General features: G+C 35.1%; 2 long non-coding RNA genes across 4 annotated transcripts; one reads left to right on the top strand and one right to left on the bottom strand.

Annotated features, from left to right (window-relative positions):
- Positions 1–12,943: 12,943 nt before the first annotated feature.
- LOC309662480 lies at positions 12,944–360,798 on the top strand. Its single transcript, XR_014264725.1, has 2 exons — positions 12,944–24,392; positions 338,584–360,798. It is a non-coding gene; the product is annotated as an uncharacterized lncRNA (long non-coding RNA).
- LOC309662426 lies at positions 30,350–438,751 on the bottom strand. 3 transcript variants are annotated; one of them, XR_014264662.1, is made up of 8 exons: positions 426,728–428,382; positions 424,284–424,426; positions 321,870–322,003; positions 191,647–198,351; positions 99,011–99,104; positions 98,450–98,635; positions 30,628–37,785; positions 30,350–30,425 (listed from the first exon to the last, which is right to left on the bottom strand). It is a non-coding gene; the product is annotated as an uncharacterized lncRNA (long non-coding RNA). The 3 variants fall into 3 exon arrangements; XR_014264663.1 differs by lacking the exon at positions 426,728–428,382 and adding an exon at positions 434,848–438,751 and having other exon boundaries at positions 30,356–37,785; XR_014264664.1 differs by having other exon boundaries at positions 30,356–35,691.
- Between the last annotated feature and the right edge of the window lie 105,877 nt (positions 438,752–544,628).

A 544,628-nucleotide genomic window follows, 5' to 3' on the forward strand; every position in this document is an offset into this window, starting at 1 on the left:
CTGTAGCATTATAATAACTTCAGCTCTCTTCTTTGTTTTAATTTACCTGATATCTACACAGAGATTCAGATTCAGTATTGTTCTCTGTCTTGTTGACATACTAGATATGCCTTGGGATTATATTTTTAGTTTACTACTTTTTCAGTTTGCCTGCTACCTTGAGAAATGTAGTTTGTCATGTTGTTGGTACAGTTTTTAGACTGATGATATCTAACTCTACTTCTTTATCATGAACATTTCTTATATACTTACAGTAGGGGAATCCTTTGCCAGTATATTTAATTTCACCAAGATTTCCTTATTAATATCTATGCATGGAAAACAACATGATTACATAAAATGAGAGGGAGGAAAGAGGGTGTGGGCTAGGTTTAAAAACTAGCCTTCTCCGAATGTACTTTGTTTTAAATTTGGAACCATAATATATTCAACGTAATTTTTAAAAATCCAAAAAGAAAATAGAACACCATCCCTAAAATTGGAAAACAAACTGAAAAATGGAAATCTAACTATACATAAATTGGTTGCATAAACATCAGAGGGAAAGCAAATTTTCAGACTACTTTTAAATAAAGTATTTTGACTATAAACACCTAGTGAGATAACATTTAAAGTCAAAATCAAAGCAAAAATGACTTCAAAAAAATTTTAACTGCAATCAGTAATCTTAATATTAGCAGCTATATTAGCACTGTTAAAATGAAAATATTATATATATGGATTAAATAATTAAATTTTATTTAATTATTTAATAATAAATATTTATTTAAATGATTAAATATTTAATTATTTAATTAATAAATAATAAATAAAATTTAAATAATTAGTAAATACCAAGGTGTTCAATATAAAGAACAAGAAATATAAGTATAATATCAAAACAGATAACTAAAAACTCTACCATCTTGAATTGATTAGAAAATACAAGAACTCATAATTTATATTTTTATTTAAACTCTGCATAAAAGCTAGCTTTATCTACTGAAAAGGTCTAGAAGGTATGAACCTAACAGCAATGAGCAATGAGAAAATCCCCAGAGCTCAGACAATGGCCTCTAAATATTTTGCTTACATAGAGAACGATGGTTCCTTATAGAAATGACTTTTTCAGGCCTGGGGCAGGAAAAATTCAAGATGAACCAGAGACAACTTGGAATGACAAGTAAGGGAGACTATGGGGTCATATTGAAAGAATCCAAAGTCAAATCAAAGGGGCTTGCTCTGAATTAAGATGATAATTTGCTCATCAAAAAAATAGTGATTAGCATTTGGTTTAAAACATAAAGTACATAAAAATCAAAGAATTTACAATGATATTTACCCTAGTTATTTGTTACAAATGGAGATTGCTAGGTCATCAAACTGCTACTCTAAAAAGTACTAAATAAAGGTAAAAAAAAATTAAGCATTTTTCCTGCCTTTTCTTTTTTTTTTTTTTTTTTTTTTTTTTAATGGCTGTGTTGGGCCTTCGTTTCTGTGCGAGGGCTTTCTCTAGTTGTGGCAAGCGGGGGCCACTCTTCATCGCAGTGCGCGGGCCTCCCACTGTCGCGGCCTCTGTTATTGCGGAGCACAGGCTCCAGACGCGCAGGCTCAGTAATTGTGGCTCACGGGCCCAGTTGCTCCGCGGCATGGGGGATCTTCCCAGACCAGGGCTCGAACCCTAGTCCCCTGCATTGGCAGGCAGATTCTCAACCACTGCACCACCAGGGAAGCCCTATTTCCTGCCTTTTCTGTACAAACTCTATTTCAGGGTAACTAAATATTTATTGAGGTAAATTTCAGTTTATCAATAAATTGTAGTCAGTAAATGGAAATGGAATGACAGAATTAGAAAAAAAATCACCATTTTTCAACCTAATAGTAATGGATCTTGTCAATGATTATCAATTGATACTAAATGCATTAACATAGTTACTAATGTTCATTAACATAATTAACATAAATCCTAGAGGTGTAATGGGGGGGGTTGAGCTGATAACACCTGAACACAGATCAACATTCTTTTCAATCTTTATAAGGAAATTTTCAAATAGATAAAAAGATATTGAGTATGGTATAACAAACTCAACATACTTACTACTCAGCTTCAACAATTATTACTATATGGACAATCTTATTTCACCTGTACTCTGACCTACTTCCCTCCCCATTCCAGTTCAATTTTAAAGAAATACCAGACATGCTATCATTTTATCTATAAATTTTCAGTATCTTCTCTAAAAAATGAGTTCTTTTTTTTTTTAATGGCAAAAGTAAGTCTTTATCAGTAATTCCCTTAAATGTTAATGTATTAAATTTTCCAATCAAAAGGCAGAGATTTGGTAAAATACTTTTAAAATATGACCCAACTATATGGTGTCTACAAAAGACCCACTGTAGATCCAAAGAAACAAATATGTTTAAAGGGAAAAGAATGATATTGCAAAGATATTCCATGCAAATAGCAACCAAAATAGAGAAGGGTCACTACCTACACTGATATCTTTTAAAATAGATTCTAAGTTAAAAAATACTATAACAGACAAAGGAGGGCACTGTACATTGATAAAAGGGTCAATTCATCAAGATATACTAGTTATAAACATACATACAACAAATAGCAGAGCCTCTAAATATATGAAACAGTGATGGACAGAATTGAAAACTTCAACACCTCACTTTCAGTAATGGACAGAACATCTAGACAGAAGAGCAATAAAGATATAGAGGGCTTGAACAACACTATAAACCAACTAGAGATAACAGGCATTTATAGAGCAGTCCACCAAATAACAGCAAAATACACATTCCTCTCCAGTGCACACAGAATGCTCCCCAAGATAGACTGTATATTGGCCAAAAAACAAGGTTAATAAGTTTTAAAAGGTTAGAATAATACAAAGTATCTTCTCTGACCATCAAGGAATAAATCTTAAAATCTATAACAGAAGGAAAATTGAATAATTCACAAATATGTGGGAATTAAATAACACACACTTAAACAACAAATGAATCAGAGAAAAATCAAAGAGAAATTAGAAAATAATTACAGACAAATGAAAATGAAAACACAACATAGCAAAACACATGGGATGGAGTAAAAGCAGTGCTCAGTAAAAAAAAAATTATACCTGTAAATGCATACACTAAAAAAGATGAAAAAGACTTCTTGTTTCTGGTATGGCATGTAAGGAACTTTGAAATCATCACTCTCATTCTTACAACAAGAAAAAACTGAACAAATTGAAAAAATCAACATCTCTTTTTAGATCTATCAGAGATGAGGTAATACAGAAAACTGCTGCCCTCCAAATTTTAGTGACACACAGGAAGATACAGAGAGCTGGCAGAAATCCAGGAGCACAAACAACCACTGCAACAACTTTCAGTTCCTTTTACCTGGTACATAATGGTTGGCTTTCAACAGAATAATTAAAAGCCATACTAAAAGACAAAAAACACGACTTGAGGAGACAGAGAAAGTATGAGAATCAGATTTAGAATGGCAAAGATTGTGGTAGTATCACACCAAGAATTTTAAACAAATATGATTACAGATGGGTAGTGTAAGCAAAGAGATGGAAATTCCAATAAAAAATCAAAAGAAAATGCTAGAAATCAAAAACAGTATATAGTAAATGAAGAATGCCTTTGATGGCCTCAGCTATAAACTAGACATGTAGGAGGAATGATTGAGTAAGCTTTAAGATACGTCAAAAGAAACTTCCAGGACTTCCCTGGTGGCACAGTGGCCAAGAATCTGCCTGCCAATGCAGGAGACGTGGGCCCAAGCCCTGGCCCGGGAAGATCCCACATGCCACGGAGCAGCCAAGCCCATGCACCACAACCACCACCGAGCCTGCGCTCCAGAGCCAGTGACCCACAACCACTGAAGCCTGCACACCCAGAGCCCATGCTCCACAACAAGAGAAGCCACCGCAATGAGAAGCCCGCACACCACAACAAAGAGCAGCCCCCGCCCACCCCAACTGGAGAAAAGCCCGCGTGCAGAAATGAAGACCAAACGCAGCAAAAAATAAACAAATAAATAAATTCAAAAAAAGAAGAAGAAACTTCCAAAACTGAAATGCAAAGAGAAAAAAGAATGTAAAGACAAAATGAGATATTCAAGAACTGTAAGACAATTACAAAAGGTGTAACATACACATAATGAGAATAACAGAAGAAGAAAAAAGAAAGGAAGAGAAGAGATATTTGAAGTAATAATGACTAAGAATTTTCAAATATTAACAACAGACACCAAACCACAGATGGAGGAAGCTGAGAAAATACCAATCAAGATAAATACCAAAAAGTCTACTACTAAGCATGGCATATTCAAACTGCAGAAAATCAAAAACAAAGAGTAAATATTGAAAGAACCTAGAGTGGGGGAAAACACTTTACCGAAGAGGAGCAAGGATAAGAATTACACTGATCTTCTCTTTAGAAACCATGGCAACAAGAAGAAATTGGAGTGAAGTATTTACAGTGCTGAAAGAAAAAAAACTTATCAACTAGAATTCTGTACCCAGAGAAATTATCCTTCAAAAGTGAAGGAGAAATAAAGACTTTCTCAGACAAACAAAAATTGAGGTAATGTGTAGTCAGTACATCTACCTTGCAAGAAATGTTACAAGAAGTCCTTCAGAGAGAAGGAAAATTATATAGGTAAGAAACCCAGATCTATATAAAGAAAGGAAGGTTGTTAGAGAAGGAATAATCACTTTAGACATCATGTTCTAAATACACCAATAAAAAGAAAGGGACTGAAAGAGTGGATAAAGAAGACCCAACTATATATCCTCTACAAAATCCCATTTTAAATATGAAAATACAGATTGATTAAAAATAAAGAGATAGATATAGATATTCCACGCAAAACTAATAAAAAGAAAGCTGGAATAGCTATATTAATTTCTGACGAAGCAGGCATAAGAGCAAGGAAAGTTATCAGGGATAAAGAGAGGCATTAAATAATGAAAAAGGGGTCAATTCTCCAAGAAGATATTACAACCCTTAATGTGTAACATTAACTACCAACAGAGCATCAAACTACATAAACCATAAACTGATAGAACTTCAAGGAGAAATAGTCGAATCCACTCTTATAGTTGGAGACTTCAACACCCCTCTATCAGTAATTAATAAATTCAACAGGTAGAAAATCTGTAAAAACAGAATTCAACTGAACAGTACCAATCAACTGGATCTAACTGACCTTTATATAATATCTCATCCAACAACAGCAGAATACACATTTTCATCATGTTGACACTGAACATTAACAAAGATAGACCACATTCTGGACTACAAAGCACAACTTAACACATTTAAAAGAATTAAAATAATATGTATTGTGCTCTCAGATCACAATAGACTTAAGGTGGAAACCAATAACAGAAAGTTAGCTGGAAAAATCCCCAAATATTTGGAGTTTAAACAACATGCTTCTAGATAACACACAGGTCAAATAACAAGTCTCAAGAGGAATTAAAAAGTATCTTGAACTTAGAAATATTTGAAATGGAAATGAAAACATAACATCAAAATTGTGAGATACAGCAAAAGCAGTACGTAGAGGGAAAACCATAGCATTGAATGTATCTATTAGGAAAGAAAATCTAAAATGAATAATATAAGCTTCTACCTTAGAAAACTAGAAAAATAAGAATAAATTAAATCTAACATAAGCAGAAGAAAATAAGTAGTAAAAATTAGCAGAAATCAATGAAATTGAAAGCAGGATATCAACAGAAAATGAAACAAAAAGATGGTTCTTTGAAAAGGTTAATAAAACTTACAAACCTCTGGATTGACTAAGTAAGAAAAAGAAAGAAGACAGAAATCACGAATATCAGAAATTTTTATTTCTGACATTAGTGATTCATTTATTTCTGATATTTCAGGAGCCAATTACTACTGATTCCATAGACATTAAGAGGATACTAAAGGATTATGAGGAACAGCTCTATGCCAACAAATTTGATAACCTAAATGAAAAGGACCAATTCCTTCAAAGACACAATCTGCCAAAACTTACACAAGAAGAAATAGATCACCTAAATTAATAACAACAAGAGACTTGGAACTAATAATAAGCAATTATAGCAGATTTGCAGAATACAGTGTTAATACACAAAAGTCAATTGCTTTCTTACATAACACCAATGGACAATTGGAATCTGAAATAAAAACATAATACTATTAACATTATCGCCAAAAATATTAAATACTTAGGTATAAATCTAACAAAATATGCCCAAGATCTATATGAGGAAAATGATAAAACTCTGATGCAAGAAATAAAAAGAAATTAATGGAGACATATTCCATGTACATGAATAGGAAGATTCAATTTTATTAAGATGTCAGTTCTGGGACTTCCCTGGTGATGCAGTGGCCAAGAATCCGCCTGCCAATGCAGGAGACACGGGCCTGACCCCTGGTCCCAGAAGATCCCACATGCCACAGAGCTACCAAGTCCATGCACCACAACCACTGAGCCTGCGCTCCAGAGCCCGTGAGCCACAACTACTGAGCCCACATGCCATAACTACTGAAGACTGTGCACCTAGAGCCCATGCTCCTCAACAAGAGAAGCCACTGCAATGAGAAACCTGCACACCGCAATGAAGAGTAGCTCCTGCTGGCCACAGCTAGAGAAAGCCCGCACGCAGCAACAAAGACCCAAGGCAGCCAATAAATAAATAAATAAATAAATAAATAAATAAGTAAACAAACAAATAAATAAATATGTCAGTTCTTCCCAACTTGATCTAGAAACTCAATGCAAACTCAACCAATATCCAAACAAGTTATTTTGTGGACATTGTCAAAACTGATTCTTAAGTTTATATAGAGAGGCAAAAGACCCATCATAGCCAACATAATATTGAAGAAGAACACAGAAGAGTGACACTACTCAACTTTAAGACTTACTGTAAAGCTACAGTTATCAAGACAGTGTGGTGCTGGGGAAAGAATAGAAGAGATAAAGGGAACAGAAAAGGGAGTTCATAATAGACCCACTCAAAGTCAAATTATCTTTGATAAAGGAGCAAAGGCTATTCAATAGAGAAATAATAGTCTTTTAACAAATGGTGCAGGAACAGTTGGACATCCATGCAAAGAAATGAATCTAGACATAGATATTATGTCCTTCACAATATTGAACTCAAAATGGATCAAAAAGCTAAATGCAAAATACAAAAATATAAACCCCTAGAAGATGACATAGGGGAGCATCTAGAAAATTTTGGTATTGGTGATGACTTTCTAGATACAACACTAAAAGTATGAGCTATGAAAGAAAAAATTGGTAAGTTGGACTTCATTTAAATTAAAAACTTCTGCTCTGCAAAAGACACTATTAAGAGAATGAAAAGAAGCCACCAGCTGGGAGAAAATCTTTGCAAAACACATATCTGATAAAGGATTGTTATCCAAAACACACAAAGAACTCTTAAAACTCAAGATTAAGAAAACAAACAACTCAATTAAAAATGAGTAAAAGATATAAACAGGCACCTTACCAAAAAAGATATGCTGATGGCTAATAAGCATATTAAACATGCTCAACATCATATGTCATTATGGAATTGCAAATTCAAACAACAAGAACCACTACACTCCTATTAGAATGGCTAAAATCCAAACCACTGAAATCTCCAAATGCTGGGAAGGATGTAGAACAAGAGGAACCTTCGCTCATGTTGGTGGGAGTGCAAAATGGTACAGCCACTTTGGAAGACAGTTTGGCAGTTTCTTACAAAACTAAACATGCTCTTACCATACAAATCAGCAATTGCACTCCTCGGTATTTACTCAAAAATTTGAAAACTTATGTCCACACAAATATGTAGAGTTTTAGCTTTATTCACAACTGCTAAAACTTGAAAGCAACCAAAATGTCCTTTAAATGAGTTCTTTTTTGAAAAATATATCTGCAATATAATCAGCATACCTAAAATAATAATAATGCACCTTTAATGTCATCAAAATCAAGTGTGTCCATCTTTCCCTGATTGTTTGGGAATATTTTTTGAAGTGTTTGTCTAAATTTGGATCAACTAAGATTCATACAGTCAATTTGTGGATCCTTTTTTCCTTTTGGATTATTCTAAAATATTCCTTTTTAGATCCTTCCTCTATATATCTGCCTCTTTATTCTGTCTTTTCCCTTGTAGTTTTCCATAGTCTGAATGTTGTATATTTTATCCAATTTGTGAGTTTAACATGGCCTTCCATCCTCACAATTTATTAAAATTTATAGTCAGATCTAGAGGGTTGTTCAGTTTTAAGTTTGGATTTTTGTTCAAGATTGCTTTGTAGGTAGTTTTGTGTACATTCATTATGAAGTATATAATGTCTGATTGTTTCCCTTTTTGTGAGGGAAAATCATTGATAATCATAACCTAGATCCATTAATTCCTTAGGCATAAAAATATTGATATTTTACTTCCAACATTCCTCTTCATTGATTATCTGGAATACTTTCATAAAGACAAACTTTTGGTCATTGACTATTTGTTTATGCTGACGTTCATATTATATAGGATTGTAGGGTAAATGCTGGCTTAATTTCCTTTATTTGTCAATTTTTCCTAAATATTTGCCCAACATTCTCCAAAGGTGACTAAGTATATTAATGTAATTATGAACTGATGTACTTAAACATATTTGATGAGTTACAATCCATTGTACTCTAATCCTTATTGATGCTTAAATCATTTTGTCTTTGCTTTTCGGGAGCTTATTTAGGTTGACTCTAGTTTTATGAATATGATCCTAGGTTTCTTGAATAAGTTATTTGCTTTCTGACGTAACATATATTCCAGGCTCATATTGAACATTACATGGTCCAGATTTAGAACATAGAATCAGCTTTTTCTGCAAGGGCTACTGTCCTTTCAGTGAAAATAGATTTTAGAAACTGCACTCTGGGGGCTATGAATGTTCACTGAAACTAGGTTGGTCATATTTCCTGGCCTTTTGAGTGGAGAGCCATAGAAAGTCTGTGTGTGTCCACTTTTTTTTTAAGGCATGATATATGGTCTATTTTTATTGATGATTTTCAATTCAAATACAGGATTTTCACATAATCTCATTTTAAATTTGTTTCTCCTTTAATCATAATGAAAATTCTCATTCTCAATCTTTCGATTTATCCCACAATATACACACAGCCAATTCAGAATAACTTCAACCCTACAGCCAACAGCATGGTTATGGAAGACAAGTTAGAGTTATTTGAAGCCTTGTTTTTTGTCTTAGGTCTATGTTACCCTACAGATATAAAGGATTATTTTGTTTTATAATTCATAGAATATTTACATTGCTCCAAAGTTAAATCTACAAATCTATTATTTATCTACAGAGAGGTCCAGCTTCTATCACTATCCCATCCACTTTATTCCTTCGTGTCCATTCTAGGTGATACCTACACTTATTTAAATGTCATGATTTATATGCCTATTTTAATACAACTAAATATTATATACATATATTTACACATATTTCCTAATTTTTAAATGGTGGCGTACTATACACATAAAATAATATTAGCATACACATATATGTTATGCATATACCATGCCACATTTCTCTGAAATGCTTTTTCATTGAACAGCACATCCTGGAGTTTATGTTCTACTTTTTTATTCAGCTGTATAGTATTCCCTTGTTTATTTAACCAATCCCTTATTGATGGACATATGCATTCTTTCTTATTGTTTGCTGTTAAAAATAGTAAGGCATATTTTCATATTTCTGTCAGTTTATTACTGATATGTTTTATCATCACTAAATGTGTAGCAGCTAGATATATGTGTCTTCTGATGGGAGAAAATACAAAGTAAAGAGGCAATTAAACTTTAATCTAATCAAACCCTAAATGCGACTATAAGTTTATAGTAAACACAGGGGAATCAACCAAATCCAGAATGTGGGAAATTCTTCAGGGAAAATACCCAGAATTTTAAATAAATAAATGTCAAAAAAAGAAGGATGAACTGTAATATACTTTAAGCTATTTAAAAGGATTAATTGACCAGATGCAATGTATAAACTGTATTTATATCCTTATTTAAAAACTATTGCAAAAATTGAGTTCATCTGAAAAATGGAAATATTTTAACATGGACCGGGTAATTAGATGATGTTAAGGAATTATATTTTTAATTTTATTGGTTTAAATAAGCTTTAATTGTTAGAAATACATACTAAAGAATTTAGGGCAGAATGAAACTTTTTGGTGTTCACTTTAAAATACTTCAGCAAAGAAGACATACAGATGACCAACAGGCACATGAAAAGATGATCATCATCACTAATTATTAGAGAAATGAAAGTCAAAACTACAATGAGGTATTACCTCACACCAGTCAGAATGGCCATCATTAAAAAGTCTACAAATAATAAATGCTGGAGAGGGTGTGGAGAAAAAGGAACCCTCCTACACTGTTGGTGAGAATGTAAATTGGTGCAGCCACTATGGAAAACAGCATGGAGGTTCCTTAGAAAACTAAAAATAGAGTTACCATATGATCTTGCAATCTCATTCCTGGGCATATATCCAGGGAAAACTATAATTTGAAAGGTACATTCACCCCAGTGTTCACAGAAGCACTATTTACAATAGCCAAGACATGGAAGCAACTTAAATGTCCATTGACAGATGAATGGATAAAAAAGACGTGGTATACATACACAGTGAAATATTAGTCAGCCATAAAAAAGAAGGAAATATTGCCATTTGCAACAACATGAATGGACCTAGAGATTATCATACGAAGTGAATTAAGTCAGACAGAGAAAGACAAATGCTATGTGATATCACTTATAAGTGGAATCTAAAAAAATGATACAAATGAACTTATTTACAAAACAGAAATAGACTCACAGACATAGAAAACAAACTTATGTTACCAAAGGAGATAGCAGGGGCAAGGGGAGAGAGATAAATTAGGAATTTGGGATTAACATATACATACTACTCTATATAAAACAGATAAACAACAAGAACCTACTGTATAGCACAGGGAACGATATTCACTATCTTGTAATAACCTGTAATAGAAAAAAATCTGAAAAATAATATAACTGAATCACTTTGCTTTACACCTGAAACTAACAAAACATTGTAAATTAACTATGCTTCAATTTAAAAAAATGGCTAAAATGTTAAAAAAAAACTACAACAAAAATATTGGGGTATTCTTTGTTAATAACAGATATTTGAGTATTTGTGGGTGAAATGATATGCTTTTTGGGATGTGCTTTAAAGTATTCAAACAAAAAATGGAGGATACACAAAACAAAATTGGAAAAATAGTTATAATGGTTAGAGTTGGATTTTACAGAACTATTATAACAGTTCCTCTTCAAAAAAATACTAAATCATGATAGTTTGGAGCAAGAGAAGAGGTCATAAGCTCATAGATCTCATCAGTCTTCTGTTTACTAAATATTTTACATTTATTGGATTTGTTCTAATCTTCATTTCTAATGTTATCAAAGAGGGTCACTGGAAATTTTTCCTTCAGTTATTGTTTCTTTATTGGTCACAGTTTGATCTCTAATGGAAATAGCTGACAAAATTGCATTTGATTTTTTTAAAACCAGCAGATTACTTCATAATCCACATATTTCTATGAATAAGCTGTAATTCATTTGTCCATCACCCAAGCAGCTATGAAGATTTCCACAGAGAAGGGAAGAAGTCTAGTTCAGAACATCAATGAAGTTCTGTTTCACAACGAAGCACAACTGGTGCCATACTTGCAAAGTTAGATTCTCCAAGTACTCACCAGTCACTGGTCACACTTCTTTCCGAAATATTGATACGTGCTTCCTTTTGGTTATTGTGTTGTTGTTTTTTCCCCCAGGTTATTAATAGCTACCAAAATTGCCTATAACAGTGTACAGCACTAATTTTTAGATATCTAACAGGTCAAATGAATTCATATTTCCTCTGTTAAGTCTTTTAATAGGAACTAGTTAACATACCAGTGGGTAAGCTGTTACTACTTCACCCCAAAATACATAAATTTTTTGTTTTTGTCTTAACAATACTATGAATGGATAAAATTTCCGCTTGTTTTTATCACATTGAACAGCAGTTATTATTGTGTTGTGTTATATAATATACAAATACTGCCAAGATAAAGTCCATGTACTGTCAGTTTAGCCAAAATATTGTTAAGCAAACCCTTAAAAACCTGAGCCTGTTGCTTCAAACAAATGTGTTAATAAATCAAATATCAATTTTAAGAGACGTGTTTTCTCTTTCCAAAAATAATTGTGGGGGGTTCAGAATTAACAAAGTTCTTATTTAAATATTAGTAGTTTATCATAAATTCAATTGAGAAATGGGAAAAAAAGTGTTGTGATATAGGAAGAGCACTGGCACTTTATTACTATCATTGATTATTTTAAAAATAATACACTCTCTCAAACTGATATACTTTTCCATTTCATCCTTTTGCCTTGAGAGTGAGGTGGTAGAGATATGTTAAATGCTAAAGAAATATTTCAAGGTCATAACATTCCTTTTGATCTCGTGTGTGGAGTTCAAATTGTCCTCCAGTATAAATAAACAGTACACTCAAGACACAGTTCTTAGATAGATGCACAAATGTTACCTTAATCACACACTTCTATTTTTGAAACTGGGTCCATATGTAAGTACTCAGGCATACATTCATTAGTAACATTGACCATTTTCTGAAATCAGACTATAGTATATTTTGAACATGCTTGATAGGTTGTCCTTATTTTTTCTTGCATTTGCATACTCATATATAAGAGGTCTTCCACATTTGGCAGGGTCACTTAAGATAACCCCTTCAGAATATAAATGATATGAAGACAGTAATGATTCAGATCTTTTTATAAGTATAGATTTTGAGATACACAGTTGTTCTTACTTCACACTTTATTTGACATTGTAAACACTATTTCTGTTATAAATCAGTGTCTCAGCTGCACTTTGCAACTTGGAGTAGACCATTGAGCCGTCCTCTTAAATATTATGACATGGAGAAAATCACATTGTGCTTTAACCTATCAACAAAGGAGCAAAGCAATTACAGAGCTAAACAGAGTCCAGGAAGACCCAATAAAGAAAAATCCAAGAAAATTTGGTGAAAATTCTTAAGGGGCCTTCCAATGTTTAATTTAGGCCTGAGGCATGATTAATATTCTGATTCTAATTCAAAAGACTGAACCACAAAGGTACATCTTTTGGGTATTTTTAATAAGCATAGTACAACACTCTGTGAATTAACAGCTGGTCTGACTGGTATTTTACTTCTTCTTTGCTTACTCAAGTGAAGCAGTTAATATTAGTATAATCATCAAACTAACAGTAGTCCGGCGGAGGGACAGATATTTTTTTTTCCTAGTGTTGTGATGGAGAATATAAATTTTGAAATACACACAAAAAAATCCATGACTGTATTAATATTAATCAAACCATTGTTTTAGATCCAATACACAATAGAAGTGCTTTTTTTAAAAAAAGGAAAATACAAATTTAAAGCTCTATTCCATTGGAAAAAAATAAAATGGCATATTTGTATATTTCACACTTTGAAAGGATAAGCAAACTATCAAATACTAAAATAATTAAATAAAATTAAATAGATGTTGACAAATATTGAGAATAATATTATGAAAAGTGATAAACCACTTATTGTCAATATGATTACTAAAATTATCTAATAACTTTAAAATGGAAAAGTCTTTCTTCATAAAACTGTATGAACAATTATAATATATTTTATATAAACCCAAAACAAAGGTCACATTTTCCTAGTCAGTGAAGAATAATATTTAGAACATGCAGCATTGATTTTCATAATTTTGACTGTTTGCAAATAAGATTCCAATTTGTCATGCTCATTCAGATTCAGATTAATCATTAGTTGTTAATGTTGGTTGAAAAGAAAAATTTTAATTTATTTGATTTTGATTTCTAATACATTTGAGAGGAAGCATATTTGAAGCAAAATTTGCAAAATAATTTTTTTACTCTTTTATTCAGGCCATATTTAATTGTCATGCCAAATTTCTCATAAGAAAGCTCATATTAAGCATTATTTGTAAGTCTAAGTCTAAGTCTTTTAACCATTGTGGTCAAATATAATCATTCTCCAAAACTAAATGAAACTACTATTTATATATATTTTATAGCCCTCATTAATGACATTTAATTAGCTTGTAAAATCTTTACCATTTGCTGTTTGTCATTGCATTTATGGGAAAAGACAATGCAATATTTTTATTGATATCATGAAATACTAACCAAAATATTACTACTGTGGTTCTTATTAAAATCATTGTTACAGAAAGTTAATTCTAATGCTCAAAGATGTATACTAAAATACTAATTAACTGTCTTAATGTTTTCGGGTATTTTTAAATTCTATATTCAACCATTTTTAAAAGACATGTAAAAGCAGCTTTAAGTAAGACTGTATTTAGAAACTGACCCATTTAATCACACTAATAGATATTATGCCACTTTCTATTTAGCAAATTAGGGATATGAAATGTGTCACAATATTATGTACAGTTAACAATGTTTTATGGTCTTTAAGGTTTCCTGAATCAAGTGTGAAGATTTTGTCTTTGAAGCATCAGTGGCACTATTAGTCTGATTACTGTCTTCATCCTTCCCAAACATTGTCGTTATGAGAAGAAAACATCTATGCAACCTCCTCTCCAATAACAAAATGAAATAAACACAAAGCAATATTCATGTTGGTTTCAGTTCCATAACCATAACATAAATTGAACATCAAATGTCACACACAGAAGTAATAGGGTATGTAGAAACTGTGACACACTGGTAAGTCTGCCCTTAATTAAAGCATTCAAATTCAATTTTTAAAAATTCTATGCAACCAAAGAAATATACACCGGCAGCAAGATTCAGTTTCAAAGTCATTGATTTGGGATTCTGGCTAGTAAATTGTGTATGTCAAAAGCTACCCAGGTTTGTAACCTTTGCTTGTCAAATATTAGCTGCTGAACTTGACTGATAAAAGGGTGAATTAAATTACCAACTAATACAAAGGGCATTTGTGACTGGCTGTTGAGGAAGTCCTGATATCAAATGCAGCTTTACTGAAAATAGATAATTTGTTTATTGGAGACATGTAGAAGAAAGATTGATTATGAAGTTTAGAAAAAGATAAAGAAGAGAGAAAAGAATAATTTCATTTTTCTTCAAAAATGCTCCAACCAGAACTGTAACACAAGCGTTTCAACTTCTTGCAATTATTAGAAGACTCCAGTATTGTAAGGAAACCCAGATTCTAGTTCTACTTTGGTGAGTGCCCTAGAAATTCATCTTAATTTTAGAACTCATTTAGAATTAATAAAACACCAAGGTTGTATTAAAGTATATGGTTTCTACTATTTTTTCCAGCTCTAAATCCTATAAATACTATTTTTCTGGCATAATATTAATGGTTGAAACTGAAGCTTAAATCTCCACACAAAAATATTTAAGAAAAAATTTCAGTATTTAAAGGAAGAGAAGGGTGCATGGGACCTAAAGGATGTATCTTCTTATAAGATTCTGGCCTCCAAGGACAAAAAGTTTCTGGAAAAAATTTTCAGACTTGGAAAATTATTTATAGTTCGCGATTTCTTAGAGCATTTATATATTATGGGTTATTTCAGTATTAAGTATTCAGACAGAGAAGTTTATTGTCACATTTAATACAAATTTTATTTAATCTTTAGAGTGAAATTTTATTACAAAAGTATAATCTCTTATTTTACTAGTAAGAACAGAGAATTCTGTTAAAGGAAATTTACAGGGAAGTTCACAAGGAAACAGCTCTTCTAAACCATAGATCGTATTTCTATTGGCAGAAACATAGCTGGTAAAGACTCATAGAATTTTAGCTATAGAAATATTTTCAAAGATCATATTCAAGATTTAGTATGCTGTTCTTATAAAACTGTCTTCTCATTTTAATACAGGACCCTCTATAGTCCATACCTTTGTTTATTTACTGAAACCAAACTAGTAGTACTTTTGGGTTACACTAAGATAATCAGTAAACAAGTAAACCATCACTTATTGTATAACATTGGCTCGCTCTTTATATAGTAATCAGTTTTGCTTCTATTCTGACTGAATTTTTTAGCTACCGTTTGAATTTTGTAAGCACATTTATTTATTACATAAATTTAAATTCAGTAAACTTCTATGTTTTATAATAATTGTAAACCCTTATGTAATATCTTTTTAAAATAAAGATGCTAAATTAAAACAATTTCTATTGTCTTCCACAACTTATTTGTTAATGAAAAGCGTATTTGTGAAAAACCTCCATTTTATTTACCCCCATTAATTAAAGTGCGTGGCTTTGCATACATGAGATGTTTCTCAAGTTCAAAGGCTGTTTGCCAACTTTGGTATTATGGGAAGAAGTGGCCCAACAGTTGATTTGGTAAGTAACTAACTTGGGTGTTAAGAATGCCTGGATGGCGGACTGGTTAAACAATCACAGGAATCAAAATCGCTGGAGAAAACACGCTGACAAAGAGACAGTATTTTTCCGAATGTTTTGACTGTTTTTTCATTCTGTTTCAGGATGAAAAGAGGAAGAATTGATGAGAAATTGGCATTACTTTGGGACAATGGCTGGAGCCACGAGAGAATATGTGCAAAAATATGACAGTGGTGGCAGGTGCTGGAGGAAGACTGGCAGGTAAGGCCACCAGGGCTCAAATGGAGGTTAGGGCTGTGTGTCCATAAACACTTAATTCTTGGTGTGTGTGTGAGGGGGCTGAAAATGCAAAAATTCAAATCAACGTCATGCATTAAGCTGTTTATATTTGTTATTTAGCTCACTGAGAAAGAAAATTATATTGACTAGTGAATAATCAAAAAACATTCTTTTAGGCAACCAAGTGCTGATAGAAATGAATACAACACAATCCTTGCCCTCGAGGAATGAAAAAGAAACATCACCCCTGCCCTTTAGAAGTTTACAGTTTAACTGGGAAGATAGAAATAGGAATGTTGTTTTGGAGATAAGGGCAGAATTATACAGTAGTTCAGGAATGAGTGACATAAACTCTGGCTAAGGGTGTTCCGATTGAGCAGAGTATTATAAAACGGAGTATAAATTTTTCAGAAAAAGGAGATGGAGGAAAGGAATAAGGATAGGCACCACAATCCATGGCGCATTTGGAAATCATGATCAGCCAGTATGGTGTGGTGAAAGCAGAACATATAGAGTAGAGAAGTTGCAAAGGCTGATGTAGGAATGGCAAACTGATGGGAGGCAATGAAGCCCACACATTACATGGTTATCAGCCCATAGAGTGGTGATCACAACTCTGTCTGCCCCAAAGACCCATTTTTATAAAAAATATATATTTATTATATATGAGTAGTATATGCACACACATATGCATATATATGAAATAGTATAAAGATATAATCTTCACTTCACTATTTAAAAATAAAATTTATAGATAATATAACTTATCCATATACTTAACTACAAAAAAACAACTTTAATATAAAGAAGAAAATTTCAAGACATAAATGCCCAGACGTGAGTGCATTAGAAGACATAATAAAGAATTCAGATGCTTGGACCTGAATCACTAAAGATAGAATCACATATAAATGCAGGCTGATTCAGGTGTGTTGAATTGGCAACATAAATACCACTAACATGGTTGTTACAAGTGATGTAATTTTCCTAAATGGTGAAGTTTTAAAACTTTTCCCTCAGTTTGCATAGGGCTACATTTCTGAAAAACTTCAGCAACAACAAAACTGTAAAAGAAAAAGACCTTTTACTTACTTGGGAAATGAAATTCAGTGTCGTCTTTTCACCCAGCTACTATCCGGTGATTCTTTTGAAAGTGATACAGAACTCAGGAAAAATATTCATTGATTGGGACTGTGCCATACAGGACATCTAACATCCCTCCCTGCTCCCCTTCCTCATCCACTAATTTCTAGTATCCCCCAATATAATAGGTACATTATAAAACACATGTAAACAGATATTTAAAAGAATGAGATTGCAAGCAGTATTGGGAAAGTTGGACAGCCAAATGCAAATCAATGAAGTTAGAACACACCCTCACACCATACACAAAAATAAACTCAAAATGGCTTAAAAGATTAAATATAAGACATGACAACATAAAACTCCTGGAAGAAAACATAGGCAAAATATTCTCTGACATAAATCGTACCAATGTTTTCGTAGGTCAGTGTCCCAAGGCAAGAGAAATAAAAGCAAAAATAAACAAATGGGACCCAAACTTATAAGATTTTGCACAACAAAGGAAACCATAAACAAAATGAAAAGACAACCTATGGACCAGGAGAAAATATTAGTAAATGATGCAACTAACAAGGGCTTAATTTCCAAAATATGTAAACAGTTCATACAATTCAATAACAAACAAACAAAAAAAACCTGTCCAATCAAAAAATGGGCAGAAGACCTAAAGAGACATTTCTCCAAAGAAGACATACAGATGGCCAATAGGCACATGAAAAAATGCTCATCATTGCTAATTATTAGAGAAATGCAAGTCAAAACCACCTCACACCAGTCAGAATGGCCATCACTAAAAAGTCTACAAATAATAAATGATGGAGAGAGTATGGAGAAAAGGGAACATACTCCGTTGGTGGGAATGTAAATTGGTGCAGCCACTATGGAAAACAGTATTCAGGTTCAAAAAACTAAAAATAGAGTTGCCCTATGATCCAGCAATCCCACTCCTGGGCATATACCCAGACAAAACTATAATTTGAAAAGATACATGCCCCGCTATGTTCATAGCAGCACTATTTACAATAGCCAAGACATAGAAACAAACCTAAATGTCCATCGACAGATAAATGGATAAAGATGATGTGGTATATGTTCCCAATGGAAAAAGATTGAAAATAAATAAAGTAAATAAGAATGAAATAATACCATTTGCAGCAACATGCATGGACCTAGAGATGATCATACTAAGTGAGAAAGTCAGAAAGAGAAAGACAAATACCATATGATACCACATATCTGGAATCTAAAATACAACACAAATGAACTTTTCTATGAAACAGAAACAGACTCACAGACATAGAGAACAGACTAGTGGTTGCCAAGGTGGGACGGGGTGGGGGGAGGGAAGGACTGGGAGTATGGGATTAGCAGATGCAAACTATTATATATAGGATGGATAAACAACAAGTTCCTACTGTATAGCACAGGAAACTATATTTAATATCCTATGATACACCATAATGGAAAAGAATATGATAAAGAATATATATATATGTATAACTGAATCACTCTGCTGTAGGACAGAAATTAACACATTGTAAATCAACTATATTTCAATAAAATTTCAAAAATAATAAAGGTATAAAAAAAGAATGAGATTACAAAGCAAAATAAATGTAAGTCTAATATTTTTTAAATACTCAAATGGGTCACTTGTGCAACTCAATGTTATATGAATTTCAGTTTGTAAACTATTGCTCTATGACAACAGAGAGCCAATGAGGGTGGGTGAGACAAGGCATAGCATCAGGAGGTTAATGTCTTCATAAAAGATACGTCTATATTTTGACACTGTACTAGATAGAACACAGGGAGGGCAGGTCAACTGTTACAAGTCTGTTATATATTTTTTTGAATAAAATTTTAAAAGAATGATGATTCAAACTGAAAATATTATAAGAATGACAAATGAGAGGAAAATTTTGATAGTATTTGAGTAGGCTTCCTATTAAAAAAATAGTATTATTAAAATTTTTATTAAATTTTAATTAAAATTTTTAGATTAAGTGTCTTTTCAGAAAAATAAGGTTTATTCAATATTCTTTAGTCCTGGCTGATGGAAAAATATATACAAGCCTTCTAAATCCTAATTTGGCCATTGAATCTACTCCTACCTTCACCATTAACAACATGCAAACTATCGTTCTGAGATTTTAAGGACAAATATGATTTTTAAAAATAGATAAGACTTTGACCGTGTACTCTGTTAACTGGGGCTAAATGTGTAAGCTTCTTTTCTTTTTTAGGTTAAGGGCCAATCTACAGACTGAATCTAAAGGACCTATCCAAATCCTCTCTTAAATGGGTCACCTTTTTTTTTTGGCTTTATTAGAGTTAACTTCTCAGTAGCATCATTTAGGAAAGAATTTTCTTTAAAAGCTCAGCTGCTATAGCAAAATACCATAAACTATATTCCTTATCAAAAACAGAAATTTATTTCTCACAGTTCTGCCAGCATTGTTGGGTTCTGGTGAGAACCCTCTTCTGGGATGCAGACAGCCGACTTCCTGTATCCTCACTGAGTGAGCTTTTACCCTCATAGTTGGGCTAGTTCTCTGGCATTTTCTAAGAGCACTAATCCCTTTCATGAGACCTCCACCCTCATTATCTAATTACTTCTCAAAGGCCCCATCTCTAAATATTATCATATTGGGCATTATATTTTAGCACATATATTGAGCGGGGGCAAACATTCGTTCCACAACACACAAATATAAGCAAAAATTTTAAACCACTTTGTCCTTCCTTCTAAAATCTCCAATTCTATTATTATATTATAATTTGTATTTTAAGCATTTTTTTTGAGATATAATTCATATACAATTCACCCACTTAACATTGCACAATTCAATATTCAGAGTTGTACAACAATCATCACAGCAATTTTATATCATATTAATCATGCAAGAAAGAAATCCCACACCCATTAGTAGTCACTTCACATCACCCCACCTCCAACCTTCCCAGACCAAAGCAACCATTAATCTACTTTCTGTCTCTATAGATTTGCATATTTTAGACATTTCATATAAATGGAATTATACAATATGTGGTCTTATATAACTGACTTCTTTTACTTAGCACAAAGTTTTCAAGGTTTATTAATGTTGCAGCGTGTACTTTATTCTCTTTATCATTAAATAAAATTCTATTGTATGGATATACCACATTTACTTATCAGTTATTGGACACAAGTTGTTTCCCTTTTTTGTCTATTATAAGTAGTGCTGCTATGAACATTCCCATGAGGACGCTTCTTACCTCTTTCTCTGTGAAACTTCTAACTGATCTACTGTTTTCCTTGTTGCTTTCATAAATCTACCAGCCTCCTCTTAATTGCTTTCCACCAAAACCTTCCTTGTTTTTGACACAGTGTTCTTAGGCTTGAACTTCTTCACACTCTATTCCAAGTAGAGTCAGTTCCCTTAGGGAGAGCCATGGAACTCTCTGTTCTTGCATCCTGCCTCTTCCCCTGGACAGTTCCTCTGCATCATTGCTCCAGAATTGGCATGGGGACAGCAGCCTGTTTTTCTCAGAGTGAAAATCCTACTCTATCAGTGGGACATTGGGTGGAGGTAGTAGCCTCTGGTCTTCTGAGCTTACCTTTCCCAGCGTGAGATCCATTGCCCTATGAGTGAGCTGTAGTGATAACAATGAGGGTTCTGTATTCTCAGCCTGTCACACCTGGAGTAGAGCTTCTGCCCTACAAGTGGGGTTGGATGAACAGAGACTGAGACCTCTCTGCTGCTCTTGTCTAGAATAGAGTTTCTGCCTCATCAAGGTTGGTAGGGTGGTTAGAAATGCTGTTGGTCTGGCACTCCTGGGAGAAATCGTAGCCCTGGACTGAATGCTGGGGTGAGAGGGAGCTTTATCTTGGCTGCATCCACCTGGAGTAGAGCTTCCGTCTTGCTCACCTGGTGGGGAGGAGTGTGATGTGGAAAATGACCTTTTAGTTTTATAATCTTGAAGAGACCAATTCCTCCCTGCCCTGACATAGACTTTTTTCTTTTTTGCAGTTGTCGTAGAGTGCTTTGAGATCCTTCAAGTTTAAAGTTGGGGATAAACAAATATTGAAAAGGAAAGAACTAGAAAGAGCTCTCTATAATTGAATGAAGGATCTAAAAAAATAACTTTAAAGAAAATACATATATATATAAAGTTTTCAGGTTGAAAGAGGTTAAAGACCTAAACAGTTGCAAAAATTATTAGCTCAAGGACACGGTGACTTGATACTGTTAAGATATCAATCTTTCTGATAGTGATCTCTAGATTCAATGCAATCACAGTTAAAATTCCAAAAGATTTTTTTTTGTAAAATTGATTAAGCTGATTTTAAAGTTTATGTAGAAATGCAAATAACCTAGAATAACCAAAAACAGTTTTAAAAAAGAATTTTGGGGACTTCCCCGGTGGCACAGTGGTTAAGAATCTGCCTGCCAATGCAGGGGACATGGGTTCAAGCCCTAGTCTGGGAAGATCCCACATGTCGCGGAGAAACTAAGCCAGTGCGCCACAACTACTGACCCTGTGCTCTAGAGCCTGTAAGCCACAACTACTGAGCCCGAGTGCCACAACTACTGAAGCCCACATGCCTAGAACCAGCTTTCTGCAAGAGGAGAAGCCACCACAATGAGAAGCCCGCACACTGCAACAAAGAGTAGCCCCCGCTCGCCGCAAGTAGAGAAAACCCACGTGCAGCAACAAAGACCCAACACAGCCAAAAATAAATAAATAAATTTATAAAAGAAAAAAAGAATTTTGGAAGACATACAACAATGCTATAGTAATCAAGATAGTGTGTTATTGTTAGAATAGATATATTAGTCAATGGAACAGAATAGATTATACAAAAAGACTCACAGTTACAACACTTTTGACAAAAGGACAAGGTAATTCAATGAAGAAAGTACAGTCTTTTCAACAGTCTTGGAGCAACTGGATATGCATATGAATCTCAATATTTAATTCATACAACACACATTTAATCTTAAGAACAAAGACCTAAACATTACTAAGTCACAAGTAAAAAAGTTATAGAAGAAAACAGTAGAAAATCTTTGCAAACTTGGATTAGGCAATGATTTCTTAGATAGATTACAAAAAGTAGGAACTATAAAAGAAAAATAATCATAAACTGTGAACTATCAAAATTAAAATATTATGTTTTTAGAAAGACATGATTAAATAAATGAAAAGGGAAGCCACAGAGCAAAATAAAATATTCACAACATATAAATTGTCAAAGAGCATGTATCTAAAATATAAAATGTATCAGTCATAAAAAGGTAAATAATCTAATTAAAAGTGTTGAAATGATTTGAACAGTAGCTTCACAAAGGATTATATACAAATGGATGATGAATACAAGAAACAATGCTCAACATCATCAGTAATCAGGGAAATTTATATTAAAACCACAGTGAGATTCCACTACAAACATACAAGAAAAACTAAAATTATAAAGACTGAAAATACCAAGTGCTGATGAGGACGTGGAGTAAATGGAACTCTCATGCAGTTCTGTGGGAAATGTAAAATAATACAAACACCATGTAATAGAGTCTAGCAGCTTCTTGTAAAATGAAATTAAAACACTCCCTAACACCGTATACAAAAATAAACTCAAAATGGATTAAAGACCTAAATGTAAGGCCAGACACTACAAAACTTTTAGAGGAAAATATAGGCAGAACACTCCATGACATAAATCACAGCAAAGTCCTTTTTGACCCACCTCCTAGAGAAATGGAAATAAAAACAAAAATAAACAAATGGGACCTAATGAAACTTAAAAGCTTTTGCACAGCAAAGGAAAGCATAAACAAGATGAAAAGACAACCCTCAGAACGCGAGGAAATATTTGCAAATGAAGCAACTGACAAAGGATTAATCTCCAAAATATACAAGCAACTCATGCAGCTCAATATCAAAAAAACAAACAACCCAATCCAAAAATGGGCAGAAGACCTAAATAGACATTCCTCCAAAGAAGATATACAGATTGCCAACAAACACATGAAAGGATGCTCAATATCACTAATCATTAGAGAAATGCAAATCAAAGCTACAATGAGGTATCACCTCACACCGGTCAGAATGGCCATCATCAAAAAATCTACAAATAATAAATGCTGGAGATGGTGTGGAGAAAAGGGAACCCTCTTACACTGTTGGTGGGAATGTAAATTGATACAGCCACTATGGAGAACAGTATGGAGGTTGCTTAAAAAACTAAAAATAGAAGTACCATACAACACAGCAATCCCACTACTTGGGCATATACCCTGAGAAAACCATAATTCAAAAAGAGTCATGTACCACAATGTTCATTGTAGCACTATTTACAATAGACAGGACATGAAAGCAACTTAAGTGTCCATCGACAGATGAATGGATAAAGAAGATGTGGCACATATATACAATGGAATATTACTCAGCCATAAAAAGAAATGAAATTGAGTCATTTGTAGTGAGGTGGATGGACCTAGAGTCTGTCATACAGAGTGAAGTAAGTCAGAAAGAGAAAAACAAATACCATATGCTAACACATATATATATGGAATCTAAAAAAAAAAAAAGGTTCTGAAGAACCTACAGGCAGGACAGAAATAAAGACGCAGTCGTAGAGAATGGACTTGACGACATGGGGAGGGGGACAGGTAAGCTGGGACGAAGTGAGAGAGTGGCATGGACATATATACACTACCAAATGTAAAACAGATAGCTAGTGGGAAGCAGCCACAAAGCACAGGGAGATCAGCTCGGTGCTTCGTGACCACCTAGAGGGGTGGGATATGGAGGGTGGGAGGGAGATGCAAGACAGAGGGGATATGGGGATGTATGTATATGTATAGCTGGTTCACTTTGTTATACAGCAGAAACTAACACAACATTGTAAATCAATTATAGTCCAATAAAGATGCTAAAAAAAAATTCTTGGAAGTCTATCAATTAGAAAGAAACACAATTTCCTGAATTGGTTTTCTCTCCTAATTACCTCTATAGTTGCCCTTTCCTATTATTTTGTACCCTTGTAATACAACACCCTCTTAACTGGTGTCTCTAACTTTTGTGTCTCCCTTCCCCAGTGTTTATTCCACAGAGCAAATAAAAAATTATGTTTGTGAAGCACAAAAAAAACACACAAAAAAAATACACTTACCATACAAATACATTTATTTTTAAATGAAAATGATGGCTAAATAGAATAAAAACAGTTAATCCAGATGACTATATGCCAAATTTTAGAACAGAATTGATAGATTCATATTAAGAGAATTTGAAATAGTCATTCATATTTGACATAAATAAATTTGAAAAATAGCATTTTAACTGGGCTTGATACTGTGTAACAAGTCAAAATCACATAGATGTAACACTCTAACTCTTACAAATAATTTTAAAAATCACCGTTTCCTAGTGACATTTAATCTAAACCTTTATACACTTCTGACTGTCATTGCTCCTATTAAAAGTCAGAGATCACTTCATTTCTACCTTTTGCTTGTTAAAATGTTACTTTTAGATTTCTTTTACTTTCAGAGTGCAAAATATCTGACTAATGGTTCCTAAATGTTTGGAGGGTCATATACAGCTTAAAATTCTAAAGAAGCAATGTTCTCACCAGAAAAATATAGCAAACTGCATGCACAGGAAATTTAAGATATAATTTTATAGGGTCATTGGTTCCCTAAGGCACGTCCATATACTTCCTACGGATCTATGGACTCTAAAAAAAAAAAGTCCATGATTCAAATACAATTTAGAAATGTTGACAATATGAGACAGGCAGATAATGTATCAAAATTTCTTTCAGCTTGCCTTAGATCTAACTTAACGTAATGGTAAACAAAACTCTTTACCACATAACATTAAGCATTACTTGAGGAACCAAAATTTACATCATTATTGGAAGGAAATATTGGATGGTGGTTGTAAGTATCATATCTTAAATCATTTGAGTTGAGTTGAAATTCTGGATGAGGAAGTATGACTGTGGTTAAAATTTTAACATATCAAAGCCTCAGTTCTTTCATCTAGGAACTGTGAATAAGAACGAAACCAATCTTTTCGGTAGCTATAAGGAGTAGGTGAAATTATCCATAAAAATTACTTAGTACAATGACTGGTACATATAATGCACTTAACACATATTAGCTATTATTGATGTTCTTATTGGCGCTGTAAGACATCATTTGAAGATAACCTTCCAAAGATGTTGAGTTTCTGTAATTCTAGTATTTGTTTTAAGTGGTTGCTTCTCACTATTACTTTTACATATATGTAACAAGGGAATACGATTTTTACTTTGGACCCTAGTGGTTAGTATTGCACACATTCTTTTCCTTACATTATTATAGAACAAGAGAACTCTGATGATACACTGCCCCACACAAAGCTTCCTTGTGTAATATTAAGATAGATCATTTGCCAAAAGAATAACCTCACTAAGAAGCCAAACGCATGGGGCAACAAAAACGTCTTTATGCAATGATTGGTTCACAGGCATCCTTTGCCTTGAAGCATGATTCAGATTTCCTCATTGGATTAATTCTGTACAGCTCTCACGCATACCCACGGCCCTCACAAATCCACTTTCCTAGCTTCTAGATTTCATTAGGGATCTCAGCTTCTCTTTAAAATAATTGCAATCTAACTTTCCCCCAGTTTTGTTTTTAGCATAGAACAAAGAAGAGCTGAATATTTAACTCCCTAGTTAACAGTAAACATATTAGTAATAAAAGATAAAAGAAAAATTGGACAGAAAACTTGGATACCCAATACACCATGCTTTTTTGTTGAAATAAAGTTGCTCAAGTTGTAAATTTACACAATTAAAATTCTAAACAGAAGAATAATTAAGGTTAAAATAATCATGCAGGCCTAGAAAAGAGAAATCTGGAAATTATTCCATTAAAACTTAATCATAGTATAAGCTTAATTTTAAGCTTAATTACATTCAGAATTTGAGGTTAGAATAATGAAGAATGCCTCCTTTTAAAATTAGTTTGAAGGTTTAAATCTAGCTCAGCAAATTTGACTGAGTAGATTCTCAGGTCACTTATAGCTTTTTTTTCCCTTTATGTTCTATCTTTTTAACATTGTTTCTCCTTCACTGACTATTTTCTGTCCATAAATAATAGACAGGGGTAGGAGTAGTGGTGAATATTGAAAACCTAAGGGTGTTTAGAACCAATATCCATAACTTAGGATACAGCTTTCCAACTTCAAAGGACTATTATAGTCATACAGAAAAAATAAACAACTTATATATTGTATAGCTCCTTGTGCCTCAAATCAGAAAAAGTGTGTTGTTTACACTGAAATTTCTGAAAACTGAAAGTTGTATCTCCATTTTAGTTTTTGTTGTTGTTGTTGTTTGTACACGCGTGACTGAGATAACTACTTTATTACATCCTAACCACATTAAATGGATTTAATCCACCCAAATAAACATTTAATGACAGCATATAAATGTATAGTTGGTCTTGGTCCTTCATTTGTGCAATTTACCTAGAACGGTTCTGTTTACACCATTGCAAAGAAATCAATTTTCTCTCATTTTTCTAGTTCTGCTGTACTAGAACAGAATGTATTTTCCATTCATTTAACTTCCTTGATCAAATATCAAATATTATCAATTCTACCACTTTTAGATATTTCCAAATACATGCTCTTTTCTCCATTCCATCAGGCTCTTTATATGTCTTGTTTGGATTATAGCAGTAGCTTCCAAATCAGTGTGCTTTCTGCATGATTTAGTTCCCTTTTATCTTGTCCCTAGATTGGAAGGCTCTTTCTAAATGCAGAGCTAATCAAGTCACCCCTGTTTATCATACATTTAAAGTGGTGTTAATATGGCGTTGTTAATTTGTACTTTACATATACTTTTTAAATTTTTTGTAGTTATGCACCCCAACCTCAGAAAAGTAAACATATACTAAAAGCATCCCACTACCTGAATAACAAAGTTCAATCGTTGCACAATGAGAATCAAGGATCTTTATGTTTCAGCCTCTGCATATCTTGTCTGTATTGCTGTATAACACTCCTAACTGTGTAGCCTAAATATTTTATAGTTTTTAGAATCTAGTATGATCTTGTTAGTCTCTGTACCTTTGACGCAATGTTTCTTCTGATTAAAAACCCTTTCATCTTTACTTATTTAAATTAACACCTCATTCATTGTCTTTCAAGATTCTGCCCAGGTGCCACCTCCTAACCTGTTCAAAAATAGATTTGTAGTTAAATGTCTCTCATAGGAGACCAGCAACAACTCAAGGACAAAGACGCTGTCTTACCAGTCTTTATGTTCTCAGCACCTATTACCTACTTAATGCTTATAAATATGTGCCAATAAATGTGGCATGTTTGAGTCTCTTCCTAGATTTTCACTTCACTCCTCAGATCAACGCACCCTACACATTATTTTGAATAGACCCCCCTGGTCCTACTGACACTCTCTATCAAACACATTTCTGAGAGTTTGTTAACATTGGGAGATAAACATGTGTAGTACAGCAGCAAAAAATGAGCTTAGATTTATAATCTAGGCATTAGGAAACAACTGAGAAAATTTAAGTGTTATACAGCCAGATTTGCATTTTAGCATTATCACTTTGATGATAATCTGAAAAACTAATTTGATATGGAAGAGAATGGTGTCCGGTGATCAATTCAGAGGCTATTTTAATAGCCGGGAGAGAGATACTGAGTACATAGATGAGAGTGGGGCAGGAAAGAGATACTTAGGAGGTAAAATCAACAACTTTTCATTAAGAGTTGTAAGACTGAGTCAGAGTCAAGGAAAATTTCTAAGTTTCAGGCTTTCCCGCGCTGCCAAATCAGAAAAAGAGGAAGAAATTTGGGGGTTGGTATATGGGTCAGTGAGGGTGCAGAGGAGATAATCAATTCAGTTCAAAATATGTTAAGCTTAAGGAATATATGGGACATTGAGCAGGAAGTTTAGAGCAGGTTTAAATGTATAAATCTAGAAATCTTGGGATGGTCAGACCTATGGATAAATATTTGATAATCTGAAGCTTAAAAATACTATTTGAAATCATGAGTATGAGAAATTTTCAAAGGAGACAATAGATTTTTTCTCCAAGAAGTCTAGACCATAATTTTTTATATACTATATAGCTAATAAAACTGAAAACTGACTTACACAGAAGCTCAAAGAAAACTTAGCATGTTTACCATTTACAAAATAATAACAAAGTTAAGCTGATTCATTCCACTGGGGGATCCACAGAATTTCATTTTCTTACTTAACTCTGTCACTCTGTTCCATGCACCCTAATATGGTGCATGGTTTGGTTTGCATGTTATAAAGTAGATTTATATAGCACTCAAAATAATTCCTTCATTTTTGTCTTTAATCCAGAATAATTTTTCATGGCTGGTACTTCTTTATTTTATCCAAGTTCTGTCTTTTGGGATTGTGTGTAAAAGCTGAGAAGGGTCAAATGATGTGTGGGTTGAAAGTAGTTTCATGATTCATGGGAACTATCAACTATGCAAAATTATCACTCTGGCACAATGAGTTTCTTATGCAAGGCTTCTTAATGCAAAAAGGAAAATGGAGCATTCCATGGATTTTCCATCTCAAAAATATGCTAAGAAGTACATGGAAAATAGTCACATAACAGTTTCCAAATAATGGCCATATAGCTCTGTTATCATGCAAACATTTTTTCTACTGTTGCCTAGATGCAAGTGCTATATATTAACTAGTTCTCTTGTAATTCTGATAATCTACTGCCTGACTCCAAGCTTATTCAAATATGATTTTTTTAAAGTTTGTGGTCAATTTTGAATAATTAGAATAATAATATCTTGGCCATTTGTTCAAGGCTTTGCTATTTATTAAATTATTTCATATAGATTATCTCATTAAACATACAAATTATAGGTCACCTGAGAGCAAATTTTTTAAAAATTGTATTTCCATTAGACGTTCATTGTTCACTCTTCTGACCACACAAAGATGTAGTCATTTTAAAATTGTTTCTCATTCTAGCCAATATTTAGGAATAAGTTTTATAAATTAAATAAATTAACTTTTATAAGTGCTCAAAACAGTGTCTAACAGAAAATAAGGACTTATTGAGTCTGTTAAATAAGTTTTTTAAAAATAGCAATCTTCAAGAACATTTTATGCCTCTTCATTTCACTTGATCCCCACCCACTTTTACTTCTCTATACCACAGTCTCTTCTTATCTACTAGGCTTATTTTAGCCTCTCCTTCAGATGTTCCTTGCTATAAACCACTTAAAATATTGCCCCTAAATTTAATACAATTAAATTCCAATCATGTAAACTCCTGCAAAATTAGTATTATTTCCTAACTTTCAAAATCCTTATTATATATTTCAAACGTAGTCAGCCAAACCTACCTAATTACCTATTACCTCTCCCTGAGCATTCTGCTCTCTTGACATGGAGTATTCAAGACATGGAGAAAAATCATGCTAGTCTGTCTGTCTTTGTGAAAAGTCTGTCAGGTCTAACTCAAAGGCTACATTTTCCATACAGTCAGATAACAGGTTTCCTTCCTTTCCACTCTGATGGAACTCAGTGCTTAAGATTCAAAAGACATTCATCACCTAGAGCAGCAGAGTGGAAGCTGATTAAGGACGGACAGACTTGGCGAGTTATATATTCACACTAAGTTTTCCTGAATGCTTTGAATTAGTTCAGAAGTAGCCTATGATAGATTAATACTTTTACTCTGACTTTGCTATAGAATTCAAACCATCCCTGGCTTCTCCCACCTTTCTGGGGCATCTTCAACTTCTGTTCACTTACCTAACTGGAGCTAGATTTTTTCCTAAGCCCAAGATCTAGCCAGTGAGTGTCCCTTTCCTTTTCTCTTCTTCTCTTCTTTTCTCTCCTCTTCACTTCTCTTCTCTCTCTGTCCTCCTTTGAAATATGAATTATAAAAGTTTTGCTGAAAGAATGAATAATGTAAAAAAAATACAGGAAAAACCTATGTTTTCATTTCCCAAGGACTCAGAAGTAAGCATGTTATTGAAATTCATTAAATGAATCATTAAAAAATAAAATTAGGCAAGAAAAGGAAAGGAAAAAAACATTTAAGTATTGAAACTACCTAAAATTTTTCATTAATAATGCACTAAATGCATTTGTGTCTGATTTCCAACAAATGAGAGAAATTTGGGAAAACAGAATTAAGAATTGACTTTAAATGTTTTCTTCATACATCTTGGTGTCAATATGTTACTGTTTAATAGGTAAGTGGAAGGATCAGGTAGGAGAGAGCCAAAATGAAAATACCTAAGAGAAATGAGTCTATTTTATACTAACATTCTGATGTTATGATTATTAAATTGGACAATGCAGGCAACATTCTGGTATCAAATTAGTATGATTACTTTCCATGAGTATATTATCATATTGAGATTATTGTCATATATCATAACAATTAAATACTTTTGAAATATGATTATAAATATAAAAGTGATATGCAGCTAACCAGTTTTAATATCCTTTTAACACATTTTCTCATTAAGTGCAAATACCTCTCATAAGCATTCCAATTTGAAAACTATGTATTGCTATAACTTTAACACTATGTAATTATGTAATTGTGGTTGTCTTGTAACTTTTCCAGAGGTTTAAAAAAAAAAAAAAAGCAAATGAATGAAAACTCCAGGAGTTTCTTTTGATGATGTTGATTCTGAAACTTTCATTAATTTAATTCCAGGCAACAGACAAGGAAAATATTTAGAAATCAATAAGTATTACAAATTTAAACAGAGGTAGCAAACACACAGCTACCAAACATTCCAATTCCATGCATTGTATGCAGCACCAGATGCATTTGCAGCTCTGTCTGCACAATTCCCAATATTACACAGTTTAGCTTATTGTTTTCCTGCTTAATTATCTACCTAAATATATATTACATACGCATGTGTATATTTAGTCTTATGTTGACAACGTTTTCAATCCCTAAAAATGATTGTTAACATTCCTAAAATTTTCAGAAACATAAAAGACTTTAATCACACCAGTTATCTCTAAATTTAGGAAAAGAACAAGGACATCTCTGACAGTAAAAATAAAACTAGAAATTAGCCAAAGTTAGTGAAAATAATACCAATCATATGGACTATTTTAATAGTTCAAGCTGTTAAGCTAAAACTATTGGAATGATAGTCAATGTTGTTTTTAAATTTGCTAAATAGCATACATTTAGTAAAAATGATTGAGCATTCATGATATGTTAGACACAAAGATGACCTCCTATAAAGATCACAGACTTTCAGGATAAACAGTTATATTCATAAAATTAATACACAATTTGATAAAAAATTATATAAAGTTTTGAGGGTAGTTATATTGCAAATTCAAGAAAGAGTGATGAACACTTCTTACAGAGTTAGAAAAGCCTTCAGAGAGGAAGTAATATTTGGGTTAAAACTAATAAGATGGGAGAAAAACATTCCAGGACAAAGAATAATGCAAGGCTTATTGCATGCAAGAGTATAATTATTAAACAGCATAGGGTATGCTCAGGTATCTGCAAATTTGGGAAACAGTAAATAAGTTTACAGAGTAAAAAAGGAACCACATCATTAAAAGCCTTCATCACATATTTTTATTAATAAGCAATAGAAAAAATAGAAATTTTATAAATAGAGATATAGAATTACTAGTATTTTCATTAATTCAACAATCCTTCTAAATGGCAAACACTTTCCTAGGTCTGAAGATACAAGAATGAATTAGACGTGGTCAAATTCATTGACCACGTGGGAAAGTCATTGGGAGAAACAGTCAGATTGTTTGAAATGATCTATTATTTATGTTGCTCTGATCTACAATTTTTTCAGATAATATTTAAGATAACTTGTGAAATTATATGACAACAGTGTATTTTAAAATATGGGAAAATATACAAAAGACTATTAAGGAAAAAGACTGGCAACGAGGCCAGAATTTTATGTTATAAAGACATACACACACACCTAGTACTTGGCAATAATTGATGGCCCCAAGGTTTTTTGCAGCCAAAATAAAAAATAAGACTTGGCAATTACACAGGTCACAATGTTAATAAGATTTTTTTTTTAGGCTCAAAACCACCATTCTTCTTTGGAATGAAGTTCAAACAGGAATTTCTCAGCACAGACCTCATAAAGAGCCCATTGTATGATGTAATGTATATCTTAAGCAATATGAAATATGAAATAAGGAGTTTCAAAATAAGAATATTTTGTATAAGAACACTCAACAAATAAGCATATAGATCCCAATAAAATGTGATGAAACAAAAATCACAGAAACTAACAGTTCCAAAAATTGCTTCTCTGCATACCTCAGATGAAAGTTTCTTTTGTGACACTATGATAATCAGTTGAAGAGCAGTCTAAGATTCAAGGCCACCTATTGAAAAATAAATAAAACATGTTATACTTTGGGTGGATTTTCTTGAAATGGAGCAATGTCATCTGTAACATCCAATTTTATATTTCTTTTTTCAGTGAAATACCCTTATTGTTCTCACTGACGTCTAAAATATCAGTTTCATCTGTTTTACAAATGAGATTCTATGCAAGATCTAATTTGAAGAAAGTTTATTATCGTTGATTTAAATTTTTCAAAAGTATGGAAATCACTGCTGTATTCCTTGGAGTCCTCTCAGTAAAACATTGTGACAGTGTTGAGATTTCCTTTCTCTGACAGTCCCCACTTTATTTTTATTTTTTTTAAATTTTATTTATTTTTGGCTGCACTGGGTCTTCATTGCTGCGCATGGGCTTTCTCGAGTTGCGGCGAGCAGGGGCTACTTTTCGTTGTGGTGCACGTGTTCTCCTTGTGGTGGCTTCTCTTGTTGTGGAGCACAGGCTCTAGGCACGCAGGCTTCAGTAGTTGTGGCATGCGGGCTCAGTAGTTGTGGCTCGTGGGCTCTAGAGCGCAGGCTCAGTAGTTGTGGCGCATGGGCTTAGTTGCTCTGCAGCATGTGGGATCCTCCCGGACTAGGGCTCGAACCCGTGTCCCCTGCATTGGCAGGCAGATTCTCAACCACTGCACCACCAGGGAAGTCCGGACCCCACTTTCGCCAGCCTTCCTACTCAGGAGCCAACCTTTATCTGTGTCCTTAACCAGTGTTTATTCAGTAGAGCCAAATTTGAATTAGTATCAAATCAACACTGCTTTACATCTAATTAGGGAGCCTGAATACTGGGAAGATGTCTGCTCAAAATGTTGGTGATGGTAGCTTTGAAAAACACATTAAATGGTGAGTGTGGTGTCTGGGAAGAATGCTGTTTTGATTTTGAACATTGTGGAAGGGTGTCATTAGAACAAATATTAGAAACTTTCCCTGTATGACTTTAGAGACAGATGCTCAATAGCATTCTTTACTTACTTTTAACCATTGTAGCATCTTAGAATGTCAAGGTTCAAGACTGATTCATATATAACGGGTTAATCTAATAACATCAGAATTTTATTGGATGAAATCATGTTTCTGGTCGTTCTCTTGAGCTACATTCTGAGAAAAGGTTCTGCAGTTGTATTATATAAGCTTTCCTCAGTAGTAGACAGTAAAGATATTTTTAAACCTGGACTGGGAACATTGTAGTAAAATCTAGAGAGCAAGTAGTATGATTTCTGATGTGTAATTTATCATCTTATTCTTCATCACTAAATTCCAGGTAGGAGAGATGACCAATTATCTGATTCCATGCATGTTCCCATTCAATACAGAAACATCCATTTCAAAATTTTGCTTCAAAGGCAAACTGTATTCCTTGTATATTCCTGTAGAACTTCTCAGAGTTTAACCCCATGTTAGACATTAAATGACAATAGCAGGTTCATTCAGAGGTAGAAAGAAAGAGTTAAAACAGAAGGCTTTGGTCTAGCATCAAAGTTAAATAACCAAAAATTTAAATTAAGCTCAGTAGAAGACAAAAACTCAACAATAAAAAGGGAAAACACAAAAACAAACTGAACAATTCTAAACAATTCATGGCATGATACCCAGAACTCACTGAATGAAAGAATATTCAAAAACTCTTAATGGAATAGGTACTGTTATTTGTAAAGATGATTATATTCATGAAAAAAAATGTTCTTTAAAATTAAATTCCCATTTTGTTTAGGACACAGCACTTAATGGGTTAAAACAATCTTATCTTTTCAAAAAGGACAGCTAGACATATTTTGACAGCACCAAGCAATCCCTTCACCCTCCTGAGTAAAAAAACATTGCTTGCATTGCTTTTCTTCCCAATAAATTACTTTTAAAATGATCAAACTGTGTCATATTATTTGTAATGCTATTAAGAATAATATCTAAAGTACTTAAACTAATTATGCCTATTTTGTAAGATTAATTACCATTAATAATTTAACATATTTTATCATTTAAGTCAGTATCCGTTCTGATATTTAACTTTAGAGAGTGCACTGTATATGTACCACATAATTAGGGCTTATGTATCACATAATTAAGGCTAAATACTAGGAAATCAGACTAATGAGACCAAATCAAACTGAATTATTTAAGCTTTTTTTCTTTAATTTTAGAGGTAGAATATTTAGTAATTAAACACTGATTTCATTTTCTTGAACTTGCACATGTCTCCTTTGTTTTTGAGGTCGTTGCTACAGAAGCCTTCAAAAATGTTGCTCTGAGAAGTGAGAAGTACTGTAATGAATAGAAGCAGTTGGTTTTAGTCTTTTTCTGTCTCGCCCTCCTTCCTCCTCCACTCTTTTGTTTCCTGGGGTCTTCATTGGGTTTTTTTTTTTGTTGTTGCTGTTGTTGTTTTTCCAGGGTCCCAAGGATCTGTTGTCAAATGGGAACTTGCTCAACTTCCTGTCATTTTATAGTCCATGCTGTGTGGGGAATTAATAGCTATTCAACAAAAAAATATGATTCAGGATTTCAAATTTTATGAAGAAATACGTTAGACAGAAAGACTTTTGTGTTCTTCTCAACACTTTACTCATTTATTCATTCACTTGTTTAATCATTCTTTGAACAGATGTTTGTGAATGGCTACTGTGTGTCAGACTGTTGATATAGAGCACAACTGGTGAGATTTTGGATATGTGACTCTGAAAAGTAATGAATCACATTGGAGGATGTCAACCCACAAATTTTCACTGAGGGTCTCCTGTGTTCCCAGGAGCTGGGATAGGTGCTAAGGATAGTGTGTTGAGTGAGAGCAACAAGATCTTTGCTCTCAGAGATGATGGTCTTGTTGGGAAGACATAAACACATCATTCAATAGATGTCTTATGATGGAATATGTGTAGGGTCATACATGGGATCTAATTTCAAGTAGGAGTCAAAGAAGGACTCCTGGAGGAGGTGTCATTTAAGGTAAGTCCTGAAGGATGGTGAGAAATCAGGTACACGAGTGTGTATGTGTGTGGGGATGGGAAATAGCTGATTAAAGTTAAATTACTGAAGACTGTTCCAGATAGAGGTAACAACACGTGTGAACACTGGAGGGAAGAGAGGACCATAACTTGATTCAGAAACAGTAACACATTCAGTATACCTGAAATGTAGCATTAAATGAGTCTGGAAAGGTCAATAAAACACAGAGCAGAAACTGAGGTCCTGTAGTTAGTTAAGTGCTTTAAGTGGACAAACTTAAAACCTAATTGCTGATTCTAAAATCTCCATTATATCTGCTGATCCTCTGCACCAAGAAAACATAAAGAAGTTACTTAATTTGAAAAAAATCTTTATTTTATTAAAAAAATGATTTCTTAGAAAATGTCTCCTTTCAATAAGTTTAAAAACGTCCATTTTCAGAAAAGCTACTGATGTATCTGTACACTTGTTTAGCTATGATCACAAGACATGATGTGTTTCAAGGAGATGGAAGGGAAGACTGACCCTCTTACTTCACCTCCAACTTGACTCCTCCCTGATAACCTATTTTTTTCTGTGTTAAAGTATCAATTGGATCCACACAATTAAATAGAACAACTGGGTCACTTCTCATGTAGACAAACTACCTGCAGACAAGTTGTTTTTATCAGTCAATCTGGAAACCTCAACAGGTAGACCTATTGAACAATGCTTGACATATGCCCCGTGGTTATCTGGCATTATTCCCTGCTGGGAGAAGAGTGATTGGCAGTGCAGCCCTTATCCCTGGTCCACTCAGGTAGTTCCTTGTCAGCAGTTCAGCCCCTCTGAGATCTCTCTGCCTCACTCTGCTGTTCTCATTATCACTCAGTGATAGCAAGGCTTTGAGGAAATTAGAAGTAATCTTTCTTTTCAGAAGAGTCAGTAACCCTTATTTGGGACAAGACAATACACCACTCCAATGGCAAGTTCTGAATCAGAACATGCTACTGGTTGATAGTGAAAATGTTGGAAAGGGTAAAGAATGACGTGAATACAAATTGGCATACTTTTTCTTACCCTATCCATTTATCACTGAAGACATTTTAAGTAATTTTTACCAACATATTTTTGACATGTAGTGGCTATTACTCATGGCCTCAGAACTTACCATTACCTGGAATTGTTTTTCTTTTTTTTACTGGGGAAAGAAAATAAGACCATCATCACCACAATATTCATCTTCAGTAGCACAAAGTGGCATACACAATTTGGACCAGGAGACAAAATATAATAATACCTTACAGATGAATCTCTTTTTTTTCCAAAGTAGATTTGGGAGAAATTATGAATAGAAAAGATCTTAAACCCGAGTCAAGGAAATAGAGTTCTTCATTCATCACAGAAACAAACAGTACAGAAATGACATAATTTCCCATAATCTCCCTTGATCGAGTCAACCTCTTTCACTCATTTGATTATACAGGCTCTTCAAATGTTTTAAATCTAGCCCAGCACCTGTCAATTCATGCTTCATTATCGTGGCCCTCAGTGTCATTCAAGGTTGACTTCCTTTCAGATAGTCATTCATGTCCAGACAGGAGCCATGCATGCCATTTTCATCCCTACTGTCAAATCAAAACACGGTTTCCTATAATTGTATATTTTAGAAGTCATAGTGAGCTCAATTCTCTCTGCCAAAGAGAGGAAAGAACTAAAACTCTCTAGGAAAAGTGAACCTTCAGCCATTTTACATTTGCTGGGAGATTATGAATTAAGATACAGTGTTTGCGCCACCTTATAATCCCACGGAGTGCCACCAAAAGGGCCTTTAACCAATAGCGATCGGCGAACCCTGTCATGCAGTCCTTTTTAAGAGCATGGTTGTGGACAGAACAACAAAAATATCTATGAATTTCCCAGAGTAGAGCCATTGCTTTAGCCTGCTGCAGTTTCTCTGTGAACTTAAGTCTCTTTGACACAGAGGACAGGCTTCAAATTAAGCATTTCAGGTTCAGGATGGCATGGTCCATTCACTTTGCTACACGTGGGACAAAGGCTACTGTGACAGTCCTGTAAGGAGTAGCTACTCCAAACCCATGCATTTTTCTAATCACATTATCACTGGCTACTGATATGGTTTCTGTCCCTTCTGCCACATTCGTAGTCAAGGAAAGTAGTAGTCATAATGAAACAAAATGAACAAACATTTAAGTACCTACTATGAGCTATTACCCTTTACTCTTGATTTTAGCTCTGTCTGATCAGTTTAATTATCTCAAATGTACTCAAAAGAAAAGTGAGGATGGGAGAGGTTGTTCTTGAAAAATGTCACATCCATAATACATGGTAGAGTCTAAATAGAAACCAGGTCTTGGGGACTCCAAAGCTCATATTTTGTCCCTTTCGCATTGTATTAACCTCCACATTTACAGAGGCAGAAACTGTGGCACATATTGGGTAAATGATTTAATTAAGGTCACATAACCTTCTGTGAGTTAGAGCTAGCACCAACACCTAAACTCGTGATTCCCAGCTCAGCTCTCTTCTGCACCAAATTCAACGAAAAAATGACAACAGATATTACAATAACAATCATCAATATTATTATCACCATTACTAATTGAAACCATACTTCTAATTCACATCAGAACTTCTGTGGGAGTACATTATTCCCTGTGGCCGCACTGTCTCATGCTTCCTTGAGTAACAGCATATTCAGCATGGACCACGTACTGGTTCAGTGAGAGAGAGGTATCACTAGAGTCAGAGGTCTGGAAGTCTTTACTTTCAGTATGTTAAGACTTAATGTTTTCAAATATAATTGTGTGTCTAAGGATGGACAAGTAGCCTATTTGATCTTTCCGTTTCTCTGAGCTTTGCTAGGACTAGGTTCATTTCTAACCAGAAAGAAATAGAATACTTTCATTTGACTGACTGTCTTGATGAAATGTTGATGCCTTCTTTGTGCATTTTTTTCTTTTTTCTCTCTTTTGTTTTTTTTTTTTTTTTTTAGAGAGGAACTATATCATTGATCAGATTTTCAAAAGGTTAGATTTTGTACTGCTTTGGACAATGAATTAGTTTAAGTTACATGATTTTACCAACCCACAATATGTGGAACATATAGAAACTATATGGAAATAGGGGCAGTCTGCATATGTTTGCTCACTCGGCACAGTAGGTATAATGCATATTCACCTAACCTTCTTCACATGGTGCTGTGCAAAATTTCACTGAATTGATTTTTTTTTTAAAAAAACAGGCACTATTCCAACATTGAAGCACCATAGGAACATGGAAATGCCAGTGCAAATTTCTATTTTTAACTATCCACTGATCCAAATTCGAACTGGAAAGAAAAAAACAGGATATTACCATGTAATGGCAATTCTCATGATGCTTGTTGCTTCATAACATCATTTGCAGATCAGGCACAAAGATTAATTTAGGACCCGTTAATAGAAGAATTTTCAGAGGGACTTGAGCTCAAATTATACCAATCTGTTACTGTTCCAAAATAAACGCATCAGGTGGCATTTAAATGCAGGTGGTTAACTGTTTTATCAGTGCAGATATTTAAGCTATTAGAAATATAATTAGAAAAATTAAATTAAACACACTTAATGTAGATTCTAATTCTACATTAAGAATTAGAATGTAGAATTATGTCCTTAGCATTATGCTATTTCTATTGTAAATTATAAAATGTGCCTAAATTGCACAGGTTTGTTTCTAAGTGATAGCTGAACTCAGATAATTAAGTTGTTAACCATGAACTTCAGTGGTCAACATGGTTATATATCTTTGTCTTATGTCTGTTCCTCCTTCTTGTTTCCACAAATCTCAGGGGAGGCAGATGAATGGCACTTGGCTCTACCCAGCTACACAGTCGACTGATTAGACATAGCCCTGTACCACAGGTACACTCAATTATATGCCTTTCAGAGAGTCAAGCATTTCCTGAAGCTAAAAGTGTTGAATCTGTTGATTTCACACATTTTATACTAGGAGAAAACTGTGATCAAACATATTTAAACCTTCAATTTTATTTCATAACATACATTCTCCTTCTACTTAACACAGGAGGTAAGGAGTTTATTGAGATTAAAAAGGGTAAATCAATTTGCTTCCAAATAATTAAGTCATTAAGAGCTGGACAATGACTTCAATTTTAGTAATTAAGTCATCTGTGTGTGGGAAAATGTGACATTAGATTTAAGGCCCAACTAAGTGTCCATCATAATACAACCTTATATGTAAATTTTAAGGTGTCACATAGAACAAATTCAGTAAAAGGGTAATGCCAAACAGTCATATTGGCTGTCATTATCCTCATAATAGAAAAGCACTTAGTAAGCACTGTTCTTAATGCTGTTTGTATGGTAAGAAAAATGCTCAGTGCTGAAGACAAGCCTGAAAGCGTTAACTGTAACTAGTAAATACACACTATATATAAAATAGCCCTTTCTATGGATTGAGCCCCAACATATGTTTATTGCTAACATTTTCTTTTATAATATGTATAATGAGCTGCATATCCTTTATATTCCTTTATCCACTCTGTTTCTAAATGATCATGGACAAAGGGATATTCAGTTACCTAAATTTATGCCTAGTGTAAGGCAGGCATGCATAGTCACTTAAATGCACAGTTATTTGACGGAACAAGACAAAAATTACTCCCTTTTTAAAACTTAAAAATAATGATATATTCTACAGTTGGAAATCCAGTAGATCTCCCATACACACTAATCTTAATATCCTTGGTTTTAGCCAATGCTTCAAGAAGCTCTTAAACATGCTAAAATCTCTAACTTGGCATAGTATTTGAAATGGCGAAATAATATCTTTTAACAAGATAAATGAAGAAGCCTGGCAAGAATCGAGAAATCTTAGAAATCAAGGGATCTTTTCTACGATCTATTTCCTGACCAACACAATTGGCAAGTCCTTTTATTCCTAAACTTTATCATTAGCTAACCACTAAACATTTTCTGTCTATTTTGGCTTTAATTAAGGTAGATATAATTTCTGAACAAGTTCAGGAAAGTACTTCTTTCAAGCAGGGAAACTGCTTAAATTAATTAAGCTAATTAGGTTGATGAATAATTAAGGTAATTCTTTCACTTTTCCCACAATTCAATCTCTTCACCTCTTAGTCATAAGTCTCAAATGGTGGTATTAGAACTCCTAAATACAATCACACATTACACTTCTGTTTAATATTCTACATCACAATTAAGACTACAATTTTTTTTGTTTTTCTCTTAGTTTATAGCTTAAATAAGAATGGGCCATCTCTCAAATACTGAGTATCTCTCTCATTAGGAAATGTAAATATCATAAATTAGAAATTAGTCTAGACAACAGAAGATTTTTAGATATTACAAATACTTTTAATAAGAACTCATTTCAAATAGAATGATAGGTCCATAAGCATGTATCTGTCATACTACAGGCTCTGCAAAATAGTATTTCATGCAATCCTTGAGCTACCCAAGGAGGTGTTTATATTATCATATTTTCATAGTTGAGTAATTGAAGACTCAAAGTTGTGAAAAGGCTTGCTCAAAATCATACAGCCTGAACATAGTAGAACCTGGATTTACCTGTTTCAAAGGAATTATTAAATCCTTTTAGCATTTGGCTTATTTTTGGAATGTGAACATGATATTACTTCTCTAAATGTATAGAGTATATTTCTATAATCTGCATATTTCCAATGAGTTAGCCAACTGGTAAGAAATGAAAAATTGGTGAAAATACGATAGCAAAGAAAAATTAAACCGAATCAGTCTAGTGGTAACTTGTGTCTTTTGTATCCTAGACCCCTATCCTCCTGAACACATTGTCAGTAGCTACCCATGTTGAATTTTAATTTAGGTGTAAAGTCATTAAAATTGGATTTTAGAGAATAGAGATATTTTGCTATTTACATCTATGATCACAGACATAATTCTGTCAGTCATCTAACTTCAACTAACCTTTGTCATCCCCCTCACCACTAAGGGGCAATACAGCAGCACACATGTCACTATAATTAGCGTGCAGCAGCAATTTTCATTAGACCGATGATCTCCAATAAGATTTTCCCAAGGGCTGCATTCAGTTATATGTAATAGTTAGGTGGGCCACACATGTATTAGCATATAATTTGCACACGATTTGCATATGCATTTAAAGATTGCATCATATTTCTCTGACTGTTTCAAGTAAAAATGTAATTACTACAACACTGAAGGTTAGGATTTCTATTTTTCTGTACTATCCCACCACATCTGACCCAGATGGCTTATGACAGAATAGCTCAGCAGAAAACTAGGAAAAGCTGGTGGGGGAGGGTGGGGGGTGAGGGGGCGGGCGGGGGCCGGGAATAGTCAGTAGAGATGGTTAGGGTCAATAGAAATCTTTTTGGGGAGCACCAGTGATAACTACTGAGAGTACATTGCATTAGACAATTTGTCTCTTTTATAAGGATAAAGGAATAACTGCACACTGGGTGGACCTTCTAAGAAATGCCTTTCTAGTTACTGCTGCTATCTTGTTGAGCATCTTTTTTTCAAACCTCATTACAGGCTAAATGGCAAATTATCTGCTATCACTTGGGAAATCTCAGTTACCTCTTAATTCTAATAGTGTCGTCACATAACAACTTTAACTGAGTTTTCTTCTAAACCTAATTACTCTCTGTTTTGAACACTAATTTTAAGTGAAGAGCTATTTCCCTTTAGTTTTTTATACATATGGACCAATCCTACACAACTGGAGAGGATACCCTCTTCCACTTAAAGAGCTTTCTGGTGCATTCGTATTTGGTTAGGTAGAGGAAAAGTTAAGAAAGGGAACAAGGTTTGTACAGGGAAACAATTGGAAAAGACTGGAACTAGGTACACACATAAACATATGGACACATATTTACTCACACATATTTTAATACATACTTGCTCTTGCATTTATGAAAAGAATAATTTCCTCCTCTCCATCTCTATCTGTAATGAATTTAAAATCTACACCCATTTATGTAGAAAAAGGATCTTACGGCTGATTAGGCTGGTACTAGACGATAGAGAGATAGATGATAGATAGATAGATAGATAGAGGATAGATAGATGATAGGTAGATAGTTGGATGGACAGGTGGATAAATGGATGACAGACAAATGATTATAAAACTATTGTGTTGAAAACATATACTTTAGTAAGAAATAGTTCTCTGTATGTTCAACCAGCATTTAATTTATGCTTTCCTGTTTCAGATGATCAGAATCATGTGGAGACAGAAAAGCAGAATTTTCTTTACCTACCTTTTGAACTTCTAGGGCCAGGCCAGTAATCAGTGGAAAGTCTTCAACCAATTTCTCAGTAACTGACTTGCCCAAGGTCACACAGGTTTTGGGTGATGGAGCCAGGACTCGTACTTATGTTTTTATAATTCCCCATTCTACTTTTAAAGTTATTATTGTTGTTATTGTATAATCTCATCTATATCTATAGTAAATAGACATCATCTCTGTTTTGTAAGCAGAACAGACTTAAGTAATTCTCAGTACCTTGGTCTTGTAGTTCATTGAACATGTATGTTATCCAAATACTTAGCTAACATATTCAACCATGACTAAGTAGAGAGGAGATAAAAAATCTGTTTTTCCCTTGTCTTCTTGTATTCAACTTGTTCTTTTGCATCAAATTCTACTATGATTTGGTACCATCGGTAACACGTCTTTGATATATATCATTGTATCCCTGTACAATGACTATGCCAAGAATATAGTGAATTCTCAGTGAGTATTTTTTTATTAGATGAATAAACAAATGATAAATATTCAAGTACTATACAAGGTAATTTATTACCATAGGAAGCAGTCCATGATATATTAAGTTAAAATGTAGATTAGAAAACAGTTCTTTTAGAATGATCCCATTTTGATGGAAAAAATATATATGTCTTCATGGAAGAACAAATATTAATGTATTTACGTTTATCTATAGTGTGAAATTTTTTTCTTAATTTTGTTTTATTTTGGGGAAAAGAATGTATTTTTATAATAAAATAAGTGTTTTATGCTTGTTTTGTTTATTTTAAAAGTCTTCCCTTATACTACATTTCCATAGTACTTTCTAGAAAACATCTGGAATGCCTACATTACATTTAGTTTTCCAGTGTTGCAATTTGAAATGTGGCCTTAACCTTCTTACTCAAGAGCTTCGGCTTCTTATTTCATTTACTGTCCACTGTTATTTGTATAAAAGCTGTCTCTTCCTTTAAACTGAAAGTGTTTTAAAGACCAGAAACTGTATTTTATTTATTTCTGAGCTATCGCACCCCTACACCAATCCTAGAAATAAGCTTGCACACAGCCAATGCCAAAAAATATGTAATAAATATTTGGTAAGTCATTCATCAAGTCCAAAGAACTTACATAGTTTTCATTTTAGGTAAAGTAATATCTCCACTGATTTTTTTTTTTCATAAAGAATGAATACTTGGGCTCAATGGCAAACAAATTAGATTCATAATAACATTTTATATCAGAGCTAAACCCTGCATTGTTTATGCCACCCAAAGTTACCCTTTCCGGGATAATCCATGAACTGGGGGTTTTTCTATTCCAATATACTAATTTTTTTTTAAATTTCGGAATACCGTGGAAGCTACACACCTGACAAGATCATATGTGTTCGTAGGCCAATGTGCAGTAACAGTTTAACCTTCCAGGTAACAATTGTGATAATGCCTGAACCCAGAGGAATATCTCTAATTCTAGATACTTCAGGCACCATAGCAGAGGTGGAAAAAATATTCTAAGCCAGTTGGATCTATAAGTACTTTGTGCTATATTTACCGAATAGATGCTTTGGGGTAGCAAAAGCTCAATTAATAGTCAATCTCAATTAATAGTCTTCATGATTCAGTGTTTGCTTCAGCTCTTGTGGCTTAGCAACTTTGGTGCTAAATAAATGTGTAATCACAGCAGTCAGTTAGTCTCAATTTTCCTTTAGCAGCAGAGCTAGTTTAATATTCTAAATTCTTGAAATTATAGAGTAGTATAAAAAGGAGTAGAAGGCTATGTAAACTGGAACTACAGAATAACTCTTTAAGCAAGGTCAAAGCATATCACCATTATTCTATTTCAATCATTCATGTGGTATTTATTATTGTAATTAACTTACCAAGAATATATAATATAGTACAAATTTCAGTAAACAACAAGCATTAGCTGCTTGTGAGACTGTTTTGAGAAATAGCTTTTCAGTAAATTCACATGGAAAAAAATAAATTTTAAAATACAAACTTTGAAGTACCATTTCTACTTTTGGCAGACTCTGTTTCAATTACCTATAAGTCTAGGTAATTCATATAAATTTCTCTCCTTCATTAATATTGAGCACCTGAGAAAAATCATATAAGGCTTTCAGAAACCAGATATTCGCTAGATAAATAGCAAAATGAAATGATTATTATTCATGATACCAGCTGGCCTCTTTAGATACATACCTAAGACTGTGGGTGTGTAAATCCACCATGTTTAACTGAGTACATCAGCACTGAAGATTGAATTACCCACAACCCAGGGATAGAAATAATTATATTATAGCTCATTTCAGACCATGTAGTTCTCTATTAGTAATTGTATTGGGCTATTGAGGCACAATCATTAGAGACATAAAATGGTCATTTTGCATATTAGTAGTAAAAGAAAAAACCGTAAACCTTTAAGGAGAATTCATAAAATACGTACTTTTGACTCACAGTTAAAACACTGATTAAATTGCACACTACAAAAGAAGGCATTAAAAAATAAGAGGCATCACCAAGGAGGCCTACTACCAACAACCACCTTAACTTTTTACAAGTATCCAGTCACCAATAACGTAACATGCACAGGACTTAGAAACACATATTTTATGAAATGCACCTAGAAAATGGAGACGTTCTCCATCAAACTGCTAAATGTTCTGACTGAAGAACAACCTGACAGCCAAGGCGCAACCCTGAGCTGGTAGAGATGGAGGGCGCTGCTAGTAGTCTATGGCTCAATTTTTTCTTAAAAAAACTTCAGAGACTTCTAAATAACATTACCGTGTTATGGACTTTGTATAATAAATATCCTTATTATAATTATTCAAAGAAAAACTTATCTAATTGGACAATTTTAAAGCCTACGTATTGTTTTGTGTTACTGTAACTGTCTTTAAACCTTGGATTTACATTGTATTATTTTGTTTCCCTGTAAACCTACAAATATAGGTAGATGCTTCACATGTATTAACTTGCTTACTCCTCACAACACAGTGTTGTGAGATCTGTAATTCATCCCATTTAAAGTAGAGAAAACTAAAGCACAAAAAAGCATAGACATTTGCCTAATGTCACACAGCTAGGAAGTAGCAAATCTGGGATTCATAACCAGATATTCTGGCTCCAGGGCCCATATGTTTACTTTTATCAGTTCCAAAGTTCACTTTCAACATTGTTAAAGAAATCACTTCTTACTTTTACTTATGAAAGTTTAAATATTAAAATGTTTAATGTGTTCTTTTGTCCTCAAAAGAAAATTGAGACAATGTAAGAAGGCCGGTGAATCGTGGCTTTATCAATCACCCCCCAAAACCCTCACCCTTTCCTCATCCAACATTTTAAGTGGTGACTATGTTGAAGTGAGTTAATAAAATTGGTCACTTCTTTTTTAAGCTAAAAGAAATAAAAACGATGTGTGGTCCATTGAATAACCATCTTTTTTTTTTTGCAAATGCTCTCCCAACACGCATTGAAAGTTAAATATGAACTCTATAAAAATTCGCAGTGGCAATGCCACTAAACAGAAAAAAGAGGCAAGATTAATTATACCACCTATCCTTTAGGCGAATTGGTTCTTAACATTGAAATATTAATCATGTGAGCTACCTCCACAAACTGTAAACACATCTTGGAATCACAGTAAGACTTAGGCAGTACTTGCACTGTAGGAATGGTATCTTTGAAAAATAGAAGTATGAGCCAATACGAGCATCAATATGGCAACTGACTCCTAGAAAGCATGGTACAAGAGCTGAGCCCTGGCCACGTGTCAATTTCCTACAGTGAGTTCCAGAGTTGTCTACGGTGGAAATATATAGAACAGACAATCACATATGTCATATAATTCCAGAAATACAGAAAAGAGTTTCATGGCCCCTTTTGGTTCCTCTTAAATAAAGTCATTGATGTTACTTTCAGGTTGACCTATCCAATGCTTGCTCTTATCCTGACCAGATTTAGAGTCAGTTAATTTTTAATAAGTACTATTTTTTTAGTCTGAACGCAGTCCCCCACTACCACAAACTATGCAGTCGAGTCTCCCACATTTGGGGAAATTGTAGGGGTCAGCACATCTGGAGTGCAATGGATAAGCCTTGCCCTGGGAAAACCATCTTCATGATCACGGTATCTCCCCTGCCAGGTAATTATAAATACCTACTATTTTTAATAATAGACATTAGAACAGGAGTTTTAGCAATATGATTTCACGGTTATCCCCAGTTTTACAAGGGAGGAAACTGAGGCTCAGAGAAATTGAAGAACCTGGCTCTGCAATGGCCAGGCAGCCAGGAAATGGCAAAGCTAGCACACAAACTCACATCTGCAGACTTTGTAATATAAAAGAATTTTAAAAGAGACATCATCTGAAATTAGCTCTGCTTTCAAAGGGCCACCATATTCTGGACTGACCCTAACTCTAGCAAAGAGGGCCTTATTGTTACAGTAGTGCTTGGGTCTGAGTTTTTCTGCCAAGAATCCCTTGCCCTGAGCCTCAGGCCACTTAGCTAGGGCCCTAATCCCTGTTTAGCTTCATCCAGCCTTCTTTTCAAGAGGGCACATTTCTGTTGTCTCTTCCTAGACACTACCCAGGTCCTGCTAAGTTCCTCCTGATTTCAGCAACTGCCTGATGCTTGGACTAATCCTCTCTAACCTGATTCCCAGAAGAAGGGGCAGTGGGAGCAATGTTTAGGAGTAGAATGAGAAGGGAGGAACAGATTTTAACTATTTCATAGTTAAATCAGACTAAATCTAGATAAGGAAATAAACATGCTTGTTATTTGGGCAGAGCTTGGTAGAGTACAAACTACATTCTTTGTAAGAGTTTAGCTTTAAAATTATCTCCATTTGATAGATAAGGAAACAGCCTCATGGAGAATTCAATGGCTTAATGTAAGATTGTTTGGCTTATAAAGGCAGAAATTCTGGACTATTCTTAGCCATTGCCAACCAATCTGAAATCTTAAATCATAAACCTACTTTTTAAAATATATTAGGTTAACTTTAGTTTATACATAAATATTCATGGTGGTGCTTTCAATCAGACTAAATAACATTGCAATATTTAAAAATGATACCTAAAAAAGCAGTCAGGTTATGTTCTCAGTGTCTAGTACTTGCGGGAGAACTCTTCAAATGCAAAAATACTCCTATTGGCTTTTTATTTTCAGAGAATATGTGGATCTCAAATAGGCTGCATTTGCATTCTGGAGAAAATTTTGAGAGTCAATTTCTACCGCGTTTAACAAAGCTGATCTTGTGCGCTCTTCGTCATCACTACAGAGGGCAGCAACAGACAGCAGAGCGCCTTAGCACCACAGAGGAAACGTTAAAAGTTCCTAGTAAACAAGAGGGTTAAAGACAAAGTCATGCTTAAATCACTCCAAATTTTCTTTTGCCTTTATGCTATTTAAAATTAATCACATCTATAAACTCTCATATAAGTTAGCAGGCAAATGGATATGGAAAGTACCAGGAAAGACTACATTTTTTCAAAAGTTGAATCTAAGACATTTTGTAATTCTGCCCAAACCAGCGTTAAAAAATAAACATAGACTATGTGTCATGTAATACTGCAACAAGTGAAATTTAGTCTGCTTTTCTACTGGTTATTTTTTTACTCATTGTTTTCTTTAAATCTGTCTTAGCAAGTGAAAGTATTTTGCATAAAATATTTACTATCTTTATAAAAGATATTTTTTTAAATGTATCCAAATGTGTTTTCAGTATGTAAGAACTTTAGAAACCATGGTTTTACAATAGAAAGATTTACCTACAAAGTGCCTTCCGGACAGAAATGATTGGAAATAGCAGTCTGCAAGGATGAGGACATAGTACTTGCTTCTTAGCTTGGTTGCATAGACCTACAACTGACTGTACGTGCAAAGGAGGGCAGCAAAGGTCTTATGATCAAAAGGGAAGAAATGACTGACAACACAGAGCTAGTTCAAAGGAACTAATGGAATAATTAGTCCCAAAAAGACCAAAAAGACTGAAGAATTCATGATGTCATAAAAAGCAGAGCTACTTAAATTGGATTAGAAAATAAAAATGACATGAACATTGTAAATATTCACAGATCACATCATTGACGTGTAATGTGCCGTTAAATGATGTCAAATTAAAGGGGAAATTACATGTGTTAGAACTAGGATGAATAAAGAGAAGACATTTAAAGATACATGGTCCTTCAAGTGAAAATTCCTAACATATATTACACAGATGATCATCACCAGACAGTGAAACTGGGTGAATGAAATGTAAAATAAAATATGAGGGAAAAGATACTGGCTAAAAACAACTCATTTTCCGATATTATAAATGATAGTGAACTTTAGATTTCAGAGGAGCTATTTTGGGAATTTGTTTTATACAAAGCAAACCCAAATACGGTTATAGTAAATAACTGATAATGCCATTAAACTCTTAAAATCTTAGCATCGGCCCTAAGTATTGAATTAGTAGTATGTAAATTTGTCAGAAAAGGAAAGAGTCTCTAGGTCTATTTTAATTTTCATATGCTCAGTTTTCTCTATGTTGTTTGAATCATTTCAGTGATTTTGCACTTGTTTTGAAACTTATATAAGTGATAAAAAGAGAAATCACAGGAACACTGTGGCAAGGTAAGTGTAACATTTGCCTACTTCCTGGGTCTTGCTAATATCTCTTGTTGACACTTACATTATTAACACATAACTAACCTGAATTTGACATACAATTCAAATACTTCCAAAATGTATACAGACACTTGAATAACTTCGTGGCAATATACAAATGTTTAGCAAAGCAACATTTCCATTCCAGACACATTTCATTTTTGACAAACACTTTAGAAATGATTAAAAATCATTCACCTTTTAACTGACTTATTCTTTCCATTTGTCTATTTTTACTGTCAGTAAGTTCAGCTTTGCCGGAATCTTCTGTCATATTAATGAGATACCAAGTACCATTTTTTACTGAGGCTTATTGTTAGTAATAGTCAGCATATCGTACTGTAGCCTTAGTACCTCAAATTAACACAAGAAGCAAAGCCCAGATTAACAGCAGATATTATACTCCTTCAAACTGACCACATATATTAATACTCAAAATGTACTGTCAGTGATCAACAGGACTTTTCTCCATTTTCAAAAGTTCCATAGGTTTCCTTATGGTATGTCTGAAAAGGCAAATGAGTTAAGAAAAAAAAGGTAATCCAGGTTTCAATGAAATATTCACGAGAGTGCTTTATCAACAGACATAATCTCCAGTTTTAAAAGAGTTTATTTAAGCATTTCACCAAACACATGGAACTTGAACCGGCTACTTATATTCCCCACAAAGGAAGAACAAACTTTCCAAAAATATGGCAAGCCATGGTTATTTGTGAAATGGTGGAGTGTTTTTCTCCCTCTCTCATCTGTGGTTCTACTGATAACTGTAAAATAAATTTTCATTCCTCAGAAGGCAAAATAAAACTCTGGAGCAGAGGGGGAGAGTGCTTCTATGGTGACACAGCTAATTAATTCATAGATGGAAAAATAGGAAGCGTAAATCCTTAAATATTCATATCAGCATATAAAATGCCCAGCTTTTTTTTCAGCCTTAGACCAAGGATATCAATCCTTTACACCTATATGAAATAACAGAGAAAAAGGAAAATAGATTATTTCCTCCTTGTTGTAGGAAAAAGGGAGAAAATCTACTGTGAACCAGGTTTTGTGCTGGTCACTTTTTATATGTCACTATTTTAGTCCTCATAATAGTGCAGAAATAGGGTCAGAGAAATTAAGAATATTCAAGATCAGTCATACAATAAGCTAATTATAAAAATGAGACTTCAAGCCCATTTTACCTGACTTCAAAGTTGATAATCTTTCTCTAATAGACTTATCAAAATCTCATATTCTATAACCATTATGCATACAAGTGAATTTTACAAAAAAATAGAATAACTGACCTGATTTGGGAATAAAATTTTGGCCCTGACCTGCAAAACTACTACTTTATGGAAATCTAGCAGTGTCTATGGTTAAGAGTACAGAAATTGGGAGCTACACTACTTAAAATATCTCTCTTTACTGTCAATCAGCTCTTTGACCTTGAGTAAGTTACTTATACTCTCTGCCACAATTTTCATCTGTAAAATTGGAATAATAATAACAATACTGCATAGGGTTGTTCTGAGAATTAAAGCAACTACTTATACAAAGAATTTAGAGCAATCCTTAGCACAAAGTAAGTGAATTGTAGGTCATTTTAAGCAGTATCAATCTACAATTGAAAGAATTAATGGCATTTCATTAACACTTCTCACAAATAGAAGAGAAACTAAAGTTGCAACTGCTGTGTGGAATTTAAGAGTCTTAATTTTGGGTGGGATATATTCAAAAAGACCATTGATAAGAAAAGTGGGGAAGAAATACAGAAGCAAAGCTGAAAATGCCAGAGAATGTAAATCAAATGAATGATTGGATTTGAAATAACACATTATTTAGAATTAATCATAGACAATTAAATATGCATTAACTTCTCAGTACACTAAAGAAGAGAAAAATTCAGACTAGGTTTGAATTTCTGAAACAGTAAATTACAACCCTAATTTTGCCTTCCTAGAACCAACTTAAATTATCTGAATATACTAGTTTGATTTTATTTTGAAGGGGGAAGCTTAAAAGATTGGATTCTCCATTCAATCCCACTCCTAGGTTGGAAAGGGGAAAGAAAGGAAGGGAAATTCACTCTGGTAATGGTTAATTTTTTCAAAGTGTTCTGAACATTTTAGATAATCAGTGTAGACTATGCCAGTGTGGAAGCTTTTGAAGGATTAATAAATCTGTTTTGAAGATTCCTACTGCAAATGTGGCAGGTGGGAAGGGTATATATGGCCTAAGGTAAAACCCTTGACAAGACAGAGGGTATCTGGATTCTGAATTGGCCTAGGCTATGACAAGTGATTGTAAATTTCCTTTTGCAGTCTATAATCTTGTCAGAAACTAATGCAATTCTCTCTGTTGCAATTTTCATTAATATTTAGACTAGCTTTAATGTAGAAAATGGACTGAATACTGGGTATAAACTATTTTATTGACTCAACAAGTAGATAGCTTTGTAGTTCTACCAACATTTCTAAGCCAGCTGCAATGATTACAAAGCTAATAGTATACAAATAATTTTTATATGCATACTCTTATTTGCATTCTCTGAAGGTTATTTTCTGAGTTACATTAAATTTCAAAGAAAAACAGTCCTATAACATACGAGAATGTTCCCACATTTTAACATGTATATCAATAACTAATGAATCTAAATGGTGGTCAATAAAGAAATCAATCTATGAAGAATAATATTATCATATTGTATAAGTGAATTAATCTTATCTAGACATAATGTGAGGAGTATAACTTAATGAATATTTTCTTTTTAATGAATATAGGCACTCACAGTAGAGGAAATGCTCATAAACATGTGGACTTACTCTACAACATTGGGAAAAAGCTAATAAAGCTAGGATATCAACCATAAAAAGTAATTTTCCAATCATTTTCTTATCATCTGGAAAAATGCAATGAGAATAAGAAATACGCACATTTGTTTTAAAGTATGCCAACCCCACTCCAGGAATAAATTTACTCATAGGGGATTAATATATAGTCCATTTCCTCCTAATATCAAGAATAAAAATTCCAAATAATAAAAATATTTGAATATTTTTCTCAAGGTCTTTTATAAATCTTATTACTGATTCCTTGCCTCCATATTATCCTCATGACACTCTATCTTTGGAAATGTTAGCATGGATTTATGTAAATTGATTGAATAGAGTTCCAGCCAAATAGAACAATTTTTATATAAACATACACAAAACAGAAAGTAAATCAAGCAATAGGTCTTTATTTGTAACAATTTATATTATTTGAGCTAAGAGCTATTTCTAAATGTATATTCAGTTCTCAGGCAAAATAATGTATGATTTTTTCTCATTGAAGATGAAAGAAATTCAATGATATCAGAAATTATTTAACAAAAGAAAGTGTTTAGTCTAGAGTTTTGAAAGCAAAGAAGGATGCAATAGCATTTGACAAGGACTCCTAATGAGGGAGTAGGGGCTTTTTCTGACAGATTAACACCAGAGCTACAGAGAGGAAAGTTTCAGTTCACCATAAGGAAAAATTTTACAAAGTTGGCACAGAATGGCCTCAAACACATTAAATCTGACACAGTGTTTAAAATTTTATTATAAGAATCAAAAGCCTGAAATGGAGAAAACAATTAGAAATTGAAACCCCACTCTAATAGGGTATTTTGGAAGAATAAATGTAGAATAACTCTATTAAACCATAGCCAGGCTCTCACTACTTCTCAGGATTCTTTTTACATTGTGCGTGTGTGCATGTATGTGTGTGTGTGTGTGTGTGTGTGTGTGTGAGAGAGAGAGAGAGAGAGAGATTTCATTATATTTCCCAGTTGGAACTCTGAAACAATTTCCACGTTGCTCAAAAGAATAGCCCACTTTTGCAAATTGCCTTGGCTACCATTTCATGAGAAGATGGAGTTTATCTGCCCCTTCTACGTCAGAACCTCAACTTTTCCCCCTTGCCTTTAGTCTCTGTCTTTGTTCAAGAAAGTGATGCTTCTTTCATTTGAACTTGCTTGCCCTTCACTTTTCTAGAGCGTTTCAACCCAGGAGTGATTTCTCTGCCCTAGAAAAATTTTTCCCTTTTCATTTTCAAGACATCATCTTATCTTCGGTTTTACCTTGGCTGCCAAGTATTTAAAATTGTCCTCTATCATCTCTACCGCACATCTCATCATCCACCAACTTCTACTCTCCTGAAATGTGGATTGCTTCTCACAATTGGGCCAAAACCACTCTCATGAAGGTTAGCAAACCATCAAGCCATAAATTTCAAAGTAAAATAGAATCTTGCTTTCTTATTTACCACTTTCTTCAAGCATGCTTTCTTCCTAATTTTCTAATTTTATTAATAGCACCTCATCCTCCCCATCACTCAGAATGGTCTTGAATTCCTCATTCTTCCTTACTCCTTATTCCTTGCCCAGTTCCCATGACTGACCTATGACCAAAATCAGTAGATTCCACCTCCTTTCATTGTGGGATGAGGTTATTGTCCTAAGGAAAGCACAGAAAATCTAGGAGCGAAACTTCAGGAATGTTGAGGTAACCAAGGAATGAAATTGAAAACTGCCGAGAGACACTGAGACTTTACTGAAATGAGAAGGAACTTCAGACTACGAATGCAGTCCTTTGTGCTCCAGTGAAAGTTTTGCTGTACTAGACTTAAAGGATATACTGACACATTTTGCTCTGCACAATGAAGGCTTTTTTTTTTTTTTAATTTTATTTATTTATTGATTGATTTATGGCTGTGTTGGGTCTTCGTTTCTGTGCGAGGGCTTTCTCTAGTTGCGGCAAGTGGGGGCCACTCTTCATCGCGGTGCGCGGGCCTCTCACTATCGCGGCCTCTCTTGTTGCGGAGCACAGGCTCCAGACGCGCAGGCTCAGCAATTGTGGCTCACGGGCCTAGTTGCTCCGCGGCATGTGGGATCTTCCCAGACCAGGGCTCGAACCCGTGTCCCCTGCATTGGCAGGCAGATTCTCAACCACTGCGCCACCAGGGAAGCCCCACAATGAAGGCTTTTTAAGAAAAACGAGGAGTGGGCTCTAAAGTAATGAACTTATATGCTTGTTTATGTGACATCTTTCTCAGGGCAAACTCAGTTTTGAAATACAGCCCTTACCTCTGGTATCGATTCCAGTCCCCAGACCTCTTTCTACAGGAGGGCACATGCTATGTTCTTTGTGATAACTTTATATCACAAAGCGAAATACTGATACATGGAACTGAATTTGAACTTTCAACTTTGCCTGGAGGGAGTTGGGTTGGATGATGTGAAGACTTTGCTGATCAAGTAGGTTCTGTGATATTAGAAAGGCTCATTGATTAAGGCAATGGAGAATTTTTTTAAATTCCATTTTTGATTTTTATAAAAAAAAAAATCCAATTAAACTTCTAGAACATTGTCAGAGTCAAGTTGTTAGGTAAAGCAACGTACTAATAAAATGTCTTGCCAACCTCATCCTGGTTGTACATAACACAGATAAAACATTCTTCTAAACATTCTAAAATTTCTAAATATTTTGAGCATTAAAAAACTTGGTTTAGGGCTTCCCTGGTGGCGCAGTGGTTGAGAATCCGCCTGCCAATGCAAGGGACATGGGTTCGAGGCCTGGTCTGGGAAGATCCCACATGCCGCGGAGCAACTGGGCCCGTGAGCCACAATTACTGAGCCTGCGCGTCTGGAGCCTGTGCTCCGCAACAAGAGAGACCGCGATAGTGAGAGGCCCGCGCACCGCGATGAAGAGTGGCCCCCGCTTGCCACAATTAGAGAAAGCCCTTGCACAGCAACGAAGACCCAACACAGCCAAAAATAAATAAATTACAAAAAAAAAAAAAAAAAAAAACTTGGTTTAGCCCATCATGAGTCAGATCACCCATTTTGCTGCTGATGTTAGTATTTCTACAATTTTAGCCTTCATTAGAATTTAGTCAAATTCAAAGTTAATTTGCCAATAAGTATTTAGAAATAGGAGATAAATCGACATTGTTGGTAAAGTATATATTTTTGTTGTATTTCTCTCATTTTTTCATTTACACTAGTTCCTGGAAATACATCTTCCCAGTATTGTTCTCTTGCAGATTTCCCAAAGAAGGGATGAAACATTTTTTTTTTTACACAGAATTGAGTAATACGGAATAAAAAATAGCTAAAACGTAATATTTCCCAATATGATTGTTCTAGAGTAACTGCTTTATGTAGTTAATGATTAAGATATTTCTCATAGGTTTTCTAAGTAATATGAAGACATTGCTTTAAATTAGAAATATTTGCATCTGGTATCAACATGAAGTATATTTAGAGAGGATATGATTCTTTTAAATATTTTCTAAATTTTGGCACATTTTTATTGATTTTAGTTTCTAAGTAAAAGCTTATTTGCAAGAGAAGGAAAAAGTCAAACGAAAGAAAAATATTTTTTTTAAAGAATATAAAATTGAATAAAATTAATTTTATTTGCTGTGGTTTCTCCTTACTGACATACAGAATTTGATAGAGCCAGGAAATAGATAGAGCCAAAGAGTGACAGACCTACTAGAGAAGGGACTTGAGGACACGTGGAGGGGGAAGGGTAAGCTGGGACAAAGTGAGAGAGTGGCATGTACATATATACACTACCAAATGTAAAACCGATAACTAGTGGGAAGCAGCCGCATAGCACAGGGAGATCAGCTTGGTGCTTTGTGACCACCTAGAAGGGTGGGATAAGGAGGGTGGAAGGGAGGGAGATGCAAGAGGGAAGAGATATGGGGATATATGTATATGTATAACTGATTCACTTTGTTATAAAGCAGAAACTAACACACTATTGTAAAGCAATTATACTCCAGTAAAGAAATAAAGATGTTAAAAAAAAAAAAGCTCTTAAAAAAGAAGTTACTTACTTCCTACTTAATAAAGATTTGTTTATGAAATAAAGCAGAAAGGAGGCAGAACAATAACCTGGGCATTTAATTTACCCTAAAATTAATCTGTATAATTTGGGAATAGAAAGGTGTTGATTTTTTTAGCTACAAGGACTATTGTCTACATTTCTCACTTAAGATCTCTACTTTGTATTATTGTCTTATTAATTGGAAACAAAGTAAAGAATGCAATGGAAATTGTTAAGCACAAACGTTGTCAGGGGCATAATATCATTCAGAAGTTAAGATTGCACTCAGCCTATTTCCAGCAGTTGACTTTGCCTCAATCTGAAGTGAAATTTCTCCATTTCTCTTTCTTCCCATTCTAACTGAGCTGTTGCAAAACTGTCAAGGGTATCTTCCTGGAAGAGAGAGAAAAAATAAAGAAGGGGAAAAAGGTGAAAAGAAAAAGGAGAAAAGAAATCAGGACAGATGTCACTTGGCTGGTCAGACATACAATATGCTTCAAGCTCAGCTTCCATTCTTATTTCACCAGCTATCACAATGCTGCAGTTTCCCATGATTCAGCCACACTGGCAAGTCTTCTCTTTTCAGAAGATACATGCTCTTTCACACCCTAATATTTTCTCTTTTCTTATGCTCCTTATGTTTTTCATTCATCCCAGAATGCTTCCTCCTCCCCCTCTTTATCTCATTTAATTAAGATCTTGGTCAAATGTGACTTCTTTCACAAGGCTTTTCCTAACAGCTCACATAGAATTTGTTGTCCCTTCCAATGTGTCCTTATTGCAACTAGATTATAAGCTCCCTCTGAGCAGAGATCATATCATAGTTGATGATAATAAATGCTTCCTGGGTTTAATTGAATTGAACTTCAGCCTCATCTAAAATAAAACTTTCTCCATGAAGCATTTTCTGATCCTCTATTAAATATGACTTCTTTCCTTACCAGCTGCGGTTTTCATTCTTTTATGCTGCTGACTTTATTCTTATAATTAATATGTAAAAATGTTATTTCCGATATACATCATAAAATACTTGGTGGCAAGATTGTGTTTTCTATCATGTACTCTAGAGTGAATTGCACATCATAGGTTCGCACATATTTATTAAATAGATTTTATATTTTTCAGAAATCTTCATATATGTATGTATAAATATTAGAAAAAAAACCCACCCTCAAATCCATGTGGTCAAATTAAGCATCAAATTTGCAACATGTGATATTTATAGGATCTGAAACATCAAAAAATATAACAAAAGTTTGAGAGTGAGTGTATTTGGATGTCAGTATGAAAATTATTTTATTTTCTATTTTTTCTGTTATTCTTGAATGTGAATTTTTGAATTATGTATCACTTCACTTCATAATTAAAAATATAGACATTTTGAAAATCAGATATATGGTCTTTACAACAGGATTGCTATCAGGTCATTTGTGTGTCATAAAACCTCTCCCCTAAACTTAGTATATTAATGATATGAGTAGATCCCCCCAAAATGACTAATTTTTGATCAAGAAAGACAAATTTTACCTACCTATGAACAATTTAAATGGTCTTTCCCTCTCAATGTAAAGCTATTCTCATTATTAAAGAATTAAATCTTTCCTGAATAATTTTGAGGGAAAAAATAGTGAAGCAATTCTGTTTTACTCAACAGAGAAATAGTACAATGTGTTATTGTAATCTGACTTGTATCCTACTTGTAAGGCCCTGGAAATTATTATTTTAAATTATGATGTTAGATTAGATTTTCTACAGCTTAGTATATTGTAAATGTAACATAATTGCTAAATGCAAATGAGATACTGTACAACTTTTCCATAGAGTTGTTCATGAAAGCCAAGCATTTTACATATTACAGTCAAGTGCATGTTATTATCAAGAAACACATTATAATGAAGTTCAATTTAGTATAAAGACAAGATACTGTAGCTTTATAATGGGTGACAGTACAGTAGTGTATGTATGTACACAGAAAATCTTCCACCTTCAACTATCAAGAGCATTAAATATGCCAGGAGTGACAGCACCGCACTTTAAAAATTTCCACTTGCTCCTATTACTTCATGTCAAAGTTACACTTGAAAGTTATTTTATCTCCCAAAGACTGACCAATGTTTTATTGCCAAATAAAGCCTGAGATTCATCCAGTAACATTCTAGGGAGATGTGAAGGAGGTAAATTCCTCTTCTTAACATTAAGGGTAAGGAGTTCCTATTTCATTCATCTGTAACTAGTATTAATTGCTAATTGCCTTTTTATATGTGAATACCTTATCTTTCAACTATATTTCAAATGGAAGAGGTAAACAGCTATACCTTGCCCTCCTTTTTCCTAACCCAAAGTGGATTTGGTATCAACTCATATCTAGCTGTACAAGACAGGGTATTAATTTAATCTCCTTGCAGATAATTTTCTTTCTCTCAAAAAAAAAAAAATAGCTCACACTAGGCTATCTCTAAAGTTTCTTAAAAATCAGAGTCTATGAAATATGACCGAATAATTGTTCCAAAAAATAACTGTGATCTGATTAAATTGAGCAACGAAACTGTTAGAAAGCAAAGCTCTATGGAGGAAGTACATAAGTACACAAACCATGGTATCACAAACAATGGCACTATTTAACATCATAGTATTCTCAAAACCACTCTCAAAACCACTCTTACAGTTGGTGAGGATAAACCACACAGCTGCCATCCAATCATACTGAAGTATATGGCCCTGCCTAACACATCCCATCTTCATACAGATCGTGGGGAGACAGTCTTTGGAAGAAGAGGGAGGTGAAAGCACAGCAATTAGTACTACTAGTAAAATGGCCTACAAATTATAAAAGGAAATTTCTCAAAGATATATTTCTTACTGTTTCTAATCACAGTGTTCATTAAATAAAGCACAATTTTAAAAAGAAAAAAGAAAAGATCAGGGACACCAATGGGCTTGTTACATGCAGAAGAAACCAGCTCAAAAGCAATTCATTATTAATGCCTGAATATTCTTGCTAAACAGTTCTGATTATTTCACAAGAAAGAGGTCAAGGTAGTGGAGAAAGGGATTTAATCAAATAAACTCTCAATCTCTCTCCAAATAGCATTTTCATCCAGCTGCATGTAAATTCATCAGATGACTAGCCTCCAAAAGCACAGGCAAGGTTAATCTGCTATGACTGTTAAAACTTCTATGATATGCCTATTGAATAAAGATTTAAAATGGGATGAACCGTGCAAGTTACCCCAAATTAGATTTTTTTTTGCTCATAACATACATGAAATTTCCACTGTTAAAAACAAATAAACTAAATTTCTTCCATCTAAATTAGAGATTTAAATCTTCCATCTACTTTATTAATTTCTTAAAAAAGGTTCTTTATGATGTTGTGTAGGTTTCATTTACTGGGATTTTTAGGACTTCCCACCCTCAGGTTCCAGGAACCCAAAGTATTTCTACTCTGGATGAAATTAGCTTAAAAACCTTAAGACCTATGAAATCATATAAAAGAAGAAGTTTATAATAAGTTTTACAATATTTTTAAAATCATGTTGATTTACTTTTACTTATATGCAATATTATAAAATTCATCATATTTTTATCCAAAGGCAATATCACTGGCAAACATTACCAAGTGTGTTGATGATTTATTACTTAAAAGATAAATGTAATTTCAATTTCCAATTTTCAAAATGTAAAAACGTATGAAGATACTATCAGTAAAAGGGTATATTAGTATGCATTTTCACAGACAAGGAAAATGCATATGAAGATAAAATAACTGCAGACACAATTTTACTGATATATTTTTATCTACTTCATTCTCCATGAAACTTTACAACTGTGTATAAATATATTATAAAAATTAAAATAATGTTTTAAGATATAGCAAGGTATTCAATACATTCTACTTTGAGAATGAAGAACTCTGAATTTATTTTCTAAAAAAATATAGAATTATGCTATATACAGATGTTTCTAGAATTTTTTTAAATGTTAAACATAAATAATATTTGACCAAAATATGTAATTTACCTTCAGTAATAGATAATTGAAATGGAATTTTTAAAATAAAGCCAGTATCACAATTGTGAACCTATAAAGATTTTTAAGGCATCCATGATCTCTTCACTAATTGAATGTTCATTTTGTAGATTTTTTAATTTATAGTTCCAAAATCCATATGAAAACATATTATACCATGGTAATGTTTAATTCAGCCTATTGCTATTTCAATAATCCTTAACATTGCCTTTCTTTCCTGCTACATTTATACAATTTCTTTCATGTTGCATATTTCATTTCTATATTTAAGAAATCATGCAGCAGTTAATAAATCTTCTACCAAAAAAATCAAAGTGTTTTTCTGCTGGCATTTTTGGCATTCTTAGCTCTCAGCACCTTTCTTGAGTCTTAGACACCATTTTACATGAGGATAATTTCTAAAAAGCAAAATAGAACTGTCTAATTAAGGGCTGTGCGATTGGCTAGTCCGTGGTCTCTGTGACAGTTGTGACAAATACACATATTGGCACAGCCCTAACCTCACTTCACAGTTGGCAACACAAAGATGGTATTTTCAGAAATGTGGAGAACACTCTGATACAAAGCTTCACCTTGTCTAGTGCTATTCCATTTAATTTTTTATTAACTGCCTGAACATATGCCATTCTAGAAGAGGGTAATAGTTACAAAATGTCAGCAGAAACATTTAAACTGCTAAAATGTAAATGATTTTATAAATTTGTAATGAAAGGTAATTGGCATGTGGGAAAAGTAACAGAAAAACAGATATGTGTAAATGCAAAACTGGTACAAAATACATCTTATGAGTTGAAGGTAGGAAAACCTAAGTATATTTTAATGAGTACTGTAAGTAGTATTTAAATAAAATTAGATTCATAAGCAGAAAATGTGAATTCTATAATATTTTATTTTCTAACATTAGGAAAGTTCATAATAATGACAAGAACTCATAGAACTTTAATGTGCTAAATTCAATAAACAGTAAGACTTTAAGATGCTTCACCTCATTTTAAAAAAACAAATAAATCAAAGTAGGATAATATAAATAAAAAGTGTCCTTGGTATCAGCACTATAACTCTAAAAGCACAATATTCAAACGTGATTAGCTTGTTTCTTTACTTTCCACTACAATGAAAAACTATTTAGTGATTAAGCCCTTCAGCAACATAATGCTGGGTCAGTACTTTCAGATATGTCAAGAAGACGACTCCAGCAAGGAACTGAGTATTTCCTCAGCCACCACACAGAGAAACCACCTTCCAGTTAGGTTTGCGGGCAACCATCTTTAAATGCTTGAGCTGTTCTGCGTGGCCATGACAAGATTTGCAATTCTCTACGTTTATTTACACACCATCACCCCAACTAGACATCACATAGAAGTGGCATGGTCACAGCTGACCCCAGGGTAGTCCCTGTCTCTGCCGATCCAATTTCATCGTGCTCTGCAATTGAACTGCAGTCATACAGTAGAGGATGTATGCACAGGACTCCGTGCCACAATAAAATTAGCAGAAGCTTGTCAGGGGGCATTTTCCTGTTTTACCGTGACAGACCCTGGACAAATAAGTCTGCTTTCCAGAAATCCATAGAGGTCTGGCTCTCTTGAAATGTATATGAGCCCAGCATATTTGTGTCACAGTGTTCTATATGGTAAGCGTGTTACGTGATAGAGAACAATGTTAAGCCTTTGCTGTGGTTTTTTCGTTTTGTCTTCACAGTTTTCAGGGCACTTAAATTGCCTATGAAGAGACAACTCATTTTTGATTTGCAGAAAAACAGCTTTTGTTTATTACTAGTAACTAAGAAAAAATTTATCCCTTCAGAGAAAAGATACAGCACAGATCTATTCTATTTTGAAAGAAAAAGTTCAAAGAGAATTTTTTTTTTTTGCAGTTTGATAAGTCAAGCTTCAAAAGTCTCTTTCTTGACCCCTCATTTTACCTGTAAGAATTAGTTATACCACAAGGAAAATCTAAGAATACACACATTTAAAATATGCTTGTAAATAAATTTAAACGATTTTTTTTTTTTTTTTTTTTTTGGTTTCAGATGAAATGTTAAAAGAATAATGTGGTAAATAGATACATTTTACCATTTTGGGGTAAAACATTTTAAAACATAATATGTTTTGTAATCCAGCCTAAAGTAATTTTATTAGATAGTCTGTGCAGTTCTTATATCAAACATTCTCAGAAGCCCTGGGATCATTTTATATTCACTGGAAGACAGAAAGAAATCCAAAACCTAGTTAAATAAATTGTTCATTTATTCCTTCCCTTTTATGCACCAGGATCTACATGTGGTCATTAATTATAAAGAGACTATTATAGCACCATATTTTCATTCAATACGATGTCCTGGTATATATCAAAGAAGTCCCATAATTAAAACAGAAGGGCCACAATGACAATTAAAATTACAATCTATATGGGGAAAGAAAGTACAGTTCTGCAATTTTTCACCCTGTCACTGTCAGCTGCATGGAATATTCTGGTCACGTCTCTTGTAAAGCAGCCTAAATTCTTCTTCACCAATGCAACCTCAAAAGCATTATCAGCACCTAAGCAAAAGCCTATGCAAGTATAATTTAATACGAAGCCACAGTTTGCAAGTAATAGCGTATAAAGTGATATTTAAGTGGTGTTTTAAGCACACTTCTGATGGCTACAGCCGCTTTTCCCTGGTAAATGCGTTTTCCTTTGAGTAGTGATTATGAGTCCTAGGTGAAGAGGTCCTGTGTGCAGGTCTGTCTGTAAGCCTTACTTCCAGCTGCCAATCTTTACTTCACGGTGAAGAAAACGCCACATAGCACCTTGTTCTTACTCTTGTATGCTGTCATCCCCTGAGCCTGATAACACAAAATCATTTCCACATAACACTTTCCTGCTTCTGCCTCTTAAACCTTGAGACCTACACATTGTGCATGCACTTGCACCCTTGGCAATCGGCTCCCTGGAAACCCCTTCCTTTGAACCATCAGAGTCTTCTAGCGGACTATTTTTAACACTCATCTTGGTAAATATCTGCATTAATGGAGTACAAAGCTTTTTGGTAGCAATATGTATTTGCTACAATTTATTGTCTATAAAAGTCACGAACAGTGAATTATTACTCTTAAAATTGTGTTTTTCTTTACAATAACTTTAAACTGAGCACTCATTTGAAGCATGCAATGGAGATGGAGAAGGTTTTGTATAATAAGACTGTGACGTGGTCATTTTTTCCAGTTTTGCATTACAGAGACACACTCATGCATGGTGCTTTTTAAATTCTTATTATGTGGGAGGTCAGGGGGTCGAATGTCAGAAAGTACTGTTAATTTCACGGGGTTAGGGGAAAGTAAATTCCGAGGGAATACAGATCACTTAGCACAGAAAACCAGCTCCTCTGAAGTTTGGTTTTACATTTGTTAGCCATATCCTTCAGCTGACGAACCATTGAGACCACGGTGACATTCTGGTCCCAGATATAATGGCTTGACATGCTGCAGTGAGACTGTGATTCCGTCGCCCTGCTCCCTGTGCCAGCCTCAGCCTTCCTCTGAATCAATGAAGCACTACAACTCCACACAACTGGAACTGAACAAAGCATGTTGCCATTTTGGCTGTGATGTTTAAATTATAGAGAAAGCAGTCAGGATGTCTTAAAGTTCAATCTGACAAGAAATGTAAAACATATTTCTGTCTTCATTCTCCGGGAAGGTAGCATCTTACACTGCGCTGCATCACTACCCAGAGTCCTTTTAAAGTGGTTCATAATAGAACATCAAAGACCAAATTCTTGCATTCCAGGGATTTTTAAGTAATCAAAAAGACATCTTAGCACTGGCCAAAGTTTCGTGGGGAAGAGAATGACCTAGATAATATGGTTTTATTCAGTTGGCGGTGAAAGGATATAGTTCCTTTATTTTACTATTTGTTCTGAGAGACAAAGTTAACGTGCTGGCAGGGATATACAAGGCACAGGTTATACAACTCACCACCAACGACGAGGTAAAACAATGGCCCGTTTTACCGTTAGGACAGATGAGTAATAACCCAAATATGTTTTAATGTGAACTTTGGTAAAACCTGCAATTTTATTTAAATATAGTTCACTGGGCCAGTACAGACAGATGCTGATAGGTTTGGTTGGGTAGTCTTGTTTTTATTAGTTTTTTTTTTTTAAATAAGATTTTTCAGACTCAAAACTCAAACTGGGCTCAGCTGCCCCCTTATAATTAAATTTTAATGACTTAGGCTGAGTGTTTGTGTTTTGGCAGCATGCTTAATAGTGTTAGCATTTAAATGGTTACAACTAGACTTTGAAGGGAGGCAAACCCATAGCAAGTCATAGGTGAAGCTTCTCCAAAGAAGCTCTGATTTACTGGGATGCTGTGGGATTTAGTGGGACAGCTAGCCACAGGTCATTCGGTTATAGTAAGTCATTAAAAATGAATTAGAATAAAATGCTACATACTCTAAATTCCACAGTAGCCTGAGGGCCAATGCTTTTCAGTTTTAACACTTTTTCATTAGAAGTAACAGTTTTATATGTTTTCGTATGCCAAAGGGTCTACTGGTAGGTAAATAAAAGCAATATGTGGTCTGCTCATAAAATCACCCTTTCTCCCAAAACGCCAGGGACAATCCAGGGTATCCATTTTAATCAGTTCTTTTTTTAAGAATTATTATTAACTTTGCAGTGGTATATTTCACAGGTTTCCTTTTTATAATTAAAATCTTTTTTTCCTCTCAAATCCTCTTTCCAGCAAGCAGCCTGTTGCCTGAAGTTTTAATCCTTCATTACTAGTTAAAACAAAATCACCAATTAGGCACATGAACACGTCTGTATTAATCTCATTAAGGTGATGGCACCAAATAAATTGGAACTATTTTTGTGCTTTTACTGTGTTCCTATGGCTTTATCAGGCCCTGTGGTCATATACAAAGACCTCGAAGCTTAGTCATTTAGAGTCATTCGGTTGTGGACTGAATGTGGCATTACCATCTATGGCTGAAAATTGCTTTCAGCTTTTAAACTGCACTGACTAGTCTGTAGTTAATCTTAGATCATTCACTCGCAAAATTAAATGAGCCAGAACGATGGTCTTTTTTTTTTTTTTTATAAAATAATACATCACAAAACACTTATTTGCCCTGCCCAAAAGAGAGATCAAATTCATTTAAAATCCCATAAACCAGAGTTGTGAATTTTTAATTTTATTTAGTAGCAGAGAAATAGAGGGTAAGCTATCTTTCTATAGCACATCATTGCTATAAATTTACATATGGAACATGGTTTGATGCTTAACCAACCTTTAATCTACCTTTGATGTATATACTTCTACTTCAATGTGGTCATGTGACATCCTTATTAATGCAAATGTAAAAAAGATTGTTTTGGATCTCTGATATAATTAGCCATAAGCCATATTAAAAAAAGAGAGAGAGAGTGTGCCTACTTGAGTCACTGGAGTTGCATATAAAGTTATCATCACAGAAGAATAACCTTAAGAAACTAAGTTTAAAATTTTTACTTCATTCATTCTTATATTTTCTGCCCAAGTAACTATGGAAGACCATTTTTCTATACGAGTGATAGTCAACTAAGATTTGACTGCTAAATAATTCGTTTTATAGGAGTAAAACACTTTAATATTCGAAGGATTTTTATCCTGCTTCTTGTAAAAGTAAAATCACATTGAGAGAAAAGTGCTAACTGAGGCAAAAGGGGAAATGTAATACTTCTTATCCTGATTAGCATATATTTCAATCATTTCAAATACATTGTCTTTTAAATGAATGTGCATTTTCTTGTGGTTGGTTCCCTCCTTTCTTACTGCCCTACCCCACATTGTGTGTCAAATGTCTATGTTTTGATTTTGGCAGCCACTAATGTTAGGGTCCAAACAACTTGAGCCACTGCAAATGAGGTGAAGGTCACCTCATAATGCCAGATGGGGGGAAAAAGTTTGGATATTTGAGGGGCTGACCCAGTGAGTACCCTGGTGTATGACAGAATGCTAAGGTTAGATATTGGAAAATAAGGTTCATGCTACTCTGTCACTGGGGCCGGTGCACGCTGCTTGCTTGACAGAGAAGGTGGTATGTGGTCTGGACCTCAAGAAAAAGGAAGTCAGCCACCCAGATCAAAAATTACCCTGTCGACCATCCAAAAAAATGATTCTGACATCAGCTTAGCGAGACAGGAAGAAAATGATTTTTTTTAAAAAGTTAAGATTGTACTTTATTCTAGGAGAGTCTAGGGAAATTCACAGATCGATCACAATATGATGAATGGAAGTTCCTGAATTAAGAATACAATTGCCAAAAACACACTGGCGACATCTCTTCATTTTTACTACGTGTTGCAAGTGCACATGACTCAAGTTGTGCAATTCTGGAAGCTAATCACTCATTGTTTTTAAAAATATAGTGTTAGAAGAATAAGTACAATAAAATAAAATGCATTTCTATTGATTGTTCTCTTTAAACAAAAGCAAATTGACTGAAATTGATAGAAGCCATTCATTGGTTATCAATTATTTTCCCAGCTATGAACATGTCTTTCTATTTAACTTGTAATAACTTAGAAAAAAGGTTTCAGTGACCAAAACAGCATACTCATTTTTATTGAGACTGCCCTTCCTGTCTTAAAAACTTTCTTGAGACTCCTTGACCTGATTCTAACTATAACTGCATTCCTTAAATCTTATTATAGTGCTACTTTAAAACAGATATTGGGTTTATATTTTTCAATAAATTCTAATGATTTAAAAGGATCCCAATCTATTCAAGATTTGTCCCTTTTCTGAGACTATAGATGAAGCAAAACATACATATATATATATATATATATATATATATATATATATAATCAAATATCAGGTGACCATTCTAAATACTGCACAGTATTAGTTTTTCCATCTCAAGAAAAATATCTGCATATTGTTGTTTATTCTGTAAAATATTCCTTTTTTTTAATAGCCTGAACCAAATAATTTCTCATTTTTACAGGCTTCACTTCACTTTTCTCACAGTGAATAAATTGCAACTTATTTCCATGAAATTCACAGATGACACAGATCTTTATTTTGCATAAAGGCATAAAGAAGTGTCTAATATCTTCAATATTCATCTGCTAAGTGGACATTTGCATTGGGTTAGAACGGAAAAAGAGCCCCAACCCTCCCGCAGTGACAGCTGTACAAAGGGATGACATCTGACAGCTGTGACAGTGCTGAAGGGAAACTCAGATGACTTGCAGCATCCGTGATCCAATTACAGCACACATCCCTCTGACAGACCCAGCAGCTTGACTCCAGCGTTTGGAAGGACAGTATTGATCTCTTGTCAGAAACCAGTTGCCTGCCTGCAATTGTGCGCTGCTGAACTTTGAAAAGCTATAGTACCCTCTTAAATGATAGGGGCAGTCAGGTTATAGTATTCAGGTACAAAGAGAGGTGCAAAGGGTATCTGCTAAATGCTCTAAACTTGAACAAATCATAACAATATGACAGTCCAATCATACTCAAGGAGCCCAGCTGATCTAGCTGGCTACTGTCTGTGCTAATGGAAAGACAGCTCTTTGTGTTTAGTGGGATGATCTTACTTGATGAAAAGGCCACTGCAATTAGTGCATGCTGGTTGGCTGTGCTGGGTGACAGCAGCATGGATGGTATAATGGCAGCTGCCAATAACCCTAACTTCAAGAAAACAGACAATTAGGACTTTGATCCTAACGCTTTAGTCCTCTACTCCAGACCTCTGCTCCGCTTTTACTGTAAACCTCACAAGGGCAATGTGGTACAACCTCACCAAACAGAACAACTTGGTCAAGGGGTCAGTTACCTTTCTCCTCTTGACTTGTGTACCTGCCTTCCTTTAGGAGAGAGAAAGAGAGAGGGGGGAGAGAGACGTACGCAAAACGTAACAAACATAAATATCTCCTTTCAACTATAGTTTAAAAGAAGCTAATATATGAGCATAAATGCTTTAAGATGCAAAAATTTTAAATACACTTTAAAAATAGGGTGGTAAAAACAGGATGCTAAACTTTAAAAAAAGACCTTTCTAATGGCAAGTGAGGTAATGTTTTAAGACATATGTAGGACTGACTATTAAGAAATTAGTATAAAATAAATAGGATACAAGGATGTAATGTATAGCACAGGGAATATCACCAATATTTTATAATAACTTTATATGGAGTATAATCTATAAAAATATTAAATCACTATGTTGTACACCTGAAACTAATACTTAAATATTGTAAGTCAACTATACTTCAATAAAAAAAGAAATTACTAAAATACTAAAATAATTAAAAGTTATCTCCAGCTTATCTTTATTATTTTAGGATTGGATGAAGATAGATGAAATATTCTGAAGACTCAGCATACACAAAACTTATAATGCAGATTATTTTAGTGTTTTTCATCAAGTGCAGCTCCAGAACACTTAGTAAAGCACTTAGGTAGCAGTGAAACAAGTTAAATTAAATACTGGAGCACACATACACACACAAATTATACCAGTATAGGCAAATCTATAATTAGAAAAATTAAGTTTAGTGCTCACTTCAGCAGCACATATGCTAAAATTGGACATATACAAAGAAGATTAGCATGGCCCCTGTGCAAGGATGACACCCAAATTTGGGAAGCATCCCATATTTTTAAATGAATATTCTTTCTTTTTTTTTAAATTTATGCATTTATTTATTTATTTTTGGCTCTGTTGGGTCTTTGTTGCTGTGCGAGGCTTTCTCTAGTTGCGGCGAGCGGGGGCTACTCTTTGTTGCAGTGTGCAGGCTTCTAGTTGCGGTGGCTTCTCTTGTTGCGGAGCACAGGCTCTAGGTGCACGGGCTTCAGTAGTTGTGGCTCGCAGGCTCTAGAGCGCAGGCTCAGTAGCTGTGGCACACGGGCTTAGTTGCTCTGCGGCATGTGGCATCTTCCTGGACCAGGGATCGAACCCCTGTCCCCTGCATTGGCAGGCGGATTCTTAACCACTGAGCCAGCAGGGAAGCCCTGAATATTCTTTTTATACCTCGAACTTAGACTGTTTCTTAACTTTGAAAGTTTTTTCTGTAATTGTGGATCAGGTAGTAAGTATTATTAATTCTAGGTAAGTAGTTACTGGAAATCAAAACCCAGAGGAAATATTACTGTTCAAATTTCATTAAATTGCAAGGATTTAAAAAAAATGAAAAAAAATTAAGTCTGTATCAGTCTCAGATCCTTTCTAATGGAACGAATATAATGGCAAAACTGGAAAACTAACCTTATATAAAACATTTTATATTTCAAATAAGGTACGGAAACTAGAGTTTTGAAAATGAACAGAGAACTAGAGAACAAAAGATGAAAAAACAAACTTTGGGAGAGCTTTAAAGCAGAGAAAAACTGAGATATAATAGCATCTAAGATAAATGAAGACAAAGAACCAATGTGCTTCAGCAATACAAATCCTTAATTACATGCAAAATACTCCTGTTCACTCGTATGTAAATTAATGCTAATTAAAACACATGAGATCACCCTAATATAAACTGAATAACACAAAATTAGTGAGAGTATGGAGAAACATTCTCTTCTTGATAGAAGTATAAATTGTAGCAGTCTTTCTTAAGATTAATTCAGAAATATGTATCCAAAATCCATATTACTTTAATTAGAAACATTCTTCACTTCACAAAGAATTGTATGAAAGAACATTCATTGAAGTGTTATTTATAATGGGAAAAAAATTAAAACAACCTAACTACCCAGTAGGAGGGGATTAACTATATCATGATAAAGTAGAATAATATACAGCCAATTAAAAGAATGAAGTGGACTTTAAGTTAATATGAATTTTTCCAAGATGTAAACATATTATCTTACTTGTATAAAAGTATACACAAAACAAACATATATGTATGTGTCTGTGTCTTTGTACTTATATGAATATGTATAAGATATTTATATCTACCTATATATGCTTTGTGTATATTAACATTTCTAGAAGTACAAACAAGAAACTGTTAATAATGGTTATCTATCATGAACTAGAGATGGTAAGAAGGCTCACTTTTAATTTACATTTCCTTACACTATCTGCATATATATTACTTTATAATTTTTTAAAACTAGTTAATTAAATTTTTCGTGTTAATAACCTCTTGCTACTAATATAAAACTAGCCATGACAGTTCTTCATGTAGATGGGAGACACACCAAGAAGAAAAAAAGGCACATTTCCTAAAAGATATGCATGTTTAGAGATTTAAAATTATAAAGATAGAACCTAAACAATTTGTACTCTTCATTCCTTTAGTAAACATTATTAGACATCCATTGTTAGATTTAGGCTAGTTGGGGAACATGAAGAGTAATAAATAGTGTTCCTGCCCATAAGAATCTATGGTCTAGTTGAGAAGATTTAAAAAATAATAGTACAGTGAAAAATGCTGAGCATTAATGGTAGGCACAACTGGTTTAGAGTACAACAGGTGGAGACATCTCGGTCATAGGATGTCAAGGAGCCATTCCTAGAGGACACTAGATTTAAGTCTCAGATGATGAATGTGGTCAGCCAAGTGAAGGAAACTCATGGACAGCAGGATTCGAAGTGCAAGAACCGCATGGGCAAAAGAAAAAGGGAGCATGTAGACAGTCCATCATGACGATTTCTTAAAAACAAAAAGATTAATGGTGAGAGATAAATCTGGAAAGGAAAGTAGATATCTCAAAGGAAAAAAAGGGTACTTTCTGATCAAAAAGACCTGAAAATTTTCCAAATTTTTTCATTCATTAAAATAGTATAGAGATGCAGTTGTCCAAGTATGTTGAAAAATAAGAATTACCTGGACTTCAGGTTAAAAAAACCAGATTCTTGGGGTCCAACACAAATTCAGCAAATTTAACTGATAACCTACAGGTATAATAAGTATCCTGGTGATTGTTATTATCTGACAAGTTTAGAAAATTTCGGTAGGTTAGAATATCCATGATGCTGTTATCTTTAGCCAAAATTTGACCCACCTGAGAAAAAGCAAACAGATCAAATCAAAAATTTCATCTGTGGGGCTTCCCTGGTGGCACAGTGGTTGAGAATCTGCCTGCCAATGTAGGGGACATGGGTTCGAGCCCTGGTCTGGGAAGATCCCACATGCCACGGAGCAGCTAGGCCCGTGAGCCACAATTACTGAGCCTGTGCGTCTGGAGCCTGTGCTCCACAACAAGAGAGGCCGCGATAGTGAGAGGCCCGCGCACTGTGATGAAGAGTGGCCCCTGCTTGCCGCAACTGGAGAAAGCCCTCACACAGAAACGAAGATCCAACACAGCCAAAAATGAATAAATAAATAAATATAAATGTACTATTCAATTAAAAAAAATTTCATCTGTGAATTTATTTCTACAGTGACAAATGTTAAATGAAATATGTGACAATCTTAATTCCACCAAGAGCCTATTATGAGATAATTGTTTACTTCCTTGGCAAGTCAAACAATTATATTTCCTTGGAAGCATCTACTAGACAGAGAAGGTCCATATCCTCTATTTATCTGACTTTTCAGTACAATTTATTACTAATTCAAAGTGTAAGATGATATGAACTAATATTAGTTTTACCTCCTTCACTAAATAGATGAATTACCTCACCAATAATAATTGACTATATTTTAATGGTATCTGTTTCCTGTAAGTCTGGAAATACAGACCTCTTAAGGCTAAACCACAGCAAGGAAAGAGAAAATATATTTCTAGTATCTTTACAGTCCTCAAGATGGTGAGCTTATTGGTTTGTGTATTATACTTCTATGGTCTAATTCTAGGCATTGGTCTTGTGGATCATTTAACATTGTTCTGCTCCATTTCAAAAGAATGTGTCCTTAAACCTGTCTATCTCTCAAATACCTGTCATTGGTTAGAAGGAGAGTGAGGGAAGAGTGTGGACAGTTTCATAGAAAAATATACAACTATTCAATTTAATTAAATTCAACTCAATTCAATTTAACAAAAACTTAAAGAACTCTATGCCAGGAATGCAAACCCATGAACCATGAACTGGAGTTTAAAGGTGTTAGAGCTTGTTAGCAGAGATAAATATGTAAAGAGAAATAATAATTTAATGTTATGAACACAACAGAAATATATCCAAGGCACAGGACAGTGAGGATGATCTGATGGGAAAGTAGAAAGGAAGAGCATATTTATGAACTTAAGATAATTCTAAATAATAAATAAAAGTTCATCAGATTTAGAGGGTATTGGCAGAGGTGAATTCTGAGCAGAAAGAGTAGCATGTCCAAAAGTGCATGGAAGTGTGCATGTCAGAAAACTATAGCATTTAGTATTGATGGAATGTATGTTTTGAGGAGGAGAAGGAGAGACTCAGTCCTACTGAGTCTTTTTTCAAATTTGGAGGTACAAGCACAGCAACATTATGGTGACAGTGCCGTACCTGTAACAATGGATACTGAACTTGGGAAGCTCTTAAGGAGCTTGAAATAGGTCAATAATATCCCCCAGCTTTTGGTTCTCTTCTTAATCTAAATGGTTTTGTAGGGATACAAATCTGCTATGGTAACCTGAAGACAGTGCATGTAACCACATAGATCAATAGGCAATGCTTGACCAAGTTTTGATGAAATGCTTGACCAAGTTTTGGTGATATGCCCTGCAAATAATGATACGTGGCTATTGCATGCAGTTTCTTATCTATATTTTTATGGGAGAGTCTCATCCATATTCCTCATTGTAGTAGCATGCAGGTCTACCTTGCCCCATTTTAAGGTATAGCTCCAGGTTTCTCTGTGAGTCTATAAAATTGCTATGTAATATACTTTGTGGATTCATTTGGGCTCCTTGTTTTCTCATTGGCTGAATCTATGTAAGTGTGGCAAGGAAACATAGCAGCTGCCACCATGGTATAGTTTATGGGCTGCTTGATCACTTTACAGATTTAATAGTCCTAAACTCCATGGGAAATACTGCTCCCCCTTGAGGGAGAAATTATGCTTGGAGACACAACTAATAGTAATCTTCAACTAATGTGTATAAAATAGTTTCTATACAATGAGCATATAAACATTCTATTTTATAGTATGTTAAATCTTACCATAGAAACCATACTATAGAATAGTGTGAGATTTAAATAACATTTAACATATTAACATCTATTGGACACTTATATGTGCCAGCCACTATTCTGAGAGTTTTATACACACCATCTATTTTACTCCTCACACCAATTGATTAGTTCTAATTTATAATACATATAAGGAACTTGGGGTTTGGAGAATTTAAATAACTTCCCCACACTTAGGGCAGAGCTAGATTGAGCCAGAGACAAAGTTGACATTGAGACAGTCCAATTCCAGTGCTCTCATTTTTAACTACAGTTTTATTCAGCCTCCCCACTAACAGTGGTCACACTGAGTCTGATTTGTGCACACATCAGCCTTTCTTATTGTGGATTCTTATGCCAAATAAAATTGGTCACTCTGTGTGATCAATCATTTTCTCAGAAACACCACTTTCCCTAGTAACAGTCACTTAACCATTAGAGTAATCTTTCCTACCAAGTTTAGTTTATGTGCTAATATAAAAGGCATCAACACCCTACCCCTAATCCCATGCTCATCTTCTACATGACATTTAAACATTTTAATAGGAATGTATTTTAAATTGAATTATTTAGGAAAAGATTCTGGTCATTTAAACATATCACACTATTTAAAACTGATATAGACCTATCCTTAAAGGGAACATGGTAATGAGTGATCCCTAGTAATGGATATCCTACCTGTCCAAAATTCAACATCAAATATTCACTTATGTTGCCACATATGTACTTCTTGAAGATTGTTTATTTTTTGCTGTGCTCTGTTACCTGCTTTCAGCTTTTCAAGAACAAAATTCCAAGGAAAGCTTTTCTTACAATGTCCTCTGCATAGTAAAGCATTGGTAGAAATAGCTATACTTCTCACCTCTAGCCTTTTTTTAAGTTCTCAATTTGATTAGACTTGCGTTATACAATCATCCTTGTTTGAAATGACCTTGTATTTCCCATCCACACAGAATTCCATGAAAATCAGGCAAAAGAAAATACAAATGAAAGGAAAGCATTTTCAGAATTAATTTAATGTCTTATAATATCTACTGGCATTTTGATTTAATTAATGCTTATTATTCTTTTTGTTTGCTTTTTAAAGCTTATTCTTACTGTTGTTTTTAGTAAAATATTCTTTTAACCTATGGCTATATACTATGTTTTCCAAGCTATTAAGAATTTTCCTAACTAAATATAAGACAAAATTTGCTAAGAAAACTTCAGTATAGAATTGTGTTTTTCAATAAAGCAGAATAGAACATTTGGCTCCAAAAAAGTACTGGCAGAATTTACCCAGAAAGAGATTTGAAAAATAGTGAGAGATGAATACTTACCAGTGACAAGTCTAAAAAGTAATATATATATATTTTAGATGGAATATTTTACTATGTATATGAAAGACATGAAATAATTGTTTAAATTCTTGACTATCAAGAAATAAAAGAAATAACAATGAAGAATTGTGAGTCAGAGTCACATGAAAAGCATCACTCTTTATATTTTCTGTCGACTTTTGCAATTCTTTATCTATGTCATTTTTATAAATACTCATATGTGAAAATTCATAAAGGAGCACACACAGGATGATATTTTGCTACTGTCCACCTCAGCTTTAGAGTTAATGCATAAAGTCATACTAATTTAAATGAATATAACAAATATCTTAGTGCTTTGAAAACTGACAGAATTAGTTTTACATATTTTTACTCATTTGTTTCAATTTATGAACTGCAACCCATGGCCTCTGAGTACATGTGCATGATAAAATTATCAGAAAACAAATTATAAATAGCAATCAGTGACCTCTTTTTTAGCCACTGAACTTTATCAATGGCCTGACCCAAGATCCCAGGCCTGAAGGCCAATCAACTTGTACTCTATCAGTTCACAAGGCAAAGAAATTTCTAAATACAATCCCCTACATGAAGAACTGCCAACCTCTAGTTTGATGAAGATGAGATTCACTGATTGTTGTCTGTAGTAGTCATATAGCAAATTTTAATTGTGAAAATATAACAGCAAAATTTACTACAGTGATCTTATGGAAACTAGTTTATGCACTTAATTCATTTTTTTCTAAATCAATTTATACCAATAAATATAATTTGATAATTTAGAATTTCCAGTCTGAAAATGTTTGTTTCAAGAAATATAGTTTCATTTTAATAAGGGTCTATGTTGGCAGAATTAATGTGATAGCAATTGACCTGAAAACTATAACAAATTATGAATTTTTCAGAAAAATTACATTTTCCACATTTCAATATAGAGACTAGAATTCTGAGAAAACACTAAACAGTTACTTAAAATTTTGTAATAGAAGGAAATACTTGCTTTTTATCTGTAATGTTTAAAGACTGCATCTGTTTTTTTCTTCTTATTTTCTTCTATGTGTTTATGATCTTTACAACACTTTGATGTTATTTTAAATGTGTGAAGCACTTGTTAATCCAAGGCCTCACTCTCAAAGAACATTGAGAAAAAAAGAGAATAAGAAACCAGGGGCTGTGAGGGGAAGAAAGAACAGGAAGAGAGAATGAGAGAGTCAGAAAAAATTTCAAGTCCTTTAAAAACTTATTCAGGTGAAAGTGGAACACCTGAATTAGACCAAAGCAAATGAGGAAATTATGAAGAACTGAGAAAAAAACTGAAGGTTTAAAAATAGTACTACAAGTATTCAGAATGTGTACTATATGTAAAGAAAAATTTTGACACATTAAAGTCATTTCTTTTGGAATGGGCAATGAAAGAGAATCTATCCTACTGTATATAAAATAGATAAGTAATAAGGACCTAATGTATAGCAGAGGGAACTCTACTCAATACTCTGTAATGCCCTATAGGGGAAAGGAATCTAAAAAAGAGTGGATATATGTATATGTATAACTGATTCACTTTGCTGTACACCTGAAACTAACACAACATTGTAAATCAACTATACTCCAATTTAAAGAAAAAAAGATAAACAATGTTTGTACATGGGGAGACAAAACACCCAAAAAGCCAATACAATACTGAAGGAGAAGAGCAAGGCTGGAAGACTGATGCTACCCAACTTCAAGACTTACTATAACTCCACAGTAAGCAAAACAGTGTGGTATTGGCTAAAGAAGAGACAAACAGACCAATGAAACAGAATAGAGAGCCCAGAAATAGACTCAAATAAATACACTCAAATGATCTTTGAAAAAGGAGCAAAGGCAATACTGTTGTTGAACCCAAGTTCATGTACCTGATGCACAGTGAGGTCAAATAAACTGAAAAGTTGGAGTTTGGAGCAGAGAAAGGTTTATTGCAAGGGCCATGCAAGGAGAACAGGTGGCTCATGCTGAAAAGACCCAAACTCCCTGATGGTTTATGGAGTAGAGTTTTTATAGGCAAAGCACAAGGGGAGGTCTGCAGGGTGTGTGACCTTCCTCTGAATGGTTGGTGGTGAGGTAACAGGATGGTGTTCCAGGAATTTCAATCGTCAGCCTTTTGTTCTAACCAGTCTGAGTTCCACATGTTTGTGCTCAGCCTGAAGCTACTATCCTCCACCTGGGTAGGGGCCTTAGTTCCTGTAGAAGAACTCAGAGATATGTATCAGATTGTTATGTATATCCCTTGAGAAGGAACCAGGACCCTGACCCATCACCACTGTCCTATTGTTTCTTGATGGCCTTTCCTTTGTTTCTGTATTCCCTCACTCCTCTAGCAACTGTTTCAATCTGCCCTTTAGAACTCAAGAAAGGTCTAGGAGGCTGAAACCTTTTCCTACAAACAATCAATGGGGGACATGGAAGGGTTTTTGTGCCCGGGAAGGCCCCACAGGGTCCTGCTTGGTTTCAATGCAATGGAGCAAAGACAGAAAGATTTGTCTTTCAACAAATGGTGTTGGAACAACAAAACATTCACATGCAAAAAAAATGAATCTAGACAGACCTTATACCTGTTGTAGACATTAAATTCAAACTAGACCATAGACTTCAATGTCCAAAACCAAAACTGTAAAACTCCTAGAAGATAACAGAGGAGAAAAGCTAGATGACTGGGTATGGTGATGATATTTTAGATATGACACCAAAAAACAATCCATCATAGAAATAATTGATAAGCTAAATTTCATTATAACTAAAAACTTCTGCTCTGTGTAAGACCCTAGGAAGAGAATAGGAAACTAAACCACAGGTTGGAAATAATATTTGCAAAAAATATATCTGATAAAAGACAGATATATATTTATATTTATATATATGTATTTCAAAATATACAAAAAAATTCTTAAAACTCAACAATAAGAAAACAACCCAATTAAAAAAACAGGTCAAAGATCTTAACAGACACCTCACCAAGATGATATGCAGAAGGCAAATAAGCATATGAAAAGATGTTCCACATCACACGTCATCAGGGAATTGCAAATCAACAATGAAATACCACTAAAGCCTATTAGAGTGGCCAAAATCCAAAACACTGAAAACACCAAGTACTGGTGAGGATGTGGAACAACAGGAACTCTCACTCATTGCTAGTGGGAATGCAAATGGTACAGCCACTTTGGTAGACTGCTTGGCAGTTTGCTACAAAACTAAACATACTCTTACCATACAATCCAGCAATTGCACTCTGTGATATTTACCCAAAGGATTTTAAAACTTACGTCCACACAAAAACCTGCACATGAATGTTTATAGCAGCTTTGTTTATAATTACCAATGCTTGGAAGCAACTAATATGCCCTTCTGTAAATGCTGTAAGTGAATGGATCAATAAACTGTGGTACATCCAAACAATGGAATATTATTCAGCACTAAAAATAAAAGAGCTGTCAAGTCATGAAAAGACATAGAGAAACTTTAAAAACAAATTACTAAGTGAAAGAAGCCAAGCTGAAAATACTAAATACCATAAGATTCCAACTACATGATATTCTGGAAAAGGCAAAGCTAAAGAGACAGTAAAAAGATCAGTGTAGGGAAACCTATCTGCAGTGTATTTAGTAATACAATATGGTACTATGGTACAGAAATGTTCAGAAATACTCAGCTTTGAAGTGACATCAAGGCCAGGGGACAATGTTAGTATCCATTCCAACTTTTGTTAAAAATTAAGATACTTTATGAAGATTTTAGTGCAACTAACAAATCTGGAAGTGTCACATAACATTCTCTTTCCTCCTGATTTCATTATCCACTCTAGACAGTTAGATTGCTACTAATCCTTATAGTCAAGTGGTCTCTTTCATCTGGAATATATCCTATCTGCATGGAAATTTAATAGTATTTTTATCTAAGTCTGTATTTGTATAATACAGCTTTTATTTTCCAAAATTGAATACTTTATTCCTTCAGCTTATTGTTAAAAAATTGGAGAATGGATGGTACAGAACTCAGACTGAGGCACTTACAACTTCCTTAAGTTTGGTCGCATTTCATCAAAGATTAATAAATTATGAACTAAGTCAATCTATCTTAATATGACTATTTAAAAGAAGCAATAGAGAGATATACTTTTACGTAAAAACAGTAAATCACAACATGGAAAAAAAAAGCCTTCCCGAAGAATACATTAAGTCCCAAGATGAGGAAACTAAGATTTTTCTCATACCACATCTCACAAACGTGACTTAAACTATTGACATTATCTGATTACAATGCCCTTACGGGTAAATTCTAATTGTTGACATTAAAATTAAAGGGAAAAAAGTTCTGAGGCAAGCAAAGTATAGCATTCTTGCTCCAGTATGTACTTTTCTTCTCCAAATTTGGGCATAATTGTCAAAGTAGCATAATAACTTCTCTCAAGAATCATCGTTCAGGCCCAAGAGTCATTAGAAAGATCATGGATTTAAGTTTTGGCAAATAGACAAATTTGGAACCTTAAGATAGGATCCACAGGTAATCAATTTAATCCTTAAGAAATGAATATTTAGCAAAAAAGAAATGGACCCATTTATTCAGAAGATAATATTCCAAATATGTTTACTTCTTACTGAGGATTAGTTTCAAAACTGACCAGAGGGTTATTCCTTAAGAATTATACCTACTAACACCATTCTAAGATATTTCTGTTCAAAAAAACCACACAAATATTTTCCTGTAATCTTTTCTCTTTATTATAAAATAATAGTAATTATTATAATATCAATATTGAATCTAAATATGACAATAACACCAATAAATCTGTAAACTTAGATTTTTAAAAATTCCCCTGATTTAAAGTATTGCTTCTTATTCAATTTAGGCTTCTCTCACCCCAAACATCCGTGATGATATAAAACCAACATAACAATTAGATATGTCTAAGAAATGCTCTTAGTGCACTGAGAAGTCTAGTGAAGCTAGGATACAACCGAGACTGAGAACAGACCACCACATATGAGTGAACACAAAGCAAAAATCTTTCACTTGGAGCAAAAATCTATACACTTACAATGACCTTTACTCCTCTTGAAAGAGGAAATAAAAATAGTTATTTTATCAGCAGGACTAAAGCTGAAATTATATATGTAGAATTGGACAACTACTGCTGATTATTGTTCAATCATTACTAATTTACATCATTTAACTGAGAGCCAACAATAAACTGAGCACTGTCAAAGTTTAATCTTAGTATACAAAAAGTTTTTGCATTAGTCATAATGTGGTCAAAACTACACACAGATGGGAAAAATAATAAGCTATTGCCAAGGTGTTACCTTACTCCTTTAAATTTTTATCAGTTATCTATCGTGTAATAAAACACCTCATATTCAGTGGCTTAAAACATTAATAAATTGCTATCCTGCTATTCCTCACAAATCTGAAGGTTGGTTGTATAGTTCCTCTGCTGAATTTTCTGTCACTGTAGGGACTGCTGGGCTAGAATGTTCAAGGTAACCTCACTAACTAATCTGGAGTTTGTTTCTGGTTCAGTTTTCCTGTATGTGGCCTCCCATTCTCTTCTAGGTTAGAATGGCTTTTTTTTTTTTAAACAAGGCAGCTGTAAGGCAACATTTCAAAGGGTGAAAGCAGAAGCTGCAAGACCTCTGGAGAGCTAGGCTGGGTAATTCACACAGTGTGATTTCCACATTATATTAGTCAAAGACTAGACCAGATTGAAGAGACTGAAAATAGATCACATCTTTCCATGAGAATTGGCAAAATAGCATGAATCTGTCTTTTAATCTACCACAGAAGTGAATAAGGTTTTTTCATGAGTACATAATAGATAAGAGTATCTTGGTTTATTGATGAAGATGAGAACTGTATAGTCTAGAAGGACAGCCATTTTTGCTTGCTCTCTCTTTGATTATTGCATTTTTAGACTATACCTGTTTTATAATAATGAAACTCTTCAATATGGCAAGCTGTTGAATATTCCTTCATATTCTTATGAAAGTGAGACTATGGAAAATTGAGTAGAAAATATTAAATCACTTAAAAAGATAATAACACAATATAAAGAAATATGTGAGAAATGGCTATATCTACAAATAAAATCATTTTTACATATTGCTTGGCAGTTTTAGAAAGTGTTTTTAAGTTTAAAACTATTTGATTTGATTTTCACAATAACTCCGTGAGGGAGAGAGAAAGGGTATCATTATCCCTATTTTACAGATCAAGTTCAAATATTTAAGTGACTGTTCTGAATCCATATTCCTGGTAGGTGGCAGACACAGATCTAGAATTCAGGTTTCCTAAATTTAATAATCAATCCATTATGTTTCAATACTAAGCAAAGTATATCTCTTTAGTCTAGTGAAAAATTACTTAGAATATGCATCTTTAGGATATTTCCTAGACCTTTCTTGCTTTTCTTACTGTTTTTGGCCACGCTTTATGCTTTTATTTTAATTCTCTGTTATGAGAACAGAGCCTGAATTTTGTTTGATTAACCATTAGACTCAAGCATAGTGGTGCATTCCCTGTGGGTGGTCATAACTGTCTAATAATTATGATAATGTTGAATATCAGAGGTCTATGGACAAAAACCAATAAAATTTTTAATTAATTCAAAATTAACTATATCGGGCTTCCCTGGTGGCGCAGTGGTTGAGAGTCTGCCTGCTAATGCAGGGGGCACGGGTTCGAGCCCTGGTCCGGGAAGATTCCACATGCCGTGGAGCAACTGGGCCCATGAGCCACAACTACTGAGCCTGCGCGTCTGGAGTCTGTGCTCCGCAACAAGAGAGGCCGCGATAGTGAGAGGCCCGCTCACCGCGATGAAGAGTGGCCCCCGCTTGCCACAACTAAAGAAAGTCCTCGCACAGAAACGAAGACCCAACACAGCCATAAATAAAATAAAAATAATTAAAAAAAAATTAACTATATCATCTGTGTTATGCTTGAGTACTATATTTTAAAGATAAAGAAAAAATAATATATCCTTACCTCATTGCCAATTTCAAAATGAACACGAATATCTTAAAATAGACTTCATTTGCTTCAGAAATTTTGCACTTGATTTATATAAATAAATACAAATACTCTGAAAGAAATGATATCCTAACTGAAATATTGATCATAGAATATTTCACCACCTATTAAACAAAAAAAAATTTGTATCAAGACTGTAAATTTGGTATTGCCTATTTTAACATTTAATCAAGTTAGTATCAACTATGATTTTAAAACTCTGATTTGTAACTTGATATTAAAAATTAATTCAAGGAAAATGTGTTAAAGACTATTAAATTATAATATACTTTAAAAAACGAACAAATAAATCACATCAGGAACTTCTTTATAATTTCAGAATTCAAACTTGTATGTAATTTAGTTTTTAGATAACATTTAGGACTAAAATATGCTGAATATTCAAGAGTGAAGAAAATCCCTATTTGCCACTTTTGACCATGAAAATTACTGCTAATAACTGAATTATAAACTGCTAAAAGTATCTGTATCCCTGTTCATTCTTTACAAAATTTATTAAACAAAATGATTAATGGAAAGTTAGACAAACTCAACATATGAAACAAATAAAGGGTTTTATTATAATGTGAAGTATGGTAATGAAATCCCTATATTGTGTAGGAGTGTAAAGAAAATACTATGCATTAACTTGACTTCAGCACATTTGAAAATTAAAAACTAAAATTTTGACATAGTGAAAATTTTCAAAAAAATTTACATTACCTGCTCTTATGCAAAATCCACTTCTCTGTTAGTATAAGTGTTTGGCCATTTGGCCAGTAGTTAGCAACAGATTACCACCATAATGGAATTCTCATAAGTTTAGAAAATGGGAAACTGTCTTATCAACATGTTACAAAGTATTTGTCTTCAAGAAATAATACATTCTCAGAAAAGTTAAGTGAAAGGAATGAGCAATGGTAAATCATGTAATAAATGAGTTGATGCAAAGGTAGAATTCAAGAAGAGTAATTGAGCAGGAAAAAAAGTGTTATATTACATAAGAGGAAGTATAACAATGTGTACCTTTATGAAGTAATGACATAGCAATGAATTGTATAACCAAAAGAAAAGTGAGAGAAAAGGAGAAAGAAAATTAAAAATACAGTACAGATAAAAATACAAAAAAAACACAACCAGAATAGAAAATTTAAGAATCTCTCCATCCAGAAGAACAAGTAACAAAAATAAAAATGATGATAAGGACTTAATTTAAAAAAATTAGTGGTATGAATATACTTGTATATGTATATCAAATCATTTGCCTCAAAAACAGAATATAAGATGCCTTTCATATATTTGTGGAGTAGGTATTGATTCAGTTATGGCAGAGTTACTGTCAAACTGGCTTTTTACAGATAACAATTATAAGCTCTGCATGAAATGCAAAGAATAACTATTTAAAGACACTGAAGAGTGACCAAATGTAGGCAGAAATAGGAGAAGAGGCTGACCCTTGAAAGAAGGGCGCTATACTATGTAGGACCTACATTTATACAACTTTTCACCTTGAGGATATTTTATAGTCCCTGCAGTACAGGGCAGCTAAAACTCAAGTAGAAAGTCACAGTTCTTGGTCTTATGGAAGCAGAGGATAACATTTAGGGTTCTCTAAATGGATGGAAAATGAAGGAAGAAATCCCAAGGAGGAGACAGCTACAGAAGGAGAAGCCATAAAAGCTGCATTTAAACGCCACCTAAATCCTTGTTTTACCCCTAACCTGTACATGCGTGAGGAAGACTTCAAGGTGAAATGCCATAGCTGTAAAGCTGAAAACTGAGCAGAGGTTTCACCTTCTTTCAAGTAGGTGAGAATTGAGTTTGAGTTCAGCCAAGTTAACTACATAAGAGTTAAGAAATAATATACTTCAAAAGAGAAAGTAGAGAGATTCTACAACATATTATCTAAAATGCCCAGTAATCAATAAAAAATTACCAGGAAAAAAACCTAAAAATAACAATTACTAGATGTGCAAATATACACAATATTGACATATCTCTAGTCTGACTGACGATGAAAAAAAGAGAAAAAGCAATATTACCATTATCATAAATGAAAAAGGAGGACTTCACTACAAACTCAAACAGGTACTCATTTCAAGGATAAGTATTACAAACAATGTTTTGCCCGTAATTTTGACAACTTAGAGTAAAAAGACCCAATTCCTTGAAAGACATAAACAAAACTCACTCAAAAAGAAAGACACCTAAATAGTTCTCTATGTATTTATTAAATAAATTTCTGTTTAAAAACCATCCAACAAAAAACTTCAAGCCCAGATGGTCTACTGGCAAATTTTACCAGGCAATTAAGGAAAAAAATACCAATTCTAAACAATCTTTTCTAGAAAACTGAGAAAAAAGCTCTTCAAAAATTATTTTATGAATCCAATATACTCCCATCTCTGATATCAACACTAGACAAAGACTTTGCAAGAAAAGAAAACAATAGCCCACTATTACTAAAAAACATGGATGGAAATATCAACAAAACATTAGCAAATCAAATTCACCGATATATAAAAACTATAATATATTATAACCAAGTAGTTTATTCCAAGAATGCAAGGCTGATTCACCATTCAAATATCACTCAATGTAATTCAGCATATTAATAGACTAAACACACACACAAACAGACGCAGACACAAATGTGGTCAATTGATTTTTGAAAAAGTGTAAAGGCAATTCAATGGATAAAAATACCTTTGAAAGAAATAGGGCTGGACAAATTGGGTATCTCTATGGGGAAAAAATGATCTCAATCCGTAACTCTTACCATATACAAAATGAATTAAAAAATGTGTCATAGAGGCAAATATAAAACATTTAACTAGAAATATTTTAGAAGAAATCTTTGGAGAAAACCTTCATATTCTTGGTTATGAAAAAAGTTCTTATATATGACACTAGAAGCAATATCCATTAAAAATGTTAAATTGGACTTTATCAAAAATAAAAAGGATGCTCAGCAAATGATCCACTAATATACTATTAATAAAAAGACAATTTACAGACTAAGAGAATATATTTCCAATCACATATCTGATAAAGGACTTGAGTCCAAACCATAAAATTATTCAGAATTCAGTAATGAAAAAGAACAACCTTATTAGAAATGGAAAAAATATTTGAAAAGACACTACACTAAAGAAAATATATAGACAGCAAATAAACACAAGAAAGATGTTTAACATTAATAGTCAGTCATTAGGATAATGCACTTTTCATATAGAAATTGATAAGCTGATTCTAACATTCATATGGGAAATGAAGAAAATGAAAGCGACCAAAATAATAATAGAGAAACAAGAGCAAAGTAAGAGACACACTATCTGACTGTAAGTCTTAATATAAACCTGCAATAATCAAGAAATCTCTATGTAGAATTCAGAGATAGCCCAATATTGATATAGTCAATTGATTTTTGACAAAGGTGCTAAAGGAATACAAAGGGGGTATAAATTATTTTCAAAACTGTGTGTGAACAACTGGATATCCATATGGAAACAAAAAATAAACTTCAACTCCTACCTCAGACAATGCTTAAAAATAAATTTGGGGTAGTACAAACTTAGCTTAAGTAAACAACCAAAAAAAAAATTTCTAGAATAGAGCATAGGAAAATATTTTCAGGGATGGGCAAAAATTTATTAGAAAAGACACAGAAATAATATCTCTAAAAGGAAAAAGATAAATTAGAATTTATCAAAATGTTAACTTTTTTAATCAAAAGACACTAAAAAAAATTTACTAAGCATATGTCTGATTAAATATTTGTATCCAAATTATACATAGTAAAAAACAAAAACAAAAACCTGCATCTCAATGATAGAGTTAAAAATAAAAGACAAAATATTTTAATAGAACCTTACATAGAAGACATATGACTCGGGGCTTCCCTGGTGGCGCAGTGGTTGAGAATCTGCCTGCCAATGCAGGGCACACGGGTTCGAGCCCTGGTCTGGGAAGATCCCACATGCCACGGAGCAACTGGGCCTGTGAGCCACAATTACTGAGCCTGCGCGTCTGGAGCCTGTGCTCCGCAACAAGAGAGGCCGCGATAGTGAGAGGCCCGTGCACCGCGATGAAGAGTGGTCCCCGCTTGCCACAACTAGAGAAAGCCCTCGCACAGAAACGAAGACCCAACACAGCCAAAAATAAATAAATAAATTAATTAATTAAAAAAAAAAAAAGAAGACATATGACTAGATAACAAGCACATGAAGGAGTAACTGGCATTATTAGTAAATCAGAGAAGCAAAAATTATAAACATGAGGTTCCAAATCTCACCAATTACAATTAATAATATTTAAAAAGATAACACCAAATGCAAGCAAGGATGTGGGGCAACTGGAATGCTCATAAAATGATAATGAGAATGTAAACTAGAACAATAAGTTACAGAAAAGTTTGGCACTTTCTTATAAAATTGAACATACACCTATGATATAATCTATATAATTCCATTCCTACGTATTTATCCAAGAGAAATAAAAATGTGTTCACAAAAGGTTTTATACTAGAATAGCTGTAGAAACTTTGTTCATAAGAGCCAAAAATTGGAAATTATTTAAATGTTCACCAACAGGAGAATGGATAAACCGATTGTGGAATATGCATGAAAAAAAAATCATGAAATTAGCTTGGAATGAGAGGGTAACAACTGGAAAGGAGCCTGAGAAAACTCTCTGAAGTAATAAAAATATTCTATCTCTTGATAGGGATGGAATTACATGAGCATTTAATTTTGAAAAAACTAATTGAACTGAATGTTCTAGATTTACATATTCTACAAAGAGAACAGTAAATAAAGATCAAATTCCTTTTCGTAAACATATGAATTAGTAATTTTGAAACTACCTGTATGGTCTAGGCTTGAGCAAATGAGTAAACATATTGACAGTAATGAAAGCCCAGTTTCTCACTTTTAGAAATTTAAAATATCACTATGAACTCATGGTTTTTAGGAAAGAGAGAAAAAATAAATGGATAGATGTGAAAATGCTACTATATATGTCATATTCCTACAAAGAGGGCCTAGAAGCAATGACATGGGTATCAATGAGCACACCTATCACCCTGATCTTCGTGTCTAAACACCATTTTCCACTAAAGATTATCAGGTGTTTTTGGAGAAAAGTTGATTCCAGAGCTGGGATATGAAAATGAATAATAAGTCTGAAATGTCTTGTACTGTCTTTAATAAGATGGTACTAAAATGGGAACAATCAAAAGGACACAAGAGCCAGATTTGCCCATTGAACAAATCTGATATAAATTGAGCATCAAAGCTGAATAATGATATTAATGGAATACAATCTATTGCATAGAATAAAATTCCATGAGCCATACTAATGTAAATAAATAAATACATAAGTAGATGACTATAGTTTATCAAGCATTCATAGTTGTTTTTAGTGGGAAGTATCTATTTAATCATATTGGTGAAAATGGAATTTCTTACAAACCATTTTGAATATCTAAAACATATACCACTGTGCTTACACATAGTATGAACTTAAATATTTGTGGAGTCTAGGAATAAAATACAGTAAGAAAAGCAAATGATATTGCATTCATTGAATGGTCTTATTTTCAACACAATATGCTATTAGACATTTTATAATAAATGTTGAAACAATTTATCCAAACTACATGTTTTTACTCATCTTTTGAGTAACAAATTACCTAGTCAACCCTATTAAAAACCACCTCCAAGCAGCATTCTTCCCTTTCTGATGATTTCCATGATAGAGTTCCCAAATATTTCACAAGGGAATCTCATACAGAGAAAATGAGACACACACACTGCCAGAAATGGGACACCAGGGAGCTTACTGGGATATTAATACATGTGAGTTACAGTAAATTAAACTAAGTGGAGAGCTGTCGCATAAGGCATTGTGTCTACTGATTGCATATGAACTATACTGAATGAACAGCCAACTATCACCTATTCACTCAGCATCAAACCAGGAAATAGGTAATATTTGCTTCTAGTTGCAGTGGCAATAAAGAACAAAATCTTAAGTGTTTTTTTTTTATAATTTAGCTCTTGTTATACTCTCAAACACTGAATATGCATTATATGCATTATTTTCATTTTAAAGATTAGGTCCCCAAAATTGTATCACAGTCTCATAATTTTGTTAACCTAGATGCTTAAGAAATGGTGTTTTTAAAATTTCAATTTGTGATGATTATTTTTTCTTTATAATCCGTTTATTCTTCCTGATTCATGTAGTTTTCTAATGATCATATGTTTCTGTTAATTAAAATATATTGGACTTTAAAATGCACTTTCAGAAAAATAAATGACAAAAAGACAGCCACTAAGGCAAGTTTGTTAACCTGGTTATCCAATGTCAGCTACACTGAGACACTAAATCTAAGCCTTAGCTGAGCTTTTTCTCACTGGTAACGGACATTTTACAATTCACTGTAAAGAAGTAATTGGTTTCATCTGCTAACTTTCATGTTAATATCACTGCTTTACCTTTTATACTGAACACCTTATTCTGTTCAAGATCTGTTATGTTAGATACCATATTTGGGAAACAAAAGTAAATAGCTCTATTTATGTGCCATTTGAAACCTTACAGCTTCTCATGCCTTATTGCTATATCCTCATAAAGTACAACCATGAAATAATGGGAAGTTCCTTGGATCTCACAATGAGTTAAATTCCCAGACAAAACAAATTTGGTAACGCAAACTCCTTAGTATTAACAAATTAAGCAAATATTATTATCTCTGTGGGCCTCAGTTTTTCTCACTTTTAAACAAGATAATCCCAAGAGTTCATTGTATATTTAAGTGTGAAATGTTTATTTAAGTAAAATGAAAATAAAGATAAGAGAAATGAGAATAAAAATATATATGAGTTTTCCAATTAAGAAGTCAAAAATGATATACTTCCCCTGTTATATAGGATAAGGATATCCTCAGATTATAGGAAGGGACTCATTTCCTAAAACACATAAACCGTATGCCAGTCACCCATATTTGGCCACCTGCATATCTCAGCCAACCAGCTACACATCTGGAGTTTCCAGCTCTAATGACATTTCCAGACTTGGATGAAACTCTGTACCAAGGAACATGGTACAGAGCTGCTCTCCAAGGGATGATGCAGTCTTTAAGTATGAGGAAGTTAATACCTAGCGGGATAAATTTTAACCCATAGATTAAAGAGACAAGTGGGGAGGTGGGAGATAAATCCCCCTTCCTTACTATATTACCCTGCTAGGGCTGCTATAACAGAGTACCACAGATTGGGTGGCTTAAACAGCAGAAGTTTATTTTCTCACAGTCCTGGAGGCTGGAAGCCCAAGATCAAGGTGTCAGCAAGTTTGGTATCTCCTGAGGCTTCTCTCCTTTGTTTTTAGACAGCATTTTTTCCCCTGTGTCCTCACATGGCCTTTCTTCTGTACATACACACCACTGGAGTCTCTTCCTCTTCTTATAAGGACACCATTCCTATCAGATTAGGGTCACACCGTTATGACCTCATTTAAACTTAATTACTTCCTTAAAGGCCCTATCACCAAATATAGTCATATTGGTGTTAGGGCTTCAACATAAGAATTTTGCTCCAGAGGAATCCTGTGTGCTGAGTGAGCATATCTATTGAGCTCTTTCTCTTTGAGGCTTGTCATGAAGCAATACTCATCTTTGTAACATATGAATTAGCATCAGTTTATTTTTCCTACCTCAGTTTCCTTTTCCTTCACTCTTTCCCCTTTAGTCCTTCTCTCAGACTATATTTTCTAGAGCATCTATGGCATTGATAGATAAACTGTATATTTGTGTATATCTTTCTCATGATCTTTTAGCTCAGACAAAATTAATTCATAACCTTCAGAAGAGTCAAATAACAGAGTTAACTTATACTCAGCCTTGTACTAAAGAAGTAGAAAACACATTCTTTTCACCCAAAGTTAATAGAAGAGAAGAAAATTATAAAGATCAGAGTAGAAATAAAAGAAATAGAGACTAAAAATAATAGAAAAGATCAATGAAACTAAGAGCTGGTACTTTGAAAAGATAAACAAAATTGATAAACCATGAGCCAGACTCATTAAAAAAGAGAGAAGGTCCAAATAGATAGTTAGAAATGAAAAAGGAGAAGTTACAACTGACACCACAGAAATACAAAGTATCATAAGAGATTACTATGAACAACTACACGCCAATAAAATGGACAACTCAGGAGAAATGGACAAATTCCTAGAAATGTACAATCTCCCAAGGCTGAACCAGGAAGAAATAGAAAATATGAACAGACCAATTACCAGTAATGAAATTAAATCAGTAATAATAATAGTAATAATAAACCCTCAAAAAACTAAAGTCCAGGATCAGATGGCTTCACAGGTGAATTCTACCAGGCATTCAGAGAATAGTTAACAACTATTCTTAAACTATTCCCAAAAATTACAGAGGAAGGAAAGCTTCTGAACTTATTCCACAAAGCCAGCATCACCCTAATACCAAAATCAGACAAAGATATCACACAAAAAAAGAAAATTACAGGCCAATATAGATGAACATAAATGCAAAAATCCTCAACAAAATATCAGCAAACTGAATTCAACAATACGTTAAAAGGATTATATGCCATGATCAAGTGGTATTTATCCTAGGGATGCAAGGATGGTTCAATATCCTCAAATCAATGAATGTGATAGACCACATTAACAAATTGAGGAATAAAAATCACATGATCATCTCAATAGATGCAGAAAAAGCTTTTGACAAAATTAAACATCCATTTATGATTAAAAATTAACTCTCCACAAAGTGGGTATAGAGGTAACATACATCAATATAATAAAGGCCGTATATGATGAGCTCACAGCTATCATCATATTCAATGGTGAAAAGGTGACAGCTTTTTGATTTTTAAAAAATTTTTTTCAAGGCTACATACAAATTTTTAACTTAATTCAAAACACCCAATATCCTATAGATCCCATTATCTGACAATTAATTTGGAAGTCAACAATAAGAAACTACACTAAAAATACTAAAATATAAGGTTCCCAAAATCAGAGAAATGTGCCTGTTTTTTTCACTGATGTACTCCAAGGACCTAGAATATGTGGCATACAGTTAATATCTAATCTTTCAAGTGAATAAATGAATCAACAGTTATTTGTTTTAAAATCTGTATCTAGAAAATTAAACACACACTCAAAACATTCATGAGCTAAATGAAACACAGCTATATAAAACTGAAGAAAATGAAAGCACTTTGTAGCAAATCTTGTGGGATGTCCTAATGTTCTTTAAAGGAAAATGTGTATCTTAATTGTTTTTAAAAGTATCAGGAAGGGCTAAAAATTAATAAACTAAATCATCAATTCAAGAAGATAAAAAACAAACTGAAAACTAAATGCAAATAAATAATAAAAGATTTAAAGATGATCAAATAGAGCACACATTGAAAAACTAAGAATAAACAATTTTGTAGTGTTTATATTGAAAAAATAACAGATATGGGAAAATTTTGAGTATATCAAAAGTTTTGTTTATATTGTTTTTATTAAGTATATAAATTTTTGCAATTAATGTGTTTCTTGTACACAGAACATTTATTTTTATTAAATACCTCCTTTTATCCTTTTTTTAACCTACTTAAATAATTGTGTATTGAGGAATATTTAGTCTAATATTAGAATTGCTACATTTTCAAAATTTTATTTAGCATCAACCTAACATAACTTTTGACATTCCATTATTTTCAAACTTTTCACATTCCATTGTTTTCAAGCTTTTCACTTTCATATAGTATTTTTATGTTTTTAATTCAAGTGAGAATTGTTTCTTCTTAAAAAAATATAATTCATTCAATTTACTTTGATTATTGATGCATTTAATTTTATTTCTGTCATTACATTAAAAAGTTTTCTTTGCCTTTCTTCTTTTTTATTAATGATAGACTTTAAGTTTAGAAGAGTTTTATATTAACATAAATATTGAGAAAATATTCAAAGAATTCCCATATACTTCCTCCACCCTCACACAGAGTTCTATTATTAACATCTTCCATTATTTAGTATAGTACATTTTCCTTCTTCAGAAGTCTCTTTTTTTCTGAAATTACTACAGTTATTCTAACTTTCTTTTGATTAGCGTCATCATGGCATATCTTGTACCATCCCTTTACTTTTAATCTGTCTTTTTATTTATAGTGTGTTTCTTGTAGACAACATATAGTTGGGTCTTGTTTTTAAGACAGACCATCTCTGTCTTTACATTGGTGTATTTAGACCATTTACATTTAAAGTTAATGATATAGTTATATTAATATCTATCATGTTTATAACTTTTAAAATTTCTTTCACCTGTTCTTTTTTCTCTTTCCTGTCTCCCCTGGTTTTCACTGATTCTGTTTTATATGATTCTGTTTTCTCTCCTTTCTTAGCATATCAATTATACTTCTTTTTAAACAATTTTGGCAGTTGCCCTAGAGTGTGCAATATACATGTAAAGGTATAGTAAACTAAGTTTACTTTTAAATAATACTACCACTTCACAAGTAGTACAGGTACCTTATAACAGAGTATTCTTAACTTCTCCCTCCCACCATTTATAACATTTCAATCATTTATTTTACTTATCGACCTTCTATCTTCACAAAATACATTGCTATTATTTTACTTTGAAAAAACAATTATATACAGTTGACCCTTGCACAACAAAGTTTTGAACCATGCAGGTCCACTTATAACATGAATTTTTAAAAATAAATAAAAAATATAGTACCTGTATTTTTGTTTTACAGAGCTTTAAGTGTTGGGAAACTTTTGTGTTCAAGTAGAGATCACAATATGTGGAATAAAAAGAACTAGGATTTGAGTTTGGGCTCTAACCAAATTGTGTCAGATTTCTGCCTTTGGGTGAATCACTTATCAATTCCTTTGCTTTTGAGGCAGAGGTAGCAGTAGTTGAATTTTCAACAGCTTGAAGGGTTGGCAACCCTACACCCCACCCCCAAGATTTTCAAAGGCCAACTGTATTAGATCAACTAAAAATAAGAAAATTACAGGTATATTTTACCTTTATGTATTCCTTCTCCAACACTTTCCTTTTCTTTACGTAAATCCAAGTTTCTGAACTATATTATTTTCCTTATTTCTGAAAAACTGCTTTTAATATTTCTTGCAGGACAGCTTTGCAGGCAGTGAGTTCCCACAGTTTTTTGTTTGTCTGATAAGGTCCTTATTGCTCCTTCACTTATGAAGAATAACTGCTCTGGATATAGAATTCCAAGTTGCTAAGTTTTTTTTAATACTTTAAATATTTCACTTCATTCTATTCTGACTTGCATGGTTTCTAAAGATAAATATATTTCTTATTTTTTTCTCCAAGAAAAGTTATTAATTTTCAATTTGCTAAACTTACTTTTTGTTGTAATTACAGAATGGTGATTTCCAAGCTCTTTACATTTAGGACCTAAAACCAGAAGTCCCTGAAACTAGTTTTGGATTTTTCTGTTTTGTTTGTTTTGTTTTTAATAAGAAAGTACTATGGATTAGGAACTCTGGTCTGAAGGGCTGTTGCGAGGCCTGTGAACACGGCACCCTGTGAGAAAGTGAAGCTAGACTACACACAAAAGAAAAAAAAGAACTCCACAGGAAGAAAAGAGAATATGAAGAATTAGAATTCTTGCCACCTCTGAATATTATTGGCCCTTGAGGTGGAGTAGACTACAGAAAACTCCAATTTGGTTAAGGAATAAACCTCCGTGTGGCTGATAGGGTCTTGGTGCTTAGGCCGGGTGTCAGGCCTGCGCCTCTGATGTGGGAGAGCTGAGTTCAGAACATTGGACTGCCAGAGACCTCCCAGCCCCACGTAATATCAATCTGATAGAGCTCTCCAGGAGATCTCCATCTCAATGCTAAGACCCAGCTCCACTCAACGACCAGCAAGCTTCAGTGCTGGACACCCCATGCCAAACAACTAGCAAGACAGAAACACAACCCCACCCATTAGCAGAGAGGCTGCCTAAAATCATAAGAAGTTCACAGACACCCCAAAACACACCACCAGACACGGTCTTGCTCACCAGAAAGACAAGATCCAGCCTCACCCACCAGAACACAGGCACCAGTATCCTCCTTCAGGAAGCCTTCACAACTAACTGAACCAACCTTACCTCCTGGGGGCAGACACCAAAAACAAAGGGAAATATGAACCTGCAGCCTGCAAAAAGGAGACCTCAAACACAGTAAGTTAAGCAAAATGAGAAGACAGAGAAATATGCAGCAGATGAAGGAGCAAGGTAAAAACCAACCAGACCAAACAAATGAAGAGGAAATAGGCAGTGTACCTGAAAAAGAATTCAGAGTAATGATAGTAAAGATGATCCAAAATCTTGGAAATAGAATGGAGAAAATATAAGAAACATCTAAGAAGGACCTAGAACAACTAAAGAGCAAATAAACAAGGATAAACAACACAGCAAATGAAATTAAAAATTCTCTAGAAGGAATCAACAGCAGAATAACTGAGGCAGAAGAACGAATAAGTGACCTGGAAGATGAAATAGTGGAAATAACTACCACAGAGCAGAATAAAGAAAAAAGAATGAAAATAATTGAGGACAGTCTCAGAGACCTCTGGGGCAACATTAAATGCACCAACATTTGAATTATAGGGTACAAAATTATTGCACAGAAATCTCTTGCATTCCTATACACTAATGATGATAAATCTGAAAGAGAAATTAAGGAAACTCTCCCATTTACCATTGCAACAAAAAGAATATAATACCTGGAAATAAACCTTCCTAAGGAGACAAAAGACATATATGCAAAAAACCATAAGACACTGATGAAAGAAATTAAAGATGATACCAACAGATGGAGAGATATACCATGTTCTTGGATTGGAAGAATCAACATTGTGAAAATGACTATACAACCCAAAGCAATCTACAGATTCAATGCAATCGCTATCAAACTACCAATGGCATTTTTCACAGAACTAGAACAAAAAATTTCACAATTTGGTATTCACAAAATACCCTGTAAAGCCAAAGAAATCTTGAGAAAGAAATATGGAGCTGGAGGAATCAGGCTCCCTGACTTCAGACTGTACTACAAAGCTACAGTAATCAAGACAGTATGGTACTGGCACAAAAACAGAAATATAGATCAATGGAAGAGGATAAAGCCCAGAGATAAACCCACTCACATATGGTCACCTTACCTTTGATAAAGGAGGCAAGAATATACAATGGAGAAAAGACAGCCTCTTCAATAAGTGATGCTGGGAAAACTGGACAGCTATATGTAAAAGAATGAAATTAGAACACTCCCTAACACCATACACAAAAATAAACTCAAAATGGATTAAAGACCTAAATGTAAGGCTAGACACTATAAATTTCTTAGAGGAAAACATAAGCAGACACTCTATGACATAAATCACAGCAAGATCCTTTTTGACCCACCTCCTAGAGAAATGGAAATGAAAACAAAAATAAACAAATGGGACCTAATGAAACTTAAAAGCTTTTGCACAGCAAAGAAAACCATAAACAAAATGAAAAGACAACCCTCAGAATGGGAGAAAATATTTGCACACAAAGCAACTGACAAAGGATTAATCTCTGAAATATACAAATAGCTCATGCAGCTCAGTATCAAAAAAACAAACAACCCAATCCAAAAATGGGCAGAAGATCAAAATAGACATTTCTGCAAAGAAGATATACATGTTGCCAACAAACACATGAAAGGATGCTCAACATCACTAATCATTAGAGAAATGCAAATCGAAACTACAGTGAGGTATCATCTCACACCGCCATCATCAAAAATGGCCATCATCAAAAAATCTTCAAACAATAAATGCTGGAGAGGGTGTGGAGAAAAGGGAACCCTCTTGCACTGTTGGTGGGAATGTAAATTGGTACAGCCACTATGGAGAACAGTATGGAGGTTCCTTAAAAAACTAAAAATAGAAGCACCATATGACCTAGAAATCCCACTACTGGGCATATACTCTGAGAAAAGCATAATTCAAAAAGAGTCATGTAGCACAATGTTCACTGGTGCACTATTTACAATATCCAGGACATGGAAGTAACCTAAGTGTCCATCAACAGATGAATGGATAAAGAAGATGTGGCACATATATACAATGGAATATTACTCAGCCATAAAAATAAATGAAATGGAGGTATTTGTAATGAGGTGGATGGAGTTAGAGTCTGTCATACAGAGTGAAGTAAGTCAGAAAGAGAAAAACAAATACCGTATGCTAACACACATATATGGACTCTAAAAAAAAAAAAAGGGTTCTGAAGAACCTAGGGGCAGGACAGGAATAAAGACTCAGTCATAGAGAATGGACTTGAGGACACGAGGAGGGGGAAGGGTAAACTGGGACGAAGTGAGAGAGTGGCACTGACATATATACACTACCAAATATAAAATAGATAACTAGTGGGAAGCAGCCACATAGCACAGGGAGATCAGCTCGGTGCTTTTTGACCACCTAGAGGGGTGGGATAGGGAGTGTGGGAGCAAGACGCAAGAGGGAGGGGATATGGGCATGTATACGTATAGCTGATTCACTTTGTTATACAGCAAAAACTAACACAACAATGTAAAGCAATTATACGCCAATAAAGTTGTTTAAAAAAAAAAAGGAAAGCACTATGAACAATTCCACAAAGATAAATTTGAAAACTTACAAGTAATAGATATTTATCTAAAATTATATAAATTGCAAAAAATTGAATTACAAAGAAATAGGAAATATAATTTAAATTATCCTAATAAATTTAGTTAGTGATTTAAACTTCCCCTCAAAAAGACACTAGGAACTAAGGCTTTTACAGGTAAATTTTATAAGCTTTTTAAAAAATAAAGAATTCTTAGGTATGAAAACATTTGTGTAGAAAAACAAAGAAAAAGAAAAAAAAAATCCTACTAGAAATGTAGGAAATGAAATGAAACATTCTTAACCTAGTAGCATTTATTTTACAGAAACCTACAGCAAGCATACTAGAGAATGGTGAAACTTAGAAACATTTTTGTTAAAGTCAGACGCCAGATAATGATGCCACATATTACCAGTTAGATTCAGTGTTTTACTGATGCTCCTATTTAGGTAATAAGACAAGAAAAATAAATATAACATAGATACCTCCTTTCTTTCATTCCTTATTGTTATTGGCAGAATTCAGTTCCTTTATTTTGCAGGATAAAGTCTCCATTTTCTGGCTGGTGGGCAGCCAGGAATAGCTCTCAGATCCAAAAGGTCTCTGCAAGGCCCCCTCTATCTCAGCAACACAGAATCTCCCTTACATCAACACTTTTCAAACTTCCAATCTCTTATTCTCTTCTGTTGACAGCCTCAGAAAACTTTCTGCTTTGAAAGAGCTCATGTGATTCAGTCAGGTCTATGGGGATAATCTCATTAACTTAATGTCAACAGATTAATAACCTCAATTATGTCTGCAAAATCCCTTTTTCTATGTAACAGAATAATGACAGTAACACCACCATGGGGTGGAGATCATGCATGTCATCTTAGAATTCTGCCAACCATACTACTCATGCCACTGTCAACCGTGTTAGACTGATACTTAGTGAAAGCAAAATGCTCATTATTGTTTCACTAAAATATTTTAGTTGTAGAAATAATGAATTCATGAATGAGCTGACAACATAGTCACTCACAAAAGCCTTGTAACTTAATTCTGGTTTTGCTTACATATCATCACATCACATGTGATTGGATTTTAGAAGCATTATCAGTAATCATCTTAATTAACTTTGTTACACTTCCCTAGGTTGTAACTGTTGGTGAAAATGATCTTTTTAACTCAACTTCTAAAAAAAATGATTTCTGTGAAATGAAGCCACTTACCTAAGGATTTACTTCAATTGCATAAAAGAAGTGTATCTAGGTATAAAATATAATTATCAACGTTTGTTTAATCCTTATCCAATTATCAATGTTCAGAAAGGAAGGATTAAAAGGAGTAAACAACTTACCAGTAGTTTATTACATCCTGAAGTAGAATTGATATGTTGTATAATTGTGTCTTCAGACTGAACAAGGACATCAAATTCTCCTTTAAGATAGATTTCTTTCCATTCTGGGATGATTTGAGAAAATGCATTGGGTATACACCCACAAATTAGACATAAAGTGGTAATATTCTTGATCCTTGTGAGCTCCTAGAAAATAAGAAACGTTTCTTTGAATTCTTTTTTCCTTCAGCCTTCAGCGCCTAGAACACAGTCAACTGATCAGAGTACTCCAATGGTAATTTCACCATTGTCACAAACCATTGCCTCTGGCCCAGTTTATAGACATATTATCTTAGAACCATGCAGCGACTTTTAAATATTAGAATCAGGTGTCAATACTTTTTACATTAGGAGATTTTATATTTTTTAAACAAATATAGATGTTTGACTTGTTCTGAAACACAGAACCCACATTCCCATATACCAGCTATCCTCTGAAAGTGCTCCAGTTCAGCTGGGGCAAGCGCTCTCCAGTTTAGCATGGTATACAACCAGGTTGTTTTGCTTATTTACATTACCTACATGGATCCTATGGGATTTTAAGTTTTCTATCATTTCTGCTCTCTAAATGTTGTTTTCATGATGTGTTTCAGATATGCTAGTCTCAATGAATGCTCTAAGGAAGAAATAAAAAGCAATACACTTAAGGTTATTAAGTAAAGAAACTCGACTAAACACATTTTTGAAACACCATTGGCTGCAGAGCACTTTAATGAATAACTCTTATTAATATATAACAGAACTCACAATTTATGGTACATATTATTTATATTTTTCTTTGCTGTTCTTACCCACTGAAAAGAATATGACACCTCTTGTCATAGCCAGGCTCCTCTAGCTTATGGCAAAATTTACATGCTAAAATTTTGAGCAGAGGGAAAGGATGAGAAAGATTTGCAATCCCAGGGCAACAAGAATAAGGGGAAAAGGAAAGTAAAACAGAGAAAGAGGAAAAACTAATCCAAGGTGGTACTTGAACTAGTAAATCAAAGCTTTACAAGAAAACTTAGGTCAGTGCTCAGTAACATGAGATATTACTGTAATGGCCATATGGAATCATCATGCTTCGTAACAGCCATTACTTGTTCCTTCCTGTCTCCTGTCTCTCACTGGTCAAAATTCCATTTTTTTTTTTTTTTTTATGTTGGTTACCTATCTTCTCCAAGTAGCCATTAGGAAAGACATATATACCACAGTAGGATGCTTCACCAGAGTCCGACAGCAGTGAGAAGTTCCAGAACCTTCAGGGTCTGGTTGGGTTGGATCTACAAGCCAGAACTGCTGCTGTTTTCTCTATAACAGGCACAATTTAGGCCTTGTTGGAGATATACACTTACCCAGGGTCAGGCTGATACAGCCAAAAATGTTAGGAAATGAGTCATTGGCAATGGCACCCGGAAATCTTCACTAGGCAAATAGCTCAGAAAGCAAATAGAACCAAGCAAATTGGGAGGACAGATACTTCAAGGTTGATATACTCTCTATCAGGTAATGCTTAACTCTGAAAAGCTAACACAGCAGGAAAAAAGCAACAACTTTAGAGGAACTGTGATTCAGTTTTCCCTGTTGCAAGGATCTTCTACAATTAGGTATTTGAAACCATTTTCCTCTAAGGTTTTTTTTTTCTTTTCACAGTTTACTAATTTCCTTTACATATTAGAAATTTCTCTAGTTGCATGTAAAGTGACATGACTTTTCCGGTTTTTATCTTTGTTCCCACTAAGGCTCTGGCATTGCTGCTTTTCAGCTTGGTGCTCTGTGGTGACCTAGATGGGTGGGATGGAGGTGGGGGAGGGATGCCCAAGAGGAAGGGGATATATGTATACATATAGCTGATTCACTTCGTTGTACAGCAGAAACTAATACCACATGGTAAAGCAACTATACCCCAATTAAAGAATAAATAAATAAAAAGATTGGCTTGTGTTTATCTTGCTCCACACAAAGTGTCTTCTTCAAATTGAAGACTGATATTTTTCTTTGATTCCTGATGTCCAGCTTTATACAAGTTACTCAATGTACTTCCACAAATACACCAAACCAAGGCTACTGATTTTTCTCCCAGTATAGACATTGTAGCCTAGACTCAAAAACATCCAGAAGAAAAACCTCCCAAGAGGTTTCCAACTTTAACATATTCAAATCTCTTCCTTTTAGGCCCCTCTTCTCTTTGGGCATTCTGGAATTTCCTTTTCTGCAATTCAAGATCAGCTAAGTATTTATATTATTCTACTTGTCTACATACATAGATGGTCAACGTATTCTGATCCTTCCTCATCAGGCTGACTAGTCTACTGATTCAAAATTGTATGCTTCCTTTCTTATTTTCTCTCCAAAGGAATTTCAGTTTGGGAATAAAATTTTTGTTGAGATGAAGAGAAACTCTGGAAATTTGTTTTCCTTTCTTTACTACTTTTTCAGCATGGATGAAGCAGCAAAAAGATGTATATTTATACCATCTCTCCATTCTCCCACACCCATTTTTTAACAGTAAACCAAATAAATCTACATACCATCCTGTGAGTCAATCCAGGTGTTATTCTCCATCTATAGTCCCATCCAGTAACATGTCCTTCTCTCTTTTTATACCCCCAAAGCCCTTAATGTCTATGAAATGTCTTTACCACAAAGACTTTTAGTACTTATCATTAGCAATAATAACAATATGTGAGATTAGTAGTACTGGGGGTAGGGATGGGAAAGAAGTAAATTTATGCTTATTTCTAGGGACATCTGGAAGGCTGGTAAGGACTCTTAGTCAAAAAATAAGAATGAGATAACACTAGCTAGTGATTTATAATATTCCTTTTAAAGCTTGAAACTCCATGGGAGGCACCAGCTTCTCTCCATTCTTTCAGGATGTATAAATGGATGTTTTGTACTTGGTGTAAATGGTTACCAAGCATGGTTTTAGCTGTATGATCAGTGGACAAAAAGCCCTCTCTGGAATTGGGTGCTTGGGTTCCCTTGAAATTGAGCCACCTCACACAAATCTGGGTGTTTCATAATCTGAATCTGAAGCATGTCCTTTGAGGCTGAAAAGGATCCCAGAGGGCTGTACCTGGAAGTTTTTGGACCTTTCTGTGATTGCGTGTTCTTTCATTCTCCTGTTGTGCTGTATACTTCACTTTTCTTACAGGCTTAAAGAGTTCACTCTGTGGAGTCTTTTGAGTCCTTTCAATTAACCAACCAGTGTAAATTGATGGAGGTCTCAATAATACATCTAAAACATCACTCTATTCAGTGTAGGTATTTTAAAAGGGGTGTAACTCTACCTCATTTCACAGATAAGAGAAATGAAACCAGAGAAGTCATATGGCATGTTCAGTATACCACAACAAATTTCAAACTATCATATTAGTTAAAAAAAAAAATGTATAAGGGAATGCTCGCTGAGTTAAGAATAATAAGAATAAGGGTTTTACTTCAGCTCTGCTATCAGCAAGTTATGCCACCAGAAAAAAAATTGCTTAATCATCATAGTCCTTATACGGTAAATTGAAGTAATAACACAGCCTGTATCTGTCTCAATGTGACTGAGCAAAAATAGAAGCATTTTTACAATAGACGGGCAACCATCTCTCTTTCAAGATGACAGATGGTAAAAACTGTTCAGAATCAGATGATGATAACTTATCAAGACGTTACAGAATAAAGTACATAACTCCTAATGAGAAGCATGGATGAGGGGGATATATTGATGCAGAATTTTTGAGTATTAAAGAGAAGATGAGAAAATTTTATGAGCAAAAATGAGCTTTTCAACACAAAATCAAGATAATATTTATTGATACTTTCAATTATTAAAAAAAAAAAGAGTGAAAGGAAGTAGTAGGCTAAGGAATTAGAATATACAAATTAAGAAGACAAAATTGAGAAGCTACAAATAAAGTGAAGAGTTTTATTTTTGAGAAACTGAAATTTAAAAAAAATTAACTAAAAGAGTGAGGAAGATTGTGTCAGAATAAGAAATCTAATCTGAGGAGGAAAAAAAGATTCAGAAGCTATCACAGAAATGAATATGATTAAGCTGTTTGAAAATAATTGAGTGATTTAGTGATATTGAATGAATTGATACTGTTTTCAATACATTAAAGATAGAGGTGAATTGAATAACATAAATGAAAAACAGAAATGAACAACACAAATGACATTTTAAATAAACATATGTATGAGTACATACACACACACACTCACACACACACGCACACATATATATATATAGAGAGAGAAGATAGAAGACAATGAAGGCCATTCTCATGAATGAACCCCAAAGAAAATATATTTCTTTTGCAGATTTCTTACTATAAACATCAATCTGTAAGCAAAGGAGCACTGTGCTGATAATTAGTGAAAAAAGTCAACTGTTTGCTACAAATAGAAACTTGAGAAGGAAATTTTCTAAGTGTAAATCATAAAAAACTTCTTGATAAAAGCAACCATGATTCTTCTTTTAAAATTATTTAAATAGCACCTACTATTAAGTAAGAACAAGGAGCTGATACTGATATTACTATATTTGTAGCAAAACAGAGTAGCAGGAGGTTACTAAGTGTCAAAATTGGATACAATGTCACAACTAAAAAATTAGCAAACACCTAGAACTGGAATCACCACTGTGCTGTAATTAATTGCCTACTATTTGGGGGAACAAATAAATATGTGTACAGAATTATTTTATATGTATTAAATTAAATTAACTCCAAGTGTGGTTTACAGATTAGTGGAAAAGGTGAACTATCATATATTTATGATATTTTTGTTATTGTTAAATTTATTGTTGCAAAGAACATTTGTAAAATTACATTTACCCACTCTATTTCCTTAGGTTGAAATACAAGTATAATTTACTTCATTAAAGATATAGGAACATTTTTAATGTTTTAATATAAACTGGCATACACATTGACCATAAACAGTTCAATGCATGGTTTTTCCTTGCTCAATATAGAAGCATGACTTAGAAATCTAAATTGAACCTTTATATTTCTTCCAGCAAAGGATTAAGTTCATCTAATAGGTTGTCGACAGGTCCTAAGGTACTCAGGTTTTTTAGTTCGCCATGCTTTTATGTGGGAAGTCCAAATTTGAAAATTTCCACTAGATTTTACAACATCCCTTTACATCTTTCTAATTTAGTCATTTTGTCTTACAATGCCATACAATGGGCTATTACATTCCTTGGGGAAATGTAAAATTTAAAGAAATATTAAACCCCAAAAACTTCACTGCCTATAAGAGAAATGACAGGGAGATACTGTCATACATCATGTTGTTTTATGGCATGCTCATATATATGTTGCATGCTAAAGATCTGGTAATGTGTACATATTCTCAAATTTTTAGAGAGAAAGGAGAATTAAAATAAATTGTATGGTAAAAATATAGTTGTAGGTGGTATCAACTCAAACTTGGCTGTGCTTCAAATGTTGATAAGAGAACTCTTTGAACTTTAGAATGTATTTTATGTAGATAATTTTATAATTGTAGTTAAGACCAGGATGTCCTGAAGTAAATTATTTCAACCAAAATTGGACTAGTTTATAAATCCTGTAGTACTGGTTTGAAATCTGGACATTACGTACAGGAAAGGGTAAGAGGGGAATAAAAGGATGCGTAGATACCATTCTAAGAACGAAATTAAAATGTGTAAAATATTTTTGGTACATATATACCTATTCTGCACCACTTTTCACTTCAAAGTATCATTTTCTTTATGTTCTCAAGTACCTAATGGGCTCATGTTGCAATTTCTCAGTTCTATCATATGTGACCTAAAATTACCTACTTTACCTTTCCTTCATATTTGGAAACTACTTTTCCCAGAGCAGCTAGTCTCAATTATCTATTAGATGTAAGTTAATCTTATTAAACTAATTTAATATTTTTCAAACTTGACAGATGATAACAATTATCTGGGTTGTATATTAAATATTAGAAATTCTCAGGTCCCATCCCAGACCATTTGATTGATCTGTTTGAATTAACCCATGCCGGTGTTTTGTTGTTTTATTTTTGTTTTTTGTTTGTTTTAGAGGCATTTTATTTAGTCAACTGCAAACACTTAGATGTTCAATAGCAGTGGACAATGAAACAGAAATCAAATCAGTTACTTTAATATGTATTCCTTCTTCTTTACAACGAAAGCAAAAAAAAAAAAGTCTTTCTGTTTTAAGGGAAAAATCAGAAAAATAGGCCAATATATTTTTGTTATGCATAGTAACATAAACAGCTACAAGAAATCTAATTGTAATAATAAGAGAACTTGGATGTTGGCTTGCACATTTTTTCATTAAAAGGAGGATGGGCCATCATGCTACAAGAGCATGCCTCCACCTGACTTCATCTGATACTCTTAAGATCTCACATACAAGTAACACCAAGTTAGTTTCAACACAAAAGCTAATTCATATTCCTCATTATTTACTGCTCATGTTTGCCTTAACCAGACAGTAACTCTGGAAGGCTGATGCTTTTCTCTGCTTGTCTGTTTTAGTCCATAATTTGTACACTATCTGTGGCAGATACATTATGCTCAGGCCTTAACTTCAGAAGTTGAACTGTAGATGAAATCTGAAATCTCTGAAGCAACTTCTTCTAGCTTCTCTGGTATAGCATTTAGAGACAGTCCCCACGTTATGATGGCGTGAAAGTAATACATGTTCAGTAGAAACCATACTTTGAATTACGAATTTTGATCTTTTCCTGGACTAGTGATACTCGGGATGATACTAGCTCATGATGCTTGGCAGATCCACACGATCATCAGGGTAAACAACCCACACACTTACAACCATTCTGTACCCAACAAACATTCTGTTTTTTACTTTCAGTAGAGTATTCAATAAAGTACATGAAATAATCAACACTTTGTTATAAAATTGGCTTTTTGTTACATGGTTCTGCCCAATTGTAGCCTAATGTACATGTTCTGAGCATGTTTAAGGTAGGCTGGACTCAGCTATGTTATTCGGTAAGTTAGGTGTATTAAATGCATTCTTGATTTACTATATTTTCAAGTAACAATGGGTATATTGGGATGTAACCGTATAGTAAGTCGAGGAAGATATATATATATATATATATATATATATATATATATATATATATATATATATATACCATGTTACAAATATTGCTAATATGCATTTATTTAGCCCACACTGATATATTATAAACAAGTGTATATAACATAATATATAATATAATACTATATAATGTGAATATGGCAAAGTGTAAAACGCACCTACTAATTAAGTAAAGGACATTTAGATTACTTCATATTTTTAAAATGTATTATAAACAACACTATGATGAACATCTTTATAGACAATTATCTCTTTGCATTTGTGACTTTTGCTTTTGCATAGTTTTCTATGTAGAAGCAATAAGAAAAATATGCTATTAAATGTTTTACACAAAACCTGATACTGCATCTGCTTTTTATATTTAGAAAGGTGTATAACTTATATAAAATAATTTGGCTCTTTATCAGAGAAGATTCCCTGGAAGATCCTATATGGATAAAAGGCAGCAGTCTTGAAGGAGAAGGCAGGAAATAAAGGAGGGTTGAAACATTCTGCATTAAAAAATTAGAGGAATTCAAAATTTGTTCAAAATTTGTACCCAATAGTTTGAAAGAGAGAGACAGACAGAGAAAGGAAGGAAGGAAGGAAGGAAGGAAAGAAGAGAGATGCTGAGAAGAAAGTAAGGGAATGAATAAAGAAAAAATGGGAAGGGGAATTTCATCTTGGAAGAGAAGAAGAAAAGGAGGGGAAGAGTTGAACAACATAGTAAGAAAAAGAGGATCAGGTATAATCTCTTATAGTGGGAATGGAAAAGGGACTTTTCTGTGCAGGAGATTGTTTATGTATACAATACATGCATATCTTCCTGATTCTTATTGACTGTCGGATAAATTCTATGAGGTTTTTTGATAAAAATAGTTTCCCAAGGTTTTAAAGCTTCTTATAATTTAATAATTTTATAGTTGCATAGTAACCCTTTGTAGACTTTCCACAGTGTATTTAACTAATATGGCATTGTTTGACCATAGTAATATAATTTTAGCTATTATAAATTATGTTTTGCTGAGCATATCCATAAATGGATGTTGTCACATATCTTTATCATTCCTATAATTGGAGATACTGTAACATATGTCACAATATTTTTCCTTAATTGAAATTGGTCAGTGAAATAGGGATATTTTAAAGACTCTACACTTCCAAATTTTCCACTGGCCTGGTAATGCTGCATTATTTTACACTCCATCTGGGGTGTGTGAGTTTGCTTTCTAACTTACTCAAAGTTCACTACGTACAAGAAACTTTTCTTTTTTTTCTTAAACTTAATTTGGGGTGATAAAACATATTTCATTCTAAAATTGGGATACTTTGAATTGGGATACTTTAAAAAGTATACTTTGAATACTTTTTGTATATTTATACACCATCTGTATCTCTGTATTCCTTCTTTTATGAATTACTGGCACACGTAAAACTTTTTTTGTGGATGATGTAAAAGCTTTTTAAATGTTAAAATCATTAAATAATTTTGTGTAACACACACTTATATTCTTGTACATACTATGAATTATATACTAATAGGTATTTTAGTATTCAGCATCCTTATATTACTAAGTGTAGTTGGACTAATATTTTCTTTGTGTGCTATGTTACGTTTTGGCATATTTATGTTACGTTCTTGTGTCTTTATTTTATATATTCTGGTCTAAATTTGTAAAACAAAATTGATGTTAGTTTTCTATTGCTGCCATAACAAAATTACGACAAACTTGCTGCCTCAAACGACAATAATTATTATCTTACAGTTTTGCAATATAGAATTCCAACATGGTTCGCACTAAAATCAAAGTTCAGCATGGCTGCCTTCCTTTCTGCAGGCTCAATGGGAGTATCAGTTTCCTTCACTTTTCCAGCTTCCAGAGACCATCCCCATTCCCTGGCATGTGGCCCCCTTCCTTCACCTTCAAAGAACTTCTGTCATCACATCTTTTTCTCTGAGTACCACTGAGAATGATTCTCCATTTTAAGGACTCATTTGATTAGACTGGGTCCAGCTGGATAATCCAGGGTAACCTCCCTATATCAAGGTTTATAACCTTAAACACATCTTCAAAATCTCTTTTGCCATGTAAGGTAACAGATTCTTGGGATTAGTATGAGGACATCTTTTTAATTGCTTATTGGCTTTTAAGTCTCCCCTTATCTAACAGGCTTGATTCTACACCTAAAATATCATTATACCTTGAAATCCATTACTAATGCTTAGCTGATTCTCTCATTCACACTCTCTGAAATCATTTCAAGATTTTGAAATTTTGGAGTGAATCTTTGATTATTTCCTAGATGCAGATATTAAACAGGAAGAATCATTTTGGTGTGTTTTCCCTCTCCTTTGCACTGAAATTATTTTATTTGGACATCATACTCCTTCACTCAATAACAACTAAAATACCTCCCTCTTTCCTCTTTATACTAGTCTGCTTGAGCTGCCATAACAAAATATCACAGGCTGGGTGGCTTAAACAATGGAAATGTATTTCTCACAGTTCTTGAGGCTGGGAAATCTAACATCAATGTGCTGACAAGATGCCATGACCTCTTCTCTTGGCTTGTAGGCAGCTGACACCTTGCTGTGTGCACATATGAACTCTTCTTTGTACACAAGTGGAGAAAGAAAGAAATCTCTGGTGTCTATTTCTCTTCGTATAAAGAAATCAGCTCTATCAGATTAGGGCCCTGACCTTATAACCTCATTTAACCTTAATTACCCCTTTAAAGACTATCTTTAAATATGGCCACATTGGAGGGTTAGGACTTCAACATATGAATTGGGGGGGGGGGCACAATTCAGTCTATAATACTCTCCCATCTTTGAAAGCAATCTAGAGACATTAAGTTCTCATAATATGCAGCTTAGACAGTGTTGAGATCATTCCCATACAATCACCTTGACATTCTGGAATAAATTAGCATTTATTTTAAAAATTCAAAACTGCATTTATGCAATTCTCTGAAAAAAGAAAATATTCTAAAAAAATATATATCCAAACTTACACCTAACTTAAACAAGTGGGTTGGGAATATGAAATATAAATTATTATTCAGAAAAATCAAGCCAATAAATTAACCTTAAAATATTGTATCAAGACTGAAATGTCTCTACAATTTGAGAGAAATCATCCAACAATTGAGACAGTGTCAGTTATCCTGGAACATGAAGTGAGATGAAAAGGCAGAGTTAATGTTTAAGATGACATACAATTAATTTTTAAAATTACTATTCAAAATATAGAAAATAGAAATTTGTGACATTAATGAGTCAACATATACAAAAAGAAACAGACTTATATCACCACTACCCCTAATTGTAGAGAACAGAATAACAATAGGTCATGGAAATAAAAATAAATTTTACACTAAAATGATAGGTCCATAAGGACAGAACTCTCTTTAGCTCACTCCTGTATCCTTAAAATCTACATAGATCATGGAACTAATAAAGTCTTTTTTTAAATGATTAAAGAGATAAAAAAATATATGTAATGCACATGGAAATAAGAACACACCCTTAAAATAAAAACACGGAGCCCTTTTGTGAGGAACCAAATAGAATTTTTAAATACAAAAGTATGGGGATAGAAATTTAAAAATTATTGCAATAATTGGACACAGATGAAGAGAGAATTCATTAACTGGAAGATATATCTGAAGAAATTAATCAGCATAATGAAAAAAAAAAAGAATATGCCAAAGACCAGACAGTTTCACAAGTTAATTCTTCTAAACATTTTTATAAGAATTAACACCTATCCTTCTCAAACTATTCCAAAAAATTGCAGAGGAGGGAATACTTCTGAACTCACTCTAGTAGATCAGCATCACCCTGGTACCAAAACTAGTCAAAGACACCACAAAAAAAGAAAATTACAGGCCAATATCACCGATGAAATTTGATGCAGAAATCCACAACAAAATTTTAGCTAACTCAATTCAACAATACACTAAAAGGACCAACCACCATGATCAAGTGGGATTTATTCCCAGGGTGCAAGGATGGTTCAATATCCAGAAATCAATCAATGTGATACACTACATTAACAAACTGAAGAATAAAAATCATATGATTATCTCAATTAATGCAAAAAACAACCTCTTGACAAAATTCTACATTTATTCATGACAAAATTCTCAACAAAGTGGGTATAGAAGAAACATACCTCTACATAATAAAGGCCATTTATGACCAACCTACAATAACATCAAACCAACATTTCATCATCAATGCTGAAAAGTTAAAAGCATTTTCTCTAATATCAGGAAAAGTCAAGAATGCCCATTCTCACCACTTTTATTCAATATAGTATTGGAAGTCCTAGCCACAGCAATCAGACAAAGAAAGAAAGAAATTAAAGGACTCCAAACTGGAAAGAAAAGTAGGACAGCTACATGCAAATGAGTCACACGAGACTACTTTCTCATATGATACACAAAATAAACTCAAAATGATTTAAAGACTTAAATGTAAAACCTGAAATGATAAAACCCCTAGAAGAAAACATAGGCAGTATGTTCTTTGACATCGGTCTTAGCAATTGTCTCCTCAGACAGGGGAAACAAAAGCAAAAATAAACAAAAAGGGACTACTCCAAACTAAAAACTTTTGCACAGTGAAGAAAACTTTCAACTAATCAAAAAAACTGCCTACTGAATGGGTGAAGTTATTTGCAAATGATATATCTGATAAGGGTTTAATATACAAAATATACAAAGAACTCATACAACTCAACATCAAAAAAACAAACAACCCAATTTAAAAAGTGCAGAGGACTTAAAGAGACATTTTTTCAAAGAAGATATACAGGTGGCCATCAGACATGTGAAAAGATGCTCAGCATTATTATCAGGGAAATGCAAATCAAAACCAAAATGAGATACCACTTCACACCTGTCAGAATGGCTATCATCAAAAAGACAGCACACAAGTATGGGTGAGTATGTGGAGAAAAGGAACCCTCTTGCACTATTGGTGGAAATGTGAATTGGGACACCCGCTATGAAAAATAGTATGGAGTTTCCTCAAAAAATTAAAAACAGAACTGCCATGTGATAATTCAGCAATTTCACTTCTGGCTATTTACCCAAGGGAAACAAAAACACTAACTTGCAAAAGCATGTGCAACCCAATATTTGTGCAGTATTATTTACAACAGCCAAGATATGGAAGCAACCTAAGTGTCCACAGATATATGAATGGATAAAGAAGGTGTGAAATATATATACACATACACACAATGGGATGTTACTCAGCCATTAAAATAATGAAATCTTGACTTTTGTGACAACATGGATGGATGTATTGTGCTAAGTGAAATAAGTCAGGCAGAGAAAAAGAAATACCACATGATCTCACTTATATGTGAAGTCTAAAAAATGAAACAAATAAGTAAACAAACAAAACAAAATGAAAACTGATTCATAGGTACAGAAAACAAACATGTGGTTGCCAGAAGGGTGAGGGGTGATGGGTAAAGGGGATTAAGATGTACAAACTAATGGTTATATAATAAACAAATCATAGGGATGTAATATACAGCATACAGAATATGGTCAATAATATTGTAATAATTTTGTATGGGACAAATTGCTACTAGACTTGTGGTGACCATTTCATGATATATACAAATATCAAGTCATTTTGTAGTACACCTGAAACTAACAATATTGTATGTCAATTATATTTCAATAAAAATATTTAACTCCTAGACTCATTCAGACTGGAAAGTGTACTATTCTCATGGCAAATTAATTTCTAAACCAAATACATACCAACAATTTATTATACTTAGAGAATATTGTGACCTTTATTGTAATATCATTTAATTTCCTTCGATACTTGCCCTAGGTAAAGCTATGTTTTCCTTCCTCATGTGGTGGCCATTACTTCTTATTGGCTGGTTGATAAAGCCTTATCACCACAAATTTGCTTTCCAAATTGGAAATCACACTTTATTTTTAATAATCAAACCAGAGTGAATTTGAAAGCACAGAATATGGTCTGAGAGAGACTGAAGATTAACCAGAGAGAATTCCTTAAAGAAATCTTCCTATCTAGGTGGAGTCCAAAACAAGATAAAGTGAAATAAAATCTGGGTTACCAATCCAGCACCAACTATCAGAGCCTGATTCTAGCAATCGTCAGGCCAAGACTGCAAACTTAAACTGGTAATTTCATTATAGTAATTTAAGGTGTGTCCCACCCGCCCCCAAAATAGTCAAGACTATATTTTTAAGACTTTACCTAGTTTATAATCTTTTCACAGTTTTTACATATAATTATAACTTAATTAGATATAGAAATCCTATATTGTCTAAATAAATTTAGGTGCACAGGAAAAGGCTCATGGCATCATGATTTTGGTGTTTTTTGTTACTTTTGCTTTTATTTTCATTAAGTTTGTATAATTTTTCTGTCTTTAATAGGAGTTAAAATAATATATCTAGTTAGAATATGTTTGCATTCATTTTTACATAGAATAATATCAGATTTTTTCTATCTTCAGACTAAATACGTTCAGTGTTTTTATTTGTTTTCAAAAAAATTTTATTATGCATAATTCATGCATACCAAAGTATATGATGTTCATATAAATATAAAGAATAATATTGAACTAAATATTCATGTAATAAAACACCTGTGTGTGAATTACAACACTGAGTACATTGAAAGCACATTGTTTATAATAAAATTGCATTTTCCTCCTACATCTCCCTGAGATAATCACTATTCTGAATTTAGTGTTTACCATTCATTTTAATAAATATATATTTTAGCCTCCTATGCATGCATCCATAAATAGATATGGTTTACTTTTACAGAGTATTAAACTTTATAAATAGAGTAATTATGAATGAAGTACACTGATTTACTAAATCTTATCTTTGTAGGAGTCTTCATGAAGAGGCATATTGTTCTACCAGCATGGTATCCTTTTATCATATGCATATATTTCAATTTACTTTTGCATTCAAACGTGTCATTGTGACTTTTGTGACAAAAAAATGACCTTCTGTTTTTCTGTTATAAGCAGTATTGTTATGAACATTTTCTATCTATCTCCCAGTGTAATATGCAAGGTTTCACTAGGATATTTTTCTAGAATGTGGAACATCTTTTCATATTTATTAACTATTCATATTTTCTCTTGTATGACATGCCTATTTATGTCTTTCCTCTTTTTTGATTGTGTTGCTTTCTTTTTCTAATTGATTCTTAAGTATTGCATAATGCTTTTTTGCTGGTCTATTCTGACTGATATAGCTATATCAGCTTTCTTTCTTGTATTGATGTGATATATATAAAATTTATGTATGCTATATATATAAATATATATTTACAAAACTCTCATTTTAATAGTTTGCATTGTTTTCAGTAGTCTATGATAGACAATCATGTCTACAAATAATGATATGATATTTGTACTTTTTGGTCTTATTGTGCTGATTTCAAATGAAACAAAATTTACAATAGAAATAGATGAAGACAAGCATTCTTATTTTTTCCCAATTTTAATGGAAATGAGTTTAACATTTCAATATTAGGATGCCATTTGATAAAGGATTTTGATAGATACACTTTTCAGATTAAAGAATTTCCATTCTATCCCTTGTTTTCTAATATTTTATTTGTTCTGTTTGTTTATGATAAATTGATATTTACTTTGACCACATGTTTTTCCCTGCATCTTTTATAATTGTAGGTCCTTTTTTTTCTTTTAAGTGGTTAAAATGGAGAATTAAATTGATAACTATTCTAATGTTAAATCCAACTTGAATTCCTGGGATAAATCCTACATGGTTCATATATTTTATACATTGATGGATTTCGTTTGTTATAGTTTGTTTATAATTTTTGCATCTATTGTTATGATACTGGCCTATAATTTTTCTTTCTTATATGTTTTTTGTTTGATTTTTCTTCAATGCTATTCAAGCCACACACATTTTTATGTATGTTTTATTTTTTATTTTTTGCAAAATACTGTTTTATTGTCTTTGGAATAGTTTGTGTATGTTTGGTATTAACTATGTTTGGCATTGTTTAATTAATATTTGCTTGAATCACCCTTAAAGCTGCCTGGATTTGGTAATTTTTTATGTGATCATCCTAATTACTGTTTCAACACCTTTAATAGTTATAGAATCACTAACATTTTCCATTTCTTCTTGTTTTAGTATGCTGAATTTTGCTGGAAATATGACAAATTAGCTACATTTTCAAATTTTTAATTTACTGGTATCCATGTTATTATTTTTTCTTATTATTATCTTAATGTCTACTGTAGTTATGCCTGCTTTCTTAGAGTTCTTGTTTGAAATTTTGTTTATTTGGACCTTCTATTTTTATTTCAATGAGCCTTCCTGGAGACCTGACAATTTTATTAGTCTATTCAAATATTACATTTTTTGACATTTTTGATCATGCTACTTGTTTTATTTCTTATATTGATTCTATTTTATTCTTTTCTGATCCATATTTTTTCCATCCTTCATTTATCTGTGATTTTTCTTTTGTTCCTTTCCTATTGTCTGAATTTAATTGTTTAACTCATTCATGTTTATCTTTCTTCTTTTGTGATATAAGCATCTTAAGGCTGCACATTTTCCACTACATGACTACACCACTTCAGTGGATGTAATTAGCTACATCCACTAGGTATTGATACATGGATTTTAAATTCATTCTATGTATTGTCTAATTTCTTTTTAGACATTAGGCATTTTAGGTGTTCCTTTTAGATTATTATTCCTGAAATATAGCTTTTACATTGTTTAACTGGGTTTGAAAATTATTAGATTTTTTTTTCTCAGACAGGAAGAAGAAGGAATGCACAATCCTAGCAGAGATTGGAGGAACAGCATAAGTTCAAAATCATATACAATGACTTTGCGATATCAGAATCTTAGATATGTGGAAATGTAAAGCAGGCAGATGAAACTCAGGGAAGTCCAGGCCAGAGATATAAATTTGAGAATTACTTGCATATAGATCGACTTGAAATGCATGAGAATCAACATGATTCTCCTGGGAGAAAGTAAATAGTTAGAACTAAGAGGACTCAGCACCAAGGGTTAAGGAACCCCAGCATCTGGAAGTCAGGAAGTTTCAAGTGATAAAGTAAAGGCAGTTTAGTTGATAAAAGGAAGCAGCTTAGTTGTTAAAGAGAGTAGAGTAATAATTTGGCAGCTTGGGGAGACATTTGGTCAAAAGGCCGATTTAAAAAAAAATCCTGGAGAGAGTGATTGAAGACATAGAAGAGAGGAGGGGAAAACTAGAAAAGTAAAAACTCAAAGCAGCCTAAAATAAAAAGACTGACAACATCAGATGTTGTCAAGAAAGTGAGACAACTAGAATTTTATTTATTGTTGGTGGGAATATAAAACATACAATGATTTTGTAAAAATAAACTCTGTCAGTTTCTTAAAATAACCATATATTTTGTGAGCCAGCAAATCCACCCATATATACTGATCCAAAAGAAATAAAAATGTACATTCATAAAAGTATGTCCATAGCTACTTTATTCCTAATAGCCCCAAATCAGAAATAACCCAACTGTTCATTAATAGCAGAAGAGATAAGAACACTGGAGTACATTCAGAAAATGTAATATTACTCATCCATGAAAATAAACTACTGATACATGTAACAACATGGATGAATCTCAAAAAATGTGCAGAGTTAAAGAAGCCAGACACAAAGTAGTATATCCTATATGATTCCATTTTATATGAAGTTCTAAAACAGGCAAAACTAATTTTTGTTGGAAAAAAAAGAATAGCAGTTTCCTCCTTTGGGGGTGGAGGTAAGGTATTGATTGGGAGGGAGATGTGGGAGTTTTCTGGGGTGAGAGTAATGTCCTATATCTTGATAAGGGGTTGGGTTATACAAATGCATGCATTTATTGAAACTCAACACGTATATATTCCATTGGATGTAAAATTTACTTCAAGGGAAAAAAACCAAAAATAAATATTAAAGTATAGGCATGATAGTCATGTTGAATTATTTAGGGGAAATGTAATGTCTGAAATTTACTTGAAAATACATTTAAAAGTTACAAATTTACAACATGGTTGGATGGTAGATGGTTAGCTATGTGATAAAATGAATATAGAGAAATAGCAAATATCTACCGAATCTAGGTAGTGAATACATGGATGTTTACTTTCTATGTGTTTGAAAATTTTTATAACAGAATGTTGGGGAAACAGGCAGTAGGGAGAAGGTTTCTGGAACTTATGTGGCTGGATTTCCTTTTGATACGAGGAATGCCATATCAATGCAAGGATTTGGAGGGAAAAAGCAGGAGAGGCGCTGGTCCTGGAATAAACCAACTCCAACAGAAAAAGAAGAAATGAGCATAATTAAGTCATTTTGGTATGATAAAATTCCTCACAAATCTCAATTTGTAGAATCGGGAAAAATGTCTGGATTTTTTTTGTGGCCCAAAACTGCTCACCAGTTTGTGAGACTATTAAGGGCATAGCCAACACGCGGCACAGTGACCACTCATTGCCATTTCCGTTAATGAAGTGTTCCTTTTCTTCCTGCAGCATATTCTTGAATCATGCTAAGAGCCAAAAATCATAGTCTTTTTAACTGCATAAGGCATCTCCTTTTCCATGTCTGTATGTTCATTTAAAATCTATTCTTCACTATTCTACTTAGGAATCCTTTCTTTTGCTCTCTCAATGCTTTAGAGTTCAAGGCATCTTCATTTCCTTTTTGTGACTCCCTCTGACAGCTGATGTAAGCTGGCAGAAGACGAAAGGTATTTAAAGTGTGGCAGAAGCGCTCAGTTCACATAAAGCAGTGATTCTCTCCTCTGATACACTCTTGATTGCTCTGAACTGTGCTGGCTTAAACAAGTCCAATCTCTCTATATTATTTCATACAGGATTTGAATTTTCCTCTGAGGAGCATGCCCTCACCCATTTGTTCGCATGTTTATATTTTCTGTGGCAAGTAAGAATAAAGGAAAAGGGAAAGGTGAGGGTCGTCTCTAAAGGAGAAATGCTGGAGTGGACTGACCTGAAAGGTGCCATCACATATAGCAGGGGAAACAGGAGCATGCTTTGTGGAAAAGGAATGCACCACGCAGAAGAAGCACTGCCAAGACGGTTCTTAAAATCAGCTCCATGTAGAGACTGGACCCTGAAATTAACAGCAAACATTCTTTTTGGATTCTTTTTTTAATGACAAAGTTTCAGTAAAATTCTACCACCAAGGTTGAGGGGAAAAGTAAAAACAAAATTTGTTAAAAAGTAGCATGTACATTCAAAATTTAAATTTCTTGCCAGTTCAGCAATGTTAGATGTCATGGGTAACACAGGGAATACTTATTTAAAATTTTCATGTACTCTCAGAATGAATCAAGATTAAAATGAGGAGGTGCACATATTAATGTAAAAGGAGCAAAATCTCAAGCCTTCTTCCAGGTGAAAGATTAGTCATTTAGGTCCTTCCCATCTCAAAGGCAAAACGGCAACTGTTCTTTGCTTGCTTTAGAAACAAGCTTGTTAAAAATAGTTCTCTAGACATTTCTACTCTGTTAGATAACTAGCATACAATGTTTAAGAAACAACCCCTGTCCTTAATCCTAATCAAAATATAAGGAACTTTGTAATAGCAAGTACACTTGATCTAAGAGGCTGATCATACATGAGCAGATGTATAAACTCTCGTTTAGGTAGCCTGACACAAACAGACATTTTAAAATGTGTTTAGATTTTTCAGTGCACCTCTTTTTTTTTTTTTTTATGGACAACTAACTAAAGCGAGAGTAGGAACTCTCTTTTTTTTTTAATTTTATTTATTTATTTTATTTATTTATGGCTGTGTTGGGTCTTCGTTTCTGTGTGAGGGCTTTCTCCAGTTGCGGCAAGCGGGGGCCACTCTTCATCGCGGTGCGCGGGCCTCTCACTATCGCGGCCTCTCTTGTTGCGGAGCACAGGCTCCAGACGCGCAGGCTCAGTAGTTGTGGCATGTGGGCTTAGTTGCTCTGCGGCATGTGGGATCCTCCCAGACCAGGGCTCGAGCCCGTGTCCCCTGCATTGGCAGGCAGACTCTCAACCACTGCGCCATCAGGGAAGCCCTCAGTGCACCTCTTACTGTCAAGTGTTGTTTTTATTTTTGGTGTTGTTAGTGCCACGTACAAAGTAGGTTAGTGTGTGTTTAATTATCCAAACATAAAAAGAAACTTGAGAAAACGTCTTTATTTCAAATTCTGACTTTGTCTTCTGGACTCCAGTTGTTACTGGTATTACACACAGTGACATATATACAGAGAAGGGACATGACATAGATAAAGCAAACAAAAATTGACCAAAATACAGGAAGACGATATTTATAATGCTGCTGACAAAGGCAGTCACTTCACTTTAAATAATGTGGCACGCTGCAAAACTATAGTAATTACTAGAATTTCATTTTCATTAACTAATAAACCAAGGAAAACAATTTAAGTATCTGAATGTCATTTTTCAAATGAAAATAAACTGTAAACATTTGAATAACATCACAGCAGGGATAATATACCTAAGGAAATCTATTGAAAAATGCTAGTGGATTCATCCTCTTCTATCACATTAAAACTGCAATTGACTGTAAACCTCCTACCACTCTCCACTGAGACTTTAATTGTAAAGATTCCTGTTACATATCATATTAGAATTTAGTTAAAATTGTAGAACACATTATTTCCAATCAGATAGCCAACCATCACTCACAAAGATTTTTAAAAAGGTGATTAATAATTCATCTCAGATAAGGAAAAGATCTATATTTATACCATCTCCTCAGCCACCATAAACTACCTGACAATTGTTCAGTAATGATGCCCAGTAAATTCTTTAAAATGGTAATTTGTCATTCTGTCACTTCATTTGTGACCTAAAATTCCTCACTTGAGGCATCATCAAATAAATTAATCACTTTCCAGGATCCATTTCTCTGTTCTGCACGTTATTATGCCCGGGCTCTCTTGTGTTTCTCTTCATTTACATATATTTAATGGCTGAGCCGTGGTTCACGATGGCACATAAGGCACACATCTCATTACAGGTGAAATATTCTAACTGCCACTATCACTGGGAAAGAAAATAACTCTCCCAATTTAATTTTCCTGATGTAACAAAACCATGATTCTTCACTATGAAATGTTGATGCCATCCATCAGTCACAATCAATAAAATCATCACAGAAGTACGCCTTCTTCAGCATCTTTCCTTCATACCAGTATTATATGAGGAAGGTAATTAAACTCATAATATGTAATGAATGTAAATGAAGTAAAAATCCTCATGTTAGCTCTCTAACTATGCTTATTTTACAGCTTTGATTTAAAATATTTTCCCCACAACTTACAAGTACATAAGACTTGAATAGAGAGATATCCATGGCAAAGACAATATTCATCAACCAATACAACTAATTTTAAAAAGACAGCACTTTTAATATAAAAGTACCAAGTGTTACTATTTGTAGATTTTTCACTTAACAGATATAATCTCTTTGCTCGTACATATTTTCGGGCTTTCTTCAAGTGTACCTAGTTGTTTCAAGGCACGTGCTATCATGTGACAAATCAAGTGATTTTTTTTTTTTTAGTGACCTGGACTACTTGATTCCTCCCACTTAAGCGCTGCAGGTACTGTCTGTTCTCAAGTAAGCTATCGTCTTGGCAATCTTGCCCATCTCTGCCTGAGGAAGCCTACAAAAATATAGATCAAAGAATCAGGACGTTTCACAAACAAGGGTTTGGGAATTAGCACTTGGGAACTATTTCCACCTACTGTAAATATTCATCTTAAATTGCTATCGTATTATTTTTGTAAAGGTCAATAGGGAGTGTTTTAAAGTAAACTAGTGCCACGTAAACATCGCCCATGTCTCTAAGTATGTTACAACTTAATTTAACATTCCTTAACTAGTTCTCCCCACATACTTAGGAATATTAGTTTCAGGGGAATGATGGCTTACAGAAGTCCATTTGGAATGAGGATTCCCTTCATTATGAATTCATCATCAAAGAATGGCAACTTTCTTTATCTTGGAAGTAGTCCCTGTTTACCTGTTTAAAATAATGCTTGAGAGAGTATCTAAAATCAGAAGTGAAATATTAACTCTACGTCTCTGAAGCAAAGGAGAAAGTAGGTGAATATCACTGCTCCACAGATGAATGACCTCACTACAATATTGACAAACCATCTACACTGTACTACCTACCTTCCTCATTAAGTATCATATAGTTATTTTTAATGGGCACTTATTTAAGAAAAAAAAGACTGTGTGTGCAGTTTTGCGTATATTTTTATTAACACTGCAGAAGTCTGTTAACCTAAAGCAAATCCTCCAGCACATAAACCTCCATAGAATTAGCTGGAAAAGAGTGGCTAACCACTTTCTGGAGCTCTTTGGGGAAAGCCTGAGGTGGATCTGAATTTTGAGAGTGTCATCAGCTCAGACTGAAGCAAAACCTGGGAGTTTTGATGGATGTAGCATGAGACTCGACCAGGACCTCAGATGATGCTCTGGTACGGGGTATAGCTGATTGAATCTTCGAATAGACACCAAAGTGACTTGGAATGGCTCACTGTGGTGATGGTGGCAGGGGATAGTAAATGAACTTCTACCCTAATTAAACAAAACAAACACACCTCAAATATCATAGAAGATAAGACTGGGGTGCAGTGGTTTGGATTAGAAGAGTTACACTGGGGCTTCCCTGGTGGCGCAGTGGTTGAGAATCTGCCTGCCAATGCAGGGGACACGGGTTCGATCCCTGGTCTGGGAAGATCCCACATGCCGCGGAGCAACTAGGCCCGTGCGCCACAATTACTGAGCCTGTGCTCCGCAACAAGAGAGGCCACGATAGTGAGAGGCCGGCGCACCGCGATGAAGAGTGGCCCCCGCTTGCCGCAACTAGAGAAAGCCCTCGCACAGAAACGAAGACCCAACACAGCCAAAAATAAATAAATAAATAAATTAGTTTTTTTTTAAAAAAAAGAAGAGTTACACTGTAAGGCTATTAGAAAATCTCATGAAATCAATAGCCAAGTGACACTAAATATATGTATTAAAACAAAGACTTTAGGCAAAATATATTAAACTATTTTGGACAATAGGAAAAGAGATAGAGAAAAAACATTGTTTATGATCATGAATGAGCTCTGTGCATTTTAGCAAATTTTATGCACTGACTAGTCAATGAACTAAAGTATACTTTAAGGACAGATGCTAATAGCCAGTAAAGAAAACAGGTAGGAAGGTGAGTAAGATTTGCATGATAAACAAACAGGAATGAGGACAGATTCTTACAAATACAAACACATATATTAATTATGTTAAATGTACCACGGAAACTCGTGATTGCCCACATTGTGGAAGAGTGCACTTAAACAAGATCAAAACTTTATAGGGGGTGGGGGTATTTCCTTATTATTTAAACAATCACATATTTTGCAGAAGAAGAATTCACACCCCCAGCCATATTTACAGTTTTACTAACAAAAACTGCCCAAACTGAGATTTCTGGTTATTCCACTCATAGAAATCTGGCCATTAACAGGTGTACCCTAATAATAGCACTAGGAAATATTGTTGCTACAAGTAGGTGCCTCAAATATTGTTTTCCACACCACAGAAAATTTGAAAACTTAGTTAAACCCCAAGCTGCTGTTGTTAAAATAAATGCTGCATGGGAATTTTCAATTAAATTGAAGTTTCCATGGGGCAAATCTTAATAAACCTAAGGTAGCAAGCTTAGTTCTTCTATGGCCAAAGGCCAATGTTTATAGGCTTCTTAAATAAATAGTTTTGCCTGAGACAACTCATTACTGAAAATTTGAATTACCCCAGGACACAAAGTTAACATTGTACTGAGTTTGATCCACTGGTTAACTGGGTAACTTTGCATAAATTACATTTCCTCTTGAGAGTCTCCTCCTCCTGATCTGTAGAATTGGAATTTAAAAACAAACAAACAAACAAATGTAATTTACAGGATGGCTACCAAATCAATAAGCAAATGGGTGAAAGTAAGTTAATAATGCTTTAAATATTAGGCTAATTACATTTCTTTTTCTTTCGTGTTACATTAATTTGCTAGAACTGCCATAACAAAATACCACAGACTAGGTGGCTTAAACAATAGAAATTTATCTCTCACAGTTCTGGAGGCTGGAAGTCCAAGATCAAGGTGTCAGCAGGTTTTGTTTCTCCTGAGGTCTCTCTCCTCGGCATGCAGACAGCCACCTTCTGGCTATGTCCTCACATAGTCTTTCCTCTATGCATGTGTGTCCCTGGTTTATCTTTATCTTCATCTTCTTATAAGGACACTGGTCATTGGATTAAGCTCCACCCTTATGACCTCATTTAATATCAATTACCTTTTTAAAAGCCTAGCTCCTATAATCACGTTGGGGGTTAGAGCTTCAACATATGAATTTTGAAGGCACACATTTCAGTCTGTAACAAGTCAAATAAGTTCACATATACAGTATCAAAAATTTTAAGGAACATTTCTTAGGATAACTGTGATAGAAACCGTGATTGCTCACTCATACCTGGTTTTCTCTCCTCTCAGGCATTTGGGAAAATAAAACATCCCATCCTTTTACACTTAAGTGGAGACTTGTGACTAGTCTTGGCCCATTGATTATAAGTGTATGTGATCATTTTAACTCTTGTTCTGAGGCTCTCTGGCACTCTGTTCCCTTGTTGCAGTGATCACGATCTGATTTGAGATGTGAGTGTCACAAGACTGAGTCAGCCTGGATGGCTAAGTCTCCACATGGAGGAAAGCTGCCCTGCATAGTTACTCAATACTGCAGCACAGTTTGCATGCATAAGAAACAAACCCTTGGTTTTGTTAAACCATGTGGCAGGCACATCCTAAAGTGAGTCCTAATGAGTCACACCCTTGTATAATCCCTTCTCCTTGAGTGCAGGTAGAACTTATGACTTGCTTCTTACCAAAAGAATATGGCAAAGGTGAAGGGACAATTAACCCCTTGAATAGGTTATGCTATGTGGCAAGGGACTCTGTTACAATATGAAAGACTCTGCTTTAACAGACCACAGAGGAGAGACTCTCCTTCAGGCCTAGAAGATGGAAGCTGTTAGGATATGAACTGCCCAAGAAAAGGACACTGTGGCAAGCAACTCTGGGAGGCCTCTAGGTCCTAAGGGTGTTCCCTAGCTAATACCTAGCAAAAAAGCTGGACCCTCAGTGTTACCATCTCAGACGCTGAATTCTGCTAACAACCACATGAACTTGGGAGAGTACCCCAATCTCTAGAAAGGATTGCAGCCTGGTCAACATCTTGCTTGCAGCCTTGTGAGATTCTGAGCAAAAAAACTCCGGTAAACTACGCTTATACTTCTGATTCATTAAAACTGTGAGATAATAAATGCATGTCGTTTTAAGCTATTGATTTGGAAGTAAATTTTAAGCAGCAGAAAAAAACTGACCTAGCCACTGAGACTTTAGTGTTGTTTGTCTTCACATCATAAATCTAGACTATCCTGATTGATGTTAGAGCAATTGGTAAGGATATAATAGGGGCTGATTGCCAAAGCAATTCAGTGGATAATCAGTTGAACAATCATAACACAACATGAATGTAGAAGAATGGACTGGCAACATTCAGAAAGCAAATGTGCTACTGCATTCATCTCTCGCTCACATTTTTGTCCTTTGAATGATCTGAAGACATACTTCTTGAATTTCAAGATGTCACAAATTTTAGAGAGTTATCAAAAACACAGATTTCAGAAACAGGATATCGGGACAAATATAAAGGATAAATCTAAAAAATATTAAATAAAGTAAAAAGTAGGGCCTTTGTTACCAAGTCAAGCCCTGACTTTTTTTTAGCAACTACAGCTACATGACTTGCATGCCATGATTTCAACTGATGCTTCTCCCATCTAACCTAAGAGGAGCATAAACTGAAGCAAGCATCTTTCATTCTGAGAATATTTGGCCACATTTAATCTGGTGTCATCTTCCTCTCCCTCTTCAGCAGCATCATCAGAAAACATGTATATAAGAACCGTGCTGGCTTCTATACAGAATAAATAATAGACACCATCCCTACATACGGGAAGTTTCACATATAAGATATTCAGGTGCACTCATTAAAAAGAAGAGATAGAGTTGAAATAAATACACAATCCTAAGACATACAAAGAACTAAATCTCCTAATGTTTAGAAAAGGTTTGGCTAATGAATCACAGAATGAAAGCTTAAAGCATGGCAAATTATAAAGAGAATTCTCTAAGAGCCTTTGTTGGTTTGGGGGTATAAGCACAAAATAGAACATCAGAGACAGCTCTAGTTCCTTCAAAATGGCAGCATCCCAAGAGAAATGATGAAGTAAAATATTCTCTCTCCAGTTTGTAGAACTGTGGAACATCAATAAATACATTAAGTAAATAACAGGTCTCCTGTACATCTTACCACTGGAATTCTTAGGAGAGTTTGTGAAATCTTTTTGTGTATAAGTTTAATAATTGGGCATATTTTCTACTGTCCAGGAGAATATAAACACAGACCTGATTGAAAGCATGATACCATCTCTTCTAGTCTTTGATTCAATCAGATAATAATTTTTCGAAGAATTTTTCTAACACCTTATTCCAAAATGCTAAAGTGACCTCTTTTTTCTCTCCTTTGACATTTGACTGCAGTAGGTGTGTTGAATTCCATACCAAGGATACTGTTATCATTACAGAAACAAGTCAAAGGGAGAAGTTGTCTATTTGAGTAATGCTGACATAGCACACATGGGTGGGTGAGTATGTGGACTTCAGCATTTTCAGTGGAACAGTGTCCAGTAAATATATGAGCCTTGTACCAACTCTGTACATTTCACAAAGTAAGATGGAATGGAACTGACAAGTACAACTAACTCATTCCCTTTTAGTAGTCTCAGTTCTGGGGAAGCAAACCAAAACCCTGAAACATATTTTCTCTGTTTTACTTATTGTGCAATATGGTGAGTGTTTTAAAAATTATTAATATTACCACTTGCTGTTTTGGTTTTCTGGGGTACCCAGTTTCAATGAAAACAATTAATAGTAAATGTGAATTTGCTCCTTAATGCTGGGAATTGGATTTTTTTACATAGGCACATCTTGTTTTCAGTAACTGGTTGTACCACCGAGGAGTTAAACAAAAGATGAAACATCCTTCAAAGGAAGACAAATGGAATTAATATTCCAATTAGGTAATTACAATCTACCAGCCTAAAAATCTTCAGTCTTTTCCTTTTCAATAGCAGATTATTATACAACATAGCTCTGTTGTAGTTAAAGCCTATTTTCTTACACTACACACAAGAGTGCTTTTCAAGTTTGGGTTAAAATCATCTCTTCTGATGTTTAGAGCGGCTAGTTCTGACTTCTTTGGAATTTTCTGGCACGATACAGCAAAAGAACTGATTTTTACATTAAGTCCTTCATACTCTAAAATTGTCTTAAAATACAAAATGTGTTGGCACAGAATAAATTTCAGCTAGATAAATACAGAACAACAATATGGAGAAAATATGGATTATAATACCAGTTTCTTAAATTAATAGGGCCTTATTGGAATACTGAACACATGTTGTCAACTTTCATTTTCTCAATTAAAAATACTGCATTGGGCTTCCCTGGTGGCGCAGTGGTTGAGAATCTGCCTGCCAATGCAGGGCACACGGGTTCGAGCCCTGGTATGGGAAGATCCCACATGCCGCGGAGCAACTGGGCCCGTGAGCCACGATTGCTGAGCCTGCGCGACTGTAGCCTGTGCTCCACAACAAAAGAGGCCACGATGGCGAGAGGCCTGCGCACCGCAATGAAGAGTGGCCCCCGCTTGCCACAACTAGAGAAAGCCCTCGCACAGAAACGAAGACCCAACACAGCCAAAAATAAGTAAATAAATAAATTTAAAAAAAAAATACTGCATTTGTGATGGGAGGGTGAGGCTGGCTGTAGGAATAAAAAATGGAAAAGTTAGGGTGTTCCTTTCCCCTATGTGCACCAAAACTCCTTCATGTTTGAACCCAAAGTGTCCCATACCTTTCAAATGGGAACAGAGAGAGAACCAACACCTCACATGCATACACATGTATGCAAGCTCACACGTACTCTCACTGCACTTGTGTGCACATGCCCTCCCTCAGTCATACACTCTCTAGAAAGAAAATGTCATGAAATAAAATTCTAATCCCAAATACCGAACCCAATTTGAAATTGTTGAAGGATATCAGTAATTACAATTTTACCAACTATTTTAAAGATAAGGTCAACACTTTGTTGTTATTGGATAATTTAAAGTGTCAAATAAACTCATGCTCCTTGTTAAAAAAATAAAGCAAATAGTTGAGTGTGATATAAAGCAAAAGGGCTTAGTCCCCTATTCTACTCTTCTGAAGGAATCATTGTTCACTGATTGGTTTATATTCTTGCAGGTATCTATGACTTGTTTTTTGCTCTTGACAACATACTATGACTATCTTTTCATAACAGTTTTGATAGATTCCTTTTAATAAATATTTAAGTGTTTCTTACACGTTAGGAGACAAAAAAAAATGTGGAGCATACGTTACAGAGGGTGATCAAGAAGGCAGGAGGGAATATGTGAACAGAGGCTTGAATGAACATGCCAGTGTGCTGTTTCAGGAAATGGATGTATCATTAGGACCTTTAAGTTGGTTCCATCTTTCCACTATGTCAAGGAATAAAATGGTCTTAAGTAAATGCTGTGTTCTTGTGTGAGTTTTTCAGCCTAAAGAGTTCTAAAAGTGCAACAGATGAACATTTAAAATGTTAATAAATATTTCCAAATTGTCTTCTAACCTAGTTTACCAACATGCCCTACCACCAAGATTGTGTAAATGTTCCTATTCTCCCCAACCCTTGCCAATCCTGCAGACCATCACACTTTTTTAATGTTCTGAATCTTACTGATGAAGAAGATACACAGAAACCATATCATTTATCATATCACCTTACATTTTAAGGTGATTCCTATGTTGTGCAAAGGATAAGGGGAGAAATAGTCAAAAAGTGTTGAGGGGTGTGGGGCTGCCCATTTACGTAAGGCAATTGAGAAATGCCTCTTTGAGAGGGTGACATTTAATCAGACCCCAGAAGGAAGTAAAAGAGTGAACCACACAGGGACAGGCCTTCCAAGCAGGGAAACAGCAAGTGACACAGGATCCTGCTAAGTGTGACAAAGAGGCCAGAGGCCAAGTCAATGAGCGAAATGTAAGTAGTAGCAGATGAGGTCAGAGAGGTAGCAGGTATCAAACCAGGTAGCGCTTTGTAGGCTGTGATGTGAGAAGCCATTGGGAGATTTTTAGCAGGGTATTTGATTTACTTTTAAGGGATCATTCTTCCTGTACTACAGAGGATAGACTATAGAGGATGAGAACGAAGGCTGAAGCACGGAGAATATTTATGAGGATATCACAATAGACCAAGAGATAATAGCTTCTTGGCCTTTTTGACATGCTTATAAGTTACTTTCTTTAAAATTATAAAGACAAAATTTACGTATATCTTCTTCCTAAAGTTAGGTTGAAAATTTTGTTTGTAATTAGATCTCTTATGTGTAATTTATTTCATTTTATTTTTATATTAATTTATTTTTATTGAGATATTATTGAAATAAAACTTTTTAAAAATTTAAGGTGTACAACATGTTGATTTGATACATTTATACATTGCAATATAATTATTACCCTAGCATTACTAACACCTCTATCAGTTCCCATAATTATCATTCCTTTTTTGTGGTGAGAACATTTACAATCTAGCATCTTAACAACTTGAAGTATTGTTGACTATAATCACTATGCTGTGCATTAGATCTCCAGAACTTATTCATCTTTTAGTTGAAAATTTGTGACCTGTAATAACATCTTCCCAATCCCCCACCTCCCAGCTTGTAACCACGATTTTACTCTGTTTCTATGAGTCTGGCTTTTTCAGATTCCAGATATATCAAAGTGATATCAGATATTATTTGGCTTTCTCTGTCTGGCATGTCTCACTTAGTATAATGTCATCCAGGTCTATCCATGTTGCCACAAAGGGCAGGATTTCTTTCTTTCTCATGGTGGAATAGTATTCCTTGCATATATAATACCACATTTCCTTTATCTGTTCATCCATTGACAGACACTTAAGCTGTTTCCCTATCTTGGCTATTGTGAATAATGCTGTGATAAACATGGGAATGCACAAATCTCTTTGATATCCTGTTTTTATTTCCTTTGGATATATACCCAGAAGTGAAATTGCTGGATCATATAGTTCTATTTTTAATTTTCTGAGGAATTTCCATACTGTTTTCCATAGTGGCTGAACAAATTTACATTCGCCCCAACAGTGAACAAGGATTCCCTTTTCTCCACATCCTCACCAACACTTGTTGTTGTCTTCTTGATTATGGCCATTCTAAGAGGTGCAAGGTGGTATCTCATTGTGGTTTTGATTTGTATTTCCCTGATGATTAATAATGTTGAACATCTTTTCATGTACTTGAATTGGCTATTTGGATGGCTTATCTGGAAAAATGTCTACTCAGTTTCTTTGTCCATTTTTTTATTTGGATTATTTGGTGTTTTTCTTAACAAGTTGTATGAGTTCCTTATGTATTTTAGATATTAACTCCTTACCCAATATATGATTTGCAAATACTCTCTCCCATTCTGTAAGAAGAATTAGTATTGTTAAAAGTGTCCATACCACCCAAAGCCATTTATACATTCAATGTAATTCCTATCAAAATTCCAATGGTCTTTTTCACAGAAATAGAAAATACAATCCTAAAATTTGTATGGAATCACAAAAGACCCTGAATAGCCAAAGTAATCCTAAGAAAGAAAAACAAAGAGGCATCAAACTTTCTGATTTCAAATTATACTACAGAGATATAGTAATTAAGACAGCATGGTACTGGAATGAAAATGAACACATAAAACAATGGAACAGAGTAGAGAGCCAGAAATAACCCCCACATAAATGGTCAAATAATATTTGACAAGGGAGCCACAAACACTCAATTGGGAAAGGATAGTCTCTTCAACAAATGGTGTTGGGAAAACTGGATAACCACATGCAGAAAAATAAAATCGGACCCCTATTCTACACCACTCATAAAAATTAATTTGAAATGGACTAAAAACTTAAATATAAGATATGATGCCATAAAACTCCTAGAAGAAAACATGGGGACAAATCTCTTTGGCATTGGTCTTCACAGTTATTTTTTGGATATGACACCAAAAGCACAAGCAATGCAAGCAAAAACCAACAAGTGGGACTACATCAAACTAAAAATCTTCTGCACAGCAAAAGAAACAATCAATAAAAAGTCCAATACATTTTACAATAAAAGATAAAACAGTATTTCTATTTTTTTCCCACACTTATCTATGTTTTTCCAAGTACTGTTTGGATTGAGTGTTTTATATTTAGACCTTTTATCCACCAAGAATTTATTTCGTAAATGATAATTAGAGATCCAGCTTAAACTTCTTTTTGCTCAAATGCTTTTATGCTATCATACTTTTATTTACAAATCTGTCTTTTCCCCACTGATAAGAGATGCTCTATTCCCATCTGTATTTGAACATATTTCTGGGTGATGAATTCATTGATCTGTCTCTTGATCTTTGTGCCAGTACAATGCTATTCTAATTATTACTATTACTTTTTAATATATTTATTATATTTTAAGATTAAATACAGCAAAATTATTCTGACATTAGCTACAACTAACTACCTTCTATTAAGCTCCTTATGATAATTAATTTTCTGTATCACTCTAAACTGGAAAGACAGAAAATAATTGCCAGATAAAATTATATTTTTGAAATGTTACTTATGCTTCAGAGTTGTTTCATGGCCATCACGACAACCCCCCAAGCAGAATCCTTCCTCCAAGCAGTATTTTGTGTTTCCTCATCCTCTGTTTATGAGCTTCTATGATTCTCTGTGAGAGCATTTACTTCATTACACTTTGTGTTATGTCCAATTGTCTGTGCATCCAAATATTCAGACTGACAGAATCTTGAGGACAGACACTACAAACAAGAATGAAACAGTTGAGGCATTTGGTGTCATTTGAAGCATAAAAGATTTTAATTTTGATGAAATCCAATTTATCTATTTTTTCCTTTTGCTATTCATATTTTGTTGTCATAAATAAGAATTTATTGCCAAATATAAAGTCATCCAGAGTTACCTATATAGTTCTTCCAAGACGTTTATACATTTGGCTCTAGTATTTAGGCCATGTCTTTCAAAAATTTTGGGTTACTTTTTGTATATGGTATAAGAAAAGTCCAATTTCATTTTTTGTACATCATTATCCAGTTTCCCATACCATTTGTTGAAAACACAATTCTTTCCCCATTAAATGGTCTTAGCCTCCTTGTCAAAATCAGTAGGCCATAAATATATGGATTTATTTCTCTATTCTCAAGTCTATTTCATTAACCTATATGTCTATCCTTATGCGAGTATCACAGTGTCTCAATTACTGTTGCTTTGTAGTAATTTTTGAGTATTCAAATTTTGTGCTTCTTTTTCAAGTTGTTTTGCCTATTCTGAGTCCCTTGCAATTTCATATGAATTTTAAGTACAGTTTGCCAGTTTCTAAGAAGAACCCAGCTGGGATTCTATAGGGATTGCCATGAATCTGTAGATGAATTTGGGGAGTACCTGCCATCTCAACAATGTTAAGTCTTCCAATCCATGAACATGGGACGTTTTTCCATTCATGTAGATCTCCGTTTGTTTCTTGCAGTTTTCAGAGTATAAAATTTGCACTACTTTTGTTATATGTATCCTTATGCATTTGATTCCTTTTGATGCAATGGTAAATGAAAATGTTTTCTTTATTTTATTTCCAAATTATTCATTGGAAGTACTCAGAAATACAATTGATTTTACATATATTCATCTTGAATCCTAACAATTTGCTGAACTCATTAAAAATTAATAGATTTCAGTGATTCTTTAGGATTATCTATAAACAGATCATGTCATCTGTGAATAGCAATAGTTTTATTTCTTATTTTCAACATGTATGCTTTTTATTTTCTTTCCTTTGCCTAATTACCCTGGCTAGAATCTCTAATACAATGTTGAATAGAAGTAAGGGAAATAGACATTGTCTTCGTTTTATTGATCTTAGGAGGAAAGTGTTCAGTCTTTCACTATTATGTATGATGCAAGCTGTGGGTTTTGTACCTACCCTTCACCAGGTTAAGGAGTTCCCTTTTCTTCCAAGTTTGTTGAATGTTTTTATTGTGAAAGAGTGTCTGATTTTGTCAAATGCTTTCTCTGCATTTTTTGCATGCTATGTCTATTAAGATAAACAAGTGTTTTTTATTTTTTTATTCTACTGATATGGTATACTATTACATTGATTTTCAGATATTAAGCCAAGCTTACATTCCTGAGATAAATCTCACTTCATCATGGTGTACAATACTTTTATATGTTGCTGATTTGTCTTGCTAGTACTTTGTTGTGGATTTTTGCATTCATATTCATAAGAGATATTAGTCTGTAGTTTTCTGTTCTTCTGGAGTATTTGTCTGGTTTTGATATCAGGGTAATACTCGCCTCAGAGAAAGAGATGGGAAGTGTTCTCTCCTATTCTGTTTTGTGAAGAGCTTATGAAGCACTGAAATTAATTATTCTTTAAATGGTTGGTATAATCCACCTGTGAAGCCATCTGGGCCTGGGGTTTTCTTTGTGGTAAAATTTTTGATTATCACATCTATCTTCTTACTTGATATAAATATGTTGAAATTTTCTATTTCTTTTTGAGTCAGTTTCAGTATTTGTCTGTTTTCAGGAATTTGGCCAGTTCATTTAAGTTATCAAATTTATTAGCACACAATTTATAGTATCTCATAATTATTTTTATCTGTAAAGGCATTAGTATTGTTCCCTCTTTCACTTCTGATTCTAGTAATTTGAGTCTTATCTCTTCTCGGCCAACCTAGCTAAAGATTTGCCAATGTTTAAATCTTTTTTTAAAAAAACTGATTTGGTTTCATTGATTTTTTTCTATTTTTAAAAATTTTCAATTTTATTAACTTCCATACCAACCTTTATTATTTCCTTCCTCCTGCTTACTTTAGGTTTAGTTTCCTCTTCTTTTTTCAGTTTTTTTTAAAAATTTTATTTATTTATTTATTTATTTTTGGCTGTGTTGGGTCTTCGTTTCTGTGCGAGGGCTTTCTCTAGTTGCAGTGAGAGGGGGCCACTCTTCATCGCGGTGCGCAGGCCTCTCACTGTCGCGGCCTCTCTTGTTGTGGAGCACAGGCTCCAGACGCGCAGGCTCAGTAGTCGTGGCTCATGGGCCTAGTTGCTCCGCAGCATGTGGGATCTTCCCAGACCAGGGCTCGAATCCGTGCCCCCTGCATTGGCAGGCAGATTCTCAACCACTGCGCCACCAGGGAAGCCCTTTTCAGTGTTTTAATGTGGAAAATAAGTCTATTGATTTGAGATCATTCTTCTTTTTTTGTTTTAGTCATTTACAGCTATAAATTTACCTCTAGTCATTGCTTTAGCTATATCCCATATATTTTGGTATATTGTGTCTTCATTTTCATTCATCTCAAGTATTTTCTAACTTCCCTTTTGATTTCTTCTTTGACCCTTTGGGCATTTAGGACTGTGTTGTTTAATTTCCACATGTATGTGAGTTTCTCAAATTTCTTTGTGTTTCTAGTTTTGTTCCATTGTAGTCAGAAAACTTACCTTATATTATTTATATTCCTTTCCATTTATTGAGATTTTTGTGGCCTCACATATTATCTATCAGGGAGAATGTTCCTTGTGCACTTGAGAAGAGTGTATATTCTGCTGTTTTTGGGTGGAGTGTCCTACAGATATCTGTTAGGTCTACTTTGTTTAAAATGCTGTGCAAGTCTTCTGTTTTCTTACTGATCTTCTGCATATTTGGTCTATCCATTATGAAGATTGGGGTATTAAATCTCTGACTATTAGTGTTACATTGTCTATTTTTCCCTTCATTTCTGTCATTTTTTCTTTCATTGTATTTTTGTACTCTGTTGTGAGGCAGATATAAGTGTATAACTGTCATATCTTCATGATGGATTGATCCTTTTATCATTATAAATGTCCCCATTTATGTCTAGTAATATTTTTAATTTAAAGTTTATCTTGTCTATAATTAGTATAGCCACTCCAACTTTCTTATGGTTGCTGTTTGCATACTATATCTTTTTTCATACTTTGTTTTTTTATACTATTTTTACTTTTGACTCTAAATTATGTGTCCTATAGACAGAATATAGATGGGTCTTTTTTCATCCTATCTGACAATATCTGACTTGTGATTGGAATCTATTCATATTTAATGTTATTATTGATATAGTTGAATTTACATTTGCCATTTTACTTTTTGTTTTCTATATCTCTAATGTATGTCCCCTTTATTCTTCCTTTATTGCTTTCTTTAGCATTAAGTAAATATTTTCTAATGGAGTGTTTTAATTTCTTTAATCTTTTATTCTATTTTATGAGTTATTTCCTCTGTGGTTGATGTCAGGCTTACCATATACATACTAACTCATAAGAAACATCTACATATTATACCAACAATTCCAGTGAGAGATGGAAGCATTATTCCTATATAGTCCAATTCTCTTTTCACTTCTTTTTTTGGTGGTATTATTATTCTACACATTATATCTATAATTGCTATAAATCCAACAATGCATCATGGAAATTATTTTATATAATTTATGCATTTTAAAGAAGCTAAAAATGTGAGCAAATGTGTATTTATAACATTTGTATATTAACCTTCTCACTTATCATTTCTAAGTCTCTTCATTTGTTCTTATTGATTTAAGTTTCCATCTGTAGTCATTTCATCGACCTAATACAGCTTTGCATTTACCCACCTGTTCTGTGCTGTTACTGGCAAATATATTATAGTTGACCCTTGAACAACATGGGTTAAACTGTGTGGGTCCACCTATGCATGGATTTTTTTCAATAAATATACAGTCCGTCCTCCATATCCATGGATGTAGAACTCACAGACATGGAGGGCCAACTATAAGGGATTTGAGCATTTGTGAATTTCAGAATCCACAGGGGGTCCTTAAAACAATCCCTAAGGATACCAAGGGATGACTGCATATGTCTATATCATATAGATATAACTATATATATATATGTTTATAGATATATAAACAATTTCTTTAAAATCTGTAAGGAAAGAAAGTAGAAGAAATATGCATCTATACTGTCTTTTATAATTAAAAAATTGTATTTACTGGATTTGTTTTATACTGATTTGAATTACTGTATGAAGTCACCTTTAGCTTGAAAACTTCCTTTAATGTTTTTTATAAAGTATGTCTTCTAGCAACAAATTCTCTTAAGTATTTTTTTATGTATTTTTTTTTATATCTAGGGATGCCTGTATTTCACCTTCATTTTTTTATTGAAGTATAGTTGCTGTACAATATTATATAAGTTACAGGTGTACAATATAGTGATCCACAATATTTAAAGGTTATACTCCATTTATAATTATTATAAAATATTGGCTATATTCCCTGTGTTATATATCCTTGTAGCTTATCTTATACCTAATAGTTTGTACCTCTAAGTCCCCTCCTCCTATATTGCCCCATCCCCCTTCCCTCTCTCCACTGGCAACTGCTAGTTTGTTCTCTGTATCTGTGAGTCTACTTTTTTGTTATATCCACTAGTTTTTGTATTTTTTAGATTCCATACATAATTGAAAACAAACAGTATTTGTCTTTCTCTGTCTGACTTCTTTCACTTAGCATAATTCCCTCCAAGTTCATCCATGTTGCTGCAAAAGGCAAAATTTCCCCCTTTTTTATGGGTGAGTAGCATTATATTGTGTACGTTTACCACATTTTCTTTATCCATTCATCAGTTGATGGACAATTAAGTTGCTTCCATATCTCAGCAATTGTAAATAATGCAGCGATGAACATTGGGGTGCATGTATCTTTTCAAATTAGTGTTTTTGTTTTTCTCAGATACATACCCAGGAGTAGAATTGCTGGGTCATATGGTACTTCTATTTTTTTTTTATATCTTTATCAGAGTATAACGGCTTTACAATGTTGTGTTAGTTTCTGTTGTACAACAAAGTGAATCAGCTATAAGTATACATATATCCCCATCTCCCTTCCCTCTTGAGTCTCCCTCTTATCCTCCCTATCCCACCCCTCTAGGTCGTCACAAAGCATTGAACTGATCTCCCTGGGCTATGCAGCTGCTTCCCACTAGCCATCCATTTTACATTTGGTAGTGTATATATGTCAGTGCTACTCTCTCACTTCGTCCCACCTTCCCCTTCCTCCCTGTGTCCTCAAGTCTGTTCTCTACATCTGCGTCTTTATTCCTGCCTTACCACTATGTTCATCAGTACCGTTTTTTTAGATTCCATGTATATGTGTTAGCATACAGTATTTGTTTTTCTCTTTCTGACTTACTTCACTCTGTATGACAGAGTCTAGGTACATCCACCTCATTACAAATAACTCAATTTTGTTCCTTTTTATGACTGGGTAGGTACGTCTATTTTTAGTTTTTATTGTTTTTTTTTTAAATTAATTAATTAATTTATTTATTTATTTTTGGCTGTGTTGGGTCTTCGTTTCTGTGCGAGGGCTTTCTCTAGTTGCGGCGAGCGGGGGCCACTCTTCATCGCGGTGTGCGGGCCTCTCGCTTTCGCGGCCTCTCTTGTTGCGGAGCACAGGCTCCAGACGCGCAGGCTCAGTAGTTGTGGCTCACGGGCCCAGTTGCTCCATGGCATGTGGGATCTTCCCAGACCAGGGCTCGAACCCGTGTCCCCTGCATTGGCAGGCAGACTCTCAACCACTGTGCCACCAGGGAAGCCCCTATTTTTAGTTTTTTGAGAAACCTCCATCCTATTTTCTACAGTGGCTGCACCAATTTACATTCTCACCAACAGTGTATGAGGGTTCCCTTTTCTCCATATCCTCGCCAACATTTATTATTTGTGTTCTTTTTGATGATAGCCATTCTGACAGATGTGAAGTGATATCTCATTGTGGTTTTGATTTGCATTTCCCTGATGGTTAGCAATGTTGAGCATCTTTTCGTGTGCCTATTGGCCATCTTCATCTCCTCTTTGGAAAAATATCTATTCATTTCTTCTGCCCATTTTTGAATTGGACTGTTTGTTTCTTTGATGTCGAGTTATATGATCTGTTTTATATATGTTGAATATTAATCCCTTATCGGTCTTATCATTGGCAATATTTTCTCCCATCCAGTAGGTTTTCTTTTTGTTTTGTTGAAGGTTTCCTTTGCTGTGCAAAAGCTTTTAAGTTTAATTAGGTCTCATTTGTTTATTTTTGCTTTTATATCCTTTGCTTTTGGAGACAGATTGAAAAAAATATTGCTGCAATTTATGTTAAAGAGTGTTCTGCCTTTGTTTTCCTCTAGGAGTTTTATAGTATTTGGTCTTACATTTAGGTCTTTAATCCATTTTGAGTTTATTTTTGTATATGGGTTACAGAATGTTCTAATTTCATTCTTTTACATGTAGTTTTCCCAGCATCACTTATTGAAGAGACTGTCTTTTCTCCATTGTATATTCTTTTTTTTTTTTTTAATTAATTTATTTATTTATTTATTTTTGGCTGTTTTGGGTCTTCGTTTCTGTGCGAGGGCTTTCTCCAGTTGTGGAGAGCGGGGGCCACTCTTCATCGCCATGCACGGGGTCTCTCACTGTCGCGGCCTCTTCCGTTGCGAGGCACAGGCTCCAGATGTGCAGGCTCCAGATGCGCAGGCTCAGTACTTGTGGCTCACGGGCTTAGTTGCTCCGTGGCATGTGGGATCTTCCCAGACCAGGGCTCGAACCCGTGTTTCCTGCATTGGCAGGCAGATTCTTAACCACTGCGCCACCAGGGAAGCCCTCCATTGTATATTCTTGTCTCCTTTGTCGTAGATTAACTGACCATAAGTGCATGCAATTATATCTGGGCTTTCTATTCTGGTCCATTGATCTATATGTCTGGTTTGGTGCCAGTACCAAACTGTTTTGATTACTGTAGTAATAGTATAGTTTAGTTTGTAGTATAGTTTGTAGTACAGTTTCCAGTCAGGGAGTGTGATTTCTCAAGCTCTTTTCTTCTTTCTCAAGATTGTTTTGGCTATTTGGCATCTTTTGTGTTTCCATACAAATTGTAAAATTTTTTGGCCTAGTTTTTTGAAAAATGCCGTTGGTATTTTGATAGGGATTACATTGGATCTATAGATTGCCTTTGATAGTATGGTCATTTTAATAATAGATTCTTCCAATCTAAGAACATGGTATATCTTTCCATTTGTTTGTATACTCTTCAGCTTCTTTCATCAGTGTCTTACAGTTTTCCAAGTATAGGTCTTTTGCCTTCTTAGGTTGGTTTATTCCTACCTAATCATTCTTTACCCATAAGTAAAAAGAGACCCAAGGAATTCCTTTGGAAATATTTTAGAGAGTAGTAGCTGGGAATATGCTAAAGGAAAAGAAAACATTTTTATTTGATGTTCTTATCTGTAAAATAGTGTAGAAGATTTGGACAAATCTAGTTAAGAAACAATTGCTTAATACCTGTATAGTCAAACCATATTTTGGAGGTAAACAACTCCAGTTCTACTCTATTTCAACTCTATCATAAAGCATTTTCTCCATGCTTTTTATTGAAAAGAATGTACACATTATCAACTACGTTATTACCAACCACAGTGTATAACTGTTCTTTACTTGTTTTCTGTCTGCGAGTATTATTTCTCCAGTAACAGTCTGAGTCCCCTAGGGGCAAAGGACTTTGAGATTTCTTTCTATCCCTCAGGGCTAGGCAACCTATAGTGCTTAGTGAAATGCTCAGCACATTGAAATATTCAATAACTGCTTCTTAATTGATTGACAATTGACTGAAGGCCTGTCTGCTGTCTGCTACCTTACTACTTGGCATTTTCTATATATTTTCCAACTAGCTCTGGTGATAGTACTCAATAGAGACAGATTTCTTTACAAGTAACTATATTATCTTTTCAATTTCTCCTTGTAATGACAGTGGTCATCCATGTCAGACACCTAATATTAACACAACAACCATGAATTAAAAAAAAAATTCCTAATGGCAAAATAAAACCTTGAAAGACACTGCCTCAAAATAAGAATGGAGAAAGCAGTCCACAAGCAAAGACCTTTAGATCACCTCATACCTATTCAATCTTCTGATCGTACACTGTAGAGCTAACCACAAAACAGACATATTGTGATTATCTGTAAACATTAGAGGATGTAACATCGAGCTGTATTGCCTCCACCAGGACTCTAAGCCATAAACTTGTAAGTACATTAGAAGCCGACACTCTTAGCAGACTTTGCTGAATTGCTGGCAGCATCAACATCTGATCGATATGCATGTTCACCAGCCAAGCTGACTAGTACATCTGTTCTGTGAAGAAACATACATTCTGCCTCTAGTACAATCAGTGTAATTAAAAATTAACATGCATTAATTGTTAGAGCTGATGTAAACAGCTGATGTTCCACTTAGCACTGTCTTCTGTACATATCATTAGGCAAAGCCAAATATTGTTAAGTAAACAGGCAGCGCTTACAAAAAGGAGAGAAATAGAAAACTAATTTCAACTAAATAAACTGACACTGTATTATAAGTCAAATTAAAACCATTAACCACAGCCAGATTAGGCTCTGGATCTTCAGAGGAAAACAATTATAAAAGTCGCATTTAATTATTTGAACCTTATTTTGGTAAATGAATTTAAGCTCAGTCTGAAATAGAGTCAGTGTGTGCATGATACACTAGGATCTCAGAAGAGCAGCAAAGGACTCTAGTATGATTCAGGATTGATTTATGACTAAAACATTCCGTGAAAATGCATCATTCACAGCCACTCCAGTGACCAGCTTTCTCTGGGGAGACCCAAATCTGATGTTTAATGTTAAAAAGAGTCTATTTTCTTCTGCATGCATCTGCATAACTGCCATCACCGTCAGTGGGAGTTACAGGCACACACTGAGAAGAGAATATACATCTCATGAGTTAAGTCTTGTCTGACTTCTTTTTTTTATAATGTCAGAGCAAAATGATTTCTCCATCTTGATTCAAAAGCAGAAAGAAAAAAAAAAAAAAAAAACTCCAACAAGCAAATCTGTCCAGCGAGGTGCCTTCCTGGTTCAGAGAGCAGTTCCTTCTTTACACATTGCCTGGGGCATTCAGCTGCTAGGGCCCCAGGCACTTCCTCCTCCACTGAGACTGTCCCTGAAAGTAGCTTGCCTGTCACTCTCAAGTCCGATTTAAAAATAGTGTGAATCTGAGTTTGAGAATGATTTCTTAGGCTATTTCCTCGTGAAGCTTGACTGAGTTTCAAAAACAAACAAACAAACAAACAAAACACAGTCCCAATAAATATGGTCTTCGAAAGAAAGTAAAAATCACAGGGTGCTAGAGTCCAAAGGAGAAACTGACTTATCAAGAGATCACTAGAGAAAACATTGCCATACTACTCAGAATCAACCTTTTTTGTTTTTATCATAATGGCAAAGCTGTTATAAAGAGAATAAAAACATAAAGATTCCCTTAGCATATAGGCCTACAATGGCGAGACCTCCACTTTAACTACTTAGTGATGTGCTTGAGACAGTGTCTATGTTATTTCTTCATAATTTTATTAAATTTGACTGCAAACTGAATTAGTTCATGTATTAGGGAAGATACAGAAATGTTGAATCTACTCATAACAAACAACATTAGATGTGTCAAGGATCACAGGAATCAAAATGAAGCCTATAAAAGTTAAATAAGTTACATAAATTTAGACATGAGTATAAAAGCTGGCTTATGAGCTTCTAAGTTTTCTGTTTGCTATTCAAAACTGCCATCAATCTGCACGCTTTAAAGGTAAAGTTTAAAAGTTGGTAGTTATAACTATTTTTGAGAATTTGAAGTAAAAACCTAAAAGACATCATCCTTGTTATTATAAAAATGTCTGATATTTACAAAATACTAAGCCTTTAAAATTAAATATCAATTTACTATCTGAAAACACAATTTGCAGAAATAGTGGCATGACATTAAATACATTTTTCTCTTTTTTTTAAATAAAAAATGATTACAAATTATTGGATAAATTATTTAAATGGAATAATCTGAAAATGATGCCTTAGTTAATTAAAAGTTCACATGTATCCAATGCATGGATTATTGATTAAGAAGAAGTAAAATATGCTTTCAACAGAACTTATATTAAACCTTAAGTATTTCTTTGACTTATTTTTTTTTTCAAATTACTCAGGAAGTCTTAATGCTCTTATGGTACCTCAAACACATGAATATCTCCAAGCAGTACCTTGTGAAGTACTGTAGATATTGATAGGTTGTGCAATTAGGATAAACTTGTTTTTTACCTTGAAAATTTCTTTCTAAAACATTTCTCATATACTTTACTCTCTTGACAGTATACGTGCACAAACGCGTGCGCACACACACACACAAATTCAATCAATCCTGAAAAATTATGTCTAATTCCAGTTTCCCCTATTGGTACAGTGAGTAGACCAGAATTTGCTAAAATTAAAAAAAATGTGCACCTCTTTTGTTAAAAATTGAAAAGTAAAGGCATCTTCGTCATTTTCAAGGAAAGGTAGACTGAAGAAAATATGTTGTTCATGAAGAGAATTATAATGCATTTTTCCTATAACATTTTTATGAGGATCTCATATGGTATGTAATAGTAGTCTTAAATCCTCTGTTTACTCACAAATATACATTTTCTCCAAAAAAGAAAGTATGAATTTATGTTATCTTAAATTCCTTACAGTCTATAGGAGGCTTTCATAAATGTGGTAGCAACCAATAAATGTTTGTCATACAAAACAAGGAAGATAAAATACAGAAAGATTACTTACTCGTGGTTATTAAAACTTCATTATGCAGGATAGTTTTTACCTCGTGTCTCTGGAATCTAGTAAACAAGTTTAAAGATCGATTTATCTCCTAATGGCTATCATTTTCTATGTTATTTAATTTTGGAACACCTTATCCATTCTCTTTTTTATGGTAGGGTCAGGTCAAAGTCTTTGTTGTTCATATTTGATTGTGCCTTCAGGTGATGGAATTTTCAACAAATGATATGTATAATTAACAGTAAGAAATACATTTGTACTCAAATTCTCTATTTACATGCCAATCTACCAAAAATTTGCCAATGGGATTTGACAAATACAATGAAGAAACTGATATTCACTTTTTCTGTGTGCATATAGCAATATCCAGTGTCAATTTCACAGCTAACTAGATCTTTTAATTTCTATCTTAAGAAATAAAACTCAGTTATCTCTGATTCTTATCATCAGTTTGTTGTTAATGATTGCTTTTCCTTGTTACAGGACATTTCATACATTCACTTCTCTTCTCCATTCCTTTGTCGTGTTATGAAACTATAATTGCAAGCATGATGATGTATTTTCAGGCTACCAATAAGGTGAAATAACATCCCTCGTGGGTTCCCTTTGGGTTTTCCATTATTTATAAGTGATGGGACCAGATGGTAGGTGCTACATGAGTAGTCCATCAGGAAGACTTGAAATGCCTCAGAAAAGGTATGTAAAGGAGAGGTGAGAAGACATTAAGGATAATCTTTTTATTGTTTCAGCATTTTGATTTTTATTAGTTAAGGACTAGTAGTCAGGTATCACTATTCATACTAAAGTCAAGTAGTCTCTCTAGTACTGCTACACTCTGTCAGGGGCCTTAAAGAACCAGGGATCTTGAAACAATTGCCATTGTAATTCAAACTCTCAGAAACACTTTCATTCAAGTTGCCCAAACAGTAGAAAACAGTGACAGGGATGTATGTAGTTGGAAGCATTGTCTGAAAACAGGGAAATTGAAATTCAACTCTCAGGCTTTTCTCACTCAATAAACAAATTACTGAGTTCATCTAAAGAGATAAAAGCACTCAACCAAAATCACCTTGGCCCTTGAACCTGCCCCGAAGTCCAGCTGTGTTTCCTTAGTTTGCTCTCTCTCCAATTCTCTACATTGCAGGGACAACAGTGTCTATTTCAGACAACCTTCCTTAAACCCCTAAACATGCCCTTTGCTCTCAAGGGAGACTTTATCTCCTAATTCACAGAATACAAAGGAGCCAGAAAATAAAAATTGTCTTAAGATCCTGCCACTAAGCCTACAAGATCGTTGCATCTTTATCCCCTTCACCTCCTCCACTGTGTGGAAAATAGAAGTGGTATCCTTTATTTAAGGCTACTTTCTTGTTGGCTTCTAGATTCTACCCTTTCGGACTTCTCAGTGAACCTTCTCTACCCATTTAATGCTTATTCCTTCCTAGTAGCCACATTTCTGGAAAATGTCATTTGCACGATCATTGGTCCAGTTTTTACCTCTTATTGATTCCTAACTGTCAGTTTGCATTTTCAGAGGAGCAGATACCAGGACAAAATTAAATGTGCAAGAAGAGATTTCTTGGGGGAAATACCTGTAAAGGAGAAAGGGGAGGGAGCATAGAAAGTGGGGAGAGTCTTCAGACAGGCTGATATGAGCCCTTCCTGAGCCATGCAGGAAGGAGGATTGTTTAAGAAGAGACTCAGACTGTAGCACAGATCTAGGATAGTTTCAACCTGGCCGGTGGATACACCTTGAACCAGAGTTGCTCAGTTAAGGAATGCCAGGTCTCTCAGAAAGGGATCTGCATTATACTCCCACTGTACTCAGTCATTAGCCTTAAGCAGCTAATGGGAAATATGGACTCTGTTCCAATGCTGGTAAATCCAGAAGGACAATGGCTGAAGCCATCATTCAATTATGCTCCTGCAACAGGATGTTAGAGTGGAGCATTCTCTTGACAAGACACTCAGCCTCCTGAGCTTTTAAATCATTCTCATGCAAGCTTCCTATGGATAAAACCAATGAACACTTTTTTAGTCCTTAATTTTCTTGTCCTTTCCACTGCATTTGACACTTGACCACTCCCTTCTTGAAGTCATCTTCATTGACTTCTGTGACTCTACACTTTCAGGATTTTTCTCTTAAATCTCTAACTCCTTGGGAGGTTCCTCCTCTAAGAATCACAGCTAAAACTCCCCTTCCAATATTTCCAAAATTAGTAAATGTCACTATTATGTAATACTAGGGATGAGAGGAGTGACAAACTGTAGAGCTTAGTATATTAGTCAGTTTGGGCTGCCATAACAAAATACCATAAACTAGATGGCTTCAACAAAAGAAATTAATTTTCTTAAAGATCTGGAAGCTAGAAGTCCCAGATCAAGGTGCTGGCCAATTCGGTTCCTGATGAGAGCTCTTTACATGGCTTGCAGACAGCCACTTTCTCTCTGTGTCTCACATGGCCTTTCTTCTGGGCGTGCATGGGGAGAGCAAGAGAGAGAGAGTTCTTATGTCCTTTCTTCTTCTTATAAAGACACCAGTTCTAATGGACTTGTAACCCATCCTTATAACCTCATTTAACTGTAGTTATATCCATAAAGTCCCTATCTCCACATACAGTCACGCTGAGGCCTCGGGTTTCAATATATAGATTTTAGGGGGGGACACAATTCAGTCCAAAACACTTTGATTTTCACATATTTCTTTCTCACCTTCCACACTTAATTGTTACGATACTTACCACTCAGCCTCTTAAACATCTCAAATCTATTCATTCCTCTCCATCTACATGGACTTTCCAGAACTAAGAGGTACTTCCCTGTTCACATGGATTACGGCTATATCCTCTTTCATTGGTTTCCTTGTCAAGAGTCCCTTCTCACTGCAGACTAGGTGAGCTTGCTGTAATTTAAATCTGATAAATATCAATATATTGTTAAAAACTTCCAAGATCCTCCAGATACAGTTCAAACTCTTTAATATTGCATGGAAAGCTCTTCAGAACCTGGCCCCTGTCTACTCTTCCGCTTTACCCTCTCACTTCCAATTACGTGTACTCTGCGTTCAAGTCAAACAATACTTCCTTTAGTTGTTCCCCTATACAGCACTCTTTCTTCTTCAGGTCTGGCTGGACTCATATTCCTCCAACGTCTCATTTGACCAATTCTTACCTATTTTTCAAAGACCATCTGGGAAACCTTCCCAAAGTCCAGATTTGGCACCTGTTCTTCATGGCCTGAGAATGCCCTCTACAAGTGTATTGCAACTGCCCTGTTTCTCTCCTTTGCTAGATAAAGGAAGTATGAAGATTGGAATTATATCTGTGCTGTGCATTATTACAACACTGGAGACATAATAGTCAATAAATATGGCCAGTATCCATTTTAGCAGTATGATCTTGGAGACATTGTCTTCTCCTGCTATCCTTCACCAAACATATATTCAATCATTTGAGCTAGGAATTAGAACAGCTGAGTCAGATCCCTCACTCTACTACTAATTAACTGTAAAAACTTGAGTTAATCTCTTTAGCCCTCAGCATCTTCATCTTGGGATGTGCCCTGCATGTGAGTGCTGTCTTTCAGGTGAGTTTCTTTCAAAGAAAGGTTGAATTCCACTGGACCAGATGACCTTTAAGAGCCTCTCCAGCTCTAAAATATGTTATTGCCAGCCTAGAAAATATTGAGCTGAGGTAGATAACAAGTGTACAGAGTAACAGCACTCAATTATATTAAATAGTTTTTAATATAATTTCCTTTTCACATAGTCTTCTTATATTAATCCAATATGTAGTAATTTTTTTCCTTAGCTCTAGTTTCATGCTGACGTCATACTGACAGGTTATGTCTCTGCAGCTTCAGCCTCAGTTCCCAACTATTCTCAGAGCTATCCAGCTTACAAACCAGTCGGGATTCTAGAGGTCTGCTTATGATATCTTAACTTCTCTTCCTCAGTTTCCTCATATGTAAAATGGATACAGTAATAAAGTTTTCTGTAGATAATTAAATGAATTAATTTTCTTAAAGTGCCTGGCACACAGCTTTATATAAAGCTGTCAATTATTATTATAGGAAATAATTAGACCTTTTTCCATTTACCCTGGTTTGATTTTTGGATTAATTACCTATCAGGATGACTATCATAAGCTTTCAACTGTTTTGTTGTTTTGTCTCCAGGCTTTTAAATATTTTCCTAGTTGTTAGGTACCATAAACCTTCAACTTGTGTTTAATAATTTGGGGGCTTCATTTTTCTCTTTGAGTAAGCAACTTTTTGTTACCAAACCAAAATGAAACAAAACAAAAACACACCCTAATTAATTTTTTTTTGGCTTCCAAATTTTGCCCCAATTAATTCTTCCTTGTACCTCACTATCCTTCTCCCCTGCAGCCTGAGTATGTATCACCTTATAGCTTAACTAATATACGAAAAGTACTTAGTGAAACTGTCATTATGTTCTTATATCTACATTGCAATGACCATGCCTTCAGACCAACTGAGCCCTCTCAAATCCATTACAACTTTAAGGGAGGGTTTTCCTGCCATAAATATGTACTAAAGATTACGTGGGAACTCTAGGACTTTTAGGGACAGAACATAAACCCTCCTTCCGAAAGGTTGTCCCCTACCATCAGGCAGAAGCCCCGGAAAGCTCAGTTCTTCTGAGATGAAAGCTATATTACCTAACATTCCAGAGGAGAAAGAAAAGAAGAGAGGCTTTTTAAAATACCTACCAAGTTTGTAGAATTATAGGAATTTAGCAGAAAAGACCAGATATACTCAGTACTCCCTCCTACTCTCACCTCAGCTTGTACTTTCTCCCATTGCACCCCTAGGCAATATGGCATGAAAAGGCTCAGCAAGAAATATTCATTTCTAAAAGAAAAACAAATCATTATAGCAACACTCACTGGTCATTCTGTAGCAAATGTGCAATGCTCAGATTTTGTATTTTCCTGAAATAACATGCACATTTTAGGCATGAAATTATGATTGTTTGACTGTGAAATGCTGCACCCAAACACCATGTGGCTTTTAGCAGCATATCATCATATCAAGAACTATTTTTACCCTTTGGCGATTTTTCCTGCTTTGGCTCTGAGAGCTAGTCCATACGGTATTTGTATGTGGCATCAGTGGCAAAGATTTTTTAGAAGAGTAGATTTCTTATGTAGTACCATGTACCAATGTTAGCACAGAATCTAAACGAGAAATTAAAATAACCTGCCTTCAGGTTCAACTGGCAAAAAATAAAGTCATAGTGAATATGAAAGAAGAAGAAAAAAAAAGATAAGAACTTAAAACGTACTTTTCTGCTCTTTCTTACTTTCCTTAAAAAATTATTTAAGTACCTACTAAGTTTTAGAATACCAGAAAAACAAGAGCCTCTTTGCAATGCGTATTCTGCATTTCTTCCCCTATGACTTTGGGTCCTAGTGGCAATGATCTTTATCCAGCACCTCATTTGAGGAAAGCGGACAAAAATCTTTAGAACTTCCACGTATTTGTTGCCTTTCAGAAGCCTGGGAAGAAGAAAAGAGCAACTTCTTACAAGATTTGAGCACATATTGGTCCCCTTCCAGGACGCAGACATGAAGCCATATAAGAAATATTTTGAAAAGACAACCAAAATTAGCCAAACTCTTTAAACTTCCAAAATGCTTGGAGCAAAAGTCTGTTTTAGTTTAATCCAAATTAGTTTGCAGACTTAACTAGAAAGAGAAGCTATAGGAAAATATGAGCTGGCTTAACGTTTGTGTCTTGTCTATAACTACAAAGTTGGCTTTTGTCTCCTGAAGCGACCGATCTGGTTACGGGGTGTTCCAAATATGTGATGACATAAAGGTGTTGTGATACTGAGCATGGATTCTTGGATTCAAAAACTCAGTTTGCATTGAAAGTAAAACAAAACTATGCTAATTCATATAAAATTTCAATCCTCTTGTCCACTTTAAGAAAATAACAGTGTTAGAAAGATTGATTAAATCAGCATTATTTTGTACTCACCCAATATGTATTGCTGTTTGACTTGGTGAGCTTTTTCAAAAGCTGCAGAAATCACTTTAAGATCTACTGTTGTTAATCATATCATCTTCTTCTCATGGTTACTCTTGTAGTTACCTCTTTAAGGAGCTTCCAAGCACTATTCCTTTATAATAAAATGTTCCAGAGATTCTATAATTAAACCGAAGCTCGGCTTGTCCATGCAACCTAACTTGGTGCGTATGTATTGCAAAGAAATTCCATTTTGTCAGTTGATTTATTGTTGTATCAAAAGGAATAAACTCTTGAACCCCAGGGGAGAAAAATTATGCTGTTCCATTCTACTCATGACATTTCAACATAGGCCAACAAATAACTGGAATTATTTTCTCAAGTGAGGAAACTGAAATAATTTTTTTAAAAAAGCAAAATTTTTGTCCAAATCAACGTGTTTATAAACTTTTAGTTGTAAGAATTGCTTTCAGACAGCACTCAAGCTTCTTTTCATAAATGTATCTTTTCCAGAAAAGTATTGCTAAATCATTCGTTCTTTAAAATTTTTCATCAAAATTAAGAAGAAAGATACTAGAGAAAGAAACAAATGTGTGAACTAATGCATTTCCTTCTAGCTAATTCTTTTAGTGAAATATCTGCCTAATGATTGGACTTGACTGAAGGAGTTTAACTGTCCCTGTCATTTTTGAACTTATTTTACAAGGTCCATACAACAATAGCAGCAGCCCCAGTAACAAAGAACAACATTATTAAGTGTCCATAGGCTTATGCTGAAATAAACAGAAATTAAAGTTCTCAGTCTTGAGAAGGAAGACCTATTATGATCCCATTTTAAAGAAGATGAATCTGAGGCCCACAGAAATTGTTTAGTTTGTTCAAGATCACAAATCTAGTAGATGGCAGTCAGGACACTGAAACTCTTTGTTTGACTTTAAAACTCATGTGTGAATGACCACACATTCCTGTGCTTTTTTCCTCCTGCACCAGAGACTAGCCCACTGCGTACCTAATAAGCTAGGTTACCAAGACTGCCTTTAGTATGATTTTCTTTCAAGTTGTCATTTTTCTTCACTCCTCTCCCTCACCTCTCTCTCTCAAAAGGGGGAAATTGCCATTAAAAATGGACGATGGCTTTCAGAAAGGGTATTTGCATGATAGCAAGGCGAACAGACTTCTGAGTTACTACAGCCAATTCACTCAATTATCATCATCAGACAAAAGAAAGGGGCAAGGAAAATCAAATGGAAAAAATGCCTAAATTAATATTCTCAGTTTCCCCAAATGTGAATATCAAGAAAGACTCTTCTAATGAAGAAAAGCATGTTAGTTCTCTAAAAGAGAATTGCGGTACTTGAAGTTGTTTCAATGTGTTATTCAGCTTTACGCTCTGAAGCAACTCACAGTACCCCAATTGTTTCCTCACTCAGCTACATATAAAATGTGTACTTAGGAATGCTTTATAAGACATTCAACAAAGTCTTTCTTATTTAACTGCACTGATTAGAAGGGGCAAGCATTTCATTTTGGCACAGTGTGGCTCACTACTTCATTTCATCCTGTTTGAAATATTACTCAGAGTTCAGAATGCCAAGCTTTGAGCAGAGAAGAACAATGTATGGTTTTAAAAAAATAAAATAAAATAACAATAGCTATGATGAGAAGAGAGTGAAAATAATGTAACTCTTAGTTCCGTCAGATGGCAACTAGTTTGGGGGGGGGAAAAAGGTGGATCCCATGATGTTACCAAAACAGCATCTAAAAAACCCCTGAGATTACAAAAGAAGCAAAGTTTAAAACTACCCTGTAGGAGTGAGGGTCAACCAAAGCACTGTGTGACTAGATGAGAAAGACTTGAGGAAAATGTATGTGAGAAGAGGTACTAGTGAGGGGGAGGAAAAAATTGCCAGACAGCCTAAAAACAAATCTGACCTTAATGGTGACCAATGATAAACATATAACAGAAAACCTCATGGAGCAAAACCAGGGCAGTGAAGAAAACAGGCAAAAGCTACATGGAGTCTAACATTTTTCATTAGATACTTAAAATATGTGAGTGGTGGTCCCTGACATTTCTTGGTGTTCCATCTATATGAGTTCTAGATCTTGCTCTAAAAAGGAAAACAAATCTACTTCTCCATCAATATAGAATGAGACCACGTACTGAAGCTACAGATCATGTTAGAAAGTTGTGGTCTATGACCTCACCCCCCATCATCTTTAGGTGAAGAAACTATAAGTTCAAACAAATTAAATGACTGCTCAATGCCATTAGTGTAGTTACTGTCAGAGCTTGTACTTGTAGGGCGTGTGTGTGTGTGCATAGCCAGGGAAATTATTTTTAATCCTTTCTTGCTAAATCATATGTTTATTTTTTCACATTTTTATAATTCTGAAATATAAGTACACTTACAATTAATGTGTACATTTGAAAAGGCCATGTTTTACTTCTTTTATTTTCTTCCCTCTCTTCTTCATTTCTGCCTTCCTTCCTTCCTTGCTTCCTTCCTTCCTTCTTTCCTCATTTTCCCTCTTTTATTTTTTTCTCCTGAAGAGCTGCTGTTAAATCTATGATCCATCTTACATTCTTGAATCTTTTGGACAAGTAACTTCCAGATTGAGATCTAAGCCAATGCAATAGAATTCTCAGTGAGCAGATCATGGATATGATGGAACGTTTGGGAGAATACCACTTCAAGTACAGCTAAAAACTTTTCTTGTTTAATTATTTCAAATCCAATGAAGCATTAGCTATACAAGGACTAAAATACATCCCTTCTAATGATAAAGCTAATGTTTTCTTTACTCTATCACATTAATTATTTTAATTATAGTTTTCACCTGACAATTGTTTAAGGTACAGAAAAAATACTGTGGTGCTTCACTCACCTTTAAGCTTCTGATCAGTACAAAGAAAACTGAAACTGAGTCAATATTTTGTGAATGTCATTAGTGAAGACAGTTAATATATCACAGACTAAGTCGTAAAGGGTTTTCACATACGTCAGCAACAGATCCAGAAAGTAGGGGTAGAGATTATTTCTGTGGATGACCCAGCAACCCCACTACTGGGCATATACCCTGAGAAAACCATAATTCAAAAAGAGTCATGTTCATTGCAGCTCTATTTACAATAGCCAGGACATGGAAGCACATCCATCAACAGATGAATGGATAAGAAGATGTGGGACGTATATACAATGGAATATTACTCAGCCATAAAAAGAAACGAAATTGAGTTATTTGTAGTGAGGTGGATGGACCTCGAGTCTGTCATACAGAGTGAAGTAAGTCAGAAAGAGAAAAACAAATACTGTATGCTAACACATATATATGGAATCTAAAAAAAAATGGTTCTGAAGAATCTAGGGGCAGGACAGGAATAAAGACGGAGACGTAGAGAATGGACTTGAGGACACGGGGAGGGGAAGGGTAAGCTGGGACGAAGTGAGAGAGTGGCATGGACTTATATACACTACCAAATGTAAAATAGATAGCTAGTGGGAAACAGCCGAATAGCACAGGGAGATCAGCTCAGTGCTTTGTGACCACCTAGAGAGGTGAGATAGGGAGGGTGGGAGGGAGATGCAAGAGGGAGGAGATATGGGGATATATGTATATGTATAGCTGATTCACTTTGTTATAAAGCAGAAACTAACACACCATTGTAAAGCAATTATACTCCAATAAAGATGTTAAAAAAATATAAATAACTAACTAACTAAATAAATAAGTCCCGGGGTGGGGGGATGGGGGGAAGACAGTAATATAGATCAAATTAATAAATTCTATGTATACACTTGGTTATAAGTTTTTAGATTGTCTTATTAGTGTGTTTATATTATACAAATCCTTTCTGGGAATCATCTCAATGCAACTTCCTAAGGTGCCTCATTATATGGAAGGAAGGGAGGGGAGGGAAGAAACTAGCACTGACCAATTTTTTGTCTCTCTTTTTTTTCTGTATTGGCATCGATCTTTTATGAATGTACATTTCTCTTGAAAATTGCTACTGATTTGGCTTGCAACCATTTTCAAGACAAGGATCATAGCTTATTTGTGGATTTTTACAACTATTAGAAAAACAAGACTGGTTTCAAGCAGTTTTAAGGGAAAATAATCATCCTCTTTTCTTGATTTTAACAGTCCAGGACACTATTGATTTATTAAAATATCAGTTCTAGTTGATAAATCCAAATACTATTTGTCCAAGAAAAAGTACAACCTTGAGACATTAGCAGAAAGTTTATATTCATTCTAAAAGAAATTTCTACCTGAGGATTTCACTAGATTGAGTATATGATAAACTTTTATGACAAAAGTTATCTTTTTTCTTGCTTTATGTTGCAGATTTAAAGAAAGAACATAATTGCAACTACTCTTTGTGTCTTTCAGGCACCTCATTTCTCCAAACAGTCTTCTCCAAATGAAACAATACAGATCTATTAGTGTAATTATCGCATAAGGTCATTTACCACTTTGTAATTGCTGCAGGTTGTGAATGATGTATGAAATGAAAGCATCTGCAGTGCAAATAGAACATAGGCAAGAATGTGCTGTGTGCTAATTAGGTAACCATCTAATGATAAGACCCTAGGGAAACACAGTATAGCAAAATCCCACAGTGCTCTGCAGTCACAAGGCAACAAAACATTCCTAAGGAGTTCAAAAATATATCCATTATTAAGTATAATCCTTTCCTCTCTTCAGACTCTCTGAACTCTGTTCCCTGTGAGCGTACAACCCCTCTATCTATTTCATCCTGTGCAATGTTAATCAGGCTCCAACAGTCAAGAACCATCTGATTGACATAAGAATTGTTCTACTCATTCACATTAAAGATTGAGAACTTATTTGAAGAGTGTTGATGAATTTTGGGTTTATGTTGTTTTCCTGACCATTCTATTAAAATTTTTGTTTAAAGAGTAGGCCACATTGCTATGTAAGGGTGACAAGCCTCAGTTATCAAAACTGATGGGTATGAAAGGAATGGAGTCCATGTTGCTTAAAGCAAACTTCTACTTTGTTTATGCAACAGTCCAACAGGTTTAGAGCAAAGAGAATACATAGAAAAAAAAATGTTTAACAAGTTGAGTTCTTCACCAACTGTTAAATATTCAGCTAATATTTTATTTGGTTGAATTGTAAATTTCAGGAGTCTGGCTGAAACTGAGCACCTGACATCAAATACACTGAACATTTGGCCAAATTAACTAATGAGATGTCCTTTCTTTTCTGCTTCTATAATGCATTACTGAAAAATATTTGTTTAATTGCCTGCTGCACCAATTTGGATAGAAAGGATTTATTTCTTTAAAGTTGCCTAACAAAATGCATAATCTAGTCATTCTGAATACCAGCAATGGCAATTATTTCCTTCTATTGTGATTTGCTTGCTATTTATATAGTATTTTCTACTCAACTTGCTTTCTTCTTGAGCTCAACATAATGTACTTCTTAAGATGTCACACTGTCACTTCCTATTGTCACTCCAGCACAACAGGATTCCTTTGAACTTGTCTTCAGAGACAACAGTTGACTTGGGGTTAGTTTCTTGCCTTTCCATTCACTGCTATTTGTGACTCATAAGTGGTACTAATAAAATGTGTCTATTTCCATTCACTGGAAATGTGCTAATAAAATGTGTCTATTTCCATTCACTGCTATTTGTGACTCATAAGTGGTGCTAATAAAATGTGTCTATGTGCTTCACACAACAGGTTCAGATTTTTGGTAAACTTCTACTTAATTTGGAACTTTTGGCCACACTGGTTTTTTTCTGCCAGTCTTCTACTTGATGGGCTCCTTCTCTTGATGCATTTTTTTGTAGCATCTTTCCACTTCACTGCTACTTAAGTAAACAGAACTTAGTGACTATTTTTCATTCTACACTATCAGTTTTTCCACTGTGAATGTGGTTCCCCAGATGTTGGTTGTTAATGCAGATAGGGTAAATTTATTCCTAAATTATTTTATAATTTTTGTATATGTCCACTTATGAGACCCAATCATTTTTTTCTTCATCAAAAAATATGTGCCTACATGTGACAGCAATAGACATAGATTCTGAGACATAGGGGGAAAGACGCAGAGAATATCATTGTTATCATGGAGCTTGCACTGCAACTCATAAAAAATCAACAAATAACCAAGAAGATTCTCAGGTAGTTGTGAGTATTTGGCAGAAAATTAAGAGTGCAATGTTATAGTGAATGCAAATTTAGACTGAGGATTTAAGAAGATATCTCTGAGGATGTGATATTTATGCAAAGATCTGAATGACACAAAGCAGCTAACTGTGGTAAAAATCTATGGGAAGAACATCCAAGTAAAATGAAGAGTTCGTGAAAAGGTCGAAGGGCAAAAATAAACTTTTTTCTATTAGAAGTTCCTAGAAGTTCTTAAGCCTAGAAATATGGGTACAGTGTAGGATTTCAAAAGCTCTTTCAGGCTTCAGTGGGGAGAATCAAAGAGTCAGAGTTTAAACACGAGGCTTGTTAGCTGATTGATACAGTAGTCCAAACAAGAGAAAATGGCTTGAACCGGAAGAGGTAGGGGCAGTTGAAAGAACTGGGTGAATTTGGAATATATTTTGGAAGTAGAATTCACAGGATATGTTTGTAGAAAAGATGGTAACAGAACTAATAGAAAGGATAATGCCAAGATTTTTGGTGACCAGCAAGTAGATATGGGTCCATCTACTCAGATAGGCAAGGATAGGAGAGGAACCTGTCCTTTGGGGAGAGGAGAATAAAAGTTTTTCTTTGGCCATGTTTTGATTTGTAGAGTCTCTTAGAGTCATGCCTATAAGAATGCCAAGTTGACACCGGAGATAAATTTGAGATTCATTACAGCTCTGAGACTAAAAGACCTCACCTAAAAAGTTTATATCCATAGAAAAAATAAAAGGGAGAAGAGCCTTGCCCCGAGGGCCCTCCGATCTTAGAGGTGGAGCAGAGAAAGCAAACAGAGGAAACTGGGAAGGAAAGGCCAGTGAAGTAGGAAATGTAGTATTACAGTATCCCTAAAGCCAAATAAAGAAACACATTTCAAGACAGAAGGAAAGGGACCAAAATGGCAGAGTAGGAGACCCCAGCCAGCCTCCATGGTCAGAAAGACCAACAATTAGACAGCTATCCATGAAGAATAGTTCAGGGAGAGTGCAGAAGTCCACTTAAGAAACATCAGTAACACAGTGAAACAAAAACCTGAGAATAACTGAATGAAAAGGGAAGGAAGAACAACTTCATTTTCCCTGCATCATCCGATCCCCTAGGCAGGCACTGTACAGCACCAAGAGGGGGCGCTCCAGCTAGAAAGAGTTCCTTTCACCAGGAAAGGGAGAGCAGGGTGAGCGACCAGGTTCTGCAGTCTTTTGGGGAGCCACATGAAGGACTCACTTTGATTTCACCCTACCCAGAGACCAGCGAAGCTGAGACATATAGAGATGGCTAAGAACAAGGAAGAAGAGTAGGGCCTATAAGGGTCAGCCTCGTAGCAGGGGTGACCATGGGTCACAGTGACCTGCTCTGCAGAGGACCGCAGCTGCTTTCACCACTGGAGACACCAATGCCAGCCAGCACAGCTGCTGTGGATCCCCTGCAGATTTCACAGGTATTTGCCTTTGCAGACACCAGTCACCTGAGTCCCTGGTGGCTGCCTACCTGTGCCCCATCTGAGCCCGGGATCTGCTCCAGCAGCCCTTCAAGGCCTCTGTGCATCATTAGATGCCAGCTTCGATCCCTGAGACAGACCCCTTCACCACTGTCACTAGCCTCCAGTGCACACCTACAGCCAAGACCCCTACAGCTGCGTGTGGGCCCAGATGCGGCCCTATCTTCCTCTGTCACTGGCCTGCACCGCTGGGCTCACCTGCAACTAGACCCCATCCAGCTGTACATGTGCATGCCCATGGCCTGACCCCTGTCACTGGCCTCCACTGCATACCTATGATGAGACCCTGCAGGCATAAGAGTGCACACTGATAACAGGGCCCCCGAGTTGCTTGTGGTCCCTGATTTGACCCTACCTCTTGTCACTGGCCTGCACCACTGGGCACACCTAGAGCTGGGCACACCTAGAGCTAGCCCCACCGGCTATGTACCTGCGTGCCCCTAGCCTGACTTCTGACACCAGCCTCACTGTCATGCCCCCAGGGTGAGACACTGCAGCCTCACTAATGCACTCCAATATCCAGAGCCCCACAGTTGCTGTGGGCCCAGCTTCAGGCTGTCCCTTGTCATTGACCTCCACTGCTGGGTTAGTGTGCAAGTAGCCCTTCCAACTGTGTACTTGCACACTGCCAGCCCAACTCCCTTCACAAGCTTCTGCTGCTGTGCATGTGCTGGTGGTGAGACTCTACAATCACAGGAGTACACCCCAAAGAGCCAGAACCCACACAGCTGTCAGTGCATCTGCAGTTGGTCCTGGCCCTTGCTGCTGACCTTGGCCCTGACCACTACGTGTGTGTTCGCAATTGGCTCCTAGCACTATACAGGCACCCGCAGCTGGAGCCCACAGCTTAGTATGTGTACACCACCAGCTCCAGCCACCATCACTGCCTGCCCTGGTCCCTCGCTGCTGAAACTTGAGGTGCCGCTGAGGACCTCAACAGCCTTTGCAGCTGCTGAGGACCATGAAATAGTGTACTTTAAGTATTATTTCTGATTAGGGGTGGAATTAAAGTGGAAATGAGTAAACTTTGCCCTGTTAAACTGAAACAAATTCTTCAAAATATTTGAAAGGTTCTAATATAGAGAAACAACAACAACAATATGTGTATCAGGCATATCTGGATAGAAGCTACAGCTCTGCCATTTATTTACTGGATTACTTTCAGCACTTTACTTATTTTATCTGAATTTCAGTGTGTCCAAGTGCAAAGTAAGGCTCCAAATGCTTATTTCATAGGATTCATATCAGGCTCAGTGAAAAAAATTATGTAAAACACCTAGTATAATGCCTGGCAATATGACACATGTATAATAAGTAGTGAATATTTTTCTTAAGACTCTATTTAATAGAGCCTTGATAATCATGACTTCTATATTCAATTTTAAATTGTAAGTTACATGAGGGCAGAAACCATGTCTTATTTACTTTTGAATCTCTATAATCTTCCACAATGCCTGGCATATAGTGGGTAATCTATGTATACCTGTTGAAGCAAACTGAACTGAATTCCTTGATGGTTCTTATCAATTGCTCTGTAACAAACCATCACAAAACTTAGTGGGTAAAACAACACAATATTTACTTTTTTGTTGGGACTACTTACTCTACTCTACTCTGTGTCAGCTAGGATGGCTCAAAGCCTAGAAATTAGAATCATCTTAAGGCTCACAAATTTGCAAGTTGATGCCTGGCTAGAAAGACTTCAATGAGAGATGGAACAGCTGGGATAACTTGGGCATCTCTATCTCCACTTGGTCTCTCCAACTTGATGGCTTCAGGGAAGAGAGACATACGCCAGCTTAGAGCTCCCAAGGCATGAATCTTGAGAGAGAGAGAGAGAGAGAGAGAAAGTCAGGCAGAAAGTGTATCTCTTTTCATGATCTAGATCAGAAGTCATTTCTACCATATTCTTCTCATTGAATTGCAGAACAGAACATATCATGGCCTTTTCTGAAAATATAATCTACCCCAATGTATTAACAATGTTGTTTAGTAACTGATCCAAGGTAATGTGACCAGGATTTTGTGAAGGAAAGCAATGAAACAAAATTGGCCATACTTTAATAACTGCTGAAGATATAAGATATGTGTATAAGGGGTTCATTGTTATTCTATTTGTGACTCTATTTGAAATTTTATATAATACAAAGTTTAAAAAATGTAAGTTCTGATTTTAAGCTAGAAATACATCTCAGATTTTCTCGTCTTAATCCTGTTAATATTTACCTGGTGCCTTTTTTTTTTCAGTTCTACTCTTATGGGCTTCCTATTTTCTGATTTCAGTGTGGGATAGAGATTAGACTCTTAAACAGACTCCTTGATTATATTCATTGTTGCTTCTCAACTATCCAATTTACTACAAGCATTGCTGACACTGACCATGTGCTCATGCAAATGCCCAAAAGTATACCCTTCTGACCCTACCTCTACCCTCACAAACTCCTGTTTAAGCTTGGGCTAGACTGTATTGCTGTTCAAAATACTTGTTGCCCATTCTTGTGGGAGAATTATCTACTTCTACCCCATTGACATCATACTTGATCATTTAACTTGCTTTGTCCAGTGGGATGTAAGGAAAGATATGTGTGACTTCTAAGAGAAGTGACTGTGTGAGTCTAATCATCTCTTTTCTCCTGCCAAAAGATCAGAAATATCCGAGGTAGTGGTTGTTCCTTCAGCCTGGATCCCAGAATGAAGATGATGACTCACAGCAGAGCCATATACCAAAAACAGATACGTAGTACAAGTGGGTATTAAACTTGCAAGCCACTTCTGAGGTAATTTCTTCCTGCAGCATAACTTAGTCTAGCTGCCTGACACAAACTATGTCCAATCAGCATTTGTTGTGGCTTGTTCAGTGCTAGATAAAAAGTTTTCCACCCACAAGCAACCGCCATTCACAAAATAACCTGGTTGAGTTTAATGTTAGATCCTATTCTTAGTAATTAGCAAGATCATCATCATCTAGATTACTTCATTTGTGATGGCAAAAGGATTAGAGATGAATATATCTGTCTATGTATATTCATAGCCAACACTAATCCCCACAATAAATTATCATGTGATGTTCAGTATTATATGTTAAACTGGTGAAATGTTATGGTCAGTTTATTATATGTGCTTAAATATCTGAAAACAACCATTAGAATACTGAATAAAAGCAAGTGAACTCCAACAGCAATAAATATTTATCTCCTAAGTTTTCATCCTTTCAGTACAGTGAGAGGCCATTAAGACGAGTAATGTGCTCTTTTTCTTTAAGACAAGAATGCCAGTATTAGTTGTACATAAAAAATAAAGTAGTACTTTGTACTAATCAAGACAGACTAGATAACAAACCACAGCAAGATCTCAGTGGCTTAACACCTACAATTTATTTCTAGTTGATGCAAAGTGTGCTATAGGTCAGGTCACCCTCCTGGGCAGCTGTCTTCTGTGTGGCAACATAACAACCTAAGGTGTTTTAATCTTGCTGCTCCACCTTCCCAACAAACAATTTCTGTGATTACTACTGAACGAATAGAGACAGGGGAATCATGCAGAGGCTTCGCATTGCTTCCATCCAGAAGTGACACATTTAATTGGACAGCATCAGTCATGTGATCCTACCTAGAGCCATGTCAGGGCTGGCTCAGTCGGCTCAGGAAGAAAAGAAATATTGATGAGCTGCTGCTTTCATGTTTTAAATAATATGAAAAGGATGTTTGAATAAGGGATGATTACACTGATGGAAATGGGAAGAGAGAAAGGTTGCACAAAAATTTAATTATAGGGTCACTGAATTCCCATGTATGTGCAAAAATCTAAAAATACTGAAAGTAGTGTTTTACCATTAATGTAGCAAGAATTTCCCAAATTGTATAGTAACATCTCCCACCACTGTATTTCTTTCAATAGAATAGTAGGATATCACTGGAGGAACAGAGGTGACAATAATACTAACAATAGCAGCAATAACAGTAGCAGCAACAACACTGAGCTAATGTTTGCTACGTACTTAGTCTGTGCTGGAAACTATTTAAAGGGCTTTGTAGAAACTGTATTATATAAAATGTCATAGAAGACCTAGAAAATAGTTATTATTGACCTCGAGAAGTGTTTTTAGAATCTTAGAGTAGTAATTAATATAGTCAATATTGTTTCAAGGAAAATATGAATGACTGATACTGAAGAATATACGCTATTGGCCATATCTCATTCTATGTAGTAGAGTAGTTTTTATATTTCTTTACATTCTTTTATGATTTGGCAGGAGTTCAAAGATAACATATGTGCATTCCAGTGCTCCAAGTATTTTTGAATCTGTGCTAACATAAAATGTGCTTTCACCTCACCAACTCTGTGTTATAATACCAACTGGGGAATATTCTCATGTACATCAATCAGACACAGGGTAGACACTACAAATCTTAATCCTCTCTTAGGCTGGCATGGGGGCAGGGGAAAGAGATTAAACAAAGAAACCACAAGACTACCAAGTTCTTATGGAAAGTAAAAGAAGAGGTATGCAAAATTCTAGATAATGGAGCAGGGGGAGAATGTGATGGGGAAGGCATATATAAGTGGCTTTGAAAGGTATTGGTAAATTTTACTTCTTACACTAGGTCTTGGTTATATGTGGTATTTGTTTTATTATTTAAATATGCATATAGACTATACACATTTGTATAGTATAATTCCACAGATAGCAAAAGAACTTTGTTGGGAGAAAAACTTAAATAGACAGAAGATCATAGCTATATTTGACTTTTCACATCACCTTACTAATTTATTTTTGCTATGTAGAACAAAAGACTTCGGGGAAAGGTGACATAAGAAATATTTTTGAAGCAATAGTGACCACTTTCATTAATGGGCAGTTACATACAGTGGTAATGTGTAAAAGTTAATTGGAATGGATTAACAATCATTTCAATACTAAATTATTAGAAATAGATTCTAGGAGGGGAAACACTCTCATGACTTCCAGTTGGTTCCCTGTATCTACTTCCTGTCCATCAGATACATCCTCAAAACTGATGCCAAAAGGATCTTTGTAAAATGCAAATCTGGTATCTGATTTCTGCTAAACATCTTCAGGGCCACCCTTGTTTCCATGGAATGGTGTCAGGATCTCTATGTACTTTTAAAGCTTCATTTTCTATTACTCCCACCATGTGATAACAATTACATTCAGTCACAAGCGGTCCATCATCCATGTTTTGCTCTTCCTCAATTTCCTGCTTTTGCATATTGCTGGACTCTTTTTTCAGGAGTATTCTCGGTCTTATCTTCCTGGCAAACTGCTGCTCATCTTTAAAATTCCTCTCAAATTTCACCTCTGCTTAGGAACTCCCCTGACTTTTCCAAGAGGATTTCAATGCTTGCTCCTTAGGTTCTTACAGTATGTTATCTGTACCTCCACAAATGCACTTAATGCAATTTTGTTTTTTTCTGAATCTGTCTCTCCCACTGGAATGGGAACAGATGGAGAATCGGACTATATTCTAGTCATCTTGGTAGACAGTCAGCCCTCTGTATCTGTGGGTTCTGCATCCGCATATGCATGTTCAACCAGCCCTGAGTGAAAAATATTAGGAAAAAAATAATTCCAGAAAGTTCCAAAAAGCAAAACTTGAATTTGCCATGCATTGGCTACTATTTACATAAATTTACATTGTATTAGGTATTACAAGTAATCTAGAAATGATTTAAATTTTATGAGAGGATGTGCCTAGGCTATGTGCAAATACTACACCATTTTATATAAGGTAGTTGAGCATCTGTAGAGCTTGGTTTTGGGTGGATGGGTGGGTGAGGGGTCCTGGATCCAATCCCCTCTCGATACTGAGGGCTGACTATACTTAGGATTTCGAGTAGTGCTTGAAACATAGTGGGCACTTAACAGATGCTTGTTGAATGAATAACTAAAAATGAATGAAGATGAGAATATTTAGAGCCAAGATTGCAAATTTCCCAATATAGCTGAATCTGGTACCTTTCGGGTTTGACCAAATAACCAACAAATGAATCACATTCCTTCCTTCCAAACATGATGATGATCTTCTAATTATATCTCCCTTAACAATAAATATAATGGTTTACCTTTGTTTCATGTGTTATAAACTTGACACTACATTAGATGCAATTACATGCATTCTCTAGTCTTCACATCAACCCTTCTAAAGTGGGTATTATTAAAACCCATTTCATGATGAAAATCTGAAGCTCAGAATAGATAAATAACTTATCCAAAATAACATAACTTAAAAGTGGTAGAGTGAACCTCCAAGTATGCCCCAAATGGGCATATTATAACCCTACTGCACAGAAAAAAGCATCAAGGATTGCACAGATGTGAAGATTTCTCAACCTACAATAATAACACAAAACCACTAGCAAGCCTGGATAACCAAATCCAGATAATCTATCCCCAGATAACACAGATAATCAAAGGTCTGTTCCTACATCCAGTATGGAGGTATATGAAGATCTTGAATCTAGAGAAAGGAAGATCCTGCCCTTTATGCCTGTATTTCTGAACTACACAAAAGAAGAAATGTTCCAGTAAACTCATTTTGAGAACATTCATTTATGCCAACTGCCTGGGCAAACACTTCTATTTCATTCAGGAATATTTGTTGTCAGTTCCCTCAAAAAGAACAAAAGTCTAAAACTTTTGGCTTTCTACTCACATTGTTTTTATCTCAGTAAGAAAAACAAAATAGCCTATATTTTGTCTAGGTTGGTCACTAGCTTGGCGATTCAGAACCATAACTTTGCAGTTACATTTCCATCATTTTTCTGTGTAAGATTCTTTCACTTTTTCTGATTCTTTTTCAGAACCATATTTACATCCTTCTGTTTCTAATAAAATATTTTGTCACTCCTGTCAATTCTGAACGATCTGTTAAACTTTGCTTTTTACCTATGTTTAATACTAAAAAAGTAATTTATTTAACATTTATCGTTATTTTTCTTTGCAAAAGTAATGAAGAATAACTTATCTTTGTTTTTTTAATGTGTAGTCTTTTGTGAGTTGATGGGGAACATGATTACCAAATTAATTGACTGTTTAGTTTATTGAATGTTGGTGATTTATAAAATGTTGTATTTTTAATGCATAATTAAAAGATATACACAAGAAAGATATCCAGAGGCAAATTTCCTTAACTAAAACAGAAGAACTCTCTATAAGTTGGAGGGTATAAATCCAGCAAAAGGCAATGTGCACCAATGTGGCTATATTCATGCATGACATGCCTAATGAAATATGCTATTTCTAGTACAAATAATTGCCTTTGTTTTCATCATCTTTCCTGGTGTATCCTAGCAGGCTACAGAATAGTGTATGTTTTACCCTGATTTACAATCAGACAGTTCATAAAACTCTAATGGAAATGAAGATTTTTCTGTTTGAAGTGGTCAAATTTCCATTTTCAAACACATCACAGCTTATAACCACTGATGGCATTTGGGTTTGCTTTTGAGTTTTAGGATAATAGCAAATTATAGAGAAAATCTACCGATTCTTTGTGAGTTGAACTATGAGGGAAAAAAGGCCCATTATCTGCCTGAAAGAAAAGCAAATCTACATGGTGTTTTTAAATGAAAAATATATATTTGTTTGTAGCTGTATGTCATTTCCAAACTTAAGATCATTAGTCCTGCTTAAGAGACCAGAGAGTTTGTTCAAATACATAAAAACCTTTCTTCTGTTATGTGTAAATCCATTTTAGGAATAAAGAGAGGATAAGGAAAGTAATGTAAGAGAGTACTATTTTTCTTCCTATTTCAGTGGCCTGTGCTCCATAAAATCCAAGTGGTTATTTAGAACAATCCACTTTGATTGGAAATATGTTGTTGTATACCTTTGCCTTTCTAATATCAATACTTTTTCTTCTGTTACTTCCACTTACTTTCCTTTGTACCTAATTGAAACCCCCAAGGCCTCCCTCCTTCAACTCAAATCCCCTTCTCCAGTGAGTATTTCACCATCTGAGCCTGCTAACTACCTCAGTGATCTCATTCATTCAACAAATATTTCGCAAGAGCAGGTTTAGAGATCATCCTAACCTCCATCCAATTTAGAAAATTTTGCTATAAAATTCCTAACATATTAAACTTTTGATTAAATACTTGCAACTACTGGGATCTCATTACTTTGTAAGACACCAATTCCTAAAACATCTTCCCCATAGTTAAGCTAATATTTGCCTGCCTGTAGTCTTCACATATTGTTTTTTAGTTCTGTTCCTTAAGAATGCCAAAAAATTATCTAATTATTTTTTTTCAAATGATGGCCCTTCAAATATGCGAAGAACTTTGTGATGTTTCACTGTTGAATTTTCTCCAAGTAAAAATATGCCCAATTCCTTCCATCAGTCTCCAGTATGCATCAGTTCTAATTACTCCATAATCTTGATCTTCTTCTTCCACATACACTTCAGGTAATTGAATTTCCCTTTTGAAATATCACCCTAATAACAGTCCTATATCTTGATAGTGGTGTTTACATGATTTTATACAATTAATAAAGCATATCAAACCACACATAAAATGGGTGAATTCTATTGAATACAAACGACAGCTTAGTGAAAAGCAAAAAAACACTGAAGCAAAGCCATATATATATCACCTACACATTACCTCCGGCATTGCCTAATGAAAGCATAATACACTAAAGTTATCATCTCCTTGGTTCTAAACATTACTTTTCTACTTTAATTTTTCAACCATGGCAGTGCTGGCTTATGGTAAATATGCAAGGATTTTTTGCTGTTTGTTGGAAATTATACACAATTGAGTTTTGAAGTAAAATATAAGCATAAACATATATTCCAGTTTTGTTTCTTCTTAACTTCTACTTATCTTCCATGTTGATTTATTCACTCTGAACGTATTCATTGAACCCATATTATATGCTATGCAAAGGTGAATAGGCGAGATAAGGACCATGCCCTCTTGTGGCTTACAGTCACTTGGGGGAAATAGATGTAAAACATAAACAAAAATAATTACCATTTGTGTCAGTGTAATGGAGGGTGCTGAGACAGAGAATAAGAATAACAGGGAATAGGAGGTGAAAGGTAGAGAAACTCTCTTTAAACTGAGAGTTTAAGGAAGACAACATAAAGGAATTCACGTTTAATTTGAAACCTTAATGTTAAGTTGCAAGAGGCAACGAAGGGAAGATCTGAGAAAATCACACTGCAGACCAAGAAAACAGAGCTCAGAGTGTTTGAGATAAAGTCTGAAGGCCAGAGCTGTAAGGCTTAATATAAGAGGTACTAGCAAGAAATAAGGGAGGATAGTTAGGCAGGACCAGATCATGCAGGCTGTCATAAAGGATTTGGATTTTTTTTTTCTGCATAATATAGGAAGTCATTGTAAGACTTTAAATAGAAAAATGATATGGTCCAAATTATAAATTTTATAAAGATCACTTTGCCTGATGTGTGCACGATAGATTGGACAGAGACAGATTGAATAGATAGAAAGAAAACCACATCAATAAAAATACTGAACAGAGTTAAGCTTGGACCACAATACTTGAGACCTCCTTTTGGATCATCATGTCTCCCTTAGTAACCACCCTTTGAATATGGTTGTTAAACTTGCGTTCTCCAAAGTGTGATGGACACACTTCTTGAGTGTACAAATGATCCTTTGAGAGAAGAGAAGAATGATGAGGAATTTCTATTTATGTTTATCTCATTTGTTACAAAATTCTGAGATATTTCATGCCTGTTTCATAATATATATTACAGTACTATTATCCATATGTATATTTTATATGTAAGCTCATGTAGTAATGGAAGTGCTTAAATAAAAAGTTATATTGATATAAATGCACCATCGCAAAATATGGAGGCCAAAGTTTCAACAACTGATATTACAATTTAATTATCTTCCAGCATGTAAGTCTCTATTTTGTCCATGTCATTCATATTTCCTTGAGCATCACTCATTCAAATAATGTAGGTACATGTGGATTTAGATAATGTCATACATTTCTGCTAATAATAGTAATACTAGGTTATGCTTTCTGTTTTTTATTAGCTCTTTAAGATAAGAAAGAAATGATAATAGAAGTCTAAGCATTCCCCAAAAGTGAATGGTCATATAATCCTCCTTAAAATTAGAGAGAGAGAGGGAGAGAGAAAAACCATTGGACCACTGAAGAATTTTAAACATTAGACAAAATTAAAAACACAATACCATATACAAGTACTCCAAAAAAGTAAACTACTTTACTTTTACTTTTTGTGAGGTTTAGGTATTAACCTAACAAAATATGTACAAGGGCTACGTTACAAATAACATAATGTTGATGAAAGAAGGATCTAAGTAAATGGAGAGACATGCCATGTTCATAGATGGGAACATTCAACATAGTAAAGATGTCGGCTCTCCCTAAATTGATCTGTGGCTTAATGGAGATCTTATTAAAATCTCAGAAAGGATTTCTGCAGACATAGACAAGCTTATTCTAAGATTTCTATGAAAAAGCACAGGCCCTAGAATAATGAAAACACTCTTGAGCAAGAAGAGAAAGTGGGAGGAAATACCCTCCTAGATATTAAGGCCTACTAGATAGTGCCAATAATCAAAATCCTATGTGATATTGACAGAAGGATAGACATATAAATCAATGGAACAAATTAGAAAGCCCAGACAGACTCACACAAACATGCCAATCTAAATTTTACAAAGGTGCAAAAACAATCCAATGGAGTAGAGTTAGCCTTTTCAACAAATGGAGCTGGAACAATTGGGTATCCACAGTCAAAAAATGAAGTTCAACTTAAATCTCACACCTTATACAAAATTTAACTCATAATAGGTCATTAATTTAAAACATTTAGAAAAAGTTAAGAAAAAAAACTTTAAAAAAAAAATAATTGAAAGGCTTCAGGATTTAGACTAGGCAAAGAGTTCTTATAATTGACACTAAAGCACTATTCTTAAGAAGAAAATTGACAAATTGAATATCTTTGAAATTTAAAATTTTGCTCTGTAAAAGCCCACATGAAGAGGATGAAAAGACAGACTATAAAATGAGAGAAAATATTTGCAAACCACATACCTGACAAAAGACTGGCATCTAGCATATACCAAAAAAAAAAAAAAAAAAAAATCTCAAAAGTCAAGAATTTTAAAAAATCAATTAGAAAATGGGCAAAATACATGATCATATATTTCACTAAAAGGATAGACAGATGGCAAATAAGCACATGAAAAGATGTTCAACACCATTAAACATCAGGGAAATTCAAATTAAAACCACAATGAGATACTACTAGACACTTAGAACGTCTAGGGGAAAAAACTAATGACAACACCAAATGCTGGTGAGAATTTGGAGAAGCTGGACCACTCATACATTGGTGACAAGAATGCAAAATGGTACAGCCGTTCTCAAAACATTTTGGAAGTTTCTTATAAAACTAAACATGCAACTAACTATCATACAACTCAGCAATTGAACTCTTGGGTATTTAGCTCAAAGAAATGAAAACTTAGGCTCACACAAAAATCTGTACACAAATATTTATAACAGTTTATTTGTAAAAGTCAAAAAAATGGAAAAACTCGTACATCCTTTAACGGGTAAATGGTTAAACAAACTATGATACATCTGTACCATGGAATACTACTTAGCAACAAAAAGGAACAAACTACTGATACACACAACTTGAATGAATTTCCAGGAATTAATGCTAAGTGAAAAAAAGCTGATCCCCAAAAGGTTTCATACTGCATAATCTCATTTATATAAAATGTTTGAAATGACAAAATTATACAAAGGGGCAGGGTGTGGCAGAGGGGCTATGTGAGGCTATAAAAAGCAATGGTAGGGATACTTTTGATGGTGGAACTATTCTGTATTTTGACTGCATTAATTTTGATATCCTGGTTATGACATGATGCTACTATGGTTTTGTAAGAGGTTACCATTGGGGAAAACTAGTAAAGCGTACATGGGATCTCTCTATTATTTCTTACAACCACATGCAAATCTACAATTTTCTCAAAATAAAATGTCTAATAAAATATATGATGTAAATGTAGTATAAAATTAACATATAATTAATGTTGTCTTTAAAAATGTAACCGTCACCCTAATCTTTAGGACACATTATGTGGTAATTTCTGAACAGAAACTTGCCAATCAAAATGAAATGTCCACACAAACTACTGGGTGTAAGATAGGCTTAAGGATGTAATGTATTGTACAACACAGGCAATAGAGCCAGTATTTTGTAATAACTGTAAATGGAAAGAAATCTTTAAAAATTGTATTAAAAACTTTTAAATATTAAAAAAAACCAAAATGGAGTGTTCAAATTTATGTATGTGTGTATATATATATGTCTATCTATCTATCTATCTATCTATCTACCAGGCATCCGTAAAGCCCATCCTCTTGCCTTCCATAAGATGTATTTAAGATTATTTGCCCATGTAGGAAATATGACAGAAATGAAAATATTCTCTTCATAAGTTTATCAAAATTTTTTCCAATAGTTTTACCATCAAGAAAGGGTATGATGCTAATTCTATTCATTTTAAATTAAAGCTAATTAAAATCCAAAATTACAAACTAATATTTAAAATTAGCAAACTACTTATAGTTAACATAATTTTGATATTCCATTATAGAGGTGATATAAGTAGCACTTTTGCCTATGTGTATTTCTCCTACATGGAATTTTAGAATTGATAGAATATCCCTGCCCATCTTGTATACTACGAGTAATTCATAAAGGGTTGGTAATCTCAATAAATTCAGAAGTAGAAGTAGAAATGAGGCGGGCAAGTAGAGGACTTAGAAATTGGTAATGTTTATACTTCAAGCCATGTATAGAAATGACTTCAGAATTGTTGTTTAACACTGTAACTACAGTGGCATAAATAATTTACATGAGTGAAAATGACTGGAAAGAAATTCTTACCATGCGATTAGTGGTTATGTTAGGATGAGGATGGCATATACATACATGGCACTCCTTTCTGCATCACGGCAGACATTATAAATCAATTACAGGTACTGTGGCCAGATGTGGCCAAAGAGTCTTTCTCAATTTGCTGCCTTGGAGTCATGACAAATCTGCCAAATTTAGCAGTCATGTTAAAATATTTTTCCATCCCCGTGTGAGAAATTTCATTATGAATTATTTTGTCTATTTTTCAAATTTTCTATACTCTATTATATTTTTATAAATAAAATGATTACATATGAAATAATTTAAAGTTTTAAGCCAGCATCTGAACTATCCAAAGGAAATAAATTCCTTAGGCCAAGAAAACTTGCTTACTGGGAAATTTGTATTATCAAAATTAAGAGAATTAAACGCTTAAGTTTTCCAAGAAAGAATCATTCCAAATATGAGGAAGGAGCCTGAACTGTTCTATAAACTAAAAACATTGCACTCATACATTTACAGACTGAGAGGACAAGGGAGCTCAAGTGGTTTCTAAGTGTAAATTTTTACTCTACTAAAAGTAAATATCATTCCAGTCTGTCCAAATGAGATTAAAAATTCAATTTAGCTATGACCTGCTATGTTCCAGAAGCTGTGCTATGGTCTAGAGACCCAAAGGATGAACAAGCTGTACACACAGTCCTTCCTTCATGTGGTTCACAGTTGATCAAGGGGAAAAGGTTTATGAATAATTCCTTGTGGTGTCAAGTGGCAATGTCCTAATAAAGAAATCTACAGAGGGCCATGGGAACACAAAAGATGGACAGTTAATTCTGACTGGAGACATCAAGGAAAGCCATATGAAAAAAAGGTAACGTTGGGGCTTCCCTGGTGGCGCAGTGGTTGAGAGTCTGCCTGCCAATGCAGGGGACACGGGTTCGAGCCCTGGTCTGGGAAGATCCCACATGCTGCGGAGCAACTAGGCCCATGAGCCACAACTACTGAGCCTGCGCGTCTGGAGCCTGTGCTCCGCAACAAGAGAGGTCACGATAGTGAGAGGCCCGCGCACCGCGATGAAGAGTGGCCCCCACTTGCCGCAATTAGAGAAAGCCCTCGCACAGAAACGAAGACCCAACACAGCCATAAATAAAATAAAAAAAAATAAAAAAAAAAATTAAAAAAAAAAAAGAATATCCTTAAAAAAAAAAAAAAAAAGGTAACGTTGAATTAGCTAGTTCTTAAAAAAATAAAATGAAGTTCTCCAAGTATACAAATAAGGGTATGCTAAGGAGAAATACCATAAATGTAAAAGCATCATGGGTTGAATTTTCTACTCCTCTGCTTCTCCTCCCAGCCCCTACTTTTTGAACCTCACAGAATGAAACTCAGCAACCTTGGAGGCTGGATGGAGAAATAGCCGACTGTGATGTGCTTTCACCACACGTGCCAGCCTTTGTCAGTGTGATGAAGTAGATGTTGGGAAAAGATTTCAGGTTAAATTAGGTTAGAGTTTATATTATTTTTTGGAACTGGATCTTTTCAATTAGTGAAACTGAATGTTGAGCTTGAAACAAAAGATCACTTTTTTAACACTTAAATATGAGCAGAAAGCCATGGGCCTACTGGAACTTTCACCAAGGAGCAAGGTAAGAATTATCCTCCAAAGGACTTCAAGGGGCAGTGGGACAACTAAATAGAGTTTATGCTATGATTATTTTCATTGCATTTTATTTGTTCAATATTCTAATGGCCCAATTATTTCCTGGCAAGGCCATATAGAATAATGTACAAAGCGAGTTTCTCCAAAAACTAACCATCAAATGAGTTCATAGCTGTTGAACAGTTGCTAGGAGTCAATCACGTATCTAAATGCTTTAATTATTTGATCTCATTTTTTCCTCATCAAGCCCAAGAACATACAGGTGGTAAGTAAACAGCAGGTCCTGAATCTTAACCCAAATAGTCTGAATCAAGCACCCATACTTGAAATATGTAAACTACATTTACTTCTAAAACTCTAAAATTTCAAATTCAAAGTAAAGGATACATTTTAAATTCAAAGTAAAGGATACATTTCAAATCTGAGACACCTTATTTTAATGGTGTAATATTACTGGGCTGCCTATCTGACCATTGTATTTATTATCCTAACTAAAAATTAAAAATAAATATTGTCCATATACATGCATGTAGAAAAGCAATTCATTTCAATGAGACCACATAACAGACCCAAATAATCAAATAAACAACTAAAGAACAATAACAAAAGTCTTTTTGGTTGGGTTTTGTGGAAAATAGTGTTAAGATCCTATATTCATCAACTTTTAGACTTGTGGACATAAACAGTGCCTGTTTTGATGGATACCAGAAAAGGCTTCAGGAATAAATAACAGATTTCTGGCCTTCAATTGCAATTCACTAACACCCGCTCTTCTAAGCCTTTAATGGTATGAAGGCTAGAATCATTTAATGATACCTGAAACAGTATCATTAGAGACCTGGAGACATGCGTGTCTCGACTCAAAGTTGGATGCATAGAAATCTGTTACTTATCTCCTTACTTATTTAGTCTGTCTGAAAACGGATAGTTAAATAAAATATTTAACAGCTAAATTCTTTTTTTCCTATTAAAGATATTTAATGTGAAATCACAAACAGAAAAAAAAAGCAAAAAAAAAATTTGCTCAAAAGGTTATAGAAATTGATGCATATAAAAATGGCCATCTAAAAATGACACAACCTCAAAAAGTTTCTATTTTTTTTAACAAGTATGTTCCAAAAGAATATGGCCACATTTCAGAGAGACATTTCTTCTCCCAACACCATGACAAGTGTTGATATCACTACAAGGATTCTGAAAATGAATTCAAAGCAACATCAATTTTTTTTAAATGTTGGAGAAAGTAAAATGACTCTGGTATATATGTCTTGTAAAGACCTTAGTTTTTACAGACTTAACTGTGTTCTCTTAATACTCTTTCTCTTAAAAGAACTATTTGGACTGTTATATGGATCTTTCTCAAAAAACTTTTTTAAGCACTAACATTCACACACAGATGCACGCAGACACACATACACACACGTACACACACACAAACTTTCATAATTTTTAAAGTGAGCAAGTCATTTTATTCACAATCTCACGTCTTCTTTGCTTCACAGTATATTTCGATCCCTGCTAAACAATACAAAAACAACTGCTTGTAGCTAAAGCTCTTATGAGGAGAGTTAGAATTTTCCACAGGTACTCTCCAAGCACAGAGTGATTTTTCCAAATGGTCTGTAAATTCTCTGTAAATTAAGCACTGGCATTTTACTTCCCTTCTGCTAATCATGTCAAGCCACCTAATTCCTAACTGTAAAATCAAATGTCTTACTGACTTTCTCCTAGCTGAGTCTTCTCCAATAGCCTCACATATTAAGGATTCAATGGCTGTGCTTTAAATGAACCCGTTTCACTGGCAGGTGCCTGCTGGTTTTTAGGTTTTAAATGGTACCATTACTATCATTTATAAGGATAACATCACAATTAAGAATGTATGAATAATTTAAAATTGAGTAGCATTCAGTTTCACAGTCTGTCTGGCACGAAGGTTTAAAAGCGCAAGGTCTTTATTTTATTACAAAACACTGGCTGTCTGGGAAAGAGGAGATGAAAAGTTACTAATTTCAGGCTTTACTTCAAACCCTTTAATCTTGCAAATAAGTGCCTTCAGTGAGGACTTTGTTATTTTCTAAAGCCTAGCCAGAGTCGTGAATGTCCTTTGTCTTTTCCCAAAGTTCTTACCTTATCCTAGGTGAGCCGAATGAGACAAAAGGGAATCCACTGGAGGAAGTGATTATTTAATAGAGCTTTTCTATTTAAATCCTAACTTGTGCTGTTGGCAAATATTATGAAACACGATCATTTCATTGCCATAAATAATGTTTTATAATTAAAATTCCATTCTGTGGTTGGGAACTGTGTGATAAACTGTTTGCGAATTGGTAATTCTATTTATTAAAAACAGCGGCATTAATTTTGACACATTGAATTATAACACAGACAAACAGATCTTGCGTTTTAATTAAATGCTCTATTTGATGAGGTTTTCTTTCTTTTTTTTTTTTTTTTTGGTCTAAGATTTAATACCAGATCCTACAATTCGTACGGTATACAACAGGGGACGATCTTAGCACAGTACAGACTCTGGCAGAAAAGCTCTGTTAGGATTCAAAAGACACAGAGCAGAACTCCTGGACCTCTCCCTAAAACAGCCCCTCTTTGTGTCAGGCCTGGTACCCTTAGCTGGTTTGTTAAGGCCTCTCCAAGCCACCATCTTCTTCCAAAGTCTCCAGCAAGGCTTCCGGTCCCATAATGTATTACTTATTTTCTAATGATGAAGCAGGGCTGAATATTTTTTAATAAATAAATAAATAACCAAACTGCTTTGAGCTTTCTTTCACATTAAACTACATTTAATATTCATTTCACATTTTTTTCTATTAATTAAAAGTAAACCGTGTATTGTATGGTACATTATCCCTCTAACAGCCCCATGTGGAGATCATGAAGTGGAAGACTAATGGTGTAGACTTTAGCATTTAGTTTTAACCAGAATAATTTACATATCTGTGAGAAGAGTCCAAGGCATGTGTAAATAAGCAGAACTCTGAGATATCAAGACCCTTGCTCAGTTTACTATGGACTGCCGAGCTATGGGCTGTGTATTTATTCCATCAGTCAGGTAATTTAATGAGACTTACACAGCATCTATTTCTGCAGAAGAGACAAAAGTTATTATTAAGGAGAGGCATGTGGCACTAAGAAAAATGTGTTTGCTTGTTTTATTTTATTCTATTACCCCAAGTAGCAAAGGTGATCCTATTCAATGTTCATTAAAGTTTACCTTTATAATTTATCAAAAGGGAACCACATCAACAGTTTTATGCTGAGATTTCAAAATTGGAAACATTAAAATTTGATCCAAAATGCCAGATATTTAGGGAGCTTTTTCATTCGAAAAATAACTACACAGCTTTAATCTATAGATTTTTATTAATGCACAACACTATTATGTGAACAGGAGAAAGTACATTAAAGAAAAGTCATCGACTCTGAAAGGGCATTTTTAACTTCACATTACCAGACATTGGGAACAGTTCTAAGAAAGGAAAAATATTTCTTAAAGAATTGGTAAGTTTGAATAAATGATCACAAAAGCATAATTTTTAATGAATTTCTCTGGAAAGAGTTAGACTGTATTATGAATAGTGTTAGGCAGTTACTAGAAGACTAAGATTATTTTAAGAAAAAATTCTGTTTCTTTGATAAAAATGTAAAGGGAATGACATCAGGATTTAGTATTCAGACTTATTTAAGTAATATGCTCTTAACATATGCCTTGTATGAAAGTTTTCTCTGTTAGGAAATCATTGTACAGGGTACAAAATTCAGTGAGGACTATGGCTATACGATGCCAAACATCCTGAAGAAAAGTGAAAAACTCAATTACCAAGGATGTTTCCAAATATTCATAATTTTTGGCATTGATGTGGCCAAACAGAAAATGAAGAACAGAAGTAAGTTTCACCCTAATGATAATTCTTTTTTTAGTAAGATATTCAGATCATTGATGCCAAGGCAGCTTATATAATTTGAATTATCTAGATATTTATCCTAAAACTTCATCCCAAACTTCATACCAAAATTGAAATTAATATTAAAATATTTAGAATTAATTGAATTGATGCTGTTTCTTTAAAAAACATCGTAATCTTTTGTAACCTAAACCAACAGTACAGAGCACAAATGTTCAGACATAGACACTGCATTTTTACATGGCCTCTTGAGTGTTCACACTCCTACAAAGGCTGTCAGACCTGCTAAATGGCATAGCCAAATTTCTCTTGAATCTTTTTATAATACAATGATGCATAAGTGTAAGTCAACGTAGCATTTGACTCTTCAAATACCACACCAAAAAGTCCTTTAAATACACAACTCAACCCATAGGATGAATTTGAGCCAATTCCACAAAAATATCTAAAACTTTACATACCCTTTGCATATTATAACCTAATGTTAAACTTACATACAATTCTTCCTGCAGCAAAAACTCATTTTAAGATTATCTACCTTGATTTAGAATGGATCTACTTCATTCAAATCATGAACGCTACCCTGATTAAATGAAAATAAGTCTACAGAATGCATATTTTTATAAATGCTAATATTGTATTTTCTCTACTTTCATTCCAAAATAATTATTTTAAGGAATGTCGGAAATCATTTCTTTGCAAAACACATAAAATAAAAAATGAGTCTGACAACAGAAGACTGAAAGTTTCAGAAAATAAAGTTCTTCATTTTTATAAAGTTCTTGTCATACTACATTTTAATCTTTTATTTTTTCTTGTCATTGTCTCCAATACATTCTGAGTTACTAAGGCACAGACCACAGTTTAGCTGTCTTTCTCTCATCAGCACCATTTATATTATCTTGTACACAAAACGTGCTTTTTAAAAATATCTGTATTGAAAGTTGAATGAGTAGAACTTTCCCAGGAATTCCTGGAAGAATTTCAAATAGTTTAGCTACAACTTGGATTTTGAGACTAATAAATAAAAGGCAAATTGCTTTGGATAGAAAAATGTATACATAAATCACTGAAAACATATTTTTTAAAGCAGAGAGGATCATTCTTTTTGAAAGATGATTCTTTTTTCCTTCAAATATTTGTGGTCATGATAGATAGGCCACACATTTTATAAATTAAAAAAAAAGGTATCAATTCTTATTTTATTTTCAGTTTGTCTAACTGAGTCTGTCTGCTTTATGTTTTTAAGACATAATTTAGTATTTTAAAATATTGTACTTTCCTCATTCTTCCAGAAAAGTGTGATAATATAGTAATACGTGTCAATTAAAAGATTGCTTGCTGCATCATTAGTTGACAGAGATTCAAAGAATTTCTCAGCAAAGTGAATCTTGATGCATTTGCCACCCTTTTATTGCAGAGTCTTTTCTATATTTGTCATTACACTTGTTTGGACAGAGATTAAAGTAGAGCTATTTTCTATTAAGTTGCTTAGCTAACCATCAGTGGTTCTGAATTTTCAGTGCCATTTTTAGGAAGACACATGCACACGTCCTTTTATTGGTTTTGATTTTTAAATTCTGGAATGGGTCCTGGGGATCTGTGTGTGGCATTCACTAAAATCACTGTGATTCTTTCTCATGTTTAAAAACCAGTGCTGGGCTTCCCTGGTGGCACAGTGGTTGAGAATCTGACTGCCAATGCAGGGGACACGGGTTCGAGCCCTGGTCTGGGAAGATCCCACATGCCACGGAGCAACTGGGCCCGTGAGCCACAATTACTGAGCCTGCGCGTCTGGAGCCTGTGCTCCGCAACAAGAGAGGCCGCAACAAGAGAGGCCGCGATAGTGAGAGGCCTGCGCATCGCGATGAAGAGTGGCCCCCGCTTGCCACAACTAGAGAAAGCCCTCACGCAGAAACGAAGACCCAACACAGCCATAAATAAATAAAATTTAAAAAAAAAAAAAAACCAGTGCTGACTTCCATGACGTCAAGCCTCCAGTGTCATATCAGATGTGAGCTTCCATATTTGTTTTCAACTTAGTAATATACAGTATACCAATGTTATATGATTAAACTCCACCTTTTAATGTGGAACAAAGATTATATTAATTTTCTGATCTTTAGGACAAAACTGTTACAGTAAAGCAATATATTTGAAAGTCCTGAATATTTATAAATTATTCAGTTGAAATGCTGTGATTTTTAAATGATCTTTCACTTTTATATTCTGCTTAATGATAAATATATTGAAAAAATACATTTAATTCCTCTTAAATCATAACAATGTTTAAAATGACCTCAAACATGGAAATATACTGATGATGATAAAATTATTGAAATTTAATGACAGAAAAAGCTCATTCCTATAACATGAAGAATTTTATAAAGGAGTCATATGATTGTTTGGATAATGCTAGCTTAAGGCAATAAGAACTGGAACACTGTAACATGGAGTCTCCTTTCTTATGTACTAATAACAGCCTTCTGAGCACACATATTCACTTTCAGATTTTTAAGCAATTAGTTTGCAGATGTCACTAAATAAATGGCATTCATTCCTTAAGCAGGAACCATACCTGTTAACCATCTCAGCCTATTCTAGCTTTAAAGCTGGGCTTGATGTGCACAGCATGCTCAAAAACTGTACTCACAGTTCAAATGAGCTGGATTACAGACCATGACCACTGAGACCCTCACATGACAAAGCCTTTGTGTAATTAATATGCAGGGTAAAATGCTCCCTGGACTGCTGCTAAAGCGATTTAAATCATGCACATAAAAAATGTAATCACAAATTTAGCATGGTGGACAGAGTAGTCACACTGGGCTTGATTGCATAGAAGGTTCCAAGTGTGTTTTAAATGTCCTTTAAGATTGAGATTAGGACTTGTACTTACAAGATGCATATTAATCTAAAACTCAACATTTTTCAGTGTGGGATCACAGTAGGAGAACATTATGGGCAATAGAGGTTCATTCTAATCCCAGTAGGTAATTACACTTTGAAATAATATTCTTTAATTAAATCTTGTTTGCAGTTGATTGATTTAAACACTAAATCTAAAAACCTAAATTTGAGTTTTTATCAATTTTTGATGCTTATTGCACACAACTTGGGCTTTAATTGATGTTTCTGAAGTTTTAAAGCCCTTGTCCACCGTATCCTGGCTGAATTTAGTGTAATTATCAACATCGTTCTTTAATACTTTTGATGACTTTCTCTGGAAGCTCAGTAAGTTTGAGCACTTTTACAATTTTAATGTATACCTGAAAGGTATTTTATATGTCACAGTGCCAATATTTACATGGAAGATTCCTCTCTCACACCTCTAGTAGACACATACTCTAATCCCTTCTCTGAAATACAGACATAGGGTGTTCTTCCCCAAATATTTACCATTTGCAATATTACAGCATAAAAACTAAGTTACAGCTCTAATAACGGATGAGGTACAAAGAAAAAAATGTACTAAATTCCGGAGTTATTTGCAGTTTTTCAAATTTTAAGTAATATGGCATTGGACAACAGCAACAACAGAAAGAAACTCCTTTCACCTGTGAACAAAGGGAAACTAACAATACATACATCATCTTTTACTTTTATAGCTTCTTTCTGGCCATTTGGCAAAGCTACCAAAACATGATCAAAAAAATTACTGTGGGCATTTTAAGATGAATTCCTTTTATATTCAGTAATCCATATGCCACCAAATCTGTGTAATAACCCTTAAAAGCAATATGTTTTACCGTATCATTGCGAAGGAAAGACGGTTCTGGCAGATAACGTTAATATCTAATTGAATTTTAGCCTTGTAGATTCTGGAACTCTTACAGTTCCTCACTCTTCTGACATAAGTGCTTTTTCTGAAGGAAAGTTGTGAAAAATGTCATATCTTATGACTCACAGAAAGGAACTTTGAAATATGTCCTAATTTGTCACATGATATTATCTGTCAGCGATGATCAAGAATCTTCATAATTTGTTGCAAATTTGCAAATTACAAGAGACCATTTTAATAGGCATCTGTATAACCAACTAGTTGTACACTTTACAGATTTATTTCCAGAAACACAAAATTAGGTCTGGTAGCCTATGCATTGTGATTTAAAGATGCTGTTCACCACTGTTTATATTTAAATTCATACAAACAAGGATTGGCTTGGTATCAGCTTCAGTGGTGCCATATAGCAGCATCTTGTAGATGTAGGCCAGTAAATTACATTCACGATGCCATATTTAATAACTGAAAATTCACATTTTACAACAATTGCATTTGTCACTGCTGAAAAACAAACTAGTGTGTGGAATGTTTTATTACAATGACTACATTCTTGTGAGAAATGATTAAGTCACTATAAGAGAAAAGTAAGGCCAAAAGACCTCATTCACCATAACGCAAATATTAATCACACATAAATAATACAGGTGTCTTGCAGTAAGCCACATTCCCCTAAAATATAGATTACACATCCTAGGGGCAAATAGTAGCACAACAGTCTTGAAATAAATCCCTCAAGCCATGGTGGCCAAAAGGAAATCATTTATGTTTTGACAGTTTAATATACTTTTTGGTTATGCATAACAGATGAAAATATTTACACCAATATAAGAGAGTGAAAGAAAAATTAAATCTGACTAATCGACCTGTTCAAGGTATGATTTTTAATTTCAAGGAATTTTTTTTATAACTACTCCAAATAATAAATATGCTTCCTACAATTCAACCGTATCCATTCATTTTTAATTATTTCACAGCAGCTAAAAAATAAACCAGTCTCTCAACTCAAAGAGAACTTTTCCTGGTGTGCACACATACCGCATCTGGAGAAAAGAAGGGCTGACTGCCAACCCAGAACACTGCGAAGTGAGATGAACGTCACCAGGAGGGATGCACAGGAAGTGGAACTGGCAATGCCTCTGGGGAGAGAATCAGGCCTAGAGGAGGTTACGGGGCAGAAAGACCTATATCTGCTATGACTTTCACTTTTGTACTCACTGAATTTTTTGACATATGTAGGCTGCCTCTTCAAAAACAATCTTAAAAAGGTGTAAGTCAACAAAATAGAAATCCTTGTCTTAGAAATATAGTTCAGTCCTGCTTTTCAACAAGCATTTATTAAACACTTGCTGAACTTGCAACATTAGATTAGGAACTAAGGAAGGAGTTAAAAATTGGCAATCAGCCAGCTCCTTAGCCTTAAAGTGTTTAAAATTCACTGAGAAATTTATCTGATAAATCGAGTATCAGGACAGACCATATGCAATCAAACAGACATCATATGGTTCATACTAAAGCATTTCAGGAAAAAACTCAATAGGTTTAGGATAATCAGGGAGGCGGGGATACAGGGAGAAGGTGGGGATGAGTAGGTAGCCTTTGTTAGGAATATAGACATTCCAATAATATGAGTCCTAAAATTGAACTATAGAATTCTGAGATTGGCAAATGAATGAAGACATTATTTGTAACATCTATTTTAAGGAATTAAGAAAATCTATGTCAAGGTTTCAGAGGTTTTAGGTAGAACACATTTACAAATATGGCACATCTCTACCAAAAAAAAAGCTGATTTACCCATGATCACTAAATAAGATACGGCGATGTGCTACACAATTATCACTATTCACATGAATGGTATCTTTGGAAACTAACATGTCAAAAGACTCCAACATCCTTGTAAGAGATGGTCGAGTAAAAGTAGGTTCTAATCTTTCCTAGTTGATTTTCTTTTAACTCTTTATTCTTTTGTTTTGTGTTGACTGGTTAAGAGTTCTCTTTTTCAAATAAAGTCATTCACTTTTGCTAATATCTACAACACACGTTCCTTATCGCTCCCCCAGCAAAATGTCCAATCAGTCAACATCACAGGCTCTACTGTCCTAACTGTTACTGGGAATAAAGTGCCCTGCTGCCTGTCAATGGTGAATCACTACACTTATGTCCTGGATCCTTCCTTCTCGCCATCCATTACACTGATGAGAACTTTTATCCTCTATGGCTCTTATAGTATCAGTTTCTCCCTACAATGTCATTTCTATCAGCATGCAAAGATGACCTAGAAGGTCCTGTTTTTAAAAAAGAAGAGAAAGGAAGGAAGGGAGGGAGGAAGGAAAAAAGGAACAAAAACAACTGTGCTTCTAGCCTACTTCCTTTTACACTGTCTCCTTCATACCAACATTTCTTGAAATGATGCTTTATATTCACCTTCTTCACACAGTTTCCTCAACCTAATCCAATCACACTACCATTCTCACAGCATCACAAACACTGCTCTTAAGGTCACCATGTTTTTAAATCCAATGATCCAGTCTCTATCTATGCATATCTAATTTAAACCTTCACCAGCATTTGACACAGTTGGCCACTCCACTTTTCTGAAAATATTTTATTTTGGTCTCAGTCTTCCCACATTCTTAATTTTCTTTCTGCTCCACTGATGGTCATTTCACCATATCATTTTCTAGATTTTTCTATTCGGCTCAAACTCTAAATTTTGAAGCCCTGCAGAACACTGTCTTATATACCCTTCTCTTTCCTATCTACACCTTCCACCTTGGTGACCTCATCCAGTCCTATAGTTCTAAATTCTAATTTTAAGGCTCAATTTATATCTTTATAAAACTCAAAACTCACATCCAACTGCTTAATTCATTCTGCTCCTTGAACAGTAAAACAAAACTAAACTGTAAAACACAATTTTTAAGTTTTCTTGCCAAAATTGTTTCTTTATGAGTTTTTCTCACTCATTCAAGAAGACCACCATCCACCCAGCTTTTCAAACCAAAAATGTAGGGTCACGTCCTTCTCTTGTTGAAGAGCTTCCAATAAATTCCCATCATGCTAAGAATGGAACCTTTATTTGTTTCCAGTGTTCCACACAATCTGGCCCTATGCACTTACTTCTCTGACATCTTCTGTGCTCTCCTCCTTCTTCACCATGCTCCAGCCACATCAACCATTTTCATTTTTCTGAACATTATATTTTAAATTAAATGCTGGACTAGCTAATCTAATGTATCTAGTAACACCAATGTTCTCTATCCCGTCATTCTTTTATAATTCTCTACATTGAAATTATCACCATCCGATATTTATCTTATTGGTTTGTTTCTTCTATATCACACTAGAATATTACCTCGAAGAGAGTAGAAACCTCACCTATCTATTCTCCACTATTTTCACAGAGTCTAGAATATAGTAGGTAGTAGATACGCCCTTCCTTCTTGATACATATAGATATTCCAACAACTTTCATAGGATTGTGGTGAAAATTCAAGGATAACACATTTGAATAATGTGTTTCCCAATATATGTTAACTATTGTTGTTTTAAATTATTTTTTCACTGGTATCATCATTTGTATTAATAGTCATACAAGTAGTTATAGGTAAAAATGGTATATACAATGTGTATATCTGTTAGGAAAATTGTAGCTTCCTACTAAAGTGTTCATGTAACAAGAGCATATGTTTAGCCTTATTCCTCATGTGTGATACTGGCCTTCACCAACTACCAGCAAAGATTTGGATGCTGGAAAGAAGGGCATTTGTTTACTTTACACAGAAATAAGCAAAGTAGCACTAACAGCCACCTGGGATTTGGTCCTAAATGAAATGAAGGCCGGCCATGTGAAGCTGGGGTCCCACCTAGTTCTTTTGTGAACCTGAACTATAATCAAATGTCCCTCTCTATCCCTGTTTTCATCTGAGGCTTGCTGATGCTTCCAACTCAGGTATCTCCTCAACCTTTCCCTGAGAAAACATCCTCAATAGTTCGCAGGAGGACTTTTACCATAATCGATGAAAAAGACATTAGAAAATGAAAGTAGTTCTCTCCACAAAACACATAATAAAGATATTGGAGGAAAGAGGGTAATTATCTTTAGAGATTTTTCAACTCCCAAAGAAAATATGTTACCTTGTTCCAGATACACAAATTAAAATGAAATCTTAGGTAAGACTAAAAAAAAAAAGTATTCTAACACTATACTGAAGGGTTTTTAAAGAGTATTTTTTCAGTTTCCTTGGACTCCATGACTTTTGTAGGCCTCATTCACTTTTGCTTTTGTGAGACTCCTTCCTCCGTAAGAATTTTCAAAAATTGTATTTACTAACTACATTCATTGACATAAGAATATATTATTATTATATGTTAAAAAACATTTTTCATGATCTAAAAGTTTAGCATTTGAATTCAGATTTTTAAAGAAATTAAAATGTCTTCATGGGCCTCGAAAATTATGGTAGGTCTAGGCTGCTATGCCCACTGGGCTTAATGGATAAGTTGGCCCTGCTCAATGAAAGAGAAATAATTTGAACATAAGCTGTCTATCAAAGGACTAAATAATTCTTCAAACAAAACAGTGCATTCACATATCACAGTTTTTGTTATCTCACATTACTAAATGATTATTCAACATACATTTCGAGCACTTAGACACATATGACAATAAACTCAAGGCCTATTTTTTGCTCTGGTTATAAAGGGAATTAAATTAAATATATTTCTGTAACCAAATGAAAGTAAATTTTTTAAATCATCAAAAATATTGCTATTTAATATCCTTGAATATATGGATTCACAAGAGCACACTCTCACTTTTTTTGAATAAGAGCTTTGAAGACTAAAATGATGTATATCAGAAAAAAAGTTATACTTGAGCCCATTAAAGACTTTGAATATGAAATTAAAAGCCAAAGATTTTATTATAATGACTCACTATTTTTCACTTTTCCCTTCTCTTCCTGATAATATTCAGACAAGTTTTTATATGCTCTATCTTACCCCCTTTCTCCATCTTCATCCTAGGTAGGATGACTATACGTTCCAATGTGCTTGGGAGATTTCCTGTTTATGCCTTTTGCCCTAACGCCTTCCTTCCACTCATAAGTGATCTAGGTTGGACAATAAATTGTAGCCATCTTATCTACAGTGACTCTGGAGTTTATTGTTCATTCAATTCCATTTATTCTAGCCAACAAATTAAACTATTTAAATACAGATAAAGATAAGGAAGATATTTCTATCACATTCAATCTCTCCAAGTATAGGTCTAGCTCTGTAAATTTCAAGTGCAGAAATTATCATTAGCATTCCATTGCCATATAATAGAGTTCAATGTAAGATTCCCCATAATCTTATCTCAACCTAGAAATATGATATTGTCTCTCTTATCTAATCTATTCACTGTTCTCCACTTGGCTTTTCATCATACTCTCATTCTTCCCATTCCTAGCTGCTTTAGATAAAATACTGTACACATCCCAGACACACCCCTGAGAGCCAAATCTCAAGAGCTGGCCTATCATGTCAGCATCCTAAGTAGATCTATTTCTCTGCCTCCCTCTCTCCCTGCTATGAAGAGATGCCACCAGTTAATGCCATATGGCTTCATTTTGTTCTCAACATTAATAACTTGCCTGGTAGGTAGACAGCACAGATGTCCATCTACATAGTTATTTCAGAAATTTATTTGAGTCTAAAATGTGTCTTCTTCTACCCCCTGAAATATTATTAGAGCTTCATCGAAAATCTTCCTTTATTATCATTCAAATGTCCCTAGGAAAGGCAATTTCTAAAGTTTTTGTCAATACTCCATACTCTAATATAAGTTAAAATTTCCAAAATAGAGTTTAATAGGGAGGATGGGGAGAAAATGGAGGATCTGGGGTAAAATGGAGGCAAAATGGTGCCTTGCCAAAAGAAAATCATTATGACTCCTAGTCCAGCTAACTCTGCAGCCCATCAAATTCTCTTCCTGCTAGAATCAGCTTTGAAACCAATTTTAAAATATCAATTTTTATGGAGGCTTTATAGTGTTAAAAATAAAATATGCTTTAGAATCTGTGAGACTTGGGTACAAATACTGATTCTGCCATTTACTTACCCTGAAATTTCATGTAACTTAAGAAATTTCTCTAAGCCTTAATTATTTAATCTATAAAAGAGGTGATGATTCTTTACTAAAAATGCTGTAAAGATTTGGGGAAAATTACATCACTAACTGCTTAGGCTACCCTGAATTTTCATAAAAAAAATAAAAGGGCCCTTCTCTTTTCCACTTTTCAGATAAAATGAGATGTCACAAATGTATCAATATTGCAAGAAAAGACGGACATTCTAAATGAGAACACTTGCACAGGGAAAAATATCTAACTGGAAACAGGCAGTTTGTATGAAAGCTAGCCCAGATCCTACCTGTACAGCCAAGCACTGCATTTCTTCCATCCCTACAATTCTGAAAATTTTAATCTCTGGAAGAAAAGCAAAACAAAACAAAACAAAGAAGTACTGTATTCAGGGACACCAAGCTCAGATGATGGGGGAAAGGCACCACGCTGCAAACAGGGAAGAAGTCTACAATGTTCCTCTTACCCCACTCTCAGTAACTATGGCTAGGTTTGTATCACCCCACATGCCTGCAAATTACCAAGCCAGCTAGCAGGCTGGGCACCCTAGAGCAAAGTCAGCCAACTGACATTCTTCCTGGGCACAGTAAGCTTCTAATCAGTACAGCCAAAAACCACCAGATATTTGCAACAAGATGTGAATGAAAACTCTTGAAATAAAGGGGACATCAAAAATAAATAGGGACTAAAAGTAGAAATAGAGATAGTGTTGATGCAAAAGAAAATTATGGGAAAAATGTAATTAATACACTTAGAAAATAATAAATGACACTACGTTCATAAAACACACAAAATAATATTTTTTAAATCAAAGAATAAGAAATAAGCCATGGAAATTATAAAATCTAAAAACAAAATTTTAAAAAATCAATAGAAGAGTTGAAAGATAAGCTTAAGGAGCTAACATGTAAAACAAAAACAGAGTAAATTAGGTAAGAAAAAATAAGACAATTAGGGGACCAGCTCAGGAGTTTTAACATCCGGCTAGTAGAAAACATAGATAATGAAATGGAAAAAAATTGTTAAGGAAAAAAAAGGGAAATCTTCCAGAACTAAAAGATATATATATATATATATATATATATATATATATATATTTCCAGGCATGTGCCCAGTAGGAAGAATGAAAAAGACTCATACCAAAGCACAAAATCATGAAATTTTAATATGTCAAGTATTACTATTAGATTAGAATTGCTTCCAGAGAGAAAAACAAAACTCACCCCTTTAAAAAAGTTAATATACAAGGAATCAAGAATCAGAGGTGTTCCAGACTTTTCGGAGAAACACTGGGAGCTACCAAACAATGGAACAAAGAAGGGCAGTGTACAAACATTTCAGTCAAAGGCTCTAACAACTTATCTTCCAAGTACCCTTTCACATAAAGTTCATTAGAGGATTTATTCCACCAAATTCAGGAAGTAAAGTGAGAGAAACATAAAAGGAATTCTGGAAGACAAGAATAAGACAAAACCTAGTAGCAGGCCTAGCTTGAAAACAATCAAACCAGAGCTGAGACATGGATGGAGACTTCTAGGAGGGTGGTCACAGGAAATAAAATCAACACATTCAAAAATTTGAATGCATAGAAAATTATACTAAGAATCTGAAGGTCATGGGGAGATTTAGCTAGAGGTACAAAGATAAGTAAATCAAGCATAACAATTTATTTTCCCAAGGAAAACTATAAAAAGCTATGCGAGAAACGGACTGCCTCTGTTGTGCTGGTCTGTCTCTAACACATCTTGGAAGCAGAGCTCTCCACTCCAAGCTGGAGGATAATGAAAACTTCAGGCTATCTGCCCAGCAGGAAGTTCTAAGGTACAGGTCAGCCCTCTTGCAGTTGAACCACTTTCTGTTCATTCAGCCTTCTCTAGACTTTGACATCTGGGGATGAGTAGGGTCCTGCTTAAGAGTGTATATCAATCTACTAAAGCCATTCTTGCCTTTGTTTTCAGCCAACTGGCTTTTCCCATCACTGGCATGCTGCTCCATCTTTATTAAGCTGAATAAATTGGAGTGACTGTGTATCTTTTAGTGGTGGCAGAGCAAGCCATTATCTTTTTTTTTTAAATTTTTTTCTATATCTCTATATATTCCCCAATATGTGTGGAAAGTAAAGAGTTTAAAGAAAAAAAAAATTCTGGGACCAGTCGGGTCCTTAACCTTGGAAGAGTAAATCAGCCTTCCAGAATGGATGTTTGGGTTTGTGAGAGCTGGGGAAGTGGAGCTCATTTCCGGGTTGTTTTCTTTATTTAACTGTCCTTCCTTTCTCATTTTATGTTTGGTCCTATGGAAAGAGTGTCAGATACTTAGTGAAGTACTGATTTCCTCTAGCGTTAAGTCATCATGTAAATACAGCAGGAGATAAACAGCCCGGTATTTCTAGAATCAACGAGGATAAGATGAGACTAAAACGGGAGGCAGACATGTCCAACATGAAGAAAATTAGTGGAAATTGAGAGCCTCATTCTTTACTTTCTTCTGGCAACATGAGGAAGAAATCCAAGAGCATCTACAGCAATTGTGGTAGATCATGGAAAAAATATCAGTGACTCCCATATCCAAAAGGACATTTGCCATGGATCAACCTGATGGTGTCATGAGCTGGAGAAATGAGTCCTGGTCCTTTTCAGTTTGCTAGTCCCATCCTTTGCCTTTATCTAGAGACCTTCCCCCTCACTGAACTCCTCTCCATCTGACTAGCCAACTTGCCATTTCCTTGAGACTAGTCTCAAAACATGGAGTGTTTAGCTTAGGGAACTCACTAAGTTGCACTATTTCATTGGATGTTTCTGGAAGGATATTTTGATAGATTGCAGCTAGAATTTACAGCCACTGAATCTGAGGTGTATATAACAGGAATGCATAATAGAAGTGGACATAGGCTTCCACGCATCACAGTCACAAGGCTCTGCTGTAGGTGAGTGTGCCCTACAAATCCACTGATAGCCTGACAGTGTGTGACTTGCTAAATGGGCACCACCATCTGCACATCCAGGTAGATACTTGACACATATTGGCCTCAAATTTCTGTGAAGTTTACTGCGGCACAGCAGGTGTCATGGAATAGCTTGTGCTCCTTAAATTCATAGCGTGTTCAATGTTCAAGGAGTTAATTAAAAAATACTCTCCAGATTTACACATTTTCTCAGAGTAGATCAAAAGAGGGTTTGGAAATACAAGCCTAAAGTAAATAAGACCAACTGCTGATTTTTCAATTAGGTTATGTTTCAGGGATACAAAATTACATATTCCTTTCCTATGCACATCCCCTGCACTTTTTTAAACACAGAGCAACCCATTATTAAGCTATTAATCACCTCTTCCAATTAATTGCTAGAAAATGACCCAGGTTTTAGTAGTAGAGTTGCAATTGAAAAGCTCTTTGATGTTTGGCAAAGTAAAGTTACAGGCAGTAGTAATTTGAGACAGTGAGGCTATTAGCTGCTGTTTAGAATCTCAATTACTCTAAAGATAGATAATTACAAATAAAACAAACTTGTTATCCTATGTTAATAAGTGCTTCTTTTTGCTTTACAAAATTTATGAGTGATTTTTTTCAGCCACTAAATATAATTTCCACGTGAAAAATTGACCTTAACAGTATGAAGTGTGGCTACAAGTAAAAGCTGTGTTTTCATCGAAAAGAATTAATGCATTTCTTGAACTCTGGCTGCTAAAGCTAATTGATTTATTGGCTATCTATATAGTGTGCTATTGTCTTTATGCTCTGGGGACGTGGAAGCTCATCACAAAAGAGCTAAATTCTGCCACATCAATATGACAGTTGAAGCACATATTCCCTTTCTTCAAGTGTAGGGTTTCTTGAAGCTTGAAAATAAGAAAGAAAAAGAAAATCCTTTTCCAGGATTGGTTGGAGTTAACTGAGCGCTGCTGCATCCCTTGGCTTACGGAGTGTGTACTTTTACTGCTTTAATGTTCCTGAGAAGTTAATAGTGTGGGGTTCCTTGTCTTTTTAATCATATTCCTTTCATAGTAAAATATTTATTCAAGCAAATGTAAAGTACTTGTCAAAATATGAGAATATGAAATTGCCTTTTTTAGGTTTCTTAAACACAGCAGTGATACAAAATAAAAAGTGATGCATTTTCCCTGAGGGCTAGTTTTTAAATTCATGAAATTACCAAATATGTTTTTAGTTTTTTTTTCCCTTTTACCATTTGGTTGGTATACAAATTAGTAAATATAATGAGAGAAGTTTCTCAGCTGCAATTAATCTTAACATTGTACAATCATCTCCATAAAAACACATTTAAAAAGGTGAAAAACCCAAATACTGAAATGATTCTGTCTAGATTTTTCTCGTAACATGAAGTATAGTCAACAGATTTGGTGATGCCTTTAAGATGAATTTCAGTTCAGAAACCAAAAGAAGACAACATTTTATAGCTGGTGTGCACATATCAGACTGACACCAAAGGGAAGAGAATATGGATGAAGTGATTCCAGGTTCAAGGTATCCTATGCAACCTACAGGCCTCTGGGCCTTTGATGAGAAGTTCTCATCTTTCTTTGCTCCAATCTTGCTCTTTATATAGGTGTTGATTTAGGTTAGTTAGAAAGATAGTATGGTGAATTTTAATTTTTTCTTGAAAGTTTCTTTACCTCCAAGGATATATGCACAGTAGTATTCTGTATAGAGATGTAATGCATAAGGAACATTTTTTCCCTCAAGGTAAGAGCATTAGGCTGATTTGCCAATGTCACCTCCTTGTTTGGTCCAAGTATGTATTAACTCCATGTGCTGACTGCAGTCAAAAACAGAAAAAGAAAGAGGAGCTCAGATATTTTCAAAGGGAATTAGTAAAACAAATTTATCTTACATGCCCAAAAGATCTAGATAATATCTGGAAAATAAGTTAATTGGTGTAAGAAAATAGGATTTTTCCTTTTTCAGACATTCGTGTCGTTCAAGTTATTCTGCTATTCTCCACCAGTTTTCCCAGATAAACTCTTTTGTATATGTAATTGTTCCCTCTTTCATAGCAGCACACCTTTAAAGCAAATCAGCAGAATGCTGCTTCCAAGTTTTAAAAAGAAAAATATTACTATGTGATTCACAAATTAAAATTGTCTTTCCCAATACAGAAAACTATGCAGTCTGCATCTGAAACCAACAGTTTTAAAACAGAGGAAGTTTGAAATTCCAAGTAAATTTAACTTTGTGAATTGAAACAAGGACAAGACAAAGGTTCATTCTGAAATAGCTTTTGTTAACAGGCTCAAAAGGTTTTCTGAATGATCACTGGGAAGAGTGAGTACCATGGGTATATGGGGTACCATTTAGGAATAAGTATGCTCCCTATATTCAAAGTTTTTAGAATTTCATAGGGAATAATAGAGCAATAGGCAATCTGTACCAGCATATATCCATACAACCATTTCCAAGGAGCATGGTATGGTGAGTGGTCAGAATTTTACAGAGTGGCTGAAAAGGGAAAGTTTACAGTAGATATTTTATATTCACAGATATTCTGTATTCTCTATATATGTTGGATCACATTACAGGTAATCCCATCTCTTAATAGCTGTCATAATGCTGGCTTAAAAAGTCAGAGATCAAGTGAGAGACCTGTCAGCAATAAGTAATATTCAACTCTGACTTTTCAGTATTTCCACATTTATTGACCCTACTATTCTACTGTACCCTATGTATCTTTGCATTTGTTTTAATTTGCACTCTGTCCTACACATTGTAGTAAGGAAGAAAACAGTCAGTGGCTGAGTGAATGGAAGAATGAATAAGTAAATCTGCATTTCCTTCTGATGAAATGAAGCACTGAGCATAAAGGATTACAAATATTTCTGAGAATATGCCTTATTATCCTTAAGGGAATTTTCTGCTTTGCCCACCTTTACAGAAGATATATCTGCAGAGACTGCAGAGTCTCTGCAACCCTCTGACTCTGCATATGTGTGTATGTGTTTGTATATAAATACACTACAAAAAGTATCAAAGTTTGTAGAAGATAAGCAGTCTCTATCCTGGGATTAGAATTCTCTGGATTTTCCTGGTCCCATAATCTTCTTGCTAATTGATATTGGGTATCTATATACATTGTATCTATCACTTTCTGCCTTCCTAGTACTGGACTTGGCTCTGGAATAAAACTCCAGATTTCACTATCTGTTAGATCAGCTTTCCAACTTGGACCTTTGTTTCTGATCTCTCCTAGTCATCTATACACTGTTCCTTCATATCTTGCAGGTTAATATTAACTTTGCCAGTGGAACAAAGTAAGTTGATCATAGTTCATTACTATGTTGAGGTCTGTATCAGTTAGACTGATTATTCTGAACAAAATTATTCTACTGTCTTTTTAAATATGCATTAAACTAATCTGATCACCAAAAGTCGAAGCTTGGCTGCATTCATACCTCCACAGATAATATGAGAAATAAAAGCAACATTTTTACTTATGAATTACAGTAAAGTGTAGAAAGTGTTATCCTCCACTGACAAATGCATGATGAGGTATAGAACAAAGGTACCATGGTATGTCTATGGCAACCCAAACTTAATTCCACTTCCAGTGTTACTTTGCTTTTTCAGTAACTGTCTATTTTTGGTGGGACAAACACCTCAGAGCATATGCAAGTCCAAAATAATAATAGGTACTAAGCAGCACACAGAAGGCTGAAGATCAAGAGGAAGAAAAATTAATGGCCAAGCAGAACACTACAAATTTCCTAAAACAAAATTTAAAGTTCATACCTAATCATACATGGCCAAGACATATGCTAACCTAACAGCATATAAAAATATACAAGTTTTTACCTAAACATACGTAGTCAAGGCCTCCTCTGATTTAAAAAAGAAATTATTACTCAGGATATGCATAGACAACAAGTACAATTTTCAGGAAAATATTGACTAAGGAAAAAGAACCCTAATTATACTAGTTTGAGTAGTGGTGACTATTTACTATCCATTTTTGTCAGAATTTTAAAACATATCTTAAAATTGTCATGTAGATATAGGGAACCTGTTACTTGCTTCCTTCTCCCATCCATCCTCCATTAGCTAGATAATGAGAGCTCTGTCCATTGGTTCATAGAGAATGAAAGCGAATCTGAGTAAGATGTTCAGTGAGCCTGAGAAGCTTTAGAATGGTGTCCCAAAGAAATGCTTATTTTCTAGTCATTTAACTGAACTTCATCATTTTACTTTGTTAGGGAGACTGAACAGGTGTTAATATCCACATATTGTAGAAGAGAAAGGGGAAGAACCAGGTACAAAGTAACAACATCTTTCCTAGGACAGATCACCTGGACTGAATATCAAGTCTGTACATATCACCTATTGTCCCATCCGTTCTTCTGTTCAGGCCATGTGGTTTTAAAATCCAACCTCATGAGAGGTTAAAAAATGCAAAATTGGAAAACATAGAAATGTCATAAAAAACCAATTGTTTTATTTCACCAAATTTTACATATTTTTTTAGAATGTAGAGGATGGATAAAAGGGGGTTTTGAAAATTCTATTTTGTTTACCTGCTCCTTCAGTGCAAAGGGAAATAGCAATCTTGTGCATAAATGGCTACTCCTGCCTTCCTAGCATTCTTATGTGCTATAAAGCCCTTTATAATATCTGATACCCAACTGAGTACTTCCTTTAACCATTAACTCCTTAAGCCATGAATATTTAACGAAAACAAAGTTTAAACCCCTGACTCTTTTCACAGTTAGTATCTATAATCCTTTCTTTCCAGACTAGGTATTTCTAAATCGTGTTAAATCTTTCATCTTCCTTCTGGTCAATTTCAAGGTTTTTATTGAATCAAATGCAGTTTTTTTATACCAGCTTTCCTTTTGCTTTTAGACATTTCTAGTGGCTTAGCAAGAGCTGTTAAAATTAGGTGATTATTCTATATGTGGTACAGTGAATTAAGCATTCCTCATTTTTAGGCAATGACCTCTGAGTGAATCACTTACCTTTTATTTTTAATGTACGGGATAATTAAAATTGGTCCTGAAAAATTGAGGCATTTTTCTTTCTTTCAAATTTTGTTAAAAGTTTAATTTTTTTAACAAACATCACAATAATTCACTTTCAATAATACTAAAATAAATGTTAATAAGCAAATCTTTGATTAGATAGTACATTTTCTTCCAATAAATCACTAGAGGAATAGGCTAAAAACAATATAGTTGAACTATAAGAACAGTGATTCTGTAATAGGGTTTTTCCCCACCTTAAATGATTTTATTTCCTATGAAGTTATAAAAGATTGACTCTGTTATTTATTCCTCTTAAATCATAAAACCAAAGAAAAGGTAAGGAGGAAGAACAGTTAACCTCTGGTGACCAATGGTGCACTTGATCTGTTATTTTGTATTCTATACTCTTCAAAAGAGCAATATAAACAGAATTATTTATGCCCAGCAAAATGTTGCTTAATTACTTATGCACCACTGTTTGCTTGTATTTTAAGCTCTCTCTACCACCCACAGGCAGACGTTAAACAGCTGCTAAAAGCTAGCTTTAGTCTTGCCTGTTTGAAATTAGCATACTTGAGCTTTGAAAAAACTTTGTTACCAATTTACATATGCATAGAGACTGATATTTAGACTCACCATATGATATGTCCCTCAAGAGCTTTTCTTATTGCCTCCATCCTCAGGTCTCAACCTAGAGACTGTAAATCTAGCAGGTGATTAATTCTATACCCTTGAGAAACTAGCAATTAGCACTTTCAACCAGTAAAAAATTGTCATTTCAAAACCCTGTTTACTATCCCCATGTATTTTCTATGAACTCACAGTTAACTCTAAATAGATGTGTATGGCAATAGATCTGCAGACATTTCTGTCTCTTTATGTAAAATATAATATTGCTACCAGCTAATCAACCTATTAAATATATATAATTGACATTCCTTTTTTAATATAAAATAGCAAGATGTAGCAAGCATGGAAACACTATACATGATGTTTTATGTTACTAAACCTTAATCAGTTCATTTCAACATGATGACTTTGTAGGGTTTACCTGTTCTGTGTCAATTCTTATCTCTGATAGCTGAAATTACCGTACTTCCAGATGTTCTTATGCATTATTGAGGTCTTCTGCAGTAGATGCTGGAAAAGGTAAGATAAGGTTTTATTTCTTTGTAGTAGTCACAACACTGAGATCAAAGATGGTAAAGTGCAGTGCTTAATATTGAAAACTATGATGAACCTAACATTTATTTTCAAGTCGCAAACCTATCATAAAAACTGCTCATCAATCTTTAGTTAACCATTTTATGTGTAATCTGTGAGTCAAGCAAGGAAATGTTTTGAAAGGTTTAAAAATACATATTTGACCACACAATAAACTAGTGCTAATTATGTATGTGCATAGCACAAGTTTTAAATTGAAAATATATGTTTGGAAGCTCTATCCTGTGAGACAAGTGAAAATAAAAAGAAAAGACCTATTAAAATTGTTTTACAGAATAACTTATATGGAACAATGTACTTTGGTCAGATTTTAAAATCTGTTAAAGAAGAATTTATACACGCGCGCGCGCGCACACACACACACACACACACACACACACACACACACATATTTTTAAAAAATGGTTTCTGATAAAATCTGCCAGTGCTCTAGAGAGTGCTAACTGAAGTGAAAACAGAGTAATTCCATTTACTGAAATGTTTTCCGTTCAGTTCAAGGGAAAGAAGATAGGTGAACATAGCTATCATGTACGCCACCCACAGTGTTAACTTACTATAACCAAAACATTGTATTTTGAATTATGTTACGCATTTTTATGATTACAAGAGTAAAAAAAAAAAAATGCTATTAGAGTATCTTAATTCCTAACTTCAGAGATCTTCAGTTAACAGACAGCCTTACTTTACAAACAGACATTGAAAATCTAGAAAACATATGCAGGAACAATTTAGTTCCCAGTATTAGAAAGCCAAGGGCAGCAGATCTCCTTTATTCAGAAGCGCAAAGTAAGGAGCAAATGCAGAACGATCTTATAGAAAAGTGGACTTTATTTTCTCCAGATGTACAGTCATTAGATGGTCTGCTATAAAAAAGCCTGCTAGACTTTTGACTAATTACATCATCGAATCATCATACTGTTAAAATCAGTTGCAGGGCACTTGTATACAACTAAATCCCTGCTTCTAATTACTATTTTAGTCTCTTTCTCCTTGTGACATGTTGGTGATAGATCATTATTTTTTCAGCAATTTGTTCACATTTATATGCAATATAATTGGATCTGATTAATTATTATGATTAATGACTGCAGAATTTCCTTGCAAAGCTATTAATACTGGTAGTATCAAATGAAAGACATGGACAAATGAAAGCCAATGGATTCCTGTTGCTGGTACTTACAGCGTCTGGGCTGAAGTAACCCTTTGCTGTTCCCCAGCAAACAGAAAGTGACTGCAAAGGAGAGCTCTTGGAATGCCTATCAGAAGCTCATAATGTATGAAGTGTTTTGAATGTTTTTTAGCTTATTTAGGTGCATAGTAAATGAGAAATCTAGCAGGTCTCTGTTCAAAAAGAGCACGTCATGTTATTGATCTAAAGTAGTAAGGAAACGTGTAGCATTCAAAATATGTAGAAAGCTATTAAGAAATAATTGTCTTGAAGGATATTTGTAATTTCTCCATTTTCCTCAACAAACATGATATAAGGCACTTAGTTAACTTCTACTAAATGTCAGATTACAAAACTTCCAAAGGACATATTTATGTACAGTGTGTTTTGTATTTTAAATTATATTCTGGCTTAGAAGTAGGATATTACATGTAAAAAAAGCAAACAACGACTGAGTAGCTTAGGGGATCGACTTTCCTGTTACCTCTGGGACCTGACTTTAAATCTGGCTTTGAGCAAACTGAAGAAAAATCATTTCAATCTAATGGCAGCAGCAAATAAAAAAATCAGATAATTTGAGTTCCTTGAAGGTGGCAGCAAGCTTTTTGCTTTATGAAGTGTCCAGAATTCTGGGCTTTAAAGGAAAGAATTGGATTTGGAGGATGCATGCCTGACTATAAATTGTAAAATACAAAAGATGTAGAGTATAATTTGCATCTGTCATAAACAGTACCAGCCCTGCTCATAGCATGAGCCTTAACAGGGGGGCATGAAGTCTTGAATCTTGCTGAGAAAATAGATTCATTTGTCTCACCCAGAATTGGTAGTGGTGCCTGCATTAACATCAAGATTCTAAAAAAAATATTTTAAAGCTTTTTGGTTAGAAGTGGATAAAGTTATCTGAAAAATGTTCAAGATGAAAATATGAACAATTTTTTTTTTAAATGAAACAAGGCTGCATAGCCAACCCAATATACAAATAAAAGAGATGAATTTGCTTTATAAACAGCTACAATTTTGCTTCGATGATTCATATTAAATTAAGCTCACCGAAAGGAAAAAGAAGGTAGACTGAAGAAATCATTGTGTTCAGATGAAGAGCAAAGCAGTTAAAAAACACTCTTAGCCCTTTTAGTTTTAAAAGAGAGTAAATTCCTGTGAAGCTTTCACATGATTATTGATATTGACCTGTAAAATTTTTTATTCCAATTCATACATTTTACAAGATATTTGCATCGGGTCTGTAATCTTATGGAAATGATGAAAACAAATGCAGGAACATCATTAAAAATCTTCTAGCCCCCTAGTAGAAGAAGCAATCTGGCCTATCAGGCTTCTTAGATAAGCTACCAGTACCACCCCACTCCCCTGCCAATGGTTTCATATAAATTATTTATATAAGGATAATGTTAGTTTTTCTTCTGAGAGTAGAAAAATGGGATTAATGTGAGGATCAACACTGAAGCCGTTTTCATGGGCTCCTTGTATATATAAACTGTATTCATGGCAATTATTTTAAAAATTAGAGCTGGCCTTCACCCCAGGTGACAGTAGGAGCTGTGGGGAAAGGCAGGAATCCTGCTAAAGGATTTCATTTCTGTTCCTAAGTAAGCATCACTGCCCAGGAGAGAGAGGGCACTCATACACCTGATAAATAATGTTGGGTGTTCACAGTTGCTAATATGAGAAAGGTAATGAAACAATTAGTAACAGAGCAATTAATGACATTATTAAATACACCGTGTATGAATTGCCATTAAGAAAATTGGTTATGAAGTACATTTTGTTGGGAAATGCAACCTAAAGCAAATAAAATCTCACACCATCAGAGGCATAAATAAAATTAGTCTGGGCAATGGGTGTTTACAATTATAGTAGATGACCTATCTGCTACTACAAGAGAACTTCCTTTAGTTCACATCTTAGCTTGATTTCAGGTACTCAGTTTGGACTTAGTGGAAAAAAATCATAATATGTTAATAACCGTACTGCCTTGTGGCAACATGCATCCAAACGTTTTACACACTTTTTCAAGAGAATCTTTATACTTGACATTGTTATTGTCATTACCCAGACACAGAGACCATAGAGTTGTGCCTGATATGTGTGACCAAAGAAAGGACTCCGCAAAAGAAGCCTATTTTTATTTTAATTGAACTAAATAATGGAATGATCAAAATCAATTATTCCCATGTTACCATTTTAGAGAACCAACTTATGTATCCATTCTTTATCTAACGATTCAGACAGATCCAAAAGCAAATCATCTAGTAAACTAGTAGAAGAAGCAAGAGTAAATACTAAATACTAGTGTCCTTGAATCAGTTCTACGCCACTGACAGAATCTCTAAAAGCTGCTCCTTGGCACACTACATTCTAAACAGCCTGTCCTAATTCAATTCTAACGTCAAGAATCTACCCAGACAAGGAAGACTCTGAGAAAATATGATCAATCCAAGACTGACCAAGCATCAGAAACTCTTCCATCCAAAACTATATTAATCTGCTGTGTCTGAGTATAGGACATCCCACCTAAGAATATAAAGTCTGGATTCCCCAAATATATCTGTAGAATAGAATATAGGACAAGGAATGGCTAAAATATAGGCATGGAAAGGAGTATAAATTTTGGCTATTCTTCAATTTATGTGCCATGACACCCATCAGCCTTTCCTACCACAAAATAAATAATCTAAAGTGATGGAGGACTGCTTATTTTTCTCTGAAATCCTCACCTCACCTAGTGAGTGATGGGTACATAATTTTTTATAATAGCAACATCGAATCTTCCATTTAGAGTTCTTAGACTCTTTAAAGACCATGGAGTTTACATTCATCATTTTGTCAATGAAAAAACAAGGTTCAGAGGAGTGAGATGGTTTGCCCAATGCCATATAATTAATAAGTGACAGGGTTTGAAAGAGACCCAGATTCCTTGGCTCCAAATCTACAGTCCTTTCCAATACACTACATAGTTGCTGACTGATATAAAAATGTAGTATAAAATCTAGGTCTCTATTTTTTCTATTTTGACTTTAGTCAGTGAGAAGTCTCTAGGAGATTAGTGTTTTTCATCTGAATAACTAATACTCTGGCTCATAATTAAAGCATACGTTTTACAACTATTCCCTTAGAAATTGAATTAAAATTGGAAACAACCTAAACATCCACCTATAGGTATTTAATTCAATAAATAATGACATATTCATACAGTAAAATGCTGTTAAGCCATTTGAAAGAATGAGGTAACTCTTCATGTACTGGCATGAAAAGATATTCTTAAATGTTTAAAAAGCAAGCAGCAAAAAAATATGTATGGAATGATCATTTTAAAATTCTATATTTGGTTATATGAGGAAAGGAAGTCTGACATAATACACACCAAATGTTTACTAGTAGGTATCTCTGGGAATAGAAATAGAGGGGTTGGGAGGGAGAATTTCATAACCAACTACATATAATTCTGAGCTACTTGATTTTATTTCAACAAGGGTATTCTTGCTTTTGTAGTTAAAAATTAAAAGGTAAAACTAAAGTAATTCCATAAAATAAAATCCTAATTTTTACAGGCATATTGATATTTATGAAGATCAATTGATATTTATGAAGATCAGTTCTATGAGGGCTTATTTTTTCAAATTGTTATCACATTTTGAAGTGTAGACAATTTTTGGTAAGCAAAATGTCTCATGATTTTTTTAGTATCTTGCTAAATATTTGCTACTTTTTCTCCAATATGGGTAAAAGTAATTATCTGTGGTCATAAAACAAGTTATGGAATATTACATTTTTATCAAATAAGAGGAAATTATTCTATTCTATTATAATTAATATAGTGCTATTTTATGCAGGGAAATGAGAAGAACCAATTGAGGGTTTTTGTGTGTGTGTGGGTTTTTTGAAATTTTAAAATATCATTTCCAAGGACGTTGGTGCGCATTTCTTAGTGGCAATATTCAAAAGACAAAGCAATTCTGTTGTTTGGCAACTGTCAATGACTCTGCTATGCAATTTCAACATATAATATTTGAGCCCCTCAATTTTCTAAACATACAGCATATTCTTGGAATAAAAATATGCAACCTCATGTGGATTTAGTAAAACCATATTTGTTAGGAATTTGGAACTCCTCAAAAGAAGACATTCTATAGGTATTACATTTGAAGAACCCCAGAATTGCCTATTTAGTGTGCAAAACAAGAGTTTATCAGAACATCAATTTGTGAACTCCCTTTTCATCCAAACCTCTGATTTAGCTAAGATTTTTTGAAAATGTTAATGTGTCATATTACTTTTGAAATCTCTATTTAACAACAAAACATTATAACTCAGAATACACATTACATTTTTAAAACATAAAAATTTCTGAAGTAAAATTTATACCTGTGAAATAAAAAAAGAACAAAAAACTGTTGAGAGATGTTGTTTTCTATGTGATGAATACATCAGTTTTCTTCTCAATGCTGAGAAGTAAATGAAGGTGTTGTTATACATTTATTCTGGGAAAAATTGCAATAATTTTAAATTTAACAATTGCATATTGGCAATACATTTCTGCTTGAGTATTCAGGTCTTGTATAAGACCTATTTAATGGAAAGGAGAGCTTCATTTTATTTCTGATGAAACTATGTACAGAGAGGTTTGGTTGCTCCCCCAAAATATAAAGCAAGAAATAGAAAATCAACTCAAGAACCAAAGAACAGCCAATGCTTTGCTATTCTCGAATACTTTTTATATTTATATGCATACCAACTACATATTTCGATGTTTTTAATTCCAGCATCTTCGATAAATACCTAGTTGGAAGGACACATGTCTTCTGATCAAATTTTTCACAATGAAATATTTCATAGAACTTGTTGTGCTAAATATAGTTGTTCTTTTCAAATACCGATGATGGTACATTACAAAAATATGAATCAGATCAGCAGCAATATTAACATCCAGAAATGTGTTGCTACATATTCTTGTTTCTCAAATTTTTTAATCCCAGAAGTAAACATATGCAGAATGACAAACAGGCATTAGAAATTGAAGTTTCAATTTCAAGATGCTGAGCTTCAAAAAAAGTAGGTCAAAAGGCACACTGTTGTAAAAGAGACCTACAACACTAACTATGTGGAAAATCACACATTAAGATATGATAAATGCAATTCACTAATGATCACCTCTGGTGATATTATGGCTTTGCAAGCATACTGCTTGTATTCATAGTCAGGAAAATAACAGTGATTTACCATTCCACTGCCAATAGTTGCTCTGGATTCCAGTTCTATTGCTGTAGAAATACTTCTTAAAGCTGTTTTACAATAACAGGAAGGCTGTTTGTCTTCTGTTGTTGAGCTGAGACACTCATGTATGTTCTGTTAAATTAAAAATAGAGGAGGTCAGTTTATTTATTAGTACCAGGAAAACCAAAGAAATAGGAAAACCAGAAAGAAGGTTAAGTGAAGGAAGCTGTAAAAGACAGTGGTTGGGGAAGTAAAGAGTTAAGAACAGGTTAATAATACCTAGCTGAATAAGAAGGAAAATATTTTAATAATGGAAGGCCCAGGAATGAGAATTGTGTGATAACTGTGTAAGGAACAATACAATTTACTCCTGCAATTGGCAATACTTGTCAAATGAAATCATACAGTTTGTGATCAGGAAGTACATTAACAAACTTCACCTTTTTTTTCCAAAGATGTGCATGAAATCCGTACAATCAGAGGATGAGAATTTCCCAGACGTGTCCCTGCTTTTCTGGTGAATGATTTGCCTATTTACTAGACCAAGAATCTGTTCACTCTGATCTGAATTCACAGCAGAAATATACCCAAAGTTAAGGCAAGATTAGCTAGGTGCAAAGAGATGCTGGTTACTTTTTAAAGAAGAATAAAAGAATTAAGAATAAATCCTGATTTCTAGAGAGGCAGAAACTAAGCCTAGTATACCCATCTGCTTGTATGTATGTTTGAAAAACAAGGCTCCTACCACTGAGTCATTGGTGAAACAATGACCAGAAACACACTTGATAAGGTCATGCTATGATCTTCCATGATTGCTCTGACTGTCATTTTTGTGCCATACTGTTCTTGGGCAAAGACCTTAAACATCTGTATCCGTTTGTTAGAGCTGCCATAACAAAGTACCACAGACTGGGAGGCTAAAACAGAAATTTATTTCTCACAGCTCTGGAGTCTGGAAGTCCAAGATCAAGGTGTTGGTGTCTCCTGGGGTATCTGTCCTTGGCTTCCAGATGGCCACTTCCTCCCCGTGTCCTCACATGGTCTTTCCTCTGTGAGCGCGCATCCCTGGTGTCTCTTTGTGTTTCTAAATTTCCTCTTCTTTTAAGGACATAAGTCATTGAATTAGGGCCCACCCTAATGGCCTCATTATTATTTAATCACCTCTTGAAAGGTCCTATCTTCAAGGCACTGGGTGTTAGGTCTTCAATATATGAATTTTAAAGGGACACAATTCAGCCCATTAACAGCATCACTTGTAAAGATCCACTGCAATCTATCACAATCTGTTAATCTGCAAAGAATACTATTTCATCTCTCTGAGCCCCTCCGTGTAACATGTAGATATTACACTAGATTGATGGTTTTTTCAGTTGTGTTCCTCAGAGTACTCCCATTACATACTCAGTACTCAGTGGCAGACTGGTAGATGTTTAACAATGGCTTTCTGGAAAAGAAAAAGAAGTTCTGATTTGTAGCCTTTGCCAGTTTCCAGGATATAAATACCCTCCCCATGGCCATTTACAAGCTGCCAGTGTAACATCACTGAATGCAAAGTTGGGAAGGGATGCCAACTGGGTGTCATGAGCCAGATGAGCTAGGTCTAGCACACCACTGCCAGGTACACTGGTGGCTTCAAGGGGTAAAAACTTACTTTATCAGAACAGTGCTCCTTTTTAATTCTTTTATATTCTTGATAGTCATTTTTCAAGTGGTTGGATTGACTCCACAGAAAAAGTTTAGAAGTATCTAATTACCTAGTCTCTAAGATTTTCTAACACTATAAAACTTTTACTCTTGATTTTAGTATATTGTTTCGATTTTATTTTTGATAGACTCTAAATATCTTTTTTAAAAAGATAGAATATTGTTTCTTATTGCCTTCTTGACTTGAGTAGAGATGTGTGGTTCTTGAAACTCTCCTTGGAAATTTTTTGCAAGATATCTGATACAGACTTTATCTATAGGATGACAGAACAATTGACCAATGTCCCAAAATTAGTCCATATAGTTATTAGCCTTTAATTCCTGTAAAGCTTCGATAGTCACTTGTCAGAGGCTGTTCAGGTCTTTTGAAAACATAGCATTTAATGTAAAACATCTTTGAGAAGAATGATGCAACTATTGAATGAATTTCTCTCTTCTAATGTAATAGTCCTTCTCCTATGCTCCTACTAATCTCTGAAATACCTTCATCAAATCAACAATTGTTTTGATCATTAAGTGTGTTTTCATTTCTATCTTCTCACTAACACTCAGAAAAAATATCGTGTCTTTGTCTTTATACCTGTAATACCTAGAATTTATTGTATACATTATAAATATTAGGGGATTGAAAAATTATTAACCAGTAGAAAAATTAATAATTAGTACTCAGAAGAATGAATCATTATTAATAATAAATAGTACATGGTGTGTTACATTTAGGAAAAATAAAAGGATAAAATGAGTGATTTTTAACTAAGAGAATTTTAAGACTGGAAGACTTTCTATATTTATATTAATGTGTTATTTTTAACTTTTGAAGAATTTTTAGCAAATCTTCCCTAAGGAAATTCTTAGAAATAAGTACATAGTTTATGATTTTATTTAGCTTCAGGAAAATATGTTAATGAACAAAGACTGCTGGGTAATTTCAAGAAAAGCATGGAATAGCTAATGAACAAATTCTAATTTTATTAGAGAATAATTTGAATTATTAGGTGTAATAAATTTTGAATAATCACTAAAAAAGTGACTTCAATATTTGCAATAATTTCCTAACTCTATCACCATTAATGTTTGAAAATATTATAGTTATTGGCCATTATGATATTTCCTTGGTTCAACAATATTCTGAGGTCCCAACATGTATAAACAGTATAACTCAGAAACCCTGCACCACAATTTAGTCTCATAAGTCAGCCCCCCTCTTATAGCTCTCAAATTTATGCAATAAACCACATGTATTAACATCACCCTACTGATCTCTGAGACTCACTAAATTCTGTACAAATACAGAAAAATGATCATAAACACACACACGCATTTACATGAAAACAAGGTTATATAAAAGACACCATTTGGGTAGCCACTGTGCCCTATAACTGAAATGGCCAGATCTAACTGTTTCACTCTAAAATTAATCACTAATCATCCCTAATTGATTATCTAAGGATTTTTTTTTTAATTTTCTTTTTCTCTATTTTTTGGGTCAAAAGAGCATCTACTCAAATAAAGCTACCTTAAAAAATGTAGCTGGGTGAGCCTATTGTATTTCTAGAAATGTAAAGAGCAAACGTTTGAAATCCCCACAGTCACACAATATATCCCCAACCACAGGATTCCAAGTAAAGCAAACAAACCAAGCAACATTAAAAAACTATGCAGAAGAATTTTTTCTAATAAGATACAGCAAGTTTCTATATTTTTAACCTGTTACCTTCCTTTGGATATATCACCTGTCAATCAACTTTTATGTGTTTATGTAATTTTCTCATTTTCTCATCAAATGTACAAAGTATGTCTGTGGAAAACTTGATCTGAAATGGCCAAATAGGGTTAAAAAAACTGAAGATCAAACTGACATTTTACATGGTATCAAAAGGTAATCACCCTAAAAAAATATGTGAAGCAGTATTTATTTCTTCCCTTTTTGAACAGGCACACTGTGATGCTATCAATGAGACACCATATTTCTTTAAGGAAAAAAGCAGAGAAGTGTGTATTTAAAACTTTGAAATTTAGTGGAATTCCACTGATATCTTAGAGAAAAATAGAACCTATGGAACCTAAAGTTGAACTGACGCAAAGGAGGTGGCCATTAAACATCATGGCAGTAACATAATAAAGGAATTAGCATGTGTGATTTAACAGAAATTGCTTACCAGGTCTAATTGTATTCCGTATAAATGTTCAGTCGTCTTAAAGGTCACCTAACACTTAGGACAAGAAAATGCCTAGCAACCTGTGGGAAACCTAAGAAAATCCACAATATCACTCTTTGAAACAACAGTATGCAAGAATTGTAACTTACAAGTAGTAAAATGTGTGGTACTCCCCTAAAATATTCTACCTTCCATTGGTGTGACTTTTTAGAGGACACCAGTGCATTATATCGGTTCCCTTAAACTAGTTTTTCTTCCTCAAATGACTATAAATATAGGGAAAAAAGTTTGATATTTAAGCATATGTATGTCAAATCTAATAAATGAGTGTGTGTGAGGAGGTGGGAGAGATCTTTTATCCTTAAACCAAAGAAATTTGAAGTATTGTTTTGCTTATCTTTTTTTCAACTTTTTTCAAGAGGGTTTCTTTATAATGAAGGCAAATTCTGTAAATGAGAGATCAGTGAAGACATCAGTTTGAAACTGTAATTTAGAAGGTACTAGTAGGAAAGGCAAGAATGAGGTTCATAATCTGTTAGTGCCTTGCATTGTAGTAGCAAAATACCATATCATCAATCTCCTTTCTTTTTCTGTGTCTGACTCTGCCACCTTCTTGGCTTGCACACCCGGAGGAGCATAATTATAGGCATGTAAAATATGCATTGTGACTTTGAAGGTATGGAATTTAAATTACTTCAGTACATAAATCACTCTTAGCCTGTGAGTCCATATTACTGTGCAAATGAGGAAACCTGGTGCTTGTTTACCATACTTCGGAAAACTTAAAAAAAAAAAATCTAGTACATTGCATAATTATTGGATTTGTAAAAATATGCTTTGATAAAATTAAATGGGCATTTAGTTTGTTCAAAGCTACTTTCCATAATCCATTACACAGCATAAATTTCATATAACTGCTCACATAGCAACTTATAAATATACCCATATATTTTCCTTCACTTTAGCATTAAAGAAAAAAGGCATTAAAGGTGTAGCATCCAACTCTCTTTCACTTACAGCATTTCATTTGAGTTAAAAATATCAAACTATAATAATTAACCCAATAAGCCTGCAGCAAATATATGCATCTGACACTATTTCCCTCCCTTTTTCCAGATGTTTCATGATAACAGACAAAAAGTTTGCATGGCTGGTAAATACTACAAATTCAACAACACATAAATGTATTATAGCATCCTTCCAAAACCTGAAGTAGACGTCCATTATCCTCCAAAAACCAAACACAAATAGAAGCCCAAACTTTAATATACCCTATATTAAGATACGGAAAGCTTGCAGAACATTTTGGCTTTAATTATTATCTTCCAAAAAGCAGTGCATTGTTCTCTGGAGCATGAACAACTAAGGAAGATTAGAGTTCAGTGAGAGCTTCCATTTATTCTAAAAATTTAAGAGAGAAAAATGTATAAGAGTTCTAAGAAAGGGAAAATAACCAAAATCAATTAATATATGCCCTTGTTTTTCAAACAGTTCTGATGGAGTTGGTCTCAGTCATTCTTTAAATACCAGGCCCTAAAGCATTTTTTTTTTCAATCTCAAGATGACTATGTAAATACTAAGTAGCTCATGCCAAAATGAATTCCTCTATGAAATTCATTTTACACTTGAGAATAACACCCCTTTCCCCCACCCGAAAAACACCAGGTCTCCTGGTTGAAACGTGAATTCTGCTTCTATAAAATTCTCCCAAAGATCTATAATTTTTATCTATTTAAAAATTTTAAAATATGTCCCAAGAAGAGCTAAGGTAAAAATGAAATGAAAGTAAAATAGAAATAAAAGATCAAGACTATATAGAGTAACACTGGCCAATGGAAATATAATAAAAGTCACGTGTAATTTTAAATTTTCTAGGAGCCATAATCAAAAAGTAAATAGCCATATTCAATTTAAAGTATTTTATTTAGCCCAGTGTATCCAAAATATTATCATTTGATCATATAACACATATAAAACACTCTTAATGAGATATTTTACATTTTTTATACTAAATCTTGTAAATCTAGTGTGTATTTTACATTTATCCACATCATGATTTGGATACTAAATTTTCACTGGAAATTCTTTTTCTGTATTTAAATTTCACACAATTTACAGTTGAAAAAGTAGATTTACATACCCAAATTTTCCAAGCATACTTAAAACTTTTCCAATAACAAAATTAAATATCTTTTCAAGTTTAAATTAAAGTAAAAAGAAAAACGTATTTCTATAGTCAGATTAGCATATTTAGTTTCATATCCACCTATGGCTAGTGGCTGCTATAATGGACATTGCATAATAGAGAAATAATAAGGATAATTAAAACCTTAACAAGAAACACTAATGGCTTTATTATCTAATTAAATATCTAATACCCCTATCCTACAATTTTCTGCCATATTTGAAAGAATGTAAGCTATTGTTTTTTAGTTAGCTAAATTGCTATATATGTAAGCTTATTCACATTTTAAGTTTCCAATTGGTAGACACAGTATTTTCTACCCTATATTTAGCTGAATACATTTTAAAGTTTGTTAAAGTATTTCATATGATTGCACTCAAAACATCTGAGTAAGGTGTCTTGGATGGGAATAGGAGGGACTTTTAGGATGACCTATACCGTCTTCCAACTACTTAAGTTCATGGCTTACATTTATTTTTAAGAATCTTTTGTTGAAAGTCTATTTTTAATTCAATAAAATTGGCCAAGTTCATGTTTACTACCAAATTATGATGCCAAATAATGGAGTAGCTTTAATCTATTGTGAATATTACATTCTTCATATTTCTTGCTATAAACTGGGGATTCTCTCAGCTCCTAAAAACTTCCCCACATCTTAGCCATATGGCCCTCTTACAGGTGAGCAGCTTATTTCTTCACAGCCAGAAGGAGAACTTTCTTCTAATCCACTAAAATAGATTCTTTTATAAAATAATACATATATGACTCTTGCTCATATAATGTAACCTCATAAAGGGAGTAACTGCCCCATCATATTCCTAAGTTCCTCCAACACTCAAGTTGGGGGTCTTTATACAGGATTGTACACCAAGGGCAGGAAACTTGGAAGCTATCTTAGAATTTTGCCTACCAAAAGTAGGTATGCTAAACAAAAGGAAAAAAATTAAAAGGGCTATTAATACTAATTTTGGGCAAGTAAAAATTCAAGAAAAATACAATAGGCTCCATCCATGTGGAAAATTTCTATTAGTAAAAATTGCAATTTGTGTAAAATATAAAATAGTCTTGATGGTTTATGCACTAAAAATCAGAGCACCAAAAAATTTAAAGGAAAAACATTTTTAGAAATAGGAAAAATTAATAAAAATCTAAACATAGCTTAAATGTTTCCCATAATTTGACAGAAAAGGTAGAACATAAAGAAGAAGATGGAAGATTTAATTAGGATAAATAGTGAGCTTGTTTGGTGAATACACCCTACTTTGTATTATAATCCAAATGTAAGTAGACTTGCATTTCACAGTAAAAATAAATTAAGTCCATTTTTCAAATATTCAAGGAATATGAACAAAATCAACCATAAAATGTCAAATTATTTCAAAAAATTAAAATATTGCAAGCTACATGTTCTAAAAACAAACTGCTAATTAGCAAACATAAGTTGATGTAAAAATATAAAAAGGAAAATAAAAGTAATAAAGATTAAAGCAGAAATTTAAAGATATGTATCCAATACCTTCCCCCTACAGACAAATAATGTAATTGATCAATCAAACCAGAAGCTGTACTTATCAGGAATATTTGCCTAAAGTTTTCTTTTCTTGTGGTGTTCTTATGTGGCTTTGATATCAGAGTAATGCTGGCCTTGTAAAATGAGTTTGGTAGTGTTCTCTCCTCTTCAAATTTTTGGAAGGGTTTGAGAAGGACTGGTGTTAATTCTTTAAATGTTTGGTAGAATTCACCAGTGCAATCATCTGGTACTGGGCATTTCTTTGTTAGGAATTTTTTGATTACTTATTCAATTTCCTTACTCATTACTGGTCTGTTCAAATTTTCTTTTTCTTCATGATTCAGTTTTGGAAGGTTTTATGTTTCTAGGAATTTATCCATTTCTTCTAGGTTGTCCAACTTGCTAAGAGATTAGATCTTAAAAGTTCTCACCACACACACACATACACACACACACACACACACACACACAGCACACATACACGCTAACTATGTAAGGTGCTGGATGTATCAACTAACCTTACTGTGGTAATCATTCTGCAATATATACATACATCAAATCATTACATTGTACTTCTTAAATTGATACATTTATATGTCATTTATATCAATAAAGCTATAAAAATATTTTTAAAAAACCAAAAGCTGGTGTTACTAAAGCAAATAAACAACAGAATTTGATGTTCAGAATACTAAATATTGAAGGTTATGAATGAAAAAAAGACACACAATGCCAGATATGGAGAATTTCAAAAATTTAAAAGATAATTTTATGTTAACTAATAAAATCTAAGTGAAAGAGGCCATATTTTCTAGGAAAATTTAAACAACAAAATTGACTTGAGTAGTGATAGATATCTGAATAAAAAAATAAACATAAAAGAAATGGAAATGATTGTCAATTACCTAAATTAAAAATTCATTAGGCATAGAAAGACATTATAGGAGAGTTTTATAAAATTTTCAAAGAACAAATAATTTTTGGTTTTGAAATTAGTTCTAACACTTTTTCCCCCATTTCTAATACCAGGTGATGAACTCTGGGTCTCAATCTTGGACTCTCATCAAATTCTGCAGTTTCTTTATCTTTCTATTCATCAACACATAGTCCTCTACCCAGTTTATTTACTTGTATTTAGGCATCTCTCTCTCATTTCGTTAGTTTTCTGACACAATTTTTGACTTTTTTTGTTTATATATTTATTTTTTAAATTAAGGTATAATTTACATATAATTACTCAGTAATTTTAAGTGTGTAGTTCAAAGAGTGTTGACAAAAGTATAGATTTGTATAACCACTACCATAATCATAGTGTAAAACAGCTTCCCAAATACTTCTCTCATCCCCTTTGGTGTCAATCCCTTTCCCCATCCCTGGTCACTATTAATCACTTCTCCACATTTTTTTACTATAATTATTTCTTGTCTGGAATTTCATGTGAATAGAATCAGGCAATATGTAGTCTTGTGTGTCTACCTTTTTTAATTTAGCCTAATCCTTTTAAGATTCATTTCTGTTGTATGAATGCATATTTTGCTCCTTTATACTGCCGAATGGAATCCCATAGTATGTAGATTTTTATTTTCCTTAACATCTTTTGAAGAGCAGGAGTTTTTAATTTTAAAGTTTCTACTTATTTTTTTCCTTCATAGTTCATGGTTTTGGTGTCTTTTTAAATAAATCTTTGCCTGATCCAATATCACAAAGATTTCTATGATTTCTTTTAGTATTTTTCAACCTATGATCTATTTTGAATTAATTGTGGGTGGCATGAGAGATGAGTACATACCTTGCACACAGTTATACAATTGTTGCTGCACAGTTCGTTGAAAACATACTCTTTGCACATTGAATCACCTCTGCACTATTGTCAAAATCAGTATATGGGTTCGTCTAATTTTGGACCCTATTCTGTTCCATTGATCTATTTGTGTATTCTTATCCCAATCCCACATTGTCTGTTTAAGTCTTGAAATCAGGAATCTAAGTCCTCTAATTTTTTCCATTTTTTCAGAATTCTTTTTCCTCTTCTAGGATCTTGGCATTTCTATATAAACTGACAATTTCCACCAAAAATCCCACAAGAATTTTGATTCTGATTACATAGAATCTATGGATTACATAGAATCTACGGATTACATAGAATCCACAGATCAACTTGTAGTGAATTGATATCTTAAAAATATTGAGTTTTCTAATCAATGAATAGGGTATATCTTTCTAATTATTTAGCTATTCTTTAACTTTTTAGCTTTGTTTTGTCATTTTCAAACTATAAGTTGTTCACATACTTTCTGATATTCATCCATAACTATTTCCTATTTTTCATGATAGGTTGATTTTTTTTAAGTTCATTTTCCACTTTTTCACTGCTAGTATATAGAAAAAGTTAATTTTTGCATACTGAATGTATTTATTTCATCTGGGTCATCTGATTATTGAAAAAATTGTTCATAATATTTCCTTATTTTCCTTTTAACTTCTAAAAGATCTACAGTGGTGTTCTTCTTTCAATGCTAATTTAGGAATTTGTGTTGTGTCTTTTTTTCCTTATCAGTTTGGGTAGAGTTATATGAATTTTATTATCTTTCATTTTCATTTTATTGATTTTTTTCTATCCTTGTTTAGTGTCCTTTTTTGCTGATTTCTGCTGTCATCTTTATTATTTTCTTTCTTCTGCTTACTTTTGGCTTAGTTTGCTTTTCCTTTTCCAGTTTCTTAAGTGTAAGCTTAGCTCATTGATTTAAGATATTTCTTGTTTCCTTTTCTGGAAATCTATTCTGTCTGATATTAATGTAGTCACTCTCACTTACTTATGCTTACTGTTTGCTTTGAACATCTATTTCTAGCCTTTTGGTCTATTTGTGTTTTGGTACTTAAAGAGCATCTCATGTAGATTACATATAATTAGCTCTTGCTTTTTAAATACAGATTGACAATTTCTGCCTTTTTATTGAACTGTTTAGCCCTTTACATTTACTATAATTATTGACATGATTATATTTATGTCCAACATTGTACTGTCTATTTTTGTTCTTCTGTTCCTCCATTTCTGCCTTTCTTGATTAACATAATCAAATATTTTGTAATATTCCATCTTAAGAACACTACTGATTTTTAGCTATGTCTCCTTCCATTGTGATTTTAATAATATTTCTAAGAATAGGAGTATATTTCTTAAATGTATATCAATCTACCTATAATTAATAGTAAATTAGCAAAATAGTAAATTACTTCAGGAAAAAATATGACAGTTTGCAAAAGTTTTTTTCTATTTGTTCTCTCAATTTTAGTATCATAGTTGTCTGCAATAGATGATAGATAATATTATATATAATAAACTCAATAAGTGTTATAAATTTTAGTCATTTTTTTAAAATAAGAAAAAGAAAAAGAGTTTTTATATTTACCTTTTCTGATGGTCTTTATTTCTTCTTATAGAAATTTACTAATTTACTAACTAGTACCATTTCCCTTCAGACTGAAGACTTCATTTAGCATTTCTTATAGTTCAGGTCTGCTGGCAGCAAGTTCTCTAAGTCTTAGTTTATCTGAAAATGTCATCATTTTGCCTTCATTTTTTACAGATTTTTGAGGTTAAATAGATGTAGCACAAACTTCACATATCTAAAAGATATAACGTGATAAGGTTTTACACACATGCGTGTGTGAGTGTGTATTTCATGAAGGTTATACATATATAAATCATCAAAAATCAATAAATCAAGACAACAAACATTTTCATCACTTCCAAAATTTTCCTGGTGCCTCAATGTTTTATAGCCCCCCCTCCATCCCAGTTCTCAGGCAACCATTGACCTGTTTTCTGTCACTATACATCAGTTTGCATTTTGTAGAATTTTATAACAATTAGAAATACACAATCATCTTTACTTGTGGAGGATAACCTCACTGGATTTAGAAATTTTTTGCCTCTTTTATTCTTTCAGAATATTGAAAATGTCAAGCTAATGTCTTTTGGCTTCCATAATTTTTAATGAGAAGCAAGCCATTAAAGTTACTGTTGTTTTCCTTCATTATTGTTTTCAAAATTTCCTTTTTTATTGACAATCTATATTTAAACTACTGTGTGTCGCAAACTGGATTTCTTCATTTTCAGTCAGCTTAGGGTTCTGTGAGTATTTGAATCTTTAAATTAATATTTTCTAGCAAATTTGAAAGGCTTTTGACATTTTTTTCAAATTATTTTTCTGTCATTTTCTCTTGCTTGTCTCCTCCTAGGATTTCAATTACATGTATGTTGGACTGCTTCATATATGACCACAGATCTCTGAGGTTCTGATCATTTTTCTTCAATCTTTTTCCATCTGGGCTTTGGATTGGGCAATTTATAGTGATATATATGCAAATCACTGCATCTTTCTTCTGCCATTTCCAACATACTATTGTGTTCACCTTGCTATTTCAGTAATTGTAATTTTAAATTCTAGAACTTCTATTTTTTTAATAGTTTGCATTTCTCTGTTGAGATTGTTTATCTGTTCAATTATTAATGCCATATTTGTCTTCAAATATTTGAATACATTCTAATTTAATTCTTTGAACATACTTAGAATGGCTGCTTTGAAATCTTCCTCTGCTTATTTTAATATCTGACTTACTATGAATAAGATTCTATTGATTCATTCTTTAAATTAAAAGAAAATTGTGCCGATGGGTTACACTTTTCTGTTTCTTTGCACGTCTGGTGATTTGGTTGTTACTTGCCCATTTTAGATAATTTATTGAAGTGACAATGGACAATGTTCTCCTGATGGTTACTGGATTTTTTTCTAGTTGATAGTTCAGTTGCCAAGAATCAAATCACAAACTATTTCTACTCCAAGTCATGCAGCTACTTACATCTGCCCTGTTCTTATGCTTTCCCATTGCTGCCTTTTTACTTAACCTAATTCCTGTGGGACTCTCTTTTACATACAAAATTTAGCAGGTTTCCTTGCTTTTCAGGATATCCTTAATTCCAGCAATTCTGCTGGCTTTCAGCTTTGTAATCTTACCCTTGAGGCTTTCTGCACCCAAAGATATTTACAACTGGAGAATGCACTTGTTTTTGAAAAGCATTAAATTCACATTTCTGGCTCCCTATTGCTCTAAGTTTCAACAGTATTTTTCTCTCTAGTCTCTGCCTTTCTCTTGGTGTGCCGTTTGCGGTGTCTTTTGCACATGCATAACTTAACTGTCAACCAGGGACTCAGACAATTTATGTCCTGAAGGGGTCTAATCTTTTGCTTTTTCACAGTTAGGGATTTCCCCTTTGAGTTTCTCAATGTTTTCCAGACCTGAATGCTTATCTCTGTTAACTTCAGTTGATAAATCTGTTGTTTTTCCACTATAATTTCTGTTTCTCCAATGTCATTTCCTTCAACCAGAGCCTTGGGGGGTTGGGCAGCACACGTGGGCCAGGAAGCTGCAAACTTTCTTCTAGTTCTGTCATTGGATACATTCTAGTGTCTTTAAATATATATGTATTTTTATTTTATCTGCATTTTATAATTGTTTATATATTGGAGGCTTATGGGAGCATTTCAAATCTCTGCCTCATCAGTAGCTGAGTCTCTGATGCAATTATTTTTTATAATTCATGGAGCTGACTAATAGTGTTGTAATAGTTCTAATAGTGTTCTCATTGATCATAAAATCAACATATATACACTACCGGATGTAAAATAGTTAGCTAGTGGGAAGCAGCAGCATAGCACAGGGAGATCAGCTCGCTGCTTTGTGATGACCTAGAGGGGTGGGATAGGAAGGGTGGGAGGGAGATGCAAGAGGGAGGGGATATGGGGATATATGTATGCATATGGCTCATTCACTTTGTTGTACAACAGAAACTAACACAGTATTGTGAAGCAATTATACTCCAATAAAGATCTATAAAAAAAAATGGTGTTCCACAGGTAATGTAAACATGTTCATAGTATGAACTATACAATAACATCTTTATGAGTTTTTTAAAACTCATGACAGCTTTGTTGTTTAAAAAAATAATAGCCCCTTAATGTGTTTGTTTGTTTGTTATTGTACTAATGAGAGTTTTAAAGTGAAGGAAACCCACAGAGTCAAAAAATTTAAATTGACTTTAGATTTAGTCACTAATCTATATACTCATATATCAACATTTGAAAAGCATTTATTTCGTCTCAGAATACCTGTAGAACCAAAACATTATGCAAAAGGAATCCCTGGAGAACTCAACATTCCTGAGAAAAAAGTTTCACCACATTTTTGTGGAATTTTTTATTGCAAATCAACATAAAACTGCATGAAAAACTTTGTCAAAGTAGAAAAATATAACAAAATAGGAAACAATGTGGTTTTTCTTAACAGAGATATGGGACTTCCACACTGATGAGCATGAGAAAGTGGATTGGTTCCTATTCTCCCACATATGAAACGTTAGTTCCACTGGTAACGTGGAAAAGTCACGTTTAAGGAGCATTTATGGAATTATGGCATTCAGGTAAAGACTTAAAATATATGAATCAGTTCTGTGTTTTAAGTCCAGAGGAAAACAATATAGAACGATTTTTCAGTGCATAAAGAAAATAGGTAAAAATGACTTAATTTTCATTCCATAAGAATAAAAAGATGTTTTAAAATCCTTAAAGTATTTTTTCACTGTATGTCATACTCAGCCAAATCTCTTTTTTTTTTTTTTTTAAATTTTATTTATTTATTTATTTATGGCTGTGTTGGGTCTTCGTTTCTGTGCAAGGGCTTTCTCTAGTTGCGGCAAGTGGGGGCCACTCTTCATCGCGGTGCACGGGCCTCTCACTATCGCGGCCTCTCTTGTTGCGGAGCACAGGCTCCAGACGGACAGGCTCAGCAATTGTGGCTCACGGGCTTAGTTGCTCCGTGGCATGTGGGATCTTCCCAGACCAGGGCTTGAACCCGTGTCCCCTGCATTGGCAGGCAGATTCTCAACCACTGCGCCACCAGGGAAGCCCTCAGCCAAATCTCTTGAATCTCGGTTATTTACTTCTGTATCCTGAGCTGTAAGTGACCTATTTTTCTGACTGTAGATATGTTCTCCAGAAGTTTGTTTTACATTCAACACTTTTGATATTTTCACACCATTTTAACTTCAAGTTGGCATAAGTAGTGATGCTCTCACACAATTCTATCTTAGAATTTCACAAAAGGAAAAAAAATGTACAAACTTCCTGTTTCTCTAAAGAAGTGAAAAAAAAAAAAGAATTGGTGGTGTGGTAAGCAGATGTTAAGACTATGGATAAAAAGGAAACTGTATTCATATATCAGTAATCTACACATTTAAACAAGCTTATTAACTTCTCCCTGGGCATGATTATCTCAGTGTATTTCTATAATAAATTGCAGTGTATCGAGTGGGCAGAGGACTTTCGGCAGAGCTCATTCACACAATAACAAAATGTCATAACTGGTGGCAAACTCAATAGCACATGAGGGCATCAAGCCTAGGAAGAGCCCCAGAGTCAGGCAGCAAAGTCACTGATTATAGGTAGAGAAAACCACACAATTTATCATCCAAACCAGGACACCTTTAAGAGAGAAACACTGTTAATAATAACACTAGACAACAAATGAATCCAAGACTCTACTGTGCAAGGCAAACCATATGTATGGTCTTCTTAGCAATAGGCAATCAGAGAGAAAAAAGGCAAATGCTAATATAAAGGAGTCAGAATTGCAATTCACCAACTTAGAGTACTCAAGAAGAGTTACTTATAGCAACAAATAGTGTTTCCTGAAAGATATTCCTCTACTTTGATATCTGACAAAAATCTCAAATGTTCTGTAACTCATCCTTTCAAGTTAGCCAGAAAGGTACTTGCTAGAGCTTAAAGAGCCTGGACCAAAAGTGGCATTGTCCTGGGAGAGCTAGATATAATTTTTCAATCCAAATTTTGTGTCTTTTAGGCCTAAATGAAGAATCACATCTTCTAAGCCAGCTTTTCCCCAAGCAAATCCTGAGAAACACTAGAACTGAGAGATATAACATGTTACTATAGAAAAAAATGATTCCATTGTTAAAAAAATGGGAATATTATGTTAAAAGAAAATTAATAATATTTGTGACTGTAGGACATCATAATCTTTAATATGCAAAGTTTACTGACTCTCTAAGAGTAGACAGTAATAATCAATAATAATAATAAATAGTAATAAGTAATAGGCAGTTTTTCCCCCAAATATATTTGTCTTAAGTCAGATTTCTCAGCAGCAGAACATGAGAAAGGCATTCTAACACAAGTGATTTACTGAGAGAGTGTTTTCAGAAACAAAATACAGTTTCAGCTGGAGACTAGCTTCAGTTTGATTCCCCCGGACAGCACAAATTGGACCACAAAATTAGTCTCACTCTGTGGCAAGGTGGCTAGCTTTTTTGTACCCCTTTGCCAGTCAATCATTGGCTATGTGTTGCCTGCATTGTGGGTGTCGAGGAGATGCTACTGTTAAACAACAAAATTCAACTGAGTAAATTTGAAGATCTAATTGGCTTTATTCAACAATTCATGAATAGAACAGAATCCCATTAAGCAACTGGAAAGCATCTCCAAAGAGCTACAGAAAATGAAATGTTTATAAAATTAGAGAATGGATGGGACAAGAAAGTTGCAAATGAAAAAAGAATTATTTTGAGCAAGGTCACCTTCCTTTGGAAAACAAAGTAGTCTAATAGGCAGATTACTTCACTGGTGCTGACCAGGAAATTCCAGACTGACCAGGTAAGATTACATTCCTGAAGAAGGTCAAAACTGCAATCAGGTTAGGTTAGTCTTGGTTTGGTAATGTGAACTTAGCACAAATGACTCCATTTGGGGCCTGTTTCTTTTTTTTAATACTACCTTCTACATCAGACAGCTAGTGTTTAATAAGATGGTAATTCTTCAGAAAAAAAAAGAAAGAGTAGTGGTGAGTTATTAACAGCTAACCTTCACAGAAGCTGGGAGATGACTGCACCTGACAGTAAAAGTGATGTGGGCAGGGCAGCCTTCCTCAGACCAGGTAATTGTGTTTCCACAAAGTATCTAATGAGAAAAGTGTTCTACTAACACACCTGAAAAAACACCTCTCTGAGCAAATTATGCATCACACAGTTTCTGTATCTATTTTACACTCTGTTATGCTAAGCTCTGGGAAATCCATTCACATTCTGGCAGGGAGATCTCAAACTCTTCATCATCAGATAGTCTTCCAATAAATAAAACTACAAGCACCTGGGGCAGAAATCTTAACATCTGGAACCTGACAGCAAATTCATATACGAAACTAACCTTTAATTTGTAAAAGCCAAATTTTCAGGTAATACAGAATCATCAGTATTTGGATTTTTTTTTTTAATTGAAAGGGGGTATGGAAATCTCAAAAATTCCAGGGCAACTTTTAGATTGAAAGACTTAGGGAGACACAATGTCTCATAGTTTGAATATGTGAGTAATTAGAAGTACTGCTTGCAAAAAAAATATTCATTCTCAAAAAGAATGATAATACATTTATGACATATTAAGAAATATTTTCAATTTTAACCTAGTTCACAACCTAATAGTATTTTTTATCAACTGAAATATTCAAAATAGTATTCCAATGTTTAACTACATTTACAATACCTAGAATTCAAAGACCAGTATTAAACTGCACAATTTCTAGAATTCAGAAGTAATTAACTGAATCAGAGGATCTTAAATTTTCAAATGAAATTCAAATTTTCATTATTATTAAGTCAGTTGTATAAATAATAATAAAATAATATTCAGTATATAGAAACACAATTTTGTAATTTTTTAAAGTACTACATTCTTTCACACTAACTACCCAAATAAGTTCACTTGAGAACATCAAAACTTAGGGTTATCAAAGATAGTAAATATTTTATTTTCTAGTTGAAAGTAGTGTGTTCCAATTCATAAAAAAAAATTTCATAAATTGGACTTCAGATCAAGTACTTCTAGCTTCAGAAGAGTGTTAAGGTAATAAAATAATAAGACACAAACTGGGAGAAAATATTTTCATATCATACATCTGATAAAACTGTGAGAAAATATGTGCATATCATATATCTGATAAAATATATCTGGATAAAATAGATCCAGAATATATAAAGAACCCTTAAAACTCAATAATAATAAAAAAATTTTTTTTAAATGGGGAAAAGATTTGAACAGAGCCTTTACCAAGGAAAAAACACAGAGAGCAAATAAGCATATGAAAAGATGCTCAACATCATCAGTCATTAGCGAACTGCCATTTAAAACCACAATGAAATGCCATTCCACACCTATTACAATGGCTAAAATTTAAATAATAATAATAGTGATAACAGTAATAACTAACAAGACCAAGAGCTGGTGAGAATGGTGGACCTGGTGAGAATATGGAGCAACTGGAACTTTCATACATTGTGGTGGGAATGCCAAATGCTACAGCACCTTTGCAAAACAGTGGTAGTTTCTTACAAAGTTAAACATACCACAAAACGTAGCCATCCCACTTCTAAGAATTAACCCAGTAAAATAAAAACTTATGTTCACACAAAAGCTTAAATGCAAATATTTGTAATGGCTTTCTTTATAATCATCAAAATACAGAAAGAAAAAAAACTCAAAAAGGGAGTAGATGAATAATATATCATGGAATATTATTCAGCAATGACAAATTAAAAATTGCCAATAAACACAATGACATGGATGAATCTCAAATGCACTATGCTAAGTGAAAAAAAGCCAGAATCAAAAGGCTACATACTGTATGATTCCATCTATATGAAATTCTGGGAAAAGCAAAACTCTAGGGATAGAAAACAGATCAACGGTTGAGTGAACAATGGACTGTTTAGTCAATGGGGAAGTTTGTGGGATGATGAAACTCTTCTATATCTCAATGTGTTTGTGATTATAAAATTGTATATGTTTGTCAAAACTCACAGAATAGTCACTAAAAGGGATGAATTTTACTGTATGTAAATTGTGCCTTAATCAAAAAAATAGGAAAAAAAGTAATGTGAATCTATTTAATAAAGTGATTTTTCTTATCAGAATATTGTGGTTCTCTAATTAATATCATTTTGATGCTCTGGTTTGAACTGAAACTATATGCCACTTGCTATACTAGCCCACTCATGAGAAAACACATCACCTTCTGCAAAAAGTCAAGGAGGACTCTTTCAAACTTTATTGATTTGGTTAGCCAGTTACTGAAACTTTTAGAAGTTCAGTCAGTTTTTAAGAATGCACCTCCATCTAAATTTTTCTATTTATTTGTGAATTTTTTTACAAAACCATAATAAAATTGATTCTAATATCTGAATACAATCTACAATATTTTGTAACATTTAAATGACTTTCCATACTGAAAAATTTTCTTTTATTTAAAAAAATCTTATTGAGCTTTGTTCATTAAGAAATGAATCTGTCTCCATCAGAAGACTCTAAAATATAATAAATATTTATTCCAAGTAATCCTGTATGAATAACATTAAATCTGAATAAATAGAAGTTAGTTAATAATATTTTCAGTTTTCATGAAGTACATCAAGATCTATTTTCAAAGAAAAGAAAAAGAAAAAAAGAGATGAGAACTCAAGATAGCTACTTCTGTAAAATTCAGCTTGAGCAATCTCAGATTCCTTTATCAATTGAACTCCATATAAAGGAGAAAATCTGGAAATGTCCCCAGAGTATGGTTCATGGCCCTCTAGTATTCTGTTCTAGTTTTATAAATGAGAAATCTTGTCATCTTATCATAGAGTCCCAGAAAATTGTAGCAAACTTTATCTGCTAAGTGAACCTTAATAACCCTAACTTTAACTTCAAGGAAATTACCCTTGGAAACATTTCACAGCCCTGCAGGTTGCTGAGGATATAAAATTTTTTTCCCTCTCCAAGAGTTATTAACCCTCACAACAGATTCCCTGAGACCTTAGCAGTAGCAGTTCAAAAACATTCAATTATAATAATCGCATTTTTTATTTCTCTTATAAAACTAGTTCCTCCAGATTTTATATAGCAAAACAAACTCAGGTCAAAAAGCGTTAACAATTTATTCACTCTGCAGCCGCCTAGTTCTTAACGTGCAATTGCTACTTTATTGACACTGTGGAGTATACATCAACCCTCAGGAAATGTTTTACAGGGTACACTTCAGATTTTTTAAGAACGTGATTCTGAAAATGTTCTCAGAATATCATGAATTCAAACAGAAATAATGGAAGAAATGCTTACCCGGAAGGCTAGAGCGCTTATTTAAAACCAGTTCCCCTCAAATTGCTTTTACTGGAAGGTTTTTTGTTTGTTTTTTTTTTAATTTTAAGTTTAAACTTTGGGAATCTATTCTGGAAACCTATCTACTAAGGAGGAGCAACAACCAGTCTCGACAGACACTCCATCTAACTTCCAAGAAGCTGAAGCAAATTATTTGATTTTAGAAAATGCAGGGTATCCTCATCCAATACTCACAAGCATAATGAAATTCAGACTGGTAACTAATACTATTGCACCATTCCAAGCTTTCTTTCAATAAATTCCCTGTACCCTATAACACAGGCTACTGAAAAACTTCCCATTCACAGCCTTGCTTTGCCATCTATGTGCCTTTGCTCAAGCAATTCATCTACATTAAATGTCCTCCCTCCCTATCTCAGCCTTCCCAAATCCTACTCATTCTGCAGGGGTCATGTCAACCATACATTCCTCTGAAGCCTTCCCTGACCTCCCAACATTCAAGTAATTAATCGGACCCCTCCTTCATTGGAATTCCTAGAGCTCTTTATTTATACTTAATGACACTTAATTATTTACATTATAATAGGACTATTAGTATCCATGTGATAAAGCATTACTCAATTGCAATATCTTTGTGTCCCAAATTTTTTCTGATTTAGTTTTAATCCTCTCCCCCAGTTATGTCTTGCTTAGCACATATCAAACTCTCAGTAAGATTCTGACAAAATGAAAAAAGGAAGGATATTTTTTCTCAGTACATTTCTAGTTCAAATAAAAATGAGCTTGAGAAGTATGTATCTTCTGAATTATCATTTTAAAAAGTGTATTTTCTACCATTTCAAAAAAAATGTATTGCTCTTCAAGAGAACAAGGAGAGACTTAACTGAAGAGACAGAAAAAAGAATTATCATTTCTGATAGCACTGATCCTTCTATCTACTGATACTCATAAATACTCTTATTTACTTATTTATTTATTTTACTTTGGCCTAGTGATTCTCTGTATTATGCTCTGTGCCCCTCTCAGTCTGTTCTCCTATACACCTTGGCTGGCCTGCTCAGCCACATGAGGCCACTAATACTGCTCTGGGAGCAAGGCGACCTGTGTCCCCAAATGCCTCTAGTTGATGTGGGTTTCTGCCCTTGTGGATCCCGGAGAGGGGTGGGGACACAGCAGGGCTTCCACCTGCTCCCACCAACCACTCTTATTTATTCTTAAAGATTTTATGAACTCAAAAAATATTTATTTTACAAGGCATTTTAGATATGTTAAGAATATAGTTTGTCTCCTCAAGAAGGCAGAGGAGAAAGATCCGGAGCTCATCTCCTCCCACAGACACACCAAAAGAACAACTCTCTCTGAGAATTACCTGAAGACTAGCAGAACAACACTTCTGTAATTAAGGATATAAAGAAAAAACCGAGAGGCATCTTCAAGATGGTGGAGGAGTAAGACGTGGAGATCACCTTCCTCCCCACAAATACATCACAAGTACATCTACATGTGGAACAACTCCTACAGAACACCTACTCAATGCTGGCAGAAGATGTCAGACCTCCCAAAAGGCAAGAAACTCCCCACGTACCTGGGTAGGGCAAAAGAAAAAAGAAAAGACAGAGACAAAAGAATAGGGACGGGACCTGCACCTCTGGGAGGGAGCTGTGAAGGAGGAAAGGTTTCCACACACTAGGAAGCCCCTTCATGGGCAGAGACCAGGGGTGGGTAGGGCGGGGGGAGCTTCAGAGCTACAGAGGAGAGTGCAGCAACAGGGGCGCAGAGGGAAAAGCGGGGAGATTCCCGCACAGAGTATTGGTGCTGACCAGCACTCACCAGCCCAAGAGGCTTGTCTGCTCACCCGCCGGGGTGGGCGGGGGCTGGGAGCTGAGGCTCGGGCTTCGGAGGTCGGATCCCAGGGAGAGGACTGGGGTTGGCGGCGTGAACACAGCCTGAAGGGGCTAGTGCACCACAGCTAGCCGGGAGGGAGTCCGGGAAAAGGTCTGGAGCTGCCGAAGAGGCAAGAGACCATTGTTTCAGGGTGCTCGAGGAGAGATGATTCAGAGCACCACCTAAACGAGCTCCAGAGACGGGCGCAAGCTGCGGCTATCAGCACAGACCCCAGAGACGGGCATGAAATGCTAAGGCTGCTGCTGCCACCACCAAGAAGCCTGTGAGCAAGCGCAGGTCACTCTCCACACCACCCTTCCTGGAGCCTGTGCAGCCCGCCACTGCCAGGGTCCCGTGATCCAGGGACAATTTCCCCGGGAGAACACACGGCATGCCTCAGGCTGCTGCAACGTCACACCGGTCTCTGCCACCGCAGGCTCGCCCCGCATCCGTACCCCTCCCTACCCCCGGCCTGAGTGAGCCAGAGCCCCCGAAATAGCTGCTACTTTAACCCCATCCTTTCTGGGCAAAGAACAGACACCCTCAGGCGACCTACAAGCAGAGGCAGGTCCAAAACCAAAGCTGAACCCCAGGAGCTGTGCGAACTAAGAAGAGAAAGGGAAATCTCTCCCAGCAGCCCCAGGAGCAGTGGATTAAATCTCCACAATCAACTTGATTTTCCCTGCATCTCTGGAATACCTGAATAGACAATGAATCATACCAAAATTGAGGCAGTGGACTTTGAGAGCAACGATATATATATTTTTTTCCTTTATCTCTTTCTGTGAGTGTGTATGTGTATGCGTCTTCGTGTAATTTTGTCTGTATAGTTTTGCTTTCACCATTTGTCCTAGGGTTCTGTCTGTCCTTTTTTTTTTTTTTTTTTGATAGTTTTTAGTGCTTACTATCATTGGTGGATTTGTTTTATGGTTTGCATGCTCTCTTCTTTCTTTCTTTCTTTTTTTGTTAATTACTTTTTAATTTTTTTTACTTTTAATAATTATTCTTTTATTTTTATTTTAATAACTATATTTTATTTATTTTTTCTTTCTTTCTTTCTTTTTTTCTCCATTTTCTTCTGAGCCGTGTGGCTGACAGGGTCTCGGTGCTCTGGCCGGGTATCAGGTCTGTGCCTCTGAGGTGACAGAGCCGAGTTCAGGACACTGGTCCACCAGAGACCTCCCGGCTCCTTGTAATATCAAACGGCGAAAGCTCTCCCAGAGATCTCCATCTCAACATTAAGACCCAGCTCCACTCAACGACCAGCAAGCTACAGTGCTGGACACCATATGCCAAACAACTGGCAAGACAGGAACACAAACAACACCACCCATTAGCAGAGACGATGCCTATAATCATAGTAAGTTCACAGACACCTCAAACACACCACCAGACGTGGTCCTGTCCACCAGAAAGACAAGGTCCAGCCTGATCCTCCAGAACACAGGCACTAGTCCCCTCCACCAAGAAGCCTACACAACCCACTGAACCAACCTTAGCCACAGGGGGCAGACACCAAAAACAATGGGAACTACGAAACTGCAGCCTGTGACAGAGGACCACAAACACACTAAGTTAAGCAAAATGAGAAGACAGAGAAACACACAGCAGATGAAGGAGCAAGGTAAAAACCCAACAGACCAAACGAATGAAGAGGAAATAGGCAGTCTACCTGAAAAACAATTCAGAATAATGATAGTACAGATGATCCAAAATCTTAGAAATAGAATGGAGAAAATACAAGAAACGTTTAACAAGGACCTAGAAGAACTAAACAGCAAACAAACAATGATGAACAACAAAATAAATGAAATTTAAAATTCTCTAGAAGGAATCAATAGCAGAATAACTGAGGCAGAAGAACGGATAAGTGACCTGGAAGACAAAATAGTGGAAATAACTACTGCAAAGCAGAATGAAGAAAAAAGAATGAAAAGAATTGAGGACAGTCTCAGAGATCTCTGGGGCAACATTAAATACACCAACATTCGAATTATAGGGGTCCCAGAAGAAGAAGAGAAAAAGAAAGGGACTGAGAAAATATATGAAGAGATTAAAGTTGAAAACTTCCCTAATATGGGAAAGGAAATTGTTAATCAAGTTCAGGAAGTGCAGAGACTCCCATACAGGATAAATCCAAGGAGAAACACGTGAAGACATATATTAATCAAACTATCAAAAATTAAATACAAAGGAAAAATATTAACAGCAGCAACGGAAAAACAACAAATAACATCCAAAGGTATCCCCATAAGGTTAACAGCTGATCTTTCAGCAGAAACTCTGCAAGCCAGAAGGGAGTGGCAGGACATATTTAAAGTGATGAAAGGGAAAAACCTACAACCAAGATTACTCTACCCAGCAAGGATCTCATTCAGATTCTACAGAGAAATTAAAACCTTTACATATGAGCAGAAGCTAAGAGAATTCAGAACCACCAAACTAGCTTTACAACAATTACTAAAGGAACTTCTCTAAGTAGGAAACACAAGAGAAGGAAAAGACCTACAGCAACAAACCCAAAACAATTAAGAAAATGGTAATAGGAACATACATATCGATAATTACCTTAAATGTAAATGGATTAAATGCTCCAACCAAAAGACATAGACTGGCTAAATGGATACAAAAACAAGACCCATTCATATGTTGTCTACAAGAGACCCACTTCAGACCTAGGGACACATACAGACTGAAAGTGAGGGGATGGAAAAAGATATTCCATGCAAATGGAAATCAAAAGAAAGCTGGAGTAGCAATTCTCATATCAGACAAAATAGACTTTAAAATAAAGACTATTACAAGAGACAAAGAAGGACACTACATAATGATCAAGGGATAATCCAAGAAGAAGATATAACAATTGTAAATATTTATGCACCCAACATAGGGGCACCTCAATGCATAAGGCAAATGCTAACAGCCATAAAAGGGGAAATAGACAGTAACACAACCATTATAGAGGACTTTAACACTTTCACCAATGGACAGATCATCCAAAATGAAAATAAATAAGGAAACACAAGCTTTAAGTGATACTTTAAACAAGATGGACTTAATTGATATTTATAGGACATTCCATCCAAAAACAACCGAATACACTTTCTTCTCAAGTGCTCAAGGAAAATTCTCCAGGATAGATATCTTGGGTCACAAATCAAGCCTCAGTAAATTTAAGAAAATTGAAATTGTATCAAGTATCTTTTCCGACCACAATGCTATGAGACTAGATATCAATTACAGGAAAATATCTGTAAAAAATACAAATACATGGAGGCTAAACAATACACTACTTAATAACCAAGATCACTGAAGAAATCAAGGAAGAAATCAAAAAATACCTAGAAACAAATGACAATGAAAACACGACAACCCAAAACGTATGGGATGCAGCAAAACCAGTTGTAAGAGTGAAGTTTATAGTAATACAATCTTACCTCAAGAAACAAGAAACATCTCAAATAAACAACCTAACCTTACACATAAAGCAATTAGAGAAAGAAGAACAAAATAACCCCAAAGTTAGCAGAAGGAAAGAAATCATAAAGATCAGATCACAATTAAAGGAAAAAGAAATGAAGGAAACAATAGCAAAGATCAATAAAACTAAAAGCTGGTTCTTTGAGACGATAAACAAAATTGATAAACCATGAGCCAGACTCATCAAGAAAAAAAGGGAGAAGACTCAAATCAACAGAGTTAGAAATGAAAAAGGAGAAGTAACAACTGACACTGCAGAAATACAAAGGATCGTGAGAGATTACTACAAGCAACTATATGCCAATAAAATGGACAACCTGGAAGAAATGGACAAATTCTTAGAAAAGCATAACCTTCAGAGACTAAACCAGGAAGAAATAGAAAATATAAACAGACCAATCACAAGCACTGAAATTGAGACTGTGATTAAAAATCTTCCAACAAACAAAATCCCAGTACTGGATGGGTTCACGGGCGAATTCTATCAAACATTTAGAGAAGAGCTAACACCTATCCTTCTCAAACTCTTCCAAAATATAGCAGAGGGAGGAACACTCCAAAACTCATCCTACAAGGCCACCATCACCCTGATACCAAAACCAGACAAAAATGTCACAAAGAAAGAAAACTACAGGCCAATATCACTGATGAACACAGATGCAAAAATCCTCAACAAAATACTAGCAAACAGAATCCAACAGCACATTAAAAGGATCATACACCATGAAGAAGTGGGATTTATCCCAGGAATGCAAGGATTCTTCAATATACACAAATCAATCAATGTGATTAACCATATTAACAAACTGAAGGAGAAAAACCATATGATCATCTCCATAGATTCAGAACAAGCTTTTGACAAAATTGAACACCCATTTATAATAAAAACCCAGCACTGCCATCAAAACCACAAGGCACATGCAGTCTACACAGGGATGCTCCTACACAAGGTCACAAGGTCATTTTACCTTCAAGACCAGGAGAGGTAACTGTTCAACCTAGTTAATAGAAACAAACACAGAAAGTCCAACAAAATGAGAATAGAAAAGAAAGAAAAAAATTAAGTCCCAAGAAAAAATCCTAATGAAACAGAGATAAGTAATTTACCTGATATAGAGTTCAAACCAACAGTCATAAAAATGCTCACCAAACTTGGGAGAAGAGTTGAGGAACACAGTGAGAACTTCAACAAGGAGTTAGAAAATATAAAAAAAAGAACCAAGAACAAGGAAACAGACATCAAGGTGCAGGAAGCACAGAGAATCTCAAACAAAATGAACCCAAAGAGATGCACATCAAGACATAGCATAATTAAAATGGCATATTTAAGGATAAGGAGAGAATTTTAAAGGTAGCAAGAGAAAAACAAGTCCCAGAAAAGAAAACCCCCTTAAGGCTATTAGCTGATACTAAGACTATTCTGTTGATATCAGAAGAAACTTTGCAGGTCAAAGGAGAGTGGCATAATATATTTATAGTGCTTAAAGGAGAAAATCTACAACCAAGAATACTCTACCCAGCAATGTTATCATTCAGAATAGAAGGAGAGATAAAGAGTATCCCAGACAAGCAAAAACTAGAAGAATGCATCACCACTAAAATGGCCTTACAAGAAATGTTAGATGGTCTTCTTTAAGGTAAAAGACAAGATCATAACGAAAAATAAGAAAACATGTAAGAGAAAAAATCTCCCTGATAAACATATAATAAAGGCAGTAAATCAGCCACTTAGAAAGCTAGTATGAAGGTTAAAAGACAAAAGTGGTAAAATCAACCATAATAAGTAATTAAAGGTAACTTAACTACTTATGTAGAAGATGTAAAATATGATGTCAAAAACATAAAATGTGGTGGGGGAAGTAAAAATGTAGGTATTTTAGAATGTGTTTAAACTTAAGCAACTATCAGATTAAAAAAATAGCTAAGTGTATAGGTTGATATACATGAACCACAACAAAAAACTTACAATAGATACACAAAGAGAAAGGAACACAAACATAACACTAAAGAAAACAATCAAACCTCAAGAAAGGAGACCCAAAGGAAGAGAAAAAAAGAGAAAAGAACTATAAAAACAACACAAAAACAATTAACAAAATGGCAATAATTACATACTTATTAATAATTTAAATGTAAATGGACTAAATGTTTCAATCAAAAGATTTAGGGTGGCTGAATGGAATCAAAAAACAAGACCCATATATATGCTGCCTATAAAAGATTTTCTTCAGCACTAAAGACACACATAGACTGAAAGTGAAGGAATGGAAAAAGATACTCCATGCAAATAAAAATGAAAAAAAATGAAATAGCATACTCATATGAGACAAAATACTTCAAAACAAAGACTGTAATAAAAGCCAAAGAAGGGTATTACATAATGATAAATGTGTCTATCAAACAAGGAGATTTAACCCATGTAAGTAATTATCCGCCCAACATACGAACACCTAAATATATAAAGCAAATATTAACAAGCATAAAGGAAGAAATTGACAGTAATACAATAATAATAGAGTACTTTAATACATCACATCAATGGATAGATCATTTAGACAGAAAATCAATAAGGAAATATTGGCCTTACATGACATATTAGATCCAAGGTACTTAATAGGTATACATAGAACATTCCATCCCAAACTGCAGACTAAACATTATTTTCAAGTGCACATGGAACATTCTCCAAAATAGATCACTGCCTAGGTCACAAAATAAGTCTCAATAAGCATAAGAAGATTGGAATCTTATCAGGCATCTTTTTCAAAGACAAAGGTATGAAACTATCAAATATAGGCAAAGATATGAAACTATCAAATACAAGAAGAAAACTGGACTACCATATGACCCAGCAATTTCAATCCTGGGTATATATGCACCTGAAAAAAAAAGAAAAATACTAATTCAAAAAGATCCATGCACCTCAATGTTTACAGCAGCATTATTTACAATTGCCAAGATATGGAAGCAACCTAAGTGTCTATCAACAGATAAATGGATAAATTAGAAAATTAGATGTGAATGTGAGATACACACACACACACACACACACACACACAAAATAGGATACTACTCAGCCATAAAAAAGAATGGAATTTTGCCATTTGCAGCAACATGGATGGACTTGTAGGGCATTATGCTAAGTGAAATAAGTCAGAGAAAGACAAATACAGTACAATATCACTTATGTGTGGAAACTATATATAACAAACTAGTGAATATAACAAAAAAGAAGCAAACTCACAGATATAGAGAACAAACTAGTGGTTACCAGTGGGAGAGGGAGGGGCAGTTTAGGGGTGGAGAAGTGGGAGATACAAACTATTGGGTGTAAGATAGGCTCAAGGATGTATTGTACAACATGGGGAACATAGTCAATATTTTGTAATAACTCTAAATGGAAAGTAACCTTTAAAAATTGTATTAAAAATAAAAAATTTAAAAAAAAAGAAAACTGGAAAAAACACAAACACATGTTACTGAACAACCATTGTGTCAGTGAAAAAAAATCAAAAAGGAAATAAAAAGTTACTTTGAGATGAATTAAAATATAAAGACAGATTTCCAAAATCTATGGGATGCAGTAAAAGTAGTGTTAAGAGGAAAATTTGCAGTGATACAGGCCTACCTCAAGAAACAAGAAATTTCTTGAATAAACAACCTAAAATTACACCTAGAGAAACTATATAAAGAAGAACAAACAGAGCCCAAAGTTAATAGAAAGAAGGAAATAATACAGATCAGAGTGGAAATAAAATAGACACTAAAAAAAGAAAAACAGTAGAAGAGATCAATGAAACTAAAATCTGGTTCTTTGAAAAGATAAACAAAATTGGTAAATATTTAGCTAGACTCATTAAGAAAAAAAGAGCCCATAATTAGAATTAAAATTAGAAATGAAAGAGGAGAAGTTTCAACCAAAGTCACAGAAATATAAACAATCATAAAAGCAATTATATGCCAACAAATTGGACAACCTAGAAGAAATGGATAAATTATTCCTAGAAACATAAAATCTTCCAAGAATGAATAAGAAATAAATAGAAAGTCTGAGCAGACCAGTTGGTAGGGAAATTGAAACAGCAATCCAAAAACCTCCCAACAAACAAAAGTCCAGGACAAAATTCCTTAGGGGCGAATTCTACCAAACATTTCAAGAAGAGTAAATACCTATTTTTCTCAAATCATTCCAACAAACTGAAAAGGAGGGAATACTTTCTAGCTCATTCTAAAAGACCAGCATTACCCTGATACCAAAACCAGATGAAGAAAAAAGAAAATTACAGGCCAATATCTCTGCTGAATATAGATGCAAAAATCCTCAACAAAATAGTAACAAACTGAACTCAACAATACATTAAAAGGATCATACACCATGATGAAGTGAAAGTTATCCCAGGGATGCAGGGATGGTTCAATATTTGTAAATCAATCAACATGAAACACCACATTAACAAAACAAAGGATAAAAATCACATGATCACCTCAATAGATGCTGAAAAAGAATTTGATAAAATTCAACATACATTCATGATAAAAACTCTCAATAAAGTGGGTACAGAGGGAATGTACCTCAACATAATAAAGATCATATGTAGCAAACCCACAGCTAACATATACTCAATGGTGAAAAGCTGAAAGCTTTTCCTCTAAGACTGAAAACAAGACAAGGATGCCAACTCTTGCCACATAGTATTGGAAATTCTAGCCACAGCAATTGGACAAAAGGAAAAGAAATGAAAGATCCAAATTAAAGACGAAGAAGTAAACATGTCACTATTTGCAGATGGCATAATGCCATATATAGAAAACCCTAAAGACTCCACCAAAAAAAAAAAAAAAAAAAAAGAAAACTATTAGAATAAATGAATCAATAAAGTTTCAGGATACAAAATTAATATACAGAAATCTGTTGCATTTCTATACACTAAAAACAATCAGAAAGAGAAATTAAGAAAAATTCCATTTCCAATTGCATCAAAAAGAATACCTAGAATAAATGTAACCAAGGAGATTAAATACTTGTACTCTGAAAACTATAAGACATTGATGAAGGAAACTGAAGACAACAAAAGTAAATGGAAAGATAAACCATGCTCATGGATTGGAGAATTAAAAGTGTTAAAATGTCAACACTACCCAAAGCAATCTACAGTTTTAATGCAATCCTTATCAAAATATCCATGACATTTTTCAGAGAACTAGAACAAATAATCCTAAAACTTGTATGGGTCCACAAGATACCCCAAATAGCCAAAGCAATCTTGAGAAAGAACAAATCTGCAGATATCACATTCCCTTATTTCAGATTATACTACAAAGCCATAGTAACCAAAATGGTATGTTACTGGTATAAAAACAAACATATAGATCAATAGGATCCCACAAATAAACTCACACACATATGGTCAATTAATCTAAGACATAGAAGGCAAGAATATACAATGGGGAAAAGACAGTCTCTTCACTAAATGTTGTTGGGAAAACTAGTCAGCTACATGCGAAGGAATGAAACTACAGTTGACTCTTGAACAACATGAGTTTGAACTATATGGGTCCACTTATACACAGATGGTTTTCAATAAACACGTACAACAGTACTACACAATCTGAGATTGGTTCACTCTGTGAATGTGGAACCTCAGATACATAGGGCTGACTATAAAGTTATAAGCAATTTTTCGACTATTTGGGCGGTCAATGCTCCTAACTCCTGTGTTATCTGAGGGTAAACTGTAGACCATTTTCTTACACCATATACAAATATAAACTCAAAATGGATTAAAAACTTAAATGTAGAACATAAAACCATAAAACTACTACAAGAAAACATCGGCAGTATGCTCTTTGACATCAATCTTAGCAATATTTTTTGGATATGTCTTCTCAGGCAAGGGCAACAAAAGCAAAAATAAACAAATGAGACCACATCAAACTAAAAAGCTTTTGCACAATGAAGAAACCATTAACGAAACAAAAAGGCAACCTACTGAATGGGAGAATATTTTGCAAACAACATGTTTGATAAGGGTTAATATCCAAAATATATAAAGAACTCAAACATTTCAATATAAAAAGGAAAAACAAAAAATCCAATTTAAAAATGGGTAGAGGACCCGAATATATATTTTTCTGAAGAAGACATATAGATGGCCAACAGGCACATGAAGATACTCGACATCACTAATAACCAGAAAAATGCAAATCAAAACCACAATGAGATATCACCTGACTCCTGTTATTAAAATGGTATCAAATAACAAGTCTTGGTGAGGATGTAGAGAAAAGGGAAGCTTCATGCACTGCTAATAGGAATGTAAATTGGTACAGCCACTGTGGAAAACACTATGGAGATTCCTCAAAAAAATTAAAAATAGAACTACCATATGTTTCAGCAACCCCACTTCTGGGTATTTATTAAAAGAAAATGATAACACTAATTTGAAAAGATATGTGTACCCCATTATTTATTGCAACATTATTTATAACAGCCAAGATGTGAGAGTGACCGAAGTGTCCATCAATAGATGAATGGATGAAGAATACGTGATATATATGTATATATATGTACGTATGTATGTATAATGTAATATTAGCCATAAAAAAGAATGAAATCTTGCCATTTGTGACAACATGGATGAACCTAGAGGGTATTATGCTAAGTGAAATAAGTCAAACAGTGAAAGACAGATACTGTAAGATTTCTTATATGTGGAGTCTGAAAAACAAATCAAATGAACAAACATAACAAAACAGAAACAGACGCATAGAAACAGAGAAGAAAACAGTGGCTAACCAGAGGGGTGAAGGGATGGACAAAATAGGTGAAGGAGATTAAGAGGTCCAAATGCCAGTTATAAAATAAACATTCCAGGGATGTAATGTACAGTACGTGGACTATGGTCAACAATATTGCAATAACTTTGCATGGTGACAGATAGTAACTAGACTCATAGTGCTGATTATTTCATAATGCACAAAAATATCAAATCACTATGTTGTACTCCTGAAACTAACATAGTACTATAAGTCAACTATACGTCAATTTAAAAATAATAAAATGAATAAACAAACAAATAAATAAATAGTATCAGTCCTCAAGATACTTCTGTCCTCAAGAGAAGACAAAATTTATAGGTTTGTTTAAACTTGGATGTCAGAAAGTTAATAATAAAATATAGTGTAATAAGAACTATGCATAAGCACAGGTATTTTGAAAAGACAGAAGGATATCACAATCTTGAGTAACAAGTATAACTTCCCAATGAAGGGTAAATATAATCTGTGCCCTCAAAAATAAGAATACATTTCCCAAACAAATTTGAGAGTAAGGACAAGGCTAAGTTATAAACATGCAGAAATGAGATGGAGTATGACTCCTTCAGAGTCTGCACTATTTCTGGCTAGAGTGAGGCACTAAAGATATGACAGTGACGAATCTGAAACAGCCTAGTTCCATTTGAAAATTATCTGACACATACTTTATGGTATCCAGCATGTGGCCTATTTTGATGAAAATTCTATGTGTTTGTGTATTCTACATGGTTAGGTATATTGTTCTATAAATGTTAATTAGCTCAATTTGGTTAATTTGGTTCACATTTTCTACAACTTCTATAACCGATCGTTTGTATGCTTGTTCTCAAAATTACTGAAAGAGGTTTTATATCTTCAGGTATGATTGTGGATTTTTCTATTTCTCCTCTTTTGTTTATATTTTCCTGTTTTGCTCTCATATATTTTGTAGGTATGTGATTAGTTGCATATATATTTAGTACTGCTATGTCTTCCTACTGAATTTTCCATGTGCCACTTTGAAATGTCCCCCATCATCTCCAATACATCTCTTTGACTTAAAGTCTACTCTATCCAATATTAATATAGTGAAATACAGGTTTTTTCCATCCATTTACCTTGATGTAGGTAAATATATATTGTATTGGGGTCTTATTTTATACTAACTGACAGTCTTTTAACTGGAGTTTTTATCAAAACTTGATGTTATAATTTGTATAGTTGAGTTTAAATACATTCTGCTATTTTTTTTTTTTCTGTCTTCCCATGTAGTTTTAGCTTCTTTCTTCTTTCCTTGCTTTCTTTTCAATTAGCCAAGAATATTTTGGAATTCCATTTTGCATCTCCTACCAGCTTTTGAGTTACAACTTTTTACATTTTTAATTAGCTACTCTACAGATTACAATATGCATCTTTAACTAATTAGAATCTACATCAATTTAGTACTTTATCACTTCATGAATAATGTAAGAACTTAGCAATAGCATGTTTCTATTTACTGCAAGTCCCCTACATACGAACCTTCAAGTTTCGAACTTTCAAAGATGCGAACGTGTATTCACATGTCCAATCATGTAAGTTAGTTCACGTGTACATTGGTGTACATTGTCACATGTGTGCATCCTCTACAAGTGGTTGTGCTTTTGTGTACTTTACTGTAAGTACTGTATAGAGTACAGTAGTACAGTATCTTTGTTTCAAGCCCAGGATGTCCAGAAGCAAGTGTAAAAGCAGCAGCGATGTAATGGGTACTGCTAAGAAGCGCCATGAATTGGAGGCACAGAGAAAGGATGAAGAGAGACAAGAGGAAGAAGTAACTGAAGAACCGAAGAGATTCACAACGCAGGAAACGGCAAAGGGATTTTCTTTATTTGAGGAGGCACTGTTAGTTCTTGAGGCACAGGACGTGAACGTAGAACGGTACAGGAAGGTTGCAGCAGCTGTTCAGAATGCAATGCAGTGCTACTGTGTCACCTATGATGAGAAAAAAAGACCTACTACACAGACATCACTGGATCGTTTTTTCAAGAGGGTGATAGAATTGAATCTAACAAGGAACCAGATCCTGTGCCATCAACGTCAGGCGTGAGTGAAATTGCAGCTTGCCCTCCATCTCCTATTGCTGACGATCCTTCAGCTCTACCATCCCCCACCTCCTCTCCCTCCTCCAGTCAGTAACTCTTCTTGCCTGTTCACTAGATGCCAGCCCCTCTATGCCAACTGTTGTACTGTTCTACTGTACTTTTCAAGGTACTGTACTGTAAGATTAAAAATGTTTATTTTTGTGTTTGTTTTTTAGGTATTATTTGTGTGAAAAGTATTATAAACCTATTACAGTACAGTACTATATAGCCAATTGTGTTAGTTGGGTACCTAGGCTAACTTTGTTGGACTTGGGAACATGTTGGACTTAATGAACTCACTCTCAGAATGGAACGAGTTCATATGTAGGGGACTTACTGTATTCTCTCCTCTTTCATTTTGCGCTGTTGGGTGCTGTATTTTATCTCTATAAATGTTATGCACCATATAATACATCATTAATTTGTGTTGCTTTATATAGTTAATTTATTTTAAAGGTTTTAAAAATATTTGTATATTTACCCAAACACTTACTCTGTTTCTTCCTGCAGTCTTATGGATTCATCCAAAAGTTTTCCTTTCAACCTGAAAACTTTCATTTACTATTCTCTATAATTTTGGTCTTTTGGCAGTGAATTCTCTCATTTTAATCTTTTTTAAAATGTCTTTATTTGGCTTCATTTTTCAGTAATGTCTTCAATAAATATAGAATTCTAAGTTTGCAGTTATTTGTCCTGGAACTTTAGAGCTAGTATTCCATTGTAATTTTGTCTTCTGTAGTTTGCATTTAGAAATCAGCTTTAAATCTTATGATTGCTTCTTGAACATATTGTGTCTTTTTTTCCCTGACTGCTTTTAAGATTTTCTCATCATCTCTGATCTTCAGCAATTTGACTGATGTGCCTAAGTGTGGCTTTCTTTGTATTTACCCTACTTGGGGTTTACTGAACTTCTTGAATATGTATATTGAATTCTTATTATCAAGTTTCAAAGAAATTATTGGTAATAATCTCATCAAAATGGCTCCTGACCTGTTCTATAATCTCCTCTCTTTTGGGGTCTCTAATTACACATATGTTAGGTGACTCGATAGTGTTCCACATGTCTCTCACACTCTGTTTTCTTGGGTTTTAGTTTTCACTCTGTACTTCAGATTGTACTTCACTGAGCATTTCTTCTGTCTCATTCAGTTGTTATAAGCTTATCCAACTGATTCTTCATTTCAGATGTTGTAGTCTTCTCTTCTATAATGTCTACAAGTTTTGGGTTTTCTGGGGTTTTTTGAAATTTCAATACTCTGTTGAATTTTTCCATCTTTCTCCATTTTCCATCTTTTTCTTTATTTTCTATAACATTTATGACAGTTATTTCAGATTACTTTTTTGCTTATTACATTTGTTTGATGTGTGTTTCTGCTTCCATTGAATTGTTTTTCTCTCCATTATATGGGTTATATTTTTTGGCAATTTTCCATATCTCATAATTTCGAGTATATGCCACAAATTCTGTATTTTAAAATGATAGATAATTTGATATGTATTTTCCCTAGAGAAGGCATGTCCTTTTCTCACATGGCAGATAGTTTGAAGGACTGATCACTTAGATTTAATTGGGAACTGAGCTGTATTGAGGCTGTTCAGTGGCTTTATTTGGCATCTTTTTACTTCATGTTAAAATGTCTTGAGGATAAGAACATTCTTGTGTTTATCATTGGTTCCTTTTACCGGAAAAACTTTCTCCCAAGCATCATGACTCTGTGGGAGAGTTTTTTTTTTTTTTCACACACACACACTGTATTTTATTTTTACAAGAGATAAATAGACTGACACCAAGCATTGTACATGGATGACCACAACAAAAGCAACAATGATTGCAATTACCAAACATGAAACACACTCATACTATGTCATAATATTGACATTCAGTCCAGTAATCCTCCACTGTAACAGCTCCTTTACTTTGCAGTGAAAATTGATTTGTATATTCTTTGCCTCTGAGTCCTTGTTGGATTTTTTTTTTTTTAATTCAGACAGAAAGTCACAAAAATTATACTCATCCTCATCAGTTCACTCAGTCCCATGTAATTAAATTTTTTTTTTCATCTTGATCTTTTGTTAGCACTTTTATGAGTTCATCAGTTTTTCATTAGAGTTCTGAAAATGCTTATTCATTCAGTTCAGCAGTACAGTCAGTTACCAGAAAGCTGTACTTGTCAGAGTCTTTTCCATGAATTTCTTAAAGATGAAACCCTTTTATAGGAACATATTTGCAAAAGCATCAGAGTACACACAGAACTGTCTGTAAATGACAAAAGACTTAAAAATGACCACAGTTAAAAATTTGATGAAAGTTCATAATAATGCAGTTGACAAGAAAATTAGTTATTTCTGAGATATACATTTTAAGGTAATAACTAGGATTATGACTTATAACATTATACCAGACCATATAAGATTTTTAGAAATTTCATGTAATGTCTGAAACATTTATATTAACATATTTCCATACAAATAACCCAATGAAAGTTTAGTATTAGTTGTTTTGTTTGTTTGTTTTTTTATACTGCAGGTTCTTATTAGGCATCAATTTTATACACATCAGTGTATACATGTCAATCCCAATCTGTGGGAGAGTTTTTATCTGTCTTCCTACCTTAGGCCTTCAGGTCTCAGCCCAGCAAAGTCCTTAAGGGGAAACTGATGGTGAGGAGTGGGATAATTAGTGAGCTTAGGATTCCTGGTGTTCCAGTAGGTCACACTGGCCTGAATGCTCATTAAAACATTGCCAGTTTTTTTCTTTTTTTACGTATCCTCAGCTGAGGGGAGTCTCATCTTCTTCCCACTTATGGCACTTTTGCCCAGTATGAAAAATGCAACCAGCAAATTACCATAGTGACTGATAATCATTTAACCAGGAAAAACTCTTTTCTTTATGGAATTCAATGTTTTTTTAGGTTTCTTAGAACCAAAGCTTTTCTATGTCTTCTGACATAAGTGGTATTGTAGTTTATCTGGTTTTCTCTAGTTGGTAAAGTACAGGTTTGCTGTAACTTTCTACATTCTAACCAGAAGTGGACCTGGTTTTCTTGTAATCAAAATATAATTTTAATAATTCAAAGTGAATAAGCATATTTGAAGAGTAAGTGTATATATATATGTATATCTATGTGTGTGCACGTATATATTCCCCTCCCAATCTGCCCATCTATCTTAGAGACTCATAAAAAATTAATGTTCCTTAATTAGAAAATATGACAAAGAATACGCAATTAATAGAATGGCTTTTGTGAATACAAATTTGTTCACCAAGTCCCAGACAAATACTTAAAACTTGTAAATTTAAGTAAAGAAAGCATTTCTTTACATTAAGAAGCTCATTACTGCTGTCCTTTCTACCTCCATAAATAATAAAGAAAAAATAATAAGTAAACTCTTAATGGGTTATAGGAAATGTTGGAGTTTCAGTTGCCTTTCTAACTTTTTTTTCCCATTCTTATTGTTTTTATTTATTTTACATCTTTATTGGAGTATAATTGCATTACAATGCTGTGTTAGTTTCTGCTGTACAACAAAGTGAATCAGCTATATGTATACATATATCCCCATATCCCCTCCCTCTTGCGTCTGCTTCCCACCCTCCCTGTCCCACCCCTCTAGGTGGACACAAAGCACTGAGCTGATCTCCCTGTGCTATGCAGCTGCTTCCCACTAGCTATCTATTTTACATTTGGTAATGTATAGATGTCAGTGCTACTCTCTCACTTCGTCCCAGTTTACCCTTCCTCCTCCCTGTGTCCTCAAGTCCATACTCTACGTTTGCATCTTTATTTCTGCCCTGTCACTAGGTTCATCAGTACCGTTTTTTTAGATTCCATATATATGCGTTAGCATACAGTATTTGTTTCTCTCTTTCTGACTTACTTCACTCTGTATGACAGACTCTAGGTCCGTCCAACTCACTAGAAATAGTTCAATTTTGTTTCTTTTTATGGCTGAGTAATACTTCATTGTATATATGTGCCACTGTTCTTTATCCATTCATCTGTCGATGGACATTTAGGTTGGTTCCATGTCCTGGCTATTGTAAAGAGTACGGCAATGAACACTGTGGTACATGTATCTTTTTGTGCATTCCTAACTTTTGAAGTTGTGATCATGGACAACCATGTTCTCCTACACGTGGCAGCTTGATGCAATGGTCAGAGACAAGACACTGCACTGGACCTCAGCTTTAGAGTCAGGTATCAGCATGGCAATACTCTTTCTCCATCTTATGGCATCAAGTAGCATTTTTATGTCTCTAGGTCTTTTTCAGGGAAATGGAATTGATCATATTCACCACTAGTCGATGCTTGCAAAGAATATGGCCCAGCTTAGAGGCAGCATTTTCACTATTATTAAAAAAGAAAAAAAGAAAGAACTCTTTTATAAATTTTAGAATAATCAAACAACTCTATAACTTCAAATTCAAAGTATGGATACCAATATTTTTATACAAGGCTATTCCAAGTAAGTCGAGAATATTTACTCAGAGGCACAAAGGGATAAAGGGTATAGCTAAATTTACTATAGTAAAGAGGACTTCTTGAACAGCTACTGACTTAGGGATACTGACAGACAAAATTTCAGAATTATTGTAAGTAAAATCTTGATTTTCTTATAAAACTGGAAAAATAGTATTATATTTACTTTCTTTTCTAAGATTTGTGTGTATGTGTCTGTGTCTATGTGTGTGTGTATATGTCTGTGTCTATGTGTTTACATACACATATATTTTCAAGAAAACTTCATTCCCTCAAATAATTAAGTTACTGATGAATTGATCACATTCATTCAGATCAAACTAAGGCATTTCTTTTCTAAGCACAAGACTTTCAATCTTCATTCTTTATTCCAAAGAACAAAATCTTTTCCCGTATGTCTATGACAGAAGTTATATTTTTAATCTTATTTAAAAAGTAAAATTTTCCTTTAAATCTTCATTAAACTAGATTCAATTTCCAGGAAAGGCAGGGCTAAGACAGAAGTTTAACATTCCTTCCCTGTTTCAGGGGAGAATTATACAAATTGCCTTTTTCATTCAGAAATTTTAAATACCCATTTTTACCAAAGTTTTTAAAACTCCTCAGTTTGTTTGGATAGGAACTCTGTATAAAATATAATGCAAAATAACTCATTTCTAATGGGCACTGGAAGATCTGGCCGGAAAAAGAGATTCCTTTATTAAGCTTAACATCTGGCAATTTAAAAATCAAACATATGACTCAAAACAGAAAAGAAATTCTTCTAAAATACATTTTGGTTTAAATTCCTATTATTTCCCATGAAGCATTTTGGAGAATATAAATATTAACTTAGCATCTGAAAGATAATAAAATAATAATGACTGGTTGTCAAATATGATATGACAAAATGAGAAGAGAAAGTTTACAATTTGATCTGTCAAATAAGTTCACTTTTTGTCACAAATAAGTTCACTATTTGATCTGACTATATTGATTGTCAATATGGTCTCTATGGACTGTATAAAAAATAATATTAAATAACAGCATGAGAAATATTCACTTTTTACACTGTATTTTTCTATTTTCTATTTGTATTTATTTATATATTTATATTTAAATTTACTCTATAAAAATTAACAAGAATATTGACTTGTTGACTTAAAAAAAACCCAGCATATTCCACTCTTCCTCCTTAATCCAAAGGGTTAAATTTGCACTGCAAAAGAAACATCAAGATATTTCACATTTTAAATTCTAAGACGTGATTCTCAAAATGTAACTATACTCATTTAATGATGATAATACTCCACTAAGTAGATACTTTAACTTAGAATTTTAAAGGTAATCTCAGAGAGAAATTATGTTTCTTTTTCTCCTAACTCATGGCGAACCTTGCCTTTATTATTTAATCTTCCTAGAATTTTAAATAATTGGGGCAGTAAGTGAATACTTTCTCATATAAAGTAATCAAAGTGGCATAAGAATCTAAAAATATCACACCACTGGTCAACACGTGCAAAATACTTTGATGATAATCCAAGGAAATTTTTGTCTTAGTGTCTAACTACTTCCTGTGATGTTAGCCTATTTCAATATTTCTGAAACTGTTTTGCCCGAAACTGCATTGCCAGTTGTAATATATAATTTAATACATAATTTCACCTCAGACCTTCTGCACCATATAGTTTAATTCTGTACCACTTCTTAACATTACAAGCCTATAACCATCATATGCAAACATAGTGAGTGGAAATTACATTAATTACACTAATATATAACTACTTTTGCCACTTAACTTTCTAATATATTTTTCATTATCTGTAAATAAGAGGGCTTGTTGGGCTAAAAAATATCTATGGGAATGGGTCCTTCTAACTCTACCTGTAGAAGTTTGTGTGCTATCCTGCTATTGGCTGAGGGTTTTCATCCACAAAATAGTTTTGTTACTTTTTGATCTAACTCCCAGTACCATGGTTTCTCTCTATCGCAGCATTTCCATATCTGCATAAACTATTATACCTTTGTCTGAAGGCAAGCTTTTCATTGATCTCTACTCCAAAAATCTTCTCTCACCAAACATTTGGTGATTTTAGTACGTTCTACTGACTTTGGGAGGAAGGGCACACAGCACAATCATCCTGCAGCCCCTCTTTCTAATAATCACATTTTCCCACTGGCTCCCGCCCCAAAGAAACAAACACATCTTCTCCTTCCCCACTAGTCGCCACCCCTCAACTCTGATTTCTCATCAAACATTTCTCCCTTCATCTGAGGCCCTCTTTGTTTTACTCTCCACTCTGAGCGTTTATATTAAAGCATTTATTTCCAAAAAGAATGCAGCTCACTTCCTAAGAGAAATTAGAATAATAAGTTTTTTTTTCTATTTTATCAGTTGTTTTGACATAAAACATCCTTCTAAAAGAACCCTAGTTTTAATTTTCAGGGATTTTGTAAAATTGTCATCATCATCATCATCATCATCATAATCATCATCTCTTCCTTCTTGCACTCTCACAATTTTCTTAAAATGTGGTCATTGCTCTTCTCAATCTTCATTTTTCCAACTTCTATTTTTTCTTTAATATATTTAAGAAAAATGTCTCATTGCTCTTTTTTCAGGATCGAAGTTTTATTAAATCATTTTTATGGAGTTATGAGAACCTAACAACATTTGATCATCATGGTTCCTGTTGCTTTGGAGAAAATAAACTCCTTAGTCCTTCCTGAATATGACTAATACCAATAAATAAAAATATGAATATGTCATCTACCTTAATCAGGACTTGGAAGAAAATATGGCCTAAAAATCAGTATCTTTCTAAGTCACTACTGTGAAGCAAACATGCTACAATATTAAAATCTGGTCAGTAATAGTTCAAGATTTGAAAATTTAGACAAAAAATATATTTGCAGCCTATCTAGCATACTGTTTTTTTTGCAAATGATTTTTGAGCACTTAACACTGGCCAGGAAAAATTATGTCATGAAATTGTATTTCAAAATAAAACATGCAATAAATTTCACTTTGAACAGAATATAATCTAGAAAGGATGTATATTGCAATATAAACTACTGGATGGGATTAAAACAACCACAATTGTTTGTCTTAGGCAAAGATAGGTTAAGGTTTGCAATATGAACCCTCGATGTAATCATACAGATACAATGCCTTTTTTGCTCAGAAACAAACAGGTATAAATTCAAGGTATAAAGATTGCACAGGCATCTATAAAAGCTTTTAAACTATTCTTCCAAAGCTGCCCTACTAGACATAGATTGAAAAAAATCCATTATTAAAAGAGGGATCAAAACAGGCTGCAATTATGCCCAGTTAATCCCCTCAAAACAGTGTGGTATTTCTTCACCAAAGTAATTATTTGCACAGGAGAGAAAATAACAACCATATAGAGCAAATTAAAACTTTACGTTCAGATGCTACCTCAATTGTTATGCAGATTTCACTCTGTGCATTCATTGACCAGAAAGAGAAGCAAATAATAAGATTTTTCTTCTCTAAGAAAAAATATTTTAATATTATTTATTCCCCAAATAGTTGAAAATGATTATAAATGTCACATATTTTCTCTTTTATATGACCATATACATTTGAGCATACTTGAAGTATGTCTTTAAATACCCATGTATTGAAAAGGTGAGCAAACACATCAAGCATTCTTAGAATTTCTGTAGGCTGCACCTGAATGCATGTGCAAACACACATCAAATGACCACTGCCGTGTACAAACTGCTTGTTTAGGCTTTTTTAAATACGACGATCACATATTTAAATGTCATGCTGGGATTTAGTTAACTAAGGTGGCAGGTTCTTAAGATGGAGAATTTATTATGTTGAAATTTTCCTAATGCAAGACTGAAAAGGAAAAAAATATGTCAGCTTTTATTTATCTCCTATATAAATACAGGCAATTTAGTTCTTCCCCAAAATACAGGCGGATTAGATGAGTTAGACAGTAGTCAATTCATTTTGCATAGGAATGGCTCATTAAAAAAAAGGGCCCTGCATTTGTATTAAGCTCTGATTGGACAGAGCACAAAATGAATTTACAGTGTCACTCAGAGATGTAGCAGGACTAATGAGGGAGGAATGGTGCAGCGCAGGGTGGGTAAATCTGTAGTGTGTTCATTCATTCCTTCAGCTGGTACCGCTCATGAAACTGAGGTGTCCCTCATTATGCATGTGTCCCAGGGGCATTCTTTAATATTTTAATAAATAACAACATCAGCCCAACAAGAAATTAATGAATAGTATCATTAATAATGAGCTGGAGTCTTGTAGTGATGGGACAGATATTAAATTGAACCACTGTGGTGCTATCTCTAGAGACTTGGGTTATTTCCAGTGGCAAACAAGGCGTCTGAATGAAGCAACCACTGCTTTGTGCCAACAGCTTTTACAACAGGTTGGGAGTAATAAAAGAGGATTTTCTGCACGATAAAGTTAAGCCCTAGAAAATCTGCTGGTGTAGATCGGTGTGAAAAGTACTGCCAAACGTGATCCTTAATTAAACTTTAATTAAGATAAAGCTTTTATTTTTTTTCTCTTCCAAGAAAAGTAGCAGCCAAATGGGCCCTGGCTATTTTCTACCAAAATCTAACCTAAAATCATTCTGTAATATACCACAAAAATTATGCTCAAATAATATTAAGGTGTTGACTTAAATCCACCAAATGAGAATTTTATTAGGAATAGCTGAAATGGCATAATTGCCCACCAAAATAGTAAGGACATGTGTGCATAACTGGAGTTGTATGAACAACGAAGTTGTTCCCTGTCTCAATGTCTACTTTCTATTATTTTCATATTTAAACCGACTTTAAAATTTTTCAATTTTGTTTCACAATATTGAGAATATTTTTACATTGAAAACAATGATATAGGTTATATAACTTTCCAATTAATCTTGAGTCTCAGATTAAATTCAGATTATATAAAATTGGTCATAAAATTAATAATTCTCATCAATTTAAAAAAACTGCTTCAGACACTGAAAAAATTCTTCAGTTTTCATTCCTCTAACTACATGATGTATTGCTGCTAGTTTTATTCATGTTAATAATTTTATTCTTGTATTTTTGTAAACTGAGGTGGTATAATTTGGTTCTTGCTTCTCAGCAAAACTGTAATTGTGCAAAGAGATGTGTTATGCTGACAACCAAATACAGTATTTGGAATAATAACTGTAACAATTTTATTCAAATATTTTACATGGAGTATTGAATGTTATTATTGTGGAGTTTCTATTTTCTATCTACCTAATTTTTTCTACATTGTAAAATCTTAAAATATATGATTTTAAAATTATTTTTATGGAAACTTAAACTTCCTTTTTAACACAAAAATCTACATTTGATATTTTAATAGAAGAAAAAGTGGTTGCAAAGTGTACACATTGCTGCAACGCTCTATGCTTTCTATTCACATGTGACTATATGCTTTATTACATGGTGACAGATTTTAAACAGTTTGCCTCTTTAGTAGACAATTTTCAGATTTATAAGAATTCTGATATTAAGTGGCTTGAATATAATTTATGTTAGTTTTATTATATCTTTGTAGTTTATCTCTGAATTTTTTATACAGTATAAAATTAATAGCTGCCACTTATTTAAGGAATGGTTTCCAGATATCATAAAGCTTAATTCTATAAATAGGAACAAGACTAATTCTATAACTAGGATATCAGTAAAGGATATACAAGTTTTTAATCACCATATGGTCTTTGCCCAGCATAGTTATGGAGCAATCTAAAACTAACGCCAAGCTGCCCCTAAGTAAACTTTGTAAAGCAGATTCATATTTTTGTTCTATCTTCTTCATTTTTCTTCTTTTTGGTATTGGGTCCACACAATCTCTAGTAAATTTTAGGAAATAAACATCCTTCCAGTTCTGAATAGTGGCAATTAGAAAGGATAAACTAATTATCTCTAAGGGGAGCTATAATTTTATGGTTAGTATTATGTCATTAAAAATAGTCTCAGACTGATGGAGCAGTTCGTCTTAGACAAGAACAATGGCTATAAGGCTCAAGGTGTTAAGTAAGTAGAATACCTTGTTAGTTCTCTCTGATATGCTTGTAAATAGTGAAAGGTGGTGTTGAGATCAAGGTGAGTCAATGACATGAGATGAAGAGCTAGGGCTCTTAAACTCAGCAAAAAGCCTTTTATTCATGGCCCTATGTATCCCACTTTATTTGATTCTAAATCAAGTTAATTATATCTCCTTTTCACAGCATGCATACACAGACCTTAAGTCAAATAAACATTTAAATTAGTTCTACTCTAGACAACTTTGAAACATTTCCAACTCACAAATTATATGATTTTGCTTGAGGAAGCTTAGTGTTTCAAACTGAGTTCCATCAAATGTTGTGTCAATAAAACTTTTTTTGCCTCAGAGCTGAATTAATCTACAGTTTATTAAAGGCAAAAAATTGCAACTGCATATCTGACAAAAGCATATTCTAACTGTGCAGTTGAGACCCTATAATTTATATCATATCATATACTCATAGAATATAACCTTAGCATGTATATATATATATATATAATATATATATATATATATTATTTGTAGTCTCCATCTTGACTCCAGTAATTTATATAGATCATAATTGGATCTTCCTACACATGAAAACTCTAAGTACAAAGATGTTCACCAGACAATTATTTATAATAGAAGAAAATTGGAACTATCCACAAATTACAACAACAGGGAGCTATTAAGTGAAATATGCAATAGCCTGTCGGGTAGCAGGTTGTAAAAGAATTAAAAACTGACAATTAGATGATAAATGCGTGTGTTACAAGATAAAAGGTTAAAAATTAAATTCAAAATTATTGTAAATAAAGACAAGAAGAAAATACATGTATAAGATCATGGAAGCTTTGTTCACAACAGCAAAATCTTAGCAGACTAAATGTTCATCAGAGGAGAATGGATATATAAATTTGTATATTCTCATACTAGAATATAGTATAGAAGTCAAAATGACTTAACTACAGTGCCATGTTACAATATAGTTGAATCTGAACGCCCATAAAATAAGAAAAGAAGGCTTAAATAATTAGCTTCTGTACGATACCCTTTGTATGATTCTAAAAATAGCACAAACATACCACATCACACAAATGCAACAAGCATATACAAAAAGGACAGAAAAGTAATTATAAATATGGGATTCAGGGTGATAGGATGAGGGAGAGCTTATAGGTAAGGATTTTTGTTAAATTCCAAGCAGGGTGATAGATTCATGGGTTTTTATATAATGCAGATAGATTGATGATGATAATGATGAAGATGATGATGATGATGAAGAGGAAGAAGAAGGAGAGGAAGAGGAAGAAGAAGAAGGAGAAGGAGAAGAGGAAGAAGAAAGATAAAAATAGATGATAGTAGATATATACATACATACATACACAGAAAATAGGAGAGCTAAATTAACAAGGTATCATCACTGACGATTATGATTCATCCATTTCTATACACCTAAATCCCGTGATATAAAGTGAAGGTGAAAATGGCAGTATGTTTTAGTGGTCAGGAGCATAAAAATTTCAACCAGACAGACTTAGGTTTGAGTCCCAACTTAACCACTTAATAGTGTTTGAACAGAAGAAGAATTATATAAACTCTTTAACCCTCAGACTCCTCATACATAAACTAATAAACTAATAATATCCTTCACACTGCTGTACAGCATATCATATATAAAACATTTGCCAAAATACCTAACACATAGCATATCCTCACAATAACTGTTAGCATCATTAAATATACTTACCATCAAATAATTAAATATATATTATATATAACTTTATATATTACATATTACATAAAATTATATATATAATTTAAATAAAACAAGCATATAGTAAGACAAGAATAAAATATTTCAAATCTTGACTTTGGCTATTTCTAAACAGCATGACAAGAAATTAGTTTTGGTTCCCTGTTCAATATATGCTAATTTTTCTATAATAAATATGCATTTATAGAAGCCTAAAAACAGAGCCTGTCTCCCAGTAGGACTAAACATAGTACGTGAGGATGGAGTAGGACATTATAAGGTAGTTATGCCAAGAGCCAAATGAGTGGGGAAAACATCACCAACAGACATATTGAAAAGGAGGAAAATTGGGAGAAGAGAAAACATTTAAGATAATGTTAAACATTTGGAAAGCTGTATAAAAGTCCCTTTAAAAATGAGCATATTCTGTGTTTTAAAACTCTAATTTTAACATCTATTTTAAGAAGAGAAAATGTAGGACTTCCCTGGTGGCAGAGTGGCTAAGAATCCTCCTGCCAATGCAGGGGACACAGGTTCGAGCCCTGGTCCGGGAAGATCCCATGTGCTGAGGAGCAACTAAGCCCGAGCGTCACAACTACTGAACCTGAGCTCTAGAGCCTGCGAGCCACAAATACTGAGCCCGAGTGCCACAACTACTGAAGCCCGCATGCCTAGAGCCAGTGCTCTGCAACAAGAGAAGCCACTGCAATGAGAAGTCCATGCACTGCAACAAAGAGTAGCCCCCGCTTGCTGCAACTAGAGAAGCCTGTGCACAGCAATGAAGACCCAACACAGCCAAAAAAAAAAAAAAATATATATATATATATATATATATAAATAAATAAATTTATTGAAAAAGAATTTTTTAAAAAAGAAAATGTAAATAAAATTGTGTAAAGGCATGAATTAGAGCACTATTTATATTACTGAATTTGGATTGGAGGCAATTTCTGCCCAAAGCAATTGATGGTGATGTTGTTGATGATGATGATAATGTTGGGGTTGGTATATGAAGATGATGGTGGTGATGGTCAAAGGTGATATAATAATAATAAAAATAGTTAACATTCATTGAGCAATGAAAGGACACCTGCATGACTCTAAGTGTTCCACAATTATGAACTAATTGATTTTTTATAACAATCCTACAGTATTATTTTCTGCATTTTATGAATAAAGAATCTGGCACAGTTTCTTGTAAAACCTTCTAAAGTTTATCTAAAATTTTAAAGTTATGAAAGAAGCAAAGAAGAATCAAACTCAGACATTCTGACTCTAAAAGACAGAATACTATAAAACAATGAAAAATAAGATTTACAAAGAAATTGTGGTCATGTGAGAAAGTACTTACAATGTTAAGAGTAACTACATTGTATAAAATTGTGTAAACACAGATATGAATTTAGGTTTTAGCAACATTTTGAACTGGGCCTATGTATTTTTCTCTCCAACTACAAGTACAGAGAAAAGCTGGCTATTATGTATGTAATATTATAAAAATTAGTAGAAAGAGAAATTCCTGAGTGTCAAAGAGAAAATAAAGCTTAAAGCAGAGTGGTGCTATTTATTACTGGTCAGTGTTGCAGGAGCCTAGGTAAAAGTGCTCTAAAATTTAGGAGCTATAAATTAGGGAAGGCAGGTTTAATCCATAAAACTTTGAGAAAAAACAGAAATAAAAACAAAACCCTACCAGGTCAGGAAGACACAGGCTTTACCTATGCCCAAAATTTCTAGGTAGAAAAGTAAAAAGTCATCTATGAGGAGAAATCAAAAGCACAAGCTTATAATAAACTTGAGTGTAGAGTCAAAATTCTACCTGCATTTATTCATTCAACAAACATTTATACTATAAAATAAAACAATAATAATAATGATAACTCACATTTGGTGGAATTAAAAATAAGGTGAAACTAAAATACAAGAGAGTAGTATAATGGAAATGAAAATGTGAGGAAGAGGTTTTAGTTAAAGTATGCTGATTATTATATGGTATCTAGAGGACAGACATGTCCATGGACTCATTTGGTAGAGTATGCTGGCTAAAATGCAAGGGTCATCACTTAAAGAAAAAAATAAAAGAATGAACGAATCATTTCCAAAACAGTGAAAGGAAAAGGCTTGAAGTAGGGAGAGCAAAAACAGTCAATAATACAATAAAAGGTAATAGAGGAGAAATAAGTAAAGAAAAAATATTATAAATAAAACCACAATTCATATATATGAGTTATCCTAATAAATGTAAAAAGATAAAAATTTCCTTTTAAGACAACATTTCTAAGTTTGGATTTAAAAAAATCTGTCCACATGCTCTTTATAAGAGACATGCCTAAAACCAGGCAAATGCTAACCCAAAGCAGCAGGTATGGCAATACTGGTATCTGACAAATTAGGTTTTAAGGCAAAAATGATTTAGGGGAAGAGGGAGGTCATTCAATTGTCATAAAAATGGCAATTCATCAGGAAGATATAATAATGCTAAAACTGCTTGAGCCTAAAAAGATAGCCTCTAACATAAATACATGGAAGAAAAAAACTATTAAAAGAATTTGAAACACATATAATCAATCATACTGGGAGATTTTAACTTACCACTTTCAGGAACCCCTTGGAAGAGCAGAAAAAATATTTGTAAAATTTTGCATATTAGAATAAATAAACCATCATTAAAGAGGATACTGGTGAGAGTTGCAAAAATTCTGGAAATATCACATATTTTTTGACAAGGATTTGATCTGTCAAAAAATAATAAAGTCTCAACTATAGTACCTTCTACCTAATCACTATGTTCTTATGTTTTCTGAACGCATTTAGTAGTCCTTAGCTTAGCTAATAGTTCATTGGATGGTTCCCAGATAACCTTATAGACTGGAAGTATTTCATGAAGAAGTTTCATTAATTCTGTTTGTAAAATATTAAAAACAAGGATGAGAATGAAACGTTTATGATTCAATTTAACTTTACTAAATTTACTGTAAAATCTCCTTGTTAAAACAAGGAAAAAGATTAATATATATACTACTGTTTTTTAAGTAATTATGTGTATTATGTATACATTTTTAAAATATAAACATTTTTTAAAGTATGTTGACATATATGGTGGTAAATATAGTGGAATTTATATGCACTTATATGTGCATGGATTATCTCAAGAAGAATATACAAGAAACTGGTGGGAATGATTACTCTGGGGAAGGACATGAGCTGGCTGGGAGATAGACATAAGATGGAGGTTGATGTTCACATCACACCTTGTGCTCACTTTGAACCACATGCATGTTTTACTTATTCAAATAAATAAAATTTGCTTTCAAAATGTACCTATTAAATGAGGTGTTAGTGACAGTTAATAATTCATATAGTTTAATATTCTTTTCTTTAAAAAATGCCAATGCATTTACAACAGGATGTCAATGATGAAAAATTATGCATAAAAAAGAAATTTATGCAATTATATTAACAGTAGTATACTCTGGATGATAAAATACTGGATTTTATTACTCATTTTTTCTGAATATTTAAGTTTCACATTGAACATGTAATTTATTAAAAATCAAGGATAGAAAATTTTTAAATACTATTATAATCATGAGCTTGTGTATTAATAGAATTGGGAAAGAAATGACACATAGGAAAGAGGTTTTGAAATAAGCCTAAATAGGAATTTTTAACTGATTGGATATTGGCCAATGAGGAAAAAAAGAAAAGGATTTAAGATTCTGAAGTCTGGCCTGACAAAACAGTAGTTATTAACAGATACAGGGAAATTGAAAAGAGGACATTTGAGTTTTAAGTTATGACAAAACATGAAGTAGAAATGTTTAGCAAATTTTTAAAAAGTTTTAAGAATGGATTTTTAAATAGAACCTCCAAGAATGTCAATGAGCTGTTGTTTGGATTTCAAAGCCTTTTATTAACTGGCACTGTCCAACTTCTACAGGCTTAAATCCAAGAAAACAATAATATATCAACAGTAAAAATACTGAAATAAATGGCAAGTTACAAACTGATTTATTGCATATTACCTCATTCACACTGTGAGGAAGAAAAAATGGTTATTATAAGATCTATTTTACCAATGAGGAAACTGAGATTCTTGAAGTCATTAGTAGTTTGCCCTGGAGAGAGAATTTAGGTCTTTTGACTCTGATCAGATTTGTGGGTGATGTCCATAGGAAGTCAGACCAATCTATCTAAACAAAATAACATACTTCCTATATGATTGACAGATGCAGGGATACTTTAACCTGTGTAAATCATTATTTTGATCCATTAAATTAGCTTTTTACTTCAGCAATACTGCCATTGATTTTTCTCAGCCCTGTTTCAAAGTATAAATTTAATTCTTACATATTTTTGATTGTGTTATCTAATTTGGCTATTTTGAAAATACTCTACAAACTTTAGAACAAAATTACGGGGTATATGGCAATGAAAAAATGAGCAGAAACCTGAGTAGACATTTTTCCAAGGAGGACATACAGATGGCTAATAAGCACATGAAAAGATGCTAAACATTGCTAATCATCAGATAAATTCAAATAAAACCACAATGAGATATCACCTCACACCTGTCAGAATGGCTGTCATCAAAAAGACCACAAATTACAAATGCTGGTGAGGATGCAGAGAAAAGGGAACTTTTGTACAATGTTGGTAGGAATGTAAATTGGGGCAGTGGCCGTGGAAAGCAGTGTGGAGGTTCCTCAACAAACTAAAAATAGAACTACCACATGATCCAGCAATTCCACTCCTGGGTATATACCCAAAGAAAATGGAAACACTGATTTGAAAAGATACATGCACCCCAATTCTCATAGCAACAGTATTTACAATCGCCAAAATATGAAAGTAACCTAAGTGTCCATAAACAGACGAATGGGTAAAGAAGATGTGGTATAGATAGATAGATAGATAGATAGATAGATAGATAGATAGATAGGGATATTTATAGATATAGATATAATATATTATATATATAGATATATATATAATGGGTAAAGAAGATGTAGTATATATATATATATATATATACACACATATATATAACATATTATATTATATATAAATAGATATATCTATCTATATCTATATCTACATATAATATAGATATAATAGATATAGATATAGATATAGACAGATAGATATATCTATATATAATATATTATATATAGATATAATATAATATATTATATATAGATATAGATAGATCTATATGCAATATATTATATATTATATTATATATAGTATATATGCTATATATAGATATATAATATATTATATTATATATAGATATATAAAATGGAATATTACTCACTCATAAAAAGGAATGAAATTTTGCCATTTGCAACAACATGGATAGACCTGGAGGATATTATGCTTAGTGAAATAAGTCAGACAGAAAAAGACAAGTACTCCATGTTATAACTTACATATGGAATCTAAAAAGATAAACCAGACTAGTAAATATAACAAAAAAAGAAATAGACTCACAGATATACAGAACAAATTGGTGGTTACCAGTGGTGGGAGGCAACATAGGGGTAGAGGATTAAGAGGTACAAACTACTATGTATAAAATAAATATGCTACAAGGATACATTGTACAGCACAGGGAATACAGCCAATATTTTATAATAACTATAAAGGGAGTATAATCTATAAAAATTTTGTATCAGTATGTTGTACACCTGAAACTAATATAATGTAGTAAATCAACTACACCTCAATAAAAAAATTAATTAATTAAAATTACTATGTGGGGCATTTGGAAGGCAACTATTTTTATGTTTTATCTTATGAATTATTGCCATGAGCATAGTATCAACATTCTTGAAATAGAATCATTAACTTTCATGTGAGTCTTTCACAGTAGCAAAATTGAGTCAATGTGGAGCAGTAGGTACACAGTTTTGTGCATATTGTGTTTTCTCTTTCCTCTATTTCCGACATTAGTATTTAAGAGTTCTGATCTCTGTTTATAATACTGCAGAATGTAAGCATGAAATGGATGCCAAACACCATTATTTCTAAAAGAAATATTTATTCTAACAAAAGTACATTTTATAAACAGCAACCAAGGCCTCTCAGCATCATCAACGGACAGGGGCTCTTGTTGCCAGTTCTCCTTATATTAACAGATCAGTTAAAGTGGCAACATTCAAAAAGCATCTAGTGGTTTTGATTATAGAGCATTGTTGTAGGGGGTCTCTGAAGGCTCTGAGTGATGAAAAGGCATCATATATACAAAATAAATGGCCAATTTAGAGAGTCCGGTGTCTACGATTTGAGTGATGACTTCTTTGAACTTTGAGTAATAATCTCCCACCTTCTGCTATGGTCTGAATGTTTGCATCCCCCCCGCCCCTAAAATTCATAGGTTGAAACCCTAACCCTCATTGGGAGATGGAGCCTTTGGGAAGTGATTAGGTCATGAAAGACTGGAATTAATGCCCTTATAAAAGAGATTCCAGAGACCTAGCTAATCCCTTCCACCATATGAAGACACAGTGAGAAAGTGCCATCAATGAACCAAAAAGTGAACGCTCACTAGACACAGAATCTGCCAGTACCTTGATCTTAGCCTTCTCAGTCATTAGAACTGTAAGAAACAAATTACTGTTGTCTATAAATCACCCAGTCTCTGGTATTTTGTTATTTCAGCCCAAACATACTAAGACACCCCTTACAGGCAGGAGTAGCATTAGTTTGGCTTTCTAGAAACAATTTTTGTTTCTGGGCATGATTATTTGTGCTTCCTGAATTCACAGACTGGCTAAAGAAGAGTTTGTTAGTACTGACAGCTAGATTTTGAAAGAAGTTTACACTAGACCTTTGACTTGAGCTATTTGTGCCAAGTTCTGCACCCAGAATTGTGTGTGGGCACTAACTGCACCAAGGATGTAGAAATTGTGAGCACTTCTAATTTCAAAATGAGGTCAGATGGCTAATTGTGCTGGCTACTGGTGATCTGTTGGCATAACTACCTAACTCCAGCCCATTTATTTGTATTTGTGATTTGAAGTTCAAACTAATTGAAGCAACAAAAACTATAGAGATTGAAGAAAGGGGATCATTGTTTTTAGATCTGACTCTGCATATCTTCTTCTGTCAATTAAACCACCTCCCTGTCCTCTTGAAAATAGGATGCTTATTTAATTCTGGCAATAAGTAGTGGGCAAGATATTCAACGTACTGATAAATTATGGAGTAAGGAAATTGTTTTTATTGAAGTGTGTTATTAATTAGAGCATAATGAAATAGTTAGGTGGCCTTTTCAATTGACAGCTAGGAGTTAAAATTCGAAAGAGCTGTTTATTATAGAGTACAAATGGCATCAAGATTCCAGAGTAGAATATGAGGAAGGTATGCCTCTGTACGCTCTCATTTCTGGTGACTCTATCATGCAGTTATGATGCACTAACAACAAAGCTTTTTTGATAGCTTTCTCTTAGCTTTTCATTTCCTGTGTAGGGTTAAGAAAGTGGGCATTCCTCCATTTTTCTGATACAAGTCAATCTACACTAGAGTAATACAATAAAACCATAGCAGTGATCTATCTAAAAAGTCACACTTTGTTTAAATGACAATAGCTTATTTTATGCTTCCAATCCAAAACATTCAGCCTAAAAATGGGAACTGATTCACATATTCTTAAATTGTTTAATGAGTATATTAAGAGAGAGTTAATACTATGATGGTATGTAACATTATATACCACGTTACACCAATGCTATACGTATATTTATGGGCATGTAACTTCTATACCCATATCCACTTGAAAATGTGTGTATCTGAGATTCTGTGTGTATATACACAATGGAGAATACTATTTAGGTCCCTAAATGATTTCTCCCTACCCTTAATCTGTATTTAATCAGGAAACCATTCTGTAATGAGAAAACTGTTCATTTTAGTCTTTTATGTTTGCGATCCCAAGGTTCCTCCTTAGTGATTACATTTAGTAACTCCCTTTCACTGTCTGAAAGCACAGGCAGTTTTTCCATAATAAAGGCTGGATTAGCATGTATCGGGAAGAGAAACCACCAGCTGTCACTTCGAAATCAGACCACTCAGCCCTATTCGAGATGACAATAGATAAACTGATAAGTGACAAGCAGTTTTCCTGTATTTATCCAGTAAGTAGTTAATATAGGCTAACATTTTCTGTAATAAAGCTATAAAAAGGGTCAAAACATAAGAAAGTTCCATTTAAATATGATAAACATTACTGGCAGAGAAAAATTCACTTCGGGACGTCGTGTTATTTCATTCATTCAGTTGAGCTGTTATAATCGTCATTAATATTTCTACTTCTCTTTGCGGATGTGTTATCTTTTCATTTGACAATATTCAAAGTTATATTTGCTGTGCAAAATCAAGGATAAATATGTATAAAGACAGAATCCAAAATGATTAAAACATTAAAAAATACCTTCTCTTCTAAGGATTTCTGCATATCATGGTATTTCAGAGAATTCTCTGAAACCAAAATTAGTAGAGGAATTTTAATTCTCACTATGTTTAGCAAGTAGAATGCTTCAGGCAGCCCTCAAATATTGCTTAACACTGTTAAGCTGTTCCTGACTATAGGAAAACTAAGATAAAAGACATATGGGCAATATGTACCAATGAGAGATTTAGGAAGCACTTATTATTGATAATGGCTTTCAGTAATCAGGAAATTAGGAGAACATGATACTCTGATCATCACCATTCAAAATAGTGGTTTTGGAGATTTACATGATGACTGTTGGATTTAAAGCCTTTTAGTCAAATGATTTTGTTTTCAATTTTTCTTCATTAATTGCTTAAATTACAAAACAATACGTTCTCTTTTCAAATATTGAAAAAGTATCCATCAAGTATATATATATCAAGTACATATCACCCTCTCTGCATTTCCACCCTCTCAGCTAATTTTTATTATCAGATTGGTATCCGTCTTTACATGACTTTTTCCATGTATTATCATCCCCATGTTAGAGAAAATGAGAGCAGTACAGACAGATGAAGTACCTTGCAAAAGATACAGACCTAGTAAGTAATAGAGCCAGGATTTCAACAAAGGCAGTCCACATCCAACACTCACAACAAAACCATTATGCTAAAAGCCTGCTTCTATCAGATTTGATGGTTGAATAAATGAATGGGGTGAGGTAAAATTTAAATTTGATTCTCATATTCAGTTTTGGGCAAATGAGTTCTGTCATTAGCAGATATTGGTCTCAAAAGGAAGGAGGAGGTTTGGAATAGGAGTGATATAATAAGTTCATTTTGGTAAATTTAGTTATATTCTAAAGGGCATTTGAGCTTCAGATGCTAGTAAGATTTCCAGTTGTGGATGTTCAGCAGGCACAACAGCAAACAAAAGATGTCTGGGCTGGATATACAGAATCAAGAGCATAAGCAAACAGGTAAAGAACAGAAAAATAAAGTCTGAAAGAAGTAATCAGAAATCCAAGGCCAAAAAAGAAAAAATGGAGACACAGAAGCCAAGGGAGTTGAGAGTTCCAAAAAGAAGAGAGTAAGATAGTCAAAAATGTCCATCACTTCAGATAGGCAAATTAAAGGAAAACTGAAAGGAGAACATTGAATGTGGCATTGGAAAAATCATTCTACATTTTTGCCAGACCAATTGGTGGAGATGTTAATAAATTGAGATGGTGAAAGGAGAAAACATTTTTATAACGCTAGCTAGGACAGAAATTGGTAGTCCAAGGGAACTGCTGTTCAATGGTATTTGTATTGTTTTGACTAATATTGTTTCATTTGTATTGTTTTGACTAATTTTGCCTTACTTTAAGTGGAAGAGAACATTGTGTATACAATCAGCCCTCCGTATACATGCGCTTCACATCTGCAGATTCAACCAACTGTAGATGACAACCAAGGGCAGTTGGTTGACAACCGCAGATAAGGGGGTAGACTGTATTCACTGCAATACGTCATTTTATATAAGGTACTTGAGCATCACAGATTTTGATATCCACAGGGGCTCCTGGAATCAATCCCCAAGGAATAACAAGAGACAAATGTATTTACAAGCTGCAGGAAAAGAGTCAGGGTGAAGGTAGGGAGAGTAGAGAGGAGAAAATCTGTCCTGCTCATCATCTGATCCCTAGTGTTTTCCATAGCATCTCTTACTGACTAAGTGCTTGACCTCCCAAACTGATCTGAAGAATAATAATGCACAACTTGTTCCCAGAAGGAGAATTTCACCCTCTGGAATTTTTATTTAATAGTGAATATCTTTTACTCTGAAAATCAAAAAAATAGATATGACTGGGAATCTGAGAAAGGATTCCCACATATTATGGTCAATACCTTTAACTCCTTTAGCCTCTGATTCCTACAATTTCCACCCAGGACTAAAAGCCCCTTTAAGGGCCCTGTGGCCCTGTCATGTCTTTGGATCCAGAGAACCTAGCTTCAACCCTCCTCTTTTCTTCACTCTGGGGTATGATTCATGTAGTGTTTACTGGGTTAAAAGACTAAGATGGTTCAAGAGTCTACCAGTGTATACGTTTTGATGTACTCAGGCTGTCCTCATGCTCACCCAGCCTCCCCCCTTGGCAGACATAGGGCAGAGCTGGCTAGACTACCATCCACTGCTTTGCCCCTGCTACTTGTGGCTGAATGTTTCCAGAGACTCCTAACCTCCCCAAAGCTAAGAAGCTATATAGTATTTTAACATTCAGGATTATTTCAGTATTATTTTTCTAGGTGTCAGAGTTTATGTCCTGTATGGTGCTTGTTGAGGCTGCAGTGTGATACACACACACACAAAATGAGTTTATATATGTATTAAAATGTCATATTATATATATAATATCAGAAAATATGATTTTCTATAGTTATTATCATACAGAAATGTAAGGATTTGCCAGTTGAACACAAAATGGTCTAATTTGTTAATAATGTTATTATACTCTTAACTTTCAAATTTAAAGTTTTAACATTTAATTCTGGAGTGCTATATTATATTTGGGGCATTAGATATTTTAGGAGGGAGGGTATTCAATGAATAGGATCACATATATCAAAAATACCATGCTTTTTTAATAAGAAAATAAGTGAAAGAACTGTCAAAACTCTCACTTCACTACTTGTTTTGAAACTATGTTTAACTAAGTAGGCCTTTGTGGCATCTCAAGCACTTTCACTTATGAATATCTATTTTAAGAGATCAATGAAAAATTTTCCAATTTTTGTGCTTTGTTATTTTACATTCTCCTCATGTGTGTAAGTTGGCCAGTTTCTTTTTGGTTATCTTAATGTCTTTCTTTCTTTTACATTACAGATATACTCACTTATTTTTGCCATTATATATAACATCCAAAAATAACATGAATAAGGGTTTTTCCTTTGCCATTGTTTCACTCAAATAAGATTAAACTTAAGTTTATAAATATGGAAAACCTTACATAGAATAGCTTATCAAAGAGGAGTAAAGGTCTTTCTAAAATCTTCTGTGTGTAATTACTATAGTCCTGTACTTGACTTGCTGTTCCATTAACTAGTCTATTAAGATTTGATTTAGAACTATCATAACTGAATATGGATAATATCTCATGTCCCTATTTCATAACACGGATGTGAGTCAAGTTCAAAATAATTATTTTTATTGTTCTGTTGCCAAGTAATTAAAAGCATTAAAAATCATCCTTAAAATTATCAGAGACCTGAAAAAACTCTTTTTGATTACCCATTAGTCATTCTCTCCCATTCTTCCTTGTGACGAGAACCTGATTTTGCTTGGGTATGAGGCAGTCATATGCTTTAGAGGAGCTAGGATTTTCACCAGACCCAGTGGATGAGTCTTGATTAGTGAAGGACAGTTATATGGTGAATCTGGTCTCCTTGACCATGGTTGTTCAAGTATGGGTTTGCAATGGATGCAAGATTGCATGGATAAGCTTAGGGAAAGAAGAGTATTTGCTAAATCTTTTATAAAGAGGCATCAGAACAAGCATTTTCTCATCTAGGCTTTGCATTGTGTGTGTCTATGTGTGAGAATATGATACCTGGAGATATTGCAGCCATTTTATGACTATGACAAAATAAATCTGCAGTCAAAAGCCACCATGATGAGGGTGGTAGAGCTGAGCTATAAATCTAGATCTTTGATCACATTACATAATAATGAATTAACCAATCTTGAAATCTTCCTACCTCTTCATTCCTTGTTCAGTAAAGAAATGAGTTTAGCAAAGTCATAAGATACAAACAAGATCAATATATTAATGGTATTCCTAGATACTAGTAACACACAATTGGATTTTTTTAATGTCATTAGATAAAATATTTAGGGATAAACTTAATAAGAAATGTGCAATATTATGCAATGAAAACTAAAAAAAATTGCTACAAGAAAAGAAAGAAGACCTAAACAAACTGGTTTATAGATTTCAATGCAGTCTCAATCAAAATCCAATCAGGCTTTCAGTATAAATTACAATCTGATTCTAAAATCTACATGCAAAGAACAAAATGCAAAGAACAAAATAATTTTGAGAAAGAAGAACATAGTAGTAAGACTTACTCTACCCTATTTCAAGACTTACAATAAAGCTACAGTAATCAAGACATTGTGGCATTGGCCAAAGGATAGACATTTAACTCCATGGAATAGAATAGAGGGTTGAAAAATAGAGTTACACATATATAGTAAGCCAATTTTGACAAACATGCCAAGGTAATTCAAGGGGGAAAATAGTCTTTTGAAAAATAGTTCTGGAATAGTGGGATATTTATATGTAAAAATAAATAAGTAAAACTTTACCCTTACCACACACCGTTTGCAAAAATTAACCTGAAATGGGTCATAGTTCTAAATGTAAAAGCTAAACCTGTAAAACTAACAGAAGAAAACAGAGGAGAAAATCTTTGTGACCTTAGGACAGTCAAGGTTTCTTAGATATTATTCCAAAACCTGGATCCATAAAAGAAAAGAAAATTGATATCTTGGACTTTATCCAAAATGAAAATTTTTTATTCTCTCTAAAAAAAAGGAAAACTTAAATCTAGAATATGTGAAGCCTTAAAATTCAGTGATAGAAAGACAAACAACCTCACTTTAAAAATGAACAAAAATGAGCAAAAGTTTTGAACAGACACTCTCTCAATGAATTGCAAATAAGCACATAAAACAACACCATTATTTATCAGAAACTGTACATTAAAATCACAATGAGATACTCCTACATACCCACTAGAATAGTCAAAATCAAAAACACTTACCATACCAAGTGTTGTTGAGAATGTGGAGCAACTGGAACTGTAATACATTGCTTGCAGGAAGGCAAAATGGTTATAGCCATTTTAGGAAACAACTTGGCAATTTCTTATGAAGTTAAATATACATTTACTATATGACCCAGAAATCCCATTCCTAAATATTTCCCCAAGAGAAATGAAAACATATATTCCTACAAAGGCATGAATGCAAATATTCATAAAGTCTTTATTAATAATAGATAAAAATTCAAGTGTTTATCAATTGGTGAAAAAATCCATATAATAGGATACAACTCAACAATGAAAAGAAAAAAAAAGCTACTTATACATATGACAATATAGATGAATTTCAAATTCATATGCTAAATGAAAAAAAAGAAACAAAAGACTGCATACTTTATGATTCTATTTATATGAAATTCTAAAAAAGGCAAAGATAAAAAATAGATCAATTATTGCCAGAGGTTGATGGTGGGCTGGTAACAAGGAAGCACATGGGAACGTATTGAGGTGACAAAAAAGTCCAACGTCATGATTGTGGTGTGGACTATCCAACCGTATTCATTTTCAAAACTCACTGACTTGTACAATTAAATTTTGTGAATTTTATTTCATGTAAATTATACATCAATAAATTTGGTTTTTTTAAAGTATCTGCATTTTGCTTGTTTTTGCATCCCTTTTCGCCTTTCTTTGTCACCTCCAGCCAAGAAAAAGAATACCTAATCTGTGATCCTTTGAAACTATGACCATTTTGGAGAATATAAACACTTTGGAAAATGTTTCATATTTTTTTATTGATTCTAACTCCAGGAGTATTGCAAGGAGCATTTTGTTTCTTGTTACAACATATAAGACATAACTGGAATTCAGACCAAAGAATTAAATAACAGAGACTATGTGGTCAGTCTCTTTTCACCGTATGCCCCCTGAGATTATGTAAACTAGAGAGCATAAAATTGAACTAGCACCAGTCCTCATTCTTAATATCACCCTCATCTCTGAATAGACTTGAAAGTGATTACCAATCATTTTTGAGTGTGTGCTTTCTCTCTGTCTCTGTCTCTGTCTTTCTCTGTCTTTCTCTAGCAAACCATACAGTTTTTCATATAAATTCCATTTTTACTTCTTACAATTAAGAAAGTTAAGTTTGCAGCCTTTAAAAGTGAATTAACTACAATCTTATTCTAAAATTAAAATTAAAATGCTTTTGAGATGTGGATATATTTAGTTAACTCTTTATTGCCACTTTTTTTGGCAGGCTATGAAGAAAAACAGTATTTGTACGGCATTTATAATGTTACTACAGCCAAGAAAAGTGAACAATTTTCTGACAAGAACTCCATCCTTATGCCTCAACAAAAGAGACTTAAATAAATCTCAGTTCTTAATCTGAAATCTGAGATGATTAAGCCAAGAAAATCACATTTGGCATTTTAACACTTTCTAGCTTTACTTCTTTTCCCACTTGTATTGTGTATTTTAGCCATTTTTTCCTCATGAAATTTTATTTACATGTATTTTTTGTTAATATTACTGTGAAAAGCTAAGTATTCAGCAGCAACAGGCAGGTTTGAGAGACACAAAGGTGTATTTTGATTCTCATTCAACTTCAGGCTCTAACTTCAACAATTCTCTATTTTATTCTTTAGTTTTCTTTTTTCTTGTTGTTTTTAAATTTTTATTAGAGTACAGGTGATTTACAATGCTGCATTAGCTTCTGCTGTACAGCAAAGTGTATCAGTTATACATATACATATATCCATTCTTTTTTAGATTCTTTCCCCATACCGGTAATTACAGAGTATTGAGAAGAGTTCCCTGTGCTATACAGTAGGTTCTTATTAGTTATCTATTTTATATATAGTTAGTCGTGTGTTATGTCAGTCCCAATCTCCCAGTTTATCCCTCCCACCTCTTTAGTTTTCTTGAATATAAAAGGATAAAAGTAGCTATAACAACTAATGTTCACATTGTAAGGATAAATCTTTTAAATATGATAATCACAAATTATCCAACAATTATCCATATTTGTATGCATAAAAGAAAATTCAGGAGGTTTTTTATCTATGTTCTGAGTTTTCTTTATTTTCTTAGGCATATCTTATTTTTGTAACATACCAATTTATGTTCTCTATTCCTTTAGAAGACAAAGCTCTGTCTCCTGATTACTGGATATCTTTTATTTGAGCATACTGACCTTGTTTTTGGAAACTCTGCAAATACCTACAACCTATTTTCCTTCATTTCTTTAACTTAAAAGTAAAGATAAGTAAACTTTAGGAAAGTGATGAATAATTGGCAATGTGAATATTGAAAATCACTGTGTCTTCTTAGGTTCATGTAATTCTGGTCACAATTTCTAATATGCTTTTGACAACAAACAAAATGTCAAGAAAAAACAAAAATCTAGGAGAATATTAGTAGTTTAACTTTTTGTAACTGGTAACCTTAGACCTCTTTTTTTTTTTTTTTCCCCTTGTGCTCATGAAAAATGAAGTTCCATATTTTCTGGAGCTGTTTTAAGATCATTTAGTAATAAGCTACAAACACTTTTAGCTGGTGCAAAAGCTGCTCTCACAGTGCAAACAATACTTCTTGGTTTTAGAAGAGGGGGAGCTAAAGGCCAAAGGGTAAATTCCACTTATAACTTGATGCATATTTTTGTGGGCAGAATCAATGCCAGAATGGTCAACAGCCTTTCCACCACCAGGCTAGCTTGTTGCTTATGTGATCAACTTCCCTTAGATGTGACAGAAAAGTCACGCTGAAAAACTAAATGTATTGATAAGTTGTGAAAAATTAACCTTGCCTTATTTTTGTTAGATTTATGATTTCTGCATTTTCTTCATGAAAATCTGCTTTGTGAGGTTTTGTCTTTGTTTTATTCAGAGTGTAGGAAGAGAAGGAGGATGTGAGGAAGAAAAAGCCTGTGAAAGAGTTTGTTTATAACATTTGTTCTTATTGTTTAGAAGAATTTTTAAGCCATTATGGAAAAGGCCAAAAATAAGGAGAAGGAATAATTATGAAGACAATATTTTTAAGATTCCTTTTGAGAATAGGGATGAAGAAAAAATAAGCCAGTTATAAAGAATGTCTCCCCAACTCCAGGTTTTCTGTCTAATTAGATTCTGGCAGAAATTACATTCTAAAGTATTCTTCAAAACATTTGGGAATTTTAAAAAATCTCTCTACAGGGGGCTGTATTGGCAAGCACAGGCTCAACAGTGAAGAAAATGAAGGAATCAATAAGACGTCCCAAGTCGAAAGAGGAACATTCTTGTACTATACCTCCCTAGAGACATGTCTTTTACATAGTAACTGGAAGAAGTAAAACCTCAAGAGCAAGAAAGGACTACTAAATGTGATAAAATATACTATGTTTTTATTCAAATTAATTTTTAATTATTATGCTCAATATTGATAGCATTTACCTGGGGAGGTAAAATATTTGGGGCAGAGATTAAACACAAGCTTCTACCGTCAAAGTGTGACACTCAAAGAACACTGAGTGAGAATTATTTACATTATTTTTTCTTTATCTGTATGATTCAGACCAATAAATGTTTCAAATGAAAAAGTAAAAGTTTTCAAAAAATTATCCAAGGAAAACGGTTTCCAGTCCACATGTCAGGAGCTTGGAAGTTGCCACCCCCTCCTAACAACAAATAAAAAGCTGAAAAGACTGAAAAGTCAACAACTCTTCTTGGATCTGTAAGAGAGTGGGGGACACAGGAAAAACTGCTGTCTTTCAGACTGGAGAGACAGACAGGTGAAAACAAGGAGTCTCTACTAACTGTGGAGGGAACCAGTGCTAGGAAAACCTGAACTGTAATTGATGAATTGCTGGAGACTCAGTGTGGACAAATCAGAGATTTAAAAACACCAAGGGGATTTAGTAACGTGGGGATTCCCACAATATTGTAAGATTTACCTCCAGAAGCTCAACCATGTGCTCAGAGTCATTATCAGAGAAAAATCTCCTCTTTCTTCCAGCAGGAGGAGGAGAAAGGAACCATTTTGAAAGACACCAGAGTACTCTGTTCTTAACAAAGCCTGCCCTCAGGGGAAACTAGTTAACCAGAACCTATCCTGCTGGGCTATTATCAGAGCCTAACTAACCTGCTGCGGTATTATCAGAGCCAAACTACCCAACTCAAGCCCACTCTACCCATCCTGTGCTGCCTAAGTTATATGTAATGCAGTAGGACAAGAAAAGAAAAGAAAATGCATACAGATTGTGAAGGAAAAAATAAAACCATCTTAGTGCATAAGTGATATGATTGTCTATGTAGAAAATTTAACAGTGTTGACAAAAACACTCCTGTAACGAATAAGTGAATATAGCAAGATTGCAGAGTACAAGATTAATACCCAAAAGTTAATTGTTTACCTATGTACCAGCAATGAACAAGTGGAATTTGAAATTAAAAACACTATACCATTCACATTAGTTCTCCCCAAATTAAATACTTAGATATAAATCTAGCAAAATATGTACAAGATCTATATCAGGAAAACTACAAAAATCAAGAAATCAAACAAGAACTAAATAAATGGAGAGAAATTTCACATTCATGAATAGAAAGAAAATACTGTCATGATGTCAGTTCCTCTCAATTTGGTCTGTAGATCAATGCAATCTCAATCAAAATCTCAGCAACTTATTTTTTGGATACTGACAAACTGATTCTAAAGTTTATTATAGAAAGGCAAAAGACCCAGGATAGCAAACACAGTATTGAAGAAGAACAAAGCTGAAGGACTGACACTACCCAACTTTAAGACTTACTGTAAATCTACAGTAATCACGACATTGTCGTATTGCTGAAAGAAAAGCAAAACTGATCAATGAAACAGAATAGAGAGTTCAAAATAGAACCACATAGATACAATCAGCTGACCTTTGATAAAAGAACAAAGACAATGCAATGTAGGAAAGACAGTCTTTTCAACAAATGGTGCTGGAGCAACTGGACAAACGCATTTTAAAAAAACGAATCTAGGTACAGACCTTATATCCTTCACAAAAAATTAACTCAAAATGGATCACAGATTTAAAGGTAAAATACATAACTATAAAACTCCTAGAAGACAATATAAGAGAAAACCTATGACCATGGTTATGGTGATGACTTTTTAGATATAACACCAAAGGCACAATCTATGAAAATAATAAGTTGGACTTCATAAAAATTAAAAACTCATGCTCTGCAAAAGACAATGTCAAGAAAATAAGAAGACAAGCCACCGACTGGGAGAAAATATTTGCAAAAGACATATCTGATAAAGGGCTGTTATCCAAAGTATACAAAAAACTCTTAATACTCAACAGTAAGAAAACAAACAACCTGATTTTAAAAATGGACTAAAGACCTGAACAGATACCTCACCAAAGAAGATATATAGATGACAAATAAACATATGAAAAGATGCTCTACATTAGAAGTCATTAGGAAATTGCAAATTAAAACAATGAGATACCAATAAACACATATGAGAGTGGCCAAAATGCAGAACATTGACAACACCAAGTGCTGGTGAGGAGGTGGAGCAACCCTCATTAACTGCTAGTTGGAATGCAAAATGGTGCAGCCACTCTGGAATAGAGTTTGGTGGTTTCTCACAAGACTAAACATATTCTTACCATATGATTGCATGCCTTGATATATGTCCTCAAAGGAGTTGAAAACTTATGTCCATGCAGAAACCTGCATATACATGTTTATAGCAACTTTATTTATAACTGGAAAAACTTGGAAGTAACCAAGATGTCCGTCAGTAGGTGAATGGATCAATCAACTGTGGTACATCTAGACAATGGAATATTATTCAGTACTAAAAAGAAATGAGCTATCAAGCCATGGAAAGACATGGAGAAAGCTTAAATGCATATTACTCAGTAAAAGAAGCCAATCTGAAAAGGCTACATACTGTATGATTCCGACTATATGACACTCTGGAAAAGGCAAAACTATGGAAAATTTAAAATTTAGTAGTTGCTAGAGGTTGAAGGGCAGAGGGTGGACATAGAGATGATTTAGGTGGAAAACAGATTTCTAAGGAAGTGAAAATACTGATACTATAATGTTGGCTACGTGTCATTATACATTTGACCAAACTCATAGAACGTACACCAAGAATGAACCTTAATGTAAACTATGGACTACGGGAGATTATGATGCATCAATGCAGGTTCATCAGTTGAACCAAATGTCCCACTCTGGTTGGAGATATTGATAATGGAGGACACCATGCATGTGTGGGGACAGGAGGTATATGGGAAATTGCTGTACATTTCCCCCAATCTTGATGTGAACATTACACTGCTCTTAAAAATAAATTCCTAATTAAGAAAACCAAAATGCCAAAAAAATCTAGCCAATATTTTAATAATATTTTGTGAATATGTATTTTCAAAAATTTTCAACTAAAGTATGACTCGGAAGTCATTAGTTGCCATAAAACATGTGGAGGACTCCTAGTGGAAAGTTTTATGAGTGAAAATATTTGCGTTCCAGTGCCATCCATTTTACTATTTGTGGGTTCATAGACAAATAACTTTGCAGCTCTGGGGTTTATCTTTCCCATCAGTAAAATGAGGGTTTCCTGATTTGCCAGGTCTCCTCAGATTCTATGAGTGACCCTGTTATTGCCCCATAGATGGCATTAGGCACTATACCTAATGCCTGTGCCATCACTAATCTTTCTGACTATTGACTACATCAACTGTTTTCAGTCCCATTCAAGTACAGTGAATCTGAGACGCTAATGCAATACCAAAGGGTTAAAGAGCAATGATGAATTTTTACTGTATTCCATCTTTCAGACAACATTTCAAAAAACCAGAAGTCTTAAACCAAAATAATTATCAAATATATTGAGAAATTTCAGGCAACTTCATTGGTTCAGGGAGAAAGTAATATGTTGCAATTCATTATTTGTTTCTTAAATCTGTCTGCACTAGTTCCCCTCTCCACCCTAGTTTTTGTATCTTACATGATAATATCTTAGCTTGGGCTATATTAATAAAATATCACAAACTGTGTGATTTAAACAGCAGAAATTTATTTTCTCACAGTTCTGGAGGGTAGAAATCCAATATCATCTTTCCTCACGACTTGGTTTCAGGTGAGAGCTCTTTTCCGTACTTGCAAATACCTCCTCCTCACTGTGTCTTCACATGACAGAGAGAGAGGGAGGGAGAAAGAGCAAGCTCTCTTATATCTCTTCTCATAAGGATACTAACTGTTGGATCAGGGCCCACCTTTATGACCTTATTTAACCTTATTAACTCCATAAGGCCTTATCTCCAAATATAGTCATTTTTGGGGCTGGGGATTGAGGCTTACACATATGAAATCTGGGGAGATACAAACATTCAGTCCATGGCAGATAATATTAACATCTACTCTGGCAACCAGTTTAGCAATTGACATCTCCCTTATTTTGCTGGTAAAGTTTGACTGAATTCTTCCTCAAAATGTGTTTAAAATTCTGCTTCTTCCCTCCTTCTAAACACGTCTCACTTTGCTGCATTTTTCCATACAAATACAATGATCTTTAAAAAATGATAATGGATTTCTAATGACCCAAGTAGCAATACTCAATGTTTGTATGCACACACATGTGCATATGTGTGTGTGTGTGTATTGGTGGTGGGTGAGAAGGCATTGAGGGTGGGTGGAGATGAGTCAAATCAAAACACAAGAAGAGTTTTTTCAAAGTATATATATTTTTTTTCCTGGAAGCTCTCTTCTCCACATCTAAGCTTTAATTTTTTTAAATGTTCCCTGGAGAGTGCTCATAGTCAGCTTGCTCTCTCCTCTTTAGCCCAATGTCAATGCCACACCATATTCTAAATCACTGAGGTACAGAATAAGTTCTCCATTCTTTATTCTGAGATTTATTTCAGAGAGTGACCAGAATTTAATCTCTTGGGCTACATATGCCTTATAGCATACATGAACATACAATACATTCCAGATTTCAACGACCCTAGGCTAGTCATAAGTACTAAATATCATCCTACAACAGTGGTTCTCCAACATTTTGGTATCAAAACTGCTTTATATTTTTAATTGTTATTAAAGAACTCAAAGAATTTTTGTTTATTTAGGTTCTACCTGTTGATAGTTACCATATTAGAGATTCAAACTGTAAACTTCTTAAAACACAAGACTACACAGCATACATTCTATTAGCCTTCAGAGCAATGATATAATCACATGTCATGTGGCCTCTGGAAAACTCTATGGCACTCGAGAGAATGAGAGTAAGAAAGCCAAAAACATCCTAGCATATTATAAAAAAATTTGACTTTGCAGACTTCTTAGAAGGTGCTTCAGGGGGCCTATGGATATTCCAGCTATACTTTGTGAATCATTACTGTAGGCTATTCATAATTACTAACTATGTCTTAAAATTATTTTGTCCTGAAATCACCTCATCCTCAATTTTACTTTTCCTACAGGGTCTTGCTCAAATGCCAATTTCCCTACAAAGCATTTTTTGACCTAGTTATTTCTTAACAGTGGAGGTGGTAACAAAAATATTGGTAGAATCTATATTAGAGTAATTAGACTAAATAAAAATACATATATAAAATAAGTAGCAATATATTTATATTAAATTTTATTTTTAGAAAAATAAAATTTAAGGGTAGAGTAGCCAGACCTTCTAATGGGTATAAAGGAAACAGAGGAGTCAATGATGACTGGAAGCTTTGTCCTGAGCAACTAGAAGCATGGAGTTTCCATTGATGGAGAAGGGGTAGGCTATGACGGAAGGAGATTTAGAGCAAGAGGGATATAAAGAGCTTGTTAGTGGCAGGTCAAGTGTGAGAGGCCTAATCAAGATGTTGAGTACTAATTTGGATATATGAGTCTAGAATCTAAGGGAGACATTTGTCTAGGAGATATAAATTTGGGAATCGTCAGCATATGAGATTGGATGAAATTACCAAGAGAGTGAGTATAAAGAGAAAAAGGAAGAGCTCTAAAATCAAGCCCCAGGACCTTCCAGAAATTCATGTCAAGGAGATAAGATAGATTAAGCAAAGGAGACAGAGAGGGAGTGGTCTCAGAGGGAGGAGAAAACCACACAAGTGGTTATGTACTAAAGACCAAATAAACAAATGTGTTTCAAGGAGAGAAAAGGGATCAAAATTATGCAAATGCTACTATTAGGTCCAAGGACGCACTGTATGATTTTACAAGCCCAGAGGCATCATTCCCATACCCTACCCTTGATGTTGCCTGAACAACTACAACCAGATATGGGGATCTTACTGGATGCTATTACAATGAGAGTTCAGAATTGACAATTGGATTTAGTGATATGGAGGTTACTGGTGACCCTGATAAAAGCAGTTTCACTGTAGCTGGGGGTAGAATCTTGATTGAAGTATGTTCAAGAGAACAGGAGATGCTAAATTGGAGAGAGTAGGTACAATCCTTTCAAGAAATTTTGGTGTAAATGAGAGCAAAAATAGGATGGCACGAGAAGGGGATATGAGGTCAAGAGAAGATTTTTTGATGGTAAAATTTTGTTTTGTTTTTCTTCATTTTCTGTTGATTTGAATTTTCTAGTAGAAAGGGAAAAAATGTTAATGTTGTAGAGAAAGAGAGGGTGGAGAATAGCAGGAGAAATGTCCTTGAGTAGGAAAGAGGGAATGGTTGGAATACACTGTTGGAAGGCAGGGCTTTGGCTAGGAGCATGGACAGTTATCTTTAATAACAGGATAACAGGTAAAGTATATGGGCACAGAAGAAGGTAAACAGCTAGATACAGTAGTAAAATCTTAAGAATATTCTCCTCTAATTGTTTCACTTTTCTTAAAAACAAAATTGGGGCGGGGGAGGAATTTTCCACTGCAGAGATTGAGGATGAGAAGGAGGCACTGGAGATTTGAGGTGAGTAGAGAAGATGATAACAGTCATCTAGAGGGGAGGGGGAGTGAATGGATTATGGAAATGTGGGATTCTTGGGCAACACTAAAGATCCACTGAATTTTAAAGTTCATAAAAATTAAAATGAAAACAGTGTGATGACAAGACCTTCATAGGATTCTTATTTTGAGATTCACCTCCAAGGACCCTGTAGCTAGAAAATTACATTTAAATATAATTAGTTTTCTTTGTAAACCTATGTATTATGATCATATGTATCTGTGTGCATGATTTTATGCATTTTAAAACATTTTTCTAAGAAAGGTACTAAGAACTCACTAGACTGACAATGCAGTTCATGCCACAAAAAAGGTAAGACTCTGAACTCTAGGGAGTAGTCATAAAAATAAGGTCTGGAGGTCAGTTGGATGGCAAAAACATTAAGGAAGAATCTCCAGCTTATCTCTGCTGATAGAGGCATGGCCTTCTGCAGAAGGACTGTCTTACTCTGAACACAATATTTATAGAATAAATGAATATACTCATCCCAAAATGTGGGCTATTCACTTTCAAAGGTAATCCTTAAATACCTTCAATTTCTTCTATAAATATTAGTCTATGTAGACCTTAAAAAAATCTCTTTTTGAGTCTTTTTTTATTTCATTTTATCTATCCATTTATATTTTATATCATCCATGTCATACAGATTATAAAATATATTGCTATAAAGTTGGGTGTAGTATTCTCATAAAACTTTTAAACTCTACCCCATATCTGTAATTTTACCCTTTTCTATTCCTAATGTGTATTTTTGTATTTTTAAATTTTTTCTACTTAATCAGACTTACTATGCGTTTGGTTGATTGAGTTGATCTTTTCAGAAGACAATCTAGAATGTAATGATGCAGCCTGGTTTATTTTTCCTACTTTATCAATCCTGGGTTAGAATCAATGCCAATTTCTCCAACTTGCTATCAGGGTGACTTTAGGCAACTTATTTAAGCTTCTTGTGCTTCAACTTCTTATTTATAAAATAGGAATAATAATTGCCAACCTCATGGAATTGGTTTGTCCTATCAATTAATTTATATGTAAATGGCTTAGAAGTGTGGTTGGCACACAGTAAACCCTCAAGAAATATTATGTTTATGACATTATCTTCCGGTTTTTCTTCTATAAAACACATATTTTCCACTTTTCTTATTTTCTAATAAATAAATTGTGGTGATAAATTGTATTTTCTGAGTTTTGCTTTGGCTTTAACTTACAAGTATTGAGTGTACAGCATTCACTTTGTCTTAATTTCAAAATTGTTTGCCACCTCAATAGCATTTTCATCTTTATACCCAAGAGTACGTAGAATGTTTTAAAATGTTCCATTAAGTAGGCTACGAGACGCTTTTTTTGTGGTTTATGTTAATTTTACCATCTGATGATCAAATATATAGTTTCTCTTATTTTTGTGTATTAAAATTTTCTAGTGATTTTCTTTTAAATTGCCCGTTTTTTAAATTGAAGTATAAGTTGATTTACAATATTATATTAGTTCCAGATGTACAGCATAGTGATTCAGTATTTTTATGGATTATACTCCACTAAAAGTTGTTACAAGATAATGGCTATAATTCTCTGTGCTGTATAATATATCCTTGTTGCTTATCTATATGTCCATGGTTTTTATTCAACAATCTCTGTGAATGGGCCTTTGAAAGTTGAATATAATGTACTTAACCTGTTCATTTCATGCAAAAAATATTATTTAAATCCACTATATTGTTATTTACTTTACCCTTTTTTCAACATCTTTACTGGAGTATAATTGCTTTACAATGGTGTGTTAGTTTCTGCTTTATAACAAAGGGAATCAGCTATACATATACATATATCCCCATATCTCCTCCCTCTCTTCTCCCTCCCACCCTCCCTATCCCACCCCTCTAGGTGGCCACAAAGCACCAAGCTGATCTCCCTGTGCTATGTGGCTGCTTCCCACTAGCTATCTATTTTACATTTGGTAGTGTATATATGTCTATGCCACTCTCTCACTTCATCCCAGCTTACCCTTCCCCCTCCCCGTGTCCTCAAGTCCATTCTCTAGATCTGAGTGTTTATTCCTGTCCTTCCCTTAGGTTCTTCATAACCTTTTTTTTTTTTAGATTCCATATATATGTGTTAGCATACGGTATTTGTTTTTCTCTTTCTGACTTACTTCACTCTGTATGACAGACTCTAGGTCCATCCACCTCACTACAAATAACTCGATTTCATGGTTTTCTCAGTGTATATGCCCAGTGGTGGGATTGCTGGGTCGTATGGTAGTTCTATTTTTAGTTTTTTAAGGAACCTCCATACTGTTCTCCATAGTGGCTTTATCAATTTACATTCCCACCAACAGTGCAAGAGGGTTCCCTTTTCTCCACACCCTCTCCAGCATTTATTGTTGGCAGATTTTTTGATGATGGCCATTCTGACTGGTGTGAGGTGATACCTCATTGTAGTTTTCATTTGCATTTCTCTAATGATTAGTGATGTTGAGCATCCTTTCATGTGTTTGTTGGCAATCTGTATATCTTCTTTGGAGAAATGTCTATTTAGGTCTTCTGCCCATTTTTGGATTGGGTTGTTTGTTTTTTTGATATTGAGCTGCATGAGCTGCTTGTAAATTTTGGAGATTAATCCTTTGTCAGTTGCTTCATTTGCAAATATTTTCTCCCATTCTGAGGGTTGTCTTTTCATCTTGTTTATGGTTTCCCTTGAAGTGCAAAAACTTTTAAGTTTCATTAGGTCCCATTTGTTTATTCCTGTTTTAATTTCCATTTCTCTAGGAGGTGGGTCAAAAAGGATCTTGCTGTGATTTATGTCACAGAGTGTTCTGCCTATGTTTTCCTGTAAGAGTTTTATAGTGTCTGGCCTTACATTTAGGTCTTTAATCCATTTTGAGTTTATTTTTGTGTATGGTGTTAGGGAGTGTTCTAATTTCATTCTTTTACATGGTAGTTTGATAGGGATTGCATTGAATCTGTAGATTGCTTTGGGTAGTAGAGTCATTTTCACAATGTTGATTCTTCCAATCCAAGAACATGGTATATCTCTCCATCTATTTGTATCATCTTTAATTTCTTTCATCAGTGTCTTATAATTTTCTGAATACAGGTCTTTTGTCTCCTTAGGTAGGTTTATTCCTAGATATTTTATTCTCTATCAGCTGTGCTGATAGCTGTGGCTCATGCCCATCTCTGGAGCTCGTTTAGGCAGTGCTCTGAATCCCCTCTCCTCGCGCACCCCGAAACAGTGATCTCTTGCCTCTTCGGCAGCTCCAGACTTTTTCCCGGACTCCCTCTGGCTAGCTGTGGCGCACTAGCCCCCTTCAGGCTGTGTTCACGCAGCCAACCCCAGTCCTCTCCCTGGGATCTGACCTCTGAAGCCCGAGCCTCAGCTCCCAGCCCCCACCCGCCCCGGCGGGTGAGCAGACAAGCCTCTCAGGCTGGTGAGTGCTGGTCAGCACCGATCCTCTGTGTGGGAATCTCTCTGCTTTGCCCCCCGTACCCCTGTTGCTGCGCTCTCCTCCGTGGCTCCAAAGCTTCTCCCCCGCCCACCCCTTGTCTCCACCAGTGAAGGGGCTTCCTAGTGTGTGGAAACTTTTCCTCCTTCACAGCTCCCTCCCAGAGGTGCAGGTCCCATCCCTATTCTTTCGTCTCTGTTTTTTCTTTTTTCTTTTGCCCTACCCAGGTACGTGGGGAGTTTCTTGCCTTTTGGGAAGTCTGAGGTCTTCTGCCAGCGTTCAGTAGGTGTTCTGTAGGAGTTGTTCCACACGTAGATGTATTTCTGATGTATTTGTGGGGAGGAAGGTGATCTCCACGTCTTACTCCTCTGCCATCTTGAAGGTCTCCCCCTTATTTACTTTTTACCATTGACTCTTTTTGTCTGTTTCTGAGAAAGATAGAAATAATCTACTGATAGACTGAGACTGGCACACAAGAGTGCCTCTGTCTCATTTAATGCTTTTTGGTTTGACTTTTTAATCAAAAATTATATTGTGTAAGTAATGGTCTATAAATACATTTTCAATCTTTTATTTTTATTTTTCTGTGTAATTTTATTTTCTGTGGGATTCTTACACCACATAGCATGTTTAAAAAGTAAAAAAAAGACAAATAAGGGTTTGCATTTTTAAAAGGATTGCTTAATCCATTAATATTTATCATGACTTATTGGTCTATCTGAGATTATTCCTGCTGTATTTTTTTAGGTTCTCTACTTAACCTGCTTTCTTATTGTTCTTGTATTTTCTTCCCTTTCCTGCCATTGGTTGTCTTGTTCAAGTTTTCTTTATCCATTTTTCCTCTACTTATCTAGGGTTTTGGAAGTTATACATCCATTTCTATTCTCCTATTAAAATTTTAAACTTTAAAAAATGATTTCCAAGAATTAATCCATATCATATTGTTCTCTTCCATGAGATAACTATAAATAACTAAATAAATAATTGTGCTTTTACATATTCTTTCTCCCCAGCTTTCATATGTTTGGACTCATAAGGGTAAGACTTGTTGTTTTGAATTTCAGACCCAGTTCTTTTGACTTTTGTCATCTTTGAACATTTACTTGGATTGGGCATTTGGTATTTGTAGTTCAACTCTCCAGGAGATAGAATTTATAATCAAATATGAGCCTACTCTATACTGTCAGCAGTTTATTATCATGACATAAAATAAAGCTATAGTAATACTTGGTGTGCATTTGCTGCAGAAATATACATGTAGATCAATGAAAGAGAGTAGAGTCCCAAAAAAGGCAAATGCTTATGATAGCATTTAAGAATTTGAATCATTTAGGGAAAATAGACTATTCTGGGAATGACCACATAGTAACTGGCTACCTATTTAGAAAATATAAATATCAAACCCATAAACAAAACTGTATTTCAGATAAGTAGAGGGACAGATGTAAAAATTTAAAGATATGACACATTGGAAAAAAAATTGAAAATATTTTAATAGCCTCAAAATAGAAAAGGCTTTTCTAAATTACAAACTCCAAAATCCATAAAAGAAACATTTGATATATTTGGCCAAATTTTTATATTTCGGTATTTAAAAAGACATTATGGTCAAAGATAAAAAGCAAGGTACAAAGTAGGAAAACAACTTTCAACACATACAAGATTCAAAGTATTTATAATCAGACTACTTCAAAAAGAAAACTACAATGCAATGGAAAAAATGAGAAAAGAATAAGAAAAAGTAACTCTGGGAAGAAATATAATTAGCCAATAAATACAATGTATTTCAACCTCACTAAGAATCAGGCTAAGACAATTTTAAAATAAGATTTTATGTTTTAGCAAAATATGAGGAAAAAAATTTTAATATTAATAACCAGTTTTGGTAAAGGTGAGAAAATGGGCAAGTTCCTATATTTTTAGTAAAGCCATTTTGGAGATAATTTTTTTTTAATTTCTACTTCTAGGAAAATTCCACCTCTGCCCTACTTTAGAGAAGAACAAGCATGCATGAATTAAGAACACTATGTAAGGATATTCATTATAGTATTGGCTGCTTATTTTTTAAGAAATTGACAAGCCATGTCAATGTCCCTCACTTTAGAATGATTAAGTTATGACTCATTTATACAATACCTTGAAGCTATTTTAAAAGTATAACCTAGAACTAAATACACTGTTTTGTAAATATTTCTAAAATATACTGAGTACATCAGGACCTCCCTGGTGGTCCAGTGGTTAAGACTCCACACTTCCACTGCAGGGGGCGTGAGTTTGATCCCTGGTCAGAGAAACTAAGATTCCACATGCCGCACAGCACGGCCAAAAAAAATAAAATAAAATAAAATATATTAAGAGCACAAAGCAACTTGCATATGCATATTACAGGTTTATAATACCTTTTGTATAAAGGAGAGTGCACAACAGAAAGAGAGATAAATAGAGACAGAGATGGGAAGGAAGGGAGGAAGGAAGAAAAGACAGAAAGGGAGAGAGGTGGGGAAGGAAGAAATGTACCCATGCAGGAAACACTTGTTGAACATCTACTATACACCAGTCTTTGTTCCATGATAAAGATAGACAGTGTCCCTGCTCTCAAGGAAATGTAAACAAGTACATGAACAAATAACTGTGTAAGGAATTTATTCAAATAGTAATAATTCACACATTAAAAAGTGTTATAGAGAAAATAATACAGACAACACACAGAAAATGTAAGAGGTCTGTGGCAAATAAAAGATGAAGTGGTCAGGGACGGCTGCATTGATAAAGGCCCATTTGAGCAAAAATCTGGATGGTGAGGAGAAAACCAGAGAAGGGAAAAGGAATTTCAGCACAGAGAAGGCAAAGGCCTTGAAGGAAGAGGAAGACAACCAGTATGACTGGCACATGTTCAGTACAGGCAGATATGTGAGAACTGAGTTCGGAGATATAGACCAGGGCCAGTTCACATAGGGTTACATGGGCCATAGCATAAAGTTTGGATTTATTAAAAGTACAACGAAATGATTATTGGAGGGTTTACATCAGGTAACATAACTTGATTTGTGTTTAGAAATGCCACTTTCACTCCCACGTAAAGAATGAATTGTAGGGGACAAGAGTAAATCAGAGAGACCAGTTAAGAAATGTTACAGTAATCCAAATGACAGATTACAGTGGTGTGCATTAGCTGCAGAGATAAAGTTCAGTGAGCTTAGCATATACTTAGGAGGCAAAACAACAGAAACCTACTCTTATGTGGAATGTGAGAAAGAAATCAAACAAGATTCCAAGATTTTGGACTTGAGCAATCAGGACAGATGGTAGAACAACTTATTAAGATTGAATGACAAGAGCAGGGGCAGGTGTTAAACCTACAGGAGTCGAGAATTCAGTTTTTATCATATTAATATTAATAACATAACTAACACTCATGTAATACTTAATGTGTTTTAAGCTCTTGTATATTAACTCATTTAATCTTCATAACATCCTATTACATAGATAGCTGTTGCATAGCCAAGTGAAACCTTAAAGAAGCAAGCTGAGGAGAGAGATCAGGGAGTTAGTTATTTTCATATCAACAATATATTTTATATAGGTTAAGTTTTTAAAGCTATGGAACTAAATAAGACTCCTTAGTGTTCTGGTTATCTATTGACACAAAACAGCAACCAATATATACAGTCAGGAACTCTGTGGTTGGATCATTCAGACAAGGCACAATGGAAATGGCTTGTTCTCCTCCAGAATGTCTGGGAATGACTGTGAGGAGGAAACCATCAAAAAAGCCCTTCACTTAATATTTGGCACCTGGTCTGGTCAACTAGAAGAATTTACTTAGGATCTGGACTGAAATGCATATGTATGACCTCTGCATATGGCTTGTACTTCTTATGGCAAGGTGACACAGCAAAGAGAATAACACCTGAGAGAGAGCCTTCAAAGAAAATGAGACAGTAGCTGCCTATTCTCTATAAGCTAGTCTGAGAAGTCACACAGTGTGACCGCCACCATACTCTGTTGGTCAAAGCAGTCATGAACCCATCCAAATTCAAGAGGCTGGTACTTGGACCCTACCTATCAATGAGGAAAGGGAATGTTAAAGAATTTGTGGACTTTTAAAAAAAATTCCACACCTAGAATGTACACAAAAAGGAGACAGGACTGAGCATTGGAGGATTCCAATATTTAGAATATTCAAAGAAGCAGCCATCAACGATAACTACATGCATACATATGTACCCAAACACATAGAAAAAATATTCAAAACACACAGTAGTAAAGTCTGAGGATAGATACAATTGAGGAAAAAGGTAAAGGGGAATATTTCACTTATGGTTTTGATAACTTCTGTAGAGCTTGAAGCATTTTGAAAGAAAATGTACTAATATTTTACTTGAATATTGTTTTTCAAATAAGTGCTCAATAAATTATAAGATCATCATAACATGTTTGTTAACTTAAATATATTTGTTCCTTATTCTGTCACTTGAAGTATGCAATTTTTAAAAACACGGATGTCAACAGTTACAGATAAAATTCAGAATATTTTGCAAGAAAGTTGAATGTTTAGGTTTTTTAATGTAAAAAAATAAATTTCAAATATTCTCCACAATTCTGATTCCCAGCATTGGGTGTTCAGACTCAGTGGAGAAGAAAAAGGAGAACAGACAGAGATTACATCACAGTTTTCCCTTTCCATTATCAGCTAAGGTTTGATAATTATATGTACACTCCATTCCTAAAATGAAGAATAGGAAAAATTAAACAATATTTTAACAGAGTATGAAGAGGGTTATAATTGTAATCTTAGCGAATAAAAATCTTGATATTTTATGGCTTTCCAGCTTTATTTGACTCTTAAAAGAGAATTCTTATTCCCAGATAGATAGAGAGAGAGATTTATAGCACTTTGTTCTAAAGAATTGCATTCATCCCAAAGCAAATTGGAATAGGAAACATATGTTTGCTCATAAAACCTATAGCAGCCATTAAAATGTAATCAATGTTTCTCTAAAAAGACTGACTATTCATTCACAGTTCACTAAGCCTCTCCCAGGGTAAAGCAGTCAAATTGATCTGTTCCTAAGACCTTTACCACAGGTAGTTTTATCTGAGAAAAAAAAGGAGGAAAAACATTTCTTCACTCCAATTGTCCATTCTTGGGCAATGCTTAGCACCAGACTGCTCTGTCTTCTTCCTCAACCATTGACAAATGGTTTGAAAAAGTATTACTGTAATCTGTGAAATCAGAAGACAACAGACCAATGATGCCCTTCCATACAACACCTCTTGAAATTTCTAATCAAAATTTCATATCTGGAGCAGCTTGGATCTGACAAAGAGCCCCAAAATGAAATGCCAATGTTTATTCATTCACACCCTCCTAACTTTCAAGGAAGACACTGGCTTTGTCCTCATGCAGTGAAGAGTGTGCTCTTACATTTTCAGTCTTTAACAAAGTTCCACATCAGAGATTAAGGTCCTGGTAGAGAGATTGAGGTCTACAAAAGGAGGAAAACAGAACAGACATAAATGTACATAAAATGGATTGAATGTTGGCTAAAGGGCAGATGAGGGTATGGTCATAAATAAAAACTTTTCATGGTGGCAAAAGGTAACTGGAGAGATATTATTGGATCAGTGTGATAATTCCACTTATTTATTAATTAAGGTGAATTTGGCAATCGAATAGAAATCGAATAGAAAGTAAAATATCTGGTTCTCTAAATATAATTATATTGAAAGAATGGAGAATAAAATTGAAATTCTATTCCCTAAAGAAGAAAACAACATTGAATTGTGTGATAGATATCTTATAAATAAATACAAATTAACAGGCCTTCATGTTGAAGTGTTAATCTATATGGGTTTTTAAAAATATATTGTACCTCCTCACTATTATAAAGAGGAGCAAGTAGGTAAACTGAAAAGGGAAGGGAAAGTAAAAGTGGAGAGTCCATGAAGTGAAAATGGAAAGAAGAATCTTTTTCCACGAAAACCAGGAAATTATGGATTCAGCACTTAGCAGCTGTCATTGCTTGTGGCCCCCTTGCTCCTCTGACATATCACCCATAGTTGGGTTGTCAGATAAAATACAGGTTACCAGTTACACTTGAATTTCAGGTAAATGAATAATAAAAGTTAGTATAAGTATGTCCCATGCAATATTTATAGAATATAGTTATACTAACATTTATTTGCTATTTACCTGAAATTCAACTTTAATTGGGTTTCCTTGTTGTTGTTGTTTTCTGGATCCTGCAACACTAACCTATAGACAAGCCTATAGAGATAGGCTTTGGTGAGGATCTTTTCAGTTGTGCATTAGGTTACTGAGGATTTGCCCTTTCTGATACAATTTTTCCATAGAGGCTATCCTGTTGCTAGAAGTTGACAATAAACCATTCAGGGAATGTTTTATTAAAATCTATCACTTTAAGTATAGTCTCTAGGAACTGCATTAGCAGGCCCTTAATATCTTGATAAAAACACAACTGCAATGGGAAGTGTCTAAAATACCTCTTTGGAAAGCAAAAGCTTGAGTGGTATATTGTTAGGCCAAATTTAAATTTTCTGTATCTGAGATATCTTCCAAACAGCATTAGTGTTTATCTTCCTTTTGTGTGATCCAAAATTATCTGGGAGCAATCTAAAAAGAATTCTAAAATGGTAAATAAATGTGTTCTTTGAAGATAAACACTTTTTTAGACATGACCAGTTGCTTAAACACACTATTTATCATTATAATGAAAATACTAGTCTTTTCCTAACACACAAAGCATAATTGTTTTGGCTTATGAATTTGGCTGTTACAGAGCCCTCCCCCTATCATTTTATACGGTCTTTGAACATTATCCCCCTAAACTTTCATGTATATAGACTAATTAGAATAATAATATTACATTTCATTTTCCTATTTTTATCAAAAGTGATTATCTTTAACGAACTCTTTAAATTGTTCTGCTTTTGTATCAGTGATTAATGTATTGTGCCCGATTCTTCTTGCCTGTTAATTGTTTTATACAAGTGGATGCTAATATAAGCAATACGGTTTTATTAATGTCCCAATCAAATATATTGAAGCATATATGTGTTAAATACACGAGTGCTAAATAGGTGATCTTTCTTAAAAGAACATTAGGTTTTGAACATTGATCCATATTTATTAATTAATGTCTCTTTCAAAGCTTTTCTGCAGGATGATTAAAAATTGTTTATATTTTATCATATAAAATGGTATATCTACTAAGATCTAGATTTATTCAAAAAGTATAAGTGAGACTCCACCCCTTGAAAATATAAGCTTGAATATAGAGAAATTTATAATTCAATCCATATTTATTTAAATATATCCACTTTTAATAAGTACTTTACAATAGAGTCTTTCTCTGCCAAGCTATAAAAATAAATTACCTAGAATTAAATAACACAAATTTTTTTTTTTTTTTGAAATGTACAAAAAAGAGAAAAAATGCTTGTTAATTGTGATACTTTGGTGCTATCAAGGTGTAGTTTCCATTACCAAGAAATATCTCAAAATTAGATTTGGTTCAAGCATTTGAAACTCAGAGATACCACAACAACTTTTTTAAATTTTTGAAAAAAAGGATTAGCAGAGACAGAGTAAAATGTTGACATCAACGTAAATGTGATCATATCAAATAATGTTCAACTCTTTCTTTCCTCAATTTTCTAATATCTGTTACACTGTAATCTTACCATAATGTTTTGCCTGCTTAATCTTCAAGTTGAGTTGTCATCCATGAGTAAATTAGAACTGACTTTAGACAATCTCTGAAAATGCAGTTATTTGGTTCATTTTTACTCATTTTTATTTAAATATGATATTTTTAACTTGAAAAAATAGGATATGAGGATAGATGGCAGCCTGGTCAAACAATTTTCAATAATCATACGGTACAAATGGTTCATAGCCATAATAAACAAAGAGTAAAAATCAACAGGAAAAAGACAAATCATCTGTGGTAGTTTTAAAACACTGGGTTTAAATACTTTGTTTAAAAGTCTCTCCCATTACTCCCAGTGAGAGATCAGGTATATATACCTTCCCCTAGAATTTGGGCAGCTTTTTGACAGCTTAATCGATAGAGTATGGCAGAGTAATGCTGTGCAAATTCCAAGGCTGCATCATAAAATATAATGCAGCTTCACCAGAACACTGGCTCTTAGGGCTCTGACCCTCTGTGTAACTGTCCACCTGTTCTGAGGACACTCTGCTATGAGGAAGCCAGGTTACAGGGAGAGAACATAAGTAGGTGTTCTGGTCAGCAGTTCTAGTCTTTGAGTCATCCCAACCCAGGTGCCAGACATGAGTGAATGAGTTTGTGCGTGTATTAGTATTAATTGTGTGCATTAACACAAGTGTGTTTTAGCTTCTATAACAAATTACCACAAACTTAGTAGCCCCTTCCAAGGGAGCTACTTAATCAGGACCACCAGGATGTAGACAAGATAAAACTATAATTTTGAAAACATATGCAATTGATTTTAATGGGATTAAAAGCCACTGACCTAATGACACAAAGTAATTCCTACTTGACAACATTGTTTTTTCCTCATATATACCTAAAATGAACTATTTACTCATATTCATCACAATCTTATACTCATCTAATCAATTACAAGGTTCAGTCAGTATAATCATATCCTGGGATATAATTTCATCTTTACTCTACCTGAAAACTCCACCCCTTTCCATTCTCATTGCCTTCATTCCAGGGCCCCACCCAATATTTTTAGACTATTGTAATAGCCATCTAATCATCTCTAGTTCTCATTTCCTTCTATCCAGACTTCACCAATCACTCAGAGGGATCTTTTTAAAAAACTGAATATCTCTTGTTACTTTTCTGATTAAATCATTTCAGTAGCTTTCCATAAAGTAAATGCCCGTAAACACCAATTCCTTCAGAACCTCTATAGGACACGCCCATCCGATTCATCCTAACCCCACGTTCTCACCCTTCATTTACCTAATTCATCATTCAGGTCTTAACTTAAATGTTACATCCTTTCCTTAACACTCCCCCACACATGCACACATGCCCCTAAATCAGGCCTTCTTGTTATCTTTCATCAGAATCATTGCTCATCCTTTTCATAGCCATCATCACATCTCCAATTATGTGCTTTCTCACATATACTATAAAATCCTAAAGAGCTGGGACCATACCTGCCTTCAGTGTACATGATAAGAATTCAGTATTTCATGAATAAATAAGTGAATAAATTAAAAAATTGATGAGAGGTATTTATTTCCAGTTACCAGATGTTTTGTTTTGTTTTGTTTAAAAACAACTTAAAAATTACAGAATGCCAAGCTAAATATTTTGATTTTACTTTTTAACAAAAAGTATCTCGTGTTCTCTCTGCAGATGCTTAGAAGCTTCAGATGAAAATGTTAATTATTATAAAACATATTTTTATACTGGAATAAAACCACAGTCATACACTCATGGATAGTGTGTTAGTCATGGAGTGGGCAGGAAACAGATGGCACATCCCAGAGGAAAGTTCAATAAAGGGATCTCTACCAAGGTGTGAGTGGGTGTAGGGCAGCAGTCCCCAACCTTTTTGGCACCAGGGACCGGTTTCGTGAAAGACAATTTTTCCACAGACGGAGGGGGGGTTGGGGATCATTCAGGTGGTAATGCAAGTGATGGGGAGTGTCAGATGAAGCTTCCCTCACCTGCCATTCACCTTCTGCTGTGCGGCCCAGTATCGGTCCCTGGCCAGAGAGTTGGGGACCTCTGGTGTAGGGCAACCTCGATGCAGTTATGACTAGTTAACATTAAGCTCACCACCATCACTCTTCCCTCTTTCTCCAATCTCCTACTGGGTTTCAATCAGTGGAATCCTACTGGAAGCCAAAAAGCAAGGAGTTTTGTATCTTAGGTCAATCTCCCAGGACATAGAAGAGGGTGGAGAGAGTGGACGGTGTGTCTCCAGGGGAAACCAAGAATATGCGGCTCAGGGGAAAAAAAGGGCATGCCTCCATGCATAACTCAGGCTTTTTATCAGCTTCAGGTCTTTACCAGAACTATTAGCAAGCATTAGAACACTGGTAAAAAGAGGCTAATACATTTTTTTCCCCCAAATACAACAATAACATAAAGTACTAACTGTAGTAATTCTCAAGGATGGCAATTTCTCTCTGTTAGGCAGACAGCAAAGATGGAAACAGGCACAGGGCAACCATAAATACAAATTTTTATAGGATGGTCTCAATATAAGCCTGTTGTCCCATCCCTATTAATAGCACCTTTTTTAACTCTGAAGTGTCCTAGTCTGAATATCAAATTATACTACTATACTATTACTATCAAAATATATAAAGCAGAAGTCTTAGAAATAAAAATAGGAATGGGCAGAAACAAAATTACAGTAGTAATCTTTGATCGACGTTGTGAACTATCTAAATTAAAACCTAGAGTGTTTAAAAAATGTAAATTAAAAAGGTAAATTCTGATTTGGAACCAAGATGGCAGAGTAGAAGGACGTGCTCTCACTCCCTCTTGCAAGAACACCAGAATCACAACTAGCTGCTGGACAGTCATCGACAGGAAGACACTGGAACTCACCAAAAAAGATACCCCACATCCAAACACAAAGGAGAAGCCACAGTGAGACGGTAGGAGGGGTACAATCACAGTAATATCAAATCCCATAACTGCTGGGTGGGTGACTCACAGACTGGAGAACACTTATACCACAGAAGTCCACCCACTGGAGTGAAGGTGCTGAGCCCCATGTCAGGCTTTCCAACCTGGGGGTCCAGCAACGGGAGGAGGAATTCCTAGAGAATCAGACTTTGAAGGCTACTGGGATTTGATTGCAGGACTTCAGCAGAACTGGGGGAAAGAGAGACTCCACTCTTAGAGGGCACACACAAAGTAGTGTGTGCATCAGGACCCAGGGGAAGGAGCAGTGACCTCAGTAAAGCCTGAACCAGATCTACCTGCCTGTGTTGGAGGGTCTCCTGCAAAGGCGGGGGGTGGCTGTGGCTCACCAAGGGGACAAGGACACTGGCAGCAGAAGTTCTGGGAAGTACTCCTTGGCTTGAGCCCTCCTAGAGTCTGCCATTAGCCACACAAAAGAGTCCAGGTAGGCTCCGGTGTTGGGTTGCCTCAGGCGAAACAACCAACAGGGAGGGAACACAGCCCCACCCATCAGCAGTCAAGGGGATTAAAGTTTTACTGAGCTCCGCCCACCAGAGCAACAGTCAGCTCTACTCACCACCAGTCCCTCCCATCAGGAAACTTGCATAAGCCTCTTAGATAGCCTCATCCACCAGAGGGCAGACAGCAGAAGCAAGAAGAACTACAATCCTGCAGCCTGTGGAACAAAAACCACATTCACAGAAAGACAGACAAGATGAAAAGGCAGACAGCTATGCACCAGACAATGGTAATAGGAACATACATATGGATAATTACCTTAAACAGGAATGGATTAAATGCTCCAACCAAAAGACACAGGCTTGCTGAATGGATACAAAAACAAGACCCATATATATGCTGTCTACAAGAGACCCACTTCAGACCTAGGGACACATTCAGACTGAAAGTGAGGGGATGGAAAAAGATATTCCATGCAAATGGAAATCAAAAGAAAGCTGGAGTAGCAATACTCATATCAGATAAAATAGACTTTAAAATAAAGAATGTTACAAGAGACAAGGAAGGACACTACATAATGATCAGGGGATCAATCCAAGAAGAAGATATAACAATTATAAATATATATGCACCCAACATAGGAGCACCTCAATACATAAGGCAACTGCTAACAGCTATAAAAGAGGAAATTGACAGTAACACAATAATAGTGGGGGACTTTAACACCTCACTTACACCAATGGACAGATCATCCAAAATGAAAATAAATAAGGAAACAGAAGCTTTAAATGACACAACAGACCAGAGAGATTTAAATGATATTTATAGGACATTCCATCCAAAAACAGCAGATTACACTTTCTTCTCAAGTGCGCATGGAACATTCTCCAAGATAGATCACATCTTGGGTCACAAATCAAGCCTCAGTAAATTTAAGAAAATTGAAATCATATCAAGCATCTTTTCTGACTACAACGCTATGAGGTTAGAAATCAATTACAGGGAAAAAAATGCAAAAAACACAAACACATGGAGGATAAACAATACGTTACTAAATAACCAAGAGATCACTGAAGAAATCAAAGAGGAAATAAAAAAATACCTAGAGAAAAATGACAATGAAAACACAATGATCCAAAACCTATGGGAAGCAGCAAAAGCAGTTCTAAGAGGGAAGTTTATAGCTATACAAGCCTACCTCAAGAAACAAGAAAAATCTCAAATAAACAATCTAACCTTACACCTGAAGGAACTAGAGAAAGAAGAACAAACAAAACCCAAAGTTATCAGAAGGAAAGAAATCATAAAGATCAGAGCAGAAAAAAATGAAATAGAAACAAAGAAAACAATAGCAAAGATCAATAAAACTAAAAGCTGGTTCTTTGAGAAGATAAACAAAATTGATAAACTATTACCCAGACTCATCAAGAAAAAGAGGGAGAGGACTCAAATCAATAAAATTAGAAATGAAAAAGGAGAAATAACAGCTGGCACTGCAGAAATACAAAGGATCATGAGAGATTGCTACAAGCAACTATATGCCAATAAAATGGACAACCTCGAAGAAATGGACAAATTCTTAGAAAAGCACAACCTTCTGAGACAGAACCAGGAAGAAATAGAAAACATGAACAGACCAATCACAAGCAGTGAAATTGAAACTGTGATTAAAAATCTTCCAACAGGGACTTCCCTGGTGGTCCAGTGGTTAAGAATCGGTCTTGCAATGCAGGGGATGCCGGATCGATCCCTCGTCAGGGAACTGAGATCCCACATGCTGCAGAACAACTTAAGCCCATGCCACAACTAATGAGCCTGGGTACTCTAGAGCCCGCGCACCGCAACTAAGACCTGATACAGCAAATAAATAAATAAATATAAAAAAAAAAAAAAAAAAATCTTCCAACAAACAGAAGTCCAGGACCAGATGGCTTCACAGGCGAATTCTATCAAACATTTAGAGAAGAGCTAACACCCATCCTTCTCAAACTCTTCCAAAAAATTGTGGAGGAAGGAACACTCCCAAACTCATTCTATGAGGCCACCATCACCCTGATACCAAAACCAGACAAAGATACTACAAAAAAAGAAAATTACAGACCAATATCACTGATAAACATAGATGCAAAAATCCTCAACAAAATACTAGCAAACAGAATCCAACAACACATTAAAAGGATCATGCACCATGATCAAGTGGGATTTATCCCAGGGATGCAAGGATTCTTCAATATATGCAAATCAATCAATGTGATAAACCATATTAACAAATTGAAGAATAAAAACCATATGATCATCTCAATAGATGCAGAAAAAGCTTTTGACAAAATTCAACACCCATTTATGATAAAAACTCTCCAGAAAGTGGGCACAGAGGGAACCTACCTCAACATAATAAAGGCCATATATGACAAACCCACAGCAAACATCATTCTCAATGGTGAAAAACTGAAAGCATTTCCTCTAAGATCAGGAACAAGACAAGGATGTCCACGCTCGCCACTATTATTCAACATAGTTTTGGAAGTCCTAGCCACAGCAATCAGAGAAGAAAAAGAAATAAAAGGAATACAAATTGGAAAAGAAGAAGTAAAACTGTCACTGTTTGCAGATGACATGATACTATACATAGAGAATCTTAAAGATGCCACCAGAAAACTACGAGAGCTAATCAATGAATTTGGTACAGTTGCAGGATACAAAATTAATGCACAGAAATCTCTTGCATTCCTATACACTAATGATGATAAATCTGAAAGAGAAATTAAGGAAACACTCCCATTTACCACTGCAACAAAAAGAATAAAATACCTAAGAATAAACCTACCAGGGAGACAAAAGACCTGTATGCAGAAAACTGTAAGTCACTGATGAAAGAAATTAAAGATGATACCAACAGATGGAGAGATATACCATGTTCTTGGATTGGAAGAATCAATATTGTGAAAATGACTATACTACCCAAAGCAATCTACAGATTCAGTGCAATCCCTATCAAATTACCAATGGCATTTTTTACGGAACTAGAACAAAAAATCTTAAAATTTGTATGGAGACACAAAAGACCCTGAATAGCCAAAGCAGTCTTGAGAGAAAAAAACGGAGCTGGAGGAATCAGACTCCCTGACTTCAGACTATACTATAAAGCTACAGTAATCAAGACGATATGATACTGGCACAAAAACAGAAGCATAGATCAATGGAACAAGATAGAAAGCCCAGAGATAAACCCACTCACCTATGGTCAACTAATCTATGACAAAGGAGGCAAGGATATACAATGGAGAAAAGACAGTCTCTTCAATAAGTGGTGCTGGGAAAACTGGATAGCTACATGTAAAAGAATGAAATTAGAACACTCCCTAACACCATACACAAAATTAAACTCAAAATGGTTTAGAGACCTAAATGTAAGACCATACACTATAAAACTCTTATAGGAAAATATAGGAGGAACACTCTTTGACATAAATCACAGCAAGATCTTTTTTGATCCACCTCCTAGAGTAATGTAAATAAAAACAAAAATAAACAAATGGGACCTAATGAAACTTCAAAGCTTTTGTACAGCAAAGGAAACCATAAACAAGATGAAAAGACAACCCTCAGAATGGGAGAAAATATTTGCAAGCAAAGTAACTGACAAAGGATTAATCTCCAAAATATATAAACAACTCATGCAGCTCAATATTAAAAAAACAAACAACCCAATCCAAAAATGGGCAGAAGACCTAAATAGACATTTCTCCAAAGAAGACATACAGATGGGCAAGAAGCACATGAAAAGCTGCTCAACATCACTAATTATTAGAGAAATGCAAATGAAAACTACAATGAGGTATCACCTCACACCAGTTAGAATGGGCGTCATCAGAAAATCTACAAACAACAAGTGCTGGAGAGGGTGTGGAGAAAAGGGAACCCTCTTGCACTGCTGATGGGAATGTAAATTGATACAACCACTATAGAGAACAGTATGGAGGTTCCTTAAAAAAACTAAAAATAGAATTGCCATAGGATCCAGCAATCCCACTACTGGGCACATACCCAGAGAAAACCATAATTCAAAAAGACACATGCACCCCAATGTTCACTGCAGCACTATTTACAATAGCCAGGTCATGGAAGCAACCTAAATGCCCATCGACAGATGAATGGATAAAGAAGATGTGGTACATATATACAATGGAATAGTACTCAGCCATTAAAAGGAATGAAATTGGGTCATTTGTTGAGACATGGATAGATCTAGAGACTGTCATACAGAGTGAAGTTAAGTCAGAAAGAGAAAAACAAATATCGTATATTAATGCATATATGTGGAACCTAGAAAAGTGGTATAGATGAACCAGTTTGCAGGGCAGAAATTGAGACACAGATGAAGAGAACAAACGGATGGACACCAAGCGGGGAAAGCGGCAGGGGGGGTGGGGGTGGGGGTGGGATGAATTGGGCGATTGGGATTGACATGTATACACTGATGTGTATAAAATTGATGACTAATAAGAACCTGCTGTATAAAAAAATAAAGTAAAATTCAAAAATTAAATAAATAAATAAATAAAATAAATTTCTCTCAGTAATAAAAAAAAAAAAAGGTAAATTCTTGTTTTAAGTAAATTGCTCTCTATAGAGTTTACCTTCTTATAAGGATCAAAAATAAATCTTATAAAAAGCTACACAAAAGAAACTCAGTATATTGACAACTCAAAACATAAAGAGAATTCAGACTCTGTTCTCTTACCCACAGTGCCATAAACTAGAAACAAATAATAAAACTTAAAATAATAACAATAATAATATTCTCCAAAACTTGGAAATAAGATTATAGTGTCAAAGAAGAAATGAAAATTACAGTTAACTGATCTAAAAACTAACAAAAATAAAAATCCACACAACTCAGCCTATAGAATAAAGTCAAAATAATGTTCAATGGTAAATTTGCTGCTATATAATATTTTTATTTCCAAAAATAGAATTAAAAAATAAATTAAAATATAGCTCTAGAAGGTAGAAAAAAGGCAACATTAGCCCAAGGAATGCAAACGAAAATAAAAAAGTCAAAAATTAGTGAATTTACAAAAAATAATTTATTCAACACATCCAATTCCTGATTCTAATGAAATAAACATGTTGTTGAAAATACACCAATAACAGAAAGAAAATAACGTAAAGAGTTTATTTCAAAATTATAAAAATTGGGCTTCCCTGGTGGCGCAGTGGTTAGGAGTCTACCTGTCAGTGCAGGGGACACGGGTTCGAGCCCTGGTCTGGGAGGATCCCACATGCCGCGGAGCAGCTGGGCCCGTGAGCCACAACTACTGAGCCTGCGCGTCTGGAGCCTGTGCTCCGCAACAAGAGAGGCCGTGATGGTGAGAGGCCTGCGCACTGCAATGAAGAGTGGTCCCCACTTGCCGCAACTAGAGAAAGCCCTCGCACAGAAACGAAGACCCAACACAGCAATCAATCAATAAATAAATCTTTAAAAAAAAAATTATAAAAATTTTTATTGTTTTAAAATTTATTAAAATATGAAATATAAAAACACATTTGTGGAGCTATGGGTGGATTTTGGGTTTGTTTGCTTGTTTTACTTTTTTGCTTTATATTTTTTGCTTTCAACAAAATAACCTCATTTTACTAGTGGGTTCTTTCAGTTTTTTAGGAAATAGATCTTTCATTGCTTTCTCCTATCTAAGACGAGCTTTTATTAAGTTAGCAAATCTTCCATTCCAAAACATTAAAATCTTACAAAAACAGGAAATATAAGATGCTTTTACTTATAAACACAGATAAGTAATGCTAAATAAAATAAGGGCAACCTAATTTAAACAGTATTATAAGTATTCACCACAACTAAATAGTATTTATGTATAATTATTATTTAATATTAAGTAATAAATTAACAAATTATACAAATTTTCAAAAAAACATAATTGTTTGAATAAATATTAATAAGGAGTTTAGTAGAATATAATACCAATTCCTGATTTAAACTACAAATAAAATCTAGGTGAACCAGGGACAGTTCTCACCTATATGATAAACCATTTAATATATTAAGAAATATTATTGGTAAAGAGGAGATAATGTTATCTGCAGATAGCATGACTGTCTTCCGACAAACCTCAAGATAATTTTTGACAAAAACAAAATTTTGTTTTTATGAAAAACAAAGTACATGAAGATGGCTAGTTACAACAATGAATGCTATCCTTCTGTGTGTCTCTTTACAAGTTGTTAGTTAAATAAGCTATGGATTTAATGTTCAGTTTCACCATTCAAGCAAAACACATTACTTGCACAAGGGCAAGTCAAATGTTCCCATTATGCCTTTCATCAATTTAAAGCTTGCTCTCATCTACTGTATTTACATCAAAAGAAGGGTTCTATCTTTCATAATAGTTACCTTTGTTTGGTGCAGAAATGGCTCTCAAATTACTAAGAAAATGACAAACACCAATGATTCTTTAGGAATTGTATATATTTTATTAATTTAGCCCCAATGTCACCTCTCCTCTTAAATTAGATAGAACTGACAAAGCCCCATCAATTCAGGGAGAAATCCAGTGCTCTCCCCAGATGTCAGCAGATGCCCAGGTAATTATCCTTGTCTCTTCTGCCTTGCTCTTCGTTCCTTGCTCTTCTCTCTTCTTTCTTATTACTATCAATAAAAGCATATTTGGCTTTCCCCATCCCCAAATTTCTGTTCATTTCTGATGGTGGAGGATGCAGAAATTCTCCTACAGTCTCTTGCTTCCTCCAGCTTTCTAAATATAACCAAAAAGCGTAACTCTGTTTCTCTAAACAAACAAGTAAAGTTCCTTCCTAAGGAGAATTCTGATGTCTCTTGTTAAGTCAGTTTACCTCATTATAGTGTGTAATTACATATGCATATTTATCAACACCACCAGCTAGTAAGAGGATTTTGCACAGAGGTTAAAAACATGTCAAGTTGCTTTGGCCTGAATCCAGAATTCCCGTCTTACCAGCTGTATGACCACAAAGGAACATCCTTAAGCTTCAATTTCCTCATCTAGAAACAGACCACAGAAGCACCAACTTCACAGGTTATTGTGAAGACTAAATGAGATCGTTATTAGAAAAATTTACTAAAATGCCCCATAGTAAGGCCCAACTTAACATTTTATTAATATTATTTTTACTATTTTGCTGCTTGAGCTTAGTTTTCAGTTAATGGAAACACTATAGTTTTTATAATAATGCCTAATACTGACAAGCGCCTAAGTGTACTTTAAAAATTGATATATTTTTCTTTTATGATATCAAAAACCAATTGTAAATAATGGAATAAAATACCCCACTCACAATAGCAACAAAAATATTGACTAAGGGTAATTCTAGCAACGAAAGTGAAGGGTCCATGAAGGAAGACTATAGGTAAAGAACCAACCTGCCATATTTCTCTATAAGAAGACATTGACTGATGACCAATCATCTAGGTTTTCAAAGTAATTCTGATAAAAATCCAATGTTTCTTTTACTTTTTTAACTTCAGAAAATTATTCTAAATTCCATCTAGAAGAATAAACAGGCTAGTATAGCTAAAAACCCAACAGTATTATCTCTCTATTATCTCTCAATAGAGAACAATTTACTGACCATTAGAAAGTATTTAGGTTTTTTGGTGACTCACATTTAGGAAATAAAGATGCCATAGGTAAGAGCATCACCATTCCTTTTTCAGTGAGCAGAGAAGTCCTGAGTGTACTGCTGCAATACTGTTGTGGTTTGTTTGTTTTAGGATGACAATGAAGGGAAGGAAACAGGATATGAGGACTCCAGCAGTGTCCAACACAATTTCTCCACCTACCTCCTTCCCTAGGAGAGTTTTTTCCCTTTTTCACCCTCTTAACAAGGATGTTAAGAGCATGAAAAAAGAAAAAAAAAGGCTTCTTGCTTGTATGACTGAAGAGATGTATTCTATTCAAATTTCAGCCCTCTTACTTTGACATCAAAAGGCATTTGTGTTTTCTAAAGCAAAAATGAAAAATGATAGGACCAGCTTTTTGCTGTTTTCTCCTACTAGACAGAGAGTTCACTCTTGAGGGCACACATGTTTTTCTTCCTCCCAAGGATGCCATTTTATTTCTGAATAAACAAGAAGTGAATGTTTTCTGAGCGGAGAAAGACATGGCCTCAGAGCATTCTAATGCTTACCAGGTTGTTTATCTTCTAACTGGAAACGTATTTATTATTTTCTGAGGCTCTACTCAACTTATGGTCTAAGTTCGAGAAAGAGAGAGGCAGAAGCGTGGGGAGGGGGGATTGGCTAAGGGAGAAGACAAAACACTTGCCTAAGGGGAAATGAGTGACAAGAGGAAAATGTCTTAGGTCATCAGTTCTCAAAAGCCATCTTTTATTTCTACCATATATAAATCATAAAGGAAATGTGTCAAAAGTATAAACAATGCGAAGAAGTTTTTTTAAGAAAAAACTTGTTCTATTCAGATAGATTATCACAAAGAAAATCTATATATCATCTACATATGAATATTCATTTGTATATGAATAAATGGAGTTAGACAAGAAAATTTAACCTTGATTAGTTTTCTGCCTTGGTCCTCATCCTCTTCCTTATCTCTGAATCTTGGATTATTTTAACTAAGCTTCCTTGAAAATTTCCTCCGTTAGAATGTCTGACATAAGTAAGGTTACCTTGGAATAACGTTTTTTTATCCTGTCATCTGGGAAATCTATTTCCTAAACTTCTGTCCTTAAGAACTTTCCCTTCTCTTTCTACCCTTTTCTATTCAGGAAATGCAATCATTCCCATTGCCTCAATTATCACACTTACAGAAATGACTCCCAGATATAACAACTCCTGATCCTAGTTCCCTATCTGCAATAACAAACTCAACATTTGTACATATTTTACATCTCAATCATATTTCAGTTTCTTAACTCAAAAAAGTAGATTCATATTTTTCTCCTTTTTTACTCTCAATTTTATAACTAGTTTCCAAATTTCAGTACCTTTTGCATTATGCGTCCTCCTTCCCATTCTTAGTGCCACCACCCTGGTTCACACCTTTTATATTCCCTACTTTAACTGTCAGAACTTGTGTCTTATTTTTCCCTGTTCATATTTATCCATCCCACACACTGTGGTCAGATTATTCTACCCAAAGCATCACTGAGATCGTCTCTGCCAAAAGAAATCCTAAACTCCACTTTAAGGTCCATTTTAAATGTCACTTCTTCCATGGCATTTTCCTTGACATACACACTGTTTGTACTATCTCCCTCCCTTTCATACCCCATAACATTTTGTGTATGTGTGTCTTTATGTCAGTTGTCCTACCCCTATAGCTATTTACGTGAAAAAGCATGTAGAAAAAGAGAAATTAAGAACTTTTCAAAAAACCAATATGACAGAAATGAATATAGGTCTCCCATGATTATAGTTGGCATGCTTTATTTATATAAACTTTCAACAACAGTATTAATTTGATACATTTATTTTTCAACACACTTTGAATTCTGGTTCATTTTTTTTGAATGTTAGGCATCAAGACTGAACTCCATTAATTATTCAAAGACTATGTCATCCAGTAAGATTCTCACCAATCTGGAAAATGACAATTTGGTACAAAACAGCTGTAAGTAGAAAGAGTGAGAGAAGACACAAAACTCAATATTTATATCCTATTACAGTTTTGTGAACTTTGAATTGAATTTCTGAAGAAAAGCAGCTCAGTTTTGCATTATCTGGAAACTGTCCAAAAGGAAACCTCAGCAGCCTGTGATTTCTAAAGGCCACACAAAAGCCCAGCTCTAATGACGAACACTAAACCTCCACTCCTTCTGTTTCTTGGCCTACTGTCACCGATGGCTTTTTAAATGATTACAAAAGTCACAATTGCACAACTCTTAGGGAAAAAAAAAAGTACTGCTAAAATCAAGTGTATAGAGCTCATTTATATAGATTAGAAATATCAAAATTCTTTAAAGCTATTTCTCATCCCTGTAAACGTAGCATCACCTAAAAGCTAGCAGTCTAAGAAAACTGTATCATTTTTTTAGCATTTTCATGGTACAAAATTGCTCTCATATGGCTGGCAATCTGAAAGATGGGTTATTTATAAAAGGAACTTGAACTGGAAGTCAGCAAATTTGGAGTCCATAATCACAATAATGAACAGCTTGCTTACCCTTATCCCTCACTTCTTTGTTTTCCTTAAAAAGAAAGAAACATGCTAATTAAAATTAAATATTCAAATTAAACACCTTACATAAGAAATATATAGGTCTGATTGGGGAACAGGAAAGGTTGAGTAGAAGGGAGAGTACTGATAACCAAATCTTTGTGTGCACCATATAAAAGACAGAAAATCAAGCAATGCCAAACCCAATGTCTGCAAGCTACATAATAACAGTGCTATCTCCCTTCACTTTTTTGGAAAGAAACTGGAGTCTTCTTAGTTATTCAAATGCTTACAGGCAAACATTTTATGGCAAAGTAGGTTTTCAGCTAGAAAAATCTAAAATTATTTAGATTTTTGGAATATGAAAAAATTTGAAGTAATCTAGAATGTACCAATGCAGAAGCTCTGGAATTCTTTCGTACAGTTTATTCATTTTCCTAGTTTTTTTGAAAATCCCAACTAGTCCCAGGCAAAAATTTGAATTAATTCACCTCACTGATTAATATTTTGTATAATATTTATAATTTATAGAGTGATGAGACTTTGGGTAAATGACCCATAAGATACCATCAGATTTAAGTCCTAGAACATTTACTTAAAGCAATAAAGTTGGAAGAATCTGAACTTCACTCCCAGTAGAATTCTTGCTTAAAAATAAGAAATGCTTCTTCCTCTTTTTCTCTCTCTTATAAAATCCACTCTTAAAGCCACTTTGCTTTGTTAACTTTCATAGCATGTATTCTCACTACAGCCTTCAACACCTGAAAAATTAGTGGAAGAATTTGACTGATTATAGAGGCTGTTTTCCTTGTTCCACGGCTTGTTCTAAAAGGGATACTCAGCAGAACTTGCATTTTTTTCTTTCATTTTGTGCTGTCTGCATGAGTAATTACCTCCCTGATTTCTGAGATGCAATTGAGTAGCTTCCACATTAGAAAAATCCAAAGATTGATAGAGCCATCGCTCCTAAAGGATTAGTTTGCTTCTATAATTCCATGGAGTAGGTCATTCCAATAGCAAAATGCTATAAAGTTTAATTTCTCGTGTTTTTAAAAGCCAGATATTGTTACCAATTTCAGGGAAACTGGAAAGGTCCCATGGGTCTTTTAAACAGGTAATGATCTTTAAAATTCCCGCGGGGCTCTCTCCTGCCCTCATGGCATGTGTCATCCCAGAGAATGGTTTTGTGATAACCAAAGTGTAGAGTTCACTTTCTTGAAAAATAAAGCTTATGACAATTAATTTACTCATATGTTAATTACAGTTTCTAACTATCTCTACTGGTACATTCAAAGCAAGCTGAAATCAACTATGCAAACCCCTTAGCAGTATTTGAACTATGAAGAAGCTTATAACCTGGTTCAATGATGAAGAAGTACTTCTTCTAAAACAGGTGTCATTACTGAATGAGTTAGCCTGCCTTAGTCTGCTTGGGCTGCTGTAACAAAATGCCATAGATTAGGTGGCTTAAACAACAGAAATGTATTTTCTCACAGTCTGGAGGCTGGAATTCTGAGATCAGGATACCAGCATGGTCTGGCTCTTGTGAGAATTATTTTCTGGCTTGCAGATAGCTGCCTTCTGACTGTGTCCTCACATGGCGGAGAGAGAGCAATCTCTGGTGTCTCTTCCTCTTTTGTGAAGACACCAATTCTTGCAGATCAGAACTCCACCCTTATGACCTCATTAAGCCTTAGTCACCTCTTGAAAGCCCTATCTTCAGCACAGATGCATGAGGGGTTAGTGCTTCAACATATAAATTTGGAGGGGACACATTCAGTCCATAGCATAGCCCAAAGAAAATAAAGAGCCAATGAATTCTCACACATTTAGATGTTCAAAAACTACATAATTCCAAACTCGTGTTATGTGTGGAATCCACTGCACTTTAGTTCTGCCTTTTTTTTTTTTCTTTTTTTTTTTAACTAATCAGTCTGGTGGTCCCTTACATCAGGCAGGTATCTGGCGTGTATATTACAGAGATTGCAAAAGCCATTACAAATAAAATTATTTGTAGCTAGCCAAAGAAAACAGAATCAAGTTTTGTTTACTCCCCAGTACTTTTCAAGTTAGCTTATTTATTATATTCACAAGCTTATTTAATTTGTCGCAGATGTTCACGGGAAGGTTTTGTAAGCATCCACTGTTAGAATATTTTTTCATAAAATCCATTTTCCAAATGTCTGAATAATGACAAAAGACCTCCTAGCAGAATATTAAGCCAGGAAATTCATCTAAACATCACAAGTGTAATCATAAGTGGTATAAGCTGTAGTTGCTGTCTGATTAATTTTGGCTCAGTATAATGCTGTTGGAATGACTACGTTTGACTCAATTTTTTTTCTCTTACATAAAAGTAAACACCAAAGCAGAGAGGGCACAGGAAGAAATGGTGGCCTCATAAACTAAATTCTTAATGAAATCAAAAAGTTTAGATTTCAGGTCACCTTGCAAATATGTCCTGTTTTCTTCTATCAATATTGAAAAATAGACTCATACTTTCCATATATAACAGTAGAGTTTTATTCAAATATTTATTTTCAGTCTATTTATGTAGTCTGGGGTATTTGTTTTTTAAAAATTTTCTGTTATACTATTTATTCTTGGCTTTTAAAATTAGTTCTGCTCCTTAGTCAGTTTAACTGAGAAGCAAGATCTTTGTAAGTTAGCTGCACATTCAGTAAATTGAAATTCAACCTCCCAAGACAAACCACAGATGCTCTACATATTTAGCACAGTGCTTCTAACCAGCTGTACTAATCTGGGCAGTAACACTGCCCTGTGGCTAAACATCTGGACAGAGCTAGAAACCAGAATAATAAATAGTTTTAGAATCCTATCAGACGGATGACTACAGGTGACATCACAAAATGTAAAAGCAAAAAAAGTAAAAATATATATCTGTAGCCAAATGTGGTACTATAACTTGAAAGACAGATCATGCAAATTTCACATTACTGCTATCAACAAATTTGACTTAAGACAACATTTTCCGTTTTATAACTAGCTGTCCAATCACATGGACAAAATCTTAAATTTCAAACAGAGATGAGGTTGTACAGTTATGAAAATTGCACCACATTTTGAAGAGGTGAAGGTACTAGCTCTCTTACCATTTAGTACTTGTGCCAGGAATAAAGTTAAATTCCCTAGAGAGAATCATGTCAAAAAAATGTTCCCATGTCCAAATCCTGCCCACTGCATTAAGACACCATTGGATTCACCACAAGAATTGTGAGAAAGAGTTGCTTACTTTTGAAGATTCTATCAGGGAGGCATATTTTTCTATCTGTATAGAAATTACTACGGTAGTTGACATTATCTGTTTTCACTTTAACATAGGTGGAAGTTGAAAACACTTGCACCACTTCTTTGGGTACCAGAATTCCAGGATAATCAAACAATTTTAACATCTATGTCCCCAGGGTAGATTTAGGAATTTTGTTGATATGAAGGAAGAATAAAGAATATCTTGTGCCTAATGGGAGATTTCCATTGAAATAGATAGGAAGTCAGAGACTATGGTTACCTGATAAACATATTTCTTCTAGACAGAGATTAATTGGAAAAATCTTCCTCAGTTTCAGATCAGAAACTAGGAACAACCAAGTAGATATAACACTCAAATAATTTGAGCCTAAAATTGACCTAATGCACAGAATTATTGAAAACTTTAGTTTGATTCTGCAGGAAGACCAAACATTCAGAAAACTGTTTTTTTTCCCTCCATGCCAACTCATAACTCACTAATTAAAATCTCTAGGTGATCTGAGAAAAAAATCTTACTAAACATTTGTTTTTAGATTTGTCATTCCATGATTAGGCATAAACATTTATACTTCAGAGTTCTTTTTCATCCTTTCAATGTTATTTCAAATATATATAGAAAGTAACTGAGCATTTTAAAAGCTTTCTTATAGATGTAAACATCCATGGAGGACAATATTGTTCTTTAAGCTATTAGGCCAGAATTTGTTCTCCTACCTTAACTTTACAGAAGATTTTATCTCCTATATATTCATATGAAAAGGGTGTTTTCATAAAAATAAAATTTGAGGGAGGTTTGACATTTTTATTGTCCTCTCCATTGCAGAATAAAGTCAAGTGTGTGCGATTAAGAGCTCACAATATCATTGTAGCTGAAATCTGCATACCAGAAATTTACCGTTTGATAAAGAGGGAGGGAAGACTATTAACACCGGTAGTTTCCTGAGCATCATTTTTACAGTAATAAAAAAGTAAATACGTTTCTTAAAATTTGTTCAGAAAGGTATCAAATGAGGAAAAAGTATTTTCTCATTCTAATATTCAGTGTCTTGATTGAAAGACAGCCCAGGATTTGGGAAGTAAAAGAGTCATAGAGACTTTCGAGAGATGGAGGAAGAGGCTGAGTTCAGCTCCCCTCATGAACACACATCAAAACTACCATTAATTAATTTGGAATAAGAGAAAGAAGATAAGCAAAGAATTAAAGGAAGGGGGAAAAGCGCAAAAAATAAATTACATTTGTCTTTTATTTTGTGCCTATGTGCAACTTCAGAACAGAAATTCTAGAAATACTAATAGATTACGTTCCAAAAGCCTGTTTATAATGTCATTTATTTATGAGCCTTTAGTGACACTATTGTCAACAGTTGAAAGTGGGCAGAGTTGAAGCATTATTTTTCCCCACTCGGTTTACATTTAAGAAAGTATATAAATTTAAACTTAGAAGAGAAGCCTCTGTTTGTGGTCCAGAGGCACGTGCCATGTCTGGGTCTCACTGCAGGAAAATGAGATTGCACCACAGGTCTCTTGGCCCTGGGTTTGAAAGAATGACAGCAGCTCCTGTGCCCTGTCAAACCAGCTGGCCATTTTGAGGGCTCTTCTCCACACCTCCTCGTTCCATGTTCTTCAGAAAACGGAGCTTGCTTTCCGAAGCATATCAATTGTTTCCCCATGATCAAACTTATGATAAATGTTTAGGGACAAAAACCAGTAGCTCCTGGCAAGGTTAATATGCATCTTTCTCCTTGAAGATTTTTTTCTTCTTCACATCACAGATAGGCAGTCAGTTTTGTGTGCTCTTGCCTTAGGAATTTTGACCTATATAGATGGAGTCAAAGACAGGAGGAGATAAGAGCAAAGTGTTCAAGAGTGGGAGCTTTGAGGAAGAAAGCTTTTGTAGTCAAGGAGAATCTCTAAGTTAGGTAAGAGGACTTGTTTGTTACCCCTGGAGTAGCAGTGACCATGTGGATATATGTAAAATAACTAAGAAGATCAGATCCTGGCCATTGGAGTCCCAGGCTCACAGGGTCCCTATGTTCAAAGGATGACAAAATATTTGAAGAGCCTTCAGACTGAAAGGGGCATCTCTAAAGTTACCAGTATAACCCATGACTGTGACTCTTAAAGGCCTCCTATATCTTAGTTCTAGGTGTGACCTTCACTGAACCGTTTATGGAGAGTCTTCATTAGTATTAAGGTTAAATTTGCAAACAATCTTGCAAGAGGGGAACCCCAGAGTCAGATTTAGGTGGGTTTTAAAAAAATAAAGGAAAACGTTATCTCTTGCATACTGAGTTTGTGAGCTAAAAATCTGTAAAGCATTAAAGCAACATTTTCTGTAGAAATTCTGAAGGAAAACAGTATCCTGTGACCTTGGAAATCCAAGCAGAAATGGCAAGAGAAAAAAAGTAAGCTATAGGAATAGAATTAGAAAAAATGCCCTTGGCTAAGACAGAGCAACAGAAAGACCAGAAATTGAGAGAAGAATGACTCTTTTTGAGAAAAGTTTCAGAGACAGCATTGTTTTGAGAGTAAATTTTTATACCTTAAATACAAATCTAACTATAGTTTCTACATGTGTAAAAGGCAGAAAACCTATTGCATTACATTATTCTCTTCAACAAAGCTGCCCATTGTAAGTGTTATCATGGAGAGTGAGAAATAGTCCATATCTAAGAAAATGTTAAGATAGGAAGAGTAAGGTTACTTTTAAAATGAGATGTAGATATTTTAATAGATAATTTTGACAGTAAAGTATTCACTGGCCCTATATGATCAGATGTCTATTGTGTCAGAATTGTGGGAATAAAAATAGAGGGAGATATGGTCCTGTTCTTGGGTATCTCAATCAAAATCTATGAATGAACAACCTGAAAACAATACATCTATCTAAATGACAGCATATGTGGTAGATATTACAAACTAGTGCTCTAGGCATTCAGAGAAAGAGAAAACTGATATGGCAAGCACATCTTCCCAGAAGATAGGGAAAGAATAGAGAAGAAGAAATTCAGGCCGTAGAGAGATCCTGCTAAATGTATATTTTCTATTAGACTGACTTTAACAATGGATAAGTAGTGTCACTATATTCAACATCAAAGTAAAATAAAAATAGTTGAAATAGAATCATTAATAGGATTCATAATACATCATTATTTGCAAAATAAAGAGAGCTAAAAGTAATTATATTACATGTGGTTTTAGGCATCAAATGTACATTAATTAACACAGTAAATATGAAAACTTAAATTTATGAATGCCCATGGAGAGAGAAAATGATCAAGTCTTAGTGTGCTAAATTTCTCCTCCATTTTACTCCCAATACTTCCTGTCATTCACTAAAACACATGGTGTGACTCCTCATAATATAACAGAAGCAAATAAAAAACATCCTATCACCAGAGATTCTCTCAATCTCTTAAGCTTCTGCTGTGAGAAAAGAGCAATTGAACAGATTTTACTCAGCCCATCATGAGTCTCTTAGGTAAACTTTGAGAGTTTGGTAACATGATAAAAATCCACTCCCCAGTGGGAAGTCTAGTTGACTACACCAGCTAGACATGGAGCTCTAATGATTATTAAGCATGTCTTATAAAAAGGTCCAAAGTCATTGGAAAATTCTTTGTTTTTTTTCTCACTTAAGTGGCACACAAGGAGTAAAAACCTACAAAAGCCATTGAACATAGTTCTTACTAACCAACATTAACTGCCTGCTCTGGGAATTGAGTCCTGGTTCTCAAAAGCAAATAATAAAAAGCAAATTTCATCACACAGGGATTTTTTTTTTTTGGTTGGGTTTATAAGTGTAGAAAGATTAAACAAAATGGCCTTAAAGGCTATAAACGTCCAACAGAGAAGCCTTGCTTCCTAGGATTCAAATCTATTCCAAGAACTACCTGTTTTTTCAGACAGCTTTCTTCTGATCTCTATAAACTGGCAGTTTTCCCTTACTCTCCCATTGCACACCAACCTTTTATTAGAACTCCAATTAGTTTCATTGTTTAACTAAGTGAAGAAAAGTCTCCCCTGTCATTGCAGTTAAATCTCAGATAAAGCATTCATGTTATTTTGATAATCGGTATATGTGATTTTTCAGTACTTATATGCAATATATTAAAGAAATTTAGACAACATTATAAGAAGATACATTCTGATGGAATTCCCTGTGGTGTCAGTTCACTGACATGTAATACAATAACAAATATGAGATCTAGTTGGCATTATTAGACCTCAAAAATGGACCGCTAGAATAATTGCTTATACTCTCGCTCCATTATTAACTTAATTATCATGAGAGAGTTAATTGTTAAAGTCAACCAATTATTATGAAATAGTAAAGTGGGCTAACCCATATGATCGTCAACTTGGTTTTCTGTAATTGTCATACTCAGGAAGCAACCTTTAAGGACCAGATTTCAGCAATCTAGTTCAAGTCTAGAAACTGGATTAATCAAGATATGTGCTGAGATGCAATTTCTTTTCATGTTTCCTTCCTACTTCTTTGTTTTGTTTACCATCTAATTACCAATTCTGATCCTTAACAGAAATTAACTAATAAAATTTAGGCATAAGCAATTAGAAATTTATAAAATATAAAACAGAGTAACTCTACTGAATACCTTTGGACACAAACCATCTTGTTCACTCTAGCAAGACCTCCTATAAGTTCTAAGTCTCACTACAGAAAAATGCTTCATATTTTCACAGCCATCAAGTTATCCATATTGACCTGAAACTAAATTGCTTTATTACACTCATAAAAATCCTAACAAAGAAAGCTGTCAGTAGTTATATCAGGGATTTCAAACTCAAATGCCTACTCAGGCCAGAAAGTTAATTAAAATGAGTAAAGTTTTCCAGGGGTAGACCATCATTATACTGGACAAACATGACATCCATCTAAAAGAAGCAGACACCACTCAGCAATAGCTTATTGTTTCCGGAAAGGCATTGAGCCCAGACCAGCTAAATCTTCTGACGTTCCAAGGGAAACCAGTATTGTAGATTTTTATGGGAAAAAAACAAAAAAACAAACAAAAAAAACCTCATGATTTTAAAATTTTGGCATCAATTTAAACATTTTTAAAACACTATTAAAGTCAAAATAAATACATCTGCTGCCTGGATTAGCCCATTTTGGACCTCTAAATTAAATAACAATGCACTTCAGCTGGAAAAAGGTCATATTTGACTCTTAAATGCCATTATAGACTATTATCATTCCTATCCTTTTTCCTTTTAGAAAGCTCTCATATCCTTTTTTATTTTATGTATCTTTTCATCATTTAATTCACAATGAAACATAAGTGATTTAGAGTTAAGAAGGATAATGGTAGGGAATGCTCATATGCACAGTAGTAAGAGTGGTTAAATGCTTTTCCAGCCAAATTATCTTCTATTACTTTAGTTTTTTCCACTCTGACCCTAAAGTAAACCCTTAAGGAAAGTATAGATTCCTACTGTCTCTTGTTAACTGAGCAGAACTAAAACTCAGTGTTCCATCCATACAACTAGGAAGGCAATTCAAAACCACTAGTATATCTCAATAAAACTGGAACCAAACAAACAAAAAACAAAACAAACAAATACATACATACATACATACCCCAGGATATCAGTTGGAAAACTTTTGAATTCTTATCTCTACTATTATTCAGAACCTATATATGGACATTTACAAATCTGATCTACGGATCTAGTGTGTAAGATGCCCAGATATCAATCCAGCTTTCTCAGCAGCCCTTTCTACTGTCTGACAAGACAATAGGTGGTGGGAGAGCAAGCCCCTTAATAAATGCTCAGGATTTTGATTGCAAAAATAATGATATTTTCCTGATAAGAAAGGGTCAAACACAGCAGAAGAATTAATTGTTTTATTATAATGGAAGAATTAATAAATAATTTGGGTCACATTGTGATTTCTCCATTAGACATATGATCAAACTGATTCACTTAAGGAAAAACCTTTTATCTTTGGCTGGGGAGTCATGGGAATCATGGCATTACCAAGAATTAAGAGACACAAGAACTGAAATCGTTCACTAACCAAGAGAAAGAGGTGAATGTGCTGCTGTCAGGTCATTGCCCATTATAATTAAGAGAAAGCATACAACATTCTCTATTTGTACCTGAAAAAATGTAAAAACTTAATGGGAATTATTGATTTATAAGAACAGAAAATTATAGACTAATAGCCTTCATAAACATAGATGCAAAAATTCTTGGCAAATTCTTAACAAATTGAATTCGATACTCCATAAAAAGATTAAAATATCATGACAAAGTATAGTTTACCCCAGGAATGCAAGGTTTGTTTAACATTGGAAAATCAGTGTAATTCACCATATTAACAGTAAAAAAAAGCAAAAAAGAAATGACATCTCAAGAAATACAGAAAATGCATTTGATAAAGCTCAACACTCTTTCTGTTAAGAATTCTCAGTATGCAAAGGACAGAAGAAACCTTCTTCAACATGATAAAAGGCACCTATTATGATTTAATATTTATAATTGATAGTATAATTTAATAATAATAGAAACAACCTAAATGCTCATCCATGGGGTATTGATTGAATAAATATGCTATATTCAAAGAAGCAACTACTCCCATTTGAACGTTAGCTGGATGTACTGACTAGCTTTCAAAGGATAGAATAAGGGAAGGGAAAAAGTGACTGTCAAGCACTACCTTAATCAAGTAATCAAAGTTAACAACACTAGTGATAAGTCAAGTTGGTAACATGTCCCCCTGGTATGATGTGATGAGAGGGGTACCTCATCTCTGTGGTGTTCTTCCCCCAAACCCATAACCTCAGTCTAATCATCAGACAAACCCAACCTGATGGACATTCCACAAAATACCTAACCAGAACATCTTGAAAGTGCCAAGGTCATGAAAAAAGGAAAAACTAAGAGATCAGATGAGACTAAAGAGACATGATAACTAAATGCAATGTAGGATTTTTCATGGGATCCTGGAACAGAAAAAGGACATTAGTGGAAAATCTAGTAAAATTCTAGTAAAGTCTGGAATTTAGTTAACAGTAATGCACCAATGTTGGTTTCTCGGTTTTGACAAATGTACTACAGTAATATAAGATTTTAACCTTAGGGGAAACTGAATGATGGGTATATGGAAACCCTGAACTATTTTTGCAACTCTTCTATAAATCTAATATTTTTTTCAAAAAAAAATTTTTTTAATTGAGGTAGAAATGAGTGTGTGTAATATAATAACTTTGTGAGAAAAATAAGAACATAAGTATATTTTTCTTATTTAAAAAAAATGAAAAAGAAACACAGGAAAGATAAACTAGAGGTTGATGACAATAGCTTCCTATAGGAAATGGGTAGGATTAGAGTGGATGGGATATGCAGGAGAGCAAGATTTCCTGAATATATCGTTTTCTATAGTTTGATTTTTGAAGCATGTAAATTTCTTACATTTCTAAAATATAAAATTAAAACATTGAATACAAACAGAAAGAGTGATCCTAAAGGTATCCTTGCTGGATCACTTTGCACTAAATCCTGAAGAAATGGAAGAATTCAGAATGTAGGGTATCTTGCTAAACAACTGAACTGAACTCTTTAAAGGACCCGAAGTCAAGAGGAACAGAGTGAGGCAGTGTGGGGTGGGAGGTAGGGTAGCTGTTCTTAGGGACACTAGAGAGACGTAACCATCTATTACAATGTGTAAACCCTAATTGGATCCTCAATTAAAAGGAAAAAATCAGCTATATGAAACATTTTCAAGAAATGGGAAAATTTAGTATTTAGTGTGGTCTGTAGGGTGTTCTATAAGTAATGGTGATGCTCTTGGGTGTGATCATGGTGTGTTTGTCAGAAGATGTCCCTGTTCTTGGCAGATGCATGCTGAAGTTTTTAGGCATGAGGTATCATGATGGCTGAAATCTACTTCCAAATGATTTGGCAAAAGGGGAATGTATGTCTATTTATAGAGCAAGAGGGATCAGACTTGGCAAGATGCTAACAGTTGGTAAAACTAGGTGTGGGATACACTGGTGTTCATTGTACTGTTTTTTCTAACATTCCTATAGGTTTGCAATTTTTCAAATAAAAATTAGATTTCAAAGAGTCAGCTTACTGTCTTTTACCTTCTTTCCTTCTGATGATCACTCTCCATCAGGCTAGGCACTCTGCAACTTTGTCATCTATTTTATATTCATTTTATCTATAGTTATTGATCTATTTATATTTTCCATTTCTCTTATCAATTTTGCTAATTTGTATTCTAGGAGATCATCCATGTCATCAATATTTTCAAATTCTTTAGTACCTCCCACATATTAAAAGTACATATATGGAGTGCTGTATAAGTTAGGGACGTCTCACCCAAAGAAGGTTTCAGTTCCTTTCATATTTGTCGTTTTATTGTTTGACTTCTCACACGAAAGCTAACTATAGAGACAGCCATAAGCAATATAGGCCAACATATTCAATTCCAGTTAGTATACTATATATGCCCCTTGACTACACCAGTACTAGTTAGCTAGGAAAAAGTACTGGTCATAACCTTTTGATGTCAATACTAGGAAAAGCGGAGTCTAATATCATTAACAATTAAATATACTAATGTACACTTATGATTTTAACCTCTCTTTTTCTTACATGCCTTCCTTTCTCACATATTGGAAAGGACAGGATACAGAGAGCCAAATCCATATACATTGGTCCCAGGTCAGTGATACTGCTGGGATGCCGGGCAGAAGCAAAGGCTAATCACACAGCAGGGAAAGATTTCCTCAAATGCAAGATGTTTTCCTAAGTACAGCATGGCATTTGGGGAGACTTTTTCTAACCGTGTCTCTTTCTTCTCTTTACATTCATTCTCTATACAGTAAATATTGAAGACTTGCTATCTGAGGTATAAAGAAATTGAAAACAATATTTTTTACTTCTCTGTCTTAAAATATTAAATCCTAAAACCTTGCCAAACGTGTACTTTAATGCCAGCTCATGCTCCCATAAATAATACAAAATAAATACTCACCCAGAATTTTTAACGTCCTTGATATGATTCCCTAAAAATCATCTCAAGATTATTTAAGAATTTAGAGAGCTGAATTGTAATTACAAGTAGACGTTTCTCTTATATTTTAGCTCTTTTTAGTTTTTAATAGAAGAGGATGATAATTTAAAGAGTTCTAAAGGTGTAACTGGGGAACTAAAGTCTCATACTAGGGTTAGTGGTTAAGTGCATGGACCTTCTGTGCTAAACTCCTAGCTCTGCTACTTCATAGCCATGTGGTGCTGGGAATGTCACTTTACCTCTTGGCCCTGATTTCCTCATCTCTAGGACAGGGTGAGCAAATACCTATAACATGGGATTGTAATAAAAATAAATTGAAAGCTGGAAACAAGGTGGACTAAGCAGAAAACAAACCAATGCTGGATAAATTATAACAAACATATTTTAAAACTTATCTCCCAGGAGAAAAAAAGGAAAAAAATGTCAGAAGACAGAAACAAAAGGGAAAATGAAGCCAGAGCAATAATGCCATGTCTGGTTCTGCCATAGCTCTTTTTTCAAAAATATTTTATCTTTATACAATTTTTAAAGGTTACTTTCCGTTTACAGTTATTACAAAATATCGACCATATTCCCCATGTTGTACAATACATCCTTGAGCCTATCTTACACCAATAGTTTGTATCTCCCACACCGCCACCCCTGTATTGCTCCTCCCCTTCTCCCCACTGGTAACCACTAGTTTGTTCTCTATATCTGTGAGTCTGTTTCTTTTTGTTATATTCATTAGTTTGTTGTATTTTTTTAGATTCCACATATAAGTGATATCATACAGTATTTATCTTTCTCTGTCTGACTTATTTCACTTAGCATATTCTGCCATATCTCTTGAGTGGGGAAATGGGGCTATCAAAGTTGGTTATGGCCAAGAGTTCAGATTAAATATAATCTTGAGAAAGGATTGGGGCTATAAGATGCATGAAATTAGAAAGGGCACACCTCAATTACTGAGACCTTTAAATTACTGCATTAAAAAAAAAAAAAAAGATCTTAGAGGGGGAAAAAAATCTGTCTACCTACTAAGAGAAAACAAAGAAGTTTGTTTCTGTCTAACCTCTAGGTGAGAAAAAAAGTCTCACCCAGAGAATTTGAAAACACAGACTGTGACTTCCAAAGGTTTAGAGTCTAAATATATACTACGTGCATGGTATAGTCAAACCTAAGCTGAATAGTTAGAATCAAAATTGCGTAAGGCAAAGTTTAGGAACACAGATTGACACAAGGTACTGACTGATGCTAGCAGCTCTCAGAGCAAATATGAGAGCATATGGGTGAATGATCGTATTAATCCAACAGGGAACATTTACATGCAGAAGGACATGGAAGAGTGGAAATTGAGGGTGTTGGAAAGAAAGGGATTCAGGACTTCAGTTGAAGAAGATGAGAAGTGATGCTGAGAGATAGGAAGTGGTAAGATGGACACAAAAGCTCTGGGCATCACAATGATTTCAAAACAGGTGTAGTGGGAGAAACAGAGTGAGATATCTGAAAGGTTAGGTGATCCCATTGAGAGATTAGCATGTTACATTTAGGATGCTAAAATTTGAGATTCCTATGATGGAGTAGGTTCAGGATGAGGACAAAGGAGTGAATTTCTGAACAGCAAAATTAATAAATATTCTAATGTTAAAGAAGTCAACGTTAGGTTCAGGGTGCCAGCCATTTTCCCCCTCCTCCAGGATTCTGGCTGATAGAAATGAGACCAATAGGAATCAAAATCTCAGCTCATTAATAACAGTGTCATGCCCTCCAAATGCCCAGCTCTGTGGCAAAGCTAGATGGAATCATGCTGCTGGCACCTGAGACCAAAGTGAAGGCAGGTCAACCACCTGCCCCAAACAGTCTTTGTGATCAACCTGTCAGGTAGTGTTAAGTCTGCAGAGCAGATTCTGACTTACCTGCCTGGTTTTATTACCAAAGTGAGTCATGAGCAGAATGGAAGGTGGAAGAGAGAGTGGTGACCTTCTGACCTGACTACGCTTACCACGTAGAAAAAGGAAGTAGAGAAGAGACCAATTCCTTTTGTAACAATTCTTGAAGCAGATAAAAACAAGAGAGGGAGGGAAGCGGGTGGGGACAGAAAGGAGGGAAGGGAGAGAAAAGAAAGGAGGGAGAACAATAGAGCATAAGAATGTGAGAGGGAGGGTAGGAGGGAGAGAGGGCAAGCTCCATCTCCCATTTTTGAGGATAGATAAGAGCACCCACCAGAAAAGAAAAAACTTGGTCAGTAAATGTCAAGTTCTTCTCAATTTTACCAACATATTAGGTATTCCTTCTCATTTAGAGAGACACAAGCAAGAGGAGGAGATTCTCTCCATAACCGCCCCAACCCTAATAGAGAGGAGAGCACAAGTCCCCACCAAAAGAAGTTTACAAATCTTCCCAATGAATGAGACAGTGTATAGGTCATCTGCATGTATACCATTGTCATCCATGGTGCAGGTACAGTTACAGCTTAAAGAAATATGGTAAGTCTGTGTATTTGCAGATTTTATCACATGTCTAAGAAATTTTATTTGCCAGGTTATAATACTAGACCATTAATTTCCAAGCCTTTCAGTAGATCATAATCCTAAAGTAAATGGTTTCCTTGGCCTCCTCTATGGCTTTCCTACCTCAGCAATGGTCACGTGAAAAGCCACATGAAGATGATGATACCTAGCTGTTGCCTGTGGTTGGAACCTAAGAATGTCAGTGTTGTTCATACCCACACTTAAATTAATCCATCACATTACCATAAACATATTTTGGAAGTTTCAAGCTATGTAGGTGTACACACACACCATTCTTTTTTCAAATATATTAAATTTTCTAATTGAAATAAAACGGTTATGATTGTTTCTCCACATTACTTATACATTTAAAATGTATAATAAAAGATTCTTATCCCAATGCATCCATTATAGTATCAAAAACTAGGTTTTAAATTCCACTACCTGTTCATACTGAGTCTCCATCTCAGCTACTGTACTATCTGGCAACTATACCAGTTACACAAATCTGCTGTTCAACTGCCTGACCCATTTTTGTGTTGCCTCCAAAGGCTATTGCTTTTTCATTGGCAGGTTCTTTCCTCTTCATCTATTACAAATCTCTAACCTTATCTCCTCAACATGACCCACAGCCTAATGGGATAAAACAGGGAAATTGCATGGGCATTGGATTGGACTCAAAACAAAACAAATGGTTCAAATTCTGGTTCTACCAGCCACTAGAAATTTAATCATGTATAAAACATCTACATATTCTATGTTTTAGTCTCCTTCACTATTAAATGTGTACAATAAAACTGCTATCATAGGCTTATATAGAATCAATGAAATAATGTATATAAATATTAAAACAGCAGCAGTGGCTGGCATGAAGTAAACACTGAGTAAATGTTAGCTCACCTTTCAACAAAATGTGGGTACCGTTTTTGAAAAATTGGCAACTCCCGCCACCACATCTGAAAGTCATTCCATGTTAGCCTTGCCACTTATTTTGCTTTTTTGGACAAAAAATATATTTCTTATGCTTCCACTGCAAACTACATTTCCCAGCCTCCATTGCCTGCCAGCTCACAGCTAAATTCAGCCCACAGGAGGCACTGACCAGACATGAGAGGGCAGGAGGGAAGGAGAAGCCAGGGTATAGCTCACCTGCTCTCTCTTCTTCTCATAGCATTTCCAGAGCAGCTCCCAGTGGGCAGACTCTCCCTCCATGTCCCAGCTTCCTCTTACAAGGGCTGTGAGGAAGAATCTGCCCATGCCTTCCATAGCTTCTGGCAGCTTGGTGACAATCTTTAGCATTCTTTAGCTTGTAGAATCATCACCCCAATCTCTGCCTTGATCTTCACATTACGTTCTCACTGTCTTCATGTCTGTGTCCAAATTTTCCGTATTTATAAGGACACTAGTCATTAGATTAGTCATTAGATTAGGGGACCACACTACTCTAGTATGACTTCAGGTTAATTTAACTAGTTGCAACTGCAATGACCCTATTTCTAAATAAGGTCACATTCTTAGGTACTGGGGGTAATGACTTCAATAATTTTTTGAGGTGGACACAATTCAACCCATAACACAGGCTAAGGTGCACACTGGGAGAACTTAATTTTTTAAAGGCTGCTGCAAAATCTGGACACCTCTTTGAACATAATCTTCATTCTATAAAAATAGAAAATTTGCAAGCATCTTCCTTTCTTTACAGATCATTTCAAAGAGAAAAAGGGATATAATTCAAATGTAATCCAGTCTCTCCTTTATTCATAACCCTAGGTACTAAGTGATTGTGAAGATATCAGTTTATGTTTCACTTATATTATGGTATTGAATGATGTAACTGTATATAATTTATGATGGGTCTTCCAATTAGCTGTGTTCCTTAAAAGTCAGGTCACCCAGAGAGGGTCTGGAGGCATATTAATTAGAATCAAATAAGACAGATTGGCATTACATGTCATCACTATAAAAGGCACAGTAGAATCTGAGAAAGAAAAGATTTGCTATAAGCTGTTACAGAAAGAGGAGACGCCATATCAGGGGAAGAAGACAGGATAGAAATAAACTGAAACTGATGCCCTGCAATCCAAGAAAGAAGCAGAACAAAATATTGCTTAAGACAGCCTAGTAAGTAGAAAGAGATAAAATGTTATTAACACAGAAATAACACTTAAAGCCAAACGAGAATTAGTTGATACAAAAATCTTAAAAGCAAAATTGTTACAAAAAAATAGTTTTAAATTTGTGCTTGCCTTTTGCTTGCAGCAAAGAAAGCGCTGGCATATATGGGAAGGGTAAGGCAGGTTGTCTTCTACCATCCTTTCAAGACTAAGCTGCTCTTTATGGTATAGATGCTTCAGAGAAATAATTTTATGGAAAATGACTGCTTGGGGAGAAGTACAAATTTATTGAGCTCTAACCAAGTTTGCCCCCCAAATCTTTGAATTTTGAAAGGAGATACTGGACGTTAGAAATAACCATTTTCAAAGGTTCACAGTAGCCCTAGCTTTGAAAGAAGGGGAGACTTGAATTCACCTTTGGAGCACATGCTTTCTTTGATTTTTAAAAACCACTGTAATAAGTATTTCTAGTCAAGGAAATGCAAAACAGAGTTCTTCTTTTGAAATGAAGGAGTTTGCTATGCTCTATGAAAATAATCTGCTCAGTATGATTATGTGAAATAGTGGGGTTTTTGTGGGAAACAATGCATCTCTAGGTCCAGTATCCTTCTGAGAAATACTTGGAATAATGATCTACAGTGCAATGACTATAAATTTTTCCTTGTTAGTATGCGTGTGTGTGTTTGTGTGTCTGTGCATGTGTGTGTGTCTGTGCCTGTGTCCATGCTCTTTGTCAAGAAATTGACATCAAGAGATTAGGAATTAAGACCCTGATGACTACAAAATCTCATGTAATTCTTAAGCTTAGAGGACCACCTATAAGAAGAAATAGGTCTTCACTTGATGAAGCACAACTTAACCAGGATGGTTTGTGGTCCAATGAGGCTTATGCCAAGCAAAATAACTCAGATTTTGGGCAATACACTAATGTCAGATTATGCATTCTAATGTGAGTGTATTGTTGGATATTACAGGTAAGGGCAGTTCCTATAGGTAGGGGGTGGATAGTGAGTGACTATCCTGAAATGAAGATCATCTGGGATCAGAAACTGAGAACTTGATCTCAGACTGTAGTTGAGAAAGAGTTCTCCCTCTTTGGAGGCTTTAGATGTGTGCAGAGGGCTGGCACTACTCAGTGCATGGATATACTGAAGTCTTCCCAGAGTGATGGTGAAAGAAATACTTCTCTTTAAGATACACACAGAGCTTAAAGAGTCATATCTAATATTTAATCCAGTTTGCAGTGTCCCTGTATTGGGTACTCTTCTGTTATCCCTAAGTCTTAAGAATATTTGTTAAATGTTACACTCTGGTCTCATATGTGTTTTGGAGAATTAGAAGCAGAACCTATGTCCATGCTTGGGACCAAGTAGTAAAGAGGAGAGCATTCTTATTCTTCCTCCTACAGGTTGGATACTGACAACAGCATCTTCCCAAGGGACAGTCAGTTTTTCTAGACCTATAGGAAATGATGACCAGCCAAGCTAAAAGGAGGTCCTAGCAGGTGAATACCAGAGTACCAGGTATAGAAAAAACTTTATTGGAAATTAACAGAGGAGCTAATTCACCGGATGTCCAGAAGGAAAAGAATACCTAAGGATGATGGGAGTTTGGGGATCAAGGACTCATTATTACTTGTAAGGTAGTAACTAAGCAAACAGGTATTTCAAGCTATGTCCCCTTAGAAGTTTCTCTACTTTGTATTCTGCTTTCTGAATAGTATTATTTGACTCAACTTTGATAAATAAACTAATGTACGCTGTTCTTATAAAAACATGCTTTTAAAAAGTAAAGGTAACAGTACATTCATCTTTCCTTTGCACTTGAGATGAAATCCCTGAGTAATAAAAAAAAAAAATCTCATTTCTGTTAATAGTTTTCCTTTCCTCTTGTCCCAACTACCCTTACTCCCACACTTAAGACTTTTAACCAGTCCTGGAAAATGGTAGAAAATGCTGATTTTCACCTCCTCTCCCTGCCCATTCTTTGATAAGCTGGTTAATGAGTAATGAAATAACCAAAAGGTGAGGAGAAGAAGGAAAAAGAAGAGAGGTTAAGGGTCCTGAGTAATCAACACACCAATTAATCTCCTCTGACTAATCCTTGATTTATAAAAGAACATGAAAAATGTCTCCAAATAATAACATCATTCTATTGATAGTCTCACAAAGGAAAGAGAGAAAAAACATCTTTGCTGAAATTATTGAGGAGGAAATGTGCAGGGAGTATATTTCAGACATGAAGGGTAAAATAGTTTAAATTTCTTTTGGGCATCATCTAGTAGTAACATAAATAGAAATAAATTTGGAAAGGGTGAGTAAAGGGTCATTTTGTCCATGGTTCTGTCTCCTGACAGAATAACACTTGCATTTTCAGCCTCACAATTGGCAAGTGTATCAAAAAAAAAAAAGCTACTTTGCTTGGTAAATACAAGCAGGCCCTACATTCTCTCCAATAAACAGACTCTTGTATATCCTGTCTAAAGAGATTGTATGATTTTTTTTGTAAAAGTAAATTTCATTTTAGGATTAAATAATTACCTCATATTTTTAGAAATTAAGGCATGTCTGTGATTTAACAAATAAGTTAATGTAAAGTAGTTGTTCTATCTATGCCCCCATAAAGAAAAGAAAAGGCTAACTAGAAATTTTGTGGGCTGATAAACTTGTGGTATTTCCTAATAAAATAGTTTACCATCTTGGATAGAGAATTTCAGTCTCCCTCAATCACTTGGGCATCCCATGCTTTCCTAAAAGAAAATGCTTTATGTGACTTAAATGCTCCTCCCTGTCTAAGGCTACAGCTAATTAGTGGCAGGGCTAGTTGCCTTCAGTTCCTTGTCCAATGTTTTCTCAGTTGTACAACATTGTTTGTGTTCAACACTGCTCTGTTTTGAACCCCTGGTTCTGAGTACTCCCTGGATTCACACATTTTCCCCAACCTGTCCATTCCTTTGTTTTCTACCTTCTACTCTGGTTCTCTACATCCTCCCAATTTGTTATTACCCATGATGCAGCCTGATAATGCCTTCTCAACAGTAACCTTCAAGAGAATTAGTTAAGGTTATACAAAAAAAAAAAATACCAGTAACCAATCCTAATTTCTCATTTCTTAAGGAAAAACTATAATGCCCTTTATCATCAATAGGTCCAGCTTTTTAGGAGAAACAATATTATCTTCAGTCCCAAAGGCCAGCAATCCCAGGAAGAAAAATCTTTACTGAAGAAAAACTCAAAATTAACTAAAAAATGAATATAATACAGAGGTGAGACTTTTTTTTTCTTTTTTGTGCCTTTTGTTGGTTTGCATTTTCCTAGATCAAGTGGAGAAATTCAGGTTAAATTATGTGCACCCACTAAGAACTGACCTGATTAGTTCATGTATTATAGAAAAATTCTTATTTTCGAATGAGTAAAAATTTTTTATGGTTAACTCTGTTTTCTTCATCAGGAGAAAAAAAGAAAGAGAAGGGAGAGGAATGGAGGGAAGAAGGAAAGGAAGAAGGAAGGAAGGAAGGAAAGAAGGGAGGGAGGAAGAAAACTTATAGATGATACCAGATAGAGACCTCAGAATGTACATGGACTTTACTATTAAAAAGTGAGATACTATATATAGCTTTACAAAGAAACCTTATTATTAGACTTTTATTGCATTTTAATTTTTTATATATCCTTATATGTCTGAATAAAAATAAAATAAAAATATTCAGATAGCAAGATGAGGTATGAGTACAAGCTTCAGGATAAAACAGGTTCCATTTGACTAAAGAGAACTAGATGCTCTGGTTCTTTTATGGCAAACATATTCAATTCCCTCAAACCAATCAGAAATCAAATTATTTCTCTATTAAGAGGAATGGAAGAACAAAAGGGAATGAGAAAACATTTGTCATACGAGCCCTATTCTAATGTTTTCTGGGACCTATTTATCTCTTGCTTATTATATAGTCAATATAGAGAACACAGTCTCTAAAAGCTGTCCTGCAGCTCTGGGGAAGAGCGAAAAGTTGTATTCCATGGACCTCACAGAGAGAATGGTCTCCCCCTTGGAATCAGGTAGGGTTCCCATGGCTGCTCAACCTGAGAAATTCATGAAGTGCCTACGGTCCAGGAACTACCAAGGTAATTTTGCTCTGGATGGAGCTCGGAGAGGAGCCATTCTTCACATGCTATTGATCACAGATGGAAATATATCTTCCTTAACTGGGTATGCTGCCCTTTAAAGTCTCCCACTTCAATGTAATGGGACAGATTGAATATTTTTCTACGTTAGTGGGTGGAAGTTTTTCCAATGCCACCCAGTTGCTCTTTTCTTACAGAAAGCAAAATACAGATTTTCTTTGGGTGAAACAGACATCAAGAAATAAAAAATAGCTGTCTCACATGCAATGCAAAATGACATCCAAAGAAATCACACATCAGAAATCACACATGGCAGAAGTAAGCTTCCTTTTTGAAATATTTTGGCACCTGACACAAGAGTAAAAGAATTGCACAGACCACCTGAAAAAAAATTATGTTATAAAAAAGAATAAATTAAATAATATATTCCTTACAGGCTTGTCCTGAAAATGCAGATTGCGGGCTGCCTGTTCAAACATGATACTTTGGGAAATATGTTTAACAAACTGAGAAATAGTAGTCAGACCTGTAAAACAAATTGTAGCTGGTTTGAGTGCCTCCATAATACAGAATCTGGTTTAGTTACTATAACCTAAGCAAATCAGGTACAAAGGGATTCAGACCATTATGAAAGCTCTGGTTGAAATAGTCAAATTAATTCCCAAAATTTGATAAAGACTCCTAAACAGAGAAAGATTCCTTTAAGTTCTAATTCAAATGTGTTCTAATTCATTATATTAGCTATAAATCCCAATATAGAATTTCAATGGCTAATCATTTTTATCTTAAGAGCCACTAGTTCCTTTTGAAAATTTCTCAATGCTTCTTCAAGAAATAACAGAATTCTTCCCAAAATAAGTTAGAAGGTAACACCTGGAAGCAGATTAAGGGAAAGCATGTGTCTCATTCCGTGAAAAGGTGTGCTTTTATATGTCTGCAAACACTAAATACCACAGAGCTTAAGAACTGAACGTCATATAGTACACCTGTGTGAAATATTAATGAGACAAGTTCCCAACCTGTGTGTAATTCAATGAAAGAGTTACGTAGGCAGGGAAATTGGCTCAGGAACATCTAATATATTGGTTGAAATGTTAGAGGTGATGTTTGAAGTTTGTAGCCTGTCAATGTAAGTAAGAATATGAGCTAGTTCACTTGCTGCAATAGCTTACATTTTTTCTGGATTTTTCTCAGTAGCTGGACAACTAAAATAATTTTAGCACATAAAGTTCTCTAAATTATACACCCAGCGTCCTTGTATGCTTCTTGGTCTTTCTCCTAAGGTGAGAGAACTCTTTGCAAGGAATGCACAAAATTTCCTTCTGATTCTTTGTTTTTATTCTGACTATAGTATGACCAGAGCCTAGGCTTTTAAGTAACCCATTGTTATGTATACTAATGTGACTTTTTAAATTCCATACTAAAAATTAAAAAATGGGGATTAATGTGAATTTTAAAATACCACAGCACAGAGGAGAAAACATAAGTCTGCCCAGAGAAATTTAGAAGACTTCACTAAAGAGATGACATTTGAGTTCTGAAGCATGCATAGGAATTTTCCAGGTGAGAAAAAAAGGAAAAGATTTTCAAATTTGAGAAATGGCATTTGGTCCTACAAGAGTCTAGTGTAGTCAGGAAATGACAAGCCTTTCCGACCAGCTATGGAATAGCATACACGAGGGGAAATGATGGATAGGGTCAGCATAATTACAAGCCAATATGAATTTATTTTATTTTCCAAATAACAGTTTTATGAAAATCCCTATTTTTAAGGTGATTCTGCATATGCCTAGCTCTGCCTTACTCTGCCTTCCAATCTTGCTCAGAATGGCACAAAACATATGCTGAGGGAGCGTGCCAGCTGAATTGACAAAGAAAATTGATAGAATACACTTTTTGTGTGCAGAGGCGCTATAAGTACCTTAGTTAGAAAGGAATAAGAAGCAAAATTATGAAAATGGAATGAGAAGATAAAACAAATCTTATATCCACAAAAAGACAGATAACATTATATAGAAAATGTACATAGAAGAAGAAACATCGTTACCTGGAATTAGCATTGGATGGATTAAGTTGAGTTGATTAAACTATGCAGAAATAAGAAGATGGACACAATAGCAGGTACTAAAAAGGGAGGGATAAGAATGTAAATGACAATTTTCTTCTGTGTCTTAGACTGAAATACAAAGGCTATTATTGGCTGTTTCTCCCATTGTTTAGGAGGGCTGATATAAAACCATATATCTGTGGTAGACTCCAAGGATTTTATTCTAAGACTACTTGATCATTCACTCAGTTAGGCCAGTCGTTGGATCATTTCTCTGCAGATGAGAAATTCCCACCCTACATGAGACATCATGGGAAGCTTTTAAACAAAGGAGTAGTACGGCCAGATTTGTTTCTTAGAAGATAAACACTGGCGACAATTTAAAGAAGGGCCTACGGTGGACAGAATCACTAGACTCTATGATACACAGAGGATAAATAAAAACTAGCATGATTCAGATAGTAGTTTGTACGAGAAGCAAAATCCTGAATGAGAAACTAATAACTGGTTCTGCTACAAGTTTGACCAGACCCAATGAGAATGGACAAGTGAGCTAGCAACAGCCAATGCAAGCTACTCTATCTGTTTGAACCACTTCTTCACCACACCTGCCAGGATATGATGGAGTTTATGAAAGGTCCTAGAGGAAGCTGAGTTTGGTCAGGAGATTTAATTGTGCAATTTTGCAGGAAGTGTTTGGAGAGAAAGGAGAGCAAAGCACTGATTTTTATGGAAGGAGAGATGGATTTCAAATAGCTCTTGAAAAATTAGCAATTGTTCTGGAATAAATACTTATAAACGTAATAGAATACAATTCAGAAAATTATCATACCAGGAGAAAAATAAATGGAGTTTGGATGTATTCTTTTGTGGCTAGAGAAAGTATTTGAGGAAATATCACATTGGCTTGGTGACTAGCCTTTCAAATTCTTCCTCAGTTGGTAATGATTAATAATTGTAGCATAATCATGATCATTAAGGACTTCTAAAATCACCTACCTAGACCTATGCCTTATATAACAGGTATGTCTTTAGATATTTCTTGAACATCATAAATTTCAAATCTAGTACTTTTAAATGTCCTAAAAGGAAGCTTGTTATTTAAAGATATCCTGTGATAGATGTTTGGTAAAGGAAAGATCCTTTGGTAACATGAATAATTCCCCCATATTTATAGGTTAGTCACTTTGAATTTTCATGTACTGAATTATGCTTCCTTAAAGGGAGTATATCCTGACTGGCAATGATTTTATGTTACAAAGTGTATATCTTATACTTATTTCAAATTTCAGTGCAAAATGAATGCAAATATTATTCCAATCACCTTTACAGCATAAATATGCCAAAATATCTTAGCCAATGAAAAACTCCCCACTGCTAAATACATGTTTTCATGAAAAACAAATTAGATACATTTTCCTAAGGAAAAAAATTTTAATGTATTCTTTGAATCATGCTCTACATTTTTTTCCAACACAGCTTATGCTGTTCCTTACAAAGTCAATGTTTACCAGTATATTTATATGATTTTCTTTCTTTTGTTTTCCCTCTATTTGGCAGAACATACAGTACTGTATAGGCATGTGTCTGAATATTTAGCCATACTATGCCAGGAGTCCACACAATGCTTAGGACTGTTTAGTTTAACAAAGAATGTGTGGCTTTTGCATGTGCTGGCACATTTGTATGAATGGCTCCAAAAACTCTATTAATGGCAGAACATACTTGTCATTTAAAATTTACAAAAGTGCAGTGAGTTTAAACAAACCACCACCAACTTTATAAATATTTCTTTTTTTAACTTTATGCTTAAAAAAAAAGAAACAAACAGACAAAAAAAAAAAAAAAACACCCTTATGAGTATTGGAAGCATAGGGCAGTACATCAGAATTTAGGGAAATAAACTTTAGAGACACCTCTTTGTGGTTGCCTTTTTCCCCCTTCTGTCTTTGGATTTTTATGGATAACAAGAAGAATTTCTACTACTGAAGCAGGTGTTTGAATCATTCACTAGTAGAAATAATTTTGTAAATGCCAAGCAAGCTATTTTACCTGTGTGGAGAGGTTTGCTTTGTCATCTATACGAGTGCTTCTCAAATTTTACTGAAACATCTGGGATGTTGTTAAAGACGCAAATTCTGATTTAGTAAGTCTGGTTTTGTGGCCAGAGTTTCTACATTTCTCATCATCTCCCAAGTGATATTATTTTCGCTGGTCTGTGAACTGTACTTTGGAAGCAAGAATATAGATGGGGATCGAAATTTGGGGATCTAGTCTTTATGTTATATTTGATGATGAGTCAATTACCGTTTTTGAATTTTATTTTCACCCAATTTACTCAGTATTCTTTGCAGATGTGCAAGGATGGAGCATAAAGACAACATAGTAGTATGTATGTACATAAGACATATTCCAAAGGCCTGTATTTGAGTTACAGTTCCTCTATACAGGGTGGTATAGTCTTTGCTCAGTTACGTCAACGCTCTGAGCCACAGTTTCTTCTGTAATTTGGGAATATGTCCTAGCCACTTCATAAGGATGTTGGAAAAACAAGTGAGAGAATATATGTGAACACTCTAGATACTTTAAAGCACTATAAACCTTTCAGCTTTTGAAGTTATTATTGTAACATCACTGAGTTCTTGAATAACATCAAGAATCAACAATAATTATTATTCTGTGCTCTACATAGAGTTGTGACGTATTTTGTATACTCCTAATCACCATTCTGAGTCTCCAACCTTCCTTGCAAGTTTCAATTTAAAAATTGCCAGTTGGGAGTTGCAACGTTTCTAATGTATATTTAATGAACCCTCCCTATGTACAGGTGTTGTGTAGAAGTAAAAACAAAAAACAAAACATGAATTCTGGAATCACTGCTTTACGTCCTGAGATTTTTTAAAGCAGGCAGATAGATTTTAAGAAAGAATGCACAATGAGAATGAGAAATTTTGTTTCTTTAAAAATATCCAGGGCTTCCCTGGTGGCGCAGTGGTTGGGAATCTGCCTGCCAATGCGGGGGACACGGGTTCGAGCCCTGGTCTGGGAGGATCCCACATGCCGCGGAGCGACTAGGCCCGTGAGCCACAATTACTGAGCCTGCGCATCTGGAGCCTGTGCTCCGCAACAAGAGAGGCCGCGATAGTGAGAGGCCCGCGCACCGCGATGAGGAGTGGCCCCCACTTGCTGCAACTAGAGAGAGCCCTCGCACAGAAACGAAGACCCAACACAGCCATAAATTAAAAAAAAAAAAAAAAAAAAAATATCCATACCTGAGTACCTCCTGCAGATTATTTGTGTACCTTCAGGGGTGCCCAAAGACCTTCAGGTTTGAGATGAATTACCTTTCTCCCTTAATGTATTTTCACTGGTAGTATCTATACTACTTTCAACACTCAAGTCCAAAAGTATCACTTTCATTAGGTTTTCCCAATCCATGTTCTACCCAACTTCCCCACCACACAAACACACAGCTAGATGTGAACTTTTCCTCTTTTGAAACCTTATAATAAGAGTTTTTTGAAAGATCTTTTTTTTACAGAACAGGTCTGTGGTATAGATATAAGCTTCATTTTCTAATTCCTCTATTAAATAGTAAACTACATAAGCACAAGATCTGACTGAATATTCTGTGACCCTGAATATTTAGCACATTGCTTTGTACATGTCAGGTACCCATACAGATTTAAGCTTCCATTCTCAATACGTATTTATATATATATGTGTATATATATATATATATATATACACGTGTATATATATATACCTGCTATTGTATTAACATAACATGCGCATGTAAAATATGTCCAAAATTAAAAAGTGTAAAGGATAATATTATCCAAATAAAAAATAGAAATGCTAATATTTTCATCCCATACCCCAAATGCACTCCCGGAAGTTTGGAACTCTCTGTCTCAGAGAATATAAAACAGATAGAAATCAACTTTTATGCTGTATGACTGTACAGTTGTCCCTCTGTACCTGTGGGGGATTGCTTCAGGATCGGCCATGGATACCAAAATCCGCAGATGCCTAGGTCCCGTAGTCAGCCTTCCTTATCAGTGAATATGGAGGGCTGACTGTATATCTAGTGTCAGTATAATTTATTGAGATACTGTTCTGTGTATGTTCTCTTTGATTTTTCTCCTGAGTTTAGGAGGCAGAAAGAGGAAAAGAATCTGAATCGGAAGCCCTTCTTGTTTTCTGTAAACTTGAAGTTCGTGGAGAAAACGATATTTGATGCTTGGAGGGAGATAGGAGAGAAAGAGGGGAGGGATAGGAAAGGAAGAGAGGGGAGGAGACATCAAGGAGGACAGAGAGAGAGAGAAAGAGAGGCCACATTGGTAGATTCCTGGTGTGGGAAGAATGGGAGAATCAGCTGGTCCCAAGATTACTAAGGAACTGAGTCCCACTCCCAGTCTATGTCAGATAGATGAGTCAGCAGTTTTCAGAAAGAATAACTGAATAGCGTAACCAGTGTTCCCAAACCTGGCAAAGATCCTCCTAATCCCTGGGTGGCATCAAAGCAAAGAACTTTTGGATTTCAAGGGACTACCAAAAATTGGACCTGGGTATATCATCAATTCTGTAACAGTCTGTTAGTTCTGGGCACTACACAGTGCCCCCCAGTTCTCAAGGTTTTGATAGAAAACAGGAGCCCTAATAATGACTGAGATGAAATTTCATCCAGCCAATCCAGGCTGGATGGGATTGTGAAATCAAAACAGAGGTGATTTAAAACAAAGGATGTAATCATTCTTGCATACCTGAGTATATATGTTCTGATATTTATACCTACTTCACTTTCTATCTTGAACATACTACTGCTTTGAATCATTTTTTTGCTATCTCTTTTGATGATACTTCTTAATTCTCCCATTTCTTATCAGTGGCCTTTAGCATAGTCCTTTATACGTATTATGTTCTGAGTAAAGATGTTTAATGGATGAATTCACTTTTTATAGAGTGTTATCAGTCTTATAAATTATAGGCTTTTATCTGTGATTTTGCTTTTTATAATTAGACATTTAATTGTTTTTGTATCACAACTTTTGTTTGTTGTGTAGACACCCAACAATCAACGGCAGTGAAACCAAGGAGAGGTGGTAATATCCTCAGCAAAATTTAAAGTAAACTGGATGAAAACTTTAATATCAAAAGTAAAAAATGATGGTGAAGCCAACTCATGGTGACCATAAGTGGCAGGTACTATCACATAAAGGCTAAATGCCAAGTGGTTAAAGCAATTACTATACAAGTAATTACCATGGAAATAGAATCCTGCTTCATAATTACAAGTTTTTTTTTTCCTTCTAGAGAAGTTCTGATGTGCTGTCCATGCTACAAAATGTCTTTGCTAATAATAAAACGAAATGTGTCTTTCAGTTTATCATTAAATAAAACCATCTTTCTAGGTAAGAGTAACACTAAAGAAACTAATTACTATTTTAATAGGAAGTGAGGATAGTTACCGTGCACTTTGAAAACTTTGAAAATAGATTATGGAATAATCGTTCTCTATGTAAAGTTTTGGTCATTCACACAGGTAGCTCCAATCTAAATCCAGTAATTAAATCCTTCAACACAACTTGAATCTGAATCTACTCATTGCATACCCTTTAGTAAATTTCTCAATATGTTTCACTGCTCCCGAATGCACAACACAGTTAAATCTTCCCATATGGAATCTAGCTCTTCTGCTCCACAGGACAAGAGAATACTATCCTGGAATATCGTTATCTCTGATAAGACATAATTACCTTTTCCTATCTGCTTCTACCAGCCAATAGTCATTCTAATCCTGCTTAGACATTTAATAGAAATGAAATAATGCAAACCACTCCTTGCATATGTCTATTAAAATCTACTTGAGGGCTTCCCTGGTGGCACAGTGGTTGACAGTCTGCCTGCCAATGCAGGGGACACGGGTTCGAGCCCTGGTCTGGGAAGATCCCACATGCCGCAGAGCAGCTGGGCCCGTGAGCCACAGTTACTGAGCCTGCGCGTCTGGAGGCTGTGCTCCGCAACAAGAGAGGCCGCGATAGTGAGAGGCCCGCGCGCCATGATAAAGAGTGGCCCCCGCTTGCCACAACTAGAAAAAGACCTCGCATAGAAACGAAGACCCAACACAGCCATAAATAAATAAATAAAATAAATTTAAAAAAAAATCTACTTGAGTTTTTGAATACCCAGCAAGCCAGACACATTTTACAAAAATGTCTTATAGGAAAAATATGTAGAAACCACAGATATGGAAAAGATAGACACTAGTTGTCACAAACAGTAGTGGAAAGAGTACTCACGGATTGCAGAGAAGAGCAGGAACGACTGAAATGGGTATCTTCTCTTCCTTTTTATCACCATCCTGTGGGGCTGTTAGTTCTGATGCCTTCTCTTCCCCTCCAAAGTTTCCCCCATCTCGTTTACAAAATCTTTACTATTAAAGGGAAAAGAGAGAAGAATGGGATGGTTCTTTCTAAAAAAAGATCTTTATAACTATTGGTTTCCTACATGTTGAGAATATTTGAATTTGCATGAAGTCATTTTTTATAGGCCCAAGAAATAAAGAAAACTAAGTCACTCTTAGGATAAGATTAATAGCCCATAATCCTTTTCTATGTCTTACCACGAATTGGGTGATAATTTAATTTCATATTCTAATTCATTAGAAAAGTACACCATTTCCTTTCACAGGAGCTCACTGGGTCACAAAAATGTTCGTTTTTTGAGGTTTTATTAGAAACCCAATATTCAAAGAAATTGTTTACCACATGTATTTCTGAAGGCCATATTTTGTTCAGCCAATTAAATTTTAGGGGGAAAATAACTTCTCATGACTTTGATCACCTTTTTTCTCTGTTGGAACCCAGCACATTTTACCCAAAACGCATCTAGAAATCACAATGAGAAAATTCTAACCAAATATGGAAAAAATTGGTCAAGTTAAGGTTAAAGTGGGTCAAAAACAAGCTCCCGAAGGAGTATTCGGCTCAAGCTGATAAAGACATTCCATTCATGGATTGCTTGTACTGTATGTACTGCAGGGGTCTAAAGCCTAAAGAAGAGACTTAATTACTTTGTCTCAGTGGAATATGTTAAAACCAGCTCCATTCTGATCCCTGTGAGTAATGGGATTATTTACCTGGCTCATTCCATAGTTAATCTGGTTAACCACCAATTGTTGTCATTGAGAGGGGTAACATATAAATCTGATTCAAAGAATTTAGTTGTCTGAGTTTTGTACATTAGAGGTTCACTTTGTTTGCAGATTCCTGGAGGATTAAAACCTGAATAATCTACAGCTAAGCTTGCATCAAATAATATGACCAAAATCATGTGAATGATACGAAGAGTTAAATGGTGTGGGATGTTAAGTAAAAATCTTTTTTGTTACCTATATTCTACCCTAAGAATTAAACTGTGACCCAATATTATTAGCCAGTTATAATGATTAAAACTACATCACTCACTTCATTTGTTGTCTAAAGCTCTTATAAATAGCAAGTATATCTCTTTTAGAATATTATACACAATTAACCATATACTTAGAGAAATAGAGTATCTTACTATATTTATTAAAGGAGCTTTGAGTAAGATATAGGACATACAACTTCTAAAGATGGTACATCCTTGAAAGGATGCTTGCAATTTTCTAAGACTTCATATAGAAATAATATTTTTATGTAAAAATAATACAGCATTATTATGATAAATGATCAGCCTAATGATAGTTTTTGAGGGCCTAGTAAACAGTACTGTGCCTTGATATCTTGGCACTTGTCTTCATGAGTTTTGGGGTTTTTTATTTCAGTTTTATGGAGAAATAATTGACACATATCCCTGTATAAGTTTAAGACATACAGCATGATTGTTTGATTTATATATATATTGTGAAATGATTACCATAATAGGTTCAGCTATTGAGTTACTTTTTGTGAGTAGTATAAGATATGGGTCCAGTTTCACTCTTTTACATATGAATATCCAGTTATCTCAGCATCATTTATTGAAAAGACTCTTTTCCCATTGAATATTGTTGACACCCTTGTCAAATATTACTTGACAATATATGCTTGAGTTTATTTTTGGGCTCTCAATTATGTTCCATTGATCTATTTGTCTCTTTATATGCCAATACCATACTGTTTTGATGACTATAGCTTTACAGTATAACTTGAAATCAGGAAGTTTGATACCTCCTGCTGTGTTCTTCTTTCTCAGGGTTACTTTGCCTATTTTTAGGTCTTTTTTAAGAGTGTTTTTTTTCTACTTCTGTAAAAAAATGCCATTGGAATCTTATTGGGATTGCATTGAATCTATAGATGGCTTTTGGTAGTAGTGACAGTTAAACAATATTAATTCTTCCAATCCATGAACAGGGATTACCTTTCCATTTATTTGTGTTTTCTTCAATTTCGTTCATCAATGTCTTGAATTTTCAGAGGAGAGTTCTTTCACCTCCTTAGTTAAATTTATTCTTAAGTATTTTATTGTTTTTGATACTATTATAAATGGGATTGATTTCTTTATTTCTGTTTCAGAAAATGTGTTGTCAGTGTATAGAAATGCTACTTTTTGTATGTCAATTTTGTATCCTGCTACTTTACTCAATTTATTGATTAGGTCTGACTATTTTTTGCTTGAGTCTTTAGGACTTTTTATATATAAAATTATGTCATCTGCAAATAGAGACAAATTTTACTTCTTCCTTTTTAATTCTGATACCTTTTATTTCTTCTTCTTGCCTGACTGCTTCTTGTACTATATTGAATAGGAATGGTGAAAGTGGGCACACTTGTCTTGTTCCTGATCTTAAAGAACAAGCTTTCAACCTTTCACCATTGTATGATATTAGCTCTGAGTTTATCATATATGGCTTTTATTATTTTGAAACATGTTCCTCCTTTGCCTAATTTGTTGGGTTTTTATCAAGAGTGAATGTTGAATTTTGTCAGACGATTTTTCTGCTTCTATTGGAATAATCATATGATTCTTTTCTTTCATTCTATTAATGTAATGATTCACACTTATTGATATGCATTTGTTGAACCATCCTTGCATCTCAGGGATAAACCCCACTTGATTACAGTGTCTGATCCTTTTAATGTGCTGCTGAATTTGGTTTGTTAGTATTTTATTGAGAATTTTTGCCTCTATATTCATCAGAGCTATTAGACTGTAGTTTGCTTTTTTTAGTAGTGTCCTCTTCTGGTTTTGGTATTAGGATAATGTTGGCTTTGTACAATGAGTTTGGGAGTGTCCCATCCTCTTTGAGTCTTAGGAGGAGTATGAGAAGAATTCGTGTTAATTCTTCTTTAAATGTGTGGTAAATTCACCAGTGAAGCTATCTGGCACTGGGCTTCTCTTCATTGAAAGAATTTTGATTACTGATTCAATCTCCTTACTAGAAATTCGTTTTTTCAGATTTTTATTTCTTCCTGATTCAGTCTTGGTAAGTTGCATGATTCTAAGAACTTATCCATTTCTTCTAGGTTGTCCAGGTTGTTGATGTATAGTTGTCCATAGTAGCCTCTTATAATCTTTGAATTTCTGTGGTATCAGTTGTAATGCCTCCTTTTCATTTATAATTTTGTTGGTTTGAGTTCTTTTGTTTTTTTCCTTTGGTTAGTCTAGCTAAGGGTTTGTCAATTTTGTTCATCTTTTCAAACAACTAACATTTTGGTTAATTTTTTCTTTTTTTTTTTTTTTTGTTCTCTATTTCATTTATTTCTAATTTGATCTTTATTATTTCTTTTATTTTTCTAACTTTGGGCTCAATTTGTTCTTCTTTCTCTAGTTCCTTAAGGTGTAGAGATAGGTTGTTTATTTGGCATTGTTTTTGTTTCTTAAGGTAGGCATTTATTGTTATGAATTAACCTCTTAGAACTGCTTTTACTGAATCCCACAAGTTCTGCTCTGTTGTGTTTCCATTTTCATTTGTCTCAAGCAACTTTTTCATTTCCCCTTTAATTTCTTCTTTGATTCATTGGTTGTTCAGGAGAGTATTGTTTAATTTCTATGTGTTCATGAATTTTTCAGTTTTCCTCTTGTTATTGATTTCCAGTTTCCTGCCATTGTGGTAAGAGAAGATACTTGATATGATTTCAATCTTCTTGAGTTTACTAAGACTTGTCTTGGCCTAACATATGGTATATCCTAGAAAATGTTCCATGAGCACTTGAGAAAATGTGTATTCTACTGTTGATGGATAGAATGTTCTGTATATATCTGTTAGCTTCATTTCGGTTATAATGTTCTTCAAAATAACTGTTTCCTTCTTGATTCTCTGTCTGGATGATCTATTCATTGTTGAGAGTGGGGTATTAAAGTCTCCAACTATTATGGTATTACAATTTATTTTTCCTTTTAGCTCGGTTAGTTCTTGCTTTATATATTTAGGTGTTCTGATGTTGGGAGCATAAATATTTACAATTGTTATATCTTCTTGATGTATTGACCCCTTTATAATTATATAATGATTTTTTTCAATTTTTACTTTAAAGTCTATTTTGTCTGGTATAAATATAGCTACCTTTGCTTTTTCTTTTTTCTTTTTTTAATTATCATTTGCTTGAAGTGTCTTCTCCCATCTCTTCACTCTCAGTCTATGTGTGTATTTAAGGCTAAAGTGAGTCTTTTGTAGGCAACATATAGTTGGGTCTTTTTCTTTTTTTAATCTATTCTACAAGTCTATGTGTTTTAATTGGATAATTTATGTTTAAAGTAATTATTGATCAGTAAAGGCTTACCATTGCCATTTTGCTAACTGTTTTCTGGTTGTTTTGTAGATCCATTTTTCCATGTTTCTTATCCTGCTGTTGTTTTTTGTGTTGATATCTTTTGGTATCAGTATGTTTTGACTTCTTTATCATGATCTTTTGTGTAAATACTACAGGATTTTTCCTTGTGGTTACTATAAGGCTTACCTAAAATATCTCAAACCTGTTAACATCATATTTTAAACTGATAAGCACTTAACTTCAATAGAATTTGTAAACTTTACATTTTTACTTCTCTTCTTCCTCATATTTCAGGTTATTGCTGCTAAAATTTACATGTTTTTCATATTGTGTAACTAATAACAGATTATTGTAGTTATGGGTATTTTTATTACTTTTTTTTAAGTTTTAAAGTAACAGTTGTAAGTTATGCACCACCATTATCATAGTGTCATCTAACTATGACTATATGTTTACCATTACCAGTGAGATTTACACTACCTTTTTCTGTTTATGATGTCAATTAGCATTCTTTTACTTCCACTCAAAGAACTCCATTTTGCATTTCTTGTAAACCAGGTCTGAAGGTAATGAACTCCCTCAGCTTTTGTTTGTTTGAAAAAGTCTTTATCTCTCTATTTCTGAGGGACAGCTTTGCCAAGTATTAGAATTCTTGGTTGACAGTGATTTTCTTTCAATATTTTGAATATGTCATCCCATTCTCTCCTGGCCTGAAAAACTTCTATTGAAAAATATGCTGACAGTCTTATGGGGGTGCCCTTTAATGTGACTTTTCCCTTTCCTCTTGCTGCTGTTAAGATTCTTTCTTTGTATTTGACTTTTGACAATTTAATTTTAATGTGTCTCAGTGTAGCCCTATTGGGGTCCTTTGGGCCTTATGGATCTGGATGTCCATTTCTCTCCCCAGGTTCAGGATGTGTAGCCATTATTGCTTTAAATATATTTTCTGTCCCTTTCTCTTTCTCTTATCCTTCTGGAATTCCTATAATGTGAATATTGTTTCTTTTCATTGTGTTCCATAATTCCTGAATGCTTTCTTCACTCTTTTTTTTTTTAATTTTTTTCCTCCTATGACTAGGCAATTTTCAATGTGCTATCCTCCAGGTTGCTGGTTCTTCTTTACGCTGTACAGTTGAGTCTATTTTTGAAACTCTCTATTGAATTCTTTAGTTCAGTTATTATATTTTTAACTCAAAAATTTCTGTTTTTTTAAATTGATGGTTGCTGTTTCCTTGTCAAACTTCTCATTTTGTTCATGCATTATTTTCCTAATTTTGATTAGTTATCCATCTGTGTTTTCTTGCAGTTCACTAAACTTCCTTAAGAGGATTATTCTGAATTCTTTTTCTGACAGTTCATTTCTTTAGGATTAGTTATTGGAGACTTACTAGTTTCCTTTGGTGTCATATTTACCTGATTTTTTCATTATCCTTGATTTTTTATATTGGTATCTGTGCATTTGTGTAGTGAGTAATGGGGTTCCTCTTCCAGACTTTACAAGTTTGATTTTGCAGAGACAGCTCTTTACCGGTCAGCTCAGTTTGGGTTTCTGCATGTGTTTGCTGCTGGTAATGTCCTTGGGTAGGTGGAGACTGCTACTATGGTCTATTTAGGGGCGTGGTAACTGTTCAAGCTCTGATGACAGAAATGGGGCGGTGTGCCACTGGTTGAGAACAATTGCATAGGACTGATGGCTTGGTTCCCTGCCCAAGTGAGGCTGTAGGATGAGCACTGGGGTTACCTGGATTCTCTGGTCAGACTTACTAGATGGTCAGGACTGGGTACTCTATTCAGTAGTAGATGGGGCTATGAATTGGCTTCCCTGTCCTGCCAGACAGAAGGATGGGACCCAGGGCCTGTGCACCTCATTGTTTGGGTGCCTGAATCAGGCTGAGTGTGTACTGAATTCTCTGGTCAGGTGAGGCCACTGGTTTTGCTATGCAGGCAGGGGAGGCCACCGGCTGTCCTCTCAGTTCAAGTGCCACTGTACATAGAGCTGTTGAATGGGCTATGCAATTTCGCATGTTCTCTGGTTAGGTTCCCAGCTTGGAAGGCTGAAGGCTGGCTGTATTGAGCAATGAGCAGCACTATGAATTAGATTCCCTGCCTGGGCACAGTGGGAGAAACAACACCAAAGTCAGTAAAGCTCTTTGTTGTCTTAACTCAAGCTGACCTGCACTCCAAGTTCCCCGAATGAACAGGGCCACTAGCTTCGTTCAGCAAACTATCATCTTTGCACACCCACCTCTCTGCTTGAGTGACACTGGGTCACAGGAGTTGCTGCCAGCCCTTCCCATTAGGTGGGGCCAGAGGACACTCTCCACATTGCGTAGGGCTGTGATTAGGCTCCTTGCCCGGCTGGGAGTGGGAGGGGTCACTCCAGGCTGCTCTCAATTTCTCAAACAGACTCTCAGTTTGGGAGGGGCTGGGAACTACCCTCAGCCTTGTCTACAAATTAATTCCCCTGCCTGTGCATAGCACAGTGGGGATGCTCCCCACTTGGTACTGGTTTTGCACTAGGGGCCCTCACCTCTGCCTGCCTTCCTCTTGGCTTGAGCGCTGCTGGGTCACACAGCTTCCAGGAGTTGTCACCAGCATTTTGGGCAGATGGAGCTGAAAGACACTCTCCAAATGAGGTGGGGCTGTGATTCAGCTTCTTACCTGGGATTGGGCAAACTGAGCTCTAGGTCTGGCAAAATTCCCTGTTTGAGGGTTCAAATTAAGCAGTCAGCACCCTGCTGAGTTTCTTCGTCAGAGTGTGCTCCCAACTTGGTTCTGCAGCTGAGCAAAGCTGCTGGTTGAGATTACTACTTGGGCACTCCAGGTATGAACTCAGTCTGCCAAGATCCATGTGCTGGTTGTTGTAAGACCCTCCCCTTCTCTGTCACAGTCAGATTCCCAGTGGTTGAGCCCCACAGATCCCCCTGCAGTCCCCGTGGTGTGAGATCAGTGTAGGAGCTACTGCAAAGTGACCTACAATGCTGTGGCAGGAGGGCCCGCCAGGTTCTCTTCTCCACTGGAGGAATAAGAGGCTCAGGGGAAACCTCCCTGTGGTGCTGCACTGGCCTGGGGGAGGCGCAATGCAGTCAGTGGGTAGTCGCTTCTCTTACTTTCCCAGTGCAGTCTGTCTTGGTCTCTGTGATACAGGGGGTGCTTCAGCCTCACCCTGAAGTTGTAGAATTCTCTTGGCTGTATCTTGTTCTTGAATAGTTGCTAGTTGTTCTTCTTGTGAGGGAGAGAGAAATCAGGAGCAACTTATGTCGCCATCTTTGTGATGTCACTACTTCATGAGATTTTACAAAGGTAAGTAATATTTTAAATACACAATTATGTGCAAAAGTGGGTGGAAGAAACTACAAATGCCTTTGGAATCCTGAGTACAGAGATGAAAGGGAAATGGCACAAAGAAGGATTCAAGGAGTAAAATTTAACCTGAGCCTCAAAGATTGGTTAAGATTTGAATAGGTAAAGGAAATTGTGAAGATTACTCTCATTAAAAAGAATTGGCCTTTACGATTCCTATTTACTGTCTAGAAAAAACCAAGATCCTCATTGAGAAGCCCTAAAATTCCAGGAGAGGGTAAGGAAATGACAGTCTCTCTACGGGGGAGTTTTTTCTTCCAGAAAGGAATTGTATCTTTTTATACTTTCCTTAGCAAGAAGGGAAGACTAGGTAAGTTTTACTAAAAATAAAGGTAAAAAGACTATATCAAAAGCATAATCAAGCATGAATCAAAAACATATTGACTCTGTTTAAAACAAGTGTTGAACAACAATTTACTTCTAAGAAAAGGTTAAAAATCCAGGCAATAGGTATCATTATATGTGTCAGCCAGCAGCAAAGACAGCAGTACAAAATAACGTTTTTTAAATGCCAGCAAAGATTAAAGATCTCTAAAAGTTATTTTTTAAATGGATCTTCTACTTCCTTCTACAATTTATTTTTATTAATTTTATACAGTTTGGATAAGACTTATGAAGGCCAAGACTTGTTGGAATTATGATACAGATGTTTTAGATGTTCCTGACAAGTCACACATAGTAACTCTCTATAATTTATAGTTCTTTTCTTTTTATGACTCGTATGCTCAATGTGTAGTTTAATGTTTTTGTTTGGAGTCTTAGATGATGCCAAGTTTTATTAGTTAAATATGACATGGCAGTCTCTTTAACCAAAAATGAACACAGAGCCCTCAGTGAGAATGAGGTATGACTAAGCATTATAGGCTATTAAAGCAGAGTGTAGGGATTTGAAGGTGTGAATTTTACTATGTTTCTAGTACAATGTAACATCAAAGCTTGGATAAATTATTTCTTTTTTTCTTTCATTTTCTCTCCATTATTGTATACCAACAGCATTAATGATAAATGGTATTTGTCAAACTCTAATAACTGAAAAATACCATGCCTTTTTGAAACAGTCTCCTACATTTAATGCCATGGAATACATGTGAAATACTCTGTACTCTTTGGTAGGACTTTCAAAAATATCTGACATATTAAAAGAAAAAGACAAAATTGATCTCATATATATGCAATAAAATCTTACTGGAAAGACCCTCTCATCACCCTCATAATAAGTTGATGTTTTCTTGCATTTCTTCTCATGGTACATTTCAAAAGCTCTCATTCCTCTTCTCTCTCCCTCATAAGAACTACTCATTTTGCTTTTTGTAAGTGAATTTATTTGAAGGTTTCAGTTGAGTACTTTACCTAAACCCCACAGATGGATGCCATATAACTGTTGCTGCATTCTTGATTATCATCAAGAAACATTGCCGTGATAACTTGAAATCCTTGACAAATTTAATGGACATTTTATATAGTGCATCTTGACTTGAAAATGTCAAGCAAAAAAAAAAGTCAAAGCAACAGAGTCTATATAAGCTCTCCACTGAATGTGAAGGGCTGCCTAAGACATGTAGCTCTGACTGCCAGGTTTCTAATCACAAAGGTAAATGACTCTGGTGTTATCAAACTTATTTCTTCCAAATACTCAAGTACTAAAATGACAAATCATAGGGGTGGCTGTTAGCCTGAAGACACTTCTGTTCTATTATTTAAAGTCTGTTTTTTTTTTAATGTCTGAGATTTCTATGTGGAAAAAATAATGAACTTTAAGAAATGTCACTTTTACTAACAGAAATTATGGCTTGAACACCTGAATATGAATATTAAATACAAAAAAGTACATTTAAATAATGTTAAGGTTGTGACACAAACTGACAAAAGCAGCAAAATTCAAAGTTAAGGATGACACTCTACCTTAACTCACCCCGTTATGAGGGGGAAAAGGGCACCAGAGTGTACAGCTGGAAACGCTATCTTGGCCTTCATTCTCCGTTGCCTGATTGTGTCAGATAGTGTTTCACTCTTCATATTATTTAATTGGTTTGTGGCATTTGATTCCCTCTTTTTTGCTTCAGAGAATTTTTGGTGCCCATTTATAAAATGTCACTTGCAAACCTACACATATTGATACTGTACATTTTGGGGTCACTCTTGGGAGTGCTATCATTTGAGTTATCTAGAGAATGTGTTTATGTGTGTGCATGTTCAGAGAGAGGCCTTTATCACACAATGTGAGTACCCTGAGTAAGACAGAAGAATAATAAGCTAACAACTTTGGGGGGTTTACTCTGTGTCAAGCATGGTTTAAACGTTTACAGGTATGAACTCCTTCGATCTGCACACACCCAAAAATCTATAAGAAAGTGACCACTCTCATCATCATCATCACCATTATATGCATTTACAGATGAGGAAACTGAGACATAATGACTCTGGTGAAGATCACATACCTAATGGCTGCCAAGGTCAAGATTCAAACCGGGACTCTAAGCAGTCAAGTTCTTAATCACCATGGCCAACACATATAAAAGGGACAAGAATGTCACAAATACCTCTTCTACAGCAACTAGTACACAGCTATAGCCAATTCAGAATTTCTGGGTCCCATCAAGCAAAGATCTGTTATATATAAAGCACCTACTATATGCAAAGCATTAGAGTATGTGCTTTGGATAAACAGAAGGCAGCAAGAGGAGCTAACAATTATAAGGAATCTGCTACAAGCCAGATGCTTCACTGAGGAACATACATATGCTATCTCTCCTAATTGTTTCAAAATCACTCTAATTGTATTATAGTCCTGGTTTTAAAGATGAGTAAACTGAGGCTCAAAAAGATTAAATAATTTGGGCAAGTCCTCACACAAATTCTGGTGTTGTTGTGTACTAGCTGTGCATACTTTTTCAAAACACCTAACTTCTATGACTCTTGCTTTTCTTAATATAGAGATAAACAACCCTCGTAGGGTTGTTGTAGTTCACTCTCTTGCATTTTCCAAGGGAATCCTACTGCCAATCTATAAATCAACAAATATTTGCTTGAAACCAACAATATGTCAACTAAGTTTTCTTGGGATTGAAACATTTAAGGACAAATTAACATTGGTCACAGGAGAACATATAGGCTTTGCTGGTAAAAAAAAAAAAAAAAAAAAAAATGGTGATTAACAGCAGGCAACTATCTCTCTTCCACTTCTATAAATACCCAGCTAATAATAAAGCAAATGTGACATAAAAGCATTGTGACATATATACACTAATATGTGTAAAATAGATAACTAATAAGAACCTGCTGTATAGCACAGGAAACTCTACTTCACTGTACAATAGAAACTAATACAACATTGTGAAACAACTATACCCCAATTTAAAAAATATCAAAAAAAACCAAAGTTCATATGAATCATCTAGGATCTTGTAAAAGTACAGATTAAGTACATGTGGGGTGGGGCCTGAGATTTAAAATTGCAAATAAATTCCCAGGTGACATAAAAAAAAAAAAAGCTTTGTGTTATATTACTAAAAAGAATCCTAGAGGGTATCTCAACCAAACTTCTTTTTATTGATGCATAAACTGAGTTCTCCCCACAATTGTACAGCCTGCCTATAGCAGACCTAGGGTTAGAATTAAGGTCCCTGACTCCCAAGTGAATACATTTGCACTTTACCATTCTTTACTTTGTCATCAATTATAGAATATATCTTTGCTTTAGACATTGTGCACTGTCTTCTGATCATTTTCATCCAAATCTATTGAGACAAAGTTGTCTGACACTGATGACAGTGGTATTAAATGATACTATGGTGATTAAGAAATAAACAATCACCTAATTCAAGATAATTAAAATTATATTTAACTCACCAGGACATCAAGTTTTTATGAAGTGGGATATACAAGGTAAAGATAAAAACTTTTCATATATGGTCAATTCTCACTCCTGCACACTAATGAAGGGAAACGAGGGTGCAGGCAATTAGCATATAAATCAAAAGTCACTAATGATAATTACTCGTGAACTAGTATTTCTGTTTGCTGCCAACTCCAGATCCAGGCTCTACACTTTCCTGCACTGTTCTGGGCCATGATAGAATGATCTGTGCTGACACAAGAGGAGGCTGGAGGCCTCTGTTTCTGTGCCTCTTTTTAGCAATGGCTATCCACCTCCATATTTCCTCTCCTGCTGGGCAACCAGCCCTCCTCCATGGGTCCAGCTTGTCCCAATCTCCAGTAACTCTATTATTTTTTCATGACGTTTTCTGTCCTGGAAGTGGTAATGTAGATGGCATTATTTTTTACCCATATCCAGGGCACCTCACTGTAAGTGAAATATACATCCTGACTTGTTAAAATTGAGCATGACAACACAACCAAATGTACCTAAAATAAGCAACGTGACTTGTGTCACTTCTCAGCCAGGCTCTATTATGTTCTCATTCCCCTCTGTCATGGTGACAAGCAATGTTGTCAACAGGAGTTGCATCATCATCCTGGGTTCTAAAAGGAAGACAAGGAGAAGAGCTGCAACTCACCCACAATAAACATGTCCAAAATGGACATGCAGCATGATCTGGAAATAAATATTTTTTTGATTCATAATTTGGAGTCATTTATTACCATAGCATAACCTAGATCAGCCATTGTCAATTTTCAGCATCTATCAAAATCACCTAGTCCCACACCCAGAGTTTCCCATTCTCAGGTAAAACCCGGAATTTGCATTTCTAACAGATGATACTGATGCTGCTAGCCCAGGAACCAGACACTGAGAACCACTGACTTGGTCCATCCTGACTAATACAGGTGTAATGTTTTCATGCCGTTGTTAGTCTCTTGTAGACTTTGTCACCTTTTTTGGCTTCTTTAACCTTACCCATAGCTCTGTACGGACTGATTTGATTAAATTCTCTTCAGTTGAAACCATCTAAGTGGAAATTCTCCTTCATGCTAGGACCCTGACTGATAGACCCTGTATAATATTGCACTTGATGTTATCCAAAAATTGTCAATATATGTTATCTCTTATCCACACAACTACCTTGAAAGTTGTTATGGTAAATAAAACTTAGCAAATGAGGAAACTGAGTTTCAGACACAGTGCAACTAATCCCTCCTTGGTGGCTAATTTGTTTCAGATCTTGGATTGAATTTAGATGGCTCCTACTTCATATATTTTTCTGTGATATGTTATAGATAGTGTTGGAATATATCCTATGAGCTTCTTTTTGGTTTTCCTCATATTAGTTTATTGCATTCTTAATTATATTTTACTGCAAAATGACAGGAACTAGTTTCAATTCCCAGAGAGGACAACAACCACATTATAAACTTTCTGAGAGATGCACAAAATAACATATATTCTAGGAACAAAATTTACTTGACCAATAGTGATTCAGCAAAGAATGGAAAACCACTTGCAGGTATAGTTAATGGGATTTAACTATACCTGAATTAGTTTTCAGTCTCTGATCATTACAAACTAGGAAAATGCAGTACATTTCCTAGTGCTTAACACTGAATTATATGTTTCTACTATTAGTATAATAATCCTGGATTCGTCCCATCAGGACCATTATTCACATATATAAATACAGTAAATTATGAACTTGGAAAGGAAACCCTGAAATATTTCACTTTTATGGGAGAATACGTAAAGAAGGTATATAAGCTTATTAGATTGCTTAGACTGTATTTTTGTTAAAATTTCAAACACTAGTGATTATTATACAGATATTAAAAGTGTATGTAAAAGAATGTCCATTCTTTCATGTGTTTGTTGGCAATCTGTATATCTTCTTTGGAGAAATGTCTATTTAGGTCTTCTGCCCACTTTTGGATTGGGTTGTTTGTTTTTTTGATATTGAGCTGCATGAGTTGTTTATATATTTTGGAGATTAATCCTTTGTCCGTTGCTTCATTTGCAAATATTTTCTCCCATTCTAAGGGTTGTCTTTTCGTCTTGTTTATGGCTTGCTTTGCTGTGCAAAAGCTTTTAAGTTTCATTAGGTCCCATTTGTTTATTTTTGTTTTTATCTCCATTTCTCTAGGAGCTGGGTCAAAAAGGATCTTGCTGTGATTTATGTCATAGAGTGTTCTGCCTATGTTTTCCTCTAAGAGTTTTATGGTGTCTGGCCTTACATTGAGGTCTTTAATCCATTTTGAGTTTATTTTTGTGTATGGTGTTAGGGAGTGTTCTAATTTCATTCTTTTACATGTAGCTGTCCAGTTATCCCAGCACCACTTATTGAAGAGGCTGTCTTTCCTCCATTGTATATTCTTGCCTCCTTTATCAAAGATAAGGTGACCATATGTGCGTGGGTTTATCTCTGAGCTTTCTATCCTGTTCCATTGATCTATATTTCTGTTTTTGTGCCAGTACCATACTGTCTTGATTACTGTAGCTTTGTAGTATAGTCTGAAGTCTGGGAGCCTGATTCCTGCAGCTCTGTTTTTCTTTCTCAAGATTGTTTTGGCTATTTGGGGTCTTTTGTGTTTCCATACAAATTGTGAAATTTTTTGTTCTAGAAGTCTCAACATCATTAATCATTAAAGAAATGCAAATCAAAACTACAAGGAGATATCATCTGACACTGGTCAGAATGGCCATCATCAAAAAATCTACAAACAATAGATGCTGGAGAGGGTGTGGAGAAAGGGGAACCCTCATACACTGTTGGCGGGAATGTCAATTGATACAGTCACTATGGAGAACAGTATGGAGGTTCCTTAAAAAACTAAAAATAGAACTACCATACAACCCAGCAATTCCACTACTGGGCATATACCCTGAGAAAACCATAATTCAAGAAGAGTCATGTAGCACAGTATTCATTGCAGCTCTATTTACAATAGCCAGGACATGGAAGCAACCTAAGTGTCCATCAACAGATGAATGGATAAAGAAGATGTGGCACATATAAACAATGGAATATTACTCGGCCATAAAAAGAAACGAAACTGAGTCATTTGTAGTGAGGTGGATGGACCTAGAGACTGTCATACAGAGTGAAGTAAGTCAGAAAGAGAAAAACAAATACCGTATGCTAACACATATATATGGAATCTAAAAAAAAAAAAAAATGGTTATGAAGAACCTTGGGGCAAGACAGGAATAAAGACACAGACCTACTAGAGAATGGACTTGAGGACACGGGGAGAGGGAGGGGTAAGCTGGGACAAAGTGAGAGAGTGGTAGTGTATATATGGACATATATACACTACCAAATGTAAAATAGATAGCTAGTGGGAAGCAGTCGCATAGCACAGGGAGATCAGCTCAGTGCTTTGTGACCAGCTAGAAGGGTGGGATAGGGAGGGTGGGAGGGAGGGAGATGCAAGAGGGAAAAGATATGGGGATATATGTATATGTATAACTGATTCACTTTGTTATAAAAAGCAGAAACTAACACAGCACTGTAAAGCAATTATACTCCAATAAAAATGTTAAAAAAAAAAAAAAAGAATGTCCATTGCAATGAAAACCTGGAGATAATCTAAATGCTTGTCAATAATAGAGTAAGTAAATTATGGTACATCCATTCAATGGATGTGCATACTATAAATTTAAATAAAAGAATAAACTGAATAAGAACATGAAAATTATGACTCCATTTTTTTCAAATGTATGTGTGTATGGGATATGTGTATGTACACAATTATAGAGTAAATATTTGGATAAAATTCTTGTATATATAGCAAAATGTAAACAATAGTCATCTTAGGTTTGGGTAATTATAGATTATATTCATTTTCTATATTATATTTATATTTTTTCTGAACTTGTAGGTTTCTACATTTACCAATTTTCTGAATTTTTGGCAATAAGCAATATTACCTTTATAATATTTATATAATAGTGTTTAAGGAAATATAATAGTGCTATTTTAAAATAAAAAACAATATAAGATAGGCAAATATCATGAGGGGCTAAAAGTGGGAATACAAAATTAATTTGTGGTCCAGAAATTTAGAGAGTAACTTATAATAAGAAAAAACAGTAATAATAATAAATAACTTATGAGGTATATTTTTCATTATGTCATAATTCTCATTGTAGAAATTGCAAATTATATAAAAGCTCAAGAAGAAAATTAAAATTAAAACCATTAATAAAATCTGTTTTATTTTTAGGAGTGTACTTTTAATTAATATTTTAAAATAAGCTTTCCAGATTAAAATATATAATTATAGATTTCAGACTTTTATAGTTGAATAAATGTTCTTTCTGTCAAGGTGAAAAAGAACATGTTGAAAAAGAAAGATACAGTGTAGCTGCTGAGCTGGAATTGGACTAAAATATTACAGGTACAGGGAATTACATCTTCAGATTGCCAGGGAAGAGGTAACTTGGGCGTCCCTTGAGCTTTCTTTTTGGTTATTAACAAACTACCCAATTTTTAAAATGTAAAAGCGAGAGAAATGAGTCAATATGCAAAAATTGTTTTTTACTTAGAATTTGGGTTGACTGCTTTACATAAGGAAGGCCAAAAGCTGCCATCACCCAATCAACCAAGGAAGCAGAGAGGGATCATTCAGAGGGACGAAAGTAAAGCAATGAGTAGAGAACTTCTAAATAAGACTGACTTTTCCTTTATAATATGGTCCTTTCCAGGGTGCTCTAGGAAGCAACTGGCTTTTTCCTACAGAAGGATTATCAGTGGTGGACACAGCTGTGCAGATCTGGCATACAGTGTGGTTTTTTTTCCCCCTAGATTTGCCAGCTCTCTAACCTCCCTCACCCCAAAGTTGTTGCTCAGAGTCATCTAATCCTACTCTGAGAACACATGATCTAAGCTTGGAGCCTGCCTCTCCCACCCTGGCCCCCATGGGGAACCTGCTGTTACAGGCAGTAAGAGTGTTTTCTCTTTGTTATTTTCAAACAACATTTGGACAAAAATGAAGAAAATAAATAGTATCAAAACTTCTATAGGGGCTTCCCTGGTGGCGCAGTGGTTGAGAATCTGCCTGCCAATGCAGGGGACACAGGTTCGAGCCCTGGTCTGGGAAGATCCCACATGCCGCGGAGCAACTGGGCCCGTGAGCCACAACTACTGAGCCTGCGTGTCTGGAGCCTGTGCTCCGCAACAAGAGAGGCCGCGATAGTGAGAGGCCCGCGCACCGCGATGAAGAGTGGCCCCCGCTTGCCACAACTAGAGAAAGCCCTCGCACAGAAACGAAGACCCAACACAGCCAAAAATAAATAAATAAATAAATAAATAATTTAAAAAAAAGAACTTCTATAGTCTCCACTTGTACGAAACCCATGTCTCCTGCTGCCTTTTGAAATTCTGGCCTTTATTATGACTAGTACAGGCTAATGAAATGGAGAAAACATCTGCAGCCCATCAAGAAGCAACAATAGCGGCTGCAAGACCCTATAGCATTTACCTAGGTGAGATTAAAGAGTACCACTCAAAACCAACAATGAATACCCAAATAATGTTTAACTACACAAGGACTTAAACTGTGAGGAATTTCATAACTTGCCTATTTGTCTAAAGAAAAATTAATGAAACAAATAGCTGGGTTAAAGCTAGGCTTCTCTATCTTGTAAACCACTATATCTGTTTATTTTTTAAAAATGGTCTGGGTTGATGAATTTTTTTATCAAACTAGTGGGAAATCTTTTTCTTTGACTATCTTATCCATTCATTTACTCATCTGGTCAACAAATATTTCTTGACCATCTGCTATGTGTCAGCAATGTTCCAGGTGCTCAGAATACAAGAATGAACAAAAGATACCAAACCCTAAACAAACATATAAAAACCCTTGGACTCACTGAATTAAAATTCTAGCAGGGGAGACACATGATAAACAAGAGACATAATAAATATGTAAATGATGCGGTATTTTTAAAAGTGATATATGCTCCGGACAAAAATAAAGCAGGATAAGGAGGACCGGAAGTTCTCAGGGCAGTTGCAACTTTAACTAGCTGGTCAGGATAGGACTTAATCCTATCCTATTAGTGAGAAAATAATGTTTGAGCAATGACTTTAAAGAGGTAAGGAAGTTAGCCATGTGTTATTTTGGAGGAAGACCATTTCATTTGGAGAGACTATGAAACAAGAAGGCCAGTGTGACTGGATAAAGGAGAGTAAGGGGGAGAGTGGTAGAAAATGAGATGGAATGAAGATGTATTTAATAGGGAATAACAAATCTGACTCCATATTAGATCTGTGTCTTTTACTCTAACCTTTGTATTCTATTGCTTTTGCTAAGTGGTGTTGCCTATAGCTGAATGTATACATAAGGGCCCATCTTTGAGAACCCTGCACCTCCCATGGCTGAATGTTAAGCTAAAATACCTTTGTTTAGCTCACAGGAAACATCCTGACCCAGACCCAGCCCCCTGTGATGGCTGCAGGAAAGAAGAAATTAAGACATCCGCTACTAGAGTCCAACTGAAACCAGAAAGTATTTGCAATAACTTATGGTCTTTTTAACTTTGCTCCTCACCTCCCCCCTCTCTTTGTTTTTCAAAAGAAACTAGCATCCAGACCCTGGTAAAATGGTTCTCTAGGACAGCAGTCCACCACCGTCTCAGCCTCCCAGCTTTCTGAATCAAGTCATTATTCCTGCCCCAACACCTCATCTCCAGATTTACTGGCCTATCATGCAGTGAGCAGAAAGAGCTTGGACTCAGTAACAAAGACACCAGGCTGCACAGGGCCTTGTTGAACATGTGAGGACTTTGGCCTTTTTCTCTGAAATGGGGAGCCGTGTGAGGGTTGTGAAGAGAAGAGTAACTGACTGAACTTCTTTTATATGGGTCCCTTTGCTGTGAAATCCCTTTGGAGGTGGGAATATGGGTAGAAATATGGAAACCAGTTATGAGACTTTTGTAGTAATTTGAATGACAGATAATAATACCTTTACCATCCAGGTTGAAAGCAGTTTAAGTATTTTTGCTGAAAGAAAAATATTTGTTCTATTTTACAAGTCAGCTTGATAACATGATTGTCAATTAAAAATCCTACAGTCGTGGTCCTCAAAGCAGGGTAAGTTGATGATTTAGGCCAAGTTGTGAACTACACATGCATCTTGGTATTGGGGTTCTGAAATGCCTCTTCTTCCTCCAAATCTCTAATGGTTTATCATGGTGACTTGGTCACCCTATAAGGTCACTATGAGTATGCTCAGTACCTGGGAGGGAGGATAGAAACTTACTAATAATGTGAAGCCTATCCGTACACTTGATAATATTTCAAATTGTATAGTCAGAGTCTTCTAAATCAGAAATCTGAGAAAAAGCAATGCAAGCCCATCCACTTTGGTTACAAGGCAGTAAGTAAACAGAACTGCAATCATTAGCTTTGGCTGTTGACATGTTAGTCAAGGAAAGCCAGCCTTGAGATGTCCCGGTAACTGGGCCTAGACACAGGCGGTGCGGAGGGTTCAAACTAAGGTAAAGATGGTACTGCAGCCCAGGATTTCCCAAAGTCTGGTCATCAAACAGAGGAGGCTGGACAAATTAATATGTTTGTTTTTGGTTTGGGTTTTTTTTTTTTTTAATAAAGAGTCCTTGGGAAATGCTATCTTCAAGTTAAGCAGATATATTCCTATCAGAGCTTGTCAGAACCTTTAATATGCTAGCTTTCATCACAAATCTCCAAGAGTGTAATACATTATGCTCAGTTTCCCAGTGTTATTTTGAGACCTGATCCACCATAAAATTTTTTTTCATTCTTCTGTGTATCTTTTGCCATCTGAACACCTAGCACAGTGCTTTGAGTAGAAAATTTTAAAAGTAAATAAATGTATCTTCCTAATTCTCCAAATAACTTACACTTAATGGAGGCTACAAAGTTGCATGGCTTTAACTTAATATATAAAATATCAGAGAAAGATAGCACCCTCAAAAGAAGAGACATAGGGTGTGGCTCTAATTATTCCACTTTCTTTTTCTTTATAGACTCTGGATTGTATAATATACAAAATCATATTCAGTAGTTAGCCCATGAATACTAAATACTGATATATGTGTGTGTGTATGTGTGTGTATATATATATATATATATATATGTATACATGTATACATATATACACACACATACACACACACACACATTCTTAGAATTATGATATACCTTTTAGAAATGTACTCTTAACTTCAAGGCCTACTGTATCTATCATGATTGTTTTAATATGTCCTTTTTCTGAATAATAGGTAATTGAAGCAATTGGCATACTTGTCCTCTGTCAACCGCTATACTAGGTAAAATAAGTAAGAATTTAACCCAGCATATACTAAGTCAAAGTCAATGTTTTATCTACTTCTAAGAATGGCCATCATCAAAAAATCTACAAACAATAGATGCTGGAGAGGGTGTGGAGAAAAGGAACCCTCTAGCACTGTTGGTGGGAATGTAAATTGATACAGCCACTATGGAGAACAGCATGGAGGTTCCTTAAAAAACTAAAAGTAGAACTACCATACAACCCAGCAATCGCACTACTAGGGATATACCCTGAGAAAACCATAACTCAAAAAGGGTCATGTACCACAACGTTCATTACAGCACTATTTACAATAGCCAGGACATGGAAGCAACCTAGGTGTCCATCAACAGATGAATGGATAAAGAAGATGTGGCACATATATACAATGGAATATTAGCCATAAAATGAAACGAAACTGAGTTATTTGTAGTGAGGTAGATGGACCTAGAGTCTGTCATACAGAGTGAAGTAAGTCAGAAAGAGAAAAACAAATACCGTATGCTAACACATATATATGGAATCTTAAAAAAAAAAAAAATGGTTCTGAAGAACCTAGGGGCAGGACAGGAATAAAGATGCAGATGTAGAGAATGGACTTGAGGACACAGGGAGGGGGAAGAGTAAGCTGAGACGAAGTGAGAGAGTGGCATGGGCATATATACACTGCCAAATGTAAAATAGATAGCTAGCGGGAAGCAGCCGCATAGCACAGGGAGATCAGCTTGGTGCTTTGTGACCACCTAGAGGCGTGGGATAGGGAGGGTGGGAGGGAGACACAAGAGGGAGGGGATATGGGGAGATATATATATATGTATAGCTGATTCACTTTGTTATAAAGCAGCAACTAACACACCATTGTGAAGCAATTATACTCCAATAAAAATGTTTAAAAAAATAAAAATAAATAAAAAGTATAGAATGAAAACAGAATATGAAACAGGCTAGGTATTAACTATTTTTAAAACACACTTATAACAAGTGACCTGAAACATATTACCATACCTTTTTAGTCCATTAAGTAGTTTTGTTTCAAATAACTGAATAACTATAGATATCATTAAAAATCTTAGAGCCAATCATTTAGAAGCTTCTGTACGCCAGTAATTCTATTCTTCAAGGACACACATATGGGCTTGCCACTGTAACAAATGCATTTATATCTGTGATGGGTGTTAAGTCCTTGTACACGTACATACCACAAATGTAGGGTTTTCTTCCTAAATATCCTATCTCCAGGACGAAGACTGAAATAAATACACAGGAAATCTTTTCCTTTATATAAAATAACAGCAAAAGTTTCCCTTTGTATAAATTAAGAGCCAACTTTCTTCCACTTATTATGTCATGCTCATTCTAAAATGAACAGTAAATGAATAGTAAAATACCTTTTACTATGTAATCAGAAACAGATTCTTTGAACAGGTTTAAATTAAAAACAACCACCCAAAATTCTGCCTTCTAAGAAGAAAAAGAGCTCTTGAAAGTTCTGAAACCTTAGCCAGTCACTGGTCAATATACTGGTCACAGGAGGACTCAAAAAAGTATATGTGGCTCTAGATGGGAAGGGTCCTGGAAAACCCTCCTCTGAAAGTCTGCCCCTCCAGCAATGGGGCAAGAGCAGCTTCCTCGAATACACAGGACAGTGCATTTTGGTAGCAAAGGGAGAGGTACTCAATCACATAGGTTTGAATGTGCACAAAGAAAAAGCAATGACTTTTGATACTGAATGACCCTTCTTATTAATACAGCATTCTGTACATTGTGGGTACAGCTTAGGGAATTTAAGAACTTTATGAGTCACCTATAACAATTCCCCAAACTCCTTAAGGTGAAAAATATTTTAATGAAAAGAAAAGAAAATGAAAGCCTTTATTTTCTTTTCTTCTGATTTTGAACAGATGCACTTTGGGAAATGGTGATGTCCTTTTAGTAAATCAGAATGTCAGCTGAGTAAAAAGAAATATAAACTCCTGGACATTCTCTGTAAGTTAAAACAGTATAAGTAAATTTAGTCAAAGTAAATGACATCTAGTGGGGAATACAAGAAAACTATATTTATTTATAAATGCATTCACTTAAATTCTAAACAAGTAATTTACTAAGCTATAATTTTGAGAAATTGTGATGTGATTCTGACAAAGAATATCAAGAATTTTAAATGGTAAAAAGGTGATGGGTAGATAAAAGAATATAGGTTGATAAAAAGATTAATGTACAGGCTCAGGCATCTTAATGTTACAATCTATGGTTATGAGTAATCATTTGGAAACAAAAACTCCTCTAAGTGGCTCTTGTCCTTTTCCTGCCCTCACAGTACCTAACCAGCTGTAGCTGACATCAGTTTAGGAATAAGCCACATTTCTACAAATCAGAGTCTGTTAAAAGAGATGTACATTGTCAGCCAATCAACTAGATTCTGATGGAGTATTGAAACACATCTCCATTTATTTAGTTCTTCCTTGCTTTCATTGGAGTTTTGTATTTTTCCTTGTATAGATCTTGTACATATTTCATTAGACTTATACCTACGTATTACAATTTGGGGGTTGCCAATGTAAATGGTATTTGTTTTTTATTTCAAATTCTACTAGTTCTTTGCTAGTATATAGGAAAGCAATTGACTTTTGCATATTGATCTTGGATTCTACAACCTTGTATATTGTACCTTTTTAAGAAATAAGTTTTACTGGAGTTCAACCATGCCCACTAATTTATGTATTGTCTGTGACTACTTTTCAGCCACAACAGCAGAGTTGAGTAAATGTGATACAGACTCTATGGCCTGAAAGCCTGAAATATTTGTTACTGACAATAATTGTACTCTTCGTCCATGATTTCAATTGCAGGCATCTCACTCTCCTGACTGCCTCTTGTCTTTTCAGCTTACCTCCCCTAGATTTCTGATTCCAACAATTCTATGACTTTTGGGGACTTTCAATCCATTGATCCAGTACATCATTTTTTACTTTCATTTCTTATCCACCTTATATTCCATGATCCATCATTTTAATCATTCTTTTTCATACTTCTCTTTCTTTTCAACATATTTACTTGGAAAAAATGTCAAGCCTGGATAAATGTAATTCTCCATCTGCTTTGTGCCTGAAACTTTGCAGTTGAATATAAGTGACAAAAAGAAAAAAAAAACACAGAACCATGTCCACTGGTTTCTCTTTCACTTCATAACCAGAGAACTTAAACAGACTTCAAGTTAAAAAAAAAAAAATTTTTTATTTCCTTAACCAATTCATTCTTCTTGCTGCCTATTTTCTACTTTCTCCATCTTCCTCCAGCTATTACACTTCCTCCCTATCTCACAACTAAAAAATGAAAGCAGAAGTAATCAGAAAAGAAATTTCACAAACTCCTACCACATCTACTCACTTGTCCAAATCTGTGTCCTTATACTGTTTTTCCTTTGGTTTCCATAGATAACTCCATGTTCCTGACAATTTATCCACTCATTCTCTTCCCTCTAGACTACTCAAGTGCATTATTCCAGAAATTACCTCTTCTTTTTCATACACTGTTATTTTACCCTCACTACTGGATCAGCCCCATCAACACACAAACATGCTGTAATTCTTCTCATAGTAAAACAAAACAAGGAACTCTCTTGACTCTGTATTACCTTCCAACTACCTTTCTGCTTCCCTTTACAATAAAACTCCCTAAAAGAGTAAAGTATATTTGATATCCCTACTTCATTTTCTTCTCTTTCTTCTTGAAGGCAATCTAATAAAACTTTTACCCTAAACCTTCCACTGAACCTTCCACCTATTCATGTGAGTGGCCTTGAGAAGAGAGTCTATGCTCAGTATAGCAGCTAAAGTGATCTTTTAAAAACTTTAGATCATATGACTCCTTTCTTCAACTCTCTAATGGTTTTCTATCTCAGTCAGAGTAAAATCATTCTTTACATGATCTGACCACCACTACCTTAGTGATCTCATCTGCTACTATATCACTTTCACTCACTTTGCTCTGTCAACGAGGACCCCTCACTTTTCCTCAAACATACTAATCACGCTCTTATGTCCAGACCTAGTAATATGTTGATCTCTCTGCCTAAAAGTCCTTCTCTCCAATATCAGCATGGCTCACATCCCCATCATCTTCAGGCTTCTGCACAAATAAATGTCTCTGTGACAAAGAGACTTACCCTGACCAACCTATTAAAAAGAAACCTACCCCCCAACAGTTCCTCTCCTCTTTCCCTGCTTTAATTATTTGACATATTATACATTTTACTTGTATATCTGTCTCTCCTCACCTGAATGTAAGCTCCATAGGGCTAGGATTTTTCCCAATTATTCACCGTTTTCAGACACTGAAACAGTACATGTCACAAGGCTGGCACTCAGTTAATACATGGAAAATGTATAAAGGAATTAAAGAAGAATAATTAAAGTTTAACAATTAGCATTTTGCCATGGAACTTACTCAGATTACCTAATTATAAACAAATTTAGATGAAAGGAAAATGTACAATCCTGTTTCAGTTTATTTTTTTCTTTTTATATAATATCTTTTTAACAAAGTTCACTTTTATGAAAAAAAAATGGATCTATCCAAAATACAGGATGTGAATGTTTACAGCCTTTTATGTATTTTTCATTGAATTTATATTTTTTATAATTTATTTATAAATTGGTAGAGCAAAGATGGGCAGATGATATGCTTTATAACCTGTAATTATTTAAGTAGAAATGTTTTAAATAAAGCTCCTAGGACTTTAATCTTCTGCTCACTACTGCTTCATAAATTTTGCAAATTCTGATTATTGTGAATATCACACTTTGATGTGTGACACACATGTAATTTCTATTCCTTGGATTTTTTTCCTCACTTACACTATTTTGCAAACAATATCGGCTTGAGTTAAATTAACAGAAGGCAATATGACAAAATTAAATAGCAATTCCTTCTTTCTTTAAATTGCCCAGTTCTTTCCTTTTTGTGTTTTGCACATGTCATATCTTGTTCATGACTACAAACATGGAAATTTTTTAGTTTGGTGCTTATCGTCTCTTTCACATGCACTCTGATGTCTACCCTCTGTGTGTTCCAACCCCCAAACACATACTAGAACAATGTGCTTTCTCTATCATGTTAAGTTCGGTGGGCCATTCAGTAGTCTGTGTCAAACCTCAGATGTGCTGTAGCCTCCTCACTTACTTTAAGTAAAAGTCATATTAAAAACACTGATTTCACATATTAAAAACTGAAGGGACACATTCATATCTTTCTTTTTCTATTACCATGTTCTCATATCATCCACACCAATGTGTTTTCTTCCTCTATAGTACTTTGCTTAATTTCATTATGTTTTTTTCTGTTTCTGTTAATGCCTAACTGTGACAATCTATGAAATATCTGTCGATTCCTTATTTTATGCTTATTTACTTATCCTAAAATGAATCAATAATTGGGAGAATATTATCAAATAATTATTTCTAGAGCAATCTATTACTAAATTATTCCATGAAAATAAAATTTTATTAAATTTGCTTCGGAATGTTAACAAAGGTAAAAAAAGAAAAATTAAAGTAGAAGAAAATCGCTTTTATGTAATGGTTAGTGCTATAGACTGGATGTGTACACCCAAAATTAATATTTTGAAGCCTAATCTCCAATGTGATGGTACTTGGAGGTGGGAACTTTGGGAAGTGATCAGATCTTGAGGGCAGAGCTGTCATGAATGGGATTAGTGCCTTTATAAAAGAGACCCCAGAGAGGTCCCTTGTTGCTTCCCCCACTGAGAACACAGGGAGAAGATGAACCAGGAAGTGAGCCCTTACCAGAAACTGAATCTGCCAGCACCTTGATCTTGGATTTCCAAACTTTCAAAACTATGAGAAATAAAGATCTGTTGTTTATCAGCCACCTAGTCTAAGCCTAGTTTTATAACATCCAGAATAAACTAAGACAGCCTAATTTATAAAAAGATAATCTTCAGTAGGATATAATGAGTGATACCTTGCCAGAATCATTGTGAGAATTAAATGATAGAATGTATAAAAAAGACATCAGGTTGAGTATTAGCTCATCATAGATGCTTCATAAAAGATGAATCTAGTGCAAGATCTTTCCATAATCAGAGTCCACATTAGCCAGGCAGATGTCATGGTTTTGCTCAAAATGTCTAAGAAATTGATGATCTGGGCATGGCTGAGCACTATTTGATAGAGTTTAAAGAACTTAATAGAAAAACTCCAAGAAATTAAACCTCCTCATTAACACCAAGTGTACCATTTTGAAAGTAATTAAAATATAAAGCACAATAGACTAATCACGATGACAAAATTATTATACTATAGTATAGCTATTTTGTATTATACTATTCTATAACTACACATTATATTATTTTCAATAATCAAGGTGCTTTTTTAACCAGACAAAATGAAAGTATGCAAGATTTTTTAAAAATGCATACATCAATAAAACTTCTGAAATCAAATTAGCACTCATCAATCTTGAAATTTTCTTTTAGGAATAAGGAGTCCAAAAATAAACACAAATGAAATATTTGAAGCTTTCAAATTGTCCCTAAATGATCAAAATTACAAATATAGTATTGATGATGAAGAACTATTTTACACATAATCTATATTTCCTCCTTCTACTAGATATCAGAAAACAAAGTGTTAAAACTCAGTTTAGAATAATGTGCAAGTCTTTGACATACATTTTTAAATCTTTTGTTAAAATTTACCAATTCTCATTTTCAGGCCACAAAAAGGAATTTAATGATCTACTAATTAAATCATTTGTATAAAATGCTTTATACACTTTAAATTGTTTTGTACATTTTTGTAGAATTATTTTTAATAAAGATAATATTTATTCAATATTTTCTGTTGTTTTTAAATTCTTAATAAATAACTTAGTTCAAAACTTCAAAATATATTTAAACAATAATTCTGCTCAATTTTGTTAACTGGAAGTAAAATGAAGCCCTAGAACAATTTTAGAAATAAATAGTTTAAGATACACAGATTTTTTTCTTTTTTAAAAATAGTCTATAAACAACTTGGTTCAAAATTTATCAAAGCATTTCTTGGACAACCTCTATCCTCAATAAGAAATTGATCTAAATATGATGAGACCATTTGTGGACTTTCAGGTATGCTTAGTATATCTGTAGGATGAAAGAGTCTCACTGAAAAACAGGATCAACAGAGAAATAAGATGTACTTCATGATGAATCTTAAAAGAGTATCTTCTTTAAAAAAAGAGTATCTTCTAGCAGGAAACTATATATTAGTGGAGAATTTGTTGCTAATTCTCATATATACAGAACATGAGAAAAATTGTATTTCTGCGATCTCTCAGTATAAATCATGAATAAACACCAAAGAGTCGTTCATAGTCACTGGAAAGAGAAACAGTTACAAAATTAATCCCACTTTTCTTTATACATTATTTACTTTGCACAACATACAGCACATTCAAAATGGACCAAACACTATTCTAGGGGATTTCCCAATACTACGTTTTTTAATTCTTATAACAACTCCATGAGGTGGGTACTTGTGTTGTCCCCATTTTACAGGAAGGGAACTGAGACACAAAAAGTTTAAGTAACTTTCCCAAGACCATATGGCTTAACCACTCTGTCATACAGGCTCTCTCATGGCCTCTTTCCATATGTCTATTCTTGTACTTTTATTAAAATAAAGTCTTCTGTCTTTATCAGGTTCTTCCATAATTATGTCATCCACTGCAAATATAATAAAATTCACTCTATCTATTCACTCTATCATCCCCTCTCAAGTAAACACATCACAGAAGTAGATAAGTGGATGACCAATAAGCACATGAAAAGGTGTTCAAAATTATTAGTTATCAATGAAATTAAAATTCAAATGAGGAGACACTATTTCACTCCCACCAGCAAGGCTAAAATCAAAACAGATGACAATATCAAATGTTGCTGGACCACTCATATGAACTGGACCACCCTACTATATAAAACTGGTAGGTGTATAAGATGTTTTCAATTACACCTCAGAAGTGTTTGGCAGTTTTTTTTAGTAAAGTTAAGCCTAGGCCAATCTCACAATTTTTCAGTGGTGCTATGCCCAGGTATACTTTCCCAGATACCCTGGCCACTCATAGATAATTGCCTGCTACTGAAAGTGATCCTGCTCCGCCTCTCCCACACTTTGTATTTTCCAAACTGAAGTGTTTTAAAGTAAATTCCAGTTTTCAGATTATTTTGCTGCATATACTTCTGTGAACATTGTTAACAAGTTCCAGTTCCAATCAAGGCTGAGTAAGCACTTCCATTGTTTCTCTGCCACTGACTATAACTAAAAACAGCAGATAGAATGCATGGAGCAGCTACCTGAGGACTCTAAAAAGTAAACGGTAGCTGAAGGAATAAGGGAAGGAAACTAGAAACTGAATGCCACTGAACTGGTAGTGAGTTTAACATAGATTTTTCCACCAGTATCCCATGCTCTGGATTCAGAAGCATCATAAAACCTGAATCTATGTACCAAGTATGAACAGAAAATGTTCCAAGAGAAACTACCTATTTCTGGTCCACACAGTAGGAAAGGAGGCTTCTATGGGTCAGAGACAGTGTGGGGAATCACACGGGGGCTTTCATTTGTTTTTGCGGTTCTCTCTTCCCCTCTCCCCCAGAAAATCCTGTAGCTATAGTGGGGATGATGACAGCAATAGATAAACAGGTGCCTAAAACTCTAAGGGAGGGAATCTTTTTCACTGACCAGAGAAACTCTTCTTTTAAGAGCATGGTAGGGGCGGGGGGAGTCCTGTTATGCTTCTCTCTCTCCCTCCAACTTCTCCACTCCTCTACCATTTTCTCCTCTCTGTCTCCTTACTGCTCAGCACTAGAAACAGGCATAATCATGCCAGAGGCCTGTCAAGGCAAGGAAACTAAAACCCAAGATTGCCAGCTAAGGAAAAGAGAAATGTATTAGGGAAATCACAGAGAGGTGTGAGTTCAAGAAAGTGATTCCATAAAGTTGTGTATGAACTCCTGGGCTCACCACTAAGCTGAGCATGCATAGATCTGACTTTGCTAAAACAAACAAAAACAAGTGACGTTCTCCATTAGATTAAATAAGACCTAGAGTTGTATAACATAATATTAAAATGTCCAAGATACAATCCAAAATAACCTGACATATAAGTACTGAAAATTTTTAACTTCTCACATTTAAGAGATGCCAAACTTAAGATAATTTTTGGAATTATCAGACAAAAAATTTAAATCAGCTATTAAAATCATGCTACAAGAAGAAACATGTGAAAGAACTGTTTACAAAGCAGATCTTTTTCACTGTTGATTTCTACCAAACATTTAAAGAAGAAATGATACCAATTCTAAACAATTTCTCTAGGAAAGTAGAAGAGGGTAGATCATATCCCAACTCATTATCTGTAGCCAGGATTACCCACAAAACAGACCAAAACAGAAGAGGAAAATTAACTACTAGCCAATATTCCTTATGAATATTTACAAACAAAAGTTATCAACAAAATATTAACATAGCAAATCCAGCAATAAATTTAAAAAACAATTCATCATGACCAAGTGGTGTTTATCTCAGGAATGCAAAGTTCATTCAATATTGAAAATCAATTTTTGTAATCCATTATATTAACAGATTAGAGAAGATAAAATATGTGATTATATTAATCAGTGCAGAGAAAAATCTGACACAATATCCATTCATGATTTTTAAAAAAACTCTCAGCAAATGAGGAATAGAATTATACTTCCTTAACCTGATAAAGGAAATTTAAAAACAAAAATAAAACAAAACAAACACACATAGCAAGCATTATTTGCAATGGTAAAGAATAATTGCTTTCACTTTAAAATCAAGCATAGGGCAAGAATATCATTCTCATCACTCCTATCCAACATTTTACTGGAAATTCTAGCCAGTGCAGTAAGAAAAAAATAAAGTAAAAAGAATAGTTTAGAAAAGAAGAAATGAAACTGCTCCTATTGGTTGATAACATGATTGTCTATGTAAAAATTCCAAGGAGTAAAAAAATAAATTCCTATAACTACTAAGTAAGTTTGGCAAGTTCATAGGGGGATAAAACGCCAACATTAAGAAAAATGAAAACTTATGCTCACACAAAAACATGTACCTGAATATTTATGGCAACTCTGTTAATGTTATCCCAAGACTAATAAAACAATTCCAATGTCCTTCAATGGATGAGTGAAAAACAAACTGTGGTACAACCATACAATGATGGTATAGCCATAGAGTGAAATACTATTCAGCAATAAAGAGAAATAACATTCAGTTGCACACAAAAACATGGATGAATCTCAAAGTCAGTATGCTGAGTGAAAGAAAGCAGTCTCAAAATGTTATAAACTATATAATTCCATTTGTATGACATTCTCTAAAAGGCAAAACCATAAGGATGGAGAACATCAGTGGTTGCCAGAGGTTAGAAAAGGGGGAAGTGTTTGACAACAAATAGTCATCAGAAAGAAGTTTTGGGAGCAATGGAACTATTCTTTACCCTGAATGTTGTGGTGATTACACAAATCTACACAAGCGGAAATTCATCGAACAGTACACCAAAAAACAAGAGTTAATATATGTATGTAAACTTTCAAATAATTTTTTAAAACAAAACATACATCTAACCTATGACCCAGCAATTTTACTCATAGGTATTTACCAAGATAAATGAAAACGTGTGTCCACAAAAGGCTTGTACTTAATTGCCTTATTTATAGTAACCAGAAAGTGGAAGCAGCCCAAATACACTATAATAGAATGAATAAACAAATTGAGGTGCTTTTATATAATGAAATACTACTCAGAGGTAAAAAGGAACAGCATGAATGAATCTTAAAAATATTATTTTGAATAAGAGGAGTCAGATACAAAATAGAACATATGCAATGATTCCATTTATAATTTCAAAAAAGGTACACAAATACACACTCTCTCTCTCTCTATATATATATCAACCATACCCCACCACCCATACACCCATACACAACATATAGATAGATAGATAGGTAGATAGATAGATAGATAATATATGTCTATAGATATATATAGATATATGTTGTTATTGGAAATCAAAACATTGATTGCCTATGGACATGGGGGCAAGAGTCTGGAATTAATTAATTAAAAGAACAGTGAGGAAACTTTCATAAGTGATAGATATGTTCTATATCTTGTTTGGGTTATGGTAACATGTATATATATAATTCTCAAAACTCATCAAACTGAACATTTTAATATAAAATAAAAGAAAACTAAAGAAAAAAACATATAAATTTTGAAATTAAACTGGGGTACTATAATTGCTTCATTCCCACAATGACTACAAACTTGAAATGGAGCACATGTGGGGAAATGTGGATCAAAAAGTGAGTATTAGACATGAATTCCCTGAAAAGTCATTCATTCTCTAAATGTAGTTTATTAAAATAAACTTAATTAGTTTCAACATCTTGTGCTAATAAGAGCTGAATCATGTTTTGGACATCTGATAGTACCTTCTAAGTTTTATCTCAGACGAAGTCACTGTATTGGCTCTAAAAGGGCAATCCTGTATGGATTCTAAACAAAATATTTCCTTTTTTGCTCTGTCTCCTAAACTTAAGGGTAAAAAAGTTTACATCCTTAGGCATAAGGTTTTAATTTCCTTTATGTTAACCACAGCTTCTCAAGGTACTTTTAATTCCTTGGGTCATAAAGGAAATGAAAAGTATTTGGAAATAATGAATCTTTGTAATGTCAGTGCCTTCAGTAAATGGGCACCTGCTCCATAGTACCACCAACCTGTTTCCTCCCAGTGGTTTTAACTTGCCAACACCACTGTTGCGCCAGTGGAATGAATGCAGACCCTGGCACCCCTAGCAATCACACTGTCTCAATGCCACTGCCCTTGCCCATCAGAAATTCCCCTGAACCACGGAAATTTCCGGTGAGAAAAACATGTGTAGAAGTGAAAAGTCAGAGAAGAGCAAAGATAAGAGTTACAGATAAAATTAATATAGCAAATAAATATGACATATCTATTTGAAAAAAAAAAGTAGTTAAAGTGGTCATGTGTCATGACTTCCCCATTCTGCATTTAAGGCAATTGTCACTAACACCTCATTATATTTGTTCCTGCTAAGCCTAGATAGAACTTCAGAGTCAACCTCATCTCACCATGTCAGGGAAATACTACCAACTAGTCACAATTAGTATGCAAGAAAAACCCTATTAGCCATCCCATGAAAGTTTTATGTTAACTTTATAAGATGTATTATTGATTGAGGAAAACTATAGAAGGCATTTAAAAAATTGGTCCTTGCGTATCTGGGTTGCATAAGAAATTACTCTTTCTGCAAAAACCAGACCACATCCATTTGAAACCTAAGAGTATCATGAAAGGAATTCCCAAATTTCCTTATAATAATGAAAGTACTCCCCATCTTTCACCCCACAACCACACCACAAACCTCACCTACATTCTCCCAGGATTTCTAACCCAGAATTGTTTAAGTCAACACACTAAAACAAAACACAGTGTGGTCTCCAAAGTTCCAAAAAGTAAGTATTAATGAAACTGTTCATTTAAAAGCAAACCTGCTCCTAGAAGTTGCTCCCTATTGCCAATGGAGCCATTCCCACTGTCAATAATGGAAGTGTTATATATAATCAAAGAGCAATGAGCATCCTTAGGTCTGAAGAGCTTTAAACAGAGACTTCAATATATCCATTAAATCAACATTTAAAATTATAAAAATCTTCTAGTTTTGCAAACAAAATATCCACTATGGCTTATGTATTTAGGTTTCTCAGGAAAATTCAGATTGATATTATCTGTAAATGTACAAATACTCTAATTTCAAGAAAACATGAAAGATAACCCATTGGATGTGACATGAGAAAGCAAAGGCTCAATGAAAGATAAACAAATTATAGTTTTAATTTCCAAACCACCACAAATCCATCATGTAGCATTTTCATCTCAAATATGCCAAGAAATTAAAGATTATTTGACTTGCAGCAATTAGACAAAAGCACAACCATTATGGAGGCACTGCTTTTCATGAACGTAGACTAGTTTTAAAGATTTGTTTATTTTGTTTTGTTTTTAAAGCAAAAGCATTATCTGCTCAATTGCCCAGCAAGAAGATTTTACAAATTTCTCTCGTTTCCATAGAAATGCATTGATTAGAACATAATTTCTGTTAATATTTTCTTCTTCTTCAGACTCCTCTCCTTGCTTAAACTAACAGTGCACCTGCCCCTTGCGGTCATTTTCATCTTTTGTTTGGCTCAGTAGGTTACCTAACTGGTGGATTTTATTGAGTTAAATCAAGCTGTCACTTCATCTGCTTGAAGGATGACTCAAATACTACACATAATAATAAAAGAAAAGTAGGATAAAATAATCTTGTCAAGCCAGAAAAACTGATTGCTTGAAGTTGTAGCCTTCAATCAATACACTAATTCCACAATTTATACCTTTTTCAATTGAAGAGGAAAGAAACCCTGATATGGTATTTCTTGGCTCACTGACCAACTTTGACCTTCTATCTATGTGAATGTAGGATTAACAGGGGCTTCTGCTTAGTGAAATCATCTATGAAAATAAGAAAACAAATGTGGGCATTTGTGGCTCCAGGTAACTATTAATTTCAGCAATGCAAGGAGGACACAGTATTTATTTAGTATGTCTACTAAAATGAAGCTTTTACTTAGCTTGAGGTAGATGGTCTTTTGTATTTAGAAATAATTTGAAGCTAGAATTGTGGCACAAAATGTTTTAAGATATGGCATAGTGTAATCCCCTAAGGAATTTTTTTTCTGTTTGATCTATTCATCAAAAACTTATGCAAAAGAATAGGTAACTAAGCAATATACCACTCTTTCTTTCAAATTGTATACTTATTTGGCTTCTTACAAAATCTGTCATCTATGATAAAATAGAGTTACACCCTCCTGCTGAGCTAGAGCTATGATTTCTTATAGAGTATAATGAACTATTTTTTCACCTGTTATTATTATTTTAAAATAATCTATCATTTTCAAAAGCTTAGGTTTGTTTGTAAATTGTAATTAATTTGCATACCTTTTAAAATCAATAAAAACACTTCATTTCAAAACTCCAGACTCTTTTTAGCTGTCAGATTTCTGCTTTCCTTTCATAATTCCTCCCCTGCAGGCATCAACCAGGAAATAAAATTCTTTGTTTAAATCCTTTTATATTTCACTAGGCCACCTGCTTACCTTGAACTATGGCATGCAATCAAGCAGGGTCCCCAAAACTAGTACTTTTTCTCCTACCCCATACCTTAGATGTGTGTGAGTGTGTATTTGTGCATACTACAAAGCAACCTATAAACTGGGTCATTAAAATTTTGGTTAAAAACATTTTCAATTACAAAAGTTTTCAAATAGTTTTAGCTTTAAATAAGTCATCTTCTTACATTATCAAGCAGTAATATTTTCATCAAAATGAGAGCTATATTAAATGCATAACACATATATACATATATATTTCTGAAATAAGCTTCTTTAAATGCCGGCTGCTGCGGAAACACAAGAATATCTTTGTCCTTCTGATGTGCTTAATCACATCTTGCTTCCAGCTTCAGCTTCTTAAGCCCTGATTTGAACTTTTGAAAAAACTGGGTGAGACTATTCTGTCATATAAACCAACTGAACAGACTGAGATCATTGAATGAAGTAGAGCACAGATCTTCAAATGCTGCTAGCATTTAAGAGCAGTAAATCAGAGTTTGAGATAGGTAAACAAAAACAACAAGTCTTTTTTTCCTTCAGAGCAAGCATATACTTGCCAAACCCAAAGCGTACCCCTCAAAAGAGACCATGGCCTCTTACTTCTATATCGTTTGGATTTGTTATAAGAGGGAGCAAGAGGGAAAAAGAAGACAAAGAAAAAAGTTAAAAATCTTAAGTGCTTCTCCTCCCTACCAGTCGCCTACACACATACACAAACACACAAATGCACATACACACACACACACCACTTCTTACCTTCAGTAAGAAGTTTAAAAAAATCATCTCCAAAAAGTTTACATTTACACATACAGAAACATATGTTCATTTCTAAATGGTGAAGAAGCACATTCAAACCAGTACCAAAATTATCTAACAAGTAAATTCCAGGATGCAATTAAAGGCCAGGAATGGCTTTCTGTTTGCACAATCCGATGAACTTGACTCACTCTTTATTTCTCTAAGATATTTATGTAGAATTTCATTCAGTTGACTAATCTCTTCTTCATGAAAATATTTGTTCTCCTTTATACTCTTCCACCTTTCCTGTGTCTTTTATTCCCTTTTTATTCTCTTCTTCCTTTTCTCTACTTCGAGCACTTCACAAGGTTTGACCCAGAGACCTGTACTTATATTAATATATATTCTCCTCTCTTTGATAATTCATTTATTCTAAAGGCTTCCATCTTCTGACTGAACTGTGGACAGCAGTCAATCTAGGGTTCAGGCTTTGGTTCCTAAGAGTCATGGAGAGGTCAGGCATTAAGCACAGGGTCAGGCCAAGCAGACAGTCTGGAACCAAGAAGAATACGGAAGTCAGCAGTCAAAAGCCAATTGGAAGATCAAGGCTGAGTGAAATGAAAAGAAAGGAATCATGCCTCAGCCAGATGTCAAGCAAGTAGAGTGGGTTTTAAACTGGGACAGGGAGCAGAGACCAGAAACACACATAGTTTCATATACCAAACACCTTAAAGAGGGAAATCCTGCCTCCTCTACCTTCATGCCAGGCAGAAACCAGTGACCAGTTTTCCCAGAGATTCAACACCAGGATCTGGACATCCTCACTGTTGTCTTTAAGTCATCTGAAACAATGAAAAGATCCCAATAATTCAAATTTTTCTCCTCTATACAAATATCCCCCAAATCGCTATATCTTCTTTTTTTTTTTTGGCCGCACCATGCAGCATGCAGGATACTTCCCTGACCAGGAATCGAACCCATGCTCCCTGCAGTGGAAGCGCGGAGTCTTAACCACTGGGCCACCAGGGAAGTCCCCCAAATCTCTATATCTTACCTGATCTCTCTACAGTCTCATATTTTCAAAAGCCAGCTCTCCCTGGAGGCTCTGTTGTCACTTCAATTTGGCAGAAGCCAATTATCTTTTCCCTTGTGTTCCCTATTTCTCTCCATTCATTCCTTTATTTAACAACATGTATCAAGTGACTACATTGTAATAGACAGTATTCTGGGAAACAGCAGAGAACAAAAGTGACAAAAATCTCATCCTTTGTGGAGCTTGCATTTTAGGGCTCGAGAGAAACAGACAATAAACAAAATAAATGGGGAAATTATGTAATATGTTCCATTAGAATATGATGCATAAACAAGAGAGTACGGATATAGCATCAAGATGGACAAATATATCAGTAGAACAGAATAGAAAGTCCAGAGCTAGATCCACACATATAGAGGCAACTGATTTTTGACAAAGAGGAGAAAGCAGTTCGGTGGAAAAATAATAGTATTCTCAACAAATGGAGCTGGAATAATTGAATATTCATATGCAAAAAAATGAACATCAATTCATACCTCATGCCATACATAAAAATTAACTCAAAAAGGATCATAGACCTAAGTGTAAGCCCTAGAACTATAAGATCTCTGAAAGAAAATATAGGAAAAAATCTTTGTGATTTTACTTAGGCAAAGATTTCTTAGATACAACACCAAAAATAGGATACTTAAAAAAGAAATTGGATTTCATCAAAATTTAGTACTTCTGCTTTTCAAAAGGTACTGTTAAAATAATAAAAATACAAGCCACAAAACAGGAGAAGATATTTGCAAATGACATATCTGATAAAAATACTGTATCTAAAATATGTTTTTTAGAAGTTCTCAAAACTCGTCCATAAGAGAATAACCCAATAAGAAAATCGGCAAAGATTTTAAAGATAATTCACCAAAGAAGATACAGAGGTGGCAAATAAGCATATGAAAAGATGCAAATTAAAATCACACTGATATATCACCACAGACATGTTAGAATGACTAAAATGACTGGCCACACCAGGTGTTAGTAAGAATGTGAAGGAACTGGAGCTCTCATATGCTGCTGGTGGGTATGTTAAGCAGTGCAAAGATTTTGGAAAACAGTTTGGCAGTTACTTAAAAAGTAAAACATCCATCTACCATAAGATCTGGCCATTCCACCCCTGGGTACTCCACCCCTCCTCAAAAAATGGAAGCCTGTATCCACGCAAAGACTTGCTCATGAATGTTCAGAGCAGCTTTATTTATCAGTACCGAAAATTGGAAAGAACTTAAATGTTTATCAACAGACAAATGGAAAAACAAACCATGGTATATTCATATAATAGTTGAACCTAGAAATATCTAAAAAAGTAAGAAAAATTTTAGATATGTCATGAATGAATAAAATATACGTAGACACTAGTCTATCTCTGCATAGGCATAATGTGAATGATATTTAAGATAAAATTAATAAATAATTTATAATTAATAAATAATAATTATTAATAATTAATATTATTTATTATTAATAATTAATAAATTAGTTTATTTACTGTTTTATAACTTCACTTCCAAAGAATTACATTATTGTACAGTATGCTGCTCTCCCATAATTGGAGGAACTGAGTATCAGCCTATTATCACAGGTAAGTGTTTTTTTTTAAGTAACAATTTTTCCAATACTATATTATATTTATGACTATATCGTATGCCATAAAATTTTTATAATGATTCATTTATTAGTGTATAGTCTAGGATACCATGAAGTAACTGTATTGATTATGCTAGGCTACCATAACGCAATCATATTGTGGCTTCTTCGTTATCAATGCATGAACTGTTATGTCTGCAAATAAATATGGATTTCTTTTTCACATTATATTTTCACTTTTGATGTCTATGTTAGTTATATGTATAATATCTCCAGTGTTTTGTATCATATAAGACAATATTGACACTATCTCTGTAGGTTTTGACAGAGACAATTCATCTTATAAACAGATGATGCAATTTTATGATATTGATAAATACAGTACTGTAAATGTATTTTGTTTGTTATGGTTTTCTTAATAACATTTTCTTTCCTCCTGCTTACTTTATTGTAAGAACGCGGTATATAGTACTTATGCAAAATATGTGTTAGTCGACTATGTTTTTGATAAGGCTTCCAAACAACAGTAGGCTATTAGCAGTTAAGTCTGGGGGGGAGTCAAAAATTATACGTGGATTTTCCACTGTGTGGAGGTTGGCACCCCTCATCCCTGTGTTGTTCAAGGGCCAAGTGTAACAAACAGGAGTGCTACGTGACAAGAAGATGGAGAAAGATGGTGACTGAGAATTGACCAACCTAAATATGCAAACAACTCATATAGTTTTACCAGATTGCAACTGCACAGAGCCACTAAGTTAATTCTATGATCAATTTTAGACCTGTATTTAGTGCTGAAATATCAGGCATTGTGCTATGTCCTGGATGACACAAAAAATATATAGCAGGAAAGGTCCCTGAAATTGGAAATTGGAGCTTTCAATGGGTGGGGGAAGAAAAGGGTAAAGAGCAAAGAAAAAAACAATACAGAGCTGTCTTAGACCTCAAATTGCTCAAAAAATGTTAAAATAATAAGAAAGAAATAAAGACTAAAAGGCAGGTGTGAATCCAAGAGGTAAATGCGCACACAAAATGGCAGATTCAGTGAAAACACATTTCTTTGAACTGGGGAACATGGCAGGGATGTGTTGGAAAGCAAGGCAGAATTCCACTCATTATTCTCTCACAAGGCATTTATTAAGCACATAATAGACACTGAGAACTAAGGATATAAATATATAGCTGGGTTCTGTCATGCCATATCAACATACTACCTGTCCTATATTTTCTTCTTTTGTTCTTTAACTCTTTGTGAAAATAGGGGTTTTTTTTCTAGCTTTATATCACTGACATGAATTAAAACCAGTAACACTTGCCAGTATACAACATATAAATTCAAATAATGCGTACCAGAAAATAAGTTCCTCAATGAAAAGAGTAGAATTATTTATTACCAGTTGCTAATTAGTGACTATTAACCACAATGTCACTTATTTTGGTACAACATTAGATTCTATGTCAATAAGCTTATTTAGTCTTTTAGGTTCACTGTTAATCAGTACTAAGAAATCCCAAGCCCTGTGGGCATATGGGAGAAAAGTTTAAAAACTTTCCTTCCTTCTCTGAATAGTTAAATGCTGAGAATTAATTCCTAATCAAATGGTGTGGCCTTGCTCAGTAAATAAAGAAGCAATGTAAAGTGATCTCCAGAATATTTTCTTCTGAAAATGTTAAATACCTTGGAACTGTCCAAAAAGTGATGGGAGAGGGTTTCTTATCCATTCACAGCTGTCATTTCATTTGAGAAAACATTACGATTAGCTTTTATCAAGTCTTTCAAAATATTTCCAGTGAATATTCCAGATGGCTGTATACTCATGTTGCTAAGATGACCAAAAGTTTTTAACATTTGTTTGTTGGCTGAATGGAAGATAAGTTTTGGGGCCTCAGTGCCCCAGATGTGTGATGTCTGAACACAATAATGAAAATAGCTAACATTTATTTACTGCTAGCTATGTATCAGACACTATTCTCATTCAATATTATTATTATTAATTATGAGAATTATTGTTATTCTCACGATAACCATATAAGGTAAATATTACTATTATGCCCTTTCACAATTAAGGCAAATTGGTTTCAGAGGGGTGAACTGTTATGCCCAAGACCATACAGCTAGTAAGTTGTAGAGATATGACTTGAACAAAGATCTACTTCTGGACTGTCTCTTAAGCCCCAGCACTGCTCTCTAGCTAGAAGCTACAGCTCTTCCAGTCTTCCCAGGGCATCTGATTCAGACTTCAGGCACCTGACCTTGGTTGTGTATCAGACCCTCTTCAGGTACTTGGGCACTCTGGCCCTTAGGAGCATTCCTGGGGAATCTCACCTCTACTAGTTCACTCTGCCCAGAAATCTTAAGTGTAGCCTAAGAGAAGGGAGTGCTGGAAGGAGGTTGCCATCAAAACTAATGGTCTGTAGCAAAGAAAAAAAAAAAATTCACCATAACAGCCACTTGTTATGCTTCATTCCACCATACCCCACTCCCTCTCTACTCCATTTCCCTTCCACTCTTCCTCTTCTCCCAGCTTTCCAAGCCAAGTCTGCATGTCTTTCCAGCCATGTCAACTTCTTCTCCAGATATTGCACTAATGTAAGGAATCTCCAGTCCTGCAGGGTTTTAAGTAATAACAGGCACTGTGCTATGTCCTGGAAGATGAACCTATCAGACTTAGGCAACAATGCCCCAAGAGAAGCTGTCTCTCAACATAAAAGTATTCCACATGTTTACAGATGGAAGAAATATAGCCTTCAATACATTTTTAAAAACTAGTAATCCTTAGTGATAAATCTAAGGATTTATCTAAGGATTGTAGAAAGTAAACAAAAAGAAAACATAAACAAAAAGACATGGGGAAACGATCCAGGAAAGTGTTCTGGGGATGGGATGGTTTTGTACTAGGTAGGGCTGACACGCTGGCATACGTTCTTTAACACATTTTATGTAAGAACATCAATATCTGTTTACTAAGATTTTGTCCCCACAGTTCAGGAATAGTGTCTCTTATGTTTTATTTTGAAGAATAAAAAACCTATAACTTTTCAAGATTTGATTTGTTTAGCTGGTGATTCAGCTTACTCTCACCTTGCAATGTTACGATGTCTTAGCTTATACGTGGAGTCAATCCAGATTTAGTTTGAGCAAAAACTCCAATCCACAGCCTGCTCTGCTTAACAACAACTCTGTTCTCATGATTCTAATGAAACTTTCTTTGGGAAACTTTATTCTTGAAGTTGAGGGTATGTATACTCTAACACAAATCTAACATGAAACACAAATTTGAAAGTTAACAATCACAGATAAAATTTTTTTATCTACATAATACACACTTATTAAGAGCCTGAATGCATTTTGCCAGTGTTTAGTTAGTTGAGCTTTTTTGTAACAGTTTCATTGAGCTATAATTTACATAGCATACAATTCACCCATTTAAACTATATGATTTAAGGGTTTTCAGTACATTCACACAGATGTACAACCATAACCACAATCAAATGCAAAACATTTTCATCACCTCAAAAAGAAACCCTGTACCTTTTACCTATCACATCCCAATCCTCCCATCTACCTCTGCCCAAACCCTAAGCAAACACTAATCTGCTCCCTGTCTTTGTATATTTGCCTATTCTGGACATGTCATGTAAAATGAATCATATAATATGTGGTCTTTTGTGTCTGGTTTCTTTCACTCAGCATAATGTTTTCAAGGATTATCCATACTGTAGCATGTATTTGTATTATATTTCATTACTTTTTATGGCAAACAATATTCCATTGTGTGTATACACCACATTATGTTTTCCATTCATTGGATGATGGACATTTGGGTTGTTTCTGCCTTTTGAATATGATGAATAATTCTGCCATAAACATTTATGTACAAATTTTTCCAGGGACATATGTTCTCATTTCTCTTTGGTATACACCTAATAGTAGAATTGTTGGGTCAAATAGTATCTCTATATTTAACTTTTAGAGAAACTGCCAGACTATTTCCCAAAGTGACTGCACTGTTTTACACTCCCACCAGAAGTGTTATGAGGGTTCTTATTTCTCCACATCCTTGTCAACACTTGTTACTGGCTGACATTTTGATTACAGCAGTCCTAGTGTGTGTGAAGTGCTATCTCAATGGGGTTTGATTTGCATTTCCCTGATGACTAATGATGTTAAGTACTTTTTCACGTGCATATTGACAATTTGCATATCTTCTTTGAAGAAATGTCTATCCAGATCCTTTTAATTGGCTTTTCTTTTGATTACTGAGTTGTAAGCATTCTTAATACATTCTAGATAAAAGAATCTTATCAGATATATGATTTGCAAACATTTTTCCCCACTACATTGATTTTCTTTTCATTTTCATGATAGTGTTTTTTAATGCACAAACACTTTGAAGAGTAATTATAATTCATCTTTATTTTTTTGTTTTTGCTTGTATTTTAGTTTACTATTAGGTGCATATATGTTTATAATTGTTTTATCTTCCTGACAGATTGACCATTTACTCATTACAAAATGTCCTTCGTTATTTCTAGTCACATTTTTTATTTTGATGTCTATTTTGTTTGATATTAATATAGCCACTCCAATTTTCTTATTGTTCAGTTAGTTTTTGTTGCTGAGAAAGGATTCACTTTGGATAGTGAATACATCAATTTTGGCTTAAAAAGTTAGTCACTATTCATTGCCTATCCTAAACAAAAGGGCCTAGGTCTTTAATGCCTGTTTGGAACTTGTAAAAAATGCTAGTCCTTTGGCCCCCAGGCCCAAAAATTTAGAATCTTCAGGAATAGGATATAGATACCCACAATTTTTTAAATTTTTATTTTGGAGCATAGTTGATTAACAATGTTGTGTTAGTTTCAGGTGTACAGCACAGTGATTCAGTTATACATATACATTAGATACCCACATATTAACAGATTCTCTGAACGATTCTTATTTCTAATGGCATTTGGCAGCAACTGTGCTAAAGATTTAATTACATAAATGTCTTTATTCTGAATTTTTTGTTTATTGATTTATATCTTGTGATTTTCTGTTTGAGATCATTTAGTCAACTCCTCCTTCTGGTTTATAACTTCCCTTCAAGAACAAGCTTACATTCAGCAATTAAAGAGTATGAATGATTCTTAACCCACAGCAAGTTATACAAGAAATGTTGAACAAGAGATAAACAACATTCTAAGCAGGGGCCTATTAGAAGTGTGACATAGGCTAGCTTGATTGGAGAGCTATAATCAGTTAGATCATAAGATGAGCCTGGCAGGGACAAAATACGTTATTGTAGGGATATCCAGGGGCCAGGTCATCCTGTGACAAGCAAAAGAGTTTAGATGATATCCTGAAGTAATGCCTTTTAAAAAGATTACTTCACTGCCACATTTAAGCCTTAAATTCCACAATATTCCATAGAATATAAGACAAGGGCTTGAGTACAGAAGGAACTGAAATACAGAGAGAGGATGGATAATAAGGATGATAAAGGCATAAAATCAACCCAATTTAGATGAAGATAAAAGAAAAGGGAGTTTATAACCATAATTTCATAGTTCCCATAAGTGACTTGGATATAGTGAGTTCATTAACTAAAATTTACAAATAAAATGCTATGGCACCCAAAGATTAGTTACAGCTACACAAGATGAATACCTTCTAGAGATTTGTTGTACGACATAGTGACTATAGTTAACGGCATGGTGTTGTACACTTTAAAACTTGTTTAAGAGGGTAAATCTCATACTATGTGTTCTTACCACCACCAGGAAAAAGCAAGGAGACTCAAGAAATCTTTTGGAGGTGATGGATATGTTTATTATCTTGTTTGTGATGCTGGTATCGGTGTATGTACAGGTCCAAACTCAAAATATATACATTAATATATATACATTAAATATGTACAACTTTTTGCATATTAAATATATTTTAATAAAGTTGAACATTAAAATATTTTTTAATTTCAAAAAAAGAAAGGTTTTGTAAATGTTGAAAATTAAAGTCATTAAAGAGACATGATACCTAACTAATGTGCAATCAATGCCCTTCTTTAAAGGAGATTATTGCAACATTTGCCACAATTTTAATAAGTTCTACTGATTAGATGATAGTATTATATTATGTAAAATATTTAAAATGTGTGTGGGTCTACATTTGGACACCTAAGTGAGAAGTTGGAACTAACTTCCCTTGACCAGTTGTTGTACCAAAATTTAATTGATTTACTTGTAAGCTTTATTTTAAGAAATACTATGTAAAATTTACCCTTTTCTTATTATGTGTAATAGTTATCTATTGCTGTGAAACAAATTATTCCAAAACTGGGTAGTTTAAGACAATAAGAAATATTTTAATTCTCAGACTTTCTCAAGGTTAAAAATTCAAGAGTAGCTGAGCTGGGTCCTTCTGCCTTCAGTTCCTCATGTTGCAGTCATGATGTTGGCTGGGGCTGTAGTCTTGGACTTGGGCTGGAGAATCCTCTTCCAAAGTAGCTCACTCACATGGCTGATAATCTGATGCTGGTTGATGGTGGGAAACAGTTACTGGGCAGGTGGCCCTCTCCATAGGACTGCTTGATTGTCCTCATGTTTGCTAATCTCCTCCAGAATGAATGATCCAAGAGAGAGAACCAAGTAGAAATTCTAACCTTTCAATGGCCTAGCTTTAGAAGTCACTTGGCATCCCTTCCACTACCATCTACTCATCAGAAACAAATCACTAAGTCTGGCCTTTTTCAACTGAACAAGAGGCATATGGCACTTCATATAGAGGCCTAGTAAACAGACTGATTATTTAGAATTAATTAGTTAGAACATGGGCTCCACCTTTTAAAGGAAGGGGGAAGTCGATGATTTTGTAGACATATTTTAAAACCACCACCTTATGTATTCAGCTTCCAAGTTGAAATCCTTTATTTGAACAATCGAAAATCTGATACTGAGTATAGTTTCATTCCTCAAAGTATTTGTATATTATTCAAATGGCTCTAAGCATACTTATTTGGATTACAGACAAAATGAAATGGAAGATGCAGAAGAAGGTGTTTGCAGGAATCTAAATATAAAGTGACCAGGATTTGCAGATGGTTTGGTGATGAAAATGAAGCAGAAAAAGATCCTTGCAAAATACTCTGCACAAAATCACCAAACCTTACTGGCTCTTGAGGCTTTTCCATCCTGGCCTCTTCCTTGTATAATTTCTCTAATCATTATGCCATATATTTTACAGTTGAATTTTAGTCACATAAACGTTAGTTCATTGTGTATCAGTTAGACTCTGCTAGTGACTGAAAACAAAAACAATTTATTATTTCTCACATTTCCGTGGGGGCTTGGCACTTCTGGTCTGGGATGGTTAAGCTGAAGACTGGCTGGTCTAGTTTGGCTTTACTCAAATGTCTGGGGCTGGGGCAGGGAAGGCTGGAATGTCTGAGCCTCTCTCTACACATTATTTTGGTAGAGAGAAAAGAACATTTGAGCCTCTTCCTCTGGTCTTTCTCCTGGAAGCTAGCCCAAGCTTTTTCACTTGCTGATCTCAGGGTTCTCAGCAATGAGAGAGTAAGCCCCCATATTAGTCAGGATTCTCCAGAGAAACAGAACCAACAGGACATATATAGATTTACATAAAAGGAAATTTATTATAGAAATTGACTCACTAGGTTTTGGAGGCTGAGAAGTCCCACAGTCTGCACTCTGCAAGATGTAAAATTAGAAAAGCTAACAGTGTAAGTCAGTCGGAGTGAAAAGGTCCGAGAAGGGGGGTTGGAGGGAGGGGTTGATGGTGTAATTTCCAATAAGCCTGAGAACCAGAACTAGGAGAAGATGGATGTCTCAACTCAAGCAGAGAGAGAGAGAGAGGGAATTTGCACTTCTTCCCCCTTTTTGTTCTATTCGGTCCTTCAAAGGATTGGTTGATACCAACCCACACTGGGGAGGGCCATTTGCTCTCACCAATTCAAATGCTAATCTCTTCAGGACACACCCAGAAATAATATTTTACTAGCTATCTGGGCATCCCTTAGCCCAGTCAAGTTGCACATAAAATTAACCATTACAGGCCCCAGTGTACAAAGACTTTTCAAGCCTCTGCTTGAGTTGTTTGCTAATGTTCCATTGAACAAATCAAGTTACATGAGCAAGCCCGGATATAATCGGTGGAGAAATAAATTTCACTGCTTGAGAGGACCAGCAAAGCCACATTTCAAAAGAATGTACATACAGGAATGAGAAGAGTTTTTAATTATCTACTACACATTGTTTCTGGCTTATATTACAATTTTCTACTTTTGCACATTTTCTCGACTTTTAGCATTCTGACATTCAGTGAATATCTTTAGCAATCAACAATGTGCCTGTAACACTACAGTGGCTAGGAATTTAAGACACATTCCCTGACTTGATAACCCGCACAATTTTGCTCTGAGGTTTTTATGAGGATGCATATTTATTATTCCTAGTAGCACCCTTTAATATATATCTCTTCTTTACCATACAACAAGCAGACAGGTGAGCTAGCAATAGGCTTACTTGTTATTTTCCATGAAGTAATCCACACTTCTTGCCTTCATTTACCTACTTGAACTAATTAGTTCATAAGTTTCCTACCTTTGAGGATATAATACCTAACATGTATCTCCATTTTTCACTTTCTTGATGATGTGGTAATACTGGCAAGCACATAGACACACTAGTTATTTAAGTGCTTTGTAGCTTATTAATGAGATTGTACTGGGTTCCATTTAGGATTTTAATTATGTTATTTTTCCCTTTTGCTTCCAGCTTGTTTTGGCTAATAAAATCACCTACAGCTGCTTCAGACTGACCGTTCCTCCTGGGAGGAAAACCATGTAGAATGCTTAGAACAGGTGCTTGGAGCTTGACCAGCTTCATCAGTTTAAATGAGTTTGACCTGTGTCACCTGATGTTGGAGCACCAGCCTACAGATGTGTTCGTAAGAATTGGAAAATTGCCTCTCATATTACAAGGACAATGTTAAAAACTTTTGCTTCCATATAAGAATTTTCTCAGGTGATGTGAGACCACAGTGTAGTAAACTTGGAAATGTTGATAGTATTTAAACTGGCAACTGAGTAGAGGGAAAAGCAACTCTCGGTTTCCTCAGCCCTCATATTACCATAATGTTGGGTATGTTACCATCAACCGAAGAGCCAGGAACAGAATTGTTATTGCCCGTGAAAACTTCCAGTAATGACTTTTTACACCCTTAAAAGAGGCACTGGAGGAACTGGAGATTATCCACAGAAAGATAATTAGGGAAAAAAATTAATGCTGGGGGTTTTCCGAGAAGTTAAGGCTACTTAACCAAGAGGGGAAAATAAGTCTGAGAGATTTCTACATTAATGAACTGAAATTATGAAGAAGGTGTTGAGCAGCTGTTCTCTGACTTTATAGAGCACTGAACTAAAGAAAAAATAATCTTGACAGGCAACAATAGATGTATCAGTTGAAATGTAATTCCAAAAATCTTGACTCTAAGGTTTGTTCATCAGTGAATGGTACCAAATCTGCTTAGGATGTCTCAAAGAATAAAACCAAAAATCGATTTTCTGAGTTTCATGGCTTATAATTCTGCCCCAAGGATGGTGGCCAGTCTCTATTTCTTCATTTATCCATCAATATAGCAACTGTTGAGCCTCTGTTATATGTCAGACACTGTGTATGTGAGCATATAAAGAAGGCTTGGTCCCATTCCTCAGGCTTCTCCCTAGACCTAGGATGTCTCCTGCACCCCAGATCTTTGCTCTGCACCCAGCGATTTCTAATCTCCTTCTGGGTCAAACATTTCTCTGATTTCTTGGCTGGAATATAATTTCAGGAATATGTACCTTAATGGTCAAATGAAAAGTATGCAGAGAATTACCTGCAAGGCTCTGGCCTGTGGGCATGTTAGAGTTTACGTTTCTGTCAAAAAAACACAGAGGAAAATAGGTGGGTTTTGCTTTCTTCCCCTTGAAATACTAATGAATCAGAATAGACTACCTTATATCTTTGGCTGCTCATTTCAATTAATTTAAAACCCTGAGCTTTGGTGATCAAAACTGCTGATTTCTTGCCCAGCAAGGTCATTTGTTTTCTAACTCTGGCCAGCAGACCTGTACGTATTCCTGGTACTAGCAAGATTGAGTGAGAGAGAAGGAATGAGCTTAGGCACAGCCAAAACCTTTCATTTAGCCTGAATTTCCTAGGCAGAAATACAAGCCAAAATATAAGAACATTGATAGTAAATCACTAGGGTTACATTAATGTACAAATCTAAAAACATAGCATTTCTGTTAAAGTAGTAGAACCACCCTCTATTTTTTAATCAATGCACACCAAAGAACTCAAATCAAAGTTATAAATTCAAATAGAGATATTTCAATAATTTTTCCAAGACTTTTGATAAGGAGCCAAATTTTATCAAACTCCTTTACAGACTCTTATCCAAAATTCTAGTGTGACTGATAACTTATTATAGAATATAATATAAAATGCTAGTGAAAACATGTTTTGAAGTGATTGAAGTTTATCCTTTAAAAGAACACTAAAAAGTGGACAAAATGCAAACATTTTGTTCAGGAATATTAATATCTGTCTTCAAAATATTATGCAAAAAATTCTATTTCTGACTTTCAAATAAAAACAATTTCATTTTAATTCAACAACTGTTTATCAAATGTTTACCAACTGACTACAGGAAATCAGTGGATCAATACTATGTGAAATGTAAAGATGATTATAAGGCACAGTCTTTACCCTCAGATAGCTTACAGTACAACAGAGGAGATAAAAAATTTCCAAATCTATGAAACACTGTACAGATTAGAGTATGATAAAAGCCATATATGAGAACTCAACATTGCAAATGACTAAGACTGGCTTAAGGGAAAAAAAAAAAGGTATTGGGAAAGGCAGAATATATTGCTTCACAAATTGCAAATTCCACAAGCATTAGTAAGTCCAGACACAGCTGGATCTAGGCATTCAAACCATGTTGACAGAAATCTGTCTTTGGCTAATTCTTAGCTCCCCTTGATTCAGGATTGGCTTAATTCTCAGGCAGGCCCCCTTATGTGTTAGCAAAATAACCACTAATAGTTCCACACTTATATTCTACCAGATTGTCAAACACAGAGATAGGCAAGTCTTTTTCCTGAGAGTTCTTTTTTTTTTAATAGATCTTTATTGGAGTATAATTGCTTCACAATACTCAGTTTCGGTTGTATACCAAAGTGAATCAGCCATATGCATACATATATCCCCATATCCCCTCCCTCTTGAACCTCCCTCTCATCCCCCCATCCCACCCCTCTAGGTCATTGCAAAGCACCGAGCTGATCTCCCTGTGCTATGATGCTGCTTCCCACTAGCTATTTTACATTTGGTAGTGTATATATGTCAATGCTACTCTCACTTCGCCCCAGCTTCCCCCTCCCACCCCGTGTCCTCAAGTCCATTCTCTATGTCTACGTCTTTATTCCTGCTCTGCAACTAGGATCATCAGTACTACTTTTTTTTTTTTAGATTCCATATATATATGCGTTAGCATACGGTATTTGTTTTTCTCTTTCTGACTTACTTCACTCTGTATGACAGCCTCTAGGTCCATCCACCTCACTACAAATAACTCAATTTCGTTTCTTTTTATGGCTGAGTAATATTCCATTGTATATATGTGCCACATCTTCTTTATCCATTCATCTGTCGATGGGCATTTAGGTTGGTTCCATGTCCTGGCTATTGTAAATAGTGTTGCAATGAACATTGTGGTACATGTCTCTTTTTGAGTTATGGTTTTTTCAGGGTATATGCCCAGTAATGGGATTGCTGGGTCATATGGTAGTTCTATTTTTAGTTTTTTAAGGAACCTCCATACTGTTTTCCATACTGGTTGTATCAATTTACATTCCCATCAGCAGTGCAGGAGGGTTCCCTTTTCACCACACACTTTCCAGCATTTATTGTTTCTAGATTATTTTGATAATGGCCATTCTGACTGGCATGAGGTGATACCTCATTGTAATTCTGATTTGCATTTCTCTAATAATTAATGATGTTGAGCATCTTTTCATGTGTCTCTTGGCCATCTATACGTCTTCCTTGGTGAAATGTCTATTTAGGTCTTCCACCCATTTTTTAATTGGATTTTTTTTTTTTATATTGAGCTCCATGAGCTGTTTGTATATTTTGGAGATTAAGCCTTTGTCCATTGTTTCATTTGCAAATATTTTCTCCCATTCTGAGGGTTGTCTTTTTGTCTTGTTTATGGTTTCCTTTGCTGTGCAAAAGCTTTTAAGTTTAATTAAGTCCCATTTGTTTATTTTTGTTTTTACTTCCATTACTCTAGGAGGTGGGTCAAAACATATCTTGCTGTGGTTTATGTCAAAGAGTGTTTTTAGTTCTTAGAGTAAACCTGGGCTGGTGCCACTGATTTATTCAGTCATTTAACAAAATATTAAGCACATACTAAGTATTAGGCAGTGTTGCAGGCTTAAGAGTTTGGGTACTGAACAAAATAGACAAAGCTTCTGCCCTCATGCAGCTCATATTCTAGTGGGGAAAATATACATTAGACAAATATCAAAATAAACATGTAAAATTATTATGATAAGGGCTATAACGAAAAGTAAAGCAGGGCAAGCAATACAAAGTGATTTGCCTACCAAGTTTGTGTTGCCTGTTCATCCCTGAAGCATTTAAGGGGCTGTTGGGGCAGGCCTGGGATCTGTAACCATCTCTGTTATCAAGAGGAATGCCCTTAACACCACCCAAATCATCAGAGAGAAGAATATGGAATAAATAGCTCCCCCAAGAGAAATTAAAGGTGTTGTTACTAGAAGAAGGCATAGATTCTCAACTGACAAAACTAACCAGACTCCACTGGATTATAAGAAAAGTCTACATAAAATCTTCTCAGGGGCATGAGATAGTTCATGTGGACTGGGGATTAATAAAAGTTAGGTGGTCCAGGTTTAAGTGCCATCTGTGAAATGGGCCTGGAAAGATGGCTAGGATTTAGACAACGATTAAGGAATAAGGTAGAGTGACAGTAAAGGGACACGAACAGAAGAGTTTAGTGTTTGCAGAAGTGTGTGTACAGGGGGCAGTGAGCATAAGATTGTAAATGAAGATGTGGCTGCATTCAGAAAGGCCTTGAAATGTTCATTCGGTAGGCAAAGAGGATATATTGAGGAGTTTGAGTGGAGAGTAGCATTACTGAGATCTGCTTTAGGGAAGTTAAACTTACAGCAGTGCACAGGATTGGTTCAAAGGGAGAGCTAGAAGAAGCAGAGATAGCTTGGAAACTTATTGTAATGGTCCAGATGAGAGTCTGGATTATGATGCTGTCAGGATCAAAGGAAAAAGAGTCGTGTGTGGTTTTGATATTTCAAGCCTGCGTCACATGGGGAACGGTACTGTCATTGTCAGCATACCGAAGGCAGCAGTGAGGACTAAGTTGAAGAAAGGGGTTGAAAGAGAATTGGCATCATAGTGCATTGAGTTACAGGCTCTGTCAGAACCAAAGTATGGTGTTAAAATGACAGTGAAAAATGCAATCTAGGGCTTAGGGGGAGGTTGGGGCTGGTGATGTAGGTTTAGTAATTACCTGAATAAAAAAAACAATTAAAGCCATCTGAATGGGATGAAATCCAAGGTTGCTTCTTCTCAGGCTCCTTTGCAGCCTCTCACCTCCTTGACCTCTAAAGGTTGAAATGCCCAACACTCAGTCTTTGTAACTCTTTGTATGTCTAACCATACTCAGGTGATCTCATTCAAATCTCAAGGTTTGAATATTGTTTTTTTCTTGGGGAGTCCAGACCACTCCCCTGAACACCAGACTCATATAGTCAGCTACCTACTCAACACCTTCCCTTTGGGTATCAAATAGGTCTTTTGAACTTATCTCCAAAATCAAGGTCTTGATTTTCCCAAGACCTCCTCCTCTTACAATCCTTATCTCAGCAAATAGCAACTTCATTTTTCCAGTTGTTCAGACCAAAAATTTTGAATATTCCTCACTCTTCTTTCTTAAGATAGCATACATAACCCATCATCAAATTCTATCACCTATTCTATAGCCTATTCTGGATATTTCATATAAATTGAAATATACAATATGTGATCTTTTGCGTTCAGTTTCTTTCATGTAGTATAATGTTTTCAATGTTTATCCATATTGTAGCATGTATCAGTATTGCATTCCATTTTGTGGCATAATATTCCATTGTACTGATACACCACATTCACCACATTGTCTTTATCCGTTTACCCATTAATGGACATTTGTGTTACTTCCACATTTTGGATACTGGAAATAGTGATGCTATGAACATCCATGGACAAATTTTGTTTGAATACCTGTTTTCAATTCCTTTGCATATACACCTAGGAATGGAGTTGCTGGATCATATGGTAATTCTGCAGTTTTGAGGGACTGCCAAACTGTTTTCCACAGTGGCTGCACAATTTTACATTCCCACCAGCAATATACACAAGGGTATCAATTTATTCACATCCTGACCAACACTTATTTTCCATTGTTGTTGTTGTTGTTGTTGTTGGTTTTTACCATCCCTAGTGGGTGTGGAATGGCATCTTGCTGTGTTTATTGCATTTCCCTAATGACTAATTATGTTGAGCGTCTTTTCTCAACATTTGTATATCTTCTTCGGAAAAATGTCTACTGAAGTCCTTTGCCCATTTTTTGACTGAGATGTTTGTGTTTCTGTTGTTAAATTGTTAAATTGTAAGGGTTTTTTTTTATATTTTGCATTCTAGGACCTTATCAGATATATGATTTATAAGTATTTCTCCCATTCTTTTGATTGTCTTTCTGGTGTCCTTTGATGTGTAAAAAGTTTTAATTTTCGTGAAATCCAATTTATCTACTTTTCTTTTATCACTTGTGCTTTTGGTGTCATATGTAAGAATCCCTTGCTTAATCTAAGGTTCTGAAACTTTAATCCTGTGATTTCTTCTAACAGTTTTATAGTTTTAGTTCTCACATTTTAGTTCTTTGATCCATTTGGAGTTAATGCTTGTACATAGTTTCAGGTAGGAGTAATAGACTATATTTTGTAATTACTTATTTACACTGTTTATTTTCTGTGCTTCCCACTAGAATGTAAGCTCCACCAGGACAGGAAAGCACTTTGTTCACTACTCAATTGCTAGCCTGGTTAATAGTAACTTGCACATAGTAGACATATTACTTGTGAAATTAATAAATTAATTGGCCAAAAGTGTTCCAAAGGGAAGGCAGCTAAAATGATCTTATGTCAATATATTACTATCTAAAAGATTACCTCTGACCATGATGCTATGAGACTAGATATCAATTAAGGGAAAAAATCTGTAAAAAATAAAAATACATGGAGGCTAAACAACACACTACTGAATAACCAAGAAATCACTGAAATCATCAAAGAGGAAATCAAAAAAACCTAGAAACAAATGACGATGAAAACACGACAACCCAAATCTTATGGGAGGCAGCAAAAGCAGTTCTAAGAGGGAAATTTATAGCAATACAATCCTATCTTGAGAAACAAGAAAAATCTCAAATAAACGACTTAACCTTACACCTAAAGCAATCAGAGAAAGAAGAACAAAAAAAGCCCCAAAGTTAGCAGAAGGAAAGAAATCATAAAGATCCAACCAGAAATAAATGAAAAAGAAATGAAGGAAACAATACCAAAGATCAATAAAACTAAAGGCTTGTTCTTTGAGAAGATAAACAAAATTGATAAACCATTAGCCAGACTCATCAAGAGAAAAAGGGAGAAGACTCAAATCAACAGAATTAGAGATGAAAAAGGAGAAATAACAACTGGCACTGCAGAAATACAAAGGATCATGAGAGATTACTACAAGCAACTATATGCCAATAAAATGGACAACCTCAAAGAAATGGACAAATTCTTAGAAAAGCACAACCTTCTGAGACAGAACCAGGAAGAAATAGAAAATATGAACAGACAAATAACAAGCTGTGAAATTCAAACTCTGATTAAAAATCTTCCAACAGGGCTTCCCTGGTGGTGCAGTGGTTGAGAATCTGCCTGCCAATGCAGGGGACACGGGTTCGAACCCTGGTCTGGGAAGATCCCACATGCCGCGGAACAACTGGGCCTGTGAGCCACAGCTACTGAGCCTGCGCGTCTGGAGTCTGTGCACCACAACAAGAGAGGCCACGACAGTGAGAGGCCCGCACACCGCAATGAAGAGTGGCCCCCGCTCGCTGCAACTAGAGAAAGCCCTCGCACAGAAACGAAGACCCAACACAGCCAAAAATAAAAATAATAAAATAAATAAATTTAAAAAAAAAATCTTCCAACAAACAAAAGCCCAGGATCAGACGGCTTCACAGGCGAATTCTATCAAACATTTAGAGAAGAGTTAACACCTATCCTTCTCAAGCTCTTCCAAAATATAGCAGAGGGAGGAACACTCCCAAACGCATTCTATGAGGCCACCATCACCCTGATACCAAAACCAGACAAAGATGTCACAAAAAAGGAAAACTACAGGCCAATATCACTGATGAACATAGACGCAAAAACCCTCAACAAAATGCTAGGACACAGAATCCAACAGCACATTAAAAGGATCATACACCATGATCAAGTGTGGTTTATCCCAGGAATGCAAGGATTCCTCAATAGATGCAAATCAATCAATGTGAAACACCATATTAACAAGTTGAAGGATAAAAACCATGGGGTAATCTCGATAAAGCTTTTGACAAAATTCAACACTCATTTATGATAAAAACTCTCCAGAAAGTAGGCACAGAGGGAACTTACCTCAACATAATAAAGGCCATATATGACAAACCCACAGCCAACATTGTTCTCAATGTTGAAAAACTGAAACCATTTCCACTAAGATCAGGAACAAGACAAGGTTGCCCACTCTCACCACTGTTATTCAACATACTTTTGGAAGTTTTAGCCACAGCAATCAGAGAAGAAAAAGAAATAAAAGGAATCCAAATCGGAAAAGAAGAAGTAAAACTGTCACTGTTTGCAGATGACATGACACTATACATAGAGAATCCTAAAGATGCTACCAGAAAACTACTAGAGCTAATCAGTGAATTTGGTAAAGTAGCAGGATACAAAATTAATGCACAGAAATCTCTTGCATTCCTATACACTCATGATGAAAAATCTGAAAGAGAAATTAAGGAAACACTCCCATTTGCCACTGCAAAAAAAGAATAAAATACCTAGGAATAAACCTACCTAAGGAGACAAAAGACCTGTATGCGGAAAACTATAAGGCACTGATGAAAGAAATTAAAGATGATACAAACAGATGGAGAGATATACCATGTTCTTGGATTGGAAGAATCAACATTGTGAAAATGACTATACTACCCAAAGCAACCTACAGATTCAGTGCAATCCCTATCAAACTACCAATGGCATTTTTCACAGAACTAGAACAAAAAATTTCACAATTTGTAGGGAAACACAAAAGACCCCGAATAGCCAAAGCAATCTTGAGAAAGAAAAACAGAGCTGGAGGAATCAGGCTCCCGGTCTTCAGACTATTCTACGAAGCTACAGTAATCAAGACAGCATGGTACTGGCACAAAAACAGAAATATAGATCAATGGAACAGGATAGAAAGCCCAGAGATAAACCCACGCACATATGGTCACCTTATCTTCGATAAAGGAGGCAAGAATATACAATGGAGAAAAGACAGCCTCTTCAATAAGTGGTGCTGGGAAAACTGGACAGCTACATGTAAAAGAATGAGATTAGAACACTCCCTAACACCGTACACAAAAAATAAACTCAAAATGGATTAAAGACCTAAATGTAAGGCTAGACACTCTAAAACTCTTAGAGGAAAACATAAGCAGAACACTCTATGACATAAATCACAGCAAGATCCTTTTTGGCCCACCTCCTAGAGAAATGGAAATGAAAACAAAAATAAACAAATGGGACCTAATGAAATTTCAAAGCTTTTGCACTTCAAAGGAAACCATAAACAAGACGAAAAGACAGCCCTCAGAATGGGAGAAAATATTTGCAAATGAAGCAACTGACAAAGGATTAATCTCCAAAACATACAAGCAAATCATGCAGCTCAATATCAAAAAAACAAACAACCCAATCCAAAAATGGGCAGAAGACCTAAGTAGACATTTCTCCAAAGAAGATATACAGATTGCCAACAAACACATGAAAGAATGCTCAACATCATTAATCATTAGAGAAATGCAAATCAGAACTACGAGATATCATCTCATACTGGTCAGAATGGCCATCATCAAAAAATCTACAAACAATAAATGCTGGAGAGGTTGTGGAGAAAAGGGAACCCTCTTGCACTGTTGGTAGGAATGTAAATTGACACAGCCACTATGGAGAACAGTATGGAGGTTCCTTAAAAAACGAAAAATAGAACTACCATATGACCCAGCAATCCCACTACCAGGCATATACCCTGAGAAAACCATAATTCAAAAAGAATCATGTACCACAATGTTCATTGCAGCTCTATTTACAATAGCCGGGACATGGAAGCAACCTAAGTGTCCATCGACAGATGAATGGATAAAGAAGATGTGTCACATATATACAATGGAATATTACTCAGCCATAAAAAGAAACAAAACTGAGTTATTTGTAGTGAGGTAGATGGACCTAGAGTCTGTCATACAGAGTGAAGTAAGTCAGAAAGAGAAAAACAAATAACCATATGCTAACATATATATATGGAATCGAAAAAAAAAATGGTTCTGAAGAACCTATGGGCAGGACAGAAATAAAGACGCAGTCGTAGAGAATGGACTTGAGGACACGGGGAGGGGGAAGGGTAAGTTGGGATGAAGTGAGAGAGTGACATGTACTAATATATACTACCAAATGTAAAATAGATAGCTAGTGAGAAGCAGCCGCATAGCACAGGGAGATCAGCTCGGTGCTTTGTGACCACCTAGAGAGGTGGGATAGGGAGGGTGGGAGGGGAGACACAAGAGGGAGGAGATGTGGGGATATACGTATATGTATAGCTGATTCACTTTGTTATAAAGCAGAAACTAACACAACATTGTATAGCAATTATACTCCAATAAAGATGTTAAAAATAAATAAAATAAAAATAAAAAATAAAATAAATGTTTATCTCTGCTGAAGAAAAGTTAAACAGATTTTACCAGTCCTTTAACAACCTACTGTAAACACAACAGCTCATTTGATTTTTGTTCTATAATAAACTAGGTCACTTGAAATTTGTCATGTTTCTTTTCCTTTCTAATTTGAAAACCTCATACAACATTTGGAGTATGCTTTTAAAGAGACTTGCATCAAATTACAAACACAAATTACATTTTGATCACCTTGATCACTTGGATCTCAAAGTTCCCCTAGAGGGATCAACTGGTCAATAACTAAATGAAAAGCTGATGTTCAGAGTCATAAAAGACAAATATGTAATTTTTGGAATTTCACCCACTGTAATTTGTTCATTTACCAAGAATGTTTCAGACACTGTGCTAGGTGCTGTTAGTAAAACAAAATTGTAACATAATTCTCAAACTTTTCACCATAGGAAAATGAAACACACACAAAATATTAAGCTATACCCTTAATATTAGACAGAATAAAAATGTACACTACATAAAAACACTACTATTGGACAAGCAAATAAAGTGTCCAAGAGCTGATGGAAAATATTTATTTGTGCCAGCAGTTGCCTGTCAGTCACACTGAGTCTGTTTCCTATGAACATTAAGGGACACTTTCTCTCTGACCTCTCCTCTCCATGTCCTCCAAAATCTCCTTGCATTTTATTCCCTCTAAGCTCCAACAGGTTTCTGAGTCTCTCTTCACTATGCTGTGGTCCATGTAGTTCATCCTCCAGCAAAGTTGAGGGAAAGGGAGCATACTTCCAGATTCTGGGGAAGGAGATGAAGGAAAATTGTCCTTCCCAGTTTAGCCTCCATGAAAATAATATATAACACCAATCCAGTCCTTTCCTGCTGATTTTCCTCACTGCAAACTCTTGTTAGTATGCTATAAAAATATCTTTCTCTTTTGTCTGCATTCCCAAACTAAACATAGAACAAATAAGTAAAATAACTCTATTATCCTAGTTGTGCATGGCTCAGGACCTCAGAAATGGGGTAGATATGTGTTTTCTTCCAAAAGAAGTGAGGAGAGAATTAGAAAACTCTATTTTCCATAACAATATCAACTTTTAGTACTACTATTACAACCCTAATAAATGATAAATCAAGCTGAAGTTATTTAGCCCAAACCAGGACTGACAATCTCCTAGCTCCAGTGTAGAGAGCCATATTAATTGGTTCCAGTCTGTGATGACCCTGCTTGGCTCTTAATAAGATGCATCAGTTGATAAACATTTTAAATATCCCTTGTGGCTAACCGTAGGAACACAATTGTTGGAAGAGAGTTCTCAAAAGAGTTAACAAGAAACAGAAGATAAAACCAAAATTTTACCAGGGTGAACCAACTTTTTAAATTATTGCTAGAAATTTAAATTGGGTTTACTGCAGATACCCATAAAAGATTTCATTTACCCCAACCTAATTTTCTATGGAAAACCTCAAAACAAATTAGTTGGCACTAGGTAATGAACCCCCCGTGTCAGTGAAAAACTATCTAGGCCTCTACTTTCTCTACACAGTGGAAAAATCTAATACATTTGGAAAACAAAGTGAACTCCAACTCATAGTAATAAAACTAATCCCTCTTTAATTATCGAAAGCACTACGTATTCAAAATCCAAATGAATCTTGAAAGTTGATCAATAAAGCAAAAAAAGCTACAACTACACAAATTAACTGAACATCCATTGTTGTCAATCCTCTTTAGAGTTAAGAAAACAAAAGCAGCACACAGGATTTAATAAAACTAGATTACCCCTAGCTATAAAGAATCTGATTCTCTTCTGAACTCAAACCTACTTTATTGAAATTTTGTCAGGTATCTTGCTTTATGTTTAGTCCCATATATGTATATGGAGGTGGGAGGAAAAAAATACTATTTTTATTTATTGTGAGATGGATCCAGGGGAAAAAAGTTAATAAAATCCTCCATCTTACCAAATACTAATATTAATTCTATCTTCTCTGGTTCACAATCATCCATTTCTGGTAATTATGAAGACAATTCAAAGTTCACCTCCCTTTCAAGGCACCTCTTTTCCTTCCCAAGATGGCACCTGGGTATGAAGAGAAGCTAGCCACACCTCATGGCATTGAGGAAGGGACCTTGTGATCTACTTCCCTTTTGGTTTTCAACCCACTAGCCTGTGGGGAACAAGCAGTCTCTGTCCTCACTGAATTCGGTGCTGAAGTGGCTAGAGTTTTAATTTGTCTATTCTATTCTCTCCTTAGAGAAAGGAATTGTGATTTCTCCCAGGAAACTTGTCCATCTATCTGTTGTATAGGACACCTCTTCTTTTCTCATTGGGGTTACAAATCTCCTGTGGTCTGGCCATAATTCCCATTTAATCCCCTACGTTATCATCTTCCTTCTGCACTCCTCAGCTGGAGACAGGTGGAAATTTTTCAAATCCCTTCCATCATACATGGAAAGGAGACTCATGAGAATTATTTCAGGTCCCTCTTTTCCTAAACATCCCATGCAGCCATTTCTGTGCTATGATGAGAGGTAGTCAAAGAAGCCATATTCAGAATTACAGTTGAGCAATGAACAACTCCAGTGGCACAATTGAGATAGACTATAATTTTACTAGCACCCCCTAAATTTGTGTTGTGCTCACAGGTACATGGTGGCCCATTGTGACAGTCTTCCTCCCAGAGTTCCTAAGAAAAAAGAAGGCATAAAATCTCCTAGCTCTTAGCTTCTATCTCAGTTTATATTGCTTTCATCTCTTCTGTCTTTCTACAACCACCTTCTAGGGCCAAAGCCAAAGACAAGCTTTGAGCCACCTGAGGAATGGCCTTCTTTCTGTGCTTTTATACCCCCAGAACAACAAAAAAAATTTTCTCTGCTACTTGAATAAGAACTTTTCTTACATCATGTCTTATAATCTCCATACATTATACTTTATAATAAGACACTAAGATCTCCCAGTTTTGCTCCTGCTATATAAAGGCAAACTTTTGGATCTTTGAAAGCCATTTTCTTTCTCAACAAAGCTTGGTTTTTAACATTCTTGTCTCTTCAACTTAAAATCACTTTTGAAACTTAAGCCTGAATAATAACGTCTTTATTTTCTCTGAGTAGTCCATGGACTCTGGGCATGGTGGAATCACAGTGCAAAAAGATTGATGGGATATAAAAAATAAATAAGGTAAATATTTTTTAAATAATATATATTTTTAAAATATCTATTATATTGGACTTTAAACTTCTTAAGGATACTATCCATGACAAACTCATTTTGGTATTACCTTAATTATATATAGTAGGCCCTCAATTAGTGTTTGAGTGAATTAAAGAAACATGTTTTTTCTTAATCAAGTCCAGACTCCAATCTTAATAGAAACTGAATATGGAAAGAAATTGCTTCTTAGTCAAACGCTGCAGAGACTTAGTGTGTACACTGATGAGTATTTGGATAAGAAACTCTAGAGAGAGAGATTGTATGTGAAATCCAAAAAAAGAAAAGACACTCCAGTACCCAAGACATGCTGATTCCAGAGAGAATGAACAACACTGAATAGAACTTAAAAAACAACTACTTGTTCTTCCTCTGATCTTGCTAGATCTCTAAATAGACTAGGTTTTGCAGGAGAAGGACTGTTCTTGAGACGTGGCTAACAGGGGTTCTCTTTTATTTTCATCAAACATACCAAGCTTCTTTCTGCTTTAGGAAGTTTGCACTAGTGTTTGTGTAGCTCATTGCTACTCATCCTACAGGTCTTCTCTCAAATGTCACCTCCTCCCATATCCTTCCCTAACCACCTGATTGACACATTATAATTCCTACCCTCCTTCATCCAAACCCCATCACTCTGTCACATCACCTATTTTGATTTTTTTTAAACATGTACTAGTTTTTCATGTACTTGTTTGCTGTGCTTCAACCCTCCTCAACTCCTACACACATCATTTGCTAGCTATGTGACCTTGTTGATTTAATGCTAGTCTTTTCATTTTGTAAAATGTGAATAAAAATAGTATTTGTCTCAAAGGGTAGTTTAGAAGACTTAAATGAGATAATACAATTAGAACAATATCTGGCATACAGTATATTTTAAAAAAAGCTTTTGTTAAATGAAAGAATGAACATATGAGCAAACAAAGAATCTTTGAAACAAAGAACCGTATCTTCCAAAAGATTTAATACATTCTATGTATTAAATATTATATGAAATGTTTGTATCTTAAGCCAATTTATTAATAATATCTCACCTTAGAGTCTAATCTACACAAAATGATGAAGAAGGCAAAATTTGAAGCTATTTCTTTTTCTGCAATTAAGCAGGGTCTTCCTCTGCATGTCACAGGGCTTGAGACCCTATCCTTCACCAGTTTCCTCTCCAGCACCCACACCTTTGCTGGCTTCAAATGTTAATGCCTCTGTTAATGACCGTATATGTTATCCTCACAGGGCTTTCTAGGAATCATGAGTTAATGATAAGGTGGCTCACTTGATGGGAATTATGGTACTTGTTTCAAGAGACTCTGTGATAAAGGAAGTTTTAGTAGGTCCAGAGGGCCTTTTGGCTGCCCCTCAACTACAGCACACAGATGCCTGCTCATAAAGTCAGTCCAGATTAAACTGCCTGGGAAACGTGAAAACAATTCACAATAAACTGAAATGTAATGCCTTATCTAAAACTCAACACTAGTGTTATAATATCATCTTAATTCCATATATAAAATGTTCCAAATGCAAATAAATTTTGACCTGAGATAATTTAGAAAATGATTAAAAAGTACAATAGGCTACCAGGTTTGGCACAATTGAGAACAACCTGATGACTTGCTAAAAAGAAATGTTGAGTATTCATAATGGTAGATCAAGAAGGAATTATGGAGAATCATTTAAAAAACAGATTTATAAGCCTGAGTCTATTCAATCATACCAAGATTACAGGGATTTGACTGTTGTCCTAAATTCTAGAATTTTGAAATTCTGGTAAAATAGTGCTTAAAATTGTGATGGAAGAATGTCTTCTTTTGTTAGAAACAATAAAATATAAAGAAAAATTTCTTCTTTCAGTAGTAGGTTCCAAAGGACAAAGCAAAGTTGAATAAGACAAAAGTTCTAAACAAAGGTATAAAGTATAAAACAAAAGATTTTATTCACAAATTATGTTAAATTTAAATTAATTTATTCTAGATGCCAAAATCTTCAGATGCTACTTTTTAAATCCATTGTCTTGTTAAGAGTCTAAATAAAATGTTGCTTAATGTTATTGATGAGATCTTATACCAGAGTATTATTTTAGCTAATCTACTGAACCTCATCTAGGTGATTGGTTTCCTCCTCTTCCCATTCTCACTCAATAATGTAATTTTATTCCTGATGTTAAAAATAATGTCCTCTAGGGGCAAGGGAATTCAATGTGGTGTGAGCAATCAGCATATGCTCCCAGATGAAGAGTCTCTTCTGTGGGGAAATTGTGCCACTTCCGCTCATCCCCAGCTTTGACTCTCAGTTGCCCTCAAAACCAAAGTCCAGATTAAATTAAAAATAGGAAAATCTGTATATGCTGGTTCCTCTCCTAGTCTGACCAACGTCAAAAATAATGTATTGACCACATTTTTCAACTACAGAATTAAATATATTCCAAAATATTTTGGTAGATCTGGATCTTTAGTAATGCTCTACAGTTTTTGGTATAGTAGTTGGATATAGCCTTTGAGAAAACTTTAGTTATTTAGTAGATATGATTTCAGAGCTTTCATAGGTTTTCATTCTTTGTAATCCTTTTTCTAATATTTCCATTTTTTGTCTACACTTCTTGCAATGTCATCTATTGTTCCTGTCACCCCAAGATCCATTCTTTCTTCTAGAAATATAACTTTATGTTTCCTAGAGAGCCATCTTTTTTTCCCACTCAATTCCTGTGATTCAGCTCATACTAATCTTACTCCTGAATCCAAGCATTAGACATAGGACCCAAGATAGAGCATCACTTTCCACAGGCAACACAAATTGAATTAGGAAAGGGCATGTGATCCAGACATTACAAATGCATGTCCCATTTGTCTGGTCGGAGTGCTTGGGTCAAAGACAGGCACATTACCCAAGCAAGTCAAGGAAGCTCTAACTGCAGAGCTTTTGTTAAGAGTATTGGAATGGAGATTCTCTTTCCATTGGATTGAGTTTAGTAATAAGGCAGCTTTGAGCTGCTGAGGGCCATCTAACCTTCCTATGGGAAGAGCTACTTGAGCAGGAAGCCAACACAGAGGAAATCATAGCCAAAAGATAAAGAAAGTCTGAATTCTGATGGCATTATTTTGAGCTCCTGTATTTAGCTATGCCTGAAGACCTCCTGCCAAATTTTCAGTTACATTAGTTTATATAAACAAATATTTTTTTCTGCAGTTTGTTCCAACTGGGTTTCATATCACCTGGAACTGAAATACTTCTCTCAATATATTTCTTCATTACTTTTCCAGAATGTCAGAATCTCTTGTCATGATAGTCAAGCAGATGAAAACAAAGATTACTAAATTATTTCAACAGAATGTAGATCAGAAATTTTACCTGTTAATCTAGAGATTACTGAGGAAACAAGCACATTAAACTAGGGTCTCGTGGCTCCAGAGGAAGGCTATTACATACAATCTTTCTGGGAAATATATATATTTAATACAACTAAATATATATATTATACTTTAATACAACTAAAGACATTAATACAACTAAATAAGTGGTCATATATGATTGAGCCACGTGCCTGTTCTTCAAAGACAGGCTCTCTGTAAAGCAAACCAAAATAATGCAGCAAGTTTTGAGAATTATAATTTCCAGACTTTAAAAATGCATAGTTGAGTCAACTCAAAATTCAGTTATATTTTCAATTCTCTGTTTATTCATCCATAGAAATATTTGTTGGGTATTAACTCCAAGACAGTCATTTTGCTTCTCGCTGAGTGCACAACATCTACATAGACTAATAAGGACTTATTTTGTCTCTTGACCCTGTGGGTTATTTTAGTATTCATTGGTACTTCCTTCACAAGATGGATAAGACGGGAAAAAAAAGAGATGAAAATCTTTTCAGTTAAATGTCATCACTTGTAAATGATTTTACTGGTGGCTGAGTGGAAAAGCACTTTTAAATGAATCAACAATGTGAAATTTGGAGATTATTTGTCATTTCCATTTTCCTCTAATTTCATTTTCACCTATTCTAATAAATCATTGATAATTGGCCATATTCCAAGTGGATAGATTTGTCAGAAAGCCCAGGTTATAATGTTCATTATAAATATTTCAAAAATTGTCATCTCTCAAATATTTTTGTCTACACAGGACTGGAAAGGGGACAACTTTATAAAACTATCTGCATAATTCAAGTGTTCTAATTGTTGGTGCCCAGTGAGGTTTTTGATGATCATAACAGCATAACAAGTTTAACTTTGGGAAATTCAATACGATCAAGCAGTTTGAACATTATATTATGAACCATGGTTCCAGGAATCCAAAATTTGAATCTCCATAACTTTGCCCCCAACCATTTGAAAGAGGGAGTTATCTAGTGCTAATGGTTGCAATCATTATGTTTAAAGGCAAAGGGGAAATACTGTAAACAAAGCAGGAAAATATTTTTGGTGTGTAGCATAAACACACAAACAATTATCTTAAAATGTAATCTTCATGTGACTTATTAAAGTTTAATGTGCATTGCAATTTGCACATTATAGAGAGAACTCTATATGCAGCGTTAACTGTGTGACCAGCCTGACAACCTGCACAACTGAAGATATAAAAAAAGAAAAAACCCTCTGCTATCTTTCTCTAAATGGATGTATTTGGTGTTGATAGTCAGATAGAGTTTTCACCTTTATCCCAGCTTGTTTCTGACCCAGTGGGTTAGTGTTAATCACCACTGTAGGCACCAATAATTTCCCCATATGTGGAATTTGATAAGTTAGAGCACCCACTTCAATTCAAGGAGATTCCAGCTGACTATCCAGTTATCGCTATGGACAGCTTCAAGCACATCCATGGCTGGCCTTGTATTCTTAGCTTTAACAAGCGCTTTGCACTTTTTGTCTTTTATCTCTTAATTGAGACCTGACTGCAAGAAATGCCTATCTCTTCAACTGGGTTGCATTAAGTATTAACTTTAACTGCTTTGGGTACTTGAGGTACAGAAGAGGGGAAAAAAAAAAAGGCTTAAGAAGCTGTGTAGAGTGGAAAACCTTCCCAAATCTCTATTTATAAATCGTGTAAATGCTACAGCATTTTTTAAAAAGTAAATAAATTTGTATCTCTTTTCCAGATTTAGGAAAAAAAGTGTTTATATTACCAACTGGAGGAAAGTTTATGAATCCTCCATCATATTTGGCAGTAATAATAATCCTACAACTCTGGCAAAAAGAGATAATATTTAGGAAAATAATTCAGTAATAACAGATGAGAAATGACTTTGTGCTTCATGTCTCTGGAATGTCTGTGGACTAACTCTTTTCTAAAGGATATGGAAATAGGTTTTTATTTGAGCCTACAGTGTACCAATCCAAAGATTCAGGATAGCTTGTATGGGTTCCACGTCTTGCAATTTCCTTTTCTAAATATTACCCAATTTGTACTATTTTGTGAACTCCTTGAGAGCTCTGTCTGTGCCGTTTGCAGCTTTTCATCCCAGTTTCCTGCCTATAGTAAATATTCAACTAACACTGATTGGCATAAATGACATTCACATGGGGTCTTGCTCAGCATTTGCAAAACCTCCCTGTGACTCCTCTTTGTTTTCCTCTGTAAGAGATGTCTAATTCTGCCAGCACTGTAGCACTTGTGAAAGGTGTTCCTCCAAGAATAATGTAGAAGCAATACTTGGAAAATAAATGCCAAGAACAAAACAATAGCTTATGATAACAGCACTGAAAAACCAAAACTCTAGAAAAATGGCAATTTACTAGTGGGAGAGGGGCTTGATTGTCACTAGTTGAAATGGCACTGCTCAGTTTTTAAACCAATGCCTAAAAACTCAGAATAAATGCTACATGCTAGTGTTTAGATATCCCTTCAATCAAAATGTCTCCAACTAAATCCAAGTACAGACAAGAAACATCTCCCTAAGAATCAGATGAAAGATAAAGCTCTAAAATAATTTTAAAGCTAGGAAGATTCAAGAAAACATAGAATAACAAATAAGACTGTTAAACTCATAGTAGTTATTATAAAACAAATTAATGTCACTAGTAACAAAAGTAAATTTTCCATACTGTATGCAATTTCAATTAAAAATTCAGTGACGAACCATAAATTGAAGGGTGCATAATGAAAGGCATCTATACTAGCAGATTTTACATTTTGAGATTTTGATATGTAGTAATTAGTACTCAAGTCCATGATCCAACTAAAAGTGTTGGTTACCAAAGAGTTATCTAGATCTGAGAATACAATGAAAAAGAAAAGAGAATCATAATTCTAAAGACAAACAGAATATTAAGTCCAAATGGGAAGAAATTCTACCCCCAGAACTCCTGTGGTACCAGAGCACCATGGGATGAGTTAATGTGTCACTCACTCTTTCACTCATTTCACAAATTTCTGAGCACTTTCTAAATGGAAGCACCAGAGTAACAAAACAAACAAGCTTTTCATATTGTCCTCTAGGCCTGGTTGGCAGAGCACACTGCTTATGTTTAAAACTGTGAATCATTAAAACTTGAAATTTGAAAGGGCTTTATAAATAGTGCTTATTGACAGCAAATAACACAATCTATTCATCCCTATACCACCTACAAGGGAATCTGGATTTTCCTTCAAGATCCCTAATTCACTTGTCGGTCAGGTGCATTCATCCTCCTTGTACTCAGGTCAAGTCCCAATCTCTGCAAGAATTACAGTGTAACATCATGACGTTCACTGGTAAAACCATACTTGTTATGAGGAAAAATAATACTAATTATTTTTAATAAGTATTAATTAATAAGGGTTGAATCCTCTGCTTTTCTGTAGTCATGGAGAATATGTGAAAAGAAGAACTTTTTCTTTTATGCTTTTATTTAATTTCAACTTCTAAAACTCCCCCTCCCCACTTAAAAGGAAAGACAAAATACCCTCATTTTATTGTTTTCTTACAGGCTCATAAAATTTTAGCTTTGTGTTACTTTTTCAAAGACTCTGTTAAACTTGATACATGAGACTGGTAAGCTGCCACAAACTCTTAAAAACCTTTTCAAAGAATTGCTGCCTAGCGGTGGAAATTGAATGGCAATTTCTAAGAATCAAGCTAATGGCTTAAACTATAGAAAATGTGAAGCCTACTAATAGATAATTTAGGATTTCCCCCTCTCCCCCACCCCACCACTGGTGAGAAAAGAACATGAGCTTGAATAAAATTGCACCAAGATCTTATTAATTTTCTGTCTGTAAAAGCTCAATTTTCCTCAGCAATGGGCTGTGGTACACATACCACATTTAAATATATGCTTAAAATGTTCTTCATATTTTGGAGCTAAAAGTTCTGTACCTTTTGACTATGCAGACCCTTGTGTTATTGTCAGTTTCAAGAGTTAAATATTCCAGCAGGAATTTGTTACTACACAGAGGTACATAATGCCTGAAAAGCCCCTGCACCAATATTGCTCTCAAATTGGCAGCAAGTGAACAAGGGACATGAAGGATGCTTCAGCACAGTAACCTATCCTTCCTTCTCTCCTGGGAGCCACTTGGCCAGCTTTCATCCTCATAATTATAATAAATTTGACATTTCATAGATAATATTGATTTCTGTATTTTAGCATTTCACCATAGGTGACAGTCTAGCGTCAAGAATGAAATTTCTATTGATCTCCTGCGCATTAATCTCTCATGTGTATGTGATCATTTTTATAAGACCTTTTACTGCACATAAATCAATATTTCATATTTCCAGCTATGCCAGAGGAGATGTCATATTTGTAAACTGTGAGTTGACACCTGCAATTCCTTCCTGTTCAGCTTCAACTGTGCAGTAACAGTCGATTCAGGGTTGGGAAAGGATCAAGCTCAAGAAACACAGTAGATGAAAGGCATGAATGTAGACTAGAGTAATTAGCTTAATGAACAAAGAAACCAAGTAAGTGAAATAAGGTGAAATAATTTTTCTTCTATAAAAATTGCTTCTGTGGACAGAAGCATCTAAAATAGTTTAGCTTTCCATGCTTGCTACAGACCTGATGCTAGATTTAAATGTCTATGTTAATAAGGAACATAGAAATACTTTTAAATAATTGCTTAAAAAGAACTAACACATCTTACTGGATAAGAGAGTCACTATAATTTCAAGAATGTTTAACATATAAGTATATATTTTTACCCATGACTCCAATAGGGCGCCAATACTGATGAAATAGTTTTCAGGACTGTGATCTCTTTGCTAATTTAGCAAGCATTTTAGAAAATAAGTAAACCATTTTTATAGTTTAATATTTAATGATTTTCATATTTCAACAATAGGATCTTGGAATTATATATGAATATTCTGATGAATCAAAATATAATAGTATTATGAACAGAATGTGAGGTTTTCTTTGTATAAATTTTAATGCAGAGTGAGAACTAGCAGGCATTTTTAGCAGGTAAATTCTTCACTCTGAAGAGATACTACTCTTATAAGCTACTTAGGGATCCACTAAAGTATTCATTTTGCCAATTTCAATGACATGTAAAAAATTAGTGTGCATTTGTATATAATCTTATTGGACGTGTCTATGCTTTATTATTTCAGAAATGTTTCCTACCTATTAAATAATTAGAGCTTATCCATGACACATTTTAAGAGCTTTTGGAATAAACCATTGGACACAAGCTGATCTTTGTGGATATTTATGTTTCTATCTATAAATTTTCCCTGACTCTTCTTACATTTTTTGATAGAGGTTATTAAATGCCAAAGTCAATTTGAACATGGTCTAATCTAAATGAAAAGGTATTGAGAATAGAATGCTACCTTGTACAGCATTAACATTTATTCTTTACAAAACTGCTCTTCCACATATTTAGAGAAGTTCAGAACTCCAAACTTTGTGCAATAAACATTTTCAGAATCTGACAAAGATGCTTTTAATTCATAAGGTGTTTGCTGGTTTAAAAAGAACTACATTTTCCCAGCTAAAAGTGGACTTGGAAATGTCCACTTTCTAGCAATTTCCTATAGTTACTATTGACACACTATTATTTCAAATTATATGTCGTTTCACTAGAAGGAAATGCTACTCTTGCTTATTTTTTAAAGGCCAATCCTTTTTGCTGGTTTCTGAAACATGTTCATGGCCATAAAATATGTCAGCAAATGACTGTTTTAACATGATGACAGACACATTATCGGACTGTGACTAGGGTATGAGTGACTATATTTCGACAGTTGTGTCAGCTTTTGACTGAAGGAGCACAATTAAAAAAAAAAAAAAGAAATAGACTGAATAGTAGGGTATTACTGAGCAAAAGTCAGCAGGTGACATGTATCTTTACAAACACTCGAGTTTTCTCAACTGTTAAAAGAATTAGTAGCGAGCTTTAAGCATTATAAAATTTATTTTGTTTAAGAACAAATTAACATTACAAAGAGCTGGGCAGCAGGACTGTGTGTACTCAAAACTTGAGAACTTTGACTTTTAATGTCCAAGTCACTGGATCTAATGCTATCATTTTGACTTAGTTAACTTTCATTGTACATTTTGGCATTTTATTTCTCTAATGCGAAAATGTCTAAGCTGGGAAATCCCAAAGCTTAAATGATCACCTACATTCCTTACTAATATCTATTTTTTAAGCAATTTGAATAAAAAATTAGGGGAAAACATTCCTCTAATTTTGTGAGCAAAAACTTTTAGCAATAACAGGATATATGAGGTAATGCTCTCAAAGTTATGGAGGGCATGTTTCAATGGTGTTTTAATTTGCACTTGATAATTTTGCTATTTCTTTGTGTTCCTGTCCCTCCTCACAATTGTCAGTTGCCTTTTCTATTCCAGAATCTGTAGAGATTTCTCCAGGACACAAAATATCATTAATTCTGCTCTCATGCCTCTCTCCTCCATTGCCTGGACATAATATTTACTATTCTTGGTAAGGCTGGGTTGTACATATCCTTGGTTCCTGTGGCTCCCATGGATACTTTTGTCGTCATACTACACTACACTATTATTTTAAGCATTTATATTTCTTTCTTTTCCACAAGTTGAGAAATCTTTCTTTCCTGTCAATATTCTCACTGTCTTGTACATAGTATATGCTTAGTAACCATTAGATAAATAAGCAAACCATTGTGGAATGAATGGATGAATGAATAACAACCGGTGGTGCATTTAAAGTATGTTCCATAAGGAGAGGAGTCATTAATTCAATGATGTGGATTGTACAAAAAATCCACTTCCTTATCTTAATAATACTGTAAATTTAAGCTCCTTAACACCGCTTTTTTTCTTAAATCAAAAGGTACTTAGCATCTAGTATGGACTCAGTAAAATAACCTGAACAGTGTAATACAAAGAAGTTTTTAACTTTTAGCTCATACATAAACATTTTAATTTTAAGTGCACAAAAATGTTGCCCCGTAGCTTCAATATGTTAAAAATAAGCATACTATTAATGTTTTAATATGGGAAGAAATAAAGATTCTGATGATTATGTTTGGAGTACATTTCTAGGATCTTTATAATTCTAAAGGAGAAATTTTTTTCTAGATAAGATATCGAAAAGATCTCTTTATTTCATATTAATTACTTAAATGTAGATGTTGACTGAACATTATACATTTTTAGGAAAAATTTGGTTTAATTTTTCAAATTAATTATCCGTTTTTTAAATTTTTTATAAGTCAAAATTTCAAGATCTAACTAAAAAAATTTAAGACCAAAATGTATACAGAAATTATTTAAAGTCATGTAAAATCTCAAATTATGGTGAAATTTAGAAATGTCTATAAAATAATCATAGATTACAGAGTTTTAGGGCTAGAATGATTTTGTTATTTGGAACCAATTAGTTGCCTCTGTATAAATTATATATTTGAAGTAATTGATAACAGACCGAAAGATCCAACTTTTAAAATAAATTTGATGTCTTAGAATTAAGAGATTGGTAATGACAACATGAACACTGAGTGAAAAAATACTTTCTAGAATGAAATTAGGAAGGATGAAATTAATATTATGGTAGATTTCATAATATATAAAAACAGTTGAAGTATTTCAATGAAATTCAAGAAGTTGAATGCTACAGCAATAAAAATTCTCAGGATTAATATTAAATGATAGATTATTGGGAATTTCTTCATTCATATAAAAAGGAGTTTATTAAATATACATAAATTGAAATATATATATTTGCTATACAAATATTTTTACTAAAGGATTCTTATGGGGTGGATTTACCCCAAAATTTACTTATTATTAAGTAATTAATATCAACCATACATAAAAAATTAAATCCAGACTTCCACAGGGTTTTTCAAGTGTTTTAAAATTAAAATGTTGAAGCATGTTAAGATTAAAAAGAATTGATTAAAGAGACAACTATATAAATTAAGGTTTCAATGGATATATTTTTGTTGTTTTTACCAAGAATAATATGGAAATTTTTATAGTGCATAAAAATGGAGAAAAAGGAAATGATTCAGTTGCTTCATTTGCTCATGCAGAGCTAAAATTGTAAGTTAAAGGAAGAACATTTATTTTAATTATAATCAGAGCACAGTACGGAATATTTTTGTTCGTGTCTTACAGAATCTTTTAAGAAATTCTCTCATTGATTCTGGTTTCCCAAAATTTTAAAGTTAAAAAGAAAACCAAAGAACAAGGAGGATTTACCTAGTAAGCGCTGAGCTTAAAATGTAATTACAGTTCTAGAGAGAACATGACAAAGTATGTATTACCATGTAAATCTATGTGCCAAAATATAATTAAAAGGGGCAGTCAAATCTACAGCATAGAAGGCTACCAAAAAGAATTACATATAATAAATAAGACCTCCTTTCTTCAGTTTAGCTTATCTCCTTCCTACTGACGATATTTTCTTAGGAGCATGTAATCTATCAGCCCCCTTATAAAGTTCTTTCTGGTAAACTTTTGAGCAAAATTTTCTATGAGGAATTAGGAAAACCTTATCTTCCCATTTTACAGACCTACTTAACAAAATTCCTTATTGTAAGGCCAAAATTATAACCAAGAATGTTTTGTAAAAGGAAAGCATTAAGGAAAAAAATGGTAAAATGCTCAAGTAAATCAGTAAGATTATACAACACAGTGAAAATGGGCAAAAGAATTTTACAGTAAGAGAAAAATAATAAACACATGAGATGTTCAAACTCATTCACAATTAAATAATTAAAATAGGATATAACTTTTGCCCACTAAATAGGTAATTTAAGTTTGTTGATAACTAGGAGGGGGGAAGGGAGAATCCCATATTCTACTGATGAACATATAAATTAGTGTCACCTTTTAAGAGTAATTTGGCAATATCTCTCAAAATTAAAAATGTATATACAAGTAAACTAAGAAAATCTACAGGAATTTGCAGCATATTTATACAAAAATGTACATACACAGGCACACCCACAAGAGTTATAACATTGCAGTTAATTTTGTAAAATCAAACTACCAAAAACAACTGAAATGTCAATCAATAAAAGACTGGATAACTAATATGTGATATATCCATACAATGAAACACTCTTTTTTGTTCTCTTAAGAGTAAATTTTTAAAATGTGCAATGTATTCATGTAAATTTGCATCTATTTAGTGATTCTTTCCTGATAAATTTTAAATTTTGTTTAAGAAAAGCTCTTTTGTTTACAAAAAATTGATAACACTTGGTTAAACTGAGTAAACAAGTCTTTTTCAGGGAGCAGAAATTTGGGATTTGTGGTGAAGGGAAAGGAGGTTTTCAATTTTTACTTTTTTCCTTCTGAATTGTTTTAATTTTCTAAACAGATTCAATTATTACTTTTATAATTTTTAATAAAGTAACTGATTATCTAGAAAAGGTAACTATAGCTCCTTTTCTCCTTTTCTCTTTTAAAATCTGTGTCTAAAAGCTTATTAAAAACTAATATTATACACACATACAGATACACAAAGAGTAAATGAAAACCAAAAAGATCATACATGTTGTCAAACATTTAATTGATAAAAGCATATATATATGTGTGTATATATATATGTGTGTGTAATTTTGTATGTGTGGGTAAGCATGCATGTATGTATATTCAGCATGTCTGGATCAACATGCATGGAAGTAATGAAACAGCATCATCACAAAGTTATCTTTTTTCTTATTTAAAAATGCCTGCAATTGGCATGTCCCTCTTTATCCTGGGGCTCAAAATATGTCCACTTCTCTTTTAATATTTAAGTTAATATATTTCCAACCCCCCATTTCTCGAACTCACAATAGCACAGTGAATTAAGAATGCAGGTTTTAGAGGCAACTTCTGCCCCTTAGTAGATATGGGACCTTGGGCAAATTATTTAGTTTCTCTGTGTTTTGGTTTCTCTTCTGTAAGGTGAAGAACTTTTCCCACCTCTAGTTTCTTGTGTTGTAAAGATGACATATATTAATATAAGTAAAGCCCTTGGAAGAATAAATTGCTGTACAACATTAGCTAAGATTAGCATTCTCCCTCCAGATGTTCCCAAAGATTCCCGGCGTTGTTTATTTAGTCCAGTTCAACCAGATCTTTTTATTATCAATGGAAGGTCTGGTCAGTCAGCTAAAGAAACTCATTTTCTCAATTTGGCTACTGTCACCATCCCACAGTATCACCAACAAATATGGGCAGTCTGGGTAATAGAAAAAAAATGCATTCATTTGATAAATATGTGTAGAGTGCTTTCTATCTGCCAAGAATTCTCCTAAGCAATGAAAATACAGTAGTGAACAAAACCAAACCACTGCCCTGGGGCATTTCTATATATTTTATTGACCAAGACGATATTCAAATCTCCACAATTCAGTAGTCTAAAACTGAAATCACCAAGTAAGTTGACTTTTCCCAAACTATTCTTAATTTTGAATGATGTTGTAATGGGAAGCAACAGAAAGAAGCACTAAACAGTTTTCTGATAGCGTTTCCCCAAAAGAAGGCCTTAAATTACTTTAATTTCAATTATGTTTCATGTTACAAAACCAAGAAAAGAATATTACATATATGACTGTGTATATTTGTATATGTATGCATGAGAAAAATATAGGTCAGCAGTATGTGTTAAATGAAATTGTACCTGCAAGCAACATAGTGAAAGGGGTTTCATTTAATTTTTCTTGTATTTAGAATTTAAACTTAAATCCTCTAATTTCCAATTTCCATTCACAAGAAACATCGTGAGAAACAAAAACACTTAAATGCGATCAGGTATCAGTGGATCATTTTAATCAAAGTAAATATTTTGTAATCGATGCTAAAACCTTAAGCCTAAGCACAAATGTATACTATACTTATATACGGTTTTCCCCCCAGGAAATGTAAACATATCGTACTCTTTGTCCACAGCAGCTATCCTTGAAAAACTGATTCTACATGCCAGTGATGTAATTTCACAGAATTCAAGGAACAACGCAAACCCACCAGCAAAACTCCAGTCAGGCCAAGTCGTTACATAATTCCATCACCATAGAAAAATGAAGAATGCAAAATGTCAATGCATAGCTCTCCCTAATCAAATTTGCATTCCTTGGAAAGAAAATTTCAGTTCAATAAGAGAGAAAACCCCAAGCAATGGAAAAGGGATGTCTACCTATTTACTAAATTGAAAATTCTCTATGAGCACAACCAGACTGATATTACTCACATGCTTATAGACTCTTGCAATATTTTCCCAAGTGGGATTGCATTTCCCGTTTGAAAAAGAGAGAAACACAAAACTGCATTCATCTGGAAAATAGTATGCTGTGATTCAGTACACCCTACTGCCTCAAATGGAAGTTACTTCAACATGCATTTCTTTATTCTATACATTTCAAAACAAGTGTTTTTCATACTCTACACTCAATATTTTAGGAATTTTTTCTTATGATGAGAAATATTAGCAGCTGAAACCCCAAATCATGCAAACTTCACTGTTTTTAACTCCAAATTTACATGTCAAATTTACATGTCAATTTACATGTAACTCCAAATTTACATGCCAAATTTACATGTCAATATAATACCTATTCAAAACATTATTGAACATATCATATGGTAGACATGAGGCTACATATAGCAGTGTACAAAACACATGTGGCCTTACACTCATGTATCTTGAAGTATTATAGGGTGGAAAGTAAATACACTAATAAATATCTAATTACAAATTCTGAGGGACACAATGTAAATAATAAAGAGCCATGAAAGAGGAGGACCTCCTCAGACTATGTGGTCAGGGAAAGTCTCTAGAATGAAGAGTGTCTGAAAATGAGACGAGAAAGATGAGAAGCTTTATAGCAAATTGGGAGACAAGAGCTTGTGTGAAGGTCTTGCTGAGAGATTATTTGACTTATTCATGGAACTAAAAATCAGTAGTTGAAGCCTGGTGAGAAATGGAGAGAACAATTCCAGGAGAAAATGGAGAGAAGGAGGAGCCACTGGATGGAGGTCCTTGAGGCCACTTGTTTTAGCTAGGGAAATAACATTTTCAAATTTATGATATGAAACAATCACACCAGAGAGAGTTCTGAGGAGGCCAAGAGTAGAAGGCTGGAGACCAGTGGAAAAAATACCAGTGTACACAATGCTATAAAAGTCTTGTTTTTTTGTACTGACAACTTTGGACACTGTCTTGGATTGATTTCTATACAACTAGTAGAAATAAAGACTAATTTTCTTTGGAAAACTTGTTCTGAACTGTTGTCAACAATTATCAAAAACCATTGTCTGTCCATATTTCAAGGATGCTATGTGTTTATATGAGTTGTCATGGAACCTTAACTGACATCTGTAACAGTTTCATATGGGAGTTATGTCTCATGTGAATGTTGGGGGTCATGAAAAACCAAGGACATGTGCTCCATCCAAAAGGGGGATCCACTCTTCATCTTTGTTTTGAAGGAATGACAGTTCAGTGTTGACAAATTTCTAATTTTCCAAGATAAACTGGAAATCTGGATTTTGAGATGAAATCTTTCAATGTTTGAGGTTGGCTCAATTTTTTTAAAAAATACACTTATGTTAACTTCCAGACCTTGTCAGCAATTAAACTCTTGACCATTATAAGGCTGTCTGGCTTGTGTGGTGAGGTACAAAATGATGACCTCATAATATAAGAGGAGAAATTTGATTAGGCAACAACATAATGCACAAAGAACCTTTCTAATTCTAAATTACTCTAAGAAATCCTCAACCGTTAATAGTTTGCTACAAATCCAAAAATATGTCTTTTCTACAAATGAATTCTATGAAAAATTTTGACATTTTCAAAAATGCCCACTGATATTAATCCAACCTCTTGGAACAGACATTAAATGATTTTAGTATACTCAGATAATCATTCATTTATTCATTCCTTTATTCAACAAATACAATGGGTCAACCATTGTGTTTGGCATTGGCACAAATAGGATTCAAGATAAAATTATTGTCCTCATAATTCAGTGGATGGGGGAGGTAAGTCAATAGGTAGCTGCATTATAGTGTATTGAGTGCTTTACAGGGGAGAGTACAGGGTCCTATGGAACTACACAGAAGGAGCACATAACCCACACTTGGAAGTGGGGGATGGGAGAATGGGCCAGCAATGTTCCTTGTAGAAGTCCATAGCAGAAGGATAAGTACGAATTGTCTAGGTATGTGTGAAGAATGAGCGTGTTTAAAGAACCAGTAACTACAAAGAGTATAATGCTTTCAACAAATCATTGAATGGCAAACAGAAATAAGCCAACCATACGAAAGAGGAAAGCAGAGCATGAACCATACACAAAGTAATAGCTTCAAACGACATGCCATTTGGTGAACTTTTGGAACAAGTAGCAGCACTAAGATCCTCAAGATAAGTAGCCATGAGAAATGGAGAAGCTCTTTTCAAACCATCACTCTAGGCAGCCACACATTTTAGAGTTAAGAGAGTAGGAAACAGAAGATTCTTCAAAGATCCCCGAAACTGAGCACCAATTTCTCATGCATGCTGTATAGTAAGGAATACCCACCTTTCCAGTGAAACCTTGCACAAAAAAGCACAGCATCTGCATTGGAAATGGACCAGAATTTACATCAACAAGGAAAGGTCTTTGGGTAATCACTGCCACCCCAAAGATACTCAACCCTACTAAACCAGCATCCATGTTTTACTGAAAATCTGGAGAACTCAAATTTCCCCAGTAGAAACTCCCATAACTACTGTGACTGGTTATACACTGTCATGCAATTTCTGCCTTCAAATGTTCTATGAAATCCTCTTCTCAGCATTTAGGCAGGTAACACTTGATTCCAGAAGAAACAAGTGGCAGAGATAAATAATAAAAAGGTACTCGTCCTTTGCTTATTTCTACTGGGGAGAATGATGTCATAAAGGTAAAGATGCTGTGGGAGCATGGTTAGATATAGAATGATGCAGAGGAGGACCAGGATGCCAACTGCAGAAACGTTCTGGTGAGGTAGGGAGTAAAGGAGTCACTAGCTAGATCCTGGGGAAGACAGCCCAGAAAGGCAATAAGTGAAGAAATGAAGAATAAGTCTAGATGGAGCTGTAACATGCAGTTGCTCTACACACAGTGATTTAGATATCTACCAGGATGTATCGATTAAGAGTCTTTTTATGTATAAAACCCAATTTAAACTAGATTACCAAAAATTATTTATTGGTTCACATAACTAAAAGGTCCAATAAGTATACTGAGCTTCAGACATAGTAGAAGTTCAGAAGTTCAAATGATGTCATTGAAACCAGGTTTTTCTCTTTTCTCTGCTTTTGAGTTTGCTCACTTTAATAACTAGGCACAACATGTTGACTTTTGACAGCTTCGGGCTTGCCCTTGTGATAGCAAGATATTTAATTTGTTTTTCAGTTTTTTGCCTTTATTATAGTACTTTATTTTATATTCTCATTTGACTTCCTTTTTTCCAATTTTTTTAATTGTGGTAAAATACACATAACATAAAATTTACCATCGCCACCATTTTTATGTGTACAAGCTCAGGGATGTTAAATATATTCATAATGTTGTGCTATCATCACCACCATCCATCTCCAAAATCCTTTTCATTTTGCAAAACTGAAATACTATACCCATTAAACTGTAACTTCCCTTTCACCCCTTTTCCCCTGCCCCTGGCAACCACCATTCTACTTTCTGTCTCTATGATTTTAAATAATCTAAGTACCTCATATAAGTGGAATCATGCAGTATTTAGCTTTTTGTGACAGGCTTACATTTAGCATAATGTCCTCAATGTTCATTCATGCTGTAGTATATATCAGAATTTTTTTCCTTTTCAAAGCTAAATAATATTCTATTGATATGTATACCACATTTTGCTTATCCATTCATCGATGGATGAATACTTGGGTTGCTTCCACATTTTACTTATTGTAAAAATGCTGCTGTGAACGTAAGTATACAAACATCACTTTAAGACCTTGCTCTCAATTCTTTTGGGTATATAGCCAGAAGTGGAATTGCTGGATCATATGGTAATTCTATTTTTTATTTTTCGAAGAACTGCCATACTGTTTTACACAGCAGCTGTAGCATCTTACAATTTTACATTCCTACCATCAGTGCACAAGGGTTCCAATTCCTCCACATTCTCACCAACACTTGCTTTCTGTTTATTTGTTTTTGATAGTAGCCATCCTAAAGGGTGTTACTGGTATCTCATTGTTGTTTTGATTTGCATTCCTCTAATGATTAGTGATGTTGAGCATCTTTTCATGTGTTTGTTGGTCATCTGTATATCTTCTTTGGAGAAACATCTATTGAAGTTCTTTGCCCAGTTTTGAGTCAGGTTGGTTGTTTTTGTTGCTGTTATTGTTGTGGTTGAGTTTTAGGAGTTCTATATATATTCTGGATATTAATCCCTTATCAGTATGTGATTTGAAAATATTTTCTCCCATTCTGTGGGTTGCCTTTTTACTTTGTTGATAGTGTCTTTTAATGCACAAAATTATAAAATTTTTGTGAAGCCCCATTTATTTTTTTCTTTTGTTGTCTGTTGTCTATGCCTTTGGTATCACAAGATATTTAATTTTGATAGGAAAAAAACAAGGGATTCTTTCCCAGGATTTTCAAAAAATGAATCATTGTCTCCCTGGCTTTGATTAGTGTCATACATATATCTAGAGCAATCAGTGTGACCAGATCTATATTTAAAATGTACACAGAAATAGGAAGCATTAGAAAGAAAAAACACTAGTTCCGACTAGCTATCTATTTTACATTTGGTATTATATATAAATTCATGCCACTCTCTCACTAGTCGGAAGCAGCTGCATAGCACAGGGAGATCAGCTCAGTGCTTTGTGACCACCTAGAGAGGTGGGATAGGGAGGGTGGGAGGGAGACGCAAGAGGGAGGAGATATGGGGATGTATGTATATGTATAGCTGATTCACTTTGTTATAAAGCAGAAACTAACATACCATTGTAAAGCAATTATACTCCAATAAAGATGTTAAAAAAATAAATTAAAAAAAAAAGAAAGAAAAAAAGATTTGGTGAAATGTCCTTTATCTGAAAAGTTCTGAAACGATAATGCAAAATACAACCCATATTATTTCACAAATTTACATCAAATCAGGGCTTCAGCCTATTTTTTGTACAAGATCTGTAAACATTTTACTGAAAAGACATCCCAACAATGAAGCCTTCCTCTGCAGCTACAACCTAAATCATACTCCACTATGCTACACTTTAATCAGCTGGTCTGTAGGCATCAAGAGGTACTGAAACAAAACACAAACATTTAAAATAAGTTATATTGAATATTCTTCTAGCACACTATCTTTTCACCTCAAGAATGATGTTGTGGAACCAGTTTCAAAGACCAATTAAAGCACAAATTGAAGTGGGGGAAAGAAATATGTTTTAGTCTATTCAGATGGCTATAACAGAATACCATAGACCGGGTGACTTATATACAACAGAAATTTATTTCTCACAGTTCTAGAGGCTGGGAAGTCTAAGATCAAGATGCTAGGACATTAGGTGTATGGAGAGGCCCACTTTCTAGTTCATAGATGGCTGTCTTCTCACTGTGCCCTCACATGACAGAAGGGACAAGGAAGGTCTTTTAATAAGGACAGTAATTCCATTCATGAGGGCCTCACTTTATGACCTAATCACCTGCCAAAGGCCCCACCTTCAAACACCATCACTGTGGGGATTAGGTTTCAACATGCGAACTTGGGGTGGAGGGAGAGGTGTACAAACATTCAGTATATAGCAAAATCAAACTGAAAGAATTATATACTTTTGTTTAGATAAGTGATGACTGAAAGAATGCATTAGTAAAATCTATTAACTAATAAAAAGGTATAAAGATAAAAATAGAGTCAATATAGACTTAATAAGTAGAAACTATGGGGTTTGTTGAAAACAGTGTGCATAACATAAGAAAGGAGAAGTTATGAACAACTCTAATTTAAGAGATTAGTTGTTAGTAAAGACTTCTGCATAATTCAGAACTAATAGGGCAAGGGATATCCATTGAAGCTCCAGCCCATTAAATTTAGAGTAAACTAAAAAGAAATTGCACTTGCCCCAGTAAACACTAAATATAAAGAACTTACTAGAAGCTCAAGAAGTGGTAAATCTGAAAACCTGAATGAATCATAAAATATTTTCTTTATTTATGAATTACAGAACCTTTAAATGAAACTGGCATGGATAGAACTTTAAGGACTTCATAGACAGTAATCATATGCCCTCTTAATTTCATGCCCATCGATGTCTGTCATTATTTCACAAGGCAGCATATTCCATTACAGAACAACTCTAAAGGTTAGAAAGTTCTTCTTGCATTTAAACTAAAACTACTGGTTACTTCCATCCTACCTTAGAATGACTCAGGAAAAAAAGAAATTTTAAAGCATTATACTCAGAATTAAAACCCCTGATCTCCATGTGCTCCAACCAATACTAACTAGAACAGAAGTATGGCTTCATTTTTCAGGATACATATCTTCTATTAATGCTCAAAGATCAAAATCCATTAACTTTATTGACAACTTAGTGTTACTGAAATCTGTGCTGGATACCGATTGCTTTATAACCAGCATTCAGTTTCAGTTCCTCATATGCTCTCCCCTATACTGCTGAATAGTGCCCCTTTTTCCCACCTCCTATCCCCCTCACCTCCGGATATCCAGCTCCGAATCCCTGGGACCTGTGAGTGTTACCTTATATGACAACAGGAACTTCCCAGATGTTATTAAGAATATTGAGATAGAGAGATTATCCTGGATTATCTAGGTTGACCCTAAATGTTATCATACACATCCTCATAAGAGGGAGGCAGAGGGAGATTTGAAACACAAGGAGAAGTAGGCAGTTTGATGGAAAGAAACAGGAAGAAGAAAAAGGTCATATGATGCCGTGAACCAAAGAACAGGAATATTCTCCAGAAGCTGGAAAAGTCAAGAAAATGGATTTGCCCCTAGAATCCCTAGAAGAGTGGCCCTGTCAACACATTGATTTCAGCCCAGTGAAACCCATGTTAGACTTCCAGCCTCCAGAAATATGAGAGAATAATGTACATTGCTTTAAGCCATCACTCGCTTGAGAATTTGTTACAGCAGCCACAGGAAACTAAGACACCCTCTCTTTGTGAGGAGCACTCACATGAGATTTGGAAGACGGAAGAGAACCCAAACCATTATTATTCTTCCAGCAATAATGTGCAGGCACAGGGAATTTGGAAGTGGCTTCCAGGACTTCTCCTATATCTCCTCCCCTTTCATGCTGAAGGCAACTGAGTCCATTGGCAGTGGGTATCTGCAATTCCCGCAAACTTCTGAGTTCCTGAACCCTAGCAACTGCTTTCATGACTTTCACCACATCCTCAGTTCTTCCAACTGATTTCAAGCTCTTAAGTTTAAACCCTTCCTTTAAAAACGTTTTAGTAAATAAATAAACCCTTCCTGTTTGAAGCACCTAGAGTGCTTTCTGTTTTCCTGACCAAAGCTTGGCTAATAACATACCATGTTCTGAATGTCCTGCAACCTACTTAGAATGAATATAAAATATTTTGTTTCCAAAAACTTCACAAGTTCTTATTTCTACAATTAGGAGTCATGGGAAGAGTTAAATATTTTCCAAAGCAATATAAATAAATGTGCATAAAAAGTATAACATTTAATATTTACTTATTCCCCCATTAATTCAACAAATATTTATTGAGCACCAACTCAGTCATAAATGCAATACAGAACATTAAAGACTCAGTGATGAGCAAGCTAGACATGATTCTTCCTCTATCAAGAGGAAAATAAAGGCAAATATACAGGCAATTGAATACAGTATAACATTCTGTGAAAGGGTAAGTACAAGGTGCTACAGAAGTACACAAACATAGCAGGATCAAGGAATGTTTGCATCTAAGCCAAGATCAAAGGCATAATAGGTATTAATAAGGCATTATGTAAATGGAAGAAGAAATAATCCTTCTCTCCTCAACTTGTCACACCTGCCATTTGTCCCTCCTCCTCCATCGATGAATTCCCACGTGACTCAAACCATCTCCCTCTTCTTTCCAACTGCACTTACAGAGTGCAGAAACAGAAAATTATACAAGAAAGATAACATATTATTGAAAGGCAGTGAGTATTGCCTCCAGTTATGAGTCCTTGAGATAAAGGTCTAGAAAACAGGGCAATCATTTAAAGAGAGTTTGGCATAAAGCAGAGGACACTCCAAACGTAGACAATAGGTCTCACAAATGTTTTTTGTCTTGCTGCTGTCGTTGTTATTGTTGTTATTTGATTTTATTATTGGCCAGCACAGGATCTTAAATATTTCTGAAACTGAATGTCTTTATTCAGAATTCTGCAATTTACCAGTCTTATCATTTGGATTGAGTACTTCCCACACCTGTCATTTATCAGGCCTCTCAAAGCATTTACTCATGAATCCTAGTTGTATAAAAGAAAGAGTATGTAGACTAAAGTCAGATAAACCGGTTCAAAGCTGAGTTCAGCACTTACTGCATGTGTAATTGGGGACAAAGTACTTAAATTATCTAGTTTTCCTTTTTTCATCTGTAAAGTGAATATAATAATATCTACCTTGCATAGAAATAATGTCTGTGAAATGCCCAGCTCAGTAGCTGACCTGTCCTTCCTTTCTCCCTACCCTCCCTCCTTCCTTCCCTCCTTTTTCTCTTTCTTTCTTCTGAAATAGTACAGTAGATAATCATATTGTAATAGTTATGGGCTAGCATCTTAGATATAAATCAAAACATTTTTTCTATCTTGAATATGAGCTATAATCAGCAAGGTCTCCAAACTTTAGATTTGAAACAGTCTGTCAGATGAATCAATTAAGTGGGAACATTGGGACCCATACTTTCCTTCTTCTACCCTCAGAGAAGTGTCTTCTCATTTAACATGGCCCTCTTTTTCGAATTATTAGTGGTGACAGGAAAAAAAATTCTTCCTGGTTATATCTGTAAACCCAATTTTCTATTGCCCATGTCAAGTATTAAGTCAACCTCCAAATAATGATAACATTATATCAAAGTAATGGACAAAATAGTCTATATATGATATAAAATTAAAATGTGAATCAATTTCCAAAGAAAAATATTTTAAGTGATATTAATTCTTTCATCCTTATTGACTACTGGGAATAAAAAACTGCTCTCAAATCACCTACATTTTCATAATTTGCCTTGTCTTGGAAGTAAATACTTTTCTTTACCACTCACTAGATGATGAGAACCCAGTGGGCAAGAATTAACCCTTTTGCAGTTTTGTAAACTGATAGATTTCCTAGCAAAATATTTTAAACAAAGAGTATGCATGTCAAATGTACTGGAATCAAAAGCCAGAGACAATTGCATGACTCCTAGCATATCACTGAGTGATGTAAAGTTTTGTCAATTGTCCATATATTAATATTTGGACAGTTATTTGGACAATGTGTCCAGGGAAATTTTTTAATGTTTGGGAAATATTAATTTTCTCTAAACAAGGTCTTAAATAACAAAGAAACAAAGTAGGTCCCAGACTCCAGACCCTGCAGCAGTACAGGAATAGGAGGTTTTTGGGTGAAAATTGGAGGATGCTACGTATTACCTGACAGTCACAGAAAAAGTGGGCTTCACCGGGCCCCATTCTTCGTTTGGTGCCCAGGACACTGCAGACGGCATCTATTTGAGCCATAGGAAATTGCCTATATTTGATGGGGCTTTATTTTTGACCCAGAAATACAGCAGTTTCATATGGTTCTGATTAATATTTAATAAAAATGAACTCAACATCTCAAAAAAAAAAAAAAAAGGGCTTCAGAAGATGCGCCTTCCTGCCCTTGGACATGGTGTGCAGAGGACAAAGTCTGAGGGCACTGAGCTATATTGTTTCTATGAAGAGTGACATGAAGACCACAAATGGCAAATGATAAAATGAAAACAAATTAGAAACACCACAGCTATTCAGTATTAGGGTAATTTTTCTCCAATCTGAGGCTGGAGAAAATAGCTACCTGTTAGATTTTTCAGAAGCAATTGTTTCTACTCAAGTTACCATGAGGTATTCATTTCCCAAAATCAACTAAAAAGCCAGGATGAACAATCAGCACCCTTTTCTCCACATTAGTATCATTCAATCCTTCAGATTTAGGAAAGGAGGTACATGCACCAGATTTTCAGACAACTGTGACACTTCAGTCTACCAAAAGATACAAAGTATTTTTTAGTATATAGGATCATAGCTTTAGTATTGGCGGGTTTGATTTGTTTTTTGGGGTTTTTTTATGTGACTGTCTCTATTATAGCAAGAATCCCTTCAGAGCTGCAACTTTGATAGAGTAATCTTTGATATATAGTAATGGTACAGTGCCTGGCATATAGAAGATATTCAATACATGTTAGATGGATGGATGGGTAGGAAGATGAATGGGTAAGTAGATTATCATGCAGGAGCTGTGGCAATGACAGGTACTTAGAAATATCCTATAATTAAGAGAAATGACGTATGTTCTTAATTTCCCAGGCACACGTTCTTTCCTGAAGCATGAAAATTTCTAAAAGATTTTCCTTATTGGAGAATGGAGAGTTTTCTGATATCCAGACTAACCCACAAACTAGCTTAGAGCCAAAGAATAAATTTAAATACCAGAACCTAAAGCACCAAAATGAAGGAACTAGAATATGGTGAGAGTGTACAGTTTGTGAAAATGAGCTAAAAAATAGCAGAGCAGTTTTACCAAAGTTAAATGCAAGGTAATGCAGTGAAAAACCTGAAGTATAAATAAAAGCGATAAGACCTCAGATCTGGGGCCCCAATGCCCTTCCATTCATCAAGAATCATCAAGTTCTTCTCCCTCTCATGAGACAAAAATGGGGTATTTAGGTTCAGTAATTGTATTTATGTGCAGTATACATGGTTTAGGTTTCATTTCTTAAAAGATTTAGTCTCATTTCAGCTTGGAAAAATTCTTCCTAGAAAAATTAGCAGGAAACTGAATAGCTCATGTGAAAAGAAAACATATATGAATACATTAGCCATTTAAGTCTGATGAATTGAAATGGGATCAACATTACACTTTAGCCTTTTTAAAGCACAAAATTATCAAATTTTACTAAAGGAGTAACTGTGTAGGTCTTCACACACACGTTTAAATATTCACTGTCACGTGGTCCCCACCACTAACCATGGTGTATGTGTCACTAACCTGCTTAATCTTGCTAACTAATTACAGTTACATACCAGAGACAATGGAGGAAGGAAAGTATTCTAAAGAGCTAATCAAAATATAAAAGCCACATGTCATTAAAAATGCAAAATTAACACATAAATAGCTATTCTCAGAGTTGGAAAAAAATTGTTCTAAAGATAGTCATTTGCTTCATATTTCAGAGAAACATTGCCCTGACCATAGGAATATCAGTAAAGAGATGTCTGTGAACTGTAAGAGCCAAACCATGCTTCTCTTCCTTAGGTGTTATGAATTGCAGATTAATCTATAAGGTAACTATTTGAAAGGATTTGTTTCTTGTTCACCCTAAGTGGATTTTTTCTTCCTTGAGAATACTGCTATTTCATCCTGAAACTTTTCCTGGAGATCACTGTTGTTTGGGTTTTCATTTGTTTGTTACAGAGACACATTTTTAAGAATTATTTTCTCTTAATAGTGAACATAATCACTTTTCCTTTCATTTCAATGGTTGAAATATGTTCTCGTGTTGGTAAATGTGGCTCAGGAAAATGACTGACCTTTTCAAACAAAATTTATAATTTTAGAAATGTAAAACTTAACATTCTTTAGTAATCCAATATTAAAATACATTTAGGTTGATCTATAAAATGCTATGATTTCAACTATTCTTTTTTGAGTGTGCAATAGAGAAGCATTAACAATGCGTGTGGTTTAGAAAAATTCATTTATATAGCCGTTTGCCATGTCATGATGTATCTTAAACAAAAGAGGTACAGACAAAGGTATTGATTTTAGGGACTTAACTAAATAAATAGTATGTAAATTGTGTCTTTTTCTATAAAATTAGATCAGGACACACATATTACACTGCCTTTTTCTATAAGAATGACAGCTATTGAATTTGGCAGACATTGGAATTTGGTTAAAGAGTTACAGACCTTTGATCTTTGGATTACAATAAAATGAAACCATTGTAAAAGGACAGTAGTGGGCCAGCCAATTTCTCAAGCACGCCACAGCAGCCAGGAGGCGTTATCGCTTAGTGCTGTCAAGAAATTGACTCTGCATTTGGTTCTAGCCCTGTGTCTTCTAGTAGATGATGAGGATGGTGAGGCTATCCTCATTAGAATACACAGTAACACCCTGAGAACAGAGTTTGGTGTTTTTCCTCCCTTTTAGTTTCGACCAGCTATTCATGCTGATCTATTATACTTCCAAGTAATGATATTATACCCTGGAGAGTAGTTGGCTCATTTATATTTTTTTTTTTTCTAAGACTCTACATGGGGTTATTTTTAGAGGGAGTGAAGAAAAACACTAAATCTCAGATTCAAATCCATTGGAGTTTTAAGGAAAACCCAGTAAAGGAACTTACGATTAATGTTACTCTAGTTACTTCCTTATCTGTGGGAATTTTGGTTTTGGTTTTGTTTTTCCTTTTTTTTTTTACTTTTTCTTTTTTTTTTTTGATAACACTTCCTTAATCAACCTGGCTGCTAATACATTAACTTTCAGAGTCATACACAAGGAAGTCATTCCCTTTAAGTCTTTGCTTTTTAAGCTAAATTCTCCAAGTTACAAATAATGCCATTACACCCTAATGACAACATTTGACCACCAATTTATAAAAGATATTTATTGATAACCTTTTGAATAAAAAGAATGCTTTGTCCCCAAGTTCCCTATTACTTCACATTCTTCTCATATAATTATGACTAATTTTAGCCAAAAGTACCCTAATAAACTGATAATAAACAGTGACTTAGCAAGTTTTCTTAATCTAAAATTATAGATTCATAGCAACAAATAGGCAAGTTAGATCTCTCTTAGGTCTTTTTATCCAGCCCACCAGATCTGTGTTCTTTTTTTTTTTTAAACCTTCTTTGTTATGTCATTCCGCAGACAGAACTCAGGCTGTTTCCTGTCACCCACTGGAGCAAACTGCTCAACAGAAAGCACAGTTGGACAGCCCTTAATTAGTGCTACTTGGGATAGTCAGTGTGTGAGCTTGTGTCAGCATCTCACTTAAACAGGAACAGAGCAGTGAGAATCAGCTGACAGTTTGAAATGCAAGACACCAGGTCTTCCACTTCCACCTACAGTCATACATTGCATGCTGCATGCCTGAGAGTGTTATGAAAAATGTTGGAAATAATGTTCTGTATGTAAATTGAACTCAAATTATTCCATCACTTTTTACAGGGTGTTTATTTCTTTAAGTTAATCCAGGTACATGTTCTCCAATCAAAATCTGATGTGTGAAAGTAAATAAAATAAATCTTGAAATCACTTTTCTGACAATTAATTTTTTAAAATTAACTAGACCTGGCATAATTTTTAATATTAAAAAAACAAAGAATAGCACTTAATACTTAAAAGGAGTGATAGAATGCAATTAACTTAAAATCAAGTGAACAATAGCCTTGGAATGTGTATTTCATTTTGCACTGGCGTTAAATGTGCTAAAATGATCACTGATTATTATGATATCAAAACCAAACATGTAACTTAAAAGTCAGAAACCAAATTATCCAAGTAGACTACATAACTGACACATATCATAGCCAAAATCTGGTGGGGGAGATGCCTTATAAACAAACTTTTCATATCCACGAACATAAAGGAAGATTTACATCTTGACACATCTCTTGCGGGATGAAAACCTGAACACGGAACTCTATCACATACTTGCACCCCTAAAGTTAAGGCGACTAGCTATTCTGATATTTTATTACAATTCCATCTCTATAGTCAAAACCAAACTTCTATACAGAATTTGGCTCAGCTTTGTGACAGTGGGATTTTCTTTGTTATAGAGCAGACACAGTTTAGTCTGGGTGAAAAATGAGATCAATATATTCTAAACCTGTAACTTACTATAAACATAACCTCCCCCCAAACTGTTTTAAATTAGTATTTTTCTAGTGGCTAATAGAGTCCCTTTAGGTTAAATGTAAAGGGAATCTACCATGTATGTTTTCAGAGGGTAAACACTACCTGTTTTCCATTTTCTCTGGAAAGTAGCTATCTCACTTCATATGGCAGACATTTTTAGAAACTGTTTTCGCTTTTTGTTGTTGCAGTTCAGAAGTAGGGTGGTGTTTCAGTGCTGGTGGCAGTATAGCCTTCTTTATAAGGATGAATGAAGATGAAAAGCAAGACAAATAGAAGCGAATGAGACACTGCTTTATGTGATTCATGATAGCTTGCCATAAGCCTGTTAGCCTCTGCCTGGCTCTCCTCTCTGAGAAAATAATGGATAGTTACAGTGTGTATAGTGACATTGTCAAACCATCAGGAATTGCTGATTATGGTGCTAAATATTGATCTCTGCTTCACATGTGTCAAAATTCTTTCTTCCCTTAATTAGAACTTCCCTAAGCACCATACAAGAACAAACTGAATATATCAGATCTCCGTGAAAGGGAGTGTGATTCTAGGATATAATTGTGACCTCTTGTCTTCCCCTTTTCTCTTGAGTTCTGAGATGACTTCAGCTGTCTCTCCTGCCCTTCCCAGCACATGTGATCATCATGCTCATTTTTCCCAATCTAACCATAGGAAGGTTTTTCCCAGCCTCTGCTTTTCATCATTCTGAACCACTAGGGTAGTAGTCAGATGGCAGTGAGACTTAAAGTGCCAGAAGGTGCCTTTTTCTATTTGTTTGTTTCATGGTACACCGCACCAGGCAATGACCTGTGGCAACAATGTCATACAAAACGGAGACAGGTTCACCCAATCAAAGGGAGGTTTAAAATTAATACAGATCCCTTCATTTCTTCATGCGAGATCTGCAAAGGGCAATTTCAGAGTGCCACAGTCTCCCTGATTATCAGCTGCATTCACTTAAAAAATATCTTTAAAAAACTTTTGTTATGGAAACAATCCCCTTTTAGCTCCACATTCCACCATCAACTGAAGCAGGGTAAATCTCCTACTAATTTGATATTACCATTCAATCAGCTTCCATATTCTGTACTCTAGCAGTAATGTAATATAATGAAAGGTTGTGATATATGGTTTCAATTTGCACCGCAAACTGAGCACTTAACTCATTTATCTTAGTTTACCTGTAATATATCGTTATTTTTTAATCATGACACCATGGTGCATTTGCCTTTAGTTTGATGTGCTTGATAAAATCAATATTTCATTAAAAGATTTTCAAAAATTGTTTGTTTCAAACACAGAGCCAGACCAATTTGGCAGCCATTTCTTAGAAGCAACATCTTGCCTGAGTCTGCAAGTAAATGTCTCCACTCGCCCCACAAATACCTTGTGTGAAGGACCTTGGTCTGCTGTTACTTCCCTGGTAGACTGGCAAGGTCCTTCCTCGTAACATGTGGTTCAGAGAGGCTATAAATAACAAATTCAATTTTGACCTTTTCATAATAAATCTAGAAGAGGATGATGAAGGAAAGGTTATTTAGCCTCCTCACTTTTTTTAACAATTCAGACAGGAATCTCTGTCCCCATACAGAGAAAGCACCAAGGGTCCTGCATGAATGCAGGTCTCTTCCCACTGCTGCCAAGTCACCTGGCTACACTGCACTACAGGTGATCTGCGTCAGTGGTAATTATCAGGTTAGCAAAGTGCAGAGAACTAAATTTTAAATTGAGCTGAAAGCCTCAGACTGCAATGGAGAGGTGCCAGCATTTCAAACATCCTGGTGCACAACGATGACACTGAATGTTTGTTTTAATGTGGTATAGTTTGCAAGTAGAGCTACTTACGTGAGAAATGCTAATGAATGGCAACCATCGACTTTTTCTTCCCTAGCTCAGGGATGTAGGAAGAAAAATGATCTTTGGGCTGCCTGGTTAAAACACACATTACCCACTTTCTGGAAGCTATTCAGCTCACAGAAATAACACTTTTGCCTGTTTTCCCCTCCATGTTACACATAAAATATATGTTTATCACTATAAATCAATATCTAGCTATCTTCACAGGCTACATTTATGCCTTTTGGAGATAAATGCAGAATGTGATAACTGAAGCTACTATAACATCTCTGAATAGATACTTAGCTATTATAGAAATATGAAGAATGTGATGAAATATAAGCTTATATTTATAGATTTAAATAAGTTTGTTCTACAAGATAATAAAAGAAAATGGTCATTGATAAAACTACACATAATTATTGAAATCCTATTCATTCTACTTTAAATTGACAGCAATTTTGCAAATACCAAAAAATTGATGCCTAGAATGAGTACATCGACAACTACATATAGAACTTTCCATCAGAAACAATTATAGGCTGAGATGACAAAGTCGCCTTCTCCTTTGGTAATAACTGGACGGAGCAGGATTTGCAAGGGCAGGTGTACATAATTTTTTATAAGCCAGTAGCATCTAAGGACTCCTAGCTTTTCTTTAATATCATCCCAACTGTGTATCACCCAAAATCTGGAATAAATTAGTCATTCCTCTGTAAGAAATATTCATGACAATTCACAGCTGAGGCACATAGGATATGATCAATAAAAAGCCTACTAGTCTTTAGTACTTATGTCCTTCCCATGAATCTTAACCAAAAGAAGTAATAAATAAGTGGCACATATAAATAGTACCTTTAAATAAGCAAGTGAGCCTTCCTCAGCAATAAGCAACATTCTCTGAATATCAAAAATAATAACTGGTTTTGCAGCAGTGCAGCATGGAAACACGAGGGTATAAGATATACTGTACTTTAAGCTCTGTTTGATGAATCTGAGCACAGTTCCTGGGGGATAGATTACTTTAAACCATGCTCTTTTACTTTCTAATCCTGACTTGATTTGATTTGTACTTTAATACAGCTGCCTGGCAATTCAACAGCAAATAGAGACTATTTATGTAATCAGATTGTAAGTAGTGGGACAAGAAGAAACTCTCTAGAACCTTTTTGGAAAATAGTTTGTTGTACTTTTTATTTATTGAACAGCAGGGCTCCGGGCTTTCCAGTGCTCATTATAATTGGTTTTCTGCTTGAACTTTCAAAAACTGTCATGTCAATACTCAAACAGAATTTTTTTTGCTTACTATATGGCTATGGGCTCTATTTTCTCGTGTGCAACTTGACAAAGTTCTTGTAATACCTTGGAGGCAAAGTTCTAGAGTTCCCCTTCCTATTTAAGAAAACTGGGCATCAAAGGTCTTTAGTGCTTTGCACACTTGTGTTATTTTGCAATTAAATGCCTTAGACTAAGATATTGTTTCCTTTTCTGCCTACCCCTGCCTATTCATGTGTCGATATTGTTCTGTGGGAGGAGTCCCTCTGCTTTTGTTTTACCATCCAACAATATGGTCTTTAATTCTATCACCTTGATGCACCCCTACTGGTAAGTAAGCTCATTTTTCCACTGATGTATTCATAATCACACTTCATATTCTAGTTACCATTTGATAAAAAATTTGCCCTTTCCCTAAAGTTTCATTTCCTGTGTCACTACCAAGAGTACAAATGTGAATTTTATATTCCCCAACCCTTTCCTTCAGAAACCCTGATAATCCACCCAACCACTTATACACAAGAACCTCAAATGAATTTAAGACAAAGTAAAACAAGTGTCTAAATTGGAAATTAATTTTTAAACTCCATCCCTGTAAATAACCTCTTTTGACTAATATAAGTATATTTAGCCCTATCATATTCTATTTTTAAACTAGAGTGAGATCTCTTGTGTAGTGTATGATTATTTATAGTAATTTTCTATGTGGCCAGAACAGAGATAATTGCAAGACAAAGGATTTCTGCTAGAAATTAGTGCTCTATGTTTCATTTTATTTCCTGTTCTTTTTCATTTCCTCCTACTTAAAGCAATCATCTCTTAGGAACTATGTGATGAGTGGATATTTTCTCTTCATGATAAAAATACAGTACTAAAAATAAATAAAAGAAGGCCATTGAATAACATCAACATTTTGATAACTTTTAAGGTATTAAAATAGCTTTTGCTTCAAGTGGACAATAGAACACATAGATTCCATAGCATTTCAGATAGAAGTTGACCCCTGTTGTTATCAATTATTTGGTAGTCTTCTCTAAAGATTATTTAAGAGAGACATTGTGCTATTAAACTAAAATTGTGCGTTTGATTTGGTTCAATTTCATCCTCATTTTGTTACAGTCGTGGTCAAATGTGTGATTATGAAGCTGAAAGCATTTTTCTCTCAAAACCAACCCAGGTGCTGCATTTTCAAAATCCAAATGTTCACTGACAAAGCAACCATCCACAAACACAAGCTTGACTTTAAACCCAATCAACGAAATGCATCTGCAAGGAAAATATGCATCATTGAAATGCTGTAGCTGCTGATCAAATCTGCAGCCATATTCTCAAGAATGATCCTTACGAAACAGAGTGACACAAGCTGCAGGTTACTTTAGAATGCATTTGTGTTCTTTTAACACTTTTGTGGGAAAAAATGGACACCTCTGGGGTTAGGAGAATCCTTATGCAGTATGGAAAATATCGATTCGTTCTAATACCATGCATTCAGAACTTTTCATATTCAGTATCCAAAAAAAGATTTCCAAAACATTGGTGGGAACTAGGCTGTAACTAAGAATAGAAGGGATAGTTCAGCATAATGAAAGTGTGACCAGGAATGAATTTTTTTTTTTAAGAAATTCAAGAAATGGAAAAATTCCTGACAATGCTTACTTGAAACAATAATGGACATGGAGGCTCTTGCTGGACTCTATTATTTATTTCAAATATTTAACTGGAGTGGATTTTTATATTTATACAATCATATCTGTGAGGGTAGTCATGTTTAACCACAGTATGACTTGCAGCTTGATCCTAGAAATATAAGTTTGCCGTGCTATACTACAGGTAAAGGTGACCATCGGAATCAAATAAAAATACGAAATCCATTAAATTCTTAGGGTAAAACTCATTCTCTGGATCTCAAAACATTGCTTGTGTATAGCAGCTTTTTACTTTCATAATTATGTGTCTATGCTGTTCCCTGTGTGAGTGAAAACATAATTTGTTATATGCAAACTGAAAAAAAACTATCATAATTTTTTGAAAAAATTATTGAAAGACAGATACACATTTATCATACATATATATACATATAAATATCTATACACATGTATAAACCAACAAATCTGGTTTGCTGATGATTAGTAAAGAATTTATCTTATATTTTCCTTATAGAATATGCTCAGTTCTTTTAAGAACCTGTATGACTGTATTATCTATTCTATTATCTATTTTACTATCAGACAGAGGGGATGAACTAGTGTGTTAGTTTCATCGCACAGAACAACTGGCTGAGATTTGCTCTTCCTGTTCACTAAACTCAGAAGACAGATCTGATTCTGTGTCTTTAGCTCCCAAAACTACATCAAGGCTACTCTTTTAGTCAACTTGGAAATTTATATACTATACACTAACCCTCTTTTAATATCCTCTCTCTCTTTCCTCTGGGCATTTATTGCTGTTCTTTCTAGTTCAGTAACCAGTGAGCAGAAGGTTCATTAAAACTAATTGAATTGGAAACTTGTCTGCCCTGGGAAATATTAACTCTTTGTTGTTATCTGTAGGAAATTCCTTTTGTTATGTTCCTTTGAATTGAATTATTGGATCTTAATGTTACAAAAGCTGTGTTAAAAGGACTTTCCATCTTTTTGATGGTCTAGACAGCAAGTTTCACGAAAATGTCCTTATGTTGGATGGGATTTTACAAAATAAAGCAGCATTTTATCCAATCATGTAAACAGCAATATTGCACACTGTTCAAAAACTGGAACGATGTTGCCCTGTCACTCTTGTAGTTCTTCTCGTCACTGCTACACTGACTGGATTTTTTTTTTTTAAAGAGGTTTCTATTATGGTTCATTCTCACTTGGTGAAACAAATAACACAACTGCAGGTTAGCAAGTCAATGGTAGTGGAATATAGATTGTCAGAGAACATTAATCCCACAATTGCTGCCATTCTATCCATTTGAACAAATGTCAAAATGAAAAGATTATAATTATTCTTAATGATATAGAGAAACTCACTTTAATTTGTCATTTGTAATCATTTGGAAATTGTGCTGAAAAACTACATTTGAAATAGGGTTTAGGAGGCTGTGTGTGTTCTGGAATTGTTTAGAGCAGAGAAATATTGACAAAATTGGAAACATTTGATAATACTCACAGTGGTAGATGTTTGCCAGCTTTAAAAATCAATTGAAAATAACAGGCAACCCACTGTTGCTAATAAAAGTAAATATTTATGACTGATTTGACTGTGCTTCAATACCAGTCAATCACTTTCTAAAGGATCTTTGCAATTCATTAACCTCTTTTTACTGGTCTTGTCCCTGTTGGTATTAGCCATTAAAAAAGAATAAGGGAGGGGGTTTTGATTTTTTCTGTTCTCATCATTCATAGCTTATTTGTTCCTTCCCTTCATTCCCACACATTGCTACTAAATTGATTGTCTGTTTAGTCATATGAATGATAAAGTAGCAATGCCAGCAAGATTGAAAGCTTCCATTAATTTCTGAAGAAGGTGAGTTCCTCTGCTTCAACCACAACTGAAAACAAACCTACTTCTCATAGTGTCTTCTATCACTAGTAATTTTTGCTGTGATAGAGTCCACGTAACTCTTAGAGCTCCTTTTAGGACTTCTCCCTGGGCAAACTTTAAGAAAACAGATATTTATTAATATCATCTCAAAATTGCCTATTCTTCTGTGTTTTCAACCTGGCTATAATATTTATGTACAAAGAGCCAACATCTGCAAATTTGTATTTAAACAACATTGAAAACAATGCTTCATATGTATTTACTTTTTAAAGATGCTACAAAATTTCATTCATTCAGTAGTCAGCATACGCAAAGGTAAATCTTTCATGCAGTGAGAGACATCTTCCTTTATTAAAGGAGCTTTTTAGAGTTCTTCCATGACAGAGTTTTAGATTTCTGAGATCTGTGTTTAAAAATAATAGCACTACACTTCACTGCTTTCTTTTACTTCTTAAAATATTCATAAAATCATAACCATCTAAAATTATCTACAGCAACTGTGTTTCCTTACAAAGGTATCCTGTGATGTATTACAGTGATACTTTAAGTTGCTTTAATTGCCGTTGTTAGTATATATCTTGTCACTGAATAACATACTTAGCAACGTGTAACACCTGCATAACTTACCAGTATGTGTAAGTTAAAGCCACCTCTAGGTAGCCTTAAATTATAATCCTCGGGCTTCTTTGGTGGCGCAGTGGTTGAGAATCTGCCTGCCAATGCAGGGGACACGGGTTCAAGCCCTGGTCCAGGAAGATCCCACATGCCGTGGGGCAACTAAGCCTGTGCGCCACAGCTACTGAGCCTGCACTCTAGAGCCTGTGAGCCACAACTACTGAAGCCTGTGCGCCTAGAGCCCGTGCTCCGCAACAAGAGAAGCCACCGCAATGAGAAGCCCGCGCACCACAACAAAGAGTAGCCCCAGCTTTCCGCAACTAGAGAAAAACCCACACGCAGCAACGAAGACCAAACACAGCCAAAAATAAATAAAATAAAATAAATAAATTTATAAAAAAAATAAAAAATTATAATCCTCTATGGAGACAGATTTATTTTACTCTTATTTTATTTATTTTATTCTATTTATTTATTTTACCCTGTCAGTGGTACATGTATCTTATCACCCCATGGGACTTTGTTTATAATGATAGCTAATATTTATTGAGCCATAAGGTTTGTTGTGTGGCTGGCACTATGTTTAAAAAAAGAAAGTTTAACATAAATTATTGTAATTATTTACAATAGCCAAGATATGGAAGCAACCTAAGAGTGCATCGATAGATGAACGGATAAAGGTGTGGCATATAAATACACTGGAATATTACCCAGTCATAAAACATTAAATCTTGTCATTTGCAACTACATGGATGGATCTAGACGGTATCATACTAAGTAAAATAAGTCAGACAGAGAAAGATAAATATCAAATGATCTCACTTATATGTGGGCCCTAAAAAACAAAACAAACAAACAAAATAAAATGAACATAGACTTTTAGATAGAAGAAAAGGGTGGCTGCCAGAGAGGAGAAGGGTGGGAGCTTGGGTCAATAGGTGAAGGGGATTAAGAGGTACAAACTTACAGTCATAAAATAAATAAGCCATGGGGATGTAATATAGCATAAAGAATATGTTAAGTATACGCTTTGTATGGGGAGAGATGGTTATTAGACTTACCGCAGTGACCATTTCATAATGTATGTAAATGTCAAATCACTGTGTAGTACACTTGAAACTAACATAATATTGTACATTAACCATATTTCTATAAAAGTAAAATAGTAAATAAAATAAATAAAAAAGGAACTTTAACATAAATTATCATGTTTAATCCTCTCAACAACTCCATGAGGTAGGTTCCAGTTTAACTGCAATTTCTCAGATGAGGAAACTGAGGCTGCCAGAGATTAAATGACTTTCCCAAGATCACGTGCATGTTAAGCTGTAAGAACTGAATTTGCATGACAGTCTGAAGCCAGAGCCCATGTTCTCAATGCTCATTTCTACTGACCATTCAACTTGGTCTACCCTGCACAAGAAATATTGATACTTTTAGATTTGCCTATTTCACAATCCCAGATTATAATATCGCACAAGGGCTGGAGTATCTTATTCCACTTTGAGACTCACCTATGCCTTAGCTTGGCATTTTGCATATAGTGAGTGCTTTTGAATTGCCAGAGTGTGCATGCTATACAAAGACAAACTCTAATTATTTAGAGTTTTTAGTTTTCTTTCTTTGTAATGGCTCCAAGCACTAAACAAAAAATAATGCTACAGACAATAATTTCAGAGAAAGGAACAGAAGCACACACACACACACACACACACACACACACCAGCACACAAGAGGGGGGTGACGCATGTGGCAGAGCCAGCAATACAGCAGGATTCTGAAGCCTTGTCCCTGAGCCTACCCTAGCTACCTTCATATCTAGAGTTCTGCGTGTGGTCTGTGTCATAAGATCTTATCTAAATGCACCACTGATTCTGCATAAAAAGGAATAAGCCTAAGTTATTGATTTCACCCACACTGGCATCTTGGTCTCCCATATGAACCAAGATTTCTGAAAGCCTTATCATTAGCCTTTCTATGCAGAGTCAGCATCATCGAAGTTAATTAGAAATGAGAACACGTTCAGTTTTTCCAATCTTAGATGGTACAATTTGGTCCTTGGCAGTCCCAAGTTTGGAAACCATCTTTCCATGGATTGGCATTTAGATTCACATTGGTAGAGAAGACTAACCTTCTGTTGTTCTCTGTAATGGCTGCCCACAGGAGATTGTCTTCATGCTTCCAATAGCGCACAGTAAGATCTTTGTGCAGCAGCTAATCCACAGCAGTAGACCTAGCATGGTTCCACATACTTTATAAGATACTGAATGAAAGATGACTTTAAGGAAAGGAATACAAATACCAGTAACACAAGAACATCCCACTACTGGCAAGAATGGAAAGAGGTGAGAGTCCTTCTTTACAGATATGGACCTAAAGCACAAAGTCCGTGACTTTATTTGGCAGGCTTTAAAATGTTTATTCTCATTGTAGGCATTTGTCTTTTGACATATTATCCTTTCCATAAAAAAGAAATATTACTTCCTGAAAGAAGGCTTCTGAAAATGAGTACATGATTATTCAAATGATGTAAATGGCAGATGGGGCATAGCAAGTAGAAGAGGTTCTTCTGTGAAGTTACATCTTCTAAACCACTGTGCTTAGGAAGAGAAAAGTGCACTAAGAACAAATACGGCAAAAGCAAGAGGCCTGAGTGGTCTGGTTCTCTACGAAGGATTATAACATTAGCCAACAATTTATATGCTGGTTTTTAAAAAAGGAATATTTAAAAATGAGTATAAAATATTCATTAAATTATTTTAAAAATCACACTCTGCTGGTGTTTAATAGTTTCTTCAGTAAGTTATTATTTCTCATTATGTTAAGAGTATGTTTTAAATTACAGAAAATGTTTTAATGTTTATTTTAATAAAATTAGTAACATTTGACATCTAGGAGGAGATATAATAACTTCACAAAAATTATACCATTTATTTTAGCACTAAATTATTTTATTGGGAAATATATCCAAAGATACATCATTTATCTAAAAGACTAACAATTTCTTTTCCACACTAAAAATCTATCATAACTCTCTCTCTGGCAAAGTTGACAAAATAAACTTGATAAGAGCAATTCAGCAGGCAGTGAAACCTTTACATTGGGAACAAGGATGAGGTGATGCCAATATGGTAATGATAAAAGATTCCACTGAGGCTGCCTATTTGTAAGATTTCCCACGTCAGTGTTTCTACAGAAAAGCTGAAGTTCATTTGGCAGGTAGAAGCCTCCTGGGAACCGTTTTGCATCAAGCAGTGTTACAAAAAATGTTGAGAAGATGGTAATAGCTGTCTTGAGCAAGATCGATAGCACTTCAGGATTCCTAGGCCAGATGCCTCTGCCTTCCAGTCTATTCATCCTTGCATGCTGGCCCGGAGAAGACTTACCTACACACTTACCCCAAAAAAGCAAGTAACCTTGATTTTTCAGAAGTCCACCTGACACTTGTGTTCATGCTCTACAGTATTTAAAGCACTAATGTCTCATCAATGTTGGCTCACAAACTTATTTTGTATTTACTCCTTCTTTTTAGATCTATACTCTTTAAGCGGAAGCCAATTTTTCTTTTCATAGTTGAAAATTGTTTTCAAAATAATAGCAAATAACTCATATCCCAAAAGCTTTTTGCTAAGAAGTTTTAAAAATGAATGATAGGTTATAATTTATATCTTACCTGCATTGACACTTGAATATCTGGAAACGATAGGCAGTACCAAATTAAAATTTTTGTGACATACATGTGAAACCAATTAATAATGATTCCCCCAACATCAGTAATAACTCAGATGGCTTATATTGAAATCACCAAGAGGATTTAAAAGTGTATCTTTAGGGAAGTCATCTAACCTCTTTAGATCTTAGCTTTCTCTTCTGAAAATGAAAAGACTGAATGATTTGATCTCTTTAAATCCTTAACAATCCCAAACACTTTGACAGAGAAGGAAGGAGGAGGACTTGAGCTACCAAGTGGGCAGGTAAAAAGGGAAGATTGGAAAGGTCACTGATGACAAAATTCATAATTTGGTGCCGAGACTTGGCCTGGCAAGCAGTGCTGAGAACTGGTAAATGTTCTGAGCTTATCTTCAAGATTAGGAGACGGAGTCAATCAAAAGGATTAATTTTTGTAAGTTTGAAGGCCCCTAAAGAGAGGCAGGAAATTCAACCCACTGATCTTGAGACCCCCTGTTGCCCTGTGATGGTATCTGTCTCAGATGAGGGGCCAACTCCGACCTTTTGTGAAGGAATCTTCCCTGCGTGCTTCTCTCCTATAGCCAGACCTTTGAATTTCAGGAGAAAGGGGACCTCTGGCCTTAAATAGGCCATCTTGAGAGCCCAGCCACGGATTTCTGCAGCATGCAGCAACTTCTCACACAAAGATTAAGCCTCTTGCCTAATGCCTCTTTGTACATGGTGGAAGCAAACTTGGTTTGAAATTTTTACAAAAGAGTAAATGGGAATTTTACTTTTTCTTAATCCCTCTTATCCCTTTCAACTCATAATATGGAAGTAAAGAACCTGGAGTTTGTGAGGTTCACTCAGGGAGTAATAGAAATACAGTAACACATCAATCCATTCATAGATATACTGGAGAAATTCGTATGACCTTTAATGCCTGGGAAGATTTTTGCCAAAGCCAAGGTCATCTAGAATTTCTCTCTTAAATGCCTTTCATAAAGGTAATCTTGTTCTCCCACCCCTTTCCTTAACCTGCCAGAGACTTTGCTATTTGGATCATCTTTCTCAAGTGTTTGGTGCTTCCTTCAATTTCCTAGAGAGGAAAGATGGATATTTCAATAAAAATTCATGTTCAGGGTATTTCTTCTTTAATGTATTTTGGTGAGTTCTAGATAAATTTCTCTCTCTCTTTTTAATATATTTATTACCCATTTCCCATCCTTTAGTGAATAGATAGAATTATTACATTATTATAAAAGAGAATTTTCAAAGTTTATTCTTCCATATTCTCCATTATTGGGAATAATTATCAATATTTATTAAATGTTAAGGTTGGAAAAGGCATAACACATCATAAATTATAACAATTTTCAGAGGAAGAAACTGAAACTTGGAGAAGTTAACTGACATCTGAGATTGTTAATAAAAGACACTTGATCTTTTGACTCTTAGTCCAGTGCTATTTCATTACAATAAAATGCCTTATTTTAGATGAAACCGTGGATTGCCAAAGTCAATAGGAAACTTGGAAATGAACTATGCCATGCTTCTCCTTTCCCAATAAGGACACTAAGGACTCCCCAGTGCCCTTCGGGTCCCCTTTTGTATTCACCAAGCAAGACCTACCTGACTGGAGGAGGAGATGCAGACCTTGAGTAGAAGATAACAGACATGTGAACCCAAGACAACCAAAGGAGAGCTGCTTCCTCATCCATATCGGCCTTCACACCCCCAAAATGCACCTCTCCTTAGTGTACCTTCACTTTCAAAGGAGTATTGAATAACACTATGGGAATTCTGGCACCGTATAGATGAGTGGGGTAGAGATCTTTAAGGTAAGTGATGCCTTAAGATTCTTCCCACCATCTCATGGAAATCACACCCAGCTCCATCTCTGTGAAAGGCCTACCTGAGTACAACCACAACTGCTTTCCCAACCCTGAGCCATGCCAAAAATATTAAGACAATCAAAATCAATATTGTCAATGTGATTCGTGACTGCCCGTGGGTAAATGGCTAGAGACAAAACTGACATTTCGGGCTTCCCTGGTGGCGCAGTGGTTGAGAGTCTGACTGCCAATGCAGGGGACACGGGTTCGAGCCCTGGTCTGGGAGGATCCCACATGCCGCGGAGCAACTAGGCCCATGAGCCACAATTACTGAGCCTGCGCGTCTGGAGCCTGTGCTCCACGACAAGAGAGGCCACAACAGTGAGAGGCCTGCGCACCGCGATGAAGAGTGGCCCCCGCTCACCACAATTAGACAAAGCCCTCGCACAGAAACGGAGACCCAACACAGCCAATAAATAAATAAATAAAGTGTAAAAAAATTTAAAAACAAAACAAAACAAAAAACTGACATTTCATTTGGCCATAGTAATGCTTCCAAAGTGTAAATGACCTATGGTACACAACTGATTGCTATGCACAATACGAATCTACTGTTCTCATTCTTTCTTTTGTGGCTATAGTTACTTTCCTTCATTTGTTCAGACAAGGAATATACATTATTTATCCATACTCCACTAAGCTCAGTGGTAGGTCCTGGAGTACAATTTTGAATAAGACAGATATGATTCCTGACATATTTGTCACAAGAGGGAATTTCAGAATAAGAAAGCACATTACAGGAGGACAAAACCACTGGGGATTCAGGGAAGACTTCCCTAAAGGAGCAACATTAAGCTGAAACTTTGAAAGAATTAATAGGAGTTAATGAGTCACTGAGCAGGAGGAAAAGTGTTTTAAGCAGATGGAACAGCATATGCAAGAGCCCAGAAACAAAAGGGAATGTGGCGCGGTTAAAAAAGCAGAAAAGATCCTAACAGTTGGAACGGTAGGAGTGACAATGAAATACTCATGGATTATGACTGTCTAAGAAAAATATGTTTAAAAGAGGAAAGAACCTAGATGTGCAATTGGAATTGCTACCTGAGTGGCCCATGCACAAACCCTGGTGCTCCCCGGGTAGCTGGGGTGCAGCGATCCCCACTTCAACTGATACCTGATGTGGAAGACTTGTCCTGGTTCAACCTCTTCTATCCCCCCAGGTAGGCTTCCTCCTTGCTTCTTGCAGCAGGAGCATTCACCCAGTCCTCTGAGGTGGATCTTCAGCCAATTGGATCAGGTCTGGCCACCCTGTACGGACTGCAGGGACCCAGAAGAACAAATCACATCTATGTCACACCAAGCAGTCAGTTTGAGGGCTTCTCTTCTCTCCGCCTGACATAGCTCTCCAACTCTCCTCTCCCCCTCCCAAGTAGTCACAGACATCAGGTTAGCAGAAGTCTAAATAAGGACAAGATGCCAATCTTTGTTTCTTGCAGGCACCTCCAATTTCTACAAGTAATTATATGGAAGGTCCCTCACTTAACGTGTATGAAGAATACTTCCCTTCCCTCTCCTATGGGAAGAAAAGGGGAATAAAAACCTCAACTCTCTCTCCTCCCCGGATTAACAAATGGCTCCACTTCCACAGGTCTCCACTCTCCCCTCAGCCATTTCTCCTCTCTTCCCTCAGCCGTTTCTCCTCTCTTCTCTATCTTCCTGTGCCACCCGCCCTCCACAAGTCTTCTGCTTATAAATTAGGAAAAGAGGAAGATGAATTATGCATACATAATCCATAGATGTGTAAGGAAAGCTCTGATTACAGATTTCTTCCCTATCACCATTTCCCACTGGTCTATTACCAAAAGGTGAATTCACCAAATGTACATCCTTAAATCCTTAAACTCTGAAGCAGGCCAACACTTGACAATAGGCTGTTCCTTTAAAACCTCTTGCCTCGGGGACCACAGAGATCCTTGCTCAATCATTTTAAAGCAATCTTGATTCCAGAAGATGTTGACCTATGGAATTAGTTTCCTTTTTAACTCCCCTTCTTCTGCCCCCTCATTTGCCTCTGATGTTTCCTGACGTTGATGTGTTTTCAGGATTCCAATTCTGGTATCCACGCCATTCTGCTCCTGGTGTCTTTTGTCCTGACACCCTGTAATTGAACTTAGCTTAACCCTCCAACTCCCCTCCTGCCTCCCAGGCTTCATGTTGATCTTCTCTTTCCCTGATACTGGCCCCCAGGATATCTCTGATTTATATTTTAGCCTTGCAGATTCCTGGTATTAATCTTCAGAGTTAGGGCACAAGAAACTCTCTGGAATTCCCAAAATCAAAGCATCATGTATTGTTCATAACATTTTATGTTTTTATTTTAAGTAAAACTGAATGACCATAATAATAAACAGAAAATTGTTTTTCTGATAGAGTTTTTCTATTAAACTGCCACAGGTTTTCTGGTAAAAAAGTTAATAATAAATAATAAACTCATGATTTGTTAATATTATGAAGCTATATATATATAAAATTCACTAACAGAAAAATGATCTCTATATGATATAAACATTTGATAACTGAGAACATTAGAAGGAATCATCAGTACAAAAATGCCAATTAAAAACCATTTTAAAAGTTAAAAGGCAATACCATAAAGATTTAATATTTAAAAGTTGTTACCCTTAAAAAGAAATTTTAAACACGCAAAGCATTAATGACCCTATCAAATAGTCTTGACCTTTGTTCCACGACAAATATTCCAGACGTAGAAAATCTTTCATTTTGCATTGTTCAGAATGCACCCAAAAGCACGTTCAAGCTGGGTGTTTGGGTGCAAATTACTTCATATGAATAATTATTTTTAAATGATGAAAATATTTTGTCTGCTTGCTCTGATTTTGGTTTTGCCCCTGAAAGTGATATTGCTTTTGCTAATTTAGATTTTAGATTGGTTTTTGACTTGTCTGTGTATTGAACGCGCTTCGTTTTTTCTTTGTATTTTTACTGTTAAAGTATTTACAAAGAACTGTAGCCTCCAGTGAATATTCAAACACTGAAAAACTCCAGGAAGATTATTGGGTAGTATTCAAATAAGGTAATATTTGAATCACCTAGCAAAGTTAGCACTACGTGTACACTCACACGTCACAATTTCCAATTTAAAGAGTTCTTTTCTTCCAAAATTTGTCTCATGGAAAGCACTCATAGGACTTGTATAAAATATACTAGGTGCATAAACTTATTAATATTTGTTTTATTTGCAAGAATGGCTGTGTTAGCAATAGAGCAATAAACACACACTTATAACTGGGCAAAAACTACAAGCAAAACTGACTGAAGAAATGGTGACCACTTCTCTCCTCCTTATTCCAATTCAGTTTCTGGTGCCCTCACCTCCCTTGTCAGTATTTCCTGCTTTTGACTTAACATCAGTGGATTCCTTCAAACCAGGAACATCTTGATTATTAAGCTTTCGTTCTCATGGGAGAATTATAATGCTTTTTCTCGTTTTCCTGAATTCTGAACTGATTTTTTTTTCCTGAGGACTTGTCCCAGCAAAGCCCATTAAGAATTCCCAGGAAATAAAAATAGAATCTGGGTAATAAAATGAAGTCTAACCTGTTTTTTTTTCCTTTGTGCTGAGTCTAGCTGCACTTCCTCATAGGGGCCCGTATGCAGAGGCCTCGCGCCAGGCCCTTCAGACCAGAGTTCCTAGTGCGGAAACGGCTGCGCCCGAAACCTCAGCTCGCTGGACCTCGGGCAGGAACGCTGCGCATGACACCTCCGTTCGAGACGACTGACGGCAGTGGGCCGTGTGCAGAGACGCTGAGCCCGGCACTGCGATCCGGAGCCCAGAGCAGCACAGCTGCGCTTGCGCAGACCAGTGAGAGCTCCGCCTCCTTTCCCGGCTGACCAGAACCCTATCCTGTCGGGGAGACGGCGAGCGTATCTAGAGCTTCAGAGCAGGCCCTCGCACCTCTCCATTCTTTGATCAAAGAAAAAAGCTTTCCTTTGCTTCTGAACTGAATTCAGTTTCCTTCTACTGGCAGAAGGACCCTTGTTGGGGCCCAACTCGAAAGGGTCAGTAACAGATTCAGGATTTGAAAAACGTAAATTTCCTGAGAACTATTGGAAAGGAATTCCTTCATGGAAATCAGGTCTCTTATAGGCCAACACCTGGCCAATGCATGTCAAGGTTTATTTTTATATTTTTTATTTTTTTTAATTTTATTTATTTATTTATGGCTGTGTTGGGTCTTCGTTTCTGTGCGAGGGCTTTCTCTAGTTGCAGCAAGTGGGGGCCACTCTTCGTCGCGGTGCGCGGACCTCTCACTATCGCGGCCTCTCTTGTTGCAGAGCACAGGCTCCAGACGTGCAGGCTCACGGGCCTAGTCGCTCTGCGGCATGTGGAATCTTCCCAGACCAGGGCTCGAACCCGTGCCCCCTGCATTGGCAGGCAGATTCTCAACCACTGCGCCACCAGGGAAGCCTGCATGTCAAGGTTTAAATGATAAAATAAAATAAGGAGTTTTGTTTTCTAGTAAATGGAATTTGCTAAGTAGAAATATAATCCAGTTTTGAACATGAAAACGTAAACCTCCCAAACTTTTTCATGTCATAGAAAGTGTGTGGGACACATATTTGCAGTACACTGAGGTACCAGAGGAGGCTGCCCTCTGGTGTCTGTCACCCCAAGGCCATCCAGCCTTCCTGGGGACGGAGATCAAAATCTTAGCGTGCCAGTCAGCTACCTCTGCCATGTGACCTGGGTGTCTGCCCTTGGAAGGGGGGTAGGGGCAGGGAAAAGGACCATACTAAGATAGGCAGGCGCCAGGCTCAGAGCCAAGCTCTGGCCCTGAGAAAGGAATCAACAGCAAGACAAGAGGGAAAGGCAGTGATTTTACAGAGAGTGATTCTGACATGAACTAGCCAGCTGCTTATTCACCCAGGTGTATACTAGTTGGGTGTTAATGGATTGCAAATGTTTTGGTTTGGTTTGGTTTTTTTTCAGTTTTTTTATTTTTTGCATGTAAACTCATTATATTGTTGTTAATAATTTATGTTGGCATACCCTACTTGTATGTTCAACTGGCCAGTAGATGTAGGTCAGACTTAACTGCCAGAGGGGGCTCCTTGAGAAATAAATGAGTGTCCTGGACCCTGGGGTTATAAAAAGAGGTATCTGCAGGTATGTGTAAGAAGGGGAGGAGCTGGGGACTTCCCTGGTGGCAGTGGATAAGAATCTGCCTGCCATTGCCAGGGACACGGGTTCCATCCCTGGTCCGGGAAGATCCTACACGCCGGGGGCGGGGAACGAAGCCCGTGTGCCACAACTACTGAACCTGCGTACCACAACTACTGAAGCCCACGCACCTAGAGCCTGTGCTCCACAACAAGAGAAGCCACCACAATGAGAAGCCCGTGCACTGCAGCGAAAAGTAGCTCCTGCTCGCCGCAACTAGAGAAAGCCCGTGTGCGGCAACGAAGACCCAATGCAGCCAAAAATTTAAAAAAAGAAGGGGAGGAGCTGACCCATGGATTCTTTTCTCTTGACTCTGTTCCAACACTAAAGCTGTGGAGTCCAAACTGATTTCACTCCATTCCTGGGAACCTGAAGCTCAGAGAACAGTTCCTTGGGGTAATCACAAGCTTCTGTTTGCCCATGAATTGCCTTAACCAACTGGTCATGTCAGCTGTTTGGCAGCACACACCTTTCACAGCCCAAGAAGTGCTTTGTGGAATTAAAGTCCCAGGAGCCCACAGCAGTTCCTCAGGAGATGACCCACAAGCAGAGAAATCCAACTATTTGGCACCAACTTACACTCAGAAAGAAAATCGTTAGAACTAAGTTGATATATCTCTAACAAGTGGTTCTCAGCTCTGGCTGTACATTAGAATTTCTGAGGAGTTTTAATGCTGATGCCTGGGCCCTATATCCCCCCACTTCTCAGAGACTCTGATTTAATTAGTTTGGGGTGACTCCAGGGCATCACAATTCTTTTAAAGCACTCCAAGTGATTCTATTATACAGCCAAGATTAAGAACAGCCACTCTAATAGGGTCTTCACAAAAAGATGCTAGCCTTTCCTATTACCCAGGTAGCTACATATATAACAAGAATATTCTACTTCTTATTTGGTTCACATCAATGTATTTAAAAGAAGTACTACTATTACTCACATATTTAATACATGTCAACTTGTCTCACAGTCGTGTAAAGATGCTTCCTCTTCCCTCAAGAAACTAACAATCTAAATAACAGCATTTGATCAATGGCAAATTGGACTCAACAATAGGTTACAAAACGGGATGTTTAGATTAGATGTTAGAATTTCTGGGCAGCAAGTTTTCTAAGATGCTGGAATTTATTACAAAAAGAGCCCATGGAAACTTCTCTCCCAAAATTGTAGAAAATAGACTATGGACGATTTTTCTCATCAGGGTTTGAGGGCAGATCCACTTGAAGAACAAAGACATGAAGAGTTCAAATATGCAGCACTTCCTAAAATGATTTGGCCATGGAAGCTTCCTTTCCCCCAGAATATCCCAATAGCTGATCTGTGGATATTCAGAGAAAGGTGTCAAGTCTATAACTGTGGATAAATGTCCAGACATCCTTACTTCTCCAATTAAGAAGTCTTCTCCCTTCAGATAGCAGAGCCTTGGACGTTATGTGAAACACCGGGAATTGTTTAGAGATTAAACTTAAAATGACTAGTGCAATTTTGTGCAAAATCAGACCTTGTGTGTGAGCACAAATTCAAGCAAGAGCAGTTGACACAAGTTTAAGAAATATTTATAGAAGAAAACATAAAATTGAGAAAGTATAGCCTTATCACTTTTCTGCCTACATATTTATAGGAGAAAAGTCCAGTGGTTTTTTGGACATAAAAGCAGAGAGATGCTGGAAAGTTTAAGGTAGATGAAAGAGCTTTAGGAAAAATATATACAAAAGTTCTGAAATGGTAATACAGGCATAAGGAATAAGGGACATACCAGAATTAGGCTGATAGTACCTCAGAGGTATTTCTGGTTTTATACATTCATTGAAAAAAAAAGAAAAAAACTTTAATGATATATTTAAGGAGAACTCAGTTTTACACAAATGATTTGTTGAGATGAAGATTTTCCAAGTCCTAAACATCAGTACTGTGGGGATAAGGTCAACCTGTAGATACTTTATATAACAGCATGGCCAGAAGTAGGAGGAAGACTTGGGATGTACAAAACATTAATATTTCGTGTAAAAGAAAGTTTGGATACTTTTTTTGGATACCAAGTAGAGTCTACAAAGATGATAAGGAAAGACAGAAGCAGGCAGTCAGTCTGGGGCCATAGGTTTTAGTCAGAAGGGAATGTGCTAGGGAGGCCAAGGCTGAAATACACTCAAGTCCCAGACTCAACAGTCCTGACTCTCCTCAGTAACCAAAGTACCAAGAGAAATCTCAGATTTGATGCACAATATCACCTTGGAGTTGCAGAAAAAGATAGGAAAGTTATGAAAATCGGAAACTTTCTGCCTCAAACATGAATTTACTAAAAGTCTACCTATGAACTTTGGTACTAAAGAGAAGAATCACTGCTGATTGAAATAACTGAATTATTTTACATCATGGATGAAAATTCTCATTAAACCACCCCTTTAGTATGTTTATTACACAGTCAAACTACTAATACCCTTTTCTGGTATACAGAATTGTGATGAAAGGCAAAAACTCAAGATATTTGGACTTAATATAATTTTCCTCAATTACTGGAAATATCTGCAGAGTTAAATGGAAACTGGAAATCAGCATGTGTCAGATCTATTTCTGAAGCTGAAAACACCGCTGAAATTTGGGTTTCTTAAGGTCCTAATCTACAAAATTGTAATAACAACATAGGCCTCCCTCTTACATCGCCTGGGAGAGTGAAAATTAATGAGTTATGTCTATAGTACTCTACAAGGTTTTTTAAAATATTTATTAAAAATGAAGATTATCATACTGAGTAAAGTAAGTCAGACACAGAAAGACAAGTATTATATGATATCAGTTATATGAGGAATCTAAAAAATAGTACAAATAAACTTATTTACAAAACAGAAACAGTCTCACAGACATAGAAAACAAACTTATGGTTACCAAAAGGGAAAGGGGTGGGGGAGGGATAAATTAGGAGTATGAGATTAACAGATACACACCACTAAATATAAAAAAGACGAACAACAAGGATTTACTGTATAGCACAGAGAACTATAGGCAATATCTTGTAATAACCTATAAAGGAAAAGAATCTGAAAATATACATATATATGTATATATGTATAACTGAATAACTTTGCTGTATACTTGAAACTAATACAATATTGTAAATCAACTATACTTCAATAACAAAATTAAAACATCACAAATTTTAAGAGCAATATACAATGATTCTTTTTTATCAAACTAAAAACAAAATTCTCCCAAAACATATACAAACCCATGCCAATATACATATCTTTACTTGTTGAAAGACACTAGAAGAGGAAAAGGAAAGATCACTTTCCTTCCAGAAACTCCTCTCCAAAGTTTAGCAGTGGGGATGGTCAGTTCAGTTATGGAAGCTTTAATAAAATGAGGTATCTTGATATTCTAATCATCACCCTATCAATCCATCTGAAAGGATATGGAACTATTGAACTCAGAATTTCAGAGGGTATGGGTCTTTTTGCTCATCTAGTTCAAACCTACCTTGACAAATAAGAAATATAAGGGTACTACAGAGGACCCAAGGTCACAATAAATGGGAGAAATCAGTTTAATCCAGTCCTCTTTCTCTTTCCTCAAATAACCTTCTCATAGCTCTGATAGAACTATGATTATCAAAATACATAGAATATTTTAGAGTAAAGTAAGCCAATGCTGTAAATCCCTCATTGCAAATTTCCTTCACAAACATTTGCTTGAAGAATTATGCTAGAGAAAAGTTATATTAGGAAACTAGAAAAGCACTGGTGTCACACTTCTAAATGACATTATTTTAAAAGGTGCCCTTCAATTTTATTTTGTCCATCATTAATTTTTATGGCACTTTTCATAAAAGGGGTAAAAGGTTTCAATATTGTATATTTTAGCCTTATGACATGACACATCAGTATCATGCTCCCACTTCTTTAAAACAATGAAATATGCTTATTCATCTTTCCATCATGCACTAAGTCCAAGAAAGTGGTTTTCACAAATAGGTAATAAATATAATCTTTGAAACAACTATTATTAATGAACATTTGTGTTCGTGTGAGTTCTCCAAAAGCAAACACCAAGAGGCAATGATTTTATTAGGAGAAACATCTATGAGAGAACATGAGGAGGGAGTCAGGAAGGGCTGGGAGAGCCTTCAGACCACAATGCAAGTGAAAGAGAAGGAAGCAAGGTTGGGTGGAAGAGTCCTAGACAGCCCTGCTGCATAATGAAGGCTCAACAAGGCCAAGGCCGTCAAGGTGTCCTTGAGACAAAGCGACCATGCTGAGGAGGCTCCTGTCTTCCAGGAATGAACCTTCCTTACTCTTCCCTGATGCATCCAGTCATTGGCTAGGAGCAGCCTACACATGGCCTCGTTGCCAGTGCTTTGGTGGATTTCAGATCACAGAAGCGGATGTTCTCGGTTCGTCGTGCTCCCTGTAACTGGATGTCTGCAAGTCGCCTTCCTGTGGCCGCTATGGCACCCATCACGCACCAGACCTTGGATCAAGTAGTTTATATACATATATCCTTCTGCATCACAGCAACCTTGTAAGGTAGTATAATCACCCCAGCTTCACCCCTGAAGGAATTTATATTCAGAGAGGTTCACTAATTTCCTTCCCAAATAAGTTAGTGCGGAGTGGAAATAGGATTCAACTCAAGGTCTATCTGGATCCAAAGCTTATGTATTTATTGAATGAATTAATTAATGTGTAAATAAATTAAGGGGAGTGTCCTAGATGTATGGGAGGCTTAAAAAGACAAGTGCATATAGACATTTAAAGTTGACACACCAAAAAGTAAACCATAAAGTCACTCAGCTAGTAGGTAATCAAAATATATTTTAAAAAATAGATTTCCCACCTGATTTTTCCCTCTACTAAGTTCTACTCTTTTTGTGTAGTTTGAGTTTTTATTATACCTATATGTACATATTTTATGAGGGAAAGTGAAGTTCTACCTCACAAGAAGCTCAACTTTGCCCACGGTTTCAGTCCTACTTATAAAACCAAATAATTAAAATTATATGCAATGTACCACAATGTTCATTGCAGCATTATTTACAATAGCCAGGACATGGAAGCAACCTAAGGGTCCATCGACAGATGAATGGATAAAGAAGATGTGACATATATATACAATGGAATATTACTCAGCCATGAAAAGAAACGAAATGAGTTATTTGTAGTGAGATGGATGGACCTAAAGTCTGTCATACAGAGTGAAGTAAGTCAGAAAGAGAAAAACAAATACTGTATGCTAACACATATATATGGAATCTAAAACAAACAAAAAAGTGGTTCTGAAGAACCTAGGGGCAGGACAGGAATAAAGACACAGATGTAGAGAATAGACTTGAGCACACTGGGAGGGGGAAGGGTAAGCTGGGGCGAGAGAGTGGCATTGACATATATACACTACCAAACGTAAAATAGATAGCTAGTGGGAAGCAGCCACATAGCACAGGGAGATCAGCTCGGTGCTTTGTGACCACCTAGAGGGGTGGGATAGGGAGGGTGGGAGGGAGACGCAAGAGGGAGGGGATATGGGGATATATGTATACATATAGCTGATTCACTTTGTTATACAGCAGAAACTAGCACACCATTGTAAAGCAATTATACTCCAATAAAGATGTTAAAAAAATTTTTTTAATTAAAAAAAATTATATGCAAATTCACCTGTGTATTTCAAGAGAGGAAGAGTTCCTTACACTATGACCTATATTTGTTCAGCTCCATGGAAACCATTTCATTCCATTATCCACACACAATTTACATAAAACGAAGGGGAAAAAGGTAAGAGATGTGAAGTGTCACAATCTGAAAGGAAACAGTAGGACAGCATTCACTACTGAGAAGTGGAGGGGAACCCAGAGGTATCTACTGAGACTGTGCCCATTAAAGACCTATCCATTTGTAATTGTGACTGTCTCTAATAGCATGAGATAGAGTGAAAAGAAAAATCCATACTCCTTCCTTCCACAACAGGCATCTGGACAATTCAGATATCCTTGATCAAGCTGCTGAATCTTGTTTACACAAAAACAAGTGGTGTTGAATTGCAAAATAACAATAAAAACGATACACACACACACCAAAAAAAGCACATCATTTAAATGTTACTTATTCGACCAAAAGAAAATAGAAAAAGAAGGAATAATCCAAATGACTCAGTCCTCAATCCTACTACTGCTTGAAATACTGTAATTGAAGGAAAGTCATGAAATATTGCTTGAAGTATATAGTTACTTGCTTCAATTGTTCACTTCCTTATGCCATAGAAATCTGGCCATCCCACAAATAGACTGCCAACCGTGTGCTCAGGAAGGTAAGCCTAGGCTGCCACCCCCCATATTTGATTGTTCCATAAATACTGATTGCATAACACCTTCTCTTTAAAAAGAAGTGGTTCTTTGAACATTATTTTTCCATGGAGTTTACTGTTGTGAAGCATGAATAAGTTCTATGCCTCTTTCTGCCCAAGAAAAATGGTTCTTGCGGTGGAAAAATAAAGAACACGTATACTGACCTTGAGAATGTTTGCTCTGTGTGTGTATTCCACTTGAAGTAAAATGGTCCTGGATTTGGATATCACTGAGCTGAGAAACAGGCACACTGTGCCCTTAGAGTAAAGCTGATTTAGCACTGACACTTCCCTATTTGCCAAACCAAAGCTGTTGCACAAATCACTCACTCTATAAAGGGGAAGGGGGAAAAAACTGCTTTGTCCAGTTTTTCTGCCTCAGGGCTGAATCAGATACACCTCAGCTTCAACTATAAACCTCTCCCAGGATGTGAACTCCTAACCGTAACATCAGCAACCTTGTCTGGGACAAGTTACATTTTCAAGGAGTGACAGCTTGAGGCAACTATTCCAACCCTTTTACCAAAAAGCATAGTGAATTACATACTTCACGTAAATTGATTTAGAAAAGGATTTCTTTCCCGGTTATATTTCTAGTTTTGTGCGGTTAGGAAATTTAGTGGATAAGAGGGTGCAAAATCTGTTGAAGTGTTAATGATTGTTGTCTTTTCTAAATGACCTCCATAAGCACCTGTTTTCTAAATTAACAGGGAATAAAGGTTGTATGTGTCTATAAACATTTTCTAGTTTTTGGATTAACAGATTTTTAAATACATATATGGCAGTTAACCAAAACTATAATTTATTCTAACTGGTAGAAAAATTATCTGTTTATAATCTGAATATCATGTACTACTTTCATCATTGGTAATTCTCCTGGAAATAAAATGATCATCTCAGCTGTAGTTTTCATTTTGAATGATGACAACCATCCTACTAAAGCAAAGAATGTTTTGTTTTTCTTCTTAAAAAGGAATTTAAATAGTTACTATAGCAATAAAATGCAATTGTGATTGAGGGAAAATAATAAGAAAACTTGCCAACTAAACTGATAAACAATGAAGATTTCTACCAAACTGACATCAGTTCCAAATGAAACTCTATAACCAATGGTTTCATAAAGTATTTCAAAGCAGAATTATGACAACCATGGCACATAAATGAGGAGAGCCAATAATCCCAGTCAACTTATTTTGTTTTCCTGATTTCACGGCAGGTCAGTTGATCTCCTAAGGACACTTAGGAAGTATTCTTCTCTCCCATTTCAACAAGAAAGGACAACTTCGATGCCAAGCTAAGGGGCTTTCAATTACACTCAGTGTGTAACAAAGGCTTATCAAAAATTTTAATGTGAAACAATAATTTAGGGATCAAATTTGATGAAAGTAAAAAAATAAATTGAAATGAAAAGAATACAGAGGGCAGAAAGATTATTTAGCTAACCAGTAGAACAGTGCCAATTTTAATTAAGAAAGCACTGAGAGTTGAAGAGGGTGATGGGAGAGAGGCAGTGAAACTGCTGAGAACTTAGCAAGTGATTGCATATAGAAAGTGAGGGAGTCAGGAATATAAGAAAGTTTGGGGAGATAGAGAAGAAATTTCATTTTTGTTGGAACATGCTGCATTTAGAGATTTGCAGCAGGCAGTTGACAGCATAGAGCAGAATCTCCAGTAAGATATAAAGCTTGGCAATAACACCATCACTAATTATCCACCTTGAGTGTACCTAATATTGCCAATATGAAGAAGTAAGGAGACTCATGATGATCAAGGGCTGAACCTTGGAAAACACCTACTTTTGGAAGGTTAGAAGGGGAAAATGTCTGAAACAAAATGGTTAACAGGTGTGTGAAAAACCCAGGATGACACCATATACAACTTTATTTGCAAAAGAGTAAAGAATTATTGAGTGATGAGGTACTGGAGGTTGCAAACTTCAAGAAGGGAGTGAGAAAAAAGGCAAAGTAGTTTGAAAAAGTCTGGGGGAAGTTCTCTGAAAACAGAAGTTAAAAGTGTCAATGTCCTGACAGATGCACTAAATATGGCATTGAAGGTACAAATAAAGGCGGGGAGAGGAGAACATTTGTTCCTCAGAACCAAGAAAGAGCAGAAAGAAAGTTTAGACAAATTTCAAGGGAGTAAAACTGAGGGAGTTGGAGATGGAATATCTAAGGTAATCTTAGAGGAAATAGAGTTGGGGAAAGCAGAGAGCATAGGCTGTGGTCTTGAAAGAAGTGAGAAGATTTGGAACATGCATTACAGGAAATAGGAATACTATAAACAATCACTTTAAGTCTGTGCTTTCTTTCATATACTCCCACCATTAGGAAGACATTTTCCCCCATGTATTTCCTTCGTTCATTTAAGATCCTGGTTTGCTTTCAGAATCATTGAATCTGGGGTAATATACTCTGTAACTACGGACTAACTTATGTCCATTCTTCTACAAATTAAGAAATTGAAAACTCTAACCAGTTACTACATTTTAAAGTAAAGGAGAAAAATTAAGGTCTTCATTTCTTGTTTTATTTAAACACACTACCGGGGTATCAGGGAAATTCGTGCTGACTCCTAAGAGAACAGGTGCCCTGGCAAATTACATTCGGCCCCTTCAAATTGCTTCTGTCATGTCAGACTCTATTGTAATACAATATATACCATTGTTTTCTTGCCCTAAATTGTCACATCCTGTTGCTCTGCATGAGTCTGGAAGTGCCAAGTTACTCCCTAAAGAGGGATGTTTTCCAATGGTGGGTCTGTGGCACAGTTTCTTAATAAGAATCTTAGTTCCAGATGAAAGAGCAGATCTGGGAAGTAGGCTTCTAGAGCATGCAAATTGCCAAAAAGAACATTTTAAGTTAAAAATGGAATAGAGGAGGATTTTGAAGTTCCAGCACATGATTATATGTGCATGTGTGACATGAAATCTATCTTTGGAAATGTACAATGAAATCACTTTAGCTAGGATTTAAGTCTTTAGTATTAAAAAGACACCGAATGTTTAGTTAAAAGTGTATTCTATTACCTACCTGACAAAAACACCCAGAATGACAAGATTCCATTAAAGCCAAAAGAAAAATTTTTTCTGGACAGGAATAAGGAAAAGTCTTGTTCCAAGTAACCTAATTGGAAAGCACAGGAACTACAATAAAAAGCCCTCAGGATAGTCAGGGGTAGCCAACACCACTTTTCTCAAAGGAACCAACTTCCTGGAATGATTACAAGAGCCAGAATGGAGATATTAGTTTAACTCGATTTCAAGTCATAATATGTGTGCCATATTCATACTAGGAAGGTAGAAAGAAATACTGAAGAATGATCTATCTGACTCAGCCCTGCCTTCATGAATAGCTAAACATACCATCAAGGAGACACTCTCTTTTCTCCTTTCCCCTCCCCCCCTCCACCTCCTCCTCTTCTTTCTTCTTCCTCTTCCTCTTCTTCTCCTTCTCCTTCTCCTTCTCCTTCTCCTTCTCCTTCTCCTTCTTCTTCTTCTTCTTCTTCTTCTTCTTCTTCTTCTTCTTCTTCTCCTTCTTCTTCTTCTTCCTCTTTTTCTTCTTCTCCTTCTTTTTCTTCTTTTTCTCCTTCTCCTTGTTCTTCTTCTGTCTCTTCTCAGAGATGATCCACTCTAGTATTTATTGCCACAATATTTAAATTCTTCATTCAAACTTAATAAAAATATATCCACTCTAATAGTTGTATAAGTGTTATACTTTAGTTTTCAATGGGAAATAAATTTACATCTTCCCCTTTAAAAAACTAAAACTCCTTTATATAACAAAAGATATTTACTAGCTAAATACCCAAAGATCTTTTCATCTGCTCTGGAGGGCCTATTTCCTTTTACTGTAATGGTTTCTGTTGTTCACCTCTAGGCTAGTAGTCTTTTCTCCACATACCTTTAAAATGCAGTAGCTAAAAACCAGACATACTCAAAGTAAAATTGTAATCATTGTGAAAGTGTCACATTACACACTTATGAGAGCTGTCTCAGGATTGCAGTGACTTTCACTAAGCCTGTAGCCTACAGGTGACTCTGTGCTGAACACTGAGAAAAAAACAGGAAGACAAGGTGGTTTTTTCCACAGGTATAACAAGCTGACAGCAAGAGTTCCTTGATTCTCAAAATGTAAGAAAATTATAGTTTTTAATTCCTTGAAATGTTTTTAATTCCTTGAAATGTGTGGCAGCGGCCACTAGTAGTCCATGGAAATCTCAGAGGTTTTCCTTCCATAAGAACAAGAGAGGCGACTGGCATTGTTGACTGACGGTGTGTTGCCCTGGAGATGACTAGGTGTGACTGGATTCTTGCAGTGTCTTCACATTCGCTCACAGGTCTAAATGCAAATCTTCGTGAAGACCTTGACCAGCAAGACCATCACCCTGGAGGTAGAGCCCAGTGACATCATGAGGAATGTGAAGGCCAAGATCCAGGATAAGGAAGGCATCCTCCCGAACAGCAGAGGCTCATCTTTGCAGGCAAGCATCTGGAAGATGGCCACACTCTTTCTGATCACAACATCCAGAAAAAGTCGACCCTGCACCAGGTCCTGGGCACTTGATCAGACAATATTTTACAGGCCCCCTTGAACTTAGGTGTGGCTACATGACTTAGGTCTCTCCAAAGGAAGATGAGTGGAAGAGATACCTCTCATTTCTGGATCCGAACTTGAAAGAGAATGGGTATGCCTCTTCTGTGCTATCTTTCACTTCTACCTGCTGAAGTCAAATGGCAACAAGGTCTTAGAGCAGTGAATATTTTGTTCACGCAAGAACATCTAACAATGACTAGAGACAATTTTGATTGTCACAAGGGGCGACAGGGGAGTGCTACTAGTTTCTAGTGAATAGAGACCAGGGATACTATTAAACATCCTATGAGGTATAGGACAGCCCCCCAAAACTAACAATGTCAAGGTTGAGAAACCCCATTCTAAGGTATGACAGGCTATAATGTTGAATGAGCCAGGGGTCTTTAGGCACCTGCATAGAGCAGAGCTACACTGCCTGCCTGAACACTGGCCAGGACCACTACTAGAGTAGATATCAATTTCTACTGTGCTGAAACTAAGACATTTTGAGTCCATTTCTTACCACAAACCAGTCTACCCTAATAAGGAGGCTAAATAACATGATTTTCAATACATAAATGATCTTGAGCAACAACACCTATACGTCTATCAACTTTTATCCATTTTTTGGTTCCTTCATGGATATATTGGCATTTTAAAATTCTTTTTCATGTCATGTGTTTACTTCTGCAGGGTGCTATGATTGTTTGTTTTCAGTTTTGTTTGGGTGCATTGCTCCTTCTGAACATACACTCCATCTAGCCAGGAGCCATGCTTCTTGTGCAACAAGATATATATGTATCTATATCTGTATCATAGTATTGTGCCTGTTATGGAGCTGGACCTAATAATTATTTGTTAAGTAAATAAATAGGTCATAGAAAAGAAGACTTGAATAAACTAAAACAGGCTATAAGTTCAGTTTGAGATAAGATATTTCTAGTAAATTAGCTTAAAGTGATCAAGGGTTCATCTTCTAAAAACAAAACTATGGTTGAATAAATCATTCTAGAATTTTCCTTAGAAGTAACCTCATAGTCACCAGATGATAATCTGTAGGATCTGCCTTCTTGTTTTTGAAAAATCAGACATTAGGTAATGAAATCATCTGGTCCTTGCCATTAGAAAAACACTGATTCTCTTGTTTTGAGGAGGTATATTGCAAGCCTTAAAAATGAAATAGTAATCCTGAACAACACCAACAATTCTTGACTGTTTTGAATGAAGAGACAATTTTAAAAAGAAAGTAACAGTCCATAGTCATCATCCTTTTCTAGCTCTAAACAAGGACTTTCACCTGTAGAAAAAAGAGAGTAATAATATATGTGTCACTTTCAGAAGACCTTTAAATGGCAATTAAGAGACACACCTATGATAGGTGATTGATGGCAGGTGTAATGCACAGTTATCTGCAGGATAAAACAAACACCTCAACCAGCACTATGTACACAAGAGACCTTGGTGAATGGAGTGGTGTGTTTAGACAATGATTGCTAGAGAACAGGGTACCCAAGTTTGGCTCATTCCTGGGAAGGATATGCTATCAGGGTTTTAGATTAGGAAAAAGTAATTTCATTGTTGTTTCTTGCTGACATGGAATCCTAACTTCATTTAACTGAGCGATTTTTGTACTTTCTCTGGGCCTACATTCCAATACGAAAAGGAGACATTGATATGCATAGGTTACCGAAAGAACACAAGTAGGCATAGGAAATCTGAATAATCTTCAGTGGCTCAGAATTGAATAGAAGCTAAATGCAAACTCCTTCGTTTGTCATTCAAGCTCTTCTATAGTAAGAATCGAACCTACTTTGACTGAATTAGCTTCACATATTTTTCACCACAATTGAACTCCTTTCTTCACTGTCCTCCAACCACACAGCACAATGTCATTTGCTCAAGCTCTTCTAAAATAGAAAGGCCACTCTTCCCTACTTCACCTATTGAGAGTCCACACAGTCTTCAAAAGTAAACTTAAATCCTATCTCCTCAGTCCAATAAAATCCTCTCCACCATAGCCTGAAACTCTCTCTCTGTCCCCTGAAATCCTATCGTTATTAAGCATGTCTTACTTTGTCATGTTTCTTGCAATGTCATCTTAAAAACGATTATATTAAATAGTACACTAAAATGTTTCTTTAGTTTTTCATGGTGTATATTTTATTTCCCCAGTTACTTTGTAAGTTGTGAGCAAGTTTCATGTGCTACATATTCTATGTAGCATATACATAGAGTGAGCACTCAATAAATACTTAAAGAATTTATTGAAATTAAAACATAAAAGAAAAGGCGATTCCTTAGATTGGTGTCATTTAACAATAATACAATTTGAAAGAATATGTTCTTAAATCCATTTGAACCCCAGCTAAGGACTATGAATACTATTGCTATTGCTACAACTTACTATACTAATATTTATTCATATACCACTTTTAGTGATGTAAATTATATCCAAAGGGCATGTTCTGACCTTAAGTAGATAATTTGGTGTGAGTTCCATTGTGTTTGTTTAACCAACTTGGTGCAATGCCCAGTAGAACAACCAGGATGATTCTGGAGCCTTAGTACCTGTTATCTGGTGCTGATGCAGCTATAACCTAAATTAACCTTTGTTCCCAAGTGCTTCCTTACTTGCAAAAGTTGAATTGAGTTCTCTCCAGAGCTCCAATGTTATCCTAAGCTAAAGTCATTTTTAAACACAAAAGGTCACCTCATACTTTACATGAACCATAAAGTATTCTGAACCATGGCCCTTATAAACAGAAATTTTTGACAGATTTTTTGAAGATACTTAAAAAGAAAGACTGCATCTGAGTTTTCATGCCGATGACCCACACTGAACTCTCAGTTTCATGTTAGATCATCGTATGATACAGTATTTGATCTTCCAATATCTTCAGAAGAAACTTCCTAAATAAGACACTGAGGAAAATATGGTGCTATACTAAAACACCATCATTTAATATTTATATTCATCAATTTCTGCACAGATCAAACATTGTAAATCCATGATTTACAATCAGGAACTAAGATAAAGAAAAAATTCTCTGAGTATAGCACCGAATAAGTACTTCCAATCCACAATGAATATATGTCATAGTAGAATGCATCCAATTCAAAATATATTTATTTAGGGCCTTTCCATAGTCAGTTTATTTTAATATAAGTTTGCCACCTTTTATTATTCTGATGATCGGAGTTTACCTATTTATGGGTCTAGGAGCCCTCGCTGAATTGTGACTATAAAAACTTAATAATAATATAAACACATAATCCTCTCTCAAGAACACAGAAATGTTGAAAGTAGGGAAATATTATATTAATAACACAGCAGTCCCTTCTGCCTTGCCCAACCCCCATGGCAAGCATTCTAGAGAACGTGACTGTTCAAACTGCACGACAAGAGAAAGTCAGACACAACTGGCAACTTCTAAAGAAAGGGAAATTGAGGATTAGTGTGTGTCCAGTTCTTGCGTAATTTTGTCATGGGAGACAGCAAATTTGCATGTTTCCAAAGTAAACCACAGGAGCTACTGTTGCCCTTCCCCTCTGTTCCACATGCAGGCTGATGATGTAGAGAGATGTCAGTGCACCTGGAAAGAGACCAGCTTTAACTTTTTAAGGAGCATATAACTGAGCCTTCATTGTAATCAAGACCAGATCAGAATTCTCTTGTGTAGGAAAAGAACACATGAAGCAGCACTGCTCTCTTTTTCATTATGTACAAATTTCCCTTATATTTAATCCCAAACTACATTAAATCCCATATAAGAAAGATATGTGTAATTTAAGTGAGGTTATTTTAAGGGTAAAAAATCAAATGAAGGCAGAGCTGGACAAATCAAGAAAGTTGCAACTCATCTTTGGCAAACAAGAGAAGTAAAAGTCTGAAAGTCATCTCTCAGTGTAGAGATTGTGACCCTCGGTGCCCATTTTTGTGCAGCAATAGAATAACAGGACAAAGCAAACCTTATGCCTCAGGCATCCCATACCAGGTCTACAAACAGGGCAGTTGCTATAGACCCCACTAGTGATTAAGCAACTTCCTTTTAAACATATTACACCTTCTCCTAAAGCCACACAAATGTCAAAATTCCTACAGTAGAACACGTGCTTTTCCTAAAGAATTGTCTCAAACTTTCTCAAGTCACGATCCTTCCAAGATTCTGATAAAGATGTGAACCCCTCTCATTGAAAAATTCTTAAATTTGCATACATAGCAATCTTGTATACACTTCCAGTGATTCAGAAACCCCCTGAAATTCCACATGTGGATATGTAGGTCCATGAAACCAGGTCAAGAACCAATGCTTTAAAGGGTAATAGAAGTGGAAAATGAAGGGCCACAGTCCTGAAGGGGATTGACATCTTCAGAGCCCCTTAAATTTTCTCCATTTCCCATTTTGTTTCTTTAGTTTCCTCATTCCTTCAATGAAGTTCAAAGACTCAGATACTGAACTTTCCAGAAACCACCTAGAGAAACCACTGCACCTTTCATCTGCCAGAGGGGGTCACTATGCAACTAACTGTTCACTCACAAAAATAAAGCATACCTTTGTTCTTTTCCGTAACTGCACTCAGAGGAATTACTTTAAAATGCATTTTCCACACTGTAAAGTGTGTCCTAACAAAACACAATAAACTCAACAGCAATGTGATTACTGTGCGTGTAAAACAGTTGGTGTTTCAGCAATATGCCCTTAAAAAAAAAGTATGCTTGGAAAAATGGATTCTGTTTCAACGTTACAAGGACATAATTATTTTTCTGCTGCATAACAATTTTTAAATGTTAATGAGTTAAAATACAGCACCAAAACAGCTCCCACGCAATAATACTATGTATCATTTGGCTGCCTGGTTCCCTTCTTTTGTTTTTCCTTCAATGGTCAGATAATAGGCAACAACCTAAGAAGTCCAGAGGTACCAAGCATGACCATCACTTTAGACAGCTTGCTCTTCACGAATTTTCTCTGGATTTATATAGACCAGGGTTCCTTAACCTCAGCTCCGCGGGTATTTGGGGCTGATGAGTCTTTGCTGTGGAGGCGGTACTGTACAGGTTTGACTGTTGACCAGCATCCCTGGCCTCTACCCTCTAGAGACCCTCGGTGCCCATTTTTGCCTTCAGACCCTCAATGTCAAAAGGAATGTCAGGTAAGGAAATAGGCAACTATGGTAGATAGTAAGTGCTAACATGGGGAAAGTAGCTGGGGTACCTTAACTAGATTTAAGGGATTGAAAGAGATTCCTAGAAGACTTTCTGTCTAAGCTGAGAACTAAAGAATGGATAGAAATGAGGCAGAAGAAAGACAGCGAGAATATGACTAAGAAGCTGCAACAGCGTGAAAGGTGGCTCAGAAAGGTGACAGAGCACAGAGTGTTCAAGGAAATATAAATATGAAAATATGGAGAGAGTGTAGGAAATGAGGGCGATATTAAAGAAGTAGAAAGCAGGGACTAAATCATGAAGAAAACCATGTTAAGGAGTTTAAGGTTTATTGCAAGGCAATGGGAACTCACTAAATAATTCCAAGGGGGAAAGCAGAATTACTAGATTTTTGCAGAGAGATTACTCTAGCCATAGTAATTGTATTAGTCATGGTTCTCCAGAGAAACAGAACCAATAAGAAATACACATGTATCTCCTAGATAGAGAGACAAACAGAAAGAGACAGAGAAAAACAGAGACAGAGAGACAGATTTATTATAAGAAATGGGCTCACGGGATTACAGAGACCAAGAAGTCACACAATCTATTGTCTGCAAACGGGAAACCCAGGAAAGCCGGTGATGTAGGTCTAGTCCAAGTCCAAAAGCCTGAGAACCAGGAGAGCCAGTGATGTGGTTTCAGTCCCAAGGCAGCTAGGCAGGAGGAATTCTCTTTTACTTGGACGTGGTGGGAGAGAAGCCTCAGCCTGCTTGTTCTGTTCAGGTCTCCAGCTGATTGGATGAGGCTGACCCACCTAGGAAGAGAAATCTGCACTACTCCGTCTACTGATTTAAATATTAATCTCATCCAAAAACACCCTCGCAGAAACACCAGAATAATGTTTGACCAAATCTCTGGGCACCCCATGGCTGAGTCAAGTTGACACACAGAATTAATCATTAGAGTGGTAAAGTGAAAAAGAAATACTGGATCCAGGGAGAACAAGAGAAAAGTTGGTGTAGTAAACTAAGCAAGACTTTATAGTGACCTGAACAGGGAAATTTCACCATCCATTCTTGTAATAGAGGTCACAGCCTGGCACATAGTAGGAGCTTATCAAATACATAGGTAATATTTGCCAAATTAGTGAATGAACGTGTAAGTGCGTGAAATCAAAAGCATTTGAAGAATGTATTTAATTTAAAAGCTTGGGAGGTAGTCCCGCATGCCCAAGATAACATTTCTACATATGAATAATTTCGTCAGTCCTGTTCAAATCAGAAACCATTTAATGATATTCCAAACCGTGAGGGCTGCTGACAGTCAATACCAGTTAAGGTACAATGGAAAAAGATATTCATACACTCTTGATGGAATTTCTGGATAGCAATCTGGCAGCATTACAAACATTAAAATTGTTCTTACCCTTTGGCTTAGTAATTCTCCTTCTAAGTTTCTATTCTAGGGACTGTTCATTGCAGTGAAAAAATGAAAGTAACTTAATTTCTAACATGGAGAAAAGCACTAATTATTATCCACCAAGTAAAAATCTTGTTTTCAATGTCAGTTAGATGAAATAGACAATGCTTTAAAAAATATGTTAACAAGTTAGAATACAAAACTCTCTATATAATAGAATCCTAAATGCTCATCCATTTTGTTCCAGGCTTATCTATATTACCTGAGACAGAGAGCTCAGCTGTGGACTGATAAATAAAACTGATAAAATGAGGGCAATAATCTTAATTTATTGTATATGTATATACATGATTGCATGTACTTGGAAATTTTTAGTTATTCATTTTTTTTACTGAAATTAGTCAGACTCTATCACTTAAATAGCCACTCAAAAATAAAAAGGTTTAAAAAGAAAAGGAATAAAAGAATGGATGAGTGAATTGTTGCTCCTAATTGCAAATGACCAGATGTCTGCCTATGAACTGTAAACTCTCTATTTGGCTCACAATAGAGGAAAGTAACAGGCCTCTGAAGACTGTCTTTCCAGTGATCCTTGCATATCCTGACTGTTTTGAAAGGACTTTAAGACCTTGGGTCTGGAAAGGCAGAATAGTTTACCAGAATTTTTTGTTCTTGGAGTCACATAATTCAATTCAGTTAGTTTTCAAATTTCTATAAAACTGTGAAGGGCCTCAAAAGGTCTTGCAGCCTGTTCTCTGTCAACTGAGAATAACAGCTGAGTATGTGTGTGTGTGTATCAAGGGACAAGGACAGAACCTCCTTTCATATGTGTTTCCAGTACTAAAGAACCTCCTTTGTCAATTCTTACTTCAAATTCAGTTCATTCCTTCTTTTCTGGCCTTCATAAAGTATAGAACAGCTGGGTTCCATACTTTTTATATAATGCTTTAGACACTATAAGAGAGTTACTTGTTCATCTATTAGTTCTCAGCTCTCCCCAACCCCATGCCCTGCAGAATTATGTTACCTTCTTCTGCCTGAAACCATGCTTTTCCCACCAATAAGGTATATGTCCTACACCTCACTTCTCGCCTCCTCTTGAAAGCCTTTCCCAATTATAAGGCTGACATAGAATTCAAGGCTGTGCTAAGCATTACTTTAAAAAAGTCAGTCCTTGAAGGCTGACTATAAAACAGGAATAAGGAGGTACACCCCTGGTATTTGTTTCCTAGGATACTCTCCTAATGGGAAGGGATGAAATGTCTTCAGTGTGTTTGACCATTTGCCTAATGCATTGCCTATAGAGAGAAGATGTTTTGAAGTTGTGTTCATTTTTTCATTAAATCACTGCTTCATTATCCTAAACAAGGTTTGTTCATAAATTTAAAAAATTACAACTTACAGAAGTGCCCACTTTTCTCTCAGGAGTGGATCATCCCTTAACAGGATCAAGCTCATTGAGTGCCCCCATTCAGTCAATAAATTCGTTAAGGGGGCACAACTTACGGGAGAAATGATTTAATGGCAGTCTTTAATTTTATTATTTCAAAGTATGTTTAACGCTTATGGCTTAATTCAGCTACAGAAATACGAGGGAGGAGTTGTAGAGGCTGGGAACACCCCGTGCTACGGCTGTAGTATGGATAACTAAAGCACCTAGGTAGTCTTAACGATACAAATAAGAAAATACCTCTGCTAACTACTTAGTAGTTCTATGTTATTGGAACACTTATTCATCAAAATAGGGAACATATTTCTTCCTCCTTTGGCATTCTATGGTTTGATGTTTTTTCCTCTGTCAGCGATTTCTAGAAGAAAGTGCTATTCAAAAAGCAACTGATAGGAATAGCTTCATCTCTCTCTCTCTCTCTCTCTCTCTCTCTCTCTCTCTCACACACACACACACACAATTCCAAGATAAAATTACTATAGTGTTGTTCTTTGAACTAAATAAAAACCAGTGAAAAAGTTTAACCATCTTTGCCAGCACAGCTTATCTTCAAAACTGCAGCAAAAATTTAAAATAAAACTGTAAATACTTTGTATTATTAGTTAGAAATGATTAAAATAAAAAACTCTGAGAGCTTAATTCTAATCTATTTATGTGATTGATTTGTTAGCTAAGCGTGTGTTTATAATCAATTGCCAACAAGTTCTCCAGATAAATAGACATTAGCCTAGGTGGTTTTTTACAAATTTTTAATAAAAATTTTTTAAACATAGTTATCTACAAACAATTATGTAGGCCTCTGCTTTCCAAATGAATCCAAACACTGAATCCATTTTTACATTAGACATTAAAACTGTGCTCTTTCAATGTCATTGAATATTAATTATAGCTCATACACAAAGTACGTTTGATTCTGGCTAATTGTCAAACTAAATGAGCTAATGGTCTACATAAAATTTTCACACTTTTTTTTTAAACTTTGTCAATACAGTGTCATCTTAGAAGCATAAAATTTTGTAAAATAAAATATTTTACCTGTGGGAGAACACATCCAAAATATTCTGTGAGAACTGGAAAGCTAAAAGAGCTAAAAGTCTCTCTAGGACTACCAGGGGACTAAATCTGTAGATGGGAGACAGGAAGAAAGTAGGAGTCAATGGTTTTCCATGAAATGTGACTATCCAAAAGCTCTCAGTCCACTGCACTCATAAGGAGGGATCAATATAGACTTGTTAATCACAGAATGCCTGGTGACCACTCCAACAGTATATTTTACTATACATGGTTGACTCAAAAAGGATAAAGTGCTCACATTTTTTTAACCGAGATTTATAAAATTTTCTTTAAAACCTGGATTACATAGACATTTCTATGGTTCTCTTCAAATAAAGATTTTCTTTTTTTAGCTTGTCTATTTTTTTTTCCTTTTGACAGCTGCAGTCCCCAAAGGAACAAACGAGAATAGCATTTCATAGATGAGAAATCATACCCCCTTCATCAAACATCTCACCTCTTGACATCACTTGCAATGGATAAACATAGAGGATAGTCCTAGTGAACTGATTCCAACTTCGGCTGGACAATTACAATTCACCTGCTACATTTCTGAAGCAAAGTAATCCTGCTGCTAGTAGAGTCTTTAAAATGCTGAGCATGGTGGAGACATACTCTTATCAAATGAGATGTTACAGTTCAATAAATATTTATTAAAGCCCATGCTCTTCACAGGGTAATATTTCTTTTCTTTGAACAAATGGTTTTAACTTAAAGGAGGGTGACACAACATTTTAATCGGCTTAACTGCATTAAATTTTTTTCCAGGTCTTTTACTTATTCCAGATGAGACATGCACCAACAGCTTATTTAATTTTGCACCGATTATCAGATCGTTGACTGAGACTTGAGCAAAATATCTTCGTCCAACCCATTTCTTTGCATATGCAAGTGACTGCAAAACATATTCCATTATTACTTAAAATTAAAAGGTTACTGCTGCTTCAAGTATATTTACATTTTACCATTTCATTTACCACATCTTGTAATGGTTAAAAAATCAGATACCCCACTATGGTTTTATTTTAAAAGACTAAATGGACACTTAGTCTTATGCGAGGAAGAGAAAAGAATGTCTGATTGTTTCTAGCACATTCCAAACAAGATGCTATAGCCACACTCCTAACTATACTTCTCACTCAGAGAGGTTGCCCCCAGGAAAAGAAGCATGTCTTAACTTTTGAAGACATAAGTAAAACTACCCACAATAGTAGAAGGTGAAGAGTGAGAAACAGGGCGTTTCCTCTCTGCTCATGCGGTATGGGGTGAGCAGAGATGCATCTACGCTCTGGCTAACTCAGCAGCCACTGTGTATCAGAGTCATTTTGCCACAGCTATAATAACAGCTACAGCAGAAGGTCGGAGCCCTGCTGAAGTTATCTCAATGTGTTAAATATAAGACTTTAAATAGAAAACAGTATCATAAGCAAATGAATTCTTCTTCATGACTCACGAATTCACTTGTTTTCCACTCCATCTGATTTGGGAAGTATTCAAATGATATTCATAAATCATACTCATAACATCTTATTAGGTAGGGTTTGAGTAGGTAAAAATTGCTATAAGTAGATTGCAATGATTGGCATGAGGAAAGAAAAACCCCTCCCAGCAGTTCTTATAGGACTTTATTCCACGTAAACAAGCAAAATCAAATCCATACTTCCACATGCATAATGTAATAGGTATAGAACCTTGTGCAATGGACACAGATAGAAACTTCTTGACCCATTTCCTCCACTTTGATGGAAGCCATTAGAATGCCATCAACATATATTTCTCTTTAAAAGCTTATATTTTGAAGATATAATTTGAAATGTATAAATATTTTTTAAGTGAAACCACTAATACGTGATGTGATAATTCACCATATTCTTCAACTGTTTTCCTAGCATTTCCATATTCTACCTCTCATCCCTACCACAGTCTTCTCCTGTATTCATACCCCTGAATTTCTCAAAAGGTCAACTATATTCAATTGTGCAGTGTATTTAGTGATTATTCATTGTGAATTGAGCAGACTTGTTCAAAATATATGAAAATGGTTACCCTTCACAAATGTACATACAAAATATACATTTTAAATACTTGAATATCTTGCCAATCCCTTCCTCAACATTGTGGCTGAGTGCTCAAGAGCATTCAAAGACGATATACTGAGGAATACAATGGACAATTCATTTCTAGCTACTTCAGTACAAAACAAAACCAAGCCCCCCTCATAAAGCTCTCTGGTCCTGCGTAATTACCAAATAACCTGTTCCTTTTTTAATCACAAATTTGATCTAAAGCCAGGAGGGCACTAGTGCCTAAGGAGTTAATTAGTATAAATGCAAGGGTACACCCTGGGGCTGCTTCTCTGGGGTTGGTTCTATGCTGAAAGAAACCAAAATTGGACCTATCCATTATTCAAGAAAACATCTCTCTTCTATTCAAGTTGAAGGTTCCTATTTTGAAACTACACAGGACTGACTAATTACATATTCGAGCTTCTCAGATGTGCAGGACAAAAGAATTGTTTATCTTCTAAAGAAATTCATTTAGTGAGTTTCATAGAAATCATGCATCTAAATATTGTGTTTTGTTAAATGACTCTAAAGCCACAAGGAACAATATTTTATATTCCACTTTTTTCTTACTTGATGACTTTTCATTCTAGAACTATGGAATTCAAGCAGGGAAGCCATATTGAAATAGAAAAGAAATAATCATATTGCTACATAGATCCTCAGTCACCTGAAAACTAATTCAGAAAACTTATTTTGGTTTAAAAAAATGATAGAGTTTATGGGATAGCAATCATTAATGATAGCTGGGAAATAAGTGGATTTCAACATAAACGGACATACTATACTGTATGTCCACAGTCCTTTTTTAGTTGATTAAGTCCAAAAAAAAATACCTGTTGAGCTATATAGAAAAGCAATCTGGGCCCAATATCTAAAGCAGCAGATAGGAAGAATGGTGTTGTCCTTTCCTCTTACAAGGAAGGAAGGGAGGGAGGGAGGGAGGGAAAGAAAGAGAGAGAGATAGAAAATTATCCCTGTTCTCTGTCATTGTAAACTTTACTCAAACTAAAAATGTTTTTGTGGATAATACAATTTTAAAAGAATAATTGGCCTCATGAGAAGTGTATGTGTATGTGTGTGTTTCTCTATTGCCTATTTACATTTAGCCTACAGAAGGGTATACTTCACTCACTGCAGAGGGGGGCTTCCACTCCAACCCTGAATCCCAAGGTCCAGATTTGACTTTCCTTTTAATATATTATAGAACCCTGCAGCTGTTGATTCTGTTTGTGAAAAGTGTAGCTAAACTTTCCATTATATTCTGCTGAAAAAAATATCAGCTCGAAGCTTGCTGACAAATTCCATGAGCGGATGTTCTCTGATCATTAGTGCTGAGCATTCATCTCAGCAGAAGCCAGGTATCCCCAACCATAGAGGAGCTTGTCCAAAAGACAAGTGCTAAGTCTGTTGTTTGCAACTCAAAATTTATTTAGCCAAAAAAATTGATGTTTTCATGACAGCTAGGCCCACATTCTCTCCATAATAACCTAATTATCCCATTATATAATTTAATGCGTAATACCCCGGAATTTTAAGTCCAGAAAGTAGATGTGGTTGACAATACAGGAGGTACAAGAAGGAATGGAAAGGAAGCTTCCTTCCAACTTGGATGAAGGGCCCATGCCAGGCAAAAAAATTGAAATAAGTAAAATTCTCCTTGCTTAAATCTGCTTTTGGTGCTCCTTTTCCATCTCTTACTTTCCCTGGCCAAGTTCCTTCATTGCTTATGGTCATGCTCAACCATCCCTATGCACCTCACCCAACAGGGCCCTGTAAGCCAGTCCTCTGTCTTCGAGTGACCTCAGCTCCAAACTGACTACTACCTTTTCCACTTCAGATAAAATACTCACTCACTCTATGCAGCACTCCTCAACTGGATTTTAGGAAGAAAGCAAATAATAGATCATTTTCATTAACGTATGGATAATTTGTTTATCTTCTCCAATGTTCCTTGAATAATTTTCAATGGTTCTCTTTATTCACTTGTTTTGTGTTTGAACTTTTTTAAGAATTCTATCTTGATTTATCTACAGTGATTTTGAGATGTATCTCTATGTACAGCCTTTCAGTAGTTGTTCTAGGTATTACATTCTTTCACATATATAATTTTCACAGCCTTTCAGTGTTGATACTTTATCAGTACAAGTAGCATGTAGAAAGCTTAACTCTCTTTAAATGCCTTTGTTCTCCCTCTTTCATAATGTAATTGTCTTAAATATTTCTTCTATATACACTGAGTCACATCAGACATTTGAGAACCACCAAAGATAATATATAAAACTCAAGAGAAAAAAGAATATCAATTGCACTGACCCATATTTTCACTCTTTCCATTGTCCTTTCTTCTTTCTGATGTTCTAAGATACCTTCTTATATCATTTCCCTTCTGTTTAAAAAACTGCTTTCAGCCATTATTTTATGATAGTACTGCACACAACAAATTCCCTTGGTTTTCCTTCATCTGATAATGGCTTTACTCTTCTTCATTCCTAGAGGATATTTTCAATAGATATAGAATTCTGACTTGACAGTCATTTTCTCTCAGCACTTGAAAAATGTTGCACTTTCTTCTGATCTCCATTGTTCTTGAGAAATCCTCTGTCATTTGAATTATTTTCCCCTATAGGTAAGGTGTCATTTCTCTCTCACTGCTTTTGAAGCCTTTCCTTGGTCTTTAGTTTTCAGAAGTTTGATCATGATGTGTCTTGGCCAAGATTTCTTTGGGTTGTACTGTTTAGGGTTTGTTCAGCTTGAACCTCTAGGTTTATATATTTTGCCAAATTTAGGTAATTTTCAGCCACTATTTCTTCCAATACTTTTCTAGCCCTGCATTCTTTCTCCTCTCCTCTGAGACTCTGGCGACACAGATATTAGATCTTTTGTTATAGTCTCAAACATACCTGAGGCTCTATTCATTTTTTTTCCATTGATTTTCTCTCTGAGATTCAGGTTGGATAACTTCTATTGTTTTTATCTTCAAGTTCACTGATTCTTTCTTCTGTCCTCTTCAAGCTATTGTTGAGCCCATCCTGTAAGTTTTTTGCTCTGTTTTGCTTGGTTCGGGGGTTTGGGGTTACTATATTTTTCAGTTTTAAAATTTCAATTTGTCTCCATAGCTTTTATTTCTCTGCTGAGACTTTCTATTTTTTCTTTTGTATCAAGCCTGTTTATAATTGCTCCTTGAAGCATTTTTAGGATGGCCATTTTGAAATCCTCATCAAATAATTCTAACATTTGTGTCATCTCAGTGTTGGCATCTGTTGATTATCTTTTCTCATCCAAATTGGGGTTTTTCTGGTTCTTGGTGTGATGAGTACCCTTCTCATAGCTGGGAGCTGGTGGAGCTCCTGGTTTCCCACTGGACAGAGGAGAGGGGTGTTCCTTATGGCTCAGTGGCTACAAGTCCAGGTTCCTGCTCAGCCTTCTCTGATACCACCTCCATCTGCCCCATCCTGAGGTGTGATCAGCCGTAGTTTTCTTCTTTCCAGATTTTTTCCTCTTCCTTACCTTCTGAACCCACAGATTTTTCTTAAGGTCCAAGATTTTCCACAAAGAATAGTAGACTCAGATGGGGGAAAGGTGGTAATCAGCTTAAGCCACTGGTTTTCATTTGTGCACATGGAATATTTTTAAGATAAGCAACTTCCCATAAATATAAAGTATCTATAGAGCATATTAGGGAAGTAAATCTGCTAGTATTTTTGGTTTTTTTTTTTTCTTTCTGAAGGGAGATTCTCATTTAGGACACATCTAGGGGATAAAAAAAAAATATATATATATATATATATATATATATATATATATATTTAGCTTAAATAAGGCAACAGAAAAGACACAAAAAAGATAATGAAAATGAGAAAGAAAAGAGAAAAAATGGAAATATTTTCTAATTATTATTCTTGTACTCCTTATCTCTAATTTGGGTTTCTGGGTGTGTTGGGCTTCTATTTATTTGACTCTTAGATTTTATTGTCTCCACCTGTAATTTCTTCAATGACCAAATTTATTCAGAGTCCAAAGATTAAGGAACTTAAATCAACATAAAAAATAAACTTGCTTACACAGTAGGTATGCAAAGTGTCTCGTAAATCTAAACAAATGGCCAAGATGCTTTTTTTTTAAATCATGACTTTTTTTCTAAAATGAGAAATAATTCTTTATCTGTGAAAATAAATAAACAAGTAAATAGATAAATAAAAGTGTTTATTGTCAGAAAACTACAATATTAAACTAAGTCTGTAAAATCCACAGTTACTTCACTTCACATTATTGGAAGGGAGGAGAAGTGAAATGATTAGCTTTCAAACCCTTTTCTGCAAATGCTTCTCATAAACAGAGTTTCAAAATTAAGAAGACCAAGCAAAAAAGAATCTTTTATGACCTTTACTTTTACTTCTTTTCCAAAACCAGTACTTATTTTTTAAACCCTAATTTGAAAAAAAAAAAGTAAAGTTGGGTAGAGGACAAAGTGGAAGCAGTATTTGCAAAATCTGTGGAAGCATGGCTGTACTTTGCAGAACTCAGTTTGTAACCCATTCTTGGAACAAGCAAGAGAAACAATCACACAGTTATCAGCATGTTTTTCTGAAGCACATATGCCATGACAACTAAATGCCACCACTATAAGTGCATATCATTTAGAGCAACATCATGGGAAGCATGCCACGATGTCCAGACAATTCAGACAGTCAAATACCCTCTTCATTCTAAATTACCCTCTCAGATGTGCCCCCACTTAATATGCCTAGTACCAGGAGATAGTATGATCCTAATAGAAAATAATTATACTGAATTGCCAAAAAAGAGAGAAATGTCAAGTCTTACCAAATCTGGAAGGTATGTAGTCATTATACCTTTCTGTGTTAAACCCCAAAAAAATGGATTAAAAAAAAAAACTTTAAAATTTTTCATTCAGTGCTTAATTTTTGGAAAGATCATACTCCATCATGTTAATTTACCTATTTATATTTAAAATACAACTCTGAAAGATAATTTAGTCCAATCTTTCATTTTACAGATGAGGAGGCAGAGATGATCTTCCACAGTTAATCTCTAGTTTTCCGTTTTGTGTTTTAACATCAACAAAATATATATTCATGCATGATTTCTCTGTACACCTAAGGAATAGAGAGGAAGGGACAGAATCTTCTTCTTTGAATCTTCTTCTTATAAACTATAGTATATATCTCAGGGATAGTCCTGGAATTGCCTTCTGACTTCTGTCAAGTCTCACGACCTGACGGTTTCCTTCACATCTTTAAGAGAAAGAGAATCCAATCTTGGAAGTGCTTCTGACTCAGGAGCTTGCTGGGTTTGGGGCAAGTCATTAACCAACCCAAGTCACAATTTCTTCATTTTATCTTAAAAAAAAAAAAACATACTTTATAGAAGAGCTGTGACGATAAAATTACAATTACAATAATAATTATAACTTAGAGTATGCATTTTGTAGGAGGTTTACATTGCAGGTAGCACTGTTATTGGTATAACCTCTAAGGAGAACAATTCAGCAAACCCAGCAATTCCACTTCTAGGAATTTATCCCACCAATATACTTGCACATATATAAATTGACATATGTAAATGGGTATTCACTGCAGTGTTGTTTGTCAGAGCCAAAGACTGAAAACAAATCAAGTGCCCATCAATAGTGGACTGGATAAATAAGTTTAATAATAAAATACAATGGAATTTTTGGAGGAATTTTTTAAAGTGCTGCTTTGCAATGTTTAAAAGATATATATGTGATAGACAGAAATGTAGACAGTTGATAGATAGATAGATAGATGGTAGATCAATTGACAGATGGATGTTTATGCTTGTATAGGTATAGAAAATGTATGGAAGAAAAGGAAATAAAACAATTGTTCCTCTGAGGAAGGGAACTGATTGGAGACAGAATGGAAGGGAAACTTACTTCTTACTTATACCCTCTTATATTTTTTACTTTGCTCTGTATGCATTACCCATATATTCAAAAATAAATAAATAAAATTTTAATTATTGAGGAAGCTGATAAAGAGTGTAAGATTGCTTAGTTGGTTTTTTTTTCCTTTCTGTCTTTGCTCTTGTTTGTTTTTTAGACTTTCTGACAGATTTAAAGAATAATAGTGGACAATTAAGGGCATGCTTTCAAATAATGATTCAAGGCATTAAAACCAGCACCAACAGTAATATAAAAATTTTGCACCAAAGTTTACAGATTGTTTCACTGAACATAATTATAAAAGGAGTTGATCACATAGCTAAGCACTTTGTAATGTTGGCATATATCCGTTATTCTTAGTACTACTGAGAAAAGGAGTATATTAAATTGTTGTTGGTTGGGGCAGGTTGGAGGAAGGCTTCTTCCAAATACACACATACATAAAGATGCACACACACACACACACACACACACAAATGACACATGCACACATACTCCTGTATACAGGAGAGTCTGAATTTCATCCCATTTAGCCATTGGGAATCACTGGCTTAGAAGTATGTGCCAAATTTAAATAGCATTTGGAAGCTGAATACAAATACTAATTAAATAATCCTATAGTTGTTATATAAAATAAAAATCTTATTCAGTGATTTTTTTAAACTTTGGCATTTCATTGATTATCTTTTATTCCACAAAATATTTATCATCATTTCATTTTTCTGATCTGCTTCTTGGCACAAAGAGGTGATGGAAAGCATCACCTTCTGATGACTGTCAATCACAACTCAATTCGAGATAGCTGTATGTGGGCAAAATTATAAACAGAAGAAAGGAATCTGCCTAGTTAAGCAATGGCAGAGTGTCTGACTAGTGATATCCATAATCATGAGAAGGGAATGGCAGATTCCTCTGTGACATTTTATGTTCTTATATTTGTAACACACAGGGGAATCAATAGAACTAACTGAAATCACTTATGCCTCCAAAGAATAAGCGTAATCTTTCTCTGGACTAGATAGCCTTTTGTTTAGTAAAACACCTTGACAGGCCACAAGGGTTTCAATGCTGAGGTCCCCAGGGCTTAGTGTGGAAAAGAACAATGAATCTAAGACCAATGTGTGTTGTCCTACATTAGAAAATGAAAAGAGTGGAGGGAGTGGTTTGGAGCATCCAGAAGTGGGAAGAGAGTCTTCACAGAAATAAATGGGAAATGGGCACTACCAACTTGAAGACCAGAGAAAGAGGGGCGAGACCCGCGTACCAGGTAACACATAGGAAATTCTCTACAGCCAAATTTTTGGTTAAGTCTGGCCAAATTTTCAACACATCATTGAAAAACTGACACTTGACGAAAGAGTCAGATGATCAGAGACCCACAGAAGAGGTGAGGGGAGCACAAAGAAACTGCAACAGAGTTAGTCATCTGGTGTGGACAGGGGATGGTGGCCTTTCTCTTTGATCATGCTAGAAAATGTTAATCATTGGTGAAACACAACATTGTAAATCAACTATACTCCAATAAAAAAAAAATTAAAAAAATAAAAAAAAGTGAGTTTAGAGGCATACATGGGGAGAATGGAAAAAATTAACATTTGAGTAAAATGCACACTATAATTTCCAATGATATTTCACTACAGTCACCTACCAGAAAATATTGCCCCTTCCATTCTCCATCTCTTTGATAATCAGTAAAAATGAATGTAAAAAGTGTTCATGCATATTTGAATGCTCTAGATGCACTAAAGCAAAATCAGAGTCTTTGAAGACTCCATCTGGGTAGTAGTTTGATTCCGGAATTTTGTTTTGCATGAATATGTAGATCACAAATGGGTTTTTTAATTACCACCTGTATCACGTTTTAAATGGTTACACAAAAATCAGCATATGTAAAATTACACCAGGCTATTACTTCTACCTAGGTAAATAAACCAGGTCTCTAAATCTAACAGCTTTATCTAATATTTGAAACTAATTTTTAAATTCACATTTATGCATCTCATATTATTCTCATGAAACGTTTCATCAAGAGGAAAGACAAAACCAAAGGCATACCAATCTAGTGGCAGTGACAGATACTAGATATTAGAAAGGCATATAGAAAATCTCTTTCATTTCAAACACTCTGAATGACATCCAAATCAAGATAAATATCAGATGGATCTGAATTTTTTTAAAAGGTCTGAAATCCATTATGTGAACAGAAATGTTTTCTTGCAGTGGATAAAAACAGAGAGAAAGAGAGAGAGAGAAAATATAGAATGATGAGGATAAAGAATAATGTAATAATACAGGTAAGAAATTCTTGGGCTCAGTATTTTATTATAAGCAAAATTAATTCTTCTGCCTACTTAATAGAAATATTGAGAAATCTCTCCAACAAGAAGTTATAAACAATTCTCATTTACCCATATTCATAAAGAGTGGCTCAAAGGTGTGCTATAATGTAGAGATTGTTTACATTTGACTCATATTAATTAATTTCTAATTAATATTTTATTAGACCAATCTAAGCCTACTTATGTTCCTTGAGTATACCTCATCTACGGGTTAAGGATTGGCCAGTAATATATTTTGTATAAGTGGGCAGATAAAAGGAATTGTAAAAGTCTGAGAAGGTTCTATTAGAAAGGAAAAGCACACCTGAGATTAAATACATTTTTTGTTAAAGTATAATATTTAAAAGTGCCCAGATCATAAGTGTACAGCTTCATGAATGTTCACAAGGTAAATACAACTATTAACATTAACAGGTCAACGTATGGAATAGTCCTAGCGCCCCATTGTTGTCTCACCATTACTCCTCCCCTAATTCCCTATTCCTCAAGGTAACCACCATTCTGACTTCAAACACTATACAACATTTTTCTCCTGTTTTTTGCACTTCATGTAAATGGAACCACATGGTATCTATTCGTTTGGTCTGGCTCCTTTCTCTCAATATTATGTTTGTGACACTCACCCACACTGTTGCTTGTAGTTGCAGTACATTCATTCTCATTGTTGTACAGTGTTAATACATCACAGTTTATTCATCTTTCCATGATTGATGGGCATTTGTGTAGTTTTATCATTGTGCCATTATAATCACACTGTTATGAACAGTCTAGTCTATGTCTTTTGTTAAACTGATGTACACATAGCTTTTGGGCATATGCCTAGGACTGGAATCATTTGGGTCATATATTCAGTTTTAGTAAATACTGACACAGAATTTTCCAAAATGATCAGGCCACTTTACATTTTTACTGCCAATATATGGCAGGTCTGAACATAGCATGTCCTTGCTAATATTTGTTGTCACGTATGGATATTTTCTTTGTTGGTTTGTTGGTTTGGTTTTGAATTTAGCCATTCTGCTGTGTGCAAAGTGGTATATCATTGTGATTTTATTCTCAGTTTTCCTGAAAGTTAATGAGTAAGGCTGGTCTTTTGAACATCATCATGTTTGAAGTACCTACTCAAATCTTTTATCCATTTTTCTATTGTACTCATCTTTTACCTATTGATGTACAGATGCTCAGTATGTATTTTCTTTAGGTCCTTTGTTGGATATGTTCATTGAAAATATCTACTTTCACTTTATGGCTTGTTTTCTCACTATCTTCAAAATCTGAGATTTTTAAATTGATATTTTAACGCCACGTGGATAACCAAGACTTTATTTTTCCGAGAAAATAGAGGTAGATGATGAAGAGGAAATATGGCCCTGGTCCATTAAGAAGACTAAAATACCAAGCTTAGTAGATTTGTTAGAAACTATACTACGCCATTTAATTTTACTGGTTCTCAGTTTTCTCATATGGTAGAAACAAGCATTTGTTTTATACAAAATCTTCAATAACGTTAAGCTGCCTAGGATAGCAGAAGAAAAAGGAAGTGAGAGAGAGTAATAAATGTTAATTTGTGAGAGAGAGTAATAAATGTTAATTTGTGATGCAAAGTAGTTATACTTGTCAAAATATACTAGAGTTGGTCTTTTAAGCAGATGCACCTTGATATATCTTTCTTTAGAACTATTCTTTGTAAAGTGCTGCATTAGTAGAAATTGTGTTAAAATCCACTGGGGGAAACAATTACCCTCAACATACGATGGCAGTATATAGAAAAAGGAAAAAGAGTTCAGTGAATAGTCTGAGCAAGTCACCCAACCTTCACATTCTTTCAGGAACAAATCATGTCTGGTGAACGTTTGATTAATCACACTGTCAGCAACATCAACTTCAAAAGCAAAGTATGCAAAGAAAATACGGCACCATAGTTTTTGTACAGTTTAGTAGAAAGATGTGCTGTGTAATAGGGGAGAGAAGATGACTTGGACATCAGGCAAACTCGAGTTTAAATTTCAGAAAATCACTTACTAGCTAGAAAATCTAGGAAAAATTATTTAACTTCCCTAACCTCATTTTGTTTACCCTACCCTAAAATTTTGTTTACCCTAATATCTTATAGTTGTGTGAGGATTCAAAATAATTAATTGATAGTTCCTGACACATAGTGGGGGCCCAATAAATGGTAACAAATTTATCTAGTATTTTTCAAAGGAAAGTTACAGCATTTTGATGGACTATAATTGCAATCACATAAAAAGTTATTTAAATGATCAACAAAATGGGCGTGGATATGGATTAGCTACTTTAGTATTTGGGAACATTTCCTTAAAGGGTAAATTTACAATGTTTTTACTAGTTATTAAGCATTTTAGTGTTCTTGAGCTGTGGAACACTTGTCATATAGGTAGAAAACGATTGATTTGGCTAGAAAATTCAGGCACAACTAGGGAATGTTCATTCTGATCACTCCAAAGCACAACGATTTAATTAGATTGATATATTTGCTACTTTCCTTGACTACTGTCTTTTGAACTAAGCTTGAACTTAATTACATAGATCCAGAGGTCTAGTTTCTGAGCCCATTAACAAACTCCATCCCTCCCAAGCCTCAGACCAACATATGAGTCCCACTTCTCCACAAACTCACAGCATTTTTGGTAACAGGTAGTTGTCCAGTTCAGCTGATTTGTCTTCCCCTTGAAATATTCTTTTGCAAATTTTTATCAGTGAATTTGTGTTATTTCCATACCACCTAACAATCCTCAAGGGCAAGACATGTCTGTGCCAAGGCTGAGGGAAGCTATGTTACTGTTCGTAATAACTTGGTCTCTCTTCCTGTGGGAGAATTAGACCTCCCTGCACCATTGAATTCAGATGTGGCCTTGCGACTTGCTTTGGCACATAAAATGTGAAGTGACATGTGTCACTTCTGGGATGAAACTGTAAGAGCACATTCTCTTTCCCTCACCCCTGAGATTGCAGAAGTATGTTAGGTTCAAGACTCCATCAGCCTGGGTCCCTGAGTGACTACTGAGCTGAGCCCACTGCCAGCCTCCAGTGAACATGGAGATGACTAAGAAACAAACTCTGTTGTTTTAACCTGCAAATATGATAAATGGTTTGTTTCTACAACATAACCTCACCCATCCCAACTGATGGAACTCACAAGACAAAAAAAAAAATAAGACACAAAAGTGTGCTCTGTAAAACATCAGGTTTTGTAAAGGAGAGAATTAAATACAGGAGAGCCAAGAGTTCAATAAGGTACAGAAAGAAAGCTATCTCAACCATCACTGATAAAGATGTTGTAGCTCTCAGTCTCCTTAATAATGTTCACCTTCCTAATAATAAATATTCTACCAATTAGTGGTGGGAACATTTTTAAAGGAAAATTATACATAAAATGAAAAATTTAGAAGATATCTATGATTGTCACTTTATCTAGAAAATGTTTTTAACAAAATTGACAAAAGACTTTTTTGCAACTTTAGAAGTAACTTTCTTTAGAGTAATGGTGGGATAACAATAATGGACAAAGCAACTAATATTTACCATGCAAATTAAAATTAAGGATTGCCTATCTCTAGAGCAAATAATCATTCTGACAATGAAAAACAATCATTTACTAAAAACAGTGTTAAGAATCTTTCTCTAGTGCAATCTAGGCAATATACACACCAAAACAAACTATAGAACTGATATAATTTGCTTTGGAGAATTACAAATGAAACATAAAACATTCTTCTGAAAGCAAGTTCTTTTTACGTTAAAATTACCATGATCAACAGTGCTCCACTGCATACAAATCACTCACCAGAACAATAATAAATCAGGCTTTTTTACATTCTAGGAAATAGCTTTGTCAGTGACTACAGCTCAGAGTAGACCATAATTATTCAGAGAAAAAGTTCTTTCGGTGAATTTTGTCCAGTTTCTGCAGAAAGGCAAAATGTTTTCCCTCTCTCTTAAAGGGGTTGTAGCCAAGTTCTGTCAGTTCACCTTAAACCAGGAACGCATTCCAGAAATAAAGAATAGCATAATCAAAAACTGAGAAGGTAAAACACAAAGAGGTAGGAAATAAAAGGTAATCCAGGTTAGCAAAAGCTTAGGGAACTTATATAAATTAGCAGGGAAACAAAACGCTAGAAACTGCTGTAGCAGAGGCTGATAGTCGTCCTATGATAAACATTGTTCACATTTTCCTCAGTAACAGAGCATCCAACTCAAGTAAAGACTGAATATCCCAGACTTCCTTGCATTTAGGTGTGGCCATGTGTCTAAGTTCTGAGCAATGGGTCATTGCTGGAAGTGGTGCGAGCAACTTCCAGAAGTGTCTTTAAAGGGAATAAGCAGACTCTTCTGGAGAACAGAGGAGCAACAAAATAGAAGGAGCCTGGGTCCCTGACACTGTGGAGAGCCATATCATCTCAGAACTGCCTACATTCATGTTAGAGAGAAATAAATCTCTTTTTAAGCCACTGTTATTTGGTGTTTTCTGACACTTTCAACTGAGCCTAATCCGAAACAGTACATGTTATGGACTGAATTGTGTCCCTCAAAAAAACTCATATGTTGGAACCCTAACCATCAAAATGATGGTATTTGGAAATAGCTCCCACTGGAGATAAATAAGTTTAAATGGAGTCGTAAGGGTAGGATCCTAATCCAATAAGACTGATGTCCTTAAAAGAAGAGGAAGAGACACTAGAGACAACTCTCTCTTTCTCTCTCTCAGGGGACAGGTCATGTGTGTACATAGCATGAAGGCAGCTGTCTGCAAGCCAGGAATAGAGTTCTCACCAGAAACCAACTCTGAAAGCATCATAATCTTGGACTTCCCAACCCTCAGAACTGTGAGAAAATACATTTCTGTTGTATAAGCCACCTGGTTTATGGTATTCTGTTGTGGTAGCCTGAACTGACTAAGCCTGTACAGATAGTACAGAACCACAACATCCAAGAGTTTGCATGCCTTATTAAAGAAGTTAGATGTTACTAAACAGAGGTGTTGGGCAACAGAGATGAAAATGATCTAGGTAGTGCATTCAGAAAATGAATATGACAACAGTGACCAAAGGAAATGCTGAAGTCAGTAGGAATGCTATAAGGTTATAAGACCCATGTTATATGAAATTTCATGTAAGAGATGGGGAACTAAATGGGACTTGGAACATTTCCTTTTTCAAATCCATGACACTTTTCTCAAAAAGTCAACTTCATGAGCTGTAACACTCTTCATCGTAAGGTCTGAAAGAATTGAAGAGTTCCAATTGAAATAGATTATTCAACAATAAGAAATGCAGACTTTAATGCCCCATCTACAATTATTGACAGAACAAATAGGCAAAAGTGAACAAGGAAATAGACTTGGACAGCACTGTAAACCAACAAGACCAGAACGACATTTATAGAACACACCACCCATTTTTTTCTCACATGGCAAACTATTTTATAACTGTTTCTCTCAGTATTTGTACAATATAGAAGTTTGTTCATTAATGTTCTTTGAAGGATGTCTGCCCATGAGCAAACTCTGACTAATAAAACTTTATGGATGTAAATCCAGGAGAAAGTATTCTGATTGTACTTACCTATGTAATCAATTTTCATAATACGGATTATTCACAGTCTTTGTTTTCAGTTTGCTTCTCCAAGATACTCGGCTTGTTTCCTAGTGTTTGTTTCTTGCTGCTTAGTGATATGTATGAATAAAAAGCAGACTCATTTTAATATTAGCTCAGATCAGACATAATGAGAAAGACAAAACTGTTGTGAATAAAAATAATTCTAAATAATCTGTGAAAACTGGCTTGCCTGCTGCTCAGGATTTAGCATGCTATTGATCTTTCCATTTGTGAGCAGAATTGAAAAGCAAGGTACAGTAATATCATCCTCCAAAAGAACCACAAAGATACGTTTCATAGCTTGTGTTAAACATTCTAAAATGTCAAGTTAGTTATTAGACACATTTTGGTATGCTTGACTTTTATTAAGTTAATAAATATTATTACATTTGTAATATTTTTGATTGTTTCTTCTAAGAAGAAAACATCTATTGATTGTATCCAACCTGTCAAATATTTACAAATTGTACCTTGTTTAATCCTCATACTAATACTTTGAGGTATTATTATAGCCATTTTACAGATTAGAAATTCAAATTCAAAAGAGTTAAGCCAACGTCTTCCTAGGTTGCACAGCTATTAACTGGCTGAGCCAGGAAATTAGAACTAACTCCAACACTTTTTTATTTTCCCACATAAGACATGTATAAAGCACCACAAATCAGGCTTCCCTGGTGGCGCAGTGGTTAAGAATCTGCCTGCCAATGCAGGGGACAAGGGTTTGAGCTCTGGTCCAGGAAGATCCCACACTCTGTAGAGCAACTAAGCCTGTGCGCCACAACTACTGAGCCTGCACTCTAGAGCCTGCGAGCCACAACTACGGAAGCCCGTGCGTCTAGAGTCCAGTGCTCCGCAACAAGAGAAGCCACCGCAATGAGAAGCCCGCGCCGCAACGAAGAGCAGCCCCTGCTCGCCGCAACTAGAGAAAGCCCGCGCACAACAACGAAGACCCAATGCAGCCAAAAATGAAAGAAAGAAAGAAAAGCACCACAAATATACATATAATAATTGTTGGAGGTAAAAATAACTCCTTTCTATTTTTTATTTTAGAATGTGAAGTGAAACTGAGAATGATTATACTTATCCAGATAACTGAGTAGCTTGAAACATACTAATTCAAATGAAAAGGAGTTACTGCTTCAAATGATTAAAATTAGTCATCAAATTTAGCTAGTATTTCTAATTATTGAATTCTGCTTTTCTCTACCTACGTGGACTGAGCCTAATTTACAAGCTAACACTTCTTGTTTTACATTATGCTTTTTTAAATGTATATTTCTAATTACAAAGAGTTGACTTTAGAAGTCAACTTTAGAAGGTTCAACTGCCCTCAGGGTTTTGCTGCTCACAAATTAATAGTGTGATGCCTCCTCTTTTGAAGATTCAAGCAAAATATTCTAATTAATTATTTTAAAATAATCTCAAACCTTATGGTCATAAGAATATCCCAAGGGTTTTATGCCTTTAAAAAGTACCAGAAACTCTAAATAAATGCCTTACATTATGTTTAAGTGCACTTTGTATCAAACTAATTCTTTTTGATGTAGTTGACATGAAGATAAATGACCTCTATATTGGTAGGCAAGTAATAGGTACCCAAATAATATCAACTAATTCTTTTCACTCTCATTGTTCTGAGAAACTAGGTAAGGCAGCAGAAACTGTATCATATTTCTATGAAATTGCATACAGCTATTTCAATTGCTATGAAAATTCCCTCCATTTGCTGTTTATTTTTTACCTTTTTATTTTCACAGATAATACATTTAAATGTAGCATAACTATCACTTTTTAATCAGATTTATATAATTAACACTTAGGAAATCATCTCACAGTTGGTGATTTGATAGATACATTAACATATTTTCAATTCTTTTTATTCTTTAATCATTTATATTAATCCTTTAATTCTCCTAAAACTTATTTTACTCCCCTTTTAAAAGATAATTTTGTATTATTTTCTTATTTGGCTCTTCTGCTGGTCAGGGTTCTTAGCTGCAAGCAACAGAATCCTCTTTGGCTAACCAAAGCAGAAAAAGAATTTATTGAATATAAGGTAGTTCACAGAATTGTTGAGAGGGCTGGAAAAAGAGACTTGAGTCTCAACTTCCAGGAATAATAAAGGGCCAAAATCATGCCAGAGAACTGGTGAGAGACTGTCACCAATACCACTTCTGCCGCCACCACTACCAAGTACCATGCCTAGAATTTGATTTACAGCCGTCATTACTGCTTCTAGCACTGATGCCACTTCTATGTTAGGAAACTGATCTTACAACCAGTACCAGACACCAGAAAAACAGAAGCTCCATGCAATGTCTATTTTCTCCAAATCAAAGCCTCATGGGCATGCATCTGATTTGCACAACTAGGTCTCCAGCTATGAGAGTGCCTGAGAATTTGAATTCTGATTTTCACATCAGGGGACGGGATTCACAACTTCAAAATTTCTCCCAAATATACAAAGGGAAGGAAATCACATATAGAACAAATGTCTACAAGTTAATTTTGGCCAAACAATCCAATATTTCTTCCAAATTTTTGTGCTTATTTTAAATTATTAAAATTTCATCTAGATTAAGAGCCCTACAGGGTATAAAATCGGGAAATACAATTCAAATATTGCAATTTTGTCCGAGTCCAAAAATAAAAAGCATGGATTCAGACCGCTTGGGTTCAAATCCCAGCTTTACCTCTTACTAGGTGTGTGACGTAGGCAAGTTAATTGCCTCAGTAACCTCATGTATAAAATGAAGACAGTTAAATACCTACTTCAAAAGATTGTCTTGAGCATCATATGAGGTAATGGATATAAAGTTTTTTAAACAGTGCTGGACATAAAATGAACACTATGTGTCTCAGTGATTGTTTTCAGTCTTCATCCCCAAGGTATTCTTTGTCCTGCTTGAAATTTTTCCATTTACTTCTACCCTTAACTTCTGCCCTTAGCCAGTTTTCAGTCTAAGCTGTCAACTTCTGTTCTATTTCACAACTCTGCACCTTAGACATTTGCTTCTGATGCGGAACACTGTTAAATGCTATCTGAAATGATTTGTAAACTGTGGCTTGATTGTCCAGTCCAGCAGGACACCTCAGCAGTGCATAGGTAAAAATTATCTCCAAGAATTACAGAGAGATATTGAAGAAAGTGATTCCGAGCCTCTTTCCAAAGTACCTAAAAAGCTTCATAAAAGTAACTGTGCTAACTGAACGTTTCATATTTGCCTAGCCCTGTGCTATACACTTCACTACACTACATTGTATCATATAAGTTTTTTTTTTAACATCTTTATTGGAGTATAATTGCTTTACAATGGTGTGTTAGTTTCTGCTTTATAATAAAGTGAATCAGCTATACATATACATATATCCCCATATCTCCTCCCTCTTACTTCTCCCTCCCACCCTCCCTATCCCACCCCTCTAGGTGGTCACAAAGCACCGAGCTGATCTCCTGTGCTATGTGGCTGCTTCCCACTGGCTATCTATTTTACATTTGGTAGTGTATATATGTCCATGCCACTCTCTCACTTCATCCCAGCTTACCCTTCCCCCTTCCCATGTCCTCAAGTCCATTCTCTATGTCTACATCTTTATTCCTGTCCTGCCCCTAGGTTCTTCAGAACCACTTTTTTTTTTTTTAGATTCCATATATATGTGTTAGCATACAGTATTTGTTTTTCTCTTTCTGACTTCACTCTGTATGACAGTCTCTACGTCCATCCACCTCAGTACAAATAACTCAATTTCGTTTTTTTTATGGCTGAGTAATATTCCATTGTATATATGTGCCACATCTTCTTTATCCATTCATCTGTCGATGGACACTTAGGCTGCTTCCATGTCCTGGCTATTGTAAATAGAGCTGTAATGAACATTGTAGTACATGACCCTTTTTGAATTATGGTTTTCTCAGGGTATATGCCCTAAATAGACATTTTTCCAAAGAAGATATACGGATTGCCAACAAACACGTGAAAGGATGCTCAACATCACTAATTATTAGAGAAATGCAGATCAAAACTACAATGAGGTATCACCTCACACCAGTCAGAATGGCCATCATCAAAAAATCTAGAAACAATAAATGCTGGAGAGGGTGTGGAGAAAAGGGAACCCTCTAGCACTGTTGGTGGGAATGTAAATTGATACAGCCACTATGGAGAACAGTATGGAGGTTCCTTAAAAAACTAAAAATAGAACTACCATATGACCCAGCAATCCCACTATTGGGCATATAAGTTTTGAAAGAGGATTTTGGAGTTGCTGTTTTAGAGGCAGGTATTATAATCCTCTTTTTAGATTGAAGGAAAAGAGAACTCCGAGAATCTGACTTTTACGGTTTAGGTATCCCATTACTGCTATACCAAATCACCACTAACTTAGTCACTTAAAATAATTGAAATTTATTATCTTATAGTGCTGAAATGTCACACCAAGCTAAAATTAAGGTGCTGGCCAGACTACCTTCTTTCCGAACGCTCTAGGGAAGAATCCGTTCCTTCGGAAGCCTTTTCCAGCTTCTATGAGCTACCCATTATACTAGGCTTACAACCCCCTTCCTCCGTCTTCAAGCCTTCAGCTTGAAGTGTCAATGGACACTTCAGCCTGAGTGTCCATTGACATTTTCAGCAACAACAGTTCAAGTCCTTCTCATGCTGCCATTCCTTTGGCTATCTCACCTGATTTTCCTCTTCCACTTCTAAGGACATTTGTGATACATTGGGTCTACCCAGATTATTCAGGACAATCTCCCCATCTCAAAATCATCTGATTAGCAACGTATCAGCAACTTTAATTCCCTTTTGCCATGTCAAGTAACACATTCACCGATTCCAGGGATTAGGACTTGGACATCTTTGGGAAACCATTATTCTGCCTACAACAGTTTCTTAACATTTGTTATTCCCTGGCTTTAACAATCTGGCTAGATTCTCCTCTCTCTTTCTCCTTATATTTGTCTAGCCATAGTACTTCACAGCATTTATACTCATCTTCATACAGACAACCACTTGAAATTCTAAATCTGGTTCTAGCTGGGTACAATATAAAAATGCCCTCAGCAATTCTCTAGATCAGATGGAATTAATCCTGATGATGGCCATTCTCTCCTGATGACTCAGTATCCCAGGACACTTGTACTTCCCTATGACTTCCATCTCCATCCTAATACCTGAACTGTTGTCCAACACTTCTGAAAGCTAGTCTATCCAGTTTGGGTCTTCTGTGACTCGACTTGTTCCACCACTACCTTTTACCTAAAAATAATTATTCTCAGAATAACTACACTAAAGAAAATACTACATCTTTCTTGCAAATACCAAGTCTTACTCAACTGTATACTCCCTTAACAGCTAGTATAGAGATTTGCATAGATTAGGCACTCAAAAAGTTTATTAAATGAATGAAGAAATATTTTTAAATAAATCAAATTATGTTTAATATTTCCTTAGCTCCCTTGTTTGGAAGAGCTCTAAGTCTTTATAATTTTTTTATGCCCCCAAAATTGCATAAACTTCATGGCATGTCTCATGTACAAAATAGAAAGGAATTATTAGCAAATTTATTTAAATATTTTTAAAATAAGATACCACGTCTTACAAGGCCCCTAATGCAAAATACAGATGAAAGTTCACAAATGTTGGCTGTGAACTTCATGATTTTTAATTTGTATTCCAATCTAATCCAGGCCAAAAGGGATCTTAAAATCTACCAATAATACATACAAAATTTTAAAATGTAATACACTTGAGTTTTTAACTGCATTTTTAGTCTTCACATATTATAATCCCAGGCTGTCTGAGGAATATAGTGTGGTACTTGGTTTATAAACAAGAGATTGCAACTCAAGGATATTTTCTTAACCAAACCTTGTGATACCTCCCTTATTCAATCATGAACCTGAGTTCTCTGATCCAAACAATACTGAAGTTGTAATTCTGATTAATATGTAGAATAAGTTCTGTACCTCTCCCCTTGTTACTAATTTAGATTTGTGAGAATAAATCTCAATATGTTCTGTTATTCATGGATTTCCTCAGAACAAGCTAAGCTTTAAAACCAAGATGTCTTAGCATAGTATAGAAGGAAAACTAAATTTTACTTAAAAAATAGATAAAGTAAATGTTTACTATAGTGGAATATTCTAACTATCTCTTATCTGTAACTACAATAATCTGGACAAGAGCTATGTAAAGGTAGAGCTACTGCTTGGCCATTTGTTACCTCCTTTAAGAATGCTCTCCCAGGCCGCGATAGTGAGAGGCCCGCGCACCTCGATGAAGAGCGGCCCCTGCTCGCTGCAACTAGAGAAAGCCCTTGCAAAGAAACGAAGACCCAATACAGCCAAAAATAAATAAATAAATAAATAAATTTATTTTAAGAAAAAAGAATGCTTCCCAATCCTTGGCTCAAAGCTTCTTGCCCCCGAGCAATGAGCCTTTTGTGTTTTTCAAAGCTTCTTTAAGTTATCTTCTTCTCTGTACCTGTTTCTCTCCCTTTCCTCCATTAAAGCTCGCTTGTTTCTTCCTGCGTCATTTAGCTGGGTGGCTAGCTGATCTGATAACTTAAGTGGTACCAGTATGATAATAGTGGTTATGGTTTACTAGATTAGGTTTCACATAGAATGCTACTATATTATTTAAGCATTCAATGTCATAACCTCAATATGTTATTAATTATGAATTTTTCAGATATTGGGTCAGACCGGTAGTGGAAGAAAGCAGGACTTCGTCATATCATCGTGCAATGAGCTGCTTACTCAAGGCCAGCTGTAATTACAAAATTGTAGTCCCATTCTTGCATGACTATTGAATAGAAACCTTAGAAGCATACCAAAAGAATTCCATTTGTTCTTATTGTAAGGATCCTTAGAAAAATATAATGTACAACACAGTAACTACGACACTTAAATCCTCTTATTAACCAACAGCAAATGAGTTAATTCTGAATTGCTGTTTCCTGCTTTACATTAGAGCCCTCCATTTATTGTTATGTAAATGTTGGGATTCCATTTCCTTTCTTTAATGTATCTTTTGAATGAAAGTTTAAATAATATTGTCCATAATTCATTAATTGATTAAATTCTTCTTCTACAACAAGTACTTGGTAATTCATAACATATAAATCTACAAAGCCACCACCCTTGGACTTAAGCCTAAATGAAGATGACGTAGCCAGAAAGAGTAAGCACACAAAGGTGAACACTCTTTGCTTTGTACCAAAAGTTGGAATTTTTAATTTCTGAAGTTAGAAGTTTTCCTATGATCTTGGAAAACTCATTAAACAGTTTCATCCAATTTTATGGAAATCACAATATATTGGAAATGTCATATAAATGACAGTATAAAGTACTTTTTAAGTTCAGAGTCCAGCTAAATACCTTTGAAAAAGTGAGCATATGCAAAATAAGAAAGACAACATTGTAAGAATGATAGGAAAATAATTTGCATACCATACAATTAACCATTATTTTCTCCTTGATTCCAAAAATCCAGTATGTCTTTAAGAAACAAAATTAGTAAAATGTTGACAATTATTTAAATCCTATGGGCACATAGGATTCATTAAATTAGTCTCTCTAATTTTGCGTATGTTTAAAATTTTTATAACGAAGCATTTAAACAAATAGAAAAAGAATAAAAAGTTACTAGATTACAGTGATTAAAATGTTTCAGAAGAGGGGCTTTCAGTAGGTATCAATGACAGTTCATTGACTCTCCTCGGAATTAGTAGGAAAATTTTTATCTACTTAGCTTACAGGATACTCATCTTTGGTGAAAGAATTGGTGGGTAACAAGAGGAAATATCAACCAAACCTGGGAAAGTAAGCCAAGGAAAGATTTGAGCTGAAATAACATAGCTGAAATTCTCTTGTTATAATACAATCCTGATAACATGTTTTCAAGATTAGTGAAATAATTGGCCAGCTTCCATTCTTATAGGGCTAAATAAGACAGGTAAAATTCTATAGTAGAAACAAAGAAGATGGTGAGAGAAAAGAAGGAAACCTGAAGGTTTAGAAAAGAAACAAATGTTTGGAAGCTGAAAGAATGTGAAAGCTGTGATGCAGTTAAAAAACACGTACCCCAAATGGCCAAATGGACATAGGGGTTGAGGATGTTGAATGAAATATAAAAGGCCCTGGGATAGGCATCAATGACTAAATAAGCATTTATGTCTAGTATTCCATCTCCAGCATCTCTTTCTATCTCCCTCTGCAAGTAGACAGAAATCCATTAGTAAGACTGCTCAATTCCTGAAATCAGGAGCATTAGGATAGTTTGATAGTGCACAGATTATATAGCCAGATATACTTACTAGCTATATGATCTTTCCTTACTATAAAGCAGAGATGAGTATTATTGTTATTATTATAATTATTATATTACACTGCTCAATGATTTGATAATGTGATGGTTGAACAGTCCTTAGCCACTTAGATTACATGGAAAACTTCAAAGAAGAAAATAGCCCAGACTTGTAACCTCCTGGAATTCAAAATTTACCCCTAACTTTTAATAGTCTTAAATCCAGATAATTATTACCTGCCAAAGAAAAGCTAGGACATGGAAGTTGTTAACTTTCACGACCATTTTTTCTTATATTCAAACAGGCATGGAATTTATAACTCTAGAAAATGAGACATCTAATCTTATTTCTTCATCTCTAGAGAACTCAGTATAGAATAAACTGGAAAAAGAAGGGAGAATTTTTTCTTTTTTTTTAACATCTTCATTGGAGTATAATTGCTTTACTATGGTGTGTTAGTTTCTGCTGTACTGTATAACAAAGTGAATCAGCTGTACATATACATACATTCCCACCTACCCTCCCTATCCCACCCCTCTAGGTGGACACAAAACACCGAACTGACCTCCCTGTGCTATGTGGCTGCTTCCCACTGGCTATCTATTTTACATTTGGTAGTGTATATATGTCCATGCCACTCTCTCACATTGTCCCAGCTTACCCTTCCCCCCTCCATGTCCTCAAGTCCATTCTCTATGTCTGCATCTTTATTCCTGTCCTGCTACTTTTTTCAACCAGTTCATTTGTGCCATAATTTAACATAGCTTGAAGGTAAAGTGATGGCCTAGCAAGGAAGAATTTCACCTGCTTCTCACAGCTTTAGCCTCAGGGTAGTGAAATATTCATAAATGAAAAAGAAAGAGAAAATTAATCAGCCATTTAGCTGAGAAATAAAGAACAATGGAGTGATGGTGTGATATGGTAGAAACATTACTGGATAATATGTTTGGCAAATGTGTTGGAGATCCCGTATTCCTCTAAGTACAAGACCTTACAAAGTCACCCAACTGCTCCAAACCTGTTTGATTATCTGTCTCTTACTGGGATTGGATTATATTAGCTCCAAGGTCGCAGTGCTAAAATTACTCAAATCAATCACCACCATTCTCTTTCAATAAGCTAGGTGCCTCTGTAAAGTCCCTCCACTCTTCAGCAACGCTTTTGCTTCAGACCACATTCTTGGTCTAATATTTTATTAATACCTCAGAGGAATGTCACAAACAGACTAAGTTTTAAAAAAGATATTTTACAGTCTCCCACTATATTCTTGTGAATAATATAGATATGCAAAAGAGAAAATGATATAGTTAAATAGATTTATATCTTTTCTAACAAATACACTGAAGAATGAAGACTGACTCATTAATTACTTCATCAGCTACTTTAACATTAATAGATTCCAGTCTCTCTAAATGGCAGTTTATAGTAGTATTTCATGGCATTTCTGATCTTGTCTCTGTTCTACCCAACAACACTTTATTATTAAACTTCATATAGATAAGTTGGTATATTCAACAAATATGGAAATTTGCTGGAACTTGAAGGCCCAATGAAGATATTTTACAAAGAAAATTTAAAACACATATCGACAGACTAAATCAAAGTGAAATTTAATAAAGTCTTTTAAATTTCAGATTTAAATTCTATGATGTTACAACTTATGAAGTTAAAAAAGAAAAAAAAAAGGCACGAAACAGGTTGGGGAAGGAATGGCTTTCAAAAAGTTAATGTAAAGAAAGCTCACTTAGCTTCATTGGCTGCCTGCTCAGTTTGAGGCAACCCGTGTGTAAGGTGGGTAAGCAGACAGCACCTCTTCAGGCTGCACAGACAGAAGTGCAGTGACTAAAACCAGGTGGGTGATGAGCCTATTCTACTCTGTGCTGCTTATACTTCAACTAAAGCCTCACAATCAGTTCTTCACACTCTCATAGGGAAACTGACCATCAAAAGATGTTCAGAGAAGAACGCAAGGGCGGGGAAGAATCTGAAAAATATTAAGTATGAGGAACAGCTGAATGAACCAAAGTTGTTAACTCTGGGCGAGAGAAAAATATTTAACTATTTTAAATACTGGCTAGATGTGAAGAGGAAGAGAAACATAGAGAGGGAAAGAAAGAGGATGAAACCTAAACCTAGATTTACCAAACCTAAGATTTGGTAAAACACACCAACTTGTTCATTCATTTAGCAAATATTTATTGAGGACCCACTATGTGGCAGGCCTTATACCAATTGCTAAATATTCTAAAAGAATAGATACAGTTTCTACCCTCAAAGACATTTACCGTCTTACAAAAGAAACACAAGTAAAGAAGTAATTGCAGTAAGATTGATTTAGTGCTATGAGAGCACACAAGAGACATGCCTAATCTAGCACTGGATGGACCTGAGAAGATTTCCCAAATATGTCTGACCCTGGCACTGAGCCACTTGTGGCATCTCATTTATTCATCTCACTTCATGTGGCTATAATGAACAGGATGAAAATCCTTGGTTAAGAGTTATATGGAGATATTTTGGGCTAAGGTAAAAGAAATATTTTCAAATTTGTAGTTGCCCAAGATCAGAATGGTTGCCATCAGGAGGGTGTGTCTCTTGTGATTAGAAGAGTTTAAAAAGAGAAATTTGTTAATTCTCCTTGTTATTCCATTTATTAGGCTGCATTATATGCTATTTCTCCTGGCTCTAACCCCTTACTTACTTCTAAGTTAACACTTTGCACTGCATTGCAATCTGTCTCCTTCACTGGATTCTGAATTCTTTCTATACCCTTAAATCACTAGGCTTGTAAACATTGGCAGGATAATAAATTCTAACTGGCTTACCTTCATATCCCAATGTTATTTGATGTAGTACTGTAAGGTGAATTAATGTTTTGAGTAGATGATTAGACTTAGTCAGTGAACCCAAAATACATGTCATTCACATCAGAATCACCTGAGGAGCTCTTTTTAAAATATAGAATACCAAGAACACCATTAAAAAATCTGATTTGATAAACTTGAGATGAAATCAAGGAATCTCTATTTTTAAAAAGCTCCCCAAAGTTGTTTATGGCCAGGTTTGAGAACCACTGGATGCAATGACTTCTAAGATCTCTTCAAGATTCTATTATTTCCTCAGTTTCCATTGCCATTAAAACATACTTCAATGCAATCTACTTCTTAGCATATCTAACGTACTTATCCTGTTGTCTAGGCAGTCTGATCTCTGGTAATGAATATTTCCCAATTGCATTTTAAAGGAGCCACTTCTCTTATTTAAATTCTGCAACATGGGTTCTACCACTGATTAATTCTTCGCACTACAGGTAAGACACTTTGGCCAATTACACAAAGAAACATGGACCCAGATTGCTTTGGGACTCCTGAAAAATCAAGCAAATTGGTCACTTAAAACCAGATAGTGGTCTTAGGTTTATTCTGCTTCTTATTCTCATGGTTTTTTTAATTTGTTTGTTGCTTATGGAAATATATTAGTAGAGGAACTACGACCTCATCTATACATGTATGTATAAAGAGGCAAACATTTCTACTACATAGTTTGGGCTGCTGTGAGACTGCAGAGTATATGGTCGAATGCAGTGCTGGCCTGACAGAAAGCATTAACGGCTGTATTATTTTCCTATTGCACTGAAACAAACGGCCACAAACTTAATGATGTAAAACAATACAAATGGATTATCTTACAGTTCTGTAGATTAGGAGTCTAACGTACGTCTCATTGGGCTAAAGTCAAGGTGTCAACAGGGCTACATTCCTTTTTAGAGAGTCTGGGCAGATCTCTTTCCTTGCCTTTTTCAGCTTCTAGAAACCACCCGAATTTCTTGGCTTTTGGGCCCCCTCCTCCATCTTCACAGCCAGCAACATTGTATCTCTCTGACTATTCTTCCTTAGTCACATCTCCCTCTGGCCACAGTCAGGAAAGTTTCTCCACTTTTAAAGAATTATGTGATTAGGTTAGACCCACCCAGATAATCCAGAACAATCTTGCCATCTCAAGGTCCTAAACCTTAATCACAGCGGCAAAGTCCTTTTTGCCATTTAAGATAACAGAGTCACAGCTTCTGGGGATTTGGACATGGATGTCTTTTGGGAGTCATTATTCTTCCTACCACAATGTCCAAACAGGCGGCAGTTTCCTGCCAGTTCTTCTATATGCAAACTGTAACATTCATATCATATATTCTTGGATGAAATATTTTAGACTGGTATAAACTAAATATGAGAGTTATTGCATGAATTTTCCAGTGTTTGGTTTGGCTAATTAAGGTCTTCATTTCACTTATTTTTATATTCTGGACCATATTATTAAATGGCTGACCAACAAGTTAGTACTTGATAAAACACTGCCCTACCTTCAAGCATCTTAACAAATTAGCTTTAAGTATGTGGGTACTTAGAGTTGTACGGACATTGTACAGTGTAAATCACACAATTATTGTAAGTAGATATTATTTAAGATTCATACGTATTCTACACTGTATTCCCAAAACTAAATTGGAATCATTAATTTGTATAGCATATACTCCATGAATAGAGTATTCATCAGCTGAAATTTTTATTTTCCCTGTAGATGAAAAAGTCATGAGAAGACTTTCACATCTCTACTTTTCACTCAGTATTGAGCATATTAGAAACATAAAATAGCAAACCCTTAGAGATTTAAGTATAAGCCCAGATTATCCATCTTCTTTTTTTTTTTAATAAATAAATTTATATATTTATTTATTTTTGGATGTGTTGGGTCTTCGTTGCTGTGCACGGGCTTTCTCTAGTTGCTGCAAGTGGGGGGCTACTCTTTGTTGTGGTGCGTGGGCTTCTCATTGCGGTGGCTTCTCTTATTGCGGAGCATGGGCTCTAGGCAAGCAGGCTTCAGTAGTTGTGGCACACGGCCTCAGTAGTTGTGGCTCGCAGGCTCTAGAGCACAGGCTCAGTAGTTGAGGTGCACGGACTTTGTTGCTCCGCCTTTGAGATCTTCCCGGACCAGGGCTCGAACCCGTGTCCCCTGCACTGGCAGGCAGATTCCTAACCACCGTGGCACCAGGGAAATCCCTATCCATCTTCTAAAATATGAATTATCATATTATATTTTAGCTACTGTCTAGCACAGAATAAAACAACATTCTGGATATTTGTTGAGATTGTTGAGATTCCCTCTGCTTCTGATCGCTCACAGCTAAGAGATGTAATTTTCTCCCAATAGTAATTGTATGGAAATTACTTAACTGATTTTGTTTAAAATATCAGAAAATTTGAGTTGGTTTAAAGAAACCAAGAATTCATTGGCTCAATAGAATAGGCACAATAGGATGCACACTTTCAGATGATATTAGAATGGGTTCAAGTTCTTTTCCTCTGCTTTATCAGTGTTGGTTCAATGCTCAGGCAGCTTCTTCTTTTCAGGTGTCCACAGGTCTGCTGGCAGCTTCAGCTTCAGCCTTCTCCCAGCAGCCCCACAGGATAGAATGTAACTCTTTCCCAGTCATTTCAGCAAAAGTCCCTAGGTTAGCCCTGATAGGAAGATTTGGGCCATGTACCTTTCTCTGAACCAGTCACTGAAACCATGATTGTAAATTGCACTTACAAATTGCACAGGAAGTAGGTCAGCAGAAACACATAAGTAGGGGCTTCCCTGGTGGCGCAGCGGTTGAGAATCCGCCTGCCAATTCAGGGGACACGGGTTCGAGCCCTGGTCTGGGAAGATCCCACATGCCGCGGAGCAACTAGGCCCGTGAGCCACAACTGCTGAGCCTGCGCGTCTGGAGCCTGTGCTCCGCAACAAGAGAGGCCGCGATAGTGAGAGGCCCACGCACCGCGATGAAGAGTGGCCCCCGCTTGCCGCAACTAGAGAAGGCCCTCGCACAGAAACGAAGACCCAACACAGCCAAAAATAAATAAATAAATAAATAAATAAATAAAAGCTAGTGTTGAAATGCCATTAAAAAAAAAAAAAAGAAACACATGAGTAAAGAATGAAGGTTCGGGGAGGGGGAGTGTTTCCCCAGAGAAAACTGGGATGCTGTGTCCAGGACAAGCAGAAATGGATTCTAGATGGGCCAAAAAATATTTGCATCTCACTGTGGGAGAGGGTCAACTCTGTTAATTCTGGTACCTCTGATCTGTTCATTAATTTATTCAGCACATTAATTTATTACTATGTGCCAAGTGCTCTGCTGTATAGATTGAACTCTGTGGAACTTCTGGTTTCTCTAACTTCTCATTAAAATTTTAGCCAACTACTTTCCTTGTCCTAAGACAAGTGTTTAAAAAGATATCAGAAATCCCTGAGCTCTGATATTCATTACCTAATTTTGATTTACCCTCTTAGTTTCTGATTTCCTATATCTGTGTATGCCTATTGATATGAACTAATTCTGGATCCTCCTAAGCCCCTCTTGACTTTCTTGCCATGCCTGAGTTCCTATAATATAGCTGTGGAGCTATAGGATATTAATTTTCTAATTCATATCATGATGAATTAGAATATTAATATAATTTTTAAAAAAAATCTACAGCATAATGCCAAGATAATTCTTTTTCCCCCCTCCCCTTCTTTTGCTACTCTTGAGGAGAACCATTTTCAATCAAAATGTCTTTTAATGAAAACTGCATCTGGTCTAAGAAACAACTGCCAATTTCCAACCTGTTGTGAATATAAGAACTAAATTTGAAAACCTCTTAAAATCAAGGTATAGATGCAAGAGGGAGGGGATTTGGAGATATACGTATACATATAGCTGATTCACTTTGTTATACAGCAGAAACTAACACAACAATGTAAAGCAATTATACTCTAGTAAAGATGTTAAAAAAAAAATCAAGGTATAGAATGAAAAGGTTGCCAGACGTTTCTCTACATAATAGCTCTGGCCCTTTTCTCAAGCTCACTAATAACCATGGCCTATTCTCCCCTGATTGGCCCAACTTCATTCAGATCTACCCCTGCACACCTCTGAGGTTTTACATTAACGTTAGCCTGGCATTATGCAAAGTCCATCAGATTCCTTAAAAAGCCAGAAAGGGAAAAGAGGTAATGTTAATATTGTCTCATGAACTCAAACGGCCCCAAAAGGAAGGCTCTGTCTGCTCAGTCTGTGTTTAACTATGGCACCAATTCTGAATCATCCTTCATTTAAGAAAACTCCATTTTATGTAATAATTCCCACTGATCCCCTCACTAAGCCCCAGCCCCTATATTTCTGTTCTCCCTCTGTCCCTCCATCTTTCTGTTTCACCCTGATTCCTCTCTTCCTCCTCTTTTTTCTGATTTATTTTTCACTACTCACTCTCCTTTCTTTGCTCTCTCGATTGCATGCCTGCCTACTGGTGGTCCTCTGTTTTATTCAGTGATTAATAAAACGTGAGCAAGAGAGTATTTATTAAGAATCTATTATTTGGCACAGAATGAAATAGGATCTAAATCCAAGTCTGTCTGAGTCCTTATCTAGTGAAGAGACCAGAGTTTGAACCCAGATTTGTCTGATTCCAAAATCCATGATCTCCTATCACCCCATTCTATCTTTAATCTAAAAATTCTTATTCACTCAGTCCACTGATTTCACATTTAAAGTACATCAGATCTCCCTAGTCACTATCATACAACCTGTTTTATTTTTTTCAGAGTATGTGTTATTACATGAAATTATCTTTTTCCTTTACTGGTTTTCTTATGTAGGGTCCATCCTCCTTCACTTAGGAGTCATTTCCTTACAATTAAGGACTTGTCTCATTCACCACCGTATCGCCACTACTCAGAAGAGCACCTGTCTCATGGCGGTTTATCAATATCTATTTCTTCAATAGCTGAATTAATGTATAAATGCTTTCTATATTTCAGATCCACAAGTAAACATCCACAAGCATCATAGCATAGCATAGCATAGCATAACATCATAGAGCTCTATTGATGCAAAGAAAACCCCAAATTTTTAGTATAGGCATTTTCAAACATACAGTAGAAAGAATAACATGATGAAATCTATATAAACTCTTAAAGGATTCATTAACTGTTAACATTCTGCCATATTTGTTCTCTCCCACGCTCTTTCTCTCTCTTTAATTCCCACTTTGTAATATAAACACATCAAAAAAGACTATCAACTTATATTTAGAAGATAGAAAGGATTCTTGCATCAACAAGTACAAGATGAGAAACCCCAGAGTACCCAATAGAAAAATAATTATATGAAGAGATGAACAACTACACTAACTCTCATACAGATGCAAATTTAAAACATGAGGCATCCCTTTATACCCACCACTTTGGCAAAAAATTAGAAATGTTAGTGAGAATATGGAGAAGTAGGAACCTTGTGGGTCACTGACAGGCATGAGGAGCGATGGGGCCCTATTGTCTGGCAGTGTTCAGAGCACTGCAGGATGTGCATACCCTGTGACCCACAGCCTTCCTAAGTACATGTCCTAGAGAAACAGGGGCAGAGATATAGAAGGATTGATGTATGATTGTGTTTATCACAACAGTGTCTGTGGTAAAAGGAAGTTGGAAGCAACTCAGCTGCAATTTGCTAGGGAAATAAATAAATAAAGCATGGTAGATGTGCACTATGGAATATCACGCTCAGAGCAGAGGGACACGTAGAACAATATGCATCAATCTTTACATAGCGTGGAATAAGAAAGTCAGAAAAAAATGAGATTGTAATACACTGTCACTTATGTAAATTTAAAACATACAAATACAAGGCAACATGCTGTATTCTTCAGATACAAATATACCCAAATGCAGTAGAGTGGGTTTCTATGGAGGGGTGGTGGGCAGGGAGAGGAAGGTTGAAAATAAAAAGGAGAAATAAAATGAGACGGGTCTCACAGGGATAGAAGATAATAGTGTACCATGAATAGAGGCATGTGACTGGCCCAATTTTCTGTATATGATTTTTAAAAACTTTTTAATAAAACAAAGTAAAAGTAATAATATCATAAAACTCTTCATTCATTTGAAAATGTTTGTCTCTTACTAACAGTATGCCATCAACGATGCACAAGTTTCGTGGTGGTTGATCATCTCCCCATATAATTGTGTTTCTTTTGGGTACCCGTTGGTTTCTCATTATGAATTCCAATGTTTATAGGTTCTCTGTATATGGACATGGTCAGATCAATAAGAATGTCGCATTTTATGCTCACAAAATTGAATTAGAGAAAAGAAGGAAGCATCACAAATAATAGCATAAACTGATATCACATATACCTCTTGACCTGTGAGGCACTGAGAAAGACACAACACCACCTGTATACGTTCTTGCAAAAATGACTAACCTGTATTTAATAATGAAGAAACAATCCGACTAATCTGATTTTGACATTCAACCTGACAACAGGCCTGGACTTTTCAAAATGTCAATGTCATTAAAGACAATAAAAAGGTGAGAAGTTTGTTCTAGATCAGCGATTAGCAAACTATAGGCCAATGGATAAATGCAGCTTGTTTTTGTACAGCCCACAAGCAGACCATGGTTATATTTTTTAATTGTTGGGGAAAAAATCAAAAGAAGAATAATATTTCATGAACCATGAAATGTATATGAAATTCAAATTTCATAGTCCATAAATAAAGTTTTATTGGCACACAGCCACACTCAACAGGTTGTCTATGGCTCTTTTTGCTCTGTAATAGCAGAGCTAAGCAGTTGCAACAGAGACTATGTGTGGCCCATAAAGCCTAAAATATTTGCTATCTGAGCCTTTAATAAAAAATTTGCCAACTCTTTCTCCAGATTAAGGGAAACTAAAGAAACATAACTTCAGGCAACGAATGATACTTGGTTGACTCAGGGTAAAAGAAAAAACACTATTTGTACAACAGAAAATTTCAATATGGGTTGCATATTAGATTAACAGCATCGTATCAATGTTAAATGTCTCTGGTCTGGTGCTTGCGTAGGAAAATTTCCTTGTTCTCAGTAAATATATGTTGAAATATTAGGGGTGCAGTTTCATGATGTCTGCAATATACTTTCAAATGCATCAGAGGGAAAATTGTATGTGTTCATGTGTATATATATGGAGAGAGAGATAACAAATACAATAAAATATAAACAATTAATGGATGTAGGCAAAGGGTATATAGTTGTCCATTGTACTATTTTTTCACCTTCTTGACATTTTTCAAAATAAAAAATATTAAAAGAAAAAAAGGTAGACTGGTTTTTTTAAATAACCATTTTCTTTTGAGTTTGCAGGGAGACAGAATAAATATTTTCCTAAAATGCATCAGTTCACTCTCTTCCCTGAGGAAACACTTACAATAAAAAGGATTTCCCAACTCAGTTGAGAAACCTAGGGCCCCTCCTTAATTCCTCTCTTTCCCTTACCCGCATGGAATCCACCTTCAAAACTCTACCTTCATAATATATCCAGAACCTGAGTTCCCCTCCACTGCCACCATTCCAGTTCAAGCCACCATCATCCCTCACTTGATGCTGCAATAGTCTCCTTGCTGGTCTCTTCACCAAGTAGCCTTTTATTCAGTGATCTTTTAATCCCGTAAATGAGATTGTGTGATTTTCCTGTTCCAAACTCTGCCATGGTTTCCATCACTTTTAAATAAAATTCAAAATCCTTAGCATAACCTATAAGACGTGCACAATACAGCCCTTGCTCATCTCCCTGATAACATTTCCCACCTTCCTCTTTCCTTCAGATGCACAAAACATGCTCCTATCTCATGACCTTTATACTTTCTGTTACCCTTGCCTACTCCCAAATCTCTTCATGTCCAAAATCTTCACATCACTCAATACTCAGTCCAAATTTGCCTCCCCAAAGACGACTGTCCTGCCCACTCTACCTAAAACAACCAAAACCCTACCAGTCACTCTCTATTTCCTTAGCTTGATTTATTTTCCCCATAGTACAACGTTTACGTTCCTGGCATCTGGTGTTTTGCCTTTTCTAACACTCACACATTAGAATGTTAACTCCATGAGGGAAAGAGAATTTTTTAAACATTTATTTTTATACTAGCATATAACCATATATTTTTTGAAGAATACCCAAAGACTTCATTCATTTAACTAATTGTTATGGAATACCTACTCTAGGAGGGGCACTGTTCTGGTTACTTGGTCCACATTAGTGAACAAAACAAAAATCTGTGCCCCCATGGAGCTTACACACTATCAGGGAAGAACATTCTAGAGTGTGTGGAAGGAGAGGGGTCATGGGGAGATTGTATGCATGCTTGTAATACTGGACACATAACTAAGTGACTCTCCAAACCCATCAGCAGGCAAAACGTGCACATTGCAACTCCATTAATGACTACATCAGCATTAAAGACAGGGGAGTCATTTAAAAATGAATGCAAGCTGCAGTTGGAAGGAAAGTTTGGAGAGAGAGCAGAAACGGAAGTTAGGAGGCCCAGAGCAAACAGTACTGGGATTGGGAGGCATGAGAGACTACATTTTCTGGTGGTGGCAAAAATGACAGGAATATAATGGAATTAGCTGGTCTCAGGATTCCACCTGGGCCACTGATACGATGCTCTTTCCATTCCAACATAGACCGCTGTGGTATGGGAAGCTGAATTTCATCAACAATTTGTGGTGCAGCCTGAATGGCCTTTGCACACGTGTCTAGTAAGAGAGTTGAAGAAGAGTTGTCTTGTGTCTCAACAAAATCAAACCTATGGAGAATTTTATTATATGTAAATTATACCTCAATAAACCTGATATTTTTAGAAAATCTGCCCATAGTGGAGAGAGAAATCACAGTTGAGACAGGGTTCCAGATACCTTTTGGCGTTCTTATCCATATCCTATATATTAAAATAGAAACAAATTGGTTATTTATTTCTGTTTATTTGCATTTTAAAACCTTTATTGCTAACAGTTTGCTTCCAGTGTAAAGAAGTTCAAGACTCCATAAGCCAGTGTTTGAGAGATTTCAGTGTCCCTGAGTGGTAGCTGCTTGGGGCAGGGGGGTTCACTTCTGAATTGGAAAAGATATAAAGACAGTCCCGACTTACGATGGATGGCTAGACTTTACGATTTTTTGACCACGATGGTGCCAAAGCAATATGCGTTCAGTAGAAGCTGAACTTTGAGTTGTGAATTTTAATCTTTTCTTGGGCTACTGATACCTAGTACGACACTCTCATGATGCTGGGCAGTGGCCACAGCTCCCAGCCAGCCATGCAATCACAAGGATAAACAATGGATACACTTACAAGCATTCTGTACCCATACAACCATTCTTTTTCACTTTCAGTATTCAGTAAGTTACATGAGATATTCAGCACTTTATTATAAAATAGGCTTTGTGTTAGATGATTTTACCCAACCGTATGCTAATGTAAGTGTTCTGAGCACTTTTAGGGTAGGCTAGGCTAAGCTATGATGTTCAGTAGGTTCGGTGTATTAAATACATTTTTGATTGAATGGTATTTTCAGCTTACAATGGGTTTATAAAGACATAATGCCATTGTAAGTCTGGAAAGATGTGTAGTTAGTCTCTCCTTCCCTGGGGGTCTAACCTCCTTTTGTCCTGGGAGACAAATTCAGCCTGAAGCTGCTCAAATCAATGCACTGTAAACGGTTGGATGTTACAAGTACTCAGTTGACATTACTGTTCTCACTCAGTTACAAATGGTATACCTGGACTTTGAGCAAAGACACCAACCTACCCCTTCCTGTTTCAATAATAACACCTTCTCTCTTATACGTGGGCCCCAAGATTCTCAGATCTTACTCTGCCTCCCTCACCTCGGCAAGGGTTTCTACCCCACTTCCCTGACCTGCTCAGTGGCGACAATCCCATCAATTTGTATCCTACTCCAAATTCTCACCCTACTCCCATTCCCTAGACAATTACAGTCTCTTAGCCCAGAGTTTCTCCTGGCCCTGAACCTGCACCACCACTAGAGACAAAAACAAGTAGAGAAGCTGAACAGAGAGCTGAAAGACTACTCTTGTGGGTGCTTGAAATTGGACTGATAGAATAACAACAATTTTTTCTCTGGTTTATTGAATCTCTACAGTGTTCCAGATCTTATATTAGATGCTTCACAAACACCTTATTTTGTTGTGAATCTTCTATTCACAACAATCCTAGAATACAAGTATTACTATATCCGTACTTACTGAGGAAGTAACTGGAATTCAGAGAAGTTGTTTTGAAATTGGGATGCAAACCCAATTCTAAAAATATACTCTAGATTCTGAAGAATTTAGAAGAGAAAATGCCAAACATTAGGTTTTATTAATTAAAAGAAAAATTAATTTTTATTTGTAGACTCATAATTTATGCCAAATTCTGGCCACATTTTTATGCTTAGTTTTCGTAGTTGCTTACTAATGGGATGGAATATTATGCTCATACAATTGAAAACAAAATAAAGAAAACATTATTGGAGTTTAATTGCTGAATGTTGAATTCTGAAATTTGTAGACTAGCAAAATTATGGAATGCTTATAGAACTGATATCTTGCAAGCACTTAGAAAATGGTCGTCATCAAATGCCAATGTGGATTCACTGATAATACTTTATTGTCAATCCATAGAATACAATTGAAGAAATAAATAAATGAATAAATATCCAACTAGCCAAATTTCCGTTTAATATAATTACTAAACTCGTAGATATGGAGAATAACAAATTATAGTGTATTTGCTTTAGCAAGAGATTGGACAGACACTATTCTTTGTACCAGATGGGAAAATGTAAACCAGATGATAGCACAGTTTCATGCATATTCAGCTGATTTCCTAGATAGACCTAAAGAATGTGGTTTTCTAGAAAACAAAAGTTTTAACTTCATTGTGTCTTTATCTATCTTTGATGTATATAGAACTTCCAATGATTCTGGGTCCACACTTGATCTGCCACAAATATTAGGACATTTAATAATTGACCTTTGAAATCAGTTCATATACTTTGAGAAAAGGATATGTTGTACAACATGCAATTGAAAGGTATACAATAGACTTCCTACTTCCTTTCAGTAGAGTAGTAAGCACTATATAGAAAGGCCAAAACAAGCATCTATCAACTAACCCAAGACGTTGGCCATAAAAAATGGAAATGTTAGCTAACAGTTACATTTATTTGGATAGAGCTAATTTATCAAATTAAAAATATGAATTTTTCATATTTAGGTCTACCTTTTTAGAGTCTTTAGTATGTTTATCATTCAGTATCACTAATAAAAGCACTTCTAGTAGTACTATAAGCATTCAAATCCCCAATTCTCTTAATGATTTCTTTTAATAATATTTACTTTTATGAAAGATTTACTATATGCCTGGTATTGTGCTAAGTGCTTTCCATATATTTCCTTACTGAATCCATACACAACAATATAAGGTAAAGGTTTTTATACCTATTTCATGGAAAATGAAACTGCATCTGTGAAGCCAATTCTTAAGTTAGAACAAGAAGTTAGACAGTATTATACACAGCTGATAAATTTTCTTATTTCTTTATATCAATAATTATCATTTTAAGGCCCAGAATTTTGATTTTATGCTAGGGAAAATAATATTAGCATGCATATACATATATACAAGAATATACATATGTGTATATGTATATATATTTGCATTTTATTTGTGTGTGTGGTTGTGATTGTGTTCTTATGTAAATCAGAAAATCTATATGAACAAATTTTATACTTTATAAATGTGGTCAATGTTTCTCCCAGAATATTATTGACAGTACATAACTGGCTGGCAGTTGCAATAAAGATTCCCCTTTCCTTTGCTTTTCTCTACTAAAAATAGTGAAATATTCTTGAGAATGTTCTTAAGATGAAGGAATTTTTGTGAAATTCACTTAATCAACATATATCCACATTCTTCAACTTTATTTTATCAAGACGAACTGATGTTTCTTCTACATTATGAATTCTGAGCCTTTTCATAAATATTAAAATTTTCTTTAGTTTTTGACATATAACTCTCAATTCTCATCTCTCATCTCAACAGATCTAATTTAGATTTGTCAAATGTCCATTTTCTTGACCTTTATGGTTCTATATTTGATAGTTACTATAATACCTTTAGTCCCTAGCTCTGTGGTTCTTTTTGTATTGATAGTTTTGATTCCTTATCTTTTGTTCTTAATATTATGCCTAACTTTTCATAATTTTAATAACTGTATAGTATGTTGAGAGTTTCAGTGAATCTTTCAGTGATTAGTTAATGATGCTGTCTCAACACCGAAGCTGAAAATTGCTGTTCTGATTACTATCAATCAGGAATATTTCATAATATCAGCCTGGTCAGTCACCATTTTCCATTTTTTTCTATATTTTTAAATTTCCTTTGCTTGTTGATCTGTCTATGTTACTTAATTTGAGAGAGTCCTAAGACACTGGGTGACCTTTAAAGCAAAAGTAGACTGAACTCCATGGGTATAGGTTTTTTTGCATTGACGATCCATTGGTGCTATATTAAAATCAATTGTGTATAGAGTATATTTAATTTTTTTCTTCACTAGTTATCTATTCATCTTAAGCTTTTCTAATTTACCTAATTCTTTAATTTTCCAAATTCTGTCTTCTTTGTGATCTTCAGGGGCAGGTTTAATATAGTTTTAAATTATTATATCTGATTAAATAAAAGAATGAATGCATTCACTTATTTTTTAATGATGCACAAATCTTGCTTTTTTCCTGGGCTAACTAGTGAACATTTCCTCCTAAGGACAGCCTGTGAAATAAGAAGTAAGAGCAACCTATAAGGTGGACTGTAAGGTATTTGAAAAATCAAAGGTCAAAAGTTAGCAAAAGAAAGATGCAAGGTGGGAACACAATTTCTTGTAAATACTATGTGAGTCAAAGGAAACGGACCCAAAAATAATTTACATGAGAAACTGAACCCTGATAGATTTTTATTGAAATGAAAGTTTTACACTATTTTTGATTATCATATCAGTATCTCTCAAATATCAGGAAGAGATTTTTGGATTAACTGACTATAATCAACTTTCTTCAACTTATTCCACACTCTTCAAAGTCAGCGAGACTAAAGACTAATCCTTTCAAGATATTATCCTTCATATACATCCTCAGGTGATTTCTAATTTGATGATGTGATGACGACAAACTCAATATTCACCAGCTTCCATCTTATTTATCATACTTGGTTCATTTCCAAGGACTAAAGGCCTAAGTCATTAAAAATTATATGCCCCATTTAAGCAGGTTTTCTGCATACTTTACTCAGGGAAAAAGCTGAATGCATTTTCCCCCTTATAAAATATGCTTTTTTATGATTAATCAACATTTAAACCTGATATATAACTAGATGCCTCTCAGCCTCATACCTTCTTGGTGCATAATTCTTGAGAAAAGCAAACTTAAGTAAAGACATCCTTGCACAATGTCCCATCCCCAACCCTAGGTAATTATATTTTGGGGAAAAAAAATCCCAGAGCTGTAAATTCCTTTTATCAGCCTATGCATTTTAACCTGCTTTCATTAAATACAGAAGCTAAAACACCCCTCCCTTAGGGTAAATTTAACCAACTGATTGTTTCAAAATAACAAATCATTTATACTCTTTATCTTACTGCTTCTTTTTTAAATATGCATTTTTATTAAAATATATGTTTTCTAATATGATTTAAGTGAATATTTATTTTCAAATAAAAGTTTCTGATTGCTAAGATTATTTCAGAGAAGAAAAGGTGAACTATACCAATAGCATTCCAGCAAATGAAATAATAGCTATAAAAGATAATAAATACATCTAACATTTGTGGTAACTCATTTAATCCATACAACAATCCTATGAGGCAAGTTACTATTATTAGTATCTCCATTTCACAGATGAGGAAGCCAAGACAAGGAAAGGCTGATAGCTATGTCAGAGATCCCACAGCTGTGTTAGTTTTAGTAAGTAGTGCATGCAGTGTTCCAAGCACTGGAGCTCAAGACTTCATCACCATGTTATTCCCAATCCATTCTCTATTGCTCCATTTTGGAAACTCCCATGTTTTTATATCTTCATCACTGCACTGACAATCTCTACATAGTCTTCAAAATAATCACTTTAAAATTTTGCTTACTTAATCTTTGTAATTATTTACATGTTCCTCAAGGGTAGGAATTTTTCTTTTACTGAAAGCGGGGTTCTATGTTTCTTAATTCTTAACCTGGGACACGTGCAGTTTGAAAATGTGGTTTTTGATACAACCCTCTGCTCGTTATCTGCATCTCCCATACCCACATTCTCCCTCAGTTAAGACAGCTACTAAACCTGTTCATATAGTGGAGTATACAATGAGCTTTGTGAGCACATGATACTGGTATGTTTATTCCAAACAGAAACAACTTACTAGAAGAAATTATGGCAATCATTGTTTATAGAAGGCTTCAAGTTAGAAAGAGAAATTTGGGCAAGGGAGAGTGCTTATTAAAATTCCTCCTTATCTTCCCCAGAAGTACCAAATAACTAAGCTCAACTCAACACAACACTATTTAACAATAAAAGGAATGGAGATAATGAACAAGGTGTCGTGTTGCGTCCTATTCTACCACCAGGGCCCAGGGCCCTGCAGAGTCAGGTCTTCTCTTTCTGGGGATATGTGGCTACCGATGCATGTAATGGTTTTATTAGATTGCTGTCTATGAGTAACATCTCAACAGACAGACATATCCCCCTGCTCCTCACAAGAGCTGTATCTTCATATAATGCCTCCATCCTAGAAACTCCCACTCATCCAGCAAAGTAGGATCCAATCTTCCCTCATACATCTACCCCAAGGCTGTAGCATCAGAAGCAGAGACTGTGCTCTCGTTAGCTTTCTTCTCCTTAAGACCCACTCAGAAAAGCAGAGAAATTAATCACTATTGGCCTACTTCAATAAAAGTTTAGCAATACTTAACAAAATATAATTGTGGCCAAGTTTCACTGCCCAATACAATGTTATTTTTAGTTAATGTACTCCAAACAATGTAGTTTTAAAACAAAGCATTCAGTATGAAGTGTATTTTTCTTCCTTCTCAAGGTAGGAGGAGGAGGTTATCATGTGTAGGAAAGTCAGATACACAGTCTGATACCTGCTCATCTTTCCTTCTTGAACTTGCAAGAAATGTATATTTAGAGAACTTCAAGAAATCTTTTTTTTTAATAAATTTTTTTTATTTATTTATTTTTTGGCTGCATTGGATCTTTGTTGCTGTGCACGGGCTTCCTCTAGTTGCAGCGAGTGGGGGCTACTCTTCATTGCGGTGCGCGGGCTTCTCATTGCGGTGGCTTCTCTTGTTGCGGAGCACAGGCTCTAGGTGCACGGGCTTCAGTAGTTGTGGCACACGGGCTCAATAGTTGTGGCTCGTGGGCTCTAGAGCGCAGGCTCAGTAGTTGTGGTGCATGGGCTTAGTTGCTCTGCAGCATGTGGGATCTTCCCGGACCAGGGCTCGAAACTGTGTCCCCTGCATTGGCAGGCGGATTCTTAACCCCTGCGCCACTAGGGAAGTCCCGAGTACGTCAAGAAATCTATTAAATTGCATATGATTAAAAAATAAAAATGAGGCGCGCTCATGTACATATTCAGAAAACAAATGATATACACAATAAACATATAAATTATCAACTGTTTCTATGATTTCTCATTGATATTTGCTTGCTGTTTCCTCATTTGTTTTGTTTTCTACTATCAATCACTAGTAGACATAAGAGATGAGGAAGAGACTCAACATTTACTGAGTTCCTCCACGGTGGACTCACTCAACTTCATATTCAATACTTCATTTCAACTTGAAAACAGTCTGATAAGATATATAGGCAAGTGGTATTCTCATTTTTTCAGATCAGGGAGTTGACTACAGGGCCATACTTTCTTCAGTGCATAATGGTGACAACCAAAATTTTAATATATCAGCCAAAATTTTTAAATAAAGAGAATAATATAGTTTGCTTTCTTTCTTATTGAAGTATAGTTGATTTACAAGGTATACAGCATAGTGATTCAGTATTTTTAGATTATACTCCATTAACAGTTATTACAAGTTATTTCCCTCTTCTTAAAAGGAAGGATTACGCAGAGAGGTGACAAAGATTACCAAAGAAGAGGCTGTTAAAAGGGAAAAGAAGTTCTTGGATAAATCCATGGGGAACACCGGTGTTTAAGGCATCTCCAGAGTTCAACATCTTAATTTAGTTTTATGAGAACAAAGATCATGATTCCTAAATTATTGTTCTGGCTCAAGAGTCTACACTGGCACTTCACTGCCTACTGAATCAAGCCCAAACTTCTCTTATTGGTATACTAATTCCTTTATAACATATGTTTATGCAATCTTATTTCATCCTACCTTATTTCATCCTACTTACTCAACTTTCAGTGTCTGTCTTCTACATGTGCCTAGTTCATTCTCACTTCCCTCACCTTTTCATAGAAATAACTCCCTCCTCCTCTCAGCTATCCCAAATCTATACCTTGTTCAATACCTGTTCAAACCCATTCTTCCCCCACAGAAATTTCCTTGATAACGCTTCCATTTATCCTTTTTAACTCTCTCATATAGTTAACCCTCGATCATAAAGAATCTTTTATTGCACCCTAACCCATTAATTTCTCTATATTTTTTCCCATCAACAAAATTGAGGACTAAGACCATACATTTCACTCCACTTATACCACCTTCTTCACTCAGTCATCTACTGTGTACATAGATGAATTCAACAAATTCATGTTGACTTATCTATTGACTTCTGACATGAACAACATACAAATACCTTGGATGCCAAATGATCATTTCTAGAGAACCCAGTAACAAATGACAAAATAAAGTTACGTATGGTTGAATTTTATTTTGTTTTTAGGTTCTGTTTCTGAATATTAAGGATTTGAAATAAGAATAATGTGCAAGAATTGTACGTCTCAATGAACATCTAAGTAATGAATATTTTAACAACTGAACAATCCAATGTGTGGAATCAGTGCAGAGCAGGAGAAATGACTGCCTAGGTTTACATCCTGACTTAACCACCAGTTAGATTCGTTATTTTGGCAAAGTTACTTAATATCTGTTTTCTCATTGGTGAAATGGGAATGATAATAAAACCAACAACATAAAGTTTTGATGCGACAAATAAAAGAACATAAATGAAACATGCCATGCCTGGCACATGTTAAGTAGCCAATAAATAAGCATATAGTCTATATCTTGATTATGGTGGTTTTTATAAAACTGTATACATTTGTCAAAACTCATCAAACAATATATTTGACTTTCACTGTATGTAAACACCATAATAAACCTGGATTTTACAATAATGATGTTTGAAAATGAATAAATGCGGGCTAGGCAGCCAAAATCACAACCAAAGTCGTATCACAGGTTCCAGCTGCTGCAGACACCGCCACCAATGAAGTTCAGCATGGGACATTAGGTGTTGCTGCCGACACTACTTGAGCTGCCACATTACTAAAATAAATCCTCATCTGTCCCTGGTTTTTTGCATCACTAGCTCCCAATTTAAAGTCCCAGATAGAAGCACAGGAACACATGAACACGTAACTGCAAAGGACGTTGGGTAATAGAGTATCGTATCTTGTTGGCTTCTGTAGTAGGAAACTGGCCAGAACTCAAATGAAGGAGAATTCTCAGACAAAGAAAAGAAAAAAGGTCAACTACACTGCAACACTGAAAAGTCTTTCAAATTAATGAGCACACATCAATGCAACATTGGAGAAAGTATTTAGAACAGCATCATGTCTCCCCCCAAAAATAAACATTTGAAAATATTTCATATTCAATCTCACTCGTAATCAAAGTATATTAAAAGTATAATATATTTTTAAAATAAATTCGGTAAATTGTTTTTTAATAACCCAGATTTGGAGAAGGTTTGAGGAAATAAGTACTTTATAAACCACGATGAGAGGACATATTGCTATTATAATATTTCTAGAGGACATTTGGCAAATATCTATTAAAAGCTTCAAAATTTTTCATGCTCTTTGACCAAGTAATTTCACTTCTAGGAATTCAACCTAATAACATATTTTCAGAAATACACAAGGACAGATAAACAGATATTGGTTCTAATAGCAAAAACTTGGAGAAATTATCAAAGTCCAGCTATAGGCAATTGATTACATAATTTGTATGATATTGCTTTTACTTTGGAACATTAATCACATAAAATTGTGTTTACACATTTTAATATGAAAGATGTTCACTTCACTGAGATCGAATTTATCAAACATTAATGTACAGCTGATTAAGTATCTTCACTGACACAGAAAATATTGTAACTATACATGTAAAATTTTGAGTGCTATTACTATGGTGATATCATAAGTGGTTTTGGGGTTTTGTCCATCTATTTTTCTGAAAATTATTTAACAAATGTGTCTTTTATAATGAGAAAAACAACAAGCTTATTTTTTGAAGTTAGAGATTGTCCCCTCAGCCTACAAAGACACATTTCCCTTAACTAATCACTATGTATCTATAAACTCTCGATTTATCCAAGTCTATTTTGAAGCTAGTTCTGCATTTCCAGCAAAACCACCTCTTTCAATACCAAATTTCATATGTTTACTACCTGCTGCAAATTATATTTCTTTTTATTTGTGTTAAAAATTTCCTCTTTTAAACTTCCAAATAAGCTTTCACAAGCAGGGAATTAACATTTATTGAACACCTACTATGTGCCAGGATCTATTTAAATCCCATTCACATATGTTCGTTCATTTGCATTTAAGTCTGGTTCCAATTATACATAACTCTCATAATTTGACAGACATCAATCATTTTTCATTTTAGCCTGCATATTGCCAGACAGATGAGAGCAAATATTTTTAGATTGTCCTCAGATGGCAGCACTCACATTCTCTTGATTCAGTTCAGGTGCCCTTTTCTGGACATTCTCTAGCTATTCCTCTGGTTGCAACATCCAAAATTCCACACATTGATCTCCTGACTCTAATACCCCTTATGATAATCCCCAGAAATAGCCAGCATTTTGAGAAACATGTTGCTTTCCTGTGGGAGAATCTACTCTTAGAAATCTCTCAAGTAACCCTCAGTTCTTGGGAATGAAAAGATCAGCAACATAGTTTATCAGTGTTTTTAAAATATAAATGAAACCTACTTGTCACATATCTGAGGCCTTGTTAATTATGTAACAACAAATGCTTCCACAGCAATATATCTCTCAGTTTCTATTTTTCATGAGGTTTCTACCCTTTGGGAGATGATCTTATTCATTCTTTCCCTGTGCCTTGTCTGGACAAGAAAGATATTGTTCTATCCCAGTTTGATCTGGAAGCCCCAAGCAACATAATTATCATTAAGCAACACTTTTGCTTCTGGGGTCAGAAAAAATCCCAAGGATTGAAAAATAGAAACTAAATCTGTTCTTTTAGTTCAGCAATATAGTAGGTCGGAATTAAGAGGTTTTTGTCTAAAAATGAGCCAGTTTCTCTCTCACTCTCTCTCTCCTCCTTCTTCCTTCCCTCCTTCCCTCCCCCCAGCAAAACACTGTAAACCCATTAGAGCTATTGGCTTAAAGGCTCCTTGAAATATGATTGTGCAAAGTATGGCAGTGACTCAAGAGTAAAGATTGGCAACCCTATGGAGCAGGTCTCTCTACAAGATCAACCTCCAGTTTCTATTCTCTAGGAGCTAATGAGCGAAGGAAATTTGATAACTAACACATGATTTTATATCTCATTTTTAAAGCTTTATTACTGCAATGAATTTGGGTACTGGTCCATAGAGTCAAACCCAAAAAGAACTCCAAATGGAGATAATGAAAATTATGGGGCAGACCAAGAGGAAATCAAGCAGAAGTCCTAAAATAAATCAAATACTCTATAAAGCCGTACACGAATGCCAGGGTCTGTGAACAGGATTACGATATGCCTTATAGAACATTCATGTTATATGAGGCTTTTACTATAAAACTCATAGAATCTAATGATTCTCCAGGTTTTAAAGGAACCAGAGTTCATCTAGCCAAAACTCCACCATATTTATAAGATCCCTCTTCAACATAACCATCAAAGTGCCCCCAGCTCATGCTTAAACTTGCCCAGTAACAGAGAGCTTGTTAACTCCTGAAACCGCCAATTTCAGCTCCAGAGAGCTCAAATCACTGGAAAGTTCTACTGTTAATAAGTTAAAGGCTGCTACTCTGGTCTTTCTATATCCACCCTCTTGGAGGAAGGCACATCTAAGACTTTCCTAAAAATGAATACATATTGTTCCTAAAACTTCCTTAAGTATATATATGTATACATATATATAATATTATATGATATCTGTGCAGTTTTCTGCATCAAATGTCCAAAGTATTCATTAGATTCATAAAAGTGCCTATGACTCATAAAACTTAAGAATCACTGTTCTGTGGGTAATACAGAATAAATCTAAACCTTATTCTATATGAGATATTTGAAGACAAAAATTATACAGCTCTGAGTCTTCCATTTTCAAGCCAATCACATGTAATTCCTTAACCTGTTTCTCATTTATTCAACTCATTATATTTCTTCAGTATGTTAAATGTTCCCTGTAAGATACGGCCCCCAAACTGGGCACAATACTCTAAGTATTTGACAGCACAAATGGAACAAGTTTGTCTGCCTCCCCCCTCTTCTGGATGCTCTACTTCTATTAATGAAGCCTAACTCCAATTATTTCTATCAATTGGGCCATTGCCGGCTGCAGTTGCTGAGGCCATTAGATTGTGCTACATAAATTAGCCTAAGCGTGATGGAAAGGGGGCCATAGCCCAGTCAGCACAGCTCTTCACATCCCTGGCATGATGCACACCCAGGATCAGGAGTCTTGAGAATTTGAGTCACAAGGCAGCTCCCTCTATAAGTAGGAAGACACTCTTACCATACTTAAGAGCTGCAAGCGGTACCTGCCTTAATACCATCTAAGATGATTATCAAAATGCCAGGTTACATTTGTCAGTGGACTGTGTCTACTCAACATTTAAGAAAAAAGAATTCTATTCTCCCCTCCATTATATAAACTTAATACTTCCTTACCAGAATCTTTGCTGGAGGACCACGGAAAAAAGATGTTAGTTACTCTTCCTAGCTCTTCTGTATAAATATGGAGAGAAAATGAGATTGAAGACAGGCACCCAGAAAAGTATATCAACTGATGAGGAAGTAATTCTTCCAACTCCTGTCCCTTGAACCACCTCCCTCATTAGTTCCCCACCCCTGAAATTTGCTAATCAGACTGGTCCATGCACAAGACTTACATCATATTATAATTTGCTAGTGGACTAGTGTATTCTCAAAAATATGAAACTGTACGGCCACAACACTGGTCAGTGGTTGCCAGAGCTTAGAAGTTGGGGCAGAAAGGATCTATAAAGGGATAGTATGAGAGAACGTTTTGGGGTAAGGGAATTATTCTTCATCCTAAATATGGTGATGGTTACAGGTAACAATGTATGTGTTAAAACTCATGAAGCTATACACCAAAAAAATGGTCTATTTTACTTTATGTTAACTTTAAAAGTTTTTCTCAGAGGAAAAAAAAAAACAAAACCTTATCCTGAACCCCTAACAACCGTGAAAGAGAAAGAGAGAAAGAACTACCACCCTTAATTAAACTTTATGTAACTAGAATGAAACCTGCTCCTCTTATCCCTGCTTCTTACAACTCTTTCTCCATAAACAATTGGATACATGGATTTTGGTGGAGTTCTCTTTACAGATCCGGGAATTAAATCTTCATTTAATCCAAAGTGATTCAGCTTATGAGTGGGAAGCTTTCTGGTATCAGAACTTTTCTGCTGTGGCCTAAATTCAGCCTCCAATGAACATAGCCTCTAATGATCCAAAACCAAGTTCTAAGGTACTATACTATTAATCCACTGACACCATAGATACAGCTTTAGGTGCCTAATGTGTCTGATTTGTGTCCCCATTGCAGTGCCATCAATCAGAGAGCTGGAGCTCCTGCTCTGGAGATGATGCACTGGTTTTCAGACTTTTTTTCTAAATATGATAAGGGCCTGCAAAATGCAGGTTGATTCATAGGTCAAGAACAAGAAAATGAAAAGGAGATGGGTTATATGTATATGAAAGGAAAGCATGCTCTATGAAAAATCTACCAAGATATCAGTACATAAGCATGGGGTTTTTTTTTAACACAAGTGAAAATTAACAGAGAAGAAAAGAGTAAGGCAGATCCAACAAAGATTTTTGTCAAAGCAACTGTTTGGTCCTAGGAGGCTCCGCCAGCTGTCTGGATGAGTGAGGAATCCGCAGCCATGGCTCGCTGGTTGCAAAGCTGGGAAAGGGCTCAGAACTGAAGCCTCATTGCCATAGGAAAACTAACTGCTGCATTTTCCTTTTCCTCATAAAACCACACATGAGAACTGCTAATAAGTTTCACATTTCTTGGCTTTATAAGAGAAAAATCTTAAGATGTGCATAACTTGGCAATACTCTTCGTGTTTGGAAGCTTGATGGAGTTTTCAGTGTATTCCTACAGGATGTGGCTTCTTTTTTTTTTTTTCAGTAAAGTTGATTTTATTAAAGAATTCCTGATACCTGTACCCCACACCCCTTATGGATTGATACCTGTTTTCTTTTTTTTTTCTTGGTATTCCCAACATTTTATTATGAAAAGCTTAGAACATACAAAAAAGTCACACAGATTGCACAGCAAACACCCAAATACCCACTACAATTCTACAATTGTCAACATTTTGCTATATTGATTTCATCACTTATCTATGCACCTAGGTAGGATGTTTCCTTCTTATTCACAAATAACAAAAAACAGGAAAAGAGTTGATATGAGAAGAAAAGTCACACAGGCTCTAAACCAGTGAGAATTTCTTTAAAATAAGATAATCCTTTTTTTTTTTAATCTTAAAGATTTAAACAGAGGGTTGTAGAGCCACATCTATCTAATGCATTTGTTGTCATGACTCCTTCAAAATGTTTAATCATATCATGCCTACTGATCCAAATTTCCTTATCACTTCTAGGAATTACAACAATCTTTTTTTATAAAGATGGCAATTTACATTGTTTTTTGATGCAATAAATATGTATTAATATCTATCTTGTACCATGCCAGAAATTGTTCTAGGCATTGGGGAAAAACAGATAACTAGCATTGGGGAAAAACAGATAATTAAGACAGAGTTCTTGTCTTCAAAGTGTTCGGTCTGGTAGGAGAGACAGTCTAGTCAGGAAGATGCCGGGACCAAAATACAGTGAGGCAAATACAACCATTCACGGGTCTTACACAAGATCCGATTAACCGTATCAAGTCTTAGTTATCTTCACAAGAAAATTAAAAATTTGTAACTATGTGAGGTGATGAAATTACTGTGGTAATCATTTTGCAATATATACATATATCAAATCGTCATGTTGTACACTTTAAACTGATACAGTGTTATATGTCAATTATATTTCAATAAAACTGGAAACAAAAACAAACCCTACGGGGAAGCAGAAACTGAGGGAAGGAGGGAAACCTTCCCTGAGACTAACAATTAAGTTTTCTATCAACAAAGCATGAGTTGACCAGTAGGACAATGTGAGGAAGAACATTGTTAACAGAGATGGAAATGTGCGATGACCCTGTTAGACAAGAGCCAGCTCACAGATTCAGTCAAAAACCAGGTGAGCCTTCATCTTGCCAAGAGTATAGTGCCTCCTGACATAATCACTCTGCACAGACTAAAACAGTGATCAGACTCAAGCTGATTACATGTAGATGTAAGTGAAATAACTCAAAATAAAATGGGCTTCTTATGGGCTATAAGTAATTACCACAGATCTTTCTTTACTATGGTGTTTGAATGCGGTATATTGATTAAAAAAAGAACAGACATTTCTGAATCTATTTGATGACATCTCATCCAGAAAACAACAAAAATGCCACAGTAATTATCACTTATCAACAATTTGTAAGTATTTTTACAACATTTATATACCAGCTTTTCTGTGTTCCCTATTCCTCCATTGAATGGGATTTTTTTTCACAGACATGGTATGATAAATTTATTGTTGGTTAAGATGCTATATATGCTATTTTTGTAAATTGGGAATTTATTACCTGAAGTTTTTCTTGTCATGTCACTTTGAATGAATTAACATCAAATGTTTCTATCTTCACTAGCCTAGAAATTAGGAAAGTACACATAGATTTATGACAAAATTACCTGTGAGTCTTGAAGAAAATGGATTTGTAGTGTGTAACCGAATCAACACCAGTCAAAAACTGCAGGGTGATTAGATGGCTATAATTAGATGACAAAAAATAAAATAAATATGTTAGAAAATAAAAGCTATTTATAATAAAAGTTTATAATAAAATAAATGTCCTAGTCTAAATTTGAATTCGTTAATAAATAAATATAGATTTGTCTCATATTAACAGACAGCATGTAGAGAGTGGTAAAGCCAGTATTCTGATAGTTCTCACTATCTAATGAAAGTGGGTTTACTATGAAGGACTTAACTGTGATAAAACTCATTCCTAGGAAACTCCTTATACTGAGGCTTCAGAGAAGCTTTGAATATCTGATACCAAAGAAGGAAAAACTGCTCTAAGTTGGAGATTCAATTACCTAATTATTATTAAATTTGCTAGGAAGAATCAGTACCACTCTTCTCTTATAATAATGAAACTGAAAGGGCAAAGCTAGAAGTAGTTCCAGGATTTTCATTATGTTATCTATTCAACAATCTCTAGCATATCTCTGCTCATGAATTAATATCTTACTTAAGAGTGCCTTCTCTCCTAGCAGGATGAATGGTACCTTAAGTCAAATGCTATATTAAGTAGATATGAATTTGCAGAGTTATAAAAAGAATCTATACTATTTTACTCTTATTATGTACCATCGTCGAACAGTTCTAGTAACTAATTTACTGTACTTTGTTTTACTATTAACATTATTTTGATAAAATTATACATTATAATATATGCAAATTCTATTTTTATAATATTTGCTTTCTTGGTTATAAAATTACTTCAAGGTAGTGGTTAATTGATTCGTGCCAGGGCTACTTTGAAGGTTTGTCTAAAGCAACAATGAAACTGAAGGATTTTTTTTTGACAGCCATTAAATATACTCCCATCTTATGCACAGCTCACACAGTGGGATACAGCAGTTCACTTAGTGCCCCAGCCTACCAAAGAAAATTACGTAAAGTGCATTGTTTGCCCTTTCCCCTGTGCTCTCAAAGAGGAAAGACATTGCAACCTCAACTTTGCAGCAAAGTTACCACCACATAATGGTATGACTGGCAGAGCTTATATTTTTGTTAGGAACTGTCAATTAAACAAAAAACCACTTCACTAGAATAAAATAATAATAACTCTAGCAAATAGACAATATATCAGGCAGTTTGTTCAATGTGTTAAAAATAGTCATTGAACTATTGATCTTTTGCCATTATGATAAAATAATTTGGGACTTGTCAAAGAAACTGAACAATACTTATAAGCCTATAAATTACACTTACAGCACAATATCATCTTGTGGGATGTATATCTGTAAAGTGAGCTGGCAGTCTGTAAGCATTAAAACATGGCATAGCAAGTTGTAAATTTACTCCTCTCTATTTTTTTTTATAAATTTATTTATTTATTTATTTTTGGCCACGTTGGGTCTCCGTTGTCACGCAGCCTTTTCTCTAGTTGCAACGAGAGGGGGCTACTCTTCGTTGCGGTGCGTGGGCTTCTCATTGCGGTGGCTTCTCTCGTTGCGGACCACGGCCTCTAGGTGCATGGGCTTCAGTAGTTGTGGCACGTGGGCTCAGTAGTTGTGGCTCGCGGGCTCTAGAGCACAAGCGCAGTAGTTGTGGGGCACGGGCTTAGCTGCTCGGCGGCATGTGGGATCTTCCCGGACAAGGGATCGAACCCATGTCCCCTGCATTGGCAGGTGGATTCCTAACCACTGCACCACTAGGGAAGTCCACTTCTCTACATTTTAATTTAATCATGGGATTTGCAGGCTGATGAGACTTAGCAAGTGTAGCCATGTCATTCAGTTTTCCTCATTAAATCCTTCCCTTTTGATCTAGGCCAACTTGACAAATAAAAGTGTTTTGTTTTGTTTTGCTTTGGGTCTTCTCATCGTAAATTCAGGATCGTTTTCTCGTCTGCCTTGGAGGCTTTCTCCCTGGGCCGGCACAGTTCTCTGTGAGTGGCTCTGTGTCACACACTTCCCCAGCCCCTGGCCAGCGTATTTCACTGACCCCACTCTTCCCCACTAGGCTGTACCTTCCTTAAAAACGTGAATAGGCAAGTCTTTCTTTACTTTGCATCCCCAGGACTTAGGACAGTGCCTAAAACGGAGTGTTTGCTCAATAAATACTTGGTCAGTGAATAAAACAACCAACTCAAAGGGAAATAAAATTCAATACAATGTAAATTAACATTAACAACTTGCCCTTGTCTTTGCCTTCATCTCTATCCTATCTCTCCACCTCACTCATTGCTCTCAGCCCTCCTCTTGCCCCTCCTCCCTTCTTCCCCCTCTCAAAATGCTATGTACAATAACTATTTCTTAAAAGGTAAAGACTAGCTTAACTAGTATCTAGTACATAGCCTGCAATGTAGCACATGCTCAATAAGTGAGTTCTGAATAAAAGATAGGAGAGAGCTAAGGGAGAAGAAAGGAAGGGTAATAATAATAAAAAACAAATCTTTAGAGAGTCTATTTTTTAAGGTTTATCACAGAATTTTAAAAAAAATTTATTACCTTGCCCTTTCCTCCTTTTCCTTTGATGTAACTTATTATCAAGTTGGGACAAATCATCTACCTGTTTACAAGGTAACCATGATTATTAATTGTTGGTCGAGATGTGACATGGTGTTCAAACTTTTCTATTAACATAAGCAAAATTGTGTTTGGGTATTATATACATCTTGAGTTTTCTTTGTAACTCCCCTTGTCTTATTATAATTTTCTAAAGATTAAACATGATTTTAATGAAAGAAATAGATTTCACTTGAAAAAGATCAGCCCTTGTGTTCCAGATTGTAGCCCATTTCTCTGACTAAGAAATAATTATGTTCCTTGTCTATCAGACTGTCAGTTTGTAGAGAAATCAATTACATCAAATGATGCTCAAAACCCCGGGAGTGTAAGAAAACCCACACCCATCCATCCACTTCAGGTGAGGAAAAAAATAAACAGCATGTGGAATCTGGATTATGGGTTCAGTTTAATTCAATCAATGGCTGAATATTTGTTTAATTCAATCAATGTCTGAATATTTGTTTCCTGGATGTTTGTTAAATATTTGCATGGGGGAATCAGGTTAATTAATGCATAAAAGTAGTCTGACTTCACAGTAACTTTCTGTATAATTAGGAAAGAGGGAAAGCTGGAGATATTGGCTCTTTATGGAAGTCGATTTCTCTTCTGTGCTGACCAAATAATAGGAAAGAGACAGTTTTTGGTGCAAAGATTTTTTATTTGGAGATCTTAGGATATAAGTGACATTTTCTGTGTGTTGCTATAATTAGTTTTTCTAGGCTGAACAGGTATTAGAATATATCTGTGACTGTATTCAATGTACCCTTTTAAAATCAGTTTTTGCCATTGAAATTGTCATTGTTTTCATTCAAGAGTTTATGTAATTGTGATGAAACAGAGATATGGTACTGGTGATTTTGTCTTTTGATACACTTTTTAAGAAAATTGAATCTATATAGGAGAAATATTTCATTTAGGAGATGATTTTAGAAGGATGGTTTAATTTATTAATGGTAAAACCCACCCAGTTCAGCAAAATCTTTTCAGTGCCCATACTCTATGAGTCACTGATTCTTGTCTCCTGAGGGGTGTTTTCAAACTGTCACAGTGGAGTAGGATGTAAGATAGACAACATATCTTTTATCTTTCCTATATACAAGAACGTCAAAGTTTATCCAAACGCTAATGTCTCTGAAGTCCTAGGTAATTCACATCCAGGACCAGAGCCTATGGAGTGGGTAACTGTCTACTTTGTAGGGCTAGACCAGGGCCCAGAAAGTCGTTCCTGCTCCATCCATAAAGTATTTCCCTTGTCCCCATGTGCCATCATGCTTGAAATTCTCTCTTTAGAGATTCATTCATTGGGGTTAAACATTACCCTCTCATTAAAAATGCAAATAAATGAAATAAAACATTAAGCTACTAACCCATAAAAATCATAAATCACAAGACTGAAGTAACTCTTGAAATCATCTATCCCACCTCTGCTCTATGGAGAATCTGTGTCTGATGATAGTCCTGGTTAAGCCACTTAAAAATGGCAGGAAGAAAGAACAGGGTACAGATTGAGAAGGCTGTGGGTATCAAAAGCAGGGGCCATCCTATTCACCTTTGTTAGGAACAGGTGCTAGTCTGCTTAGCTAATACTGCTACATTATCTTGACATAGTATCAAGAAGATGGATTTTGAAGACAAACAGAACCACTGCCTTCTGGCTATATAACTTAGGCAAGATTTTCCATCTTTTTCTCTTTGGTTCCTTATGCTAAATAGAAGAAAAATAAGACCTGCCTTTAATGGTTGTTTTAGGAGAAAAAGAGGTAAGATTTGTGACAAGTATTCATTTATTCCTTTATTTTATTTTTTTTTAAGTATCTTCAAACTGTCTAAAACATCTGGTACCAGACTTCACATGAGGACAGCCACTGTTTTCTAAAGTCAAATCATTCATGCCAAATTCATTGGCAATTTATGGTAGCACTTTCAAAGGTGTGGAAATACTAATCAATTTTATATCAACTCAGGTTTTTTTAAAAGAGCTAAACACATGTGATTACTCATAACTACTAATATGTACGTTCCATGAGGGCAAGGACTTTAATTTTGTTCATAACTATATACCCAACATATGGAACACTGCCCAGCACATAATGGGGGCACATAAATAGTCATTAGATAAATAAAAGAATGACTATAGCCTATTTCTCTGCAAAACAGGGAGGGGCTTTTTAAGGAAGAAAAGGGGCGTTATGACTACCAATAAGTTTATTTTATGTAGACATGCAAAGGTTGTAATAGCGAAGAAAAAGGAAACGAAAAGAAAAGAAAGAGCATCAGCCAATATTTATCATGTACGTACTTGTGTCGGGCATTTTATGGACATTACTTTCACTTCTCACAGTACCCTCTGAGATAGATTTACAACCCACATCCTGAGACAGGGACACTGAAGCCCAGAGATATTACTGACTTGCCTAACGGGACAACACTGGTTGCTGTAAGTAAAAGTTTAACCTGGGATTGTTTGACTTGAAAATCCACATTCTTTTTACTGCCCTATGTCTCTTCAAACTTCCAAAATAGAAAAAAAAAAAATTTGACGAGCCCAAATGTAGAGGTGGAATGGGAGAATAGAGATAGTAGAAAACAATTTTGCCAAAAAGGAACATAAATACTTCCGTTTTAAAAGCTAACATGAGTCTAGAAAAGTGTTTCAGAAACACAGTAATGAAAACTCATATCCAAATTTCTTTGGTTTTAACTTTCTAAAAATTTTTGTGTTAAGATATAATTATATCATTTTGTTACAACATATTTAATAGCTCATTGTGTTCACACACATTAATGATCATACCAAAGAGGACACCTTCACTAGCCAACTCTAGTATGTTTTTCCTATTAAAATTTTCAGATGACTTCGAGTATTCCTCTCAATGGTTATAATTAATTTCAGTAGCTTCTGCATTAGCTCTGTGGTTGGAATTTCTGGAACGATGCACCTGATGTTTGAGTAAATGAGTAATTAGGTAAGTTTAGGAGACTAAACCAGAGGTTACATATTGGCAGCACCTAGTGTAACTAGTAGGAGAACTGTTGGGTAAGTTCATCTGGGACCCATTAAGTGCTGTGGGATCGAAGTCTTACCTCAACAAGTTGGAGAAAGTCACACTGCGCCCTGGGGATGAATAAGCTAAACTGAACTGAGTTACAGTTTATTAGATTGATCAGACAGTATTCTAATAAGAAATCTGCTTCCCAAGTCACATTATCTAACCTGATTGAAAGGGACATTGCTGACAACTGCAAATGAATGTTAGACACTTGATGTATGACCACAGAACATGTTTGGGCAAATCCAAACCAAACCAAACTAAGTCAAGCTAATGTCTAAGTCCCATTAGTGTTAAATAGACCAGATACACAGAACTCAATGTAGTAATAAATGCAAGCCAGTGTGATATGTATATACATATATATACTGTTAACAAAATATGTAATTATGTATTGTTATCTATGTTAACAAAATTGGTTTAACAATCATTACCAGGTCAAGCTGTATGGAAGGATTGAACCAAGGGAGAGTTGAGCCAGGTCATTGAACTTAGAAAATCAAAAATGAAATGGATGTAATAAAATTAGGCAAACCTAACCATAAAGCACAAAATGGTGAAATGACAAGGAGAATGTCTGTATTCCTTTCCAACCTAAAGGTCAATTCACTCCAACACTTCCAGGGTTACACTCACTCAGAATTTTGAAGGATAATTACTTACCACTAACTTTTTTGCCTACGAAGCATAACTTGCTAATATTAACCAAAAAATTCAAAGACAATGAATTAAAATATATTGATGATTTCTTAAGACAGCTAGAGTTCTGTGGCTAAATTGAAACATCATTTCCATTTTGTTTGTACAAGAAAGCATCAATTGTCTACCAACACGATGACTTACCTCTCCTTTAAGTCGCTCTGCTGAAGTTTTATTTATAGACTACTATAATGGTACAATTCAGTTATTTTTAGTGAAAGTATAGAACTGTGCAATTATCATCACAATGCGGTTTAAGGACATTTCTACTATGCTAAAAAGATCCTTCATGCCTACTTATTGTCAACCCTGCTCCCACACTCAAACCCAGGCAACCACTAACCTACTTTCTGTCCCTATAGATTTGCCTTTTCTGAAAAGTGTATTTAAGTAGAATCAAGCAAGTTGTGGTCTTTTGTGTCAGACTTCTTTCACTGAGCATGTTTTTTAGGTACATTCACAATGTAGCATGTATCAGTGGTTTACTCCTTTTTATCTTAAACCAACCTTATATTTAATGTAACTATTGATATGGTTAAATTTACATCTGCCATTTTGCTATTAGTTTCTATATATGCCATTTTCATTCCTCTGCTCTTTTTTTTCACTGCTTTTTTTTGTGTTAAATCAATATTTTTAGCATACTGTTTTCCACCAAAAAAATAATGGTCATGAAGAACCTAGGGGCAAGATGGGAATAAAGACGCAGACCTACTAAAGAATGGACTTGAGGATATGGGGAGGGGGAAGGGTAAGCTGGGATAAAGTGAGAGAGTGGCATGGACACATATACCCTACCAAATGTAAAATAGATAGCTAGTGGGAAGCAGCCGCATAGCACAGGGAGATCAGCTCCGTGCTTTGTGACCACCTAGAGGGGTGGGATAGGGAGGGTGGGAGGGAGGGAGACGCAAGAGGGGTCTGGGGTTACATGTATATGTATACTGATTCACTTTGTTATAAAGCAGAAACTAACACACCATTGTAAAGCAATTATACTCCAATAAAGATGTTTAAAAAAAATAAAATAAAATAGGTCAACAATGAAAAAAATATATTTTTAGCATACTGTTTTAATATTTTTAAATACATATTTTAATTATTTTCTTAAATAATGGTTGCTCTGTAGATCACAGTATGCATCTGAACTGTTCACAATCTGCTTCATGTTAATATTGCCTTAATTCCAGTAAAATAGAGCAATTTTGCTCCAATATCATTCCATTTATTCCCTCTTTTGTGTTATTAAATGCATATATTTCACCTATGCATATTATAAAATAAACAATAGTGTTATAATTATTGTTTTAAAAATCATATCTTTTAAAGAAATTAAGAAAAGAAAAAGAAAAATATATATTTATACAGACTTTTATATTTGCCAACATATCTACTATTCATGGTGCTTTTCATTTCTTTCTATAGGTTCAAGTTACCATCTAGTGTCATTTCCTTTCATCCTAAAGAAGTATTTCCTTTAGTATTTCTTGTAGGGCAGATGTAGGAACAAATTCTCTTAGTCTTCACTTAGGGTCATCTTTATTTCTTCTTCATGTATGAAGAATAGTTTTGTTGAATATAACTTTCTTGGTTGACAAGGTCTTTCATGTCTTTCACACTTTGCATATGCCAATCCATGTCCTTCTGGCCACCATTGTTTCTGAAGAGAAGTCACTTATTAAACATGTTGTAGTTCCTCTATATATGATAAGCATTTTTCTCTTCCCACATTCATCAGGTTGACAACGATGTATCCAGATGTTTATATATTTGTGCATTCTACTTGAGATTCATTGAGATCCTTGAATCCGTAGATTAATGTTTTTCATTAAATTTGAAATTTTTTCAACCATTATTTCTTCAAATCTTTTTTCTACCTTATTTTTCTATTTCCTGACACTCCATTACATGTGTGTTAGTACATTTAAATATTATCTCATGGATCTCTGAAGTTCAGTTCATTTTTCTCAAAATTCTTTTCTTTCTGTTCTTCAGATTGTTTAATTTCTTTTGCTATATATTCAAAGTCACTAATTTTTCTGCCATCTCAAATCTGCTGTTTAGCCTAACCAGCGAAATCTTCATTTTGGTCATTGTACATTCCAACTATATAATTTCCACTTTGTTCTCTTTTATAGCTTCTATTCTTCATTGATATTCTGTATTTATTGAGTCATCATCACCTTATTTTCCTTGAAGTCTTTAAAAATAATTACACAGTTGCTTTAATTCTATTCATAATAGCAGCTTTGAATCTTTTCTGCTAAATCCAACATCTGCGCCCAGAGTCAGTTTGTATTGGCTGTTTATTTTTTCCTGAGTAAAGGAAAAATATTCAGGAAAATACTTTTCTGTTTCTATGAATGTTCCATAAATTTTTGTTGAAAACTGGATATCTTAGGTAAGGTTTAGCAACTCTGGATTCTGTTCCCCTCCTGAGGGTTATTGCTGCTGTTTTTTGTTTTGTTTTGCTTTGTTTTTCTTTTTAATGACTTGCTTGGACTTAATCTGTGGAAACTTTCTTCTCCTTGCAGAGTGGGAACTGATGTCTCTGCTCAATATTTTTTATTTTTATTTTTAGCGTAGTTTCCCAGGAGTCATCCTGATTGCATAGAGCCAACCAATGCTTGATCAGAGAATATGTCCAAACATCTTGAGCTAATAAGTCTTCCTACCCTCTGCTGATGGAGCTGTGTGTATTGAGAGCTTCTTTTAAGTCTTTCCTGGCTTTTACTTTTTACAAGTCTCTCTTTGGTCTTTCCTGCTTATCTGAACAGCCTCCCAGTCAGCCGGCAAGGTGTAGAGCTTATCTAGCCCAAGAGTTACTATCTCATTTCCAGTATCTCCCTATTAAATATTGTGCTTGTCAGCTGGTCTGTTTCTTGCCCTAAACAGGGCTATCACCTAGCCTAGGGGAACTGTAGGTTTTCTCCATTCATTTTCTTCCAAGTTTCCTATTTTTATTGACAACACCAATGAGCTTGGGGTTTTTTGCTCTCTGCTCCAAGTAGAGCCACTCCTCTCTGGCAGTGAATCTGATGTTTTTCACAGCTAGCCCTGCCCTGGTTTTATTACTGTACTAACCAGGCTGAGGAATAGTGGGGAAGGATGGCTGAGAAGGAAACAGCCCCAGGCAAGAACACCAAAAACTCCCACTGTTTTTACCTAACTTTCAGCAGTTTTTTGTAAACAAACATTTCTCAATTCACTACTTGCCTTTGGTTAATTTCTAGAGATTGTTTCTGAGAATTTTATCCAGTTTTAAAGGTTTTTTTTAACTGTGGGAAGAACACAACATGATTTTTAAGTGTACAATACAGTGTTGTTAACTATAGGCACCATGTTCTCTAGAACTTATTCTCTTGCATAACTGAAGCTTTATACCATTGATTAGCAGTTCCTCATCCCCCCACCCCCACCCCACCAGCCCCTGGGAACTATAATTATATTCTCTGCTTCTATAAATTTGACTGTTTTAGATACCTCTTATAAGTGGAATCATGCAGTATTTGTCTTTCTGTAACAAGTTTATTTCACTTAGAATAATGTCCTCAAAGTTTATCCATGTTGTCACATGTGGCAGGATTTCCTGCTTTTATGAGGCTGAATAACATTTCATTGTATGTATATACCACGTTTGCTTTATTTATTTATCCAATGATGGACATTTAGATTTTTTCAACATCATGACTATTGTGAATAGTGCCGCAATGAACATGGGAGTGCTAATATCTCTTCAAGATCCTGATTTCAATTCTTTTAGATAAATACCCAGAAGTGGAATTGCTGAATCACATGGTAGTTCTATTTTTAATTTTTTGAGGAACTTCCAAACTTTTGTTCCATAGAGACTGCATTATTTTGCATTCCAACCAAAAGTGTACAAGGGTTCCAACTTCTTAACATCCTTGCCAACACTTGTTGTTTTTAGTTTCTTGATAGTAGCCATCCTAACAGGTGTGAGGTGATATCTCATTGTGGTTTTGATCGTATGTATAGAAAACCCTAAAGACTCCACCAAGAAAAAACTGTTGGAACTAATAAACAGATCTAGTAAATTTGCAGTATACAAAATCAACATACAAAAATCAGTTACATTTCTATACACTAATCAGGAACTATCTGGAAAAAGAATTAAGAAAACAGTCTCATTTACAATTACATCAAAAAGAATAAAATACTTAGGCATAAATTTAACTAAGGAAGTATTGATAAAAGACTTGTACACTGAAAACTACAAAACATTGATGACAGAAATTAAAACAGACACAATAAGTGGAAAGACATCCACGTTCATGGATTGAAAGACTTAATATTGTTAAAATATCCATATGGCCCAAAGTGATCAACATGTTCAATGCAATCTCTATCAAAAGCCCAATGGTATTTTTTACAGAAATAGGAAAAAACTCTAAAATTTTTATGGAATCATAATGGACCTGAAATAACCAAAACAATCTTGAGAAAGAAGAAAAAGCTGGAAGCATTATACTTCCTGATTTCAAAATACATTACAAAGCTACAGTAATTATAACAGTATGGTACTGGCATAAAAACAGACATATAGACCAATGGAATAGAAGAGAGAGTCCAGAAATAAATCCACACATATAAGGTCAACAGATCTTCAACAACGACATCAAGAATTCACAATAGGGAAAGAAAAGTCTCTTCAACAAATGGTGCTGGGAAAACTGGATATCCAAATGCAAAAGAATGAAACTGGACCCTTATCTTACACCATACACAAAAATCAACTCAAAATAGATTGAAGACTTAAAAGACCTGAAACTGTAAAACTTCTTTCTAGAAGAAAACATAGGGGAAACTTCATGGCATTGGTCTTGGCAATGATGTCATGGATATGACACCAAAAGCACAGGTAGTAAAAGCAAAAAAAAGATAAATAAATAAAAATAAGACAAGTAGGACTGCATCCATCCAAAAAACTTCTGTGTAGCAAAGAAAACAATCAACAGAGTGAAAAGGTAACCTACGAAATGGGAAAAAATATTTGCAAACCATATATCTGATAACAATTTCCAAAATACAGTTAACCCTTGATCAACACAGGTTTGAATTGTGATAGTTCAGTCATACACAGGTTTTTTTCAATAATAAATACTACAGTACTACACAATCAATGGTTGGTTGACTGCATGGATAGGAAACTACAGATACAGAGGGTCAACTATAAGTTGTGCACTGATACTTGACTGTGCAGAGGGTTGGAGTCCCCAACCCCCACATTGTTCAAGGGTCAACCGTATATAAGGAACTCCTGCAACTCAATAGCAAAAAAACAACAGCTGGATTTGAAGGAAGAGGATTTGCCAACCCCCTTCACTTTGTCATCACTGAAAGTACTATCTAAATCTACCTCTCTTTTGTTTCTTCTATAATGCTCTCTGTTTTATTTACTTGAATCTTCTGAGCAGGTTCAATTATTTTCAGTTTTTTTTCTTCACCACATTGATATTATGCTTTTTTTTCCTCTCTGGAATGTATATTCCTTTTTTCCTTTTTATATTTGTTATATGTTTACATATTTTTCTTCCTTTTAAGCTACTTAGCATTTAGAAATAATTTGCTTCAGGCTATTACTTCACCTACAGAGATATAATGCATAGTTTTTTTAATGAAAAAAAATGATACAGTACATATTTTTAACCTCTCTCAGAATTTCATATCTCTTCCTCTCATTTTGATAATTGTCTTAGAAAAAAATGGCAGGCTGAAAGGGGTAATCAAAGGGATTTTAATCAAAGGGACCATTTATAAGGTTTTAAGAGAGTGGTTCTCAACTGGGAATGATGATTTTCCCCCTCAGGAGATATTTGGCAATGTGGAGACATTTTTGCTTGTCACAACTTGAGAAGTGCTACTGGAATCTAGTATGTAGAGGCAAAGGGTGGTACTAAGCATTTTACACCGCACAAGACAGCCCCCATAACAAAGAATTATCCAGCCAAAACATCAATGTGCCAAGGTTGAGAAACCGTGGTTTAAGGAAACCAACAAAAGATGATGAATTCCTCAGGGAATCATAAAATCAGGAAAGGGTTACTGCCCTTAGGCCCAAAGAGTCAAGGTGAGAGAGCTGTCACCAGATTTCAGTTAGAGCTATAGTGTGGAGAGGCACCATGATTCAGGTTTTATAGGGCTTAAGTTTATATAATTTAAAGTACCCTCTTTAAGAAAAAATTAAGCAAAATTCCAAATATAAAATTAGGCATGAATGTGGATATTTTAAAATAAAAAATCTCAAATTTTTGAAATCAAATAAATACCACAAACATAACAAAATCTAGAAAGTAATTATTTTATTTATTAACTAAGAGAAACAGTTTTGAAACATCTTTTATCTGACTTCTTTTGGTTGCATATTCTGATTGCTTCTTCATATAATTTTTAAGATCAATTTTTAATAGGGAAAAAATAAGTATTTTCTCTAACATGATGGATTGAAATTTATTTTTCATCATTGTTAATTTATAATCAACTATTACAATGTATAGCTTCACAATTCCTATTGTTAATGTTATGTAATTTTTTTGTTTTGTATTCAAATTTTGGAAACCTTCCATCAAGTGTCTGTCATATATAAGCTATAAGATTTCAGGTAATCTCAAGTTTTCTTGTGTAGCGACTAGTATTAAATACTGTTTGAGTTGACAATAGTCATTAACCAGTTTGTTCTAACTGTCCTCGTTGTAGTGTCTTATTGTGAGTTTTCTATTATCTTTGTCAATGTCAGTAATTCATGTCAAAGCATCAACAAATTTATATCTTTCTCCAATGTGTCTGTATGATTCATTCCTCTTTGTTAATTAGATTAACAAACAATTCAAGAGCCTATTCATTCTTTCTATTCATAATTTATTTCTTACTCTAAGTGAATTACAGCTTTTAGTAAGATCTGAAAAAATTTTGTTCTATTTCTCATTATCAGAATACCTTCTACTGATTTAATCACTCAATTTATCATTTTCATTTCATATTTCATTAATTGTTTAATTTATCTCTGTTTTTTTAACAAGTGTGTTTAGTGATGAATCAGGAATCTCAGATTTCTTGCTTACATTTTTTAAACTTGTGATGTATTATTGAAATATTCTAAAATTTCTTTTCAAATATACTTTTTCATGTCAGAATTTTTTTTTCTTTTAACAAAAACATATGATTGTACAAATATTATTGGAGCCCCTCTCTGGACCTTGGAAAGAGCCTTGCATTTGTGAGTGGTTCTGAAGTTTAAGCTTCATTCATTTCATGCAAATCCTCCTCCAAATGCAGTCACTGCTAAATCTTGGTCCACCATGGAAGAAGCCAGGAAAATAAAAACCTCAAGCTCTCTCTACTGCTGGTGCCTCCTATTGGCCAAACCCAAATGGAAGGGCAGATCTGGCGGGACAAACAGTTTAAGGAGCCCAGCTAATTGTGTTTGAATAATTCCTGTCTTCTAAAACTTCTATTTTACAGTATTTATACCTTATTTTGGACTTTTGTGCTTGTGTTCATAAAGAAGGAAAGCAAAATAAAAAATATGATTGGCACTTGCTCATAGAAATTACTTGCTCAAGAAGCACCTGCTAGCCTAAGTATGCCTGTGAATCTGTACAATCTTGGTTCGGCAAAGCATATTCATCCCATAATACATTCACATATCATAATCGAAAGCTTCAACACATGTCTTCTAATGATGTCACTCTATATAATGGGATATGCAAATTAGAACGTTATAGAGAGTCTTAATTGCATTATATCATTCAGAGTTGTAAATGTTCAGCTAGTTACAGCCCAGGTAGGGCAATCAGAAGAAGAAAAGAAAAAAAAGAAATATTCTTTTGGCTGTTTGACCCAAAAATGAAACAGACTTACATTGCTAATAGGCATATTCAAATGCTCCTCAGACATCTATAGTAACAGGGGTTTAACAGGGATGGCCTCAAGAGCTGTATCAGCATTTTCTTATAAATGCTTTATGAACCCTGGCTTCAGTGTTTTGGGGTCCCCAGGCTCTATTTCATATATTGTTTTAAAGCTTATAAACTGCAAGGAATTAAAAAAGAAAAATATGACTTGTCAGGTAAAGAGTGTAGTAGGGCACAGTATATCTGCTAAAGAAAAACTATGTTCCCTTTCACATACTTTCCATGTAGTTAAATAATGTCCATAATGTTATTTTCCAAACTCTAAATTCTATCATGATTTGACAAGATAAGAAAATGGAAACTGGGAACATTTTTCCATCTCAAAGTAGGTGGCTTCTTTAAGTTATCATCAACTTCTAAGCAAGCATGGAAACTCTGATTGTTTTACAAGACCACAGTCATATGCCATCTGTTTTTCATATCTCCATTTCTGTTGTGCATTATTCTAAGCATGCAAGATCAACAAGACTGATTGAGCAGCAGACTATTGAAATAAAGAAGAATAGCCCATATAGATCCAGTCTTCATTTAATAAACCACCACCATCCTGTCTAATATCCATGCCCACTCCCTTGTACCATCAAAGCCTTATTATGATCACCACCATTACTAGCCCTCTTACCAAGAAACCACTATGCTAGGGCCATGCTTTTTCAGAGTTGCTTTTGTCTTGTTAACTTACTAGTTTCTTGGATGGTCTGTCTGGAATAACTTTCCTTCAAAGTCACACAGATATATTTAGTTATGTTGGGATAAATAAAATTCAAGGCAGAAAATCACAGTTTTCCCTAAGACAATCTAACTCTATCATTTGATCCTTGGAAAAACATCCATTTATCAATTTATTTAAGGAGAAGTAACACTTGGGTGTTTCACCATTATTTCACACTGAATACATTCAAATTCTATGATTAACTCTCCAAAACAAGATACCTGAATTGAAATTGTTTCACATTTCTGTCAATAGCATTATTTTCCATTTATCAAGTCTCTTAATTTGTTAGTTGCTCTTTCCTCCCTCTTATTTTTTCTCTATTGCAAATTAGCCCCCAAGTTACATTGGATTTTCTCTCTAAATATTTCTCACATTCTATTCCTTTCCCTATCAGTCCCTTCTAACACCAATGCTCTGGCTACTTCATGCCTAGTTTACTGCATGAGCTTCATAAAGCACTTCCACCCAATCTATTCTACAAATTGCTTCCAAATTACTTTTCCAAAAATACAATTTTCTCATGTCATTCCTCTGCTGAAAGTCTTTTATGGATACCCAATAACTAAAAATAATAGCTTAAACTTCCCAGTTTGGAAAACCTTTCATTTCACCAAAATTCATACCACATTAGATTCTCTTATTCCCCCCAAACCTCCCAGGGCTGGTATGAGCTTTCTCTACTAGAAGTAATTTTGAGTAAAATAGAATGTACTCAAATTCAGAGAATAGTAGATTCCAGAGGCAGGAATCAAGGCCAAAAATACTAAAATTTAGAGTTTAAGTCAGTGGACATCACTGTAAGTGGATCAGAATCAAGGGGCAGAGGAAGAAGGGCAGTTCCTAAGAAAATCCCTCAAACATGGGATCACCACTGTTGGCCACTGAAAGTCTTCAAATCTTCACTTTCATATACTACTCAATATAAGTTTTCCACTTGGGCACTAATGGTTCTCAGACTTTAATGTGCATCAGAACTACGTATAGGGTTTGTTGAAACAGATTTCTGGACTCCATCCCCAAAGTTTCTAATTCAGTAGGTCTGGGGCCAGAAAATTCGTATTTCTAACAAGTTCTTAGGTGAGGCTAAAGCAGCTGGTCTGGGGACCGCACTTTGAGAATCAGTTCCCTAGGCAAACACGTGCTTCTTGCTGTCTCTAAAATATAAATATGCATTCTCATATCCTACAAACTGGCTAGATTGGCCACTGCACTTCAGTCAATATATAGTCAACTCAGACTTCACTACCACATGAAACTGTCCCTTCCCCTGATGCTTACACTTTATTATCTCTGCCTATAGCACTGGTTTGGATTTATTTTTTTGAGAAAGAAAGAAACTTCTTTGGAAGTAGATTTGGATTCTAATCCTGCCTCCAACTGTGTGATTTTAAGCAAATTATTTAAGCTCTCTAGCTCTCTTTTAATCATTTGTCAAACAAGAATAATAATACCTATTTTTATTTTGTGTGACGATATCAATATTTCGTTAGTTTTTCCACCTGTACTAGTTACTTTCCAGTTCTGATTCTGTACCATTTATAGCTTTTTTCCCCTGCCTTCTCAATTCTAGAGGCCTAAATGGTCAACAAACATTTGTTTTATGGGATCTTCATAATTCTAATTGTAAAATTTCCAAGGTGAAAAGACCCTTGGGGTCTTTAAATGTAACCCCTTCGTTTGAGCTTATTGTCAGAAATGACATATTTGGTAGATGGTAGATCAGGCTCAATTCCCTTTTCCTGATTCCACCTTCTCAGGTAAAAGCTTTTCACTGAGGTTAAAAGGTTCCTGACATGATGTGAATTGGTGTAGACAGTGGAGGAAGAAGGTAATTTGGCAAAGTGGGGAGTTGTCAGAGAAACAGACAACACATAGGAATTCTTATTCAAAATTATCCATTTCTTCATATCTTAGTTCATTATTACACCTTCATTTTTCTGAGTTTAAAAGTTAGGGGCTTTGGGCTTCCCTGGTGGCGCAGTGGTTGAGAATCTGCCTGCCAATGCAGGGCACACAGGTTCGAGGCCTGGTCTGGGGGGATCCCACATGCCGCGGAGCCACTGAGCCCGTGAGCCACAATTACTGAGCTTGCGCGTCTGGAGCCTGTGCTCCGCAACAAGAGAGGCCGCGATAGTGAGAGGCCCGTGCACCGCGATGAAGAGTGGCCCCCGCTTGCCACAACTAGAGAAAACCCTTGCACAGAAACGAAGACCCAACACAGCCAAAAAACTTTTTAAAAAAAGTTAGGGGCTTGGAATTTTACTGAGTGAAAAAAGCTAATCTCAAAAGGTTAGATAATGCATGATTTCATTTTATATAACATTTTTGAAATGATAAAAGTTTAGAGATGAATAACAGATTAGTGGTTGTCAAGAGTTAGGGACAGAGGTTGGGGAGAGGGGCAGATTTCTATTAAAAGATAGCACAAGGCATCCTTGTGGTGAAGTAACTATTCTGTATCTTGACTGTGGTTCCACAAATCTACACGTGGTAACATAGCATAGAACAAAATACACATGCACACACACGCACACATATACACAAATGAGTTCATGTAAAACTGGTGAAATCTGAATAAGGTCAGTGGATTAGATCCATGTCAATTTCACAGATGTGATATTATACCATAGTTATGCAAGATGTTATCACTGGGGGAAACTGAGTGAAAGATACACAGGCTACCTTGATGTTATTTCTTACAGCTGCATATGAATCTAGAAATAAAATAAGAAATTCTATTTTTTTTAAAAAGTCAGTGGCATGGAAGCATGGGGTTGTTTGTTGGTTTTAGGCTGATTTCCAAACACCTGATGTCCAGTTTAGAAAGAAAATCCTTTTGGGATAGTACCAGAATATTCCTGGAATATGGTTGGAATTCCTGGAAGAGAAGAAAACTTGTGACATTACAAAGAAATGTATGTGCTATATCAGTTTTGCCTACTTCTGACTATAAATTTGTGTTAAAGTTGGGAAATCATAACATTCTTAACAGTGCTAAGGTTTCACTGGCTTAGACCCTACTAGGTAAATCTGATACATGTCTCATATTAATCACTCAGCAAATATTTACTGACCTCCCACAACATGTCATGATCACTGACTTTACCTTTTCTTCTATTTTATACTTAGAATCAAACATTTTAGAAATGGAATAATTTTAAAGGCCCTCTAATCCAACACTTTTAATTTATGGAACCCAAAACAGAGATCTACAGAGGTTAAAATTCCCTCACTCAAGGCACAGCAAATTATTTGAACGTACAGTGTATACTTTGCCATTTGTTGTCTTTCTCTTTTAGGTACAGAATGCCTTTCTTTCTTCACTGCTTCCACTCTTCAGTACAAATAGCAACTGGGTTGGGTTCCATGGTTCATCAGCCACGCTTAAAACATAAATATTCTAAAGTCCACTCAGGTCAAAGTCATCATAGGTTCTATTCAGTCCACAAGTCTTAATCATGATACACCATGCCGACAACGTAACTGTTACTTTTCCTGTTTTTTCATGTTATCCCAGTAAGAGAGAGTGAGAGCAAGAGAGAGAAAGAGAGAGAGACCTAAGAACACCAACCTAATGGAACCACAGAGTGCTGCATCAGAACTAGCCCTAGGGTGCAAGTGGAAAAGTGTTTTGTTATGTCCTATTCCTATAGGATTCTACTCAGTCAGAAGATGCCAATGAGAGTGTTTGTTATTAAAGGTTAGTTAACCATCAATGATGTGCACTTTCAAAGGGAACTCCTGAAGACAAATTACAAACAATTGTGCACTTGACGCAGCAGTTTAGGTTGTTCCAGCTAAAGTGAAGTCTCATGCCCAACCCAAGCTGTAAGCCTAATCCAGTTTATAGGGGGGATATAAGGAGCCTGTCCTCACTATCTATTGTTCAGCAGCAAACCACTTAACAATCATTTTATTATGCTTATGATTCTGAGCATCAGAAAGGCTGAGCAAGGCACAGCAGGGGTGGTTTGTCATTGCTCCACAATATCTAAGATCTCAGCTAAGGTTGTTCAAGTAGTTGTAGATGATGGGAAGTTCAGCTGGTGCCATATCTCTGGGGCCTCAGATATTCTTAACTTAGCATCTGCTGAGGCTGAAATGTTTAAGATAGTCCCTTCACTGACGTGTCTGGTACCTGAGCTGGGGTCACTGAAGCGACTGAGAGCTAGCCTACATCACTCCTTTCCACACATCCTTTCTGCATGGCTAAGTTGGGCTTTCTTACAACATGGCTGTCCATGAATGACTTCAAGCATTTTTGAGTAGCAGCAACTCACCTCTTCTATACTCATGATGCTTCTATAAACACAAACATTTCTTTAGTCCCTGTTTCACATTGTATTATGCCTCTTCTTATTAACTTAATATTAAACCTTACTTTGCACTGAATCCTAAAATGAGCTCTGATAGAAAGAACTCTTAAAACTCAACAGTAAGAAAACAAACAACCCAATTAATAAATGAGCCAAAAGCTTGAACAGACTTCTCACCAAAGAAGATATACAGATGGCAAATAAACATATGAAAAATGCTCTACATAATATATCGTCAGGAAAACACAAATTAAAATAACAATGAGATTCCACTACGCACCTATCAGAATGGCCAAAATCTAGAACACTAACAACATCAATTGTTGGCAAGGATGTGGAGAAACACGGACTCTCATTCTTGCTGGTGGGAATGCGAAACTGTTAATATAGCCACTTTGGAAGACAGTTTGATGGTTTCTTATGAAACTAAACATATTCTTACTATATAATACAGCAATTGCAGACCTTCGTAGGTACCCAAAAGAGCTGAAAACTTACGTCCACACAAAAACCTGCACACAGATGTTTATAGCAGCTTTATTCATAATTGCCAAAACTTGGAAGCGACCAAGATGTCCTTTAGTTGGTGAATGGATTAGGAAACTAGGGTATATCAAGGTAATGGAATATTATTCAGTGTTAAAAAGAAATACACTATCAAGCCATGAAAAAAACATGAAGGAAACTTAAGTGCACATTACTAAGTAAAGAAGCCAATCTGAGAAGGCTATACATACTGTATAATTCCAGCTATATGACATTCTGGAAAAGGAAAAACTATGGAGACAATAAAAAGATCAGTGGTTGCCAGGGGTTGAGGTGAAGGGAGAGAGATGAATAGGCAAAAAACAGGTTTTTTAAGGCAGTAAAAATAGATGCCATAATGATGTATACATGTCATTAAACATTTGTCCAAATCCATAGAATGTACAACACCAAGAGTGAAGCATAATATAAACTGCGAACTCTGGATGATTATGATGTCAATGTAGGTTTATCAATTCTAACAAACATATCACTCTAGTGGGAGATGTTGATAATAGGAGGGGCTATGCATGTGTAGAAATAGGAGGCATATGGGAAATCTCTGTACATTCCTCTCAATTTTGCTATGAACCTAAAGCTGCTCTGAGAAAACAAAGTCTTGTTTAAAAAAAAAAAAAACAACAGCTCTGACCAATAGCACTGTAAAAGCGCTGTAACATCATAGAAAATATTTGATCAAAATTAGGCAGCCCACTTATGACGCTTCAGGATACCCCAGCTGATAAATACTAGAACAAAGTTATTACATTTAAATCAGTGATCAGAAGGGTTTCAGTGATTCTTCAAGTTCTTAAACATAATCTGAGCTAGATGAGTACAAAATGTATTTATTTCCAAGATAAAATAGTAGGCTGAATCATGTTTGCAAATAAGAATATATAGGAAGACCATTTTCCCGGAATAGACTAGAGCAGATTTCCCAGAGGGCTGAGGATGTCACCAGCACCAGTCTCCTCCTCAAAGGACTCACCACCCTTGTGCTGAGCCCTGCTAGGCTGCCCATGCATTTCAGCCCCAGTATTAGCCTCCATAAGAAGTAGATAAGGTTCCAGGTTTCTTTTTTTTTTTTTGAGCATTGCCTGAAGCACTTTATTTTTTTTTTAACATCTTTATTGAAGTATAATTGCTTTACAATGGTGTGTTAGTTTCTGCTTTAAAACAAAGTGAATCAGTTATACATATACATATGTTCCCATATCTCTTCCCTCTTGCATCTCCCTCCCTCCCACCCTCGCTACCCCACCCCTCTAGGTGGTCACAAAACACCGAGCTGATCTCCCTGTGCTATGCGGCTGCTTCCCACTAGCTATCTATTTTACATTTGGTAGTGTATATATGTCCATGACACTCTCTCACCCTGTCACATCTCACCCCTCCCCCTCCCCATATCCTCAAGTCCATTCTTTAGTAGGTCTGTGTCTTTATTCCCATCTTGCCACTAGGTTCTTCATGACCTTTTTTTTTTTTTCTTAGATTCCATATATATGTGTTAGCATACTGTATTTGTTTTTCTCTTTCTGACTTACTTCACTCTGTATGACAGACTCTAACTCCATCCACCTCACTACAAATACCTCCATTTCGTTTCTTTTTATGGCTGAGTAATATTCCATTGTATATATGTGCCACATCTTCTTTATCCATTCATCCGATGATGGACACTTTGGTTGCTTCCATGTCCTGGCTATTGTAAATAGAGCTGCAATGAACATTTTGGTACATGACTCTTTTTGAATGATGGTTTTCTCAGGGTATATGCCCAGTAGTGGGATTGCTGGGTCGTATGGTAGTTCTATTTTTAGTTTTTTAAGGAACCTCCATACTGTTCTCCATAGTGGCTGTATCAATTTACATTCCCACCAACAGTGCAAGAGTGTTCCCTTTTCTCCACACCCTCTCCAGCATTTATTGTTTCTAGATTTTTTGATGATGGCCATTCTGACTGGTGTGAGATGATACCTCATTGTAGTTTTGATTTGCATTTCTCTAATGATTAAGGATGTTGAGCATTCTTTCATGTGTCTGTTGGCCATATGTATATCTTCTTTGGAGAAATGTCTATTTAGGTCTTCTGCCCATTTTTGGATTGGGTTGTTTGTTTTTTTGTTATTGAGCTGCATGAGCTGCTTGTAAATCTTGGAGATTAATCCTTTGTCAGTTGCTTCATCTGCAAATATTTTCTCCCATTCTGAGGGTTGTCTTTTGGTCTTGTTTATGGTTTCCTTTGCTGTGCAAAAGCTTTTAAGTTTCATTAGGTCCCATTTGTTTATTTGTGTTTTTATTTCCATTCCTCTAGGAGCTGGGTCAAAAAGGATCTTGCTGAGATTTATGTCATAGAGTGTTCTGCCTATGTTTTCCTCTAAGAGTTTGATAGTGTCTGGCTTTACACTTAGGTCTTTAATTCATTTTGAGTTTATTTTTGTGTATGGTGTCAGGGAGTGTTCTAATTTCATACTTTTACATGTACCTGTCCAATTTTCCCAGCACCACTTATTGAAGAGACTGTCTTTTCTCCACTGTATATGCTTGCCTCCTTTACCATAGATAAGGTGACCATATGTGCGTGGGTTTATCTCTAGGCTTTCTATCCTGTTCCATTGATCTATATTTCTGTTTTTGTGCCAGTATCAAACTGTCTTGATTACTGTAGCTTTGTAATATTGTCTGAAGTCAGGGGGCCTGATTCCTCCAGCTCCATTTTTCGTTCTCAAGATTGCTTTGGCTATTCGGGGTCTTTTGTGTCTCCATACAAATTGTGAAATTTTTTGTTCTAGTTCTGTGAAGAATGCCTGTGGTAGTTTGATAGGGATTGCATTGAATCTGTAGATTGCTTTGGGTAGTAGAGTCATTTTCACAATGTTGATTCTTCCAATCCAAGAACATGGTATATCTCTCCATCTATTTGTATCATCTTTAATATCTTTCATCAGTGTCCTATAATTTTCTGCATACAGGTCTTTTGTCTCCTTAGGTAGGTTTATTCCTAGATATTTTATTCTTTTTGTTGCAATGGTAAACGGGAGTGTTTTCTTAATTTCACTTTCAGATTTTTCATCATCAGTATATAGGAATGCAAGAGATTTCTGTGCATTAATTTTGTATCCTGCTACTTTACCAAATTCATTGATTAGCTCTAGTAGTTTTCTGGTGGCAGTTTTAGGATTCTCTATGTATAGTATCATGTCATCTGCAAACAGTGACAGCTTTACTTCTTCTTTTCCGATTTGGATTCCTTTTATTTCTTTTTCTTCTCTGATTGCTGTGGCTAACACTTCCAAAACTATGTTGAATAATAGTGGTGAGAGTGGGCAACCTTGTCTTGTTCCTGATCTTAGTGGAAATGGTTTCAGTTTTTCACCATTGAGGACAATGTTGGCTGTGGGTTTGTCATATATGGCCTTTATTATGTTGAGGAAAGTTCCCTCTATGCCTACTTTCTGCAGGGCTTTTATCATAAATGGGTGTTGAATTTTGTCGAAAGCTTTCTCTGCATCTATTGAGATGATCATATGGTTTTTCTCCTTCAATTTGTTAATATGGTGTATCACATTGATTGATTTGCGTATATTGAAGAATCCTTGCATTCCTGGAATAAACCCCACTTGATCATGGTGTATAATCCTTTTAATGTGCTGTTGGATTCTGTTTGCTAGTATTTTGTTGAGGATTTTTGCATCTATGTTCATCAGTGATATTGGCCTGTAGTTTTCTTTCTTTGTGACATCTTTGTCTGGTTTTGCTATCAGGGTGATGGTGGCCTCGTAGAATGAGTTTGGGAGTGTTCCTCCCTCTGCAATATTTTGGAAGAGTTTGAGAAGGATAGGTGTTAGCTCTTCTCTAAATGTTTGATAGAATTCGCCAGTGAAGCCATCTGGTCCTGGGCTTTTGTTTGTTGGAAGATTTTTAATCACAGTTTCAATTTCAGTGCTTGTGATTGGTCTGTTCATATTTTCTATTTCTTCCTGGTTCAGTCTCGGTAGGTTGTGCATTTCTAAGAATCTGTCCATTTCTTCCAAGTTGTCCATTTAATTGGCATAGAGTTGCTTGTAGTAATCTCTCATGATCTTTTGTATTTCTGCAGTGTCAGTGGTTACTTCTCCTTTTTCATTTCTAATTCTATTGATTTGAGTCTTCTCCCTTTTTCTCTTGATGAGTCTGGCTAATGGTTTATCAATTTTGTTTATCTTCTCGAAGAACCAGCTTTTAGTTTCGTTGATTTTTGCTATTGTTTCCTTCATTTCTTTTTCATTTATTTCTGATCTGATCTTTATGATTTCTTTCCTTCTGCTAGCTTTGGGGTTTTTTGCTCTTCTTTCTCTAATTGCTTTAGGTGCAAGGTTAGGTTGTTTATTCGAGAGGTTTCCTGTTTCTTGATGTAGGCTTGTATTGCTATAAACTTCCCTCTTAGAACTGCTTTTGCTGCATCCCATAGGTTTTGGGTCGTGGTGTCTCCATTGTCATTTGTTTCTAGGTATTTTTTGATTTCCCCTTTGATTTCTTCAGTGATCACTTCGTTATTAAGTAGTGTATTGTGTAGCCTCCATGTGTTTGTATTTTTTACAGATCTTTTCCTGTAATTGATATCTAGTCTCATAGCGTTGTGGTCGGAAAAGTTACTTGATACGATTTCAATTTTCTTAAATTTACCAAGGCTTGATTTGTGACCCAAGATATGATCTATCCTGGAGAATGTTCCATGAGCACTTGAGGAAAATGTGTATTCTGTTGTTTTTGGGTGGAATGTCCTATAAATATCAATTAAGTCCATCTTGTTTAATGTATCATTTAAAGCTTGTGTTTCCTTATTTATTTTCATTTTGGATGATCTGTCCATTGGTGAAAGTGGGGTGTTAAAGTCCCCTACTATGATTGTGTTACTGTCGATTTCCCCTTTTATGGCTGTTAGTATTTGCTTTATGTATTGAGGTGCTCCTATGTTGGGTGCATAAATATTTACAATTGTTATACCTTCCTCTTGGATCAATCCCTTGATCATTATATAGTGTCCTTCTTTGTCTCTTGTAATAGTCTTTATTTTAAAGTCTATTTTGTCTGATATGAGAATTGCTACTCCAGCTTTCTTTTGATTTCCATTTGCGTGGAATATCTTTTTCCATCCCCTCACTTTCAGTCTGTATGTGTCTCTATGTCTGAAGTGGGTCTCTTGTAGACAGCATATATATGGGTCTTGTTTTTGTATCCATTCAGCCAGTCTGTGTCTTTTGGTTGGAGCATTTAATCCATTTACATTCAAGGTAATTATCGATATGTATGTTCCTATTCCCATTTCCTTAAATGTTTTGGGTTTGTTATTGTAGGTGTTTTCCTTCTCTTGTGTTTCTTGCCTAGAGAAGTTCCTTTAGCATTTGTTGTAAAGCTGGTTTGGTGGTGCTGAACTCTCTCAGCTTTTGCTTGTCTGTAAAGGTTTTAATTTCTCCATCAAATCTGAATGAGATCCTTGCTGGGTAGAGTAACCTTGGTTGTAGGTTTTTCTCCTTCATCACTTTAAGTATATCCTGACACTCCCTTCTGGCTTGCAGAGTTTCTGCTGAAAGATCAGCTGTTAACCTTATGGGGATTCCCTTCTGTGTTATTTGTTGTTTTTCCCTTGCTGCTTTTAATATGTTTTCTTTATATTTAATTTTTGAGAGTTTGATTAATATGTGTCTTGGCGTGTTTCTTCTTGGATTTATGCTGTATGGGACTCTCTGTGCTTCCAGGACTTGATTAGCTATTTCCTTTCCCATATTAGGGAAGTTTTCAACTATAATCTCTTGAAATATTTTCTCAGTCCCTTTCTTTTTCTCTTCTTCTTCTGGGACCCCTATAATTCGAATGTTGGTGCGTTTAATGTTGTCCCAGAGGTCTCTGAGACTGTCCTCAGTTCTTTTCATTCTTTTTTCTTTATTCTGCTCTGCAGTAGTGATTTCCAGTATTTTATCTTCCAGGTCACTTATCCGTTCTTCTGCCTCAGTTATTCTGCTATTGATCCCGTCTAGAGTATTTTTAATTTCATTTATTGTGTTTTTCATCATTGCTTGGTTCCTCTTTAGTTCTTCTACGTCCTTGTTAAATGTTTCTTGCATTTTGTCTATTCTATTTCCAAGATTTTGGATCATCTTTACTATCATTATTCTGAATTCTTTTTCAGGTAGACTGCCTATTTCTTCTTCATTTGTTAGGTCTGGTGTGTTTTGACCCTGCTCCTTCACCTGCTGAGTGTTTTTTTGTCTTCTCATGTTGCTTATCTTATTGTGTTTGGGGTCTCCTTTTCACAAGCTGCAGGTTCATAGTTCCCGTTGTTTTTGGTATCTGTCCCCAGTGGCTAAGGTTGGTTCAGTGGGTTGTGTAGGCTTCCTGGTGGAGGGGACTAGTGCCTGAGTTCTGGTGGATGAGGCTGGATCTTGTCTTTCTGGTGGGCACGTCCACATCTGGTGGTGTGTTTTGGGGTGTCTGTGGCCTTATTATGATTTTAGGCAGCCTCTCTGCTAATGGATGGGGCTGTGTTCCTGTCTTGCTAGTTGTTTGGCATAGGGTGTCCAGCACTGTAGCTTGCTGGTCGTTGAGTGAAGCTGGGTCTTGATGTTGAGATGGAGATCTCTGAGAGATTTTCGCTGTTTGGTATTACGTGGAGCTGGGAGGTCTCTTGTGGACCTGTATCCTGAAGTTGGCTCTCCCATCTCAGAGGCACAGCCCTGATGCCTGGCTGGAGCACCAAGAGCCTTTCATCCACACAGAAAAAAAGGAAAAGGGGAAAAATTAATATATCCTGCTCCCAAAGTCCACCTCTTGAATTTGGGATGATTCGTTGTCTATCCAGGTATTCAACAGGTGCAGGCACATCAAGTTGTTTGTGGAGCTTTAATCCGCTGCTTCTGAGGCTGCTGGGAGAGATTTCCCTTTCTCTTCTTTGTTCGTACAGCTCCCAGGGTTCAGCTTTGGATTTGGACCAGCCTCTGCATGTAGGTCGCCTGAGGGCGTCCGTTCCCCGCCCAGACAGAACGGGGTTAAAGGAGCAGCTGCTTCGGGGGCTCTGGCTCACTCAGGCCGCGGGGAGGGAGGGGTACGGAGGAGGCGGGGTGAGCCTGCAGCAGCAGAGGCTGGTGTGACGTTGCAGCAGCCTGAGGCGTGCCATGCGTTCTCCCGGCGAAGTTGTCCCTGGATCACGGGACCCTGGCAGTGGCGGGCTGCACAGGCTACCGGGAGGGGCGGTGTGGAGAGTGACCTGTGTTCACACACAGGCTTCTTGGTGGCGGCAGCAGCAGCCTTAGCGTCTCATGCCCGTCTCTGAGGTCCACTCTGATAGCCGCGGCTCATGCCCATCTCTGGAGTTCGTTTAGGCGGCGCTCTGAATCCCCTCTCCTTGCACGCCACGAAACAAAGAGGCAAGAAAAAGTCTCTTGCCTCTTCGGCGGCTGCAGACTTTTTCTCGGGCTCCCTCCCAGCTAGCTGTGGTGCGCCAACCCCTTCAGGCTGTGTTCACGCCGCCAGCCCCAGTCCCCTCCCTGCGATCCGACCGAAGCCCGAGCCTCAGCTCCCAGCCCCCGCCCGCCCCGGCAGGTGAGCAGACAAGCCTCTCAGGCTGGTGAGTGCTGCTCGGCGCCGAGCCTCTGTGCAGGAGTCTCTCCGCTTTGCCCTCCGCACCCCTGTGGCTGCGCTCTCCTCCGTGGCTCCGAAGCTTCCCCCCTCTGCTACCCGCAGTCTCTGCCCGCGAAGGGGCTTCCTAGTGTGTGGACACCTTTCCTCCTTCACGGCTCCCTCCCACTGGTGCAGGTCCCGTCCCTATTCTTTTGTCTCTGTTATTTCTTTTTTCTTTTACCCTACGCAAGTACTTGGGGATTTTCTTGCCTTTTGGGAGGTCTGACGTCTTCTGCCAGCGTTCAGTGGGTGTTCTGTAGGAGCAGTTCCACGTGTAGATGTATTTCTACTGTATCTGTGGGAAGGAAGGTGATCTCCGCGTCTTACTCTTCCGCCATCTTGCCCCTACTCCCCAGGTTTATCTTCTTAAAAATTTACTTGTCCCAGGTGCTATCTCCTTAGGCCCTCAAACTTATTTAAGAGATAGCTGAATTATTTAGCAATGTAATCCATGGTCATGTGATGGTGCATTCCACAAGATTACTGTTTTCATAGCAAGATAACTATGTGCTTTAGAGGGACCCTCTAGAATATCTGTCTCATACCAAAGGAGTAATTCTTCTGGTAGAATTGTCATGCTCTACAGCAGGTCTGTTGGGGTAATGGTCTTTTTGTGACAATCAGATTCTATCGTGATCAATGACAATCGAAGCTTTATCGTTTAGACCTCTGGTATTAAAAATTTCCCTTACATACAACGGAATATTTATGTATATATTCGTTCTGGAGTCAGTATAGTGTATTGATTAAGAGCAATGGTTCTGGGGCCTGGCTACCACCATTTAAATTCTGGCTCCAATTTGTTGGCTGTGTGACTTTGGGCAAGTTACTTAACCTCTCAGTACTTCTGTTCCCTTTTCTGTAAAATGGGGAATATAAGATCCTATTAACAGGGTTGTTCTGATGGTTAAATGAGTTACTCCATGTAAAGGACACATAGTAAACACTCCATCAATGACAGTCGTAAATAATGATTCATTTATTTGTAACTGGCTTGTTCCCAAAAGGTTTAAACAAGCCAACTGAATAAATAAGACATTATATATGTAAACCAATCCCATATTTATGATGTTATCTTTTTGGGAATAATAAACAAAGCAGGTTGCTCCCGAACAAGAAAAACACTGTTACTCATCCACAACTACTAATTAGTATCATCTCAAATCAGATTTTGAAACAACTCAGTACTGAGAAGTGACAGCTACCAGTGAAAAGGAAGAAAACATTCACCAACTAGAAAAACACAACAGTGTGGGACTGACTGTTTAGTTATCTATATTCCCCACTACATTGTATTTTCTGGAGGAACCAGGACTATGTCTTTCTTTTTCATTTTAATTCCAAGCTCTAGCATATTGCCTGATACATACTAGGAGCTCAGTGCATTTTAAATGAATTAAAACTAAGAGTCTTGAGCAGCAGAATAGACTGTGCAAAACAATAAATTTATATTTGTGTCAGTAATTTCTTCTGTGGGGGGATTTGCAATATAGTAATTCTATACATCAAATTATATTAAGGCCTAAAATGTTTTAGGCCAACTCAGAACAACGAACATCAAGCTCATCTCAAGTTCACGTGTGTAATATTTTTTCTAAACAAGAAAAGTCTTATACACCTTGTGAAGATTTCATACATACACACAAACTCTAAAAGTATTTTTAAATAACTTCTATAATTTACCTGTATAGAAAAAATATATATATAGTACATAGATTTTTTTTCATTTCCTAACAAAGTGAAGTAAACATGCTTCTTCTTGTGTTCCCATAACACAGTGTGCATACTTCCATTCCAGCACTGCTCACTATGTAGTGTATCTGTTGATTCTTGTGAATGCTCTGTTAGACTAAGCATCTGTGTCTTTCATTTTTATATCCCTCGTGCTATCTGGTACATAACAGAAACCTAATAATTATTTGTTTAATTAATTAATGAAACCTTATTTTCAATGTGAATTTCTTCTTTAGGCATTTTGACTCCAGAATAAAGTTTTCTTTACAGAAGCCATCATTTTCCAATAAGAATGATAATGTCTCTTGGTAATTTGGGTCACTGGCAACCCATGCCCTCAGGATAATGTTAACACCAATTAGAAGGTTCTGGGTGGTCCAGCTCCTGCTTTTGCCTCCAGATCCATATCCTTTCATTCTCTGCCTCACAATGTCCCTTTAGCTCCAAGTGAGCTGCATTTTATGAATTGGCTAACCAGGAAATTTTCCCAAGGATCAAAAAGAAAAACTTCAAGACTCTAGTTAAACTATAAATAAAAAAATAATTTTAGGTAAAAATTCATTGCCTCGTGGGGATCAATAAAAAAGAATACAGGGCTTCCCTGGTGGCGCAGTGGTTGAGAATCTGCCTGCCAATGCAGGGGACACGGGTTCGAGCTCTGGTCTGGGAAGATCCCACATGCCGTGGAGCAACTGGGTCCGTGAGCCACAATTACTGAGCCTGCGTGTCTGGAGCCTGTGCTCCGCAACAAGAGAGGCCGCGATAATGAGAGGCCCATGCACCACGATGAAGAGTGGCCCCCGCTTGCCACAACTAGAGAAAGCCCTTGCACACAAACGAAGACCCAACACAGCCATAAATAAATAAATAAATAAATAAATAAATAAATAAATAAATAAATAAATAAATAAATAAATAAAATATGTATGTTATCTCTTTAAAAAAAAAAAGAAATAAAAGGAATTGAAATCAGAAAAGAAGTAAAACTGTCACTGTTTGCAGATAACATGATACTATACATAGAGAATCTTAAAGATGTTACCAGAAAACTACTAGAGCTAATCAATGAATTTGGTAAAGTAGCAGCATACAAAAATAATGCACAGAAATCTCTTGCATTCCTATACACTAATGATGAAAAATCTGAAAGAGAAATTAAAGAAACACTCCCATTTACCATTGCAACAAAAAGAATAACATACCTAGGAATAAATTTACCTAAGGAGACAAAAGACCTGTATGCAGAAAACTACAAGACACTGATTAAAGAAATTAAAGATGATACAAACAGATGGAGAGATATACCATGTTCTTGGACTGGAATAATCAACATTGTGAAAAGACTATACTACCCAAAGCAGTCTACAGATTCGGTGCAATCCCTATCAAACTACCAATGGCATTTTTCACAGAACTAGAACAAAATATTTCACAATCTGTATGGAAACAAAAAAGACCCCAAATAGCCAAAGCAATCTTGAGAAAGAAAAATGGAGCTGGAGGAACCACGCTCCCTGACTTCAGACTATACTACAAAGATACAGTAATCAAGACAGTATGGTACTGGCCCAAAAACAGAAATATAGATCAATGGAACAGGATAGGAAGCCCAGAGATAAACCCACACACATATGGTCACCTTATCTTTGATAAAGGAGGCAAGGATATACAGTGGAGAAAAGACTGCCTCTTCAATAAGTGGTGCTGGGAAAACTGGACAGCTACATGTAAAAGAATGAAATTAGAACACTCCCTAACACCATACACAAAAATAAACTCCAAATGGGTTAAAGACCTAAATGTGAGGCCAAATACTATCAAACTCTTAGAGGAAAACATAGGCAGAACACTCTATGACATAAATCACAGCAAGATCCTTTTTGACCCACCTCCTAGAGAAATGGAAATGAAAACAGATATAAACAAATGGAACCTAATGAAACTTAAAAGCTTTTGCACAGCCAAGGAAACCATAAACAAGACCAAAAGACAACCCTCAGAATGGGAGAAAATGTTTGCAAATGAAGCAGCTGACAAAGGATTACTCTCCAAAATATACAAGCAGTTCATGCAGCTCTATATCAAGAAATCAAACAACCCAATCCAAAAATGGGCAGAAGACCGAAATAGATAGTTATCCAAGAAGATATACAGATTGCCAACAAACACATGAAAGGATGCTCAACATCACTAATCATTAGAGAAATGCAAATCAAAACTACAATGAGGTATCACTTCACAGCTGTCAGAATGGTCATCAACAAAAAATCTACAAACAATAAATACTGGAGAGGGTGTGGAGAAAAGGGAACCCTCTTGCCCTGTTGGTGGGAATGTAAATTGATACAGCCAATATGGAGAACAGTATGGAGGTTCCTTAAAAAACTAAAAATAGAACTACCATACAACCCAGCAATCCCACTACTGGGCATATACCCTGAGAAAACCATAATTCAGAAAGAGTCATGTATCACAATGTTCATTGCAGCACTATTTACAATCGCCAGGACATGGAAGCAACCTAAGTGTCCATCGACAGATGAATGGATAAAGAAGATGTGGCACATATATACAATGGAATATTACTCAGCCGTTAAAAGAAACAAAATTGAGTTATTGATAGTGAGGTGGATGGACCTATAGTCTGTCATACAGAGTGAAGTAAGTCAGAAAGAGAAAAACAAATACCATATACTAACACATACATATGGAATCTAAAACAAAACAAAACAAAAATGGTTCTGAAGAACCTAGGGGCAGGAGAGGAATAAAGATGCAGACGTAGAGAATGGACTTGGGACAGGGGGAGGGGGCAGGGTAAGCTGGGACAAAGTGAGAGAGTAGCATTGACATATATGCACTACCAAATGTAAAATAGATAGCTAGTGGGAAGCAGCTGCATAGCACAGGGAGATCAGCGGTGCTCTGTGGCTATCTAGAGGGGTGGGATAGGGAGGGTGGGAGGGAGGCTCAAGAGGGAGGGGATATGGGGATATACGTATGCATATAGCTGATTCACTTTGTTATACAGCAACAACTAACACAACAATGTAAAGCAATTATACTCCAATAAAGATGTTAAAAAAACCCAAATGCTCATTTTTAATATGAGTTATATTGTCATGTGCATCAACATTTATATACCCTTCCCTTAGCATAAAAGATCATAACTTAATAACAAATAACAAATTTTTTCTCAGAGCATGTGTATTTTTCTTTTCTTTCAAAAAGACTGAGCATTTACATTATTCCACTTGAAAAGGAAGAATGGTATAAAGTAGACATTTCTTGATGTATAAATAAAATATCTTTGGAATAACAATGTCTTTTCTCCTCTCAACAGTCCGCAACCCTGATTTTCTGCTTACCTTTATAGAAAATTCAAAGGGATAATCATGGCAAAAATAAAAAAGAAGTCGTATTCCACAAACATCTGCCCACAGAAAAATTCATAACCTTTGAGTGGACCATGCAATCTGATGTTTTGAAATGTGACCTGGACACCCAGAAACTGCCTTTAAAAACAGAAAACATCATCACTTGTGATTTTGGGGTTACATTTGCATAAGATTTTTCAGCAACACAATAAATGACAAACCTGACTCTGAACTTAGAGTGTGAAGCTGAGAGGTGATATGAGAATGCTGAATAGGTCTTTTCTTAAAGAAACCAGGCAACATTAGGATATTGTCAAAGAACCAGGTGTTATCCACAAGCAATCTGTGATGAGAGGAAAGAATACCAATATGTATTTATTTTGTAATATATGTACATATCAAATAATTAGGCTGTGCACCTGAAACTAATATGTTTAAAACAACAATAGAGAACACCAAGATCCATTAAAATTCTTGTCTTCTTGATACATGTAAGTTATGAAGAACAAGTATGTTTTCCATGACACATTATTGAACAAACACATTCTTTGCAGCAGTATATATTTTTAATTTAAATACTTCCCCTCTTTAAATGAGTAAATTTTCCCCTTTTTATACAGTTTTCGAGTATGTTACAAATTTGAAGTATTCATATACTATTTATCCTTCTACAGTAGAATAAAATGTTTTTTAAAAAATGAAGTCATTCACATGGAAAAAAATGGAACTCTTGATCCTAGGTTGACTCACATATGTGGTAGCTGATTTATGCTTCTTTGCTTCTCTCTTCTCACTAATGAAAACTAATTATCAGTCATTCCTCGAGATTCTCACAGCCAAAGGCTGTTGAGCCGATCTTGATAGATTATTTTCTTTGTACTCTATACTCTATGCATTCTTCGAGAAAAGCAGAAAATGTTAGGAAATAGTAAGTGACAAATATGTCTTCAATTAATAAAGTATAAAACAATCAGAAATAAAGTACAGCTTGTTGCATTATTATAAAATTACTTCTCAAGTTAAGATAGTCACAACTATCAAGGTATAAACTGCAGTGACAGAAAATATTCCAAGCCCACAGGATTACAATGAGGAGTGGGTGCCCCTAGGTTAATTTTATTTGACAGTGAGAAAAATTTAGTAATTTTCTTAATTTATAAAATTCATCCATGAGTACATGGTCCCTGGGGGGAAAAACTACCAATGTGGAAGACTGTATAATAAAATGGAAAAGTTTTCTTCACCCTCCCCCAGTCCTGTTCACCTCCCCATAAGTAACCAGTGTCAAACGAATGAGGAGAGTGATATCACCAAGATGGCAATCTAGATCCTTCCTGACTTTGCTCCCCCCCTCACAAGAATAGCTAACATCTGTTCAAGATCAAGACACCACTGAGAGAATCCTAGAACAGAGGGGTGAGGCTGAAGCACCCCTGCACCTCAGAGACCAAGATAGACTGGACGCAGTCTCCTTCCCTGTATGCCCATTGCCACTGCCTTTATTTAGGGACCCATCTTTTCTCTAGACATCTAGAACATTCGCTATTTCTTTCTTTTTGTTTTTTGAATTTTATTTTATTTATTTTTTTATACAGCAGGTTCTTATTAGTTATCCATTTTATACATATTAGTGTATATATGTCAGTCTCAATCTCCCAATTCATCACACCACCACCACCACTTCCCTGCCACTTTCCCCCCTTGGTGTCCATAAGTTTGTTCTCTACATCTGTGTCTCTATCTCTGCCCTGCAAACCGGTTCATCTGTACCTATTTTCTAGGTTCCACATTCGTTTTTTCTTAAAGCAACTTCTCACCCTCAATCCATCCTCCATGTCTAGCTAGAGTGATCTTTATAAAAATTTAATCAGATGATTTCACTTCCCAGTTGATGTTTCATTAATTGCCAACTGGTCAAAATATAAAATATAAATTGCTTTGTATGGCCTTGCAGAATCCAGGTTCTGATTATCAGTCTAACCTCACCTGCCAATATCTTCTCCCTCAGATTTTATATGCCAGCATTTCTCAGAAAACCCTAGCCTTTTCATACCTCTAAGCCTTTAATCTTACATTCCCTTTTGTCTTAGAAGTAAACTCCTATTTTCCCTTCAAGAGATGCTCCCAGGGATACTTGGGTACTCCATCCCAACACATGGCGTAGAGGTCCCTGTGTAGAGTTATTAACATACTGTGCCAAAAGTGTTGGTTTTCATGTATGTCCTTCTTATATGACTCTAATAGACTTGAGAGCAATGACTATGGATTTTCTTCTTTGTATTCTCAGCATCCCTACACTAGCACATGGAGGATTTGCAGTCAAGATTGGTCAATTAGATGAATGCAAAAAAGGCCCTCCACATTGAACAGTATTACAAACCACCAAGTACAACTACAAAATGAATTAGAGTGGAAGGTGGAATTGAAATTAAAAGTGCTTCTATTCTCAGAGCCTAATGAGATGGTGGCAATAGAAATAATCACACCTTACTGGGGGTTCATCCTGTGCCAGACTATTTTTATCTCATTTACAGATGAGGAAATTGAGGCATAGATAGGCTAGGTAAATTGCTCAAGGTAACACAGCTAGTAGTTAGCAATGCTCAGCATACTTGTTCGGTTGTTTACGATGATTGCTACTTTTATTTCAATGCTCACAGGAAGTGCCCAGAATCTCACCGTATCTTGTACATGATACAATGCATTGGATTCTTGAGTCATGGAATAGCTATAATCTTGCATTTAGTCAACTCCCACATTTATATCCAAATGTTCAGAACTATTCCCCAGGGTACTCCTAAAAGATTCTAAAGCCATCATTCCACTGGAGCCTGCATCTTCCCTTTATTTTTCTAAAACATAGAGCTTTAAACTAAGCAATTAATCTAATTCCTGAAGGGCTCCTGATATCAGCACAAGGTGGGTTCATTCTTCCCTAAAAACCTCCAAATAGAAAAGAACAATGGGAGCAGAATAGGTACAGAGTCTTGTATACACCTATGGAAAATAAAAAACTCTAAGACAAGGGTTTGTTCTATTAAATATGTCAACTCTCCCTAGTTCCACAAGCCTCCAGATCCTAGACTCTCAGTGGGAGTTCAATGCACTCAGTACGACAAAAGACCAGGCACTGTGTATAGGTCTACTTGCTTATGTTTTATCTATCTAACCTAGACTGCTTTAAACATGAACTTTGAACCTGCAAAGAAGTAAGTTTTACTTTAATGACTAAACCAATGTTTTGCTTGCCTTTGGTTAGGTATGCCATTATTTAAGCCCTAATTAGTGTCAGAGCAATTTGGTATCTACATATGTAATAAATATATGTCTACAGCCTCATGCGTTTCCTCTGCACTGTGCACATCTTTAGAATATAAGTCATTATTTATAAATCCACGAAGAAAGTGTTAAGCAACAAAGCTTACCATTGTCAAAAACTCTCATATTCATACCAACTCAAAGACATCTTATTCCTTGGAAAAAAATCAATGGGAGTTATTCACATATGTTAAAGAATCATCTCAAAAAACTACTTTTTCTATAAATAAATACATTTTGTATAAGTAAGCCAAATGTACATAATGTAATTTAGATACACTTGGCATCCTGAAAACACTTGGGAGAGTATTCACGAAATCATTCACTAAATGCTATAATATTCTGTCACTGTATCATAATATTTTATATGCAAAATATGCCCTTCCTAAAGTGGGCCTAAAAACAGTCATTTCTGAGACGTTTATCTGGAATATAAATGTGTTAATGCACTATGGGGTAAAACACTTGAGTGCCTAAGGATTTTTCACTAGGTACCAGAAAATTATCAAAAGATAAATCTTCCATTCCTTTTAATGGCATAGTCAAAGTAATTAGCATCTAATATTAAAATGCTCATAAAATTTTTTTTCAAATCCCCATCCCATGACACAATTCCCTTTGTGCACTTGGAGATAAACTGGGATATTGTCTTTGACATGCAAAGGAAGCAAGACAAGATTGGCCAAGTGAAAGAAAGATGGCCTTAGACAACCTTGTGAGACCACTTTAAGTTCATTTTACAATTCTATAAACAGACAGCTGCTTAACTTCCTAAGAAGACAGCAGATGTTAACTGCCTCCATCTATTTCCCTAGAAATCAATCTAGGGACTTCCCTGGTGGCACAGTGGTTAAGAATCTGCCTGCCAATGCAGGCGACACAGGATCGATCCCTGGTCCGGGAAGATCCCACATGCCACACGGGCAACTAAGCCCGTGCGCCACAACTACTGAGCCTGCGCTCTAGAGCCCACGAGCCACAACTACTGAAGCTCGCGGCGCGCCTAGAGCCCATGCTCTGCAACAAGAGAAGCCACCACAATGAGAAGCACGTGCACCGCAACAAAGAGTAGCCCCCGCTCGCCACAGCTAGAGAAAGCCTGCGTGCAGCAACAAAGACCCAATGCAGCCAAAAATAAATAAAAATAAAGTAAATAAAATAAATTTATTTTAAAAAATCAATCTAATCACAAAGTAGCCATTATAAAGATTACACACGTTATGTCATAGTTAATAATAATAATAATGTTCTTGTATCCAAAGAAAATTCACATGCTGTGCAATGATCTGGTGAATTTGCAAGGATCTAGACAACTCATTTATACATTGTCATTGTCTAACTCTCAGCTTCCTTAACATGACAACTCTGCCCTGGTTGGACTTGTCCTATGTTTTCAAACAACAGACTGAAAGGAAATACAAACAGCACAGAAAGAAAAAAAAAAGGCATAATCATGTCAGGAAGTCTTGTGGTCAAAAACCTGAGCTCAAAATAATGGAAAGATTAAACTAAATAAAAGGTTTAGCATGCAAATGGGAGGGTTAGGACTAAGATTCCGCTGTGGAGCCATGACGAGACTAAAAAGGAAAAAGAAGTGATTAATTTTAAAAAACCTTAATATCACTTACAACAAATTACTGATTATTAAATAAATTAGAATAATAAAAAGACTTTGCCATTAGTTGTAGAACCTAGGTTAAATAGAGTAATCTAAAATTCAACATTCTTTTAAATGATCAGAAGAATTAAGAGTGTTTGAAATAAGCTAATCATAAAACTGAAAATAAAAATCAACCCCTCCTTTATCCACAGTGGTATTTTTAAATGCACAGTTACAGCAGAAATGTTCCTCGTTAGAAAAGTTTATCATTAGTTTTACATGAAAAAGTCAATGATAGCAGCTTTGTTTACTTTAATTAATTCTTTGTGCAAAAGTAAGGTCATTTTTCCACTAAATCATTAACACAGTAACAAAAGTAAAGCAGTTTAGAAATTATAAATGTTTGCTTACAGCATAGTCTACCTGTGTAATCTCTTTTCTATCGCTTTTTAATGCAAAAATGATTAAATTAAATCTCCAGGCTAAAGAGTTTTCTAAAATAAAATCAGAAATTATAACCATTTACAAAATGAAAAAGAAATCTACTGAAATCTTGTAGCATCCTCTTCACTTAATAAAACTGTCTAGTAAATATAGTTCATTGACTTTTATTAGGGTAATGCATTTTTTAAAACATTTTTTAACAAATAATAATAATAAAGAAGAAGAGTTGGGATCTCCTGCAGCACACTAAGAAGGCACCACACAGACACTTTATATGTCATCTTGAAACTAAAATTATCTGGTGAGTTTTGGTATAAAACATACCCATTAGAAATGTAAAGATACTCCAGATAAAACCAACTGGCCATAATTGACACAAGCTATTATGTACCAGCTATAAACAACATATCAAAAAAAGGTACAAACAAATGTTGGCTTTTTTTTTTTTCTCCAATCAGCACAGTAAATCCACCAGGGTCCAGACATCAACGTTTACTACGCGGCTTAAGAGAAAATACCTGTGTGCTCCCAATATGATACCTTACTGTTAGAAGTTTAAACTAGGCATATAGGAAATATCAGTTCAAATAGAGACAGACTATAAGTTAGTATTATCGTGGAATCATACATAGGATCCTATCCAGAAATAATTACACGCAGCCTTTTGCAGCAGGCACCCCTAGAAGCCTGCATATGTTGGCTTCTCAGCAGCCTGACAGCAGGCAGTTTCAAAGTGCATGGGGAGTGGAGAGCTCATGTTAATGAGATTCTCTTTCTGCATCTCTCTGCCTCACATGCTGCATCTTCTAGCACAGAAAAATCACTCTCTTACTACGACAGGGAAAGCAGGAGATCCTTATGAGTCTTGAGTTCACTTACTTCTTTTTGCCATTAATATTTTTAGATCCGTTTCTATTTCTCATCGACACTGGAAGAAAGATTTTCCTTTGCTTGGCTTCTAGAGCAGGATGCTTTGTAATATCCTTTCCCTCACCTCCTTGCTTATTATAATTTAAAGTGGCCACTTCATTCCATTTGTACTTTTCCCTTCCAAGCTGCTCCAAGTTTCAGAGGGGTATGCCAGAAAAAATACTAATAAAAGATAAATAAGAGCACGTCTTGCTTCTTTTATATATTTGATACTGAGCTGTGTTCCATCAGCATCACTTCCATTATGAGGAGAACAATTCCATGAGAGGAATATTTTACTAAAAGAAAACGTTAAAATCCTCTTATTACATTAACCAAGGTAGGGTTAGCTTACTATAGAATATGTGGTCAAGAATAGATCTACTGCGAAGAAGACCTCTGAAAGTAGGAAAGGTCCTATTTTTAGGATAGCTTCATTTAAGATTCACTCTGACCTTTATTTGAATGTGTCATATTTAATTTAAACTATATATAAAATTCTTCACATTCTAAATCGAAGTAAACTATTGTTTTTTCTTTGTTTTCCTCTTTCTCATCTCAAAGTTTTTCTAGTAGTGAATAAGTGGTCCTTTCTGCATTAAAATAATAATAATAATAATAATAATAATAATAATAATAATAATAATAATAATAATAATAATGCAATACAGTTTACTAATTCCTCAAAATTGCCTCCATTATTTTACAAGTAACATCATGCAAATTATTTTTCTGATAATCTACCAAATCCCTCTTTACTTATTTTCTTCCCCTTACCTCAAAGTTATCACCACTTTGGACCCATCTAAGCAATTCATCTCCTACCTTGGTATTTACACTCCTCTAATAATCATACATGGTTTTCTTGTCTCCTCCCCACTCTACTGCTTGTCTTGTTTGGATAAGCAATACATAATTGGTTCTTTTAATCTTTTCTCCTAAGTCAATTGCACCAGCCCTTAATCATTTTTTGTTGTGGTTCTCTGAAATCTGTCCAATTTGTCAACATCCCTCTGGTGCTGGGAAGTTCAGGACTGCACGTGGGATTCTGGCACTGCCTCCTCAATGCTTTCTTCAGAAAAAGATTTTCCCCTCTCTTGTTCTGATGGTGAGAAGTCCCTGGGCATGCAGCTTTAAAAGCATACAAGCTTTTTTTCTTTTTGGCTCTAATTTTGCGTGGACTATTTCTACCGAACTTTTTATGCAGCCTTCACTCCGAGCATTAGCATTTTACAAATTTTTCGCTTGCACTCATACTCTGTATTTCAAATCCATTATGCTGAGACATGTATTGGACATATTTGCTTTCATCTTTCTCAGCTGAGAAGTGCTTCATTTTCTCTGTGTATGCCTGACCTCTCTTTGTGCCTCTGTATTTCTCTGGTCTCACCAAGTTCTCCGTTCTGTACCATTTGTGAGTGTAATTAATGTGATCTTTGCCCATTATAAGGATTGTTAATAATAAGGTTAAATACAAGCCTTATAACAGCACCCCCAGTGAATCATTCCACACAAGCCAGCTTTACTGCCAGACAACAGTTCATTTTATTTATGCTCTTCCAACCAATTTTCAGCACGTGACAGTGCTCATGTTAATCTGAATAAGATTTCAAAAAAGGTTTTGTGAAACTGTATCGCAGGTTTCATGTTCTTTTCAGTCACCAGTTTTGTAATTTGATCAGAGGGTTGTTAAGTTTGACTGCTGCAGTTCAGTCTTCAATTTTGGAAGTTACCGTTATTAGCTGGAGGAAAAAAAAATGATGAGGTTGTTCATAGTAGTGGGAGATTGATTTCTCTAAGTGAAAGCCATAGGAACATAGACTTTTAAAAATAATATGCATTCATTGCAAAATCATATACATTTAATAATATGCTTACTTTCCATATTTATGGTCCTGTTTCACTAAGTTATCATCAAAATTTATGAATATGTCTACATAATGCAAGTATTTGTATTCTAGTTACAGAAAGGAAAAAAATGCTTATTTACAGCTTCCTGTTTATAGTACCTTGCCTTTTCTGTATCATACATTGCTACTTGCAATCTAATGAATGATGCATTTCTCACCCACACCAACTTTCCTATAGTCATCAAATTCCATAACTGTTTTATATTATGGTACATTGGAATGCTTATTTTGAATACATGTTAAGGGAAATTAGCTCAAGGAAAGACAAGCACTTGATTTTCTTTTTCTTGCTTTTCTGTTAAGTACATACAAGATATGTAATGAATGAATCAACAGTACATATTTTGATGAAAGCAATGTTAAACATACAAAACACTGCACATTGAAGAGAAGCCTTGCATTTTTCCTAACTCATAACACTGGAAATGAGATTCACAATCTTGTTAGTGTTAGACTCTCATCATTCACATTGCTCTACAAATCAAAATACTATTTTTAAAAGAACAGCACTGCACCTTTCATGTTAAAGTTTTCTGTTGTTTTGTGTTTTATGAAAGAAATTTTGCTCAGAAAGATCCTCAAAGGGATGTGAAAGACATAAGGCTTTGTGAGTCCAGAAGAGAAACTGGAGGATACCAGTAGGTAGCAGATAGTGTGCAAGTTGGTCTCTTGATACCATTTGAATTGCAAGATGCGACATTAAATACTTGCGCTAACTGAAAGTAAACTTACGGTATTCTTGTCAAACCCCAGGCCACAACTGCTGTGTGTGTCATGGAGGTGATGTGTTCGTCCCCAGGGAGAGGGTACATAGGAAAGTGCACATAAAACTTCCACTCCAGAGGCAAAGCAGCACTGACACCCTGGACACAGAAAGTTGCCCCTTTGTCCTCCCACCTGGAGGTACGGTACGGTCCTAGCATGTGACAACAGGTGGAGATTAAAAACAGGAGAAATATCTGGGACAAAAAAAATGTCAAACCCTTAGAGTCAGTTACAGTCTTAAAGAGAATAACATTTCAAGGGAAGTCACATTATTAGCAACATCAGCTTTAAAGGAGAAAAAGTAATTAGCAACTTATTAGTTCTGAATTACAAAACTTTCAGCCAAATTCATCCATCCTTAGACAAGTCTGAATAGACATTAGAACAGACTTTGTGTAGCACCCATGTTTATCACACAAGGTAAAAGTGATAGCAAAAGATTTTCCGTCAAAGTTGTTGCCTTTTCCAACACTCAGAAAACAAATGGTAATCCTTTTTGTAATATGTTATTCATAAATTTGAAAAAAATTCCTCACCAAACATTCACTGAATCTTTTGAACTCATTTACTCAGCTCTACCTATAGAACTAACATAGAAGATGGTACAGGGAAAGATGACCACAGTATCAAACCTATATCTTATTCAGAGAATGCTGTCGAAATCTCTGATTCTATCTATATTTAGGTATGTAGATTTTTTACAGTATACTTACCTCAAGGCCACCTAAATTTCTCAGTTCAATTGGCAATTCCCTACTAGAGATACTTTACAACCCTTCCAAAAATAAATGAATAGAGGACAATTTTAAATGCTACTCAGACAGATTTCAAAACCTCTATTCATTACACCAGATTCTGGCACACAAAGTCCTCAGCTTCTGAAAGCATAATCATTCCATAGAATTGCTTTTCCTTATGTGCTAATCCAGGACTGTAGCAAATTTGGTATGTTTGACATATATCAAATATATTTTTTCTTTTAAAACTAAAAATCAAATGATCTCTTCCTTATATAGCTCTCTTTTTCTGGCCATAGCATAGAAACCAGTAATAATTTAGTTCATTTAAAACATTATTTGCATAAATAATAACAAATCATTCATCCAATGAGGAGACTTATAGACCCCAAATATAAACACTAAGAGCTGCATTTTAGTAGGAAAACATGCACTATTGGGGGAAAAAATGCAAGACAGAGCAGTACACCATACATAAAATGTCAAACATGTCAAAACACTCATGAATACCAAGATCTCCCGCCACACCATGACCAATTTTAAAGGTTATTTAGGGCTAACACATCTGCAAGTGCAGACTTTACAGCAACAGACTTCATTTTTCTCAGATATATTAAAAATAAGTCACTGAAGTGTCAAATGTTTTTGATGTTGTTTCCACACATGTGGCCCAGCCACATTCTGCCCAGCACTGCTGAGAGTGGGACAGTTACACAGAACACAGATTCTTGGCATCACATAGATTCATTATGGATTTCTGGAAGCTTGTTTTTAGCTGTATCAATTCACTATACAGGGAGGATAATTCAGCAAAAGACCAAGAAAGCAAATGTAGCTGTCTTCATTCCTCAAAAATAAAAACCCCTGTTAGGGTCTCCATAATTCAACTTTTCAGAACTTCATTTCAGAAAGGCACTTTCAGAACATGTCACAAGGCTTCCTTGTCCTAAGTCACTGATGGTGAATTATTTCCGGATAGCTGCAGACAAGTATGTTTTATAAAACAAGAAGCATAACACATGCAGAACATACTTATCCTATTCCCAGCCCTCAGATAAGCGAAGCTTAAATGAAATGTCAAAGACGAACAAAATCTATTGTATAAGCAAACAGCTGACCTAAATCCACGATATTTTGTTTGTCAAGTGCTATATTCTAATAAATTGTGTAACATAATAAGACTTTTTGCAGCCCTTTAACCATGCCAACTTGGATGCAGATAGTCTTCTGGAGAAATATTACTCTCCACTTGACACTCTAAGCAAAATCCATTGATGCCATTTGGTGGATTGTGAGAGTAGCTTTTAAGAAAATGTTCGTAACAGTTAAACATTGCAGACCACAAATACAGGAGAAGTCGGAGAAAGAGTGAATGGCTCGTGCACAGCCAGTTTTTACAAAGTGATCTGCTTGGGGCTGTGACTAAAGTGAACTTACTGATGTACAATTTGGTTTTCCTGATAGGAAATGTAGAAGCTGGCTAAAAATCAGATGATTAATAAAAGGAAATTCAAACAGCTTGAGGAGGAAAAGCATTTTTCCTCATATTACCTTTAATACGACTTTCTTGGTGACAAAAACAAATACAGCAATCATTCCCATTCTTTTCTTGGGCAGCAAAGCAAGCAACTCAAAACTCCTACACGCATTAACTGTGAAAGCAATCAAAACACAATCAAAATAATCCCTTCTGAGAGAAGGGATTATTCTCATAAATAAGAGAGAAGAGCAGTGTACTATTATCACTACCCACTATGATTTCATGTTAGTTCTCCCCTCTAGAAGTCTGAATACAACATTCTCAACTCTCAGCAGAAACTCATAGTCAGTTTTGGCAGAAGTTATGGGAGAAAAAGGTACAATCCTTCTGTGCCAGGTAGCACAAAAGCAAGGCAGTTGGAATTGTAGTCCTGGTTCTGAGTTCAAATTCCAGCTATTCCATGTACTTAGAAGCCAAGATATTTAACAATACCTTTGAGTCTCATCTCATTTGTAAAATGCAAGCAACAATGCGAACCTCACAGGTTGGAGATGAGAGGATTATATGAGATGAGATCTAGTCCTGCAACATGGCAGGTAGAGTTATTGTGACGGCACAATCTCAGAAACCATGGCCTCATCTGCCATTTGGTACTGCTTTCACATTTGCCGGAATCTTGAAAAGAATCCACATTACCCCAGACTGGAGACTGCAGCGCCCCTTAAGAAACAAGCCTGCTTTCAATACCCCTTAGTTAGAATGGGATGACAGGGGAAGTACTTTTCCATGTCAATGGTTTTGTTCCTTTTAATTCCTTTATGACATAACTTGAAACTTCTGTATGGTCCCCATTAACCCAAGGTTTCCCACACCTAAATCCACCCTCTCCTTACATAAACCTTTTACTATGGCCTCCACATCCAACTTTCATCTTATATCTGCCCACCCACACCCAGCATCCTTTATGTGCCCCTTCTGTTTGCTCTTATTGATCTCTTTTTTTTCTTGAAGCCCATCCATATTATTCCTGGTACCCTGGCATCCTGTATTTCTAGGGCATTTTAGTCCTCTTTCCCATCTCTATTTGCCTTCAATTCTAGCACTTCGATTAAATAAATCCTCAAAT

Source organism: Balaenoptera physalus (assembly GCF_965194825.1).
Source record: "Balaenoptera physalus genome assembly, chromosome: 6".
NCBI classification, from domain to species: domain Eukaryota; kingdom Metazoa; phylum Chordata; class Mammalia; order Artiodactyla; family Balaenopteridae; genus Balaenoptera; species Balaenoptera physalus.